At 37.4% G+C, this 518,232-nt stretch overlaps 20 protein-coding genes and 2 long non-coding RNA genes across 49 annotated transcripts in view; 13 read left to right on the top strand and 9 right to left on the bottom strand.

Annotated features, from left to right (window-relative positions):
* Nucleotides 1-30,962: 30,962 nt before the first annotated feature.
* LOC115455229 lies at nucleotides 30,963-36,354 on the bottom strand. Its single transcript, XM_037440378.1, has 2 exons — nucleotides 35,890-36,354; nucleotides 30,963-31,355 (listed from the first exon to the last, which is right to left on the bottom strand). The coding sequence occupies exons 1-2, from the start codon at nucleotides 36,337-36,339 to the stop codon at nucleotides 31,287-31,289; spliced, it is 519 nt and encodes a 172-aa protein (XP_037296275.1). The 5' UTR covers nucleotides 36,340-36,354; the 3' UTR covers nucleotides 30,963-31,286.
* Nucleotides 36,355-40,405: 4,051 nt separating this feature from the next.
* On the top strand, nucleotides 40,406-92,222 carry LOC115445927 (liprin-alpha-1). The gene is made up of 24 exons (XM_037440377.1): nucleotides 40,406-40,519; nucleotides 53,932-54,033; nucleotides 63,905-64,069; nucleotides 64,493-64,567; nucleotides 65,558-65,665; nucleotides 67,001-67,075; nucleotides 69,196-69,363; nucleotides 69,796-69,915; nucleotides 70,565-70,690; nucleotides 71,499-71,668; nucleotides 71,979-72,135; nucleotides 72,497-72,613; nucleotides 72,911-72,994; nucleotides 73,361-73,519; nucleotides 74,533-74,640; nucleotides 75,682-75,756; nucleotides 78,254-78,429; nucleotides 80,638-80,824; nucleotides 80,938-81,095; nucleotides 81,288-81,649; nucleotides 81,851-81,965; nucleotides 82,337-82,493; nucleotides 87,165-87,281; nucleotides 87,506-92,222. The coding sequence occupies exons 1-24, from the start codon at nucleotides 40,421-40,423 to the stop codon at nucleotides 87,599-87,601; spliced, it is 3,276 nt and encodes a 1,091-aa protein (XP_037296274.1). The 5' UTR covers nucleotides 40,406-40,420; the 3' UTR covers nucleotides 87,602-92,222.
* Nucleotides 56,284-60,322, top strand: LOC119189786. The gene is made up of 2 exons (XR_005112610.1): nucleotides 56,284-56,585; nucleotides 57,717-60,322. It is a non-coding gene; the product is annotated as an uncharacterized LOC119189786 (long non-coding RNA).
* On the bottom strand, nucleotides 92,203-96,787 carry LOC115445928 (ribosome biogenesis protein BMS1 homolog). Its single transcript, XM_030172440.2, has 2 exons — nucleotides 95,884-96,787; nucleotides 92,203-94,967 (listed from the first exon to the last, which is right to left on the bottom strand). Exons 1-2 carry the CDS (start codon nucleotides 96,785-96,787, stop codon nucleotides 92,434-92,436), a joined length of 3,438 nt encoding a protein of 1,145 aa, XP_030028300.2. The 3' UTR covers nucleotides 92,203-92,433.
* A 490-nt stretch (nucleotides 96,788-97,277) lies between these two features.
* On the top strand, nucleotides 97,278-143,865 carry LOC115445912 (protein Aster-B). Of its 6 annotated transcripts, none has more exons than XM_037440307.1 (17): nucleotides 97,278-97,498; nucleotides 101,082-101,201; nucleotides 115,922-115,994; nucleotides 116,980-117,084; nucleotides 117,694-117,847; nucleotides 118,437-118,594; nucleotides 119,772-119,924; nucleotides 121,881-121,982; nucleotides 126,955-127,072; nucleotides 136,182-136,281; nucleotides 136,764-136,923; nucleotides 137,547-137,654; nucleotides 138,011-138,203; nucleotides 138,504-138,632; nucleotides 138,935-139,172; nucleotides 139,407-139,536; nucleotides 140,560-143,865. In XM_037440307.1, exons 1-17 carry the CDS (start codon nucleotides 97,455-97,457, stop codon nucleotides 140,647-140,649), a joined length of 2,175 nt encoding a protein of 724 aa, XP_037296204.1. In that variant the 5' UTR covers nucleotides 97,278-97,454; the 3' UTR covers nucleotides 140,650-143,865. The 6 variants fall into 6 exon arrangements, with proteins under 6 accessions (XP_037296204.1, XP_030028274.2, XP_037296203.1 ...); XM_030172414.2 differs by having other exon boundaries at nucleotides 116,956-117,084; nucleotides 126,964-127,072; XM_037440306.1 differs by having other exon boundaries at nucleotides 116,956-117,084.
* Nucleotides 143,866-153,782: 9,917 nt separating this feature from the next.
* On the bottom strand, nucleotides 153,783-161,234 carry LOC115445921 (ubiquitin-40S ribosomal protein S27a-like). The gene is made up of 4 exons (XM_037440348.1): nucleotides 161,045-161,234; nucleotides 159,566-159,700; nucleotides 158,447-158,642; nucleotides 153,783-154,009 (listed from the first exon to the last, which is right to left on the bottom strand). Exons 2-4 carry the CDS (start codon nucleotides 159,688-159,690, stop codon nucleotides 153,863-153,865), a joined length of 468 nt encoding a protein of 155 aa, XP_037296245.1. The 5' UTR covers nucleotides 159,691-159,700; nucleotides 161,045-161,234; the 3' UTR covers nucleotides 153,783-153,862.
* Nucleotides 159,858-161,168, bottom strand: LOC115445920 (ribosome biogenesis protein NSA2 homolog). Its single transcript, XM_030172425.2, has 2 exons — nucleotides 161,045-161,168; nucleotides 159,858-160,693 (listed from the first exon to the last, which is right to left on the bottom strand). Exon 2 carries the CDS (start codon nucleotides 160,671-160,673, stop codon nucleotides 159,894-159,896), a length of 780 nt encoding a protein of 259 aa, XP_030028285.1. The 5' UTR covers nucleotides 160,674-160,693; nucleotides 161,045-161,168; the 3' UTR covers nucleotides 159,858-159,893.
* A 1,361-nt stretch (nucleotides 161,235-162,595) lies between the features above and the next one.
* Nucleotides 162,596-185,826, top strand: LOC115445919 (E3 ubiquitin-protein ligase Mdm2). 6 transcript variants are annotated; one of them, XR_005112603.1, is made up of 8 exons: nucleotides 162,596-162,799; nucleotides 165,205-165,279; nucleotides 175,407-175,528; nucleotides 175,759-175,950; nucleotides 176,072-176,386; nucleotides 182,677-182,764; nucleotides 183,341-183,996; nucleotides 185,662-185,748. XR_005112603.1 is itself a non-coding variant. In XM_030172424.2 (7 exons), the coding sequence occupies exons 1-6, from the start codon at nucleotides 162,772-162,774 to the stop codon at nucleotides 182,740-182,742; spliced, it is 798 nt and encodes a 265-aa protein (XP_030028284.2). In that variant the 5' UTR covers nucleotides 162,596-162,771; the 3' UTR covers nucleotides 182,743-182,764; nucleotides 183,341-185,286. The 6 variants fall into 6 exon arrangements, 5 of the variants coding, with proteins under 5 accessions (XP_030028284.2, XP_030028281.2, XP_030028280.2 ...); XM_030172424.2 differs by lacking the exon at nucleotides 185,662-185,748 and having other exon boundaries at nucleotides 183,341-185,286; XM_030172421.2 differs by lacking the exons at nucleotides 182,677-182,764; nucleotides 183,341-183,996 and having other exon boundaries at nucleotides 185,662-185,826.
* Nucleotides 185,827-189,383: 3,557 nt separating this feature from the next.
* Nucleotides 189,384-212,627, top strand: LOC115445934 (thymosin beta). Of its 3 annotated transcripts, XM_030172447.2 has the most exons (6): nucleotides 189,384-189,560; nucleotides 209,397-209,553; nucleotides 209,899-210,012; nucleotides 210,302-210,415; nucleotides 210,691-210,804; nucleotides 211,690-212,627. In XM_030172447.2, exons 2-6 carry the CDS (start codon nucleotides 209,409-209,411, stop codon nucleotides 211,827-211,829), a joined length of 627 nt encoding a protein of 208 aa, XP_030028307.1. In that variant the 5' UTR covers nucleotides 189,384-189,560; nucleotides 209,397-209,408; the 3' UTR covers nucleotides 211,830-212,627. The 3 variants fall into 3 exon arrangements, with proteins under 3 accessions (XP_030028307.1, XP_030028308.1, XP_030028309.1); XM_030172448.2 differs by lacking the exon at nucleotides 209,899-210,012; XM_030172449.2 differs by lacking the exon at nucleotides 210,691-210,804.
* Nucleotides 212,628-213,138: 511 nt separating this feature from the next.
* On the top strand, nucleotides 213,139-232,017 carry LOC115445935 (putative bifunctional UDP-N-acetylglucosamine transferase and deubiquitinase ALG13). Its single transcript, XM_037440471.1, has 15 exons — nucleotides 213,139-213,307; nucleotides 213,564-213,808; nucleotides 213,882-213,979; nucleotides 215,369-215,523; nucleotides 216,807-217,265; nucleotides 217,712-218,005; nucleotides 218,635-218,804; nucleotides 222,172-222,300; nucleotides 223,137-223,239; nucleotides 223,636-223,950; nucleotides 224,378-224,493; nucleotides 224,730-224,881; nucleotides 225,236-225,328; nucleotides 225,699-225,856; nucleotides 226,353-232,017. Exons 2-15 carry the CDS (start codon nucleotides 213,578-213,580, stop codon nucleotides 226,490-226,492), a joined length of 2,613 nt encoding a protein of 870 aa, XP_037296368.1. The 5' UTR covers nucleotides 213,139-213,307; nucleotides 213,564-213,577; the 3' UTR covers nucleotides 226,493-232,017.
* A 382-nt stretch (nucleotides 232,018-232,399) lies between these two features.
* LOC115445933 (regucalcin) lies at nucleotides 232,400-237,611 on the top strand. Of its 3 annotated transcripts, none has more exons than XM_030172445.2 (5): nucleotides 232,400-232,537; nucleotides 234,645-234,801; nucleotides 235,264-235,470; nucleotides 236,074-236,295; nucleotides 236,667-237,611. In XM_030172445.2, exons 2-5 carry the CDS (start codon nucleotides 234,645-234,647, stop codon nucleotides 236,999-237,001), a joined length of 921 nt encoding a protein of 306 aa, XP_030028305.2. In that variant the 5' UTR covers nucleotides 232,400-232,537; the 3' UTR covers nucleotides 237,002-237,611. The 3 variants fall into 3 exon arrangements, with proteins under 3 accessions (XP_030028305.2, XP_030028304.2, XP_030028306.2); XM_030172444.2 differs by lacking the exon at nucleotides 232,400-232,537 and adding an exon at nucleotides 232,788-233,030; XM_030172446.2 differs by lacking the exon at nucleotides 232,400-232,537 and adding an exon at nucleotides 233,088-233,209.
* Nucleotides 237,612-238,972: 1,361 nt separating this feature from the next.
* Nucleotides 238,973-242,462, top strand: LOC115445910 (regucalcin-like). The gene is given in 4 exon segments (XM_037440547.1): nucleotides 238,973-239,155; nucleotides 239,621-239,827; nucleotides 241,309-241,530; nucleotides 242,105-242,462. Coding segments are annotated over 4 exon segments (921 nt in total). The 5' UTR covers nucleotides 238,973-238,998; the 3' UTR covers nucleotides 242,440-242,462.
* Nucleotides 242,463-245,998: 3,536 nt separating this feature from the next.
* On the top strand, nucleotides 245,999-247,083 carry LOC119189773. The gene has a single exon (XM_037440332.1). The coding sequence runs from the start codon at nucleotides 246,090-246,092 to the stop codon at nucleotides 247,008-247,010; it is 921 nt and encodes a 306-aa protein (XP_037296229.1). The 5' UTR covers nucleotides 245,999-246,089; the 3' UTR covers nucleotides 247,011-247,083.
* Nucleotides 247,084-250,879: 3,796 nt separating this feature from the next.
* On the bottom strand, nucleotides 250,880-270,267 carry LOC115445924 (regucalcin-like). 8 transcript variants are annotated; one of them, XR_005112599.1, is made up of 7 exons: nucleotides 270,096-270,267; nucleotides 269,260-269,546; nucleotides 268,682-268,867; nucleotides 266,171-268,542; nucleotides 265,663-265,786; nucleotides 261,624-261,681; nucleotides 252,970-253,047 (listed from the first exon to the last, which is right to left on the bottom strand). XR_005112599.1 is itself a non-coding variant. In XM_030172432.2 (6 exons), the coding sequence occupies exons 1-6, from the start codon at nucleotides 265,699-265,701 to the stop codon at nucleotides 250,899-250,901; spliced, it is 960 nt and encodes a 319-aa protein (XP_030028292.2). In that variant the 5' UTR covers nucleotides 265,702-265,716; the 3' UTR covers nucleotides 250,880-250,898. The 8 variants fall into 8 exon arrangements, 5 of the variants coding, with proteins under 5 accessions (XP_030028292.2, XP_030028295.2, XP_030028294.2 ...); XM_030172432.2 differs by lacking the exons at nucleotides 261,624-261,681; nucleotides 266,171-268,542; nucleotides 268,682-268,867; nucleotides 269,260-269,546; nucleotides 270,096-270,267 and adding exons at nucleotides 250,880-251,123; nucleotides 251,368-251,480; nucleotides 251,971-252,186; nucleotides 252,474-252,677 and having other exon boundaries at nucleotides 252,885-253,047; nucleotides 265,663-265,716; XM_030172435.2 differs by lacking the exons at nucleotides 261,624-261,681; nucleotides 265,663-265,786; nucleotides 266,171-268,542; ... (1 more) ...; nucleotides 269,260-269,546; nucleotides 270,096-270,267 and adding exons at nucleotides 250,880-251,123; nucleotides 251,368-251,480; nucleotides 251,971-252,186; nucleotides 252,474-252,677; nucleotides 260,733-260,878 and having other exon boundaries at nucleotides 252,885-253,047.
* LOC115445925 lies at nucleotides 256,479-260,225 on the top strand. Of its 3 annotated transcripts, none has more exons than XM_030172438.2 (3): nucleotides 256,479-256,876; nucleotides 258,689-259,094; nucleotides 259,328-260,225. In XM_030172438.2, the coding sequence occupies exons 2-3, from the start codon at nucleotides 258,762-258,764 to the stop codon at nucleotides 259,817-259,819; spliced, it is 825 nt and encodes a 274-aa protein (XP_030028298.2). In that variant the 5' UTR covers nucleotides 256,479-256,876; nucleotides 258,689-258,761; the 3' UTR covers nucleotides 259,820-260,225. The 3 variants fall into 3 exon arrangements, with proteins under 3 accessions (XP_030028298.2, XP_037296230.1, XP_030028297.2); XM_037440333.1 differs by having other exon boundaries at nucleotides 256,479-257,102; XM_030172437.2 differs by lacking the exon at nucleotides 256,479-256,876 and having other exon boundaries at nucleotides 257,774-259,094.
* Nucleotides 270,268-271,441: 1,174 nt separating the features above from the next.
* LOC115445938 (2-oxoisovalerate dehydrogenase subunit alpha, mitochondrial) lies at nucleotides 271,442-276,889 on the bottom strand. 2 transcript variants are annotated; one of them, XM_030172453.2, is made up of 8 exons: nucleotides 276,712-276,889; nucleotides 276,042-276,310; nucleotides 275,369-275,625; nucleotides 274,953-275,118; nucleotides 274,142-274,345; nucleotides 273,494-273,612; nucleotides 271,932-272,079; nucleotides 271,442-271,589 (listed from the first exon to the last, which is right to left on the bottom strand). In XM_030172453.2, the coding sequence occupies exons 1-8, from the start codon at nucleotides 276,769-276,771 to the stop codon at nucleotides 271,514-271,516; spliced, it is 1,299 nt and encodes a 432-aa protein (XP_030028313.2). In that variant the 5' UTR covers nucleotides 276,772-276,889; the 3' UTR covers nucleotides 271,442-271,513. The 2 variants fall into 2 exon arrangements, with proteins under 2 accessions (XP_030028313.2, XP_030028312.2); XM_030172452.2 differs by lacking the exon at nucleotides 276,712-276,889 and adding an exon at nucleotides 276,386-276,541.
* Nucleotides 276,890-280,630: 3,741 nt separating this feature from the next.
* LOC115445913 (cyclin-K) lies at nucleotides 280,631-283,456 on the top strand. The gene is made up of 4 exons (XM_037440407.1): nucleotides 280,631-281,145; nucleotides 281,686-281,872; nucleotides 282,579-282,796; nucleotides 283,112-283,456. The coding sequence occupies exons 1-4, from the start codon at nucleotides 280,631-280,633 to the stop codon at nucleotides 283,395-283,397; spliced, it is 1,206 nt and encodes a 401-aa protein (XP_037296304.1). The 3' UTR covers nucleotides 283,398-283,456.
* Nucleotides 283,457-288,174: 4,718 nt separating this feature from the next.
* On the bottom strand, nucleotides 288,175-306,773 carry LOC115445930 (tyrosine-protein phosphatase non-receptor type 21). Of its 3 annotated transcripts, none has more exons than XM_037440403.1 (10): nucleotides 305,825-306,773; nucleotides 299,271-299,437; nucleotides 298,246-298,459; nucleotides 293,879-294,084; nucleotides 291,894-293,412; nucleotides 290,869-291,093; nucleotides 290,380-290,604; nucleotides 289,829-290,017; nucleotides 289,276-289,451; nucleotides 288,175-288,946 (listed from the first exon to the last, which is right to left on the bottom strand). In XM_037440403.1, exons 1-10 carry the CDS (start codon nucleotides 306,455-306,457, stop codon nucleotides 288,775-288,777), a joined length of 3,726 nt encoding a protein of 1,241 aa, XP_037296300.1. In that variant the 5' UTR covers nucleotides 306,458-306,773; the 3' UTR covers nucleotides 288,175-288,774. The 3 variants fall into 3 exon arrangements, with proteins under 3 accessions (XP_037296300.1, XP_037296301.1, XP_037296303.1); XM_037440404.1 differs by having other exon boundaries at nucleotides 289,864-290,017; XM_037440406.1 differs by lacking the exon at nucleotides 305,825-306,773 and adding an exon at nucleotides 300,805-301,119.
* A 125-nt stretch (nucleotides 306,774-306,898) lies between these two features.
* Nucleotides 306,899-315,793, bottom strand: LOC115451394 (oxygen-dependent coproporphyrinogen-III oxidase). Of its 2 annotated transcripts, XM_030179690.2 has the most exons (9): nucleotides 315,596-315,793; nucleotides 310,888-311,116; nucleotides 310,467-310,532; nucleotides 309,674-309,831; nucleotides 309,353-309,483; nucleotides 308,885-309,011; nucleotides 308,299-308,462; nucleotides 307,387-307,556; nucleotides 306,899-307,157 (listed from the first exon to the last, which is right to left on the bottom strand). In XM_030179690.2, the coding sequence occupies exons 1-9, from the start codon at nucleotides 315,676-315,678 to the stop codon at nucleotides 307,041-307,043; spliced, it is 1,245 nt and encodes a 414-aa protein (XP_030035550.2). In that variant the 5' UTR covers nucleotides 315,679-315,793; the 3' UTR covers nucleotides 306,899-307,040. The 2 variants fall into 2 exon arrangements, with proteins under 2 accessions (XP_030035550.2, XP_030035551.2); XM_030179691.2 differs by lacking the exon at nucleotides 310,467-310,532 and having other exon boundaries at nucleotides 315,596-315,790.
* A 98-nt stretch (nucleotides 315,794-315,891) lies between these two features.
* The window catches only part of LOC115450026 (syntaxin-binding protein 5-like), a 222,544-nt gene continuing 20,203 nt past the window's right edge, over nucleotides 315,892-518,232 (top strand). Inside the window, 4 exon segments of the mRNA XM_037440536.1 lie at nucleotides 315,892-316,380; nucleotides 482,783-482,880; nucleotides 503,553-503,735; nucleotides 508,191-508,325. Coding sequence (XP_037296433.1) covers nucleotides 316,258-316,380; nucleotides 482,783-482,880; nucleotides 503,553-503,735; nucleotides 508,191-508,325 — 539 coding nt within the window. The 5' untranslated portion in view covers nucleotides 315,892-316,257.
* Nucleotides 445,672-451,919, top strand: LOC115450031. The gene is made up of 3 exons (XR_005112619.1): nucleotides 445,672-447,300; nucleotides 447,521-447,716; nucleotides 451,181-451,919. It is a non-coding gene; the product is annotated as an uncharacterized LOC115450031 (long non-coding RNA).
* LOC115450025 (basic juvenile hormone-suppressible protein 1) lies at nucleotides 469,706-473,405 on the bottom strand. Its single transcript, XM_030177931.2, has 5 exons — nucleotides 473,242-473,405; nucleotides 472,283-472,416; nucleotides 471,196-472,029; nucleotides 470,890-471,050; nucleotides 469,706-470,792 (listed from the first exon to the last, which is right to left on the bottom strand). The coding sequence occupies exons 1-5, from the start codon at nucleotides 473,339-473,341 to the stop codon at nucleotides 469,763-469,765; spliced, it is 2,259 nt and encodes a 752-aa protein (XP_030033791.2). The 5' UTR covers nucleotides 473,342-473,405; the 3' UTR covers nucleotides 469,706-469,762.

Raw genomic sequence — 518,232 nt, 5'->3', positions numbered from 1 at the left:
AAACCACGTGTGGACTATAATATTAACGTATTGCGCAGCGTTATTTATTAATTATGTAAATATGAACAGAACAACGTTTATAGTCTCACATTATGTAAACTAATTGACCATAAATACTCGTTTAGTTGATTTATTGACTCTGTATTATAGCCTGTACTACATTATTATCATGATGGATTGGTATATAAGTTTTACTCAGGTGTATAATTATTTAGTTGTCTGCTAAGGAATACTTAAGGCATTAAGTCCTTTATAAAAATATATTATGAGGCACAAAAATCACATTGCACGCAGAGTTTTCTATTTATTTTTATTTTATTTAAAAAAATAAAAATTTAAGCTGTAATCAAAAAATAAGTACAATGAAATGCACCCTATACAGGTAAATTAAAAACATTTCCTCAATTAATAATAAAACTTTGTCAACATTAATTAATTTCGACGTTAACAAACTGATTTGTACATTAATTTCCGTAAGATACAAATGTCCTTTAAATATTTGAAACATTTATGAGATTTCGTTTGTGTCGAATGATTGTGATAGCATTATTTTATAGACAGATTTATTTACACAATAAACATTCACATTTCAAATTGATTCATGGCGATTCAATTATTCTAAACTACACAGTTGTATTTAGAATTCACTCGGCATAATAGAACCACAATAAATGTTAATTGATGTTCAATATATTAGTTAGATACAGCGTTCAACTGCCGTATCCATAACTAGCATATACTTTCAAGTCTATCGGCGAGTGTGGGCGGCAAGCGCGGCAGATGGGCGACAAACTCGCGCCGGCCGCCCGCGTCTTACGTCCTCGCGGCGCGACACACTCTACAACAGTTTTACGACACGATACAACACAGTACGACACTGCGACACAATACACACAAATGGAATGAATGATTTTCACATTTATATTCTCCTAGTGGCAAGTGACAAGTGAAAAGCCGAAAGTGGAAAAGTGAATTGATCTGTGTATGGTGGAATTGCTTGTGTTTGAACAATATGTGGGTTTGAGGTTGAATTAACGAAATGTTTAAATCAACATTTTGTAGCATATTTTTTTATAAATTATTTAAAACTAGACATGTAGGCAAGACTGTCAATTGTATACCACACATTTTAGTGAATGTTTGAACACTCAATACGGCATTCTACAGATATCTACGGTCAAATTACCGTCACAGTTGATTAAGACGTCTGCCGATATTGAAACCGGCGTCGAATAGGAATTGTTCCCTCGCCCTCGCCCTTAAGAGGAGGTAATTGGGCGCATACACGTCTAGTTCTAGTTAGACATGAATAAGCATTACGTAATGCGCTGGATTCCTGATGATCAGACGAGCTTCATTCACTGATGTCTTTTGTATTTACCAATCGTGATGTAGGTTGATGTTATGAGTTGGTGACTTGTGATTTGGAGATAATTATATTTTAATGTGTAAGGCTAATGTATCGAGCATAAAACGTAGAAAGTTTTGTCGGATTGGAACGTAAAAATCTTGTCCGGTTTCATGTCTACCAGCCGCCTTATATCCATTAATATTGTTTCATGGACGTACTATATATGCAACTATTAAAAGATTGGATACAGACATTCTATAATGATTTCTTATGTTTACAGACAATCTAAACATAATATATTACAACATATGTACTTTCGTAATCGTTATATTGTATAATGAATGTTAATATAGAAATGGCTAAAATATAAATTAAGTTTAAATTGTGTTGTTATAAAAGATAAATAATGAAGTCACATAATCAATGGCAACGACTCGACGGGTTGATTCCCTGAGGGCGAACCTACCACCATATTGAAAGCAAAACCAGAATAAACTAAAGCTTTTCGAAACGTAAACTACAGACATTCAGCTTCCAAATCGAATTCTGGGCTTTAGTATTACAATTTCACTGCGATGCTACACAAATAAAGCGAACTTGATTTACGAGCGTCGATAAAGCTTAATTTTCCATACATTTGGATGCGTGCCGGGCAATAGAATTTAATTTATGGAGGTATTTCATATTCTAACAATTTGCGGTTATTCTCTGAGTTATTAGGAATAAGCAATCGCTAATGAGTCACCATGGATTAGAATCCTAGACCCTAATTAAATATAAACATAGGTTTGACAGCTGATATAACGTTCATTGTGGGAAGAAATAATTTAACCATACTTGGAAAAACAACTTATATATAACTTTTCCTGGCCTGATTGAGCAATGTCCAATGCCTTTTAACGTAATTGACATTGTCCTGTCCCGGCGACTTTATTATCTAATGGTATGAAAGGATTTCCGCCCCAAACTCCTTAATGGTTCGAAGGACCTTTTTTCAGACGTACAATGTGTAATTCCGCCCTGGCACGCCATGAGGGCGTATCGTAATGGAATTGAGAATGTGTCTTTTGATAGATTTGTGCGGTATAAATAGTAAAATCTAAGTTAGATATTTATTCTAATTAATTACTTAGTTAATCACTTTAACCGAAAGCTTTGTGTATTTAATGTATGACATAGGTTAAATGACGAGACTAATTGTACCTGCCATATACCTTTAACCAGAAGCAAAGGTAGAACTTGAAATCACTGAGTACTGAAGGCCATTGTTCTTTGTATTTACCATAGTCCATGTATTGTTGAATAAATAAACTCTTCAGGTGGAATTTCTTAATATTTTCATTTTATTTCAATTATGTGGGATAAATAAATTATTTATATTTTTATAAAAGTATGCTGATATAAATATCTGAGGTTATTATACAACTAAGTACATTATCCACAGTTTAAATATTGTTATGAATGTCTAAGCCATAGTAATTGTAAGTACTCGTTATAAGTCGTAATGAAAACAATAAAATTCCCCTCACGCTCCACAACTGCAAATTGAGATGAAAAACAAGTTAATACCAACGTTCAAGACAGTCGAAAATATTTGTTATTTGCCGTCACGGACATTAATTTATTATAATTTTTAGCGCACAAAGGTGGGCGACGGCGTCCCACCCTCCGAGCCATATGGTAGGTACGTGAGTCGGATGCGAGGACCAGCAACAGGCAAGCCCGCGGCCCGCGCCGAGGGACAACCCGTTAGGAGTTTCCCTCAAATGGCTAAAGAATTTAACATGAATTTTCTTTGCTTTCATTTCTCAAGTTCGAGTGTTTCGAGTATTGATTGCATTGGAGGTTAAATGAAATATTTGTTTGGTTAACAATAATAAAATATAAGTATCATTATGGTCCCTCATGTTGCATGTGCACAAATTTGATGAAACGCGTCGGCTTGCGACTGAGCACTTTTAAATGCACTTAAATTAATTGCCATGTTTTAAATTAATAAAGCTCATTTCCTCATATAGTTCTAAAATCCTCGCATCTACTCGAGTATTTCACGGAGCGCGGTAGGCTACGCCGAGCAATAATGGGCTACGTCGCAGCTCTACGCCAAACGTACTTGACAACTCTCAATCATACGACTTTAGACTCTTGTTTGCTAACGCGCGATGGATCACATATTAATATTCGCTGCGAGTAACGTCACATTAAATAGCTGCTAAACTAAAACATTTATGTGCACAGCGTTACTGTAAAAATCGTAGAATTATGAGCATATGTCATCTTATTGTTATATAATTTACCAATCTTAAAACATTGCATTTCTTGTTCATAGTTTTTTTGTGAAATAAATATAAACTTATGTCAGCTAAAGATATTTATTATTTTATTCACATTAGCCGAAATGTAGCGCACTGTTGTCCCGCGGGTCGTTTTAACTTGAATGCAAGCTTAAAGGTTAGCTAACATTTAAACCACATATAATCCGACAGCCTTCTTGCTTTGTTACATAAAGTACATACTTATAATTTATATCTTCTTCTATACTTATAATAAATCTGTAGAGAGGTCAATTCTGTACATGAAATATATTTGGGTGATTAGGGATCGATACTGATGCCAAAAATGCAATTAGTAAAATTTTTGTCTGTCTGTCTGTCTGTCTGTCTGTATAACCGTTATAGAAACAAAAACTACTCGACGGATTTTAACGAAACTTGGTACAATTATTTGTCATACTCCTGTGCTGGTTATAGTATACTTTTCATCACGCTACAATTAATAGGAGCAGAGCAGTGAAGGGAAATGTTGGGAAAACGGGAGAAGTTACTCCATTTTTAAGCTTCCGTCGCGTGTGCAACCTTAATGGTTAAAGCTACACAGAAATCATGTATGACGGAAATGTTCTCCTTAAAATTATGTAAAAATATCCCACGACAGCATATGTCTTTCTTTTATGGTTGACTCACAATAACACGTGTAACTCCCGATAGCTTAGCAGTTCGAAGCTTTCTCATTATATTTGTCTACTCTTACGTTTATAACACTCTCAGTCATCCCTAATTAAAACAGTTAACATTATTAAATATTCCATAAAAAAGAATCATAGAAATCGGTATAGAAACACCAAAGTTATACATGAAATACGCTAATAATAAGCCATCATGCGTGAATACTGAATCATGCTATAAGGATTATTTTTGTATATATATAAGGTCGCGAACGTACAGGCAGGCGGTTTGCTTGGCACCTAGAGGCTAGCGAATCACCTAGCGAGTAGCTTCGTAAAACGAACATTCTCGAACGTTCGCGACCGGCTCCATTTTTGAAGTCCGAAATTCACGCGGGCGAAGCTGCGAGCGGAAGCTAGTTAAGAAATAAATCCCAATAACGAAATGTATTTCTGATGCCATACTGGAATCTAACATTTGATGCAGTCGAAATTGGCTCAGCGTTCCGACTGCTTCTAAGAACCTAACGGAGTTACTAGTTGCATTGTAGTTCATTAGTACTCGTAACGTACAGGAAGCACATATTACTCGACTTCGGAAGTCAATTTATAACTTGTATGCCGTTACAGCGCAGAGTTGAACGCGCCCTGGCATTGCATGGCGTCTGGTAATGAACAGATTGTAGTTTTGTCTTATATATTTATCGTAGTTTTATGTGCAGTCCTATGATAAAGGTCGCTGTTTTTGTTTTCAATTATAATGAGTTTACAAATTTGTATATTTATTTTCACATAAGTTTAGTTATAGAAAGTTATGTTTCTCATCGGGTTTGCTATTTAGGTATGTAATTCGTCCCGCCCCCGGACAAAGGGCGCTGTTTTCATCCTACTTCCAGGAACCTCAACTCCGTCTTTTGCGATTTATTTGTACAATCACACTCGTTTATCTGTGTTTCATTGTGAAGGAAGAACGTGAAGACACTTTCGTCCATGCCTAAGACTTTTGGAAAAACAAAAACACACATCACACCATAAGGGGCAGGCAGAAGTGCAACCAGCGAAACCACTTTTTGCCATGTGTGTTCTGCAATCAGCAGTAGAAGAGCCCAATATCACTTTGCCTGATTCGACCCGGGATTCGACTTCGAGAATTTAGCAGTGTCGAAACGCGCACGCAATATAGCTACGCCACTGAGACAGTCAGGGTTTTCTGAAATCTGAATGATTGTTAAATACTGCGCGAATCCACCCTTCGGTATTTAGGACGCTTCGAGATTTATTACACATTAAATATATTAGGATGACAAACACAAATGCAATACCAAATTAAAATCAAAGGTGCAGTCCTATTAATTGTTGCAGGCTTAGCACAGTCATGTGAACGAACTACTGATTCCTTAATACATTTGTATAAACAAAATATTAAGAACGATTTACGAAAACATTACCTACATGTGGTGGTACAGTACATATAATTTACGACAGTATAATAACGTATAATTATATGCCAGTACACGTATGTTGCCTGTCTACCCTCTAATGAACACAATATGTAGTTGATGGAGTCTCCCCAAGAGCTAAATAGTTCACTTTAGTTGAATGTCGCTATATGGTTGCGCTGCACCCGGCCACTTTGGCAACCCATTTGTTTGGCTTCTTTAAGTAATTGTAACAAGCTTTTGTTTCCGAAACTATTCTAGCTAGTTAATTAACATAAACCGCTTGAGATATTCATGAGAATTTAAACAATAATTTATTGTGAGTTATTTACGAGACTATTGTCAGATGTAACTTATTTCAAGATTTCTATGTGGGTTTCGTGTGCTATATAAGGCATTGGTTTAGGATTTTACTTACTTTTTTTTTAATAAAAGTGAATGACAAAACCAAGATTACGGTAGTCCACTACCGGCCATAAACAGTATTAACTCAAAAACCATAACGTTATTTACAAAGAATTGTTTCTACACCTCAAGTATTAATTATACTGCACTAAGTTGGTTTAGTTTTATCAGCCGGCCGCCCGTCTGACGACGTCCTCCTCTGTAATCTTTCGTAATGGCCAAAATATGTAATCGCACTATCGTAACCGCCCGCCCGCCAGCGTGTGTAATCAAAAAGAAATACATCTTGTCTCCGTCCGGTGCCCTCACGTCACGTGACATTCCAAACGTGTAATATAAACGTTTGAGTGCCCGCCGTAAAATCCGCCACACGTACATACATACACAGTTTATTTATTAGTATAGCCGTATATATAAGGTGACCATATACTTTATTTTAATCGGGATGAAAAATTTCTGGCCGGCGTTGAAAAATTTCATAATTTCTCACCGTATTTGCCGAGCTGTTTCAAAAAAATACATGTATAGGGTGACCTAAAACACGCGCGTGATTTTTTAACGGACAATATGTATACAGCTGCAAACTCATTACGAGCAAAAATATTTAAAAATCTAAACGAAAATGTCATTTATGTAAATAACTGAGATTTTGACATTTGCTTCGTTGGTATAAAGGATGCGTATTCAAGCTATGAAATAGTGTCTGGGATACAATTCCTAGGCCAGGTAATCGCAATTTTTGTGTCGAATCGATATCAGAGTCTGTGCCGGATATTACCGTCTAGCTTATCACAAAATACAACTCCTACGATAGTGCAATAATGTATGAATACACTAATTGAGTGAATGATTAATAAAATCTTATGTCTAACCAAGGTTTATTTTTTCATAATAATTACTATGTGAATAAGCTCTTATCTCAAATACGACGACTGGTGGTAGGTCTCTCATATGTGAGAGCCTTCCTGGGTAGGCATCAAGGCAATGTCTATTTCTGCCGCCGCGCTGCAGTGTGTAGTCACTTTTGTTTTCGGGTTTGAAGAACATTGAAGGCAGTGTAGCTGCTGGTCATAATGAGACTTAACATGTCATGTCTCAGGATGGCGAGCGCAGTGTAATACCAAACAATACTTTGTAATGCAAGGTGTTGGATGGTTTTTCTACTGTCTATAGGCGGTCATATCGCTTACCATCAGGCGAACGGAAAGCTCGTCTCGTCATTTATAACAATAAATAAAAGACGAATAAATTACAGACTATTTCGAAAATAATAAAACATATGGTTACCGTACGATATTCAGTAAAAGGATCGTATTTAATATCAAACGAGTTGGCTGATCGATTCGCTTCGTTTTATCTGTCACGGTCGGTTCTGTCTCGCTGTTATTGTGTTGCCCATTGTTTGTTTTATATACATGTCTAATAATAGAATATAGGAACTTAGTTTGAAGGTTTATGGCTCCCCGACAACCCAACGTATTCGCGCATCACACAAACGTTTGCCAAATGTGTCAATGGCTATCTTTTTTTATTTTTATTTATAAGGGCTTCTCGCTTGTGACGTCATAAAAAAAATATGTTTTCTAGAGGACACTGCTGCCCATTGACGAACATAATACAAGGGTCTTTTTTGGATGCATTCACATTTTCAGATAAGTGGAGAAATAAATACCCGGCTATCACCTCACTAATGATTGTCAACTCATACATGTCAGCTTTACATGAAATCACATGCTAAAGACAAGACTGACTACAACTCAGCTCTACCATTATTATTAAGAGTTTTTAATTCACTGCCAACGTTTAACACATTTACATAACCAACGTGGAATTTTAACTAAAATCCCGTAATTAAATTCATCGCCATAATAACCCAGCACTATTCGCCTTAAGCGGAGTGCATTAATTCGAACGCGGCGGTGCGCGCTGTCGATCCGTCGCCAATCGACATTGTTTGCAGTCGACAAATAGCTTAAAGGACGATTTACACCATCTTAGTGGGAATTGCGTACATTATTATGGTTGATTTTGTACATTACTTTACTCGTAACTATTAATAAAGTGTTATTGAGTGTAATATAAACAATTTGGTAAAAACACCATTAAAATTGGAAAATTAGGCAGAAATTGCTGTTTAAAATATTTCAATGAGCATACGTGGTTGTAGGGGCATCCTTTCAGCTCTTATTTACGTCGGTATTATTACTATTTACAGACTGTGGCTTCACCCCTATGTATGTATATTTCTGTTTTTCGACAGGTACCACTTTAACAGATTTCAAACTTTGTAACTTACGCTATTTTGACCGTACGAAACACAAACGATCACAATCCCATCAAGTTCAAGTTCAATCAGCCTATCGCCGTCGGCATCTGACTGAAGACCTCACCTTCCAAGGTGACAACGACGCCTGTCTTGATCGGTCCGTATCTATCAGGCGATCCAATACAGTTCAATCAAGTTGTCCCAATAAGGTTAAACAAAGCCGAATACAAGATGAATCTTATCGCTTACTGCAGTGTAAATAGGCCTTAACTCTACCAGCACAAGGAGCGATGAAGTGTGCTGTTTGCTCACGAATTAGCCTAATAACTGAATTCGTGATCGCGAATACTAAGTTGTAGCGGTTTGAGAGTTGAGAGGTTTTGTTATAGTTTGTGAACTTGAGTGGTAGTTTGTGCTTGAGTTCTGCGACGTCGGCCGTCTTTATAAATGGGTATTTGGCTTTTTCTACTTGTATTTTTAATGGTCTGATTGGAATTAGTTATGAGTCATGAGTATTCGTTTAACAAGCAACAATGTGCAAGCATACTTATGTTACGATTTTGTAAAATGACATTTAAAATCCATTAATTACAAATATCATCCATTCATACATACCGTACAAAGTATAAAACGAAATTCCCGTTAATGAATCCGCGTTTCCAATCAAAATATCATTTATAATTCGAATATCGCCATATTTAGCGGACAAACATAACATTTCGAACGGTATCCGCTATTCATTACATACTGAAATAGCCGGCGCGGCGGTGGCAGTTCGATGGGTCTAAATCTGTGCATTGTGAGAAGACGGCCCGATCGATCGTCTGCATTAGGCCCATTCGAGTTACAATCCAGGACCCACAACATATCGGCAGCAGAGGCTGGCATTATTCATTGGTTGTTACGAGATTAGCTAAAAGCGATGCTGTGTTTAGCTGTTGTGTGTTTTTATGATTAAATATGTACTTTGGTACGACACAAACGTGTAACTTGGGATATGATTTCGACGATGACGTAGGCAGGGGTCAAGCGTATCCTAGATAAGATACTAAAGGAAGTATTGTTATGGTTCACCATGTATGATGGTTTTCCCATGACGTTTTCCTTTATCGTTTACACGAGTAATAGATATTTCTTAATTCATAAACACGTCTGGACACATCAATGTCTTGTTTCGACAAAATGTAACACTCATACTGAGAATCAGCAACAACTTAATGAAGCTGAATGTATTATGAAATATGCGCGTGATATTATGTATATAATATAAGATTATCTCATGAAGAGTAAGGCGCTGCACTCTCGCCTCTGCAAACATAATGTGGACTTATTGCCGGCGCGTTTAATGCAGCCGGCGATGGCGTATAACTTCACATCTTCTGTAGGACTCAACGAAGTTTAATTCTATGAATACAGTTTTAAAACACTTAGTAGATCTAGTACTGATTAGTGCCGTGCTAAGCTCAAAAGAGGTATGTCAAAAAAAAACAAAATCTTGATTTTTATGTCGTCAGATCGCTTAAAGAAATACCCATCCCATGAACTCACCTAAATAACGGTATCTTGTTTAGAACTTATTAAAAAAACCTTAAAAGAGTTTCTCTGTCTCAATTTTACACACAAAACTATAAAATTATATTTACAAAACTGCTATTATCTCGAAATATGGTTTCCCTGACAAACAGCTTTTGCGCTTAGCACGGCAGTATTGTAAGAAGCTGAATGGGGCTCCCATTGGTGGCGCAATGGATATTCTTGTGTTATATATCTTTTTTTTTTTTTTTATTGCAAATGGTTATACTGTCATTGTCGCAATAATAAATCTTTCTTTCTTCTTATTTCTTTCTTTTTTGTAATTAAAAAAAATAAAGGCTTAAGGTCACGTCTTTTCAGGTTTTTAATATTTTTGGAAATAACACCAATTGATTCTACTCCAATATTCTCCAAACTAAAACACAACAGCGCTAATCTCCTGCTGGTGGTAATAGGTATCCAAATAAACCTATCTACAATGACTCGTACAACAAAAACCCTTAAAGCATTTCAAACGTAAGTCAAAACCATTAACTTTACTACAAATGTTTTTCATTCGACGATAGGCGTGTAGATCTCGCGATAGTAAACACCAGCCGAAATGTTGTAAAAGCCAATGGGAAAAGGTTTTAATAGTTTGTCGGTCCGTTTGTGCGTTTATTGGAAATCACCGGAGCATTCCGTGCTATCGGACCGTTGTTACCTACTCTCGGTTGTAATTTGTCGATACACAATTCTGCAATGATTTGTTGGCTTTCGAATTTGTTGTATTTGAAGCTAGTTTAGAGTAACAAAAGATTGCAGATGTTTGATTATTTTCAAGCGAGGCTTTGTGTGAATACGTGTTGCAACACTCGTGACCATCGTATAAATTTGGCTATTGTATTGTTATCAATCTTCGTATAATTACTCATTAACTGTGTTGTTGCTGTTGGAATCTTGGAGGCCGTGCCATTGCTAGAACAACTCCCATTTTGTGGAAATATTTTTATCGCATAAATAACAAATCCGTTCTCAACAATATTAGATACAGAAACGTACAACAAATCTGATCAACACGTACCAATTACCTGTGTCCCACATTCCAGAGATGTCGGTCCATTGTCCTGTCCCATCACTGGGCGGGGGAATCACAATTCCAATCAATAGACTCCATTAGGCTCACGTTGTTCGTCCATTAATTCCACTCACGCGTCGGCCCGCCGCCGGCACTCTTTCACATGCAAATAACTCCCGAATACTCCTGATAGATGCCCCCCTTTCCCTCCCAAATTAACTCGGCCACTCGATTTGAGGAAACCTAAAGCCGAGCCTAAATGTAGGTTTTGAAACGTGTTTTTTTCGGTTTTTGTTTGTTGGTTGACTTTACCGCGCGATTACTTTTGAATGGTAGAGAGGGGGACGAGAGAGATGTTGGTTCATTCACACGGCAACGATTAGGTTTTTTATCGGTATCCCGATTTAAATCGAATCGTTTTTCGCTCATGGACTGGTTCGTGTTGTGCAGTGACAGTTTAATGAAAAGGAGTGCCGAATTTAATACAGAGACTTATAGTGGCCAATTTATAATAAAAGATCTGAATTTCTTGACGACAAGGCTAGAGGCCACAATAATTGCGTCTATGGACAAGAGGTAATAATCACACGTCAGTCGACACTCTATCTGGTCTCCACTCCACGTATAATCAGATGCAGTGGTCACTTTGGCGTACTCGACAAAAAAGACTATCTATTTAAAATAACTCATGTTAATGTGACAAATATAAAGCAAACTAGGCTAAATTAAATAATTTAAATAGATAAAATTGATATAGCGACATATTCTTCCTTCCTCAGCTTGGTGATGTCCACCGCTGAACAAACGCTTTACCTGAGCCACAATCCAGGGTCTCTTGCTGCACGCATCCAACGTCACTGCACAACGATCACCAAGCATCATACAAGGATAGGACTAGGCCAAAAAAATCCAAGTACATAAATGGAACCATTGTTTTACTCACTTATATTTTCTATTCTTTAAGATGCAGTACCGATTGATCTAATACGAGTCCAACCGGGTACCACTCTCACAAACTTATCAATATGTCCTGTGAACTACTATACGTTTATAGTAAGGTACTTCTCTATGAAAAATGTCCACCTTCCGCCAGTGTTACTCTGACAAAGATCATTTCCCATCTTTCCCATCCGAACATGACCTATGACTACTATTCTAATTCTTGTGTGTGCGAGCCCTACCTCTCGGAACATGGAGAATAAATATTGAATAGTCTGACCTCTAGAGGAGACCCGTGCCCTCCACTAAGACAGTTGTGATATATGACTGAAATTATTATTCATGGAGAGGAATGATTATATCGCACACAACCGACGAGGTAATTGCCCCGGTGATGAACGGCGCGTCCGCCGCCGGGAACTTACGTCTAATTGTGCTACCCGACACGGTCTACGCCAGTTAGCAAATGGCGTTTAATATTTAAAGATAGCAGGTTCGAGTCCCAAAGTGACCAGGGATTTAGCGATAAAGCCTTCGATTTAACGTTATTTTGTTTTTACTGTGTCGGGTACAAATTGCGTCGGTGCACACGCTGTCTCGGAAGACCGTTAAAATGCGCGTGACTTCGTTACGTTCAGTCCGGAATGTTTCCTGGGCGATGTCGAGTATCTGCACTCGATTATTGTAAAACATTGGATGTCCTGAAAGACGATCTAGGTACGCGGGAATGTGGCTGCTTAGGGTGTAGTTTGTACCCAGATTCCCGGAATATTGAGATAAGATTCTAAAAAATTTGTTTACTTACATCATTTTCAACAAATATTTTTCTCTATTTTTAATACCTTTTCCCTCAACAGAATGCCTAATATATGTAGTCTACGAGCTTGAACGTGAAGTTATAAATATTAAAAAGCATGCTAAAGATTTCCTTAAACAACTGCATCGAAAGTTTTTCAAAGCAACAGAGGCGCATTTAGGTGCTCGAACTAAAAGTGAGCGCAGTTAGCGAATGCGCCTGAGGGGTCGGGGGGTGTAGTCCGCTTTTTTGTTACAACCACGATTAGGGTTGCCAAGATTTTTCTTAGTACCTACTACTACATACAGGAAATTTTCAACCGGACAGTAACAAAAATAAAAATACTAATACGCACTTTACTAAGTCCTGGCCCCTTATAAATATGCAAATCTTGTCAAGAATTCCCACGAGGCTTGTAGTGACATGAAGACATTTTTTATTGTGAATGCTAGCGTGCAACGTGATCACCTACCATTTAACATCACTTTAAATATAATTTTTAATAAAAAAGACTAAGACTTTTTATAGGCGTGGCAACCCTACCGCCAAACGTGCTGGCATTATTGTTTTCCGAGTTAGTTGTGCACTGTGCAGTCCGCATGTTATTTACATAAGTTGCGGCTAGCAACTGTTCCCCTAACGTGTTTTACACTTGGGCTGTTACAAACTCTTTTAAAGTTTTAAGTAATTGAATATGATGTAGTTATTTATGATAGAAGGACTAAGGATTAAATAATTTACCAAAACCCATGAATTATGTTTAAGACAATACTTGACATGTTGTGCTTTTAATAGTCGTTTTTTTTTGGACATACGACTATCTCGACGAAAGTACAGTGCAGTCACGCAAGTTTCTACTGAAAAGGGTAGTCATTTGCCCTCGATTCTGGCATAGTACTGATCAGCCACTAATAGTGATAGTGACAAAATGTTTATTCCACATGTGATACTTTCTGACAGTTTCCTAAATATTTTCAATACAGAGTATATCAATGGGATGTATATTTATATCCATATGTACAAGATAAAAGGGGGAATCGCGTTTGGTCGTAAAAAAAAATATGATTGATGATGTTTCACTTCTCTAAAAACCGGCGTCTAAAGTCGGTGTTCAGTCCATAAATACATTTTGTCTAGACATTTTCATTACAAATATAGCTTGGATGAAGAGGGTAGACCCAATATCTAATTCAGAACCGTGCTTGCCTTAACTTTTGCATACAGAATGAACATCATTAGTCAAGTAGACATTATTGGAATTTTGAAAACAATCTGCGCTCGCGTGGTAAGTTTTTGCAAGCCGCAGCAACGAGAATGTTGCAACTAGTTTCCTTGCGACTCACGCGACGCGACACGACGCCGCCGCGGTTAATTTAATTTAAAATCTCACCCCCACGACTTAGCAGCTTAGTTCAGTTTGACCAGGGCCGGATGTAGGCACATCGCCCGGGGCCCGTGACCCACTTGATAACATGTGTGTATTTTGAAAATTATCTCGCACGCCCCAGCTCGCACAGTGGCGACACAGCTGTAACAACATTGGCTTTAACCCGGCATACTCGAGGTGACGGGTAATTTAATTTGTGACTTCGCTTCGGTGACTTAGTGCGGGCTTAGTATAGTTTGAACGAAACAGAATTTGCTGCGGTCAACCAACCACTTCACTGAGACAAATTTAAATTTCATTTATCTTATTGATTGGGGTATAATATATGAATCTACGTAAACTTCAGGGGCCCTGTCAATATTATTTTAACGCGGTGCACGCTGACGACTTACAGATATACATAGTTGCTGCGACCTACCAATTGGTATTAGCACATTATGGTCAGTCCAATTTGATTTCGTATGCTTTTCTTACTCCTAAAATGATTTCTCGGCAACAAGAAAATGTAACGGTATATTAAATCCGAGTAAAATATAAAACCTTTCGGACGTATGGCAAAAAATTATTATAAACTCGCACTAAAAGACCTCACAATAACTTCCTGAATTCGTCCTCAGCTCAAACTTTCATTATATTGTTTCACTTGGTACGTCGACCGCGAACGTTGCTGTTTTGATATACCTACATTCATTGTCTTCTATCTGGTAGAATATCATTGTACGTGCAGCGAATTGTGACGAAAATAACTAATATTGCAGACTTACTCTATTTATATACTGGGAAGCTTTTCATAAAGAGACCTCTCATCTCTCCAGTAAATAGGTTTAGGGTCCAATGATCCCATAAATGCATTACTTTTGGACATTAGTCTGTCATAGCTTGAAGCTGCTTAAAATGTACATAGTTATATAAGTAATTTTAATAGTTGTTTAGAAATAATAATAATTATTCCTATGCTTTGTTTTGACGTATCATAAGTGCAACTTTGTTCGCCGACGTGAAATAAAGTGTTTTATTTTATTTTTATTTTTATAGCTTACAACTTTTGTCCCCAAAGAGTTGACAGAAGAGTAACAAGAGAAGCTCTTGAGTTTTGTCCTTTCTTTAATACCACAGATTACATCACCACATCAATGGCATGACCACTGTTCTTGTGTAACTTTTAACATTTATCGTGCATTCAACTCATCTGCCTTTGCCTTGAATAAGGAAATAACAAGAACATACTAAATCTTTTCTTTACGATGATACAGCTTTAGAAACTAGATACTCTAGAGAAGCAGGAGCGAGTACAATGTACCGATCTAACTCGCGCTAGTGTATCAATTCAAACCCCATCACATCGTAAGACAATACCTCTAATTGCTATTGAAACCGGTCCATTGCCTGTTATTCAATATATACTGTGTACCATGAAGCCGAATACAGTCGGGGGACCATCAAAACCTATTCAACGTCTCGTGTACCGCAAAACCGAAACCAAGGATTAATAGTGGTCCGGTGCGAAGATTCCAAAGCAACAGTGACCGATTGGATCGCTGGCCGGCCAAGCGCACTGCCGCCTCCGGACATTGTTGGACGAATTTTAATCATTATTCAGGCAAAGAGAAGTGTGTAATACATCGATAGTTGGTTTGGTAGGCGAGTACTGTGATATGTGTTCGTTGCGTTTTAATTTGGTTGACAGTAAACTTGTTTGAGACAATCTTCATTGGCCTAGTGGCATACGCTGCCACTATTGGGCTATTAACCGTGAAGTTCTAGATTGAAATCCTTATTTATCATTCATATTAATATTTTGCAGCGTTATAAGCTTGCTTGTGTGGCGGTACAATTAGTGCACATACCGCCATCTTGTCAACATCGCCGGAACTGCAAGAGGATCGATGCATTGACACAAATGCAGTGATATCACGATAAATGGCGACATCGATCCTCAATCACGCTTGCACAATTTGCGCGACGTGCAGCGTATATACCACCTCCGAATAGGAACTGTCGGAGGGGCCGCGGCCGGTCAGGGGCAACATCTGCCTGACTGGGAATCTTCCCCTTCCATAGAGGAACGCAAGCATCTGTTCCTCTACAGTGGCGTCTAAAAAGAATTTCAAGTAACCGCAATTTGAATCAAGAATATAATTTTGATAAAATGAATCTAGATTCAATTTTATTATTATTCACTAGGCCAGTGTGACGCATTAAGATTCACTCGAAGGCATAAAAATAGCCAAGTGTCATAAACTTAGCTCCACTTTAATACCGTATGCAAAGTCCCGTCTTGAGCCGGCGCTCCGACGTCGCTGCAAAGTCGAAACGCCGTCCACGTCTGCATATCAAATCAAAAGTTTAAAGTGTAAGGTAATACGGGCCGCGGGTTGTTTGTACGGCGCTTCATGCGATCCGCATATGCCGGACCGAGTTCAATATCGATGTGGACCGATATACGGAGCTGGTTGGAGAACCAGATTAAGAATTAAATTATTTTTCCGCCCGTGGTTCTTTATGTACTTTTGTTAGTGATTTAAATTCTACGGAATTTTAGTTTACAATGTGTGTTAGGGCACAAATAAGTTGGGAATTTCACTGTTATTGGGCATTATCCGCCTTAGTGTCTAGGTATGTCATCAAGTGACCCACTTCCCGTGATCTAATCCGTCACATCTCTTTCTAGTCGCTTTCAAAATAACCTTTACAATTGTTAACAGAAAGAAAAATATCTAGACGTTTGCCCTCTTTTTCTAACATCGATACGTGTCATCTCTAAGTTGCCTATCTGTACACAATGAACGCGGTTTTATTGTCCACGTTTTCCATTCATGTTTACTTTATTATATCCAATATTGAATTCATACGCCGGTCTCGAGTTTCTAATAAAACTAGGTCTTCTAAGTAAAGTTTGGTTCGGTGCCCGATCGGTTCATTGGTTCGCTGGCTGTGTTTAGATTGTGCGATTGATGAAACACTGCGAGCTGCATTTGGTTCGCAAATCTATTGGTATTTTTCCGTTTCGTAAAAACTTATGTGTTTCTGAGATTGGATATTGTGCAAGATGTGACGTTAGGCTTGTAGGACGGAAATAAAATAAGCGAAATGTGGATGCGCTAGTTGCAATTTTGTCTGCTAATATAAAAATGTGGACTTATGTAGACTTGGATGTATGTATTTATGGAGTCAGAGGTTACGTGCCAACGGCATTCACAGATCCAAATTAGTGCATAACTGCGGTTTTTCCATATTTGAAACACTAATGCGGTTTGACTCGAGTATAAAAATGTGATTTAGTTCAGGTTTTGATTAAAGGGAACCATTTGGGTCTATGCGATTTGTATAAAAAGAAATAAATTTGATACGTAGGCAAATGGCAACTTATTAATATTAAGAGTTATTTATATTACAACAGACACAAACATTTAGTGCTAGAAGTAAAAAATTTAAATGGAAAGCGTAATAGAACTATATAAGCGTAACTCGGGCTGAGAGGTAAAAAAATATATAGAAGGCGTAAAGTCTTCCTTTCCCATCATCCACGACTCTCCTAATATTCTGATGGTGGATATCACTTTACATAAGCTGATCCACATATTCATGCCGGCATAGAGATAAAAGAGTATCATCTCTTGTAGACTATCTGACCAATTACATCTCTTTAATTACGACAGAGGTCCAACCCGTGTAATGCAAAGCTACAGCATTAACAGGTGTAACACGGTGGCGCTTACAGCACGAGTGGAGCAATTAACGCTACAACCACACCTGGTTGTCCGCAGGGCTGCCACGCCAGGTGACCTGGATTTGAACTGGATTGTGAGGTAATAATATTCAGATGTTTTTCGAATTCGGAGATGATTTGCCTTTTTTATACGGCCTAGACAAAGCGAAGGGAAACATTATACCTATAGACTGGCGACGTCGAAAACTATTACCTCTCGCCAGTCGATACAATTTATACCAGCTTATTTAAAATTAATTGTGTTTTTAATTGAAGAGAATGTGTACTAAGACCCTAGCCCAACTCATTAATAATGTGAAGGAAATCGTGTTAGCTAATAATTCGGTATGATTGTCTCTAAATAATGAAAGGTTGCGGTAAAAGACGACTATGCCCAACGTTTATTTTTAATTCTAAAAAATATTTATTTGCCATATCTCCAGCGACATTATTCTATTTCAAATGTCCCGGGTATTCGATGGCCTCGTTGGACGCCATAATTTCAGTGTTGGTAAACTTGTCCATACTTTGTATAGTGTATACTGACATCGCATCGAGCTCCGATGCAATTTACATGCAACGTTACACAGTCATTACTCCGAGCGGTACAAGCTTTAGAGTTTAGGTGCGGAGTGCTGATTTTCCTTTGGTCATGTTTATTATCGATATTTAGAAGACTGTTTTATACGCCATGAAAATAAAGAACGTTGCAATAAGAATCTACTATCATTTAATCTGTTTAATGGACGTACATATGTACAGCATGAAGTTGTTCCGAGTTCGATTCTTTCATCTAAAATAGTCAACAATTCTATGTAATTTTAGATTCGAATATCTCATTCTAATGAACTCTGTGTCTTACTTATGATGTGTAATTTGTAACTGTCCAGTATACATCCGGCATTTAACGTAATATAAATTACACTTGGCGTCCTTCAAGTTCATTTGAATAATTTATTCCATTAAATTCATCTAATACATAACTGACAACAGTCTTTTAAATATTGTAGTTTTCGTTCTGTCACTAAGATACCAATATAAGTGATGTTAACTTTCACTAATGCTACATTACGTAGGATGTAAATTATATATAGACTGGCTCAGGAACTTGCTATATAAGCCCCTCGTCCTCACAACCTATCCAGCCGAATGCATTACAAGTCACTACTTGTAGTATAGGGTCGATTGCAGCATGTTGCAAATGGTAGCTTTTAGCATAACCTCTCTAGCGCGAGATGATGATCTCAATTTGTAGACTAAAAGTTCTATCCTTACCAAAACAATACGACCACAAGCCTCTAGTAACTGACAGCTGAATCTTAAGATTTATATCGTATGTGGTGACTATTATGTGTGACTGTTGGATATATTACACTTTACTAACGCCTGGCGCTCTCAGACAAAGTGACATCACAGACAATGTCCACTCCGATTCATCAAACAAAGCCTACCTGTTGATCGTCGGAAGCGTAAGATATAAGGTTTCTGTGGCGAGTGTCGGCGGAGTGCTCCATTTCCTCTGCAGTGTTCAAGCGACGCGACGAGAGTGCCGGAGAGCTAGGGCACTCTCTCACACGGCCAGTCAGTGTACACGACTTTAGTGTTAATGGGTATTAAGATAGCGTATAAATTATAAAATTAAATTGGATTTATTAGAAAAGCGGCAATATCCTAGTTGGTTGTGGAACAGACTGTCGAGATGAATGTCCGCAGGTACAAATCCCAAGGTCACACACCTCTGATTTTTCCAAAAATTATGTGTGTATTCTTTGTGAATTATCGCTCGCTTTAACGGTGAAGGAAAACATCGTGAGGAAACCTGCACACCTGAGAAATTCTCTATAGGATTTTTCGAGGGTGTGTGAAGTCTTCCAATCCGCACTAGGCCAGCGTGGTGGACTAAGGCCTTATCCCTCTCAGTAGTAGAGGAGGCCGGTGCCCACCAGTGGGACAGTTTATAATACAGGGCTGATATTATTAGATAATCGAATTCCTTATTCACGAGGGACCGATATCGATGAGATCAGGTGGGAGGTTTTGAAAACTAAGCCGAGTCGTTTCTGCAACATGCGTAAAAAGTGCGTTGCGACGACCTGCGACTGGAGAATGGCAGATGGAAAAAAGGAAGATTAGAAAGGAAATGGGTCGGTATAATTTTACTGTATCGAGAAGATATTGTGTCTCAAGTCTCAACGTCCGGATTTGGCTCTTTACTGGTTTAATCAAGTAGAGTGTCGTCATTATGTAGCAAACATTTACTATTGTGACTATTTTTATATAAACCACATTTTATGGTATAGTATCATTTTACTTTAACTTAAAATAACTGCAATTTATTTGGAAAAATTATATAGAATCATTAAATTACCACGTGCAATTGCTAGTTCTACCTATCTAAACAATTTTCCTAATCCGAAACACGTTGATTTGGCAACGACAGCGTATATGTGGCAGAGATTTGTTCAAACTTGAGACTCGTCCCTAAAAGTATTTTCTGATGACATGTACATAGTACGTGTGTGTGCGGCATTCATCTTCCGAAGTATTCAGATGTAGATTGATCGTCCAATTTTCGTAGAAATATTTTTGGTGGCACAAGATGAAATCCGTCGCTCTATTGAGTGAAAATCACTCGCGCGTAATACATTACGCTTTGAAGTAATGGAGTTTTTAAAAAATATTTTTAGTTGAAAGAAAGTTTTGATAAGTAAGGGATGAACGAGTACTTTAATTTAAATTAAAAAAAATGTGCCAACGGGGGCATACATAGGTTCTCATTAATATACAAATCTTCTCGTGGGTATTAAGAACTCATGCTGAAAACAGGTAATAGACTCTGCGTCTATCACTGGCGAAGGGTCCACATAACCTGATTCCTGCTGACGACTCTTTACGTAGAATTTATGTAGAATGTTAATATCATCAGAACTATTTGTAGACCGCATTCATAATATTAGTGCATGGGGACATAGTACCAATATGCTGTGTGGGGATCCGTTTCGGAAAGTTTCACCTTTCGCCACTGGTGTCTATGGTGATGTGCCTCTATCACAAAGTAGGTAAATAACCTCATGCACTAGTTGCACATCTGACCTCGTCGTTTATTTCTCAGCGCGTACGAGCATCGCACAATCCCGTTCATTAGTACCGACATCTGGTGGGGTGCGCCAAAGAAGCCCGGTATTATCACATTAACCACCGAGTTACCCGCACGCCCGGAGCCCGAGTGCCTCGCTCGCCGCTCCCAGAGTGTGCCGGAGTGGACTGTAAATTAGTTTAGTCACGTTGCCGCCCCCACTTTAATCCCACACTGGGAAACACTACGCTGGACCGTGTTGCGTCTGTGTGGAATTTATTGTGGATCGTGGTATCTGGTGCACTTTATTGGTTCTTTTTTGCAATATCTTTGCGATTAAATTTCTTGCTTTGTGATTGTAGTAGGCAGAATTTTTCAAGTAAGTTTCAGAGGGCGCGCAATTTACATCATTACCTCCCAGTGGGAAAGGCTCTATATATGCCGGTTTCCCTTTTGAAACTTAATTTTCATTGGAACGATTGGCAAACCGCATTTATGTATATTAGTAGGACTTACATATACTTTGTGTCAGGTTTCCCTTTCAGAAAAATGTCACCCTTCCCCACTGTTACATCCACTTATAAACAGTATACCATAGTCAGTCAGTCACTCTTACGCTTTACCATCATAAAGCCTAATAATTAAACGAAAATACTAAATAAAAAAGCACTAGTAGATTCCAAAAATTCCTCGATTTTCCAGTTTGATGTTAAACTCGAAACTTACATTTAAAATTTAAACTACACCAAACCATCTTAACGGGAACTTTATTCAGCAACTTTAAACCGTCGAAGGATAAGAATAGACCATTCTACAAGGCACACGGTGCGAAAACGACTTACGTTTAACAGCGAACGTTGTAAAGGAAACTGCAATAGGACGTGTTTTATTCCTGTTCTAAAGTCCATTACTGTTAATCCTTACGCGGTACGAAGCGACGATAAACATTCCCGTCCGTAGTGGGTGTCGGTAATGTAGAGAGACAAATTGTCGCTTCACCAACATTGTATAGTTTAAACTAGTTTGGTGGGATAGCGGTGTCGACATATCCTAGCACTTAAAAGATTATATTGCAACTTTAAAGACGCTGTCTACGAAATCACGATGTCTTGTTACAGCAGAAGCACTGTGCACACGAAACGAAACCTGTTATGGTGGTTCGTATCGGGAAATCGCGTTCCGGGATCAACCGTTGTATGTCTAGCAATAATAATGGCAACAATAATTTTAGCAACTAATGGAAAAGAAATAGAGTAGAATACGCTATATTCAGTGAAGTCATCGCCGTGACGATTTAAAAAAAAACACTAATTTCAGAATACGAGTACTGACGTTCAACTTTTCAAATCTAGCTCATGTTATATACTACTGTCATATACCAGTGGCGAAGCGTCCACACAATCCGATTCCTACCGGCTTCCCTCTTAAGTTTATTTACCTTTGTCTTAGTTTTTGTTTTCTGTCAAATTGGCCGCGATATGTTAACCAAGGCATTTGTTTTTTGCATTATTAAACATGTTTATCTTTCGCTACTGTTATATACTACATTATGTAGCTGCCCTTTTAGTAATTTGAACTTGCACTGCCTGTCTTCAGGCATCGGTTATCATTATCAGTTTCAGGTCAAGTCATTATCTTTAAACATTGACGAATGATGAACGAGCTTCACGTCTAATCGCCGAAACTAATCTACAAGTGGCGGCAGTGTGACCTTGTCCAGCGGCAGGTAACGGGTGCTGATGCTAAATCATCCGAGGGTACATATTTCATGCACGGGTCTCGGTCAGTCTTGTTAAATTAAACAGGTTCTCATGCGGGGACACATTGACGGCAAATGTCGTTAATTATCGCAATAGTAAAGACGAAGCGTAGGTGAGGTCGTTACTGCGGAAATAGTTTGATTGCGGCAATTCGGCGTATTATTTTTATTTGAGACAGTATTTTTCGCCATATTATCAAAATGATTTGATAGTGGTCGTACACTATACCTCTATTTTTATCTTAATCAGTTATACACCCTTCGACTTAAGCCTTCTGATTATATAAGTGTTAATACTTATACAAGTGTTAATAAAAACAGTTAAAGCCTTTCTATTTCAATCATTACTTTTTAAAACTCATTTTAATTATTTTTTTATTTAAAATTTTCATTTAAAAATACGCCCTGAAACACCTTAATTCAATAATTTACGCCCAAAGGCCGATTAACGTCTAAATTTTCTGTATTGATCTAATCTCAAAATTGAGATTCGCAACTCAGCGCCGAATTATAAGGTCAACATAACTTCAAGCGTGGCCTCCATTAACCTAACAATGTGTTAAGTTTCAGTTGCTAGTTGTTGATGCGAAAGTCTAACAAACTTTGCTTTCCGGAATATTCAATTACGTCTTGTCTAAGCTCATAGTTTTGGCGGTTAAATTCTTGAGTTATCTCCATAAACACGTGTGTTTATATGTAAGAAACATTTTTATATTTATTGAAGAGGAAAATAGCGTATTAAATCCTGATGGGAAAGGTAAACGACCTTTGCCTCCCTTAACACAAAATAGGAATTCTAGACAGTACGCTGACTGAAAAAGAACAAAGTAGAGTTATTAATTACGTAACGTGACTTGTTCAAAGGTGCGATCTTCTGCTCAGCAGTCCAATCCTCTCCCCACTGAGCTTTCGCTGCCTAAAGACCGCATATTATTTAAAATATTAGAAATAGCAACTAACGAATCTTGTTCTAAATTATCAAGTGGGTGGGTAGAGTCCTGCACAAATACTGTCGGTGAGTGCGTATCACTCCCGAGTCCCGACTGTCGACCCGGGACACTTTATATCATGCACATTGAAAATAACAAACAAAGAGTGGCGCATTAAAATACTGCACGTTTTAATGACATGCGAGCTTAAAGCTTTTGCGGGTCGGCTCTTTGAATTAAACCATGTTTCAAGCGGCTCAGAATTTTCGAGTTTAAATGTTGTTTAAAATAGGCCTATTGATTTCGTTCCTTTTATGTTTGTTGATGTATAGTTATTTCACTGATATGACATGTGTGTTATAAATAAACGAAAAGATTGCCGTATTAGCAGCGTTAAAATTTAGAAATGTGATGGAGGACTAAGATAATATTATGGGTTTCTGTATCAGTGAATTGCATAGTAAGACTTTTATTCCGCAGTAATTCGATGCGGGCGGAGCCGCGTGCGAACTCTAGTAGTATATTATTACTATTACACACTTGCGAAACCAAACAGAACAATTTAAAAGCTTTGCACATTTTAATTCATCGATCGATCACATCCATTATTAGACGTCGCGTTCAGATGCTGCGGGCACTCTCCGACATCTCCGATTTCCTTTAAAAGCATCGCACACTGACAAACACTTGTGAAGCAGGTCCGCGCAACACTCCATCTGGAAACTATTGCATGTACCCAACGACAATGTAACTTATCGCTTTGCTGGTGAGATTTTAGATCAGGTTTCACTGTGATGTAGTTTACCAGTTGGTGTGATTGTGACTAGTTTCGGGCTTTAAGTCGGCTTCACAAGAGAACGAGAGGAACTTGTTTAGCTTCGGTCATTGTTCACATATATTTGTTCGGCTTTCAAAAAACAAACGAAAAATACAAGCCATTGCAAAGCAAATGGGCACTAACGAATGAAATAAACAACAACCTACACTTAAATATGTTTATAAAAATTCAACAATATTTTTCCCAAACGCATCAAAAGAACGTTTGTCGACACCCCGACACAACGAGCGCAATTTTCACTGTTTACTGTTATAGCGATGGAGTATGCCTTCCATTTGAAAATCATTTTTATTTACAAATTTCGCCGTCCCAAATAAAAAAGTTTTCTTTTAAATCCAACAGAAAAAATGTAACACTCGTTTTAAATCTGGTTGAAATAACAAACGTCAATTAAAATAAAATAATATCACTGTAAAAGCGACGATAACCTAGTTGGGTGTGGAACGGACTGCCAAGACGAATGTCCGCAGGTTCAAATCCCAAGGGCACACACCTCTGACTTTTCTAAAAATCATGTGTGTATTCTTTGTGAATTTATCGTTCGTTTTAACGGTGAAGGAAAACATCGTGAGGAAACCTGCACATCTAAGAAGTTCTCTATAGGAATTTCGAAGGTGTGTGAAGTCTACCAATCCGCACTAGGCCAGCGTGGTGGACTAAGGCCTAATCCCTCTCAGTAGTAGAGGAGGCCCGTGCTCAGCAGTGGGCAAGTATATTAATATCACTGTGCATAAGTGACGTCACAACAATCATAGAGCCGGCGTGCGAGAGAAGTAGAGGTGTTCTGCTCTCATAATCACTATAATCAGACAGGAAGTCCACTGTTGATGGTCTCCCACATTTCCGCATATTATTATAAAAAAATATCAATTTCTGTTCAACAACGTGTTCCATCTCATTTTATTTTTTATAATATTTGTAGCGTATGTAATGTACAAAACAAAACAAAGGGCAATATCCTATTGCAATTTCCCTTCCCTACCCACTTCGGGTAATTCACCCGCCGCCGCGCCGTCCGAATGGCTCTAAAATGTACTTTCTATCTCGCTTACCTCTCGCTTGGGAAAAATTCCCCAAATTAATGTTTGGTGAAAGCGTACCGGCTTAATCCGAGCTGAGATGTTAGATTTAGTGGGATCCACTTGAGCCTCAATTAGAGCGATGTATTAAGATTAAGGTTGGTGGCGAAGACGGGCGTTCTGGACCTGTACTAACTGTACAGCGTTGACTACACACTGCAATGTTTCGGCCAAATCACCAATATAGAATGACGCAATTATTATAACGTTGGTACGGACGATTTCGAATATCTCAATAGTTTGAGGACAGTGACGGTACGTCGGGCGATTCGGCGTAAATAGAATACATTAGGTCTGTCGTCCTGCCAACACTCCCGCTTGGCTCGCAAAGCCTAAACTCCATTCCAAAAACATTGTACATTTTCTATACCTACTCCGCAAAAGGTTGGTCGATGACTTCTGGTCCGACTTTATGGTCTGTGTTGCAATAAATCAATTTCTTTTGCCGGAACGAACTATTGGCTGGTTTTTCTATTTTTTTATTTGCATTCATTTGAGAAGTTCTAAGCCAATGCCGATGTTGTAGTCCTTTTCGAAACGTCTGTATAGTACAGTCTTGTTTTAATTGATTGAATTATTACTTCGTACGCTTAAATTCGAACTAGTGCCGAGAAAGTTTTGGCGTAACTTTTTGAATGTATTAGAGAACTGCCCGTCCAAAGTTCAAACCAACTTTCATTTTGCAAAATGCATTTATGAGATGAAAAAGGATTCATCAGATCTATATACACATATAATACAACACTAGTCTGATTACTACTTCGCAGTTTGTAACAATGCCAAAACTGATTGCAATGTAGCTTACGCTATGGCGTTTCCCAAAACTCCAGGAATCTTAAAAGCTGTAAAAAACGTTAATAAAAATCGTATCCCATTTATTATAACTGCACTAATCGGCAGTACGACAGGTGTACCCACAATCCACCGAGCTCATTTCCTAAGATCGTAAATATCCACGTAAAATATTTAACTTATAAAAAATTGCAAATGTAAATGCATACTAAACATACATAATCGTTTTGGCCATTAGTTAAACGTTCACGAGTTGTTTGAACACGGCTGTTGATGTCAAAATTCGCGGACGTCACGTGCTTTGTTCCTCGCACCACCCGCCACCGCCATCCACCGCTATACACCGTCATCCACAGTTCAGACAATGAATAATGAACTGCATACCCAGCTGACGCGCGTTTTAGTATTTTGAAGATATAACGAGTGCCAGTCTGCGAATGTGAGACGCTAAGATGTAAGACAATGCGGGAGTGACTGCGGAGTGCTGAGTCGAGGTGCCATTTATATGAATAAACGCGCTGAGCTTCATTCTGCACCGGTTGAATATTTCATATGAATTGAAAGAGTGTGATTTGAATGATGTTGAAAACTGTGTCAGGTGGGTATTGCCACCTGCTCTTATGTTTGCTATTATGTGTGTGATATTAGAAAGAGAATAGAAGAACATTTGCAAATTTCTCGTTTGCAATTCGTAGTATACGATCTAGGTAAATAGCAGTATATAAAAGTAATTGCTAACATTTTAAAAACCAAAATGCAGTTTAAGATGAATACATCACGCCGATTCAGAATGAAAAATAACATAACAAGACATCTTTTACTAACAAAGGAGCAAACACCGACCACTATCCAAGCACAAAAACTCAATTAAAACAAATGTAAATAAGCTACAAAAAAAAAACAACTCACTCCCGTTCCTCATTTGAAATTGCATGTAAGCCGGTTAAAAGAGGTCTCGGGGGCAAAAAGGCGGAACGCCCGCGGCTCGCAGACGGCCAGTCACAACAAGCAGTGGTGAGACCGCAAACAGCCCGCGGACGGTAACCATTGCATGCCAGAATGAGCCGACCCACAGACAACTCACAGACGGCAATTAGATTTGTTCCATGTTACCTTTTTTATTCTTGGAACGTTAACGTTGTACGGTTTACATGGTTGTGGTCGTTTTACACTTGAACATCTGAAGTTGTGCTATGCTCGTAACTCATTCCATCAGCTTCTGAATATTTTCGGCACCTATTTAAAAATCGTTCAAGTATCGCATGAGGTACACCTTTTGGCACGATCTAAGTTAAAACTAAATGTATGACCATGGATGCAAGTTATTGACCATCAAGCACATTGCATCTGACAGAAACTAGTTCAAACAGTTGTATGAGCGGAGGTGCTGCGCCACAGTAACTGACCAAGCTAACGAGTCCGCTAGCTTTGCAACAGTTTATTAGAGCTGCAAAGAGCAAAGTGAAAGGATTAAACAAGAAAGGTTTACTACTCAATGTGTGTAATGTCCTGGTAAATATGATGCTACTATTAGTCTAAGATCCCGCTGCAGAATTAGTGCGCTCATCGAGTATATGTTAAAAACTACATTCTTACACATATTTATGCTTAGAAGAATATATATCTACTAGGTTGCCTATTAAAACTTGGCCGCAAATATTTTTAATTAAATTATTGTTAATTGATTTTTCGGAAAACATTTCATTAATTTGTTTTTCAAATAAAATAGCGTCCACTTCATGACAATACACATAAAGACTCTGAAAAACCACGGTTGCCGTTGCGCACTTGGCCGCACCTCTTCGCAGCCAGATGTAAGCAGGTATGACTATGATACATTTACTCATTCATAATGTATATTTATTAGCTATACATCAAATTAAAGCTGAATTTTTCTGTTGATCATGATACACGGTTGCCTAATTAAATCTGGCCGCAAATAAGGGTTGCCGACTCTTAAAAATGATAAATATTGAAGGTAGAGTGAAAGAGAGCTAGCGCGTTATATTACCAGTCAGAAAAGGATAACATACATAGCATGTAGTACATAATAAGGTTATATTCCCGTGACACACGTCATGTAGTTGTCATGTTTGCCGGCAAACATTCCGATGCTAAATGGGTTAATAAACTTCGAATAAAATTCAGGAAGATGAAGGCGTGTTTTCTGTGTGAGAAAAAATGCAATGTACTTGACTTTGATGATGCATCATTCAAAAAGTGTTTGCTAATTTTATTATTTCGTCGTAAAAAAAAATATAAATACAATGATATTATATTAACAATTGAATCTACCTATGACTTTGGATATCATACAGCGTGTCTTAAAAAAATTACAGTTTTAAAGAATAAAGATACAGAAGAATTCTACATGGTTTCTGGGAGATTCAGCTCCAATGCAAGTTGAAAATGTTCTCTGTGATTCCACGAACAAATCTTCCGATAATGACGATGATTATGATATTTCTAGCGATGAAATGATAGATAAGATGCGTTTGTTTAATGTTTGAGTTACTTTAATGCTTCATTTATATGTAATAAGTTATTGAATACTTGAATAAAATATAATATTTACTCAAACAGTACTTGCACAATAAAATTTTATTTTACGTGAGTAACCCTAATTTTATTTTTAATGGATAGTAATTTATTGTGGTAATTTTTACATTTATAATTTTGAGAAGACTTTTTTTTTGGAGTATTTATTAAGTTGTATCTACTATTGTTTTAACTGGTGGTTGAGAACACGATCATCAGGCGTATGCGCAATGGCTCAAAAGTGTCGTACAGCTAGTACTCGCTATCCTTTTCTGACTGGTAATATTACGCGCTAGCTCTCTTTCACTCTACCTTCAATATTTATCATTTTTAAGAGTCGGCAACCCTTATTTGCGGCTAGATTTAATTAGGCAACCGTGTATCATGATCAACAGAAAAAAAACAGCTTTAATTTGATGTATAGCTAATAAATATACATTATGAACGAGTAAATGTATCATTGTCATACCTGCTTACACCTGGCTGCGAAGAGGTGCGGCCAAGTGCGCAACGGCAACCGTGGTTTTTCAGAGTCTTTATGTGTATTGTCATGAAGTGGACGCTATTTTATTTGAAAAACAAATGAATGAAATGTTTTCCGAAAAATCAATTAACAATAATTTAATTAAAAATATTTGCGGCCAAGTTTTAATAGGCAACCTAGTAGATATATATTCTTCTAAGCATAAATATGTGTAAGAATGTAGTTTTTAACATGTACTCGATGAGTGCACTAATTCTGCAGTGGGATCTCGTACTATATGCCTTATCAAACAGATGCAAAATAAATAATTGCCAATCATACAAATATAATTGTAGAAACAGTAGGCTTCATTTTGAAATTCTATGTGGACCGTAATGTGTTGGCATAATTAATTCGCGAAAGTTCTACTTTTCAAAGTTTTGTGTCCATAATCAAGCATTCATATCTAACCACTATAAAAAAAACTAATCGTAGCACTGCAGAGTACGGACCCGCGCCATTCGATTTCCTTATTACGGCTTCGGACCCAAGTGAGGACTTCAAACCAATCTAATTTCCGATTTCTCGCACAATCATGTACCGGAAGTGGAATTTTTTTCTTCTCCTAACAGCCTTCAAAACTCTTTTGAATAAACCCTTGCCGGTGGCCTTCGATAAGTTACTATTTGTAGGAGTTTTACAGGGATTTCTGACGCTTTGAATAAATCACATTTGAATATGAAGAAAAGTTGCTAAATGACTTTTTTAGGAGATCGTAACTTTAAATTTTGTGTAGCTCTGGCATAGATTCGTAGAGAAAAAGGATTGACCGTGCTAGGAAAAGTAAAATATAGTGCGGATTTGAGTTCTTAATTCCTAATATCCATCGTTTCGAGATAGCATTGTCGCATTTTATCATAGACCACCTAATTAAGACATGATTTATAACGATAAATTTTCAATACTATATATTATTTTTAGTTGCAATTGCTTTTATTTGTTGCGTTTTGTTTGCTTTTATTTGTTTGTAGTGCGAGCACACCAGATAGATAAGCGTTAGTAAAAACCAAATAAAACCGGAATGAAAATAATATAATACGCAACAAAATTAGTAAATGACCAAGTGCATAGCCGATTCATTCATACGGTCAGCTCAACGTTTCGTTTGACGCAGACGCTAATCGATTTTAAAGCTTCAACAAGAACGGATCGTTGTTAATTAAATGGAATCGAAAGCGGCTGTTTGCTGATCCGGCGATCGGGCAGATTGTTACGTAGGCGGCAAAATGAACAAGAAAAAAGGATTTCTGCCGACAGATTATTCTAAGAAGAATTTCTCTTATAAAATCTTGATGTATTAGATAGGGAACCTTTTAAGAGCTAACGCTATTAAGTTCTTTTTTGAAGTAATCTTACCATCCATTTTTTTGATTTATGAAAAGTCTTTTACCCGTGGAATGAGATTAATTTTGGTTTTAGAGTGATTTAAAATCCACAGAACCGTAAAAGGTGCGGACGCGATGATCGACATCTTGGTGCAATAATGTAAGAAATTTTTGTTTTAAATATCGAATGTGAGATGACAACATTTATGACGACATGTTATGACGAGCAGGATGCGAGGAATGGTCTGGTCCGGGTCTTCGAATGAATAACACGAAGTGCCAAGAGGTGTTGTTTATTAGGCGATCCACAATACAAGAGGGCTCAAATGACTGTTGCACCCTATTTTATAAACAATTTCAATGCAGTGTTGCCAACAAGAAAATATTAAATAAACAATTGCAATTGAGAGTTACCAACATAATAATTCTTAATATAATTAATTCACTACATTGTTAGATATATTTATAATTAGACATAAACCTCATTGGTGTCATACTTATGCTAAATTAATAATAATAATATTTTATATAATAATAGGGGAAATTACAAGATATATATTTACACCTCATCCGAAACATACGGGTTATTGAGTAAAACTTATTACATTCGGCCATCCTGCAGCTGCCGTGGCCCACGGCGATCAATCGGATTGTCTCCCATTTTTGGGAGCTGAAACAAAAATATTTTACGCGGTTTTGTGTTAAAAAAAAAAAAAAATATATTCTTTTCTTATAGTGTTGTGTTTTACATATTTTAATTAATTGATTGATTATATTTGTACGTAATGTAATAATGCGACATAGTGTTATAAGATGCATTAGTTTAATTTTGGTAATTAAGATAACAATTATAATTCACAGTTAGAAATTAACAGACGTAGGCTCACATAGTTAAGTAGATTAGATATTCACATAGATCCAGACTACAGTATCACATAGCTTTGTAGACTGGATATTCACATAGATCTAGATTACAGTATTACAAAGCTTTATAGACTCGATATTCACATAGATCTAGATTACAGTATCACATAGCTTTGTAGCCTAGATATCCACATAGATCTAGATTACAGTATTACAAAGCTTTATAGACTCGATATTCACATAGATCTAGACTACAGTATCACATAGCTTTGTAGCCTAGATATTCACATAGATCTAGATTACAGTATTACAAAGCTTTATAGACTCGATATTCACATAGATCTAGACTACAGTATCACATAGCTTTGTAGCCTAGATATTCACATAGATCTAGACTACAGTATCACATAGCTTTATAGCCTAGATATTCACATAGATCTAGACTACAGTACCACATAGCTTTGTAGCCTAGATATTCACATAGATCTAGACTACAGTATCACATAGCTTAGTGGCTAGATATTGTATAATAATAATAATATCTTTATTTATTATAGTATAGATTCAATGTTAAATATTATTTCAGTTTACAACAATGTTTATATGGTAATATTATAATATATGTATGGATTAAGTCTTGTGACATACAGTAGAAGTTTAATAAAGACGTACCCATTACTAGATTTATTTAAATTATTAGAAATTAGGGTGCATCATTATTCTTTTAATGACCACCTTAGAATAAGTGGATGGGTAACAACTAATTACATAAGAATATTTAATTATTTTCTATTTTGAGTTTCGTAGTGGAATACAATGTCATGTAGCCATCAAAACATTAACTTTCTAATAAATCGATAAGATCGTCTCTGTCTACCTCCCGATCGGATTCTGATGAACTATCCGAAACGGTAGGTTTGTAGGGCCGAAGGGAGTCACTAGGCACAAGAGCACTGAATTTTCTATATCCTTTCACTCCTTTTATACTATTTATTGTATATCGATCTATGCTACAGTCAGCATGAGTAATTTTATAGGGTCCTGTGAATAGACTTCCTAATTTTTTGGTTATTCCCGTGGTGGTCTTGTCCCTAGAAATGCCTCCTTTCCATAGAACTAATTCTCCTATTTGGTATTTCCTACAACTTTTATGGCGTCGGTCATATCGACTTTTCATGACCGTCATATTTTTATCTATATGTAACTTAGCAGCCTTTCTACGTTCTTCTAATTGTGCCCTTGAAGTCGAATCACTATTTAATGTGGTTGAATATGCAGGGAGAAGAGAATTTTTGTGAGAGAACATCAAATTGAATGGAGCTACACCTGTGACTGCATGTGTGGTATTGTTTATTCCCCAAATGACATCTACTAACTTATCATCCCAGGTACATTCGCTCTCCGCTGTGGTATTAAGGCCATTTATTATCGTACGGTTTACTCTTTCTACTTGGCCATTTGACCGCGGACATGCGATTGCATTCAAGACGTGCTTAAATTGTTTTTGTAAAGCAAATTCCTTAAAATATCTGCTAGTAAAAGCAACGCCACGGTCAGTAATTATTCGGTGTGGATTACCAAAAGTAGAAATGATTTCATGCAGATGTTTTATCGTTTCAACTGAACTTACCCCTCGAACCGCCCTTGCGAACACAAATTTGGTAAAGGAATCTATAACAACTAATATATAGCAATTCCCTTTCCTTGTTTTTAAAAAAAAGGACCTAAATGATCAACATGTATTGTGTGCATAGGAATATCTACTTTAGGGATCGGATGTAGTTCTCCCTCAGTTTTGCCGTAGTTACCCTTGGCATATGCGCAGGTTAAACAAGCTTTTATATACTTTCGGATAAACCTGGTCATCCCAGCAAACCAAAATTGTGATTTTATAACCTTTTCACATTTATCAAAACCAATATGTCCTACTTGGTCATGATATTTCTGAAGCAAACCCCATTTCGATAGTTTTGGAATAACAAATCTACTACCATGTAAAGTTTTACGAAACAAGCAATCATCAATTAATTCATAATTATTGACAATATCTGGATTACTTGTTCCTTCTTTCAGTTGATTAATTATGGCCTGCACGTTTTTATCTTGTATTTGTAACGTTAGGCGCCAATCTACGTCATCAATTTGTAAAACTGGTATTGTATCTACTGGGTTACGGCTAAGAGCATCCACGTGTTGCATGCGGGCACTAGGACGATATTCTATTTCTATGTCAAAATCTTGGATAGTAAGCCACCATCGAGCGATACGCGGTATCAAATCTTTTTTTCTCAAAGTTGTTCTTAACGCGGCACAATCTGTAACTACCTTAATTGGGATACCCATAATGTATATTCTAAATCGTTTCAAGGATTCAACTACTGCCAAAGTTTCCAGTTCAAAACTATGATAATGTTGTTCCTCTTGGCTTGTTACACGACTAAAGTAAGCAACGGGCCTTAAAAGGCCATCTGTCTGGTATTGCAATAGGATTCCGCCTAGGCCTAGCTTACTAGCGTCGGTGTGTACTTCTGTCGTAGCATGTGGGTCATAAATGGCCAACACGGGACGTGTTGTTAAGATAGCTTTGATGGTTGTGAATGCATGTTCCTGGTCGTGTCCCCAAACCCATTCTGTGTTATTTTTGGTAAGATATGTAAGGGGTCTAGCTATTTCAGCGAATCCCCTTACAAATTTACGAAAATATGAAGCTAAACCTATAAATTGTCGAATCTGGTGTACATTTTGTGGTCGCTTGAATTCCGAAACAGCATTTATTTTAGTCAGACCAGGCCTAATACTACCTGCAGTGACTTCATGGCCCAAATAACTCACGCTTGTCTTTAAAAATGAGCATTTCTTTAGATTCAGTTTTTAGATTTGCTTTTGTCAAAAGATTTAAAACTTCTTCTAATAGATCTATTCCTTCCTCAATACTTGTAGATGGAATTGTCAAATCATCTAGATAAATAGCTATTTTACTTTCTAGTGAACCAAGAGCCCTACGAATCAAACGCGAGAATACAGCAGGAGCATTAGCTAAACCAAAAGGCATTTTCAGGAATTCATATTGGCCTCTCGGAGTAACAAAAGCAGTCTTTGAAATTGATTCGTCCGAAATTTTAACCTGATAATAACTCTGCGTTAAGTCTAGGGTTGTAAATATTGTTTTTCCTGAAAGCCGGTTTATTTGGTCATCGATGTGTGGAAGAGGATAGCGATCCTTTACTGTGCGAGCATTTAATGCTCGATAATCTACACAAAGTCTGTAGTCGCCCGCTTTTTTCCCTAACCAAGATGACTGGACTAGCATACTGTGATATTGACTCCTGGACTATACCCGCGGAAATAAGTTCGTCAACTTTATTTTGAACGATCTCATTTTCTTTATACGATAAACGATATGGCTTGCAATAAACTGGATTTGGGGTTGTGGTTTCAATATGCATCTCTATCAGATCACTAGTACCGAGATCACTACTACACTCGGCAAATGTTTTACTATATTTATTTAACAAGTCATGTAAACGTGACTTATTATACTTATCTATTTCACCAACATCGATATCATAAAGATTTAAATGCATTTTCGGGTTCTCTGTGGGTATATCGAAATATGGTTCGCCAGAAATTGTCAGTACGTCGTCGTAACAGTAAACATCGGCGCGAGTGACTAACTTATCAGATTGCCATTGTATAATTGTGTTACCAATATTTATAATACGTAACTGATATGGTTTTTGTGTTAAAATAGTTTGTGGTATATGGTATGATTTTTTTCCCAACATGAATAAAACTGGTCTAGTAACTAGGAGAATATTAGTATTCATATTGTGATTGGTGTAAACGTTTATATCACAGCTACAGCCTGGAAACAGCTCAACGTCATTGCACGTAAATAGCGAAACTTTTGAAATAAAATCACTACTATTTAGTGAGATCCCTGATAAGTGTTGTGTAGTGTCGGTTGTAAACAAAGTTACTGTTCGAGACGTCACCACAAGACTAATGTTTGGATGGCTAAGCACAGGTTGTCCAATAATGAGATCTATATTACTAAGATTAGCATCGGTAATTTCAGCACAAGTTGTAATGTACACGTCATCTATATGAAGGTTAAACTGTACTTTTCCTAATGACGGTATATGCAAACCACCGAAGCCTCGCATTACAATATTTGATGGTAAGTAATTTAATTTCAATTTCTGTTTAATATTTGAGGTTATTATATTTACTCTACTACCTGTATCAATATAAGCCAATGCTGTATGATTATTGATAGATATCGTTTTCGTATACAATTGAGATAAAGGTTTGTAAGAGGTAAAATATACATTACACACCTGCATTGGCCGCTGAGGTGCCTGTATTCCTTGCTGCTGAGTCGTGGTGTATTGTGCTGTCCTAGGGACGGTCTGAGATGTCCCGGCAGCATACCAGCAAGACGTGGCAGAGTGGCCCAGCCGTTGACAAATTTGGCAGCGCACGGATTTGCAGTCCCGAATTTCATGTCCAGTCTTACGGCAGTTGTAGCAAATCTTGGGGGCGATGTTGGTTGCCGTTCCTCGTTGCCAGGTCGATTTAGAATCGGATGATTTCGCTTCTAACTTTTTATAATTTTCAAGAGATGATAAAAAACCATAGTAAAGTTCTTCTGCTGTATCACAACTATATGCTTTTGCGTTTGCTTGTAACTCCACGGGCAATCCTCGGATTACGCAGGATATAGCTGCTGCTCCTTCCAAACTACATTTCTTAAGCAAAGAAATCTTATCATGGAAATATTTGGTCATAGTTTCGTCATTGCTTTTTTTTTTCGTGCCAACATCTCTTCGAGACGGTCAACAAAAATCAGTGGAGCGGGGAAAAGCTTTTGTTAATCTGTCTTTCCAGATGGCCCAAGAAGCGCCGTAATCATCTAGATCGTCATACCATTCTCGGGCTGCTCCCCGAAGACGAATTTGCATGGCGAAGATTTTATCGCGCTCTTCCCACTCATATAAATCTCCTAATTGATCGATTTTGTGTAACCAACCTTGTACATTAGTTGTCTTCTGTCCCGGATCAAATTTTGGGATGATTTCAGCATCAAGATGGGTAACTCTCCTCTTTCTTGATGAACGTGGCAGCAGTCCTTCATTGGTGTGGTATTGCAAAAGAAGAAAAAAATTGCTATCGTTTTCTTCTTCACTAGTTGCTTCAGTAGAAGTGTTGCTGAGTTTCCTCTTACGCAGTCCTGTGTAATACGGCGGCATTTTCTGATCCCACTTCTGAAATATGACGAGCAGGATGCGAGGAATGGTCTGGTCCGGGTCTTCGAATGAATAACACGAAGTGCCAAGAGGTGTTGTTTATTAGGCGATCCACAATACAAGAGGGCTCAAATGACTGTTGCACCCTATTTTATAAACAATTTCAATGCAGTGTTGCCAACAAGAAAATATTAAATAAACAATTGCAATTGAGAGTTACCAACATAATAATTCTTAATATAATTAATTCACTACATTGTTAGATATATTTATAATTAGACATAAACCTCATTGGTGTCATACTTATGCTAAATTAATAATAATAATATTTTATATAATAATAGGGGAAATTACAAGATATATACTTAGTCTGGCCATAAATACTGTTACACTTAATTATAAAAAAATATTACATTTGAATTTCGAATCTGTCATTTTTATACGATTGTTCATTGTGTTTTCTCATTTTGGCGCCAATACATTGTAAAATATTTTGCGATATTAAAATGGTGTGGGGTGATAAAGAGAACCGAATCGCTGTGATAGCATTACACAAAGTAGGTATGGAGCCAAATGCAATTTTTAAAACTCTCCATACACTTGGTATTAGTAAAATGTTTGTGTACCGGGCTATTAATAGGTACAATGAGACCTCCTCTGTTTGTGACAGAAAAGATCTGGCCGTCCACGTAGTGTTCGTACGAAAAAGGTGGTCAAAGCAGTAAGGGAAAGAATTCGAAGAAATCCTGTCCGAAAGCAAAAGATTTTATCTCGGGAAATGAAGATAGCACCTAGAACCATGTCGCGTATTTTAAAAGATGACTTAGGACTTGCAGCCTATAAGAGACGCACTGGCCATTTCTTAACTGATAATTTAAAGAAGAATAGGGTGGTAAAATCGAAACAACTACTGAAGCGGTACGCAAAGGGAGGTCACAGAAAAATTTTGTTTACGGATGAGAAAATTTTTACAATTGAGCAACATTTTAACAAACAAAATGACCGTATTTATGCTCAAAGCTCTAAGGAAGCTTCCCAATTAGTCGACAGAGTGCAACGTGGACATTATCCGACTTCAGTGATGGTTTGGTGGGGTGTTAGCTATGAAGGAGTGACTGAGCCATATTTTTGTGAAAAAGGTATCAAAACATCGGCACAAGTGTATCAAGATACCATTCTTGAGAAGGTAGTTAAGCCCCTTAACATCACCATGTTCAATAACCAAGTATGGTCCTTCCAGCAAGACTCGGCGCCGGGTCATAAAGCTCGGTCCACGCAGTCTTGGTTGGAATCGAACGTTTCGGACTTCATCAGAGCTGAAGACTGGCCGTCGTCTAGTCCCGATCTTAATCCGCTGGATTATGATTTGTGGTCAGTTTTAGAGAGTACAGCTTGCTCTAAACGCCATGATAATTTGGAGTCCCTAAAACAATCTATACGATTGGCAGTGAAGAATTTTCCCATGGAAAGAGTGCGTGCTTCTATTGATAACTGGCCTCATCGTTTAAAGGACTGTATTGCAGCCAATGGAGACCACTTCGAATAAGCTTTTTATATTTTTAATTGTTTTATATTTATGTATTAAACTGACACACTGTAAAAGTAATAAATGTTATTTGCAGTTAACAATTTTCTTTTTTCTTTATTACAATATTTATGGCAAGACTAGGTATTTACACCTCATCCGAAACATACGGGTTATTGAGTAAAACTTATTACAATGTCTTCTTCTTCTTTTATATTAGGGCTACCAACGTAATCAAGTAATCAATAAAACTCCATATATATTGTCGACAACACGTCAATAATGATGAATTAAATTGACATTATCACATACGAGCTGCAGATTCGCTTACAAAACTGGCACTGACCTAGAAAAGGAAATCTGCATCCAAATGGCGTGGTTTTTTAAACGAGCTAGACGCTTCCCGCTTAGAAGTTCTTATTAATATTTCGTAGAGCACTTGGCTGCAGGTCGGGAGTAGGCGCGGGCGCTCCCAGAGGAGCAGTATATAGTAATTGGCGTGGTTTACGAGCACATTCCTGCCGCGGTACTCGGTGAGGGTCGAGTCGCACTCGTGGCTCTAAAATACGAGGCGCTTGGTTCGGATGTGACTAGAGATATGTATGTTTTTAAAAGTGTTTGATAGGAAAATAACTGTTATGATGCACTCCTCTGGATAGATCACTTCGAATATATATTCATTCTTTTGTACGCCTTTCTATTGAGGTATTCCTCAAACTAACCATTTTATTAAGATTCAAATTAGTGTGTGGCCCTATTGATAACTAGACGAGTGTTTTACACAGATATATAGGTCAGCTAGTCATTTAGGTGCACTAGTCAAACGTCTATATGTATATTTTGAGAAGAGCTAAGTTCACAACGTTAAATCGTGTCCACACTTAAGCTCCGGAATCGCAGCGGTATTCCAGACGCGCATTAAACATTCACGCGCGCCACTTCGCGCCGTGGCCCTTCGTTTGCCCGCCGTTACGATTGTTGTCTCGGCTGAAACTTTAATTTCTGATCTTGCTGTCACTAATTCTGCTCAGTTTTTACTGATATTTCGGTAGCGTTTTTGTTTTTTTGTTAATATGCCATAAGGGTTTTAAGTAATGCCGTTTTGATTTGTTATGAATTCAATCATTAAGAATACTTTATTACTGATAATTTCTTCCAAGCATTACAAATCTTAGAATTGGAGTACAATTTTTCTGCTACTGATTTTTGTCTACTACGTAATTGTGGTAGATGTATAGTAACTAGTTGTCTATATACTATAAGTAATAACGTTGGATATAATAATAGGGCAGTATGTAATAGATAAGTAAATGTCGAGTAAATTAGCCTATGAGACAACTAATGGACTATCAGGTATTATTTGAATTGATAATTACAAGGATGGCGTCATTAATTTATTACAGACTAGATAACATTTGGTCAATTATCCAATTAATTGTAATTGCAACCATACGGATTACGGTTTAAGGCGGCTGGAAGTGTTTATATGGAGGTATATTAAAAGAAAAGTCTGACGTCACGGATTCAGTTACTGGCTAATAAACGCGTAGCCTTCGACCTAGTAAGCAGGTAACTTGCTTCAAACCGATATAGTGGGTTAAATGTTTGTACTTGCGAGTATTTGGGAAATGTCTTTTCCACGCTATTACTTTATAGTTGAGTAATATAAAAAGTGTGTATTGATGAAAGGAAATAACGTCCAATTTTCCATGAGGATAAGTTAAATGCATGCAGTATTTTATTATGATAAAGTCTGGATTGTTACTTCTAATGCTGCTTTTGGTAAACATGAGACATTTAAAAAATTGCAAGACGCGCTTAGATTTTTCTTCAGGTAAAAAGATAGTATTAGAATTTGTGGAAATTCATAACATTACTCAAAATGTTTTAGTTACACCTCAGATTCTTATGTAGTTAATCAAAAAGTATAGTTAAAAACAATATGGCTGTCATTAGGGAAAACAAAACAAATTCATCCTTGAAAAAAACTATTACGAAATCAGTGACTAAATGCAAGTGCGTGGTGGAGTGAGCAAGTGGCGGTGTCGTGCGATGGTAACCTGGTGCTAAGGTCGCCGCGAGGGATGGTCGCTTGCGATGAGGCGCGGCGGCGGCGCGTGCGCATGGCTCGGCACGCCCTGCACGCGGAAGAACGGCGCCGTCTGCACGTGCCGCGTTCACACTGCGCTACTGCAGGTAACAACAATCGGGCTGAACATATTAGAATATCTTGGAGAGTATTTTCATGTTTTCTTTTATATGTATGTAGATGTTAGCTCTCTCGTATGATGGCTCCATCCGGGTAAGTAATAAATCTTTGTCTAAGTCTGTCACCAAGCAACCAGTACTCATGAATGCACTATGAAGTTTTGGTTTATAAGTTATTGTAGTCATATCATAGTCATAATCATAAGTACCTAATATTACGGTTATTCAAACATATAAATTAATTAAAAAACATCACTGTTATAAATACAACTCGTTCAATTAACAAAAAGCCTCAAATTAAAACATTTTTCATTAATTGCGCTCTTATTTGTTAACCAACATTACAAAAATACAAAGATGTCGTCATTTCAGGGAACATTCCATGCAGAATCGAAGTTTGCAGCTTATTGATTCGGAAAACATACGTCAGTTGCGCCGAAATAGGATTCGCGACTTTGCAGTGAAAAAACAACCCTCTATAGATGAAACATAACGTCATAGAGGAAATTAGTAAATGAGAAATAATAAAAATGATCAATACTTTTGAGAAAATAGGCGCGATCTTATATAAAGTCTTTAAAAGATTTCTAATGTTAGAATAAGTCTATTTACGGATTTTATCGCGGTGTTTTATATTATTATTTTATTATTTTCTCCCGACCGCGATAAAATCCGTAAATAGTTTTATTTCAGCGTCTATCATTCGTGTAAATATAATCATTAGATTTCTAATATAGTTGCCTAATGTATATGTTCGTTTAAATAACGATGGCTTAAAGTTTTATGCTCTCTATCGTATGTTTTACGCCGTGCCCAGTAAATTCAACTAAAATATGACACAAATTTATTTTTTTGGCTTCTAACTAACTGAGAACAGTAACAATCGGGTTTGGTTTTATATACAGGTTTTATATGTTACAAAAGTTATTTACAAATGCGTATTTTTCTGGTCATTAAAAGGAAAACATACTTAACGATTTTTTTGAAACACACTTATCCTCACTGTAGGAACTGTCAGCAAAATTAGGTGTAGAACCGGTAAGGTCTTATGTTCGAGTACCAGACACACAAAAGCGAAAGTATACAGGGTCATTTCGACATTGCGTTACTAAATGAAACCACAGGTTCGTGGTGACCTCTGCTAATACCGTGCAAAAGATTATTCATAAGTAACGAATATTTACGTCAATAATCCCGATTTTAGATTTATGGTTTTTTGATCACGCTGTCTCTTAGCGCGCTTAACTGAAGTGAATGAACTACGTCACAGCTGATGATATTATTACCGAACCTATAGGGTTCAGAAGGTCAGCTCACAAATGAACTCCCAATACGTTCACTGACTTGGTTGCAGCAGTTCATTGAGTCAATAATTAATTACTACAAAAATATTTCGTTAATTATAAAAGTTATTTTCGTTAATAAAATAGTTTTCTTACCAAAAAAGTTACCTACATAATTACTAAAGTTACAAGATTTAAATCTAGTGGTATCGTATTTTTTTTAGATTCTACATGATATTCCGACATTTATTTTAATTCCAACATTAATATTTCGGTTTGTCATAATACCTAAAAGAAGACTACGTACACATTATCGAACGTCATATTATGCTTTCTGTACCATTTCTTTGCTAGATAGGTACACTATGGCAATGCGTCCGAGTCTTTGACCGAGTCCGAAGAGCGCGGGATTATTCAATACAATAGTCGTACTCTTTCTCGCCTAAACTCGCAGTGTTGTCAGTATAAACTTTTTTACCAAAAAGCTTGCTAAAACGACACAGCATTTCAAAAATTCTGATATTAGATTTTTTTTATTACATGATGTTCTAACAGATTTAACATACAATTGTATTACAAAATAAAATAAGTAATGATTTATGATGAAATGATTAATGAAAAGTGTACCTAATTAAAATAATACACAGCAATATTTTAGTATTTTTGAAACATTATTTTAAGTAATAAAGTATAATAGAGATTTTGGATTCAGTGATTCATTTTCAATAGACATACAGGGTATAAAATAAACAAGATATTACACAATAAGGTAATAATAAAAAGTTTCGTAACACTGCGAGGGCACGTGTTAGTTGTAAAACTGTGGCTCGTCAAATATCGTGTACCTCCAGACTAGTGTTGCCAAGATCAATTTGTTTAAAATCAAGAAGGTAAAACAAATCGAGATTTAGTGTTGTAGATCGGGACATAAAAAAGCAAGTATTTTTTTTTTAATTTTAGTTTTATATGTATTGCGTTTTACAAAAAATATCACTGCAAGTCATGCTAAAGTTGCGTTTTAATTTGGATTTCTGTTTTAACATTAAAGAATAGATCGCCGGGGAGTCGCATCTCTAAGCAAGAGAATAAAACAAAACTGTACCTTCAGCGCTAGTGAGATGATACGTGCTATTTTGGTTGCATTGTCGCACTCAACACAGTGATTAATGCGTAGTTTATTATTTCATAATACTTAATGGTTTTAATAATTTATTGGTGCAAAACGGGTCACGTCCCAGAACTCTGAAAATCGGGACGTCCCGCGCAAATCGGGACATCAGGCAACACTACTCCAGACCTTGCCGCTACTTTGTGGAATTCACTAAACTCGTGTGTCGTGTGTCGCGTCTTGGTCGGTCAGGCACAAAGAAATTTAAAGTGGTCCCCTAAATGCGACCTTAACTCGTATAAAATAGAGTCTATTTTTAGAAATATTTTTGTCATTTTGAATATTTTACGATCGCGAAGTTGCATCATTGACGCGTACGCGAAACTGAACTAATCACAATCTATTGATTATGTTTCTATTCGAGGCTGTCATTACGATTTTAATGTGGATTTATGAATTTGCGATAGTTACTGAATGGAAAAATCTAATATCATTTGTCCGACCCGGGATTCGATCCCGAGACCTTAGCAAAGCATCCGTACTATAATACAACTGCGGCACCGAGGTAGTCACCAATTAACTGTATTAAAAATACTTTGAAGTATGAAACAACTTTTATAGGAACAAGCAATCTACAAATCATCATTAGGTATTGGTAAACACATTTACTATTTTGAATAATGTTTAGATACCTATTAGACGCCGCGCCGCGCCGCGCCGCGCCGCGCCGTGACGCATCCCGTCGCTCGACATTTTTACCTCAAATTATTACATTACCTAATTATTATCAAGTTTGTAACTTCGTTATTAATTGTTCGTGTGAATTGCCAGACTTGCAGAATGATATTTTATGAGTGTTATAAATCTAACCGTTGAACGTATTTATTATACCTACTTATCTACTAAAATGGATGAACTACCTACATTAGAATGTGTGTGTTTTGATTTAAAAGAATGACACCACTTTAAAATTACGGAAATAATGTGTTATGTGTACCTAACTTATGCATTTGTGGTTGTTTGATTAATGTCGTTTACTTATGATGATAGTTTGTGCATAGAAAATATTGTTCTAATGAAATGTGATGATTAGTGCGTGATGTTTATGTTGGCGTTGGATATCCACCTGCAAGGTGGACAGACGACCTGATAGACGTCACGGGAACATATTGGATGCAGGCAGCTTTCGACAGGTCCGTCTGGAAATCTTTAGGGGAGGCCTATGTTCAACAGTGGACTTTATGTAGCTGATGATGATAATGATGTTTAGGTATGTGTCTTTTTGTAACGTCGGCGTAGCGTCGTCGCTGCTGGTCTAATTGTTGATTGAGTGATGTGGCACGACACAAAACCCTAGGTAGTTAAAGCGACGACATCAGCTGTTCGGTTGCGGCGCGGCGCGCGCGGTGCGACGAACTACCCTTGCGCTCCGAGTGTATATCACTTGTTCGTGTGCGTGAGCATAATATTATCAATGACTGTGTGCGATGTTGCCGCTCCGACGAATTCTAGTATAATAGTAGTGACAAAAGGGTGTGTAAAAATAAAATGACTATTTGAATATTTATTTTGTTTGAAAATTTTACTTTTTTGTTTTTGACCTTAGGTTAGAGTAACTTATAGTAAACGGCTTCTTTCAAGATGACTTTCTCGCAGTTAAATTTAAGTCTAGGGTGACAAAATGACCCTGTATAAGAATCCTAATGAAGTTGTTCATAACTGGAATTTATGTACAAAACAGATGACGATTATGGTGTCTTCCTAGCCGATTTCGGCCACGGTGACTGTAAAAACTGTACAAGCATACTAACTCAGACTAAGACTGCGTACCCAATAGTCAATACCCTTTTTTTTCACGTGGATAAAATGCGTTATCGCTACTACCACCTGGGGGGTGCTATAATATAGCTGCCATATGATAGGCGTGCTCCTGTCCTTTGATAGCTAAATTTATTGATGAAAGTACAAACTCATTTAAGGCACAATAATACCCAGCCGACGTAGTTATAATTAATAGCGACTGATGGACGGACCTTTAGGTGTTCTCTTTTCTTATAAATATCCATACGACGCCCAGATTCGAAGGCCTGTAGTTATATGAGACGTCTCCATTCTGAACGCTGCCCTGCCTTCTCCCATTCAGAGAGCTCTATATTACATTTCTTCAAATGTCTTTCCAGAAAAATATATTTGCCCTCCAAGTCAAATCATAGTTTGAAAGCGATCTTTTCGAACCCAGTGTCGGCTAGATTCACCTCTGCTTATCTTTTCACAAATACGATTAAAGGCAAAAATAATACAGGGATTTAACATTCAAGCATAAATTTAAGTTCATTTGAAAACTATTGACACAGTCATTGTTAACTTTGAACAGGATTTCTATTCCAATTGTTCCGGGATTCACACGGATTTAGGGCGAGAATGGTAGCCGTTGTGTCACAATGCGGAGGTCTCAACGACCCCTGGTGTAATATAGCGTTATTGGAGCGTTCACTCGCATTGTCCCGGGCACGCTCGGTTGCGAGATAATTGTTTGCGTGTTCCTCTCGCTCAAGGTCAGGGTCAAGGGCAGGAGGGGTTCTGTGTGGAAGTAAAAGTAGACTCTAAGTGTATTTTATAGGTATACGGTATCAGCCGCTCAAATATTATGAAGTTCAAGTTAAAACGTCAACACTGTGTAATTAAAACATAATTTAATGTAAAATGGTATTTGGAATTTAGATAAAAGTAGTATAATATTAAAGTTTGTTCTGGTTTATGTCTGCCCAAAATTTCTTCCAAATCTCGTCACCGATTTGTGTGGCTGACTAAATATCATCCAAATATGTGAAATAAGGAGAAGCCTTTTTGCCGTACCGGGAGGGAAAAACAAAAATTGCCCCCAACGGAATAAGCCACGTAACACAGTTGGCACGTCCGACTGGCCCCGAAACGGACGGAGCATCAACTCACCAATAAACACGTCACGTGTTTGAATGTGAGCCGTGAATAAAAAGTGTTTTTCGATCCGCCGGTCATTCCGCACCGGAAAATAGGGAACGACGCTGCTAATGGTGTGGCGCGATACGCACACAGGTGACGGGTTGCCGGTTGTTTTAACAATTGTTTGCACCTGCCTGCCGTAGTAAAGGAAATTGGCCGTGTTTTGGCCAAACACGGTCGTATGCCGAAGTGGACAAGTGCATTTATTGTTCTTCAGAAATGACAAAGTAATACTTATAGTGTATTTGAAGATAAAAATTATCCACATCCATATACATAAATATTTATATAGATATAACAACACAATATCGGAATCAGGTCAATGAAAATGAAGTAAAAATCATTTATTTTTGAAATATTTGTGTTCAGTCGCCGCGCGGCCAGGACGGCCGGATGTAGGTTTTTCGCCGCGTGCGGCGGAAATTGTTTCAGACCAAAACTGCGCCGTGCTGAACGAGCGGGACCGCGGCGCGTTTCCTCGCTGCGCTAATTGAAACACTTTTACAGACCATTTTTATTAACACCAGGATACGTGTCGATGCGATGACTATATTGTCTCGTGTATTTTTAACCCTGGCGAAATGTAACGCTATATGTCGGTGGTTGACACATAGCATGTATTTGCCTTATATCGAGACATTAGATATTTTGTCAAGATATTAAAGTTACTAAATTATAGTTCTTACTTGAAATATATGCTAGGTTACATTGATTCCTAGGCTATACTTTGTACCAACATTTCTCTACATTCAACCTGTAAAGCTAAAAACATCGTATGAGTAGAGTTACACGCTCACAGCAGTAAGTCGCGAGACAAACACGATGCGGGTTCAAGAAACAAATCCAATTAGGTTACCTTCTAGCTTATTTGTTTGACTCTCGCACAATTTGCTCTACGTGCGATTGGCAAGGGTTGAGGGAGGGTGCAAGGGGGTGAAAGTTAACTGATATCCGACAGGTGTTTATGTTGGCGTATAGGAGTGATCGGCAAACAATTGATCGTAATGAATTTTACTCGATTTTTTTGGTTTGATGTCGTTACAATGTTGGTTTGTCATCTATGTTGGTTAGGGTGGTCTGCTTGTATACATGGACTTATTTTAATAGTCGAATAGAAAAGATAATATTTAAAAAGCGTAATGTTATAGTGCAATTAACAAAATTGAGAATAAGATCTTAATGTTGTATTTTATAGGCTAAATACTTAAGTATCAAAGTTATTGTACGTAATTTCTAAATCTAAAATTCGTGTCGGTAATACTTTTGTCACATAATAGAATACAAAAAAGCTATCATCCTCAATACATGTATGATCTGATGAAATCGCATTAGAACATTCCGCCACCACTCGAGAAGCTCGCGGGCCATTGTACAATTGATTGCGGCGGCGAAAGGGGCGCGGGCGATATAAACAATACCACCGAATGACGCTGTCAATACAATGAATCGAGTCGCGCCGCGGGGCGCTACTGCCCCTGCACGAAACACACCCGTGATAGGGTTGCGTGGTGTGACCATGCTCGATGTATACCGGGACTGTTCCTAGACTGAGATGTGTTGAAATTTCTTAAATTAGACCAGGGTTTGATGCTTTCCGGGTGGCTCGACGCCGGGCCGTAAGGCATGGTGACCCCAACATAACCGCTCAGTCCCCCCCCCCCCCCCGAAAGCTGGGCGGTAGGCATAAGGCCCCCTTTCTCCACGAAAACAAAAAAAAAGTGTTTGATGCTTAAAAATGACTGGATGTTCAAGAAAAAATATATTGAATTTTTTCACCTTAGCTTTCCTATTTCATTAACTCCGTTGTGTCAGTGCGTCAAGCTATTCGTTAAACCTTGTCAAGTACTTTGCAGCATCAGTATCTTATCTCACAAAAATTTGGAATTATTATAAAAACCACTTTGTCACAGTTTTAAGCTAAAAGAGCGTTGGCCATAAAGACGAAAGTCATTATTTCAATACCCGCAACATTATTTAAAAGGCTTATCAAACCTTTAAACTAAATTCTATTATAATTTTACTACTCAAGAAATTGAAAGACTCAACTAAACAACAGGCCACTTTAAAATCTCAATGGATATTAAGTCGTTAATGATAAAATAATAACCTCTTTGTCGAATGAATTCATGGTTACTTTACCTCTCCCCGGAGCGCGGAGTTGTCGAGCACCACTAACTACGGAATTGGGACAATAAAAGACAATATCTAAACCTATTACCGATTATTAACCGTTAGCTCGCAGTTATATTTGTTCGCCGACGCACAATCAATATATTCGGATAAGAGAAACTAATGAAATGTTATATTTTTCGTAATGTTGCGAATGAGTAGGTAGAAGATTTGTTTGTAATATTGTTAGTGTTTACTTATGTAATGGTTTGTAATTGAACAATGTGTGTTGAGTAGCTGTAGACAGATTCCCAATGCAATTTTTAATATCAGTAAATTAAATAATTATCGGTTATAACCTTTTCACGTATCTATTATTATACCCATAGATAAATAAAAAAAACATATTAAGACGAAACTTACAAACTTTTCCAATACAGCTATCTCAGATCCGGCTCGAAGGACCACTTGGCAACAACTCCGCATGAAATATTCACGACGCGGGCATCAAATCTTCGCTTGAAGAAAGACTAAATTCCAGATAGCGGAAACGGACAGGAAATCCAGGACGTTCCCGATAAATCAATCTCGTCCGATGTGGTGGAGGGGAAGGTCGTAAATTAAACTGTTATCTGCCGCGGCACTCCCACGGACGTGTTACAACGTGTCTTGCGGTGATCCCGATGTGATCCGTGTTGGGAGAGTTTTTAGGCGATTTAACGGTTTCGGATTAAAAATTTACAGCCTCTAGAAATATGTACGGGAAAAGTGGTGTGATAAGGAAACAATTCGAATCTAGCAGTTATTTATAGTTAATAAACAATGGAATATATGATGTTAAATAAAATAAATTAAAATACATGCAAACTATCCTACAAAACAAGTGCGGTACATTTTAAATTTGTACGTTAAAATGACCATTCGTTGCCTGGGAACAGGACGGGCGAGTGGCGAGTGATCATTAACACGCCAAAGTGTGCCAACGCTGCCGTCTCCTTTCACCAGCGTGCGACGTCTCCTTGCTCCAGTGTATTTTTCCGATTCGTTAAACGAGTGTTTGCACCTGCAAATTAGAGGGCCTCAATGTGCCCTCACAGTTTGGTCATGAGGCGACAGTTTATGGGTGAGTTGGGTTGGACAGTTACTGTGTGACAGCTACTCGCATTCACTTCAAATGAATGATGAGATTATAAGTCGCGTTAATAATATTTATTTTATAACGTACTACGTTATGTTCAATGTTCTTTAGTGTTTACGCACTGCTTCTAAAACATAACAGCGGTGCTTACCCAAACGAAATTATCCATTTAAAAATCTTCTATCTAGTGAGTGATATGAATGAAGTTCATCAGTAAATCATATCCCAGATAGTGAGTAATAGCTTTCTTCAAGGTTACAATTGTATAGTAGGTTAGGTAGTTACTAGATGACCATACCTTTGGAGACGAGTCGGGCTATCGAACCACAAGTACACTACACTCCGGACCGCCTACTGTCAGTTTAGCAGCTCGCACGGTGCGACCAGACCTTTGGAATAATTAATTTCAAAAGACGTAGTGGTCTTTTTGAGTTTTTTAAACGAGCTCCGCTCTCGACTCGAAAGCGGTTGTCATTGTGTTTTGTGTAAAGATGTACCGTTTCCGTCGACACTCGCCAGCGAGACAAATTAATGTGTCTCCGTGAATGGATGTCTCACGTTCAGATGATGAGGTGTTTAGGAGTTTAGCTTGTGGGTTAGTGGGATAGCGGCTTTATAATACCAGCCTCGTATACACTCCCACTGTTGGGCATCTCTTCGTGCTATTAAAACGATTTAGACGTGACCCCTGGTCAAAGGTGTGTGCCTTCGGTTTTCAACTTAGGAACCTTAGTCTCGGCAGACTTTTCCATTCTGAACTAGTCTATCGCCATGTTCTTTTGCAGCTCTACTTGAATGTTATTAGGAACTTATAACAGTGTTAGTTACACAAGTTAGTTAAGCTAAGTTAGAGCTGTTGTACGTGAACTTTGTATGGTTAATTACAGTATTCGGCAGTAAGTACACATCGAGCTATAGAAAGGCAATTAGCAAGTTAGCGACAAAATGGCATGAGGTGTTACCTCACCTCGAGAAAAAAGGGATATTTGTTATAAAACAATAATCCTAAGCGTCAGTTTCACTATTTCTACGTAAATATAATGTAATACGACCAAATGGAAAAGCCCAATTCATCCTTTATGCTCCTAAATAAATGATTATCCACTATCTACATAATACATTAGCCTTCTCATAATTCAACTTACAGATAATATTTACTCGACCATTGTGAAGCAGGCCCTAAATCCATCAAACATACTAGCGTTAGATAGTACGTACCTATTTATATTCAAAAATATAAAAGAGTTATGACCTAAGCTTTGTAATCGTCTCGTAGCCGTCGCTGGTGCGGCTTCATTACTGCACATTTTATGATAATACGCGAAGAAAGTTCGTTAGCTCGGCGCGGCGTCGGGTATCGTGATGGCTCTCCTTATTATAAAACCAACAGTTTTTGCATAACTGTAAAGACAGAGATAGACTACTAGAAATGTTTAACTTTCATAATTTAAGTTTATTCTTAATGCTGTGGAAAATAAGGTATCTCTTGAGAGAAACGCGACTATTGTCTTAAGTGGTTTGAAATGAATTGTATATATGTATATGCTATTGTTATCTAAAAATGGCTCTGGTGAGCCCACCTCTAATTCTAGTGTCTAGACCGCAATGATAGACTGTATGAATATTTAGGCTTTGGAGTATGTATGCGTATTATTTAATTAGAGGGAATTAACTGACCACTGTATAGGGCAAAATGGATTTAAATGACTTAGACAATATTAACATTTAATTGAATCACAAATATCGTGAGAAGATATAAAATTAAATTACTAATTTAATAACATACATTAAATATAGCTTAATAAATTCGTCAAACATTCCTTTACAGATATTTTTTTATTCTGCCACGGCAAATGTGTCACTGCATCAGATTTTAAAGGCAGTAACGTCTAAAGTAAATGTAAATTAATTTAATTTAATGAAATAAATTCTAGGCATGATAAAAACGTACGCGTCAAATTAAACGTTAAACATTGAATTTGCGCAAGCCTACGTGCTTCTAATTAAAATCGTAAACAACTTAAATTTCAGTATAACTGTACGTAATTACCACTCGCATAATAAGAGGTTAAGTGTACCAAACAATGTCACGTGTTTCTACCGTTTCTATTTCAAGTTTGTTTGACGATCATAATTGAAAACAGAAACGAAGGCAAACAAGCTGCAACTATCATTGTTATGAACATAACATATTTACAAAAATAAATATTAAAGACATGTCCTGCTGCACAAAATATGTGTTAGCTGCGTATATAAATAAAATAAATTGTAGTTATATAATAAAGCTTGGTATTGCTAATATGCTGTTGTTCATATAGTAATAAACACTGACTAAAATACATTTCAGGAAAAGCCCGTCAAACACGCTCACATCTTGCTTCGAAAAATCACTAATAGACAACAGTATGATAAATCGAATGGTAAAACGTAGCCATCGAAAATCATTCATATTGCTATCACCACAGGGATTAAATAGACAATGCAAAACATGATGTAACAGAAGCCCCCGCCGCGCCGTGTCGCCAGCTGACCTGTTTCAAGCGCACGCTTTGAGCCCAACTTGTGTGTACTGCTGCCCGCCGTACCTTTTTGTATCGGCGCGGTTCAAATATACTCGCGGTTTGTCAAAGGAAAAATTCTTGTAATGAAATTCTGTGGCTGCTTCTTTGAAAAGAAGTTAAATCGTACGCAATTGAACGGAAATTGCAATACAGTGATGTATAATAATATGTCGAACACTTGATATGTATATTCGTATTCGATAACCATAAGTTTGGCGTATTGAAAAGTAGGTGCCGATGTGATATTTTTTTTCCCGAATGAGTAAATAAATGTTACATTTTATTTCACATCAATTACTATGTATAATATGTGTTTTCGCATGAAAGGTATCAGAGGAGGGGCGAGTTTCCGCTGTTTGATGCGTAATTAACCTCCCTTGCCCTGAATATTTGTCCGGTATAAAAGAATAAAGAGTCTACAGTAAGAATTGGTCGGTTAGAAGCCCTCTCGAACTAATGGAGTGAATCCTTCCCTGCGATCCGCGTCCAACTTGGCTAGCTTGCAGGCTTGATCGTGATAGCTGCTTCATTACGAACTTGTCGGTAATGAGGATCATGTTACTCACCTGGTAATGAAACGGCGAGAAAACAGCGCTCTATTTAGTATAATGTCGGAGTTTCCAATGTAAAGTTTGTTGTGTTAGCATGTTTTAAAAACATAGCTTTTCAGAAGCGCCTTTAATATTTCTTTAAACTCGTATCTACAAAGGTAACCTTTTTTTCTGACGTTTGTATTCTGATTGATGTTTACGAAGTTCCATAGATAAATAAATTCAACATCGATACGCCGGTATTATTCTGCAAATCAAAGTGCACTGCACACGTGAGACAATGGTCAATAGTATTCGTCAATTTCCTGGTACAGCTTGAATTACGTAAGGGAATATCTACGAACAGAATAGGAACTGAGCAGGAAATTAAATAACAGTTCTAAACCATAGTAGGTGTTGTGTGAACGCGCTCCAAGATAAGTACCCTGCCATCCTATCTCATCACAAATGAGATAAACATGTCGATGAGCTTGTGGTGTAGCATTTTGATTCATGACGTAGGATGTATAACGCAGTGAGTTCGTCACGGACAGGGCAAACTAATGTTTGCTCTTACACCTGCACTCAATTATTCGTATAAAACTGAACATTTTTTTTTGAAAAATGGGCTCTGTATAAGCTTCGGCATCTTATCAATTGTTCAAACTAATTTAGTCAGTCCAGTGGCGACTTCAACCAAGCTTCCCGCTTGACGTTTGCGTTAACAGTCTACTTGGATGTGGAGCCATCTATTTCTCTCTCCGACAAATAAATAACATAATTATGCAAGCTATTGCGTCATGACATTATTTCCTCTATTTTCCAATATCCATTATCTAGTATAATGGTAAAAAGATAAATGCCGAACTTTTTAATAAAAAGAAATTGTCACTTAAGAATAGAACGCAAAAATGTTGTAAAAAACGAAACATAACATCATTTATCAAAATTTCACGTTTCAACTACACATCCCCCGCGCCGGCACGCTTCGACATTCGAATAATATAAACCCGTGCCTTATTTTACAGCTAATTTTGATTCAGTTTTCGCAAAAAGATTTTTCGCGATATTTTCACTAACATATAAAATAAACTACAATATTGCGAACTAAATTCCCCACAGAGAAAGCACTAGGCTGCGGTATGTTCTGAGATTGTGTAATATATTTTTACATTTATAAAAAACACCTCGGGGAAATATGATCCTGGAAAAGCTATATTCGCTGCATAAACAAGTTTTAAGTTGATTTTATTCATCTGTCTAGGTAATAAATAAAATTGCAGTCGACGGAAGGAAATACTGAACATTGCTCTCCAGATGATAGAATTGTTGAGTGGCGAGTGGCGAGAGCTGGAACACTAAGGGTTGTTTTGTTATTCCCGGACTGCTACTGGATTCAATTGATAAAGTACTTTTCGGGTTTGCTTTGTTCGCTATGGGTTTTTCCGGGTGATTTTATTTGTGGTAGAATTTGTATTGTGATGATTATTTAACGGGTAATTTTATTTTACAGATGCTGTAACAAACTTAGATAATGAATGATATATTAAAGCACACATGCGTGAATTAAAAAAATGGTTTTATTTTAATTCAATTATCAGACTTAATACAATATTATTAATACAAGTTTATCTATATGTTATGAGGATGTTAAAATGAAATATTAACTGTTTGTTTCTTTGCTTGCAGGAGTTCGCGACCCTCACGAAGGAGCTCAACCAGGCGCGGGAGCAGCTCCTGGAGAGAGAAGAGGAAATCTCCGAACTCAAAGCAGAGAGGAACAATACCAGAGTGAGTACCAATATACTTAAAAGTTGATTTATAGAGTCAAAACTATTTAGGTGTTACAAAATACTGTCACATGACAGGTCAGTAGGTGGTTATTTGCTACGTATTACTCAAACTAGGACGATAGCCTAGTAAGCGACGATAGCCTAGTTGGATATGGAACGGTCTGCCGAGACGAATGTCCGCAGGTTCAAATCCCAAGGGGCACACACCTTTGACTTTTCTAAAAAATCATGTGTGTATTCTTTGTGAATTTATCGTTCGCTTTAACGGTGAAGGAAAACATCGTGAGGAAACCTGCACATCTGAGAAGTTCCTCTGTAGGAATTTCGAAGGTGTGTGAAGTCTACCAATCCGCACTAGGCCAGCGTGGTGGACTAAGGCCTAATCCCTCTCAGTAGTAGAGGAGGCCCGTGCTCAGCAGTGGGCAAGTATATAATACAGGGCTGATATTATTATTATTATTATTACTCAAAAGGTGGAATAATGCATGGGTATTACTACACCCTTGGACTGCCTTGGTGGCGTAGTTGTAAATATATACAGTACGAGTACGAATAACGCGCTTTGGTCTTGGGTTCGGATACCGAGTCGGGCCAAAATAATTGTGACACAATTATGGCGGCCAATTTAAAAAACAAATTAACAAATAGTTTTTGTTTTATCCACGTCTTAATATTCTTAAGAATTGTTAACAAAAATAAAGTGCTACAAAGACAATAAACTTTCGATAAATTAAATGAAAGTTTTAATTCCATGCTCTCCGTGTCCGGGCCACAGCAAACTCCAGATCATTAACATTTGAATACATAATGTTTTAAAACTTTTGTAATTAGAGCGACAGTTCACGATTCAACGTTACGGTGTATTCTTGGATTTAATTGTATATTCCTTAAAGGATTTCTTAAATAACGCAATTTCTAGGCTTTGTAAAACATATCCCAAAGATACAATGCCTCACATTGCCGATAAACTTTTTAATAATGCACTTAATTTATCGTTTTATGTCTAGCTTCTCACATATAATTTACATAAGAAAGCAACAAAGCAATTAGTTAAAATCACTGTAGTTATAGCAAGATATTACTTCTGGAATTCAATTTTATAACACTCTTATTTCCAAACTCATAAAGTAATAATTTGCGAAGCTAAAGTAATCTTTCGTGTAACGTTGTGACGACATGCCTCCGAATTGAAAGGTTTGACGCCACCGCGCTAATATATTGACACGTAAATTATACTTCTTGAGATGAGGCTTAATATAGTGCTCTCCTTAGGGTAGGTATCAGATTAGCTGTGTCCCGAGCATTGCACTACTCCATGTGTGGTGGATTCCGCTTACCATCAGGTACACCGCCTGTTCATTTGCCAAAAAAAACGCGTAGACAGTTTGGACCGCAGTCTTCCGTATGTCCATGTTATTGTCAATGTCCAGTAAGAGGATTATTTGAGTAGTTTATAGCGTATAATTAATGGAATGAGGCTCGACAAGTATTTCGTTTGATAGAGAAGACTAAAAATTATGACTATCTTTTGTCGATCTTTCCGATGAACATTTCCATGTCAGTTTTACTAACTACACATCCTTGCGCCTATAGTCTTAAGGTGTTAACACCTGTAAAACTCGAATTTATGCTCATTTAGAAAATTTGAAATTAAATATCTCGGGGTATTGTTCGCAACTGCATACAGGAAATATATAGATTGACCCTTGGTCTTGCGATCGTCTGGGGCAATTTTTTAATTTAATACGATATTGTATATAAAATCATGCTTAATAACGGCCTAAATTCTCAAAATTAAATCATTGTGATTCGATAATACACTACGAATTGACGTTATTTGAAAGATTTTATCACACAACGCGTTAATTTTTTAGTACATACTTGTTCTATTTTATGAATATCTTCATTGTTTAAAGAGAAAATATATAACTTTAAAAAAAACTACATTTTCTATAGGCGCTAACGAACAGGATTATTTGCTCCAAGGTTCATCTAGGCGTTTATAACCTACTTATGATGACGTCATTTACGATGTAGACTCGTAAGTTAGATAAAATATTCTTAAATATTTATTTTAATTTATAATGTTATTAGTAAAAAAATTACTTATTTATAACTTTTATATTTATAACTTTCGTCAAGTATTAAACTATGATAAATTTCGACATGCTGTTTAGCTCGGACTTATGAACTGAACTATTCGCATTTCGCAATGACAGTTATGACTTATGATTAGTTGTCACTCGGATTAATAATTTCGTGTGTTTATCCAACTACTTCGTTCGCGATAGTAAAAAAATATATTATTTCAGCTTGAATTTGGATTCTGATGATATCTTACTCGCTTCACCTTGACTATTCTATACTGGATTCTCTTGCTGGATTCGATATACTTGGAACATTTGCCTTGGTTTTATTTTATTGAAATCAGTGTTACTTACGAGTGGTATTAGTTGTGCGTCGTATTTATACACTCATAAATATCATGAGAAATAAGCGCAAACCCTATGCAGGTGTGAGACTTCTTAAAAGATGGAGAAAAATCAGCAGGTAGTCAATTTTAATAACCTACTTATCTGACAACCTAACTATCGTGAGAAATAAAATGAAATACTATTGTATTTCGTACATATTGATAAGATTATATTTCCAGAAATTTAAATCAAATGATATAGTTATCAAAGTTGAATAAAGGTGAAAAAAAAAATATCTTTAGAACCAGAGACATCGGCTCCACCAGTTGAGTCTAATTATGTATCAGAGTTGGATGTGTCAGTATTACCCACTGTAAATTAATCTATATACAGATTAGTATTGTAAAATATAAAGTTTACCAACAAGGTACCTATATCTTGATATTATTTTTTCTTCATTTTCAATCTTATACCTAAATATGTTTTGTGCAGCATCAGTTTATTTTGCATGTTTAAAGTTCATCATCAATCAAAAAAGGAACCCTTTGTAGCTTTATAATTTGTTTTTGTTATTAACATTATTTTTGTAAGCATTACTAAATTATCAGTATCCTTAGTTACATAAAAATAAGGATAAAAAGACTATATTGTCAATTTTTATAAATGCATTCTTCTGATAAACAAACTTTATTTTCTCAAAATTCTTTTCACATTAAATTATTACTACTTTTACTACATAACCCATTGCTTAATATTTTTAAGGTATGAGCTTGAGGTCACATAACTTTTTACAACAAATCATGAGTCAGTATTATTACATGGTCTATGACAAAAAATTATATTTATATATTAATAATGACTAGTGTTGAGATATGTTAATTAAATGAGTATAAATATTTTGTCTTGACTCTATATTTTTATCCAATTGTTCTTAGGTCTGTTCAAGTATTACATAAGCAGACTTCTAGTATTTTTATCTCTTGTCCCGCTTGTTAGCAAAAGCCCTTACACCTTCTCCCTCCATATATAAAAATAGGTATAATGTGTAGAAATTTCTTTATTGTTATTTATAAGCAACTATAGTATTACATGTTTCCCATGGCACCATCAACATACACCATACATGCTTACAAGTACAAACAAATAGGGATGTCATATATTTTCAATCAAAAATTACATATTTATAAAAAAAATATATATTGCTTTGGTGTGTATGTAATATATGAATAGTCCTTAAGTATTGAAACTATAACATCCAAATTCCCAGATCCCAAGTTGTGCCAGTCAGCCTGATCAACATTCTTTAAATCGGGATGCACCATGTGGAGGTATCCTGACGTTGCATCCCTTCTTCTACCTGCCCCTGGGTCATTCCAATAGGGAGTCAGCACAACACTGATGTTCATACACGACGTAGATAGGACTTGGCTTTGTTTCTATGTTGACTGCCTGTCAGACGACTACTGCCTATAATGAGTTTATTTGTGAAATATTATACCAACAAATATAACTTACTAGATTTATACATTGATTTATTACCCTATTTACCAATTTACTCTTGTGACTAAAATTATTAGAATTAAAAATCTTGCTAAAATTTGCCTTTTTTTTCTTCAATCTAAATTACCTTATCAATGGCATGTGTATCACTTTCCTAGGGGGCAGTGTAGTGTCCTAGACTAACTCTTGGATCTGTCCTCTGTGCCTAAGGGCACGGCCAGATATTGATTTTGAAGCCAATTGGCCTCAAAACAAAGAAATTCAATATGGCGGATACCCTTCTAAATTCTAATATGGATCTGTCCTTTGTACCTAAGGGCACGGCCAGATATTAGTTTTTTAAGCCAATGACCTCAAAACAAATAAATTGAAGACGTTGGCTACTATTCTTAATTCTGATATTGGATCTGTCTTTTGTATGTAAAGGAACGGCCACATATTAATTTTAAAGCTAATTAGCCTTAAAACAAATGAATTCAAAATGGCGGCTACTTTTCTAAATTCTAACATGGATCTGCCCTTTGTACCTAAGGGCACGGCCAGGTATTGATTTTGAAGCTAATTAGCCTTAAAACAAATGAATTCAAAATGGCGGCTACTTTTCTAAATTCTAACATGAATCTGCCCTTTGTACCTAAGGGCACGGCCAGGTATTGATTTTGAAGCTAATTGGCCTTATAACAAATAAATTCAAAATGGCGGCTACTTTTCTAAATTCTAACATGAATCTGCCCTTTGTACCTAAGGGCACGGCCAGGTATTGATTTTGAAGCTAATTGGCCTTATAACAAATAAATTTAAGATGGAGGCTACTTTTCTCAATTATAACATGGATCTGCCCTTTGTACCTCAGGGCACGGCCAAGTATTGATTTTCAAGCCAATTGGCTTCAAAACAAATAAATTCAAGATGGCGGTTACTTTTCTCAATTCTATCATGGATCTGTCCTTTGTACCTAAGAGCAAAGCCAGATATTGAGTTTTAAGCCAATTGGCCTCAAAACAAAGAAATTTAAGATGTCGGCCACTTTTCTCAATTCTAACATGGATATGTCCTCTGTACCTAAGGGCACGGCCAGGTATTGATTTTGAAGCCGGTTGGCCATAAAACAAATGAATTCGAAATGGCGGCCACTTTTCTCAATTCTAGCATGGATCTGTCCTTTGTACCTAAAGGCACGCCCAGATATTGATTTTGAAGCCAATTGGCCTCAAAACAAATTAATTCAAGATGGCGGCTACTTTTCTTAATTCTGATATTGGATGTCTTCTGTATGTATGGAAACGGCCAGATATTATTTTCAAAGCTAATTGGCCTCAAAACAAATGAATTTAAATTGACGGCTACTTTTCTAAATTCTAACATAGATCTGTCCCTTGTACCTAAGAGCAAGGCCAGATATTAATTTTTAAGCCAATTGGCCTCAAAACAAAGAAATTTAAGATGGCGGTCACTTTGCTCAACTTTAACATGGATCTGTCCTTGGTACCTAAGGGCACGGCCAGATATGGATTTTGAAGCCAGTTGGCCACAAAGAAATTCAAAATGGCGGCTACTTTTCTTAATTCTGATATTGGATCTGTCTTCTGTATGTAAGGGCACGGCCAGATATTAACTTTAAAGCCAATTGACCTCCAAACAAAGAAATTCAAAATGGCGGCCACTTTTCTCAATCCTACTAATAACATTATAATTGCGAAGTTTGTCAGGATGGATGGATGTATGTATGTTTGTTCCTCTTTCACGAAAAAACTACTGAACACATATGCTACAATTTATAATGATTTTGCGTAATTTGGTCATAATATAAGTAACGATACCTATCAACGTACGCTGCATAAACCGTTGGAATTAAACAAAGACGATGTACCGTAGGATTGTTTAGTTGACCTTGGAAAGCGCGAATTTTATCCCGGAAAACTCCTTCACGCTTCACGGCGAAATCGCGAGCAATAACTAGTGCTAACAAATCAGTATTTTATATCTTAGTCTTTTATATCTAAGCTAATGGGCTTATAAACAAAGAAATTAAAAGTGGCGGCCACTTTTATCAATTCTGACACTTCATCAAGATTTTGCACCCAATCGCAAGCCAACAAACCAAATCTAAAAGGAGTAATTATAATTAAGTTTTTGAACTAGCAGTGCCTTCACAAGTGAACATCGTCGCGTTTGTGTGGCCTTAGATTATTTATCTCAAACACCCCTTCAAACCTCTCAGTAAGACCCAAATCCGAAAATCTGAACGAACTATAGTCAAATTTTCAGAATTCCAGATGCTTGCATTTGTATCTAGTAGTAACAGAACAAAGGATAAAGTAGGTATGTACCTAAAATATGAATGTTTCGCAATAAAGCACTTAACAAATGAAATATTTATATTATTTTATTTATTGTTATAATTTAAAATTATTATTTACGTAAAAAAAGACAAAATTAAAAACTATAAGTTTCCTAATTACAATTCACGATTTGCGAGTCGATTTTGCATCATAAACTTTTTAAAACCGAATGCAATAACTAAACGTTACTTTGACTCGTCTTTAGTGTCTATTTCTGAACGCAATGTCGACGAACGGAAAAAATTAAAATTATAATATTATGCACACTGGCAACATTCACTCATGTATGTATGTATGTACTATACCTACCGGCCGCGTCGGTGCCGGCCGAACGCGCAAGGTCATTGGCGCCTCTTAAAGCCTTAACATTTGGCTGGTTCTAACGTAGAAATTTAAATGTATGTGAAGCATACAAATTGCGAGCTATTTTGATAACATCGCGTGTTATTTGTAAAAATGGCTATAAAATTAGTTGGGATTTCGGTGCGGCCCTTATATCTCCGTATAGGTCTTAATAGATCATTCGTTCTAAATTGCTTGGATTAAGAATGAAATTAGGCGCGTTAAGTGCTTTTTGTGGCTGTAGCTGTTAGAGAAAGATAACGTTTACGTTATTAAAGTTATGGTCCTATTTAAGACAGAACCACGAACCGCAAAAATAGGTCTTTAGGTTCGTATTTAGAGTTCGTAGACGAAAGAGTTTTTCACCTTTGATAGTTTCTTTGCGTTATTTATTGAATATATGACGAGTATGCGCATAATGATTTGATATCGGTCCATAGTGATTAAAGGCGAATATCTTTTGGCGTAGAAATTGTGGCTCAAGTATACACTTTAAATCGAGTGAAACACGGCATATTATGTGCAAAATTATATTTAATATGTGCTAGGTCTACTAGAACTTGCTATTAAAGTATGTGAGATCAGTTTTGTAGCGCAGCGGACTGAATCGGCTGCAAAATGAAAAGCGAACTCTGTCGTACGGCACAAGTTGTGTGATCCGCAAATATTTGGCAAAGTTGTTGGCGAAGCGAAACCCTTCCGTAGCGAATGTTTCCCGTGACAAAGACTTGTGGAGAGTGTGAAGTATGAAGTCCTGGCTGCGGACTGTTTGTCAAATTATTGGATATTAGTATAGCATTTGAAGCGACATGGCAAAAGCGTAAATTAGTGGAAAATCGGTGCGAATAGTTTTTTTTGAACATATTAGAGAAGGGCTTTAACTTTTTTTGGGACTGACCATATCTGACGAAAATAACTCCCAGGCAAATAATATTACAAAAATCCAAACAAATTATGACACAGTGGAGACTTGTTTATCCGGATTGACAACAGCGATCCGCGACGAGATAAAACTTTGTACGGAACTCAAAAACTTATTAACCGTTTTTTATTTATTTATTTAGTAAAAGGTATACCAACAGCTTACATATAAAACATAACATATTTAGCATTGCTTAAACTAAGGGTCTAGTATGTATGCCAAATTATAGGTACACACATCATTCATTTTGAAAATTTACCAATTGCAAACTGCATAACCCCTGAGTACTATAGTAATGTGCAGTGCAGGTTACTGCCTATAGGCAGGCTACTTTTGTTACCACGGGAATGGTCATTAATGCGAGCAGAGCTACGAGCGAAACTAGTAAATATCCATATGTATAAAGATAGTTTTACTCCATATATTCAATTATCAGGATTTTAGATTAACATTAACATAACCTTACGATAACAATTGGTCCAGTTAATCGAGTCTCCAATGTACAGTATTTGAACGCAGGAAACCTTGGTCTGCACCCCATATACGCTACCACTAAACCAATAAGGCGTCCACATTTTACAGTAATTTCAATTTTCCAAAACCCAATTGCGTTACATCAAAATACAAATTCGCTTAAACGTGAATATTTAATTGTGCCTCCCTTTGATATGCAAATAAAGAATGAAGGAATATTATAATGAAAAATACATTGTTTGAAAACTTGAGCGCAGTTCGGCGACCATTTTAATTGCTCGGTGAAATTGCGAAGGATACAAAGTTTATATTTATAAGGGATGAAAATGGAAGCTCTACGTTCTTAGGGCCGACGCTCACTATCAGCCGTTTTCATAAACAATCCCAATATTTAATCCGATTCCGAGAATGAACCAATCAAAATAACTCATTTGTGAGTATGTCAAAACAAATTTAGTTCTGATTGATCCTTTTTTGAGATAGATCTAAAAAACTATTTGAGTAATCTATTTAAATTGGAGGTATTTCATACCATTACGGCATAATTTTGTTTTGTAAGGCCGACAAACGCTTTAGGTCACCTAATATTTAACGATCTTCGCCTTTTATAAAAATCCATAAATCAAGAAAAATCATAAACACGCTTTCGACCTCAATACAAAATAATATACATAATGGAGCCTGTAAAAATCAGAGTTATCCGAAACACAAAACAATATCACGCTGTGACGATGCTCCTTTTTTTAGGATAATGGTAGCCGTACTACCAGAGCATTATTTTTCTAAAAAATAACAAATTTACTACGACTAAGACTATTGTATAAAAGTAATATTGATTCAGTAAAGAAATACTAATAGTAATGTTTGATAAAATGTCTGGTGTAGCTCCACTGAGCGCCAGGCCTTATTCTGACGCAACGGCTGCAGAACAAAGACGCGTTAATTTGAACACGTAACTTAAATTACTACTATTATTACGGAGCATGTGGAGCAACTGCGAAATCTTTTCATATCTATTGTTGTGAATTTAGGGGACTCTTCAACGCTTTAATAAAAGTGGACAAAGAGTTTGTGACACAATTATTTCATCATAATCGTTTGCTTTAACGGAAAATGGAAATACTTCTTACGTGGAAACTGTATGGATGAGGGATGTTAACTAGCCGATTAGATGATCAGTACTGCTTACCTGCATAAAAAGACAAGGTTGTGGAACCTGCCTAAACTGACTCTTGCATACCAAATGTGGCGGTACAATTAGTATACACACCGCCATCTCGTCAATATCAGCGGAACTTCGAGAAGACCTATGTGGTATTGACACAACTTTAGTGATTTATCGCATAGCAATCACGCAAGATGGCGACAGACGATCCTGGATTACACTTGCACAATTTGAGCGACGTGTTGCATATATACCACCTCCGAATAGGAACCGTCGGAGGGGCCGCGGCCGGTCAGGCGCAACACCTGTCTGACTGGAAATCTTCCCATTCCATAGAGGAACGTAACTATCTGTTCCTCTACAGTGGCATCAACCTTTACGCCGCTAAAGTGGTGACCCCGAAGTGATGGCGGTGTGTATACTAATTGCACCGCCACATCACTCCCCCCCGGGAAACGAAACGAACAAAAATACTATGATCGGTATAGTAACAAGCGTAAGCGATCCGCGCTGCATGCGTCAGCTGACTATTTATTAACTTAACTAATTAGACAGACGTCTTGACAAAGGTTGCAGGAACACGTTAAATGCAGGCTACTTTTTGACAGGTCCGTCTGAAAATATTTAGGGGAACGCTATATTTAGCAGTGGACTTTATATGGCTAGTGATGATAATAGAAGTTCTTTAAAACGACCACGTCTGTTCCCAGTTACTCCTAGAGCACCTGGAATGCCTGGTGTCGCGACACGAGCGCTCGCTGCGCATGACCGTAGTGAAGCGGCAGGCGGCTGCGCAGTCTGGCGTCTCCTCGGAGGTGGAAGTCCTCAAGGCGCTCAAAAGTCTCTTCGAGCATCACAAGGCCCTCGACGAGAAGGTAAGAGAATAATGCTGATTTTTCTGCTGATGTACAAGGAATACTTTAAGCATTGAAAATTTTGGAAGGAGGTCCATGTGCAGCAGTGGATATTCTTTCGCTCTTGATGATGAGGGGTTATTGTTACAACTCTGAGGGGTAAGAGGATAACGAGGAGAGAAGAGTGTTTCCAACCTTGTATTACGATAGAAGAAAGGACGAGATATCGTACTGGAGACACGGCGGTTTAAGAAATACTAGTTAACAACCTTCTCAAAATTAGGTTGTAAAAATACCCGGATGGTTTCCTTCAATTAGGTCCATCCTCTTCAAGGACATTGATGGATGGTCATAAATAGGGACGTGTTATACCTCATAATTGTTGGTCAGTAACAAATTGTTTGATGCTCTAATAATTTTATAATTGTTACCTTTGTGTGACAGGTTCGAGAAAGATTACGTGTGGCGTTAGAGCGGAACACGGCATTAGAGGAGGAATTGGCGCTCACCAAAGAAGAAGTAAGAATTTACACTCTGTCATATACAGAAATTATGTATGAATGTTAATTATTTTAGTTTTCGATATTAGAATTTGTAGATTTCTTGAATTTACGTCCCGTATTACCGCGCACATTTACCAACGGTAATTGGTACCAGGTTATTACTCAATTTAAGGGACTCCTTAAATTGAGTAATAACCACCAGGTTATTACTCATGGTACCAACCATACACGACAAATTGTCAAAGCGGCACTAAGTTGGTCTACGGTTGGATTCCATCGTGCCGCTTATTTGATGTGTGATTCTAGACTCAAGGCTGTTATAGGTTCTTTTAAATGCAATAAAAATAAAAAATGTAATAGCCCATTCGTGAAATGAATAGTTAATTAATTAATTCAATTTTTTAATGAAATAAGATGAATAATGTTATCAAATATAAACTTATAACGAAATCCGCTTACAAAATAATGTAATTTTGAAATATTAATTAATACCGTAGTAATTAACTTGCTATTACATAAGTCAGTATGGTGATACTCGCTTTAATTTTGTTTATTACTGCGATATTTTTTATGAATGTTATGTTAATGAGTATTCCATAGAAATCTGTGTATTTCTAAATACTTTTTGTTTTTTGATCACAATAACACTAGGCAGTGTTATTGTGATCAAAAAACAGTGTAGGCACACTGAATTATAGTTAGGAAAGAAACAAAACTAGGCTTTGCTTGTACTTCTAAAGACTTACCCTCTTATTCATATACGTTTTTTATCTAAGGACGGAGTAAAGCTGTGATAACAAGCCTGTTTCTCAGTGCTGACGGCATGGCAGTCTTCGCAGTGCGTTAGAATATTATTTTTAATCAAAGAGGGGTTAAGGGGGTTAGAATATTATTTTTAATCAATCAAAAACTTTATTACCTTGTATCGGTAGGGAAATGTTCGCTGTTTATATTAAAGAAGACAATACTATTTTACGCAAGTACTAAACACAGTTGATATTTTCAGTTGCAGCAGTACAAACAGTCGAGCACACAAGAGGGCGACAAGCCAAAGGAGAACGGCACTGTGCCGAGCGGCTCGCCCGAACAGAACGGCGAGCAACAACAGGCTAAGGTAAGTGGCGAGTCACTGGCGTAGCAATGACAAGATAAAAAAAAAATTAAAGATGTAAGTGAAAACTCCGTGTTAAAAATATTTTGTACTGACTGCCATGTCGTCACTGGCACCATCTCTACTGACGTGTACTGCTATGTCTACACAAATAGTGGTACCAGCTCGCCTATTGAGTAATATAATAACAAATACAGCTATTGTCCTACAGATAGTATCGCTTTTGAATTTCTGATGGAGTTAAGGAGCACATTCGTAAGCACAGGCAGTGGGGAAGATATTGCAACTATTACTAGAGTAGTATAGTAGTTGTAGCACGTAGCTCACGGTATAGCAAACAAATAGTTCACCTCTGCAGTGGTGACTGTGTACCAAACAACTCCTGATACAAATGTTCTTCACGAAAATAAAACTGCTCTTCCATTGCAAAAGCGATACTATCTAAGCTATATGAAGCGATATTTTATGCTACGACATCCTACGAATAATGATATCGTAGTCTTGTAACGACGGAGCATATGTGTCAAGAATATAAAAATGACGTTCATACGGACTTCATCGAAGCTCCAGCGCTGACAGTGGGATGTCAATCATTGTAAATGTAAAACTCACTGAAGCTTTGATAGTTGCACAGCTGTGCCTCCAGAGTGTCGTGTTATATTACGAATTGTATACAAAATCTGCTATATAAAAATATAATTTGTAGAGAAGGTGGGAACTACATACGGACAACACATTGACACATTACATGATGTAAAAGCGATCATCGAGCACACTAACAAAACGGAAACGAACTGTAAAAATGTACTCTATTAATTGTTCAAGTGTCACTCTGAAGCGCGACAATGCTATGAAAATGAACATATTACGATCTTGTAATAAATAAAATGTATTTTCTGTGATGATAAACTAGATGTTTTAATTTATAATCGCATTGTGTCGCGCTTTAGTGTGCCACACACCTAATACCCTTAGATGCTTAGTGGATGGTGACTGTGTTTCTAAATATTAGCACTCCTTTACTAAATATTTAAAAAGAAAGACGAAACAAATTGCAGAAAAGATGATTGTGATATGTTTTGCGTCTCTTTTACTTAAAATTTTCTAAAATTTTAGTAATGGAGTTTGACAATGGTTTTACTCAATTTTTATCTTATTCAATGAGTAACATTAGATTTATTTTTCATAAAAATATTTTAAAAAGAGCGTAGATCTCCACAATAATATAGCCAGTGTTTGAGTAAGGCCACACCCCTAGTCTAACTATATACCTCTAGCCGTCCAGCTTATGTGTTTATTTTTTTAAATTGATTGTTTTTGTTTGACCGGCGGACACAGGAACAAAGTAGTGTTAACGGCGAATCGGAGAGCAGTCGGAAAATCAATGAGCTACAAAACACTGTCGCCAAACAGGTTAGACATAGAGATATTCGCACGAAAGGGCCCAGTGCGAACCCGCTACCACTGCATGAGATATTGGCTAAAATGAACAAAACCAAACGAAAAATGTGGGTAAAAAAATTCCAATGTGGAGTTTTGAAACTGGGCTCTTTATCATACAGATATCAAAGCCATCAGCCTGTTACGTGTCGCAATAGCGATTGCTATGGCTATCGATTTGATCATACAATAGGATTTTATATTTCAAATGCATGTAACATTGTCATTAATATGAGTATCTTAATATTGGACAGGGAAATATATGTGTTTAGGAGATATGAGTCGTAGGATAAGTTTCTGCCATCGCACCACCACCTCACGACATATAGCTTCCTCCACACCACTAACAAATATATGCTATTTATTTTCATTTGAATTTTATATACTTTTCTAGTTGTATATGTAGTGTAGAGGCTTATGAATGTTATAACGGACAACTAACAAGCTTATAGATTAACTGCAACCGTGCATATGCAGACGCCTTATTGACTTATTTTCTATGTACAAGACCGTACGGTTTTTAATATGTATATGAACCGAAAGAAAGTTTAATATATTTTGAAATTGGCATTATATATAAATATATGTAATTGTTTAGGCGTATATCCAATGTGATTCATCTGAAAATATTATATTTATCTCTAATTTATTTAATAAAATAAATTCGGCTATCACAATACATAATAGGTCATAGCGACCACAGCGGGGCAAAGCATCGCCACCTAAAGCAATATTTATATATTGTGTGCCATAAATAACATCATGTTGTCCACATTATTAACAGCTATTAAAAAGCAAATATGGCGTGCGCTTTTACTGTAGTCATTTTATATATAACAAAATATTTGGATGATCATTTACTGATTCCATTTTTAAATTTGAGAATCTAGATTTTTTATTGAAATTAATGCCAAAATTTATACATATTACTAGCGTTTGTTCGCGGCTTCGTTCGCGTGAAAAAGTTTTCCGGGATAAAAATCCCGCTGTATTTTTACTCCGGATAGAAAGTAGGCCATGGCCTTGCCAGGGTCTGAAACTATTTCCATACCAAATTTCATCGAAAGCATTTGGGTATTTTTGAAATTTACCGCGTTCAGACAAGCAGACAGATGCGTCTGGGTACTTTATTATATAATATATTTTTTAGAACTTGTTAAGAGGAGAATTTCCGTTATACATGTTTGTTGCACACATTTTTTTAATAAGAAAAAAACAGTAACTATGGGAGATAATAATCTTTTAAATAATTGTAATAGGTAAATGATATTTAAGGTGCAGCAGTTTATAAATAGCATGTAGTACAGCATGGCGATAGTGTTTGTAGGTATGTAGAATTATAAGGCGGGTGTGGAGCAAATATAAAAATATCTTCGCCTGGTGCCATAGAAATATATATTCCAAAATTACTTACTTACGCTGTTCATCTGCAATTGGAACTTCACCAATTGTGAATATATCTTTAGTATTTCAATAGTTTCTTTTATTCGTTCCGCACTCGCTCCCTTTGCCCTGTGCAGGATATATCTATGTATAATGTATATAACATGTACCCATTACATTCACTAACACACACACTAACCCATCGAGTATGAACATTGTCGACCGTAGTTTATATAAATATGTTGCGTTTTCTATATACAGGTAAGTATATTATTATATAACTATGTAAGTATGTGGAATGGATGCTTATGTAAAATAATGTTTATAACTTATTGACAGATGTTATTCATTTCTTGTATGCTGTATTAGATATGTAAAAACCAATAATTGAAAATATCCCATAATTGTCATTTTAATAATTTTCCAAAACCCAATCATTAATGGTTAACATAATTTTGTTACTAACCGTTATGTATGTGACATTAACTGCAATTGCATAAATGTTACTAATTTGCCATGCAGGCTCCGGCGGTAGCGAAACGGCGCGCTTTCAGAAACCAAAAATAGCCAGTACCGCAACATCGATACTGATACTAAAATGGTATTCTGAATTATTCTGACAGCGTACGATCTCGCTAACATCCGAACCTGCACGGCTGGTAACCTTCCTTGCAATTCTGAATTTAAGCTGTATACCTGCCGTTCCACAGTCAGCTGAGCTGAGCTCGTGGCAGCGGCGCGTGGCGGAGCTGAACAATAAGGTGTCCGAGTTGGAGGAGCGGCTGTCCAAAGGTGAAAAGGAGTTGGCCAAGAAACAAGAGGAGTGCGCCAAATTGCAGCGCGATCTTCGAGAAAACGTCGCCCAAAAGGAGGATCAGGTGAGGGTCAACGAAGTGACTGAGCTAGTGGAGGTAGTCAAAAAATAGTTGAGCAAAGAATTGACGACTAAAACAGTCAATGTCTAACGTAGAAGGAACTGGTCCAAGAATAAAAAGCAGCTGACAAACAGCAGTACGTTAAACATCAGTTTGTGTCAAATACAGCTGTAAATTTTGTTTATTTGAAACTCGTTTCAACCGCCTGTCATTCGCAATCGGAAGTGAACTTGAAATGTGTACAAAGCGCTTCCTCTGTCTACCCTTTTTAAACATACGATGGATTTTATCATTTCTGCACTTTTTACATATTTTTATCATATGAAGATGTCTCAAATGAAAACCTGTTTATACTATAATTTTTCACCATTCCAGGGTCAAAAGGAGCTGACACGCCGAGCTTGTACATAAATTGATATAAAGATGTGTTCACAGGAGGAGCGGATAGCGACGCTCGAGAAGCGGTACCTCAACGCACAGCGCGAGTCCACCTCGCTGCACGACCTCAACGAGAAACTCGAGCAGGAGCTGCAGCACAAACAAGCGCAACTCAAGGTACCATACATTTATATTCATTTTAACGTAATACAAGGTTTTAGTGAAACAACGCAATAAGACTAGTTTGAATAAAATTATCTGTGCTAATTAAAAAATATTACTTTATTTATTTCGCCACGTGATAGATCTAACGTATACTACAGCTTGTCTAACTGTTTTCAATAAATAATCCCAATCCTAATCTTCAATTCGATCCAGAGAATAAATCAATCAGAATAAGTCATTTGTAAGCGTGTCAAAAATTTTATTCTGATTGGTGCTTTTTCGCGATGGATGGAATAAAGCGATTGGGATCGTTTATTGAAAACGGGAGTAAATAATGTACTTCCAACAAGCTATAGGACCTTGTGACACTCATAATAAGAGTCGAAATGAAATGAGTCGTAAAATAAATTGCGTTATTTCGCTACGACGTTGCGGTGTGTTTTGAGCAATTTAGCTTCCAGCGTGACTAATACAATTATGTACATACCAGCAAACGCATTAAAAGTGATACTAAACTCAAACTCATAACTGGACATGTCAAAAAAATCCAGTTTATCAACTAACCCGTAGCGAGAGAAGTGACGCTTTGATTGCTGTAAGACATTTAGAGAGACACGGCACCATATCACGTCATCGCCACCTGTACATAACTTCTCCTCAGCTGCAAGAGGAGAAGATAGCCGCCATCGAGGAGAAGCTGGAACTGTCCACGCAGAAGCTGGCGCAGATGTCCTCGCTGCCCGAGATGGAGGAACAGCTCAAGGCCAGGATGGAGGCACTTAACCAGGTCCGTGTCACTTGCTGCCCCCCCAACATTTATTCCGTTCAGCTATTTTGGCCTTTATTGATATGGGGATAGGGACTTATTCTTGGTTAAGATGAGAGAGCAAGTTTTATATTAATTTTAATCATATTATTATGACGTTAGGGTGCATATTTTATTAAGCATCAACCAACAAAAATATATAAACGCTATGGTTATTAAAATTGAATTCTATATAATGTAGCATATTTACTACTTTGCCGTGCAGTCGTATCCTTTACTGTCGACGAAAGCCTTTAGAGATGTAAAATTAAGTTTGACATAGTGCAAGTTCATGTCGTAAAGACGATGATATATTTTTGTCTATGGTAATATTTGGGGTAAAGTAACTGAACGGAGTGTAGATGTTCTCATACTTGTGTCGTAGTCTTTCTTAGATGTTCTGTCATAACTGTGTTGATAGTGAAATTCTCGTGACAGTAGATCTATGTCATGTTACTCTATAGTTTTTATTGCCTATGGCAGCGTTGTTTCATTAAAAAAAAGGTAAAGTCAATCCCGTCCAGTACCAGAAATTTAAAACAATTAATTTAATTTACATTAATTTCGCATTTATGTTTTAATAGATTTATTGTGTGCTTTTTATTTTTTTTTCCAAAAAGTATTATTTTTACGTTATTTTTTTTCATTTTAACCAAACATAACGCTTAGACATTTTTTCACGCTTATTGCTTCTTATTTAACATGACTTTCAAGGTATCAATCTCCAATAGGCACAAATAAATCTACTCTTGCCCTCCAATAGACTTAGTATAGTTATTATGGTGCGCAGGCGCAAGAGCGTCACGGCTCGGCTGAGGACCGCATCCAGCGGCTGGAGGCGAGCGTGGAGGAGAAGAACGCGGAACTAATGAGGCTGAACCAGCGGCTGCGCATGAACGAGGAGCACAACACCAGGCTCTCCGCCACCGTCGACAAGCTTCTGTCTGAGTCTAATGACAGGTGAGTGCACCGTAAGACAGACATGGAAGGGATAAAAGTGTGATATCATTAAGTCTTCTATGTGATAGATTATATTTGTTTTCAATAACTTAAAACCATTCAAAAAGAGAACATCGGTATATTTCCTCCATATGTATGGTGGTTCCATTTCCCGTGGCAGATAAACTTCACTAATTAGTACATACTAGCTTGATTTCTTCCATATTCTTTAATATGGTATCTTATGGAAGGTATTTGTCCTCAATACTTATCTACTCTTATTCCTATCAAAGAAGAGAAGTATAAACAAACCTATCTGCTCTGTTCTCAGGTTACAAGTGCACCTGAAGGAGCGCATGCACGCGCTGGACGAGAAGAACGCGTTGACGCAGGAGTTGGAGAAGACGCGCAAGTACGCCGACGAGCTGATGGCGGAGAAGCAGGACATACTCAAAGAACTCGCCAAGTGGCGCATGGAGACTGAACAGGTAGCGTGCTGGGCTGAACGAGTCCGTACTAGCAAATCCTACTATCCTACTAATTATACTTATTCTACTAATTCTACTATTTTACCAAATCTACAATCTTACTGTTTTTCTTATATTATAGTTGTGAAATTAAATGATATGTTCGCATTTCTTAATATTTGGATCGTTGTAAGATAATCAGGTGTATTACAAGGTTCAATAGATTTGAACATTGAAGTGAAGTTACCAAGTAATTCATATTATATAATGCGATCTACTTAAATTTGATCTTTAGCAAAGACGTGTACGCTCAGATCTACGAGCGAATGTAACGTGTTTACAACAGATGCTATACGTTAGTTGACTGTGCGTGTGGTTGCAGCTGAAGCGGCAGATGCTGGAGCAGGAGATCGCGTTCAACATCCAGCAGACCGACGCCCTGACGCGCTCGCTGTCGCCCGCCGCCGCGCAGCAGCCGCCCGGCCTCTTCCAGCCCAAGGTATACTGGCGCTGCTCATACGGAGACTACAAGGCCTTGTTATAACATACAACTTTATATTATGTACAAAACGCGGACGAATAATCATTTCAACAATCAATTCAAACAAATTTTATAAATTAAAAATTAAAGTCTTACTTTTGATGTCGATCCTCATTGATTGAAAATGTTACTCAACAAATAGGCGACCATTAAAAAAAGTCGTATGTGTCGTTCATTGTCTAATATATCTATGTCTAAATATAAATTTGGTGAAAGAGTAGTTGCTTCAGCCTAATCTCCTGTGGTGTGTTGTAGTTGGACAGTTCGTGGGAGAAGCTGCAGCAGGCGCACGTGCTCGCCAACGTGCAGCAACCCTTCGACGTCTCTAGCGACGCAGAGGTACGGCTATACTCACGCATGATGAGTGTTCATTTTGTTGCAGAATAACACGTGGTTACAATACCCAGAAACTCGCCTAACTTTGTGGCTACGTGTTAAAACTATGAACATCACCGCTCTCCTTAATTCCTGACTTAAATGCCTGTAGACGTGATGATCACATATTAAGAAAAACATTTATTCAGATTTCTTTCCTCTATAAAGCAGATCGTATTTCCATCAGCTGGCGGTACACTTGTTTCTTTTTTTCAAAATTATTCCGTCCTTTGGCCAAAACAATTTATATATACAAAGTATCAAAACATAGCTGAAATATGCCAAGTGTAGCGCCAGCATATTACAATGAAACCTATTCGTGTATGGCAGAACGATGAGTCTGACGGCGGCGTGGAGGGGGGGCACACGGACGCGGCGGCGCTGGCGCTGATGCTGCAGGAGCAGCTCGACGCCATCAACACCGAGATCCGCCTCATACAGGAGGAGAAGCAGAGCACCGAGGCACGCGCCGAGGAGCTCGAGTCCAGGGTCAGTGCACTTTATACTATCAAGGGTGATGGATCTAGTCTACTAAGAACATCCTTAATGTCAGACCACTCTTGGGAACATCGTCGACCTGTTGAAACGGGACATAAATATTAAAAAAAATACTCCAAATAGACAATCGTTATTTGACAAATACGAACGTGTATACGATGCGTAGATTGGCTTTAGAAGAAATAATTTTCCAAATAGATATGATGACAGCATATTTGGTTTGTGCATTGTTAGATTCTGAGTTCGATACTCAGGATGGCAATCAAAATGTATAAGATTGTCGATTTTACAAATCAAAGTTGTTTGGGTTTAGAACCTGTGTTAGAATGGCAATAAGCTCAGAGAACTGTATACGCTACAGTGATGAAGGCATGCATGTATGTGTATGAATATCATTAAATATGAACCAGATATATCAAGATTGTTGAAATAATGTCAACTATTCTCTTTTAATCGTACAGAAGGGTTGGTTCCAAGTACGTGACAATTTTGACATATTTTTTTTCTCTCACAATTCCATACTGTATCCTAAATACATTGAAACTTCCATTACAAATTCACTTTATGATTAAATAAACATAGAGTTTGTCATCAAAATGCACGTGATAATAAAATGATGCCATTTTAAAATATCCATATTGAATAACATATTTGAATCATAAAGTTACCATAAGAATTCAACAAAATGCACGCGATAGATAGATTTACATCTTAAAAGGATTATCAGAGTGCGTGCAAATTAGCGAACCAATCATGAACGCGTCTGTCGTTTACGTGCACCGTGGACGTAATATGCACAAATTCTTTCTCAATCGATTTTCTCATATCAAAGACAAGTTGAAAGCTCGATTTAAACACCATTTATTTACATTAAAGTTAAACAATAAAAACCACAAATATAATAGTTGACATAGTTAAATGATATTGGTGACGAGGCCGGCAATGTGCACGCACTCTGAGTCCCGGTAGCGTCGAGGACGTGTCGTGACTGTGTGTCGCCGCAGGTGGGCAGCTACGAGCACATGAACGTGGTGTCGCGGCGCGGCGAGTCGCCGCCGCTCGCCGCCTCGCCCTCGCGCCCGCACCTCGCCGCGCACCACAAGTACCACACCGTACGTACCGCACGCACACGCACACGCACGCACACACCACACAGTGCGTTTGGAACGCATACATCCAAATAAATACATTGCTATTCTTATATTAAAATAAATAAACACAAATTGCCACTCATCCATGGACACTATTAGATTCAAAGAAACCTTTTATTAATCTATCTGAAACATGATTAATTGCTCCCCTAACACTTTAACCACAATACTCAATAGTAAATGGTGTTAATGTTTAACTTTAGTACCATAAACTACTAACTGTTATACATGTATATTTAAGTAAGGAAATGGCCCATACAAATTATATTGAAATGGTATTTAATATTAAGTAGCATGTAAGACTAATGACACATTATTATCTACAGGTGATGGTAGCAAAATATTTAGCACATAGTAATAAGCAATTTGACTCCTCTCGTTTACCCGACTACTTCGAAAGGAGAGTGAATGTTTATTGCAAATTCCATTAAAACATAGTAACATCGTATCACGTATGATACATGTTGCGATTTTTTTCATTGCAATAACATTCTCAAAAGCTTAATATATTTGATTTTGAGATTTGGGAATCTTAATATGCTTCTGTCCATGTAATCACGATTCTATATTTTAATTAAAGATCGTACAATTAACACAAATTATTTGATAGTGAGAGTTGTCAAGTTGCATATCAATTATAATTGGCGTATTACATTATGGTGCATCTGGCGAACTCCAATCAATACTGTTAAACCTTTAAAAATGTTATAATACAGCATGACAGCAGTGTTAAAGAGAGTAACATTGCATTAACAGGCCACCTGACTTCCTGGAAATAATCGTACATTATTTAATGATCTCTATGGACCCTAAATATAATGTGTATTTTTAATTATTACACGTATTTAATATTTTTTGTGTATATTATTGCAAATTGCTTTTATATTATATAATCTATAGAATATATAAAAATAACTTAATATACTGAATATTGATTTAATAAAGTAGCCAAATGTGCCATAATGTCATAAGTAGAGAGTAAAGAGTGGTGGTGTGGTGTAGGCGCCGGCGTCGATGTCTCCTGCGCACGCGCACTACCGCGCGCCGCCCGCGTCCGAGAGCCTGCCCGCCAGCCAGGTCCGTCGCTACCACTGCCATTCTATCCTACACACTACACTCCCGCCATATGCATTGCATTCACATAATCACTTATTAACTATTAACTCGCCAACTCAAATTATATTTATGCTAATTGTTTTAAACCCTAACGATTCTCCATATTTAAAAAAATACTTGTGAATTTATACAATTTAAAATAGAATTGGAATTTCATATTTATACTTAACAATTTATTGAGACTTTAAAAATTTCGTATGTTTTTTATTTTATTTAAATTTAATATTTTATGTAAAATCATCAAACCTTTCTTCCAAAAAGTGTACTTGAATGAAAATAATTAAATGTATTAAATTGAAATGAATCGTTTAGTAGTGCTTGTATTATGGTGACAATGATGACACGTTAAATTGTGGTGCACGGCACGCCACACGGAATGGCTTATGAGCTACTTGTGTGAAATGTTATTAATAATAGAGGATGGTCACTTTATAAAAGATCTGAAAATTTGTTAAGTTTTAAAAAAAGAACAGAATTTTTAGTACAAAACAGAAGTTTAAGTAATAAAAGTTTGTCAGAACGGAACACATACCGTAACGTACATAATTGTTTAATTACAATACTGAACCACCAACAAGTCAGTCCACCTCGTGACCCTGAAGGCTACGTATACAAAGGCTACGTATACAAAGTCTTCGAAACGTCAGGAAATAAATTATATAAAAAATCTGTAAAGTGGTTTTATTTTCATATTAACATAATTCGGAATAATGGAAATGTTGAATATTTTTATTTCGTCATTAGAGTGGAAATAGCAAAGCAGTGATAGCCTAGTTGGTTGTGGAACGGACTGCCGAGACCAATGTCCGCATGTTCAAAACCCAAAGGCACATGCCTCTGAATTTCCTAAAATGATGTGTGTATTATTCGTGAATTATCACTTGCTTTAACGGTGAAGGAAAACATCGTGAGGAAACCTGCATACCTAAGAAGATCTCAATAAGAATTTCAAGTGTGTGTGTGCGAAGTCGACCAATCCGCACTAGGCCAGCGTGGTGGACTAAGGCCTAATCCCTCTCAGTAGTAGAGGAGGCCCGTGCCCAGCAGTGGGACAGTTAATACAGGGCTGATATTATTATAAAGTGGCCATCCTCATACTGTGTAACACGTATGTAACCCCGCTCACTGTAGTTTGGAACTGTGTGACAATGTACAATTATATTTAAATATAAGCTAGAATACAACATTAGTAGTGTTACTTACATGTGTCGATTATATTTGAATTTGCCTTACATTTTATCAACGTGGTTGTGAGTGCATACAGAAATACATTAAAGTTATTTTTTAAATCTACAAAATTTTAAAAATGACTTCTGTGAAAATGTTCAATGATAAATGCTTTTTGGCATCACAATGTCGCTTGAGTATATCTGAATAATAATATAAGTTACAGTCAACAATATGTACTCCAAATATTACAATTTTAGTCAACGAAACGCGAAACTGGTCTTTTGAAGTCAAGATTATGCCGTAAAACAGTCCTATTAGACGTACTCGGACCCACAACGAACACTCCAACTCTGATGAGTTGGAGTGATGTGTTCCGATGAACATGCTATATTTATTTAGCAATGTATAGTTTCTGTATTCACTGACAAGTACGTGTTGTATAATGATGTATGGGGTTGCTTTCACAATGTAGTTTGGCGATGCTTTATATACGAATATATTGTGTAACGTTACCTCTATGTATAGATATATACTGTATGTATGTTACTAAACAACCATCGCTAAGTTAACGAGATTAGAATATATTATTAAAAAGATCTAGTAATGTTTGGAAAAACAATCTTATTTTCAACATTGATTAGATTATGTTCACAGCAAATGCTAATGTATAGAAAAATATATTTTGTACACAAATTTTAATAAATTCTGTAGATTACTTTTATTAACGGCTATTTTATGTGTTTCATTAGGTTATTCTTATTTTATAAAATAGTCAATCATTATAATAGATAATAATATCGATAGTGTAGTAAAAAGTAGAAATATATATTTTTTATATATCTATTGTATACAGATTATTAGTTTGTATCTTCAATAAATGTATAAATTTAACATTGTGTATTAACAATATTACGCTTCAAAAAGCATGAGTGTATTTTAACATTTATTATAATAGTGTTTAACTATCAACATGTATTCAATCTATATACATTTTTTTTTTCTCTTTTTTACATATCTAAAACTGTAGTAAAACGCAATTGTTTAGTATCAAGTTTAGATATTCAATTATCAATTTTAATTTCTGGTCCATAAAATAAGTTTAGCACTTACTTATATGTAAATTGTATAATTTAATTCATTAGTAAATTTACTATTTCTGTATTTTTATATACCGTGTATGTCATAATGGCGCATTTACATAAATCGCATGGTGTTTTACGCTGGTGCCGTGCGGTTGATTTGAATGCGTTCGATGTGGTTGAAGTTGTTAACGGTCACCTGTACACAGTTGCAGTTGTGCGAGGACGGCAGCGGCGTGGGAGGAGTGGGAGGGGTGGGAGCAGTGGGCGGCGAGGGCGCGGAGTCGCCGCTGACGGCGCGCTCGCTGCGGCTGGAGCGGGCGGCGCGCGCGCTGCACGCCGAGCGCGACCGCCTGCGCACGCACTACCACGCGCCCTACGACTCGTGCGTACACACACACATATTAATTTAAATCACTACATAGTATAAAACAAAGTCGCTTTCTCTGTCCCTATGTCCCTTTGTATGCTTAAATCTTTAAAACTACGCAACGGATTTTGATGCGGTTTTTTTTAATAGATAGAGTGATTCAAGAGGAAGGTTTATATGTATAATAACATCCATTAAATAGTGAAGAAATACTGTTATTTTGTTATGTTATACCCGTGCGAAGCCAGAGCGGGTCGCTAATATCAATTATAAAATTTACTATCTCTTACTACTCCATCCGTCCACACAAAATACATATTACAAAACTAACTTTACCACATTAGTAATACTCACTATTTTCCATTTCACGCCGCCCAGGAGCTCGATAATGTCGGGCAGCCTCGCCCGGATCCCCATACACAGGTCTCCGTCACTCGCTGTACCAAAACCTAGAACCCTCGCGCCGTCTAGGGCGCCTAGGCTATACTCCTCGGAAGTCAACATATCTAACGCGTGGTGCGACTGTCCAGACACCTTGTTCAACTACGCACCACACAGAGTCTGTCTCAAGTCAAATCTGTATACCATTTTGGATAATTATCTGTTCCATCATCCGTGTTTGGTTAAATCTGCCAGTTATATATGAACTTGATCTAGCACGTCTAGATTTTCTGATATGTGTTTCGTGTTTACGAACGCACTGGTAGTGTTGTTGGAGCGAAAAAACGATTTGAGTTTTTTTGGTCCTTCGACCGGATCGAATAAGATTTGAAAGCAAGTAGTCTTTAGATTAAGGCTACTACTATGTTTTTCTTATGAGATAGATATTTCATTCTTAAAAGTTAATGAATGAAGTGATTGAGACAGTTTAACGTATGCTCTTTGACTTGAGATGGTCTCTATGAACAAAGCATTTTAAAAAAATCTCTTGCTGAAAATGAAGCTTGTCTATACCACAAGATAATAATATTTCTTTAGTATTTTTGTCGAGAATTTCTTATAGTATTTATTACGTTTTTAATTTTATTCTGATTAAATAAATATATAACAGAGTTATTTATAGTTAGACAAAAATGTATTTATTGAGAATTTTGTGATTTAAAAACAGAAGAATATTTTATTGAAGAATATAAAAGAGGAATTATTTTATGACTATGTGACAATATATTTCTATAGCAACATTTATAAAATATGTATAGTAACCAAAGTATTTATTTGAAGAGCAATAAAATTCCAATTATATTTTTCATATTATCAGAGACAATATTTATGAAGTTTTAGAATGATATTTATATATATCTGTTGTTTTTTATACAAATAAATATTATAAAATGGAATTACTAATTATTTGGTATGGTTTGTGAGAATCCTTAGTCTGCGACAATGGTACGTGGTTTGATTCAGTTTTGTTTGCCCCCGAGTTCCATAGTAGTTCCATGCGATAATGCTAAACTAGAAACTATACTTAGTAATTCCATTTTAGAGCCGCTAGATAGTTTCGTCATTATTAAATATAATAATATAGTCTGATCCAATACACTTTGTATAAAATGTAAACAAAAGTATTTTTGTAGTTCAGTCATCTGATGTAACAAGTAACATAATATAATAGAATAATGTGTTCTGGCAGAGAGATCCATGCATATTTTTAAGAGCTGGTAGGTAGTCACAAAAATTATAATCACAAAATTACAAAAATAAACAGTTTTATAACTAAAAATAATAAATATGTTTAAATAATTCAAATTAAATAATCTATAATGGCGTGAATTTTGAATAACCAAAACATTGTTTACACTTTATGAATATTTTATTGGGTCAGACTATACATAAATAATGTTTGAGCTAAAGTATCGACACTAGACAATAATTCAGTTATAATCATATTACATGTTTGTTCATGAGAGAGTATAAGATCTTCACTGCGATAGATACAAACAAATATGTACTAGTTATTCACGCTAGTGTATATAGTTAAACTTGAAACTGACAGCTCCATTTAAGGAACTAATTAGCCAACGATTAATTCGATTGGATAAAATTTTATATAAATATGTCTATGCCGGCTTGCACTACGGCTTACTAAATATAATTAGCGCTAAACACATTGACCTCATGCTGTCATTAGGAATCGACAGTTCACTAGGATTAAAATATACTTACCATAATTATTGAGCCGTCGTGCAAACTAGCCCTAATGTTAAGCACATGCCACTCCTGTAGCTCGAGCCAGGAGTCGCTGGGCGGGTCGGGCGGCGGGTGGGGCGGCGGCGCGTCCCCCGTGGCGCCGCGCGGGGTGTCCGCCGCCGCCTCGGCCGCCTCCATCGCCTCCATGCACCAGCAGAAGAAGCGAGGCATCAAGAGCTCGCTCGGCAGGTTCTTCAGCAAGAAGGAGAAGGCCGGCATGCCGGTCAGTATTGTCATGTACACATAGACTTTTGATTCAAACTTTCTTTTTGCAACAACTTGTATAGTTGATATGATTATTTTATTAGTAATCGTTGGTGTTGTGTATGTGTACAGATGGCCGGCGGCGCGGGCGGTGTGGGGGGCGGAGTCCCCGGGAGCGGCGCGCGGTCGCTGTCGTCTGCGTCGGCGCTGGGCCTGGCCGCGCTGGCCGACGAGCCGCCCGACGCACCCATCCCGCCGCTGCACCAGGACTACGCGCGGTCCAAGACAAAGTCAGTACACATATCACCCGGACTATACATATTTCCCAAACCCCACACATCACACAACACAACCCTACTTACAAGCTTATGAAGTTAGTCGAAAGCCATTTCATTATATTATAATAATTACACAGTACATAACAGTCGAATCAAAATGATTGATGATAATGCAGTATTTATGGTGTATGTTCCCATTCGTAGGGAGCGTGACTACCGGCACGAGTTACTCGGCGAGGCGATGCGCGCGGGCACTCCGTTCGCGCTGTGGAACGGGCCCACTGTGGTGGCGTGGCTGGAGCTGTGGGTCGGCATGCCGGCGTGGTACGTGGCCGCGTGTCGCGCCAACGTCAAGTCGGGCGCCATCATGTCGGCGCTGTCGGACCAGGAGATCCAGCGCGAGATCGGCATTAGCAACCCGCTCCACCGGCTGAAGCTGCGCCTGGCTATCCAGGAGATGGTGTCGCTGACGTCGCCGTCTGCACCGCGCGGCACCGCCTGCGCCGCCCTCGCCTTCGGGGATATGAACCACGAGTGGATCGGGAACGTGTGGCTTCCTTCACTCGGTTAGTCCATTTTAATCAATCCATCTTTATACCAAACCTAAATATAAACGAAAGTTTCAAAAACACCTACTATATAATTCGTTGGTACCTGATCACTAATCCATAAACCATAATTAACTAAGAATTTTGCTTGAGAAATAATATAATGAAAGATAAACTAAAAATGTAAATGTTAATATATTATTTATTTTCACCCCCTAGGCTTACCTCAATACAGAACGACGTTCATGGAGTGCCTGGTGGACGCCAGGATGCTGGAGCATCTCACCAAGAGGGACCTCAGGACGCAACTCAAAATGGTTGACAGTTTTCACAGGTGAATATTTACCGCAGTAATAATAATATTCTATTTCCCATAAATATGCTAAGACGCCCTCGGGAATAAGTTCGTAACTAAAGAATGAAGAATTTTCTACTGATTAATGGAAATTTTTTCACCACTTTGCCCTGCTAATAGCTCACTTGATGGTATGTGGTTACCGTTGCTCATGGACGTCAGCAATGCCGCTGACTACCAGCTGTTATGCAGCCAGTGCATTTTCTCACGAATATAATGTTCCGGGGTTTAGTTTTTCTTTGATATGTGACCGGTGCAGAACACTTTTCCTAACTTGCAGATATTTCTTAGTTTTTCGACCACCAACTTTTTTTTAAATATATTGTAATAAGATGTGTTGTATGATGTAGAACGTCCCTACACTTCGGCGTGGCGTGCCTGAAGCGCGTGGGGTACAGCGTGCGCGCGCTGGAGGAGCGGCGGCGCGCGGCCGAGCTCGCCAACCGCGACGTGCTCGTCTGGACCAACGAGCGGCTGCAGCGCTGGCTCCTCGCCATCAACCTCAAGGTACGACCACCACTGGACACTGACAGAACGGAACGTGCCTGAAGCGCGTGGGGTACAGCGTGCGCGCGCTGGAGGAGCGGCGGCGCGCGGCCGAGCTCGCCAACCGCGACGTGCTCGTCTGGACCAACGAGCGGCTGCAGCGCTGGCTCCTCGCCATCAACCTCAAGGTACGACCACCACTGGACACTGACAGAACGGAACGTGCCTGAAGCGCGTGGGGTACAGCGTGCGCGCGCTGGAGGAGCGGCGGCGCGCGGCCGAGCTCGCCAACCGCGACGTGCTCGTCTGGACCAACGAGCGGCTGCAGCGCTGGCTCCTCGCCATCAACCTCAAGGTACGACCACCACTGGACACTGACAGAACGGAACGTGCCTGAAGCGCGTGGGGTACAGCGTGCGCGCGCTGGAGGAGCGGCGGCGCGCGGCCGAGCTCGCCAACCGCGACGTGCTCGTCTGGACCAACGAGCGGCTGCAGCGCTGGCTCCTCGCCATCAACCTCAAGGTACGACCACCACTGGACACTGACAGAACGGAACGTGCCTGAAGCGCGTGGGGTACAGCGTGCGCGCGCTGGAGGAGCGGCGGCGCGCGGCCGAGCTCGCCAACCGCGACGTGCTCGTCTGGACCAACGAGCGGCTGCAGCGCTGGCTCCTCGCCATCAACCTCAAGGTACGACCACCACTGGACACTGACAGAACGGAACGTGCCTGAAGCGCGTGGGGTACAGCGTGCGCGCGCTGGAGGAGCGGCGGCGCGCGGCCGAGCTCGCCAACCGCGACGTGCTCGTCTGGACCAACGAGCGGCTGCAGCGCTGGCTCCTCGCCATCAACCTCAAGGTACGACCACCACTGGACACTGACAGAACGGAACGTGCCTGAAGCGCGTGGGGTACAGCGTGCGCGCGCTGGAGGAGCGGCGGCGCGCGGCCGAGCTCGCCAACCGCGACGTGCTCGTCTGGACCAACGAGCGGCTGCAGCGCTGGCTCCTCGCCATCAACCTCAAGGTACGACCACCACTGGACACTGACAGAACGGAACGTGCCTGAAGCGCGTGGGGTACAGCGTGCGCGCGCTGGAGGAGCGGCGGCGTGCGGCCGAGCTCGCCAACCGCGACGTGCTCGTCTGGACCAACGAGCGGCTGCAGCGCTGGCTCCTCGCCATCAACCTCAAGGTACGACCACCACTGGACACTGACAGAACGGAACGTGCCTGAAGCGCGTGGGGTACAGCGTGCGCGCGCTGGAGGAGCGGCGGCGCGCGGCCGAGCTCGCCAACCGCGACGTGCTCGTCTGGACCAACGAGCGGCTGCAGCGCTGGCTCCTCGCCATCAACCTCAAGGTACGACCACCACTGGACACTGACAGAACGGAACGTGCCTGAAGCGCGTGGGGTACAGCGTGCGCGCGCTGGAGGAGCGGCGGCGCGCGGCCGAGCTCGCCAACCGCGACGTGCTCGTCTGGACCAACGAGCGGCTGCAGCGCTGGCTCCTCGCCATCAACCTCAAGGTACGACCACCACTGGACACTGACAGAACGGAACGTGCCTGAAGCGCGTGGGGTACAGCGTGCGCGCGCTGGAGGAGCGGCGGCGCGCGGCCGAGCTCGCCAACCGCGACGTGCTCGTCTGGACCAACGAGCGGCTGCAGCGCTGGCTCCTCGCCATCAACCTCAAGGTACGACCACCGACTGGACACTGACAGAACGGAACGTGCCTGAAGCGCGTGGGGTACAGCGTGCGCGCGCTGGAGGAGCGGCGGCGCGCGGCCGAGCTCGCCAACCGCGACGTGCTCGTCTGGACCAACGAGCGGCTGCAGCGCTGGCTCCTCGCCATCAACCTCAAGGTACGACCACCACTGGACACTGACAGAACGGAACGTGCCTGAAGCGCGTGGGGTACAGCGTGCGCGCGCTGGAGGAGCGGCGGCGCGCGGCCGAGCTCGCCAACCGCGACGTGCTCGTCTGGACCAACGAGCGGCTGCAGCGCTGGCTCCTCGCCATCAACCTCAAGGTACGACCACCACTGGACACTGACAGAACGGAACGTGCCTGAAGCGCGTGGGGTACAGCGTGCGCGCGCTGGAGGAGCGGCGGCGCGCGGCCGAGCTCGCCAACCGCGACGTGCTCGTCTGGACCAACGAGCGGCTGCAGCGCTGGCTCCTCGCCATCAACCTCAAGGTACGACCACCCACTGGACACTGACAGAACGGAACGTGCCTGAAGCGCGTGGGGTACAGCGTGCGCGCGCTGGAGGAGCGGCGGCGCGCGGCCGAGCTCGCCAACCGCGACGTGCTCGTCTGGACCAACGAGCGGCTGCAGCGCTGGCTCCTCGCCATCAACCTCAAGGTACGACCACCACTGGACACTGACAGAACGGAACGTGCCTGAAGCGCGTGGGGTACAGCGTGCGCGCGCTGGAGGAGCGGCGGCGCGCGGCCGAGCTCGCCAACCGCGACGTGCTCGTCTGGACCAACGAGCGGCTGCAGCGCTGGCTCCTCGCCATCAACCTCAAGGTACGACCACCACTGGACACTGACAGAACGGAACGTGCCTGAAGCGCGTGGGGTACAGCGTGCGCGCGCTGGAGGAGCGGCGGCGCGCGGCCGAGCTCGCCAACCGCGACGTGCTCGTCTGGACCAACGAGCGGCTGCAGCGCTGGCTCCTCGCCATCAACCTCAAGGTACGACCAGCCACTGGACACTGACAGAACGGAACGTGCCTGAAGCGCGTGGGGTACAGCGTGCGCGCGCTGGAGGAGCGGCGGCGTGCGGCCGAGCTCGCCAACCGCGACGTGCTCGTCTGGACCAACGAGCGGCTGCAGCGCTGGCTCCTCGCCATCAACCTCAAGGTACGACCACCACTGGACACTGACAGAACGGAACGTGCCTGAAGCGCGTGGGGTACAGCGTGCGCGCGCTGGAGGAGCGGCGGCGCGCGGCCGAGCTCGCCAACCGCGACGTGCTCGTCTGGACCAACGAGCGGCTGCAGCGCTGGCTCCTCGCCATCAACCTCAAGGTACGACCACCACTGGACACTGACAGAACGGAACGTGCCTGAAGCGCGTGGGGTACAGCGTGCGCGCGCTGGAGGAGCGGCGGCGCGCGGCCGAGCTCGCCAACCGCGACGTGCTCGTCTGGACCAACGAGCGGCTGCAGCGCTGGCTCCTCGCCATCAACCTCAAGGTACGACCACCACTGGACACTGACAGAACGGAACGTGCCTGAAGCGCGTGGGGTACAGCGTGCGCGCGCTGGAGGAGCGGCGGCGCGCGGCCGAGCTCGCCAACCGCGACGTGCTCGTCTGGACCAACGAGCGGCTGCAGCGCTGGCTCCTCGCCATCAACCTCAAGGTACGACCACCACTGGACACTGACAGAACGGAACGTGCCTGAAGCGCGTGGGGTACAGCGTGCGCGCGCTGGAGGAGCGGCGGCGCGCGGCCGAGCTCGCCAACCGCGACGTGCTCGTCTGGACCAACGAGCGGCTGCAGCGCTGGCTCCTCGCCATCAACCTCAAGGTACGACCACCACTGGACACTGACAGAACGGAACGTGCCTGAAGCGCGTGGGGTACAGCGTGCGCGCGCTGGAGGAGCGGCGGCGCGCGGCCGAGCTCGCCAACCGCGACGTGCTCGTCTGGACCAACGAGCGGCTGCAGCGCTGGCTCCTCGCCATCAACCTCAAGGTACGACCACCACTGGACACTGACAGAACGGAACGTGCCTGAAGCGCGTGGGGTACAGCGTGCGCGCGCTGGAGGAGCGGCGGCGCGCGGCCGAGCTCGCCAACCGCGACGTGCTCGTCTGGACCAACGAGCGGCTGCAGCGCTGGCTCCTCGCCATCAACCTCAAGGTACGACCACCACTGGACACTGACAGAACGGAACGTGCCTGAAGCGCGTGGGGTACAGCGTGCGCGCGCTGGAGGAGCGGCGGCGCGCGGCCGAGCTCGCCAACCGCGACGTGCTCGTCTGGACCAACGAGCGGCTGCAGCGCTGGCTCCTCGCCATCAACCTCAAGGTACGACCACCACTGGACACTGACAGAACGGAACGTGCCTGAAGCGCGTGGGGTACAGCGTGCGCGCGCTGGAGGAGCGGCGGCGCGCGGCCGAGCTCGCCAACCGCGACGTGCTCGTCTGGACCAACGAGCGGCTGCAGCGCTGGCTCCTCGCCATCAACCTCAAGGTACGACCACCACTGGACACTGACAGAACGGAACGTGCCTGAAGCGCGTGGGGTACAGCGTGCGCGCGCTGGAGGAGCGGCGGCGCGCGGCCGAGCTCGCCAACCGCGACGTGCTCGTCTGGACCAACGAGCGGCTGCAGCGCTGGCTCCTCGCCATCAACCTCAAGGTACGACCACCACTGGACACTGACAGAACGGAACGTGCCTGAAGCGCGTGGGGTACAGCGTGCGCGCGCTGGAGGAGCGGCGGCGCGCGGCCGAGCTCGCCAACCGCGACGTGCTCGTCTGGACCAACGAGCGGCTGCAGCGCTGGCTCCTCGCCATCAACCTCAAGGTACGACCACCACTGGACACTGACAGAACGGAACGTGCCTGAAGCGCGTGGGGAGCCGCGTGTTCTTTTCAAATAATTTACAGTGTTGCTAAGTCCATCAACGATTCTTAATCAGTTTGTCGTGTTGTATCTAAAGAATGTGTGTTGTGTGTTGCGCAGGAGTACGCGAACAACCTGTCGGAGAGCGGCGTGCACGGCGCGCTGATCGCACTGGACGACTCGTTCGACGCGAACAGCATGGCGCTCGCGCTGCAGATACCCACGCAGAACACACAGGTAACACGCCAGACACTACTCACAGCACACTTCATTTTAAATGCCAAAATCAGCTGGTTCTTCGAGCTATGAAACATAAGCTACGAGTATTGTACTTATAAAATTCAATGTTACAGTTATTCAGGACAGATTATATCTCGTATAGTTAATTTACAAGTCTATCTTTTTATCATAGACAGCTCATAAAAATAATTAAATAAAATCTGGACTAATATAAATTGCAGGCCAGACAAATCCTAGAAGTAGAGTTCAGCAACCTGCTGGCCACGGGGACGGAGCGAGCGGCCCGGCTCCACCACGAGCACGCGCCCGCCTCCTGACACACCACCATGAACTAGACCACCACCACCACCACCGACCACCACTGACGCCGCCAGTGTGTGCGAGACACTAACGACAGTATTAACTTGAACCATGTAGGTTAACGTTTCGATGTTATTCGGGAGACTTGTCGAACGATTGTAACGAAACCGGCGAGACCGGCGGGATATCGGTTAGTGAACGAACGTCTCTAGTGTAAGATGTTTTCAGATTGGTACAAATTATGTTCTGCATGCGAATGGTGTGGAACGCTGATTTCAGTGCGATGGCACGGTGTGGCAATGGTACGCCCGTTTGGTATGGCAACACTTGACTAATACGTTTTCATGACTTGATTAAAAACCTTTTTTAATGTAACTTATTTCTAATTTTAAAAAACTTTGTCAGTTTAAAAAGCTGACTATCTAATTTCTTTGTATAATTTATTTGTTTTTTAATGTTCTTCACTTTTTGACTTCTGTATTATATTAATATTATTTGAAAAGGATACAAACAGATTTGATTATACTATATTTAGTAATGTTGCCACAATCAAAGAGTAAGATTAAATGTTAAAAAAAACAATAAAAGTTTTCATTATCTGTATAAAATATTAAACAGTTGTAGCGGAAGCTTCATATGATAAACTATATTAAATACAAAAGTGCTCTGATAATTGTAGATTTACTATGTACTTAAAGTGTATTCCGATATTTACTATTACGGGAAAAGAAAACGAACAGGGTCGTGTTCATGAATACCCACCACGCTTACACGCTGCGACAGCGGCGATTACATGTGTCAAAGTTGACAGCTAACGTCAACTTTGACATTGACAATGATAATAAAGTAATCAATAAGACTTGACCGAATGAATTACATATTTTTATAGGACCCTCGTGGCGAGTTTCTTAAACACGACTCATGTAATTTGACATGTCATACTCTGATGCCAAATATTAGTTAAAATTCCAACTAATATATTTTCGTGGGCTGTTACACCGTCTTATGGTGACACTAAGAGACTGTATAGTACAGGCCCTGCGCCGGACTATTTTTGACATTTGATTCCATTTTATGTAATAGTTGCTTATGAGGTGTCTATAATATTGTTACTGCTTTTTGTATGAATTGTTATGAAATTTAACAAAATGATATACGTATACTAACGATAACAATATTGATTAAATTTGACACATACCGGTGGGTTGTGAGACGGTGCAACAGTCCGATTAGATTAAAGGTGTTGTGAGAGATGATGTAATCCGTGATACAAACACAGAACAACCTCTTTTTATGTATTATTTTGGGTTAGTATGGACGTGGGTGTGTACGGGCCCGCGCCACTTTCAGTTCTCGTTAGATACCTGTCTACCAAGTGCCTCGCTGAGGTGTGTATATATAGCTTTACGTAGATGAATGTGTGCCTCTTCGTATGACAGTACTCGCGTATTAACAGTCAACTCGATGCGGCGGCTATAGCACGGACTATCGGATGAAACAACAACGCATTCCCTGATCACAAGATCATTATAAAAAAATGTACGGCATAGATATAAATTCTGTGATAAGACAAATATTAACTGTTTTTATTTTCCCAAACAAAGATTAATAATTATTATTTTTAAAGCATCACAATTGGTCCAATTTAAAGTTTCCAAAAGTAAGTAGGTGCTATAGCCACCGCAATATGTACTAAATTTATACAATTGAAGAAGTATAGGCTTTTTCCATTAACGCTCGACTTTATACTTAACGACGGGAGCACACAATGCTAGTCTTGTGTACAGTGTTAATCGACATCGTTTTGTATTCTACGATTATAATAAAATACTTTCTAATAGCGAAACATCATTTATACATAGCTAGGTATATTTTGTTAAGCGTTTACAATGTGTAAAATGTAACCCGCTGTGGAGTGGCGCCGTGACGCGTGAAGCCGAGTGTCACGCCGCGCCGTGACAGCTGTCGGGAGTCACGCCACAGCGAGCGGATTGTAGCTCGATTTTTTCTATAGGCGTGTGGTATACGAGCTTTTTAATATTTTATATTTATTTTTAAGCAAACTTTTTTATATATTTATTATAGTGATTTTATATACTTTGTAAGTAGCATTTAAACTATTAAAAATAAACAGCGAACAATTTTATGAAGTTTTTAATTTTGTTTTAAAATTCGTATATCACACGCCGGTCAATGGTTAATTGAAAACAAAAAATATTTAAAAAAATATGATTGTATAGTTAACATGACGTTGATTTGGTGGAATCCTTTTTTATATTTAGCAAATGCACTGTAAATATCATGGTATCTACTATAATATATTAGCGTTTCTACTTTAGTGGTACACAGTTATAAATAGGTAGAATGTGTTCAAAAACTATTAGAAGTTTATTATTTTAATAACGCTTTATTTATTAACTAGTTAATATTATTTATTAAGTTGAAGCTTGTATCGGTCGGCGGCCGGCGCGTAGTGCGCTACCTCAGGGCCGCCGCGCGGTCCACAACTATCACAATTAGTAAGCGCGTGAAGGTCGGACGGGGATGAGCCGCTAATGTACTTGTATTAAGGTATTTCTTATTGTAATGATGCGTAAAATGTATGAGAAGCAGTATTAATAAAATTTAGACATGTTATAATGTGTGGCCACCAGTGTGATTTTTTACTTAAAATTTTAAAAACGTTTACATCTAGAAAATCCCGTCGTTCGACATGTGTTGATAAAATATTACTTCCACGTTCCAGAGTGCAAATATCATATTGATATTGATCAAATCTCGAGGGTTACAACGACATAAATTCAATTTAATCGGAATTGTATGCAATATAAAAATAATATATTGACATTTTTGGCTTGTCAAAATGACAGACGTCAAACGGGGCTTTTTAGGTGGATCGTGTTATAGTATAGTAAATTAAAGGAACGCGGCAGGCATCTCGCTACGTCGTCTACATTAGTCAAATTCCTTATGTGTATAATATTTCATATTCAAATTATATTATGTAAAAGACCAAAACATGTTGAATTGAAGTTGTAAAATTTAAATTCAAAGTGGGCACTGTAGGCGCTATTGAAAGATAAACTCCGGCGAGGTGGGACGCGAGGAGCGTGCTCTCGCGATACTTCACGTTGTACACGCGTCGTGTTCTCACGTGATCGGTACGGCACGATCCGCCCGTTCCACTTTGCGTCCGTATATATTTTCGTGTTTTAACAAAATGGGTAGATTATAGCATTTATTTGACAAATTAATTTTGTTGAATACAAGTTTCTAGATAGGCAATTGTACATGATCTATATTGCATGGTTACGCCCCATTAAACGATTCAACTGTGACGCCAATAGTGTGCAATGGAGTGAATTTTCAAAGTGTTGTATTGTAACTGAATTATAATTATAGACTTTATTACGGCTAGTCGTCGCGAACGTTTACCGTTGTCTATGAGATGGGAGACGATTCTGGTTGAGCGTTATTCGTGTTCCGTTCGGCTCGTTTGGATATTATTCTGCTGTTAGAGAGCGACGCTGTGGACGCCCTGCGAGTGGATACAACCAACTGCTGATACCGTCCCCGGGAATTATTTCCAAATGGTGGTTATATTATAAGGCATCACAATGAAATGTGTTTGGGACGCATTTAACTCTAAATTAGTCAATTTGATCATCACAACCGTCGCCAGTTGCGAGTGTGTCGCGCGGCCGCAGCGTCGCTCGCAGCCCGCAGTCAGACGGCTGACGTATATCATTAATACACATCACTCGTTTCATGTAAAATTATATCATAACGTTTTATAAAACGCAAATATGTTTAACGTGATGGTTATTTAGTTAGTTAGTGTATAGCTTTTCGATGTAGCTACGTTTTTGTATAAATTTGTGGTTGGAAGGTGTACCGTTACCGTCGAGACGTCGTTCCGGACACGCTGAGGTCTGTTCCAAATAAAGTGTCCGCGAGACTGCACTCTGCAGTGGCAGCCGCCAGCGCACAGTGATTGTCCACAGTTGAAGTTTTCGCTCCGTAGTGTGTCCATAGTTATTCCGTAATGTATGAAACCTCCACAAGTGCCAAGTATCGTCGTTTATGCGGAACGGACGCGGCCGTACTAATGTTTTGTATATCACCGACATTCCAGCGCACATTTCGATGTTCCCATTGTATTATGAACGTACGAATTGTCCTCGAACAAATTATATTTTTTCACAAAAGGTCCCAGTGGCTCGCGCTACCAAAGAGTAAAGTTACCTTCACGTTAAGGAGTTTATGTAAAAATAGCTGAGAGTTAGTGAAATTCGTAATGTGTATATATTCTGCATCTGTGTTGCATAGCTTCGTATAGCGTGGGGTGTGGGGAGTGTTTGCGGGCGGTGAGGGGGGAGGGAAGGGGGGTTGTGAGCGGGCGCCGGTGCCTGTGACGCGTAACATTCCAGGCTTTCCGTGTTTGTAACTTGTCGCCTCACTAATGTATGTTAGCGAAATAATATTGTTGCGGGGCAGATTGTTAACCTAGACAATGATTATTTTGACCAATGTAATCCGAACAACCGTGTAACCTTTGTAAAAATATTTATGAAGTGTGCGATAACGGCGTACGTTATGCGTAATGATAAGAGGTAAATACAATTTACACGATATAAATGTTTTGTTTTATTTTATACCATGTAGACAAGGGACATAATACCAACCTATCTCAAGCACAAAGACAACGCCGTATTAATTTCGGGAACTTTGGTACCCCTCAGAATCTACATACTATTGACACATGATATCTATTATAAATATTGTCTTTAATAACAATAGATTAAAACTTATATACTGAACTAGCAGTTTTGTTAAATAAAAGTCATCATCACATTTGTGGCTTCCTTTTATTTCCCATTTTGCTTATCTGTCTGCAAATCTTCTTCTTCAACTCCTTCTGCCGCTTCAGTTTGCGCCACTCCTCCGCGTCCTTCTGTTTCCGGTGCGCCTTCAGCCTCTCCGCGGTCGCTTGTTTTTGCGCCTCCTGTTTCTTCTCGTAATTCGTTTTCAGCATCTTCATAACGTTGGCCACCTTTTGTTCGTGCGGGTTTTTGATAACTGCTATTCTCCCTCTGAATTTGTCTTTAGGATTTGTGCCAGACAATGTCGTAACCTTCTGCTTGGGTTTAAATTTATAAGGCAAGCCTTTCTGCAACGCTTTCGGTATCACCAATGGTTTGAAAACCTTTGGTTCCCGTTGAATTTCCGTGTACATGGAGTCGGTGTTCGCATCGCTGCGGATGTTGCGCTCTCTCTTCAACTGACCCTTGGTCTTCATGCCTTGCCAAGCGTTTTTACTTCCAAGAGGCAACAACAGATTGACTACTGGCGCATAAAATTTAGTCACGTCCACTTTAAACCACGTCCGGCAGAAGATAATATCGCTCATTAGGATCTTGTCTTCGAATGTTGCCCGAAATGCACCTTCCGGTTTATTCAATGCTTTCTTTATCTGTCCTCTGATTCCTGATACGGTTTTTATTCTCGCACCTTCGAACTTTGCAACTTCGAGTGTACTTGTGAACATGTCTTTTATAAACGCTGTCTTTTTGTATATTTTCAATGGCGTACCTATTAATTTTAATTTCTTAACTATTTGCGTAGATTTGTTAATTTCGTTTACGCTACCGGTGGCGGCTATTCTAAAGCCTAGTTCCTTAATTTCATTTGGATTGTTATTTACTGTTTGCAAAGCTAAGAAACCAGTGTTTTGAGGCGTAACAGGCCCGTAGAAATGCATGTTACACGTGACATGCTCAGGCGTATATTTTAAATACCTGCATTTCAAATCATCCTCAATTTTAGAATAAATTGGTAAAGTTTGGAATCGTCGCCAACCCAGCGAAATGATAATCGGGTCATTCGTTTTCAGAATCTTTTTATACCATCTGTGCTTTTTTACTTTACAAGACACAAAACCGATATTCTGTTCCGCCATATTGAGTGATCCAATAAGGATAGGATAACTGGAATCGAAATTGGTGACGAACTCTGCAGGCATGTTTTTGAACATCATTCTGACATATAGACCAGGTCTGAAACCTTCCACTTCGACTCTTAGCCCGTTATCTAGATTTTCAAATACTGATTTATTGAGTTCCGATTGTTTCAAAGCTTCCGCTTTTAAGTTTTCGTAATATGAATGATCCCCTTTTATTCTATGATCATCTGGATTGTCGTATTCGGAATCAAACTTAGCTTTCAATTTAAGTTTTTTTGCTAAGATTTCAGATTTAGTCGGATCAGCTTTGCGTTTACCGCCAGTCTCTTCCGTAGATGGATTTTCTTCTTTTTCTTTCTCAGCAAAATGTTTTTCTCCAGTCTCTAAATCTTCAAAGTCTCCATACAATTCTTCGTCGTCACCGTCGCTAGCGTCATCCAATTTAAGCAATTCTGATGCATCTTCATCGGCAGAACGTTTCCCAGTAACGAAACTATTGATTAGTAATTGTTTATTAGACTCTGCTGTCCAGTCCCTTAGGTTTGGTTTGCTCAACGAGTAGAAGAATGAACACTCATCAAGATCAAGCCTTTCCTTCTCCTTATGTTTCTTTTTCTGTGTATCAGTGACTTTTTTAAACAGACCACCAATTTCTTCTTCATCACTTTCGTCACTGGACTGCGCTTTTTGTTCTTTAGTTTTGTTGCCAATTTCAAATTCGCCATATACGAGTTTCATTATGTTCTTTGATGTTTTTTGACGATCTAAATAAGCCTCAGTAGCTTTTTCGCTTAATTTTTCTCTCCATTTCTTACTAAAATCTTCATCTTCATCAGACTCTTCTTCTGAATCAGCATTTTCATTATCCGAGTCGTCATCGTTTTCGAAATTTTCACCCTCGTTATCTTCGCCTCCCTCGTCATCTTCTGCTTCCGAACCCGAATTGTTATCCCAGGGCAATTTACTTGATTTATTATCTTTTTCACTCTGATCAATACCGCTGTCATTATCAGAATCATTAGCATCATCAGAATCTGATTCAGACTCTGACACATTATTAGTCTTTGAACTGTGTTGAAGATATTCATCATCTTTAACCATGTCTGGGTATATAACCGCACCACCAGAGAACAGTTTAAACCCTGACTCTTGCATCTGTTCATCTACGGTCTCTTTAGTTTCCACAACATTTTTGAGCAGAACTTTCTTTTCATTTGTCTCTTCATCCTCTTTTTTATGGGAATGAGACCCTTTAAGTTCAATGTATACTGCATCTTTATCATAAACAATACCACCAACTCCTGAGAAGGGTGCATAGATTTGTCTTTCTCTCTCCATAAGATGCCTTTTCTTCCCACTACTTGGTAATGGACAAGGATCAGGAAGATACGATAATTCACTGATTTTCATGTCACCAACACCTGAAATAAGTAATAATATATTAAAATAAATATTATAATAAATCACCCTTAAACTAAAAAAGAAAGCTTAACTTATTATAATTCTTAGTTCAAAACATTCACAACTTAACAGGGCCCTTATTCTCTATCTCACACGTTATTTTGACAGTCCGTAACAAGCACGCAACACAACGTGTCATGTTTAGGACTATAGAGATGTGGCTTACAGAATACCATTCCACGCACATTTCTCGAAGATAACATGACACGGCCGCGTTACGCGCTTACACTATCATACAGAATAAGGGCCCTGGGCCTATTTTATTTTACTGAATGAGTATACACATAATATAGTTGATCAAATTATTGTTGAGTATCAACTATCTTTAACCTCTACATCATAGTAGATAGCATCATGTTAAAACAGTAAATGTTAAGAACCAATAATTTTGATATTACAATAATTTAAAAAATAACATAGAGTCCACAGTGTGCAAACATAAGTCGAAATATGTGCACATCAAATTAAAATGGAAGCTTACATTGAGATTTCAACAACAGTTAATACAGGGTCATTTTGACATTGTGTTTATAAATTAAACCACAAACTCATCTCTACCTCTGCTAACATTGTGCCATTCTTCCATGGATAACAAATATTTTCACCAAAATCCCAATTTAACTTTTATAATTTTTTGATGATTTTATCCTTTAGTGTGAATATTGCATGTGCAATATGTTTTGTACGTTTGACTAAAAGAGTTATATTGCTGTTGCAACAAATTCTTTTAGTGTACTAATAGTTAAGTTAGAGTATGTAAAATTAAAATTACTATTTCTTGATACTTATTTTGTTCGAAAATATAAATATTTTGTTGTTTCATTTAATGCAATATCAAAATGACCCAGTATATAGACATAATTAAGGTTTACTTACCAGCAATGTGCACAGCAGACTCCTTCATTAGAGGAACTCCTCTGACATATCCATAAAGCACCACATCACGGCTCACTTTAGCATCCTTCCGGATCAACTCCTGGCTCGTAATATCCTCCAACCTATCAGCCAACACATATGAATGAGTCATCCGCCAACTCAAGGGCCTAAACTTCATCACAGATATGAATCTAGCCAGGTTTTTTATCTCATTCCTCAGGTATTCTCCGTGGACTATACCGGATAGGTAAAATAACTTAGCACCAGAGTACACCTCTGTCCAGAAACGGTGTTTTAAAGTTTTTTTTGTAGTTTTCAATGTCTTAGCATTCTTAATCATGTCCAAATGAGTCAACACACCCATGATCTTGGGCATGCCATGCACCTGACATATGTTAAGGAACTCAAATATCTCCATCTCGAAGCCGAAGCTCGCGTCACACAGCAGAAGTACCAGGTCAGCGCATTTCGCGATATCTATCATGGAATTCACATCGTTATTACATTCTATCAGAGTAATGCGTCGTTTTTTAGACGTGACAATGGTGATAGGCCCGTTAGTATTCGTCACGTTGGTCTTTATGAAGCTTTTGATGAGATTGTTGATGACAGTGGTCTTGCCGACGCGAGGGGGACCCACCACAGCCACGACGATCGGCGGCGGTTCCAGAGGCGTTTTGTCCACTTGGGGGATGTGCTGCTTCTTTGCAATAACATCTTCTCGGCGTCTGAACTGTTTCTCTGCTCTTACTGCATTCTGGATGGCAAATGCTTTAGGATTTCTCTGACGAGCACTTAGGTTAGATTGGTCTAACTTTGTTTTGTTTTTCTTCTTTTCCGCCTTCCGCCCAGCACGTTTGGCATGATGCGACTTTTTTTTGTCGAACGCCGCGTCGTCTCCCATGATTTAATTACAATTTAGAACGATTTAAGAAACTAAATCTCACGTGTTATCCGTTGACATATTTTTGGTTTTGAGACACCTGACAGTGACAGTCTAATCTATCAACAACAAAGTGACAAGAATGCCAGAATGACATCTTTTATAATTTGTTGCTATTTGCAGGAAAAAGTTTTATTCCTATTTCATGCTATTTTTGTCAAACTACGTAATTCATTTAAATCATTGTTTATAAATTATAATATCTTTGGAGTAGTGTAGTTCAAACCCTAATATTTTTGGCGTTTCTCTGCTATGTCTCCTATTTTGACGCCGTGTACCAATTATTTTAAAACAATTAATAGAAAAGATACACATTATTTACGTAACAATTATATAGATGTTAGTTTGAAAAGTTAAATTAGTATATTTTTGTGCCTGTGTACTTGTAAATGACTATTTTTGGTAGGTTTTTAAAATTAGCTCAGCTATGAATATTAAAAAACAACATTAAACGTTGGCAACGTTGTCATTTAGCAGCTGTCATTGTAAAGTTCGTGATCATAGATCAATTGTGTATTTTTGTGCAAAAAAAGGTCATTATTTAGATGATGAAAGCAAAAAGCGCGATAGCAAATGATAGCTTGCGAGTGGCAGACACAAAAGTGAATTAAACAGAACTGAATTTAATATGACTACTTCGGAAGTGGAGAGCCGTAACATCACAATATCAATGTTAGTATTATTGACGTATTTCTGCCTAATTATAGAAAGATCGCGTAGTTAGAGCCGTGTGTGTACGTCGAAATGCTTGTTTGTTATGTTTGAATGCTGTTTACTGTGGTAGAAACTAGTTTTTGTGCGAGTTCGTTGGTCTAGGAGTCCTATGGGCTGATACATTTGCTACGAACGCGGTACCGCTACCGAACACGAAAAGCCACAAGTACGACAAACTTTTTTATGTCTTTTATTGCTACGCTATGTAAACTCTTAAACATGTAATTTTCTCAAGCGGGTGATAGGTTTATATCAATTAAAATAATATTAGTAGAGCATTATGTAGATCATGATATTAGATTCGTCACAGAGTCCTTGAGAGACTCGTTAGTTGCTTCACATTGATTATAAAATCTAGAATAACCTCATTGTGAAAGATGTTGTGTACCAGGCACATCACACCAATTTTTTATAGTTTTGTTTATTTATTTACAAATTTATCTATTTGATTATCTTATCAGAAAGTATTGTTTGTGGATAAATGTGTTGCTATTACCAATATTTCAAATTGTGCTACATCCTCAAAATTTATCTTACAGCAATCAGACATGATTTTATTTATTAGATTTAGCACTAAAAATGTTTTTTTAATTTATACAGTAGTATTTATATTGATGTGGTAATAGAGTACACAAATATTCTAGTATATTATTTTCTAAGTATAAAAAAGTTAAAATAAATAGACAACATACATAATAATTTAATATTAAACATAATATATAAGCACCAATCAAATATTGCATCATACCAAAAATATATTGAGAGATAAATAAAGAGATTACAAAATTAAATTAAAGAAATTTAAATATCAACATCTGTTAATCACCTTTTATTATTAAACTTATTGTAGTTGTGGCTTCCCAATTGTGGAAAGCCCTCCCACATAAAACACTGTAGAGATTTGTATCAAGACTTATTTGATGTCAGAGCAATCTATTTCCAACCCTGATTAAAAAAATCCCAATATTTCCTTTAGAAACAAATGACTTCAATAAGAAGCGTATGGGTTATTCAAGACATGGTCTATCTGTGTGCGAAATTCCATTCAAATTTGTTTAGTTATTTCTGTATATATACTTCTAACAAACATTGCAATGTTCAATCATTCAAATATTTCTACAAACTCACATTTAAAATATTATTAATAAGAAAAATAATGACTCAAATTTAAATCAAAGGGAATTCACATGACCTATAAAGGATCAATTTAAATGTCACAATAATGCACAAATATCTATTTATAAATCGACTAACACTTAGGCTATGAGCCAACTGTTACAGTCAGGTGATACTTGTAAAAGCATGTGAAGTCGGAATTATAAATATGTGAAACAGTACTACTAGTCCTTAACCCACAATATGTTGTTTTTGTCTATTAATGGATACTATTTCTTTTTTTATTTTCAACAGAGCAAGTTTTTGCAAATTATGTAAGTATCCCACATTCTCAGGACAATCCTATTAAGCCAGATATGATCCCACTTTGCTATAATTTATTAAATTAACCCCCAAAAGTTGGATGTGCCCTGCATGTTTCCCAAGACATCCTCATATAAGCATGAAGGGCCCGGCGATTGCACTGTCCCAAACTATTTAAAAACATTGCATTGTAAACAGCCATACACAAAATGTTCTATGTAAAAGTTTCAAAAAGTTGACTACCTTATAAAAATCGCGATAAAATCCTGAAAATAGTTTTATTTCAAAATTTGATCCAATTCCACTCATCTATTTATGTACGGTGGAGACTCGACTATCCAGACCTCATTTATACGGATTCGCGATTATCCAGATTGCCAACCGTGAGCCGCGACGGGATGAAACTTTGTAAAAAACTCAAAAACTTCTTAAACAACTTTGAAAATTCTTTCACTAATTGCAGTCTACATTAAGCTACTTTTTATCCCAGTAACGGGCATTAATGCGGGCGGGGCCGCGAGAAAAACCAGTTTATTACATATATAGCTTATCTTCATGTATTATATTGTTTGGATGTTTCACTAGTATTAAACAAAATATGTTATGACATAGAATTAAACTTGATGCCTCTTAAGCTGGTAATGGTCACAATATCTTACCTTAAAATGAGATTGTTGGAGTAGATTCTTCATAGCAAAATATTCCAACTAGATTATTTGTAACAGTATTGATTTTGTCTTACATTTTTAAGAATAATTTTGTATAAGTATTATTAGAATTAATACCTATTTAATTAATTATGAATACCTTTGAAAGCTCACAACTGGTTACACAAAAACTCATCACAAAGAGATCCTGTTTTGAGTTTATTTAGATCATTAACATTTTTTTACATTGTATTAGTGTGAAACCAGTTAATGTCCAAAGTTGTTTTATTTGTGATCTAGATGTAATAAATATTATTATTGAAATGAAATGTCAAGTTCTGTTTTGTGTTTAGACTTTTTTGTTAAACATCCTCCTATAATAATCCTTGGCATATTTGTATTCCATGCGCGGTATGACTACCTCGCTAAGGTCTCTGGTACAAATCTCGATCAGGCAAAGTGATATTGGCATTTTTTTGCTCAATATCAACCCGGTGTTTGGAACTCTTACCGGATAGGCTCGGGTCTATCACTGAGTGAACTAGCTCTGCTTACCCCTCAGGGTTAAAAGGACGTTAGCGTGTGTAAAAATTCATATCTGTATCTTAAAAACTATGCATAGGTGCAAGTAGTGACCTCACGTGTCTAGTTTACTCCAATAAAATAATAGAGGGGCCGAGCGGCGAGCATATCGCTATATCGGACAGAAAATTCAACTTCAACTTGTGTGAAAATGCAAATTAAATTCTCTTAATATCTAATTTAAGTATGTAAACACGTCGTGGCATTGTTGAGTCCTCGCCGATCGATCGAGACGTAATGTTGGAGACATTAGCTTCACCATGTATAGAATTAAAATTATACATACACCTTTTACAAGAAAATCTTATCTAAAATAATCTAATTGTTGTATATCAAGAATAACATTACGTTAATTTTAGTATACAATATTACAACCAAAAAAATTATTAACATGGCCCAATTTAATGCTATATAGGTTCAGGTTATTAGGCACAGGAAACCTATAATTACGAGTGCCATTTTTAAACACAAATAACAATGGCATAATCGTCGTTTATGCGCATGAGACTATTTTATTGCTGTCCTTAAACGGCTTTACTAATAAACAGTTTTTAATCTGTGTTCTGCCTTTTGGTCTCAACATCGAGGTTTTTCTAATTGCCTTAGTAGGCTAACGAGCTAGCGGTCTGCCTGATGGTACACAGCATCCGCCGTCCATGAATTCTTAAAAATACAAATAAAATCGCAATTTAGGTATGTCCTCATCGTACAAAATGGAACAAGACTTTCTAACCTTTCTATCTAAGCCTCAAAAGGATCTTATTGTATAGCATTTGTGATCAGATTAAAAACCACCAAATTTCAAAAATTTACTTGACCCTTATATTTCTCATATACCCCTATAATAAGGCCGTGAGTATGTATATATATAGAATATATATTATTTTTTGCAGGCGCAAGTCTATGGAGAATCTAGTGATATCGTCACAGGATGCCATCGGTCAGAGTATCAGCCAGGCCCTCACGTTCTCCGGAGTCATCACACAGCACACCAACATCATACACGAGAACAGGTCAGGCTTAACAATACATTATGTCTTAACTGTGATGAGTAAGGCAGAGCAACTTCGCCATTCACCATATCGGGCCAATTTCAATCCAATATTAACGTTTATTTTTTGTATTTAAAGACATATTTTTGATCTTACACAAAAAAACAATGGTGGACAGTAAACAGACAGCACGTAGCAAAGTTCCATAAAGTTGTATGTTAATAGTATATGGGTATTTATTGTGTTATCATAAAGGATAATGGCATTAACCTTGAGAGGGTAGTCAGAGGTCCTACTATAGCACACATTGTCGGTATTTCCGGCCCAGCGGTCTATAATGAGATAAGCTGAAATGATCGGGCAAAAATACAATCCCAGGCTAATTATGATTCTGTTTTAATCATATACATTATTATATGTGTAATACATAAGCTTCCCTATTCCAGAAAGCATAGGTATTACGGAACCTCTTTCATAGGAGCCTATTTTCATTATAATATGCAGGTTGGTGTTGTGTGGCGAACCTATCGCCATCTTGGATACCTTACAGTATTCGATGCCGGTTGGTATCAGGTCGTTAGCATTTCGTGTTTCAAGGATGGTAGACCCATGAGCTTTATTTTAGGACGTGGTATAAGATACCTTCAGTCCTTTTTTCTTGTTTTATCAAAATAGCCTGAGCAAGAAAATACCTGTCCAGGGGACGCCATTTTTGCTATTTCGCCTTAAACTTAATGTTTTCAGTACACAAAATTAGTTCCTTATTTTATTACAATACGGAGATTTTTTATATCTCTGGCCAGGTTATATAGTAGACGATATAATAAAAATTATAGCGTTTATAAAACCTACCATAAAGTTAAAATGCTCATACAAAACGAACAGCCACAAAATTCGTACATTTACAATTAGAAACGGTTATCGCGTAGAACTGAAAATACGGTGTCGGATTATAAACGGTGTGCATTTTTCCTCGTGCTGTTGCGAGATAACGGAGATACGGTTTAATTGCATGGATTTCGACATTATTTAATGAAGCGACAAAAATTATACCGCGTCAGTAAATCTTTCATAATTGGTTTAGTTACTTTATATTACAGAAGGCCTACCCCTTTTTTTCTTTTCGGGAAAAAAACGCGTTACGCTACCGCCACCTGGGGGGTGACTGCGACGGTTATGTTGGTTTCACTGATCTTACGGGCCAATGTCGACACTCGGGAGCATTGCATCATCCGAACGAGCATTGGACAGAGTCCCTACCTACACTACACCAGCATACCAAACAAAACCCATGGTGGCCTTCATCAGAAAGCATAACCCTAGGTTATAATTTATTCTTTATATACTGCGTGAATAGAATTGAGCTTTAAAACCCGTGATGGACCAGCAATTTGTATCGAGATTTGAATATGGTTTGTGTATAGATGCCCTCCTTCATCTCAATATATTTTCTTAAAGATCAGTAACGCATCTATCAGGTTAAGGGCGTATGAACCGTGATTCACTCACCAGCATACCATTTATGGCTAATCATGAAGTCAGACGAGCGAAAAGGCCAGTCGTCTGGGCATTCAAACAAACAAATATCACGCCTTTGTCCTAGAAAGGGTGGGCAGAAGTGCAACCAGGACACTCACTTTTCGCTATAACACCAACTATAATAGAGGGCGAGCCAACGCCATATCGGGATTCCAGACTCCGGGTTGATATTCGAGCAGAAAACCCAATATTACTTTGCTCGACTAGAGATTCGAACACAGAACTTCAGAACTGTATCGTTCCGCGGACGACATACGTACAATGACACCACTCAGGCAGTCAGTCTGGGTTTACAGTAAAAAAAAAGTCTTCCGATTTCATAAAAGCATTGAACTTTATTGTTCGACTTTATATTAAAATCATTGAACTTAACTTTTACAATTCACGGTTATTGTTTTAAATTCTAGTTCGATTTCATTGAGACGTGATTCATAATCCGAGCGCAATAAAACCAAGATAATTGTTCGACCCAAATCACCAGTTTCAAGTACCAATGTAATTAACAAAAGAACCGCATTTTGTGTAACGTTTCTTTGTGTGCAGATATGTGTGACCTTCAGCGGGTTTGTAAACTATACATTTTACTTGATAACATGTTTCGACAAATAAGTGTCTAAATAATGATTTGGCGCAAAAAATGTTTTTTCACGTATGCAAGGTTTGGCGAAAATGTCAATCAGCAATGTCACGTTTACTTTGTGTTAGTTTTGGATTGATGAAAATGTATATTTCCCATACATTTGACTCCAAGAGATTCTGCTTTGATTTTTTCTGCTGAAAGTCGAGTTGTTTGATTTGGTAATTTAGCCCTAAATAGACTGTCAGAAGTTTTAATTTGTTTATATTACGGGAAGGACGTACAGCTCTTTTACGTGCCCATATCTCTACGCATAACAAAGCAAATCGGTGTTTACCGCCGCGGCGGGCGTTATCTCCAAGCACCCCATCACGCTGTGTATCAGTAATTACCGCGCCTCGGTGTCGGGACGCCGCGATGGCCGCCGACGTTACCGACGCGTACCAGGTTCACTTCACGCAATGGGAATCTATATGGAAAGTGTTTATTTCAAGGTAATTTTCGTAGTGATGTGGTGTGGTGTTTTTAAAATTAAAATAAATGTGGTGTCATGATCTCAGGCAAGGTAAAGTGTTCGTTCTGCATTATGTTTTCGTCCTATTCAATCGTAGATCAATAACTATTTTGTTTTAGAATTATTAGCTGATTTAGAAATCAAATCCAACCAAGTTTCTATAATATACGGGAGTTTCACAAAGAAATTGGTATGATTTAAACTTTGTATAGAAACAGCTGTGATTAATTTAAAATAATACGTTTATTGTATGTAACGTAGATTGTTTACATCAAATAAGGATTTCATAAATAATACCGACTCAATATTTAGACTACGATAAGAGGTGTACGTGATCATATAAATATACGAGAGGTCCAAGCTCATCTCACCTGAATGTATACATATATTATTGACTAGCAGGCGCAAATTTGACCACCCACTCAACCTCATTAGACCAACGTAATCAAAACATATAAATTCTAGCATCAAACATGGCAAAAATGACTGTCATGGTGATAGGCCCAACCGTTATCACAAAAACACCACTGAAAAAGTGTCAGGAAAGTTACATACATAATTATTTCAGTTATTTCGATGTAAAAACCAAACCACTGAATAGATTTTAAAAACATTTCTATGGGACCAACCTGGAAGTATATCCTGTCATATAAAAGTAGAATTTTCAAAATCTGTTAACAAATGAATGAGTTCTGAAGTAGCAAACATTAAAAAAAATAATGTCTCAGCTAAGAAGGGCTCATTGCCAAACCCTGTGATAAGGGACATTTTAAAGCCGGCATATGATCAGGTTATTTTCAACGCCCAATAAACCCAGTTCCAAAAGAATCATGGACGCTGGTCCTTAAGGAAAGGATGGGAGCATTTGGATTTTTGGGAATATCACCATACGAAACGCAACGGCAAACCACCACTGCTCAACTGTTTCCTGTAAGGCAGCAGTGGCGAAAGGCCTATATAATCTGATTCTATATCTGATATGTAGAAACTAATTATCATTAGATCGATTTGTACTGCATTTATGCATATAAGTACCTTATCTTGTATGAGATTCCCTTTTAGAAAATTCACCACCACCGTAAACCTCTTTATGCTATCCCGGTCGAACTAAATCTGTGGAAAATAAGTTGTCCGCGTTACCCCCGCGGTTCTATTTAGAGGCAGGCGCGCGACCCGCGGACCTAGTTCACCGTCTATTGTTTATGTGCACTTTGTTAGTAAACAGAGTATGTCGCTTGCGAGCGTCTGAAGACGCTCTTATGTCGTTTCGTCTCACTTTTGAACCTATTTTTAGACCGTCAGGTTTTGTTAGGATACCTAGTTTTTATATAAAGGTAGTCTTAGCGGGTCGCTATGCATTTTTTTACTGGTCAATACGAAATTTCACATCTAATGCAAACAGTGGAAGTGTTTTGTAAGTCCAAGGGCGGTATTAATTAATCAATCTCACCTTCGACTAAATCTCGAATGGACACTTCATTTATTGAACTATTAAATACACCAAGTATAGTCATTTTAGAGCTTCTCAGCTGAGTCGGCGTTGTTAAGATATTATTTGAGCTGGTGATAAGAGTTTAATAAATACGTACTATCTTAAGATGCCGACCTTGACTTGACAGCGTCTCGTGTGATATCGCCCTTCAGTGCGAAACTGAGTTTCAATACGGCCCCAAGTCTGAAGTTAAGGTGGTCTGAATATTCGTAGCAGCTCGTCCGCCATTTAATCGAAAAAAAAAGTATATCGTTTACCTTAATTTATTAAATAATAATATTATAGAGGTTATGTTCCTAATAACGGCGCATTGTTTGCGGACTTTGTCAACATTATCGCAGAGCATATAAATCAAAAGAAATATCGTCGACGTTCGATTCCGTGTAAACCACGATTGCGGTACAACCGGACCGGGTTATGCAAGAATTATTCAACACAAACTGGCTCAATGCCAAACAATTGATGTTACGCTGTCAACTAGAAATATGTTTTAATAACAGATTATAATGATCTCTGAGGTGTATTTACAGGAGGTTGTGAAACAACATCTCACGCCTCAGGAATATGGATGCAGTGCTTTATAATTTAAAATCCAAGTCCGGGTGGCTTGCTGGTGATTTATTTATTTATTTTGTGATGGGATATAATATTCGCCAGAATAGCGATCACGGTGCATAAGGTGTTAAAACCCACCATAGCGGCCCACGTAGGTGCTCGTTCCGGGATCAGCCTGTGTATATCCGGTTCCATCAGGCCGACATAATTGTGTCGACTGCCGAGGGATAATCATCTCTCGTCAGTCGACACTCTATTAGATCCCACTCGACTTGTCATCATATGCAGTCGGGCCTTAACACTTTGTCGTGCCTATATGAAAAAAAGTATATGAGCAAACTTAACTCATTACGTTTGTACATCAAAAGAAAGAAATACTTGTTTTGTCGATCATTACTTTAAATAATATGTCATTTATGTCCTTAAATATTTCTGCGCAACGCCATCCAACAGTGCCTATTTACTTCTTTGTTTGATAATGTGCTTGTAATTGCATGTTGATATTGTTATCAGCATAGCAATTAAACGGTAGGTGAATAACAACTTTTAATATACCAGACTGAGCCTGTATTTACCGAAGGGGTAGGCAGAGATGTAAGTGGTGTAGTCACATGAGTGTAGTAGTTAGATTTTGGAGACGCGAGCTTATAGCAAGGATACATATTCTATTTCCGGGCAACTTGATATGTTTTTCAAAAAATCTACCTGTTTTTATTTTCCAATTTAAGATCTATTCGATCTACAGCTGAAATAATATGTTAAGAAACCACTAAACTGATATATTTTGAATATAGACATAACTATAATCAAAAGTAGAGAGAGAAAAGAAAATCAAGACGCCGCTATATAAACATATAGGCCATAAATATTCATTACTTAATGTATTATATGAGAATTCTATTTGCATTATGTTTTCCCCACCGTGCGAAATGGTTAAGAGTACCTTAGTATGAATGGAAGACAATTTTGGTGAAAATATTTAAATGTTATGTGAATTTTATAACCTCAAATTTTGTTTCAATCTACTTTAAATTTAGACATATTTTAGATTTAGCCTATTTTGCACCCTAAATTCATTGAACTCAATAATAAACATCATTAAAATTAAACCATATGATAAACGGGACAAAACTGTTATAGAACATTCGATATTGGTATCATAATATCTCCCTCGCACGCACATACTGTCATTGCTGTGACGTCATACATACCTCGTCAGATTCTAATCCTAAATATCGGGTCCAACCTTTTACAAACTACATTATTTGAGTGAATTCTTTCCATAATGATTTCTTATGCTTACGCGAATGTTGGACATTAAAATTAAACTATTTTTGGGATTTTAACCCCCGTGAGCCGCCCCGTGACCGAAGGCTGCAGTCGTCGAAACGTCAGAGAAAACTAAAATTATTAATACCGCGATAAAATAGTTTAATTTTAATGAATTCTTTCCATTTTATTTTATAATAATGGCGTATTCAATACAAGTATCCATAAATAACTCGATAGTGTTCACCAGTGGCCGCCTGTTCAATGAACGTTTCGTTTGAAATGTCACAACGTTTTTTTTACGTCGTCAGTGGAGCGTGTCATGACGTACCACTGCAACATTTAGATATTAAGACGCCGGACAAAGGCGTCAACAAATTGGAAAATATAATTGTGTCCACGGGAACAATTTTTGAAAATACTAATTTATTAGATTTTTAGGCATTAACATTTAGGTAAGGCGTCATAAATATACAAAGAAAGTGTTTTACATTTTTATTGTTTGAGAATAGAGTCAATTTGAGAACTGGTCTACCATTTGATAAATGACATTTACACTAAGATCGTTTATCGCTCAGTTAATCTGTGTCATTAATCAGTAAACCGTGTAAGATGAATGTAAATTTTACGTTTGTTTCACGGTGTCCCCATCATACTATAACACACCTCAGTATGATTAATAGAATGCAGCTCTTTACCGAATTCTTTCTACTGATTGTTAATATAGTAGGAAGATATTTGTTTCTCTCGCCGTTGAAATGCATAAAAACATGAATTGCCTGTTGTATGTTCGTCTAATGTGATAGAAATTGATCCAACGCCTTATGGTGTCGAACATCGATATGGCCTTCAGAGAACACCGCGTTATAATAATATATGTATGTATATCTTAGACAACTTCACGGCTTTATCTCGTAAAGGACTGGGAAGGTATTGGGATCGTTTATTAAAATCGGCCCTGAGTAAGATATTACATTATTCCTAGATCCCATAGGTTAATTTTTCTACCAGGAACAGACTTTTTTGCGAATGCCATCAGAAGTTACTACTTATATTAATGTAACAAAATACGCAGTCACCTCGAATTAACGTGACGTCACAAACGATACGTTGTTAAATAACACTCTTTATAGATTTGCGTATCGTACCATACTTTTATGGGATAAATATTAAAACCATAATTATGACATCCTCGCCTCTTCGGAAAGATATTTATGTCACCAATCAGCAATGTGTAAGCACTTTTATGTTCCGGTTCGAAGGATATTAGAACCAGATATGAGAATTAAGACCCTCGCCCTTGCAAACGGCCTTAAGCATTCGTTCCATACATTTTCAGTGCACTAGTTTGGTGGGTGTATGCAAAGATTTACGAAATTCTTTAAAGGATTAATTTAAGGTGCTTTTGATAATTTTAACCTCACAAATTATTCTTAACAAAATTGTCTATTTAATATGGCTGCTTAATAAAATTATGTTTACTTAAGGCGATGAACGGAATCAAAAATTGTAGTGGCATTTTTATTGTGAAATTAATGACACAAAATCAAAATTATACATAATTTTATTTAGATAACATATTATAGATTTTTTTTTTCTATATGTTTCATAAATTTCAACTAGATAGCTTCTAAAATTCGGTTAGCGCCGTTTTGCTCAAGGGAGCATCTTAACGTCTGACATGCCAATACATTTCATAATTTATAACTCTATGAAGCATTACTTCGGTCTATGGGAATAGCTTGCCAGCGATTTGCTCGTTCATGCAAGTAATTAATAACATATATAAACACTAATTTCATTACAGGTAATTACTTTCGCGATTGGTCATTGTTACCATCGACGTCGACAATCAGTCAGAGGTTACTGGTTAACAAACTACGTGTTTATGTTTTATATGAGAAAATATAAATAAAGTATAAGGCATCGATTCCGGTAAATAAACTCGATGTTGTATAACGGAATTACACAGTTCATAGCGCGTCATTAACTCTTAATATATTGTTTTAATCTGTCGATATTTTATTGTCAAATGCTAGACTTTTTTTCACGTATTTATACGATCATCGCCAAGAAATTTATGAGAGTTCATCAGTTCTTGTATTATCTCTTTTATTACAGTACCTTGTTAATCGATGGAATCTGGCGGTACAAATAAATTTCCAGAAGCGCAAACACTCCCATCCCTTTCCAAATCCCTATTCGTCTTTAAAAGATCATTCTATTTATGGGCATTAAGAATAATTTAGCATCAACTATCCGACTTATTTAATCATCGGCATATACCATAAAATCAAGAAAGGCCAATATAATTCTATCTATCGTTAAGAGCCAAAAGTTTCACAGAGGAGGATGCGCAAAGCTGGGGGAATTGTAAGCTAAGACAAGTTGAACCCTGGAACAACATCTGTATAACATCGTAGTGGTCACTAACAGTGGCGAAGCTTCCATACAACCCCATTCCTACCGGCTTCCCTTTTCGGTTTATATACATTTGCCTATCCTGTAAAATTGGCCGCGTTATGTTAACTAAGGCTTTTTTTGCCACGGGTTACCTTTTGAAGAATTTCACCCTTCGCCACTGGTCACTAAACTGTTAATACGAAAAGGAGAGAATAATCAAATTACCCGCGAAAACGAGTTACGTACTCAATGCAATATAGTTCATTGAATTCTGCGCAGTGACTAGCGCATGAGTCATGACTCACGAGCGACTACAACGTTACTTTCACGCGTGAATCAGAAGGCCTGAATTTCAGAAATCGTTTGGCACAGTGTGTTATGTGACATCATAGTAATGTTTTGATAGTTGTGGTTCAAATACTGGGAGAGTTTTTGATCCTTAATAAAGTAGCGAAATGGTTAAGAAGTTAACAATTAAACAAGTAATTCCATGATGAGTAGCGGCTTGGCTGTATTCGTATGTATTTAGAGGTTAAGACTGAGACCATCTATTTATATGATCGATCACCTCAACGAATACTGAGACTTAAAAACATTATTTTTACTCTAAAATTAAATTACAGTTTTTGTCGAGGCTTCGCTCGCGTGATAAAGTTTTCCAGGATTAAAGGTAGCCTATAGCACTTAAGAGTAATGTAGCTTTCTAGTAGTAAGACAAATATCAAAATGAGTACATTAGTGTAATGTTTTATTATTTTAAGTAAGTAGGTTTATTGGTAGTTTTCTTTTTAAATGTTCTCTTTTTATAATGGGTTGTCATGTTTTTTATTTGTCACTGAAGTAATAAATTATTATGAGATTCATTTGGTATTAAAGATATTTTATTGGCGACGAGGATGGGATAGCGTTATCATGACGGTCGGAAAAATTAAAGAGTTTAATTTGGAGACAGGTAATTGGGCCCTGTATTGCGAGCGTATAGACATGTATTTTGTTGCTAACGGCGTGGAAGAGAAATTAAAGTTGCCGACTCTAATCTCGATAGTCGGAGAAGAGGTCTACGAGTTAATGGTCACATTAGCTAATCCTAAAAAACCGACAGAATTGAAGTATGAAGATCTTGTGGACCTAGTACGCGGACACCTACAACCGCGGCCGTCAGTATGGGTCCAACGTTACCGTTTTCGCCAGAAAAACAGAGCGCCAATGAAAATATAATGCAATTCGTGGCCGCTTTAAAGAAGGCATCCCAGGAATGCGAATTTGGTATGAATTTAAATGATAACCTTTGTGACCAATTCGTATGTGGTGTGAGAAGCGAACTTATTCGACAGCGTTTATTTGCCGAACCGGCGACAATGTCGTTTTCTGAAGCTGTAACTCTTGCGACTTCCTTGGAGGCGGCGGAGCGCGATGCTGCGGCTGTTGTACTGCCGTTGACACCGGCAGCTACAGTTGATTGTCAAGCGTTGAATGCTACTTCGTCGCGTAATAGGAGACCTTTCATGAGCGGAGGGAGCAGCAGGGATGCCGGTGAAAGTGCTGACGTCAAAATTTCGAAAGATTCGTGTACTGCCTGTGGTGGCCGGCATCAAACACAGGAGTGCAGATATTCAAATTTTGTATGCGCTCTGTGTAAGAATAAGGGTCACTTAAGGAAGATTTGCCCATTTAAGTATTCAGATAAACAAAACAACGGAAGGCAGAGGCAGCGATTAGATCGCAGGCATACTCACTACACTAGTGAGCAAGAGACGTTAGAATCTCAAAAGGCCTTAGAATCTGCAAACTCTGAGTGCGACGAGGAAGAACCAATGTTTCGATTAAATGTAGGTGATTATAGTACAGTTAAATTAACGTTGTTAGTTGATAATACCAAGTTGACGATGGAAATTGACACTGGTTCAGCCTGCTCGTGTATAAGTAAAAGGACGTACAATGAGTTGTTCAAGGATCTGAAGTTAGAAGTTTGCGACTTAGTGTTCAAGTTTTATGACGGATCTAAAGTTCAACCCCTCGGTGTTATTAGACCCTTAGTGCAGTATAAAGAGCGTAAAAGATGTCTTGATCTTTTTGTAGTCGATAAAGGTGTAACATGTTTATTAGGTAGGCAATGGTTGTTTGAGATTGGTATTCAAATTCCTATATTAACAAGAGGTGCTATGGATCATTTTAAGGTAGAATGTAATAATTTAAACGATATTCTCGACAGGTATAAAAATGTTTTGGATGGCAAGTTGGGTTGTTACACGGGTGGACGGTGGTGTTCTGCCGCGCCCGACCAGTGCCGTTTGCGCTGCGTGAAAGGGTTGATGCTGCTCTTGACGTCATGCAAAAAGAAGGCATCGTTGAACCCGTCGATTGTTCGGATTGGGCGACTCCTTTGGTATTGGTACCGAAAGGTAATGGTCAGTTACGTATATGTGCTGACTACAAGGTAACCCTTAACCCTGTTTTGATGGTCGATAGATATACATTACCACGTATAGACGAGCTACTTTCGAATCTTGCGGGGGGTGAGGAATTTTCTAAGATTGACCTGTCACAAGCATACAATCAAATCTGTCTCACGGAAGAATCAAAAATGTTCACTGTAGTTAACACACATAAGGGGTTATTTAAGTATAATCGTTTGGTCTTTGGCTTGTCGTCTAGTAGCGGTATATTCCAAAGAATTATGTGCGATGTCATAAAGGGTATTCCCAATGTTCAATGTTTTTGTGACGATATAATCGTCACAGGTAATACAAGGAAGTTACATTTAATAGCGCTTGAAGCCTTGTTTCACAAACTCGAAAGCGTAGGTCTTAAAGTAAATAAAGATAAATGTACGTTTTTATCAAAAGAAATTAAGTACCTCGGATTTATAGTAAATAAAAATGGTATTAAGCCGGATCCAGATAAATTGAGAGCTATTATAAACATGCCGACTCCCAATAGCGTTTCAGAATTAAAATCGTTTTTGGGTATGGTGAATTTTTATGCTAGGTTCGTGCCCAAGCTTAGCGATTTACTTTTTCCTCTGCATGGCTTGTTGAGAAAAGGTAGGCATTGAGTTGGGGCAAACGCAAACCGATGCGTTTGAAGCGGTTAAGCGTTTAATGGTTAGTAGTGCTGTTTTAACCCATTATGACCCGAAGAAGCAGCTTGTTTTGACTTGCGATGCAAGTTCGTATGGTGTAGGAGGGGTGTTGTCTCAGCGTGATGCGGCACTGGGAACGGAGCGCCCTATAGCATATGTATCGCGAAAGCTTAGGCAGTCAGAGCAAGCATACTCCCAGATACATCGCGAAGCCTTAGCTATAGTATATTGCATAAAGAAATTTCACCAATACTTATATGGGTGTCGTTTTAAGCTAAAGACTGATCATAAACCGCTCGTTAGTTTATTTGGTCCTAATAAGGGAATCCCTACGATGGCCGCAAGTCGCATGCAGCGTTGGGCGCTTATAGTCGCGGCATATGAATTCGACATAGAGTACATAGGTTCCAGTAATAATGGTGCTGATATTTTTTCGCGTTTACCAGTGGATGACTATGATAAATACGAACCTCCGGAACAAACTTATTTACATTTTGCAACGAATGCAATACTTCTCGATAACAACACAATCAAGAAGGAGACAGCACGCGATCCGATATTAAGTCGTGTTTGTAATTATGTAGAAAACGGTTGGCCTGAAGAAGTTGGCATAGTGCAATTAAAACCTTTTTTAACTAGAAAATCCGAGTTGTACATTGAGCTGGGTTGTTTAATGTGGGGTCATCGTCTGGTAGTACCCAGTTCATGTAGACCGCGAGTCTTGCAAGAATTGCATGAACCTCACATGGGTATCGTCAAAACCAAGTCGTATGCTCGGAGTTATGTATGGTGGCCGGGGATCGACGAGGCGGTGGAAGCAACATGCCGTGCGTGTGTTACGTGCGCTTCGGTCGCGTCCGCCCCACCGGCGGCACCTCCGGAACCGTGGGGTTGGCCTCAACGCCCGTATGAAAGAATACATTTAGACTTTTTAGGGCCTATCGGTGGTTATACGTACCTAGTTTCTGTTGATGCTAGATCGAAATGGATTGAGGTTTTTAAAATGGTGCGTACAACAGCTGAAGCTACAATCAGTAAGCTGCGTGAGTCATGGTCGCGGTGGGGTCTTCCCAAGCAAGTCGTCTCCGATAATGGTCCTCCTTTTTCTAGTAATGATTTTAGAAGTTTCCTCTCTAATAATGGTATTGAACAAATTTTCACGGCTCCTTATCATCCAGCGTCCAATGGGGCCGCAGAGAATGCAGTTAAAATAGTTAAAGGGGTTATCAAAAAGGCTTTACATGAGGGGATAAACGTCGAGTTGGCCATATACAGGTTTTTGTTAGTATATCATAACACTCCTCATTGTACTACTGGTGTAACTCCTGCACAATTGTTGCAGGGTAGAAAGTTACGAACAAGACTTGATTCCTTAAAGCCCGTTGTAACGAAGCTTGCGAAATCATGGGGCCTACAGATGAAAGGTCCCGGTTAGTGAGAGAGTTCAAGCCTGGGGATCTGGTTTGGTATAAAGATTTCGCGGGAGGTTCTAAATGGTCACAGGGGAAGGTTTTAGAATGTCTTGGTAGGAGAAATTACACTGTCGTGGCTTGTGATGGGTCCCATATACATCGGCATATTGACCAGTTGAAACGGCGGTTAATGAGTTCATGCGTGTTCCCAAAGGTACCAAGTATTCCTAGCCAAGGTGTTGGATCCGAAAGATCGACGCCCGTTATAGTAGCAGATGAGACTAGGGGCACAGGTGTCAAGGAAATGCCTGCAGTGGGGACGTCGACAGGAGCGGGCATTGCTACGACTGACACTCCTGCTAAAACGTCAGCTCAAACGGCGCCCGGTACTGAGTCTGTTGTCGCCCCCCGTGAACCCAGGCCCAAACGCGAGCGTAAGCCTATTAAAAGGCTTGGCATTGACAATTGCCAGATTTAAAAGATTTATTGTTTCCGCTGAAATAATGCTTATTGTTAATTTAGTGTGGAGGTGTGTAATGTTTTATTATTTTAAGTAAGTAGGTTTATTGGTAGTTTTCTTTTTAAATGTTCTCTTTTTATAATGGGTTGTCATGTTTTTTATTTGTCACTGAAGTAATAAATTATTATGAGATTCATTTGGTATTAAAGATATTTTAATTAGTTCCAGAGATTAGCCCCTAAAGACAAACAAACTGGCAAACTTTTCCTTTTTATAATATTAGTATAAATTTGCTTGGCATGTAGAGACGAGTCTTCATAAATATAGCAAAATACGTTTCTACGTTGGATTTTCCAGTTGTTTTTGGGAGCCTATTCAACCCTCCCACATTAACTTTAGGGATCAATATTAGGCCGCATATTTTGATGGTATCGAGCGCCAAAACTCGTTGAATCTCTGGCTACACTGTGGCACATTATAATTCCTATTCTTGTCAGTGATTATTTCATACTGTGTTATGTCTCTTCCACTCTTAAATGATTTGTCATAATTATAAATTAGGTTTATTGATATGCGATCGACTAATTCATAATTATCACCAGCCTATATCTTTGTCCACTGCTGGATATAGGCCTCCTGCAATATGCACCATTTTACCCTGTCTTCGACCTAATTGATTTAGTAATACTCAACTTGTAAACCGTCACGTTTAGGGTTCAATCCGTTCCAACAAATTAGTTATTTATTCAATATGAAAAAACACCTAATAGTGGGTTGGTATTTTGGGCTGATATAGCTTCGAATTTATCCCTAATAATATCGTAAGACAATATAAAAACTCGCTGAAATGGCTGCACTAGTTATGGCTCTGCCTACCTTCAGAGAGTAATGCGTGAGCTTGTTTTGTTGCCGAGGGGGTTTGTGCTACACCGCAGCGAAATGAAATATTAAAAAGGAGTGGTCGTTGGACGTGTGCCAAAACTAGAGGGCGACTCGTCATCGCGCTGTGAAGGACGAGGGGTAGACAGCAGACACTACACGCGCACTCTATACGACTGAGAATTTTTCTTTTGTTTGTATCGTTAATTGAAAGGGGTATTAAGTATGAGAATTTGATTAATTAATTGGTATTATTGCGTCATGTTATTCGTTTTTAAATTGTAGATTACATGAATTTCAGGTAATATAATTTATGTAGTACATTTCATTTATATTATTGTTACCATTTGCTAGGGCTAAGCCGGAGTAAATGTTTTTTTTTCTAAGTTAAAGCTCCGGTTTATATTTTCCCAGGATAAAATGGAGCCTACATTTTAGGTTAGACCTCTTCCAAATACATTGTTCATTCTAAGTCGGTGTTCAGTAGTCGTTACACCGACTTAGAATGAACATGTGATGCTGAAATATATGGTAATGTATTTATCGTTCGATGTTTCAGAAGTGTATCGAGATCGCCGTCCCCGTCGCTGCGCAGCGCCGACTGCGGCCCGGACTCTTTAGAAAATGACAAAGTGAGTTCACAAGCATATATGGTGTAACTTAATAGTTTTTAACCATCATAATTAATAGTAAACATCAGCCACGCTGCTTAGTATTTACCACCACCTTATCACCCTTTTTACATAATAAATATGTATCACAATACCGGCTACACTGCCCTCCAAACTGAAAGGCAACAGTTCATTGCGCAATCCTACTTGGCGGCAAAATAAGTAACACGGTAGCAGCTGGTCACACCAAGTCTTGCATTCGAGAAACCTCAAAATGAGAGACCTATTAAAGTAACTAAATTATTTAAATACTGTCAGAAATCTAAATTAAGTTTTAAATACCTCATTGATCTAACCGAACGCGAGATTTGGGAAGCTATCGTTGTTTTATTCATTGCATGCGCGTGCGCAACCTCCGGTGAGGAAGTGTAGAGGCCGCCGCGTGCCATTACCGCTCGGATTACGTGCTCGTCATCTAACCACTGTAATTGTATTGTAATTATATATTAAAATCACATGGCGTTCTGGGATCTATCTGAGATTTTATATGATTGTTCTTATGCTAGATTGCAAAGTTGACAGCGACGGCACGATTTGGTAAATATATTCAGTGTTTATCTATTCAGGAAGTCGTTATGCAAACGAACCATAATCTCACAATGCTAAATGCTGGTTTCAAAGTCTATCAAACCAGAACATAACTCTTGCACAGAATTAACAATAATGAAACTACTGTAATACACCTATCGCCTAGGTTTAATATCCAACTTAATCATTTCAAAATAAGTGTGTATGCGTGCACGTTGATGTTAGTAGTAAATACAAAAAACATCGAAGGTATTTGAATGGAATTTGGCTCAAAGATAGATCAACTGTTGGGGTAAAATACAGGCTATTGATCCGGAGTATATTAAGATACAAAACCTACTTCTAAGAGGTGTTTCTAGTGTTGTATAAATGGCGTGTGTGTTGTTCGCGTCAGGTTACGGAGCGGTGGTTGTTGCAGAGCGAGGGCTGCTCGCCGGCGGCGCACGGCAGCGACAGCGCCAGCGTCTCCAGCGGGGAGGTCGTCACTGTTGTCAATGCACCACCTAAGACTGACAACCCTAAAGTGAGTTTTTTTTTGTATCGACCCCGCAGTCAACAGTGGGGGAAACTTGGAAACGGGACAGTGGAATACCTTGGCTTAGCGACTGCAGGGACTAGAGGAAAGTTGGGAGGGGATGTCTAGGAAAGGGTGTACATATGGGGAATGGAGAAGGAACCCCTTTTAGGATACGGGGAGGGAAGAAAATAATATCAGCCTTGTCTACTGCTACTACTGACCTCCTCTAAATCTGAGAAGGTTGTTGGCCTTAGTCCACCACGTTGGTCATCCACATTTGAAATTATTTTTAGAGATTTGTTACGTAAGTTTCCTCACGATGTTTTCCTTTACTTTTAAGGCGGGTGATAAATAATAAACAATACACACGTAAATTTTGAAGTCGGAGGTCTTATTTATTATATATTAATTTTGTCTTGGGTTTTGAACCTGTGGACATCAGTCTCGGTAGACCGTACGATAACAACTACGCTATTACAATTTTTCACGCATGTTACAGAATACTCATAGAAAGACTTGACTGATTTGGTAATCAACGATTTCTCACTCCAAACCCATATAATATGCCACTAGACCAAGGACATTTATTAAACTGGTTCTCATTACTCATCACAGAACCCAGGACCTCGCAGTATAGACAGCGCGGGCGCAGGCACTCGCACCAAGAAGAAGAGCTGGTACAACGCGCTCTACCCCACGTACAAGAGCAAGAGCGATGACTTCAAGCGGCTCTTCAAAGACCTGCCTGATGACGAGAGGCTTATTGTTGGTGCGTGTTTGCTTTGCTTTTGATGTTGATAGGAGCAAGTAGATTTCCGAAATTGAAAATAGCTTATATCACTGGAGGATAGTGTGGCTTCCTGTTTATAAATTCTTTTTTTACGATCACGGAATAGTCAGCCCTCTGCACCAGATGATAAGTGGAGAGGGGTCCAATATAATGTCGACTGATGAGAGATGATTACCTCTCAGCAGTCGACACAATTATGCCGGCCTGTTGGAACCGGATATACACTGGCTGACCCCGGAACGCGACACACTTGCCCGGGCCACTTCGGGTTGTTAAGACCTCGTGTATGGTGGTCGCTATTCGGGCGGATATAAAATATATACTCGTATTACCACCAATCAGGAAACAAAATAAAATATCGTATTATATATAATTTTCGTCCTAATATAACAGAGAGACGTCGTTTGGTGTGTTTTCCATTATATTATCTACGGTCTCTGTTTCTCATTTCTTTACTTTACTCTCTTGCTATCACGCCATGACTTTCTACTACCGGAAAACTGTTCTATACTTTCGATTCTACAATAACTCGTCCATACGAGTGAATGATTGTTTGTATATATTCCAGACTACTCGTGCGCCCTGCAGAAGGACATCCTGGCGCACGGGCGCCTGTACGCGTCGCAGAACTACCTCTGCTTCTACGCCAGCTTCTTCAGCTGGGAGACGAGCCTCACGCTGCGGTGGAAGGACGTCACCGCCATCACCAAGGAGAAGACAGCGCTGGTATGTGAAGTACTTGGGTACTTTATCGAGATCTAAGGTCTACTGTTGAATGTGCAGGTCGCACAAAAAGGAAAAGGCGTTTTAGCTTATTAGAAAGCGTATTTAATGCGTTATACATAAAACAAATCAAAAGTACGGAGGTGCAAAGGGCGAACGGGTGCCGCGGGTTAGCGAAACGGCAGCCCGCTGTCGACTAAAAAAAAAAAAAAAAAGGAACAGCCTACGTGACTCGCGGCCCACGCGCCGCGCGCCTCCCGGGAGTCCCGCCCCGCGCCTCTTGCACCCCCCCTTACATATTATTATTTTTGTGTCGCTAACAGTCTACCCTTGGGGGTAGACTTTAGATCTCATCTGGAAATGTGCTTTTGTTGTAGTTCATACCTTGGTACGGGAGAGTTATTACTCTGGACCCGTGAATTCGTATGCTGCATTGCCTGGTCTTATTAGTGACGTACGACAGGCAATGGATATCATAGTGGAATTCTCTTTACACTCATAAACCACAGGTAGGGCTTACCCTGGGCTTCAAGAATATGGGAAAGGACTAGAGCTTAAAGACAATTGCTGGTGTTAGGATATAATTTATATCCGCCTGGATAGCGACCACTGTACACAAGGTGATAAAACCCGCCATATTGGCCCACGTTAGTATTTCGCGTTCCGAAAATAGCCTGTGTATACTCGGTTACAACAGGCCGGCATAACTGTGTGGACTGACGAAGGAGAATCATGTCTCGTTACTCGATATTCTATTGGACCCAACTTCATTTACCGTCAGGTGCAGTGAGGTCGCTTTGCCCGTGTGGCCGGACAGTTAGTGCATATATACCGCCATTTTGTCAACATCGCTGGAACTGCAAGAGGATCGATGCAGTGACACAACTGGAGTGATAATCACACAGCAATCACGATAGATGGCGACATCGATCCTGAATCACGCTAGCACAATTTGCGCGACGTGCAGCATATATACCACCTCCGAATAAGAACTGTCGCAGGGGCCGCGGCCGGTCAGGCGCAACATCTGCCTGACTGGGAATCTTTCCCCTCTATAAAGGAACGCAACCATCTGTTCCTCTAGAGCGGTGTCTACCTTTACGCCGCTAAACCCGTATAAAAGACACTATGGGGCCTCAAGATAAAGTCAACTAAAATATTTCTTTATTATATACCCCAGGTGATCCCGAACGCGATCCTGATATGCACGGAGGGAGAAAAGAACTTCCTCACATCGTTCTCCGGCCGCGACAAGGCGTACCTCATGCTGTTCAGGATCTGGCAGAATGCGCTCATGAACCAGCCCATGAGCAGCCAGGAGATATGGCAATGGGTGAGTGTTGACAAAAGTTATGTATTTGCGTAAATTACTTTTTTATATTTACGGATCTGCGATTCATTAAACGCTGCGCCTGGTCATAAAAATTAGCAATACTAAAACTTTCAATAAAGAATTATAGTACTCAGTATTGAATGTCACATGTAGACTTTAGACAGACAATTGTTTAGATTCGAATTGGTCGAGCATCTCCATCATTCACATCTGTCTGAGGTTACGTTGCTGACTAGCTCAATTCTATACCTTTTTTTATGCACAGCACGTCACTACGCGCGTCATTATCAAGCATTAGATTAAAAATTAATTAAGCCTAATGATTGCACTTACTACTACAACTTCCTGCTAATATTGTTTTTACACACTGCTGCTAGAAATAGACAAAATGGCGATACCTACCTATGCAGACACCCATGTTGTTGTTATTGTTAAACCACTTACTCGTCATAAAATTACTCCAGAAAGCATGGAATATTTTGAACAAAAATATCATATTACAGGACAGTGTTACGACGTACGTTCCGTGTACAAAGTTATGCGCATGCGTTTCAATCGGTCCGCCATTAATATTAATAAGTGTCCGCACAGACCTGCGCGCGCGCCGGTGTCTGAATATATTCAAATCGAAAGGTGTGAGGTTGTGTAAAATGGGAGTTATAAGTTTTTTTATGCGAATTTTTCAGCAAACTACTTATGTATTTTTATCGTCTTATTAGTGTAGTGGCACTTTGTATAGGTTGTGGAAGATGAGGTACTGAGTTCGAACTTCATATCGGGAAACTATAAGTGTGAGTTTCTCTAATAATTCGGTTGAGATTGGACTCCCCAGAAGATGATATCACACGGACCACCGGTCATTAAAACTAATTCAAATAATTTTTAAATGCTTGATTTACATATTTTTATAAATTCCAATCTAATTTGTCGATGATTTACACATCTGCGACACAGCATCTTAATTTTTTTGAAAATGTTATACAACTTCAAATGTTAACATATTATGTTTTTAATAAAATAATTGTTGATGTAACACCGGCTCCACACATGGATGTATTATTCGCTATCTATGAAATATCCCGCTGAATATGTAATCGGGCGGTTTGCGTAACCTCAGTATCTCGTCATCCCGCGGCGTCAGTAGTGAGAGACGCGCGTGACGGACGCCGGCGTCCACCATACTTTATATATTTGTGTATTTATTGTAACCAGGTATGTATGTGTTGAATGTTAGGTATATATTTTATATATGTTTTTGGTGTTAGGTCTGTCTGTTGAGTACATTATTTTGAGTTGAGGTAGTGTCCTCTTTTAAGTTTTTGTTAAAAAGCAAAATGCAATAATAAATATTAATTTAATGTGCCAATATAGATAAATCAAATAATTTATATGAACAACCATATTTAAACTAATTTGGCGTGTAAAAATATTTTGGGATAATTGAGATACCGCGTAATAATATTTATTACTAGTTTTTCCTCGCGGTTCCGACCGCGTGATAAAATCCCGCTTTATATTTCTTAGGATTAGGATATAATTAAGCCTATATTTTAAGTAAGACCTCTCACAATACATCGGTGAAAACTGCATTCAATTTCATGCAGTAGTTTTAACGTGATGCGTGTACAAACATGCAGGCATGCAAAAAAAACTTCTAAAAACCCTTGACTTCTGTTGCTCTAACAAAGCCCCATATTCGATTATCTTCAACATCCATAATGTACAGACATCGGCCTGTTACACTTTTATTATATGTAAAGATGTCACTCACTATAAGCATTCTTTATCTAGTTTCATATCCTTATAACCATTGTTATTACTAGGCATTAGACATTACGTATTAGCTTAATTTAGCCAATCTATTCCACGAGATATTTTGCAAAAACACCATCAGGTATTAACCATATGTGAAACCAGCATTACAACGACATGTTTAACTTTATAATATATTCTCAGGTGCACAACTGCTACGGCGAGGAGCTGGGGTTCAACTCAGACGAGGAGGGCTACATGCGCGAGGGACTCGACGACGTGCCCGCACTCCCAGAGGTCTTAGAGGTGAGACGCTGCTTCATACAAATATACGACAAGCTGGTTTCGACATTCAAAGGAAATTTTAAAAAAATGGCGCACACGCTGATCGTGTTGGGGATATTATAAGTACCCTCTGTGTAGTAGGTTAAAAACTCGACTAATAATTACCAACAAATCTCGGACCTCATAGTAGGTGGAATCAGTGCTTTAGGGCTTTTGCTTACTGTTTCTTATTTGCTCTAGGATAGCTATGGGGAATATTTCATAAAAACACACAGTTTCATAATGAAGAGTAAGCGTGACATAAAGTAGCCAATATACTAATGTTTTAAAGCACACTCACGCCTTTAATCCCCACAAGGGTAGATAGAAACGCAACTGGTGCATCTACTTTTCGCCGTGCGTATTCCATTCCATGACGTGATACAGGGCGAGTCTATCGTCACATCGAACACAAATTCCAAACTCTTGGCTGATACTGAAAAGAAAACCTAATGTTTTAATGTTAGCCGATGCCTTTTATGTTGACCATTCTCTATCACTCACATCAAATTATCTGCCATCAGAAGCTATGGAAGTTACAAGCATACCCAACGTCCATACGTGAAACAAACATATCGGAGAATTCGCAATCATAATTTCAAATTTATGTAAAATCTGGCATCCCACACTTGTCCAGCGTTGTCGACTAAGGCCTACACCATCTCAGTAGTAAAGGGGGCCCGTACCTTGCAGTAGGATAGTATATAATAGTTACTATATTATACAGGATTATTATGACATAGCGTTACTTAATGAAACCACATACTTATCTACTTGGAAATAACTCTTTGCAATAAGTTACTTGAGCCATAGATGTAAAATAAAAAAGGGTAAGATAAGACGAATATGTGGCTTCATTTAGTAACGCAATGTCAAAATGATCCTGTATATAACCTGTAACGTTGACCACTGAGCATCAAACTGGCAGAGTTCTATCACTGGAACAAAAAAAATTGCTATTCCCGTTTCCAGGAGACAACTCACGTGGATATTATGCATTCCATGTCGTTGGAAATTCTAAACGATTGGATTTTTATTGGATCTGTAGTGAATTTAAAGTGTTGTGTTTGCATCGTGCACGTGAGAAGTACGTGTGTACCCAGACAGGCAGAATGGCATAATAGTTCTGAGATAAAGAACCTTGGAAATTTCCAGAATGCTGTCTAGTATTGTGGGCTAAATTTTAGAAAAGGGTTTCTTTTTAATTATCTTCTGAATCGTTTGCAAGTATAATCTATTGTGTTTTATCCTCAATGTAAAGTTTTAAAAGAACTCCTCAGGAGAAAAACAGATATGATGACTTTTTTCTTAATTTTTTATGTTTTATAATAAACTAGTTGTTGGCTGCGGCTCAGAACGCGTGATTTTTTTTCCCGAGATAAATATTTTCCTGGCATATAAAGTAGCCTATAGCACTCAAGAGTAATGTAGCTTTCTGTTAGTGAGACAATTTTCAAAATCGGCATATAGCTCCTGAGATTACCGCGTTTAAACTAACAAACAATTTAGCTTTATATATGTTACTATAGATAAATGACTACACAGTTAAATAGTAGTAAAGTTATCCGAAACTTTGAATTGTAAAGCAATGCATGGCACTCCAGTGGCAACAGTTATCACTCAGCTACATTCGATATCAGTCTCATAGACCCGTGTATTTATAGATTGCGATGTCCTTCAACCAAACAAAGCTTGCACACTACTACTCTTTACAAATAAACAAGGTGATGAAAAATACTTATCTACACTTTCACGCACAATAAAAAAAAAGTCAAAAAAAAAAAAACAAAAAAAATAAAAAAGCCACATGTAATAGACAAAAACGTGTGTTTAATGAAATTACGCGTCGTTATCAGCTGTCGCGGCGATATTGCTATCAGTGTGTCAGGTGGGCGATAACCGCCGCGCACACTCGCCCGGCAGCATGATGGGCGCCTTCAAAAAATCTAAAATATATGTGAGTAAAATAAACTACGGGTCATTTTTGGAACGGCGAATTTTTGCGGGTCAATTTTGACCCGGGCCTTTTGAAAGTGATTATGATGTGAAGTTCGAGACATGTTTTTGTGATTTTGCCGCGTGTTTACTGGAGTATTTTTTTATCTTCGTATTAATATATAATATAATATTAAGTGTTCGATAAGATTTCTAACCGTATTTATAAGTGACTTTTGTTAAAATTACAAGGGAAATGATTTGGTGAAATTAATACGTTGGAGTATATATTTCTTTAATAGTTTAATTAACATCAGCTATTTTAAAATAAATATGCAAAATACATAAAAGTAGTCAAGTAGTTGTGTGTGGTGATTGTTGTATTAGAGAGTGCTTTACCTGTTGAAGCCGTCCGGTATCGAACTTATCATTAAACGGTTATTATTTTTATTGTAAATTAATTAGGACCCAGTAAATTATATATTGCAGCCTGATAATTGGTGTTAATTTATTTAATATAATCTATGAATCTATTTTCATTGGTTACGCCATGACTTGAAAATTAAAAGGGTTCTTAGGAAAGAAAAAAAATTAAAAATTACAAAAATCTAATAAATTTTTAAAAATTAAACTATTTTATCTTCGTGCGTTTGATAGTTCGCCCGGACGATAATGTAAATTTAGAAATATCACTTTAGTTCCCAAAATGGTTTCCAGTAGAAATTGAACTAAAAGTTGCAGTCCAAATTGAATATTCATAGCTAAGACAGGATAACGTCTGTCGGGTCAACTAGTATCAGAATATTAACCAGTCTTGTAGTGCTTTCTGTTCCTTTTCTGGGTATAAGCCGCCTCTGCACTTACATAAAAATTGGTATATCACCAAATTTGCTACCACAATGCGCAGTTAAACCTGCCGTGCATTAGTTTTGTATAGTATTCTCATGTGACACTTTTTCAGCACTTTTCATTCAGTAGGTTATCCGGGTTACAACTTTATCAACCTTATCAAGGCAAACGCTATGAAATGTATTTAATTTTTTTCAATATCATGTACGTAATCTAGATTACACCCTGCCTAACTATTATTTGAATGATTCTTCATTGCTCATACGTAATATATATTCCTTCGATTTCGTCCTATACTTACTCCTGTTCAGAAAATATTAACTACAATAATCGATATCAAAAACTATTTGCTATTGAGCTGTTGTTTTGTCTCGTCATTAATGCAACTTTGTTTGCGTACGTGATTAAATACTTTTTACTTCACCTTTAAAGCGAACGATAATTATTAATAGCGATTATGATTATTGTTAATCTTTATAACCCTGCCGAAGCCAGTCACGAGTGGCGTCGCTGTTGTTTTTAAAGAATAAAGGGTGATAGGGAACGTGAGGGACAGATAAAGTAGTTGTAAACCAGACAGAAAAAAATATAATAATTTTACGTATGTAAATTCGAATAGTCCAAAATGCTTGATGTCCGGACCGGATCTGACCCAAAATCTTGATAGCTGTCTTTGGCTCTCTCTTTTGAGACATCTCGTTCTCTCTTTCTCTCTCTCTTTATATCAACTGCAGCTAATGCCAAGACAAAACGTGTAATTTAAAACACTAACAAAATTTTATATGTATTTTTTGTTCTTTCTCAAAATAACTCCCATTGTTTTTGCGCAAACCTTGCTTATGTTTAACAGCAGAGCCATTGACTCTTCTTGCCATTCAGTCATATAATTTAGATTACTCAGTCATAATACCTAGAACTTTAAATTATAGTAATGCGAGAAGTCGTAGGAACATTCTAGCGAACTATAAATTAAATTCCACTACAAGTACCAACGATACATAAGACGTAGACCGGACGCGGCCAAATATTTAGACTATTATGAATGAACTCTGTGTTTAGTGTTATATCTAATATATAAATTATACATTTAATACAGTAATATATCCAAAAGTGAGGAAGAATTGTAACTACATATTATATAACACAAAACATTGTCGGAAAAAACATTAAAAAATAATTGAAGCATTATGAACATTGTTATATTTTTTACAACATAATATAAACAATATTATCCCAGCATAATTTATATGTATTTACAGTGAGTACAATAAGTTTTCCTTATAAATACTTTCTAGTCTGTAAATGTAATAGTATATGATTATAAGTAGCCTTTATTTTTTTATTCTATGATGTACCCACTATATGTAGTATATCATTTTAACAACAATCTAGTCTTAAGACAAATAAGTTATTTAAATTTAACCTAAACTTCTAATGAGACTGACTAAGAATATGTCCAATAACACCTTTCTTATTGTCTCTAAGGGGAAGACATATTGTTCGCGTGTTCATTTTAAATACCACTCACTGCTCTATGTTGCGCTGAATGTTCACAAACTAACTCGAAGAGTTTTGTCTTCTTCAGTTTTCTCACTGGACCCGTGTTGTCAAGGAGCTGGATTGATTGATATAAGTAGACTTAATGAATAAATAAATAAAGGCAATAAGTCGATTCATATAAAAATGCGGCGTGTGGATATTGGAAAATTATGATTAGATAATAGAAAAGCATTGATTTTGTATTTAGGATTTCCGACGTTTCGAAAACTTTGCAGCTTTCACTATCACGGGGCGGCCTGCTAAGTCCGAAGTCTTAGAAAATTAAAATATGAAAAACTGTGATAAAAATCCGATAACTAATTTTATTTCGAGGTCTAACTATTTGACGTTATTCCTTATTTTACGAGCATATAAATGAACTGCTCTAAACAACAATAAAAACCAATTGTATTTTTTTCTCCTCTTCTTATCATGTACTGTAGTTTTTACCTTAAACTGATTTTGAAAAGAGTAACACCAGAGTTTCTTGCCCGTTCTTCTCTGGTGAGAACTGCACAAACTGGTGGTAGAGTTAATATTGACGGAATCTAAATAATGTATAACATTTCACGGATACAAATAAATCATTTCATTTCATAAATTGGCGTCACAAGATTACTAACAATACCAGTGTCCACAGGACCAGGTGGACTCGTCGTCGGTGGACGCGAGCGGCGCCGCCGACACCAAGGAGGACAACAAGAGCAACCGCTCCGCCTCGCACGGGAGGGACTCCTCACCGCCGCTGGGTAAGTACACCGACCGCTCCACTAGTGTAAAGCTAGAGTTGGCTAGGGCAGAACGCTACGAATTTAATCGCGATCGTTCCTTACAAGCTTGTGTTTGCTGAATTCTTGACGTCAACAGGTGGGCCTTTAACTCGTTTGTCTTGGAGGAAACAAAAAAAATTCTGTGTAATCCTTTCTTGTGAAACTGATTTTGTTGTCAAAATTCGTTAAATAGTTTATTCGAGAAAGTGCAACATACACCGCCTTATTACAAAAAGATAAGTTAGTACTGGGTTTAAACCAAGACTAAAAAGTCTAGGTTTGTTACGGTATTAAAGTTAGTACTCGGACTAAAATTCATTCTTATTACAAATCCAAGACCAACCGAGGATTAACTAGTACCGAAGATAGTCCCTGATTTAATTAGTATCCACAGAGTATAAACAAAAAATTACCGTAATACGTTGATTCATTCACTCCGCGTTTGACGCACCGTTTCTTTTAACACAAGTATGTATAAAGCGAAGGGCAAAATGTTTAATAAGATGTGATTTAGATAATGATGATGATGCTTAATATATACTATTTTGCTATTTAAATATATCTTAAAGCTGAATAATTTAAAATGGCTTGGTTTTGTTTTAATTCACTGTTGACTTGTCAAGCTAGCGTACAATGGAATGAAGTGTGCGGCGCGCATATTTGAACATTATCAAAATGTTTACATTTCGGTTTATTTATGATTTTGATTAATAGCACTTCAAGTAACATAAAGGAACGTTGTTCTTTTAATTAGTCGTTTAGAGTCGTCGTTCGTTTAGTGTAATTGTTTTTGTTGTGGAATCACGTACGTTACGTATATTTTAGTTATACCAATTAAAAATGGAGCAATAAATCAAAACAAACGAGGCGAATATTGGCCTTTTGAAGAAAAGGTTAGTTAAAAGCAATCATCTTGGTTATGAGCAGTGTAATAAATTAAAATGTTATTCAATTAGTACAAATTTCCTTCTTAATCCAAGAAATACTACGTTAACTTATTTCCAAGTCGGTTTACATATTAGATAATAAATCAACCAAGACGAGTACCAATATGTTAAGATGGAAAGAATGAAAAAAATTAACAAATAAGTGAGTATATTTTGCTGTTTTTGTAATGAATATTTAGTTACTATGACTTATGTAAAATGTACCTATATTTGTAAGACTAAACGACTCAATAACGAAAACTACGGGGTCTATTGAATCGCAGATTTGTTCCTAACATTTTTAAATCTTCTAAATCTATTAAATCAATCAAATTTATTTCCATTTTTTCTATTTTAGTTTATATTTGGTTCTCTAAACACAATTATCAACTTTGAAATTTGATGTTTCGAGGTTAGTACTGGAGTTAAACTAGGGGTCACGGCGGTTTAACTTTAGTACCACAGATAGTCCTCGGACTAGCGATAAACTCGGTTTTGTAATACCATTTTTCTTAGTCCATAGTTTAAACCTGGTACTAAACCCGGTACTATAGTTAGTCTTCGTTTTGTAATAAGGCGGACAAGGTTTATTTTCATCAATTATAATAAGTATGGATGCGCAGTGATATGGTTCCTGGCTTCGTGACGCTTTCCTGATGGGCGCTGTAAATGTATAACAAGCCGAGAAATGCTAGTCGATTCAACTCTAATTACCTGTATAGTACGTTATACATCAATAATAGAGTACGTTTTGATATGGTTTAACAGTGACATTGAATTTGCATTACATTGTTGTGCTACAGCAATTAAAATTAAATTGTATTCCTCTTTTAAAAATGTAGTACTAAATAGCGACAAGTTATTTATTGTTTTATTTGCACACACGGGGAAAAACTGACTATAGACGGTCATTCGGCAAGTCGCGTGCCATAGAAAGCTAGTAAATATTATATATGAGTACAATGCGGCCAGTGTTTTCTCGTCTTTCAAGATAAAAAAAGACAATATTAACTTATAGATACGTATTCTGTGTAAAGAAGTAAGCATTTCACGTACAATTATTTCGCAATCAACTGTTCATACACACACTTATATTATATTTAGTTAATTGAACTTTTTTTTTTTTTTTAATAGTCGTGATGCCTTACCATGAAGCGTGCTATTTGGTCATGCGTTAATTAATTTATACTTATAAAAATTGTCTCAAGTTGACCAGTATAGTTAATAGTAAATAGTTAATCAAAGTTTATACTACGAATACTTTTAACTTTGGTAGGTTAGCCCCGTATTATGTGACAACAAATTCGACACGAACGTGCGTGTCGTTTAATCGTCATGATTGGTTGAGAGAGCAACGCGCGAATCACGTGATAGTCTCTCGACCAATCACAGTGAATCGACACCGGTATTCGTGTCGTGTTTTTGCCGTATCCAAAGGGGGCTGCTCAACTCTAATCTCGCCATTCAAGCACTTAAAAAATTTAAAAAAAACACTAGAGCTGTGTTGTCAACTACGCAGTTTATAAGTTTTGTCGCTAAGAAACACTTATCTTTGATGGGCATTTACCACTTCATAAATTATTTAACACTTGAGTACAGAAGGATGTCCCTGTAAACACAATTTATAAACAAGGGAATTCTAGATTAGTGTTTCGCGAAGTTTATCAAATGATATTATGATATAATATCAGCCCTGTATTAACTGTCCCACTGCTGGGCACGGGCCTCCTCTACTACTGACAGGGATTAGGTCTTAGTCCACCACGCTGGCCTAGTGCGGGTTGGTAGACTTCACATACCCTCAAAATCCTTATAGGGAACGTCTAAGGTATGCAGGTTTCGTCACGATGTTTCTTTCGTCGTTAAAGCAAGCGATAATTCATAACGAATACACACATGATTTTAGAAAAGTCAGAGGTGTGGTCCCTTGGGTTTTGAACATGCGGACGTTCGTCTCGACAGTCCGTTCCACAACCAACTCGGCTATCGTCGCTTGATGTAATGATAAGACAATTTATTTATAGATATCTTACAAGTTGTCGCTGGGACCTAAATCCGTGTAAAAACATTGTTCATAATAAAAGTCCCACTGCGTACTTATTTCTTCGGGATAAGGTTTACCAGTTACAGTGCAAACATTAATTTGAACCTACGATGCTTTTAATTCGCAAGTGTGGCTCAAAGATACAACGGACCCGTTCAACATACAATTGTTTATATGAAACTTAACAAAAAAAATATTGTGTAGGCATCGTAAGAAAGGTTCCTTGTGCGAGGCAAGCTTACGTACTCACCATTAGACCACGAGAGGTGGACGTTGGAATTTTAAGTTATATTAAAGTACGCGCTAGTCATTTCGTATATAAATGCGTATTATTAAAGTTGTCAGTGAGTGAAGACATTGCTATAGTAGTGAACGTTTTCAAATGTTTTTGAATGGGCCCCTTTAAAATAGTTTTAATCGTGTTTTACTGTGTTAAGCCTACAGTCTGATATAAAAATATCATTACATAATTGTTTTAAATCAAAAATAGATTATTTAATTGTTAATGTATTAAAAAGTAAGAAACTCCTTTTGCATTGCAAAATATGGAAGTTTGCGGACATGTTTTGAGATGTGTTCGGAAACATTTAGCGTACGCAAAAACAGCAAATCAGACTTGGGTGAAATGTATCACTCATATACACTTATGACCGCGATGAATATATAGGCTACGTTTAATTATAAGTACACAGGTATACATTTATCTATACCGGGAAAGTTATCACGCGTGAGAAGCTTCGAGCAACGCCCGTCATCTAATAACCTTAAAATATTTGACATTCGGCTTAAAATCCCCTGGGAATCAGAGACATTAATGTGTCATACGTATTTAAATTTTGTTAGTATTAACGTACGCAGTCGATATACTGCCAGGCGGACTGCACGCCATTCTAGCCCTTCAGTCCGACCCCAAGTATCGCGGCCCGGCAACCCCAATTTGTTGACTCACGCGCGGCAATCCCCAATCGAACATATCGCGATAAAAATACTGTTTATCAGTGACTTGTGTTTTGTTAGCTACAAATTTCAGTTGATACTGAGATATCAATCGTGTTTGGTGACTACGCAAACTATTGTGTTTTAGTGATGACTTTGTTTATTTCATTTGATTATCCGCGGTAAAATTTTGTAGTGTCAATTTGGTGTCGTTTTTTTGTTTTAGGTTTTCATTTAATAATTCTTTTTGAGTCGTTATTAATTTTAATCACTGCAAACTACACTAAAACTATACTAGAAATTATTGAGCGCTTTGTGATTCAGTGAAAAAAAATTAAATGTTTTCATACAAGTTTTAATATTGGATCGGGTACATAAGACGTTTAGGTGATGCAGGTGAGAGTTTTTGACAAAGTGTCTTTATGAAAATCGATTCACACAGGCAAAAGTTCTGAGAATATATACAGTCTAATTGGGAACCTCCTCTTTTTTTGAAGTTAGATAAAAACGTTGGAATATCATCAGTCAGATTCCAAAGTTACCGTCGCCCAACACTGCGCTTGACACCAAGGGTTTCGCGTGATGTTGGTTGCCTAACATTGATTCTTTTTTGGGCCTATTTTTGTGACCACGAAACACTACAGTACATGTGACCTGTACTGTAGTGTTCGGTATCGGTTTACTGTAACAATACTACTCGTGTCAAAGAGTCCATAGATAGTATTTACTGAGATATAAAGTTCATCGCATAATAAACGGCGTATAATCAGTCAAGACCGACATTGTCATTGCAATACGCACAACAGTTAGTCATCAATTTTAGACATTTTTTAAGTGTTTTTTAATTATTTATTTTATTTAAAAAGACACACCGACGACATATACCTTCTACACTGACAAACACTTACGTAATACAATTAAGTGTAATGCACATGTCTATCATTGATATTATATTAGATATTAACTTGTTGAATGCACTCTGCCGCTCATGAACACTTAATATCAGTTCAATCACGGATGTGTTGCGACTAAATGACTTATGTAATTAATTAAGTAAAGGAGGGAAGAGTTTGGGCCTCCAGAATGGTCACCGTTGTATGTTGACAAATTGCCACGGATTCAATTTTGCATAAAAGATATCACACGTAATCCCCGTTAAGCACTAAGTCAATTGATGTTGTATTTTAATATTTCCGATGCGCCCACGGAGTATCTACGTAGTTATCAATACATAAAGCCTAACACCTGTCATAAACTATCAAAAACAAAATACATTTTCATTAAAATTCCCTTGTAACGGATCATGACAATTTGCACTGACGTATAATTTCAGTACAGTATTCAACTCATACTGAACGGTGCAATGATAAAAAAGCATGACTAGCGTTTTACTTCCAAACCGCGTGGTTTCCACGCATACAGAATTATGTCCCTGAATGAAAATTAATGTTTGCTACAAACCAATATAATATCTTCTGTCTATATATATATAAAAATGAATCCCTATTTCTCTTGGTCACGCCATCACGCGTGAACGGCTGGACTGACTACTTTTTTTTTATTGTGTTTGGTATTGTCAGGAGAAGGTTTTATGAAAGAATATATTCAAAAAAATTCGCGGAAAATTAGAAAATTTAAGAAAACTTTACGAAAATAATGATTTTATATAACTGTCAATTGTTTGAAATAACTGTCAGCGATTGACAGAATGCGCGCTGCAAATTCATAGTTAAGACGGGACAACGTCTGGCGGGTCAACTAGTATAATATATTAGAGTTGTTTAATGTTAGGTATCAGGGGCGAATGGTTCATGTAAACAGATTCCAGCCTTCTCTTTCGTAATTTATATAAAACTAACGACCCGCTCCGGCTTCGCACGGATGCAATGCTGACTATTTAATGGATGTTATTATTATACCTATAAACCTTCCTCTTGAATCACTCTATCTATTAAAAAACACCGCATCAAAATCCGTTGCGTAGTTTTATAGATTTAAGCACACATAGGGACAGAGAAAGCGACTTTGTTTTATACTATGTAGTGATTTTATTATCATTAGAACGATTTACAAATCGCGTTTATGCATAGTATTAGTACCTTTAAGTCGTGTCGGGTCCCCTTTCGAAACATCTTATCCCTTGCCACTATTAGGGATGTAGAAATATCAAAATACTAATCGCAGACCGGCATTTTTATACCGCATCAAGGCATTCTACGCCATTACTTGCTGGTCGACATTTCCCTAAGGCTTCAACTAACATCAAGTGTCGTAACCAAGATTCCTTTAAAATCGTTAACGCGAATACTAAATAGAAACAATGTGTATGTAAATGACATATCCTATCGATAAGTCTATCGCTACGAAATGTGATTCTCATACATAACGTTAGCGTTAACGATTAAAGAAAGGCATCATCACTACGGCGCCAGGCGGAAAAAGCCGCAGCTATTCTTCTAAAAAAAAAAAAAACTGATGCAGTAAAGTCACTTTATCGTGCCTAAATAAAAAAAAAACATACAAAACTATATTCCACATACAGGCCATATTGAAATGTAAATTTTCTTACGGGGTCCAGCAAGCAAGAGGATCTCGATGCAAATGAACGGTGCCAAAAGGTTTTCGGATATGTCGAGCGTATTGGGCTTCTGGCGCGTCGTCGAAGGCTGCGAGATCGCCATCCCGGCGGCGCCCGGTAAATAACGGGTAGCGCACACTACGATACGCTATCGCGCGGTTTGGTTATGCACGTTGTGGATATTGAGCATGCAAGAACAAACTGTATTTACAAAGAAGAACAATGCGTATTTACTAGACAATTACAAAAATGTAAATAAATATCTACACTCTTTCGAGTGTTATTTGGGTTGTATGTACATTGTTTCTCTAGCTACTTACGGTTTAATAATGTATTATTGTAGATATAGAGTAACATGAAGGAGTTACAGAAGTTTCAAAATTACTCCTATACAGTAGGCATCATTTATAAAATATAGTGTACAAGTTCGTTCACATTGCTAGTACTCAGTTACTTTGTAATGTTGATACGACAATTTACCACCTATCCAAATATTTTTTTTACAGACACATACCGTCAAAATGTTTTAAAATAATGGTTGTAAAGAAAAGAAAGTTTATACATAATCTATATAAATAAAATTATTATTACATAAAATTGATCATTAACACAACAAAGATACATGTCCTTCGTGTAGAACGTTTACAATCAGTGTCGCGCGATAATATCGCAGTGTGCGTCGACCCTAAATTGCATGCTCATGACCATACACGGGGCAAGGGACAGAGCGTGAGATCATTGACAACTCCAAAGAGAAAGCAACAAAAGTCACATAAACCATCGATTATTTTGACTTTGTTCTATCTCCAAAAGAGTTGTTAATCCTATATAATATGTTGTGACTAGTTTGTACTGTGACATCGACAAATGTCGCTTGGGTCCAGTCAAGAATATGTAGAATTAGGCTCGACTTGAAATGGCCATGGGTTCTAGTCCTACGTAATGAATGAATTTGTATGCGTTGGTTAATTTTCAGTAAATTTTGTGCTAAAACCTTGTCATGTAAACATACCACATATTATGCTAATTTCTTAGTTATTTTATACCACAATTTTATGGTTAACAACTAACCCCCTTATTCATAGACGTTTTTTATCGAACGATCGAGTAAGGCTGTGATAACAAGTCTGTTTCTCAGTGCTGACGGCATGGCAGTCTTCGCAGTGCGTAGACGTAAGGCCGTTGTGATTGGCTAATATTGAAATACAACAATAATAACCAATCACAACGGTCCTATGTCTATTTCTCAGTGCCGTTGGGCACTGAGAAACAGGCTTGTTATCACAGCTTTACTCCGTCCTTAGATAAAAAACGTTTATGAATAAGGGGGTAAAAGTAGAAAAATAAACATCAGCATATTTCGGAGTTGCGTACACGCATAGAAAAATTTGTGTACGCCAGATGTGCTTTTAATTTTTGATTGATTATTTTTAAATACCTGTGTTATAATGAATAACTTCGACATAATGAAAATAATTTACATGGAAATGTGTCTCATTTGTGTGTGTCCGAGAGTGTAATTATTGTACGCATGCGTATTTTGTGTGTATTTTCTGACAGAAAACTGTTTATACATGTCCTTACTGGGCATGCGTATTGTAGCATTTTAGTGCCCCTCAAATATTTTCTTGTTAGAAAACTTATTAAATTTTATTTTAATTTTAATTAAAATAAAAAGAAATATCACTGACTACAGAAATACTTTCACAAACATTTCACCAACCAACCGCCCGCTACCACTGTCAACAACCAACTGCGTCGGTCTGTCAGATGTTCAGTGTTTTTATAGAAAGAAGTGTTACAAATACCCTCACTAAAATATTTTATGCTAACATTATAATATTTGAATGTGATATGACAAAATTATATATCAGTTTTATATAATAATACTAAAAATCCTGTGCAATGCAAACAGAACGTAGGTATAGAAATAATTAAAAAAAACTAATATGGTGTTGCTTTAACAGAGTGAATGCAGCACAGCAGGTTTATGATACACCTGTGGAAAAATAAATAGATAAATAATAGTAAATCCCCTTTTTGTTATAGTCATAAAAGCTTGTGTACTTGCCGAGGTCTTGGCTTCGATGCTCAGGTTGACCAATAAAGTGAGTTTTAAATGACTGACATTTATGCCAATCAGCTGAATTGCGGATTTAGTAATTGCGCTGCTTACTCCCGCGGAAACAAAGGCGTGATAGTATGCAACAGAAAAAAGTGAGCATGACAGCATTGGATATATCTGTAAATACACGGGAGATGATCTGCACTGGTGTAGGGGGCAATCTTGCACACACTTTAAAAGGAAGGCTTCAAGGTGGTTTACTTGTTGTTGTTGTTGGTTTACTACTGGATCTCTTACATGTGGCACCCAGAAGGAATAGTTTCAAATATGGTTCCTATATAGCACTCGGATATTGTTTTAATAGGAGTAAGACCTATCACCTATTGTTCAAAATGATGTCAAATAAAATTTAAAATATAGTGTTTGCAAAATCAGACGCTTGAATTATTTATATAGCAAACTGGCACACGCTGATGGCACGTCGGAGGTTTTGTTTTGTACGCGTAGTTGGGAGGTATAATGTTTATTCTTTTGTGTAGTGACGAACGGCGATGCGGAGGAGCGCGAGGAGGACGGCGGAGACACGCTGCCCACTGACATGTCCGACACCAGCGAGAGCGAGCCCGACAAACCCAACAAGTACGCACACACACACGCACACACACATTCACACGCTCACGTGTTTATACCCGAAACGGTAGTCAGAGACGCAAATGGTACACCCTCTTTACGCCGTGTGTATATTCCGTTTCATGATGTGATAGGGAATGAGCCTATCGCCGCCTTCTGCACTCCAGGCTGATACCGAGTAGAAAAACAACAATATCGATTTGCCCGAACCGGGTGGTCGAACCCGAAACTTTAGTACTGCATTCGTACCGTAATTCAGTTAAGCCATTATGGCGGTCTTAGATGTATCAAAGAAAATGGTATTTTATTTATATTTTTCTCAGAAGGAAATTCGCGGTCATAGTGACTTAGACATTACTTTATAACAATTATAATTGAACGTGATGCAGTGTTCGAAACTTCAGGAGAAATATTAAATATAAAAATCGGTAAAAAAAATACGTTGAAAAACAATTGCAGAGTTATCTACATTAAATAAATTTATTGTGTAGCGGTGGCGAGATGGAGAAGTGCTCGGAGCCGCACGACGGCAAGCTGATGCTGAAGCAGCAGTTCCCGTTCAACATCGACAACCTGTTCACCATGATCTTCACCAACTCCAAGTTCCAGCTGGAGCTGCTCGCCGCCAGGGGGACCACGGACTACGTGCAGGTCAGTATCATCTTACTGATATTATAAATGCTAAAGTTTGTTAGAAGTAAACGCAGAAATAGCTGAACGCATTTGGGTCAAATTGGGCACAGTAGTGATGGACCGTGTCCTGGATTAACTCAGTTTAAAGTTTAACCCTGTAATTTGCTTCCTTGGAAAATAATGGATTTTTATACTGTATTAAAAAAGAGCTGGCGTTAGCGTCGTATAGATGGGGCTATAAATGACCGCAGAGTTTAGGAAGTTTTTATTTATTTTTATTTTGTACCGGTAAAGGCTTCGCGCATGGGCGAAGCCGCGAACGACCCCTAATAAATCATAAAATCAAGTCGGTCATTATCAGCTTTTTGCCCTTTTTTAAAGATAAAAAGGGCTTCACATATCCAACAAATACAAGAGTGGGATATGTGAAGTACACTTTTTCAGATAGTTACCAAAATGAGTCTAGAGGGCGCAACTAGTAGACGGGGATCGTGTCTATGGTTGCCATTATTTTATACTAGAAGCAAAGTATGTTGAAAATCATTATCTAAATATTTTTTTCACGTTTAATATGTATGTTATGACTATACTTCAAATAGTTAGTAATCGACGTAGTAAAGTAATATTTTCTTGGTTCGCAGGCGCCATGGCAAGTGCAGAACGGTCGAAAGTGTCGACAGATCAGCTACCGGCTCAGTCTCTCTACGGGACCGATAGGGCCCAAAGAAGTGCATGTGACGGAAACACAGGTATGAACCCTGATGAAGATATTTCGCATCTCACAATACAGTAGTCAAAACTACTACATAATTGATCCTATACTTCAACAGTAGGTTTATACTATTATCTGGCTTAGCATAACGACTCTTTGTGTAACACTGCAATGTCTGAGGGTTACTACTAGCAAGTGACAAACCTGTGATTTGTGCTGTGTTGACCATCTCAAAGTTGCTTTTAGATATCATTTATTTGTTGCAAAACTTGACATATTTTTTGGATAGCAGAGTTTTATAAAGAGAGTTTAGATAAGTTTCTAAATTCTAATGCTATACTCGGTCACTCCTACACCTATGGCAATAAGGTGTGATGTCGTGTGTACGCGCAGGTAATGAACAAATGCTCGAAGCCCGGCGTGCTGTACTCGATCGAGGTGACGAGCGACAACTCCGGCATCCCGTACGCCGACTACATCAGCGTCATGGCGCACTACTGCCTCACGCGCGTCGCCGAGTCCGTCACCGAGCTCAGCCTCTACGGCAGCATCAAGTACAAGCGCAGCATGTGGCCCATGGTCAAAGGTATCGACCACCTCACAGCTATAATACTCATCTAAGTTACTTGATAAACGTTGCGTTATGAAAACTCAGATATCACTGCTCTGTCGGAATTTTATCCTCTTTGATACATTACTGTGAAAATTTTGTTTAATTAGTACTGTAAATAAATAAATGCTTGCTATGTAATTATAAAAGAAAATATGGCGGAATGGAACGACTTGATTGTATCAGCCTCACAGAAACACGCATTAATATTTTTTTGCATTTCGTACGATAAGAATGCTAACAATATGAGCTTAGAATGAAAATTTTTATTTGTAGCATTCATAGAAAAGAACGCGATGGCCGGGTTGGAGGAGTTCAGCCGCCTGCTGGAGGCGCGCCTCGCCGCCGAGGCCGACTGCGCCGCGCCGCAGGCCAGGAAGGCGCGCCGCCATCGACGTCTCACCTGTCAGTACCGCTCGCTGTTACACCACGCAGCACAGCCATACATATATAGGGACCGTCGACACTTACGATAAATTTGAACATTTCACTGGTCTTTTAACCGGCGTTTTTTATATTGGAAAATTTTTTTGCAGAAGCTATTGTCGCATGCGATTTTTACCATGTAAATAGTTGTGTACAGTAAATTTTTGTAAATCGTGAGGCTTGTCGGAATTGCCGCGAGTGGCACCAGCGTAAACGCATCTAAAAGTTGTTACGCAATAAATGACTATGGCAAGTATTGAGTGTAAGGTGTGTGTGCGCAGCGTCGTCGCAGGAGCCGTCGGCGGCGGGGGCGGCGGGGGCGGCGGCGGCGGTGGCGGGCCCGCTGCTGGCGCCGCGCGCGTCGCTGCGGGCGGCCGCGCCGCGCCCCGCCGCGGACGGCGCGCGCGCCTGGCTGCTGGCGGCGCTGCTGCTGCTGCTGGCGCTCAACGCGCTGCTCTACTGGCAGCTCTACCGCGCCGACCGCTCGCGCGCCTTCCACCTCGACGACTTGCAGAACAGGTCCGTCTACACACCACTTCTACACCACTGTTTCACCTGTTAACACAGGAAGCATGACGAGCTCTGCTCCTTCTTTATACTACACAGGATACTTACAAACTAATTAATCATCTTCATGTGCCTGAAGAAAACCATATTGCAATAAAATCAGTAAGATCCTCATGCACTGAACTTTCAAAAATAATGTAAACTTATAGTGTCTTAACTAATTAATTGATCCATATTCGTTTGCAGGATGAGTTCTGTGTCAGACTCGCAGATGTCGGACTGGTCCAAGCTACTGGAAGCACACTCGCACCGGCAGCGAGGGCAGTTGCTCGCCTGGAGGAGTGCACTCGACCGCACCGTGCAGCATCTAGCGCAGGTAATAACTACAAATTATAATTTACACTTAGAACCGCACAAGAGGTTGCCAGAGTAGAACAGATGATTGCATTCCTCTAAAGAAGGGTAAAATCTCCAGTCAGACAAATATAACTGACCAGCCACAGCTCCTCCAATAGTTCTTATTCGGAAGTGATATATCTACTTCGCATCACGAGAATATCGATTCCACAGGTCAGAATTCATTACCACCAGTGTTATTATTAGGTAATATATTCTAACTGTCAATACCACTTTAAAAGTCGAAATTCTCATCGAATCTTTTTAGTCCTCCTTTCATCTTGTAGATGGCAATGTATGTAAATTGTGCCGCCATACCTGGACCCTGTTTAAATGACAAGATTATAAAAGACTAACAGCAGTCAACGATCTCGATTTTCAATACGATTCCGATAATGAATCAATCAAAATAACTCATTTGTAAACATGTCAACAAAAACTTTGTTCTGATTGGTCTATTTTTGAGATAGATCGAAAAAAGCAATTGAGATAGTTTATTGAAATTGGCGGTAGAGTACAAAGCGGGGTCAGCTCAATTCTTGCCGCAGACATTAAAAACCTGTCTTAGCCCGAAACTACACATATATTTAACATAAAATCAGCAAATTTACTCACGTGACTTTGAAAATTTTTAATGCTTAAAATCCTAAAAATAAGTTTGCCATTTACTGTGGTATCTGGTAAGATATTTGTATCCGTCTGAATAACAACCACTGTACACATGATGTAAAACCCACCGCTGTGGCCGCCACCACATAAATGTATCACGTCCTGGGATCAGTTTGCGTATATTTGGGATTCAACATTATTATTGTGGCATTGTGTCGATTGGCAAGAACTTATGATCTCTCGTCAGTCGACACTACTTCTAGCCCACACTCCGCTTACAATCAGGTACAGTGAACTCTATCTAGAAACAAAAATATAATAATTTTGTCCCCACAAAAAAATATTTATTTGGCAAAATGTACTGCCGCATTTGACATCATATTGTCTCCCGCAGACGGAACAAGCGTTGACGAAACTATTAGAAACCATAAAACCGTCCCTCGAGGGCGCCCAGAACGACGCAGACGAACGGAGCGAGCTGTGAGCTCATCGCACCGCGCCGCCTGTACTCACACGCACAGCTCCGCGCTCGTGTGCGCAGTCTGCAGCGGACCATACTCTCTCACATTGAGAGGATTTGGTCGCGGTCCGACTTGCTAGCGTGAAATGGTAGTTGTCATGCGTCAACTAAAGCATGGTGAGTATATTGAGTTGTTTATTGTATTTAAAATATTAGATGAATTGTTTATGCGTTTTAATAACTTGGTTAGGTGTTGAAAGAGTAAAACAAAGATATTTTACAGCAATATTAGAATGTAACTGTTTTATTGCTAGTCGACGTTGCCTTCACGCGAGTGGCTGGATCGTCTGGCGATTTTGTGTAATGATCATTTTTTTATATATTACATCTACAATCCTTTAAAGACCTACAAAGCTATTAAAACGTATGAAAGATATAAAAATTATATTTATCATAAAAAATAACGTCTGTTAGAGGTTTTCAAATCGATTTGATGAATTTCATAAATAATTTAAAATTGACAGATTTTTAAATGTATACAATTTTCTAAAAATTATTTTCACATTTTTTTTATAATCGCCTAAGACATTGTAGAATAAGTAGTCGGTCGTAAGGGCCAGGGGGTCGACTGTGTTTGTTGCCTTTTCTTATTAAAACGAGCGAATTGTTTTGTCAAAAAACAGTAACTTTGCCAGTTTTAGTAGTGGCAGCACCACGGTCGACCCGCTGGTAGCAGGCTCCTCTAACACTGTCCCCATCGAAAACCTCACAGATTCCCACTGTGATAAAACTTAAATACAAATAATTTTATTAATCTTGTAGTGTTAACCCTTCGTTTTAAAGGCGCATAGCGTTTTTCTTATCCAGTTTGCACTTTTTTTTTTCTTGCTACAAAGAATTGCTATACATTTCTAGAGAAATTACTTTAAAAAATGTTGTCGAAAAGATATGATTTGGGATGCAAATTGAACTTATCTTAAAAAGTAAAACCCGGTAAAGGTGCGCTTCTGTCATATTAAAATTGATTGCTTTGGTTTTGTGGGGGCTTTGATTATCACACAGCTGACCCACTTTCCTTTACCGAATTTAAAAATAAATAAAATTGTTGTCTTTAAAATAAAGGTTCGTACCTAAATATTATTAAATAAATGTATATTCTTAAATGAAAATATTCCATTTGTAATTCATATCTTTTCGACAGCTATAGCCTCCTTGTAAACATTTTTAATCAATATCGCACTCCTAGACCATTAATATCAAATACGATATTTATGAAATAATATGACCACTGATTAAAAATGTTTGTACAGGGTTGTGTAATCTTGATTTTCTCCATATTTCCTACTGTATCCACAATTTCCTAATACAGTATCATAGATCCAGTATCCATTAACATAGGTGATGCGAGAAAATCGAGGTCCATGCTCTATGAGCAACGTAAAAATGTAATATTATTTTAATGCAATCATGTCGTACCTTCCTAGTGTACGTAAGTAAGGGCCAGTTATAGACATAACACAATTCGCCATTCAATCTCGTATTTATTTGAAGATCTCCCTTTTTGTAATCCGAGATAAATAAAATAGATGAATTTAAATCAAAATTTATTATTATTTATATTTCTGATTTTGTATTGCACATCATATCTATATTTCATAATACATAATCTAATATTTGGTAGCCACATCCCACCCATTTTTATAATTTTGCAATTTACGTCATTATGCTCCCTTGGTAACATGAATATAAAGGATTTGATAATATGAACTCGTAACATAAATTTAATTACAAATAATAACAATGACAAATGACGAATAATAAAGTTATTTTCAGTTTGCTTACTCCTATTTATCAGTGGGGGCAGATCGTGTTACTTGTATAAAGTTCATGGTTTGTTTACTCGATATTGAGACGGCTAATGTTTATAACTGGTCCCTAAGCAGCATAGCTTATTTTGACACATAGCCTAACAAGCTATACATTGATTTTGCGTCAGCATAAGTACATAAAGGTTATGTATTGGAATTTGAAACAGCTTTACCAAAAAGTCGAACCTCTGTCGGTTACGTAGATGCATTTTGTTTTTCTTTTTAAGTTAGTAATAAATTTATTGATAAGAGTAATGTACGGTCGCCAAACTATCGTATGTAATGGCGCCTTGCTGAGCTAAAATACGCATTACAAAGATTTTAGTTTGTAAAAATGGCGGCACGTTTCCGGGATCGGACTGGGAATTACAAGTAGCCCTTTATTAATATTATTCAAGCACAGAAACGGCTTGAAAGTTATATGCTTCAGTTTTCATATAAGCTACCAAGCGATCTGTGGTGAGTTATATCGGGTCAAGATCCCATAGTCCCCCATCTGAGTCCGTGCCACGAATTTTCTTACTTAGTATATTGTGTTCTGTTTCTTTAAGTACTTAGACTGCGTTTTTTAATTCAGCCAGGCTGAATAGTGTAGTGGCATTAGAATAAGAATAAAATTCTATTATAAATAATTCCTAGTGTAATTGTACCTATAACTTATCACAGAATATATTATATGTATTAAAAATGGAAAACTATGGTGTTGTTACATAATTTATATAAAATGAAAATAAATGAACTTTGAAAAAGCTTCTTCGATATGTTTGTAGTATTTTGATCTCTTACTTTTTAATTATTATTTTGTATCAGTTTTGCGGTGCTTGTAGATTATATTAATGAAATTACGTTTATTTGAATATTCGCGTCAATTATGTACATTGTGTAGTGTGTGCTGTGTAGTGACACTCGACATCACAACTGACGAATATTATGTACATCACAATTCATAGTTAGAGCAACTCGTGCTGTGTAAATTATTTATTAATTAAGTGGCGGAGTCGGCATCTAGGGTACGAGTTTTATTTTTCTACCCCCTCTAAATACCTGCAGCCGGCCCTGTCAATAATCGTGAAACGTAAAATCATTCCATTGATGTGTAAAAATGATCTGAATGTACATAAGTCGAGAAATGTAAAGAAATTCACAACTTGAGAACCATCGTCATTAGCAAGGCCCGCGCCACAGGCCACGCGGGGCGCGGCGGCGTGGGATGGATTAGATTCCTATTAGATGTAATAACGTGCATTTGTGTCAGCCCTTGCCAGACGAGTAGCGTGTCTATGCACAAATTCCATTTAGAGTTTAACGTTGCAACGTGTGTTGTAAGTTATACAATTCTATTCTCAGTATTGAATAAATATTTTAAAGTGTTGGGATGTGTTTTATTTTGCAAATCCTTTGTATAGGTCTGTGGTTGAAAACTAATTCGCAAGTTAATATATAAAACTTATACCATCATCATCAGCCGCAGGATGTACACTACTGAACATGGGCCTCAAAGATATCCAGGTCGAACTGTGGGAAACAGCCCGCATCCAGCAACCTCCTGCGACTTTTATGAAGTCATTTGTCCACCTCGTGGATAGACGTCCTTATACACTTACCTCCTTATTCATAGACGTTTTTTATCTAAGGACGGAGTAAAACTCTGATAACAAGTCTGTTTCTCAGTGCTGACGGCATGGCAGCCTTCATAGTGCGTAGACATAGGGCCGTTGTGATTAGCTAATATTGAGATACAATATTAAGACGTCTATGAATAAGGGGTTAATGTTTTCTTTCGGAAGGATATGGGAAAAACAGAGCGGCAGTTTTACTTTTGTTGCGTACCCCAGGTCAAACACACCTGTAGTATGGAAGCGTCAAAGAATACCACCACGGTTAACCCTTTGTGTCGTAAGAGTCGACTGATGCAGACCATCTGGGTTACTGTTCCGTAGGATTTGTATGTACGCGAAGCATTATAGAGGTATTAGTGGTCGTACATAATGGTACTTTGAAGGTTTCAGAATCGTATGAGTAGTTCTGGAAAAATACCCCTTACGATGCGTCAATACCGCGGTTACTTTTTGTGTGGCAACATTTCCAAGTGTTAGGTACTTAGCACAATCTGACAGCAAAGTTATTTATTGTTCGTATAAATTGCCATTTATTTATTTATTTCAATTAGAATGGATAAACCAAGTACACTAATTAAGTTAATAATAACATATAACTATAGTAAAATATTAAACAGATCAATAATGTTTTTAATAACTACATTAAATATTTAGTATCATGACTTAATTTCACAATAATGCAAACATTCATACTGGATCACGTTCCAATAAGCCGAAAAACGTCAAAATCTGATGCGCTATTTGGAAGGGCATTAAGAGCGTTGAGAGTTCGCGGAATCGGTGATCTAGAACGTGCTACAGTACGGCACCGCGGGACAGCAAACGGCTTGTGCGTCCTACTACGACAATACTTGTATGGTACAGAGCCTACAGAGCTCGTTATTCAGGTCGGGAGCATCTATTAACCCTCTCAGTCATCTTGCACATGCTTGTTATTTGGTAATATCATCTCTAGACTTCATTAGAAGTTATATCCAAAACATCCGAGTAGAAATTTTGTTGGGTACATGTAAAGATAATAGACATATAATAATAATAATATAATAATATCAGCCCTGTATTATATACTTGCCCACTGCTGAGCACGGGCCTCCTCTACTACTGAGAGGGATTAGACATAAATACGTTTATATAAATATCTTAAAAAGGCTATACGGACCTTCTCAAGCATGTGTGCATAAACACTCTCACAACTTGCCTCAATTTTGCTGCGAACCAATGCAGAAAAGATGATTTTGATCACACTAATTTTGTGGAAATCACGCGAATTACGAAGCGCGAAACTTAAGCGTCGATAACATTCTTGTGTCAATGTTACGATATGTTCGTGAAATGTCAGTTTTCGATCAAATGTAACTCCAAGATCTTAAATTGTGTGTGTTTTTGCAATTATTTTCGTGCCGAGTTCGAGAATTATGTTCATTCGAATGCGACGACTAATTAACTACAACTATAGAGTTGTAGTTAATTAGTCGTCGCATTCGAATGAAAGTTTTCCCAAAACATTTTGATAGATTGAACTCCATCCATTGAAATACAACTTCAATGTCGTACTGAATACACAATCCTGCTCTGTTTGAATTTAATGGAAAATATTGATGTCCGCATAGAGAAGACATTTCGAGTATTTGATGACTGTGGGGAGATCATTAATCATCATTATAAATAGAAGAGGGCCAAGAATTGATCCTTGACTGACTCTAGAACGCGTATGATAAGGCTGGGATTCGTACAATCCAAGCCTCACATACTGCTGGACATCTCGGAAATAGTCCGCGATAAACTGCAGAAAACTTGGAGCCAAATCCAAAAGAGACAGTTTTTCTAGCAATATGTCGTTGTTAACCTTATCAAAAGCCTTCCGGAAATCGAAGTATAAGACATCCACTTGTCCCCCGTGATCGAGTCGGTCAGAAATAAAGTCAATCATAGTTAACAAGTTAGTGTTGACTGATCTCTTCCTTCTAAAACCGTGTTGGTCATTACATAGGAATGGTTCAATCTGTTTGTACATTTTTGTATGGAGAATATGTTCTAATATTTTAGCCAGAGTAGAAAGTATAGCTATTGGGCGATATTCTTCCACACATGACTTGTTGGAACTTTTAGGCATGGGAGTGACTCTAGAGAACTTCCATTGCGGAGGATACTGGCCGGCTCTAAGAGCAAGGTTACACAAGTGACAAAGAGGATTAATAAAGAAATTACGGCCTTGCTTAAGAAGCCAAAGAGGAATGCCATCAGGACCAATGGAGCTGCTAGATTTTAAACTCCCAATCATCCATCTCTACGTCATTTGGAGGAACCTCATGCACGATAACATATCTACTAGAGAGTAGTGGATTTTGATTTTTTACGTGGGGTGAGTCGAGTTTGGGTATTTCGGGTAGAAATACACTAGAAAAGAATTCAGCAAATTCTTCGGCAGCCTTAACACCGTTAATAGTGATGCCTTTATAGTCCACCTTTGACTCAATACCACCCATAGATCGTAGACTCGATACATGGCGCCAAAAGTCACGAGGATTGGACTTCATATTTTGCTCGATTCTAGCCAGATAACTATCGTGAGCAATAGCAATGCGTTCCTGTAACTTTGATCTTAAATCAGAGAAGAAATGATAAGTATCTTGGGAGCCGGTGTGCTCCCATTGGCAGTGGAGCTACAACTTAAGTTTCGTATCCTCCATAATATCGCGCGTAAACCAAGCTGGGTATCTTCTACCATGCTAGTTTATGTTAAGTAAAATTGCCTAGCTTTTGAAAATAATCAACATGTGATAACAACAAGTGAACCTGCAGAAGTTTGAGAACATATACCATGCGAGTTACTAATTGCTGTAATTTACCTACTCTGTTATATTTTGTTAATTTCTGTTATTGGAGGTATGGATACGGTGAGTAACCTTGTTGCATAATGTTGCTTCACAAAAGGGTAACCGGTGTGAATGCACCTTTTGATTGCAAACCTTTAAGCTTAAACATAAAAGCGAAGTCAAGTTCTGTGTGATGAATTTTCGAATCCAAAATTTATTAATAACGTAATTTATTAGATCGTTACATAGTATTTTAATGTTCTAGTACCAACGAATAAATATATTACAATGGAACTAAGATATAACATGTCATACGCAACGAGTGGTTACAAGATGTTTTCAAAACTAATTATATTTGATCATCGCGCGTACGTCATACTATGTTGTCATAAATACATGCTAATGTTACAACGCAGCACATGCCAAGCAAAGCCAGCCATGCAGTCACGTGTAAAGCCAAGCCAAAGCCAAAGCCAAAGCCAAAGCCAAGCCAAGCCAAGCCAAGCCAAAGCCAAAGCCAAAGCCAAAGCCAAAGCCAAAGCCAAAGCCAAAGCCAAAGCCAAAGCCAAAGCCAAAGCCACAGCCACAGCCACAGCCACAGCCACAGTCACAGCCACAGCCACAGCCAATGCCAAAGCTAAAGCCATACCACGGAGGTTGATGCCGCAACTTCCACTCGAGCCAGCCAGCAGTATCAATATTGCCTATGGTTCGCCGTTGATTGTTCGTGACATGACATCCAACTGTTAAATGACGGGTATAAAAACCCAAGGCATTCATTTCAATGGACATTCAATTGTGTGCACTAGTATAAGGCGAAACGCTGTCCGAATAATAAAACATAATCTCTGAAGTAATTTGTATTTATATTTCTCCCTTCTGTTTTACTCAGAAGTGGTATATGAACAGTAATCGCCCTAAGGAAACTGGCAATGGCGTTCGCCCGCCTGGCTGGGGGGAGCAAGAACAATACAATACCAGCGAAAATGAAGATTATCCGCAACCAAAAGCAAAAGAATTGGTCAAATATTTGTTAGAAAAGAAGTCAAAAAGGCGCTATACGAACTCGATCAAGAGAAATAACCGTTCAGTCTGATTCAGTCATTTCAAAGGCCACCGTGCGGCGTCACTTATTTCTGAATTTGATTCCGATGAGGAAGATTGCACGGTATCTACGTGGTTAAAAAAAAATACACTTTAAGGGGACGTACACGGCTAGAATGACAAAATAAAAGCCTTTCATCTGCAAAACGAACTCCGCGGCCAAACCCTTATGATGGCAAGTAAAGAAACCTTACCAACCGGTACCTCGATGATAAAAGTCCAGTCCATGTGGTCGGAAACAGCGAAAGAAATGTTTGCACAACGCCGCGTCTCTACGACCTGCGAGATATTTCCTACTCGTTACCTGCTACTTTACTCCGGGGGAAGTGAGGGCTACATGAAGATTGTCAACACTGGGGATAAGAAGATCAATTTTGAAGTCAGCGAAATTCTGTTGCGAGCTGAAAAGTGTGACGAGTCATTAGCCAAGCCAGGTATGTCAAGCCAAGCCATTGACTAACGTTTAACCACTAGTGTTTTTAATTTGCGTGTCTGAATCAATCAACTCAGTCTAAGCACGATAAGGCTAGTGCGCGTATTGATAAGGTTAGTGCTAAAATTAAATTATTTTGAAACGTCGCAAAAGCTATCGTATTCATTGAAATCGTGATCTTGTATTAGGCAAGCGCCTTCAAGTAGCAGTGCCAAGATTAATATAAAGCTATATGACTTGTAATCGAGCCCCTATTTTATAACTAAAGTTGTCGGCAAAGACAGATACAAGATCGGGGGCATAAAAGTTTAGACGGTATAAAATCTTTACAGGTCTAGTTTCTGCAAACTCTGCAACCATATTACGCACAGCTCTTGTATCCGACAGTGCCAACAGCTCTTATGACCTACAAGACACTGAAAATTTGATTGATTTCTAGAAAGCTAATCGTGTTCATGTGTCCCATTGCGGGAGCAATTGTTACAGGATGGCCGACTGTTACAACGCAGCACATGCCAAGCAAAGCCAGCCATGCAGTCACGTGTAAAGCCAAGCCAAAGCCAAAGCCAAAGCCAAAGCCAAAGCCAAGCCAAGCCAAGCCAAAGCCAAAGCCAAAGCCAAAGCCAAAGCCAAAGCCAAAGCCAAAGCCAAAGCCAAAGCCAAAGCCAAAGCCAAAGCCAAAGCCACAGCCACAGCCACAGCCACAGCCACAGCCACAGCCACAGCCACAGTCACAGTCACAGCCACAGCCACAGCCACAGCCACAGCCACAGCCACAGCCACAGCCACAGTCACAGTCACAGCCACAGCCACAGCCAATGCCAAAGCTAAAGCCATACCACGGAGGTTGATGCCGCAACTTCCACTCGAGCCAGCCAGCAGTATCAATATTGCCTATGGTTCGCCGTTGATTGTTCGTGACATGACATCCAACTGTTAAATGACGGGTATAAAAACCCAAGGCATTCATTTCAATGGACATTCAATTGTGTGCACTAGTATAAGGCGAAACGCTGTCCGAATAATAAAACATAATCTCTGAAGTAATTTGTATTTATATTTCTCCCTTCTGTTTTACTAATTACTTAAATACGAATATTTCCATGCGAGCTTATAACAAATTTTCTACAGCCTTGCCACGCTGAGTAATTTGGGATCGAGCCAGCTTGCAGGTGGGTCAGGATAGTTTTTGTGGTGGCCCAACCACTTTACTAATTACCTCCCGCCTTTATTCTCGAAATCAGGAGCATTAATTTAAACCAAGCTTCATAAAAAACAATATTAGAAGGAAGGAGACATGGGAAGGATAAACTGATGTAATATGTATTGATATAAATAAGTTTACAATGAATCCAATTATAGATTATGACATCCCCAGTTATAAATAGCCCAAAACATGTAAAACATAGACCATCTTCGATGGCTTGGAAATTGTAATAAATTTTAAAGTTTGTGTGTCGGATCATTTATGTACAATCAATTTTGGGCTAGTACATGGGGGCCGTCCAAGTATTACGTAACATAATTTTGAAGATTTTATTGTAATATTCACAAATATTTTACGAAAAATACCGGAATGTAGCTACAATACCTTTGTTATTATTTTAAAATAAAAAAACCAATGTTACATAACGCTTTGTACAAAACCCCACTCCCGCCCCTGTAACGCATCGTAACGTTTTACAAGAAAAATTGCGTTACGTACTTGAATGGCCCCATGTTCACATTTTCCACACCAATTTTTATATTCCATCAAGCAAGTGTGATCAGGAAGCAGCAAATTACTCCTGTTTACTTTAGTTGTAAGTTGAGGTTTGCTGAAGGACGTCGCGCAAGCCCCTTATTTAGAACTTTAAGGTGGTCGAGCGTACAATTTTGTGACTACATTGCTTGTCAATTATTATTCCGTAGGTGACACTTGGAAATGACCAGGATACTCATTTCAAAGGAACAGTCACGAAATATAAGCATGCAAAGTCATGCACAAAATAATGTGGAACTGTGCTTGCATAAGTAAGCGATGCCTAACGTTTAAGAATAAATAATTATTTAAACGATAAATTTTTCCAGCCGGAACATCATTTAGATTTCGAACAAATATTTGCGGTGTATGACAAATCCAATACGAACTTTGAAATAAAGTGCATACAGTAAACATTGTTTTAGCCAAAAGCCGCTAATATTTTGAGCAATACCTACACTAAGTTTTGCGTCTTCGTCACAAACGACTTAGACATAGGTTTCAAAAAATTAATAACAAAATATTTTGTTCATGGAACTTAAGAATAGGTTGTGTAAGTCATCAATTACAACATAATATTAACTTTTTTATGCTCGTGAATAGACTTCGATCGTTGTAGATACATTTAAAAAAAATTGACAAACACCCTTCATGGAACAGTTTTATATTTTTTGGTTACACCAGAGACATTCCCGCCGTCACACCCACCACTACAACTCCTGTAAGCCAGGATCAGCAGTGACACGCATTTTATGATACCGAGCAGTGAAGCTCGGCGAGTCTCAGGGAAAACTAATACGTCATTATCCCGCAACGAAATTAATCAAATAGAAAAATAGGGAGAAGTTGTAAATATTAAGTAGTTGTCCACTTCCCTGCATGGCAAAGCGGGAGACAAAATAATGAACTAAGGAGAGGTTTTGACCTCAATGATAGGGACGTTTACAACTAGATAAGGGGCCGTTAAAGTATTACGTAACGCAATCTGGAGGCATCGTCGCATTTCATTCATTCGCAAAACGCATCTTGTAAAACGTTACTATGCGTTACAAGCGTGGGAGGGGGGATTCGTACAACGCGTTATGTAACATTGGATTTTTTATTTAAAAAACAATAACAAAGGTATTTTATCGATTTTCCGGTACTTGGCGAAAAAAAATTAGTTTTAGAGTTACACAACTTTTTGAGGGGGGGGCTAAGCGTACAGGAAAACGTTACAGCGTGTTACCTGGAGAGGTGGGGCGGGTCAGAAATCTTCAAAAATTGCGTTACGTAATACTTGAACGGCCCCTAAGCTAGTTATAAACCACCACGGATAAAATTAAACGAAACGGCCCTATCACATGAGCTGTTACATTTGATTACAATAGGCATGGCAAAAACGCCGGAAAGCACGGAAATTCCGTCTAATCTCCACAAGATATACAACCCCAGATGTTATTGCATACTGTTTAATTTGACTTCGTAACCAGGTGTAGAGCATGGGCACGCAGGAGAATCAACCAGCCTAAATGAGAAAAGTTTACCCTTAAAAATACCATTGCCGGTAAGAAATAGCGTTTTAGTTAAGGCATCGCGAACACACGGAAAGTATTTATATAAATGACGCCCTTTCGAAGACAAATCCCACCTACATTGCCATTAATTTAATAACTCATTGTGTAAATCAGTATGCGGTTTAAATAGTCTATTGATTCTTAAGAGCTCACAAGACGTAAGAAACTTTTTATCCATATCCTCTGGTAGAGTAATACATAGCGGCGCGACGCTGTACCTCCAAATAGACAGGGAGTACACCCGCGAGGACAGGCAAAGCTTTTGTACTAACAGTTATATACGCCTTGTTTGGTTACACCAGTCAAACACCAATTTGATGTTAGATATTGATTAAGTAGCCTTAACCCTCGTACGACGTAGACATGAGACACTTCTTTTCTGTTATCGGTTCTGGAGACCCACACGAGTACAAGTATCAGTATTATAGTTATGTCGATTTTTATGACCATAATGGATCACGAAAGAATATGGAGGCTTTTGGAACGTAAAGATACCTACAGATTCGAACTACATTGAGAAAACTAATAGCGAGATGTAGATTTATAAAATAATTAATTGTAGGTGTCCATAATTATTAGTAGTATGGCCACAAAACTGTAAAAAAAAGTTATTCACCTTCGACTTCATTATTTTAAGGGCTATGTACTCGAATGATTTAATGGCTATGTACTCGAATGACCTTATTAATAATTACTATTTACTCCATATTTTTTATATTATTTTCTTGGTCAAAATATCTTTATATATTACATTTAAGATATATATTTTTCGAATAAGCGCATGAAAAACTTTTTTACAGTAAAATAACACAGAAAAGCAAAACATAAAAACTTTTTAACAAAAAAATTCTACCGCCTTCAAAAACCAGTAAAAATCAAAAAATAATTTATTACTGATATACTAGTTATAAATTTTGAAGTCGGTGCCTAATTAAAATTGCTAATTAGGCTAGATAAATACATGAACAAATGTACGATAACTAGCAATTTTAATTAGTCACTGACTCTAAAATTGGTAACCAGCATGTATATAGATAAAGTTAAATTATTTTTTGGTTTTTGAAAGTGGTATAATTTTTTGTTAAACGCTTTTATTTTTAGTTTTTTTGTTAGTAAAAATCAATATAAGTTGAAGACAACATAGTTGACAATACCATGTTAAGAGTTTTCTGGTGTATCTCCAAAGTCAAGGGTCGAACAGGAAGCATCAGCTAAAAAAAAGAATCATCAAAATCGGTTCTCCCACTCAAAAGTTCTGAGGGGACCATACATTTTTTTTTTAATAAAAATAGTTGAATGGAGAACCCCTCCTTTATTTTTGAAGTTTGTTAAAAAGTAGTTTTATTAAGTTCAGGGTACCAATATTTCCCACTCTTAATAAAATAATGACCTATTTCACAATTGTTAATTTGTCGCAGTCGTCGAAAAACTAATTTTTGTTGCTACCTTTTTTTTAAGTATAGATAAAAAAATCATTCCTTCTAAATATCGTACTGTAAACACTTTGACGCTGCTGCTAAGTGGAAAATAATATTTTATAGTTCCACGATACCAATAATATGTTACTTTTTCAATTAATTCAGTCGTCACTAAAATAGTTGCGACACTGCGATAGTAAGGTTCTTATGCTAAGGTATGTAAATAAAAAAAACATTATATTATTGTCATTTATTTGAATCAAAGTACCTACTTACCAGTTGTAATGCTCGGACAAATGGTTGCGTCAAATACTTACCTCATTTACAAGTTTTCACCAACCTAAAATGTGAGCGGTCTTAACAATAACCGCTCAAACATTAAAGCGTTGAAATCACGCCAAAATCACTCTGCTGACAGTTTCATGTATTGAAGTATAGGATTTTATATTTTATCACGACAGGCCAAAAACGGACCGCCCATAACAATTATAAAGCACTTCACTCAGTTCGAAAACAAACGTCAGTGCCCAGTAATAGCTATACTTACCTTTTACATAAAGGAAATCCCTAACCCTGGATAACCAGAATAAAACCAACTACAGTACTCCGACACTGTGTCAAGATTTATTGAAAAATCCATCATACACAGCAGTCCGAGCGAGGCTTACGGCTACATCTTAGTCTATTTGTCGTCGTCTTTGAAGACCATGGTGCTGTGGCACTTGCCGCAGTAGTGACGGTCTTCCATGACGGCCATGAACACGCCGGCGCCGCACTGCTCGCCCGTGCACTCGCGACGGAGACGGTGGATCTTGCCGTTCTCGTCCACCTGCACAACAGATATATACGGTTTTATACAGGCCGGCATAATTGTCGACTGACGTGGGATCATCTCTTGACAGTTGCCACTTTATGTGGGACCTCACTCTGCTTAACAGCAGGTGCAGTGGGATCAGCTTGCCAGAATACAAAAAAAATCTTAAGTAGGTGTTGTTACTTGCGCCACCACCAGCGTGACTTTAATGAAAGTCACAGTAAGTGCTTTTCCAGATAAAAAAAAGATCTATGTTAATACAGGTCTGCCAAATTTCATCTCATCTGTTTAGCCTGTGTTTACTTTAATTAGGGCTTGCTTCACGTAAATTGCTGACGCCCGGATAAACACGAGAAAAATCACGGATATTTGGGCGAAATATGAGTTTTCCCCGGACACTACTGAAAAAATATTTTTTGCAATGCACGGGGGCACAGTTAGTTCGTAGACTATTTAGCCGTGCCTTCTTGAATGAGGGTTATAATTAATGAACTTTTAACTAAGATTTATTTTTATTTATCACTTATCTATAAAAAAATTATTAATTTCCCCTGAACACTTTTTGAAAACCCCTACCGGACGGCCCCCAGACACTCCTCAAACTAGGACAAATCCGAGAAATTTCAGATGGACGGCAACCCTAACTTTAATCACCGTGGGAATCTAATGGGAGCTGCTCCCACAGAAAGTAAGTCACTATATTACGACTTTTGTCAATACTCATCTTTTACGTAATAATAGGTGCAAAATTGACCTTGATTGATTTCCAGCTAACAAAACGATGTCATTACCTAATAGGCATTACGAATCGTTTTATAAGTCGTGAGGAAAGACACGCTACAGGCATTTATAAACAGCATAAAACATCAGGATATCGCGCGAAATAACTTGCAATATGTTGCGTTGAGTCATGAATGTTTTAGACAAGTCGAGACTTGTCGAGTTGATTCACGTAGCTGTTGTTAATCGTTATAACCACAACAAATAGCTACTCTGACGGTATTGACGTATTGTTATTCCACTTTATATACATTCTAGGGTTGTCGAAACTACTATAATGTAATTACGCATATTACTATATTATCGAAGGTCATACCATAATTTTATAACACTTCTTTTCGCGTCGAGGCATTTTTTTTGGTTTAATATCAGAATTATTGTACTTATTCAAATAAGTACACCCATCTAAGAAACCTCAGTTGTTACTATATAAGATGATCATTGTTTTATACCAAGAAATGACATTGTATTATTGATTATTGAAAATTAATTTGGAGGATAAGGTAGGTATAATACACGCGAATAGAAAATTTCAGTTTTATGTTCTCAAGTTGCCTCACTTTTATATTCATTCATGTCATAATTTATTTGATGAATAAATGTTATCTGACGATTGATAAATTAGCCATAAACAAAATTAGAAAATTGTTTTTTTTTTCCATTCGGATCTTAGGCAAATTTGGAAAACCTTAGCAGATTCACCCCAGAAATAAGCATGTATGGCTATTGTATTCTAATAGTATTCATACGTAATAAGTACTTAAGTAGTACATAAGTAGGACAAGATTTGGATTTCGGTGTTATTTTTGTGGGCGGTCATGTTTACACTTAGGCGTGCGACGTGCTTATTTCAATATAAAATTGTACTTATAAAAAAAATACCCAAAAACTAGCTTGTCTCGACAAGTCACTGGCAGTCATTGAATTTTACACACCATCACCAAAAAAAAAAGACTTCAAAATTCCAAACAAAATAAATCTTTATATAACCTATACATTTAAATGTTTCGTGCCGACAACCTTTCAAAATGCATTCATGCCGCCACGAGTGCTTTGAATAACAAATAGAGTATAGAAAGTGGCGAGCGTTGCAAGTTTAGACTTGTTCTTAAGTATGCTGATAACGGATCCAGAATGCTTTTCTCGGATATCGCGAGATGACGTGATATTCTCTCTGGTACATACTCGTCGGTACATGTCTCGGAGTCCTCTGACTCCCTGTCTATTTCTGTCTCGATAATCCCAAATTACTGACTACTTCACTACACCGATATATAATTAGATATGGCTTATTACTAGGGCTGCCATCCGTCCGAAATTCCCCGGATTTGTCGTAGATAAGGGCGTCTAGCAGAGGTTTTTAAAAAGTGTCCGGGTGTAACCCAGAGGAAAATTGTCAGGGGAAATATTTTTTTTATAGATAAGCGATAAATTGAAATAAATATTAGTTAAAAATGTATTCATAATAACCCGCACGAATGAATTAATGAAAATTCAAAAATTATAACTATGTTTTTATTTTTGTTGCAAAAAATATTTTTTCAAGTGTCCGGGGAAAAATACCTATTTTGTCCAAATGTTAGCGATTTTGACCGTGTTTATCCGGCATCGACAATTTAGGTGATGGCAGCCCTACTTAATACACACATTTATAACTATCTTAAGGCGCAATTGCCTGCCTAGGCGTCGTAGTTGTATTGGATGCGCGGTACAATAATTGAGGTTCCTGGTTACGCAGTGATATTGCGTTTTTCTGCTCAGTATCAACTCCCTAGTTAGGAATTGAGTCCGATATGGTGATAGGCTCACCCCTTATCATATCATAGGATGATAAAATTATATTCTAGTAGGTGGTTATATATTCTAGTTGCACTAAGCCTGGTACTTCATATCTTTTTCCTGATAATTGTACAGCAGGCGCCATTATCTACAAGTCAACAAACTGTCATCGGAATGCATGGACGATCAGTCATGGATGACACCACAATGTGCAACACGATGACGTCATGTATTTTTTTTAGTAAGCGCTCGAACACTTCCGGTATTCCCAACCTTGGCACGTGTAGATATAGCCAACACATTACATGATTTACTACCGCGATGTAAAAACTAATTCCACATTAATATTAAAAATGTAAGAGTAAATCTGTCTGTTTGAACCTTTTTGAGGTAATTTGGTAAGAGTAATTTTGAACTATAAGTAAGGACATAGGCACCTTTTTTTATCTAGGGAAAGGTTTATCGAGCGAAACTATGAGCAACACTTATAATGAATATTTTCTTCTATCACCTTGCATGTTGCAGACTTGGTTACCAATAGTAACAGTTGAAGTCAAGTTAGACATAATATATTATAAAATCCGACACAATAGGGTACCGGACTCATTTTTGTTCTTTACTATTATCAAATATTTACATAATATAAATTATCACACAGAAGGAATTATTAAAATCCGGTAAAAAATCAACAAGTTATGTCTTTGAATTTCGGTGGAAGGGGTAATTAACAAGAAACAGAAAAGAGACGAAATATCCACATGTGACGTCATCGGGAATTACGACGCGTGCGAAAAAAAGAGATGAAGCGATATCCCCACATCGCGCCCACATTACAATATTTTAAATGTATTTTAAATGGAAGTGTAGGTAGTTTTAAAAATAAATATAAATCAGCTCTGTTAAAGAAACAACTTGCCGCTGAAAACGTGAAACACTCGTACCTGAAAAACCTAAGCCTAAAGCCATACCTTCAAGCAGTAGTAAATAAAAAACAGAATTAATGATTATAATATATAGAGAAACCAAAAGTTACCATGCTTTTTACACACATACACACTTTCACACACACATACATACATACACATACATATACACACACGCACACACATGTACACACACTATTGTTCTTTTCAAATGATAATTTTAATACGAATGAGATTATGGATTTATGTTTGTTAAAGATAATTTTAACTGTTATTATTAGACCTAAGCAGTTTAAAACGAATGGAGGAGCAGTTAGTCCTAACCCCGCCTAACACCAAAGGGGCCAGGAGTGGCTGAAAACCAGCGCTGGCTGAGTTTCACAGCTCAGACAGCAGTTAGCTGAGCCACTTCCTTTTGCCATTTTTATTTATAAGATTGTTTTGTTTTTATTTTTTTAATTTCTGTAATAGTTTTAATTTTGGCAATAAACGTTTTTATTATTATTATTATTTATTATTATTATTAAATATGAATTACTCGCTCATTTTTTAACCAATTGTTATGCAGTTTTCGCAGAAGTGCTTCTTTTTCGTATTATTAACCATTACATATATAATATACATAATGTACAAATTCAAGCATAGGCCGGTCCCCTATTTACCCAACCTGGGTATCGAACCCGGGACCGGGACTTTCCAATTCTCAGCGTATAGGTGTCCGCTATTACTGCGTTCAACTCGTATCGCAGTTTATGTGCAGCTAAAAGTCAATCTTAAAGTTAACAAATATAGCTAATTCACCCTTAAACACAAAATATTAATATTTTTATCGAAAATCTTCCGGCATATACACGCGTATTTGTAATATGAAAGTACCTTATTTTGTAGAGAGTCTGCTGCATTTCTACTCAGAACTTAAGAGTTGACTTTATGAGGTTACTGCTAATGAGAAAAACGAATACCGACATACCTTGTAGAACCTGAGCACAGCTAGCTTGACCTTCTTCTTCTTGTGCTTGATCTTCTTGGGGGTGGAGTAGTTCTTCTTCTTGCGCTTCTTGGCACCACCTCGCAGCCTCAACACGAGGTGGAGGGTGGACTCCTTCTGGATGTTGTAGTCGGATAGCGTGCGGCCATCCTCCAGCTGTTTGCCGGCGAAGATCAACCTGTGAAACGAAGACAGGTGTAAATCCAAACAGCCAGGCTTCGTGACGGTTTTGCTGGACAAATAGTTAACGAAGATATAATAATGTAAGCTTATGTAGATTCTGATTTGTTCAATTTTGTCAGGGACTGCATTCAAATATCTGCCGTTTTAGAACCAATTTGGGTATGAGTAGATAAAAATACTAAAACGATTTTAAGCCCACAATAAAAATTTCGAAATTCAAATCCAAAAAGACAGGATGAAAACATATATCCTAGAGTCTCTAGAAAATTCCACATATGGCGATGAGCTTGCTTTCTTTAACAGCATGGGATTAAAAATAAAATAAACAGTTATTAAGATCAAGAGTTAGAATCCCATAGTCACACCACTCACCACCATACCATACTATAAAGTATTGTGCTCACCATATTTTTTTATAATTTTCACTTAGGTAGACATGGATAGCAAGCAACTCTTAACGAAAACCAATACACATTTTTAAAGGGAAATAAAACTTTACGAATTGCAATAACATTGCTAAATTATACAACTGATTGTTATCTTTGAAAACTCTTAATATATTGGATAAGTTATGGAAATCAATTATTATCATTTCTAGACCTCCCAACTAAAATAATAATTGACAATTGCAATTTCTTTCAGCAATTTAATCACAGCACTTCCAGTGCATTCCCAATTTTGTTAAATTTAAATTGAATTCCATTTTAGCACATCATATAAAACCAAGTAACATAGTCACAACCTTTTCCAGGCATAAAATTCTAGTTTCAGATAACCAAGGTTATTATAATGAAGGTAAAAATATTCACACATATTTTAGGAAACACCTAGGTAACCACAAAATAGTAGAATATTATTTACGTAAATTGCAAACTTTGTGTTAAATACTACTAAAATATTTTACCAAGATGGTATTACCTCTGCTGATCAGGAGGGATTCCCTCCTTATCTTGAATCTTGGCTTTCACATTCTCGATAGTGTCCGAGGGCTCGACCTCAAGAGTGATGGTCTTGCCCGTTAGGGTCTTAACGAAGATCTGCATCTTGATTTACCTGTGCGCAACAATTTAGAGAATTGTTATATATAAAGAGGCTACATATTAATCAATATGTATTGGGTGTTATTGTGTAAATATGACATACTATCCAAAGTCTTTATGTTTATAAAAAACCCAAAATGTAAATGAGGGTAAGCAATAAATACAAAAACCTTTTTTTACATGTTTATTGTCAAAATTGTAATACATTAAACCAATAGAACAGCATTGATACATCCATCATTTTCAGGGTTGTTGGTAACCTGAGCGTACTTTCCCCAAACAACTTTACCCGCTTGCGTCACAAGACCAAGCTCTGAGATGTTAACTTCAATAACAGTACCCTTGGTGATCACCCCCAGGCTTGTGAACATTTGCGAGCTGGGGTTCTTCTTAACTCCAATAATTGGCAGGCAAAAAGTGGCTTTCAACTCTGGATGTGTTACATGTGCCTTCTTGAATCTAAGTGCCATTGGCCTAATGAACCTCTCAAACTTGGGTGGCTTTCTGGTGAAGTTCTCTCCAACGTAAGTGACTTTAGTTACCATTCGTTTCCAAGCTTTCCTTTTTGATTTACCTGACTTGAGTACTTTGAACACTTCAGCATCGGCCTGAGCCCGCACCTTGGGTATGGGTACATCCCACTTGCCAGCTTTCTCCTTTCGTTTCTGTTTAATCATGTTGGACAAGACTTTGGCGCGAGACTGGACATCTCTGTCCAGAAGGTACACTGGCAATGCTCCTTCAGATACTTTCTCTGTGTTCTGTTTCACATTTTTCTCCTCGTGCGCTTTAATCTTCTTCTTCATCTGAATCTTTTCATTGCGCCGCTCCTTATTGAAGATCTTTGCCTTGATGCCTCTGAGTTTGCGCGCCTTTTCTGCTCTCTTGTGAGGCTCACGGGCCTCTTTTTTACGTTTCCTCTCCTCATAATCTAGCCGTCTACCATAAAGCTTTTGGTGACGCTCAATGTATTCGTTCTGCGGCATTGTGGTTGCTTATTCGGCAACTACAACAAAATTTTGCAAATCAAACTTTTAACCTGTTTGACACTTTTTATAACCTCTCAGGAACTTATAATGACTGTGTGCACCTCCTTTTGGTATATTTAACCGAGTATTTCCCACTCAATCGAAAGCGTACAATTTTTAAGGTTATTCGTTGCTTTGTTCTTGCAAGTCGTAATCACCCATGCGAAAGTTAAACATCCACGTGCTTAATGATTTGTAATGTTTTAGTAGAATATTTACCAAAACTTTAATAATATCTCGTCCAGAAGGTCACGTCAGCATAAATATAACAATTTTATTACCTTAGACGCAAATATTTCAAAATTAATTCACAAAATTCACAAACTCACCTTACGCCGACACCATGCCACATGGAAAAGGAAACGTCAAACTATAGCAATTACAGGGATACCAACACTCACAAAAATAGTCGCCTAAACAAAATTTATAAATAGTTATATTATAAACTGTTGATCAGTTTACAGCAGAAAAATATATTGATCATCGAACAGTGAGAAAGTTAAAAAAATGTGCTATTAGGGGAATCCCTCAGAACAATAGCTAGAGCTATAAAAGCCATGCTAAAATAGAATATTTAGATCGATATTGAAATGAAATGATTTATTTGAATCCGTAAAATGTTATACATTATTTATACTATATTACCTTATGGCTGGGATAAGGTGACAGAAAGAGATACATTGCTTGTTAATTAATGTTCTGAGAGATACATACTCATTCATGCATTCGAAATTCACAAGATTGTCACAAGTTTTCACGTAACTAGTATAGTATAGTACAGGATATAATAGTAACGTGATAGTGTCGATCTCAAACATCGTTAAATTGATTAATAAACAAAAAATCAATGGTTGAACTACAGTCTTTCTTTTAAGTCTGGGGGTCGAAAATGTTTTAAACATCATTTAAAGAAGTTATTATTATGTTGGAATCGATAAACAAAGTTAGCTGCACTGTATATGAAAATAATTCCACTTGGCAACACTGGTCTGACTGACCAACCGCCAACGGCAGGCTTCCCAACTTAGGGCTTTTAAATTTAGGCAGAAATATGTGTAGTAGGCTTCTTTAAGGTTATAGCTTAAGGTCAATTTTTCATACATTTTGTTTCACCTTTAATCTGGGTAACTAAACAAGTATTGGTAAGTAAAGAATTTAAATTCACGTCTAGTTAGTGATTAGTTCTCGCAGTTGAAAGAAAAACGTAAAAATAATTAATATGAATGGATATTTCGGCCTTTAAAATTTCGTCTTATTAAATTTTAAAGGCCGAAATATCTCGAATATAAATGTATGACAATGGACCTTAAGCTATAACCTTAAGAGCCTAAAAAAATTTAGGGATATTTTTAGTGACATAAATATGTTTTCATGTATTACTGCTTGACTGAATAAGAAAAATTATAAAAGACAAAACGTCCAAGTTCTTACACAAAGTATAATGCTATAATGCTAAATACACACTGCTGCCGAACCTGTACGAGTTACCACGAATCTCTATGGGCACACTCATCATCCACGCTGTATTATAATTTATAATTCTCTTTTAATCTATCTAATCTAATTTATAATCCTCACAACTACAGACATGGCTCCAGCCTTTGAACTTTTTAAAAATAAACTAAGTTGTGTATTATTTACCTTCATAAAACAGGGAACTTATAATATTCTTAGATAGACTATACACTTTGGGCATACATTACACGGAATAATATAACATTGACAGTACAGGGCTTTCTTCGGTATTTTTGAATTTTGCATTGAGGCCAATATTTGGGGATATTTTATCTTGACTGTTTTTTTTTAGGAGTTGGTAGCCCTGGCGCACAGACAACCTAGAAGCTCAATGGACTTGTTTCCAGAGCCGTAATAAATAAATAAAAAAAAAATTAGACATCCTAGAAATAACAAGCTGCTGATAAATATGGCCGTCCGACATTACTGTTAACGGAGTCTGTTCATAAGCACTAAACCCTGCGGTTCAGCCTCGTTATAGGGTGTTATTGACAAGTTTTAAAACTGTTATGTTTATTTACGTTTGTTTACATTAACAAATATGACTACAACTGCATCATACGCAACAGGTTAGTACAGTACAAAGTGGTGCAACTAGTGATTGGTGAATAAAAATTATTTTACGCTTGTGAAGTGTTACACAAGTACATTGCCTGTGTATGTGTTATTTATAGATATTGGGATATCAGTAATAATAAGCTGTGTTGGTATATCTGTTTTGTTTATCTTTACGTGATTACAGACGGGTAGGTAAATGGTAAAGCGATGTATTTACCTAAGTATATTACAAATACTTTTATTATTTGATATTAAGTTGAAGGACGTCTTGTTTTTTTTGTATTATATAAAGCGTATAATGGAGGGAAAAGGCGGTACTGCTTTTATAATATATCTTAACCGACTTCATTGTCGAATTTATAAACTCAATTAACTTGCCTCATAGTGATCACCACGACTGGCCGAAAATAGTAAGATTACCCTGAACGGAATGACTTTTATTGCATTAAATTATTAGTGACCCTATTATCTAAGCTATTAAGATTTATTAAAAAAAATGTTAATATCTCGTAATCTGGTTCCAATAACTTGGAACTATTAGTATAATGATCTGATCTTTATAGGTTGTGTTGGTAACTAATGTGCATTGTTATTATTTTACATTGCAGTGTGTATAGGTAATCAGGTGCAGATTCAGAAATATTTTTGGGGGGAAAATAATCAAATGCAATTAATATTTAATGGTTATGTTTATGGGGCCGTATAATATATGCTAAGAAAAAACATAAAGGAATTAAATAAATCTTTTTCTATATGGTATTTGCCAACAAATGCCCCTGTACAAACTATAATCGTTAAAGAGAATATATGGACTTATTACACTCTGTTTTTTTTTTATTTTAAAATTGTAATTATAATAAAATTATTTTTGTTTTGATTCAGAAATAAACTTTAAAATTTTAAATAAGATTATACTATATTGATTAATGCACTTAATTTGTCCAGAGTATAAAACTTAATAAAACCTATATTATATTATAATCATTTTGGACAAATATAATAAAATTACATTGTTATGACAAAAATAAAATATTATGTACATCAAAGTAGGGTATTAGTCTTTAGTAGGGGTGATTGTCAAAAACAGAAAACAAATGAAATACATGCATCTGACGTCAGTAGGCACTACATGCGTGCAAAAGAAAGAGATGGGGCAATATCCCTATTCACACCCATCCTCCATGTAGCAATATTTGAAATTTGAACTACTGCCTTATTTCCCATTGAATTTTAATACTGTTTTCACAGGACTTCATTTTTTGTACTTATTGCTGTTATTTATAAAAATATGCATAAAATCAAACTTGTCAAATACCCTATTGTAAAGAAGTGTATTTTTAATGCATTAATCAATAGCTGAGATATATATTGGTTTGATGCTGAAGCAACTTCGATTAAAATAATAAGAAATATCACACTTTTAGAAACATGACTCAACAACTAACTACTCCAGTCTGTAAACACTCAGTGTTTTATAGCAAAATGTGTCACAAATACCCTCACAAAAATATTTTTATGCTGACCATATGAAATTAATATCTCCAATTTTATCACTATAAGCAAATTATGGTATGATTTTCCAAAAATGCTGATATAACTAAGTTTAAACCGATGCATTTAAGAAACGAATCTAAAATGGCGGCTTATACTTGCGTTGACAGATAGTACAGTTAGCAAATAAAATTTCAGGTCCAAGATTTTTTTTCAAATTAATCATATTTAATTAGCATTCAATCATAAAAAATATTACTATTGAATATTACTTTTTACTAATTTTTTAATACTGCTTATGAGGCGGTCCTTCACTGAGATCATCAAATTGGAAAGGTTCTCTCCCCATATATCTTAATTTTTAACTTAACAAAACTCAACAACAATAACAAACAAGAAACAATGGATAAATAAGAGAAAATTATAACAATGATCTAACAAAAATCACTAAGCGCGTCAAGACAGCATAAAAGCATATCAAGTCTGATTATTTTTCTGCCTACGCTACGCGCGTGAGTGAGTATAGATGGCACTAGTGTACAAGCGAGAGAACATGATAAGTGCCGCCATTTTCGATTCGTTACTTTAATGAACCAGGTTATACTGACATTATTAGTAACAGCCTTTATATGAATTTTTATTTTTTTAACTTCAAATTATAAGAAAATTCAATACAAATGCAGATTTACCAATATACACCAGTATAAGAAACATGAAAAAATTTACAAAGGTTAAATCCTAGAATGTTTCCCTATTTAGAGATATTTAAATGATTCCTTCACTTTTTTATTAAATTTCATATAAATTATTTATTTTCTCAAAAAAAAAAAAAGATAGGGTAAACAACTCCACTGTCAGGCAGCAAGATGTGGAGAGATACATATTTGTACACCCAGCATATTAAATCAATCATCAATATTTCCAGAATGGAATCTCGAATCATCTATAAGCAGAAGATCGTCAACAGAAACTGTGTTTAGCATACAAGATAGAGAGACTGGTGAGTGCACTAATATAAATAATGATTGTTTTCACAGAGTCATTGGACAACAGGGTGATGGTAATTTTGTAATGCTTTGCTTGATATCAAATAATATCCATTTTAGGGGTTACAGAATGAAATTTAATATTTATATTGAGTTTTTTTCTCAGAAAGCTTTACACCAACTTGCTTATTAAACCTTAAAGTGAGAATGAATTAAAATAGTATTTTCATACTGAACCCCTATTCTATCTTTATATATTTATTAATGCGCATGATTATCTATGTACAGAATGCAGTTTATCAGTGTATGATAAATATTATCCTTTAGATAAGTGTCGCCTTCATCAAATTGGTTGTGGTTTTCATAAATCTGAATAGTATCACATTTTTGGTAATCATTTTATTTAACAAACATAATGTGACAATGCTTGGAACACTAAAAACAATTTTAAAGACAGAACATGTTACGAGCATAATGACAAATAGTATGATAAAGTAATGACTAATTAAAGTATATATTTCCCAATATAACGCAATAGTATACATGTAATTATCTTATAAATAGTAAACAGACGTGGATTTCACGTGGCTGATGACAAAACACACGTCAGGTTTAAAACGTGCTAATTCACGTTTCAAAGCGTAGTAAACATGACGCGTTCAGGATCTGTATAATATAAAAACTGCATTGTACTAAACCCTTAGTACTTGTGACCTAACTTAAAATTTATATTTTTTCTGATATTATTAAAATAACGACCGTCCAAAGCATGCTTTATAACCCTATGACGAGAAATTATAGAATAGAAACAGAGATTCTCACTTTCGACGACTGCCTAATTCACTGCCTTCTGTATTGTTTTCAAATATTTTTTTTTGTTTCCCACAAATCGTCTTCTTTAAGTTAGGTCACCTTAGTTCTAAGGGTGCGTAATATGCACAAAAACGCACGAACTCGCGTACAGTAAAAATTTTTAGCGTGTCCGCCTTAACTGCTAAACTATGGCAAGCGTGGGTAAACATAAGGAGCATGACTTCACTGTTTGCGTTATCTGCACTTGTTTTACAAATTAAATAGTCCACACTGGAATAGCATTTGTAGTGTAAGGCTGTATGTGAAAAGTTTTTGGCGGTTTGTAACTTTTTAATAATTACTCTTTATTGCTAATTGTATTTTATATTATAAATCACTGTTTATACATTTAGGTTACTATTATAAAACAACACGGTAAAAGTCAGGGAAAGTATTGTAACGGTTCTGTATGATTACAGTCCGGCGGATAAAGTAGTTGCCCTTCCCATCTCAAAAATCAATTTCCCTATATACAGGCTAAAGTAATCTTCCATTGCAATTAAACATTTTTATGATAAGAACCCGACTATTAGACTAGTCACCAGTCATGCCCATAAAAACTCATATAACAATGGATGTCATAGAAAATAGCGTTATAGAATAATAATGCATCGCGCCAAGCACACGCTTAACGGTTGAATGAATAAAACTTTTGATACGTTAATCATACATTTTTGAAACTGAACGTTAATCAAATATTCATAGATGTTATTCTACGTTAGTTCCCATCTCTTTGAATTATTTAAAAGATATTTTCTCTTTTATTTTTACTTTCTACGTTGTAGCAAGTCTCAACATGTTTCGAGTTCCGACCCCGTTTAGCGCTGTTCAAGCTACGACGGACATTTTAATCGCGATAATTATGTAATGTTGGTACACTCGTTAAAAATTATTGATAGCAAAATAAAAAATCCGGTTTTGATAGGGGTATGCAAAAACATATACCTACTAAATTGATAAAAAAATTATAGGCAGATTTCAAACGCAGTGTAAATAAAACCTTTTTTGTTTGTTTTTTTTTTTTTTTTTGTAAAGAATGTCGTTATAATTTGTATTACCGTTACCCCACTGACAATCATAGCGCAGGCCGATGACCCTGCAGAAGTGCAAGGATGTGAATTAACTTAAGATTTGGTTCTGACTCCACAAAATATTTATGTGTATATAACATTATTTTTAGTGTATTTCAAACCTGAAATTAAGTACTTTGTCGAGAATCAGTAGCAAATTCCATTGCACTAATTTTTAACATAATATATATGGTATAGTATCCCAAAAACATACAAAACTTTTGTATTAATAAAAATTCGGCACATAAATCGCTCCCTGCTACCCTTTGCTACAGCCGACCGTTACAAGTACACCATTCCCAACCCCGCGGCCCCGCACACGTCCCGCTCGTTCCATGCGGGGGTGCGAGCGATGTGCTTGATCTATCAATTCCGCGTGTGTTTTCATTGTTATTATTATTTTTGGATTTTTATGTGATCTTTTACACAATAGGGGTGTTAGGGTTTTATAATATACCAAATTAATCTTGTATAAATATAAAAATACGACCGAGAAGATAACATTGCTTGTATTTTAATAATTTCTTATTAAACCGTATACTTATAAAGTTCAATTAAGTATTTTTTAGATCGTAGTAGTTATTTGTTTGTTTGTTTGATGGCATTTTCCATAATTTAGAACCTCCTCTCTTTTTAAAGTTGGTTCAAAATTATCTTGTAATATAAATACATTTGTGTATATTTTAATCTAAAGAGGAGAGGTGAAAGTTTTAAAAATTTTATATTGAAAATTAATACTGACATTCCGAAATTATATTGTCCTTATTATCTCTTCTGGGATTCGCCTGTGATTCTCTAGTAGGTATTAAAACGAAGTTAGATACCTACCATCTCGTGACGTGTGAACGAGAGCAAAGATAACTATACAATTCAAATTTTAATGATACACTCGCAGCGTTTACCATCAGATGAGCAGTATACAGCTGTGTAAATTCTAACAATTTTCAATGCTCACCATAGCGTGTTTGTTATGTACGCTCGTTGCATTCAATTTGCTGCGCCGCGCCTCGCCGGTCACATGGCCGCCGTGTCATTGACGCGCCAGACAAGTTGCGACTTGTTACTGAATTCCATCGCGTCATATATACGTATTAAAATTTGGTATTTTGTGCGTCATTTGATTAACAACCGTGAAACCGCGGGGTGAGCGGTTCAATTGCTACTCATTTAGTAGGTACCTACACGAAATGTGTGCTGAAATGTGTTACAAGGAGTTGCAGATTTGTCATGTGCCCGATATGAGCGGGAAATAAACAGAGAAAGTATCATTTGCGTCTTCCTTCTCCCTTTAGGAATATAGGCATGTGCTTATATACTGGAGTCGAATTTTCAATCTCGATTTAAGTTTCCGCTGATGCCAGCCAAGTCCTAACAACGCAGACTTCAATTGCCATTGTAAAAGTTAATTGACTGATTGTACCCACATTTATATAATTTGACAAGTTCAAAAGGTCATACTCGATAAGAGAAATCGGTTGGCTTTTTTACAACTCGAAAGCTAGTCTATTTTTTTATTAAGTACTTAAATAAATTTATAAATAGAAGCACACTCGGACTGCTCTGTTTTGTTATATTTTGAACCGCGTTTTATTGTCAATTTTTCGCAATTTAGTCTAAAGACTAGTTAATCTGTTCTCGCGGCTTTTTAATCTCTATTGTCCTTAAAATATGTTTGAATTTACATTTCGAATTGTTTACTTGAAACTGAGGGTAAACAGAAATTTTATTTCAAAAAACAAATTGTACGTTACGTCTTATTATTTCACTGACCATCGGAATGGCAACACGTCAGATAATAGTTATTACACAAATACAAATTGTTAAAGGAAAATATTATTAAAAACCTTTGTTTTAAATGCAAAGTTCGTAAGCGCGGCACACAAGACTGATGAATAATATGTAGATATCCAACCACAATAGCGTAATGGATGACGTCCATCGTAATTGTATAAACGATACAGCTCCGAGGAATGGTACGGACTGCCGAAACTGGTCGTGACATCCCACCGCCAGAAGCTACTTTGTGGGTTGTGACTCTTTAGCCATCTTTATTTTTAACCGACTTCAAAAAAAAGGAGGAGGTTATATTCCTCTCGCTTTAATTGACAAGGAAAACGTCCTACGCAACCGTTTTACCTGATTCTGCAAAGAATTCCAAAGGTATGATGACACAAAATAATGTTTCGAATGTCATGCCTATTCAAAAACGTGACCAAGAAAAAATACACACATATTAGTCCCCGTTACCACAAAGACGTGTTTATGTTGCACATGCAATCAAATGCAAAATGTAGAGTAACTAACCATATGGTTTTAATGTCTTTGTGTAGTATAATATTATTACTGGTCAAATGGGTGACGTTTTCCTCATTTTAGTCACGTAGTACAGTATTTAAAAACATAATATTAAACGGTATTTCGTGGCAAATATTCAAATCTCGTATTGACCTTGCAAAGATCTTCATACTATTAATACATCATTAATCCGCACCTTTCCAGCATCTAAGTATATGTTTACCACTCATTTGCAAATTAATTATTATAACTATAAAATAATATATAAAGTTTAATTTTTCAATAAAAAATATAATATATTTTTCTAGTGATTTGTTAAAAATCCTGGTATGCGTACAATTTTAAATATTGTCTACAATATATACAGCGTGTTACTAAAAAATAAATAAATACTTCGTCTTAAATAAAAAAATGCAACAGACTTTAACAACATATGTGACAAAATATGTCACTTTGTTAATTAAAAATCAGAATATTACTTATGTGAAAAAAAAACTTATATTTTTGTATCTGTTACATGATATAAGTAATATTTACAACTATTGCTTGAGGTGAGATGCTAGATATATTTATCATTATGGTGCTTTATATATTACTAACGCTAAATGTGACGATACGCTATAATACATGAAAATGCATGCTAAAATATTATACCAGTACATTTAATTAACTTTTAATAATATTGAATTTGGCGTTTGCGGCTACCGAATAAATAAGTCATTTTTTTATTACAATAAATGTACGTATAAAAAAATATTATATAATTGCATATAAACATGCAAATAGGTAAAATTACTAGTTGGTTGTGGTTCGATGGGATCGGATTTTGGGGTGTAAATTTTTATATACTTATATGTTTTAAAACTTGGTGATGTATCTAAAACATCATTTTGAATAAATATAATATAAATATTTATACGTTGAACTGAAAATAGTATTTTGAGTGGATGAGCCCCTTTAATGACAAGGAAATGGACTTGGGATAACGCTAGCCAACGTGCGTCTTGCTATATGAAAGTTGGTGAAAGTAAGTGAGTAATTCTAATGATATGTTGCTTCACGCACTTTGATAAAAAATAAATCAGGAAATTCTTTTTCTATGAGTCAAATGTATTCGAAAACTGTTACAATATTTTTATAAAAATATAAAAAAACCACGTACTTTTCGCAGTGATACAAATACAAATGTATTAAACAGATTTTGTACTGACACACCTACGAATACATATTATTTACTGCTCAATAAGGATAAATTTAATAATTTTCCTTTTCATATAATTAGTGTAATACATGTTCTATTCTCATTGGTCAATTCAAATAACGAAGTTACAAGTAAAGAGGAAAAATATTAACAAAGGACAACTGCCCATAAGCCAGCAAAACTTTGGCAACGGTCAAGAGACGCTAGTCACGCAACATTAAATTTGGGTCATACTATACTATTTGGTCTAGTTAAAGAATAATTTCTTTGACGAGGTAAAGTATAATTCCAAGAAAACGAGGCCACTGCGTATAAAGTTATATATTTAGGTGTTCCCCCTTCAAAGTTCAAACTGGTACAAGGGAAGTCCGCAGCGCGTTCCTGTTGCGTCACAGACTTGTCCGGACTTGCATCGGCATAAGGAAGGGCTAGCGAGATTTTACTTGAAGATTTCTTAGAAAGCTACGGGTACCGGTAGGGCTAATGTGATATGAAAAAAGTCCCGGTTTTATTGACAAAGGTATAATCATTTGTTGCTTACCGTTTTGCTGTAGTCCGTAGGTACGTACCAATGTTAAACTTGAAAAAGAATAAAACCCGAATTTAATTATAATAATGCAAAAAACTGCATTAAAAATAGTATTTTTTCCGGAAAGTTTTTTTTTTTGCTTTTTTTTTATACATGAATCAGATAATTAGTCTATCTTGGCAGTCAGTCATGAATATACAAAGTATGTATATTGGCTTCCCGTGAGCTCTCTGTCTCGCGACCTTTGAATGCGAACGGACGTACTTGTGTTATCGAAGTGCTCGTATCAAATGTCGACTTTTGCCCGCGGATACGCCTGAATCACACGGAATAAAAAAAAAATACAATCTGTATATCTGGGGAATTATGTTATTATAAATAGCGAAGAAGTTTTTGAGGTCCCTTTCAAACATAACCCATTACATACAAATACAATGAGATTAGTAACTACTGATGAAAACGCCCACTCGTATGTTGTGAATAGTCTCTCGCAATGACGGACTTTGTAGTGCATTTAGTATTTATTAGAATTATGAGTCTTAACCTAAAGTGTTTCATGACGAATATTTCAGTGTAATGCAGTACTTTGCAAATAATATTTCTGTGTATTTACTATTATAAGCAGGTGTGATGCTTGGGGATAAGAAATATATTTGTCGCGTCACGTTGTTCATATTTAAGTATGGAAATATTCAATGTCCATCAACGTAAGTCCGCAATCACCGCATGAACTAAATAGGTATCCATATTTATGTCAAAACAGAAATGCAGGTAGCTAATAAATAACCAATGTATTAATATTGTCAGATGGTAAGCATGGGATGCCTGATGGCCCACCCGGAGCCAGGGTAGTAGTCTCCGCCATTCACCCGGACAGCAGATGAGGCGTCAGTATCATACACAGCCGAACTACGTTACTTTCACTTTAAACGTGATATATTATGTTCAAAACATTTTACAGTCAAGCTACGTGAATAACATGTTGAAGATTAAGATAGAGTTTACACGACACAGCCCTAATTTCCATGACCACTCATAACTTCACTCAATATATAGAATATTGTAAAAAACACAAACTCCTACTCCCACACATGCGGTTGACGCATTTTATCACCTCGATATGGATTGTAGCACACAAAACCACAAAATTTTTAAATGTAAATAAATAATTGTAAAGGTAATCATCCACCGGGACAGAGGCAATAGTTTTTAAAAATAGCGTGATCGGTTGTTGTGAGTATGTACATTGTACACACGAGGGTCTAATAGAAACAATTTGTAAATACATTATAAATATACCACTTTATGCACCATCTGATATTGTGATATGATAATGTGCGCCGTTGCTTCGGCATTAGGAATAAATAGAGTAATGGGCCATCAACGAAACGGAATTGTAGGCCTTCGCGAATATTATTTAAATCTTCATTTCCAATATTTTCCGAAAATCGCAATAGTTATATCAGGACGTGTCGATAAAAGTAATCTAGACATGTCGAAGGTGCATTATGCTTTACTGAATGCCTACACATTACCTCAGCTCGCCTAACACTATAGCATATTTTAATTTGGCTACGCAATACCATCACTAACTGCCGATTTCAATAAACGATACCAATCTTAATATTCAATGTAATTCCAAGAAGAAACAAAATAAGTCATTTGCAAGCATGTCAAGAAACTTTATTCTGATTGGTCATTTAAAAACCAGAAAAGAGCGATTGAAAAATTGTTTATTGAAATCTGTAAATTAACATGTGTAAAATATAGAGTCTCGGCTCAGTGGATGATTGACTTAACGAAACAACTTTGTACTCAAAGTAGTCTAAAGTATTTTATTATTAATTGTATTGAGTAGTTGTTTATCGTTAGATAGTAATTAAGTACTACTTAGATAAAACAAGGATAGTAGTTTAAATAGGGTTGTTAGATTCAGATGCACGTGTTCTTTTACCTTGGCACTTTTACTTTAGACGCTTCAAATCCTGTTCCTTTTTACGCAGGAATATTATGTGAAATGAGCTCTGTTTCTCGAGCGTTTTCAAACTCTCTTCTAAACAAGGATTTAATCAACGCCCCATTCTAATTAGACAAATGTTTGGCTGAACTGCTGACATTTATACAATGAGCAGTGGTCGTTTTCCATTAAACTTCTTATTTGCAAATTTTTATGAAGACATAAACGTCTTAAACCTTACGTTCCCGATAAAGGACATATCTCCTTGTATCTGTTTAAATAAGCTGCAAGTGCAAAAAACTATTGAAAGCCGTTTTTAAGAGCCCTTCGCCACCATTCACCGGTGCCTGTGTTACCATACGATAGAGCGTGTCTGTAAACCAAGCAAATATTTGTAATCTCGACCAAGTGACCTCGGTTTACCCTCCACCGATAATTTCGAAATTCATTAAGATCGTTTGCATTCATAGGCATATTTATAACTGCTTGAGTTTGCATCAGCCGTGTTATTTAACCGTTTTGCCCTTTTTTGTTTGCGAAGTTTCATGTTTTGGGGTTAAGGTGTGGTATTTCATGCCTTTTGTCATGGTCAATCATCTCGGTTTATGGGTCAAGGGCTATTTTTTCAAAGCGTGATGCTATTTTGCTATGCTTTGCATAAACTTACACAGTCAATGTTGCCATTTTAACAGGTCTAAAAATGATGTGTCAAAATTAATAATTGATCTGGTAGAAACTATTGACAATTAAAAAAAATGTTCTACAAGTCTAAATAGTTCACATAGAACGCGCTGATACTAAGTTATCATGACGTTGTGGATTCAATGCCAGAGAGTACGAATAATTCCTAAAATTATGTTTTTTGACTTTAGAAAACTGACCTGTGTTAAGATTCTTATCGCCCGGTGATCCCTGGGTGTAATGATGGGCGTCTTCCAAGCCTTTTTGGGTGTAAAGATACACATTTATGCAAAATTATAACCTGAATGGACTGTATACCACAGCCTTAACAGCCCCTAGCCTACAGCCTCTCTTATTACAAATTTCCCCATTCAAGTATTCTTCAACATCCCTTTTCGAATAATTGTCGTTACAAGACTAAATGAATTCGAAAATTTCATTCATCTCTAAATTAAAAACTTGATTACACAATAATTAGCTCTAAAATTGTGCCAATATGTGCATCATAATGAATTAATTGCAACCAATGTGTAAACAACAGCCATGTAACAGAAAAATAATCAAATTTCTACCCCAGCTATTTCACTGAAAACCAACGCCCAGCACACCTTGTCTAGCATTTGTGATGAAGTAGAACAATTTTATTTTTGTATCAAGTGATAGGTAGTAGATCAACAAAGGTTTTTATATAAATTGTCCATTTTATTAATGAATACTACTACTAATGTTTTCTAAAATTTGAAAACGTAGATAAAATATATTAAATCATTATAGTATTGTCTTAAGAAATAATCCTGTAGCTTTGGTGGTAATCTTAGCTACCACTTACTGTGTCATCTAGAGAATTCATTCTTTATTTTTGTGTACTTTTCTGGTATACGGCTGGTGACCCCACATTTTAAATATGTATTTGGAATTAAAATGGTTATAGCACTACTTTTCATTTTGTCATTTAATTTGCAACTGGCAACCTTGTTTTAACTACTACCAGTGTTTTTTGTTTGTGTTTTGTGTGTGATTTTATGTATAGTGTGGCGGTAATGTCGTAATTTAGATGTTGTTTAATGAATGTTGAAATTTTTTTTGCTTGTCATATTTTTTTTCCTTTTTTGTTACAACTGATTTTAATGCTTACTGTTTGGTGCATTTTAAACAGTAAATTTTCTTCCACAGTTATGTTTTGATACTAAGAATAGCTTTAATATTTACTTTTAGTACTTTTAGTAAAAAAATGTAGTGGCATAATGTCTAAATTACGACTATTATTATATTTTTAAAATGTAAAAATATACTATATCAGTGTAGTATGTATTAGTGTGTATATTGGCATTTAAAAAAAGTGAAACCAAAAGACCAGACAATACATACGATCTCAAAAGTGATTTCCCTCTATGTAAAAAAGTGGAATGAAAAATTAACTGGCATGAAAAAAACGAAAAACTTTAAAAAAAAGAATCAGGAGTAAAAAAATAATAGAAAACGGGAAAAAAGAAGGAAACATATCTACTAGTTTGGTGTTATAGTGTGTGAGGTGTCTAAACAGATTTGTTTTATAGATATTGCGCGCGATACAAGCGATACAGAACCGTTCGAAACAGACGGCGAGGGCATAGAGTACGAGCCGGTCACCGCGTCCGAGCACGAGGCGCCTATCGAGGAGACCTCCGCCGCCAGCGAGGTGAGACTCGTTTTATCTTTATTTCATAATATACTTGTGAAAGTGCTGAATTCTAATGTTGATCGTATGGTATTTATTAGTTAACAACAAAATTGACTCGTGTGCGTAATTTGAATATTTAATATTGTATCCGCTTTTTGTAACACCCTGTACTTTTGCATTTTACCAAAAAACACCGGAATTAAAAAAAGTTAACAGATTACTGATTGTATGTATTTTTTGCATTACAGGACGAAATCATCAAAACCGAAGTGATCGAGGTGGCCATAGGCGACGACGGGGACTTGCAACTAGCCGACTCCGAGTTCACTGATCAAAACGAAAGCGATACCGTGTATAGACGTCACGTATATTTGCGTTGCGCGCACTGTGATGGCAAAAACACCAACCCCGTCTACAGATATTGTTACAAATGTTTCATTGTGAGTCTTCTTACTTTTATTCAGTACACAAACTGTCGTGTGTATGAGAGATGCGACTTCCAGGTTATTATGGAGTAACCTTCGCGACCGCCTCGTGTTAAAGACGATATTGTATTTGCAGATGCGTAAAAACTTTTTCCCGCCAAGGCCAAGGAGGAATAGAAAAAAATCTAAAGGAAAGTCTTCAGCGAGCTCAACGACTACGAGCGTTACGTGTTCTATAGGCGGGCTCAGTCAGGGCACGGATGTCGGGTACTACTCGGGCGCGACCGCGCTGTCCGGCGGCTCCAGCCAGGCCGAGCCCCGCGCGGCGCTGAAGCGGCGCGCCTCCTCCGACCTCTCCCACTCGAGCAAGAAGCCGCGCTGCCCCTCCGACAGCGGCACCGAAGTCGGCACCGACACCGACGACGAGCCTGTGCAACCCCTCATGAAAACGGTGAGCGATCCACTTGTTAGTCAGATAGACCGACCGATAAAACTGACCAAGAAGACCATAGCGAACACGCTCTTAGAGAAAATGGACGCGAAGGATCTGTGTGTGGTTTGCGTGACGGAGCCCAAGTCGGGCGTGTTCGTGCACGGGCGGATAGCGCACATATGTTGCTGTTACCGCTGCGCCGTCAAGGTATGGTCTACCTCGCGTCGTTGCCCCGTCTGCAACTGCAGGGTCAGCAACGTGCTGCGCGCTGTTGTCATGTAACAATGTAAAAACGAAACGAAAACCACACCACTAGGCTGTTTTACAGGTGCATTTCGTAGTTCTCAGAAACATTTAGAAATACAAACGGTTACAGATTTTTTGTAAAAAATTATATTAATTTGTATGATAAATGCTCCAGAAAGGATAAACTAAAGTCAAATTGCGTATAGATTTGATTCTTGGGGTTGATTTCTGTTTTATATAGTACCATTCGACGTATCTGTATTTTGCAGTTTTGTTCATGTTTCACCAAAGCGTCCGCGTATGACGTGAATTAAATCTCTACAAATAAAAAATCTGCACAGACTAATAGAAATGGCGTAAAACAGAAAAAAACCCTGAAGTCAATAGGCCATTGACTTGTAACATTTTCCAATTGAGGAGTCATATTAAATATTAGGGAAACAATTGCTTAGGATTTATATATAATTGTATTGACTGACGAGGGATAATCATCTCTCATCAGTCGACATTATCTGGATTTCACTCGCTTACCTTCAGTTACAGGAGGTCACTTCGCCTTGCAAATAATAAAAAAAAAATATTTATTAAGTCTACCAAAAAAGGAAAAAGCCTCATCCCTATCCTAAATTAGCGACAAGTTCAATATGGTTTCAAGTTATCTAAATTATACTTGGTATAAACTAAATATCTCTAAAGTGATTTAGGTTTCTCGTATGGGAGGGTTCGTTCTGCCACTGCAATGTCATACCTGCTGCTAAATAGCAAGGTTCAGGTTTGAAGGACATTATATAAGATATAGGATAGTCTTCTTTCATTACACAAGCATACCAAGAAATTGATAGAGACGTTCAATATGCCAATTTGAGTATTGGAAGATTTTCTAACATATCGACGATATTGACTAGGCAGCTAATTAGAAACGTTATATCGTGTAATATATAATCCGTAAAACGGTTAGGTTAGGTTAATTTTATGTGGGGGTGTGTTTTTTAATTTACCAATTATTTTGTACATCTCTTGGCTTTACCTAGTCAATACTCTGGTGTAATCTAATGCGGATAGTACTTTGTGACTGCATTTTGATCATGCGCGCCCTAAACTTCCGTGATGTTTTTTTTAAGTCATAAAATCCTATGCATGATAAAGTCATTGTATATTTTTATTCTAGCTTACACATCAGTTGCCAACAGAGTACGGCACTCTATTAAAATCATTTTATAACTGCAGCGGCATTGTTGGATGTTATCTTTTGCGACCTCAGAACTTTAATTATATCTATAGTGCAGGATATATAATTATTTGGTTGTTCGAATTAAATGCCTCTCCGCTCCCCAGCGCTCTAAGAAAATGTTATGTATTCGGTCTTTAGGTGTATCGTCCAGTTACGTGGACTAAGAGCCGCGCGACTAAATTGCAATTACTTGCATTTTTTTTTATTCATAAGAAGGGTTTTGTTTTGATTGTGAACTGTACATTACGTAAGCTAAGAACATTGGCTGACATATTATTATTGATACGCTTGCAAATATGTCTGTTTATTATGATATATATTAATACATAAATTTTATTAAAGCTGTACATAATTCGCATACAGTTACATAGCATCAGGCCTTTTTCGTTTTCAAAGTTAGGCAGAGGTAAACCACACCAACATTTCACCAGCTATGTTCAGTCCCATGTAATAAGGGCATATTGTCATTTACTGACTACAATTCCATACTCCGGGCTAATACAGAGCAAAAAAACTCAATATCACTTTGACTAACGCGAGATTTAAATCCGAGACCACAGCGCGATTATCGCACCGCGTGCGCAATACAAATACGCCACCGCTGCAGTCCATATATCTATCATTCATAAAAAATGATTTCTTTTTTATTAGGAGGGTAATTCGATTCAAGTAGATTCAACACATATTATTTCAAACTATTTCCATACAAAAAATAATCAGTTATACGGTATAAATGGTTTTATGAAGACAACGTACAAAGATTTACTTGCGAATTTATATTAGTAGTGTGGTTTTACTTATGGTTTTCTCTATATATATATTTTAAAGGATATGTCGAGAGGTCGGCGCCATCGAAGTTATATTTATATAATATCTGACACATACAAGGTGTAACAATAAAGTGTAGTTTTACTGTAAGGTGTTTATGTAAATATTCTAAAACCTGATTGGATAAGGGATATAATTATATAGACTCCTTTTAGTACTCCTATGCATTTGGAACACCTTGTATACCACTTTCTGTAAGAAAATATGGCAAAATAATGAAAAAAGTATAACATAAACAAACTCACGACCGTCCATTTGTTTCATGGCCGGCAAATAATGTAATCAATAATGAAACACCGTTACGAAATAACATTTCTAATATGTTTCAATTTGAAACTATAAAAACAATGTACATACGCGTTACTAACGAACCAAAAATAGTTGCAAAAAAAGAAACAAAAAAGAAATACATTCATTAGAATATAAGGCCTTTAGCAAATCATACAATATTTAAAAAAAAAAAACGCTTAAAATTTGCTGATTATTTCTCAATGCCTTTTTTTAAAACTAGACTCGAGAGCTGGCAACCGATTTGATAGGATAATAAGGATCAAACTCTGAATAACTTACAGCAAACTAAAGAAAAGGTCCCCTTTACTTTTTTCATATTTGCAAACTGCACAGGTCAGGCATTTTCATTTTTCAGGTATAACTAGAGGAAGTTTTAACAATGTTATACATTGCTCTAAACATCTGCCCAAAAATGTCTATCGGTCCTTAGGCATACAGAGCGCATTTTATTCTAGTGAAAACTTCCTAAAATCATGTGCAAATCATATTATGTATTAATTACTCATGCCAATTCAGATTCTTTTTTGTAAACAATATTTACTCTATAATTTTATAGAGAAGATATCGATTGATTATACCTTGAGTAAATCGGTTGGCAGCTCTCGTTGCGTTTTCTTATTTTTATACTACAATTTATTTCCCATGTTAAAAAAAAAAACAACATTTTATATCGAGCCCCACAAAACCACATCTCAATATGTGAATTATTAGTAAATGTTTAATTTGTAAGTTTACTTGATAACTTACCTTGATAGCTTGTTGAAGTATAAAAGTTCTAAACTATATAATAATATGTGCCCTAAATCTCCCACCTTTATTTCCTACCGCTATTAATGGAAATATTTTCTTTGTTATGCATTATTAAAGGAGTTTATTAACTGTGTAATGCTTAATATAGTTTATTAAATTAATATTAATTGCTTTATGTATGCATACTATAACTTAACAGATGAAATATGGCGTTGTTTAGTTAGAAGTATTTAATTTCTTTTTTTTTTGTCGTTGGTACTTCAAATATTTGATGTATCTATTCACTAGAATATAATTCTACAATTTGTGTTCGTCTACAATTACATGGATATCAAAAACAATCTAATATGAGCCTGTAGATATAGTTACTTCACTTCGTAGGGTTTAGTTTATTATATAGTACCTAAAACTGGAGAATAAGTATAAATTTAGAAATGAGCATAGGAATCGAACTCTGCCCCGGTAAGGCAGTTTCGTTACTTACGGTAACAAAAACCAATCAAAGTAGGTTGAATCATATCAAACATACTTCATTCTGATTGGTCCATTTTCATTATGTTCCAACGACAATGGTGCAGGGCGTTTATAGGAATCGCGTTACAGGCAATAATGGTGTTTACTGTGGTAGCCAAAACTGGAGAATAATTGTAAGTTTATTTTATAAATGAGTATAAGATTCGAACTCAACCCCGGAAGATGCAGTTTCACATAATAGTGTTTACTGTGGTAGCCAAAACTGGAGAATAATTGTAAGTTTATTTTATAAATGAGTATAAGATTCGAACTCAACCCCGGAAGATGCAGTTTCACATAATAGTGTTTACTGTGGTAGCCAAAACTGGAGAATAATTGTAAGTTTATTTCATAAATGAGTATAGGATTTGAACTCTACCCCGGAAGATGCAGTTTCACATAATAGTGTTTACTGTGGTAGCCAAAACTGGAGAATAATTGTAAGTTTATTTCATAAATGAGTATAGGATTCGAACTCTACCCCGGAAGATGCAGTTTCACATAATAGTGTTTACTGTGGTAGCCAAAACTGGAGAATAATTTGTAAGTTTATTTCATACATTAGTATAGGATTCGAACTCTACCCCGAAAGATGCAGTTTCACATAATAGTGTTTACTGTGGTAGCCAAAACTGGAGAATAATTTATAAGTTTATTTTATAAATGAATATAAGATTCGAACTCAACCCCGGAAGATGCAGTTTCACATAATAGTGTTTACTGTGGTAGCCAAAACTGGAGAATAATTTATAAGTTTATTTTATAAATGAATATAAGATTCGAAGTCAACCCCGGAAGATGCAGTTTCACATAATAGTGTTTACTGTGGTAGCCAAAACTGGAGAATAATTGTAAGTTTATTTCATAAATGAGTATAGGATTCGAACTCTACCCCGGAAGATGCAGTTTCACATAATAGTGTTTACTGTGGTAGCCAAAACTGGAGAATAATTGTAAGTTTATTTCATAAATGAGTATAGGATTCGAACTCTACCCCGAAAGATGCAGTTTCACATAATAGTGTTTACTGTGGTAGCCAAAACTGGAGAATAATTGTAAGTTTATTTCATAAATGAGTATAGGATTTGAACTCTACCCCGGAAGATGCAGTTTCACATAATAGTGTTTACTGTGGTAGCCAAAACTGGAGAATAATTGTAAGTTTATTTCATAAATGAGTATAGGATTCGAACTCAACCCCGGAAGATGCAGTTTCACATAATAGTGTTTACTGTGGTAGCCAAAACTGGAGAATAATTGTAAGTTTATTTCATAAATGAGTATAGGATTCGAACTCTACCCCGAAAGATGCAGTTTCACATAATAGTGTTTACTGTGGTAGCCAAAACTGGAGAATAATTGTAAGTTTATTTCATAAATGAGTATAGGATTTGAACTCTACCCCGGAAGATGCAGTTTCACATAATAGTGTTTACTGTGGTAGCCAAAACTGGAGAATAATTGTAAGTTTATTTCATAAATGAGTATAGGATTCGAACTCAACCCCGGAAGATGCAGTTTCACATAATAGTGTTTACTGTGGTAGCCAAAACTGGAGAATAATTGTAAGTTTATTTCATAAATGAGTATAGGATTCGAACTCTACCCCGAAAGATGCAGTTTCACATAATAGTGTTTACTGTGGTAGCCAAAACTGGAGAATAATTGTAAGTTTATTTTATAAATCGGCATAGGATCAGTATTTTTTTTTTCGTGTAAGTTTTTTTTATATTATCGGAATTGTAATCGAATCCAATATGCGGAGATAATTTAGGTGGCGATACTATTGCCCATTCGCGTTTAGAAAATAATTCATTTTGAATTATTAATAATAAATATTAAAACTGGAGATTAGGTTAAGTTTTTTTTATGTAAAAATAAATGTTATTTGAGTTAACTAGTAGCTACAGTGTGTAAATAATGTAAAAAAGACGCCATTTTTGATCTGTTATGGTTCATTTAGTATAGCTACATAACTTGTAACTTAGACACTAAATAAATACATATTTTTTTAAAAAATATATAAAACAAAAAAAATATATAAGTAAATCTTAATAAAAATAACATTTTCCCCCAACATGATCTTTTATTTTGCCACACTATACTTTCCTTTTATATTATACTTGTGCAATTTAAAATTACTGTAGAACTAATTAGAAAATATTATAATTCATTGTACAATTATTATTTAGCATCCTAAAGAAAATGATTAAGTTGTATAACTATGTAACAAAAACCCTGTAAAATAAAGTCGCGCAATTTTTTTTATTATATATGCCTACTTGTATATTTGTAAAACTCATAACTAACTTTAAATTAATTTTACGGTTTTTATAAAGAACACATAAACACACAAACTCCATGGGTTTTTGTTACGTCTGCTTTAATAAAATATTTTTCAATTGTGTACATAAAGATACAGATTTCATAATATTTTTTTTTCTTGTAGAAATTGAGCAGGAAAGTGGATGATAGTGTGTCATCCCAGGTCATCAGTGCGTTGCAATCTCACTGATCGTAACGCAGCATGAGCATGGGTGACTTGTATAACCACCATTGGACCGGCTTTGTCTTGCAATAATGGCATAGCGCGGCTCTGCAAGGATATAAATGCTCTTATAAACCAATAACAATTGATCATAAACATTTGTGATCAAAATCGTGCATGCCATGTGAAGTTTAAATTTTGGCGACAAATCTGCAAATAATGGTTGTTGATACACAAGTTGAGTAAAATTGGATTTTCAACATACGTGTATTGCATCACCGAGCTTTCTAGTAAGCGAGATTCCATTCCGGTGGTGAATCGCGACATCGTCGTATTTCGACCACTGAACATGCTACGAGCACTTGTTTGATTCTTTTTGGAAGGAATCAAACAGTGTTTGCATTGTTGCCAGCGTAATATGACTTTTATATCTAATGTCTCAAGGGTCACGGACGCAGTTAAGTACCATGAAAAACTTTGCAACAAAGTCATGGGTACTGTTAGTGGGTCTCATTCGGATGTATAAAAAAATACTTTGTGTAAAATATGAATGTCGCGCCGACCCTAAATACCTCTGGGATAGAAACTGGAAAACTATTTACAAATGGTTTTTTCTAAATTCCAGTTTCACCAAGGCGCTTACCTTGTTGAGTGACAACCTGTACTTTGTCCTGGCACTTCAATGTGACCACATAACGTATGGTAAGTACTCAGTAGGGTCACAATATTTGAATATCGACCACACTGTAGTTATTTGATGTGGGAATATTTTTGCATCAGGCTAGATATCGAACACCGTGCGATGGTGATGAACTAGCCATAGTAGCTAGTTCCAATGAGTCGCATTCCGGGTTCACTCGGCATAATTCTAGTGACCGGCGAGGAATGTCATTCCTTACTTACATTGCTGGACTGCAATGTATACTCTTAACACTGGAACACTATTGTGTTCTGAATGAAGAATGTTTCAGTCAATTGCTGAGAATGATGAGACTTCACTGCTAATGTCTCGGAATGGCGAACGCCGTTCAGTAGCATGCAGAACTTTATAATTATAAGTTCTTTGTGAAATTGCTACTGTTTATTGGCAGTCACCGCTCGCCATCAGTTCAGCGAATTGACCAGTCATTCAGCTATAAAAAACATGAATATTACGTGCACAGAACTGGATTCTATAAATTGTGAAATATTGCATCTAAATCCTTTCAGCTACACCACTATCAAGGAAACATGGGTTTTCAGTGATCCCTCGAGCAGGTGCCATGACAGTCCATAAGGAAGGTTAGTTGCTACATTCAATATTTGATGTGTAAAGATCAACAATGATATTTCTATACCGTTTATATCATCGACGGAATAGCATAGTCTGCCTGTTTTAGCATATCGTGGCGTTTTTCAAAGAACTAATATTATATATGAAATTGCAACTGAGATTCGAGCCACATCAAATTGATGGCAATGATCAGTTGTTAAATTTTATATAAACGAATCTCCACCAGAATTGCTATGAACCGGCATATGGGACCGACTACCACTACGGCATTATTTAAAACGAGCTATAGGTTAAGCAGATAATCAGTTTTTTAATGCATGCTCGAATATTATAATATATATTTCTAAATCATAGTAGTGTTAAATAAGTTAAAACCGAACCAAGTAGACCTGGCTTGAACCTGTAGGAAGGACATAATTTAATAAAAATATACAGAATCTATTTAAACAAAATAAAATCTAGTCTCACTGTAAAAAATATAAACAGCACCGAATGTAGTTTTCTGTTAGCGCCTACTTAAATTCTAATAGCAATGATCCAAACCATAGCTTCAATATACAAACTTATTGGTTGCTATATAATCTATTCTTACCATCTATTATATTCAACCTGGGTGCCAACAAACCTTTGCAAGTGGCAGGTTCAAAAATCTCACTAAATCTAAAGCAATTGTTCTCAAGATCTCTTGAGCTAAGTATATATTAAACCTATTAGAATAAAATAGAGCAGTTAATTATGAATACCTTTTTATTAAAGTAATTAAATTTTCCTTTTAGTTACGTTTTTAGAAACTGAAGTAGGTCAATTCCTTTACGTTGTGACGTGAGGCAGCATTACCAAGAGGTGTCTGTGGCCTGCGTAACAAATTGTTGACTACAGTTATGTATATTGTATACTATCTAACTTTTCGCTGATATTCTTAGAAAGAAGGATTGTATTAGCATTTATACCTCTATTTATGTCTACTGTATCAATGTACATATAAATAATAATAAGAATGTATGTTTACCAATTTATTAATTATTTTGCATGTTCTATATTTTTTTGTTAATATTTAATAATATTTGTTGTATTTTGACGTGCCATTCATGTTATTAATGATAAGATTTATTTGTTATTTCTCAGAGGTTTATTTGTTGTTGTTTATTTTATTTATATACCTATACTATTGTATTATTCGTAATAAATATTGACATTGTATGTACTCGTTCTTTCCCTATCTTCACTCCCATAGTATAGAACAAAGAGTATTAAATCTTCATACATCTTTTCTTATCCTACTATAGTCTGATGTCGCCGAATCACTCACAATGTAGCAAAAACAACTGTTTTAAATAAAAAAAAATATTTTTAAAAAATAAACAAATATTTTACTATCTTACATGTGCTAAAAACAAATTTCTTAGAATGTCTCTTATGTAGGTTGGGTAGTCTGAAGGTATGGAGAAGTATGTATAATATATATTTTATAAATTCACCGAATTCCACAGTAGCTTTACATAAAACCTTTGACATTATACTTATAACTAAAACTGGGACCTATTACGATATTTGGCTTCTTTTATAAAATATAATTCGCAATGAATATGAATTAAGACCACACGGAGTACTTATGTTACTATTAGACCGGCAAGACGATAATACTTTCTAATTTCTGAATGATTTCCTTACAGCCTTCAGTTGCCAGCGACAACCATGCCAATGCGATCATTACTACAATGCCATTGACCGATTCTGGGCACAAATGCCTGAAAACTAGATGGCGCTACAACGTACGACGATACTGTAATAATAATAATCATAGTTGGTTGAACTTTATTTAAATCTCCTTTCTTTTCCTCTCCTTATCCCCGAAGGTCCTCAGGGCACCCTAAACGTCTATAAATATGGTGATGCTATAATAGGTGAGACAACTTCTTTGAATACATGACTTATTACATAAGTAAACTGAACAGGAAAGTAATTATGCTATAAATGAATATAAGAATTCTCGTATAAGTGTTAACGAGATAGGTAGCCAGTTTCCTGGTGGTAAGAGACTGTCCAAAAACAGTGGCAATACCATAAGTATGAATATAGGCCCACTGCGTGAAAAGCACTACACGGCGCTCGTCCTCTTTTGAGACTAGGGTCACAGTTTATAATGGCCAGTAATCACATTAGTAAATTTAGTAGATAATAAGCTTCCTATTAGTGAAAAAATATTCAAAATCGGTTTAATAGTTGAAATTAGCGCTTTCAGACAAATAAGCTCTTTAGTTTAATATATTAGTGTAGATTTAAGTTAAAAAGACTTACCATCTCATGTCTCAGGATGACGACCGCAGTGGAATACCAAACAATATTTAATTCAAAGTGTTGGATGGTGTTTCTGCTGTTTATGGGCGGTCGTGTCGCTTACCATCAGGCGAACGGCTAGCTCGTCTCGTTATTCAAAGCAATAAGAAAATTTACGATGCTGCCATAGGCAGAGGCGGCCTTTGAGGGAGGCGAACCGGGCAACCGCCCGGGGCCTCGCGCGGTGCCTCGCAAAACCTTTTTTTTTACGTTCTTACCGATGAAACTGTTAAACAAGGGGAACTTTTTTTTTACTCTACCCGGGGCCTCGCGTCTGTTTCTTTTTGCTTTCGCCTGGGGCCTCGCTTCGTTTAGGGCCGCCACTGGCCATAGGTATACCCTAAAGTTAGGCTCCCTCTTCGTTGTAAGTAAGCGTCAATAACCTAGCACTCTGGACCAGTACGGGCTCAGTTGACAGCGTCCATGACTGCACGTGGTCATCACCTGAGCCTTTATTCTGTATGATAGTGTAAACGCGTAACGCGGCCGTGTCATGTTATCTTCGAGAAATGTGCGTGGAATGGTATTCTGTGAGCCAAATTTCTATAGTCCTAAACATGATGCGTTGTGTTACGTGCTTGTTACGCACTGTTAAAATAACGTGCGGGATAGAGAATAAGGCCCTTTATCTATTTAGAAGCAGCCTAGCAGACTGGACTCGAGGTCCGTTTTTTTATTGGCACAGATATGTGACCCCACTCCATCTGCTTGTAAGTCGAGTGGGGTCCAATAGAATATCGACTGGCGAGAGATGATTAGCCCTCGGCAGTCGACACAATTAAAAACCTTGACAAATATTTTGCTGGGAAGTGAAAACGGAATCGATAATTGCTGCAGGCATATCAGTTAAATAATCTGCCTTATAACAACTTGGCCGAAGCTCGTGTGTAGTATTTTCTCCAGTTAAAAGAGCTGTCAGCACAAAGCAAAAAATAAATAATAATTATGCTAGCATGTTGGAACCGGATATACACAGGCCGATCCCGAAACGCGACATACGTGCTATGGCGGGTTTTAACACCTTGTGACCGGAGTTCACTATCCGGACTAAAAGATATCTAACCAACAGCTATACCTAAAGTCGTATACCTTCAAAACAAAGGTTTTAATGCTACGGATATTAGATTGGTGAGTAACGAATTAAAATGAAAAGATTATCTTAATCCGTCTGGAAGTACACAAACAAAAGATGTTTTTTATATCTTGTAAGGAAAGTTACTTATGTACCTACTATCTTTATAAACAATAGTGGTTATAATCTCAGCAAGTATGTATCTATGGTTATGCATGTAAAACAATTTAAACGGTCAAAAATATTTACTTACTCAAATTTTCAATACATTGGTGAATACTGTTAGGCTTTATTTTTAATTATATTTGTATTATATACTTAGCTGTGTGTACAATATAAGCTGTTTGTTATTCCAAATGAAATAAAAATTAAATAAAATATCTACACCTGATGTTAGTCCAAAAAAAATAGTAAAGTTTTATCTGGGAAAAATAAAAAAGGCATTGACTACATACTTCACAAAACAATATGATTTAATTAAATTTAACGTATTTAGATAGATATGAAATTTGTTGAGTTACTTATGTGTCCTATTGTACGTTTAAGTATAAATATCTGCAGTTAGGCTTAAAATGTCACTGATTTTAGTGTTATAAATCAGTAACATTTTAAATCGAAACCATTCGGGCCGCATTCGAGTCATCTTTTAATTTTGTCCTCCACATAAGTGAAAAAAAAAACTTATTAAGTAGCGCGGTACACACTTGACCGCCCCTCTCTCCATTATGACGGATGATTCATTGGCTCGCGGTACGGTACAGGTGTAATATAATTCATTGAAATTACTTTCCCCCTACAATTTTACGTTAGCATTTATAAAAGGATATCAGGTTTAAGAATTTTTCATGTCAATATATTACGTGATTGCCTTACATTATATAAATAACTACCTCGCTCTTCTAGTCACAGAGTCTCAATAAATTATGATTATCTTGTTATACTATATTGCATACTCATGACTTTTAAAACATCTTGATCAAATAATGTTATAAGTATTCGAGAATTCATATTTATCTTGCGTAGTCTCGGACAAAATCGTGTAAAAAAAAACAACGTAAAATCGACATCTTGCATTGATTTTTTTACAAACCTAAGAATCAAACCTACAGCTTCCCGTAGTGAGTGAAAACTCGTGAAAGCGAACGAATGGAGCGACGTGCTCGTGAAATTACCACCGAGCTCCTTAATCACGAAAAAAATCTTTCCGTCTACAATGCATATGTGCTGGATGTGATTAAAGAGTCGCAAATGTGCTAAACAGAGATCTAATAATTATTTAACATTTTAAATTAAAGCAATTCAGTATTAAATCTTTTATAATGCCTACAAAAGAACTAGAACTGATTAGCTTTTTAACGATATTCTTACCATACATTAAAGAAATACATACATAACATCACGCATTTTATCCCCGAAGGGGTATGCAGAGGCGCAACTAGGGCATCCACTTTTCGCCAAGTATGTTCCGTCCCATGATGTGATAGGGGGCGAGCCTAACGCCATATCGGGCACAAATTCCAGACTCCGGGCTGATACTGAGCAGAAAAACCCAAATATCACTTTGCCCGACCCGGGATTCGAACCCAGGACCTCAGAGTGCTATTGTACCGGACATGCAATACAACTACGCCACCGAGGCAGTTAAACATTAAAGAAATTATTGATTTAAAAAAAAATAGGAAAGTTTTTGGTATAATAATACAAAATTTTCGTCAACATATTTATAGACACATCGCACTTCATACGGAAATAATTTTAGGGACATAAATAACTTTACAATAATGGATAAAATATATAAATTGTGAAACAATACAAAGATACTTGACGCTCTATTTTTAAACAAAGCAAAACGCATGTTTACCTTATGTGATGACATCATCATTCCGATAATTTGAACGTTTTCTAAGGCATATTTCATTTTGTGCTTGTATTAATTAAATAGGTTGACCGGCGTGATTCACGGTTTACCTATAGCTATAATTTATTGTGTAGAATACACAATTTGCTCCCGCACCGTACCGCTAGCACGACACCCCCGACGGGCGACTGCGGAACGCCCGCACACGACATTGTATAGTGTGTGTTGGACTCAGTCGCAGTTTGACGTTGCTACATAGTGCACGACCGAGCGCCTTTCTATTTTTCTACATCAATAAAAACTTGGTAAGTTATTTATTCCCTATTAATTTACAGTTTAGTTATTAAGAACCGTTGTTGTTTTTGGTATTGAGGAAGCGACGTAATTTGAGTTTATTGAACGGATCTCTGCCGGCCGGTCTCCCTCGGGAGCCGGCGATCGAACAGTACGCGAGCGTGGAATACAAATGCATTTGGGGATTCATTGATCAGGAATGCCCTTTTAATTTTGTATATTTCTATGTATTTTTCGTTTTTGTAAATTTTGATAACGCGTACGCCGGTTCCGTCGCAGTGGGAGTGGTTCGTATGACTTCATACGATTTTTTTCGCCACCATCTGCTGTGCCGTACATGCGTTTTTGTTGTTCGCTTAATGCCGGTTCTGTATGCACTTGACGCAGTGATACTCGATAACGCATTCCCGAGTATAAACGTGTTATTTTCGAACGGACGTGATTATAGTATAGGCTTTTATATTTTTTCCTCTACCCGCAAACCGCACGCCCGTTTATATTCTTACTTAAGTGTAATATAGGGCGTTTCGTTCCCGTATTGTTTCAATAGCATTCCAAAGTAGATAATTGCCATAGAATGTAAATTGATACGCTTCGAAAGATCTGCAATCTTAGAGCGATCTGATTGACAAATATCTTCCGATGAGTGACATGGGTGGCCGATGGTTATCGAAACTACAAGATTGGCAGGAAACAAAGGCGCCTGTTTTACATAAACTCCGATCGTTTGAAAGTCGGGAAGTGAGTCATTAATTATATTTCGTAGGTATGCCCCGAGTAATTTCTAAAATCTATAAAAAACGGATTAACAGTTTTGTTACGGTTCGTTCGCCATCACGCGCTATATTATGTTAATAAATACAATTACTTCGTTGCGCTAACGAAGCCGGTGTCGTTCAACCCGACGATTTTCAGCTAACCGAAATATGGTATTCGTGTTGCAGATGCATTCAATTAATTTTGCGATTACCCGCGAAGTTCCGTGTTTTTTTGTATGTCCAGAAACTTTACTGAATACTTAGAGTTTCTTATCGCAAGATATGTGCATACTACGTAGCCTTCTGCTACTCAATTGATTTGCATTTGCTGAGGACTATATAGACTAGAAGTATATTCTTGATTTTAGGGTTGGCTTTCTCGGAATTAGAGATTTCGCGAACCAATATGTTTCAAATAAGATGATTGTGAAGCATTCCGCGACGATGCGTCGCTGGCATGGTGGAGCTCAAACGTTGTCCCTTAACAGTCTCTCATTGACGCGGTGCTAACGAACCCCAAGTTTTATATCATTCGACACGCTATAAATAGAGATGTGACTCACACATGGTCGACTCGATACTTAACCGTTTGTGTTTCGAATATTAAACGATTGTTTTTAGTTTATGATTTAATATGCCCCTAACAATTATACTGACGTGTATCAAAGCATTTCTTGTAAATATATTTTCAACTTGAAAAATAATATTTTAAAGTAATAAAACATGTGTTGAAAAAACCGGTTGGAGAATTTTAACGACTCACAAAAGTAACTTTTGTTTACATCATTACATCGTAAGAATCCATTAAGCTTAGTTCATCGATTCTTTAGAATGTTTACACAACGACAGACATCTTGAAGTAAAACAATGCTATTTAGATACATGTTCGCGTAACGATCCTCTTACGCCGGTAATTTGCTTTCTTAAGTCTGTAAGATTACAGTAGAAGTCTCTCCACAAATGTTAAGTTGCCTGAGCCATGATTAATAGATTTGGCGTGACTATAGTATCTTCCTGACCTTACCGGTCCAAAGGGATAACACGTGGCTAAGTACTTGCCTCATGGTACTCGAGAACCAACAATGCTTCTCTTTCTATACAATGTTAATAGACATCCTTTGTGAAGTTCGTAGGGAGAATCAAATTAGGTAGATTTCATCGCTTTGCTTAATTTTGCCGTAAAGCAGCAAACACCTTTTCTGGATCTAAGGCCTCCTGCGATAGCGCATTGCAATACCATATTTTTTGATTTCTGTGTGACGATGCTGTTGATTATAAGCAAGCCTTTACCGTGACACATCTTTCTCGTCTCATTACATCTATGCAGTTGCTAAATACAACCAGGAATTTTCATGAGATGAAACAGATGTTAATTGACTTACTTTCGTATGAAGAAATGTGCAATTAGCACAATTACTGGTGATCACAAAAGAGCTGAGAATCTCCGTAATTGCATCGTGATAGGCGAGGGTCAGACGAAACATATCGATCGCGTTCACGCCACCGCCGCCGTACGATTTTGCAAATTGCAACGAGTAATTGTCTAGAGTATTTTCTATACCCGCTGAAAACTCATGTGATTTTATTTGTATTTTACAGTCAGTACTCTTAGGTATGCCCTTTTTCCCCTCTAAGATCTTTACAAGAACTCATTTAAAAAAAATTCGGATATTTTTTCATAACTGGCGTATTTAGATTGCCAAGGATCGGTATCCAGTCACGTTATCGGCTATAAAAGGACAAATTTATGCACGCTTGAATATCGTGAAAGCCTTGAAATTAGAATATCCTTTAATATATTAGGTTACGAGCGTTTTACTACGTGTAGCATGTTTCGGCATAATGAGATTTTCTAATAAGCTGCTAAAGATTGATGATGCAGTCAACTATTAATATAAATCGTTTTTAAATCTAATACTATATTAGTATGTATTTGCGTTGTTTTTTTTGTTACAATATTTAGCGTCGAATAGAAATGTAATAAAATGCATACATATAATATTTGAAGTGGCTTTCATCCCAATTATTATTAAACAAATATTTCCAATCATGTTCCTTATATTGTTATTTTATTCTCCGAATGTAAATTTTCCTGTTGACCTTATTAACAGTTAGTTAGTATAACTGACAAATGAATCATTCAATTTATATTATCACGGTCAATTAAAATTGTTTTTTAAAATGGCTTTATAAACAGAAAATAATCCGTATTTCTACGCGCAAGTCGTAGCTATGTAATGTAATCCGCTCGGGACGACAGTTCCTGTGTGCGACTGAGATGGGGTGAATCCAGACAGGGTAGAGAGGGAGGGAAGAACTTCCCGAATACGGGAATCGATTGGCCGGTCCCGACGCACCCCAATGCCTAACCGACAGGGTTGTCTACAATGAAATAATCGAATTAGTACCCAATGTAGGGATGTGCAATTTTTTTAGATAGTTTGTTTTACGACATTGTTACTTCAACATTTTTACGAGTTGGGGAGAAGCACTTATATTATTGTACTAACTTTTTATTACTGATGGATGTGCTTCTGGTTTCTGGATACAGTAAAGGTTGGTGTAGAGTACAATACCTTTTATTAGTATGTTTTTATTACGTATAAAAAACTACAAATTTTTCTGCATATTGGGTAATTTTCTCGAACACTAAATGCCCAGTCGCCATTTTACATATTGATTTACTATTTTCACGTGCACTAGTCACAATAAATATCAAAATGATTATTAATCACGTTGCTTCTCTTGGAAATTGTATTGTAGAAAATCATGGCAAAACTTTAACCACAAAATCTATTAAAAGAGGAGAGAATCATAGACAACACAACAAAAAAAACCTTTTAAAGTTATTATTTTAACCGCAGTGTATCAAGATAAGTGTGTAGAATCTCTCTGACAACCATTAGGTACTGCAGTACATTGCGAAGTCTAGGTACCCTATGTGTTCAGCAGATCAATAAACGGTGAGGGGACTGTGCCCGAACATAACTGCGTTTAGGGACCGCACGGATATAAAAAACTGGCGTACGCCGTACGTAACGAGGATGGGGGATGAATAATGTATTTCCCGACCCTGATAGGGTTTTATTGGGCTTCTATTATGTTATTTCGCTAGAATGAGGCTCGGTACTATATCCGAGTCCAGTGTTATCGGTCAAAATATCGAGTTTTGTCCGTTTCACTGGTCGTCAATATTTGCCAACGTTATCTGTAGACGCAAAATTGTATTAGATGGATTTATTAACACATAATTTTTTGAAAATATACGCAATTTCACAGTGAAGTTTCGAACGGTGGCGTACCTACATTTTGTAATTGTCGGTACGGCGCATGCAGAAATATGTAGTCCGTGTAAAAAATATGGCGCGCGAGACTTCAGCGGCGAATCTCACCCATCCGTGAGATGCTTACAGTTGAAAATCTCTTAATTGGCCACTACTTGACGCTCCATAAAATTTGAGACGTATCTTTTTGATGTTACGTTCTAGCGTCTGCCAAGGTCGTTGACACCGCGACGCGCGACTCCGAATTTGTAGATTCAATATTACTGGAATGCCAAATTCGTACGAACTTATTAATTTTAAATTAAGAAGCATGTTTAGTTTAAAACTGTGTTGATTTTATACTGGTTTTTATAGAAAAGGCTAAATTGTTTGAGGTGACTGCATGTTTAAACTTCGTTTTAAAAATTAAGTTCAGTGCTTACATACCTACCTATCTATTCATTTACGATGCAAATCTTTTATTCATTTTATAAAGAAAACAGTTTTTATGAATTATAGTTAATATCATTTATCTAATCAGAATAATCTTATTTTATGACCACTAATATGTACTAGATTAATTTGCTAACACAATATTGGAATACGACAAATATCCTTGTGTCCTTGGAAATAAATATTCAAGGCGTGGGGTGCGTTATGTCGCCTTCCCCACTAAATGCGTCGCACAGGCTAAAAAATAAGGGTTACTCGACTCAATAATTTTACGTAGTTATAACGAAAATTTATTGGTTTGCTACACCTATTATGTAAATAAAATGCGCATTTTTGATTAAATAGAATACTATAATATCGTTTACAATCGGAATTTATCTGCCATATTTATAAAAAAGAAAAAAAAAGGAATAAATAAAGGCTTTATTATTATTAATATTATTATTTATCAAAAAGGAGCAAATTTTAAAATTATTTTTATTCATTGACGTATGACTTTTATTCATACTTCATTTACTTAGTAACTTCTGTGGCACAATCCACCTTTTATGTTATAACAACTATATTTTCAGTTTATTGATACATGTAAAATACGATTTATAGGAATTTACTTCCTTACAGCTATTCGTTCGCGTCAAAAAATCAAATTATTAAAATAATATTGTGAAAAGAAAATTAAATTAATTTTAAAATATTGGCTATTCGATTTTTGAAAAACGCGTGCCAGTCCGCCATATTGAATCGAATTTACGAAAATCCAACCTTGAGTAAGTAGTACATGCAGCGAAAATACTGGTCGTACGTGTTATCGTAAGAGTAAGGCGTACACCTTGGTACACATGGACTTGTAAAGGATTCACACACGTTGACTCATTGCAGCTCACAATGCCGTTACATGGACAATGGCGGTGGCGTCGCGCCATTGTTTTGAATGCCCGCTTGGGACGTAATCAGCGCATGTACTAACTACCAGAGGGCGAGCGATATAGTTTTTAAAAAGCCTTTGACAATGCCATTGCGTACAGTTTCGCTGGGATTTTAAAAATATCCTGAATTTTACTTGCGCTGCTACACCATATAGTTATTACGTACCTAGGTTTATTTTAAATAAATAATTATCTGTTCTCGAAAATAGAGCGAATAAATTTAGGTTCTTCTTCTCGCTTATTAAATATACAATACGTTTAAAATTTTCTTATTTTGAAGCAATTAACGGCCGAAAATTATGTTCACAAGACTTTTCTTGAAGCAACATCTAAATATTGTCATCTATAGAGACCATTGGCTCTCATGTCTTTTGATACGTCAAATCATCTTTTTGTGGGCTAAGCATATTTAGTATTCTAACCACGTCTCCTTGTTCCTTTATAAATAATCTTAGCTTTATAAAACATACATCGGCATGTTGTTCTCTTGAGGATCAGCTTGTTTATATTATAAATAATTCCGCCCGCGATTTCCTTCGAACACTGTAATAATCTTGCGGAAACTTGTGACAAATAGAGGTAAATTGTACGTATATATCAGGTATGTGGTTACAACTCGACCGGCATTAAATTAGACGGGAAACTAAGTCGCCATGTCCTGCAATCTTTCCGGTAAAAAAACTACTGACTATATTTAGTCCTTGTAGGTTGATTTAAATAGCAGCGATAGTCTAGTTGGTTGTGGAACGGACTGCCGAGACGAATGTCCGCAGGTTCAATCTCAAAGGCACACTTCTGACTTTTCTAAAAAAATGTGTGTATTCTGTGTGAATTATCGCTTGCTTTAACGGTGAAGGAAAATCATCGTGAGAAAACCTGCATACCTGAGAAATTCTCTATAGGAATTTTCGAGGGTGTGTGAAGTCTACCAATCCGCACTAGGCCAGTGTAATGGAGTAAGACCTAATCCCTCTTAGTAGTAGAGGGGGCTCGTGCCCAACAATGGGACAGAATCTTTGCTTTATTTTATCGCTGTATACAAGAACAGAAAAAGAAAAAACTTTGATTATTTATGTTTTCATACATGTATTATTGTAGATATCATTTTAAGTACATTTATCGATATAGGTATCATCATGATATATTATCTCGTCGCAATGTTCCAGTATGTTTGTAAACAGTATAGTTGTTTTCAGACTAATTTTAAGACTAATGTTGAATGCCAACAGGCGGACGTTGGCGCGCATTGTGGCGATGAATCGTAGCGGAAAATAGACTGGAGTTAGATAAACCTACGTGCTTCCAGTCTCTATGCATGGATTTTTCCTATAGTGTATGTGTATAGGTGATATCTATAACGAGGGAATGTCGAATTAGGCCAGTTTGGACGGTTTCGTTGTGGGTTTGTGCTTGTGGGATATAGTCTTTCTAGACTTTTGAGCTGTCCTAGTGCAGCGAGATAGAAAAAGTGTGTTTGTATAGGTTCAGGAGTTGTTTAAGGAAGCTTGGTTAATAGGCGGATTAATCTAGGTCGAAAACTCAGTAAAGCTAGGTATATAACCGCACAGCTGTCTTTAGAACTAAGAAATAAAGAAAGCACCGGATTATTGTAAAGTTATATTGAACACAGGTAGGCAACGACTTAGCTATGTCTTTGGCATTTAGTCCATGAGGCGGACCGCTCGCTCGTTTGCCTACTTTGGCAATAAAAAATACATTCAGCAAAATTTTCCAAAGATTTTATATAGCATAGTTCTTATACATGTTTTTCTTTCTGGAATATTTCTTTGATATCGCTTTTCACTGTAAGCTAACCGCAGTTGTATTGACCTTGCATCATATGGCGCTTGGTTTTCTACTTGTTTGCGATAATTAATCACACAATTATACAAAGAAAACTGTTGTTAGTATTCATTGCAACGGACAGTAATGCCTTAACGGATTGCGATACATATTCTAATGGTTTCTCAGCAATTCAAATAAAGACAGTGTGCGTAGTAAAGACGCATTGGTATAATAGCCAGTTTTAATATTAATTTTGTCGTACATCCTCTTATAGCCGATAATGATAAAGCTGGTAAACGAGGAATGAAGACCTACCAAATATTTTTTACAACCCCTCTTTTTTGATTAAGTAGTGACAGTCTTCAGTTGTCTAAATAACTTAGTAAAATGACATGTCTATGGTCAGCAAATAAAAAATGTTTTCCGTCATTACGTCCGTAAGTTTTTAAAGGTTTCTATATTGTACAACCTAAAAAAATATAATGAAAGTTCTAAAACGAAGTTGGATTAGGAAAACTTGTTAATCGCATTATCAAACGCTACCCATAAAGCCAAGTAGGTATACACCTATTACACGAATTATGGCGAAACTAATTTGAGACACACGCGCAGACTCTGCATTACTCTGGTCACTGTGTAAGCGCACGTAATTAATAAATAATATCAGATACAAATGTTTAGAGATTTCTATGTTCGTTTTGAAACAAACTGCGCAAAACTCAACAAACATTACCGTCCTGAGTAAACAAGAGATGTCAGAAACGATTTAGGCATTCTCTTGACAGCTGTTAAAATAAATTCAAATGCCGGATAGCCGGTTCAATAAAAACAATATAAATTCACTGAATTTTGCATGTAAGAAAAATTTTTTCGGTGCCGATTTCTAATAACGGAACTTGATGTATTATTGAGAAGTATAATCTTCATTTTCAATAAACTATCTCCATCGCATTTTTCGATCCATCGCGAAATTCGACCAATCAAATAGGTATTGTGACATGCTTACAAATCACTTACTTTGATTGGTTTATTTTTGTCATTGGATCGATTATGTTAGGGATCGTTCATTGAAAACAGTCGTCGAATAGCACCTCTGAGCAATCCGGATCGTGCAGAATTCATGACCGAGTAGTCAGACGCCATTTATTGTGAATTGTGATCACTTATTAAAGTCAGTAATAGCTCCGAAGCTGGGGCGAAAAATGTGTGTTGTGTTCATAAAAAGTGTAGCTCCACGATATTTTTTTTTACTTATGATTCCTGTCACCGCGCCATGTGCGTGTTGCTGTGGTGCTTCTAGGTCCCTTCACATATACACCGACTGTACCGCTGTGCGATAGAAATTTAAAATATTTCTTTCAATAACATAAAAGTACAAAAATCCTGCTATGTTCATAAAATATGACTTGCTCGGTACTCATAAAGAGCGCCTCACGTATACTGGCATGTTATCACGGTATTACAGGGTGGACTAAGTTTATCCACCTGAGGTATCTTAGTATGAGTTCAGAAACCTCCGCGACCGGCTACGACCCCTTATTTCCCAAATATCGACTTCGTCGCGCCGTTGTAATCAAGTTTTTCTATTTTTTTTTTTGATCAAATCCAGAAGCCTGAGAGCCTCGTAGTAGCTCGATGGGGATGTTGACCTTTTCGTGACCTTTATGAAATATTTCACTGTGACTATTATTGGTTTGTATCTAGGTTTTGTTAATATAATACAGAGACAATTATATACATATTATAATAATCAAGTTTGTCTGTAAACTGGAGGGATAAAATTATGTGGAAAGCTCTGCGCTAGACACCTTGCGACTTTAAATGTTCTCATAACTCCCAATACACTGATGTTCTTCAAACTGGATCGGTATATTACTTGCTCATTACTACTTGAAAGAAGACATGCTGAAACGAACAGATTCGCGGAGTCAAGGCAACATCTACTCTAGCAATCTTACTAATCAAGTAGTTATACTTCTTTATTACGACAAATCATTTCGGAATATCTATAAATCGGCACTAACGTATTTTAGACTTAAAATATGGACAAAAGCCAGATTTATTTAATGCTTATGCTATGAAAATGTTATTGTTGTGTATTATTAATAAAATATGATTCTTAGTAAAAGCATTTCCGTTTTAAAATGATAGTAGTTTATACTGAGGTTTTACGAACAAAAGACCTTATCTTTTGTTTGTGAAATTATCGCTCGTGTTATTTTCTAATAATCACTGCCCGATAAATATTTATAGATTGCTTTTTACTTTCTAGAACAAATATCGCTCTTTTGTCTGCTTTCATTGGCTGTAATGACAAATGAATAGTAATCTCAACGGACTTTATATTATTGATTATTTTCTAATGTCCATTATAATCATTATACTTATATTAATGTTGAAAATGTAACATTTTTAGAAAACTTTCTTTTTCGTATTGTAATAAGAATAAATGAAATATAAGTTATTATGATAATTAAAATTAACTCGGGTCCCTATACATTAAATTACTTTTATAATATTAAATTGCAAAGACATTATGAATCATTTTCTGTATAGCCTACACGTCAAAAAATTCCAATTAAAATCATGATTAACTTCAATATTAAATTGAATTACAAGATTGAGCAACGACCGCCCGAATTCAAAACAAACTTGTTTTTAAATTAGTCATAGCGACATTATGTCATATATCGATATGAGTAATCTCGGTAATGATAAGACCACATAAGTGTCATTTGGTTCCTTCGGCTTTATCGTAAGATAAAATTAAATTCGGCGAAGTGAGCGCCGAATGATAAGATTTATTGGGAATGATAGAGATTAAACTTTGGCGGAGACACGGTGAAAATATGGGCTTGTCAGTTTCGACTGTAGAATTACTGACGCGCTAGACCGACATTGGATAGAAGACGAATGAACAGCTTTACTTCTTACGATCAATGAGGTTGCTGAAGACCCAATTATTTCTTGGCTCCGTCTGATTCTTCCAGAACTTTCCTTTAAAAGCGACAACGCGCCCACGATGGCGATCTCCTAACATGTAGTTTGTGGTCACTTACAATCCGATTATCTACTTGCTCGCTTGCCGGCTTTCTACATAATAGTATCCCTATCTCCTGTATTTATTTATGTAACTTGTTTACTTCCAATTTATTTACAAATCAGAATAACCTTAATATGTGGACTTGGGAAGGTCACGTACACATTTAGGATAAAATTGCGTTTGCGCCAACTTTATTACCTGACATTTACTGTTTACGAAATCGAAAATAGCAATGATGCTCGTCGCATTCCGGTGGCGACGGCAACTGAGACTGACAGTATCCAGACTCTGAACGGAGTGCTCGCGAAAAGTGATAAGAGGTTGCCAGATTCGTTTCAATGGAAAAAACAGGACTGGCACAAAAAAACGGGAGTTTCGACTCCGCCAAACCAAATGCCTAATCTTGAGTATCTAGATTTATAGCCAGTTAAAGTAGATGTGCTGACATAAGCCATTGTCGAACTGAGGAACATTTCTTCAGACTAAACGTAGATTGCAATACCGGCATTGCAGTTGCTTGGCTTGTTTGATGCGCTAACAATTAAAGTTAGCAGCACTAAAGTCACGAGCGGCGTCGCTATTGTTTCCCGACACTAAAGAGAGACAAGAGGCGTGGAGCGCATGCTTGAAGCCGAGCGATTTAAATTGCGTGTATACGACTTTTCTGCGCATTGCGCTCATTATGATTCCGAAACCAGCTCATGCGAAATCACTCCTTGAAAATGGGATCGCAATCCGATATCTGGCATTTGATAAGTAAACAAAATAAACCAGAGTCATCCGATCTTTCAGCGAGCTGTAGGTACTCGTACGCAAGAATCCACGACCCACTTCTCATCTCGTTTCTAACCTTACTGAGAGAATAATGTTGTATACGCGGCCCATGTAAGGCCGTCCTAGCTTCAAGGCCGGCCGCTGCGCCTCGACAGATGGCACGAGCTCCTGCGCAAGCATAGAAATGTTCTTAGAATGTACCTATTTATAAACGTGAGTTAACGTCTTTCATCTCTAATGTCACTGCATCTGTGCATAGCTGCATAAATAATCCGTATTTAAACATATCTAGACATCTTATTTTAGTCCAATTGTGTGAAACTAGTAATTTTCAGATGTATGATAATTTGTGCTCTCTTGTACCTAGGGGTTAATTTTAAGGTGTCACAAACACAACGTGACACTAATTAGATCTTGTAATAAACTGATATTATTACAAAGATCAACCTCGATCAAATAAAGGGCGACATGTTTAATTAAACAGATGTTATTTTATTACATCCCAACAGCTGAAATTTATACCTTTTTACGCTTCGGTGTTTTTATCATAGGCGAAAGGTGTTTCCAAACATACCGTTTATATTTTATGATTATAATCGCGTATGACTGTCCAATGCTTTACATTCCATTCGCTATATCGGTATAACCCATTTAAAAATATGATGCAGTATTCGTGTCACTTGTTTAAAATGCATTATCTTATTTCCTTTAATCAAAAGATGTTTCAAAACAATGACCAGTTTATATTCGGAACGGCAGATAATGTAAAACAGTTTGCAAAACATATTTGCCACCTCGCTTGTCGCTCGCTAATTAACTTGTCTGGAACTTGCACTAATTAGTCTTTGAGCAACATCTAAGGCTTCAAACTTTCCTCATCACCCTGTTCAAAAGGAAGGAAGTGAGCCGTCTTGCGTTTTTCTTTTTCCTTGAATGCGACAGACTTTCAACTTGATAATAGGTTTTTCGATGAGGTTTTTTGTTCAAAGTATCGCAACTCGTTGGCCTGTCGGTAAGTGTAATATCTTTTGATTATCAGCAGCAAAGGTTTTTGCGGACTACATGCTGCTGCATTGTACTTTTTGCCCTTAGAAATCGCGTGCTACGACTAATATAAAAATTTAGTTTTATTATCATCAATGTTCTTAATCCAAAAAGCAGACTGGTGTTTATCAATAAATAAATGGCGCTAAATGGGTTTTTCATTGCAAGATATCTTATGATTATTCTATATCTTGTTTATTCGTCTTTTCTACTCGTTTTCCACATTATAATTTCCATCCTGCAACACCTTTTCTAAAGCAACACCGGTTGCAGAGTAGGATCCAGTTTGACTTCTGTCATTAACGACACCCTTACGATCCTAGCTGACAAACCTTATCTGAATGGCGCCGGTAATGAATCGTGACTGCAAATCAGCAGAAACGGTACGCGCCGAGTGGCGAGGCCGCCGATCTGCTTACGGTGAAATTTTAATAACTTTAAAACTTTCTACGGTGTCGAATCGCGGCGGCCGTCGGCTGTGCGCCGCGTGAGTCACTCGGTTCACTGGACGACTCCCCTCCGCAGCGGCAGACGGATCGTCGTTAGACGTTCATATCGATTCCCCTGCACTCATCGCTAAAATTGTATGCATCACGATTAGTGAATTGGCAATAAATGGCATAAGACAATAGGAAATCACCAAGCTAATGATTTCTCGAAATATAACAATCGAATGATAAAATGAAACTGTAGTCACTGTTTACAAATGATAAATGTTTGTCTAACAACGACAGTTACAAATATATGCACAGCTCTTTCGGATGCAGAGGGATTGTGTCGCATGTTGTGCGAAGGGATATATTTCGGCTGACATTTTGGAAACGGACCATATGGCGAGCATGCGCGGAGACATTTTTAATGGCGCCCGAGTGTCACGAGTTTTACATATCTCGTCGTTCTTGTTGTTTACCATAAAAGGCTTTGGAAAGGCACCATGATAGGACGCGTTGTTGAACCGCCGAATTCAAGTACACAATAGTGCGTTGATTTTATTTAGGCACAACAGATGGTCAAATTATGTGTAAATCATTGTCACGGAGGAAGATGTGGGTTATTTTTTACGTGAGGAAATCGTCAACATCGTAGCAGCATGATTCATAAACTCAAATGGGCATGCGTATAAAGAAAAAGTTTGTTTCCGATTTCTATAAACCACTCTTTTGTGAGTCATGCAATTTTTTTATGATTAGATCACCTTTCTTTATCGTGCATAGTTTATTATTTGGTTCTTTTATAACGTAACACGCCTGATTTTCGTTATAAAACTGCATGTTAACTTAATTAATTGGAACAAATTTCTTTCCAACCAAGATTATGTAGCGTGAACGTTCTTAATTGTTTCCGCAAAGCCAATGAAATAGGAATAAAATGCAATTTCTTTAGCGTGCTATGTACAAGTGGCATTTATGTAACACTAGTTATTTGAAATTTAAGCATCAATATCTTTCTATTTTACAATCACTCAGTTGCATCTGAGTTGTGAAGAAAATGGAAACGTTCACTCGGAAGTCGCTTTATGTTTACTTTTATAATTTATGATATAAAATTTATCTTCAATATCAATATATTTTTAGTTTTAGTATAACGGAACAGTTATATCGTTTTGTACAAGAAAGCTATAAAGTTTTGACGCTAAAGTATGCATAGATATGAATCTTGTAGCGTACAATGCAAATGTCTACAAATAATGGCACGTGTAGACTATTGAATGCCAGATTAACTCTAGACAGTGGGAATATGAACAATTGCCATTGAAATATTAGCTCGAAGCCTACTTAAGATTGATGGAATATCGGTATCTAAAGCGTGTCTAGACAAACTAGGCTTAGCGGTAATTTTATAATCATGATCGGCTTATAGATTTACAGTAACAGAACTTAAGTCATTTATACGTTTTCTAACTTCGTTTCAAGCGTGCTGTCAATCTAGCAACAAATGAGATCTAGTATATCTAGACCTTAGTCTTGAATGATTTATGCATCATGCATTTATTTCTATGTCTAATGGCCTGTATTACTAGTTTCAAGTAAATTTCATTTGACAGTTATTGTATAAAACAGCTAATTTAGATAGTACTCATTTTAGAACCTTTTATTGGGGAGCATAGATAAGCATAGCATAGAAAAGCGTGACTTTTGTATTTGGTCGGCTTATACATTTATGTGACGAGTAGCATTTTTTCAGTAGCTCTGAAATTTCACTCAATGAAACGATTAATGCAAAAAATCTGTTTGGTTAAGACCTTAATTCACACAATCAATAAGTTATTTAGATTTCAATATTGAGCGCCAGATTTTTTATCAAAGAACTAACGTTAGGTGAAGCACCTTTCATACATTCGTAATTTAAAAAGAATTAGCCTAAACATAACAGAACGAGAAGTCATCAACCGTAATTATGCCGCTATATGTGTTAATAAAAAGATATAGTTTTATTTCTCCTTTAATAAGACAATTAATTTGTTATACAAAGAGCACACTGGTAAGCAGACCGCGACCGACCATGGCCCGCAACGAGATACGCAGTGCCAACCAAACCACGAAATAGATACAATGGATAATTTAGATTTGTGGTAGCCTACTGCGAATAAATTATCCAATTTCAGTAGCATTGCTACTAATGAGCGTGTTGACCCTAATGTAACAGGGATTAGGATTTCAAGCTCTGAAGGATTCGAGATTTATTTCGACGTGCCTTATATTACAAGTTTGTTTTAATTTTAATGCTTTTAGTATTATGGAGTTTGAAACTTATTAATTTATATCATCAGCTATATAGGATGGTATAAATGCATCTTTTTTTATCGAGCTCCGAGAGCAAATCTCAACACTTTAATAAATGAACTAAACACACACTGAAACCTGCAACCAGTATTACTCTACTGAAGCTGTTTCCGGTGGATTCTGTTAAAAGAATTATACAGATTTTGAAAAATCCTACACTTTTCTAATCATGTATACCGTTTCTGGATATTTTTTAAACTTCTGATGTCTTCATCATGTTACAGAAGGATCAAAACCAATTATTTTTAACTACCTCCGTTTTTTGTAACTTTACACGTTACAAAGTATTTTCATTATACTGCTTTAGACATACTTGGTGTTTGGCCGTGGGTCGTGAGATTTAGATTCCTCGACATATGGTAACACAATTAATGTAGATTACGTGTTTCGCAAAACTCTTTGTCAACTCCAATTTGAAACTCAACCTTCATGTGAACGGTGTAAGTAGTACGAATGATTGCTTATCGGTAAATATACTTGTTATACTTGTTTTTATCAACATAAAGGTGAACACCTTGGTACATTATTTATTCTTGATGATTGTACCGTTGAACTCATGGTTTTTGGCTACTAGGAATCTGCTGGCTAGACGAAAACTTATAAAGTAGCAGAATTATTAATCAATATGCATAGAACTACAGAGATCTTGTTCTCTTTCAACATAATCGAATTAGTCAGTAGATCGCCATTTTCGATATCTTTTACTTTCAGTTAATGAGTTGAATTATATCGCGCGTTGGGCGTGGCTTGGTTGAATATCCCGAACTTAGTCTAAAATATCCTTTTAAAATTTTCAGCGACTCTAATCGTGGGTCTCGGCTCTTACCTAACTTTACGCGACTTAATATTACAGTAATTTGTTATTTTCCGATTTATAAAGACTAAAGTTTGCAAATTCATTAATAACTACACGAATCCAGAATACTCCACACATAAATATTGTTTTTCGTCGACGTTCGTCGGAATTATGAATCATGTAAATATGCTTTATTTAATGACAATGTTGAAGAGCAAATAATATTTTATTTTTAAGTAAATAGGTCAACTTGTTATGCTTTTGTGTTCATGTTTTTATGAGATTTTGTGTATTATGCTTTGCTGATCCAATACTGGGTATATTTTCTCCTCGTTTCTTATTATTTATATTATTTTGGTCACTTTGACTCTTATTAAACGACTGACTTGATTTAAGAAGAACTGTGCAAGGCTGGATGTGGTTATTATATCTGAACGGTGAAGTCATTTTTTCACTTAAAAAAGCGTTAGTTAATCAACAGGCATACCCAATACATTTGACTCATTTAAAGAAGGTTGATTTTATTAATTCATCGCTGGTCCTTGATGGATTTCAACTTCTATTAACCTTATGACATGTATAAGCAAAGTTCTTTCGCTAATAATTTTGCAGTTTATCGCAATAAGCAAGGCATTTCGGCAACCTTGGTCTAGCCACTTGATATACATACACGAATTTTAATACCTAACATGAAATTTTAACAGCTTATAAATATACCCTAACCAGTGCCTATAGCACTGGCTTGCGAAAGATGATGAATCAAGAGACCTTCGTCAGTTTCCTAAAAGGATGCTATGAGTAGATTAAGCTATTCTGGTTTTATGAAAATGCCGGAAGGCCTTCTTAAATTCCAGCGAGTAATAAATAGACATATTAATGAAAACTAGGTAAAACAATGTAAGATGAACAAGTTTTCGATTAGCTATTTTAGGAGATACGAAAGCTACTGGGGCTCCTATCCGCCCAATCGTGATACACTAATGATAAGAAATAAAAAAACTAGTCTGATTAATCTTGTAAAACAAACTGCTTAGTAACATAGAAATAAAGACGATTTTGGCAAAGATTTTAGCAATAAAGCTCCTCGTACATTCTAGATCTTTCTATTTTTATTTGTGTAGTGCGTTTCAAGTTATCAGACCGCTTTTTACCGGCTTCCACCCTCAAACAACGTGTTATACGGGTTTTATATTTATCAACAAACGCACCGGGGAGCGGGGAACGACGGTGAAAGACTAAACAATAAAAAAGTAAAATAATATTCGTTCATTTTTATCCTACAACAGATATTTTATGGTCCATATTATACACAGTCTCGTGGCGCAGGCGATGAAACTAAAGTCTGTGTGATATACAAGACAAATGTTTGCGGGGCTACAAATATTTGTCTATTTTCGGCATTCCGAAACTGACAGTCCTTTGTAGTTCATAATAATTAAGAAAGAAATGCAAATCTCACTAATTTTCTACGATATTGGAACATTTATATTCTAACATATTTTATCGGGTATATTCGGTTATATTATTTTTTTCATAATTGGCAACAGATAGGCTTAGGGGCTTAGGTTTAAAGCCTCAAGATTAAAATATTACAGCGAAAATCCGACTGAAATGGCTGATAATACTGAAAAGGAACGCTTTTGAGGCTGATTGTATATTTAGAAATGCGTCACCCTCGGATGAAACATAGTTAATATAACTTATCGCGTTGATATATTGTGTTCGTGTCAGTCATAGCTATCTCCAGCAATAATTATATGTTTTGTATCATTAATGTCACAATTCTGGATCGGTTTGTTTATTTATGATATCTGGAAGAGTATATCATTCAACTTTTAAGCTTTCTCTTAAGAATTAATCATTAGATGCTAATTCTCTTATTTGTGAATATTTCTGAGTACATCAGTTTATATTTCCTGCTATCATGTGCTTGTAGAACTTTTGCATTCCAGTGTGAAGGTTAGTGAAGTTGGTGTAATTACTCGGCATTATGAAACTTAACATCTGATGCATAAGGATCACGAATGCCGTCTATTGCTATACAGTAATTCTAAGTGGTATTACTACTTTTAATGGGCAGGCTTACCATTGGACGAGCGACTTGTTCGTCCCATCATCGGCTGTATAATGTACATTTTATATAGAAATCGATTAGACTGTAAGATTACTCACTTTCATTGCGTTAACTTGTATTCGTAAAAACATAAATCTAAAGATGAAACTAATAAAAAACAATATCCAGTACCTATTGCGTCTCCTATAAACTTTGGCTAAATTTCTTTACTTTCATAAGCATATGTTGCCAACAAGTTCTAAAGTTTCCAGAAATATCGCCACTTGTGTCGCCAAAATAAGTTGCCGGGTAGCGAGCCGTCACAAACTTTCAGAGCCAACTACTTAACCCCAGGCACCAGAGTCCACGAAACAAAAGATGTTTCCCTTCAGGCAGGATGTACTCTAGTTTAGTATACATGCCGAGTTGTCGACAACAATGACCCGTGGATGTATTCCAAACACGTACGCGGCCATGTTGATTTATCGAATTGTCTATGGTTGAAAAAGAAATTGTGCGTTATTTTTTAATGCCGTGCACTTTGGCGGATGAGTCAACGAATTTTATGAATAGTGTTATTAGTCTATGCATATAGATGATATTGGCTTTAGTTATTGTTCTGAGGAATATATTATTACCGGTATCGAATCGGATTTGGTTATTGCTTATCCTGTATGAAAGTAACTTCAAATTTTAAGTCTGGTAACATTTAAGAACATCTTCATTTCCGCCGAGAGCAGAGAATAAGATTTGGTGCAGTCATAGTTTCATATGTAATTCTTTGAGATGTGTTCACAATTTAATAACTTTTTAAGTAATTGACTGTCGGCATAGATACGCTTGTCCACACGGCATTAAATAAAGTGATTTACAAAAACAGTAAATGTAAGGAAGATGGAAATAATATTTAAAAAAATACCTACCTGAAAATGTATACAAAACAGAAGCAATAGTTTGCGTGCCATGCATAACAGCATCAATTTGTTAAACCTTTCTAAACATTTGACATCTCTATAGAATTAGTGGGTAGGGTCAACAACCATGTAATAAATAACAGTTAGCGCCTACCACGCGAACTATGTACGCATAATTTACAAGCGAAGATAGCTCCGATGTCGACGGTACAGTTAGCTAACCCTGACTTGTATTCACGTCTCATTGAACTGATGGACTAATTTGTATGGCTTCGGGTATTCCTTGGGAATTTGATTCCGTATTGTGATTTTGGAGACAATGGTCTCAGATCATAGAAACTGGTATTAAATCTTTCTATTTTCGAATTCTAAGGAGCTGATTATGGAAAATGGTGATATGGGAAATCAAGTTGAACTCTTCTTTAAAATTACATATTAATACAAAAATAATAAAGATATGAATTGATAGTGTTGTTGTTAAACTAAAACTATTTAGTTACTCGCTTCGAAATTAATCCCAACAAATTATTCAAATACATACATAGATTATAGTATAAAGAAATACTCTCGTAATGGGTAAGTCCGCTCTGCTTATCGAAATCTCATCTTAAAATGCTTTTCAGCAGTTCGGAGATGGATTCCATTAGGCCGGAGGTTATGTTCGAAAAGCCTCTTTGAAATAAATTGATTTGGAGTCGCGCCAAAAAACAATTTCCCGAACCAAACTCCATATACAATCTCAACTCGTTCTAAAATTTAAAATAAGTTAACGAAATACAATTTCGTAAACAGTGGCCAATAGTAAGTTTCAAGACGGACAAGTTAATGGGTTCACGCTCGATTTAGTAGAGTAATCGTCTCATCGGGACCCCATCGCGTGCCCACACGAATGACTCAATAGAAATAAGTTAGAAAGTCGAATAGCACGTAAACCGTCCAGTATATAACGCACATTGACAGAATAAGGACGTTATTGTTTTTTAAACGTACAAATTAGACTTTACGTTTGGTACGTGAGTCATTGCGAACTAATGTATTGTGTATGCGAACGATTCTTTGTGTTTAATATATACCTATCAATATCAATATGTTGTGAATAAAATATAATATATGTGGTTTTAGCTTGACCATGTTTTTATGTACTGTAAACGAGAGAATCTTGTTTACTCGGCGCTTAATAATATTTTTTGTGTAATTCCGTATAAAGTAGATTTTTTTTTCATTTACTTAATGATTAAATGTTATTTGTTGACAGATTTATTCCACAATGGCCTGCTCAGTAAGTGACTCTCCCTCCCTGAAGGACCTGCCCAAGGTAGCCACTGACCTCAAGAGCCAGCTTGAAGGCTTCAACACAAGCTGCCTCAAAGACGTCGACACAAATGAAAAGATCGTGCTGCCGTCTGCTGAAGGTTTGATTTAATTTATAATTTGTTTTTGTCTTCAAATATTGTTGAAATCACGCAATGAAGAAATAATTAAAAAATAGAAGGAATATAATATTTATTTTAAATTCATAGATTATAATAATTAAATAAAAAAGTGTACCAACCTACTTATATCGTAAATATATATATTTTTTTATTAAGTAGTTCAGATTTGGATCTTGGTGATGATACTGTATCAAAAAAAGTACATTTCAAGGAGGAACATTTAAATGCATTTGAACCATTTACCATAATAATTGTCTATTTCTAAAGAATGATTAAATTAATAGGAATTATAAATTGAAATAGTAAAATTAAATTTGACGACAGACGTAGCGAAAGAAAAGCAACACATGGCTCTCCTACAAGGCGTAGAACAATTTCAGACATCCACACTAAGGAAAACGGAGACTGTGGAAAAAATCGTTCTGCCCAACGCACTAGGTACTTGTGGGTGCATATGACGCGGCATTATAACCGCAAATATGCGTCGCAAAACGCCTGTGAGACGTGCCCGCTTTACACTTCGCATTTCCTAATAACTACATAAAAACGGGGTTAACCTCAGAGGGACCACGAATAGGCTCCGCTAACGACACATTAAACAATTAACTTTTTTATTTGATGGTACTAAAATAATAACGAGCATGTTTTTAGCCGTTTTTTTAAACGTTTGACGTGCGCCATCTTTTGACTTTATTCAGAAACAATAATGTTTGTCTATGGTTCGCAGATGTTGCCGCTGAGAAAACTCAAAAGTCCCTGTTCGACGGTATCGAAAAGTTCGACGCCACCAGGTTGAAGCACACAGAAACACAGGAGAAGAACCCACTCCCCGATAAAGATGGTATATTTAGACAATAACTTAGTTCAGGCATGCACACTATCGCAAAACGTCTGTTACGGCAGATAAAACATGCCATGAGTAAGCCGACTCTAATGGCTTTCTGATACAGTTTTAATGATGCGAGTCCCCGATGACTTATCGCTGTCTGCGCTCTTGACATGCTTTCCTTCCCGAATCCATTAGCATGCAGATTATAATTATGCTTTTTTTGTGCATTTATTTTGTGTGTTTATGCATCCAAGCTTTATTTCTTGCACGATTTTGCGTTACGCCAGTTGTGGCCGCGGAGAAAGCGCACCAGAACCTCTTGGAGGGCGTCGAGCACTTCGACAAGACACAAATGAAGCACACCACCACAGAGGAAAAGAACCCCTTGCCACCGATCGAAGGTTTATATTTTGCTGCTTTTTTCACTGCTTGCCGTGCATTTTACAGCACGATATAATTTACTTATCTGTTTATATTTTATACAATATGAATGCACGCCCTTTTTGCATTGCGGCTGGCATGTTTCTGTTGTGAATAAACGATATTGCCTCTAGTTTAATTTAAAACTGTGTTTTAAGTTCATTGCCTCCGTGGTGCAGTGGGTGTTACTCCTGCCGTGAAAAATAGATGTGGGTTCGATCCTCGCATTAAGATAAATACTTGGGTGATGTAAAAATATTAGTTTTGGATATTGTTGGGTCAAAAACAACTCATAACCCGTCGTACTCGCATGACAATGTATTTGTATCTGTGGAGTGAGTGCGACGTTATAGATAAGTGATTTTTGGGCGAATTTATTTTTATTTTATATTGCTCTTTCTTAATGCTAATGTGATTTCAGATTTGTTATTCTTCGTGATATTACAAAAAATGCAATTTTTACTAGGGCTTTGTGTGACCTCTCCAGAGTAAAACCAGACCACATATCATTATTTCCCACAAGCAAACAATGTGATAATATACACAATTAAAATATAACTACTGCCTCTTCTACTACGACTGCCTCGGAGGCGTAGTTGTACTGCATGCGCGGTACGGCAGCGCTCTGTGATCCTGGGTTCGAATCCCGGGTCGGGCAAAGTGATGTCTGGGTTTTTCTGCTCAGTATCGGTCCGGAGTCTAGTTGTGTCCCATATGGCGATAGGCTCGCCCCCTATCACATCATAGGGCGGAACACACTTGGCTAAAAGTGGGTGCCCTGGTTGCGCCCCTGCATACCCCTTCGGGGATAAATGCGTGATGATGTGTGTAAAATGTAACTAATATTTCCATTGTCCGACCTGCAGCTATTGAAGCAGAAAAGGAGAAGAACAAATTCCTGAACGGCATCGAGAACTTCGACCCCACCAAGCTGAAGCACACCGAGACGTGCGAGAAGAACCCGCTGCCCACCAAGGACATCATCGAGCAGGAGAAATCCGCCTAAACTAACCACTATGTTAACCCCCGCAACTATATCTTGCTAGTATCGCTCTATTTTAAACTCGATGTAAGTTACTCGTAGGCCGGTTTGCGCTGTCCTTTTCATAATCATTATTTTTTCACTAAACATCAATTCATTAATATTGGAATTGACGATTCAAAATGGACGTTGTGAACAGGTCCCTATCATTAGTACGTAGGTGTCAAATTTTCTATGTCACTTTAACGGCATATGTATATTTAATAAGTGTATTTTATGAGCATTTTATTAATTTAATTTATATTGAGAAGGAATAATTAAGTGTCTTGAACTGATTTTGTTAAGTGAGAACACTAAATTGCACTGTTTTCCTGTCGAGCTTGTGTTCGTTCTGTATTGTATATGAGTACGCGCAAATTGAGTGTATGCTAGGTATTTCTGGTCAATAAATTAGCGTTTAAGTTACCAATAAAAGATTTGGGCTAAATTTTATTTTACTCATTGGATTTTATTTTCTCCGTTGGTATAATATTATTTGTTAATATTATATTAGCTTAGAAATATGAGAATATCATCGAAACAGTAGTAATATTGTAACAATAATCTTGCTCAACCATATATGGTATAAGTATTGTATAATTTATAAAAGCAATAGTCGGTTTCGCGTGAAGAAATGGATAAACAATAAATTTTATACATGTCATTTTATAACAATAAACATTTTTCCATTTTTATAATATGCTGTCGATGCCAATGAAACATTTTTACCGAAAATTTGTATGTTTTACAGACGGTGCTTTTTTATAAATATAGATCGGAAAACGCTTTGGCTTTGTTTCATTTCTCCTTATAATTCCTCGTACCACAAAACACGCAAATAACTACCGATCTAATTAGTAATTATGAATGAATGCTCTCGATTATTACGATAAATGGCATAATTACAATTGAAATTGCCGCCACTTGTAGAAATAAAAAAGGTACTTACATATTTTAAAACGGCAATAGATGTCATTAACTATCGTGTATACTTAGTTTGCTAAAGTTGCAATAACTATTTTATAAGGAAAAGGACAACAAACCAATTCGATGCATTTATTTCGATTGCTAGATTATAAAATACAAAAATAAACAAACAAAGTGCGAAATTCTCCATGTATTTTTTTTCTTAGTTCTAATCTTTTGTCTATGGCCGCTTCGCTTACGTTCCAGACTCCACCACTGCAAATTAATATATGAAGCATTTGTACAAATAACTGACAAGGACATATTACGATTTCACGTAAGTTGAAGCAGGACACAATACTTTACTAAAATAGTTGCATACGGACTTGAAATGTGCGAAAAAATGCCAGTCTTGTAAATTTTGATTTTGCTTCCCGCCGGCTCTTGACGGTTTGCTTTTGGCACGTGCAATTTTTCAATATATTTTCGTAGAATACAGCATCTTATATCCGAAAACAGTTAAACACCGATGGTGACAGTCGTGAAATATTATTCCGGTGAGTGTTTCAATTATAATTTCCTCTTATACATACATTTTACTCATTCGCACGTGTTGTTTAGTGTAGACTGCAAAACAACCATTTGCATTCGCCACATAATATAGCTACGATATGGTTCGGAAGTGCGTCGTGCTCCGGGCTCGTGATGTACCGCCGTATTATGTTTTTGCGTGCTGAACGAGACCAATATGTTGTATTTTGCATTGGCGGCGGCCTCTCGGCGGCAGCGTCATTTGTTTTTGTTTACCTGCAGATTAGCCGTACAGAATGTCGCCATCCCCGATCCGTTGTCGCACCCCTTGGAAAATACACAAGCGCGCCTCTGAGCCGGACAGATGGCTAGACGAGCTGGGGTATTTCCGTAAACACACGGCTAGGGACGCCAGCTGTCTGTTCAGAGCTGTCTCCGAGAACGTTTATAACACCCAGCGGTACTTCCATAAGGTCCGCCTGGAGTGCGTACAGTTCATGGCGTCCAGAAGACATCTCTTTGAGGGGGTAGGATGTTTTTTGATAGTCAAGTACTCGTCGGCTGGTGCAAAATATTAACTAATTATTGTTTATTTTATAGTCATTGATTTGTCCATTTGAAAATTATCTGAAAGAGATGTCAAACCCCTCTGAGTCGGGTGGGCTAGTTGAAATATCGGCCATGAGCCATTTGTATAGGTAAGAATTTATTTAACTACCCACTTTATTTTGACAAATATTTTGTTCAAATGTAGATAGATACAAACATAGCCGTTATTGTTTCACAAATATGCAAATTATATGTGTGAATAAATTTAATAATTTTTTACCTTATTTAAGGTAAGCAAGTCTTAAAGCAAATTGTTGATTATAATAATAACTTGATCATTTAATATTCTATATATATAAATGGAACTGGATTCTATGGTACAAATGGCTCCCAGTGTTTTTATATTATCTTACATAAATATTTGCATTATGATGCTGCATATAAGCCTATGAAGAAGCAGTATCTAAAATTTTTCTGTGCCTTCAAAACCTGACATATTTATTGAGATGGTGTTCAGGCTTAACTTCTAGATTCTAGAATGTCTTATGAACAGCTTTGTAAATTAACGAATTAGTCCTCACATATTATTTTAAAGCCTTGACCAGCCATACTCAACCTTTTTTTGATATTGGCCACAAGACTTGTTAATAATTATGTTTGTTCATGCAACATGAACTAGAACACATTATCTGACTATAAAAAAAAATTAAATATCTACTTTATTTCATGGCAATATTAAGATCAATTATAAAGGGCTGCACAATTGATAGAATGATTTTATTCCTAAAGGTTTAACATATTTTTTATAACATATACTTGCGTTTGACCACTATCTCACCTGATGTTATGTGATCATGTGGTCTATGGTAGAGCATGCTTGCTTAGATAATTCACTTGTGACTTGAAGATGCCTGGGTTATAATTATATAGGAAATACAGACTGGAAATAAATAAATCAGACAGCTCAAGCGCTCCTGGGAAAACTTTCTTTAGTTTTAGTGAGATTTTTAAACTCAGGTGTGCCATTAGCTAGGTTGAGTATAGCTGGCCTGGACCCTTATTTGCAAATGCTTACAAGCAGCTTTTTAATGATTGGTTGTTTCATATATCATGCCCTTATCCATTAACCGTGATTGTAAATAATGACACAATAGTAATAAAACTGTTATCATGTTATTGTAGGAGACTGGTAATGGTTAATATGCCTTCCTAATGGTGTAGAGTGATCACTGTATCCTATAAACTACTGTAATGCCAAAAAATTGTGACTGTGGTTCCAATCTTTAAAATTTTACTTGGGGATTGAATGGCGACAAGGATTATTATTGAGGTTCATAATGACCATGGCTTTGTAATGGAACTGTAAAGACAAGTCGCAAGTTTTCTATCTTCTGTTACCTATCAATCCTGTTTTTCCAGATCCATGCTTTAGTAAATTTAGCCTTACCCCTAACAATTCAATAGTTAAAATGCTGCTAAAGCAGTTATGCCAAAGGGATTGGTTATACCTTATCTAACTTTGACCTGGGATCTTCCAGACGCGATTTTGTGATATTTGAGGCCAACAAGGGGCCGCAGACAAAAATCTGCAACGGCTATGGTGACACAATATACTTGTTTTATTCATCTGATACAAAACACTTTGATGTGGTGTACACTAAAGAATTTATTAATGCATCATCATTCTGTCAGTGTAAGTAGTTTTTATTATAGCTCAGCGATTGTTTCATGTTTTCTTTTGTATTCAAGTTTTGCCAGAACTTGGGTTTAAATCAGCTAAAAGTATAATATTCAAAGCATGAGACATGTTTTGCATTGCATTGATCAGTCATTTATAATAGAAGCCAGCTAAGAATCTATGATGGTTAAGTTGGGGCAGGTATGTGCAGAAATTCAGTTGTATGTGGTCTTGATGCAAGAAATAGAAACAATTTAAAAAATTACAGACTAGCAGTTGCCATATGATTAGCTAATAAACAGCTAATATGCAGTCACTAGGTGAATTGCATTAATACCACACCTGAACTGCATTTACAGCCTGCTTGCAATATATAATTGTCATCAATGTCTTGGTTTGGCTTGAAGTAAGTTACCTCACCTGCCATATATGCCTTTTAACATCCTTTAAGGCGATACCTCAAGGTCCATTTTCATACATTTTGTCATATTAAATTTTAAAGGCCGAAATATCCATGATTATTAATTATTTTTACGTTTTTCTTTCAACTGCGAGAACTAATCACTAACTAGACGTGAATTTAAATTCTTTACTTGCCAATACTTGTTTAGTTACCCAGATTAAAGGTGAAACAAAATGTATGAAAATGGACCTTGAGGTATCGCCTTAAACCAATTGCGGACTAAAAGCTAAGTTGAATTAGGCTACTAGATAGCTGAAGTTATTGGGTAGTGTAAGCACGAAAAACCCTGTAACAAGGATCCTATTATTGCGGTAACTAAACTAAAATACCCTGAGTTTAGCTGGATGTCTGAAATCCGCTTTAGAATCTGAAAGCAATAGCTGTCATGTTTTGACTCATAATTATTGACTTACTCTAAACTGGCCAAGAAACTTGATGATAGCTCTAGATTGCATAGGCCCTTAAAGAAAAGAAAGTTTTGTTCTGGTGAAAATATGAATACAAATTTTACCCCCGAAATATTGACAATCAAGTGCAGTGTAGTCACAACTCACATTAAATCGAAAGGACCTTTTGGTGCACTCATGATTTTGTTAAACGTAGTGGGCGAAGTCAGCTGTCCAAATACACAGTGCGGAGTGACCCCTACGCCATATGTCTGCGAGGTCCGCAAATATTGTTTTCGGACCTGTGCAGTTGACCCGACGACCCCTCTTTACTTTTAATTGGGTATTTTGAGATCTTAACGTGGGGACATAATTATTTATAATTAATAATAAAATATTTGTACTTTGCAAATATTTTCCACAATTCTAAAAATAGTATCTACTTATAGCTGTAGTGTACGAAATCCTCTACGACGGAGTTTACCAACTAAAAGACCTGCCTTATGCTGTCGATAAAATGCTCCATGATAAAGTACCCTCCAACCATATCGATTACTTCATGTCTGACAACGTAGAACGCCGAAAGAAACAGAAAGAGCGAGCTAAGATATACATTGAGACTTCGAACGATGACAAAGACAAGAATAACAACGCTGTTGCCCTGAAATGCAAACATCATACCAATGATTTGGAACGGGCGAGCCTCTTGAAAGAGTCTCTGAGCATTTTCGTCTTTAATCGCAGTCTTATACAGTTGGAAAACGTGTGCTTGAACTGCCTTAACGTTAATAGTGCTAAGGATCTCCTTGATAATGGAATTACACCGTTTCCGTACAAAGTGGCGAAGGCTTTGGATCCTGATATATACAGGAATATAGAGTTTGATGTGTGGAGTGAGCTGAGAAGAGGTGAGCAGGACCGGCTTTAGAGGGGAATTCGGAGGGTGGAACAAAGCCCAGGCTCGAAAGCCTTAAAATACCTTTACAAATAATGAGCAGTAAGGAGTATCATTAGGAAACAAAAGATCAAGTTGCTAGTTGCCAGCACGGATTTTTTTTAATTAAGCGGTCAAATTTTTTTTTGTAATTTATAGTTATAAAGTAGTAATCATATATTCTATAACCTCTCGAAGTCCTCAACGGGACGCGTGATACTAAAATTATTGTCTTTATATCTTACTAATACTCTTTCCTAATATTATGATCTAGGAATAAAAGCGGATTTGCACTATCATAAATCTGTCAATGCTAATGGCCATTAGCGTGTTCCGCCATCCGAGTTGCCTTTACTAAAGCCGGTGTTTGTGCTTTAAAGCTCGTAAAGGATATATATAGCAGCGTCCCAGTGTTTCCAGAAATGCGTTACGGTGCTCGGTATTCCGACGGCACCACACTACAAGTTGGCGTCAAATGTTTGTGCAAACTGCAGCAAGACCAATCCGTGCCTTACCACTGCCATATCCAGGAGATGGGACCAGACGGTGGGCCGTGTCTGGTCTTTATCGAAGAGTTGGGGGAGAAGAGAGTGGTCAATTACGATCAGCTGGAACCGCTGCCGTTGGATGAAATACGTCCCTGGGCCCCGCCGTACAGATACTCTCGTACTAACTCCCAACTGATGACGCTGAGCCAAATGTTGCAGCAAATAGGTTACTTACCTCTTTTTCTGTTTTTTTTTTTCTTTTTTTACCTTTTAAAGTACGGCCTGCCCACACCTTCGTCATCGGGTCATCGCCGTGCGCATATATTGTGCGTCTATTAAGGTCATTCGTAAATCACGATGCAGCAAATTACATGTGATGACTTGCCAATAACAATATTTGCCAATTTATTCAACGGTTTGTAAGCAACAATGTCGCTTTGACATTGTTTTTTACATTACGTTGATGAATCACCACATTAAGATAAATAGAACAATAATATCTACGTCTGTGATCAAAATCTGCCAGATATGTTATAGTAAATATTTATGTGCCTAGATTCCTTGAAATCGAGGGTTTAACTCTGTTATCTGTTCCTTGAAATCTTAAGTACCATCTTAAGTGTTCAATTTTGACAGAGGTTCCAAATATTAATTTTATTCTTTAGTTTATAATTTATTAGATTAACTAATAAAAATTCTACTATTACAACCTTGAATTTTTACTTAAAATAAACAATAATTGAAAAATTTGTTCATAATTAACAACAGGTGTGGGCGAGCCTTGTTAAACAATTCAACAAAAAGTGTATAGTAATTGTAACCCTTACATTATGATCCCAATAAATTTGTATGCAGGCAACATGACGCGTAAACAGAATGCGGGCAAGGCTCGCAAGTCGAAACCAAGCGACGAGAACAAAATCGATAACGCCAGACAAGGGAAACCGTCCTGGGGCGATGCGGACGATACACCATACATAAAGCACAATGCATACAACATGGATTTTAATTTTGAACCGATGCCTGTTAGTTGCGTAGATTTGTGTAGCGTATTGTTGCATTTATAAGCAAATGTCGCGTTCTCATTCCACCCCTGAATGAAGGTGTTCTGTCTCTTTCATTTGACGTAAGTCGGTGATTAGTAACATTGATTTAAAAATAAAGTGGGGTGAGTTTTTGTGACGTGTTTATGAGCTATTTTTACCCGCGTTAAGAATGTTCTTTTTTTATTAAACATTGCTTGATGCCGTAATCAACTGTCTTACATTGCTTAGCATTAGTTCGTGAAAGGATAATAGAATTTTTGATGGTTCGATGAATGTAATAACAATATCCATTTATGAAAATAAAGTAACATTTAGTAACTATAAACTATAACATAAGAGTTCCGGCTTGGAGGACCAAAATAGTGGACAGACCTCCGTATACTATGTGTATGAATTTAGAGAGATTCTTCCGTTTAAAAACTATACTTTGGCCGTGTTTTAAAATGACTCGCATGCTTATAAATGAAACGTACTATATTGCCATATCGTAGCTATTTAAAGGTATAATGAATATTAATGTATCTTGTAGCTATAAATTAAGGTACTATACACTATATGTTGTATTTTGTACGCGCCGACTACGCGCATTTTCGGCACGCAAATTTTTATTTAAAAGAACGCAATACCGACTTCGTCATGTTTACTGTGCGGTTAAACGCGTTGTCAGCGTGTATAAAATAGTTCTTAGTTTGTATATTGTAGTAATAGAATTTGAATTATGGATTTTTAGGTGTATTTTTGGGTAATTTGGATGGTAGTAATGGTTTAAATTACTGACAGATTTTTATGAATGGAAGATCTTTTATGTACTAGGTTTTGCTCGTCCGCTCACGTATAAAATCTCACGGAAAAAGTGTTGCCGTGTATTTTTCATGAATAAAATTAAAGTAGTTTAAATATGATGACATATTACAGTCTACCTTTGTGCCAAATTTCGTTTCACGTCTTGAGCGGTATTTTTTTAATGACCACCCTTTTTTGTTTAAATATTTTTGTCGGGGTTTGGTAGATCAGTCCGAGCGGTAATTTACTGAGATTAAATTCTTCGAGGCTTTGAAACGAGGAATCGCTAAGAAGTTGTCGCATGTGGGAGACCTGCCACCAAAAATACTCCAAGTTTTGATCAAGATTTAGTTGTAGTCAACTTTGAGTCATAGAAGCTCTTATGATTAAAAATTGTTATACTTTAGGTAATAAACACTTGATAAAATTAATACAAATGAGGACACAGTTTCCCTGACAACGTGCTAATATTAGCGCTATAAATAGACTTATAAATACCTTCTATAAGGATAATTTACGCTCTCAATTCACCGTATTTGTGTATCAAACGCCTACCTTCTTAATGACCTATTATTCCATGCGGAAAATTTGAGTCTCAGGACTATATCAGTTCAGCTGTGGCGCAAACACCTGTCGTGTTTTTAATCGCGCAAGCTAATGTACCAACTAAGTAAGGGCTCATATTTTTATTCAATACGAATGTGTTCTTTATTATAAAGGTAATGTAATAACCAAACATATTGACTACTCAGGTTAACGAGAATTTGTTTTATTATTTAAACGTTCTGAGGGGTGTCGCTATAGTTTATATTTTGGCTACTTTAGTGGTTACCATCAGGCTAGATAGCTTGTTCATCGTCTGATTGAATATAAAAACATATTGTTTCTTGAGGAATCCACGCGATTTGTCATAGTTAGTTGCTCCAAGGTATAAATAAAGATTTGATCTCGATTTTCGCCCATACTGTTGACAAAATTCAGCCACATAATATACGTGGGTAGACAGGGAGGTTATTCAATAAATGTGGAAACGAAACTCACGTGTAGAGCCAGATCCGTGGCAGGACCTTTTTGTACCAATCGATCAAACAAGATAATATGTCACTTGTTCACTTAACGTTTGTTTTTATATCATGTTAAATTGTACTTTTGGCTTCAATTCGAATGGGGTTCGATTTTAATAGTACTACTGTTTCAATTAACTTATCGAATGCAAAAAAATGACCTTTTAAGGACCTTTAAAGTCCCCTCCTGACCATGAAGGCTGCAAAGTCTTCGAAACGTCGGGAGAAAAATAAAATATTAAAACCGCGATAAAATTTGTAAAATAGTTTAATTTAAAAGGACCTTTTGCAAAAGTCGGCAAAGCATCAACTGACCTTGTCATGGGTGGTTATTACCACCATTATGTGAGGTATTTGAATATAATTGGCACGCATACAGTCTTCAACTATTGAAGCTGCGTATAAAATGCCTGGAGCTCTGACAGAGCACGGTTCTGCCACTCCCCGGACACTGAACGTGTATACACAAATGTAGGTATTTTAAATATCGGTAAATTTTCTACCTTCAATCATAACAAAAAAATCATTACGTCGTTGTTCATTCTTCGGAAAGGACGTGTTAGATTTTGCAATATCAATAAATATCTGTCAGTAATTTGTACCTAGATTTGGCTCTTTTGACCAGTGACATAAAATCGAAGGGACTCTTCAATGCAGGTGTTCGTTTTTGTACGTATAGTGTTTATAGTTCTGCCGCCCTGCAGCAGGGTGCTAGCGATATGGTTTTCCAGTTCAAGGACATAGGCTGTGTTATTGCTATGGATTATAAAATTTCACATCTCTGTCATCGAAACAGGGTTAGTTATGTAATTTATAACTGTGGTTGATGTTATTTGAGTCGTTTGCCGTCAGGCGTCTTGCATAACTAATTATTAACTTGTATAAAAAGGAAAAGTTACATTGTGTTCGTGTAAACAACAAAAAAAGTTTGTATAAATGCTCGCGAAAACAACCACTCGATTGCGTAGTAAGCGAAAATTAAAAATAGATTTATGTGAGTAACATTTTTAACCCTTTTTCATAATGTTTGATGTTTACCCTTTCTCTTGTCACGGTCGAAAGAGCGCCGTAGTGTCGGGGTAGCGGTAGCGGTGTTAGTGTATCGGAGTGTATCGTTTGACTGCGTGCAGTTCACGGCGTTCGACTGCAGTCCTACTGCTGTTTAACTGCATACACATCGAAGATACTTTTAAAGATCATGATGGAAATGGTACGTCAGAGATGATGTAGATATGAAATTGCGTGTTTTTTTCAATGTTTTTTACAGTGCTGTTTCTCTATAATTTCCGATGTGGTGATAAGCTCGTGGCATATCAATCGTCTCTGCCTATCTTTTCTGGGGATAGATCGTGAATGTGTATATTGGGCAAGGGTCTTAAGTTATTACCATAATTGGGGCAAAAGCGACTGCATTCGAACGCATCCAACTGCACTGCAGTCGAACGTAAAGCATCAGACATCCGTAGTCAGTTTGCCTCAAACTAATTGTTTGTCGTCAGGTTGAAGTTCAAGCACTGCCCCTGATGGTGGACTGTCGCGCGGGCGCGGGTGCTCCGGCCCATGAGCTCGCGCATGTGGGACACGCGCCGCCCAATGGCGCTCCGCCCCCCGACGGGCATCATACCCAGGTTAGTATACATTACGGTATGGACCGTGAGGTTTGGGATCCACTATCCTGGACATTAGGTACGTTCAAGTTTGAAACAAGCACATGATTTATGTTTCGTGTGGTTCTTATTAGATATCGATAATAAACATAAAGTATGCCTAAGCACTTTAAACCCATACTTACATAAGATTGCCTACCAGGGTTCAGTATTATGATTTGGCTGGATCAAAATATATTTATATTACACGCATTGAATTCAAAACAGTTTAAGCCTTTAGCTTTGCACTTTTTTACCTATTTCTGTTAACTCCTAAAGTATGAAATAAAATATGTACCAATAAATCAACAACTGGTCCCACTGCAGTAGATACTTAACACATAATTGATTCGAAGTAAAGCTAAAACCCGAGGAAGTTTGCGACGCAGTGCAGTGATTACATATTTAGTTGAATGCGACTCAATGCCGCGCGGCGGTCGATTGGAGAACAACAGCCCATTACGACGGCTTGTTAGTGTGATCGAGGGGGAGAATATAACTCAATCAGTACGTAGTTACGATTTGAGTTGTCACTTTTATTGGTTAGGTGGATATTGGACTTGATTGTGTGCGGTGTAGAGCATATCAAGACTAACTGAGGTCTTGCATCCCTTAATGATCGCTAGAATTATGCTGGTTTTTCTAGGTTTTTGTAAAGATTTCACAGAACAAAATATGTATCGATAACCTTGTAGTCTTAGACACATTCAGTTGTTAAATATACAATCATTAAAGAATTATCATTTTGGTATATTTTGGTAAAATAATATCTAAATTAGTGATAATGTCGACAATATCTGATTTGTGTTGTATCGCAGCAGGCTGGCGGCAGCGGAGATATGGGCGGCCACAACATGAACCAGCCGACCTCGGGACGCGCCTCCACGCCCGCCACTACTAACGCCATCACTCCTTACACGGGTGAGTGGGGGATTAGGAGTCTTTACTAATTTCTGGGATGTTTTTTTAACTACATTTAGATAACCATATTCATTTTCCATTTCCATTTATCATATCACCTATATTTATACGCTTCAAGGTTAAAACATGTACCACTATGTTTATTTTTTTTGTTACATCCATTTGCATTTCCAATGTATAATGACCTACAAGTTTGACAACTTAATGAATCTTGTATCTCTTGTAAGGCAAAGTGACTGAGTGAGTGAGTGACGCCTGATGGTCGAATAGAATGTCAACTGACGAGATATGATTACTCATCGGCAATACATAATTATGTCGGCCTGTTAGAATCTAATCGAATTTATCATGTGTCCAAAATTTGTTAAAAGTATATAGAGTATTATTATATTGCAGGCGGCATGAACCCGTCGGGAGGAGGGTCGGGAGGCGGAGGCGGTGGCGGAGGCAGTGGCGGTCCGGGCCCGGGCCCCGTGGCCGTGGGCGGCGGCGCGGTGGGCATGCCGGCGTACAGCATGTCGGGCGCGTGCGGGCCGTACGTGTGCGGCGTGAAGTCGGTGGTGTGGTGCGCGCCCGCGTCGCCGCCGCCCGGCGCGCACGGCCCGCCGCCCGCGCCGCACCTGCCGCCGCCGCCGCCGCCGCCGCCGCACGGCGTCAACCCGCACGTCTACAAGAGCGTGCAGCCCAACGGCGCCGATCTACCCATGAACGGTATGTGTCTTCACACTGAAATTAAATCTAAATATTACATAATAATAATAATATCAGCCCTGTATTATATACTGTCCCACTGTTGGGTACGGGCCTCCTCTACTACTGCGAGGGAATAGGCCTCAGTCCACCACGCTGGCCAAGTGCGGGTTGGTAGACTTCATACACCCTCGAAAATTCCTAATAGAGAATTTCACAGGTATGCAGTTTTCCTCACGGTGTTTTCCTTCACCGTTAAAGCAAGCGATAATTCACAAAGAATACACACATATTTTTTTAGAAAAGTCAGGTGTGTACCCTTGGAATTTGAACGTGCTGACATTCGTCTCCGTAGTCCGTTCCACAACCAACTAGGCTATCGCCACTTTTTATGCCTATCTAAATAATAATTAAGGCCATTTATATATTTAATTATTTTTTACCGCAGATATCCCAACGCTCCGCTACTACTTCAACCTGGGCGTTGAGTGCATGTGGGCGGCTTACGGACCGCCGCCACCTCACCCACCGCCGCGACACTACTCTCCAAGAGATCTGGCTCAGGTATTATCTATCATTCTAATTCTAACCTTATGTGATGATCTGAGAATGCTACAATCTTATCTATATTATCAATACATTATGTAATCGAAGAACTATAAATAATATAACAGTAAAAATGTAGTTCTGCAGAATGACAGCACAATCATGGAAAAAAATGCTTTTTCCATAAATATCTGTTTATAAAACAGTATTAAACATTTGCTAAATACCCCTAAATATTGGACCGTTAATTCCAGGATATGCAGCAGATGTCGATGCACGACCGCGGCGGCATGAACCACAACTCGGGCGAGCAGAACCACAAGCATAAGCCGCAGCAGGGGAACGATAAGCCCAACATGAACAACCAGAATAAGAACAATGGCCAGAGGCCGCTGCTCGGGCCCAGGTGAGTTACTGTAGATGTGACATAGACCTATGTTCTGCAATGTTGGCATAGTACCATATTCTGCAACGCTTCTTCTTTCCTTATAGGCATAGAATGCATAAATAATTGTAAGCACATTACTAATATTTAATGAAAACAATGTAATTTCAGAGCTCTAAAATGTATTAAACCAAATTATAATATCTACAGGATGTTACTGAAAGCAGGTATAATTGGGGGGTACATAGGGAAACATTATAGTAGCTATACGAATTTTACTTAATAATTTTTTTTAGATCGGAATTCAATAATAACAAATAATATTGCGCACTTTTCATGCCTTACCTACTTATAAATATTTTTTTCATGTTATAGATTCAAGCGTGGTGGAAATGACGGCAACCAGAACAACAACCATCAGAACAAGGGGTACAACAACAATGCCGGTAACAAGGGGCCTAACAACCGGTGAGTGATATTATCATTTAACTTAATAGTACAGTAAACAGCATAGGTCATGAGCACAGATGAACAGTAGTAGGGGCGAGCTCGCGAGTGTACAAATTGTACGCAAATATATAGTAACCGTATCGCACGTGAGCGTCAATTATGGATTAAACTGGCTTGGATTATAATCAGTAAAATTATAATATTTTTTATATATTTCGTTTATGTATAAATTTGACATTACAGATACCATTTCTAGTATACAGGGTGTAACAAAAAGTCGGTACAATATTTAATCCATCATACGCATAGATCATTTCAAGGTTGTGTGTAAAAAGTTGGACAATGTCCCCTGTGTATTGTTATAATGCCGATGTGGTATTGTCGCCAGGCGCAACTCCCACGTGGAGGGTCGCGGGCCGGCGCCGGGCTACGAGGGCGAGTGCGTGGTGGAGCAGCCGCTGCTGACGCTGCCCTACCTGCCCTACCCGCCCGCGCCCGCGCCGCCCGTCTACCCCATACAGTACTACCCGCTGGACCCCGACCCCGGTCAGTAACCATACCACCACTACTGTATCCAACAACTTTCTACTACATCTGAAAATAATATGTATTAATCCATTGTCTAAATGTATAATCTGATAAGTTGTCCTGCATTATCATAGCATCTGTGTGTCTACCATTATATATACAGCCCGTAAGATTCCACTAATGGGCAGACAACTGGCTTTAAGCTTACCATCAGTGGCAAAGGGGGAAATTTTCCGAAAGGTAACCCGAAACAATAGATACTTGCATAAATGCAGTCCGCAAATCGTTTTTATAATTAGATTGTACATATATTAAGAAAGGGAAGTCGGTAGGTATTGGAGTATATGTACCCTTATCTACTGCTTACCATGCCACATTTCAAGGTCTTGTGTGAGTAGTATTCAGATTCGAACTATCTATGCCGTATAGAGATGGTTATCTTGAAGGGCAGAATAGCCAACTTCATATCATTGTGAAAAAATGACAATACTCATATCCTCATCCCACATTGCAGGCATGATGGGCATGATGGGCGGCATGGGATACATGAGCTACGATGAGGGAGTGGAGTACGGAGGGGTGTCAGCCTACTACCCCGCGCCATACCCGCCGCTGCCACCGCCACACCATCCGCACCACATGGAACACAAGTGAACACCACCAGTCACCATCGGTCAAAAGCGGTGTGCCGTCATTGATTTTACGACTTGGAAGGTAACAATTAGGTTTGGTAGTTATGCATTTCTGACATAAATTGTATCAAATTATTTGTTTCACTGGTTATTATATTTTTTTGTTTATTTTGTGCATAGGTTTTCTTTTTATTTATGTCAGAATGCTAAACCATTTTTTTTTTATAAATCATCTCCTTTTGTTATTGTTATTTCTGAATCATTTCTTTGAGATGTATACTAAAGCAAAGATATTCTTAATTTATTTCAACATATTTTTATTCAAAAAAATAGTACTATATATCAAAAAGCAGCCAAGTTGTGAATTCAATGACGTGTACAAAAATAAGATATGCTTACGGACACGGAAAATATGCGACGAGTTTTTTGTTTCGTATCGCTTGAGCTAGTCGCGGTGGGACCAGGCGCGGGCAGGCACACGGCATTTACACTCATAGTAGTGCATACAAATATGTGACGCGATAACAAGAGAGCTCTTACTACCACTGAGTTCTCGTTGAAATGTGTCGGCCCCACCGCCGCCCCGCCCGGCTGCGTGGCCCAAGCTTAAGACGCGTCGACCGTCGAGCGGCTTTAGAAATGGCGTCTACGCTTTGGTGCAAACTTGATTAACTATTTTGGGATGGGTTTTTAGGAAACGGCGAAATTGTATAAAAAAGGTAAAGAAATTAACTAAAGCCTAGACATCATTTCGTAGATCTTCAAGCGTGCTTTGGCTCTATTTGTGGCCACTTGAAGATATCGATTTGAATTAGACATGATGTTAAGCTGTCCACATTTATGCTAGTTCAAATTGCATGCAGTTTTCAGGCAATAACCGCTAATATGCTGCGTTGCTAAGCAAACTAAGGGCTCGTTTACACTACGTTGTAACTCGTGATAACAGTGTCGTGTAAACAAGCCTTTATTACGCGCTTGAAACGGTTTTGTGAGAAAACTAAATCACCTGGCATACACGGACTATAAGATACGATTGTACAGTGTCATTCCCTATAAAGGTGTGTCTATACACCCGTGTCTCGATTAGATGGAGTCTCATGACCGCGTGTCCATCACCGGTATTGGAAAATGATGTTCAATAAAAACTGACAGGCCACGGTACCGCCACGTCTGGTCCGAGACACGGATGTTCAGATGCACCCTGAACCGCCCCTAGCTTACTGTGCGCATTATATTATAAACTTACGCTTTCCCCGCCGTGTCGCGTGTATGCCAAGGTGATAATATTTATATCCTACAAAATTCCCACCAATGGTAACAGCGGGTGAGAGTCCACGAGATGTACTCAGTCCTAATAACAATATTAGTGGAACGAGTTGTTTGTGTGGTTGTTAGGGTGTAGTCCCACGGTGCGCGATGTCGCAAAATATATTTTGAGTTATTCATTCCCGCTTTACTAAAGCGGTGCGCGATCGACTGTAGGTATACCAAATTCGAATATAGGAAAAAAGAATATCCTGCGCAAACAATATTTTAAGTTTTAAATATGTTTAATGTCTGTGATTGTGAGATGACCTTTAGTTTGACAACGAATCTACTGTAGCTTGGTCTTTCACACATGTTATTGTACAGCCTTCAAAACTTTTAAATTTCAACGCACTTTAATACCAGTGTTCTATAGACTACCCATTCACAACATCACGGTTCGTGGAACTCCACCTTAACGCTTCGCAGCTCGGTCAACTTGGTTGAGATTAATTTTTTTATTACAAGTTGGCCAATAATACTAAAACACGCAAACGGCTTAATTCGCTTATTAATTTAGCGACTGTCTCTGCATCTAGAACAACGAGATGCTCATCGAAATAACGTATACGAGTGTCTAAATTCATTGCGGATTATTGACGTGGTGTTTGTCGACAGTTTTGTAAGCTATTTGAGATTATTCGAATTATTTCTTGAGTAAAGAGATCTATAGAGAACGTGTTAAGTCATAAATTGTAAAAATTATGTCTGTAAACTACTTTTTGAATTTATGCAAGTCAGTATTATAAATTTCGTTGCAATGCAGCGTAAATACATCACCAGCTCGAATAACAGATGCCACTACATCCAACGATCTGCGGTTGCGCAAAACTACGAAACTGTTGGCACTCCTGCGCCGGTGTCCGTGTGATTGTAAACTGCGCCGCGTCTTAGTGCTTTTTGTTTGAATAGTAAAAAAGGGCATGTCAATTATAGTTTTTTTATTGATTTACCGTATTTCGTAAAACTAAGTCGAGTTATATACGTATTTAGGGACCATTTGCATATGATGCGGAAGATGAATCGAAACTCTTGGACGCGGCGCGGCTCTTTTGGTTGTTGTTATGTGAAGAATAATGTATGTATAGAGCGGCAATGTTATTGTCCCCTTTGTAAATTCATGTTGTATGTACTTAATTATAAGGTTGGGTGAGCCGTGACGTCGCGGCCGATATTGCACATGATACTACACAGGGATTTGGTGATATTTTTGTTAGAAATAGACATTGGCTGAATGTGAAAATTTACAGTATTTTTAAGGTGGGCTAATTTCCAATTTAATAAGCATTTTTAGTTTATTTTCGGCGTAGTAGTAGGATAAGTATTTTAGTCATTTAGAAGTTCTGGTAAACAACGAATACGTTATTGAAAACAGTTCAGTAAAGTATTTTGATTACTTTACATGCTCCTCGGAGATACGTAAAAAAATTATTTGTGTGAGTCCAAGTCGAAAAAACAGTTGAGAATTGTTCATGTGATTTTTATTTTCGAAAACATTTTTTACATTCTTTTTTTAATATTAAAAAAAAATGCCAATTTTAAATTTAGAACCGTTAGTTAACTGTTTTTGTGACTCGGGCTTGAATATCAGCCGAAATGTCACGTTATACACTCGAATATTAGGTTCAAAATGGCACTACATTTCGGCCGCGACGTCGTTCTCTTGACGGTAAGAACGGCAGGTACAAGGAACACATTAGACTGACGAGTGACATTACACGACCTTATTGGCGTAACCTTTGGTATAAATTTTTTCAGTAATTATGGCACCGTTTTGATAAAAAAAATGACTGATATAGCCACACATACACGTTTATGCACCAGTGGACTTGGAGAATAGTGAAATTATATTAGATTTTATTAGGCGGTAGTGATTAAGATACAATAGCAGCTTGCGATACATTTAATTTGCCATTTCTAGGCCAAAACAAGCGATGCCGAGCCAATTTAATATTTTAGTAGTAAGAAGGATTTATTAAAGGCAACCTTAACTAGATCTGTCGTATTTAAATCTTAAACAAATATGTTTTACCCTTTTTTTCTAAAACTGTATTATTTTGTTATTTTGACTCGAACTTAGAATGAAGCCTTAGTTAGTTTAATAATTCGCGGCGTTAATTTTTGATACGTGAAAAAAGTGCAAAGATACTTTAAATGTTTCCCCTTCAGTCATTACCTGACGGAGGTGGTTTAGTGTAAAATATACAGTAAAAAAGAAGCATCTTGTGATACAACGTCCCCGCGGCCGCTGGTGCACAACCGTTATATCTAGAATGTTTTTCAACGTTTTTTAATCCCTAAGTGTTCAGTGGTGCTGCAAAATTCGTCAGGACGACAGGGTTTATGAAATATTTTTGTATGGTTCAGACTATACATATACAACGTTTTGTAGTGGTTAGGACCTGATCATTCCTTATAATGTAAGGTGAAACTTGTAAATTAAGACAATGTAATAAACTTAGGTTTTACGTAACAAATTTAAGGCTCTCTCGTCAATTTAGTTTAACATCGATTGTCACAACAATCGAGACGTTGTCGTGATCGATTGTTGTGAGACGATCATTCGGCTCGTTTAATTTAGTTAGAAATAAGTAAGTACTGTTCCACTCGCATTAACAGTTGAAGCCTTCGGGCCTCTTAGGTTTCAAACGGATCTCAACCTGTCAGTAACCGAATCTCTTTGACTGCGTTAATTATCTAACACTAAAAGTGAACTCGAACGTATCCTACTCTGATCTCATGAAGGACGTTAGTTATAAACCTCGGTGCTTGGGTAGTATTATATTTTTGTTGGTAAGCATACATTGGCGCGTGGTTAACACGAACGAATTTGTTTTAAGGACCTACCACTACGTCACAGTTTGCATTTTGTACTAACATCAAACGTGCATTTACTATAAGTAAGGTCTGGTGTGTGAGCGAGTGTTTCGGATGGAATGGTGTGTACTCAACTTGTGAAGCCATTGTTGTTTTGATAAATTTTCTGGTATTTTTCAATTTTAGCGACTAGCACGCGTCCCTCGGCCGCGTGCGGGTCCAACGAACAGAAACAATATTTTTTGAGAGTTTATATAGTTATCTGACTGTGATTTAAAAAGTAATCTCAGGTAAACTCGAAGTGATCTACAGCTATTGTAAAATTATTGAAACTTTGTTCGCACGAGCGTTTTGCAGTTCCCATAGTCGCAAGTGAAGGAGCGCTGCGGCAGTATTCGCCATCTAATGTTACATAAATGTGACTATGGTATACAAAACATTGAATAACTTAATAGTGGACAATAATTTAAAACTAAATGCCAGTATTTGTTTGAATTTTAAATGTTCGATGGAAATACGAATATTGCCGAAGCGCAACGTCTTTGCGCAATACTTAGTTGAGTAACATTATAAATACTTTTAAGACGGCATTAGGCTTCTTTTATTTACAAAAAAATGGTGAACAATTTCTCATCGGTTAAAATATATTTTAGATGAGCTGGTGCAAAATGTTCGCAGTCGTGTGACGACAAGCAAATATCATATTTATTTTTTTACTTTTATTCTATAAATAAAGCGATAGCGTGTTCAGAAACGCTCGTGAGAACGACTCGTAAGCAGTTAGTCGTCATATTGTACCTCGATGGACGCGTCGGCATCAATTGTGTACTCGGGACTCGATTGGAACTTCGCGATTGTGTTACACATGTAATCCGGCCAAATTTTGGAATAACTTCTTTATGTACAACCCTGTATCACTTAACTATATTATGTATTGTGTATGTGAGCACTCACGAGTTCATTGTTTGTACAGACTTGTTGAAAAATATACGAAAAATAAAAAAATATAGGTGTACACTACATATATATGTGTGATTTAAGTCATATTTGGTGTTTCAGTATTAGTTCTAAATCACTTAGGAGTTAGTATTTTATGTTAGATGTTAATTAAATGTTTACGTACACGTAGATGTGTTATTTTTATTTGATAGTCATCGTTTACTGTATGTATTCTGTTGTAAACACTAGTAGATGAATGTTGTGCCAACGTGTATTTCAAAGGCAGTTTGTGTACACTTCGACTGCCAAATACTCTAAATTTCATATCAGTGGAAACAATAATTGTGTTGTGAGTAGTGCTCGTGTTAGTATGTTAACTATACGGTTGTACAGAGCTCAAAGTATGCGTCTATGTCCGCCTTTGAGATGATATTTGTAATTTTTTTCCAAATTCCATCAAATAAAGTAAACTGATTTTTCAATGTTTTGATGTTTTTTATTTACTCCTTTTGCATAATTTTTTATTACCGTATAGTATGAGTTGCAGATTAGGTAGGTATATATCTCTGCACCAACGGTTAGTAGTGAATGGTTATGTAAACTTCTAATTAAATTTCAACAGGTCACAGTCAAAAGTTGAAATATATAATAAATTGTACCTAGCTATTAGCTTGTCTATATAACAGTTTGCGCTAATCATTTCCGAACGCAATGTTTGTAAGCGTAATGTTAAGTTTTAATTAAAGCTGATTGCTTGCTGAACTGCATTATTTGTGCACTAGTGAGGTACAATTAAATGATTGAACCAAGTACAAAATTTAAAAACATGAAAGAATGAACTAACTGGATATAGCACCTAAACTGGTAACACTGGCCACAAACAAGTCTACTGACAGAATGACAACTGCCAACCAGCAACAAGTTACACCACAGAGAATTTTATTTACGTGTAGCCGTAAGTCGTAGGTTATACCGGCAAAACAAAACTTTTTTATGTGTAAACAAGGTATGTAGTTCATATAAATGTGATTGTTGATGGTTGTAACACATATTAATAATTTTAATTTATCAAGAAATTTATAAATATTATAGACACATAATTTGGTAAATGATTCATAAAGTACAGCGATTGATAACAAAAGCTAAAAGGGCAAAGATCATTAATAAAAATGCAGCTATTGATAAAATAACAACGCATCGTTATCGATAGTTTAATGCAATCGGAAACACAAGTAGATTTGTTATGAATCCACGTCTTGTTCCATATAGTCGTAACGTTTGTTAAAAGTCTAGAACGCCTGACTCAGAGAAGTCTTAATTCTTATGTTATTTTGACCTCGGTTATGTAAACACTCATTATGTACTGGCACAGTGAGGTTTTTGTATGAGAGTTTAGTCATTTAATTCATATACAATGGTCGAATTGTAAAGTGTAGATAATTTATTGGTTCCCGTGTCTGCAATCATAGTCAGTAGACGATCGGTCGTGCGGTTGCAAGGTACTGTAGATTCACTATTATCGTACATTTATTAAACAACACAATAATAATTATAATGTAATTAATATATATTTTTATTTTATTAGTACATATTGTAATAATAAATTGCTAAACAAAATTAAGAAACAAAAGATTATGCCAAAAGAAGAACATAGGTAGCTTTGAATATTTTTAACTAAGTAAGTATATGATTTTCTTTTTTCCTAAAATAAAATTTCATGGTGCCCTTTTCTGGAATAAATAGTAGCTTAAATAAATCTGTAATTAAGTGTATCAGAGTAGGACTGCTAATAATACCGTTAAAGCAATGTAAGTACTTTATTTCGATTTGATATGTATTTTTTTTTTATTATAAAAACATATACACAATACTATTTTCATCTTCGCCGATATCAATGTCTTTATTATTGCAGTGAGCTATAAATTCAGGAAATTGCGCGTTGAATTTAGGATCTGGGAAGATTCGTCTCAATAATCCGTTACATTCCAACTTGGATATGCTCGCCTCTTTTAATCAAAAAATTATGTATGTCCGAAAAAAATACCGTTTATTTTTCTATAAAACTATTATTCGCCGACCTCAATAATAGTTTATTTTTTGTACAAAAACTTGGCAGCCATATATCTGAGTGCCAAATTTCACTCCTATTTTCCATAAATATAATTCTGTTTGCCTATTATCAATATTCAAAGAGCATTTATAATGATATATCAAAATTCATATTATGCAGTGTTTTATACGTTTATTTCTAAAATCATTCAACAACCATCTCCCATCTCATATGACAAAATGTGTGAAAAACGGTATCTATACCGGCGACCCATCTACAACTGTATTAAGATATAGACTGGTGAAAGAAGTTTCAATTTATAAATTCTATCCATAATTTATTGCTAAATTAAACCAATTTGGTGAATCGGTTACCCTGAGTAGAGTATTGACTCATTTAACATCTGTAATTCGTTTTTTTTTTGTATATTTGTGGTTGGTAATGGGCCTTACTTTACGTTCAAAACAAGTGCCCTAATGAACCTGGGGAGGTATTTGAGTGTACCTGTAGACTAACCATTTGTAAATAAGTCGAATTGGGACGCTACGACGCTGATAAGATACTGCAATGCTGCAATTGTTACCGTTAAAGGTGTCCTTACGCATATTTTTTTTATCCTCAGTTCGTGTTGAAGATTTACCTCCATATTGATAGATAAAATTCCGTCTGGGGTGAGGGCGTAGTCAGTCATTTTCCAGTGCGCGGAATTGCCCCAAATATAAAAAAAAAACACTATCATATTAGGCACTTGTATATTATAGAACCCAATCTTACTCAGAAATGGAATAATAGCATTTATCAGTACCGGCTTCCTTTTCGTAATTTATGTAAAATCTAATTATTTTTAGAACGATTAGCAAACCTTTTTTATGCATATTAGTACTTATATGTTATGTTGGGTAACCTTTCCAAAAACTTAACTCTTCGCTACAAGGCCTTGTGTTCTTTATTCATTACTTAGAAATATTTAAACTGAACATAAGTCGGTAATAAGTGCACAAATATCTATTTAAGTAGTTGCTTCTGGGTTAACTTATTTTTTTATGTGTTTATTGCCGCCAAGATGTCGTTTAAAGTTGAGAAGATCAGTGAGCCGGCGGTGCTGGGCGAGGGTCCACACTGGGACGACCGACAGCAATGTCTCTACTACGTCAGCATTCATGAGAAGACCATACACAAGTACGTGCCTGCCACCGGAGATTTCTTCAAGACCCAGTTAGGTGAGGCCGTTATTCACAAAGTTATTTGCATCACCGTTTTTGGATTTCCATTTCCATGTGCACATTTAAATCTAAACGTGATCCGTTTGCTAGTACAGGCATACGATACAAGAAGTGGAGTAATTGGTGCTGAAATCACCACCAAATTCTGATGAGCAGCTCGTGTATCTTTTTACAGTAAATGGCAAATTAATATGCAAAGCTGTCCCCTTTTAAAATGTCCCAAAAACCGACTCGTAAGTTGTTGTCGTTTAATTTTGATGACCAATGCGTCAGTTATGTGTTGGTCTCTCAACCAATCACCCATTCTCGATAAAACGACACGGAATCGCTTCGTGTTTTTGCTACATTTTAAGCACATTGATGGTTAAATCTCTTTTCCGTGAAACATTAGAAGCACGACTTTAAGCCAAACATAAAAAAAAAAAACTATAATACAGACCTACCACATTTTGTCACTAGACGGGCGCGTTGGCTTCGTCGTACCAATAGACGGCACTACAGACCAATTCGTAGTGGGGGTGGAACGTAAGTTCTTAGTGGTGCGGTGGGACGGGGCGGAGGGAAGCAAGGTTGATGTCCTGAAGGAACTGGGGGAGGTCGACCAGGACGTACTAACGACCAGGATCAATGACGGCAAGGCTGATCCCAGAGGCAGGCTGTTTGGCGGTAACTTGAAATTTTTTACAGGACATTATATAGATATATTATCTAGACCGAAGCAATAATTATGAAAATAGGTGACTCGTAATAGTGCTTTTGCAGTCTGGAACTTAGTTAATTCAGTATTATACATAATGTCTGTTTGAGCAACGTAACTAAATGAATTCTTTCTAGGAAATAAAGTACCCTCCTTTCTTTAAGTCTTTTTAAAAGCATTTCAATTGAACAATATCATTACAAGCACAAAGTGTTGGTGACCAAAATTCATTAATTAAACTGCACACGCAATGTAAATCCCTAAGGGTTCGGATAAAGGCCGATGCACATCAGGTCCCTAAATGGAGAACAGATATTCTCAGGAGGCTAACAGTCATTCTCGTAATAACTTTGCTAGAAAACCATATTTACTGTTGCAACAAATAATTTTGGTACTAACTTAGTAAATAGTTTAAATAGGAGGATAATTTGTATAAGTATAGTTTCAGAAATAAGCAACTAGTAAATATTATGTAATTTCTTAGAGAGACATAACATTTTTCTTTTTATCATGATTTAAATTTGTGACTTGCCCATGACATTATATTATTGAAACTTTAAAAAAAATCCTAGGTACAATGGGCCGCGAGGATCCTCCAGGAGAGTTTCAGCCGAAAATAGGCTCCCTGTTCCGTATAGACGGTAGCAAAGGCTGCACGATTGAGAAGGTGGCCACCAGCGTGACGGTGTCTAACGGTTTGGCCTGGGACTTGAAGGAAAAGGCGTTTTACTACATCGACTCCATGGACAGGAAGGTCAGGAGATACGACTATGATATCGAGACGGGAGTATTCTGTGAGTGTTACATTATTCTTCCCTTAAGTTTCTAATTATTTTAAATCGTAAACGAAGGATTATAGACAACCGTAGCCCTACATGAGGGCTGCCTAATGTTAATGTATATCTTAATTACATAGGCACCCAAACTGATATTAGCCCAGTTTCCCCCTAACTTTCAGTCCGCCCCTGATCAGGGAGCTTCGTTAAATACCACTTGTTAAGTTATATTCCAGGTTTTATAGTAGAAATTTTATAAACCCTTTCAATCAACACCCAGTGGTGTCAACAATTTGACTATTTTACCATGCCGTAATAATTGATTGACATCTGAGCCCAGCAATGCGACGCAAAACTCATTTAAATATAGCAATACCATTTTCTTTCAGCAAATTTGTCCTATGTATTCGATTTCGAAAAGAACAACGTCGAAGGCTTTCCTGACGGCATGACCATAGACACCGACGGAAACTTATGGGTAGCGGTCTTCGGGGGCTCATGCGTGATTAAAATAGACCCCAGAACGCAAAAACTGCTTATGAAGGTGCCAATTCCAGCCCTGCAGGTAACTTCGGTTACATTCGGAGGTCCTAACTTGGATATTCTGTTTGTAACAACAGCCAGCATGAATATCGGAGGGGAGCAGTTACCACCGTGCGGTTCTACCTTCATGGTTCTGGGGCTCGGTGTTAAGGGACACCCGAATTATAATTTTAAGTTGTAAGCTATAATATATTTTTTATTGAAAGATTGGTTCTTACGAAATGAATTGTAAACAAAATCTCGTGTCTTGCAGAAATGCGTTTTGTAAAAATACAAAATTGTTAGAATAATTCAAGTATAAAATGTTTTTTGTTAAAAATCCATTATTTTGATATTGTTGTTAAAGGATGTTATTTATTTATAATTGGTAGAGGCTTAACAATTATTGGACTGAGAAGTGTAAAAGTGTATATACCTACTTATCTGAAAACAATTGCCCAAATATTTTAAATGTTTTTTTTTTATTATTAAAAACGTACACTAATATATAAAAATACTTGGGTTCAATTGTGTGCGTGGGTAATTACACTTCGTATTTATCTAACTTTAAATGCATATGAAAAATATACTTATTTTAGACATATGATAAAAAAAAAACTACATTTTATTAGTTTTCAGTATAATTATTACAATGTAGTTTAATTATACCGTTATGCAAAGGGCATTCTTATGTCTATAAATATAAAGTCTATTGTAACGTAACTATGATGCTATATACAATACTCGAAATCATACACTTATATTTATTTAGGTTTCAAATTTCCTTAAATAAAATGAGGTTCAACTGTTCATTGTTATTTTTTATTTATCCCTTTAATATTTGCGGGACATATTTCGAGAAGCTTAGATCTAAACATCTGCAACATCATATCCTTGATAATTTGACAGTCATTACAGACCGATAAGTACAATGACTTTTTATTTTACCTTTTAATTATAATATATCTCATCGGGACTTTAGATAATGTACCTATATTAATTAGTTTCCGAGTCATCAGTTAGAATCATTAGGCAACTAGGTGCACGAGCGCAAGGTGAGAATTTAACGTAAATTTTCTTAATTAGATTTTAGACTTTATCTGTGTTAATTGCCATCACTTCAGTGATGTGTTATATACTGTTAAGTAAAGGAGCGCGTCGTAATTAGGCAACGACTCCACTTCCTGGAGGATCACTTCTTGATCAACGATCGTCAATACGGCTATCGGTTGAGACGGTCAACGACGCGACGGTCAATCGGTTCATCTGGTGTAACTAGTGCTATATCGCTGGTGTGAGACGATTGATAAGCGTGGCGAGGCTTTAGTCATAAGTCTCGATATTTTTAAGACATTTTATAAGGTTTAGCATAATACCCATCAAGTTTCCGGCATGTGGGTTCCTCGAAAACTTGGAACATTGATCTCCAGCTTTCTGCATTAGTGTAGAATGTATGTTGTCGACGAACACGCTTCGCAGCTCATGTCGGTTAATGCTGTGGTTTAACAAGGTCTCAATATTAGTCATGTAGGCGAACATAGTTTCACTTATGGCTGGGCAATATACATGATTATATAATTATTTATAAATTATCTTCATAATTGATTGCCAGTTGGTGTATTGGTTACCCTGAGTAGATTATTGACTCCTGTATTTTTTAAGGAGCATCTGCAATACGTTTTTTGTGGTATAATTTCAAGTACGGGTGGTAAAGGGCCCTAAAATTAAAACAAGTGTCCTAATGAACCAGAGGCGGTGCTTAAGCGTACCCGCAGACTTACAATTTGTAAACAAGTTGAATAGGGCACATAACATACGGCCATTGTTACATAATAGATCACTATTTTCAGTAGATAATCCGTTGATGGTGTCTTTATGCATCATTTTTTATCTCCGTTCGTGTTGAAGACTTACCTTCCTACTCCTAGATAGAATTCCTCCTGGGGTGTGGGCGTCGCCAGTCATTTTACAGGGTGTGCAAGTGCCCCTGATACTAATAAAAGCAACTTCCATATTAAGTAGATAACAAGTAGGTATATAGAACGCAATCTTACTCAGCAATGGAATGATAGCGCTTATGAATTTTATTAATTACTTAGAAATATTTTAAAGGACTATAAGTCGGTAATAAAAGCAATAATACCTATTTAAGCTGTTGCTTCTGTGCGAACTAATTTTTTGTGTTTATCGCCCGCCAAGATGTCGTTTAAAGTTGAGAAGATCAGTGAGCCGGCGGTGCTGGGCGAGGGTCCACACTGGGACGACAGACAGCAATGCCTCTACTACGTCAGCATATACGAGAAGACCATACATAAGTACGTGCCCGCCACCGGAGATTTCTTCAAGACCTAGCTAGGTGAGGCTTTTTGACCACAAATTAATTTGCGTCACCATATTTGGATTGCGACTTATCCGTGTGAAGGGTTGATTAAGTTTATTATGCTGGTGTGTTTGCTAGTACGGGCATACGATATAAGCAGTGGAAGAATTGGTGGCAAAAATCACCAAATCCTGTGGAACAGTTGTTGCGTCTGTTTTTACGGTAATGACTAATCGTACAATACACAATGCTGCCTCCTTAAAATGTCCCAAAAAACGCGACTTGGTAAGTCATCGTTTAATTTTGATGGTTGTGATTGATCGAGAGACCGATACGTCAGTCACGCGATAGTCTCTTAACCAATCCAAATAAAACGTCACGGAGTCGTGTAGTGTTTTTTTGCCACATTTTAAGCCCACTGATGCGTAATGCCTATTTTTCTTGAAACGCCAAACTATTGAAAGAAAGAACTATAATACAGACCTACCTTTTTTGTCTTAGACGGGCGCGTTGGCTTCATCGTACCAATCGAGGGCACCACAGACCAATTCGTAATGGGAGTGGAACGCAAGTTCCTTGTGGTGCGGTGGGACGGGGCGGAGGGAAGCAAGGTTGATGTCCTGAAGGAACTAGGCGAGGTCGACCAGGACGTACTAACGACCAGGATCAATGACGGCAAGGCTGATCCCAGAGGCAGGCTGTTTGCCGGTAATTTGAAATTTTTAAAAGACATTCGAGACATCTTTAGTATTATCTAGACCAAAGCTATAAAGGTTCCAAAAACGAGGAAACCGTTGATGCGTAACTAGTTAATAGAGCCTTAGCAGTCCGTTTATAGTCAGTTCGGACCTTAGTTAATTCAGTATAAATAATATGTCTACATGATCAAAATAACTACATTAATTCTTTCTAGGAAATAGAGTACCCTGCTTTCTTGAAGTCTATTAAAAGCATTTCTATTGAATAACATCAATACAAGTACATACATAGCGTTGGTGACCAACATTCTTTACTAAACGGCACACGCAATGTAAAATCCCTAAGGGTTTGGATACAGGCCGAGTGCACATTAGGTCCCTAGGTGAAGAACCTATAGGCTCAGGAGGCTAACCCGTCATCCTCGTAATAACTTTGCCTAATATTTTCTGTTGCAACAAAGGTGAGGTCTCATACAAGACTAATAAATATTATGTCATTTCTTTGAGAAAGATAATATTTTCTTTTATAATGATTTAGATTTTTGACTTGCCTATGATATTTTATTCATCGATTCTGCTGTTGTGCCACGAGACTGAGCCGATGAACCCTGTCCCAGAGGCGGTTGATCGCTTGGACTGGCCAGCGGTTTAGCTAGTTTGATAAGAGGGGAGGAGGGCCTACTCTCCTCCATCAGTTGCTAATTTTCAATAACTCCTATTATGTTGCAGAACCTATCTTTCGCTAATTCAAATTGGTTAGATATAAACTAATTATGAGACTCGATCCCTAATCCACACAGCTTTACATCACTTCTTTGATATTCGTGCCTATAACTATCAAGCGTATCAAGGCAACGCTTGACACATTTAACAGTTTTCCTTTCTGACCTCTCCTTTTTTGTAATTAATATAGGTTTGCTCAATGGCAGGGGAAATTGGCTCTTGAGTTGCTGATAGATTCGTCGTGTTGGACATCATGATATGATATGAATTGATATTAAAAATAGAACAATCTTCCTTAAATTATACTGATATGATAAAACCCTGGGCTACCGATTGCTTTCCTGGAACGGCGTTTGATGTTGATTGAAGATGTTTATGATAAACGCTGATATATCCCCTGATAGCACAGTCCACACACATATAACACAAAGTCACGTTGTACTGAGTTGTACATGTGGCTTTTTATTTCGGTAAGCCAAAATGCTCTAAGGACCAAAGGATATGTACGGTGCGCATAGTATATGATAGAATGTTATTATTGTTTATTGTTGTTTATGGGAATGAAAGTAAGTCATTTTTTGATAGAAAATTAATATATTGAAATACTTTGATATTATTATAATGAGTACACGCGGAATAACTATTGAGGTCCGAATACGAACTGACTGGACAATGTTATAATACTATGACAATTCAAACGACGTAAAATGCTGATGATTCAATTTGTACGTGCTTGCTCATACAATATGAATGTTTAAAAAATCCTAGGTACAATAGGCCACGAATATGCTCCAGTACAGTTCGAGCCGAAAAAAGGCTCCCTGTTCCGTATAGACGGTAGCAAAAGTTGCACGATTGAGAAGGTGGCCACCAGCGTGACGGTGTCTAACGGTTTGGCCTGGGACTTGAAGGAAAAGGCGTTTTACTACATCGACTCCATGGACAGGAAGGTCAGGAGATACGACTATGATATCGAGACGGGAGTAATCTGTAAGTGTTATATTATTCTTCCCTGCAGTTCTTAATTATTTTAAATTCTAAACGTAGCAACATAAGGCTAAACATAAGGGTTTTTTGGGCTGCAGCCCAGGGCCCCGCGGATTTATAGGTCCCCCAATACCCATTAAGAACAAACACTATATAATTAAAAAAAAGTTTATGTGGGTGTTGTATAAGTACTTAACATATAACCAAAGCTTATAATTTATTTTGCAATAATTTCATATAGTTGTTCGATTTTTGTGTCCGTCATATTAATTAAATAATATATTTTACTATCTTCCTTTTTCTTCTAATTAAAATTTATTAAGCAGGCACCCATACCAGAATTAGCCCAGGGCCACCTCAACATTGGGTCTGCCACTGATAAGGAGCGTAGTTGAATACCAGTTGTTTAGTTATATTCTACTTTGGATAGTTGAAATTTTAATAAATCCTTTTATTCAATACCTTGTGGTTTTAGCATTTTGGCTATTTTACCATGCTGTAATAATTGAATGATGCTCGAGCGCAGCAGTAACACGCAAAACTCATTTAAATATAGCTATGTCATTATTTTTTTCAGCAAATTTATCATATGCATTTGATTTTGAAAAGAACAACGTCGAAGGATTTCCTGACGGCATGACCATAGACACCGACGGAAACTTATGGGTAGCGGTCTTCGGGGGCTCATGCGTGATTAAAATAGACCCCAGAACGCAAAAAGTAATTATGAAGGTGCCAATTCCAGTCCCGCAGGTCACTTCGGTTACATTCGGAGGTCCTAACTTGGATATTCTGTTTGTAACGACAGCCAGCATGAATATCGGAGGGGAGCAGTTACCACCGTGCGGTTCTACCTTCATGGTTCTGGGGCTCGGTGTTAAGGGACACCCGAATTATAATTTTAAGTTGTAAGCAAAAAATCCATTATTGTATGTATGACCAAACATTTAAAAGTTCATAATATATTTTTTGTATTTAACGATTGTTTCTAAAAATGAATTTAGTAAAAATATAAAATTATTATGAATTAATATAAACAAAAAATTCACAATTCAAGTAATAAATGATTTTCTTACGAATGCAATATTTTTATATCCGCCCGGATAGCGATCACCGTCCACAAGTTATTAAAACCCGCCATAGAGGCCCACTTACTGTGTCACGTTCTGGGTTCAGCCAGTTATGTATATCCAGTTCCAAAAGTCCGGCATAATTGTGTCGACTGCCGAGTGGCAATCATCTGTTGTCAGTCGACATTCTATTGGACCCCATAACACTTACCGTGGTTACTTTGCCATGCACGATAAAAAAAAAAACTACTGATGTCTTATTCCTAAAGGTTAGGTTGTGTTCGAAAGTAAGTAACTCTTAACCTATTTACCTTTATTGGATACAAAAAATATACTTACTTTAGACATTAATAAAATAAACAAACCAATTTCAAATTACGCTTAAGACATACAAAGGCGGCTTTACCTATTGTGCAGGGTGTGCGCTGCACACGGGCGCAGTGTGCATAGACTAATATGTAATACTGGAAAGCAGTGTGTTAGGGAGCGCCGAGCGCCGCTCACGACACTGGCGCCTCAAACAACCTGCGCCCGTGCTGAGGCCGGCGAGCGGCTTCTTTACTCTACACAATAGCTTTTTATTTTATCAAATTTATTAAAAATTACATTGGCGTAGTATCGCATCGCTTTCAAAGGCATGTGGCCATCGTTGCGAACTCGGCTGTTTTCTCTCGCTCTGTAGTCGGTCCCTAATAACTGGGGATCGTGGTCAACGTAGTGGTTATATTCTCTTTGTCGTGGTCATTTTTGGATGTACTAAGGTGAGTCGGGGGAAGTGCGCCATAAAATTTTCATAGCTGGATTCAATCCAAAATAATTTCTTTTTGTGCTGACCTAAGAATATAATTTTATTAATTTAAGAATATTTGGTATTTTGTGATAACAACCTATAGCCATTCAAGGAAATCGGACCATAAATTAATAATATTTTGATCAAAGTAAAAAAAATGGTAGTAGGCGCACTTGCCTCAGGAAATGGGGTAAGTGCGCCTGTGTAAAAAAAAACGCCAATATGAAACATAATAAAGAAAACACTCATTTTAGTCCATAGAGAAATAAGTTTTACTCGCATTGCTCTTGGATAATTTTTAATCACTCAATATTATAAGAAACTATGGCTGTAAAATCAAATTCGGGGTAAGTGCGCCATATATTTGTAAATCAGGGCTTCAAAACATTCTACAATTTCTTTTGCTATATTTAGGTATTAATATAAGAGTTTTGTGTGCGGATATGTTGGAATCAAAAAATGGTAGCCCTAATACGAAATCCATTTTATTTCTAAAACCTAAAAAAAAAAACGTACAAAAATGTAGGAATTAACGATTTTGAATGCGTTATAACTGAATTACTTAGAATTTGACCTTATGACATTTGATATGTTTTAGCGGCATTATACCCAGATAACGTGCCTGATCGAACATTTACAACCTCTTCACGTTAATTTGCTCTGGACCAAGATATTTCAGTTTTTCTTTTGTAAAAACGAACCATCTAAAACAACAAATATACGATGAATTAACTAATACGCCCTTTTATTTAAGGCGGCTCAAAACAAAATACCTTGAGCAAAAAAAAATATACCGTTAAATATAACATTTTAATAATAATAATTCATATTAGTAAAACATATTCTCAAAAAAGGTTGGTTATATATGGATCAGGGGCAAGTGCGCCATACGACTATTAACTGTGGCGCACTTGCCCTACTCGACCATTTTTAAGTACATTTTTTCGCATTGCTAAAAAATCCTTTATTTTAGTATATATAAACAAAATTCAGGCAGGAAGTTAAAATAAAAGGTTTAAACTATGTATGCACCTTACTGGTTTACAGAAATATGTTAAATATCTTGAAATATTTCATGTTATCTATCACGCGGTCATCTCTGTTTATAGGTCTAAATGACACTTAAAATAAAATGGCGAATAAATCGTATTAAAATGAACATAGCCATTTATGTTTTTTAGTGGAACTGTATTTCAGTTAGTAGCATAGATTTAAGATTGCGGTAATTGTATAACATCAATAGTTTTCGATTTTTTTAGGGTAGGTGCACTTACCCCGCCGGCGCACTTGCCCCACCTGACCTTATATTTTGAGTGGATAATTTGTAACCCAATATACATATAATTCAATGTTCTTTACCGCCGTACTCAGTGGGATGACGCAGCCGCCAGCCATCAAATAATCATCAATTGTTACATGTCTTTTTTTATCCTTTTAATAAATGCGAGACATACATATTTTAAGAAGCTAAGATTTCGACGATATCACGACCTTGATGATTTAACAGTCATTGCAAACTCATAATTACAATGACTTTATTTTAGAGTTTAATTATACCATATCGCACCGTGATTCTAGAGAATGTAATGTTAGACACTGAAGCAATTTTGATTAAAATAAAAATTAGTCACGTAGGTGAACATAGTTTTACTTTTGTCTGATCAAGATACATGATAATAATTATTTATTACAATAAAAATGACATAGTTATGGTCATTTAGAATTGATATTGGAAGTAAAATTAAAAAGTAAAGCTTTGTAGGTACTTATACAGGTTCATTTTGACATTTCGTTACTATATGAAACTATATGCTTTACATATATCATATATCCGGAATTTATTAATAAGTTACTTGAACCGCACATATAAAATAAAAAGTGGAAATTTAAACAACATAAACATCAATAAAAAATAATTTTAGTTTTACACGCCCTTCAACTACTCTAAGCGTGTTCGCGTAGTGGCAACATCACTCTTTCACTTAGATATACACTCACGCACACAGTGTTTTACGCACTATACTACTATAATGATAAAAAAATCAGAAAGTAAGACCGAGAATTGGTAAAGACGAGGTAGTTTTATTAACGTAATGTCGAAATGATCCTGTATTGTTCCTCTGATCCTGTATGTATTTTAGATCTGCGATGGTTTCGTCAAGTACCTGCTTGATGTCTTGCAGCGAAAGACCTTCCGCATTGTAAACGAATTACTAGCTAATTTGAATTTAGAGGAGCAGGCGCCGATCCTGGATATTAAGCATGTAACCGCAGCCAATCTGAGTTTAGGAGAGGATCAGGCCTCGTCCTCCGGCGCCACATTCATGGTCACCTGGTTGGGCGCCAAGGGTTACCCTAGTAATAGTTTTAAGTTATAGGTCTTCGATCAAGCATTCCTTACATTGAAGGTGCACCACCCAGCCATACGGTTACTATCTGTATTTAATTAAATATTTGAATATATATTTTTGAATGGCGTTAAATCATTTATTTAAGTTGACCATAGCCGATATCGACATACATTTTCGTCAATAATGGCCCTAACTAATACAAGGCTTTGTCGTTGCATAGTGATTTCGTATAAAGCAGTCAGTCAGTCAGCTGTGAGCGCTCGATGACAAAGCACGCATCAACGCAACTAAATACATTGTTCAGTTGTTCTTAACCTTTGGCCACTTTAAAACTTAATTTATACTATCACAATGAAGTGCGCTCTTTGTAACGAAAGTTTTAATGACGGTGTCCAGTGTGCTTCGTGTAAAAAACAACTAGACTTCCGTTGTGCAAGTATATCTGAAGCTGGTTGGAGGAAATTGGGTGCTGATAGAAGAGCAGTATGGAAGTGTCCATCGTGCCGGATCTCATCACCTTCGGCATCTACTACGGAACAAGCTTCACTCCAAGTTGTGCTCAATGAAATAAGGGATTTAAAACGTCAATTATCCATTTTGCCATCACTAACGGAGAATATTCACAGCATCAAAGATGAACTTAAAGAGTTACGGAACTGCTGTGAATATAATTCTAGCCTGGTTGAAGAATTTTCACACAAGCTTAAAGATCTGGAGTCAAGAATTACAGGTTTGGAAGGACTACAAGCTACCGTTCATACACTTCACCGTGATGTGGAGGGGATTAGAGCTGAGTTAAAGGCCAATGACCAGCGATCGAGGCTTAATAATGTAGAAATAAAAGGCGTCCCTTTAAGTAAAACTGAAAATTTATTTGATATCGTGGAAAAAATTAGTAAAAAAGTGAATTTTTCATTCCCTATGACACAGATCAATTACATATCACGAATACCTATGTATAAATCAAAAGAAAAAGCGATCATAGTAAGTTTTCTGAATCGCTATATAAAGGAAGATTTTGTTGCCGCTGCTCGAGTCTGTAAGACCCTATCTACTCTTGACCTGGGTTTTAATGGAACGTCTTCCCGAATATTTGTTAATGATCACCTGAATGCAGATAGCAAAATATTACTTAACAAGACTAAATTACTAGCGAAACAAAACAGTTATAAATATGTGTGGGTAAAGCATGGAAAAATACATATCCGTAAAGATGATACATCCAAATCATTTGTTATTATTAATCATAATGATTTAAACAAACTTACATAGACGATTTCTTATGCCAATGTGTATTATCATTCATTTTTACAATATTATGGTTGTTATTAATCCCTATTATAATAATTTTCTGTCTAAACATAATCGAAAAATTGTTTGTAATCCATGCTTTGCTTATTGCTACGTCATTCTTTTGTCTTTCTATTTGCACTGCTCTGATTGATCGCACTGTGAGTATATTATTTTTCTCGTTCGCACTAACGCATGATCTGCAATGCAACTATCTTCTTCGCACCATTACTAGTAACTACTTGGTTAACTACCCGCAAGTGTTATCATTTTTTCCGTACTATTTTATTCCGTGTGTATACTGTTTGTTCTCGGCTAAACCTGTTATAATTAATTGTGTTTATTTATTTGAAATTTATGCCAATGTTAATTTGTTATGCGTGACGCCTCTAATCGATACGTTAAATACTTTATTTGTGACAGCTAATCAGTTATATACGGTAAATAATAGGTAATGGCCCTACTAACGAATAAAATCAATATTTATTACCAAAATGTAAGAGGCCTTCGTACGAAAACAGATACTTTCTATCGCCAAGTCTGCCTTAATAGTCCGGATATTATTTTGCTAACGGAGACATGGTTGACGGACGGCATATTGGACTCTGAATTATTCCACGGTCAGTATATCGTATTCCGCCGTGATCGTGATTATGACATTACTGGACAGAGTCGCGGAGGGGGTGTTCTTGTAGCTACGCGTAAAGATATCTCGATTGCTTTACAACCTACCTTTCAATCATCTGCGGAAGACCTGTGGGTAACGCTATCACTTCGCGAACCATCTAGTGGGAAGCTCATTAAATTGCATATCTGTGTCCTATACCTATGTCAACAACATCAAGGCTATTCTTTCACAACTCAACTGGCCAACTTTATAACAAAACTTAACAGTGTAATGCTGGAACACAATCTAGATAAGTTTTTATTGGTGGGTGATTTTAATCTGAGTGGCATAGAATGGATATTATATAATGATACTTTAACACCCACTAATTTTCATACTGTAGAAGAAACTATGCTTGTTGACGAGATGCACTTATTGGATCTTAAGCAGTTTAATATGGTTCGCAATAGGTTTGGTAAAATTCTGGATTTGGTCTTCTCCACTGATATGGTCACGGTCAGTATGTGTCTTGATGCTCTTGTTCCTATTGACCCCTATCACCCCGCTCTTACTATAAATACTAATTTTATCGAGCTGCCGCCGCTCAAACAGGCATCGTGTAAAAGGTTTTTGTATGACAAAGGTGACTATGAGTCAATTAATAAGCAAATATCCGATATTGATTGGGAAAATGCGTTTGCTCCTAAATCTATTGATGAAGCTGCCACTTTCTTCTATGACAAACTATTTGACTTGCAAAATAATTTTATACCAATCAAAAAACTAACTAATTATTCATATCCGCCTTGGTATAGCATACCTCTTATAAAATTAATTAAAGAAAAATCTAAGTTTCTACGCAAGTTTAAACGCTATGGCCGGCTTTCGGATGAGTTAACCTTTAAACTTCTACAAGAAAGAGTACTAAATCTAGAAAAAACATGCTATAATAACTACATTATTTCTGCGGAATCATTCATCGAAAGTGATCCCAAACACTTTTGGACTTATATAAAAAATCGTTCTAGAACCCACTCTGTTCCTGGCAGCTTGAAATACGAAAACCTTACTGTAAATTCTGGGGAGACAATTTGTAATGCCTTTTCTTCTTTTTTCTACTCATCCTTTAACCGTGATTATGTCTCTAATAATTATTCTACAACTTCTCATCCCAATACAATATCTGATATTTCTGCAATAGAATTAAATATTAACACAATTGAAAAATATCTATCTACTCTGGACCCATCTAAATCTGCGGGGCCTGATTTAGTTTCACCCAAAATTCTAATAAAATGTGCCAAAACTATTGCTATACCCATTTCCTTATTATTCAAAAAATCTCTCACTTGTTGCGTTGTTCCTCAGATTTGGAAGTCTGCTTATATTACACCTGTCCACAAAAGGGTTCAAAAACGGATGTACTTAATTATAGACCTATATCCAAACTATGCGTGGTGGCGAAGGTATTTGAGCGTATTGTTTATGATCAAGTTTACTCGGCCTTAAGGAACTTTTTCAGCCCCACACAACATGGTTTCCTGCAGGGGAGATCCACAGTCACCAACCTAATCCTTTTAAATGATTTCCTAACTGACTCTATGGACAATGGTCAGATGGTAGATGTTCTATATACCGATTACAGTAAGGCGTTTGACCGGATAAATCATAATATTTTGTTAGACAAGCTCTTCAACGCAGGTATTAGAGGTGATCTCTTGAGATGGTTCTCCTCATACATCAGCAACAGATCCCAAGCTGTAGTGTTGAATAATTATTCATCTTCTTGGGTTTCGATTCCTAGTGGCGTTCCCCAGGGATCTTTATTGGGCCCTCTATTGTTTACCATTTACATAAACGACATAGATTCCTGTTTTCAAACATCTCATCTCCTTTGCTTCGCAGATGATATGAAGATTTTCGCTAGAATAGATTCGAAGGCTGACATGGATCTACTTCAGGCTGACTTGTCACGTTTAAGCGATTATTGTAAAATCAACATGCTTGACCTTAATCCGCAAAAATGTTCTATCGTTTCATTTACCCGCAAACAAAGCAATCTTTTTACCACATATAAACTCAATGATCAACTGCTACCTAGGTGTAATGTAGTACGGGATTTAGGGGTATTCCATGACTCAAAACTTATATTTGTTGAACATATAAACAAAATTGTAGCCAAAGCTTCCAAAGCACTTGGCTTCATTATGCGGTGTTCCACCAGCTTTACAAAAGCTAAAACCTTAAAGATTTTGTACTGTACATTTGTTCGGAGTCACCTCGAATATGCTTCTCAGATTTGGAATCCTTGCTATGGAAAATACATCGATCAAATTGAAAGTATACAAAAGAGATTCATAAAATACCTATGCTACAAATTAAAATTACCTTACCATTCTGAAAATTACTTGAGTATGTGTAAAAAGTTTCATATTCTACCACTAGCTAACCGCCGCAGAATTGCAGATGCCACATTTTTAATAAAAATATTACGCAATAAAATTAATTGTTCTGATCTTTTACACAAACTCAAATTTAATGTGCCTACGAAGAGTATTAGATATAATCCCTCGTTATGTGCCCCGAGTGCATCTTCTAATTATAGACTAAATTCTTACATGGTGCGATCAATTAGAGATTTTAATGACATTTGTAAGGATTACTCACTGGATCCTTATTGTGTAAGTGTGTCGCAGATCAGAAAGCAACTTAGTCAATGTTTTTTCCAAACTTGATTTATTTTATTCAAGTAAACATTTTTCTCCTGTTATTGTGTACTTGATGTTAGTGTAAAGTGCTCTAAAAACTCTGTTACTAAACAAAAAACTAACCGTGATGACCTGCTAACTACTATCTAAACTGTAATCTACTACTTTTTGTATTTATACCATTGGTTGTCCTTGTAATTAAATAAATAAATAAATAAATAAATAAATAAATAAATAAATAAATAAATAAATAAATAAATAAAATTGAATGCTGAGATCAATAAATCGTGTGCCTTGTTTTACGATCAACATCATTCTAATTCTAACAGCAATGCATTGCGCCCGCTCCTTGATGAATATTAACAAGAATGAAAGAAAATCGATTCATTATTTGCTTTTATATTTCACAAAGTCTAAAAAAAACCGGCTACAATGTCTTCATTGATCAACAGAATGTTCGCGATACCGTATACTATCAGGTCCAGACCCCTGTGTAGATAGTCATTTGGCGTATCACAAAAATAAAACAACAGCACTAGTCAATAAATAATTTATTTAATTGAGCTTAACACTAACGTTGGGGTGACCTTTGACCCCGAGCCCAGTGACCTTGAACGTGGACCCGCACGGGGGCTTCTGTTCCTCGCCTCTGTTCATGCTGGCGGAGGTCACGTACAGGATGTCGAGGTTGGGACCGCCGAAGGTCGCTGAAGTCACTTGCAAGGCCGGGATCGGGACCTTTTGTAACAGTTTTCCTCCTCTGGGGTCGATTTTAATTACCTGCAATAAATAATACTCTTATTTATATGGATTGGTCAGATATTTTGCATAAAATAGCATTTATAATAATTAATAGTATAAATTTAAGTCGCGATCGATGTCTGTCCGTATTTCTCCACTAACTCCCAATGGCATAGGCAGGTAGGAGAGTGGGGGAAAGGGGCTTAAGGCTTTTCTTAATTTATCATTAGTTGACCGGCTTACACGTTTGGCACCACACAATATAAAAATTTCTTCTAATTACCTGATAGTTGTCGAAGTTGGCAACCCATAGATTGCCGTCCGTGTCTATGGTCATGCCGTCCACGATACCGTTCAAACCATGGTCTTTGTATTTGAAGACGATTGTGGGGTTTGCTGCAAACAAAAAGTTTATATTACGTTTTATTAGACGCTAAGCTTTTCCGTATTGAGACCTGACAGAGTAATCCACAACTTTGTTTATTTTCATGTCAAGCAACAATTTAATAGCAGTGAACTGTTTTGGTTTCTAAAACCAAAAGGACGTTTACATTAAAATTTTATTACATTTAATAAATCGAATTATTAAGCTTAGAAAACCATTAAATTGAGCAACACCAGGCCAAAAAAAAAAATCGAACGAAAATACTCTTTGGATTTATATATAACTAGCTTTTGCTTGCAGCTTCGCCCGCGTGAAATATTTTTACGGTATAGAAAGTAGCCTATAACCTTTCCAAGACCTTAATTTATCACCATAAAAATAAAAATCTGTTCAATAGATTTTGGAAAAATCGATAACATAGACAGAAAAGGGGACAATGTTTTGTAATACGTATAGATAATTGATCTGAGCATTTTTGGTTTTTGTATTTTTTATACGTACAAATATCGCCAGTGTCGACGTCGTAGTCGTATCTGCGTATGGCGTACTCGAAGGAGTCTGCGAAGTAGAAGGCCTTCTCGTGCAGGTCCCAGCACAGCCCGTTGGAGATGTCGATGTTGTCGCAGAGCTTGTGCGCGGAGCCGTCCGCCTCGAACCGGTACAGCGAGCCCTTCTTCAGGTGGAACTTGCCCGGCTCGTACTCGTAGCCCATCGTGCCTGCAGTTGTGTAAACAGAAAGAATCGTTTAGTTTCTCTTAGTATAGATCACAGAATTATATGAATATACGCAAACGTTCAACGGAGCGGAGGTGCATGCGATTGTAAATATTAATTTACTCTTAATTACCTGCAGACAGTTCTATAGATTAATTTTACTATTTCCGTCCCATGGTAGAGGCTAGCTCATCGCCTTATGAATAAAAAAAACTAGCCTATGCGAAGACTGAATGTTCCCCAAAGGATACAGTTACTATTAATATTATTATCTAGTAATCAATTTTCACCTGCAAACAAGCGACCTCTGGGGTCAGCTTTGGCATCGTTGAACCTGTTCTTAGGGTTGTCCTGGTCGACTTCGGCCACCGTCCTGACCACTTTGGCAGCGTTCATCTCGCCGGACCATTCGATCTCCACCACTTTCCTGTTGAGCCCAACTACGAAGTGGTTCCTTTTGCCATCCACTGGGATTATGAAGGTTGGCATGCCATCTGGAATTGTATGGATATGTTTAGTAGAGTCGGGAAGGAAGGAAAAAATGTGTAATATGAGTGAAACTAGAAACTGGTGTAGATTTTTTATAGCAGCAGATAGATAGCCACGTAGGTGGATGTCCTGCATCAGATCATTTAACAAATGTAACTTACATTGAGCAAATAATCTATTTAAATGTTATTAGTTGAAGTACTGTAACACACCTAGTTTAGCGCTTGTGTGCTTGTCGGTATCAGGTACATATTTATGCACGCTGTTGTCGAATATGCTGACGAAGTACAAGGCTCGCTCCTCGCTGTCCCAGTGCGGGCCCTCGCCGAGCCACACCGGCTTCGTCACCGCTTCCACCTGGGGCGACATCACCAACTGGAACACATATGGAGGTACAGTATTCCTGGACTATGGATGGACAATGGCTAAAGAGCATCTTGCATATAATTCGTTATTAAATTGCTGAGATGAGATAGAGTCAGCAGAATGCTTGGGACACTTAAAAAAATCTCATACTTTAAAAAAAGGATACGTATCATTTTTGTGTTAGCTAAAACTTTATACAATCCGTTTAAAGCAGATTTAACATGGAGACTATTTTACTCGGTTAGATGATAATTTCTCACTAAGCCCCGAAGATAGTAGCCCCATTTCCCCCTGGCTACGAAATCTAAAAGGATAGGTAGAAGAATAACTCTATTTCGTTTGTAATACCTATCCATATACTTTTGATTATCTTAACTAGTCTATAAGAATCAAAAATATTGTATTTTTCCCATATAAATAAACAAATTTACATATCTGAGATCGATATATGTTTGATACAGATATGATATACATCGGATCAGATTATGAAATGTCACATTGTGAAGATTCGCAGAAATAGACAACGAACGGAAAATTTTAAAATCCTTTTACCTTAGTTTGACGAGTCTGTGGGAAAAGCTTTGCTTTGAAAATACACTGGCATTTTGTAAATTCTAATGAAGTTACATGTAGGGACTAAACTCTTTATCCGACGAGATGGTCAGTTAGTAATTCATGGTAAACGCCTTGTCTTAGACTGTAGCAACATACCACAGAGCTATGAATTTCAAAGCCTTGTACGGATGTAATTATTTCGTTATAGATATCACACATTTGCGTGTTTTAGTCCGCAGTATTAAACAAAAACTGTTGTTAGTTGTAAAGGACTGGGCATCATGTGATATATCATCTAATATCACAAGGTGAGTGACACCGTACAATGTCGTACGATACTCCACAATTCTAAATCTTTGTAATATCTTATAAATTACAAGTCCAATCGCAGCGCTTGTCATGAGGTGACTGAGTGAAACGACTTCCTAATGTATTAATGACTATGACCTTTCCTAATAATCGTTGGTGTTTTGTTTTTATACGAACAATAAAACGAGTTTTGGATTGCGGATTTTGTTACTCTGCTGTATAACACACGATAAATTTAAGGTTTAAGATTTATTGATATTAGATATGATTTCACATGTTAATGCGAATGTCAGACATTGAAATACTTATAACTATTTTTCGGATTATTATTTTCTTCCTACATTTTGTAGACTTTGCAGCCTTCATGGTCACGGGGCTGCAGTCTTAAAAATTTCGGGGAAAAAATACTGCGATAAAATCCGAAAAATAGTTTAATGCTCATTTATTGACATATTAATTATGTACATACCTATATGTTATGATGGTGAGGTTATAAAACCCACTTACCTAGGTAATTAGCTCAATTATCTACAAGCTTTGGGCATAATATACCTATTACAAATTAAACATTATTATTAAGCACCTAAGTTCTCAACATATATTCTTGTAATCTGTAAAAGTAATATACATTACCTGTCTCAAGCTGATATACATCCTGGGTATGAATTGTAAAAACCGATAAAAAACTCCCAGTAAAACCCAAACGGAATCAAGTATAACATCATAAATGGATGTTAATATCATTTTGTTACAGAAACACGCACGGCTTGTTGCAAGGATGTCTAGTTACTGAGTCTGAGCCACTCCCGTTATGTCTAGATGTTGTTTCCTTAAAATAAGTAGTCGTAAATATGTTTCAAATGTACTACTAGGGGAAATCGCTTGCAATTAATTGTTGCGTGTGGGAATTTCCTGTGTACCTATATAATATGTTTACTAGAATTTATCTATTTCCATAATGGTCTATGGTAATAATTTCGTGATATATTTGTGTTTTTTGAACTTAACGGTTATTTGAGGGCCCCCCTCCCGCCCCCGAGCAAGCGGCCTTGAACAGTTCGTTTCATACTTGCCGCCGCACGGGTTACGGGCAGGAATATACAAAAAAATACTGCTTATTTGTATAAATAATCAATTTCAGGTCTTTTATTTAATTATTTGTATAAGGTAAAGGAAACGCACTACATATTATAACATTCAATACAATAAAAAAATAAGGTACAGCATGTGATTGTGTGCTGCTTATAGTTGTATACAGCAGTTACTACTGACAACATATCTAATTCAAATCTAAAACATAATGAGAGGTAGAAGATAATATTATGAAGTATTAAAAATATGAAATCAATGACTAAGGTCTTTTTGATAATTTATACCTACTACCGATGTATTCCTCATTCGATTGTCTTTCTAATAGTTGCGTATTAAAATGATGTGAATATGTTTATACTTTACGAGATGCATGGAATCAACAATTTTAATGGCATTTTTATTATAAAATTAACGCAACAATATCCATTAAGTAAAAAAAATGTAAACCGTAAAGTAACATAGTGTAGAAATATTATGTTTGATTTTTTTGTCTATACTTATCTATTATAAATTTCGAATAGATAGTTTCTAAAAATACAGACAAGGCGCCGCTTTTATGGGCCTTATGAAATTTGTAGTGGCGATAGATTATGACTTCACAAAAATATTACAATAGTATTTGTTATAAATGCAAAAGCACAAGACAATAGCAACCCTATTTGTTTCATAAATAAAGCTTAATTTTTCAGTCATTATATTTTATGATACGCTCACGAACATTAGATCAAACAGGAAAAAAATCAAATGTTTCAGTCTCAGTCATGTTTCAGTCATTTATTGTTCACTCGTATTTCCTAGGTATATGTTTTTATCAAAGTATAGATACCGAAGATTCAAGATTTTATTATATCAATGCTTGTCAGAAAATCATATCTAAGCGACAATCAATAAACTTTTTAATGGAACGATTAAAGAATAATTTAATTTTATTTAAAACATCATAACAGTTAAACATGTGGGTTATCATTATATAATGGCATTATATTCCGCAAAAAGAGGCCAGTACTATAATATATTAAATAATACGCCGATGCAGCTCTAAAGTATAACGACCTTAGTCATTATTTATCGTATAAATATTGAAACAAAGCGAATATACAGCACGTATCATGACTTGTTGCGACAACTTTACATATTATGACAGTATGTATGCACACAAAGCATCACGCTTTTCTCCTCTTCAAGGGTAGGCAGAGAATACCCACACTTTGACAGCTGTCAGGACTCTTGTAATAGAAGGACCTATTGTCATTTATTGGGCATAATTCCAGTCCGCGCTGATAACGAGCAGAAATACCCAATATCATTGCACTCGGCACGGATTGAACTCAAGACCTCAGCACCACACTAATATGTACCAAGTACGCAAAACAACTATGCTGCCGAGGCAGTTAAGGTACACTGTAAGTACTCATTGGGGCTAAACGCCAAAGTGGCATTTAAGATATAATTTGGATAAATCGCAGCCACGCCGCGCCGAGGCACACTATAGTTTTTGTCTAACGCCCATAAATTTATTAGTTTCAACTTTCAACAACAGGTAATGTTATTTATAAAAAAAATGAGGTAAGTAAATAATTATTTTTCACTGTTTTAACTAAATGTAGGACTTTCATTAAAAACAATCACTTCGTTGGTTACGTGTTCCCCGCGCCAGTTGATAAGAAATAGCTATTAAGATTAATGCTATAAAATTATAATCGATTGCGACATAGTGTAATAAATAATGTCATTAGGCATTAGTGTGGCCCCAGCTTAATGGCATTAATTAGCGCATTGATCGTGCCGGGCGTGGGTGGAGCCGTAGCCGGCGGCCCACGACTTATCGCGATAATTCCACAACGGCATTCATGACGCCAGTAGGCATTAGGCGCTAGCTCGGGTAAGAGGTTTATCGCGTTATTTAATGCATGTTTTCATTAAATTTAACGTAGTGCTGCCTTTTTTTTATAAACGTCGATATAGAAACTTTATTTAGTAAAATTAGGTTCTTTTTTCAAATATATAACCCCAGAACAAGAACTAAAGCTGAAGACCTTACTAAAATGAACTTGCGTAATAGCTATCTTACTCAAATCGCGTAATACGGCGTACACCAGTGAGTGGGAGTGAGTGAAATAAAAAAATAATTCGTGGTTGGTTTTGAAAGTGAAGTCACAAGTGTTAAATGTCAAACGGTCGTGGTGGTATTATAATGCATGTAAATTAAAAATACACGGTGTACTGGGATCTGTTTTCGGGTGCTAGATTAACTTTACTTAGTAGCATTGTAATGGTTCGGAAGCTTTGTGGACGAATCTATAATGACATTGTACTTATTGGGTACAATATTTTTCTTAAACATTAATGTCCCGTTCGAAAATATATGTGTCGAGTATGACTTATGTAATGCAAAGAAGCGGCGATAGCCTAGTTGGGTGTGGAACGGACTGCCGAGACGAATGTCCGCAGGTTCAAAAACCCAAGGGCACACACCTCTGACTTTTCTAAAAAATCATGTGTGTATTCTTTGTGAATTTATCGTTCGCTTTAACGGTGAAAGAAAACATCGTGAGGAAACCTGCACATCTGAGAAGTTCTCTATAGGAATTCCGATGTGTGAAGTCTACCAATCCGCACTAGGCCAGCGTGGTGGACTAAGGCTTAATCCCTCTCAGTAGTAGAGGAGGCCCGTGCTCAGCAGTGGGCAAGTATATAATACAGGGCTGATATTATTATTATTATAATGCAAAATAGTGTAAATGGACCCAATTTATTATTTGATGACCTTTTATCTCTATCTTTATTATCTTCATTCTGATTTAACAATTAAAGAATATTTTTTATGTACTTTCATTGTTCTTTAATGAACAAAAATCCATATTTTTTTATTTGGCTAAGTAAGTGTTATTACAAAAAATAATGGAAATTTTACGACAAATTTATTAAAGAATCCCAACACGTTCATATGTATCTAAGTATTTTCTTTATATGTATATTGTGTTGTGAGATGGCAGGCTTTCTCTCCGAATTAAATCGACTCATGCCGTTTAATTTCAGTCTTAAATCGTACCACTCGGTCCTGCCACGTTTATTTGTATATTTATTTAATAATAAATAGACAAAAAAAACATAATAATTACAACTTGTTCCTTACTTGAGCAAGGGCTGAGACATACATTTTGCGGCTGTAAAACACTTCGTTTAAACATAATGTGAAACAGTTCCCCACAATAACTTCCCATCTATATCTTGTTAGCGTTTAAGTCAGCAGATTTTTACTCATATTAGACATGTTTATCAAATAAAAATGTTTTATTGTTAAATAAGTAAGTGGTATTCTTTTCTGTCCTTTAATCTAACTAACGATTAGACAAATAAAAAATTTAATAAGTACACAATCACATTATTTATTCATTTTATTGCTATTTTAATAAGTTTTTATAACTTTAGTTCTTGTTATTGGTATTTTAATGAAAGCGATATACTGAGAGTATTGAAGTCATTAAATGACTTATCTTTGGACGAGTCACAGAGACTTTTATGAATTAAAAAGTAACTTGAGTATGACAAAAACGAATTAAAAAGTAAGACACCAGGAAATATTTTTGAACAAACAATATTTATTTAAAAATATAATAATATTTAACATATTGCACTTAAAAATTAGGTACTAGGTAATATTTTAAAGTGTTTAAAAAATTGTCAATCCCAGGTATTCAAGAAAAGAGGACGGTCACTTTCGAGAGTTGATTGTAGAGTCAAAGAGCAATAAATAAAACGCAAATATGGAGTGGTCAAATGAGAAAGCGCTCGAGTTTATACAATTATTTCGCACGGAACCTTGTCTTTGGGATCCACAACTAACACTTTACAAAAACCGCAGCGCCCAACATGACGCCTGGCGTCGAATCAGAAATGGATTACCGTTTCCAACCACCATAGATCATTTGAAAAAGAAAAAAGAATCTCTCCTGGGATATTACCGTATCCATTTGAACAAATATAAGAAATCATTAAAGTCCGACGGTGAGGTTTACAAAACTAATTGGTTTGCGTTTGAAGCTATGGACGATTTCTTGAGACCCGTATACGACGGCAAAAACACATCGAACACGGGGGTGAGTTATTCATACATAGGTATTTAAATTACAAAAAATGTATACATATATTGCATCATGCTTCTCGAAGCCTTTGAACGAAGTTTACCTTAAACAGTGGTCATTTTATGAAACATAATAAGACTGTTGTTATTAAAGTCTTCAGCTGTTTCAATCGTGCCACAATTTTAGTGGTTTTCGGATTTACAAATAGTTAGATTGAAGACAGTGATTTAGCATAACTAATATTTCAGGGTGTATCAGATGCCACGGCATCAGAAGCTTCTGAAGATCAAGAAACCGATTCGCAAATAGGTTATCCTTCACCAACCACGTCACATGACGACAGTTCTTCGAGCCGAGCACCAAAACGCCAAAACACTTCACTACCCAACAACCAGCCAACAGAACAACATTTTATTAAGAAAAAAATAATACCAGAACTAATTGCAGCCAAAAAACAAATGGACGTTGCCTTCGATTGCATGGAATCCATAACGCAAAAGCAAAGAAAAGAATTTGATGAATACGACCATTTTGGGCTGATGATAGCGGCAAAGATTAGAAAAATTAACGACTCGTTCGACAGAGAGGCTTTAATGAATACCATTCAGAATTTAGTATTTGAAGCGATAACGAAAAATGATTCTTCATGTTTATCACATTCACAGAATGGTCGACAGAGCAGGTCCTATTCTCCATCGGAGACGAAAATGTCACCGTTAGTCATAATAGAAGAACGATAGTTCATGTCAACAGGAATGTATTGTATTTCTTGGCTTTCACACGTAACTAAGATCCTCCATTGAAATTGGTATCAGTCAAGCCGTACTGTTCTAGGTGTGAATGAAGGAACATGTTGATGAAGCAACATTATAATATTTTTTATTGTTTATTCACACAATAAACTTCTTTATTGACTCTTGAAACGAGGTCCTTCAAATACGATCGATGTTAAAACAACAAGTACCCAATTGCATTGAACAGATTTGCTATCTATCAAGGATCAGGAAGACGCCTTTTACAATTGGCTAACATCGGTAGCATGTAAACACTATCAAACAAAAACGCATTCGTTAGGTTCGTTCCTATTGTATTTTTCAGATTTTTTGTACATATCTATTTGATAAAAATAAAATAGTGATAAATATATTTAAAATTCTTTTATTTTTATCAAACTTATCACACTGTCTTTATATTGCAAATTCAACTAATCTATATTTAGGAAATATCCAGTACCTATATTTTCATAATCTTAATTGTTGATATCATTCGGACGAGGTGAATTTGGCCAATTTAATTTGTAATTCAGTTCTAGCTTCTGAGTGGATTAGTTATCTACCGTTTATATAAAGGCATAGAATTTATAATTGGTTAAGGGACTGTGAATCGTCAATAACTCCTAGAAAAGCTTCTTCGCACAGAGGTGGATGAACCGTAGCGGTGAAAATAGATATCGCAAATCCGATCCCTGCACCGAGAAAATGTTTGTATCTCAACTCTGAAGTCACAATACTTCTCGGCATAATATTTTTTTTTATTATTTAATAAAAGGCATATTTATAATAATTTTACATTAGATCGAGCGTTTACAACCATCACAGCTACAAGCAAATGGACAAACCAACGTTTTCGCAATATAAAAATATATTTACTTACTGTTAATATAAAACTAAAAAAATCGCTCACAAAAACACAATAAACCGATAAACTGAGTGAATATTATTGCACTTGTATTTTATATTTAACGTCTAATCTAATCTTTAACAATCCCATGACAATATAACTTGGCAACGGTAGATAGCGTACATCTCGAGGTGTTGTCGCTACTCTACGCAACTAGATTATTCTACAAATGACTACTAAAGGTACAGGTAGACCGCGCGAAAGTATACAACAGAATATGTACTCCACAAAAAACTAATGTAATGTAACGAAAATTATAATTTTTTAAGCATGAATAAGCTGGTTAGACTGGTGTAGTACTAATATAGTGTAAAACAAAGTGGCAACTTGTTGCTGATTTCTGTATGATGCGCGAGGAATCCGGAAGCCTCAAATCTGGCTTAAATTTAACATATTTTTTGGAAATTTGTCATTTTCTTCATTGACTTTACACCAAATGGACATTCGATCTACGGTCAAGTGTTCGAACTAAAAAAAAACTTAATCGCAAATGAGTAGTAAATGAATTTCTTAATCCTTTACAGTACTCGAGTAATGAGAGAAAAAAACCATATTCTTATGCCCTTATGGAGTATAAATAACATGGAGTTAAGGCCACGCTTAGGTGAATACAAGCGAAATTGAGTTACAACGTAGTAAAATAAGATTTAGATTGAAATGATAACGAGAGGCTTACATTTATATAAGGAAAGATAATTTATTTTTGTCAAGCAATTTGATCGAATTCCTATATTTATCTCATCTCTGTCACATATTATCTAATTCTAAGACAGTTTTTAAAAATAACGGTTTTGAATACGACTGCTACATTCAAATGTATCAAGTGGATCATTATCTGTGCATTTGAAAATGATGTGCACTTACATAATTATAATAACGATTGTGTTATATTCTGTTTCACTGAAGAGTTATTTAAATGTACCTGAAACAAAAACATGTACTTAAATGTACAAAAAGTAGTGACGTATAACAAATATTAGAAAATCTATAAGAAAATATTTAATTACGGTCCCAATTTGTTTAACTAAGGCAAGATATTTCTTAATATTTTATATTGAGACGAAGTTAGGGTTATAAACTTAAAGTTGTGCAATGAACATATTAGTCAGCGTAATTACTGCAAAGGTACTTTCCGTAACCATCAAACGGTTCATTCTGAGTTCATATAGGAATTCTTTGGCATCAATCATAGTTTCTGATTATTAGTCCATGACTTATGAATGTACATTCAATAGTTTTGTTCACCTTTTTGAAGTTGTAATATATCATTCTGTATATAACGTAGATTTTAATTATACCTGTATTGCTTATTTATCATTATAAATGCCCCAGAATATTGTTTAGTAGGTACTTACACAAGAATTAAACAGTAAATCGACGTGTTTATACTAAGATAGAAGACAGCTATGGCTAAAAGTGAAAAGAACTTTTATGCAGAAAAAATCATAGTTTCAGTGGCTCTTTAATTCTGATAATCCACGCGGGCGACACCGCGAATAAAAGCTAGTATTTGCATTATAATATGTTATCTTGAATACACGTAACTTCTAACATTTCTAGTGAAGTTTGCGGTCTCATCTCGTCATGTGAAACGGGACACTAACTCTGATAAAATGTGATATCTCGTATGCCGTTTCATTTACGTTGGGAATTTCGGATGCGTGTCGATGATGCTTACCAAAATTGCTTGTTCACTACTACGAGATCCTATTTTATATTTGATGTGTAACTTAAATTATATACATCACATGATTCTATATTTTTAGTGAAAATTTACAAAAGATTGATAACAAAGGAGCCATGAATACGTCTTTTCTAATTTTACTAACATAATTTTTTTATCTCATTTTTGTAAGATTAGTAAAAATTTACCTAGGTTCTTGCAATAAACCAGTGAAATATCAACCATAATGAAAAAAACCAAATCATGCATTATTGAACTGTTAATTATAGATTAATTTGCTAAAGGTTTTCTTCGTATTTATTTAGAGCATCCGTAGCGCCACCCTTGGCAGTATTTTTTTATTTTAGGTCAGGTCCTTTTCTAGTTTTCACCGGGATGCCATGCAAACGATATATAAACGAAATCTCAGTTTTCCGCCGCCTTAGACGGAAGGTAGGTACGGTAGGAAGGGTTGAGCGGGGAGGAAACACTTAATAGAATTGTTCGCAAGTGTATAGTGTATTCACCAGGTTAATCCCTAAACGTAAACAAATATCTGCCATTTATCATAATTGTTTATCCTTATTATCCTAAGACTGGCGGTGCTTGCTGGATTTCTTCTTTCCCCTTCCGTCCCGCACGTCCTCTAGTGCCGATGCAGCTGTACCGCCTAGGATATAATATGCTCAATTAAATTATTCAGATATTATTATTATACCCATAGTATAATATTTTCGTACAATAACATCATTGTTAAGTCGTATAACACACGGTTAGATAATTATTTGCTAATATATTAAGGAAAATCGTGATATAATTGGGTTGATAAGTCATTTTAATTGAATAACACAAACATATCCCGCATTTATCCTCGAAGAGGTATGCAGAGGCGCAACCAGGGCACCCATTTTTCGCCAAGTGTTCCGTCCCATGATGTGATAGGGGGCGAGCCTATCGCTACATCGGGCAAAAATTCTAGACTCCGTAGAAAAATTCAAATATGACTTTTCCCGACCCAGATTCGAACCCAGAACCTCAGAGCGCTGTCGTACCACGCATTCAGTAATATAAAATATAAATTCAATAATGTAAGTCATAGTTAGGAAAACTCAACACGTTAAAGGTATCGCCGCTTAAAATCAAGTACATGATCTCGTCTCCACATAAACAAATGTAAGGTGAAAGCTACTGTAGATTGATATTTCAATTATAAATGTGCGAGTTCGTACACCACGACCGAGACAAACTGCAGTTCATTACCGCTTTCACAGGTATTGGATGTTGAAATAAAACTATTTTACAGATTTTTATATTCTCCCGACGTTTGGAAGACTTTGCAGCTTTCATGGTCACGGGGCGGACTGAGGTGTTGTTCATCCGTAAGTAATATATACCATATCTACATACATTTTACATTTACGAATGTTTAATTTTTTTTGCTGTCAACGGTCCACAGTGTCTTGAAGATAACCGCGATAAAATCCGTAAATAGATTTATTTCAACGTCTAACATTCGTGTAAACATAACAAATCATTAGGATTAGATGTTTGAAGGAATATTGTACGGCAATAGTGTCCTATCTAGAAATATCAAATTCATGACTTTATTTAAAAACTCGTGGCATCATTCGCGGTTGACAACTGAAGCTGTTTTTCTTTATTATCTTTTGTTATCAAGTTGTATGAAATTGGATAACATGGTTACGGTTGCTTGATTATAAATTATAGCGTGATGTTTAATAGCTTATAGCCTTCATTGATAAATGAGTTATCCATACAGAAACATTTTTTCAATTCGAGCCAGTAGTTCCTGAGATAAGTGCGTTCAAACACAACTCTTCAGTTTTATATCATAGTATAGATTATCATCTCCATCTGCGGTTAACTATAATACCATCAGGAATAGCCAAATTTTAAAAATCTTTCGAATCTAATTTCATCAAACATATGGAAAGTACTACTATAAAGCTATTTATTAATCTTCCATTTATCGCTTATGGTCCAGATATATTTTTCCTTTCTATGGTCACTGTTAAACATTACAGAAAGAAAGAAAAGTAAGGTTTACACATAAACTGGTTGACAAGTGCGATCAGAAAAAAATGCGATGCTTTCAACCATTGATTCCCAAATGGTCCGGTCCCCCAGGGGTCCACGGGAGATCCGATCCGAACTTATATATCCTAGGGAATATGGTCGAAATTTAGCAGCAGGTGGTCCACCGAAACCAGCAAAATATTGAAAGTGGTCTATGAGAAAAAAAAGTTTGGTCTTGTTCGGAACCGTACCTTAACTGTCAATCATTTTTTTCATTTCTTTCACCTTTTCTTCACGGATAGATAACAGTTATCAACAATTATTTATAAAATACTCGAAACAGAACGGCGTTATCGTCTCAATTTCGCTATAGATAACCTTAAGGATTATATAATACATAGCAATGACATTTCTTCTCGAATGTTCATTGTTAGGATTTACATAAAAATACGAATAAAGGCCAATGATGTTTAGTTGTTTCGGGAAGTTACACGAGAAAATGTCTTAGAGTTGACAATCGCGCACAAACTTTCATTGGAATAAGTATTATATAGATAACATTTTTATTTCCCTTTCTAGAAATGTATACCGTAGGACTCTACTTTGAACTTTCTAAAACCTAAAATCAAATCAGTTTCACACCTGTGAACCTTACACGCTACAAACGACAATAACAATTTTAATTAATGGATTTAATGATTAAAATTTTTAATGGTCTCATAATAATGTACAAAAGTTAAATGTAATCTCTGATTACAATATATTTGATAACGTTGCGAACTACAGGAAATAGAGATCTTACATGTAAATTCCATAAATACGTAGAGCGGGTAATCCAGGCTACATCTTTACATATTATAAAACAAACTTCCCTTTTCTGTCTGTCTGTATGTTATCGATTTTTTCAAAATCTACTGATCGGATTTTTATGAAATTTGGTATGGAGATAGTTTAAGACCCTTGGAAGGTGAAAGACTACTTTCTATCCCGGGAAAATATGTAGCGGGACTCTTATTCCAGCAAACTTCTTCACGCGGGCGAAGTTGCAAGCAAAAGCTAGTAATCTATAGGAGCTAATGTCAAACAATCGGTCATTAAAATAAATCCACTACTGTCCGCAAGAAGCATGGAACTGAACCGTACCCTCAAGCCAGCCTTCAAACAATACGAGATACAGTAGAAATGATAATATAGTTCACTCACCATATTAATTCTTGTTGAAGTTTTGTAAATTAATTTCATATTGAGATCGTGCGGTCAGTTTGAATGTTTCGGTATGCTGACCACCTCCAGCCCTTTACCGAACACGCATACTTTTATCGAATCGCTGAAAACATAGCAATAATACCATACCGCATTAATGGAACGTAAAAATAAAATGTCAACAAACATCTTTTCAATTATTTCTAATCGATATTGTGTAATAGACAGATTTGAAGAAACAATTTAAAGAGAAAGCATTTATTTTGTTGTGTTTTATTCTGGTATTCATGCTGATGCAGGCTGCCATGCCGTCAGCAGTCAGCTCTGAGAAACAGACTTGTTATCACAGCAAAGATAGAGCTTAGATAAATAACGTCTATGAATAAGGGGATAAATAATTTCACTATAGTAAGTATGAGTAACTGTTGCTCATCTGATTGTAAATGCCAGCAGCCTGAGAAACATACTGACTACCTCCTTAAATATAAATTAAAAAGATAATACTAACCTCGAAACATCCAGAACATCCATTCCCTGTATATCAGCTACATTGCTATACATCTGGGTTTTGTATTCACAATCTATACCATTCTCAATATTCCATTTAAACAGTGTGATCCTCTGATCTATGGACGTGGATAAAAGCAAGTCTTCTACGATAAGTATACCAGTAATCTGAGAACTATGGTAATTGGATGAAGACCAAGTGCTTTCAATTGCTAAAGAGGTCAACTCTCCCTGGTTAGGTTTCAGAAAATGCAGTAGTATGCTGTTGTCATCGCCTCCGGTCGCAAGTAGTATATTGTTATCAAAAACCTTTGTTGCTATACTGTTTACACCAGATTCTCGTGTTTTTACTATAAAAAATGGTTCCCAATTATCTTTTGAGTGGAGATCATCGATCAGCCAGAAAGCAACAATTCCTCTAGTTGTGGCTGTAGCAAGGATATCTTTATCCAAAAATCGAAAACAATGCGTTTTTAATATACAGGTTTTGTGATACTTCGATTCTGTGATTGTTTTAAATGTATTGTTAAATGAAAATATACGCAAAACTGCATCAGAACATCCAGCAAATATAAATAGATCTTCATTGTCTTTGATAACATCTATATCCATAATTCTAGTCTCAGGATCAAAATCCACTGTGCAGTTTTTCCATGATTGATTACCTTTTCGTTCTTTATCGGTACCTTTTACTAGATATTCTACAAGTTCTTGTGAATCGACTTCAATTTCGTCTGCATTTTTAATAAATTTAACATTTTTTATGTTAATTTGGGCGCGTCCACCACCGGATATAACTAATAAACCATTAGGAATAGTAGGAACTAACTTTAAAGTTCTAACACTAGACAAATGTTTGAACACTACTTCATCTCTAAATGTAATATTCATGTCATGTCTAATATCAGCATTTGAAATTCTCAGTGTTGTGTCTTCTCCTCCCGATATATAAAAAGGTTTTGTGTTATCCTGAGAGTCTTTATAAACTTTCAAACAATTTATTTCTTTGCTATGAGATCCTTTTATTAAGTTTCTTGACATAAGTTTATTTAAGAAATAAGTTTGTAAATTTATATCTGAATTTTTGACATAAACTAGTTGGATAATTGGTTCAAATTTATCTTTAGTTTTAATAATGCACCGCTGTGCGTCCCACGAGCGATGCCCGCCGCCGCATGCCACCTCCAACACTTTACAACTGTCCCTCATGTTATACACAACAAAAACTCTTTCTTGAAATCCACAGATTAAGTTATCATCTTTGTCTAAGAACTTTTCCACCCATGGAAATTCCAGATCTTTTCTATTCATATAATTGAATTGATTAGAAATACTATCTACATGAAAATATTTGATAGCACCATCCCTGCCTGTGGTCACTACATGGTTATTTTTAATAGTAATAGATGTAGGCCCATATCTGCCATGTACTTTAATAAATGTTTTAATTGGGTCTCGTTTTCCTTTCACATATACATTAACATTGCCACATCTGTCACCCAAAACAAATATGTTTGCTTTTGAATCAACTGCTGCAGATGTCAACCATCTTTCTTTGCAAGCTGGTAGTGTAAAACAAGCATAAAGTTCGGTATTATTGTTATAAGCCAGAACATTAATGTTACCATCCTCTGAACACAATACTAGATGTCTGTTTCCAGCCCAGTGCATAGACAATATCTTGCCTAGATGTAACTTTGTATCAATTAAGTTAACAAGTACTGGTTCATTTTTACAACTTTCCGCAAATACATCAAACTTTCCATTCATATCAGCAACAGCAACCATTTGTTTACAAGAAGACAGACTTAGCAATTTGTATGAAGATTCATGATTGAGTTTGTATGCTGTAGTCTTTTTACTATCAACAATATAATATATAAAGTCATCTTTATCATTAAGAATGACAACATTCCTCCTTGCAGTTAACAAAACTCTTTTGGGCATGCCAACATCTATATTGATTATTTGACTCTCACAATAATCTTTGTTTGTTGCCAGTGGATGCAAGATAACTCCACTATCACCACCTCCTGTTACTAAGAGATTATCAGAATAATCCACAGCCCATATACAACCATTTTGATGTGCTGTATTCTTTTTGAGCAATTTTCCTTCAAAATCCCAGATGCATATAGCAGAATCTTCACCCACTGAGACTATATAACTGTTTGTTATGCAGTTTCTCATGACCCTTGCCTGATGCCCATAAAGCTCATATTGACAGACTATGTCTATGCTCTGCCAATAGTCTATGCTATTACTTGGTAATATTGGTATGGTTTTTGGACTCCATATTCTGACTGATCTGTCATCAGACGTTGTTACTATTAAGTTTTTGTCTGGTTCACAGGATATGGAAAATATTACACCCTAAAAAGAAAATAAGGGTCCAATAATACTTCAAGCACTCATGGATATATCTTTTATGACTAAATAGCTATCTACTTATGGACTTTGATAACACAATCAATAAAACTCAAAAGCTCTATTGAATAATAAAATGCATTACCTTATGTCCCGTTAACTGATGTAAAGGCACCTTATCTCCACATTTATGTATGATGACCTCAGAGAACACAGTGCCAGCCATCACAAGAACATCCTCACATAGCGGTACAAGCAGGCCACTATACAATATAGAGTTGTCTTTACTGACATGTTCTGAGACTAGGGTTTGGGCGCTAACATCCCATTTCTGTAAAAGAAGTGCTGACTAATGATAAGAAGTAACATTTTATTAAATAAGATTGAATCTGTAGTACAATTTAGTTTCTGAATAATTTTTGTTTATATAACCCCCTTAAGTAAGCAGATGTTTATATTGTTAATTGTTTTTTATAGAGTTGTTTCCATAGTATACTTTCAATAAGAGTATAGGTTTAAGGAAGTCAATCTAGTCTTAATGTAATTTAGTGCTTAAGTATTGTTTATAATGATTGTGTTCAATATGCATTTTGTTAAATAAAAAAAAATCTCCTCAAGCAATTCACTACTGTTTATGAGCTATGACGCTTGGGTACTATTGGGCTAATGATAGGCCTGTGTCATCATTCAGATTTTTATAATATTCAATATGCTTATTTGTACCTGAACAACATTGTGTGCAGTGAGTAGTGCTATATTCTCTCCACTCCACAAGCATGAGTGCAGCCAGTCGTTGCACACAACAGGCTCGAAACACCTCTCTATCATATTGGTATCCACACACTCAACCTTCACTTTGACCACAGTAAACTTTTTCCCCCCAAAAACCAGAATTCTTTGCCTACATTTTGAAATGACAAAACCATAAATTTTTTGGCCGGTTAAGACTTCCTTCTTACATAAAAAGCTGCCAGAGTTCTTATCAAACACATTCACTTGACTTCCAATTCCTGAAAAAGGAATATTTGTCAATATTTAAATTGTATTATATTTGATAAAAATATGATAAAAAGCATAAAAATAATTACTATAACTGGTCATTATCCGCCTATCTATTGCTGTGACTAATAAATTAACTTTTTTTTAACTTTAATGTATGAAACTAATCTAATGATAAGCAATAGGAATAGATGACGATTACGGTTTCAGCCATCGTCAGTACGAATTGTTGGGTAACTGTGACAGTCGCCACAGAAAATTTTAATCCCTCGATTAAAGAAAATTTAGGAGCTCTCAACGGTCGCAAATAAAGGCGGGGTATGTGAATCACTATGTATATAAACATTGAGATTAACTACATACTTAACAATGTAACTTGCTGTAGATAACTACAGCAAGTTACATTGTTAAGTATGTAGTTAGTACGTAGTAGTAGTAGAGTACCATACAGTATAAACTGTTAAGTAGGTCTATTGTAAATTGTATTTGAATCTGTACAGGAATGCCCGTATGCTTTAGATACTTGTACAAACGAGTTTCTAACCTATAAGCAAGCTTACCGGCCAACACATAATTATCAAAAAATTTAACTGCAGTAACATCTGTTCGTGTCATTAAAGGCATTGTATTATTTATTTATATAAAACAAAAATATAATAATAGCAAAATTATCACATGGATTTGTTGATAAACAGGAAAAAAAGTTTTGACACTTGACAGTTGACAGCTTATAGCAGTGACAACCAGTGTTGCCAGGGCCCTTGAGTCGTAAGTTACGTTTCGTTTCTTGAAATGTTACATTTTTGCTGCAAAAGTTACATTATTGTTTTTTTTTTATTTACGCGTTTTTGGCAAGCATTTCTGTAGCTACGAAACTGCGGGGACTCGCGAAGTAGAAAATGTGCGCGCGCACACTCAAGCAAAATCAAGTTTTAGTAAATGCAAGATACGTTTCATTTTGTCATGGCGAGCCATCCTAAGTGTGATATGGAGTGAAATACTTCTTAGACCCGCCAGTTTTAGGTGCGTTCAATTTGGATGCGTTGAATAGAAATGCTTTCGTAAACTGTTTACAATAAATAATTTATATTACAAATCTCGTTGTTCTCAAAAGTTACGAAAATTGCCTTAAATATAAAAATTACTTACATGTTACGCGAGGGGGTCAAAAGTAACGAAAAATGTAAGAAATGTAACCTTCTGGCAACACTGGTGACAACATACAGTGAGGCCAAGGTCAATAATTTATTTATTTTTTAAATATTGGTCGCACCCACATACGAAGCTTACCTTCCAAGTACGACGCTGTTACGAGCGAAAAATACTTGAGAGTATGTTTACTGCGTACAACTCGTACTTGTCTTGGATAAATTATATGCCGGCGCCACATACAGACAAATATTTGAACAAAGACTTTGTCACACGTTTGAACACAGTTACAGATACTGAGCAAATTTCAATTTTTCTGGCTTTTACTTTTAGGTTTCTATATAATCGGTTCTCCTTCAAGATACACGATAACTTTGAAAGCTTTGATGTGTCGAAAAACCGTTAACCAATGGCAAATACGTAAACATTTAAACAAACTTTGCACAAATACGAAAATACTAGTGCCACACATGAGTTCAAACAAGTGTTGAAATATTTTTGCCATGTGTGGCGCCGGCATTAGGTTCGCGATTTGTGAATACAAGTGCGCTGCGAGATATTTATACTTGCAAGTATTTTTTCGTTATTACAATGAATGGAAAACGCTTCGTAACTTTAGATCTAATTTGGCTTCTTTTTATATCGGGAAACTGCATAAAATAATTGTGAACCGGATTTTCATAATATATTTTGCCGGCAAAATATTTTCATTTTCATAGTCTTGCACAGAATATTATTATAAAATAATACTATTTAGTAAAATAAATCCAATTTATTTAGCATCCACAATCAAGTAATAAATTCAACCAAGTTTAAATGATTAGCTTCGTTAGCTCTCGTATTGGTCTAGCGGGTAGTGTTCCGAGTATTTTTTCAAGTGTTGCTCCATCTCCTGCATTTGTTTACTGAAACAAGAAAGAACGTAGCTTGTTATTGGTCTGAGACGTAAGATAGACAAGTATTGAGAGAGTACCATAGAATTGCGACTTTAAATAATTTGACAACCAAGCCCCTCATTACTATCGTTATTAGGTTTTCATCTGAGGTTTCCACTTTTAATGGCATAGTCAAATTATTGCAGCCTGTTTTATTGAATATGCGCCAGATGGCTTCAGAGGGACCCACAATGCCAGGGTTTGCATCATGTTTAGTGCGTTGGCTATCTCATCAAGTCTTACATACACTACCATGCCATCAGCTCCTCTAGAAAAAACGCTTAATTAACAATCTCCGGTAGAGGTACTCACTGGATCCTCGGCGGCATGTCATGGTAGACGTCCTCTAACATCTCCCGCCAGTTGGGGCGTTTCTTCTTCTCTGCCTCTTGCATCGTCCGTAACACCGTGTCTCTCGCTTCCTTCTGCCATGATTTATCGGCATCAGCGTCCCAGAGACCTGTTGACATGTTTTTGTGTAAACAATATTTGTTCAGACTTGCCGGTTATCGTTCCTTTTCCTTTAAAGTATCGGGACATATTAACGTGATCGACCAAAATTGGGAAACCTAGTAGATGCCGATGTGGGAATATAGTCGCAATATTTTATACTAGCTTTTGCCCGCGGCTCCGCCCGCGTTATAAAGTTTTTCAGGCTAAAGTTTTCCGTTATAAAAGTAGTACTTTCCCGGGAGCCTATGATCTTCCCAGGGTCTCAAACTGTCTTCATACCAAATTTCATCTTAATACGTTGGGTAGTTTTTGAATTTAATACGTTCAGGCAGACAGATGCAGCGGGGGACTTTGTTTTATAATATATTTTTTAGAACTTTTTAAGTGAGACATTCCCGTCATACATCATTGTTGCATAACTTTAACCGTTTACGCAGCGCAGGCAACGGAAGCTCTCAAAACTCATAATTTTCCCCGTTTTTGCAACATGTTTCATTACTGCTCCGTTCCTATTGGTCATAGCGTGATGATATATAACTTTGAGCACTCCACAAACAAAGGACTATTCAACACAAAAATATTTTTTCAGTTTGAATCGGTAGTTCCTGAGATTAGACATTACTGCTCCGCTCCTATTGAATATAGCGTGATGATATATAGCCTATAGCACTCTACGAACAAAGGGCTATCCAACGTAAAAAGAATTTTTCAGTTTGGACCGGTAGTTCCTGAGATTAGCCATTACTGCCCCGCTCCTATTGGGTATAGCGTGATGATATATAGCCTATAGCACTCCACGAACAAAGGGCTATCCAACGTAAAAATAATTTTTCAGTTTGGACCGGTAGTTCCTGAGATTAGCCATTACTGCCCCGCTCCTATTGGGTATAGCGTGATGATATATAGCCTATAGCACTCCACGAACAAAGGGCTATCCAACGCAAAAAGAATTTTTCAGTTTGGACTGGTAGTTCCTGAGATTAGCCATTACTGCCCCGCTCCTATTGGGTATAGCGTGATGATATATAGCCTATAGCACTCCACGAACAAAGGGCTATCCAACGCAAAAAGAATTTTTCAGTTTGGACCGGTAGTTCCTGAGATTAGCGCGTTCAAACAAACAAACAAACAAACAAACAAACAAACAAACAAACAAACAAACAAACAAACAAACTCTTCAGCTTTATATAATAGTATAGAAGTATAGAAGTATAGATTATGTAAAAAATCCCGCATGAAAAAACGTTAAATTAAATGATATATGCAATAATAATCAAAAATAAATACTTGTGTGAGATATCATTGATACAGTTGTGCATTGACGCACATTCCACTCATCGACAAAGGACTTTAGAGTTTTTAGTGCAACAGCCAAATTCCTAGTCCATATTTTTTTTAACACAATAGTATTTTGGCAATACCTTTTTGTTCCAAATAAAGCTTGAACTTTTGCAGTGGACTCTCTTCTTTGGTCCACTTTTGTATTTCCTCCACTGGTCTGTAGGCGCTGCTGTCGTCAGATGTTGAATGGTGGCCGACTCTGCAAACATTATTGCCTTATATAAAACCCTGGTCAGATAATTTTCAGCTAAACCGTGTGGTGACGGCTTGTGACGCTGGTGGATATCGGCTTTGGAGGCAAGGCCGAGTCGCTGGAAATATTGATGCGTGTGTTGACATTGACTACCACGAATCATTATTACCGTGTAAAAAATCACGATAAGTTGACTCGCAGCTAGTTGTGTGTGTATAAAAATTTACAAGTGTTGCTGATAACGTAAAAGCATCTGGAAGTTCTTGCGAAATATACTTACTGCTGAGAGAACTCGTTAGTTTAACTCTAGGTTTAGGAGGTTTTATTTTTATTATCCGAACCCGCAGTCAAAACCTCCGAATGGGATACTGGAATTCCCCGGCTTAGCGACTGCAGGGCCCTGGAGGCAAATTAGAAGGGGATATCTAGGGAAGGGACGCATGGGGGAGGTATAAGGAACATTTTTGGGATGAGCGGAGGGGAAAAGACGGTGTTCGGGGAGAAGAAGTTCAGGAGGTTGAGTCGAAGTGCGTACCTGTAGCACATGGCCTCGATGAGCACGGGCTTGTTGCTGCCGACCGCGAGGTGGCGCGCGCGGCGCACGGCGCTGTAGACGGCGAGCGTGTCGGTGCCGTCCACCCGCAGCGTGTGCAGCCCGAGCGCGGGCCCGCGCGCGCCGATGCCGTCGCCGCGGTACTGCTCGTTCGTCGGCGTCGATATGGCGTACCCGTTGTTTCTGCTGTTGTACAATTTGGAAATTAAATTGGGTTTAGTTTTGTTGCCGAATACCTTTGATGGCTTTTGTTGGTGCCGGTTCCGCCTTCGTGGGATTAAGACTAACACGAACTTCGCAACTCCGTTTTTCAGTATCTATTCCTACGTATAATACCTAAATTATATGTAGATTTTGTGTATTTGTACACTTGGGTACTTAAAACTAAAAAGTTAATAGATATAAATACAAACGAGGAAAATGTACTTAACACATAAGGAATTGATAAGAACAGATAAGTACCATTAAACATAATTCACTATAATATTATTATTAGATTGATTAGTCTTAACTCGTTGATATTACAGGGAGGGCGAGAGTAGAAAGAAGAAATGAAAACTTATTATTTTGCAAGTAAATAAATAAACTAAACTAAAAAAAACGAATTGTATTTTATTTTTTTGTATTATGCACCGTATGTAGTTTTTACCCAGAACAGATTTTGAAATTATTTCATTTAATTTTCTATTCTTTATTTTATCTAAATAGATATATAGAATTACAACAGAGATCTTTAGGTACATGATTGAGTATTAGCATATATTTTGTGATTGACGTATATATTTAGACCCACCAGAACAAAATAACAGGGCATTCGAGCGTGGCTGCGAAGTTGAAGGCAGCATGCGCGTCGCCCTCGGACGCGGCGCCGTCCCCGAAGAAGCACACCACGCAGCGGTCGTTGTCGGGAGTTCGCTTCAGCGCGTACGCCGCGCCCACCGCTTGTGGCATTTGGGTGGCTGGAATGATTGTAACAAACACATTCAACTAAAGGTTAATTGTAGGTAATAATAAATAGTCGATTAGAATCTTGAAAGTAAAATAAAGTTGAAAACATGGTAAGCGAACAAAAACAGTTAAATAGGATCTCATCTAAAATTGCAGTGTTTACGTTCCCTGGGGGCGAATGCTGTCCCCCTTTCTCATCATCTAGTTCTTGGTTACTTCTATCCAAATTCTTTCCTAAGGTTACGTAATAAATCCGCTCACCCAAAGGACTGGATATGGTGACAAGATTGAGTCTCTCGTTTCCGTAATGGACCGGCATCTGCCTGCCTTTGCCGGGGTCTTCGTGGTTGCCATAGCATTGGTTGATGAGCTCGGTGACAGTGACTCCGCGGTACAGGAACATGCCCACCTCTCGGTATTGCGTGAACACCAGGTCTTTTGGAGAGAGCGCTGCGGCGGTACCGATGTGGATGCCCTCCTCGCCGTAGTTCGTCATGTAGAACGATATGCGGCCTTGTCTGGGAAAATCAATATAATATTACTGTATTAGTGTAGGGTACTACGCCGCGCAATTGACCACGTCTCGTCAAATTAACAGCATATACAAAGGCTCCTCTAGACCGAGATGGTAGACGGTCACTCGAAAAAGCCTAATTACAACAACGGACGGTGATAAGTTGATAGATAAATGATAAATAGTTGGATACTAACAGAAATACTATGTCCGTTCTGTGTATATAATTATGACTATATTATAGCGTATGACTGAGGAGTACAATGCATACGATTGCAACAGCACCATTTTTGACGAACTTCGTCTTTTTTATTTTAAATTTGTACCGTTATAAATTGCACAAATAAATATTACTTACATAATTTCATTATTTGACGTTGTCTTGAAATAATTTACATTTTCATATTTGATAAAACATACCTCTGTGATTCATACAGGATCTTGTCCATCTGGTTAAGTTGGACCATGGTTTTGTACATATGAACCAGAGTATCTTTATCGATATTTGGCTCTTCCTTATTATCGATAACTTCGCCATTGTTGTCCAACACGCGATAAATAGGGATGGGGTCGTAACTATTCTCGTTTAGGAACTTAATCTCCGTTACGTACGGTGCCTTGACTCCGGGAAATTCTGCAATTTTAACCCCATTTTGTACCGCTTCCGGTCTCGTATTTGTCGACATCAACTAAAAAGGAGAAACAAAACGTAAGCACATTTTGTAAACAATATAGTGACGCACTCGCCTGCAACAAAAACTCACCCATTTCAGCGCATGCATAAACACATTACTTTTGCCTCCATAATAATGACGTGATACATACTGAACATAATCGCAACGCCGTCTTGTTACCCGGCAAGAAAATCGTTTTAGTCCAATCATTTCAAAATAAACCTTATAACAAATGAATTAAGTTTGTATCAGCACAACTTATATCACGATTCATAACATACTGATTGCGGGTATCAGTGTTAACAATGTCACTGATTGATTTTTTTATCACGTAACACATGTGTGTAATACATGTTAGAAATAATTACTAAAAATCACTAAAATTATCCACTAAATTTATTTAATAAATCACTCACCCTAACTGCATGGCGCAGAGCGTTGATCCGAACGAAACTAGCTCCTGTCTTGAGCGCCATTTTGTAACTGACGCAAACTCATTAACGAAGTTATCGTATTTTATTTATCCAAATAACATTAGCAAGTTGATAAGACGCGGCCTTTCGCTTCGGAACTTACTTACGTATGCGGCGAGCGGCAATGTTATTCTACTAGGTTCATGTTACATATTGTACATACCTACTTATTTTTTATAGTTAAGCTCATTTCATAATCGGTACTCATATAAGTATTTAAAGTTAAGGAACAATTTTGTAAAAGGAACAGACATTATAACAATGCTAGAATACGAAGGCCGATAACGCTCCGATTTCTTGGGCCAATATTCGAAAACCAGTCGTGATTCGTGCTTAATTATGTATGCAGTAGTGGAGCTGGTGTAACACCAGCTGTTACGTCTTATTTGATAGTTAAAATGCTAATCATTATTAAGTAATTAAATCTGAAAATTTAAAATCCGCAGCTAATAAATAAGAATTTTGTATGTGTATGTTCTTCGAGCTCGTGGGCTATGGGCTGAGGACTGAGGCGTGAGATCTACTTAATTTGAAAGCGGATGAATTAATTCCATTTAATTTGAGTTGCGACTAGTGATAATAAGGGCCTATGAATAATATTAAGTCATTCTTTTTCGATAAGATAACGCGTTGGTTGATCACTGATCACGGATTGATTGCATAACGCAAATTATATTAACAACTAAATCATTTATAATTTATTAATGAATTATAATTAAATAATTGATGTATCCAACAAGTATATTTTTGTATAAATGATCCCCACGACACTTTACTTGCTCTGTTGTGGTTAAATATGAAGTAATTTCAGTGATAATGGAACGTTGTTGGTGCATATAGCTCAGGTTTTCCTATTTTAAATACCAGCAGCAAGTATAATAGTCTCTACTAGTACAATAACACGCACTAAGACATCATTTGTTACATTCTTATATGCAGGTCTTACAAAAGTAAGACCTGCATATAAGAAAATGGAGGCACGCTAATTCTCAAAAGTTTGTAAGTCCATCATTTCTGTACCCTCCTCCCTTCTTGACATTTTCTTTGATTAATTCAAAATTACTTTTAGGGGCACTACGTGGCCCACAAGAAAGCCTTGCTTATATGTACCTATGGTATGTGTTATGATAATCTTCTATCTATACTTATAATAAATCTGTAGAGAGGTCAATTCTGTACATGAAATATATTTCCAAAATAATAACTATCAGGGGGTGATTAGGGATCGATACTGATGCCAAAAATGCAATTAGTAATTTTTTTGTCTGTCTGTCTGTCTGTCTGTCTGTCTGTCTGTATAACCGTTATAGAAACAAAAACTACTCGACGGATTTTAACGAAACTTGGTACAATTATTTGTCATACTCCTGTGCTGGTTATAGTATACTTTTCATCACGCTACAATTAATAGGAGCAGAGCAGTGAAGGGAAATGTTGGGAAAATGGGAGAAGTTATTCCATTTTTTAAGCTTCCGTCGCGTGTGCAATCTTAATGGTTAAAGCTACACAGAAATCATGTATGACGGAAATGTTCTCCTTAACATTATGTAAAAAATATCCCACGACAGCATATGTCTATCTTTTATGGTTGACTCACAATAACACGTGTAACTCCCGATAGCTTAGCAGTTCGAAGGTTTCTCATTATATTTGTCTACTCTTACGTTTATAACACTCTCAGTCATCCCTAATTAAAAAAGTTAACATTATTAAATATTCCATAAAAAGAATCATAGAAATCGGTATAGAAACACCAAAGTTATACATGAAATACGCTAATAATAAGCCATCATGCGTGAATACTGAATCATGCTATAAGGATTATATTTGTATATATATAAGGTCGCGAACGCACAGGCAGGCGGCTTGCTTGGCACCTAGAGGCTAGCGAATCACCTAGCGAGTAGCTTCGTAAAACGAACATTATAGAACGATCGCGACCGGCTCCATTTTTGAAGTCCGAAATCCACGCGAGCGAAGCTGCGGGCGGAAGCTAGTAATAAATAAATGACTGAGCGTTCATTAATAGCAAAAATAATGCAAATAATGAAAAAACTGTTGCCGTGATGTATGCTTTAGGTTCGATTCATTTTGTGTGCATTTAGGTACTTATCTAGGCACACAAAGTCGACTCGTCCGGACACAACCAATCGTAGTTTAAAGCTCAACTCTCATATCTAATTAGTAGAAAAATGATTAGTAGTGATCTACTCACTGGTTTTTTGTTTATACAGGCATAAAAAAGATTTTGAAGATACTACATCTTTACAGATTACACGATGCGTTACGGTGTTAAAAGGTCTTTGTTTGTATAAAAACCAATAGTAGTTTTGTGAAACTTTATAAATGAAGGATGTAGATATCTACGTGACGCTTGAATATGTTTAAAGTATCGTATACGAGCATAATTATATTCATTTTTAACAAATGCACTATCTGGAGGTCATCAGCGATGAGCATCAACGTACCTACGTACAACTTACACAGATCCATTACTAGCTTTTACATGCGGCTTCGCCTGCGTGAAGGAGTTTTCCGGGATAAAAGTCCCGCTATATATTTTCCCGGGATGGAAAGTAGCCTATAACCTTCCCAGGGCCAACTATTTCCATACCCCACTTGAGGCAAATCTTGTGCGCTCCGTCTCTTCACCGAATGCACGCCCATGCACGGGGGGATATTTATTGCGGCCCTAGGCACATAGTTAAATGTGTATACCATGGTTGTAAGTAGACATTGAGGCTTATGAGGGACTCGCGAACATTTTCCTTCCATTCCCGCTCCGCCCATACTAAAATGGTTCCTTTTCCTTCCTCAACTCCTCCTTCCAAATCTTCCTCTCCTAATCTTCCTGTCCTAATCTTCCTCCAAGACTCTGCAGTCGCTAAGTTGGGGGAATTCAGTATGCCATTCGCCACGGGTTTCCCCCGGAGTTGACTGAGGGGTCCGATACCCAAAAAAATCATTATAAATTGTAGCCTATGTGTTATTTTGTTGTTTAAACAGTATTACTGTAAAGTTTCATCCAAATTTGTTCAGTAGTTTTTTCGTGAAAGAGGAACAAACATACATCCATACATTCATCCTCACAAACTTTAGCATTTATAATATTAGTAAGATTAGTAGGACTACATAGCATCATACTATTGGTGTTTTCGATTTATTTATAGTATGCTATAGTTGTAAGTTACCCATTGCGTATGCGATACTACCACATACTGTATTAAGTTTTTGGGTTAGATTACTCGGTCGGCCAATAAGATTGAGTTTTTCAAAATCAAGTGACCCCTGATTCTGAAATTCATCCAGTACTTTAAATGGCAATAGGCTGACTTCCTTTTACATGGGTGTCTACTAAAATACATATAGCGTCATTCTTTTCCCTTTTCAGAGTTAGGGGGGTTAGGCTTGGAAAGCCAATTCATAAATATAGCCAAAGAGCATTTATATTCACAGATAATACTGGAGGATAATACCTTCTCTTTTTTTCATAAGTATAGAAAATTACAATAATATTGTAATTTTAAATGCTGTATATATTCACGTAATTTTAACCGGGTAAAATAACCTGAGAAAATAACGATACAATTTGTAGGATAACTGATAATTTTGTACAAATAGATTTTATTAAGATTGTACTAGCAATAGCTTGCATTATTTGCATTGTTGGCAATAAAAAGCAAATGTCAATGTCAAATATTAACCTACAAAATTCAAACGGTACATAATTACACCAACGTGTGTCTAAAATTATGGCGTATTCAAATTTGTAGCATTATAGTTAGTTGTCAGTAACGAATGGCAGCGGAGGTTAGTGATGGTTCACTGATAATAATTTCCTATAAAGTTTACTGCTATCAAAATGCCTTACTGGTACTATGACAAGAAAGATCTACAGAACACACCTTCGTACCGCGAAGGTATACCAAATGACACGGAAAATCGGTATCGGAAGGAGGGCGCCAGGTTCATTATCGACACTGGCTCAAAAATGGACCTAGGTTATAACACAGTGGCCACAGGAGTTGTTTATTTTCATCGGTTCTACATGTTCCACTCGTTCAGGACATTCCCAAGGTACATAACAGCGTGCTGTTGCCTCTTTCTGGCGGGTAAAGTAGAAGAAACTCCAAAGAAATGTAAAGATATTATAAAAGTAGCGAAATCTTTGCTCACGGAGCAGAAGTTTGGAACGTTTGGCGACGATCCGAAGGAAGAAGTGATGACGCTGGAAAGGATTCTGCTGCAGACGATCAAGTTTGATCTACAAGTGGAGCATCCATACGGATACCTGTTGAAGTACGTCAAGTGCCTGAAGGGAGACAAGGCGAAGCTGCAGAAGATGGTTCAGATGGCGTGGACGTTCGTTAATGATAGGTGAGGTTTCAGTCATAAATGTGTTAGTAGAAAGTCATAGAGCTGATTATATACAGAATAAACATACCAAAGCATAGTAACACCTGAGTGTCATCGGAAACTAAATTAAATTGTTTACTTGTATGGTGTAGCTAGTGAGTTTATGAGAGGCCCAAAAGTACCACATTTATTGTTTTATAATATTATAGAACATTGTTTAAAAGTTTGCTAGAGGTTTAGAAATATTGTTTATTTATATAAATTTTCAATTAAACATGTGACACAGTTTTTTACTACATAATATGCATACAACTATGCTACACAGGCAGTAATTTCTTTCAATTTATTAAGGAAAAGGCATCTAAGGATACTTCTTCACATCAAACATTTAAGAAACTAATTTAATTATTAATCATGTAATAATGAATCCTTTGTGTTATGCAAATGCCCAGTATCATTGGGTTCAGAAACGCTTAGTTCTGGCTGTTTGTTTTTATCAGTAACGGATTGTCATTAATGTCTGATTTTTAAAAAATATTCAAAAATCTGCTTCTTTCTCAGTTTATGTACCACACTGTGCCTTCAATGGGAGCCGGAGGTGATTGCAGTGGCACTTATGTTCCTAGCCGGGAAGCTCAGCAAGTTTGAAGTGGTGGACTGGAATGGTAGGCAACCCAAACACAATGCATGGTGGGATATGTTTGTGGAAGATATTACTATGGAACTGCTAGAGGATATCTGTCATCAGGTAATTACTGAGTTGATTGGTGCCACAAGAATAGGTAAAATTGTTTCAAAAATAAATGTGGGCCGTAGTCAATGTATTAAATGGATTGCATTATGATTAATGATGCATTGTATTCTTAATAGCTCTGTTGGCTTGAAAATATATTCAATGCATGATATTTTAATTCATCAAAAATGGTGTTTGTAATATTATTTTATCTTATGGAGCGAAATAGTATCATCAGTTATTGAAGTACTACAGTGAACCATCTTAATAAAAACATCAAAACAATGTTCTTTGAGTTTATAATGTTTGATTTATCTAAACTATAATTTCATGGTGTACTGGCAAAATAATAAGTTTTCTAGGAATGGTATAAATCGTGATTGTTTTTATAATTGATACAATATAGCCATGTTAACAACCCTTAGTTATTCATTCAACTCTTTAGTCTATACTTGAGTAAAGTTTGAACAATAAATAGAACTTAACACAAATAAAGTTTTGCTTGTGGCTCCTCATGTATGTAAATTGTTTCCTAGAATACAAGCCAGTGTGTATTTGCCAGGAAAGCAAGTACTCTATTGGCATTATGCCTTTAAATTATGGTCTAACTGTATGCCTAATTCCATTGATATTAAAAATTTTCGCATTTATATAATTTCTGTTTATTTGTATGTTCATGTGAATGCACATGATACTTTCTCATTTTATTTACTATTTCCAGGTTCTAGATCTTTACTCACCACAGCCACAGAACTCTGGCACTGACTCTCCTCCCCTACCTCCACCAAACAAGGTTCCAAAAAACGAGAAGAAGCCCCCGTCCGTTACACCGCCAGCTTCCGTATCACCTGTCGCGCCGCCCGTCAGTAAGCCGGTCACGACGCCCATCAAGAACGGGGCAGACATCAAAATCGAACCACCAAAGATGGAGCCCATCAGGTATAATATATTTGTATTAATTATACAAATGAACAGATTCATCTGATAGCAAGGTGAAGGTCTTTAAGATGGGGATTAGGAAAGGGTAGGGTATTTAATGAAAACTAAATGATGAAACAAATAGGCCACTTGCTAGTCAGCCACCCTCAGCTTTGTGGTGACAAACTGCACTGGGACCTACAAGATAATGATTTGTAGTACTTAGTAATTTCTCTTTTATTATTAACAATGTTGGATTTTAGCCAATCTTGATTTCTTAGAGTATTGTATTCGACCTAGGTAACAAAGGCTCACGTTTTTTCTATTTGACTGCAGGTACACTTACCCCCCGTACGGGGCGATCGCGACGTCGTTTCCGGCGCTGTACACGGCGCCGCCACCGACGCTGGCGCCGGGGCTGGCGGGCGCGCTGCCGACGCTGCCGCCGCCGCCGCGGCTGCCGCTGGGCGGGGCGCCGTCGCTGGTGTACTCGGAGCCGCTGCCGGCGCCGCCGCGGTTCACGCCCGTCAACGTGCCGCCGCCCACGTACTTCCCGCCGCTGCCGGGCCGCGGGCCGCCGCCGCCGGGACCGCCGCCCAGACCTTACTACCCGCCGCCATAGCCGGCCACGCCACATTGATAGGTTACTGTATCATTTTTTAATAAAATATATTTGATAGATTTACTAAGTTTTATTTTTTAACGATCTCATAATTAAAAACAATGAATACTGTGACATTGGTATCTGAAGGCATTGCATTGGGCTATTAAATTTGAAGAAATGAGACGAAATATATGATTTAGAATCGCTATATACCATTAATACCAATATTTTTCGAAAATAAAAAACATCGAAAACTGTATAATTATATAAAAATTAATGATACTACTCTGTATTCAATGATATTCATTAAAACATGAATGTAATTTGTATTTGAAAATTTCCTGTAGAATATTAGTATGACAAGCCAAAACGACTTAAAGTTTTCCTCAAAGCAAAAACGCTAGCGAGGAAATCCAGAGCGTGCAGGAAGAGATACGATAGCTAATTATTAAGTGATCGAAATACGAACATAACGTATTGAGAATAGGGACGGTAATATTAGAAAAAAGTACATTTGTATTAAAATTTTATTGTCAGTACATCACATAACATACTTGACAAGACGCGCTTGAGCGTAAAAAATTAACAAAAAAAACATTCAATACTGGAGTTAAATTAAAATTACAAACATACGAAATTATATTATTCCTTATAGATAGCGTACATCATTCACAATTCATAAGAAAACAATATTGACAAGAAAATATGTTGTGCTTTATACAAACAAAAATACGTTATATTGTGGGGTCACTGGAGGTTCGTTCACACGCGTCCGTGGCAGGGCCGTGAGATGTAAAAAAATCCAATACGATATTGTGTACGGGCGTGCACTTTTTCTTATTTACCTTACGCACCAATTTACAAAACATCTGCACTTCGTTTCGTCATCGTAATTAAATCGATATAAACATATACATACCGTTTACGAATTTCTGTTTTTAATTGTTGAATGATTGTTGAACTAGATGGCCAGTATCATTGGAACTACTCACTGAATCATACTCTCATATTACTTGAACAACCTAGTGCCCCACAATCATCAATAAACTAAAATAATAAAATATGGAGCTGCCATTCGACTAGATGGTTACAATAATACAATACAAGCGTTCCAATGTTACAATGAACACACCACGACCGTCGCACCACAACATAAAGATTTATAATTCAAACTTCTTTGGACGACAAATACATTTTGTACGGGAGTTGCATGAACACTATATAAAGGTTGAAATGTTGATACAGGCAACATAACAGAGTAACTTCAGGCAAAATGGATTCCATATGACCATTATATAGTAAACGCAAGAAATAAATTGCAATACGAAATAGCGCCTGATAGTTTGTATATAGTTATTTGACGCCGGCTACAACTCAGTATGCGCTTAGCATTATTTTTTTTATTGCCCAGAATTCTTCAATGACAGTGATCATTGTAGAATAGTACATAAAAATGGCGTAACTCACAATTACTAAAAAAATATTGAAATTTTGAATTTTAGTACAGATTTTGGGCTAACGTTACTTTTTATAAGTTTTACTTACCTAAGTTAGTTTTACCCACAATTTACTAATACAAACATTATTAGTTGGCTGCAGTAACTTACGTTAGTACTCACTTTTTGGAAGAAAATAACTAACAGTAAAATAAGTATGTAATGTAACGGCAGTCTTTTAAACAATGCTGTAATTTTGTAATAGTGCTTTGATTTAAGGTCACAATTGTCAAATTGTTCAACATGGCAGTAAAATACGTACGATATGTGGTCTTCAATAACACAGACTCTTTTGCAATAATAATTTACTACATTAGCATTATGAAACCGCATGCTATATCAAATATAACAATATCAATATTACCAAACATGAGAAGCCATCTTTCCTTCGAATAAAATTGACGTCGACATACTTCCAAATACTAAACACGATGTTTAGACATAAAATACACTAACACTATAAAGGCACAAGAAAATTTCATCAGATCGCAGATAATCTCCTATAAGGCACATGATTCTCACTTAAAATTCATAATAATAATAAAAATCTCAAAAAATTACAAGGAATTATATAAATAGTTAATTTACAGTTCAGGCACTTATTAGTTATAATACTAAACGTGCAATAAATCATTATATTCATACAAATTATTTTACATCGAAAATACATTGGTAATAAATACAAAATATACAAAATCACTAGACAAAGGTGGTTCCTTATCTCAGTCATACTGTAGAAATCTCATCGTAGATCTTTAAGGACTCAACTTAGGCACTAAACTCTGTAAATAGACAAAAACTAGGTTTATTAGTTATTTGTGAACAGTGCTGTTATAGTGACTTGAATGTGTTAATAATCAAATCTATGTAAGTTCATTGAATAAAAATGTGTTAAAAAATTAAATGTTAACAATTTACAAAAACGTTTCAGAACACAGATGGAACTAGATTTTTTTTTATTTAAGTCCTAGACTTGATTAAGTAACACAGTTATCAGTAAAAAATATTAACCTGTTAATAATATAAAATCATTTAAAGTGCTTTGTATATTATTTCACATTTTTTTGCAAACCTTACCTAGTCTATAAATGAAATCTGGATATCTTACCTGCTATAAAATACTTAGTAGAAACACAAAGTAAACACCTCACAGTAATGTTAAGTTAAATTTTAATCTGTGACTTAGAACTTAAACTAATTTTCAATAGAACTTTCAAAGTTAACGATTTTCCAGAATTTATTAGCTATTGATGACCTTTGGTTTATTATGAAAGCTTATGATAAAAATGTTTGGGAATGACTTCCTGCTTTGTAGAGCAGGTGATGGTGTGTGCCGCGGCTTTGATTTCACCGAGACATGTCTACATGTTTCACTAAATACTTGCTTATGTCAATTAACATGTGGGGCATTCCACGTGAAGCGGGCACGAAAAAAAACTCGATGTCTCAGATTTTCGTAATATTTGATTATGTTATACCTGTATATGTCCTCGATCCAGATACAAAATATTATTAAAGTGTAAAGCCTGGTAAGCGAGTTAAAGGACTTTGAAGTATTGACTGGCCGGCTGGTATACGCCACTTCGAATCCAATTATCAAGTTTTTAAATGTTACAATAAAATAAATAAAGCAATGAAATAAATACTTCATTTAATGAGCTTTTTTATTGTATTTTTGGAAATTGAAAAATGATTTTTTTTCTTTGAAAAAAATATGTTTGAAAGTTTCAAACTTGAATTTCACAAAGTTGGCATATTTATATTTTTTTTCTAAAAATAGCTCCTATTGTATAGATAATTCCTGCGAAGTTTCATAATGGGCTGAGAAGTAGTTTAGGAGCTAGACCGATTACAGTGCCGAAGCGCGGTGGTCGCCAGAAAGAGCGAAGTAGTAAAAACTTTCAATTAAACTAAATACTTTCGATTAGACTATTTTATCATGTTTTGCATCGCTCTAACGATTCAATTACATCTGATTATAATATAAAAAAATATATTTATATTACTGACGGTGTACAACAACATTTGAAACTTGGCAAGGATAATCTATATACAATATTGGCTATTTTAGTAGAAAAACGTTATTATATAAATATGCCAACTTTGTGAAATACAAGTTTGAAACATTAAAATATATATGAATAATAATAATAAATAGTAGTAGTAATAATAAATATGAGTTTGTGGCATTGATGTTCTAGCCTATATGTATAAGCGGTCGGGTATCGTGAAGGCTTTTGTTTGATGCGTTATGTAAACTAGCCTGTGTCTCCAGGCGTTTTAGGTTACCACTGAGACCGTCAAATTGCCCTTCTGCCATGTGAAGTGGCACGAAAATGAAATTCTGCATCTTTACCACAATCCTGTTTGAAATATAACAAGTTAATACAATTAAATCTTTTTAAAATGTTGTTGTGCACCGTCAGTAATATAAATATTTTTTTATATTATAATTAGATGTAATTGAATCGTTAGAGCGATGCAAAACATGATAAAATAGTCTAATCGCAAGTATTTAGTTTAATTGAAAGTTTTTACTACTTCGCTCTTTCTGGCGACCGCCGCGCTTCGGCACTGTAATCGGTCTAGCTCCTAAACTACTTCTCAGCCCATTATGAAACTTCGCAGAGATTATCTATACAATAGTAGCTATTTTTAGAAAAAAAATAAAAAAAATACAAATATGCCAACTTTGTGAAATTCAAGTTTGAAACTTTCAAACATATTTTTTCAAAGAAAAAACATTTTTCAATTTCAAAAATACAATAAAAAGCTCAATAAATGAAGTATTTATTTCATTGCTTTATTTATTTTATTGTAACATTTAAAAACTTGATAATTGGATTCGAAGTGGCGTGTACCAGCCGGCCAGTCAAAACTTAAAAGTCCTTTAACTCGCTTACCAGGCTTTATACTTTAATAATATTTTGTATCTGGATCGAGGACATATACAGGTATAACATAATCAAATATTACGAAAATCTGAGACATCGAGTTTTTTTTCGTGCCCGCTTCACGTGGAATGCCCCATGTATTGTAATCCATGTTTACAAACGCGACTTAGCTAAGTACGCAATGCTGTGATAATACCGCCGTTTCTCAGTACTTTCGACACTATAGCATTCGCAGTGCGTAAGCGCAGTGTATATGTGATTTGCTAATATTGAGATACAACTTCACTTCAGTAGGCTGTCAGATAAACAGAACTGAACAAAGCCAAATAACGCTGTGAAGTAGCCGATACTATGCGTTCAGGCGCACTGTGCATTCTCATAGTATTGTTTGTGAATATGTGTGTCAGTTTGTTACGTATATTAATTATCTGAAAGTTCCACTGAAAATCTAATATAATTGCTTGAAAGTGTTATTGCTCGAGTAATATCAAATGTTATAATTGTAAGTAAACGGTGGTTTACAAGGACTTGGCCTAACAAAATTATTTGCTTAACATTCAAACAATTTGAGGTACCATATACACAGGTCAGACACACATTTATCAAGCCTATAATGCTATGCAGTATAGCGGTAGGCTTTATACATTTTCACTATTGGACGCAAATAATAATACATTTCGATATGAGGTTATAAATTCATTTCGTTATGCTATAGCGAATGATAACACAATACAATCATGTTCGTTTACGAATGTAGAATTATTTTAGACATCTTTAAATTTTTTAAGGCATAAAATTTAGGTAGAATATCAAAATATGTCTAAAAGTAGACAAAAGTTTTATTAAATTTAGAATAAAAATGTCTCTTCTTTTTGAAGAAATATTGGAAACTAATAACACAATGTACGTAATACAATCGTTTGACATTTGTTAAGACGAAGTTACTTTATGGTTTAAATTCGAATGTAATTATTATATTTTGAGTAACATGTTTGTATTGCGTCATTATTCACTAAGCATTATAATACTCGTATGTAGGTATCGTTCGTTATATGAGTCGCGACTGCTTGAGATATTGTAGTAGTAGCTGATGTAGGAACCGATACTGTTGCACGTTCTCGATGAGGTTCGCGCGCTGCTGGTGCAACATGCTGATCGTATGCGGTATGTCCAGCTCCTGAATTTATTTATTTCGTTTTGAACAAGTGCAGATAATTGTGTGAAATTTGAATTAAATTGACCTTGCAGTCGAGTGTAATAAAGGGCAGACGGGGGACAAAGATAGCATTTTTCTGGTAGTAGGATATTTGTAACTCATGTGAGTGAATTGAATTCCGAGTTCAGCCTGTGCATATGCAGTTTCAAACAGGCTAAATAATCGTATAGACCGGTGAGGCATAATCACCTCTCGTCAAATGAGCCAATTTGAAGTGCTCGTTTACCATCAAGTGCAGTGGGTTCATATGACTGTGCCCGTTACAAAGAGAAGTTACAGTTGTGTGTGACCTGGTTGTTGTCGAGTATGTCGAGCAGCAGATGCGCGGCGAGCGCGGTGCCGGCGCGGGCGGCTCCGCGCGCGTCGCACAGCACGAGCGGGCCCGCGCCGCCCGGCGCCGCGCCGCCCAGCGCCGCCGCCTCCGCGCCGCACGACACGCGCAGCGCGCACACCTCCGACAGGAACTCTGCGCCGCACCAACACACATGTCATACCCAACTACTTCACTTTTCATCGATTGTGGCTCATGTTACAATTGTTTATTGGGCGTATCGCGCGTGCAGCTAACAGGCAAGTGATTTATATCTATCTAAGGCTGTTTTTCTTACCAAACGGACTGGTGGACAGTTCATTGTTTTGGCGCAACAGTCAATGCGTTAAAGGTCTCGGCTTCAAGGGACACCCATAATAATGTTTTGGGTCTGAATATTCGTACATATCTCAGAATACATTTTATATTAGAGATTTGAATACTTCTTATACATTATAACGTACTGTTTAATACGATGCGAAATTTAGTAATAATTAAATAAGTAATGAAATTAAGTGAGATCTGATATTAACATAGCACAGTAATACAGTAACGCAGTAAGGCTGACCGAGGAAGAGCGCGGGGTCGGCGGGCGCGGGCGCGTGGTCGGGCCAGCGCGCGAACTGCACCAGCCACAGCGCGCGCGCCGCCCGCCCCGCCGCGCGCACCTGCACGCGCGCCGACGCGCCCCAGCGCGTGCGCGACCGCGACACCACCACCACCTGCGCACACACACTACTTACACCAACACTATTTTACACACAATAACAAAAAAAGAAAATATTATTCGAAGAAAAAATACATAAATGCTAAAACAATATCGTGTTTTACTTCTACTTCCTATATTCCTTTACTTCTACAAAAACTTTATATGGTGTCGATAGTTTGATTATTTTATTAGAATACATAAAAAGTAAAATGAATTATAAATACGAAGAACACCGATTCCAAAACATTTAATAAAACGACTAAATATTATCATCATGGGTTTTCTCAAGGAATTCTTAGTTACTACTTAGTGACATCATATAATGTTTACATTAAAACTTCGCCATGTAGACGTTATAACGTTATTTATGTGTACCTGGAACCCGCCGTAGTGTGCGACGGCGCCGGGCGGCGGCAGGTAGTGCGGCGGCGCGTCCTGCACCAGCGCCACGAGCCGCGCGCCGACCTGCCACACGCACTCCCACACGTGCGCGCCCGTGTTCGCGGCTATGTTCGCGCCCGTGCTCGCGCCGGTGCTCGCCCCCGCGCCCGACCCCGTCGCCGCCACCACGTAGAACCGTTGCGAGCTGCCCACCGTCATCTGTATACAGTGATAAAACCTCGCATATTTCATTTTCTAACAATGTATCATATTAAGCTCATATTACGTACAAATCTAATAGTTAGATATAACATAAAATGATCGCAATAACTCCAATTACAAGAATAAATAATCATCATGAAAGATGCACCTGTTCTATCAGCATTATGCTGATGAGTAATAGAAACTTAATCCAGGTCGAAGGACCAAAAGTAGAATGGTTTAAAGAACGGAAATGATGATGAAAAACTAATGATTACTTACCGTAATATGCGATGCGTTGATGTAGCCGTGCGGGTTGGCGGCGGTGGGATGGAGGCGCACGCGGTTGTCCTCGTAGGGCAGGCGGTCGCCGTGGTTGAGCGCGGCGTGCTGCGGCATCAGCGCCGTGCGGAACTCGCCCTCGCCCGCGCCCTCGCGCCCCTTCGGGATCTGCTCGAACGCGAACGACAGCTGCTCCTCAGACATCTTGCGCTCCAGGATTTGGCACTGCAACAAAAATTGTTTGGTTGTCGATAGATGGCACTGTTACAACATTGTATAGTAATAAAGCTGTAATTAATATAGTATGACGATTATAAAAATATGACTTATTGACGAGATAAGTCACTTAATGGTAAAGGCGACCCCTCATAAAGAGTAATAAACGTTCAACATCAACGAAAAATATAATATTTAAATATTACTAGGCAGTGACACTCGTCACACTAAGACATTGATTTGAATATTTGCACACAATAGCTCAATGAAAATAAATAAAGCGATAGTAATTACTCAAGCGGCTTCAGAGTACCTAAATACCTGAGATCTAGTAATGGATGAAAAGTCTACACAAATGCCTCAATATATATTTTCAGTACATTATAAATGTTGCAATACGTCGTTGATAAGGTGTACTAGGATTAGTCACGATATATTCGCGCCTGCATCAGCTCGTTATCAGCCGCAGATGGCCGCCGCTCGCAGATCGCTTTTGCGATGTGCTTAACTCGTATAAATAGCTTTCATTGATCGTAAACTAGTTCGAAAATTTAATGCTTCATTTTATTGACGGTCGTGACAATCATGAGTATTATTGGATTTGTTTAGATATGTCGATAACAAAAAGAATGAAGCTTCGTTTTGCAATTAACAATTATTGAACAGCATGCTGTCTTTCGTTTCATGGCCCTTGTAATATTGTAATTTATTGAGATATTAGTGCTGTAGTATCAATAAGTATTACATTTAATTTTATTGCTGAAATTACACTAAAAATTATATACATCTTCCATATTTATATTACTCACCATAGTTTCTTTGGTGATGCTGGGCGGCAGCGGCTGAAACTTGGGCAGTCCGGTGGACCAGCGGTGCTTGTGGACCGCGTGAGGAGCGGCTTTGGCGCGGTCTCGGCCTAACGTGGCGCTCTTCACCGCATTTTTATCACTCTTATCCCGTCCCATGAACATGCCCCACCGTCGCCGTTTCTTCTCCTTCCCGCTGACCCCACTGACCCCACTAACCCCACTAGTGTCCGACTCCGCAGTAACACTCACGGTAGAGTTCATCACCGTACTCGATATGGCGCTGTCCGCCGCGCTGCTGTGCGACGTGTTGTTGTCGGTTTGCACGCGTATATCCGGCACGGATATGGACGTCACGTTGTCGCTCGTGCTCGACACCTTGTGCGTCGAAAGACTTTGGTACGGCGTCTCGTCGTATTCCTTGTCGTCTTGCTGTAGCGACATCCGGTCGACCGACAGGGTGACGTTTTCAAACTCATCCGGTTTATTTATCGACCTATTAGACACGTTCAGTTCTTTGGGAACACTCGTCTCCCTGACCCTATTAATGATTTGAGCGTTCACGTAATGACTGTCCGGGTCAACGTTAACTGAAACGTAATTCGGCACGTTAAGGTTCGTTTTTGATAAATTTCGGTGGTTGTTTATTGTATTATGGCTGCTGTTTCTTTCGTTTAGCCTGGCGATCTCGTCAGTGGTGGTGAGGCTCTGTGCCCTGTCCCTCATGGTCATCTTCCCTTCGCTATGCCAGGGGAGGGGAACATTCTCGTAGATAGGCTCCTGGGTGTTGTTGTTGATCTGCGACTGCGGTAGGACTAAATGCGTCTGGTACGGTATCCTGTGCATCGGCATAGAGTACATGATGTTCCCTCGCTCGTCGTAAACTTTCTGTATGTTGTCGGATATGTGGTGCGGGTCGATGATGATCCTGGGCTTGGGCTCTAACACCGAAGCTAGGTTGTTGTAAGTGCCGTGGGTCCCGGGCATCACCGCTCGCCCGTAGTTCACGTGACTGTTATTTATGTACCCCAAATACGGCCTGTTTAATGCGGTCCGTGTGGACACCAGGTCCGGACTGGACCCTGACACGTGCGAGTTGATATAACCTCTATGGTAATTGAGGGCTTGACTCGCCACTGCTAAATCTGGAGTAGAGTTTGAGGCTAAGCCGTTAGACGGGTATGGAGGAGGCGGTTTGTATACGTTCACGTAATGGAGCTGGTTGAGATCGGTCTGAACGTTTGGGTTCACTGCGAACGGATAATTTGGTCCTACGAACTTCAGTCCGTATGCGTAGTCTTCAGCGGTTTGGTTAATGGTATGTCGCGTCACATCGGGGTAGTGGACGCGGTGGATGTCGGGGTGTGAGCCGTAGATGAGTGGCTTCGAGGCCGTGGTCACCATGGGCGAGTGCGAGTGGTGGTTCTGGTACCGGAGCTGGGCCTCCGCTCTCTGTTGCGCGTATTTCTGCTGGATGGCGGTCTCGTAGTCCGGTGCTGGCCGGTATGATGGTAGAAGGGCCCTGGCGGTTAGGTTTTAGTTAGTTTATTGGTATTACGAAGATTATTAAATAGTATATTTAAAGGTAGATAAAAAATATTATATTTGTTGTAAAATAAATTACTGTTTGATATATATTGATCTAGATCTTCTTGGCACAGCTGTAGTGGGATAAATACCATCCGTGGGTGATATCTGAGTACTCACGAGTCCCTCATAAGTGTAGGTACCTACCTAACTAAAAAATGTAATATTTCTTTTATCACTTATAAATACTTATAAATATTGTTTACCACCCAACCGTTAGCCAATAAATGTTTTCCTTCTTTTTTAACTGACAACGCCAATCGCCTGATGGCATTCGTCACTGCTCGTGAACATGAATAATATTTACAATTAAGTAAATAATTAGTGTTTTGACAATCATTTGGTGTTTATTACTGTGTGGGTATGTGTTCAGTGAAGGTGTAATGTATCTGGCGTCGGACCTGTTCCTGTGCAGCGGCTGCGGCTGCGGCTGGTGTCGCTCGGCGAGCTCGAGGCACGACGTGGAGTGCGCGCGGTGCGCCGCCGTCAGCGGCTCCAGCCGCGCCGCGCCCGCCGCGCCCGCCGCCACCCCCGCCGCCCCCGACACACCCGCGCCCACCGCCTCCCGCACGTCCAGCTCCTCGCGGCTCTCCGACAGCCCGTGCTCCTGGAGACAACCAACTCCTTATATCCATTCATCACTACATAGTATAAAACAAAGTCGCTTTCTCTGTCCCTATGTCCTTTTGTATGCTTAAATCTTTAAAAACTACGCAACGGATTTTGATGAGGTTTTTTTTAATAGATAGAGTGATTCAAGGGGAAGGTTTATATGTGTAATAATAACATCTATTAAATAGTCAGCATTGCACCCGTGCGAAGCCGGGGCGGGTCGCTAGTTATCAATAAATTTATAACCTATCTCTCTTTCCATACCTGCTGAATCTCAAATATTTAGTATAAGACATCACGATATCAACAAATATTTGTCGACAAACAAAATCGCACACATTTATTTACCAACAACTCCAACGTAACGTAATAGCAAAAACACAATATTTGCATAACGCTATAAGTGCTCAAGTTTAATAAAAACATTACTTTCACCGTGCGCGCGGCTTCACCATAATTATCGGAAGAATGCGCACAATTCTGTTCCGAGTTGAAGACTGCTATGGCGTCGCCGGGATGTGCCAGATCCGCACGTTTTTTAGTACTAGTTTATACATAGTGACGATCGACGATATGGACGTCACGATACGTCAATCCAGCAGTGTAAGAATAAATACTTTAATCACGAAACTCTTTAGCTAAAAGGAACAAAAACACTATGCATCGGATTAGTGATTACTCATGTCGGCAGACGTACTAGTAGCTAAATCTAAAAGATGGCCGTCCATGAACTTAAGTTATACGTAGTACACAACAAAACCGCTTCGACTGTAGAACACTTTTTAAATCTAATTTGAAATCAACCAGTTTTCCGATCAGAAGAGCATCTGTGTGACACTGATAGTTGTAAGTTGACATTTACCTCAACTTCTGAGACGTCCTCACGCCACCACCACGGCGCAGAGCGGACACGGCCGCGTGTAAATAGAATACCTCACTAAACAGAATGCGTCGATCTCGAGTCGGTGCAACGGACGCGTTTCCTACAACTATGCGGTGTTAATAAACAACGCGCAGTGAATGAATGCGAGAGAGTAAGGCGGGACATTCATCTTGCGACGCGCAGTAATAGTTTTATATACAATCACCGAATGACGAGACGTTCTTCTCTGTTTCTCCCTATCTAGATGGTAAACTTCTAGCCGGCTATTTTAACAATATAACCCGATTCCTACCGGCTTCCCTTTATGTAGAACTAGCTTTTGCTCGCGGCTTCGCCTACGTGAAGGACTTTTGACAAACTTTCGCATTTATAATATTAGTCGGATGTATGTAGAAACTTGAAAGCGGCGATAGCCTAGTTGGGTGTGGAACGGACTGCCGAGACGAATGTCCGCAGGTTCAAATCCCCAAGGGCACACACCTCTGACTTTTCTAAAAAATCATGTGTGTATTCTTTGTGAATTTATCGTTCGCTGTTACGGTGAAGGAAAACATCGTGACGAAACCTGCACATCTGAGAAGTTCTCTATAGGAATTTCGAAGGTGTGTGAAGTCTACCAATCCGCACTAGGCCAGCGTGGTGGACTAAGGCCTAATCCCTCTCAGTAGTAGAGGAGGCCCGTGCTCAGCAGTGGGCAAGTATATAATACAGGGCTGATATTTTTATTATTATGTAGAAACTAGTTATCATTAGAAGACTTTGCAGGCCCTGTTTATACCTACATATTAGTACCTGTATGTGTCAGGTTACCTTTCGGAAAATTCACCTTTCGCCACTGCTGCGTGGCCCCCTTATTAGACATAAGATAAAGTTGATTGTACTTCAATTATTACATTATGGAAATTATATTTTCTGATTTACCCAAGATAGCTTTTGCCAGCGGCTCAGTGTACGAGAAAAAGTTTTCAGATAAATATTTCCAGGGACAAAAAGTAGCCCATAGTACTCAGGAGTAATGTAGCTTCCTATTAGTGGAATAAGTAAAATCGGTTTAGTTGTACCTGATTTTAGCGGGTTCAAACAAACTCTTCAGCTTTATATAATAGAATAGATACAGATTATAGATGGAACAACCATATCGACGCTTGAAAGGAAACACTCATAAAAAATAAACTTTTTATTTTATAAAGATATAGTCTAATGTTATTAAAATTGTCCTACCTACAAAACCTAGATCAAATGACGGAAAAAATATTTACATAATTCATTTTCCGTATATTTATCGCCTTTCAAGCGTCGATTTATTATAATGAAATTTCGACTTGCTCTTCACGTCATTTATGTAAAACAAAGTAGATCATAATATGTACGTTTCTCATTATTTATCAATCGCGTGAGTGCATTGTTATGAACACCGATCTTCTACGAGATGAGGAGACACAGCGGCGCGGACGCATACCTCCCGCCGCCACGTGCCGCAGTAATTATTATTTAACGTATTAATTAAATTAATCGTCCGTGGCGCATCGCTTACGTCGAGCATAAACACATACTTTCTCAAAGGAAATCTTTTTACAACTAATTACGAGACGAGCTAGCAGCTCGCCTGGTGAGACGTCATTCACAACTTGATTACTAAGAGAAGGCAATATTTCTTGCACTACACTCTATACAACCCTTCAGTTAAATATTAATAAATTACGTATAACAAAACAAAACTATTTTGCAGATTTTATCGCGGTTTTTATATTAAATTTTCTCTTGACGTCTCGAACACTTTACAGCCTTCCTGGGCGCGGGGCTGACGAAAATATTTTTTATTTTATTCTAATGTCTAACATTGGCGTAAACAAAAAGAATCATTATAATAAATTACGCATACTTATATTTTCTGTAGTCTACAATGTTACACTGAAACTAACCACATGGTTTGGAAGACTAGGTTTACAATGACGCGTACCGTCATCCTTATTTAATTAGTCATAAAAAGTCGAAAAAAACTAATATCTTGATAGATGTAAGTAGTTAATTTTGCTAATTGTGATTTCGCGCTATGATTAAGTCGTTAACTTATGCAACAAATAATAAATTACAAAGAGGAAATAAACATCAGTTCCCTGATAATTCATTGTCATATGCAAAAAAACTGTTAGTTGGTAATTGCCGCTTTAGATTAGTCTGTAGTGTTTATTTGTAAAGTAAATAGCTGAGTGGCAACGTACTAATACATAAGATGAGAATCTAGAGGTCTACGGTTCGATCCGTATGTCCGTGAGATTATCGATTCAATAAACACAGGTGAATTAACCGAGAGAGTATCTGGGTATGAAATTTTGCTGTAGTTTCATCATTTATTATAAAATACGAATCAATTGAGCGTAATCCTCCAACCATACTGAATATTTAAGTTATGACAATTACGTATGATATTCAATGTAACATTGACGAATACTAGTATGAAAATTAAACTTTTGACAAACGCAGGCCAAATTTCACCAACGATTGAAATTGAAACTTGCCGCGGAACCGATTTGTGAAAACTTCGAAACCTAATCACCCACTTACCAATAGTGATTTCAACTTGGCCGGAATACGGTAAAAATTTAAATCAGAAAAGTTAAATGATTTTGCATATTTTAGGGTAACTTTACCAATACTTGGCGAAGGAAATATAACTGGGTTATTGTATAACGGTGATATGTAACAATTTGAGATCTTAAGAGATTATTGTGACGCCATGTCCATGAGTTTGGTTGAGCTGTACCAAGGTGCAGTTTGACTAACATGGGGTCATTAGCCGGCATACCTTGCTTACCACTAGTAGGCGGGAATTCATGAGGGTTTTCCATATGAAAAAAAGGGTCCATGAGTTCAATAGTTGGTGAGCTACCAGAGCACTGTTTAGCCTATTTCTCCACCATTCTGTAGTAGCACCAATCTATTAACAGCCGATTCCAACAATCTATCCTAACTACTTATAAAGAGTTCATGGTAAGAATAAAATAATAAAAATAAGTCGTTTGTAAGCATATCAAACAAAAAAACTCAATTCGTTTTCGAGAATAATCCAATCAAAATAAAAAAATAATAAAAAAATGTCATTTGCTACCATGTCAAGAAAAACTCTGTGTTTATTGGTCCATTTTTGAGATAGGTCGAAAAATGTATTTGAGATTGTATTACTAAAAATGGCGGTAAAACGATCATAGCTAGAATCTGGTTACTTTAGTTGGTTCGGTGGTGAAGTACAGCGATTCCCTGTTAGTAGTTTACCTGGAAGTTGGTCCTGTGCTCGGGCCTCTGCGGCGGCGGCTCGGAGAGCGCGGCGCGGTGCTTCATGTAGAAGGTGTGCTGCTGCACGCACATGCGCCACACGTACTTGCCGTCCTCGGGGCTCGTCAGCGTGAAGGAAGCCGACTCGCTCTGCTTCTGGCACTCGATGCTGAACGTGCGCTTGTGGTTTATCACGTTCGTTATGTCCATCCATCTGCGCGTGAGTGTTTATTGAGGGTGATGTAAAAAAATACATACATATCACGACTTTGTTCTCGAAAGGTTAGGCAGAGGTGCAGCTAAGTAACGTACTTATGAACAAGGTGTTTGGTTCCATGATGTGATAGGGGGGACGAACCTATCGCACTGGACTTGATCCAGATACCTCAGAGCGCTGACGAAATACAATTAGGTACGCCACCGTGGCAGTCATTGGGCTACATGACTAGTTAAATATCTTCCATCGAGCAGTTCGGGGTCCTAATACTTAGTTACAGCTATTCTAACTATTTAATTCGCTAGACGTAAACATTCTTTACGTCTGGCATATCAATCCATGTACGGTTTTTATAATTATGTCACCATCAGGCGACTTTAACACTTGTTTTAGGTATAACATTGTATTACATTTATCTAGTCTTACAGATGCGATGATATCACCAGAAAAAAACGTGTTTTAGGCGCAAAAAAACAAAATCACCTATATTAAATATCATATCCTGAAGTAGGTCATAGTTCACACGTTCAGTGTAACTTAAATAAGATTTCATAGTTGTGGTAAGTTGAGCGACTAAATTTTAATACCGCGCGTAAGGCTTCCGACCCTACTTAACGTCGCTACAGTTTGTCAAACCTGACGTGTTTGACCTCCGATGAATACATTACGTACTCGATGGAACATCCGATTTACCGCGGAATCTTTGAAGAGTTTGCATTCAATTTTGCATCTTAGAATTAGGTAGCAGTAAGTTGAAAACACTTTGCCTAATATGTCCACGGCCTAAGTGTTCCTCACTAGCGTTCACCTGTAAAAGTGCGGCGTATCGGTGTTGTCCTTGTGCACCGTGATGCCCGTGAGTGAGATCGCGATGGTGACCTCCGAGTCGCTGGCCTGCTCGTGCGCCGTGTACATCTCCTGCCCGTACCCTCGCAGCTGCTGGCACGTCGTGATGAACCCCTCCTCCGCTTGTGCCTGCGAATGAAGTGAATGCATTAGCAGAGTTTTTTTATTAGTATGATTGATGAAACAAGTAAATCGTGCGTCCGGCAGTAATTATACAGTTACATCATCAAGACTTCGAACACCGTTTGCATCGCACTGTGCTACGCTTGTCTGAGATATCATATGTTTAGTCTAAATATAACTTCAATAATAATTAGTCATCATTTTCAGGGCAATTTTGTGATAGCATCGTACTGGACTTGAATATCTATTTAACGGATTATTTCGCGATAAATGAGTATGTTTAATGTTTTACTTCCGATGTTTTGAAGACTGCAGCGTTCATGGTCTTGTGACGGACAGAAAAATATCCGTTAATTCTATGTCAAACATTCGCGTAAACATAAGAAATCACTAGACTGGAGTTTATCGGTTTGTTACACTTTCTCACATTCCACACATAAACGTAACAACAGCTCATGTAATCTACATTATGAAGCTTCATCACTCATCACTATTATAAAAAACTTGCATCGAAAGTGAAAGATTTTGCCCTTAATAAAAGCATCAACTTGTCAGAAGAAATTAGTTCGTTAGTCATGGTAATAAGTAGCAAACGTAATGGTTATTAGTGATCACAACCACCTCCATTAAATCATAGGCAGAGGGAATCTTTGTTCCTTTCGCTCTATTTTCCTTTCCAAAAACAACACAAAACTTTCAGGTCAAGCTGACTCATATATGAAACAGTGGTAACATCCAGGTTTTAATACTGTATGTAGACTAAGCCAGATCGTTGCTCTAGCATATTATTCAAAAAATGTTTTTTTTTAATTGTTTTGAATGACCAGACGAGCTTGCCGTTCGCCTGATAGCAAGCGATACGACCATAAACAGCAGAAATACCATCCAACACTTTAAATAAAAAAGGTTTTGTTTGGTATTCCACTGCGCTCGCCATCCTGAGACATGAAATGTTAAGTCTTATATTATGTTCAGTAGTTACACTGGCTGTAATGTCCTTCTAACCGGAACGCAATATTGACTAAACACTGTTGCTTGGCGGCAGAAATAGACATTGCGGTGGTACCTCAGGCTGACTCCCACATGTGAGAGACCTACCTCCAATAAACGTACATAGTTGTTATCTGCATGGAGAGTCACGAGACGTTCGTGGTAACTGGCAACTAATTCAATTGGTCCCGATTAAGGTCAGGAGTTTGAAGGTTTTCTTTCGGATCCGAGTCAACATTAAAAGGCATTCAGCACGCAAAATGTCTATTAAAAATATTTGTAAAATTGTGTCATGGGAACGGGAGCTACGAGCGACTTTCGATGGTCTCCAAAATCTTTAACCAGAAACAAATATTTGTTCTAGATTCTAAAGCTAAGTTTACCTTTGGACGGTCTCGTGTATCATTGTCGACTCATCGGTCACTGGTGAGTCCCTCAGTCCTACGCAGGTTGTCTAGGGTATCGAATGTTAATCAGCATGATATTTAGCTGCTCCTATGAAGCAAATTCTAATCAACAATGAACAGTTAGTTTCATCAATAAAGTTGGGTTTTTTCTTTCATCACGATCTCATGGCAGTAATTTGTATTTATAAGTACGTCGATATATTTAACGAACAAACTTAATCATCGCTTCATTAAATTCGGATAGCAGGAGTTATTAGAACTCGAGAGCCTAGAGCTTCTTTCAAAGATGGCCACGGCATTTCAGTACGCCGGATTTGTAATGATCGGAAAACCCAATGGTAAATAAGCCATTTTGCCGCATTTCAGAGCAGCAGGCGCCTCGACCATTCTAGATAGAAAGGCTGTCTCCCCGCGCCGTCTGCATGTGACTGATAACTCATAATTGCAGAGGTGTGTACTTAACAAGGCGTCGTTAAACACGCGTTATCTGATAAAGCTGTAATCAGCGCCCCGTGATAACGTCGTTCTTGTTCTATTTCCAACCACGCATTGCATGCATTCGTGAGATTTGTTCTCGTTGTGTAAAGGTTAACATTGTTTTGACAATTATATATCATGATAAAGTTGAATAACATGTTTAATAATGGGAAATTACAGGAATTTCAGTTTCTTTACGTAACTTATCACTTCTGTTGCGCATCTTTTAGCCATTTCCGGTTGAATTTATGAGCTTACGTATATGTTTGACGTTCTAAAATTGACAAGAGCAAGTGGCGCCTAGTTAGGAACTATAATTGTGGGCATCCCATCATTATTAGAGCTAGTATCATAACAATATCCAAAATAGATTAATATACAAATAGGGCTGATGTACATAACCGGTGTCCGTACGATTATCTGTGGTGCATGATTCACGACAGATGAATGTTGTTGATGTAGTTTATGCTAATTGTATAACTCATATTGTGTTACATCGCCTATACGCCCTTGTCTTTCGATGCCCTATTCCTTAGAGAGTTAGTATACAGAGGGAGTACACAAATGTACAAGCAAGTCATTGCTTTTATGAAGTTTCAGAGTCTATACTTTTTTATTAGAAACAGTGTCAGTTTTAGCGGTAACATTACAGATAAGGGTATGTTCTGCAAGTGTTGGGTATAGCGTGAACTTACCTATTCACCAAGGTTGAAGTTATTTACAAAACAGTGAACCACTAGCTTTGGTGTTGTAAAGTGCGGTTAGCGTCATCGCTAATAGCTTTCTTATGCATACAAGCCCGTGAGCAGGAGAACGACAATATAGGTGCTAGTATTATAACAACTTATTTAGAGTTTACATTCCAACAAACTGTAGGCTCTCGTAAATTATAGTTAGTCGTGTATACGCTTTTTAATATTCGAGCGCAGTAAGAATTCCTTGTATTCGCGAACAGATGAACTGTTAATGGTGACGCACTGTGAATCGCAATCATGTACTCCACTATTACTATTAGATCGTATTATATTGAAGCAAGATCGCGAAATGCCCAAGTTGGCTTCGAAATATTGTTTAGTAGGCGTTAAAAAGTCTTTCTCGCGGGAAAAGACCTACAGTCTTATGGGATAAAGGTAAAAAACAAAACACACATCACGCATTTACTTACAAAGAGGTAGACAGAGATGTAATTAGGACACCTATTTTTCGCCAAGTGTGTTTCGCCCCATGTTGTGATAGGGGGCGATCCTTTTGCCATATGGGATAAAAGTTTTTGTTCATTATCAATTTAGAACATGGCTTTAAATTCAGCGGTTTCTATAACCTTCTAATTAACATACAAACATCGCAAAATGTTTCGCATTTTGATGATAATAACAGTACTTATGATGATTAGTAGGTTATTGATGAGACGAGCTGCCCATAAATATCAACCCCATTAAGAACCAAATATACCTACTGATAATTTTGATTACAATATGTGATGTCAATTGTTTGTGTGAAGTTCGACATAAAACGTAAATTATACAGAGAATACAGTCCTGGAAATATTCCAACGCACATGGACGGCTTGACTTATATCTAGTGCCTACGTGGTAGGTCTCATGTATGCGCTTTCGATTGGGTATGTTCATGAATCTGCCTATTTTTTCAAGTATCAATTTACTAGTACTGTTGGGTGACGATTTGAAAGAACAAACACACATTGAGACTTTAACCGCGAAGTGCGGAGGCGGTGCAACTTAGGCACCCACTTACTCTCCGATGATGTGATAGTGGAGAAGCCTAACGCTATATAAGGCACAAATTCCAGACTCGGGTTGACACTAAGCAGAAAAACCCAACATCATTTTGCTTGACCTCTGATTCAAACCTAGGACCTCAGAGCGGTCTTACCGCTCACGCGATACTACGCCATCGTAGCAATCCACTGCTTACTACGAAATTTAAGACTCGACATGAGGTAATATTTCTATGACAAGCGCGGAGTTTCTTTTCCTCACAGCTTTGGTTCGTGTTGCTACTGCTGGGCATAATTTAAGAGGTAAAAAGAAAAAAAAACATCTTAAAGCAATGATTCTATGCGTATTAAATCTATTGCTGTGATGCCAAGAGAAGAAGGAACCGATCACTAGGTGAAGGTCCTTACACCGACAGTTGTTTTGTAGTTAATCGATACATTCCACAGCGGGCGAGTAATTAAATGCAGGGTCGTTTTATTGATCTAACCACTTCTTACCATAATTCAAGGAACAATTCATATATAAATAAGTAATAAATTGACTGCCTCGTTGGCGCAGTTGCATTGTGTATTGACTACGGCTGTCGTAATGAGGTCTTAGGTTCGATGAGATTAGGGGATACCTGCCACTTTACAATAGATTTCTTTTTGCTTGGCAGCTTCTAGCTGTAAAAAATTATTGCATATAGAGATTATTTAGTGGATTCGACATGGACATGACGCCGAACGTAAAATTATAACCTGAAATGCATTTACTTCCCTATGAAATATACATACATAGAGCTAACAGTCGAGAAGAGTGAGCTATTTTTCAATTGCTACGATCGGCTTATGAATTATTACTGTATACCAATAACTGATTTTATACTATACTAAAGTCATGCATCCTTATGTAATTCGAGTAACTGTTGTCTGAACCAAGCCTTACATTAATGAACGAATGGTATGCAATACTGTCGCAGTATTTAATAATATATTTAAAGATTATAATACTTTATATTATTTATTCAATTACGTAAGTTGATAATTTTACGCCTTTTTTCGTGGCTAGTGAATGTGCGCATAATTATGAATAAAAAAAACTAGTTCATTCAAATGCAACTAAAACTTCTTTATTTCGTAGCAACAAAGACTTTTGCATTATACCTGTAAGACAGTAGGTGTATAAAGTAGGGTCCTAGTACCCTACCATAAAGTCATACCAATGATTTTGTTATGAACATAATATACTCAGAATGGATAGAAGTTCTAATGCAGTTCATAACTGAAAGACTATACAGCCCTAAAATAATAATAGATCTATTATTAAACCTAGTATCATTGACTCTACTGGTCTATTCTCTTTCCTCGTTCCCACCTACAAGGGGCCTCATATAAATTTCCGGGAATACAACAAATAGTTAACATATACCAATTAAGTAATTAATCATTGTTAATTAAATAGCTAATGTGTTTTACACACAAAAACATAATTTTGTATGTAATCATACAAATTTATAAAAGTATGTTAAACAATACAAATTAATGTAGTTTTAATGCATAGTTTTTGCAGCATCAAGTTATTAAATAAATCATACTATGTAATTTGGTTTTTGCAACATTCTTAACAACATTTCAAATAATTGTCTAACAAAATGTTATTGAATATGATATAACATGTATGTATGCTGCCTGTAAATATACTGAATTGTTTATATGTGGCATATTTAATTGTTGCAAGAGTTTTTGTATTCCATTTTCTTAATTTTTACATATTTGTTAAAACATACACAGTTTATTCTTCTAACTGATGCAATCATAAACTCGGTGAGGTTTCCATGCATCATATCATTGATAGTAATTGTTAAAAAAAGGAGATTATAGTTGTAGATACATGGCATTAAGAGTTAATATGAGACATTATGCCCAATCATTTAGTACTTTGTAATTCGACAGGGTAAGTGGTGTTCATGGACTTCTTATATAATATAGTTATATAGAAATAAATCCATTGATATGGTTTTACAAATAGATTTTTTCTAGCAAAAGTTCCAACCATCAATCAATATACTCAAAAATATACACATAGCACAATTAAAATGTAATTTTAATAGTATGCTCACAACTTCACCTGCATGACAGATTTTTTGGTATAAAAGTCTATGTCCTTCCCTGCGTCTTGAAACTAATTCCATACCAAATTTAATTATCTAGTTTTTGGGTTAAACATTTTCGAAAGCTCAGAGGGTCACAGCAGGAGACTTTGTTTTATGTAATGATGCTTCAAAACTATTTAAATATTAGTTGCACTAGGTATGCAATTGAGGAGCTCTAATTTAATATAGTTTGTGTCAATTAGGTCAATTAGGAAGTCTGACTGTGACTAGACTCAGGTGATTCAATTAAAGTATAACATATAATGCTATGTATATTTTATTGTTATTGGAATACAATTTAGGGAATAAGCAATTTTACTAAGACTATGAAATATAACAGTTTGTTTTTTGTAAAACAGGGACCACCCTGTTTGAGGCCATGTATAACTTATTAGGAGTAACCTGAAGTTAGTATAATTTGTAAGCCTGTATATTCACCATTTTGTATTTAGGATAATCCTTTTTATTATTAATTAAGTCAATTGATATATGGGATTCCCAGATTACTTACTAATTGCACTTCTGCCTACCCCAGTGGGAATATGTTCACTTTCAAAATCAAAATATGTACATTTATTGTTGAGTAGTTAATACTTGACTCACTTAATGGTAAATGATTTAATCTACACATGAATCATTTCCCTACCTGTGACATGTTGTGCAGGGCCATGTGCTGCTGTATAACAGCTTCTGTAAGCCACTCCAGCCTTCCGGTCTCCGCAAGGGTACTGCCATCGATAATCTGCCCTCCATCCAGCATCTGCTTGGGAAATGTCAGCAAGTTCTTCAGGTACTCAACAGTATGCCTCTCTCGATCATGGTTCCCATACTCCGCCTGTCGGCTGTACGAGGCCAGCACCACAGCCTGCTGACAATCGCAGATTATCCTACCATCTATTAAATCATTCTTCAACTGAAGGAAGTAGTGGTATCGCGTCACTTCATCAGTGATCAGACTGGTGCCCGAGATGACGTAGTACATGACGCGCAAGTACAGCTGGTGCGAGGAGGCATGCTTGTCGAGCTGTCGCTTGAGCGGGCGGTCAAGTTGCACCCATCGGGGCTGCTGGCTGCGGTTCATGTACCGCAACCCGAAGAACTCCGGTTGGTTGACGGCCTGCCGCTGGCACACGTTGTCCAGGCATTCTTGTCCCGAGCTGTCCACCGACAGCGTGCAATCCGCCACACCGCCGTCCAGCAGTTCCACGCTGATCACGAACAGACTCTTTGACGCGACGTTGTACTGCCGCGTCTTCTTCAACTTCAGCTTGAAAGGCATCTTCCGCGATCACCCGCCACCGATTTGCAATAACATCACATAGGAAACAAACGTTACATTACGTTTATGGAAAAGGTATGTAGGAAACGATGCATCCGTTACGCGCGCCACATATTTTATAACATTTCGGGAAATTTTTGCGGCCACTTCTACACTAGAGAGTTATAAATAGCGCCGCGCGATGGTGACGCGTGTTTACAAATGGAACTAATAAAAAATGCCAAATAAACACATACGTATCACAAAAATAAAAGTTCACGTTCACAACATTACGGCCATCGCGAAAGTGACAACTTGGTGACAGGCGAACTCGAGTGTTGCCAATGCACAAATACGTTATTGTTCTGGTAGAATTTATTATAAATTAAAAATAAGTTATTTCACAGCTATGATATTTCGAGAAAATTTTGGGTAAAGGCATAAAAAAAATTAAACAAAATGTAAAATAAACATTCAAAAAACAAATTTATTCTTCCAAATGTATAATTTTCAATGATCTTTATAAAAATATTTATATCATACACAATTACCTAAAATACATAACACTTCCCATATTCCACAACCATACAATGTAAATACTGTTCTATGCTGCAGCACGCTGAGCTTTCTCTAAGTTTAGCCAATCTCTTGGTTCTTTTAACACTTTCATTATTTTCTCTTCTTCAGAATTCGGCTTCGGCACATTCATGTACTCCCATTTCTGTAGTAAAAATACCATATTGATTTATAATAATAAAATATATTTATTTGATGATGAATTTTAGAAGTGTAGGTATTTAGCACTTATTTCAATGTTTACAATGATAATAACTTTATTGTAAGTATAATACACATCGTCCACATTTTCACCGAGGTTTTTTTTCTATATATTAAATTGTCCACCAGATCATGGAGTTATTTTTTTTCTTAAATTAAGAATTTATACTGACCGCATTGAGAGGCAGTGACATGAGTATGGACTCGTAGCGTGCTTGCGGCGTGTGCAGACCGAACTTGGTGCCGCGGTCGTACATCAGGTTGAACTCCACGTATCGCCCGCGCCGCAGCAGTTGCCACTGGCGCTCGTGGTAGCCGTACGCGTCGTCCTTGTGTCTTTTAACTAAGGATCAAATTGGTTATGTCAGTTTCGATAGGTTTTAATATTTTGTTATTACTTAATAAAAAAAAACCTTTGTTTTCTGTTATGCAGATATTTATAATTACTAAAGCTACTCAAAATATGTTTATTTTCGTTAATTGATTAATCGTAGATCGACATTGTCGTAAACTGTTTACTCTGTTCACTTATGATATGAAACAAATGAACTTTCATTACTAATAGATCCTTTAAAATATAAGTTAACATTTAAACTCTGGTAGAGATGTTCATAATTTAAAGTATTTTCGTTTATAAAGTGTCCGGAGTCATTTACATTAATCGATAATTTAAGAACTTAAGTTGTAAGACATTAACAGTACATTTAGTAAATCATAAACTCGTTTAAATATTTATAAAACAACGAATTGACAAATGGACTCAACAGACATTTAGGTAAGTATATAGATAAAATACGATTTGCAACAAATAAATTTATTTACACGCGTGATTTTACTTTGGTAGTTTTTGCAAGCCAATGCATGGCAACTATTTATAGTTCCAGAACTAACATAAGGCCATGTACATACACACATGCTTAGCATTTTCTTATGCTAACATAGATTTTAAGTTATTGCACCAAGTTTGCTAAATTCTGGTAGATACTCTTTATCTATTATGCGGCAGATGTTCATCAGGTTTATGGGATAGACCAGGACGTCTTGTAAGCCCTGGTCTATTTATTCCATAGGTCTATGCTACTCACCTAAAGGTATGTAGCTGGGTATGACCGCTTCAGCGCAGGAGGTGACGAATTTAAAAGCGGACTGTTGGTCTGGCGAGTCGATATCGTCGAAGAAGATGCCGCCGACGCCGCGCCGCTCGCCGCGGTGTGGGATGTAGAAATAATCGTCGCACCACTTCTTGAATCTATGGATGTAATACAGATTAATAAAATAACGGAATTTTACGCCTTTTTATTGTAGGCAGAAGTGTAAGATACCTACATATCGCCAACTTTAATATCTTTTCTTACACGAGATATTTTATTTTGCCGGAGTACAGTGTATTTACTTTTAACGGCAATAAAGCGTGTGCATTCATTTTAATGGCAATACAGCATATAATGTAAATTTACACAGAGTTGTGTTTCAGAAGTTAAAATTACAAAGTACTGCATGGCACTACACAGCATCATCACAGAGACAAAAATATAAGGTATGTCTCATAAAAGTTAATAAACTTGCTATCCGTGAAAAAGTTTGCAAACTGCAACTAAAAGATAGTAATAGGCAATGTGATACTTGCTGACTCTCGAATACGAGACACTTACCACCTGGAAGCATACATACCTAGCGTAGTAGGTGTCGTCGTGCGCGTCGCAGGCGTGCTTGAGCGTGAGGTGGAAGTGCTTGGCGTCCTCCTCGTTCAGATAGTACGGCGTCAGGTCCGTGCCGCCGCCGAACCACCACTGCACACCTGACAACATACTGACTGATAAGGGCATGGACAAGTGACACAGGTCGTAGTAGAAACAGTATAAGGTTTGATTTGTTAACGTAAGAGTGGTCGCAGTTGCGATACTTATTGTACCCATGGATAGCTTTATATAAAACGATCGATGCATAGGGAGTTTATTTATCTTTTTTTTCACCTGAAGCGGTATAAGGCTGTGTTTCCATCAGAGTTGTGCGACATTGCCACGGAACAGATGTATGTCAAATCCAATAAGATTGTAGGATTTTCATGGTACAGCTTATTTTGTAGTGGAAAGTGAGGCTACAAAAGCAACAGTATTCGGTAATAGTTTGTCAACTCACCGTCTTTGTCCCTGACCTCGAAGTACCTGTAGTTGAAGTGTATGGTGGGCACCATGGGGTTGCGCGGGTGGATCACCGCGCTCACGCCCGCCGCGAAGAACGGCAGCTCCGCGTTCTCAAGCTTTTTACCCCTGGGGAAAAACTACATTACCAAGAGTCCATACAATATTGGTTTTTCGATGAAAAATAGTCGCCTTGAAACAACGCGAGCTAATTTCTATGAATGGACGCATGCAGCAATTTATCCGCTGCAGTGTTTAAAAAAAATCGAAGCAGCATTTTTACTGCTATGCTTAACAGATAGCTTTCTACAGTATGTACCTGCTCCTCATCTGCTGCACAGCGGCCGGCGGCAGCGTGCCTGACACCACGGATATGTTGACGCCAGCCTTCTCGAACACTCGCCCGTCTTGCAACACACACGTGATGCCTCCGCCGCCTTCCTTGCGCTGCCATCTGTCCACTTTGAATTTTGCCTCCTGTGATATTGTCAATTTTGTTACGATATGGGATTATGGTTTTAAGTTTTCATTGTTATTTACAAAACTTATTGTAGAGTATGGGCCTAACGTGTCTCATATGCTGTTACAGCATTAAATTAGCACGTTGGATATAGCATAAGACATAGCTTATCATAAAGCATGATCTAAGAAGCACTTTGTCCATTGGCAAATTTTTGCTATACAAATGTGAACTTAATGACCAGACAAGTATTTCTCTCGCCTAATTATAACCGGTACTTTAAACAATAATACGATCGAGAACTACGAATAAAACATTGTACTTTAGCATGTGTCATCCTGAAATACTGAGTGTCGCAATTACCAGGAACTATTTGCTAAAATGCAACTTAAATTGGAGCACTACGGTGCTTCTATAATTAACCAAAGCGGTGCAGTGGTTCCTTGTGTGAGCGACTGTTATCTAAGCGTCCAAGGGACATCTGCTACTTAGGGAAAGCTTAGGCCTATACAGTTGGGGTTTTACCTTATTTAAAACGTAATGGTATTTGAGAGTGTTTTCATGTTAGAAATTAATTTATTCTATTGTAAAAATGTAAGCTTTATTGGAAGGGGAAGATGTGTTCATGCTACATAATAAAATGTGTTCATACCGGGGATGGTAAAAATATATCGTTGTCGAAATCATAATCGTCCACAGTTTTCTCATCGTCCCACGCCTACAAGCAAATATTATGTGTAAATATACGAGACGAACTTCACGTAATATTCAATTATAATATAAATATAACCCTGTATCATTGTTGTATTTCTCAGAAAGTAAGATATAATAAAGCTTGCATGATTGTAGTTAATGAAATCGTCTTTGGACACGTAAAAAACTCTACTTTAGCATAACTTAGCAAAGACCCGTTTGAATGTATAAGTTTTTCTTTGATAAAATCTCATTTTACAAAGTTTCTTCAGTCGTTTGTACTCTATTTATTACTTCAGCAGGATTGAATAGTGTGGTTGTTACAAATATATAGTTATTTATGCTTTACTTAAAAATCCATCAAGATCAATGGTCCTTACTTGGTCTTCCTCTTTTTCCAACGCTTTACAGAACTCGGCCTGTATTCTTAGAATTAGCAGTTCCATCTGCGTCTTCATATCATCAGGATTCTTTTCGAGCTGGTCTATGGGTGTGATGGGTTCCGCCATGTAGTTCCTCAGTTGGATGATCTCCTTCATATCAGCTTTGTTCTGTTTGTATTGGCTGTATGCCACATAGCCCGTGCCGATGACTGCGGCGCAGTATAGTCTGTAACAAGTGTATTGTTTCAGAGGATATGTCTTCCACTATCCAATGCATCCTGTAGGCCATGGTCTTCTACGCGTTTAAATAATATGGAGAGAAGAAATCAGTCAGTTCCTAAGACTATTTGAAGTATTCGTAATTCGTACAAAGGTAATCATATGTGAGAGCCGCTGGCGTCGTTGCCATCGCAATGTCTTGGCAGTATCGCTTACCATCAGGCGAACGGCAAGCTCGTCTCGTCATTCAAAACAATAAAAATAAATTAAATAAGAAAAACTAGAGTCGTTGCAAGTTATGAGTAAACATCGTATGAGAGAGCATGTAGAAGCACGTGTATGTACGCCAATATAACGTAGATAGCTCGTTACGGGTCAGCCGCTGTCACATCCATTAGGGTGGGCCGGCATATATCTGCATGTCGGTGAGGTATACGTCTATCGATTGTGTTAATACGCTGTGCATTAACTTTAGAAGTAAGGTAGTGTTTGCTTTTCCGTGGCAAGTAAAGAATTAACAAATCCTACTAATAATATTGTTAAGTGCAAAAATGTATGTAGATGTTTAGGTTAGAGGTTTTTAAACGTAAATTAGCACACAGATAGAATTAAGTCTAGAACTTATATTTAACATAACATAGACTACTTTATATCGCTTAACAGTTTACAATCCTCAAGGGATTTTTATTAAAACAAAAGATTTTTAAACGAACATTATCGCGAGAAAAATCTAGTGGTAATAAACCGCTGAGTTTATTACCAACGACGACAATAACACCGGTAGTGTCACATCCATATCTACTTATGTTATTCTCGGTGTTTCTACCATCAAAATGATGGATTGGATACCGTCCACACCACCACGCCGCAGAACTCTAATGTATCATTTGGGGCAATCTCCTTCTCGCTCATTGATACCTTTTACTCCAAGACAATTCATGGGATGCTATATGGGTCATGAAAACCGTGCCCTACGTTATCGCAACGAGAAACATAATTTACTATGTCAATGTTTACTATTAATATGGTTTTATTTGTCGTGAGCGACCTACAAATGGCGTGTTGTAATACACGCTTACACATGTTTTGATTGCCTAAATATGATTGTAGCGTATACCGTAAATTGGTTAAATTCTTTTTCACAACATAACTTAAGCCCACGGCTGTCTGTGATAGGTAAGCAGATGTGTAACTCGTAAACTATCAGTGAGTTGAACTAATATTTGTCCCGTGGTGTGATTTAAAGAACGTGTCTATATATGACAGATGCGTTTGCTTCCTGTTTCGATTTCAGGGCCCTTATTCTGTATGATAGTGTAAACGCGTAACGCGGCTGTGTCATGTTATCTTCGAGAAATGTACGTGAAATTGTATTCTGTAAGCCAAATTTCTATAGTCCTAAACATTATGCGTTGTGTTACGTGCTTGTTACGCACTGTTAAAATAACGTGCGGGATAGAGAATAAGGCCCCAGAAGTATACTTAATAGATTAATTTATAAAATAAGTTTATGTAACATATCTTTAATGGTTTATATTAATGTTTAAATTTGTATACATTATCTTAAATAACAAAAACATTAATCTTCTATGTGCCATAATAAAATGTTGCTACTTCTATTATTATTATTATTTGGTAAGCACATAAGAACTGTACCGATTTTAAGGTCCGGCCTGTGACCACGAAGGCTGTGAAGTCTTCTAAACGTCGCGATAAAATTATAATATAAAACTCCGCGATAAAATCCGTAAAATAATTTTATATGAATTTCTAACATTCGCGTTAATATAAAAAATCATTAAGAACAGTACCATATTCTAAGAAAACTGAAGCAATGTTTGTTACGTGTAAACCGTTGATTTTCCTATGAATAAAAAATAGATAAATAACTATTGTGATAATTACTGGATTTATGAGATTTAACGTCTATGTTTTGTCACTCGTGGTGTAATAATTTAATTGAATGCCTCGGTGACGTAGTTGTAATACAGTACGACTGCAGACCTGAGGTCTCGGGATCAATTCCCGTATGACGCATTGATATTTGGTTTTTGTAATCAGTATTACTCGGGAGTATGGAATTTATGGCGATAGGCTAGTCACTCATCACACCATGGTATGGAATACACGGCGGAAATTGGATGCACCAGTTGCGCTTCTGCCTATCCCTTCAGGGATAAACATCGTGATTATGTAAATATAAATTACAACTGATGAAATAAATAAATTTTTAATGCAGCATATTTTTTACTCCGACTCATTTATGCAATTTATTTTTACACACCTCGGCCGTACAACTTGTTTATTTAAATTCCGTAGGTGTTGAGAAATACTTTACGATACATTCCAAGCTCTAATGACCTTCGTTACAATGCTAAATAACAAAACAGATTTAATCACGCCTAATCGGTATGTATGTAGCGTTCAGACAGTTTTTGCGTGTTGAGTGAACATTGCTATACTTGATAGACAATATTAACACTTCAAATAGACAGTGAACAATGAACGACGCATTTTTATCGAACGCAATCGCTATGTCGTCCCACATATTATGAATACAGACTAAGTTAGAATAGGATATCATAATTTACCGAGATATGTTTATTGATGTAATAAACTACTGATATTATTAATATGACTAACATTTTATATCATCAATACATACTGATTGTATAGGCATATTATTATTATGTTACTTCACACACAACATAGACACGCACATACACACTCACATGCACACACATACTCTGTCTCTCTCTCTCTCTTTCACACACACACACACACACACACTCAAGTCTTTTATACCAAAGGGGCAGGCAGAGGTGCAACTGTTGCATCCACTTTCCCCCATGATCTTTCCATGATGCGATGCAAGAGCAAGAGACTCCACTGCTATATTCGGCTCAAATTCCAGACATTGGGCTAATACAGAATACATAAACTCAATATCACATTACCCAACCTGCAGATTGAACCCAAGAACTCAGTACTGCATGTGTACAATAATACAACTATACCACTGACGCAGTATACTTACTCCTAAAACATAGTAGTGATTTAATAATAACAATATCCAGGAATAGTAAGCAGTCACACCTAAAATATATTAAGATTTTTTATTGGAATCTGAGAAAGATATTAGAAGAGAAAATTTGAGATCAGGCATAAGAGTACTAAGATATCATCTCTCACTTATTGAAATTTACTAATACCACACTGCAATGGAAACATTTAATGCCCCAACCCTAAAAAAAGTTAACAGTAAAGGCAATTTTGTTTCATGAACTGATTTTCCTCAGTGTCGAAATAACTTCTAACTTTGTTAAGAATGATGGACCCATAACTATATTTTTAAGTAATGACATCACCATGCAGTCCCATGAATTACAAATGACTCCATGGAATTATATTGCTTTTTATGTAATTGTCTGAAATTAAAACAAATCTTTTGTCATCAGTAAGATATAAAATTTAAGTGATGAAAATAAATCAACAGACATCTGTTCATTTACATTTATAAAAATTCAATTGAAATTAACATTACTAACAACTTTACACTGGGTTAAGTTATTAAATCTTATTATTCGCAGACATCATACTTTTGCAATGCTTTTCAACAGCACTTACTCATCACAATATCTAACTGATACAAAGTTTGAATTTAAAATGTAAGATAATAATTACTTTATTATTCTTGTTTTATAAATATAATAGCTTTGTAAAAAAGAAAATATCCATGGTATTAAAAGCTGTTGTTTACAAACTTGTATTTAACTATTAGTCCAATCTTACCAATAAGACTTTTGCCAAAATAAATAGTTTTTCACTCTGGGACATATTAGCTCTCTACTATTTGCAAATTTCTAGAATTGGTTCCAAATATCCACAGATTCTGTCTACAAACAAACTGTCAAATTCTATAGTTTCACAGCGGGTATTATAATAGATCAACATACATGTTATAGTCATTTGATATTTAGCTCTAGTCCATTGAATGTAGTTAAATATTCATTAGAATGCAAATAATATAATTTGCATGTGCCAATCCTGTTCCTTTCACAACGAGATGTGCGTGGCGGCCGGCGAGTGAGCCGCGCACCACGTATGTAGAACCTACGACGTACGTGACCCGACGCATGTTATAACAAAACCGGTTATCTTCCAACTACGATGCATTCTATATTAACTACCATGTATAAACGCATATTTACTAATATATTTAATCTATCACGAGCTACTCAAATCACTATACCTTACGTCTTATGTTATCGCGTGTTTTGTAATCTATAATATAATGAATCACTGTGTCAATAATTTTAATACCTAGTTGAGGTTATTTGTATTCGCTTAACTGATGTTGTTTTTTGTTTAATGTATGATTATAGAGATAAATTAGCTATAAGAATAATGTTTATGGGGTAAGCGGAATGTAACACTAATGTTTACAAGCCTACGGTGATGTTGTTACACCACTTGTAACACTCACCTGTACGGCCGATCCCGGATCTTTTTATAACTTCCAACATAACTGAGCGTTCTCACACTTTGCGCTACTGCTTTAAACGACATTTTCACTATTATTTATTCGAAATTAAACAAAACTGCTCGCTATTGTGGCACACTATTTTGACAGCTGCTGTCGCGTGCACCTCGATGACAGTTGCGAGCGTGGTGGCGGCCCCTGGCGGAGGCATTGAGCAACGCGCGGTTATCAGCTGTGAGTTTTTCTTCCGCAAGACGCGCCTTCATGCGCAATATGTGTTCATCTCTTTTCCGAGCGGGGCCGGGCACATCGATCGGTCGCGCCGCGCTCTTTCCGGCCAGTCGTCGGCAGCCTCGGTGACAGTACGTCGTGAGTGCGCGTGTGCAGTGCCGTCCTGTCTATCGATCGTCCACGGAGCCGCATTGCCGTACATTCCGGAGGCGGTGCCTCGCCTAGTTTTCGTCGATCGTCGGCGTGACGGGCGCGTGTCGGCGTCGGCGGCGCCCGGGGTTGTCCTGCGCAGTGGCGACGGCGCGTGGCGCGCGAGAGACCGACCTTCCTTCCGCCAAAACCGGCTCGCTGTCCGCGGCGGACGGCTGTGATGTAGCCGCGGCCGGCGCGAGCGGCCCTCGGACAAAGGATCCGCGTCCACTCGATTTTTCGCGATGAAGAAGTTCACGTTCAAGGGGGTGCTCGACGGGTTCCGCAGCTCGGTGCAGGCGGCGCCGCGCGGGACCGAGCAAGAGATACAAGAGACTCTACGTCCTGATCACTTCCAAGTTAAAAAGGTGAGTGGTGACGGAAGAAAATTTGCGCGCGAGGAGCGGCTGGTGACGGCACCGCGCCACACCACACATGCCGTAACACGCTCGAGTACCGGCGGCATATTTATAAAATTGTCGCAACTCGGTGCGCCGCTCGCGTGCATCCTCTGTTGTGTAAACTACGTTGACACACGACAGCGCACATACCAAAATAATCACGGGAGGTAGGTAGTAGAGCGCTGCATTCTGTCTGGTTGTGAAGTGTGTTGCGGTGACGACGGGTAGATACGTTTTGTTTTGGCTCCTTCGTCTCTCACGTGCTGTCGGCGGGTGGTGCGGATGGAACCCGGCGGCGGTGTGTAACGGAGACCGGCACTAAGTCGTGGCCGTGGCGCAGTACAAGCACAGTTAGCTTACGTCAGCCTGCATAACCTTGACCATCCAATCTAGCGGTAGTGGCAGCCTCACGGCTCACAATACGTACGATCTGCTTGTTGTGCCTCCCACGCCTGCTGCCGTCGTCGGTTGCCTCGTCTCCTGATTACACAATTTTCAATTTGTAGCCTACTGTCTGGGATGTTATTTTTCCAGATTACCACAACCGGGCACGTGTAGGCGGCGGTATAGCGATCATAATATTAGACTGATAACAGATTAGATAACAGCTGCACTCAATATTTTTACCCTCTGTAAAAGGGTTTTCTATTTAAAATTGCATGCATATTGTTTTCATTCGGTCTGCATTCCGTAGTTCGTAGCGTTGTTATCTACAACTTGGCTCACGGAGAATTGACAATGTCACGGCGAGCGTTCCGCCGTGCGACTTACATGTGTATTGCTCTTGTCTTAAAAAAATAAAGAAAAATGTTACTTCTGCGCCGTATAGACCCAATGGCGATGCATGATAACCACAACAGTTTTAACAGTTCCGACCGTTACCGAGATTGCTATTTGTTATAGTTTAAATAACGTATATACGGTATTCCGTAATTAAATGGAGTATCCGGTGTGCTGAGACAGTAAAATCAAATAAAACGTGTCAAGGTTCTATTAACTAAATGCCTTTAAATACATAAAAGGACAGAGGTCAAAACTCCAACAAACTTTAATGATTACGTCCGACTTTTTCTTACACTCACGCATTGGTTTTCTGATAATATAATTTGCAGAAATACTATTCTCTTATTATTTTAAGTAATTACTTACTGTGTAATTAAATTGGGGAACTGCAAAGTTTTACGAAAGAAAACTAGTCGCATAATATTCCTCTTACTATTGCGACTAAAGGGAATATTTTATAGAAATATGGAGATGGGGATGGAGCGCTATTGAAATTAATTATATTTGTAAAGTTTCACTGCTGACAGCAGAAAGCTTTTAGAACTTTTCTGTCTCAATCTTAATTTTGCAATTAGATAGGCTAACTAATTTGCCGCCTGTACAAATTATAACCCTATATCGCTAAGTCTTTCAAAAAGCTGTGTGGTAATTTCCTTATTTTCATTCAACATTGAAATTGTAGATTTCTTTTGTGAAGCAGCTTACTTTTAATGCCCGGCATTTAAACCTGTACTGCGCTTATTTGGAGAAATCTATTTCATTTACGGAAAATACAAGTTTGGAAAACATTCAATAAATCTGTACTGTAATATAATGTTATTTTTAAACATCTAGTGCTGTTGTAGACTGATAGTCGTTAGATTCCTAGGTGATCCGGGTAGGATAGAAAACTTACTTTTTTGTTTACAATTCATCTATTAATACTTCTACGCTAGTCACAGTACCAGCCGTGGTACTTTCATACTGCACACGATTAGGTATATCTGTCACATACTACGATTGTCGATGGTAATATTATTTTTAGCAAGGTCGATGAAAAGATAACATCACTGATAAACAAACCTATAACTGATAAAGTATCGTTCATTTAGATTTGTCAGTGTAAAATGGGATGTTTCTAAAGGCAGGACATAACAAACGGGGAGGTAAACAGCGTGCGATGGCATTTAGCGCCGGCGGTAAAAGGAAAACAATGTTCCGCGATATAAAATATTTGTTTTTAATAGGTATGACGTAAGCGTTAGTGACCTCACCGCTCGTAATAAGAGGATCGCGGAGCCATAACTCACGAGAAAATCCTTTATTAAGTCAGAATTTCATATCCTCTGTACGTTTTTATGAGTCCACTGCATTGGTAGCCTCAATACCCTTGCTTAAAAGGATGGGAAGGTCGCTATCTGGTAAACGCTGAGAGCCACTTTGACTCCATTTTAGTTTTAATAGCGTCCGTATATAGGCCGTATCGATAACGATAATTATGCTCGATGAATCCTAATTGGCAGATGAAAGCGTTTATCGCGGGCGCTCATACTCGTGCGATGAAACTGATTTGGATATTACCATCTCCGTTAATTGAAAACGTATCAACGATTTTGTATCATGTAATTATCTTTGCCCTTTTAACATTCAGCAGCTAACTAAATTGAATTTCGTTAAGTAATAGGTATACCTACGCTTTCTTTCAAACTTTATGAAACTTTTTACTTAAACTAAAATAAAACTGCAAGACGTTAAGCCTAACAGTTCGATAATACTTAAAGAGATTTAGTGAGGAGCACGGGAATTGCTGAAGACTTCTTTAGCTCTAAATTCTTTTATCACAAGAATACCATTTAGAATTGAGATGAATTGAAACATCTGGCTTTCGAAATCGAATAGCCTTTTACATTATTTATCACTTATTAATCCCCACAGACCTTTTAAGATGTAAAGAAAGTTAAAAACAGATGTAATAAAGTTATGAAGATCAGAAGATGTTACGTGATGACCGGTGACTCGATTACTCGTACATCTCGCGGACAAATCTCTCCATGAATGAACGTCATTATCTCTGTGAGATAACTAATTACTGAGGGAATTGGTTTTGCCCATTGTTATCTCGTCTACCTTACGGCGCTGATTCACTTAATTAAGTATCTACTCACGCACTGCGTTACGTTTTGTGTCATTTTCCCGTGTCTTATTTAATTTATTACCGTAAAAGATACGGTTTCATATCTGGATTTCCAAGAAAATATTTTACTACAAGTCTTTATAGTGATCGATATTCTAGTTCAAGATAATCGTCCTGATCAGCAATTTACAGCGTTTTATGGTGCTTTTTTATTTATGTTTTAATATTAAAACACGATGCATGATGTAATGCACATTATATAACATTAAATAAAACAAATTTATTTATATTACCGGTTATCAATTTTTAATATTAGAAAATGTCAACAACTTCATCAGAAAATTGTCTTTTCTGATTAAGTCCTAGAAACTATGTATCAATATTGACATTAATGAAATGGATAATTTAAGTCATAAACGATTCCATAATATGAACGCAGCATTGGTCGGCACCCGGTATCCGCTAGATTTACAAGGTCAAACGAATATCTGTATTGAGGATACGGCACATAAAACTGACATTAATCAGTTGTCCTCCACAATGACAGATATAAAACGTTTTATGAACCAACTTGTAAATAGGTTAACGATCAAGTTAGCGCTACAAAATGTATAATGCATTCAGCCGTTGTTTAACTTGTCGTCGATCTGTACCGATAAAGTTAATGTAGTTAAATTGAACATTTCCCATTTATGAGGAAGCAATTTGTTGTATTTATGTTGTTTTGTGTTGATACATGTTGTACAAGATGTTAGGCAAATGGATGTTTCCTTTGTACAACATTTAATGTTAAGTGAGCAACCCTACCCATAACCATTGAGCCGGCTGCGGTACTAAGAACCAACTAAACTGGCTCAGCCGTTTACTGTAATGCAGACAAGAAGATGCCTTATGAAAGTATTACATCACTCGTAATTAATTACTTTACCAGTTCCAGAATATTATTTGATTCAATTAACATTAAATATTACATGGTATCAAAAGTTTCATACTTAAACAAACAGCTAAAATTAACCAGCATTAAAGCCTCATACAAGGAAAGTTTTGTTTAATTTTGGAATTCATACATGTGAGTGCGTTCGGTTGCCGGCGGCAAATTCTCGTCACCACTTTCCGTTTTGCACCGGGCCGCTTCTCAACAAGTGACTAGAACGAGAGTGACAGTGGTCTCACTGACGAAATCGAATGGTGTTTTGTTCTTTTTCCTAAAGATTTTTCTCCGAAAAAGGCTGTTTGTTCTTGTTGGGCTTTTAAAGATCCTGTAAATACATTGAAAGCTAGGATTTAATATAAAACAATTTTAGGTCAATGGTTATAATTTATTTGAATTCTTAAGATAAATTCATGCAATTTTTTCAGTCTACTATTTGTTTTAATGATAACAGAAGTTGCAAAAATAATCGGATTACTGCTATTCTATCTATCCATCATCAAGCCTTTGAAAGAGCTGCGCAAGTAATTAAACAGTAATAAAGACGTTTCAGCATCAATTAGGTAAAATTTCACATTCACGATCAGATCGTCGACAACAATCACACAAAACCCACAGCAATTCATCAAGAAAAAGCGATTCATCATGAACTCCGTCGAAAGTTCCAGTAAACATAATTCATTTGGAACGTTAAAGTGGGTCAGTTTGTTCGGCAAATTAATCTCGGTGTCGGTGGTCAGGGCTCGGGCTTTGCCGGCTCTCTGCGGATTATATGGCGACTGGCGACCGGCCTGAATGACATTGCAGTCGAGCGACAAAGCTTTGCGAGTCATTGCGTTTAAACAAATATCTTAACCATATTTGAATGAAACTGTGTCTTTGTCAAGTCTGGAAGTTAAACTTTGACTACAGCAGGTCAGGGTGAATAAGTTGACAAAAATATAATCGTCTTGATTATATGGTAGGTGGTGGAATGAATGTAAAGAAATAGTAAGTATTTAGATAGCCACGGTAGATGTTGGATCTACTGCGAATCATTTAAATCTGCATTAATTGAGGAACATTTTATACTTAATAATTAAAAGGTGACATGGGCTTATTAACGAATAGTTTTTATAAACGTTTACATAATACATACATCAAATACTAAGCTTTGAACGCGTCTCCACCCGCTCGACAAAGTTTTAGCAGGATAAATATTTTCCCAGTATAACAAAGTAGCACTCAGTAGTATTTTGGCTTCTTAGTGATACAATTTTAAGAATCAGTTCAGTAATTCCAGATGTTAGCCAACATTTCTTGTTTATTTGATTGTATAGATGTATATAGTACAGCAAATATAGCAAACAAACGCACACTAGAACACAATTCGCCCATACAACGTTGATTTATTTGAAGAGTAATAAATAATTCCTTTCCTATTTCTTTTCCCGGTGCCAAGTGAACGCAATTTGATTGGCCGTGATCGGCATTATGATTGATTACATTTGTAACGTAGCCTCCGTTTCCACAAACCCCATTGTTTTCCACCAACCTGTGTGGAAAAATGATCGCATCAAATAATGTTTTATGAATAAATGATTTGCGATCAGTTCTCTGCGGGAACTTCGAGGTTTAGCCGAGGAAAGTTTAAGAGAATATTTTTTCTATGCGATAAGATTTATTGCGTGTGTATAGAAAAAAACGGAGTTTAATAATGAGTACAACATCCTTGAATGAAGTTTATTATTGTCCTCATAAAATGTAATTTAAACAATATTTTTTACACTCATACAAAAAAATCAAAAGGACAATATTCACATTACAAACGAGTGACAAGTTTGATTAATTAAATACTCATCAGGATCACTGTCCGTTACATTAAATAACGCAATTAGCACAATTAACGTTACAACACGATTCGTCGGTCACCGGTATTTGGCGAACTAGCCGCGGCACTAGTCACGAATCACCGCCATGCCGTGACGTCATTAATGATTCATTCAGCCGCCATCATGAATCCGACGATTTCGCCGCGCTAAATTAATTTTGTAATAAATTCGTGCTTGTAGCGCATATTAAACAGGCTAAAATTCAAATGGATAATCTGATATCGGTTTAAATTACGTAAATGGGTTAGGAATTTCTGATTTATTGGGATTTCTGAATACTTAGGTAAGTGATGGCCAATAGGTGTTATGATACGACCATAATCGTTTTAAATGCTATTTCATACACTGTACCTTAGGTAGGTATTTGTAAGTTGTTGAAAATATCAAAAGCTAAAACATTTGTGTAAACTGTAAACATTACGTAAAATGCCGTGCAACCTGTTATTAAGTGTTGCAAGGTTAAAAAATAAAAGTAGTGTAAGTAATTAAATATTTACTTAATTAGTAATAATTTTTATCTTCAAGAGAATAAACGTATACATTTTTATGAAATTATCTTGCAAACATTTCTATTACTTTTTCTTTTTATTTTGGCATATCCCTGTGTAATGCCAAGTTCTACCTCGCTGAAAAGTATTTTCCACTATACTCGATCTTGAGCATTCTCTTCTGAAAACCCTGCCTTTTATGTCTTCCAGTACAAGCTTAAGCCAGCTCTGGCCTGTCAGTGAAAATGTACCACTGCGCCCCGCTGGTATTATCTGACACAGACATTTGCGATTGAATTACTCGTGTGGCTTCTTAATTGTCACTGTATTTCGTTGAGTGATACTCTTCGAGTTCTATACGACGTTTTATAGCAACGTTGCAGATATTATCGTTGTAACTACACTCTAAACTATTCGCACCATCTTCATCCCTACTTGTATCTTCAGCTTTATGTTACACTTCTATTACATACTTTTCAACCTTAGTTCGTATCGCTCGGTCAACGTCCTGGGTAACAAGTCAAGAAATTAGCAGAGTTATGACGAAGCGTGAATTGATTGGCACAGACTGAAGTTGTGCTGTTGTAAAATTAACATATCGGATGGTCATAAAGATTGTAATTTTGGGGTAACTATGCCTCTATAAAATCCCAGTTAAAGATTTACCATTGAGATACAACAATATTAGTCAATCACAACGGCCCTATGGCTACGCACTGCGAAGGCTGCCATGCCGTCAGCATTGAGAAACAGACTTGTTATCACTGCTTTATTCCGTCCTTAGATAAAAAAACGTCTATGAATAAGGGAGTTAATTTAATACTGTAATGTGATCAGTTATCACTTACAATAACTGTATTATTTGTATTTTTTTAAAACATAAATTCTGTTGACAGTAATCATATCATTCACAATTATTCATTCATGCAGCCTCAATAAATCCATTCATATAGGACAATACGTTTAATTTAAACAGTGCGAGATTTCGGCGCGAAATAATTGGTTCAATTTAAAATTGATTTGTATTCAGCCGACGGCAGCGGTCCACACGCACAATGTGCCTCGTTATATCGAAACTATGCTGAATTACCGCAACTATTTTCTGATGAGGCTTGCTTTAACATAGTTTGAAGGTATTAGTATCAGCGTATTGGCATTAGTAGTAGCATTATTATGTAATCTGTGGTAAATGGTATTAGTTACGTTAAAAACATCAACGGAGACAACTTGTCGTTGTAAACATAATATGTTACTGGAGCTATCACGTACAGTCGCTCCCGAGCCTGCCTTGAGTTTTAATAAACTTCGATTTGTAAAGCATTAAAAATGCGTAAATATTTTTACATTTTCTATGCATTCCGGCAATGGGACTCAGCGTTATATAATGAAGTAAAATGTTCTCCACACGTTTTGTGAAATCTATAAACCAGGAAAATTTATACGAAATCCCAACACATTGTGTACAGAGCGTCGCATAGTAACAATGCAGGCAGCAGAACATACCGTATCATGCTTTGTCTGTCTCCGATTACAGTGTATCCGCCCGCCAAGGACAACACCCAAAATACACATACATTAATGTTATAATCCACATACAAAAATCTGGAACATACGTTACACAATATGCGATTTAATTTTATTAGTTTTGGTGATACATCCGAAATACTAGTGATAAAAAATCGCTGGTTGTTATTATATTTAACATCCCCTGTTTGCTGTAGTGTATTATAGTTATGTATATGTACTGCACAGACACCTCTTATCGTTTTAATTGTTTTTACATAAAACCCAATCATTATACTTGCTTCAATTTTCAAACAATAACACAACAAATAAACAAATTTAAATAATATACATCACTTATTATATTTAAGATTTATCCGAAATGACTTACGCGTAAATAAGATCGTTTGAAGGAAAATGTTGTAAAATATTTTAAAACCACGTAAACAGTTAGTTGTTACATTTATATTTAGAGCTACTATTCTTCCGTAACCTAAATCCAAATACCCTGCGGTTACAAAATATATCCAATTTCTGTGACGATTCAACCGCTGACCTTAATCGAAACGCACTTACGAGCTCTTAACACTTTATAGGTTAGGAACACGTTACGTTTACCTGTCGATTGACCTCGCAGTCCACCGGGACCGTTTAGGTCTTGTATAAATAGCTTAGGAACATTAGCCACGTTATGGGGTAGTTATTTAGCCAGTTAGGGAGGATCGTGGCTTGCTTCTGATTAATGTTACAGTGGCCAGCTGTGCTATTGACGTTCCTTTGGTTAGTAAGAATATTTAAGCAATACGTGTTCTGATATCTCATTATGTATCTTGCATTGTGGATGATCATGGGCATGTACGGGTCAATAATTTGAATCTTTACCGGCCATGTAGTGCGCTTCTGGTGTAACATTAGAAATATTATGAAATTATTGTACCTTATTAAAAAAACCAATACGGAATTTAAGCGTTCAGTATCTTCAAATTTTATCATCATATATATATATATATATATATATATATATATATATATATATATATATAATAATAATATCAGCCCTGTATTATATACTTGCCCACTGCTGAGCACGGGCCTCTACTACTGAGAGGGATTAGGCCTTAGTCCACCACGCTGGCCTAGTGTGGATTGGTAGACTTCACACACGTTCGTAATTCCTATAGAGTACTTCTCAGATGTGCAAGATTTCCTCACGATGTTTTCCTTCACTGTTAAAGCGAACTGAAAAGAAAGAAACTGTTTCACACCCAACTAGGCAATCGCCGCTTAGTACTACCTACATTTCCATTTATTACATTTATATCATGTTGAAATAAATGTAACAAATGGAAATGTAAGTTATGACATACAAGATGCCTGACCGCCGTCAAACAAAACTTCCCTCGCGAAAATAACCCGAACGGAGTGATGATTGCTCGAAAGTACAATTGAGTTGCTTAAAATATTCTCCGCGTTCTACATTACGCCGACCGTGAAATGGGGCGGAGGGGAGTGGTTAGTCCCCCCTCGGTACACCCGCGGGGGGGGGGGGGGTGCAGGGAAATTTTTGATACCTCCAAATGGATTGCGAGAGCTCGCTTTACAGAGGCCCGTCTCGATTCTCTTTTATCTTTGCGACGTGTCGCTGTCAGGTTCGGTGGGGTAGTTGGAAATTTTTTTTAAAAAGCTGTGTGTTACTATTAGCAAAAGGACTAAATAGTGCATCGAAAAAATACATCTTGGAAACTCTTGCAACACTTGCCAGTTTAGCATAAACATAGTCGCATTAGCCGCCAAACCAACAGGCGAATAACCTGGTGTTATCATAAATTGCCACTGTTCCAGATGGAGCACTTAAAGGAATATAATCATCATTCTATTCTTCTAAATAACTATTTGGGTATATGCGAATATCTGTCGTATATTCTTTTCCACAATAGTAAGAGTTTACTTATACTTCATCGATGTCGCATATAGTTCGTATTCTGTCATTTTTGTTTGGCTATCAAAGGGTATCGTTGATGATGTGACAACTTACACATATGATGCATTTGTTTTGTTTGCACTTGGTTATTGCGTTATCGAAATATTACGCCTTGAATGGTAGACTCGTCGCGTCTGTACTATATGTACTCAAAATAAAGGCATTGACAAAAGTGCTTAATTATATAACGACTTATGTATAAGTCACTAGGTAAATGGTTGAAAAGACATCTAATGTTATTTACTTGAATAACAACAAAGAAAGTTGTTATGGCCGTCTATTTCCCGTTCCATATGTGTTTTTGTTCGTATCCTCATTACAGTTCGCAATTTGTCCTCTAATCGTCCCGATAGTTTCTTTCGCTAAATTACTCCCATCAGGACAATTCTGTGTAGCCGAGTCCAACATGCGTTCCTACAATATGCCGTTATTGGCACGTTCCCACCCACCCGCTCCAATTTCACTACAAAATGTTTCATTTACCATTTAAGGCGTATAATTAGCACTACGTAATAACCAAAAACACGGATCCGTCGGCGCGAACATCTGCAGTAATTAAAACGGTTCCACTCAAAATGGACGTAGGTAACCCTTTTGTGTGCGAAGAAAAATGTACACAGAGCAAGAGTGGGCCATCAGAGCCACTCGCGATGAAGCCCGGGTTAATGCAAGTGTGATTTTTGTAAAGAATGAGTTGGAGCTCATTACCGCAACACTTGTGGCTATAAGTGTGCTGAGTCCCGCCATACGCTGTAACACTAAAAATAACCGCTTTTATATGCTAAAGGGCGTGTGGGGCCTTAATATACTCGCGGGCTTTAATAGTCGGAGTGGACGACGCTGAGATGGAGGTCGAGAGTTTGATTCCATCTTTGGCATTAGGAAGTTACGCATTTCTTTAATCGCTGCTTTCATTGGGAAAGGTCTGTAACTCTAATAGTATTCCATAAAAAAAAGTGAAATGTGGAAATCGAAAATTCTAATTCTTTTATTGACTGCCTCATATCAAGAAATAAATACAGAGTGTATATTAATATAATATTTACTGTTGTTTCAGTAGCGCTAGCTTCCCTCATGTTATTTAAGTTTTTGGCTATAGTTCACCGCTCATGGGCAGTCAGGCTTTGTGGAGCTATATTAACGTCGTGGAGGGAAGGGTTGCAGTATTTATAGCTTAGTAGAGTTTACTTTGTAGGTAACATGTAGATAAAGGCAATATTGTGTTGTGTTCCGTTGATCAATTATAATTGTTACAGTTATGGAAGTTATTGTTCTTAAGGCACACTTTAGTTATGTCTTCAACATGAATAATGGCTAAGGATGGTCTTTGTTTTAGGGAAGATTGTCATACAGTGCAGAAATCATATTGTTAATAAATCCATAATTTGAATCTTTTGTTTTTAAAGGTACCATTTCAAAGTAATATGTTAGACCATAGCTAAGTACAGTATAGCGGCGATAGCCTAGTTGGGTGTAGAACGGACTGCCGAGACGAATGTCCGCAGGTTCAAATCCCAAGGGCACACACCTCTGACTTTTCTAAAAAATCACGTGTGAATTCTTTGTGAATTTATCGTTCGCTTTAACGGTGAAGGAAAACATCGTGAGGAAACCTGCACATCTGAGATGTTCTCTATAGGAATTTCGAAGGTGTGTGAAGTCTACCAATCCGCACTAGGCCAGCGTGGTGGACTAAGGCCTAATCCCTCTCAGTAGTAGAGGAGGCCCGTGCTCAGCAGTGGGCAAGTATATAATACAGGGCTGATATTATTATTATTATTATAAGTACAGTAATATATAATTAAGTGATACAAAGATATTGAACAACAAATAACCGAAATAAGAAACACAACCAGCTCCTTACTAGTAATCACGTTATCACAACTCCATAAAGGTTTAAAGTGTTATAAATTATACTCAGTAGCTGGTAGTGGTATCTTTCTACCAGCGAATTACATGGGCACGGTGAAGTAGGCCAATGCGTTTGTGCACGCGAACTGACTATCCTTGTGTTGTGGACGGATAGAAAACTACTTAGTTTCGATGTGTGATAAAATACCTTTCTTCTACATCTAAATGATAAGACGAGCTAGTGGTTCGACAGCATAATGCGACTGCCTATCGATAGCTACAAAACGCGTAACTTGGGATTTTGGAATATTTATGGTAATCAATTTGGCTCGTCATACGGACATAGGAGGTTAAGTCTTGTTATTTACATTCCAGGGTCATGTTAAGTATTTTAGTGCACTAGTGAGTAACATGCTGGGCCCATCAAGAACTGAAAAAAAATATAGATATTGCTATTCACTGCTACTCTTGCAAAAGTAGTTCAGAATTCTCTGTCCCTCAATAAATTCAGATGGAGTGGCGTCATCATATCTTTCCCAGTTTATTTCCATGATCAGAAGGGGAGGGTTATTCATGGGGGAAGCTCGCGACCCGCCCCGGCGCCACGTTATTGCCACGGCACGCACGACAAATACACAACGCAGATTTATTGGTAGACTTTGAGATATCAATCACTGCATTTATAGGAGCGAGGTATGATTGAAAACTTCGGATTATGTCTTGGGTGGAAGGACCGTAATGCCCTTAATATAGGATTTAAAGCTACTGGTTAGCAAGAAGTAATGAGTAAATAACAGTGCCGAAGGGTGAGACTTTTAAAAAAGTAACTCGAGGCCGAAAGAAATTCTTTAGATATCGTATATCGCGGCCAATTTAGCAGTTAACAAAAACTTATGTAAATAAATCTAAAAGGGAAGCCGGTAGGAATCGGCTTGTATGGACGCTTTGCCACTGGTAAATAAGTCTTTTGATGGTGAATGACTTTCGCTATTCGAAATACACGGTTGACTGTTCTAGTGACTATACCATGATTCGAGATAAGAAACTAAGAGGCACTTGTCAATACTGCAATTTCTGCATTCACATAAATATTTCTTTCGGGTTGGGAATAAATACACAGCATAGACATTAGACTAACGATAATGCCTACGATACTCTATAATCCGTAGCTTCTAGTTTCACACTCACCTGACAGGTAACTGCCATTAAGACTGACATTTCTTTAAATAATAATTATGAAGTTGCATTGTAACACCCTGAGGCTGGTTTTATGACCGACCTTGTTGACCGCCGCAATGAAAATTAATAGCTTGCACGGCGATATGCATAATTCGTTTGTAAACGCAATATGTGTGCGTTTGAAACGGTCCACGGTTTTTTAATTACTTTGGTGTAAAATATTGTATTTTGTGGTATGAAATTAGTGCAGGATTTTTTTTACATATTTAGTTACAGAGAAACTTAATTACTATTAATATGATATTAAAATAAGGGACGTATAATAGGGAGGATAGTATAAAAAATACTTAATCTTTATTTTAACACCTTGATAGGCCTAATAAATAAATCTTTATAATCCATTTTATACATAATCAGCTCAGCGTAACGAAGATAGCTCAGCCAATAATGTATCTAGATTTAATCCGACCGAATTAGGTGGAACACGATTCGGACCGAAATAATCAGTATCGGTTGTAAGTCGGTGTGGTCGGGTAGCACGGCTTCTATTCGAAGATTAATGGCCATAAGGGTGAGCCCACACTGCGTCTATAAAGTCGCGCTACATTTCAGTTAGATGTTTTCTTAACCTGGAGCGCTTTATATTCGGAATGAATGTCATAATAAAAGAAACGGCGCACGAAAGTGGCGTGGCAGCATCTCTAAAAGGTTTGTAATGCAATGTAGACTGACAAATATTAAACCGCCTTCATTCCTTTAGTATTGCAATTTACAGCAGATAAAATCAGAGGAATATTAAATGATTGATTCATGATCACCACAGGTCTATTAGAGCTCAAAAAACTGAGAAGACATAATGACTTCAATATTTTAGTTCGTCACGTAGCTTGCATGTATCTTAGTACATTTTTGGATAACGCATGTGAATAAATCGTGGTGTGCGATATCCCTGTCATTAATTAAGATTCATTAGAGGATTACACGTTGCGTGACGGACGGTTAGTTTGCGTCTGCGCTTCAACGACTGTGCAAAAACTATTTCGTCCAGTCTTTGCTGGAGACCTTTGCGTGTTCTAGACCGTGATAAAGTCTTGAGGGAATTGTACCTTATTGCACGCAATAGAACCTTTGTATGACCCATAAGTTCGAACAATCCTGCTGGCTGATATTAAATTAACTAAAAATACTTAAATCGATGGAGTCTGAGGGACATGCTGTTCCTGTTTATGAGTAATTTATACCTTTGCTAGTATGATTTTTGTCTAGATTTTTTATTACATAAACTACTTTAATATAAATAATAAACTTCTCAACCTGTTCCAATGAACACTTCCCCTCTTAAGAGGACGTTCAAGCCTCATTATAGCTCTGAGTGCACTCGACCTGATGGTCCCCAACCAAAAGGCACCAGCTTGCCATATCGTAACACTCGTGAAGCGATTGACTTTTGACACTCAAGTGATTATTATAAGATATTTAATCAGCAATAATACCTAATAGATACACATTTTTTTTTTAATAATCGTGTATTGTACTGAGAAGATGGATGAAAGACTTTGTAAATAAATTTGATTATGTGACAGGGGAAATTATTAGATAGGAATTTCGAATGTATGTGACGTATACCAATCACTGTTAACAATATAAAGCCTAAAATGTAGACGCGAGCCATGTTGTTCACAGGGGAAAAATAAGGGCGATTTTTTGTTACCCGAGTACGGGGAGGAAAAATAAGGTTTATGACTTTGACCGACGGCTGCCCTCTGAACAACGCTATAAATATGTATTAAATATTAAAACGTGTATTTAATAGATGATAATATTTAATGCTTTGTACATATAACAGTTTTAGATGACAATATTTTCGTGCTTCATATTTTTAGAACATAGTGGTCGGTTTTTTTACTTCTAAATCATATAATATTATGATACATGTATCATTAAAAGTGATATCGTCCCTGCCCCTAATTGTCGGCACTTAATGAGCGGTGTAGTGTGTCCATAATGGCCAAAAGCTAGTAATTACAGGCCGCGACACATTTTGGGAATATTTGATACTTTAATATCAGACGGTGGGACTTTATAAGTTATCATATGGTAGGTATTCGTAGGTATATTTAATGTGACCCTTCACCTGTTCGCAACTGGAGAACAGATAGAATGTCGATTGATGAAATGACTATCCTTATTTAGTCGCTACAATTATGCCGGCCTGTTTGAAACCGGATATACACAGGCTTATCCCGGGACGCGACATAGTTACGTATCTAAGTATGGCGAGATTTACACTATAGTTTGTGTACAGTGGTCGCTTTCCGAGCGGATACAACTATGCATTGGCGATTCAGGAGATGGCTCCTTTCCTAGTTTGTTTATCACTTCCAGTTGAGGTTGTCCGTAGCTAATGTAAATTACTATCTTAATCCAATACTCATTTGAAATTAAAAATGGAAAATTATATGAAAATTATTCCACACAATAAGTTCATAGAGTAAACTACGTATTCTTTGCCAGATTTCTACATTTGGCCATACGATGTTTTTATATGCGCCATACAATTTACAAGTAAGTCCGGTTTTTCCAATGCCACTGCAGCAATTTCTGCCTAGTGTTGTTATCCCCAATCTCCATCTATCAAGAACAATTACGGCACCTAGAAATTCGAAGTGGTAGCGATTTGGCGCGGCGCCTGGCGCTTGCGGTGCGGGGCGATGCCAGCGGGCGACGCACTGTCGACCCGCCCGCGACACGGCCGTGACCCGCGCGGGACCCGCTCTAACATTGGGCTAGTTTTACCTTTTTACAAGAAAACAAGCACGATCGTGTTGATCATTTTCCATTAAATCTTAAAAAGCAAGGTTGAGTTAGTCTTGGACTTTCAGCAATGTAATACTCCTAATTTTTACACTAGCTACATATTATCATTGCTGTTGTTAATCGAGCGATCAACAGAATAAAGTAATATTGTTAGCTGACGTTTAACTTAATGTGTTTAGCGTGTTAATAAATAAAAGATTTCATCTAAAATAGCAATGAATGATTGCCTAATCGGGCGCGCGAAAACTGGGTCAGATGACGAATGGAGCGAATTAGCGCCGAGTCAACAGCAAGCCGCAAATGTGCCGTTTGTGTGGAAACTAACATGCAGTGCTGGCTGTCCACGAGAGGAGGCAGGGCTCACTCACAAAATAACACTATATCTGGCAATCGTAAATAACATTATTTATTTATTTTTATTTTTATTTATTTATATTATATGGAAGACTAACAGCTTAAAATAATATATAATTAACAAAGGTGTTGCAACAAAAAGCCAATGACAAGTCTTCACTTATAGTAATTGTTTAAAGGAATTACAGTGTAGAACAATTTTAACAAATTCACATTCAAGTACATAAAAACAGTGCAGTACTTGATGATTTAAAATTCTTTTTTGAAAAATTTAAGACTCAAACACCTCCTCGCCAAGGGTACAGTGGCCAAGAATGGGTCCAGATCATGCTGCTTACATATAATATTAAAATTATTACTAGCTCGCACAAGAAAACAATTTTTTCTATAGTTGGCTGATGTATGTGGTACACATATGGGTGGATTAAATCGTAGGGATTTACAAGGCACATTAAAGTTTAATTTAGATAGGAGATCAGGGGTATCAATATCGCCATTTATTATTTTATTATTATAGCGAGATACAAATCTTTCCATGTCAGATTAAAAATGTTATTACTTACTTAACCTTCCCATCATTCCAATACTGTTTCCACACTTAGCGTAGTGAATGAAATCCTGTTATTGCTAAACTTTGACGTGTTGTTTTGATATAGGAGCTGGGGTGGGAAGTTAGGAAAAATCTCGGTTTCAGAGAGGTATTTCAAGTTGCGCCCGTACTTTTTCGTAAGTGCATATGTAAAAGGGTATCAAATTATGTCTGTTTCGGGCACTTTTATTGAGCTAGCAGGAAAATTATTAATGGACTCTTAATTCGATAAACTAACTAGGTACATATGTATGTAGTTAGGTTTTCAAAGTATGCATTCATTAGGATTTTTCTGAGCACTAATATGTAATTAACGAAAATATAATTAAAACAAATTCCATGCCTTCGATAACACTGTATATTTTAGTGTAATTTAAAGGTACAATCATTTATATTTTTTAGTTTTTTCCTTTTCTGATTATAGTTTAACTCATTTACAATACCATAAATATTTAGGTATGAAATGCATAAAAAAGTGTTTTATGAACTAGTAACTACTATCTTGGATCTTATTAAATAATTATAAATATGCATCAATAACAGAATGTTTTGTATTTTCTTTGAAAATAAATGTCAGACAAGATATCATAACAAACAGAAAATCATTACAGTTATTTTTAAGTAGATAGTATGTAGTTTCATTTAGAAACGCAATGGCAACATGACCCTGTATACAAAACATTAATTTAATAGCCGGTATGCGGCTACGCATAAATTCCTTGAACTAATCCATCGTATGTCCAAGAAATCCAAGTGAAGTACGAACAGCTGCGGTTTAAACTGTTTAGCACGGGTTGCAGTATCGATCGGGGTCGCGGTCGCTGCTGCGACGCCTTTACCGGGCCATTGGCGTCCACAGAACAGCTGTTGAAACTTGTATAAGTTTGACAGAAATGTAGATAACAATAAATATATTGCTGGTCTGGCAGTAGTTGTGAAAACGAGAAATTCTTGTAGATCTTAGTTAAGAATCGAAAGGTTAAATATAATAAAATATATTGTTGTCACATTTTCCAGGAATCCATGAAGGATTGTATTCGTTGTGTTTGACGAATCTGGTGTATTTGATGTATTTTAATTATAGATTTTTTTTTTAAAAAAGTATTTAGTACTCTTTGTTTACATGTTATTTGTTCCGTGCATCGATGTTTAGATACGTTTATGGTGTTAAGAACTTCGATCGGCGATAGGCACTTCTATGCTTGCTATAGTGTCTGCGAACCGTGTGCAGTAGGTATCTACATACATTTCTTTTCAATTATCTTAGTATATACTATAGCTAATAAAACAGTTAATCGAATGCGACGGGTTTTTACAGTAATATGTTTTATGCCTAAAATCTAACTTATGTTTGCAGCACAAAGTGTCGCAGACAGGAAGTTTTGTGATAATATTATCAAACAAAATAGGTTTTTACAGCGTCGCATACACGTATCGTTGTTTGGAATATAGAGTCGCGGTAATGTAAATTATTCTAACAAATTTTTTCAAGCCATAATAACGCCAGTTTTTAGTGATTTCACACGGTGGAGATAATCTTTTGTATCATTTTAATTTCGCTTTCGAGGTAGGCTACGTACCCATGATATTATAATATAATCTCAGTCCTTTGTAAATTATTGCCTAGTCACTACTGAGGGGTTCTATAGGTGATAAAAAAATCTTTTTAATTAGTCAAGTCAAATCAAATGTTCAAAAGCTCTTTTCCACAAAGCCGTGTGATAACTGAGCTCAAGTTTCACAATTAGTTTCGAATTCACAATCAATATAGTAATTATTAAACACTAGTTAAAACTAAAAAACTAAACTATTCATGAAGTGGCGACATAATTGAATGGTTTGAACATAAATGTGCAACACATTTTGGCACCAAGTATTCTTATAGATAAAGTTTCGACTTTCAACATGCGATCTGAAAGTCGATGTTTTGGCACGCCACATAAGGTCAGTGACTCCCATCTCTTCGTCCTTGACCCCATGGGAAAGTGTGAGTACACGCAATTGGACATGTGCCAGTGTGCCAGTGGGGAGTCAAGGACGCGCTATTCGCATTATTTATGTCCCACAAGGACCAATGCCAAATCGAGGGTGTTTCGGCAGCTCGGCCGTCACGTGACGCTGCACGATTCGGAAATGCGTGATTCGCTAGCGTGTTTGGCAGCCGCTGAAATGGTACACAAGTGATTATTTAGTTTGTAAACGTTAGGTTTCTGAGTATTGGTAATACTATCTAATACGAGTGTAAGTGAATAAAAAAAATGGTCTTGATAAGTATAGTGCAAGTGTAGTGTGTGTATAGTGGAAGTTTTCAGTATTATATCGAGCTTCCATCCGAGATTTATTAGCAAATCCGAGGCCGCAGCTCGTGTGATTGTTTGTTTGTGTTTTTAGGTATTTGTTCATTCATCTACCAAATATTTGAACTCATTATGACAGGACTTTCATTACGAGTAGAGAAGTCTTCAGAGAGTAATCTAGACTATATTTTATGCTAGGAACTTCTACAGGCGAAATGGCGAGCGAAATAAGTAACATTAATTATCCATTATTATCATTACCTCTCAACAAGATTTTAACACCCAATAGAGTTCATTTCTTATTTACCAATTTACAATAACACGGCCGCGTTATCAGTGCTATCCTCGTATAAGATAAGGACAGTTTTAATTAAACTTGATTTGTGTCAATGCCCTTAAATAAAAACCACGTTGGTAACGCTACACGCTCGCCGCTCGGTGACGCCATAAGGTTATCAATACTATCGATTTCACTACAGATAACAGCTTTTGTTAACTGCTGTGAGACGAGGAATGCGGATTCGATTCTCGTGACGAAAATATTGAAAAGTTTACTTCATATTTGGATGTGTTAAAATACCTGTAGTGCGTGATTTCTGTGGTTTTGCTTGTATGTTTGGAGTTAAGACTGACGGATAAACACTCTGTATTATTTTAGTGTTTTCTATTTCAGTGATTTGTGTCTAAGACTACGTAAAGGAACAACTGTTGCGAATGCAATAGTGTTGGACATGTTGTTTCCATCGTTATTACATCGCAGTTTTAGTGCGCCCACATAGATAATTAATGATTTAAAGACATTAGTTTCCTACCTGCACATATACACACAATGTGCTAGAAGCTATATTAAGGAATACCGTGACCTGCGTGCTCTTACAAAACTATAACTCGGCAGAGGGAGAATTTAATAAGGAATAAAATTAACCGCCGAGCGCTAACGACGTTTAGTTTGTCCCCGTTTGTGAATATAAGCGAATAACCGGGTTATACCTGACGCAGCGTGGAATAATTGGAAACGTTAACATTTACAGGCTATTCGGGGAGCGAAAACACGTCCTGAACAAACAGCGACAATACCGGCCAATCCGATTAGTACTACATCAATATTGGTCGAGCCGTCCGTTCGTTTTTGTCCAACGAGGATTAATTAACTTCTCCTATAAACGTATTTAATTTGTTTCAGGTAAGATCCGCTGCCGAATTCCGTTGAGTCGTCTGATTAATTCGGTGAGGTATAAATCTTAATTTAATTTATCATTTATCTTAATTGAGCCATTTTCGAGGCTGGATATTTTGGAATTTATAGCATTAACGAACGCTGCTAGTTAAGGAATTGTAGACTATGACGCTTGTGTAATCTTTTAAATAATAAGTTTTATTTTCCATTCGTTTAACGGTAATATTGATTTATGTTTACGCGAATATTTGAAATAAAGCTACTTTACGGTGTTTACGCGATAATTTATTTGTAATATTTTTACAGATTCGATTTTATTAGTAAAATAGTTTTATTTCAAGATAATATTGAAAATCTTTTTTCCTTAGGTCTTTTAGTATCGTATTTAAAATAAAGAGTATTTTTAATTTTTACTATGTTAAAAAAATATATGTAATTATAGTATTGTTTGAAAATGTGCTTTAACAGCCAATTATTAATTAATGATTAGAGAAAGAGTTCATGACGTCACTGCTATCATAGTACTGTAGTGCGATCCTTAAGGCATCCCCTTACGAGCTCATTCTTTCTTATATTATTAATCATTAAAATAATTGCTCCCTCACATTATCAAAAATTTCGATGATGTTATCACATAATGATTCATTGTTGCGTGTAAAATTATGTATAAGATGTACGAAAAAGATTAAGATATCTTTTATGAACAGAATCTATAAATCTTGCAAAATGGCTTCATTTACAATTAATTTATACCGTGAAATGTAACCTTTTACATTTGCGTTTATAGTTTATTTTAATTTCTAAATTATTCACAACAGGGCTTGAAAGTTGGCCGCAAGAGACGAAATGCGTGGGTCCTTGCAAAACTTACATGGCTTTACTTGTTTTACTACCTTTTAAGCATGAGTCTTCGCCCTCCGGAACCTCTTATGTGCATTCACGAGGACCACATAGGACCCGCACCTAATGTTTTAATCTAGTTAACAAAGTTTGCGTGTGTGTTTTGGTTTGTATTAATATAGAGCAACATATTTGGGGGTACTCTCTTTGTTTACATACAACTTCAACTGTAGGTTGATTCCCTATGCTACTCGCGATAACACACCGTAAACGCGTGTTGTCAAAACAAGCTCTAAACACAAACGCGTTTCATACACGCGCCACGATGTGTAATTGAAAAATAGGTATTGTGTATGCCATACGATAGGTTGTCTATGCTTAATATTTTTTTATATTACGATGTGTTAATGCGTTCAGAAATCTTTCATCCCCTCGAATCGGCAAGTATCGGTTTTTGAAAAGGCTTTTTTGTTTGTATTCGTGATATTAAATGATGTAACTCGAATAAATCACTGCCAAACTTTATTTAATCCCATTTTTGTATATACTTAAATGTAAGAAACATGAAAGGAATATAAAAATAATTTAAAGAAATTTCTGTAGATTGTGATTGTTTTCAAACGAAAAATATAACTTCAAAATTATTGTCAAATGTCAATCTCATTGACTTATTTACTTGATTTGTTTACTAAAGCCACATTTTAAAAATTGAATTGAATTGATATATTGAATGCTACTGAAGATTTTACACGAATGCTGTTATATGAATAATAGTAAATGCTGTTGTGCTAATGCAGTTTGTGCTAAATTGGCGCTAACAACATATATTAAGAGGAATTCTACGGACCTTCCATCATAAAATTTGTTGCAAAATCGTTAAGGCATTAACTCAATTTTTTTTTTATTTAGTTAAATAATGTGACGAGGATGCCGTTTATCTGATGATAAGCGATACGACCGCCCATAAACAGTTACAATGCCATCCGGAATTTTGAATTGCAAAGCACTATGTGACGTTCCACAGTAGGTTTTCAGAATGAGACAAAGATTTTAGGTCTTATAAAGTAATTACGCTAGTTACAATTTCCTCTAAACTGGTACACATCAGTGCATGGACACAGTTTAACTTGGCTATAGAAACAGACATTGCCGTAGACACCTTATAACTATCAAGACAGACATTCACATATAACAGACTTACCACCAATAATTAAAATAAGTGTATATTGCCTATTAAACGTTATTTTTTAAAAATTTATAGCTCTAGTACCTAGTAACTTCTATTAGCCGCTCAACCGGCATTAATCTTTTGGAATAAAAGTACTCTATTCAATCCACAGCTCACTGTCTGAGTACCATATTTCATACACATTCATTTAGTTATTAAGGTGAAACTGATTAATTAACAAACATTCAAACTCGTGTATAGAAATTTTACTTATGTTATCTAAGACTGAACAACAAATAAAAAATAAAACAAAGATAATGTGTTGTTAAAACTGAGTATATTTTACTATTATTTATTTGGAATATCTTGCATTACATTCACTATCCTGTAAAAGTAAATAATTTTATTATTACATTTGATATTATCAGTTTTGTTAACATTAGTATTCAATGTAAGATGCCTTTGGTCTCCTAAAATAAAAAAGGAAGTGTTTGTACAAACAATTTTAGATTCAACATGATTACATACTTTTGTATGTAATTGTTTAAAATGATTGGGATTACCTACATGAAATTTTTGCTTTGTTTCCCTGGATCGATATTCACATTTTGAAGATTTTGATATTTAATTTAAAGCTGCCTAAGCCCTTGGTTAAGACGTCTACCAATTACTTATAACAACAATAATGTATAACTAGTAAAAATTTCTTCAATAATCTTTATTGTTATCAAACTTTATAGGTACAAAACTTTCACCACAAAGAAACTACATAGTATTAATTGTAATGTACATAATTAAGAAAACATTGTTTAAAAAGATACCTTCATTAGTGTTTTATATTTGTTTGCCTATATATTTACTAATAGAAATATTACATCGAAGTAATAAAAATAAACTTGATTGACCTCAATTGTTGTCAAAAGTCGGGTTGCCAGTAGTAAAGTAGCTTATTTTTCACCGCTGAGCCCATAACACAAATTTGACTATCAAGATACAAAAACATAGGTTTGAATATTAATTCGATCATTTAGGATTTATGTTTGTTTTGTTTCTGATAAGGTAGAATATTATATTTGAGTTTTCACGATGTAAAGAGGATACTATCGTCAATAGAAATTATACAGTCGTTGTATCTAAATAATTAATTTGTCTAAACGCGCATAGACGCGCTGGATTGCCGCACGTTATTTTGACAATTCGTAACATGCCCGTAAGGCGGATGTGTCACACCTCATCGTGTTCATGAAATGTCAAATTAGCATCCAGAATACTCTTACACAGTCATAACACGAAGTTAACGAAACACGCCGTGTTACAAGTTCGACATTGTCGTAGAGAATCATGCCCCTGGAGTATTAAGTATACAAGTATTCAAAATACGTCACTGTCAATGTCATGATGGAAAAGAACAATTTTAAAATTACAGGGATAATATTTGGCCCACATTCGAGACTCCTCCTAGGCAGGTATCATCGTATTTACTATTTCTGCCACTGCCTGGATGTGTGCATACACTTTTGTGTTTCGGTTTAAAGACATAGATTAGGGTTATGGTTCCCTAGATATTAAGATGTGTAATTTCGACACTAAAAGGTTAAAGATTGCGGCGACACAAGAATTATCCGAGGTTCTGAGTGATGTTGCTGCAATTTACTATCAGGCGCGATGCTTATCAGGCAACTACATACTTAGGTCTTCTCATCTCTTGCGAAAACCCTGCAAAAGAGTAAATCGCATTTAATACCTTTTGCAAAGATTTATCTGCAGTAGCTGGACATAAAATGTACTGCAAATTTAGTATCATCAGTGACATGCAAATTAAAACCCAACTGCACGGTATAAACTGAATATTGCAGAACATCAGAGGTCAGCGACTCGTCTGCGAAGTTAGGGTTACATTAATCCTGGTTCAACTTGTGTCAATATTAAACTAGTATTTCATCTTAAAGTTTGGGCATCACTGATGTAATATCGCCGACTGTACTGGTGAGTGAACAGAAATAACACATTATATACCTTAAAGTTTGTCTTGTATTTCGAATAGAATGTAGAGCATAAAGATCTCAAGTTCCTTTACGTTGGCCATCATTTTTCTACGCTAGTTTCTGAACTGATTTTGTAATGCAGCTAGCCGGTAGGATTTTCACGAGTAAACTCTAAGCGGTAGCAATACATTCAGAAACAAAATATAGTTATTCGGTAACTTTATATAATGATTCGTTATGAAATAATAATATCAGCCCTTCATTATATACTGTCCCACTGCTGAGCACGGATCCACTACTCAGACCGATTAGGCCTTAGTCCACCTCGCTGGCCTACTGCGGGTTGGCAGACTACACATACCCTCAAAATTCTTATAGAGAACTTCTCAGGTATACTGGTGCGTGCGTTGGGTTTTAAATTTGCAGACATTCGTCTCGATAGTACATTCGACTTCCAACTAGACTACGCTACGTATTTTTATATATGTTTTAAAATAGCCTTTAAATAGCGTAAAGTCGTTGCTCCTTAAAGCAGACATATCTCAAATTAATACAGCCACATTTCGAACTTCTATCTGTCCCACGAGGTCGTTTATTTAGAGGTCGTAGAGTGAAGGCAATACTATCCCAAAGCCATTATGCAGTCGCAAATTGATCTGAAAACGGCGAATGCGAAACAATTTAGTTTAATTCTAGGATGCATTCAATTAAACACGTACAGTTATTTCTCTCTGGGGTATAGTTTGTGTTGGTGTATATAACATACGTTTCTACCCACGGAAAGGCTGAAATTACAGCGCCGTCGCAAGAGAAATTGTTAGTTAATTTAATTTCACAAGTATTTGTCAGTTCGTAATGACGCAGTGGTCAAACTAATTAAGAATGAGGTTAAATTGGTCAATAGATTTTTTTTTTATTACATAGTTGTAGATGATACATTCACTAATTCAAAGGCTGCCCATGCATCAATAATTCCTGTAGCGTTGTGTGTGTTTGTGGAAGATAATCACGTACCAACCAATCCACAAGCCCAATTGACGCCTCTTAAATGTACAGAGTTCGTTGACCCACGCTGTACTACATTATTATTATCTTCCCGACTACGAATATGACCAAGAAACAAAAAACTATGTAATCTCAAACAAACCGTAATTGGCTGGTCGCGTGTCGGGCCGGAGGTTATTCCTGCTGACATCACATTATGGCTTTTTAATATTTGCGCGGTGTTGTGCCGATAAGGCGAAGGTCACGGGTTGATATCACGCTGCCGTTTTCTGACTGATAAATCGGTTGGTGGTTGCGATTTGGTATAGATTTATGCTAACTTTTGGAGTTTAAAAGCTATGGAATAATACTTTTGATATGTATTATGTATTTGTGGTATTTTATATTTTGATTAGAATCGAAAGTTGCATTATTATCTTCGTCGCTTAATAAACTTGCAGCTTTCCAGCATAATTGTACTTTCTATCTATTTACTTCTTTTTTTATAATATTGAATTAATAGACATGTGTAGAAGCAAAAGGCATACATAACATAACATCACGCATTTTATCCCCGAAGGGGTATGCAGAGGCGCAACTAGGGCACCCACTTTTCGCCAAGTATGTTCCGTCCCATGATGTGATAGGGGGCGAGCCTATCGCCATATCGGGCACAAATTCCAGACTCCGGGCTGATACTGAGCAGAAAAACCCAAATATCACTTTGCCCGACCCGGGATTCGAACCCAGGACCTCAGAGCGCTATTGTACCGGACATGCAATACAACTACGCCACCGAGTCAGTCAGGCAGCAAAAGGCAGATCAATTTAATTTCTGCACCCAGCGGAATTAAGTCTCTCGCTAGTTAACATTTTGCTTGGACTTACGATCAGGCGCAGTATAATAATTCTGCCAAGTCGGGAAAGAAAAGAGATCGTTGCGTTTAATGGGAAGCAGATTTACGCATAAGGACTCTATGAGATATTCAGGTGAATAAAGGTGAATACACGTGTGCCGGCTAATGAATATAAGAGGTCTATATCTCGGTTCATGACTTCCATTGGAGTAAAACTACGCGAGTCGAATAAAATATTCGGGTCTCTTTTTCCTGTTATGATTTATTTCGATACATTCGTCCGAGTTTTTCCTGGTTCGATATCAGTGGGTATAGGTAAATACTCTTTTGTTTATATCATTATTATTGCTCTTTACGACTGCCAGAATTGTCTGTTTATTTAATAATACGATGCTTATAAAATTTTCTCTTAAATTAAAACTAAAATATTTTTGTAATTAAAAAGAAGTTGTTTATACAACCGAGTTACACTATCATTTTCAGCATCGAAATTATCTACATGTAGTGTGCCCTGCTGGTAATCAGACTTATCTCTGTGGCTTACCATTCGTATTCGTAGTTTATTGTTATAGCATGCTGGAGAAGCCTACTGCCTTAGGAGAACCCGATGTGTCTAGTAATCTAAAATAAAGTAATGAAAAAGAAAGGGAGTGGCTGAAAAAGCATAATACCACACAAATCAGATATTTATTCGAATTCTTTTCTACCTTTTTTTATTGTAACCGTACATCTGCGAAACCTTAGGACCGATTTTATTATACTATCCACAAAAAGGCAGAGTAAATTAGGAGCAGAATATAGTCCTTGTTCCATTAAAGTCGGATATTGCAATAAAATGTCACAGTTTACTCTAAAACTTTGGTTAGAATTCTACGCGAACGGATTTCCACACGGGTGGAGCTGTGGGCAGAAAGCTATCAGTCCAAGAAATGCAGAATATGGTACATGTAATATATACAGAACTAACGAGTGGAAGAAAAACGGACTAATTAAACGTTTTATATGAATGGATCGTACAAACAAAGGAATGAGTAATCTGCAAGTCTGTAAGTAATATTGAAACAGATCTTGCATGTTAATGTTCTAATTACTGTTATAATAGCCATTATGCTCTAATGAGAAATACACAATCTGATGTCATAATAATTATAATTAAATCTCACGACAATTAATTATTTTTATGCAAACCTCATCAGATGTGTTATTTTAATAGTAAGCGTTAAGCATTTGCGCAACAGAGCAAGTTGCAATGAAAAAGAAAGCTTGTACTGTTTTGGTAGTCAGGTAATAGGGATACAAATGCTTAGATATCATTGGCATTAGCTCTACCATATTCTTATTCATTTATACTGTAGTTTATTATACGATATTCAAGGAAGAAAACCACATGCATATATACTTTACAAATAACTTCTTTTACAATAATAATTTAAGTTGCTGACCATTACACCAATGTACAATAAAATAAAAAAATAGAGTTCATTATTATTATTTATGTTTAGTTTTCCATGTAATAGTTCCTATACCTTTTTCAACTTTATTGCTTTACAATTTTCACCTAAGTCCAGGCGGGGTGATACTCTTAAATTATTATGTAGCTCGGGCGGCACCGTGTCGCCGTGTCGGGTCTCCGCTGATCTCCCACCAGTAATTGTTTTTCCTCCCCATCCGACTTCTATTGAATACTAAGCGAGGCACGCACCACCCAATAAATCTTGTCCAACTAGAAAGTCGATTATAAGAGAAGGAAAACGCGATCGGAACTTAAAAAAGGTTGTGTTAGTTTTTTCGGGCCTTAAGAGGTTTAAGACTATTGGATTTTTAGCTGAAGTTACCTTTCGGAAGTCGATGATCTGTCTCGCTGGGGGTGTCCTGTACGTGTTTAGAATATAAAAGAGTTACAAGTACTTTTATGGTTTAAAACTATTTGCAGGTTAAGAGTATCTTAGGCTTTCGTTGCTTCCTTTTCATCAGTATTGTTTCTTGTTCTGATCATACTGTCCTCGTATAATGGGAATAATTGTTCTGTTTCAGTAGTTGGTAAGTAGTACAATTCATTTATGACTGTTAAGATTTTATACCGGGTTTACCGAGGAGTGGTTGCAATCAGAGGGTAATTAGGAATCATTGACGCAATAAATATTTATGTAGCAAACTTATAGAAAGATATACGAGATGTTCACATACGCATGAGAAGTACATGTTGTTTGGCCCCACATGAAAGTGGAGGTTTCTGTTCGTGCGTTATTAAAAACTGTTGCTGGCCGCGGCATTCTTACGGGAATAATGGCATATCTCTTAATCCAGCTATTGTGCGGATCCACGGATTTATCTTTTTCCTTCATTGAGAAGGATAGTAAGTTATTTACAACAGATGTTTTACGATGAAGAATAGTAGCGGCTCTGGCGTAATTATAACAAAACAATATTTGTCAAATAAATTTAAAAATAAAATTATATTTATGACACATTATACAACCTATAACATTTTTCTATGCAAGCGAATGAATGGACGTGTAAGTCCCTCGCCTGACGCTAACTACAGATCTGCGTATACACTAACAACATTAATTACACTTTGATTACAAAGCACTGCAATGCGCCCCTCACTTTACATGTTAATTCTAGTTAATACCCAGTATAATATCGTTAAATCTGTTAACAAATTCCCCTATTTTCTGTAAAAAAAACTACATGATTGTGATAAAATTAATACTATTAAATTAATATCTCAGATAAATCAGAGTATTTAATAATGTTATTTAATTAACGGATACAATCCGACGAGAAAGGCTTTAATTGGTTCGTATCGCAAATATTATGATTGTATTTGTTAGTTTACGGATCCATATTTTTAATTAATTCCATCGTTCATTTATATAATCTGAATATTTATGATTAAACTGGATAAATAAATAGTATGAATTTGGAATATTGGCGATAAGTATGTTGATATAACTGCTCTTATTTAAACTGGTAATGTGGAATTGTGATAGTGTACCGGGAACGGAAAAGATGAGTCAGCGGCCTAGGGTTCGATTTCGTGTATTAATCGTAAGCTATCACTTTCTATAACTAAGAAAAATATTGTGAGGAACCCTCTTCGGAGTTTTACATAGAATTTCTTCATTCAAATTAAAAAACCGTGGTGGACGTTTGTCACGTGACCTGCAGTGGAAATATCTTATCCGACCTACACCGTGGTCTATATTGTCTGTTTTCTTTAAATGTCGTCATGCCGTACAAAGCGAACTTCCCCTTCTCCCCCCACAACCTCGTCTCGCCCACGCCGCGGTCATCTGTGAATACTGATCAACTCTTATCAATTTCCTTTCGCTGCATCTAAGAGCCTGTGCACACGACTTGCGAGATAGGTTGATATGTTTCATGTATAAATTAATAAAATTATAGTCAGGCTAGCGGTAAAAACTAAATCAAATTGTTTCTGTAGCATGCGTGAAATACGTGATGCTTCAGCCTCATAACAGAGTGATACGCAAGCGATGGGATAGGGTAAATTCATAAAATTTGATCTAAAACTTTGTTTCAATTCTGGGTTTCGGCCGATCTCTTACAGTTCTGCGACATTATTAATAACTTATGGTGTCAAAACTGTAAGTATTGGGTTATTATGAATGGGTTAGGTGTTGTCGCGGGCGCTAGATGGCGCTGTACGGTATTTGGGTCAGCGGGACGCGGTGACGCCGCGCCGCCGGGTTATTGATGACCTCACGCCTCGCACAATCTCATCTGGGGTTAATACTACCCCTGTGTTTAGACTTTCTAATATAGTGATGCTGGATAAAGCCATAAAATACTCTCATCATTTAATGAATAGAATGTATTCTTCTTAACATATGATTAAAAGTATTATAAGTAAAGAATATTGTTTCTAGATATATTTACGTCATCCTGAAAAGGTAGACATAAGATGGTAGTGTCTCAATGCAAAATAATAATTATATTAAATTCAAAGTTCTTCATATCGGTGCAAAAAATGGTCCTGGTAAACTAAGATGTTTGGTCACCCTATCAGTGATTATCGGTTGACGGATGTTTACGGGATTAAAGGCTTATTTCACAAGTTATTTTATTGTCAATCGTCACATAAATGTATAAGCTGACCAAATATAAAAGTCACACACACACATTAGCTGTTTAACATAATACTTAACTGTACAATAAAATTTATTTGAAACTTTTGAAAGCCTACTTTTCAAACTAACTTTTAAAACCTCATGACAATATTGTGTCGTAACTTACTTGACTTGTTAAATATTCCAGGTTCGATTCTCTGATTAACCTTCGGGTATCTTTCTCTGAGGTTTTCAATTCGAAAAGTGTAGGTGGGTGTCCTGGTGATATATCCGCCTGTATCACGTCATAGGGCGGAAATATCGACGCAATTTGGGAATATTAGTAACAGATCCGATCACAGCATAACTATCTAAAGGAAATAGGCATAAACTTATAACTAATTATATAATTTTAGCATGGAAAATACATAAGGTTTTAGTAATGGTGTTTTGGCCCGACGAGCGCTAATTATTTGCCAAATTGTTATGAAATATTAATGTATAAAGTTTGCGAAGTATTGTTTGTGTTGGTTGACGGAGGTATTTTATTTGGAGAAATGTATGAAGTTTGGCAGTTTGTGTGTATTTATATACACAAAGAAAACAATATTCATTGTGAGAAGTTACAAAGCTAAATACATTGGCGTTTGAAAGAAGCTTTGATTCATTCAATGTAATTCTTTGCAAATTTTTTACGTGTTGAGTAACAAGTGCGAAAACCTACGATTTATAAATTTTGCGGACCAATGCTTCTTGTGAACTTTCGGAATACAGAAATAGCAGTATTGTTTAAAACAATTTGTTTTATCAAAGTTATATTTCATTCATGCGTATTTTTGTAATTTGTTTATGCTAAAAGCCCGAACCCTTCTATATTTAATTATCTCATAGAATTTCAACAGCAGTGCACATTAAGAAAGTACTTCCAGATGTAGGAAAAGAATTGTACTTAAGGTCACCAGGTTCTCATGCTTATTGTGAATATTTATTATTTATAACCGGGTGAAAATGTGCAATACTTTCTGCACAATTTAGTTTTTGTTATCCATGCATCATGCCTTTGAAACATTACCAGCCAGTTTAGGAAACTACAACTATGTGACTCTATATGTCATTTATTTGTGATGTCTATATGTCATTTATTTGTGATGTTGCTATTTCCTCCTCCGGGACAAAAGCCTTTCCTTTTAAGAGAGGATTTTCGGTCCAATCATTATACTTAACTGTCGAGCTTGTTCCTCGCGCCAGTACTGAAGAATTGAAAATATTATTTATTATTTTCTTATTTCGTCTCGTAAGGTATAGCAATTCATGGTAACGGACTGTTCACGGCCTTGCTGTTATTGGTAGATAGTAGATCGTTGTAATTTTGTATGTTATCACAGGCACGTTAGAGTGATTTGACTTGTTTGAAAGACGTTTATTTTTCGTATATCTGCTCATGGCGGTACAAGAGAGCGGATTGTCAACATCATGTAAAGCGAATCGTCATGTAGTTTTCCATACAGTTTGATTAAGAGCTAGAACATTACGTATCTATTTATGTACAAATATATTTATGTAAACAGATAAACAGTCCTAAACAAACACCCAAACAAAAGCTAAACTAGTGCCAAACAAACCGATCCCAATTTAATAGTTTGCAAGTTATCTTCGCGAGTGTGGATCGGTCATCGTCAGCGCTGAGCGATGACCGTCCTACGGTCCGCGCCCTCCATTTAGATAACGTTATTGAGGGACGGAGGACTGAGCCGAGGGTTTATGGACGGCCTGTCTGCGCGACGACCTTCAGCCAACGTTTGGACATGAATTACTCGGTATATAGGTTACGTTTTGATAGGGTGCGAATGTGCTAGATTTAGCCTGTGATGTTTGAATATTTAAGGGTGTGTTGCGAGTAGTGGGCTGGGACGGTGAAATATCTCTGTTGCTATGGCGCACAGGAGAGTTATGAATGTTGTTTAGTGTATGATGTTATTCTTTTACTGCCGTGGTAGCCTGCATGCCGTATATTTGCTATACACGAAATTGTTATCTTCCTTTTTAACATTCCTACTTAATGGCCAAATGATGCAACGCATTCCTACACGGTTTGCGTAATTTTCGCCCCTCTCCTTCCTCCCACAGGTTTCCACATACTGCCGTCTCTGCCTGCTTTGAGGATGACGCAGCGTGAAGGTCAGGTCATGTTTGCTAAGCACAGCGTCGCCACAACGCCCACGCGCCCATTCATGTGCTGTACTTAAACGACTTTATTGATTTTGTCATTAATTTTGTATCAGTGGTTTTGTGACGTTTCATAATGAAAATAAGTTGAAAATAGATCAAAATTATGTGAAATTTATAATGCTTTTAGCGTAGTGCCTAATATAAGGCCTACAACTTTATTCTCTTTATATTTTTTCTTGTTAATAATTGCGGTATACTCCAATGTATACTGAGACAGTACATGTTTCTGATAGGAATACTTTTTATGACAAGAAAATCAAGCAGCTCGTATGCGTTACGATTGCTCATAAACAGTACCAGAAATTTGACTTAATTAAGTATTATCCCATAACATGACTAATCCAAAATTTCTCGACCCACACGAACATTCATCTCGAAGCAGGCCTTTATATCATACATACGACGACAACTACTCGCCCACTATTATTTCTAGTGCTTCTATGCTAAAACTATCACGTATTATCAACTCCATCTTTATTACCGGTTATTTGTAATAATGTCAGTAGCTCGGGGCTGTATCGGAGATTAGATAAAGCGTCGATAAGCCTCACGGTGATATCGACGCTCCCGCCCTCCTCCCTCCTATTACCTCTCGCATTGCCCTTGACATTCGCCCCCATTATCACCGTCTTCGCTCAATCTATTAGATTAAGTGCTGATTTTATACACGACGTGGTTCGATCTCGGAAGAGAGTTGGTTGTTGATGTCGAAACTTCTGTTTTGTTGGATGAACTGGAATGGTGCGACTGTTCTGTTGATCACCACGGAGAAGTAACAGGTTTCTTGTTGCGTTTCGTGTGAACAATATTACCAAATCTCCATTTAATGTCAGTATTTAGTCTGGTTTTGGTATAGGCAGCGGAATGCACTTTTGGAGAAACCTATTTGCAATAAATATGACTGAATGGTTTTCGTGCGATTATTTGGTATAGTGCGATGACCTGCGGACGAGTCTCAAGGGAGCTTTAATGACCGTATCGCGTTTATAATAAATGGTTGTCTGCTGCATCTATGTTTATTTGGTTGTGCACCACGTTGCGGAAAAGTTATAGGTAAGCAATGCAAATGAATTCAACGAACGAAGTCGCTAAGACAGTAAGTATTAAAATATTCGCCTAGCAATTTTTCATAATAATATATTGAAGCGACTTAATTCGCTTCTCAGGGGCAAGGTTCGATTTAAATTTGCAAATCGCTTTATTTCATTATAGTTAGTTATATTAAAGGCGTGTGGGCGGGCTGGTGCGAACTATCCCGTTAAGTTAATTAGGAAAGTTGTACGGAACCCTTTGTTCGTAATGTGGTTCCTGCTTAACCGTATGTATACATTGTTTCGTTTCTCATGGTCCCTTTTAACTGAGAGTATTTTGAATGAGAAGTACAGATTTTTAAAAATATTTTATGCGTTTCATTAACATGTTTTATTGTTAATAAATGACAATGATTCGAGTTTCTGTGGATGATTGCTTTCTTTATCTTTAATTTACGTTTCTTAAGTTGAAGGTAGGTTTGAGTTTGTGTCGATTTAATTATTTTCTTTATCTTGAATTTACGTTTCTTAAGTTGAAAGTAGGAAAAATATTTCAATTCTATAAAGCATAACTACTTCCCAAAAACCACAAACGACTTTTACGATATATCAGTTTTAGGATACCTATATTCCAGACTTTACCATTCGGGAAGTTTATATGTATTCCCAAGTACACCTACATGGTTTTATTAGCTAGTTATTTGTTTATCTCGGCAGAGGCTGCACGTAAACCTTGCATTGTTTACTGTGTTCACAAAGTTATAGCACTGGCTGGATAGATGTGTATTATAATAAAAACTGGCAAAGTAGGACACGTATCCCACTTTGTCCTTTTTCGCGCCGTTGCTCTTACCATCAGAATATGGTAAGTTTAAAAGAATAAGGAATTTAATTTGGGTTTATTCAATACTGTGGCAATACTAAATACACAATTAATAAATAATAATAATATTAGCCCTGTATTATATACTGTCCCACTGTTGGGCACGGGCCTCCCCTACTACTGAGAGGGATTAGGTCTTAGTCCACCACGCTGGCCTAGTACGGTTTGGTAGACTTCACACACCCTCGAAATTTCTTTAGAGAACTTGTCAGGTATGCAGGTTTCCTCACGATATTTTCCTACACCGATAATTCACAAAGAATACACACATATTTTTTTAGAAAAGTCAGAGGTGTGTGCCTTTTTTGGGATTTGAACCTGAGGACATTCGTCTCGGCAGTCCGTTCCACAACCAACTAAGCTATCGCCGCTTTTTATCTCAACTTACTACATCTTAATTTCATTAAATGATACGTGATATTTTATCATGCTCACTTAATTATTATAACATATTTTTCTTGTTCTTTGCATCCAGTCTTTTTAAAACGAAATTATTACTTTGTATAAAAATATCTCTACAAAATAGATTCCTTCATATATTAAACCGCAGCGGGGTTTATTTTCTCCGTTGCAGTCTCTGAAATTGCTTTAAAGGATGAAACAAAAACAATAAACTCTTTTTACGTTGTTTCTGAGGAAAGAAATACGGTTTTATATAAGACTGGGTAAAATACTACAGAACAGGAATTAAAGCTTGTCTTTTAGTTTGTTTTAACGCGGTTTGTGAGTAACTTAACGTGTTGGGAGGTAGTAGCCTAAGGTAGTGAACTGCGAGGTTGGCTTTAATTGTCATATTACGAAATTTAAATTTGAGTTTAAACAAAACTTGCGTCAATTTAATAATGTCTGCAGTATATAAGTTCGACTATAATTATTGATTTGGCAATGTGCAAGCAGCTCGTCTGATAAAGAGCTATTGTCCAGATTTTTTTATTATAAATCGCAGTATAGCATTGCAATGAATTTAAATACTAATACTCATGCTGAGAGTAATTATACCAGCTATTATGTCTATCAGGCTGATACATACGGTATAAACCAGAGTTTTCATAAAGCTTGGTACAATTGTTAAAATAATAAACAAACAGGTTACTTTAAATGGTTGAAACAGCAAACCGGGTGGTCGTAGATAAGAGTTAGTATGTAGTAATGGTTTTAAAAAGTACATATCTAGTGGGGTTCGTTGACTCTCTTGTGGTATGAACGTAACTTTTACGATTGCAGCAGGATTGTGTTTATTACGTTATTCGTCGACGTCACCCTGTAATGGCATGTTGCTGATATGATACTGATTTTAGTTATAACCCGCTGTATTTGTGTTGTTAAGAGAACGTGATGTTTGGGGAAGCTATCTATGAAATATAAATATTATATATGTAGTATAAAAAATATTTTAAAATATTTATAAGAAGGCATGTCATTGCCGTCTTTAGTTAAATCTAATAAAATCATTAAGTGATGGCCATAACAGGATATCATACATTAAACGATAAGTCTCATGTTATTGAGTATTGACTTCGATACCCTCAAACAGATACGGTTCATACAATAACTTAACGGCAAAAATAAACGAGATGGCTTTCTATTCATAGATGACTCCTTCTGCCTTATACATCTATAAACAAATCTTTGCTAATATATGTACATTGTAATTTTAGGCACAAAGTATTTGTATCTCAGACAGTCTCACGGGCGAGTTTACGCTTTGTTGTTGAAATTGCGCACAAGTAGGAGCTAGTGGGATAGTATTCGTACCCTCCCGGGATAACACTTGAACGGTAGAATGTATGGATTGCTTTGATTATAGTTTTGTATTATAGATAAGGTCTATTCTTGGAAATTCGAATTCTTCGAAGAAAACGAATTCTTCGATAGGAATATTCGAGGTCCAGATAGGGCAGTGAGTATGGTGGTCAGTTACCGGACTAGCGGCGCGCCGTTGCGTTGTCCGCAGTGCCGCTAATGGATCGTCCGTATTGCCGCTCATTTGTGCCGACTTTACGATTTTCCACATCGTTTGTTTGAGTTTCCTCAATTTGGGCCGAAACGTCGCGCCAAACGTCACGGGTTTTATTTTGTAAGTAAAATTTGTCGCGCACTCTTGTTTGTTTTCGAGTGACGTTAGGGTTGCCAGCATATGCAGTAGATATTTGGTTCGGCTATTTTGAATGGGTCGGATTTATGATATCACAGACTCAGAGGCGTAGATGGATAGTTGGACTATTGTGTGTCTTAAAGTAAATGTGCTAAAGACCCAAACAGAATATTAGAAATTTTTTTAAAGGCTATACATACCATTACTTAAGTATTAGTTATTGATATAATAGTATTAACTACACCTGGAACGTTGAATTACAAAATACTGTATGACACCGCCCGAATTATAACAGGTCGTAACATTGTCGACAACCCTGTCGTCGGCGCCGGCGCGGCGCCCAGCTCGCATTGTCGCGGAATACTCTGTAACTTTACTGTGCCGAGTTTAAAGTTTATGGGAAAATTTGATACTGCGAGATGTATTGTTGATGGTTCACGACGATCCCATTTTTAATATATTTTTCTCAGTCAATTTTATTGGATGCTTTTTGATTCATTTTTCGCCAGTAAACTACAGGTTTAACCTCGCGTATTATCGGACTATTAATATTCTTCTATCTTTGTAAAATAAAGACGAATAATATCCTCGCTTAAAGCATTATAATGTGGTATTTAATCCTTAGACACCACCTGGGTAGATAGTATCGACATGGACTTTAGACGTTGTTCCCTCAGACTGGAGCTATCACATTGATGTTTCCATACCTTCCATTATATTTGTGTGTGTATTTCGAGAATCTTTTAAAGGAATGTATCCATATCTTACGTCAACAACGCGCTCTCGACTATTTTAATGTCGTGGATACGTTTGCCTCACTATAAAACCACTCATTTAGTTCTAGACATATTGTTTGAATCTCTTACTTGTTTATGTGAGATCTCATCACGCAACACAGAGTATTCCCTCGAGCAGGAACCCCAAGGTCCGGTTAACTGTTTCCATCCTCGTGATTTCCCTGTTTTAACGGTTGTAGTAAAATGTACTATTTGAGTGTTCATTTAGTTTTGTTCGGGTTTGTGATGGGACTCGTCTATGGGGTCGGTAAATGCGCACGATATTTTCATACATCTGGGGCCTTATTCTCTATCCCGCACGTTATTTTAGCAGTGCGTAACAAGCACGTAACACAACGCATCATGTTTAGGACTATAGAAATTTGGCTTACAGAATACCATTCCACGCACATTTCTCGAAGATAACATGACACGGCCGCGTTACGCATTTACACTATCATACAGAATAAGGGCCCAGATAGTACGAGTCACAAGTGTCTTTAAACAGAAGGAACTACGTCCAGAACCAAGGAACATTATTGCAAAGTATAATAAAATAACACGATGACCAACTAAGAGTTTAAAGCTTCATAATTTGCAATAATTACGATGGCTACAATATCAAGTGCTTGGTCATTACTGTTGATAGTGAAAAATGTTGCAAAAAGTTTTTTTTCCTTTTGAGAGGTTCCGTAACGTGTGCTTTGTAAACTGTTGGTCATGCAACAATAATGTATGACGGAATTGATCTTCTTAAAAAGTTCTAAAAAATATATATTAATTAAAGTCCCCCGCCGCATCTTTCTGAACGCGATGAACTCAAAAAATACTCAATGAATTTCGATTAAACTTACTATAACGATAGTTTGAGACCCTAGGAAGGACATAGGTTACTCTCTATCCCGGGAAATTGTTTAAAGCGGCCTGTATCCCGGAAAACTTACACGCGGGCGTATTCTTAATATAAGTCAAAGTATGCACTAGGCCATTCTCTCGTAGTCGAACAAAGTAGACAGAGAACAAAAAGAAACACTTTTTTCTCTTGAGCGTATTTCTTTTGTGGACATTTTTAATACTTTTAATACATCTGGGTTATTTAAGTCGGGGCGACGTTTCGCGACCCGTTGTTCCTATTGTATATTATCTTGCAATCTGTGGGGTTCAGTGGGTTTGAATGTGACAGAGCTTTGGTTATAGCATGGGGTTTAGTGGCCAATGTTTTATAGGTGACTGGTAATTCTGGTAGTTAAGTTTTAGTTACCAACTATTTATGTATCCCTACTGTCGAACAGCGTGAATTTTGTAGCCAGTGTAGTTTTTAGGTATTGTGAAAGTAACGTTTAGTTATAGGTGCTTATAATACCTGAAAATTTCTGGGTAATGATGTGGTCTATTCTTATAATTTTCTATTCAGACAGTCACCACCTGGTGACACATTTAGCTGACTTGTTATAAAGAAATGCTAATGAAGAACCTTCTGTGCATATACTATCCGAAGAGCACTATCACTGCCCTTGAACATACTCCCGATTGTATTTGTGGGGTCACCCTTAATCACCGCTCAATTATGCATCCCTTTGATCTGCGAAGTGACCCTTAGTTCTCTTGAGATGTAACATTGATTCAAGAGGTCCAAGTCGATTGGGTCAAAAGGGGGATGAAGATCAATTTTACTTACGTTTATAAGGTTATTCCTGGATCCGAAAACACTTGTTGACAAGTGGTAAAGTTATTCTGTAGACATAATTGCTTGCGGCGTAAATTTGCTGCCTTGATCGGGGCTTATCTTAGTTTTTATGGAAAGCTATAAAAATGTAGTTTAATAAGCATTCGTAGTTAAACATTGAGTGTCTCTGGTGTAGACCCTTAACATTCAAAGTGTATGACGTGCTCAATGCAACTATGCTCTACATTATACTTCAATGCTTTAGATAGTATTGCCACTATTGATCAGAATTTGTAAATGCAGAACTACCAACAAACGAACGACTTACTCGTTTAGCTATTCAGTAACACCAAAGAAAAATATATAGAAGCGTACCGTCCATGATTTTGTAGTTGCGACCCGTCGCTCTTCTCTTATTCCTTGTTAATGTTTTTCAATTCGCCGCGTATTGGTAAAGGTGGTGCCGCCAAGCCTGAAGGCGGGGGTGCGGGTGAGGTGGAGTATCGGTAATTGCTCCCTCAGTGTTTCCGCTTGGAGAAAATCTAATTGGCTGAATGCGCAATGTGTGGCGTGTGTGACGGCGTGTAGTCACTACAAAATCCTACAAAACTTTTGTCAAGCACCTTAAGATTTGTCGGTACAGTTTCAACGTCTGATAAATCGTATTGATTACTCTGAGAGCGCTTAGACGACATAGCTTACATTCTATTCCCAATGCTCCAATACATCACAGTCTGGCCGTCGTATTTCGGCATATCCAATCGCAGCAACCATCTGTGATCTGTCAGGACGTCTCGGGAGATGTGGACCGTCTCGTCTAAAACTTGTGCCAGTCGCACATTAATATGTATATTCTGTCGACCCTGCGACATCAAAATACGAATTGGAATAAAATTTTAATATTGTTTGGTGTTCGTGCCAAAAGTTTAAATTGCAAAAGAAAAACACTAGGCGTATTGTTTAATAATTCTTAAAAAACGCCGATAGTAGTTTTTGCTATTTGCGTTACATTGGCTTGCAACACTTTAGTTCCAGAAACCCATATTTGAACTAACTTTCTGGATTAAAAAAAATCGTACAAGGTCAATCTGTACAACTGGTTGTACTAAAGAAATAAAGCGCGCCGTTCACGAAATAGAAAAAATATTGTGGAAGTGTCATTTCATGACACGCCTTGGCGTAATTACTTGAAACTCCACAAATTACCTTGCATGATATTTAGGGTAGATTTCGTTTGAGCGCGTTTAAATAATTACTAATAATAGCTGTCAAATTGTTTTTATTTTGATTAGCAACCGAAAGTTGGTAGTCGTTAGATTGCATGTTGAATTTCGGAACTTTGCATATATTTTCAATTTGAGTACGCTGTTTTTTTAAGAGAACTTGATCTGTTTATACCTTCATTAAAGCTAATATCATTCATACACTAATGGCCATCGTACATCAGAATGAAGCAAGTTCAATTCATTTTTACAATGTAAACTCTTTATGTGTGTTTCACGACAAAGATTACAGATCACATTATCAAAGGTTGATAAACATATTGATGACAGTTCCGTTGTGTTGATCTCTGTCGCCGCTCGTGGCCGCTCGCTCGCCGCCCGCACTCGCTCCGCGCCCGCGCAATATTCCTTGCCATTGTGTTCATTGTTGCGCTGCCTCCCCTCTGTATTGTTCTGCCGAGTTGAATGCACCACTTTTTGTTTGTTTTCTGTTATTAAACATATTACTTCTTTGTTTGTGTTGCCATTACGGAAAAACAATCTAACTTGTGCTTTTGTTTTTTTCATGACTCATCTCCGTTGCTTTATTATTTCAATAGTTATTGAAATAATAAAGCAACGGAGTTATTAGTTATATAATATTATGTTTTTCAAAAGGATTATCAATTCCATAAAAGATTTTTGTTTTGGATCTGTAACTATTTTATTACCATATAGCTAAGCAAAGGCCTTGTTTTTGAAGGCAAACAGACGTCGGTCTATCGGTTCTATCCACACCGCTGGACTTAGTTCGTTACTTAGCTAAGCTCGACGCGTTTCTGATTCCGAACCATGCTGTATCGATCTTTTAGACACTAATTGTGCAGTAGCTGCACTACAACTCCTTCGGGTATATAACTCTGCTTGCTTTATATAACCTTTAGCCTGGTTTCGTGCGATACCTTACTCTTGAACTTGTCTAGGATTATTCATGCCTGCCTGGTTCGCTTACCCGCGACCTCCAAAGAAGCCTCATAGTATGCCGAGTCTTTACTAATCGCTCTTGACATTGCGAGCATTAGACATGTTTTAACTACTTATAAACTAATTAATGGCTTCCTTTGCGCAGTTTGTGAGGAGGTTTCTTGTATTGGACATGGGCAGCGGCAAATTGGAATTTAAGCAGCTTAGGTTTAACATTTTTTTTAAGTAGACATGTAGCAGTAGTCCTTTGCACTATATAATTTAAAAAAATATATATTTTAATAATTTACTAATTGATATTTTTTTTGCATTGCAGGTAATTATAACAACCTCCCATAAATAAGGTGACATTTAGTTTTAAAATTGTGGTTTCTCAGTATTTTCGTCTCTGTGTCCGACCATGTACGCCACAGTGATTTGGCTGAGTCGTCCATTTAAGACCTACGTCGTGACCGGTACAAATGGATTGGTGTAGAGTGAATCCGACGTTGGTTTGGGTAAAAGATACATACGATTTATGCTCAGCTGATGTGCTCAGTTACTCAGTCTAAGAGTTTTGTTGACTTAATGTCGCATTTTTCCTCCGTTAAAAGTTTTATACAATGACCAACCCATTGCTTTAGGGGGAAAATGTTGAGGTTATAAAACCAAGGGGATGAAGGCAACGAGATGCGAATTGTGGGAACAGTCCTCAATTGACACAGTTTTCTGTAAAAAAATCAGGAAAGTTTTGTAATTTCAATTTAAGTCTATAATGAGTAGACACCCAAAATAATCATGGTATATATTGGGCGCACTTTAGAGGAAAAGTTTCTGCCTTGTTCATAGCAGATACTATAGGATACACTATTAACTTATTTTGTTTTATCGTACACAAATCGCTGTCTAATATTTTACCAAAAGTACGCAAATTGTTCAATAATGCCACTCAAGACATAAATCACAATTTGTTATCGTTCATAAATAAAACCTTTTTGTTTGTTATCAGGACATCTGACAAGACCTGAGGTGTTACAAATCACTTTACCGTCTGCCATATTTATTATCGAGTTGGAAAGGTGCAGACAAATGGCCCGCAATCCGTTCCATATTACGTTTGAGTAGAAAACTGTTGTAACTGCGATATGTTTGTGAAAGTAGATTTTTTCGCAGCTCGCGATGATTTGTTGGCACTCCTCGCGGCCGACGTTGATAACCGCTTACATGTTGGAATGCGTAATGGATGTTTGTTTGCTGTATTTTATTAGGGATTGTTTTAGGCAGATGTTAGGTGAAACAGATGAGTCGTCTGAGTGAACTTACACGATGCCAGATTATTAGAGATGCATTCTTGATGGTCTATCACCAAACAGGAAGAATACGGATAAGAAAAAAAATTGTTGTTTAGGCCACCGGTAAACTGATTGTTTTGATTGTAAACAAGAGGAAACCTGTCTTTTCCTGTGAGATTGTGGGGACGCTGGTCGTGGCGATCTATTCATGTAAATGAAGCTATCGATAGCAGGGCTCTGCCAGATATAAGCAGCAAATAATTTGATAAAGCCGCTAACGAAATTGATAAGCAATTTAATTTAATTAACTCAGTTTAAATGTCCTTGTATCATAAAATATCAACAGCCCGTTGCCAAACGTTTATCTCACTAGTACAACAATCCACTTCTGCACGGCTACAACTCTTCTAGTTATATTAAAGTTGAGTAATTGGAAATATCAGAAGCGTATAGTAGTCAAGTATCGAATGTTCCTTTTAGAAACATTTTCCAATAACAATATACGTTGTTACAAACGAATACCTTTACAGCAATTACCATAAACGAGAGGCTTCAAACATATCAAATATCAATAAGAGAAGCCCTTTACCGAAGTTCCTTTTCCGACATACATATAAAGAGAATGAAGGCGTTTGTCAGAGCGTGTTGAACGAATGTGACGGCTCGTGATAGCTTCCAACTACCGGTGTAAACAGAGCTCTAGGTTTGTTCTTTTGTAAATAAGAACTAATGGTTATATGGCTTGATTTCTTTCAGTTGTAACTAACAAAAAGGCTGTATGTGTTCACATTGTACAATTTGAAATTTACGAGTATTTTGGAAAACAATCATCAATAAAAATATTTTAAACAATCCAATAAAGGTGGTATGTTAATACGGGTATTAACATAATATAAAAAAAGTAAAAATAATCAATAGTCTAAATTTAATACACATTTCACAATGTACACATTTCGGTTGCATAAACAAAATAAAAAGCATATTTATCATATAAAACAGATGTATCGTTATACCCCGGAGGTCAGCTTACACTGGCCGATTGAGTGGCACACAGCGCCGATCGCTCAATAATGGCAACACCATTTGTCAAGTTTTGAACGTATTTTTTCTGCTCCCGTTTCGTAATTTATGTGCGCGATTCTTTTTGTTTGGTTTATATTGGCTTGTTTGGTCAATAATGTCAATATTTTGGATATCCTTTTATTTACGTAGAGTTTTAAAATAAACAAAATATTATGGGATATGCAGATGGATAGTTAAATGAGAAATCAACTAGAGGGGTGCTACATGACGTGAGCGTGAATGAAATTGACATTTCTAAACTTAGAATACAGGCGCGGTTAACAAAGTACCACTCGTCCTCTTTATAATAAAAAAAAAGTTCTTATACGTAAATAGTGATCATGTTATATCAACTGTATTTTATAACTTTCTCATACAATACGATATCTACTTTATCTTTAACTGGATTTTTGATCTACCCCTAGCCCCCCTTCTTTAATATTGAATGTAAAAATATCCACAGAACCCAATACCAGGTGGGATCCATATTGCTAGTTCAGCTTAAAACCCCTTTGCATATTTCATTTTCCAATACCTCCGATACGAAGCACTATCCAGTCATGTCCGTTTTAATCTTTATTAACTACATTCAGGGTTTTGCAGACTATGCACTATTGAACAGTGCAGTTTTTTTGCAACTGGACGAGATCAAATTATCTATTGCCTGAGAGGAAGCGATTTGGCTGTCAAAATTAAATAATAGGTAGTACAACAAATACTGCACTTACCGTTCTGAGACTTAAGTCAGACAATTAACCCGTAAGAATTCAACAAAAAAGCAGTGTTTTCGCAGTGTAGTGCGTTAGAAATAAACACATGTTACCTAGACAAACAAATTACTCTTTTATTTGTTCAATGTGTTATCATTTCGAAAGCTAGAATGCATTGCAAGTTTAGACCAGTCAGCGTTCTTGAAGACAAGATAGCGCAGTTAACGTGGGACGGGTCCGGTTAAATGGATGACATTAAACGTCTTTTTATAGCTATTTGTTAAATGGTTTTATCGCAAAGTTCCGACCATTCCTGTGGGAAAAGTCTATGCGTTTAGAAAATACTTTGATAAATTTTAAACGATGTTATAATATTTTTCAGATTTTTTTTATAGTCTCATTAATCTGACGCGAGCGTGGCTAGCTTATAAATCTTATAATACCCTGGTCTCGCAAATTATGTGTATATTTAGAAAAATATACGTGAGCTGCACTGTTTTGGAATTTATTTTGCATACAGACTTCAGGTTTACATATTAAACATTAGGACGAACATAATTTTGACGAAGTCCGGAGTTGATGCTGCTCTATCTACATGCTAATATTTATTAATACTAAGATATGATGTCGCTCATATCTTTGTAACATGGTCCTGAGACCTGTAGAGGAGGCCTTTGTTTAGCGGTGGACTTCTTGTGGCGAATGATGAGGATTATGTATCAGGTCGTATATAATTTATATCTATAATACAGTATTAAATAAAGCTTCCTTTAATTATGTGCTTAAACTTATCTTTTGGCAATGTTGTTAAAGTGAAATACTATCAGCGTGAATTTCTCGATTGCGAGCGGAGATGGCCCTTTGTAACACAACACGATCCCCGGGGAAATTATTTTTTAAGATACCTTGGTATTATAAGAATATTACAAATATACACACCTTGTTTAAACATGAGTGAATGAAACAAAATATCTATAGATGTTTTAATGAGTTCAAAAGCTTCTACTAAGATTATTTGTATTGGTTTTCAAATGTCTCTTTGAATGGTAAATGAAGTTGAAATAAGTTTGTTTTTGTTGTGAACTTTCTGAAACAGTTTGTTGTGAAGCCCGTAAGGATTTGCAACAATAGCAACGGAATGCCTTTGATTTATTATCGTTTCTTTTTGTTAAACTTTATCATAATGGTGAACTTTTACTACGGTTATATTGTTGTGTTTTGCGTTTTAATTGAATGAAATATTAACAATTTACGGTGTGTTGAAATATTCATTCATACCTACGAGGCAGGTTTGTGAATAACAAATTTATTAATTAGTCCTTTTTACTTTGAACTAAGTTCGAGATATTAGTCTAACAGAAGGCAGAAAATAGCGAATAATTATCTCACAAATTTTATATTGCCAGAGGAATGTAGGCATTGACCTTTCAGAAAATGGAGAATGATCTGGGAGGTTGCCATCTCGTTACTAGCATGCAACGAAACAGCATCAGCTGTATTTCACAGCGGCTGAGAGTACTCCGGTTTAGCCGGCTGACACACCGAACTGAGTGACGGGTTGAAGTTTTACTTACGTAAAACGCTACTTTTAAACAACAAATGCAGGGTGAAATAGCTGAGTGGTGCAATAATAAATGGTGCAGCGACACAGCGCTGGATAGATCGCAAACCATCCGGGACCGGCTTGTTATATCGAGATCTTGCTGACGCGCTCCTCCCGATAGCCAGTTTGAATTGCAAATTGAACGATGGACTTCGCTGCAAGCTTTAGCGCGAGACGAGCCAACAACGCAACACGCCGATTAATTTACCAGTTTTTGTTTCTTTTTTCGTTTCAATGAATGTAGATGAGTTTTAGAATTGGAACTTGGTGCATAGGTTGTATTGAGTCCAAGGGCGGTATGAATTAAAAGATAGCCTGTGTAGTCGGTCTTTATAATGTATAATTACAGGCCATTATGAGACGTAATGTCTCAGTTTTATGCTAGTCTATTGTAATTTACCTATTCATGGACAATTTGCGCTAATTATAACATATAATGGCCGTGATTCTGTTGCGTAAAACCTTAGAATAAATAGACTAAATTTCATCTAAATTTATTGAGCTATTAGCACACATCTAACATAAACATCAGTTGATAAGGGTTAATGCATACCAATGTAGTGGTGTAACAGACAATCTGCACGATACACGCGTCCCCGAGCTGATGACGTACGTCAGTGTGTTTGGACAGTATTTGCATTTGAATAACGGGGTCGCGGTGGAGTGGCGTCTCTACGACCCAATTACCCACGTATCACATGTTATTGTGCACATCGTCACATCTATACAAGGTTTATTAGTTGTGACAAGTGGTATTTGGCGGACTGAGGTGCTAGTCATTCGAAAAGTCAAAGTTTTAATATCTACCTACATTTTACACTTTTATTTTTTAGCTGTTGACAGTCCGATCGTCGCAGAATGAGCTCAGTGTCTTCAACTAAAAAAGAGTTGTTGTGTTTTTATGCAAATTAACAAATCTGCAAGGACATGGATTACAAAAGAGAAACACAAAAATAACAAAAGTCCTGCTCATGAAGTTTCAACGCTTTTCCCACATCCCGTCCAAGAACAGAACAGTAAAACAGTCTTGATTGTGTCGGCGAGTGCAAACGAGTCTTCTTTGAGTCCTCTAACGAATGTCATGTGGTGTTTAGCTCGTTGCTCGTCCTGTTTGGTGCGCTGCTGTGTTTTGAAATCAGTTGGGCCTTTGTTAAGTGGAGTGAAAATCGCAAATGCCTTTATACAACGGGGTCACCTTGCCTCGTATTGTGTTTAATTCGACTTTTAAATGGTCACTGTAGTTTTGGCACTGTTGGCTTACAATCAAATTAGTAATCTACGGATCTAGGGATTATGTTGTATAAAGGTGGCGTGTTGCATCTAATTGGATTAGGTAACAAAGTGTCTAATTTATGAGTGTGGGTATTAAATTTGAGTAAAATTTAAAAGAACTTTATTTGCATTTACCTCCAATATGCCAATTCAAAGGTGTTTTCTGTACAGTTTATCTTTAATTACTTGCATTATGGCGCTTTTACTATGTGCCTATTGTGTTAAATTCATGTTACTGCTACATATTTTTAAAACAAACTATTTAATACAAAAGCCGAAAGAAAAATACAGAAGCTTCTAGAACTAATGTAAACGAAACAAGATGAAACTAAAGTTATTCTTAGAAACCACACTGTTGAAACTAGTCGAGATATCGGCGAGATAATATTGGCGCTCCGATTCCGAACGTCTTGCTACTTCGAGAGCCAGTCGGAACAGATCAGCTGTTTGCTTAGTCGGGGATACTTTTGTTTACTTTGTACTTGTACAAATGTTCCACAAACTCGTAGAAGATATCTTAACAACACGGATGCTGTTTTACAGTTCGTTCCTCATGAAATTAAATGGAGTTCGTTTGGGTAATTAGTCAGTTAGTTGGGTTCTTGTATCTATCATAGTGAGTGCATCATTGTGGGAACAAGGTGTATTGCCTCCAATATATAATTAATATGATGCAATCGTTGTGTGGAGATAGGTGATGTAGACAGTGTAGAATGTCTCAAGGTGCCGAGCGTTTCAATGCTATGTATTAATTTTTATTTCAAAGTTCTGTTTGTTGCTAGTGTGTAGTTGTATGTGAGAAGCAATTTCATAATGGAAATAAAAAGTGTCTCAAACATTAACTTTGTAATATTATATTTGTCCATTTCTTAGTATACGCCTTTGATGTAAAATGTGTTTGAACCATACATCTCGAGTGGGTTCTCAAACAGTACATCTCAAGCTGTACATATGCAGATGCCGAGCGTAGTCGGGACCGTTTCATTTTATATTAATATCTGACCTCTAATGATGAATGTGTGATGTGGATCATTGGAGTTAGTGTAACTTCTGCCTTTTTTTTTATTGGTCTTGAGAGCTTAGAGGAGACTATTTTCATATAATCAAACGGACTTCCATTTACTGTAGTTTATAATTCAAAATTTACTACGTCAAGCGCAATGAAATTTAGTATTCTACAATTTTAAGTCAGTTCGAAATGTTTAGTCACCTAGAGGTTAAAGATTTATCGTCAGTTGTAGCTTTTACCATACGTTCGATTTAGTCGTCTCACATGAGCTCAAAATTCCTGATATATGTTCTCGTCAGTATCCAGCCATGCCGATCTTGTACTCTGCATGGAGTGCCAACCTCTATACGTTTAATAATATTCCAGGAGGGTCCTCCGAGCGTAATCTCTCGGCTCCGTCAGATCTTTGAGCAATATCCTTTGTGCGACACAGGCTTCATACGTTGCTTCATTCACCCGCCTAAGTAATTGTGAAATACACTTGCGAATGTTTCACTCAATATTGGAACGGTTATATGTATCTTATAATGGCAGTGTTGATATTAAACCTGGTAGTGACGTTCGGAACCTTAATATAACATCGATTTATGAAAGACGCTGAGTTCATAGATGGTCGGTAATTATTGGTGATTTGTTTAGCTGATTCGCGTAATAAACATAAAGAATATTTGAAAGACTAAAGGCTGGTAATTTCAGTGACTTTCATTTTCTTCTCACCTAGCCAACTATAGACAAATCGTCGTTTTCTTACTTAACACACTTATAAGCTTCTCCTATCGGCTTATAAAAGCACCATTTTACATTGACCCATATTGCCATAATCTATTCCGCCATAAAATCCTTATATTACCCAAATTACAAATTATCCCACAGACTATTTTATATTATTTGTGTCATACATCCGCAGCATTCGGCCAACATCGGCCATCATCGACTCACTCCTTATTAACTGCGCTCCGTCAGCGCGTGTAATTCGCTTTAACAGCCTTTGTAATAACGGGGTTCCACGGTGAGGCGGGGGATGGTGTTGGAAACTCAATTTACGTTTTTTATTAAGAGCTTGCTTAGTTACTGGCATGACAGATTGAGACTTTTTTATTTCTGGTTTGGGCAAGGCAACATTTTTGATAAAAGTAATAGTATATTAAATAACTATTTTATCTACTGGTTGTTGACCATGATAATCATCAGGTATTGGACACAATTAGCCTCCACAATGTACTCGAAACTACTATAAAATATGTCAAAACATTGTTTTATAATCACAATAGTATAAGATATTTGCTTTCCATTTCCTACTCTAATATTATATTTGTTCAAGAAAATGACCTGTAGAGACTCTACCACTATCCGTTGAACTACTGATTAAAGAAAAATACAAATGTTATCGTTTGATTAACTCTTACTATTACGGTGCGACGTGACCCGGAGGTCCGTTCGGTGCCAGTAGTGTTTAGTATTCAGTGCCCGTCGCGGCTTATTAGTTGCCCTCGGAGGTCAATGGGCAATTATGTCTATTTTCACTTTTCCCAAAACTTTCGTACTGAGCCTTTTTAGAACTGGCGATGTAATATTAGACATCGGAAACATGGTAAACAAGCTTAGAACTGGAAAATTATATCTAATTTCCCTCTTAATGACCTGAAATCAGAAATTTGGTCGGGACTGACCCGTTTTGAAATTTCGTATGTAGTGTTAGGCCTCAAAAATACGGAAAACAAGAATATAGATTTATACCAACTCTATATTCTACTACATTTGTTATTATAGTTATTTATTATAATTTGAAATTTTAATTTAACAATCAGCTCAATTAATTTAGATTAAATAATATACCTATAGTAATTGTATTTAAAGTTATTTTCGGTGGTACTGGCAATATAAAGTAGGCAAGGGAACTTTCTAATTATTACCGTTGACGATATACCTATAGATATATAGATAATATTTTAAAAAGCTGTATTCATGTTAAATGCAATTTATAAACATGTAAACAGCTTTATTATGAACAACAACAGCAAAATCAACGGAATAATTATATATTAGCGTATTTATTCCAAAATACCTTCTAACCACAATATATTTTAACGCACGATAAAGTAAATACGAAACACTACGATTGGGTCGAATAAGTTTTCGATTGTTCGAAGTTAGGGTATAAGGATAATTTTGTTTTGCTTGTTACCGAATTTAATTAGTTTTTTCCCTTTCTGATCCTATATTTTAAAGCATTAATAAAGCTCTTCACTTCTGAAAATCTTTTATATATAATCGATTTTTCTCCACCGCCAGGTCGAAAACCAAAGTCCAATAAATAAATGAAAAACTATGATGTTTTTTAAAAAAAATGAATGTACACCAGACTGGAAATAACAACAATGTAATTTTTAAATGATGTTTTGATTAAAATAGTTATGCGGAACATTTAGGTATCGTGAATATGCGAGCGTGGGTACAATTCGGATGACAGTTAATTGTGTAATGCCCGCTACGTCGTGTTTGTGACGTATGACATGACGCTCCGACGCGATGCCTGAATTCAATTAATAGGAATTAGAAATTATTGCATGATTCTAGAAATTATTGCATGATTCTAGATATATTGCTTAACCGTGAACCTTCTTAATATAAAAAAAGTTTAACAACTTGTAAATCACTAGTATTTTTTTTTCAATCAACCGATTTTATGAACAATGTAATCCTCTTTTTACTACGCTTTCAATATCAATTCGGGATCAATCAGGCCGCTATGAAACACGTTAATTGTGTATCGAGTGCCGAAAACAGATAAAAAACTATATGAAAAATATTCGCCAGTATTCATCCAACATTTTTCCGACAGCCTTCATAGAAATAGCAAAATGCTCCAAAGAGCCTTCAAAAATGTTTTCAGTATTTTTAACTGAATTTCTCACTAAATCCTAACAGGTTTAGTGCGACTTCAAACTTTCAACAGCGGTGCTCCACTTTGTACCAAAAGTAGGTTTGCGCGGTTGTTTTTCAACTAGTTAGGTGTCGGAACAGAGTTCAAATGGAAATTAACTGTCTTTTTATACTTGCGTAAACATCGGGGTGGAATCTCGCTTTTAGTGCGGGTGGGAGAGTAGTGGCGAGCGAGGATTAGCTCGGCCTGGCTGCAGCCTACACGCGATATGGACGGAGCGCCGGCCGAGAGCTAAGCGTAATGGCTTCGAAACATTAAACCTAATGCAGTATTCTTTTGAATCACATTTTGTGTCTGGTGTGTTTAAACTATTTAGATGTAGCCATAATACTTCACAAAAACTTTTTAGAAGAGACTAAGTGATTTGATATTTGAAATATAATATTTTTTAAACAAATTGAATTGTTTTTTTCGTCCATATTAATAAAGAATTGGAATTGTGAATAAAAAAATGTGACTATTATTGTAAAATCTTAAAATATTACTTATTTTTACACAAACCATCGATTTTAAAGCAACGATTCAACAATAGTTATATGTATTGTTAGAGCTAATTACGCAAATAAAAGGTATTTGAATATTTATAACACAAAAAAATACGCGGATGTTAGCATAACTAGTTTTAAGGCTTAGAGAGTTTCACAACTGCGCAAAGGGCTCACAACCTTTTGCAACTTTTTGGCGGCGTCTCTATTATTCTTGCCGTCTGTCCTGTGAAATTATCGAATCTGAAATAACTTGGAATTATACATTCTGAATTAGTATTTTATTAGACTGACCGTATATAAATATTTTATTAGTTTCACGTATACCTGACACAGCACATCGCAATAAAACATATGGGAAAAAATTATGATTAACTTCACAGTACAAATGAAATCATACAGTACTTCGCAATAAAACATATGGGAAAAAATCATGTAACAGAAAATACCGGTCAGAGCTCCCGTAAATCCCCGGCTGGCCCCCGGCCTGCTACAGTCAGATGGGGTTTAGTGCGGGATCAGCGAGATCAGTTTTTAGATACACAGGCGTCCAGCCAGTTTTATGTTTTGCGAAAAGTAAACATTAACTAGTGGTTTTTGGTCATCCATCTTTGTTCCTTTTTTGCTGTAATACATTTGGCTTTGTTGGCTCGTAATGTGTTAATGACGTTTGGTCTGTGATTATGCGGGTTGCTTTTTATATTTTGTACATGTACGATTTTTGATTATTATGTAGTTTTGTAATGGTAAATCTATATGTAATTTGTACGATTAAGTCTAAGTAAGATTCTAGGTAGGTATTAGTGTATGGTGCTAGGATTTTTTATGCTTTAAAGCCAGTAGGAAATGACATGAATTCAGACAGTAACAGACACATAATATAGTTCCTTGTAAATCATGATTCGCCATTAAACGGGTAGTTGAAGTACACTGGACTTCGATGGTTATAGTGTAGGTTTGATCTGCAGTTAGGGCAAGCAATTTGTGAAATTTGTAGTTACAAAAATAGTTTTAATACGCCAATTCGAAAATGTTACATTATTTTCGTATCTATTTTTATTTAGAATGGAATGGAATCAAACCCTGGATCTCCACAAAGAAACCAGACTAATTAGGCGCTAAAATACGTAGTTAAAGTAACAACCCGGTAATTGTGTACATTAAGCCGTCAGTTCTCGTCCTCGCGCGAAGAATTACGAGGTAACAAGTGAGCGCCCGCGATCATTCATCCGAAACGGCGCGAACTTGTGCAATATGCGTTCGTTTTAATAAGTTTAACTGCTGTGATCTGTGCGCTTTTACAATTAAAACAGTTGATTTAGAGACCTATAAAGTAGTTACATTGGTTATAGTTTGTGACATGGATGCTGTCTTCTAACATTGTAGAGATTGACACAGAGACTAATGCGTTCTAACAAAATATAAAAGGCTTCTATAGCTACTAATTTTTTTTTCATTTGGATAGTATGTAAAATTTCTATAACATATTTTTTTAATGAAGGGATAAAAGATGAAGAAAGTCCGTAGTTAGTAAGGGCCTTCAAAGCGCACCAAACAAGTACATAGTGAACCTGAAAATATCTTTCTGTTTAATTAACTCAAGCCCAAACATCCCAAATGCGTATTAACTTAAAAATATAGCAAACATTCGCGTCAAATACCCGAGAGCGCCCAGTGGCTGTTAAGAGGTGGGGGGTGAAATAAACCCCTTTAATCAAGCGATATCGCGAACGGCGCAGCGCGGCGAGCCTGACTTACGCCCCTAATGCCAGGGCCCTTAGCAAACAGCGCGAACGGCCTGCTCCCGGGAGATATTACTTAACGTTTTGTATTTGTTTCGAAACTGAGGTTTGTTTTTAAAATCTATATTGGCTGGTTGTATTTGATTAGTTGCTAAAGTTGTTTCCTTTTTAGCTTTGTTAGTTTTTACTTTAACTTTAGAGTTTAATTTGTCGGTTGATTAGAAATGTATTTTATAGCAAATTACAGCATTATATAGATGTAGCAAGAGCCAATATTGATATGTTATTAGAAACTAAGATATACATAAATATTGACTTCACTTTGCTAAGTCAAATGGCTTCAATATTCCATCATAAAATTCCACGCGCACTAATCTGCTGGCACACCCAGTGTCCCATAAACCCGTTGAATTTTGAAATAGTATCATCGGCTACGTTACTTCGGCCACGGTCCACAATAAGTCATTAAGGACCGCTGCCGCCCCTCCCTTTGCGTACTGCGCTGCACTTCAACTAAGCCCCTCCATGAGTGGGCTCTTCTTAACTCGCCGGGTTTACTGGTCTAGTCACGGTATTATTTTACATTGATATGATGTAAAATGCTTCAATTTATTTCAGGCTAGATTTTACTCGCGGGTCTGCCTGAATTATATACTGATATAAAAGTTTCGCTATTAGTCTAAGAGCTGATAGACATTTTGGAAAGGTGTTTGAGGCTATGTAAAATATTGTTACGATATTTTTATTGTTATAGCTAAATACCATAGTGTACGTCTGACTGAATGCTTGCAGTTCTGGCGACCCTCAAATAAAAAAACAGTGAAATATTTTTTCAAAAAATATTCTCTTACGTGTATGTTGCTCGCCTGCAATGTCGCAATAATATAGCGCTCACGTGAGACATTATATTAAGACTCAATGCTCAAAATCATTGTGTGACTTATAAATAAGTATTATTAGAGCTATAATGATAGATCATACGTTCTCACCTATCTATATACGCATAAGAGCATCGCACGACGTGGTTATAAATAACAACTATGTAATATGAACTAAATGGCAACTCAATTATTTTCTAATACAAGGAAAACAATATTATATTTCTTAATTTACTTGTTACGTACAGAAAAACGTCGTCGCGTAGCTTAACGAAGCGACTCTAACAAAGGTCCTTGTAATACCGAGGGAATTACATCAATTACGGATCTCATTATGTAATTGGATCGGAGATTTGGCGCCTGAATCTTTAATGCCGGGAACAAAGCGAGTACCTGCTGGGTATTGTTAGAATTTGACACAATACTCTCGTTAGAGGTGTCTTGTCATTGTGAACTGCTGCGGAAAATTAAACGGTAGTTACGTGTTAATTCTTAACTGGTTTGTTAACGAATTGGCTGTTTAAACTTTGGCAGTAATGGAGTTTATACTTTATTACTTTTAAGATAATGTTGTTTCTCTTTAAATACATTTATAATTTCTTTACCATAACAAATTTTAATACGATAAGATGCAAGTTTTATGTCGTTTGTATAAGTGACTACCAGAGTTACAGTTCAAAAAGTTTCATAGATGAAACAAATATTTACAAATCACTAAATCATTACTTTCGGTGCAAGCATCAAATTCGCAGTCGTTTTACAGCTAATTCTTTGCCCGTTGACTGCGGAGATATTTCAATTAATATTTAATCAATATTTTATGTACGACTTCGGTATTGAACTAATGAAAGATTTGACAAAATAGAGATTGGTTGACTCTCAAATTTAACATTAATAAATAATGTTTATTATTTATAGTGTAGCGAAGTATCTAATTTATTAATTCTTACCAACTTTTAATTCTAATCCAATCGAAATTGATCTGTGACTGAAAATCCGAAATCACTTGAAAACTTGTCTTAATTCTCAATCAACGAGGTATCCCTATATTTAATAAGTCAATACAGTTCATAACCCGAATGACAAGGCGTTGTGATCGGCGGGTCGGTCTGATTGACCCGTCGGCGAGGGCCGCACGCGCGGTCGCGCCGATCCACTCATACTATTCATTGAGGGACGCCGAGTTACGTTGTTATAATATGATTAATTGAAAGGGTTAAGTGATACTCTAGTATAAGAATTGATTTATTTTATTTAGTTTGTGTTGAATGAAAGACTTAATATCAGTTCTTTTCACTAACATATTTTGGTGAAAACTGTACGTGACTTGTTCTGCGTAGTCGATCTCCAGGATCTGTCATGTAACGTAAATTAATTAAGATAATCGAGGGCTTCTTACATCGACTTGAGAAATGCAATATTATTCGTAAGACATTAGATATCGACTGCATAGAATTATCTTCACATTACACATTGTCACTTGTCATGTCTGAATTAAAGAACAAAAATGTAATTGTCTTCCCTTTACCACAGTCTCCTCCCCACAGTCCACTACTCTGCGGTGCGAACTTTTTCCTCAGCTCCTTTTAAAACTTGTTTAAATGCGTCCTTTTCGCCGGTCCAGTATTGTCGGGAACTTTGGCCGTTTGTTCTGTTTTATTGCCCTGCGGCAAGGATCCTCTTACAAGAATCGAACTCGCACTGAAAAAGTTTATGAATTATGTTAAAAATGTTTAAGTTCGTGTATTAGAACATTTGTAGATGGTATTGTTATCTCTGGCACGACTGAGAGACTACACTGTTTATAAAGTTAACAACGAGAAATACATTAGAGGCTCACTGTAGACATACCTATATATTAGTCTACAACATGAACAGGCCTGTTCAGAACAGGCTTAATTGTAGCGGGATCATTATTTGCCACACGGAGAACCAATGTGAAGTGGCAGCTCTTTTTTGCGTCATGTGTGTTGAGAATAGCGGACGCTCGAACACCCCCTACCTTTATCCCTAATAATTTTCTTTCTGAATGCAACGATGTTTCTTTTGTATTAAGGTCATGTAACATCAAACGATCATCCAGCGTAAACTTACCCTTAAATCAGAACCTAACAATTAGTCTGCAAGCGAGCTGTAATTAATGTAGAGAGGAGAAAAAGGTTCAACCGCATCTGATTTATTATCTCGTCAGGTCCCACCGCTGGGACCATCGTGCCTTATTTAACTTTTTATTCACGGGTCCGAGATGCTGAATTTGTTAACCATTTGTAATTGTGTTTTTTATGTTTGATTAGGGTGCTACGTGTGGGTTTGGGATACTGTGTAATGTTTGTTGTGATTTTACTGGCGTGGTGAAGACTAATTTGGGTAACAAGTGTTTATTTGACTATATGAATTATTTGTTATAGCCCACATGAGGTTTGGTTTGTTTTTTTCTTTACGTTATGTCTTTCGTATACTATGTATGTATATTTACGTACATTTATATTTCTTTGAATACCGACGAATAATATTGTTGATATTAGATATAGTTTACAAACATTTTGCTTTAAATAAAAACAGCGTAATCCCTAGTTAATTTCTTACAAAAATAAAACAGAATAACATTTTATCTGACCAACTCTACGTTTCCTAAAAAGAAGAGTTATAAAAAACAAATTAGCATACTTTACAAGATATACAAATGTAAGCGTAACACCCAGTTTTAATTTTATCATAAACATTTTAATTCGCGAAGCATTCATAAGTGTCATTACCGTGAGATGCATGAAGTATTCACAATGGCGCGCTCTCCACTCCGGTCACTGAAACTACACTCGCCGTGGCTAGTACAACTTGGGGTAAGAATTGTACAGGGCCGGATTATTGCGACGGGCAAGACCATAAGTGGGTTGATTTATACTGGCCACTGCTTATTACGAGCCTCTTTTACAACTAAGGTCTAATTTTAGTCCAGCTCGTTGGCCTAGTGTGGGTAGACAGACTTTACATATATTCAAAATAATGTTTTTCTTCATCGTTACACTGAACGATAATTAATAAACAATTTACACATACTTTCGAAAAGTCAGAGGTGTGTGTTAGTGGTTTTGAACTTGCAGTCATCCGTCCTCGCGGACTGTTCTATACTCATCTAGGCTATCGTGCAAATTTCGCACGCAAGTTGCCTTGTGGTAAATACTGGCACTGTCTGTAAATTTTGCCAGCACAGTAAATAGGTAATACATATATGTACTTTTCTCTCAAGTCCATACATTTTTTCTTTCTTATCTGATATTTCTTCACTCAACCATAAAAGAAAATTTACTGACCTGTAAATTAATTTCTAATAAATATGTGTATCTTTCCTAGAAAAGATTTTTTTAAATATGCACGTAAATATTACCCGTATATTACAACAGTGTGCTAAGACCCGTTCCCTTGTCCTAAGTGCGCTAAGCACTAGGCTTTTAACGAACAGTTTAAATATTAACCAGCTTGTCATGAAGCGGTTTGAGTGTTCAGACAATGCGCAGTCTGATGACGAGACCTCGTTAATATTATATTAGTTGTTTGGAGTTTTACACTAATTCACCAGGTGTTTCGGTACTTTACTACAGTTAAATGACTGTGGTTGTTGTGTGTTATACTTTTTTATATTTTACATTACTTCAGTGAAGGCGTTTTACTGTACAAGTTTTTATGAAAAACAAATCTGGGTACGCCGCTAATGAAACCCTAAGTAAGAGCTAATAAGATATTTCGCGCTCAAAACCACGCCTTTGTTTTATATTGAAAACGTTAGATGGTTATCAAAAATTAAATTATAATCATACACGATATTCATTTTGCTAAATTATGATTGTGTATATTATATTTAGTATATTGTACAAAATGATATTATGTTTTCTATCATAAAATCGCATACCGAATTGCCTACAACCTTCATCCCTCTAAATATAACAGAAATAACATTTGCTCTAACTCGTCATCTAACAATTTCTTACAAATTGCACTGAGACCGTCGGAATGTAGGTGAGAAATTCATTTTATTAAAGCCGGCAGAAATCTCGGCGCGCGTAGTTTTTCAATGTTCGTGTCGCTGAGATGGGTCGGGGTTGCCAACCATCGGCGATTTGTCACCGCTCGCAGGACGGCTTGCAGGGAAATGCGCTGCGACTGTCACCTGCATACTGCACACACCGCGCGTGCTAAATTGCATTCTCGTTTCTACATTTTTCATATTATGTGTGAAGAATGGTGACATTTTGTTTTTGCAGTTATGCAATATATATTATGAACTCCGTTACTTGGAGTCGTGAAATAGTGATTTCAGATAAGATCATATAGTATTTACATTATTGAGAATTATATTTTATTATCCAGCATTGTATGCTTCTATTACTTGCGACGTATACTATGTGTACGTGTGTTCCCAATTATTCGGCTAGGAAATTGAGGCAGAACAAAAATGTAAAAGAATTTTGGAGTAAAAATGCCTTTACTAGTCTGTAGTCTCGACACAAAGTAGACAAATAGGAAAGTGCGCTGTAAGTCGGATCTCAGAAATCCGAAACGAACATCCGAGCACCGGGATTAATAGTTCCGCCTCCGAACGGGACTCTATCGCCATTCACCAATACGGGAATTGCCATTCGTGTCGAGATATTGTGGAACAGAATTTGCTACAAATCCTTTCTGCAGTGCAGTATTAGCCAATTTCAGAAGTGTGAACAGATATCTATATTTTGAAAAAAAAAAATCTATGTACACAACAAATTATAGAATTACACTAAATATATAATAGATATATACTTAAAAAATGGTTTGATATTTCTTTATATTACTGGGATACGCTTCGTTTGTGCTATAATAACATCAGCCATATATCTCAATTCCGACGCGGGTCATATTTCATGTTCGCGGTTTATGTAAGAGAATATTTATACAATTCTGCTCATATCTACAGAAAGGTGGAGGTGTCTTACAAACAAGCCACATTAGATAAATTGAGGTTAGTTGCAGATTTACAGCTTTATTAACATTAATATTTTGTGTACCTTAAATAAATGGAACGCCATTTTACAGCTTGTACGTAAAATATTTACGATAAAAGGATTTCACGAAATTTTTAGTATGGAATTTTCTCCTTAGATATTGTATAGAGTTATCGCTTGCTTTAACGGTGAAGGAAAATATCGTGGGGAAACCTGCATACCTGAGAAGTTCTCTATGGGAATTTTGAGGGTATGTGAAGTCTACCAATCCGCACTGGGCCAGCGTGGTGGACTAAGGCCTAATCCCTCTCAGTAGTAGAAGAGGCCCGTGCCCAACAGTGGGACAGTATATAGTACAGGGCTGATATTATAACATTGTAAAAAGATTAGACTCATCCCAGTATTATTTTTCATAAACTGATTGAGCGGCGTCGTTTTAATACAATAACATTTGTGGTTATAAAATAAAATACTTTATTTATCACGTAGGCGAACAAAGTTGCACTTATGATACGTCAAAACAAAGAATAAGAATAATTATTATTTCTAAACAACTATTAAAATTACTTATATAACTATGGACTAAATTAGGGATAAAATTTATACAAAAGACAAGGTACAAACCGAAGTAACCAGCTCGGGCTGGCAAGTAGGGGGAAATAGAAGGATAACGCGTCGCGATCCTCACCGGCGAGGACATGAGCCCTAACCTAGCTAACCTACCAGCCTTTCACTAGCTTATATTAAAGAGACATGATGGAAGATATATATTTGCCTACAGCCGTCTCACGCTTTACACTTCACTTACCGCCGTGAAATATAATGTTTTGGGAGCGAACTCCCCGCATCAGTGTCGCAAACTAACAATAAAACCATAATAAAGATGAACTTCGCCGACGCAATCCGAGCGCAATTCACAAACGCCCGATACGTGATACGTTCGAACATTAAACTCTATCTCTCTCTAACGCATGGTTTCTCGCATATGTCCATCCTGCTCCCACCTTATTGTTATTCACCGCATGTGGGGGACATTAATCTCTGGTTCGGAACTAGATTTAATAAGAGCGTTGTTGAGCCGATGGTTGGCGGCAGCTGAAAGGATTTGCATACGACACTGCAAGCTGAGTTTGCGTTGCCTCGTGCGGGACATTAGGAAGTTTTATAGATATTAATACCACATAAACATTTTATAGTTGTGTATGCATATATAAGGCAGGCATCAAGCAATAAGAGTCAGTGTTCTAATAACCGTGTTTCATTCTGCACCCATTCCCGACGTAACAGTAGTAATCTGTTGAGCTTCGATATGCGGTACCTATTATGTGACACTAGGCAGTGTCTTTAGATGGCGTTAATTTTTAAGGATATTTAAAATATCGTAAATGGTTATAAAGTTTTGAATGTCATACTGAAGCCAACATTTCGTATATAAATGTTATATATTTATATGTGAAACATATTTTTTAATTTCCCTAGTTTTACATTTAGTTCTTGTTTTTATATATTTCTTAGTCTGGTTTCCCGTAAATGTAAAACCAATATCTTAAGAACTATCCTGGTAGCATCGATATCGTGTGAAATTGAGCTTTTATCCCCCCCCCCCCCCACTCCAATCCGCTCCAAGCAGCACAGCGCTCGCGGTCAAACCATAATAGGTTTTTCATGTACAATTAATCAGAAAGTAGCTCGCCTGGTGGTGAGCGTCGCCATTTTCATAAATATTATCAACCAGCAGTTTACTTAATAAATATGTCAGGCACTTGTGCTCGTCAACAATTATTAGGGTTCGAAGTTACCTCATCTATATGAATATACTGTAACTGTCTGAACGCGATAAAAACAAAACTACACAACAGCTTTTCAAATTTGGTATGGACATCATTTAAGAGTCTAGGAAGGTTATAGGCGTCATTCTGTTTTGGAAAATTATATAGCGGAACCTTTATCCCGGAAAACATTTTCAGGCGGGCGCAGCCGCGAGCAAAAGCTAGTAAACACGTCCTCAATAATGCCTGCGTAGTACCAATCCAATGTCCAGACTGACTTTCGCATGCGATAACTGCAATCTACCAAAGCCAAGTCTAATCGCAGTTTTGATATATAAATTTAATATATAACACCACCTCCACACAGTGACTCCACCGGCATTACTTAATCGAAATCCATTTGAGAGCGTCGTACGAGATGCTTTTAATTCCAGTGTGTAATAGAGTCATTATTTGCCGAGGGCTGTTCAAAAGAACCGTGTTCACTCAACGGCGTTGGGAATATTGTATCCGGCGGCACGAGGGACGGGACGGAGGCGGGGCGGCGGCGGGGGAGGTAGGGAAACCTTAATGAAACCGTTTTATCACGATAGTTTCATAATAAACCCACGCGGTTTGATATCGTTTTCGTCGTTACGTATTTTATATGATGTAATTTTGAGAGGGTTTTCTTTGTTCGTGAGTGTTGGTTACAAAGATCTTTGGATATTGGGGTGGTGGAATAGTATCTATATCCTAAGCACTTATGTTTTTAGTTTGTAGACTATTTAAAGTATTTTTAGGCTTCCCAATGGTGCCATAAAGTCGGGCCTGTCGGCCGAAATTAATTTGAGCAAAATTCTCAGAATTCAATAATGTCCGTCGTGTTTTCGAAGAAATTTCTTTCTGCCGTAGCTAACGAAACTCGGAAAATTTAAACGACGTTGAAATATAAATCGAGACCGGAAATTAACTTGGCTGACGTTGTATTTATTTTTAATAGGAGCCGCGATGCAGCCGGCGCCCGCCGCGTCCCGTCCGCGCCCCGTTCGCGTCCCGTCCGTGCTCCGGCGTCGTTCCAATATCGGCTAGATTGTTTTTTTTATGAGTTTAAACTCTTGACTTCTTGCTCATATGTGTCTTGGCATTACCCGACGTGGCCCCAGAATACCAATTACATACAAATGTTTAATGCGCACGCTTCTATCTCCAAAGGAGTATGTAGAGTCACAACTAACAATTCAATCGGATTCAACGGAAATATTTATCAGAACGGTTAGTGTTGCTTATTAGGGGCTTTTTTTATCTAGAACTATAGAACTGATTGTACAGTCGGTGCCCATGATCAGTAGTGGACATCCTGCGGTTGATGATGATTAAACTGATTCTCAAACTTCTTCGACAATATTTAATTTAACATAACTATATTCCAAGAAGTGTCATACAGACGAAACCGCGAGCAAAAGCGTTTATCGAGGAAAGCGTAATAGATTTCTGTTCGCTGCTTCGTTGGCGGGACCTTATGAGAATTATTAATGGCGCCATGAACGGTATTGAAACATGTGACGTGGACGAATCGGCAACGTGTCGGCGACGTGTCTGTAATAACTATTAACGGTTACAGGTGGGCCGGCGGTGTCGTTATTGAACAAGTGACTATATAGTGCATGTTACGGGTTGTTATATTTGTTGGAACTTGTTTATAATTTGAGTACTGTGATCAATTGGTGTAATTCAGTCACAAATATTGCTAAATATATTCAAAACACTTTTGTAGCTCACCGTGCTTTTATATTCTTTGTTTGTTTTAAATGTAATATGTTTATAGATACTAAGTATAAGCTGTACCGCATCTTTAGAAAGTACAGTCATCTACATAAGTATTTGAATAAATTTAAATCTTCAGATTGCCTATACACATTTGTTACCAAAAGTTTTTTTCTTCACAAAAATATTTATTTTATTCCACACAAATAAAAAAAGTTTCAATGAAACTTATCGTGTACACGCGATTTCAAATTTCGAATTATTCAACTCGTTTTGTAGCTGGGCCCTTATTCTGTATGATAGTGTAAACGCGTAACGCGGCCGTGTCATGTTATCTTCGAGAAATGTGCGTGGAATGGTATTCTGTAAGCCAAATTTCTATAGTCCTAAACATGATGCGTTGTGTTACGTGCTTGTTACGCACTGTTAAAATAACGTGCGGAATAGAGAATAAGGCCCCTGACCGTGTATATTTTGTAATCGTGTCAATACTCTACAAAGTCAGCTCTAACTTAATCTTTGTAAATGTCACGTACAAAGATATAAAACTAAGTTACCTAGACGTGGCACGTGCCGAGTCGAGCGCAGTTGTAACAATCTTCGTACAACTGCAACTTTGTCGCCGATTGTCAACTGTCGGAGTTGTTCGTGGGGAACGAAGGCGCGGAAGAATCTTTATAATGTCGGAATATAACTAACGAACTACGAGTTCAAATTGAAAACTTTGTGCGGAGTTAGCATGTACTGCTTCTTTAATTAAACTTGCTATTCATTGTGACTTTTCGCAACAGTTTATCAAATATACTAAGAGCGTTCCCGCCGTTTTTCCGTATGAATCTCAATGGCCTCCTAAGAAAGAGTTATCGTAAAACCCTTCCTTACCTGATGGCAATGGATTAGGAACCCACCCGCAAGTTTATAGGCTCTAAAGTTCCCGAGACTTCACGATATGCTTCCCTTTATATAAAAAAATCACCATACTGTGTCATACTTTTATAAGACAAGGATATGCCCTAAACCATTCTGAATTTATTTGTGTCCTGAGATTTTGAAACTAGACTTTGAAATCCCAGAAGTACGGTATTTGAAACAATGATTTGCGGCGAACTGAAATAGTTCTATAATGTGGGTATAGGCTCGTCAAGTTTGATTCTCTATTGGATATTTAACCACATTGTTAACGATCAAAGTTGGCTAACGATTATGAATGTTAAGTGATGAATTTAGTTTAATTATAATCATTTAATTTTTGTTAAGCTTATTTCATGCAGAATCATTTTGAGATCGTGTTACAAATTAAACTACATTTTTTTTAATTAACACTTTACTGTTAGTTACTCCGTAGATGTAAAATAAAAAGGGTACTATTACTTTAAGAGAATTCGTTGCATCGACATCACACTTTTAGTCAGAAACACATTCATGCATTCACCATATTCACACCAAATTACAAAGTTATAAAAAATCTACAATTACAACCAGGATTTCTGGAGTAAATATTCGTTACCTATGGATGATTTTTGGCACAATGTTAGCAAAGATAAATATGTCCTTTCATATATTAACGCAATGTGAAAATGACCGTGTATATTGCAGCAACATTAAATAAAACATAGAAAAAAGAAACCAAACTATTATAGAGCTCCTATAGCATAAAAACGCAATTATGTTAATAAAAAAATACGTATAATATATTAGTCATTCCCACAAATAAGCGTGGACAATATTCAATATTTTAAACACATGTGATTTTTTTTTCCTTTAAATGAGTTGACATAAATTGATTTTCGATCTTAAAATTTTATTGAGTCTTAAGTTTGTACACGGTCTCCGCATTGCGAATAATATTTAAGCGAGCCGAGCAGTGAGCTCCCTGCTCGGCCGCCAACCCGCATGCTAAGAATAAGGCTGTAGAGTGTATCCAGTGGTTAACTCTTTTGGTACGCTATTGCCCGTAATGCTAGGAAAATAAAGATTTAAGTTCCTTTGTGTATTATTTACTTACGCTTGACGATTTCGTAGGATTAGCAAAATTCGTCACAAGATTTATTCGGTGTTCATGGAAATTTGATTTTTTACGGTGTTACTTTAAATCCTAGTACATAAAAGAGTACGTTTAGCAGCTCTCAGAAATATTAAATCATAATATATCTATATTAGAATAACAACAGTATTGCGGGTTTTGATTTTTGAAAACGATATTTTAACGCGTTCTCTTTAATGTAAACTGCTTACCGAACACGGTTGGCAGTAAAATATAAATGAACTGAACAAAATAAAGTTTTCAATATCTTACACAATCGATAAGAAATTTCTATTTAATTTCATCAAAACAATTGAAACAGTTTCCCCGACAATAACCAGGACAATAATAGTTCTCCATCAGTTACAAATACCGCGCGATAAATGGACCACATTGGCGTGCGGCTCCTTTGTGGGACGCGCGTGTTTGATGTCCCATTGTGTTTAGCGCAAACGATTGTAGTGCGCTCCACACGAGTGTCTCTTCCATTTTGTGTCATATATCCGTGTTATATACTATTGTCATTCTAGGATGATAGGTGTTATAAAAATTGGATTCTTTATGATGAAATGTGTATCTTTGTTTGGTATTACAGTTTAAGATAGGTAAGCGAGGAGCCGTGCGGTGTGTAACGCTGTCTCTATTGTAGAAAATATTGTAGACTGTGTAGACTGTTGCACTGTAGGATTCCTCAAAAAATTTACGGGAAGCCGCAGATTTATTGTTATATTATGTGGAATGAGATTATTAAGCTATACAATCAAAATAGGTCCTTAGCTTCTGTTTCTTTAATCCCCATTACATTCTCTTGGCATTGTGGGTATAAGTGATACTAAACACTCCATTATGATAATTTGCTAAATGAAAATGCTATAAAGTCTCTTCCTATAACAAACCCATTGCTTAATATTAAAATCTGCTTTAATATCCTCTTTTGATACATAATTCAATAACTATTTGTACCGTTCACCAACTTGTAAATATGATTTTACGAAACTATATCAGAAGTTGTAAACTTGGGTGAGCTTGACACGATACCTTTGATGTCAACGCTGGAAGTTCGCGGATAAAGTTCAGTTAAGCTCAAGTTTCTCTAGTTAAAGATTGAATAAGGCGGCGTTGTCTGGTTATGTTGTTACGTAGGAGCTTTATCGGTAATCGGAAGTATTGGCATACACTTAGTAAGCGGATGGGTCAGTGGAGCGAGATGTCCTGTGAGGACATCGAAGATATAGTATAGAAAATAGTTTATATAATTAATAGGCTATTTCAAGTCAGTGTTTCCAAATGGCTGCTAAGGTTTTCGATTTTTCGTCCCTCTATTATCACTAGCTGACTCCGAAATAAGCCATAATAAAGGGCAGCTACAGGTGAAGTTCCAGAATTCCGGGTCACCTTTACTAGTTGTGCACTCTCTCCCGAACGAGTCGCTATTACGGGTCTCTACGGGTGAAATTTATTTCCCGAAGTTTAGTATTGAAAAATATTGTATGCCCTACCCTCGTTGAAGCAGTCTCGCTACGAACTTACACACGGTTGAAAGATGTAAGCGTTTGAACGCTTGTGCGTTGTAGGTCACGCTCGTTGCTCCGGTATAGCGTCACTTTTGCTTAGAACTAGAATAGAGATATAGAATTTGCAATTATAATGTAAAATAAGGCAAGATAAGGGCCCTTATTCTGTATGATAGTGTAAACGCGTAACGCGGCCGTGTCATGTTATCTTCGAGAAATGTGCGTGGAATGGTATTCTGTAAGCCAAATTTCTATAGTCCTAAACATTATGCGTTGTGTTTCGTGCTTGTTACACACTGTCAAAATAACGTGCGGGATAGAGAATAAGGCCCCAGGTGTTGGAATATTTATGACTAACTTAATTAATTTAATTTATTTAACGCAAAGTTTCGAAACCACGTGTCATAATAAAATTCGTTTTGTTTCGCTTCTACTCACCACTTACTACACTACAGTTTTATGTAAGAAATCACGTGTCGTGACTAGCAAACAGTTGTGAAACTTCATTTCTCCTCCAGACGGAACATCATTGCTTGCCTGGTTTCTAAACATACTTTTCATAACCATTTTAAAATGATCTGCTGCATCCTGTAGTGTAGCACATAGGAAAACATTTCCCCCCACACTAGTTAACCTGAGTTTCATAAAGCAATACACGGTTAGAAAGTTGGCGCCGCTTTGTACCACGCGCAGCCTCCGCTCCAGTTTAGCAAAACTTTTGTTTAGAACTAGGTAATTAGCACTTACCGCGCTGTATTGTTGGAGTGCTGTTATTAAGCTCTCCGTGTGTGAAGTTGCGAATAATGGAAGCTTTGTTTTACCTCCTGATATGCAATTTATTATTAAAACCATTAACGATTCCCGCGATTATAGTAATGTGTAAAAATATTTTCTCTTAGCTCGTAGTGATGGTCTCATTTAATAAACAAAATTGCATGTAGTTTATCTCAACAGATGCTCTTAAGATATATCTTCGGATTAATCAGCGTTAAGATGATCTAAATAATACATGGGTGCCTCTTTAGTATTCAGCCGTGTGCGACGGCGGCGGCTACCTTCTCGAGTGGCACCCAGGTGCCTCCGAGACCTCTTCGTCACTGTCACCCCAACTGTTTGTACGGAGGCGCATTGCGGCACTTTTACTTAACGAATTCGAGCGTTCACCTCTCGTAAATGCTGGCTCTAGATATAGGCTTTTGTCCATGATCAAACCGATTTGAAATGCCGTTTGTAACCTTATTTGTTCAGTTTGTTTGTCTTGTTTGGCAGTCAACGTTAATTAGTGATTTTCCGAGTTGAATGTCATTTGCGGATGTTACGGCTGTTTATCGCGGTGATGCGATGTGACGTCATATTGCTTTCGTATTTGTAAATATGACTGATAATATAATATGATTGAAGTGGTTTTAACTATAAAAAAGGGCGTATTTTCCCTGCAATTTTATTTTGTGTTTAATACCACGGTAGACCTGCACGTATCACATCACAGAGCGGATACAAGCTTGCGAACCACGGATACAATAATGATAGTTACTCTAAGTCACAATTGTTCGTTTTAATCATTACGGTGGGTGTTGAGGTGTACAGTACACTGTTCTAGTAATTACTTTGTTTCGAGCACCAGCGATGTTAATGGCTGTTTTTTCTCCTTTGTTATTCGAGATGTGGGTAAATTATTGCGTTATAAGGAAATTAAGTGTCACCTTTCGGTGTCGCACGACTTGGATATTGACCTAGTTTTAAATTATGTATTTAAATAATAATAGGGAGCAAACTGATCAGCTTGACACGAAATATTAGCAGTTACAATTTTTTCTCGGTAACCGTAACTTATGACCTTCCGTTTTAAAGCCGTCTCAGCATGTACTGCGCCAACAGAGGCTGTCAAATGATACGTCTTCATTGGTGTCAGACTAAACACGTTTTATGGTACTTACATCAGTTTGCGTCGGTCGGGGCGCGTGTTTACATTGAGACGAGCTCGTAAACAGCATTTATGTCCACAATTACTTTAAAAACAACACTTATGTCGTTCATCTTAGGGTTTTTTACAACTTAAAGTGTCGATAATGTTTCCATGATAAGACCAGTTCTTGCTTTTGTCTTAATTGTAGTCAAAAACACTAAAACGACATGAAAAATAATAACTGCCTCATTAGTATTGCTCTTGCGACGTTTTCTCTGGCATTATAATTGTTATGAGTGGCGGTGATAAGTTACCACGAGGCAATAGTGTTTGATGATCATCTATTAATATCTCAATGTGTCGCTTTCGAATTACAATATACAAATAGAATAAGTTGAACATAAAATAAAATCTAAGACATCTACAGATCTAAACTAACGCCGTATTTTACATAAAAGGTGTCTAATTACCCGCTCCGGTACAGAAGTTGATGCACTTTGTCAGCATCGTTAATTCAATTACCGCGCCTCGGGTTCGCGTCTCGAGCCGCGTACAATGAGTCCCGTTAATCACTTACCCACCGCCGTCAATTAATTCGATCGAAACAAAACGGCCCGTCCGGGCAGCTCGGAGGAAGCGGCCAGTGCACCACGCGGCCGAAGCGAACATTGTTTAATGATGTCCTTATCTTTAGCTGCGATAAATTGCATCTTCAGTGCATTGTGTCCGGGCGGGGATTAATGCCGCCGCCTGCCGCTCTTGACGGGGTATTTAGAACCGGGGGTTCGCGGTTCGGGAGGGGGGGGGGGGGGCACCTGCCACACCGTCTAGGCTAATTAGTTGAGGCGTTTATTCCGAGGCTTGGGGTTAGTTGGGAGTCGTTTATCTTGTTACGTCGGGAACGTCTTCTGATGAAAACATTGCGCTCCGTGTTTAGTGTTTTTTTCTTTAAGGCTTTTATTGTAATTTGTGCTTATTAAGCGGGGCATTTTTAATGCTAAATATGAAACGATGGAAATAGATCTCTGATTAGGTATGTTATGTAGGTTTAGGAAGTTATGTGATTAACCAATTAATATTTCTTGGCAACTGCAATTATATTTGTGTTGCAAATGAAAGCAGTTTTTAAGACTTCATTTTTGCTTTGAATATTCAAAAGCCCAGTTTTATCACATGACCGACACAGGCTTCTTCGTAAACACGTATCAGCATATTGTATACATCTCTGCCCGCATACAGGCCGCTTCCGACACAGTCTCGTCCCGGCACAAAGCGAACAATGCACCCCACAGGTGACAAACAATAGTTGACGTCACGCGCCATTGTGCCCCGACTTTATAAAAAATAAACCTGGAATAAAAGTAGCTGATACACGGGTGTGGCGGTTTTTATACGTGGCTTTACTGCGCCCGATTGGGAATAAATTGCGGTCAAAAATGTTGATAGACTTTAGACATTAGACGAAATTGACCAGCATTTTGCACGTGTGTCGAGGTCTCTAGTCGAAACGCTCACTATAGAATCGTTACACTAAAAACGTTTAGAATCATGTATGCGATCGTTATTCACTCAGGTACAAATTATCCGGTAGTCATTTCATTATTTTCCACTTAAGTTCTGCAATGTTCTGTTATAGTTTTTATATATAATTGAATCCATTTGTACCAGCCAGGCCTAATTATAATTGATATGTGTGTTTCTAAAGCCTCCAAAACAAAGTATGGCCGAAAAATAATAATTTCAACCGAGTTAATAAAAAAGCTTAGACTTTATATTTCCATTTGTGTTGAACTACAAATTAAATCATTTAGTTTCAGTTCATATAACTTTGGCAAACTCTTAATAAGCAAAAATAATTTAAACCTTAACGTTATTTTTTGTTCAAAGTAATTTTCGTAAAACGGCGGGAACTTTGTCCATCTTCTCTTTTAAGGCTAGTTATGTTTTATTGTAATTGAGTTAGGATTATAATTCGTACATTTAAAGAAATGAATGAAGAAGATTTCTGCATAATAACTGTATTAGAGTCTTCTATGGGCTTTTGAATTTAACCATTATATACAGAATAATTATAATTATTTGCTTTTGGTGCAAAATTCAATGGCATTTCTTCACCGAAAATAAGAAGGTACATATATCGATGAGCTTCTTAGCGAGTGAAGCTCCGCACTTGCCCTCTTCAAAGCGTGAGATAAAGCTCCGGGACACTGGGAATCAATACCGAAACCGCTTCAAAGGCTGAGTATGTCAGATAATTCAAAATTTATGATAAACCCTCTTGACATAGTTACGTGAACTCCAGAAGTAAAACTTACTAAAGCCTCCCACTTTTTGTTATGAGGAAAGTTCCACTTTCTCTATATATTCGTATGATAATGAAACGGAACATATTTCAGGTTTAGGTAAAAAGTTTCCATCTTTCATCATAATCTGGCGAGTCCGGCTAAAAAGCCGGCTCTCACCGGCTAATTGGACTTCCAGAGTTTGATTAAGAACTGCTCAGAACTTCATTTTTACGACGCGGCCAAAGCAAAAGCGACTTTATTTCATAATCTCTTTTAAAATCTTTCTATATCAACCAATATTCTGCAGACTTTTGTAAAATTGCGACTTATTGTTGATTGAATTGAACAATGGAAATGCACAGCAGAATAAAAATATACTTTGTCATTTCTCGGAGTATAGATTTATATTTCTGAACCTAATTTCATAACATCAGAACGTGAGTCGTGAGAGCTATTGTCAATATCTCTCGGTTTATTTAAAATATGGCTTTTGACGTGGAAAACACTTTTCAATTGATTTATTTCATGCGCGCGTAAGTGTGACAATAATTAAATTAAATGTGATATGGAATGTGTTGTATTGTCGAACAAACATACTAAACACTTTTACTGAATATATATATTTGCTCTAAATTAAATTTGGTATCAATAAGCGGCGATAGCCTAGTTGGGTGTGGAACGGACTGTCGAGACGAATGTCCGCAGGTTCAAATCCCAAGGGCACACACCTCTGACTTTTCTAAAAAATCATGTGTGTATGCTTTGTGAATTTATCGTTCGCTTTAACGGTGAAGGCAAACATCGTGAGGAAACCTGCACATCTGAGAAGTTCTCTATAGGAATTTCGAAGGTGTGTGAAGTCTACCAATCCGCATTAGGCCAGCGTGGTGGACTAAGGCCTAATCCCTCTCAGTAGTGGAGGAGGTCCGTGCTCAGCAGTGGGCAAGTATATAATACAGGGCTGATATTATTATTATTATAAATATGGGATCTAGGTACGTAGTTATACGTTTTGAGTATGTGCTGCAGTAGTACGGATCTGTAGACTTTCGGCTTGAGGCAGAGTTTGGAATTGTGCCCTGAACCCTACATCAAAAGAGGGAACGTGTAGTGATTGATGCGGAGATCAAATGAGCCGTGAAGCAACGAATGGGATTTCTTGCCTCTTGTCTAACTCGTGATGGATGCGAGGGAACATTGGAGACGATAGTCGCATAATTGGAACTATGTGGGATTAGGAATTAAGTTAATGAGGCGTGTGATATGATATTATTTACGTTCGGATGTACAAATATAACCTTAAAGTTAATCCCTTAGTGCCAAACAGCTAGGCAAGGGTGTAAGAAGTGCAGTCACTTCATCGCGCTCATCATCTATATTCTGTCCTATCATTTATTAACGTATGTATATACAAGCAAACGTTCTGTATAATTTAACTATATTCGAATTTATATTTTGTACAAATCAACTAATTTATTTGTTAATATCAACCGAAAATTACTATATTTGTGTATATATTCAATTTCATGCAATTGTAATAAATTCGCGCGCATCGAGTCCATTAATTCACGGGCGGTAAGAGTGACGCATCGCTCGATTATGTAAATGCAAGGGATTGTCTGCGAGTGCGGGACGCGCGGACACCGGCATCATCCGCTACGGATACTGTTATTAATGATAACGATGCAAATGTTTGACCCAATTTCACATTAATGGATTGAGTGTTATAATTATTTTACTGGATTAAAACTGCCAAAATTAAAATTGCTACTAATTCTGTGGAGGAGGTAATTCAAATAAGAACGGTTCCATGTCAACGTCATTCGTCGCCTTCTTTAGCCATGTGTTTAATTTAATAGCAGTCAAGTATTGTATAAAAAAATGGATTTTAATCTTACAGCTACTCATTGAACAAATGATTTCAAAGTACTCCAATGCCGGAATGGTGTCTGGAACTTGTTTCTTAGCAAATTAATAGCTCAGCACAGATTAATACAGCGCTGTTAGCGGCACTAACTCCCTACATCTGTTCCTAAATCGATAGCTGATATTTCTTGATTCCATTCTCGTTGGAAAATTTTCTGTTTAGATTTATAGAGTGCACTGCAGTAATACAGTGGTAATTTATATTATGTTGTTAAGGACCGTACGGTAAAAATTTATTAAAATTCTTAGGTCCAAAAGGTCATTAAGGAACTGAGTTTCCTCCCAAGGTTTCTTTAAAGTGGATAATCTATCAATTTCATTTATATTCATCATGGATCAATCACTATGAATAATTACTTGATCGTGCGTTCGTCCTCGTAACCTTTCTCTGAATAATACCCGCAGTCTGTACGTTTGTAAACCTATTAGTGTGAATCAGGTTTTACAAACAATTGATGCAAATACCATGAATATTGAAAACGCAAAGTTTCCCAATCTTGTGAACTACATTATTGACACTCGAAACGTAATAGCAACTTATTAATAAATAATTTCAATCTGAAAACTCGTTAAGATGATTCCCAAACTTTAATGTCCCCCATTTTTAATTCCATTAGAAGTTGTCTTATGTTTGACGATAAAATTAGACGTCCCTTTCTAGGGAGAGGTCCCGCGGGATTCCGGGATGAGCTCAACTATAGTAACTTTAGTTGGAGTTTTAATGTCATTGTGCTGATGCATTATTAATGTTGCTTAATCAATGTATAAAGCATAGTTTAACGTCACTTTAGATGGTAAACACAAATGATGGTTTCGGAAGTAAAATGTGTTCTTTATTATTATAATTCATGTATAATTGGATGCCGTAGATTTGACAACTAGGTCAGACAATAAAAAAAAAATGATATTGAATAAAATTTCGAATAAATTTTATAAATATATTTGATTCGTGTCAAAAACAGCTATTAACTCGAAGTCTAGAGCAGTGTTTTAAAAATAAGCTCAGTCAGCTAAAAATTATTAGAAAGTTTACGCCCCGCGAACTATGTGCATAAAGTTTTAATTAAATGTTATTTTCACCCTTATTTTTAATAACAAGGTCTTTCTCGCGATATTGTCAATAATTATCACGTTAAATAAGATAGTTTAATACACCAAAAAGCAGTACAGACCTGTTATAAGTTGTAAACTTCCCCAAACACCCTATTATGTTGCCCATTGCCATAAATTTTAATTAATACGCACGCTTCAGATAGCTTCTGTAGTACAGTTTATAATTAAACCCAAATTGTCCAAAGCGTCTTGTTATCCCCATAGCAACGCCCCTCCAACGTCGAAACTTGGAGAACTGCTGATTTAAATTGTATACTTGAGCACTTAATGACAACCAACAACCAACAGTTAGAAATTAAGCCCGATATAGCGATAGGTCGTCCTACATCGCGTCCGGCCGGATATAAGCTCGGTGAAATGTGCGAGCACTAGTTGCGCCTCCATGTATTCATGTGGGGAAAAGGTCAGCTTATGTAATAAATGTTATTAAATGATATTTAGAAATAATAATTATTATTCTCAGAAATTGTTTTGACGGATCATAAGTGTAACTTTGTTCGCCTACGTGATAATTATTTTAAATATGTTGTAAATCACATAAAAAGGTTCTGTACCAGGATCGAATTTGTGACCAGCGGATGCTTGGTAACCAACACTCACTTGCGCTACAGATGCAGCTTTAGAATATGAACCACAAAAAAATATTTATTTTTATTACTCTTTCGTGTTATGAATACAGTAAACAGACTTGTTCACATTAATTTAAAATGAATTTTTAATAATTTAATTTAATTTTTTGTTGCAGGTAAGCTGAATGCTGTTTATCGTTAGTTTGAATTCGACGAGACGCCAACCGGGATGTGGTTGCACTCAAGTCAAATTAAGAGTGCCGTGAGAAGCTAATGAATGTCTTCAAGTGAGTAAAATATAAAGTATGGCGCGTCTGTCGCGTTAGTAACATACGCGTTGTTGACATATGGAAACTAGGTAAAGTTCCTATTAATTACAAGCTTTAAATATCCGAATAAATTCTAAACATTTATCCTTATTTTAAAGCTGGTATCGATACAATATATCCAGCCGCCCTCTCCCCGTCATGCTCACGAGTCGACTTGCACCCGCGGTATCCAGAGAGTCTCTTGATAACGAGTTTTAATGCGACGCAACAAATATCAAAGGGTAGCGGCGGGAGTGCTTTTAGTTGGAGAGTGAAAAAGTTTTTCGCTCTTGAGTAAATAACGTTGTCGCTGCAAGTTAGCAACCAGTGTAATGAATGATCGATTTCTTACTTCTTTACTACCCTACACGTACTCCAATGCAGCCACTGGAACAGTTTTTGAAGCACTATTGTTACAAGTTAATGACGAGTTGAACAAATCGCCTGCTTCATGATAAGCCGCACGATGTACCACGAGCAGTAGGAATACCACATAGATCTTTTAATTATATGAAAAAAGATCTAGGTACGAAAAAATATCGCGGTATAATAGCGCCAACTAAGGACCGGTTACATAAATTGACTGACTTAATAGTAACAAACAAATGTAAATGAAGAGTCAATAGAGGCGGTTGTTTATTGTGGAGTCGTTTCGAGCGCGAACTATTATTACAAACGAATCGATGCGGACTAATTCTGCAAACTGCGCTCTCGATGTTTCCGCGCCACGAGCTCGACTCTTTCGCGGTGTTTAAATAAACACGAAGTTATGGTACGTTAGCTTTTTGGTTTTATTTAATATATGTTAAAATTGTGTTAATTTTATAAAATGTTAGTGTTTAAAAGACTTTTTTCAGGATATAATCCAACCGTGGATATTTTCTGGGATAGAAAGTACGTATTAAATAAAACTTCTGTTTCCCTTTATTTATCTGCTGAATTTCATACAGACCCATTAAATTTGTTTGTCTTCACTACAAACAAACATCTATGAATCTACATAGTTTTGCATATATAATAATTTTAATGATAGAATTTCAAAAACTTACGCTCCGGAAAAAACAAAAGAATCTGCAAAACGTTATTAAACGCGATTAGTTCAGCGCACTCGTAACGCAATAGTCATAAAGTGAAAGCATCCGCCGCCGTCGAAGCGCCTCTGAATATTCATTAGGTGTCGCGGCGCTTTTTGTATTGCCGCGCTGTGCCCGCGCTAACGTTACGCCCCTTTGCTAATGATGCGAGGTTTTGGATAGTGCCAAAAAGATTCTAATTTGGTTCGTGTGGGTTGTTAATTGCCACTGCACAGATGGTCACTTCAATTCCAATGTATTCCGCTTCACAAAAATATCTTAAACATTACTTTTTTAATTTAACAAAGGTATAATCCATTTAAGTTAGCGTTAATAGTTACAATTAGATAATTTCACTTTTGTTATTTCGTTATTACTTAATGTTAATTTCGGAAGTTTTGGGTTATAATTATGTTAAAAAACTTTAAACAATTTTGGATACAATGTGTACCCGATTATATTCAAAGTTCTATGTAGTATTGTCAATATTTGTTAGCACTCTATTAACTATCAACAAATTGTTCGTCGCTTAGTTGTAAAAACTCATTTTTCTAAAAGCCATTTTATATGAAAAAACTTAATTTCTAAACTGAAAGATATGGGCCGCTTACCGACCGTGCTACGCGGCGACCTCGACTCCTGATGTGTTGCCGACCGGCTCAATGCTCGAAAACGTTATAGCTTTTGCCGGCAATTCGGTAAACGCTTAGTGTGCGGTAATATTGAGAAAACGAGGGTAGTAAAAATAATTCAACAATTTTGCATTAAAGTTCTGAATTCCAATTTCGTTATCTGACAGTTCTGGTGCAACATTGTACTATATCGTTTATTGCGCTATATTCTTTCCCTCGTAATATCTAAATGATATCATCAAAATATCGTTTAGACACTAGGTATTATTACACATTCCGATGCAAGTCTGAATGGTGGCTTTCAGTAAGTAGTAGTCGATTTTATATAATTATGAGACTAATAAGATCTTTTTATCTAAAGTTAATTATCAAAACGTATAATACTCTAATACTACTTTTGATATCAACAACTCTACCCTTATGTTACAAACGAAACACAAAATGTATATCAATCTAAATCAATTAAACAAAAAAAAATATGAACAAAGCAAATGCACGCGTGTATCTAATGTTAGATGGAGTTCATTATAATTTTAATCAAACGGGTTCGAATTTAATGAACGTGCGATCAGTTAGTATGTGGGTCAGGGCGAGTGCACACAACAATTACTTGTAACGAGTATAAAACCTATGTACACACAACCAACGAAAGAGCCTACCCGTTAGAGATTAGAACTAAAATTAGTGCAGTTTCTGCAATAGAGTGTCGACGGACGACAGATCATTAACCTTTGCCTTGACACACACAATAATGTGGCCTGTTTGAAACTGGATAACACAGGCTGATCCCGAAAAGCGATCCACTTTGGCAGGTTTTACATCATGTGTACAGTGGTCGCTATACAGGCGGATGTAAAATATATCCTACTACCAGCAAATGTCATTATTGCAGCATACGAGCATGTTTGTTACTGATGGTGACTGCCTAAACTTCTCAACGTTCCTAAAAATAGCATGAATACCGTTGCCGAGTTGCCGCTCAAAGGAAAGTAATAAGGATTAGAGATGGATGAGGCATTTTTGAGGCGCCAGACATCCATTATTCACCACGTTAAAAAGGAACACCAATTACCTTTTAGTTATTAAAATTACAAAAAAAATATATGAATAGACGGGCTCCGTGTTCGCTTCGTTATAGTTACAAATGATTATACATATGATCAATGTTATACGTTTACGCCGCTCATGTATATCTCGCTTTATCAGGGGCTCGGATGTGACCCTGCGGTCGCCGCTCGCCGCGCCCACTAATATATGCGCTTATCAATTAACAACGAACATTAATTATAATGACCGCCAAAATTTAGTTTCAATATTACATCTCAATTTGTTTCGGTACAAATTATTTTCTAGAAATATGCGTCGCGCTGTCGGATTGCGGCTTTATACCAGTCTTATATTTAGCCAAATATTGTTCTGTATTAAACTAGGTCTGTAACATGGAATTTGGTAAGGCTCATTATGTTGACTTAAGTCTCATAATACCTCTGTACAATACCCATGCGATAAGAAAACAAAACAAATTAAACATGCATTGACCGTAAGACTTCCTTTGCCTATATAAGTATGATTTAAAATGATTCATTCGCTTTTGTGGAATTCATAAATGCTGTAAAGCCGACGGGAGGTTGTTTCGCGGAGTCTTGACAAATTTCCCTCAGGACGTGTTCCTACGAAACGCTTAGCAAATGTTCATACCAAAATGCTTATAAATAAAATACTCTCTATTTTATCTTAATCCCTCATTAGTTTAGTGACTGCATACTGAGGTGTGAATTATGTGTGTGGTTCAGAGTTCGATTAGCGTGCAGCCATGTAAAGTACAAATTCCATCGCAAGAAAACCATTTTATTTCTGAAAAAATCCCGCAATGACTTTACTGAATTTACGTTTTTAAATTTAAAGTACAAGCTTACATGAGATTCTGATATATAAATCGCCTGTGCCACATAAACCGTAGATAAGATACAATTAAGTCAAAATAGAAACAATATTTATCTCCATTTACGTATTTATTTATCAAATATTAAATCGCATTTAAATTATCAACTTAGAAATTGGTTTAACCCAAGCACTTAAAATGACTGCTATCCATATCGATATTATAAAAAATAAAAAGCTTTTTGTCTGCGATAACTTGATCCCCTATTAGGAAACCTCGCCCATTTATATTTCTCTACGCCTTTTTCGTAAGCGTTCCATTACGGTTTTTTAAGACAACGATCTAGAATTTCAAATTGTCGAGTTAAGCTGTTTATGAAATACGATCGCGTACGACCGACTGGCTGTGTCGCGCTAACGGAGTAATGTTAATATTATTCATAGATGTGTCGGGTTCGATTACTGTTAGGATGCGTGGGCACTGCTGTCTTCATTTGTATGAAAAAATATGTTTGGTTTCAGTGTCAATATAAATCGACGATTATGTGGTTATCGTACAATATAGATTGCTACTTTTGTTTAAATTTATCATACGCATATTTGTAGTATGCCGTAACTAAGTTAATTAATTAAACCTACCTACACAACGAAAGCCACAGCCGCGATAGCCTAGTCGGTTGTGGAACGGACTGCCGAGACGAATGTCCGCAGGTTTAAATCCCAAGGGCACACATCTCTGACTTTTCTAAAAAAATATGTGTGTATTCTTTGTGAATTATCACTTTCTCTAACGGTGGAGGAAAACATCGTGAGGAAACCTGCATACCTGAGAAGTTTTCTATAGGAATTTTGAGGGTGTGTGAAGTCTACCAATCCGCACTAGGCCAGCGTGGTGGACTGAGGCCTAATCCCTCTCAGTAGTAGAGGAGGCCCGTGCCCAAAAGTGGGGTATATCAAAGCTATTAATAAGCTAGTGTAACAATAGTGTTACTGAAAGATATGTTCCGGACAACATAAAAAGCAATAATTTTAACAGAAAGTTTTTATAATGCAACATTAAAAAAAACGTTTTACAATATGTTAGTGTAACGTATAAATTAAAATAGTTTATCACAAATGCATTAATTAAAAAGCGCTGTTATCTCGTGCTCCATTTATCACGTTTTGATAAAGATTTATGTATTAAATGCTGTTTATTCATTAAAATACTGATAACAGTTATGCATTTTGGTTTATAATTATTAATAACATCTAAATTGCGTCTAGTACTAAAATAATTATATTAATGTCTGGTTGCAGAACGCTTTTATTAAAGCTTTTCCAATTACCGACACATGTCATAATAATAATATATCACTTGTTAAAGGCTGGCAATGCATCGAGGTTTCTTTTGCTCTTGTGAAGGTGTATGGGCGGTGATGGCCACTTATCATCAGGTCTAATAAGTAAATTATTTAGCTTGTAAGTACGTTTTGTACGATCTGTGTTAATTGCGTAGAAACCATCCCTACCTTACCTTACTTACTTTTTATTTATTTCTTTAGACTTATATATGCATTGAGTAAAAAAGCCAACAAGGAGTTTCTTCCGCATAAATATTAAAAAACCAGCTTGACCTTTTGTGTTTTTAATGTGTATTTTTAAGTCACATTTTGTCCCGACTCTCGAACACCGCTATGTATAAACAAATAAATTGTGAAAAGGCTGTAACGAGTGGCATTCATCGCGGTCATAATTCCCGCCTTTGTTGAGGATCCCGCGGGCGATGGACGCTTCCCGCAGGACGATTAACTAGTGACTCGGTCCATTGTCGAAACTGTTTGTTTTGGACGAAGTCAATTAAATGTATTTTGGGCGAGGAGTAAGAGCGGTCACTTCGTTGTTTATGGTTGTTCTTTATTTTCAATCATGTAATTGCTATCATTATAATTGGTACCGAACAACATAATTAAAAAAATCATATAAAAGAGCTATTAATACATTACTTTATAATGATTCACCACATTACAATATTTTATATTATCCAGCATAAAACATCCTTATATATATTAATACATAACTTGTTTTTATACAATAATATGAAATCCCAAGAAAAACCATTTTACTAACGGCCGCTACGTGACGTAGCAATTGGCTACGCAATTTGGCAACATGTAGCAAACGCTACAAGCGTAACCGACACGTGCTACGAAGTCTATAGCTACGAACAGCGATAGTGCGCAAATAAAATGTTTTTATCTTCGCTACCAAAGTTATTTGTTACTGTTATTAACTTTATAATATTTTTTCTTATGAACATCTGTGAGCTTTCAGTGAAAAAATCTTGTATACGGGTGAACTATAATCCAAATCATATACATCAACTATAATATTTCTGCCTTGCGTAAACTTAACATTTAGTCGCATGTAAACAGAAATTACACTTTTTATTTAAAATGTATCCACAACACATAAACACCGCTTTTTTTAATTAAACGGATGACTGACAGCCTTAACCGATAAGAAACAATACAAATGCAAGTTTTAAGGCAATTAAGATTTTTATAGCCCAGCATTAAGTATTTAAAATTGTAACTTTCCACAAATCACAAAACACACATATCGTAAATTAACATGGCCGATTATTATTATACCACCATCTCGTTCCCGCGCCCTACTTAACGCACTCGTGGTGTAGTATTTTATTGTCACCATAGTATGTGTTAGCGATAATGACTGTCAACCATGCAGTGTGTTAGTCGCTGGCTGAAGAAGGTGCGGACAGCTTGTACATTGACCGGTGAGCGGTCCCAGAGTAGGAGACGTCCTCTCGGGGTTTATTGTGAGGTGAATATTTATTTGAGTTTTTAATATTTGTTAAATACTTAGTTTTTAGCGTTGGATTAATTTATAGTTTATATTTGTGCGAATTTAATGGTAGTGATTATTTTTTAGGATTTAAAAAATATTTCAGTAATTAAAATTATTTATTATACACCTTCAATAATAATTTCTACGAAATACTCGCTATGAAAATTAAGTATTTCCAATATTTTTTTTTACTTACAAAGGCATCGGATATCGCGTGGGTTACTCTTATCTTTATATATATAAGGATTAAGATGAATAAAGATCGGCACAGAGCGTGGAAAATTAAATTAACTGATACATAAATGGCCGAGTAATAAAAATGAATGTTTTACTAAACGGTGTAATGTCGGGATTATGGTAGCGATTTATACAAGTTATGTTCGGTGTTGGAACATTTTGAGAAATATTAAACTTCTTCGGGGGTTTATTATTATTATAGTAACATTATGATAGCAAAATTTATTTTTCATTTACGATACATGTCGGCTGTCTCGAAAAATAATCTTTCTAAAAACGGGTCACAAACCGTTTCAAAAAAAATTGGAGCACCATATACCCATCATACATACCGTGGTACATAACTTTCCTCATACATTCTGTAATGAGATTTAAATCTAGCCCTGTAGCTCGGTGGCAGCTGTAAAGTCTATTTGCTCGCAAATATTTCACCCAGTAATATTGTTGACGGAGCTTACTGCAGTTGCTCCAACTTTAACGCAAATAAACTTAACTCGATAAACAGGCACTTAAGCTAATAGTGTAATCTTGGGATAAACTAATTTAACTATTTTGAATACAAATTAAAAAGTGACTTCTTTTTGTGTGATTATTAAATATCACCACTGATCATAACGAAGTATTCCGAATAAAGTTGATGTCTTTATATCCAAAAATTTAAGACCACACAGTTGAAAAAGTAAGCAATTAACTTGTATGTTCTTGTGGTATGTGAGATTAGTGATACTTCATAACCTCCTTTATCCCCAAGCATGTCCTTTCCGAAATAGATCGACAGCACGCTAACGACTCCTCGAATGTAGGCATTCATGTCCGGCATAGATATTTCGTTTGTTGTTTTCCACTTCAAAATTATACGTTTATAGTAGGGAATTTATTCACATGTAAAACTAAAAGTTAAAAACTGAAATATTAGTCTACGTAAATTACAAAAAACAAAATTAAATGCCAAATATTTGTTTTGCCCTTTCGTGAAATATTTACAAAACTAATCCGCGCGTGAGAATAGTTGAGCAAAACTCTATTAATAACATTAGCACATGGGATTTAGTTATGGTAGCAGAGGCTCAAATATTACACACGCGGGGCGAAGAATTTATGTCCAATCTATGATAACCCTCTTGTCACATAGGGTATTTGTAACGGAAAAGTTACGTGTGATTTTATTTACTTAAAAAATGATTTCTTACCATGGAAATCGTATCTTATACTTGACCTGTTTCTCAGCCTGAACGGAAGTATTATACTGGTTGCAGACCAAGAACTAAGCCAAGTTAGTTATGCTCACGTAGCTGTGAAAATACATAACATATATCTTAGTTTATATAGTTTGTGATCTGCATCCAAATATAATAAAGTATCTCAGCTATGCGAGCTAAGCTAAACTCTAACCTTTATTTTCAGCCCGCAATCCGTATTAGACGATTGGGGTAATTATTTATATACATTCATCAATAGCTAAACATTTAATTAGGGCACGTCAATATACACGGGGACCACTCAATACACACGCATACACGTTACTATGTTATGCTACTTTTCTGACCGATGTTTAATTAAAACTTGTTATTGTGTTTATTTCGATTATGTTTGCCACCTGGATCGAACCCCCCTCTCCTGCCGCTCCTCAATCACCCTCCGCATTCATCAGCCCCATTCAATTACACGAAAGTTCGATACGAAAGCTCAAAAGCTGTTTACAGTTAGGAGTTATAGAATTTTGTCAATAAACGAAGTTTGGTCATTTTATAAATCTATGAGACAAGTTTATTGACTTTGAAGGTTTTCATTTGTTTCGTTGCTTGTAAAAATGTATTGCCTTATTGTTTAGTCGCAATGAATTTGGTCTATGATCCGTGAGGTTCTGAGTTCGATTCTCAGGTTTGGTAAAAAAAGAATTATATTTTGAAATATTTTTATATAGCGTGTGCATTTTTGATGTGTTAGTAAATTTTATATTTATAGTGTTATCAACATTGTTGTTTTCTCACATTTTTGCTGCGATAATATTAACTCTATGTATAAAATATTATTAGCTCTCTGAATATCTTAGACAATGGTTTTAAAAGAAAGAAATCTTTACAAGTTTATATTCGTTTTGTTTTTCTCAGCAACCGCGTACCGGTGTTTCATTTCATTACAAAAATATTTATACATTATTTAAACTCGCCTCGGAGTTTTAAATATTTTGTATGAAATCATAACTTTTGTTTTACCCGCATCTAGATGTGACCGTACTCAGAATTTTCTCCACATGACATAAAAGCGGCCCGTTATTATGTACACTTTTGTATTTAGAAGATTCTTTGTTGATTTTTTTGTTGTATTTGAGGGACAAAGCGCTGCCGCGGCAGTATCGGGTGGCTCGCCCGGAGTTATGTTTAATGCGCTCGTTTCGCCGCTCGGCCATATTTCAGATTTTTTTGTATTATGATAATTTTTCAAGCGGCCTGTATCGAGGTCGACTGTGCTCCGGTTACTTATTTCTTCGGAAATTAAACAGACTTATATATAAGCGGGTTTTTCGTTTTTTTTTATTAAGAGTCCTGTTTTAGTCGTCGCAGAAACAAAATGTTAACAAAGTTTGATAATATTTTTATCAAAATTACTACTTTATATTATTTTCGTTTAACCGCATTAGGTATGTATAAAGAACTTGCATTAAAATGTTAATAAATTGAACATGAATCGGTAATATCACACGTCACAAACATTTAAACATAAAATTTTATTGCTCCGAATATTCAGACACTCAATAAAATATGAGACAATCTCTCGAGTGTGTCACTCGACGGTCGAAGCGGCAATAAAACGGCCAATCATGAATTAAATATCGAAATATGAGGCCGAGTGGTCATCGACTATCGACTGTAGAGCAGCGGAGAGTCGCGTCGAGAGCCGAATGCCAGCTCACTGCTATAAACGAACTGATGTATCGAGAGGATGATTTATGTGACTCGAATCTTCAATTGGCTTTTTTCGAATAAAAGTTTAAAGCTTCAAAAAAAATAAGTTCACTTTGCTGGAACTGGAGCAATGCTATTCGAATTTGATAAAGTACTACGATTTTTTAAGGCAATAGGTAAAGTTTGCCTCTCTACCCCGTATATATTATTTATTACAATTGAAAAATTTTCAATTCGCTCGTTTTTTGAAATTAGATTTTTTATTAGGAATTTTATGGTTAGTAAAAATGTAGGAACGTTTTTTTGTAAAGTGGATATAATTCAGAATAGTTGTTATGATATTTTAATGTAAATTAGGTAAGATGAGCAGCAGTGAGACAGTGTTTATTTAAATTAAATAAATTTAATTTTCGTGATCGCAGAATTGTTATCTCGTCTGTTAAATTTTTCTTTTATACAAATCTGCTATATTTTTCTACGCGCCAGTTTTTCATTTCAACATTTTTTTTGGTTTAAATATCCACGAAAACATACCAATCCATTGTATTTTACAGTAATAATCAAACAGGTTGAAAAAATAATCATACCACCTACACAATCAGATGATAGTCGCTCAATTACAGAACCCTTTTCCCACACCAGGCCTCGGGCCCGATCGAATGGTCTGAATGTCAGACCTACATCCAGTTTATTGAGTTTAAATTGATTTAAAAAAATCTTTCTATTTCGTTTTACTTAAAAAAATATCTCTGTTTCATACTTTAAAAAAATATTTTTTTGTACTCATCCAAACCTAGGTTTTTAGTTGATACGGCTTTAACGTGGTTTAATAGAATCTTTTGAGCGTGAAACTTTTAGCTAGTTTTAGTTAAAAATGTAGCGACCGCGTTTCCACTTTATCGAGTATGCGGTTTTTTGCGGGCCCGATTTTTTGTACGATTTAGCATTTTATAGTGACGCGTCTTATTTAGAATATTATGCATGAGGACGGCCGCGGTCCACCGGGGGTTTTTTTACTCCAAACTCGTTAAGCGATGTGAAATTTTGTGGGATAAATATAAAATGTATATTGAGTGTATTTTAAGGCAATTTGTAGGCGCGTCATTGGTCGACGGACGGCGTTATTAGTCTGGAAAATGGTTAGGCTTGGGGAAGATACTTAGATCGTATATTAAAAAGTGTTTGTAATATCTTCGTTTAACATAATTTGCCAATTGCTCGAGATTGCAATTTGTTTCCATTTAGCGATCGACTACATAACACGTATGTATAAATAAAGAAGCTATATTTATATGTAATAAATTTGAAAATTTTCTTAATTATTTCGCCAATGTTTATCTTCACGTATTCAAATAAAATAAAAATTATTCTAAGCAATGTGATCTTTGTCGTAAGTTTCTAAATGTCACACATAACTATGCTACATTTACATATTTACAAAGTGACACAGGGTCGGAGGCGTGGGCGCTGGTTTATCGCAACACTTTGTGCCTTCCCACGAAATATTTAAGACATGTTTTAGACTAATCTCGGTACGTAGTTCGGACACAGAGTTATGAATGTATTCTGTATTCAAGAGATTACGTTAATTTCAGTCCCTTGAAATTTCTCATATCACTCCTTTGTGAATATATCTATGTTTATAATAGCGATGGCTTTGGGAAGGCACTCGAGGATCATACTTGGGATCGATTACAGAGAAGGCACTTCTGAGACACACTTGAGACATCTCCAAAATGACGTGTGTTGTTCAGTATCGGTAACTTTGTAAGGACATTTTATCCCTATTACGTTTCCATAAGAATTTTGTAGGCATGTGATGTCTAACAAATGACAACCCACAAGAACTTACACTTCAGATAAAGCATTATTTACTGCTTAATGGAAATATCAACTTTTATATCTAACAATTTAACTCTGCAAAGAAAACGTTACACGTTTTTCTACTTTTAAGGGAAAGAATTACCAGGAAAAATATAGCTTTCCGAGTCCTTAGCAACAATAGTGGCAATCAATAAGGACACTAATACGTTTGGGACGTCGTTTGTACGTATTAAGGGATGTTTACAGTCTGGACGAGGCCCTTTCCTGCGGGCCTTAGTTCTTTATCTGTCATGTCACTAGTTTCTTATCGGTAAGCTATTATTTGTTGTGTAGTGATGCGACGAAACGTTTTGTCGACGTTTTAATCTAAATGTGACTAGTATGTAATTACCAAAAACTGGTATAAGTACTTTGTGTACCTTTTAAAAAGGGAAGTCTTGAATCAAATTGTTCTTCTACTGGACAGGGGTCTCTTGTAATGAGAAGGCTTAAAACTTTGTTCAACGCACTGGTCCATGATTGGTAGAATTCACATATTTGGGAATACTTCGCCATTAATAATATTATATCGACACACGTAAATTTCATGTTAGGGCATATCGTAGAAACTTTTTTCTTTTTTGTACTTCATTCTAGTTCGCTGGACAGTTGTTGGTTAGTTATTATTTCTCTTCGTCTATAAATGTCGGACCATGGGATAATTTAAAATAGTAAGATGTCAAATAATAACACATCAACACCAAGCTCTTTGCAGTAGTTCCGCCTTAGTTTTGATGTAGTAGAGTACACGTCAGTGTTAAACTAGCTATCAAAGCAACATTTTCTTAGTTTAGTATTCAGGAAACAGTTGTTTTCATTATGCTAGACTTGAAAAGGTGATAAATGTTAAAAGAATCATGAGTTAAGAAAATAGAGTTATTCGCTACGTATTATTGGCTCCCTTGTGTGTCCACGACATATAAATTCACAAATAGATAATAAATGAACAACTAATATATAAACATAATTAATGCACATTTGTTAGATATAAATGTAAAATATTGGTCTGGTACTAATTAATTTAATTATTTAATCGTGCAACTAGTACTACGTTTTCCCGCTATTTTGTGCTCTGTGTTTATTATTAATGCAAATTATAATTCAGAAGCCATTTTGTATTCTGTGTGCTTATGTAGTCGGGTTTAGCAATTAAATTATTCTCTTAAGAGTGAATGTTTACAAGATATTTTTGTAGAAGAAATCGTATTTAGTTACCTAATGTTAAGCGGTCATAAACTTCTGTAGTGTGTTCAGGTTACAAATAGTGACTATGCGCCGATTCCTTATGGCGGATGTGCTTTATGAGGATTGACAATATGATTTATTGGGATTTCAGTAACAAATTTGTGATGTTAAACATGTCCTTGCTTTGTTCCTTTTTTGACAAAATTGTGCATGGTAGTAGTTGCGCTGCACATCGTGATACATGATAATAACTCTTCTCTGTGTGCATGTGCATTCAATTTTAACAGATATCCAAATATCTTAAATATTTTCGAATTAGTTATAATCTTTTTAGGGATTAGCAATTTATCGAAAAATGTAACTTATATTTTAATCTTATCGACATTTCAGTCACATGGCTACCTCCCAGAAGCAATAATTAAGCCTGTAGCGAGTCCGCTTGGTTTCCGGACCTCTTCAATTAGGCTCTGGACGCATCGCAGGCCTCTTTACCAGACCTCTATCGAATGCGATCAAAGGATACTATAGCACAAAGCCTCTGTTAATGGAATTTGACATCGCATATGGGGTTCGGATATTACGTGACTCTATGTCAATGAAATAGATTTAATTAAATGGACTTTGTATAATTATTCCGTAGGTTGTAATTACAACTCGGTACAAGTAACGTACCTGGGAAAACTATTTTTGAATAATGTAACGTTTTACATTACTTATGGAAAAATATTATATTTTTTTTTTTCATTTAATACGATACTTGCTAGTCACTGTTGATCCTGGCTTACAGGAGTTGTAGTGGTAGGTATGAGGGCGGGAAAGTCTCTGGTCACCTGGTGGCATTCGACGAATGTGTTAAGTAGCAGACTTCATAGCGGTCGGATATAATTATTACGGATTGTTTTTTTTTTTTCACAAAGTCAGACCGCGATTTTTCTCTCGATTGTAACTGTAGGATGCAACCGCTCTCGATGATAGACATTCATACCGCACTTCTAAAGTTATAGAGATTTGCCAGCGCCAGGAAAATTCAACTCAAAAATTACAGTATTCAGTTGCAATAAAATCCTAATTCCGACATCCTGGGCAGAAATCCACTGCGCAGTCCCATTTCCTTGGCTCAGCAGAAGTCAGTGCTGTAATAAACGTTGTAAAAAGTTGGCACTAGTCCAGATGGCGGCACCTCGGTGTTACAAACTAACATTATTTTAACGACAACACTTACCGGCGGCCCCGCGGTGCCCACAATTGAAGCTTTCCATAACAAACGAGAGATTTAAAACATCTCCTACTATTTTAGTGTTATAAATGTCTCTACTGAGAGTTGTTTCTTTTGCTTGTCTGCTTTAAACCTATTTGCCCATCTATAATTACGCGTTTATTAGTTACAAATAAGAAATGCACTTATTTCAACTATGACATCTAACACAAAATGACTAATAGCTGGATTAAAAATATATTTGAATTGCATTACCTATTTGGCATCATTGAAGATGTTGTCGCTTGTCTATACATTACTGAATATACTAATCTAGAATCAAGATCGTTGTATCTTCAACTCTCTAGTCATTGTTTGCACACATTTAATCTATGACCCAAAACAACTATTACTATAACAAACAAACTATTAACAAGAGTTATATATTATTTTATATATTATAGTTATATATTGTTATAACAAACAAACTATTAACTAGAGTTTGTACGTATGTCCAACTTTGCTGTTGTTTATGTATATAAACAAGAGCTAAGAGCGACGGACTCGTGTCGAGCCACCGGCGCGTGTGTACATCGCTAGTAATTGTTGTAAGTACCCGATAGTTCCGCCGCGAAACGATGTACTAACTGCTTTTACTTTAGCTTTGTTGTTAAGTATTAAGCTTTAACTTTGACGACCATCGAGGTACAAGTCGCTCATTGGATGACAATGTATTTTAACTGTACTTAACAATTTATTTGTCATATTTCAGTGGGCCGGGAAGTCCTGGGTTGTAATCCCTGTGTAGGATTGTATGATCGGAGTACGTAGTACGTATGTTAAACTTAACCTTAATTTTTTTCACCAGCTATGTATAACATTATATTCGTAGTAGATACTTATTTTGAAAGCTACCATATCGAGGATGTAGGAACGACACTGAACAAGAATAATTTTAGATGTTTAAACTGAGAATGTAGGCTGCCCTGTCTGAACTTTGTGACTATTCCTGCATGATGAATTACATCGTTGTTAGTAGTGGAATAAAATCTCCGACTTTTTTGAATTTTAAAGATCTCAAATATTGTTTTTTTTTTTGTCATGTTTTATTTATTTATTTATTATTATTATTATATTTACATATTTTATTTACATATTATATGTTAGTCGTTATTCTAAATATGATATATTTTAAGGAGGTTCATTTTATGCTCGTCATCATCTTCTAAACCCTTATTAACGTCTGGTCAAAGACGTTAGTGTATTTACTATTCATTCGTTAACCACGTGACAATGTTTAAATCAGTTTATTATGTAGGATGGGAGTCGGCTGGAGTTTTCCTCGTTCGGTTGTCGGTCGACCACACCAACACCGCGGTCGCTTTATGCGCTTCCCTTTGAATTATTTATATAAGTTACCTCTAGCGGAATTCAGTTTATATTGTTTATTCTTGTAAATATTGTCTAGTGTTTTAGTGGTTTTAAATAACAGGTCGCGGTGTTGTTGCTACTATTTATAATATAAATATTACACCAGATTGGTTATTTATATTTCAAATAAGCTGAAACTCCACACATTTCATTCATTATTTAACTCCTTTATGAAATTGACTCAAATTTCCAAATCATTACTTAGTACACAAAGCAGATATTTGGAAACAGTTCTCGTGAGGCCTGTATATTTTCATCCCATAACATTGTATTTGTTCACTACAACTAACATCTCAATATATTTCCCCATAATAGCCGTTTTTTCTGCCATAAATAACATACTTACACACTATAAACAATATGCCCACCATTGTTACACGAAAGCAAAAAAAGACGAAACACCGAGCATTACAAATTTCATGAGCCAAACACGGCTTAAACTGTGTGCCCGATGCTAATTCAGCGTTGTACGGAGCGCTGCGTTAATAGTGTAAAGCGAAAAAACCTTCCAGCGCTACCAGCGCTTTACTGATTTAAAGTTTAAACAGATCGTTTGTTTGCGGACCACAGCTACATTTAAAAACTGTGGCTGTTATAGTGTTAGGAGTTTTATATTTAATTTTATGTGCAATGTGAGCAGTAGCTACGTTATGGGACTGCGTATATAAAATAGACCAACCGGAGTTTATAGTAGAATATCACACTACACAGCTCCATATTTTGAGATATAATAATCGATGGCTCATAAGTAAACTATCGTATCTGAAGAAATTGTGACATTTACATTATAACGTTTCGTTATCTGTTTGTTACCAAACCTAGTTAATTCAAAATTTAATAAACAAAAAAAAAACACTTTATTAATATTATAAATTTATTAATAATTACAGTATTTTTTTAATGGGTTTCGGTAGTAAATAATACCTACATAACGAAACGTTAAAAATGTGAATTTCGCTATTTTCAGATCGATAGTTTACTTAGGAGCCATCGATTATTGTTGAGTAAGATTTGCGCATAATGATACACTGGCTACGAACGCTCCTTCAGCTACTTGATAGCGTGAACGTGAACGAACAATTCTAAGTACGTAAGACCTACCACAAAAAAAATATCTTTTGTTATTACAAAGCTTATTAACATATTAAATCTATTAGCATATCTTTGTTCTGTGTTAATTACGAATGTTCAAGTTACTGTAATTAGCAACAGCCATTAGAATAAACTAAATGCGCAACAAAAGAAAGCATTAGCTTAATGAATGTAATGTTGACAGCTGGAGCGAGCTCGCGGGCCCGGGTTCGACTCTGTGCCAACCGTCGCGCTAATTTGTGTGGGCATGTTGCCAGCATCGGGGAGGAGCGAGAGAGGTCTACCGCAGCTGTTCGCTTCAAAACTATTGTTTTGTCTTATTACATGAGTTGGGTACGTGCTTGACATGTACTTTGAGCAATTAAGTTTTTTTATTCGGTAACGCTAGGTGACGTCATTTGACCTGATAATCAGTTCCATACAGTCCGAATGTCAGAATTGATATTCGTACCCTCGATCTTCACTACCAGATAACCTTGACTACCATTTTTCATTCCTTTTTAAAAAGTCATCCGTACTTCACTGTGTCCCGGGGTTTGTGAGTGATCATCGGCGGTCATAATGTAGTGAGTAGTGACCCATTAATTATAATTTCTGTAAGAAGTATGTTATGGCGATCATCATCAGGCAACGAAGATTACCGAATCTAAAACTTCGCGGTGGCACTGTTTGACGTATTAGGGACGGCTGCGGGCTTCCTCCGACGGAGGTGAAAAACACCGAATCTCGGATTGGAACTCATCATCTCCCGATTCTGATCGATGATGATCTATATCCAGTATAGCTACTTCTGTCACATTGTCACAATATACGTCACATCCTTCCCTTTGACCGTCCTTCATAGGCTCATGCATTCAAACAGTGCTCGTCTAGGGCGGGGAGAGGAGTCGATCCATCAAACGCACAACACCCTCCATCCATCAGCCAGGACCCTTGCTCTGACGGCTATGAAAGCAATGTACGGGACACCGATGTAACATAATAAAAACCTAACAGTGTACCGGCGAGGCTGCTCTCTATCGACTAATATTCTGTTCATTTTACACGGATGATTGGTTTTCGTGAAAATATATTGCATATTGTTAGTGTTAGTTTTGCTGGTGGGAGAATAGCGAATATGTTTCTATCCATGTGCGTAGTGGCGATATAAAAATCTGTTATTTATGTAGTTGTCGCGGTATGGACATGGCGTCGGTGTGTTTTTTCTTTTCGTTATTATATATTTCTTTTTTATACATTTATGTTATATTTAAGTTCTGATAACATGTTCCTCTACGACGACAGTATTTTTTCCTTTATTTCTTTCCATGTTAGTCGCGTTCCGGATTCGCATATTATTCGCATAAGATAGGCATTATTTAGGCAACTATGCAACAGCAATTTTTTTTTCTGTAAATGTAGACAACATATTTTCTATTCTTCGTTATAATACTTGGTTGCGATTAACCATCTGATGAGTAATTTGCTAGTATGCTGACTTCCCGCATAAAATGACCCATTTATATCCATGGAGAGTGGGAAACGAAATGTGCTCCCACAGATACGGACACCGCGGTGTGCCGAGTGCACCTGACGGCTGATTGAAATATTACATTATGCGGACCTTTTGTTACTGCGGTAAATTTCTCTATACATTTAACTATGGAATGCAGAAATAATTGTATTTTATTGGTAGGTAATGTGTCTGTATGGGATGCCATACATAAAAATTATTGCCGCGTCAGCAAGTTGGCGTGTCGCATCGATTTTACCCAATAATCAATTTTAACAGTCAGTGCGTCTAAAGACCCGATCGACGGCTAACGCGCACTCATTATTATTTATCATATAGATTTAGCAAATAGCAAATAAAGGTGTTTATTATCAAAAAATATCATTGCTCATCAATAAGAGATGTCGTGTACAGTGTCTTTAATGAATTTGCGAAGGAACTCTAAAAGTTGCTTCACAATAAAAAAAAAACAACGAACAAGTAAATGATCACACCAAAGTAACACAGGGCTTGTAGTCTCATTAGCTCTCAATAATCGAATGTTATTGCTTTACATCCGATTTCCGCGGAACATATCTCCTATTCAACCGTCCCATCCCTGTAAACAAAGCTTGCTGCAGTTCCCACAAAGTCCTACCACAAAAAGCACGAAGCAACAAAAACATACATAAAATATTGTTAAAACTCTTTGAATTTAATATTCCGTGGTGTTCCGAACGAGAACTCGTCGCAAACGGGGCGCGTCACAAAAGCGGCTCGACTGCAGGAAGCGCTTTCGTGCGTTTCCGAAGCGGAAACATCAACCCCCCCTCCTCCTCCGCTCCCGGTACACCCGGCTACATCCCGGGACACGAGACCGCATTAAATGTATGAATCGTGTAATAAGCTGAATATACCATTTTTCCTGAAGCGGCGGCAGTATATTGAGGCTACTGTTCGGTGTGGAATTTATGTAGGAATTGTTTTCATATTATGGCTACATTGTATTTACTGCTCCGATTGTTTGTTGTTTTGTATTGACTTGTATCTGAATAGTTATAAATACTGGACAAAATCGATAGAAGCAATCGGTAGCAAAGTGGCTACTTCACTGGCGTCTTTAAAAAACTTAGATGAAAGAAGCAGTTTTGCTGTCATGCTTCATATTGCCTTGGTTCCTGTATCCACATATAGGCAGGAGTCTCTTCTAATGAGAGTTATTAGAATTTCCCTTTTTGAAATAACTTCTAATTCTTACCTCGCTTCCTTAAATGCATTCAAACCTCGGAATAGCTTACAAAGGTGAAACACCGTAGTCGCGTTCAGAATTCAATTTGTTTAACAAACAAGTTTGCGTTAGCCCGGGGCCGGGCCGAGCCAATTTTTCCTAAATCCTAAAGGGAAACCCGTTTAAAAGGGTAAGAATTTCCCGACGCCCACTAAATTGTTTGCGGAGTGGAGTTTCGTTTGTTTTAAACTCATCCTGTCGGGTGTTTAAGTAATTTTTGCCCTTTTTTCGTGTTTTAACGTAATCCTGTTTAAAGGATACGGGTTATTAAACAGTTACGTTTGAGTTTGCGTTTTGTTTGCCTTGTGTATTAAGGATGGCTTTGAATGCCTCACGCATCGTATGCGATTTTTTCGTAAAAATATGGCCTAATTTATTTTTATATACTTTTTAGTAAACATTTAACGCCCTTAGCCATTTTTTATATTATTCGTTTTTTCTCCCCACTTCATCTAACCATGTTTTGCGTTATAAGTACGTTTTTAAGAACAAAATCAAGAGAAGAAAATATATGTAAACAAGTAAACTAGAATTGCAAGCACAAACACGAAGCGTTCGCCAAGAAGTCAAAATATACCGCGATGCGAATGTAAAGCGCGTGTAACCTCGGTGCAAACTCGGTGCAAGTTTGGTGCAAGTTGTGTGCACGCTGAGTTTATTTCCCGCTCCGGCGGCCTGCGGTGTCCCAAGGCGTGGATTTAAAGCTGATGGACGCGGTATGTACGTGCTGCAATCTTACTCGTTGACAGATAATAACTTTATTATGTCTTGGATTTAATGACAACGTGGTTGAGGTTGTCTTCGCGGAATGAATAGAAAAGGAGATGAGTTCCTCGTTAGATTTATTCCTTATGTTCTAACAAGGTTCATCATCATCATCATCCACAACCTGTATAGGTCCCACTGCTGGGTATAGGCCTCTCTCACATCATGCCACCGGTTTCGGTCCCAAGCCAATCGCATCCAGGTTCGACTCGCGATTCTTACAATGTCGTCCACCCAGTTATCTGAATAGAATTAAATAAATCATATTCAAATAATTTGGATGATTTTAAATATCCGAACTATTTCGATACTTACTTCAGTTTCTTCGTCGCATTTTCAACACGATGCTTTTCTTGTCCAAAACCTTTTTAGTACTCAAGTATTTTTTTTGTAACTTTTCATACCCCCGAATATAATTTGCTTTCTGAGAATATTTAACTCTTCCTTCTATAATCTATATACAGATCCCAAGACTCAAGTGCCACAGAAATGTAGCCGTAATAGACATAAGCTATGTAAATTATGTAACACGAAAGCGTAGATGTGTTCCTAAATTGATGTAGCAGTTAATAAACAGCGCTAGTCCCGCGAGTCACCTAGTCACACAATGTACGTGATTCACGAGTGGCGACCAGCGCGCGTCATCTTTCTTCGTTAGTCGGGACTTCCGAATAGCGATTGTCTAAATCAACGAAACTTGTGTCATTGTGCGAAATGAAGCGTTCATTATGATTCGTTTTATTCAATTAGGTGTGAGACTAGTAACATTTGATTTTGTTGATTTATGGCATGCTAAAGTTTATGAACTGGGTATTATGTTAAAGATATAGTGTAAATGTCGTAAATGACAATATTTATGTCCCTCGAAGGCCACCAGAATCTTTGTGACCTGTCTCACCCAATGTGGTTTACATTACAAAACAAAATACTGATTAAAAATTATAATCAATAATCCACCAGCGTCTGAAGTCGCTAGCGAGCTATGAGGTCATAGCTAGCTGGGACTTAGCTCTAATAACCCAATATCATGGCCTCCGGGGTATAGTAATAAATGACACCCACACTATATTGTGTGTATAGTTCCCAAATCCCGCCCGATGTAAAGCTATCTCCAAGTTTGGTTACAACTTTGTCTCAGCGTCGCCACACTGGACCCGAGTGTCGTCGCTTCTCGCGCTGTTAGCTAAGTATACCGAGCTCTCGTCCCTCGGGGATGAAGATATTACCGTGACAGTCGAGGGGCTTTATTGACACGTATAGTTTGAGGGGATAAGGTTTCCAATGTTAAAATAGAAGCGACTTAATTTTTTTATCATTATATCAGGATCTTTCAACGTTCAATAACAGTTAATCCTTCATTTTCAATATTAACATGAAATTTAACACTAACTTTTTTATTTTATTTGTTCCCACGGTGAAATATTTGACACTAATAGTCTATAGATAAAAGCGTAGTTTTATTTTATTGATATGTAGATTTGTATATTATAATAGTAATCTATGAGTGATATCGGCTTTACAATTTATCCCCTAAAGCCTAGAGAATTTAAATATAAGTATTAAATATACAACATTCGTTATATTCAAAATAAAAATGTCTTAATAATCTTATTTTATCGTTACTTACTAAATACAAACGGACATTTTTGTAATTACGTTTTTTCTGAGTAAAACGAGATCGTCTCGTCTTTAATATAGTCGGTGATAAGGCATGTCTATTTACAACGGGACTTAAGCCTTACGGATCCTCTTGATTGATGAACTGTACAGAAATGAGTATTAAAAAACTCGTACAAGCCAAGGTATTGCGTCGGTGTGTGCCGAGACATTCAGAAAATGTTTCTTATAAATAACTTATTTTATATAAAATTGTGAAACGGTTCTGAGAAAGATGTCTCGGAGTTTTGTTTGTAATGTGCTTACTCTGAATCTGGGTGAAGACATTTACATTTATTTGGTGTTTGGTTATATAACTTATAACGATAGCGGCGATAGCCTAGTTGGGTGTGGAACGGACTGCCAAGACGAATGTCCGCAGGTTCAAATCTCAAGGGCACACACCTCTGACTTTTCTTTAAAATCATGTGTGTATTCTTTGTGAATTTATCGTTCGCTTTAACGGTGAAGGAAAACATCGTGAGGAAACCTGCACATCTGAGAAGTTCCTCTTTAGGAATTTCGAAGGTGTGTGAAGTCTACCAATCCGCACTAGGCCAGCGTGGTGGACTAAGGCCTAATCCCTCTCAGCAGTAGAGGAGGCCCGTGCTCAGCAGTGGGCAAGTATATAATACAGGGCTGATATTATTATTATTATTATATATAACTTAACTATAATGTGGTTTTAAGGCGCGGGATAGGCGGAGTTTTTCGATAAATAAAGCAAGTTCATATTTGAGACAACAACTGTATAGGTATATTCCGGTGGTTCTAGAACAATGACATTTTGTACATGTAATTCCCAGTGCCTAAAGATTTTAGAAAATTCTTTCCCTCTGGAGGCTAAATCACACTTTGGTATATAAGGAATTATGGCCATTGATAAGTTAATTGTGGGCTACAATTCGAATAAGCACGACTTTGTGTGTATATTTGTGAAAAACGCGTGTAATTAATTCGGCGCGCGTTACATCGAGTCACAAGGGGAGTGTAATTAGGGGTCCTTTGACCTCCGGGAGGCTCGTGTATTGTGACCACAAACCGAAGCTCATACTGTCTTCTACTCATATGGTTGAATGTGAACATTTTATTTCGTCTCGATATGCTCGGAGATTTCTGACTTGTATAAGAACGGACATTAATATAGCGGCATAGAAACGCGGTTATGCCCTGCACTAGCTATGATTTCGAAAAGGAATATATTATTTCACTTTACCGTTCATTTTTATCGTAGCCGATTTTTAGTTTCAGTTTTATTTTTTTAGATATGGAAGACTTACAGCTATACAAACCTAAATAGCACTAGGATAGTCGAATGAAAGCCAATAACAAGTCTTCATCTGTAGAAAAATTATAGTGAAAGATGAGCATTCGAGATGTTATACTGATGAGATACCATAAAATAGTTATGATGTTTTACTCACTCTCTTTATCCCTCGGGATTTATATCATATACGTGTTCTCTTTTTTCTTTTTTTAAAATCTTTATTTAAGTTGCTTGGTCGTTATTTCATGACTATGGCGCTCCATACGTCCACTTTTACCCGTGCCTACTAACTTTTGATGAAAAGACATTTGTATATTAAAATTTAACTGTTTTCTGAGTTAATTCACAAAAATAGCGACCAAGACTATTACGAAAGATGATGATTCTTTTGGAAAGTATAACATATTGATATTGTGCGTTATATTACTGTATTAGGGTATCTTGCACACGGAGATGCAAGAAGATTGTTTTTGCCGTGTTTCCGTAAATCATTGTTTCGTCTTATAGTAGATTTTCCTAATATGTTCCGTAAATACAGGTAATCCCAATAACATATTTTATCAGTTATTACTTCACTCTAATTAAACCAGCATTTAATTCCGCTGTCTACCCAATCTCTAATTGACGAGCCGTGTACTCGGACTAGTCCGCGTGTTACAGAACTCTGCCCGGCGCCGGTGTCGAGTCGCCACACCGCACCGCGCCACCGTGCTCGTTCTATCCGAACCGTGGGCGAGAGTGGGCGGACTCGGTGCTCGTATTTCACCTATAGGATAGCAAATGTTTCGCTGGGCTTCAAATTAATGTTGGAGGAAATATGTGTGCAGGTTTCATGTCGTGCGGCTTGGTATTATTTTTTTTAACTACACGTTTATTATACTTGATGGTTTATAAATAAAACGAAGAAGGATTCCAAAATGAACAGAGATATATATTGCGACAGTGTTGTTACAAGAGCCATGGGCACAAACAGAGAGAGGAGAAAGTTTGTGACGTATTTCACAAAAGACAAAAACGTCATTTTTAGAGAACTTAGTGATGTGCTCATGGTTTATATTTATATATTCTGTTTATAATAATCGCCTAACAGTACTGCAATACAATCAGTTGACTGGTAAGAATCGCTCTAGAATTTACTTCCAGTATATATATAATAAATGTATGAAACAAGGCTTGTCACGGTGTGTTCATGTTAGTGCATCACGCATGCACCACTGATGTGTTTAAATGAAGATTAATAGACGGGTAGAAATTAATATAAGGGTCTTTTATCCTGAAAAAATCACATTGTATTTTGGAAAAGGCTCTTATGGGGTCGCTGTCGCAGAGAGTAAATACACGTGGAGCAGCCAAAGGGCGGCCGCATGGGGCGAGCCAGAGGGTTTTAATTAACGCTGTGTGTTGACGTCCCGATTTGTGTTTGAATCCAGCGCGTTTGATGTGTGGCGGCCGCCGTGCCGGCCTGTCATGTCCCTTCATGTTTAGATTTGTTTTTTTGCGTCTGGCTTTTTATTTTGTGCTTTATGTTTTGACTGTTCCATTCCAAAATAACTATTTCGTCGTACTACATTTGGAATGATAACTGCACAAACTAAGTTATCACAATGTCTAATTATAAACTGTCAATATTTTTGATAGAATATTAAAATCTTCAAAATTCTCACTTTTTATAACCATTTGCATTTACACGATATATAAATAATTATATTAATTATACAGATCATAAATTCTCTCACCAAGCATCCATTCACCTCCAATTTAGTTATAATTATTTCTTCACTTGCACGTGTGCTGCACACATTGCGCTTGCGGCCGACCAATTAGCGGACGTGATCCCTCGACAGCGCGGCCGCGGTCAACGCGGTTTCGTTTTACGCGAATTTCCAATAACTGCTCAATTGATTAATGCACGCTAATTAATGCCAATCTGTTTTTTATTACGACGCACATTTTAGATGCAGGGCTTTGCTTGCGGAAACCGCAGATTTATATTCACATACGTAATACGAATTAACCGATTCTCACAGTACAAAATGCATTTTAAATATTATATTTATTGTGTCGATGGTAATGTGATTGTGTGTGAGTGTTTTTTTTTGTATAGTATGTTGCCTTTTTTTATTCCGCGCATGTAAATGTGTTCACTACCGTCATGATGAGCGAACCATTGCGAATGTTTATGTGAGAAAGGTTTTGTGAATTAGTTATTGAAGACCATAGGTTTTGAAGTAGGCATTCCAATCCGGCCTGATAACATAATCTGGTTACCATTATTTGCCTTCAATAAAGTTTTTGAATTTCTCTCTTTGTCTCCAAGCATATCAATAACTATCTCACAGAATACCGTAATTTGGCGACTTCACTTTTTCACAGTTGTGAGAAATCGTCACTCCTCTCCATAGAGGCCGATTATGCACACTGGGTCCGTCAGTCAAATTATCAACAGGTAACCTGCTTTTTAATCTACCTCGTTTTATAAAATGGTATCTAACTTAGAACAATTGACACGAGTTGAATCGTATGATTAATGGTACGAAAGACACAGAATAATATTCATTTTAATATACATCCATAATGGCGGAATCACAAAAGCCTAAGCGTCTGTCATGGCGGGAGAAATGACGGCAATTTATCATGTTTCGCTTTGTTTTAATAAGGTTTTATATTTGTCTCGTCCCAGTTTTAAATGCTCATTTTTTATGTTAATGTAACGCTCTATTACTTCGGGATACTTTTAGATGTCTGTTTTGATGAGTTTGTTTAGACGGCGCGGGTACGTTCATTTCTGATGGGGTCATTGTAATATATAATCAGTAACAAAAGTCGTTGAACAAATTCGATACTTCAAAACTCTTCTACATATTCACTTCAATTGAAATATTATTTTTAAGTTAACCCTTTGAATTTTATTTTAATGATGAAAACCTTTTGTTGATAGTGCGACAAAAGCCTAAAGTGAAATGATTATTTTTTCAAGGAATTTTTGTGGCTTCCTATAATGCGTTACCGGTCAGTAGGTATTCATGTGTACGAGTCCTTTAACTTATACTACGATTCTGTATTCTGAATACATGAAATAGTTTATAAGGACCTTTGACAGCAAAAAATATTACGTTACATCCAAACATCTGTAACGGAACTAAATATAGGATAATTTCCATTCACAAGAGTCGTGGTGTTAATTGAAGGTTGTTATGATTATGCCGGCCTGACTATAACGGTACGACAAAGGCCATTCGGGTAGAAAATAAATTAAATACTCTACCATTGTGATGTAATCTTAAAAACGAGAGCACTCATTACTAAATTACAGGACAAAAGGTAATTATTTGGGGCATCAATTAGCTGTAATTCAACTAAGGTGAGTAATTATCTTCGTAAGCTTTTCGAGGATAAACGTTTTGATTAATGGTTCTAAAATTAGAAACTAATTACATTAATAAAAACTAAAATAGCTTTAAACTTATAGAGGGTGTTGATTGTTGATGTTTACGCGAATGTTAGACAAGAATAAAAAAAAACGGTTTTTATCGCGTTTTTTTTATATTTTATTCTTGTCCTGACGTTTCGAAGACTTTACAACATTCATGGAGTATAAAGTGTTATTAAATAATTCAATCAAAACTATAACAAACGCGATAAAATCCAAAAACTAGTTTTATTTTAGTATTATAGAGGTGAAATTTGGCAAAATTTTGATGGTATATTAGATTTTCAGTGTTTTATTTAGGGCGCTCTAAACATTTTTTTTTTATCCTTTAAAACACTGCGCATGTCAGTGTAATACTGTGTCTTTTACTTACGTCGCTTTGGTGTTTATTAGATATTATTATAGCCCATTCATTTAAGGGTGTCAAGCTTAGTGCGTTATTTATTTGACACCTCATTTAAATTATTTTCCTAGCTACGTTCCCAATAACAAAGACTTTCACGAACAAACGAACTTTAACCACTTTCAATCTAGGCTTTCGAAAACAGAAAGGAACATAACCGCAAGTTAAATAACTAGTTATGTGGCAGGTATCGAAGGAGCTGCAGTAGTGCGGACACTTCGCCAAACAACTTGGTTGCAAGTTGCACCGCTGCACCCGACACCGCCATTACAACTTCGCTGCAGTTCGCAACGTAAATAAAACTGCTGGACTTTATGAAATTCTCCCGACGGCCGCGGTCGCGAAGAAATGCAAATGGTGATTTGGTGTTTGCTTTGTTGCGGAAAATTTAATTTATCAAATATTGTTTCTTCTGTTTTGAGCTAATTTAGTGTTCTTTGTGTATAGTTAGCTCAGCTCGTAATGTTCGTTTTGTCCGTAGTCTAACGTACTAGTTTAATGCGTATAATTCTGGAAAATTCACTGCTGTTTCTCTTGACTTCTCTCCGTATCTCTCAAAACTTGTCTACGTGATCGAGATCGACACCTCCACAAATCTTAAACTCTATTTCAATGTTATAATGGCGAATGTCTCCGTATTCATGACTTTTCCACTTCGTTGCGTCGTACGTGCCGCAGTCAGCATGCGTGCGACCCGCTCGTGACCGGAATCTGATCGTTTCGATTATCGTGTCGTCTCTCTTCTCGTCTGCTCAATCAAGCGCGAACAGCGTTGCATTATAAATGATTTAGTGACAAAATAGGTTCGATCCTTACGTGGATGCTATGTTTAATGTTAAGTATTGAGATAAGGTTACGTATCGTCTTACACGGGAATGTACTATATTAAATAGATAGTTGATTTTTTATTGCTGATATTAAAAATATCTTTGCCCCTTTATAAAAAAAAAAACATTTACTTGTTTAGTTATAAACTGTCTGAATCTGGCGGAGGTGTTAAGTACCAAATCGCAATAAATAAATTATGACTCGTTTTGACACAGTGTAGGCTTGCAAACGAGTTAATTTCCTAATAGCACTAAATTATTTTAACGAATCAAAGCGATGTATGTCGCAAACGACCTATTTATAATAAATTATATAACTTGATATAATGTATGGGCATGTTCCACTTGACTGGTGATTGAATACGAACTGAACATAATTGTGTAAGACATTAAATGTATTATGTTATGCATAATATAAAGCGCAACTCGCACAATAACGTTTGTTAGGTCCAGAAATTATAAATAAAAAGGCTAAATATAAAACTAATTAAGAATTCCCTCCAGAGTATATTATTTTAGTAATAAATTTAAGGTAACGGTAGTCAAGAATATCAGAAATTAATTCGCAATTCTTGTTTATTTCGGACCTTCCACAGTAGTAAAACGTATTCTCAATATTCGTTGTTCCCTACTTGACGTAATGAGGCCACTTGGTCGAGTCGAAATATAAATAAAATGTGTCTGTTCAGTTTATTTTCCCTTCGATGTTTTTATCTGTGTTGAATGTCGCAGGATTCGGAGGCAATAAATTGTATCGCGGTCGGTTTGTGTCGCGCTCGCCCCCTGCCGACCCACAGAGCGTATACGTAAAGATAGACGGTTATAAATCACTTCTGACACTAGTAAGTTAAAATCTCGAATTAAAGTGGTATTATTAAATTTGTTAGGGATATATTGAAGGAACATCTACACGACTCCTAGCAATTTGTTTACAAAATTCAAAAATTTAACTTTTAATGTTATCAAAATAAGTTATTTTCTTGTTATTTGTTATTGTGTAATGTATGGATCTAATCCTAAACCTCATGATCTCACTTAATATATTCTATCAATAGACCATTAAACCATTAATATTACGAAGCTTATAAAAATGCCTATCAAATAAAAATAAGTAGGGTATGGTTTTCAAATAGAAATTGCAAGCGTACGTCGTTTCCTTCGCCGGGAAGAGTTCCGATAGGTGTCGGCGGAAGTGGCTTTGTGTGGCGGATACCGGGAAATGGCGCCTCCGCCCCCGCTATCGCCCGTCGCCTGACCCACTTCATTACAACACGTTACAATAGCTGCAGATGTTAGATATTACCGCTTATTATCGGTACGAGTATTTGTCCTCGGGTTCAATACGGTCGATGTATATTAGTGGCGAACTAGTTCAATATGTAACCGATATTCTACTATAATATTTACTATCAGTATGCCCATGTGTAGTGCCTTGTTGGCAATGTTATGAAATAAATGCTTCATACACTTCACGTGTTATATATTTTGGTACATTATTAAACAAATCACTAATGGAGTGTGATCTTTACTACTCTTATATACCAATAATGCCAGTTTTTGCGTTCTATAATGATGACAAAAAAGACTACAACTTAATGATTTCTTATATTTACGTGAATGTAAGACATTGAAATAAAACTATTTACGGGTTTTATTGTGGTTATTTATGTCATTATTTTCTCCCGACATTTTGAAGATTTTGCAGACTTTATGGCCACTTTAACACTTAATTTCCAGTCTATTCTCTTTACCCAATTATTTTGTTCTGAAATGTGATAAGTAATAGTACTCAATGTTTCTGAGTAACCATCTCACCAGATCGGTCCGTTTCTGCGATCGCTACTTATCAATATCATTTATTAACATTGACTATTCCTCCTTAGGTCTTATATATAGACAAAGACCAATATAGCCACTACACTATTCCGTTTTCAGAATAACAGCATCGAACCTTTAGTTATGTAAAACCGGCAGTGGCGCGCGAAATCAATTCCATTAACAACAAAGAACATCTTGAGGCGCCAGACAAAGGCTTTAAAAACTATCGTATTCACCGGAAATAAAATCATTTACCATTGAACGTGGAGGAGCGGGGGGAGGGCACCCCTCATGCAAATGTGTTCTGACCGAACGAAGTGACTTGTGAATGAAGAATGAATATTATGTGAATGACAGGAGTTTATTGACGTATTCATAGCGTGTTTACCGTTTATACTAGTGAATACCGAAATTGGTTCTCTCGGTATGTTAATGTATAACAATATTTAATATATATAACGCGACGTATCTTACTAAGCTACGTAGCAGCGATATGCTCGCTCTGTACCGCGTGACACGGAAGTAAGCTCAGCCAACTATGGGTGTACGGGTTCGTTCATTTTTCTTATATTAACTTTCACGTTGTAGACATTTTAATAGTGTTTATATTAATAAAAATAACCAAGCTTACTAATATTATATCTAAATGAGAACGTTTCATCATACTTTTTAGTATACATAGGACACGAATTTAATTTTTTTTTAATAAAATCGTATAAATCTAAAATAAAGAACGTGTATGTATTAGTAAACGAGTTATTATGATTATGAAAGCTCCCGATGCGGAAATATGTTCGTCGCTTTGTTTGTTTTTGTTTCACGCAATAATGACGTGACTTTTAGAGAGATAGTTCTCGGGGCGGAGCGAGATACAGGCTATTTTATACCGGAAAAAAATTCGATTCCTGTGGGGCTTTAGTTCAGAAAGAAAACACTCTTGAAAACATTATTCATTTACAAATGTTATTTATAAATAGAATATTTCATATGTATATATTTTGTTTTCAATTTGACTGGTTGTGCCCCTTCGAGACCAAAATCGAGATTTTAAATGTATGCTTTTACTACTTTAGATATTGCCACTTTGAAGACGTTCAGGCTGCATTATCACTAATGGTTTCCAATGAAATGGGACTAGCGTTTGCACTTTTCGATGGTAATAACATTTTGAAAGGCTTTAAACTCCTTCCAATAAGCCAGGTGTATTCGAAACGGTTTTTGGTTGTTATGTTGGAAACGAAAATTTTAACATTTGTTGTACGAATTGTGCAATAGCAAGTAAGTACTTCAGTAAAGAAATGCATTCTAAAGATACTTGTGTTTATCTTTGTTTTTCTTTCCTCTTTAATGTATTTTAGGTACCAGCTCTAATGTGGGGTCAGCTCACTAAGTTTTCCAGTTGATCTAGCAAATACTGTTGATTTTTTTGTATAGTTTTCAGTTATATAAGTTTCTATGCGAAGTTGTACACCTTCAAAACGAATGATATAATTACATATTTCACTGTAGGTAACTTTGTAATGTTAGAGGTGGATGTCCTGAGGTTATGATCAAAATTGTGACCTTATTTTATACGATCCATTTCTTTTCCCGACAAGCTGCTCGACAAATAACGACTTACAAATTCCAAAGGCTAACTTTACGCATCAATTGTAATTCATGATTGATCGACGCGAGGAACTTTTCAATTCATAATTTTAATCGAAGATAAAACAAACTCCAAACAAAGTGGAATAATTGATTTCGGTGTCCCTCGGAGCTTTAAGCACTTAAAGCCATTTATACTTTATAAATTATTAAAGCGATCCGTTGCTGACTTGAGATGGGAGCCATTAAGCGATTTAAAAGCTTGTTTGTATCAGACCTGGTGGAAGGAATATGAAAATACATTTACTCAAATTTGATTACGTTGAATTTATATGGGCTTTCAGGATGTTGTTTAAGAGGTTGTTTATATGATAATGTCAAGGCTGTTATATGTAACGTTTCGGTAATTAATATAATTAAACGTTTATTAGGCGAATTGAATTAGTGAGATTTGTAGCAATATTAAGTTATACAAATATTTCGGGTCGGTGTCTTTTGCCCCTTTTGCGCCTAAATTTAATTTTTCGAAAAATGTCGCTGATGCTAATTACCCTTGTTAGTGTCTATATTGAGATGGACTAATAATGTATTTGGGTGAATGCAACGTTTACTTAAATGTACCTCCGAATTAACTTCGCAGACGCATGCGTGAAATAAATATTTGTGATATTTATTTATGTTTTATTTTGATTGTTCACAGGTAAGGACCATAAAGAAATTAAGGGGTATTAAAACTGCACTGACTGGTGTACACGATACACTTGCTAATAAAGGTATATATAAACCTCCTATAGAGCAAAGTAGCACTGATAAAAGGTAACACATCCTACATCTACCATAACGTAAAATAACGAAAACAAAAAACGGGTATTTTCTGAGCATTAAAAGACTTGTTTTACAATAAATATTATATACATCGGTAATACTTGTACTGTATTTTTCCTCGATATGTTATATAATGTTTCACGCCAGTAAAAGCGAGATAAAATATTTTGTCTGTTAATGTCTTAGTGGTTTTATAAAGTAGTGTCCCGCAGGGCTAATCAATAATAAGTTCTAGTTGAGAATGTTACTATTCATACCTTATAGAGAGTCATGAAGTTTACCACGATTGAAGCGAGCTTATATCTTAATTGGGTTAAAAAAATATATATTTTTAATTTTAACTGATTTATGCTAAATTATCGTACAAAAATATATTAATACACATTATACGTGGAATTATTCGCACAAATTGAACTCTGTTGAATAGCAAGAGGAATCTATTGCAGAGTCGACATAAAGCTTTGATAGTCGGGCCGTGTTAATGGCAGGAAATTAATGGCGATATAATAATTAACGGTAATGTTACGACGAGTATTTACGACCTGCGGGCCGCCGTCTCGATTACGGCGCGACCTAGAAACTCGTCAACTCGCTTATGACATCTTACGGCCCTGCGTCTTTTAAATAGGATAGTATGGGCTTTTGATATGAAACAAGGAAAAATCCAAAACATTAGTAAAATTTTTTTACGCACTCTACATCCCGTCACTCTTTTAATTTTCCTTAGATCAACTAGTTTGAGAGTTTTTAGAAGAAAAACTATAGCCATGGAAAAAAAAGGTCATCTTTATTAGAGACACATCTCTCGACCGTTGAGATAGCAGTAGCAAAGTATTATAAAATATAATTGTCGAATACCTACTGTATAGTATTACAAGTGAGATTTAATATACGTGTATCGGAGCGCACGCAAATCATTTACTCGTAAAGGTTATATTATTTCGAAACACAAACCATTCATAGTTTATTGAAATATCTACGAATGAATTTTAATATAAAATCGATCACGTAGCTCACGTAGTCGCAAAGCGTAGCTCGTAGCGGCCTGTAGCACGTAGCGATCCGTAGCACGTAGACTAGTTACGTCGTAGCAAGCTGATATCAGTGAATTGGTTTAAAAAAATCGGATCTCCGTAAATGGTTTATTGCTAAATAACTAAATAAAAATAATACCTTTCCAATTAAGGATGTACACCACCATCATACATTATGATTTATCTTTGTGTGCGTTAAGTTTAGTCGACCGATACTTTCGAATAAAGAAAAGAAAGATTCGAAAAATATTATTTTACAGAAATAAACGTTACACAATTAAGATAAATTAGATTGACGTAAAAGTTTAACTCGGGTTGATCGCAACGGGGATTTCGTACAAACGAATTTAAGCGTTCAAATATTCGATCAAACCCACAAGAGATTCCAGACCACGGTAAATACCAAAATTATCAAGATATTAAAAAGAAATTCGCAAAAATATTATAATAAAACATGAGCAAAAAGCCGCAATCCTTGGAGACTTCTAAATCATCCCTTCCATTAGACTAGGTTTTGCGCAACACTGCGGGGATTTCAAAAAGCGATTCAGCGCTCATAAACATATACCCCCGAGGCTGTATAAAGCTAATGACGAACGCGATGTTAACCCTCATGTCTATAAAGTTATTTACAACCTTATACTACTACTTGACTGCCTCGGTGGCATAGTTGTATTGCACGTCCGGTACAATAGCGCTCTGAGGTCCTGGGTTCGAATCCCGGGTCGGGCAAAGTGATATTTGGGTTTTTCTGCTCGGTATCAGCCCGGAGTCTGGAATTTGTGCCCGATATGGCGATAGGCTTGCCCCCTATCACATCATGGGACGGAACATACTTGGCGAAAAGTGGGTGCCCTAGTTGCGCCTCTGCATACCCCTTCGGGGATAAAATGCGTGATGTTATGTATGTATGTATGTAAATTATTTTTAAATGTACCCCAGAATATTTATGGTCAGAATTTTAATTTATGTATGAATAGTCGTTTAAATCACTGTTCGTGCGGTATCCGACTGGCGCGGGCGCGGGGATAGGGGGAGCGGAACTCCGAGGTAGAGCCACAGTAGAGCTGTGGTAGAGCGGTGCCGAGTTCACATTTGTCGGACGTTAATGCAAAAGATATAAAGACATTTGCGAAGCGGAGGAAGGAAACCTTTTGTACTATATATTATGATGGGGAGATGGAAATGTATTTGCGTATGTTCGTGCACTTATATTACCATTGTTATATTAGCGTTAGGTTGTAGCTGTGAGGGTATACAATAGATATATATTCGATTGTGTAGCATCTATAGATATATAATAATAAACCCGAGTGTTTTGTTCTACTGAGGCGCGTCCCGTGCTCGGGGTCGACCAAAGTACACCCAGCAAAGTTAACTAGTATTACTTCCGACTTTTAAGTGGCGTTATGTTTTTAGGTATCATTATATTATTATATTGCGCAGTATTAAGTTTAAAATGTAATAAAAGTTGTTTGTCAGGCGAGATCTTAGAGAGAACATCAATTTCACAATGTCGACACAATAACAACATTTACAAACGGAATAAGAAATATAAACACAACTGTATAATATAGATCTACAAATTCACAAGATATAAATTCGTTTTATAAATGGGCGCCATCCTAACTGCAACCGGAAATATTCCAGTTCCTGCGGTCTTTCGCTGCAGCTCGCCTCCACATTTAAATGCACCACTTGGCAACAATCCTACAGTGCGAGGATATCTATCATCCCGCTTCTTGGCTTCAAGCCTGCGCTACGTTTTTGGTATAAAGCTCACGCCTGTAAGAAGTGGGCAGAAGTTTAGTGAATGCACCAAGTTTAGCGAATTGATTTATATCCAGGAATATATTTTATCCAGTGATACATTATGACTGAGTTTCAAATCTTAGGTAAAGTTAGTCTTTTAAATCGAATAATTATTGATACATGTTATCTTAGCGTACCCCTTCCGCGAACTATGATGCTGGTCACATCGTACCGAAGGCCTATCCGGGCCCAGTCAAGCCTGTCGCCTCGGCCCCGAGTCCCGCGGCGCCCACCTGATTTAATTAACTCCCACAGGGGGACCCCAGCCGCGTTTTTTTTTTCATGAATTTTTATTCAAACCGTTACGTGATAGGTATTTTAAATGTAAATGTTGATTGTTTTTCATTTACTTTCTAATTTTCCGTTTACTGGACTTTTTCGTGAGAATAGATGTCGGTGCTCGGTAGTGTCGTTGCGATAAATGAGTTTATTTTGATTTTGCGTGTATTCTAGTTTTGAGTACATTTATTTTACTTGCACTTATGACCTATGTGTGCGGAAGCTTAGCTAAATTTTAGTTTAGCAGAACCACTTTGTCTTTTATCGCCTCTAACCAACAGTGCATAAGTAACACTTTGTCGGTTTAAATGTCTTTGAAGCTACTGGTCATAATGAGATTGAAGTTTCCCATGTTTTAAAGGTTTAGTGAAGTACATTGGTTAGTAATATTGGCTACATATTAAGTGTAATAAATTTAGTAGGATAGACGTATATTTCTTCCATAATGGCTAACTTATAACAAATTTCAATAAATATGTCATATTAAAAATAACGATCCCACATGTAAGGTTTCGTAAATGAGCCTCTATCTGAAAATGGCGCGAAGTCATGTAACAATAACTCGTAATGTCGGTTAGCGCAGACACCGATATTAGTTGGCCGTTAGTCTTGTACGACGTTATTACGTGCCAAAATTGTTCACCCGTACAGCCATTAGATATTATTCTTTATATGGAGTTATGGATGACATTCTATTTAGACTAATCTGTTGCCCATTTTTAAGGGTCCGTTTAGAAATCTTAAAGTGAGGCCTGTATTAAGCCAAAACGTGGCTGACGTGATAACGGTGATGATCAAGTGTGGTCAGTCTGCCATAGCTTCACCTACCATTATATCATGGGATGAACCACATATTGCGAAAAGTGGGTGTCCTCGTTGCACCTCTGACTATCTTTTCGGGGATGAAGGCGATATGTATGTGTGTATAAACATATTTCCTACAGAGAGCACAGCTTCACAAAACAAAATTCCACCCGACCCTGTCTCATTTTCGCTTTAAGAAACTTTTTACAATAACCGTATATTTCGTTTCCAATAAATAACAGTCGCTCGGCTGGCGAAGTCATCCTGTGTTATGGCTACCGAGAGGCCAGAGGCGAGAGGCGAGAGACCGGTCCCTAAATCACGCCGCGTCGGAGGCCTATCGCGCCGGCCTATTTCGATATTACCCTCGGACCCCGATATTTATGATTTTGCTGCGAGAAGAATGTGTTACTGATATTATAAATGTGTTTGCCCTTACACACATTGTTGCTCTGTTACATTTCTCTCATGGGATATGATGAGAAATGCAAGAAAATATATTTTGAGTACACTGTTTTAATGTATTAGGTTTATTGAGAAGTCGAACAGCCAGATATTAATGCACATTTTATTTCTCAGATGCTGGACTATATTCTTGAAAATCTGAAACACTGTTTTGAGTTACTGGAATTCAGTTTTCCCTAAACATATTATTGGGTTTGACTTCTGGAAAAATACACTACTTTTTACGCCGAAAAATACTTGATCTCTGTGAGAGCTTTTTCCGGGCAAAGGCTATCGCATAAACGGAAGCGCGGCAAAGGCTTGTTTGTATTTTTCAGGTAAGTTTTTATATTCGACAATGATTCGGACCGCGCCCGCCGTTATTGCCTCGCTCTAGATGTTGTGATTGTTCTTTTTTATACGATTCCATTTTATTGCCGACTCGGGATGTATAGCTAGAGGTCTGACACGTTGTTTTTATTATTTATATTTGGACTCGTTCTGAACGGACGTTACATGGTGTAGTCTGGCACAAAAGTAATACAGTTGTATATTATATCTGCATGTGTAAATCGCTGGTTCGCTATTACAAGGTTCTGTTACATTTGATGTGCAAATTGAACAATATATCTATATCAAATTGTGATTCTAAGTACTTTTATTTGTTTTTCATAATTTGTATCAACGTGAAATTTTAGTAAAATTTTCCATGGGTCTCGTACTCGTGAGCCAGCGAAGTATTGTGTTCTATTTGTTTAGTACGATCGTATTATAAAAATTCAAGCCATCGAAAAAATATAACGAGGAACCACGACTAAGTCATGGATATTGTAATCAATATTTTTAAGTTATATTTCTTGACAAGAATAGGATATTCGGTATCATAAGTACTTTTGAGTTAGTTTTTTGTTAAATTAATAAGATTGAATAATAAAAATTTAACAATAATGAAGGATTTAAATATCATAAATGTAACATGAGCTTCAGATGACCACGCAGCAAAATGAACCCTATTATAAGTGTATTGTGTGCGGATGTGCCGAAAGCCGGTTAACTGCTGACCCATTAAACCAGCGTTTAATATTTTCATTCTGACAGACACATTTCGAGCGGTGCGTCTGTTTTTAATGATGATTTATATTACAAAAAAATTGTTAAAGTTTTATAGGATATTTTTTCACATTCTAGATTATATATGCAGTAGACTGACTTCAGTGTTTTAGGATATACAAAGAAGTTGTAGCAAATTAGTTGTATTAGTTTTATTGCAATTTTTTTTTGTCATGATGACATTGTGTCTACGACCGTGACAGTAATGCCAGAACGTTTCGTCAAACTAGGACCATAGCCAAAATGTCTTTGCAATCGTCAACGCTAATACAAAGCAGACACAATGTATGGGACTGAAATATCCTATCGACATAACGTTAGCGTTAACGATTGTAGCAAGTAATCTTGTCTACGGACCCAGAACATAACCAATTACTTTATAATCGTAACGAATGGAAATAAAAAATGCAACCATTATAAAAATGAGCTGAGCTATTAGTAATTGATTGAACTATCCATCAATTTAGACATAGAAAAATATCTTATGAATTTTGCTGAAAGGGCAAGTAATTTTTCCAAATTATAGTAAAATACTGAGTTGGTGTTTTCGCGTAGTTAAGCCGTAAGCGGGACAAATCTGGCATGTAACGAGGGACGTCCCTGTCCCGCTGCAGACTCAGCGTGTCGCGAGCACCAGGGCTGCCAGGATTAAAACTGAAAAGCCGGACTGCTATCCAGTTTAATAGGAAATATTTTTTCCTTTTTTTTATTTCGTATGCACCACAAAACTATTTCTATGTTGTTTAATTTTTATTTATTAAATAACTGTATGTAATTTAATATTTGCGACAGTAAATAGGAAAGTAAGTTATTACAGTCAAAGTTCTCCTTTAATTCGGACTATGCAGAGTTTTAAAATTAAATTATACTTTATATCTAATGCAGTTATTTAAATCGTTACAATTTATAAAAGATTTTAAACAAAACACAAACTTGCGTTTGGACGTTTTCTATAAAATCAATCTGTAGAACACACCACTTTTTGAATCCCAGGCCAGGCAAGCGGACAAAATACCCAAGCGTATCCTTTTCCAGGCGCGTGACAGCCCTAAAGTGGACGCAGAGGCGCCGACGCGGGTAATGTGTGGAGGTGAAGGCGCTCCTTGTCGCAGTAACAAGGGTCCTTTTTGGAACTAAATTAGTTGACACTTTTCCATTCTTTGTTACTAAATGTCCTTTCTTTTGATGTTGGCTCATGTTGTAGTTTGTTGCGTTCATGCGGGCACGGAGACTGCGCTGCAGTGGATGAGTATAATACTGTCTTAATTTCCCATCAGCATCATCTTAAGATATTTCCCTTTAAAGGAAATTTTCAAAATCCCTTTCTTGGTGCTTGCAAATGTTTTACAAGAAACTAAACTGCAAAGGACAATGCCCATAACCAGGCTATATTTGCGTCAGTCATGCGTCTCAACCAAATATCCACAAAAAATCATCATTTTAATTATTACTCTATTTGTATTTATTTCAGTCATAAGCGAATGGGGGTTTTAAATATATGAAAAAAAAAGTTGTTTAATTGTTGCAAATGAAACATCCGATAATTTACTGCCAATATGGCGAAATGATACCAATTTATAACAAATTCCCATCTTAGATGGAATAAAAAAGTAAATATGTACAAAAAATGTGCTAGTACTTGAATTTACAATATATGTATATTATTTTATAACAATATATTTATTCATCTCAAATATATTGTCATAAAATAAAATATTTTACTTAATAATTATGATCAAACTCCAAATAGGTGGAAAAAAAAGAGAAAATATTAATCGTTCTAATAACAAACAAATGGCGACTTGTACTTGCATCGACAGAAATACTAAAATCAGCTAAAACATGTCTGGACTTTATTTTTAAATTATGAATATATGGGTAGAGATTTTTATTCCACTGGCAACTGAAATTGATGATGATTTTGACATTTCAGATTTGTTTGAATGTTAAATCATTAAAATATTATAATATTTATCTTATTCAAGATCGGAGTGTTTTTCTTATGTATTTTAATGTTGAGTCGAGAAATCCTCTCTTAAAAACAACGTGTATAGTGTGTGTTTCGAACTTTGAGACGGAAGGCTTTTAGTTAGCAACACAATGTCGTCTAGAACCTAGACCCAGGACAGTTAATCGAGACGGCATATCCCGGCGGTGTATTAACTGCACCTTTGCGGTGCCACAGCAACGACACGTATATTTCTTGGACGAGCTGTCCAGTTTGTAAGTTTTGTAGATTATTATTAACATACCCACAATGTGGGAAAAATCTTGCCAAAGCTAAAGAAAACAGTTTAACAATAATAATAATCTGAACATGTTTACTCAACTTCTACATTATATTTTAGGTTTCAAGGGGAGAATGAGTTTGTGCTGCTTGTTGGAGATCAGCTAATAGAGAGGTTCACAGACAACAACAACATGACATGACCCGACCAGCGCTGCAAGAAATCATGGACTCACTTCAGGAGTATATATAAACGTGCTGCAGCTATATCAAATTCTTGTTTTTATTTTAGGATGCCAAGAATATATACCTCTATCCAAAATATATATCTATATAAAAATATGCATCCGATTTCGTATTTCTCGTTTTATTTTTCTTTCCCTATGATAATTAACTATTAGCGTAATCAGGCTGTGAAGTGAGTTCCTGGGTTCGATTTCCAGGCCAAGCAACATTTTATCTCGGTGTTTCTAACATGAGTTACCTGGGATCGGAATCCTCCAAAGAAGGTTGGCGTCAGGCATAGGCCGGTCATAAAAACTAATCTGAATTTATTCTACAATATTTGTTGACGCCATATTGGAGTGAGACAATGGTAGGTGGAATTAAAGATTAGGTAATCCATGTAATAGAATAAGTCGTAAGTCAGAAAAATATATACGTACACAAAAGGTCAGGTAACATAATATGCTCCGTGGAAAAACTAATATTCCGTCATACTATCTTTTTAAGTTTTATTGGAGTTTCGTCTTATCAGATATGTTAGTACCTATCAGTTTCTTATGATGGCAATTAAAGCTAGGTGAAAAGAATGTCCAATAATTGCTTATAGCAATAACAAGTAGGTTCTGCAATATTCAACTTAATTAGGCACGTAGTTACTTTCTGCCGTACATTATTGCAGTCCATACTTAACCTCAAAATAACTGCGTTATAAAAATTCTGATTACTCCGAACTCCCATCGAATATCCAATTGTTTTCAATTTCTATAAGATTTAGAATATATTACCTGTAGTTTAGTGAAGGTTTTGTACAGACGCAAGCGTAGCCCAACTTTCATACAAAAATGGGCATTCTCCTTTCATACAAAGCCACTAGTTTAAGCAGTAGATTACCTGTCAGACAGTATTAATTAATTTTATCAAAGAGAATGAATCGTTCTCGTTGGTGTTTAAATTAAAATCCGTTCCGTCGTATAATCCGATGTTAAATCACATTAGCGATAAATCAAAGCGGGAAAGTTCCAAGCTGACGTGTTGGAAACACAAGTTTATCCGGTTTTATTGGATTTAATACAGATGTGAGGTAACTTGGGCGATTTTCCGCACGTTTGAGTCGATCGGGCGGCGCGGCGCGGTGGTGGGGGCGGGCTTAGTCATACACCGCCGTTCGGGCGTTCAGGGACAGGACCGAACCCTAAACAAAAAAGATCAGTTGCATTTTTGTATAGACAGCACTGAGTTTGTGATCAAAAAACTTCAAAAGTAACACGGTCTATCTGCCGGTGCGTACTGCGTAGTAAAGTTTGGCGCCTGTCACAGACCTAATGTCTCTCGCTATTTGCTTATAGTCACTTCCCATCAGGTATGTTATCATATTTAGATGCTTCTCTCTATTATAAAAATAAAATTCATTCATGCGATGTTAGCTGTAGTGTTAAATTATAAATTATATTGTAATTTTTTATAACTTCTTTAAATACATTAACACGATTTATATGGTCCCTCGCCCGGCCCGGCCCCTGCGCGGCTCTGTGTGAGGGGCTCCCTTTAGCCGCGTTTTGACGCCCTTTGATCATACTTTGATCTCAGCACACGTTCGAGTTGGCATACGGAAGCTTGATCCGCGAAACTTTGATACGTTCACGTGTAATTTATTAGAAAGTACTTTTACGTGGAGTTGCCAAGTTAAGAGTATGATATTTGGCTTTTGTATTATGGCAAAGTTCGTAGTCGATAATATCGTTTCATTTTTTATACAAATGTAAGTCAAAGGGACCGAGCCGTTTGGCTTATGCCGGAATGCCATAGTGTTTTGGTAAGAGGTAGAAGTACACAAATAGTGTACAATCCGAAAACAACCAGATTGTAAAACTCGTTTTATTCAATAACCGCGGTCACTGTTTCCACGAGTGGTTTCTAAATCACGCCGCTCGCTCACCGGAACGGTCTCGCGACAGAACTATCCGCGTAATTAAATTAAACTCAAGCGCTAGATGTATCATCATTTGTTCCGCGGGACGTGAGCATGTGTCTCTCCCGCCACTCGTATGTTTCTATTTGCCGGCGCCGGTCCGGGGCAGAGTTTGCTTTTTTTATTAAAACATAAATTATGAAGAGCTCTCGTGAGCTGCGACCGAGCGTTCTCGTCGTCAAGTTAAATTTGAGCAAGGAATTAACCCACACCCCTCGCGCACCATGAATAATGAATAAACTGAATAATTCATAGATGTCTCTTTTTACCGCGCAGTGTCCGCAGCGAAGTTGCTCGTTCATTTGCGAAGCGATGTGTTTAAACATAAATAACGAAGACGCGATCATCCGTTATGATTTTCTTTTTCGGCAGTTTTTTACTGGATCGGTGGAGTGAGGAGGGCGAGCATTTCCCGGTGATTTTTCGCTTGTTGATTTTATTTTTATTTATTTAATGTATATCGGTGGTACATGAAAGGTAATTTTTTATGCTCAAGTACACATACATACAAAATAATATTTGTGCACATGAACGGTCGTAAACCGTCTTATAAATATAAAAAAATAATAATAATTTCGCTTTCATCTGTACACGTTTGCGCAAAGTGTGTAACAATTTTCACACGATGTTCAAGTCGTGTTGACAGATTTATTAACAGTGCGGTGTTGGCATGTGACACATGCAAGGGGGAGAGCTGACGGGAGGTGGAGGAAACCTGCTCGTCATTTATATGTGACAGACGCGACTGACGCACAGATAATCCACAGATTGTTTTGATCGCTTTGAACAGTTTATTTATTTGTACAACTTACTTACCTACTTTACGTGTGAACAATATGAAACCTACCTTTTTGCTCAATCTTTTTGAACCTTACATTGGTATGGGCGTTACGATCTTACGGGAAGCACGCGCTATACTTCGTAACGGGACTAAAATGGAAATTGATTTTTTTATGTATGGAATCTGAATGGTGTTTTGGCTTCAGATAACCCATTTAATTTATCTATATTCTAAGAAAGAGAAACAAGCAATTTTTTTGCAATAATATACAACATATATACAATGATGTTAGAGAAAAAGCGCATGAGAAACATTTATTCCTCTTGGTTCAAATCCTCCATTAAACCAGATTGCGAATTGCATTCTTCCATCTGCTCAGTTTAAATATGAGGATCATAGTTAATATATTATATGTTTATACATATCCCAGCGGGTGCCGCACGGGGCCCATCTCCCCACGGTATGCGGCACGGCGTACTGTCGCGTATCGCGGCGTACCGGCCCGTCGCAATAAATACGGAGTACGCCACCGCGTGATACGCCGCGTACCGCCGCGCTTATGTACCATGAAACGATTATTTATTTGGCTATTCGAATATAAATGTTGAGCGCCAGGAATGTTTTAAGCGTATGGAGAATTTCGCGTACAAATGTTTTGGGTTAACTTACTGTTGGCTAGTTGCTTTTACATGCGGTACTTTTTTGTGATCCTTTTTGCAGTGCGTCAGCGAAAGCGCAATTGTTTAGCCTGATGACATGACTTCTATGGTACACGAACATCAAGGAGGATCGTGGGCGTGTCAACGTTTTTTGCGAGTCGGAAAGAATGGTTGAGAGAGATATGGGCCACGCAATCGAGATTATGGCGCCAAATTGTTAATATTTACGGTTTTTAGGAGACATAATAGACAGACAAGTTAGTACCATTATATATGTAAAAACAATATAACAAAATAATTCAATATACATTCTGTATAACTAATATCTCAACATCTATTCAGACTTCAATAAAAGACATTAACAGCCCTTAATAGCTATTAATCGATAATAAAATTAAAATATAGCCCATGAACGCTCATCGCAGGTATTCGGCCCGTCTGTCGTTAAATCCGATCGACTTGCGTTTGTCACGTCTCCCTAGATTTATAGCAGCCCGCAATCTCAGAACAGATTTCGGTTATCTCACGACCGACTCAAGTTTTGATTTATCGAATGGTGTGAACTCGGCGGTATACCTAAATACCAATTGTGTCAGCTGTAACTCTAATTCTTATAACAAAATGTGTGTTAAATGGTGTAGCTTTGATAATTTTTAATAATTTATTTATAGTGGCCAGTTTTGTTTAAGAAATTTAATATTTTAATGATTTCTATATCACTAATAATCATTTTGAGAAAGTCGTATATAGCACATAATGAATTACAATGATTTTTTTAAACACACACTTTTTATCCACTACCTTGCCGTGTGTATTCCGCCTAATAATGTGAAAGGGCCTATCGTCATATCGGGTACAAATTCCAAAATATATGTTACAAAAAAATTATGTAAAATTTAAAAATAGTTTTTTCATAACAAATATTTGTATAAATGCAGAAGATACCACCTGGAAGTGTGAAGATATGGAAGCTCGTCAAGCGGCGCCAGGCAGAGCCTTGCGTGTGTTCTTATTGGTAGTGTGGCTGGTAATCTATCATAAGACACACGCGGCTCTCTCTGGACCGGCTCTACTACTGAACGACACGTTAACAACGAAGACAACGAGAAGACCAAATTCAACAGAAGTCGCCTGCGCACGATCTTAGTACAGAAATGTTCGAATGTTTTGTTTGTACTAAATATTGTAATAAACAGTCGTAGATGTGGCTTGTGCCTCCTTGTAAGCGTATAGAGCGACATGAACGTTTTTTTGCACCTTTTTAGCATCAAACTTTGTCTGGTTCGGTAACATTCACAAGAACTAAATTTTGCGTTCACCCCACTTCAGTATGCGATAATATCAAAATGATAAGTCTCTTGTACGTAATATAAGCATTTCATAACAGCTTTGATATAGAGAGAATTCGAAACACGAGCCTTTGAGCCGTCGCGTTGCACTGCGCAGGGCACAACAAACTTACTATAAGAGGATTACACGTCACGAAAATATCGCCGTAACGAGCAATCTGCCGAGCGCCCGACACGCTGGCGGAAAGTCGATACACGGTGCTTATAAATTATTATAGAAGATTAAAAGAAAGTAACGTCTATGTTCGGCGTGTCGCTTGCTGACTATAACAAGGTTTTATGTTATATGTTTTGCATTAATTTAATTATATATCATATGATGTCTTTTTCAGTAAAAAGAATCTATAATCCCTAAAGATAAATAAAGAAGAAACCTTGAATTATATATTTTTTATTTTTACCTACATGAAAATTTTAAATCAATTTACCAATCTAAATAAAATTTTACAGAGGAGCTCTTAATAGCAAGCCGACGATTTACTTATTACTTAGGATTTTTATGCGAGGCTTATTGTGTTCTATCACGCCAATGTGTTCTGGGGGAAGGCGTAGACGGACAATTTTCAGCATAATACCATAATATTGTAGTGTGCGTGTTTATAAACCTGCTTAGTTACTATCTAGTCAGGTACTCATCTCGGTTAGTTTTATAAAATCTGTAAAGTGTAAGCATGACATGTACTGAATATAATTATACGGACTCTTTTGAACATACATTAATATAAAAGGTGAAGGTCTTCGCACAACAGCAAAGACTTTGTAAAGAGAATTAAAGCTTATCGGAAATTTAGTATGGGCCTTTAACATACCCAAACCATCATTAGACGGATCAGCAAAACATTACCAGTGGCCATAAAGGATTAGCTCCGCCCGCGCTCAATGCCGCCACTAACTGCTTTTAACGTTGTCCATTTAATTCGTAATTAATAAAATCGGCGTCGACTTATCGGTATAGTTTGTTAATTGTAAAACGTTTGGTTTTCTGGTTGATCAGTTAGTTTAGTCTAATAGTCTACTGATTTCTCGAGCATACTTTTGAGTTTGACATTTCTTTATCCGGTACACTGTAGCACTCGATGATTAGCAAAGTGGAGTCCAGATAGAGTGTCGACTGACAAAAATTAATTATGCCTCGCCTTAAAAAAGGCGGCGGACGGGTGCAGGCTACTCAAGACCGGAATGGTTGGCGCTCATTTGGGGAGGCCTATGTTCAGCAGTGGACGGAGATAGGCTGATTGAACTCTACACAATTGTTTGGCCTGTTCGTAACCGGATATACTCAGGCTGATCCCGATATGCGACACACCTACGTGGGTTACTCTTTCGGATTTTACAACTTGTGTATGGTGGTCGCTATCTGGATACCAATATCCTTCCACCAGTATTCTTGCCGTTATTCTCTCTTCAAGCCTGTACACCTAAAACCTTCAATAACTTAACTAAAGAAATGATCTTCGCATTTCATTCTCATTCTACTCTCGTTTTTTCCTGGATACTGGCATGCTGGATATGCGGCTTATTACATATATATCAGTTGACCTTAGAATGCATCTGGCGCGAAACGAAGCGCTCAGCCACTTCGGTATGTTTATATTCGAGATATAAAGAAAACGAAAGGATTATCAGAAGACGTGTCAGAGGGACGGCAGTAAACGCAGTTTTATATCCTCCTCGTAAATATCGGATAAAGCGGATCGGGAACATGACGAGCTCCTCGTAAACCCATGGGATGCTCCGGCGTCGCCGGCCTGATGGAATCGGTTGGAGACCTGTAACGACTGAGGATTGAGGGACGATAGTAGGGAACTGATGTACCAATCGAATTATTTATGTAAAATATTTGTAGATAATAACTACTTGCCTCATTTAATTGTACATATTGTAGTTGCAGGTACAGTTGCGCTAAACTCATTCGCGGTATAAAAAATTGTCTATTGCAATGAGTACCTTGGTTGGTTTATAATGTATCTCATAAGTGATACAATTGTAATGATTTCAATAGTTGCGGAATTTAGCACGTGGTATCCAAACATGAACAATCTATTAGTTATATATAACGCGTAAATGTGGGAACAAACAGGTCGTGAGATACTCACCAACTATCACATGAGACAGATAAAAGTCCAAAATTACGACTACTCGTACCTTAACCCAATCTATACTAATATTTAATCTTTTGAACTACTGAACGTTTTTGAAATTTTCATATAAAGGAAGCTACAATACTGCTGTGTACCATGGGCTCGTTTTTGTCCTACAAATTCACACGGACGGAACTGCGGAGAAAAGTTAGTCTTCTATAAGATAAAGTCGCGAATTTATACTAAGTCTTTATTACCATAATCCGAATGAACCTCGCTTTTCTTAGCACATCATAATATTGTTAATATGGTTAGTGCCCGCCGTCTCGTACACTAACGGCCATTATTACTATGCAAATGACCTTAGTATATTAAACAGTTACATACACTGCTCGAGAGATGATTACATCTACGAAGATGTTTTTAATATAAGAGGGACTTGAGAGCTCTATTCTGTGGCGATAAAGATTAGCGCGTTTGTTTTTCGTATTATAAAAAACAATGCTCATTCGAACATAAGTAAAGAATTTAAGCGAATTTAAAAATTTATGAGCTTTTTTAAATGTCTGCCAGAAGTATTTGTAATTTTATGTTTTATTATGGAGTTAAATGATCGTGTGACTCAAAGCAGGCGTATGAGCCTAAAAATAATATTTCGTGAGTGTATTAATCAATAATAAATGGCAGTCAAATCACATTAAATAATAATAGCGATTTCTTTACTTAATAATAGAAATCGTGCACTTAGTAAATATTTCTTTAATTTATTATGATTTTTTTAGTTAAGTCATTAAATTGGTCTAGCGGACTAGATTGTCTATTCTTTTCAATGTTAATTAAAATAAAGAAAAACACACTATATTTTTCAGTGTTAATTTCTAGTTCTGGGACTTTAATCTACTCATCTCTGAATGATGACTTATTAGAAGACCCTTATAATTATTGACACAAAACTAGCTAATCGAATTCAATTACACTTTTAGAAAAAAAAGTCTAATTATGTGCGAATACTTTTCCATTAGATAGACGATTGTACAAAATCAAAAACAGTACACATATCACATAAAACAACAAGACAAATCACATAAAAATATCACATAAAAAACAGTATACATTACACATATCACACAGCGAATATAAATTGCCGTTATAATAATAATATAGTCTACAGTAATTATAATTAAACAATAATTATAATTACTATCCAGGCAATATTAAAATTAATACTATATTACACTATATTAAATACTATATTAAAACCAATGAGAAGGACCGTAACTAATGCAAAAGGAATACACATTTCTACATTAGATTTCCAAAGCACACATTCGCAGGAACAAAGCCCGTACGACGCAGTGCCATAATCTAATGAATCAGATGGTCCCACCTTCGCCCGAAGGTATTAAAGCTATCTAAACGTGTTTGAATGAGGCGAAGTTTCCAACTATCTCATATTTATTCAAGCCAATGGATATTCACATGTTAATGTCATAAGTTATAACGAATTGTAAACTTTGTATCAGGTAATTTGATTCGTCCCACGCGCTGAAATGTGGGATTTGTCACGCGTTGGTTTGATTAGAGACCCGCACCAGTAGACATGTGGGTCGAAACTCTAACGTGATTTGTGGAATTGGCTTTCGCTTGTCGTATTTATTAGAATTTGAGGGGCTTTATGAACCTATACATTTACCGAAGATGCTTCAGATATTGTGAATGTTTGTAGACGACGGTGGTCTCTTACCACGAGTTTTAAACCTTACAGCAGCTGATAGTACTCTTCGTCGGTTCACGCTGGCCTTATGCGGGTAGAAAGACTATACATAAAATTATCTTCAAAGTACTTACATTTTCCTTCGCCCATTACGTATATACCGTTCATATAATGTTCGTAATTCTGTATTGATCCACCACATCCAATAAGTCACATTTCTTATTCAACTCTTCGAAAATATAAATTACCTATACAGCTTTTCAAATTGGCTTTTGCGTTAAAAATTGTGCAAAGAAAATATTTCAAAGGCTTTTAAGGTAAATAATATTTACAATGAGAAAGTTTCCCGCGGCGCCTCGACCTTACCTGGTTACGATATAAATTACTTTATTGGAGATATCGAATTGGCTTTTCGAAATGAAATAATTTCCATTGTAAACGAAATTGGGCCCGGGTGGGCGATTTATTTGGTTCGCATTGTACTAATCCCGATTCGCAAACGCTTGCGGCTTAACGACTTCTACATAGACAGACGAATGACATCGATATTTTACGTGTACCGGTGGTTTTGAGGTCATTAATCTTCTACTTATATGTAATGAACAAAACGAAGAGCAAGCCTTGTTAAAATTAATCCCGAGGACTTGAAGATAAATTATTGTCATGTCATTGCTTAAAATTATTAGAAAATATTATGTTGTTCTTTATTCTTGTCTTTTATGTTTCATTTGTTTATGTGGGTGTTTATAACCAATGAAAATCACTTTTATGAACAAGGTTATATTTTTAAGGAGGAATGTTCTAAGATCCTTAATGTCTTATAGCAAATGAAAATAAAAGTATCGTGTATCCCATAACAATATCAGTCTAAATCATATCAAAACAGTAACTTTACCTTCTCGTATAAAGCAGCAATATTTTCGTTCACGACGCGGCGCGGCACCCCAGCATTGTAAATATGTAACTGATCGCTATGAACTCGAAACATAACAGTCTGTCGCTAAGATAATGGTGATTGTTTACCCACGCTACACCGTGATGTTGACAACATCCTCTTTATAAGCGATCGGTTCATTTATAATAAAAGTAGCGGTAACCAAGTTACAAATGAAACTGTCCGTCGAGTTGAAGTTTCGTGGATTCAAAACCCAAAGCACACACCTCTGACGTTTCGAAGTTGCGTGTGCATTATGTATCAATTCTCGCTCAGTTTAGCAATAAATGAGAACAGAAGAGGCCAGTAGTGAGCAGTGGGACTGTATGTAATATAGGGCTAGTATTATTATTACCATTGTAATATTCTACTCGGCATAACTCTAGTGATTAGCGAGGGATGCAACGTCTTATGTTGGACCGTAAGCCCTAAAACTAAGTGTACCAATAACATGAAAAAATCTCTCAGACTAATAGACTTTAGACAATAATTTTGTTAAAACAGCGGCACAAAACATACAAAGCGTAGCAGGTAATGAAAAACAACCCCATCGTCTGTTCACCCCTTATTGCCTAAGGATTTATCTGGTCACTGGACAGGCAGGGGAGGGGATACAGCGGATAGCCCTTACTATACATCCTTTGTGATCGTTGCTGGATATTTGTATAGGCTCAGCATATTGGAAATGTTGATTATTAACACTTTATTAAAGTTTTTTCAAAGAGAAGACTAAGGGACTGTTTCACAAGTTCTGAGTAAATGCCACTCGACTAAATGTATAAGCTAACCAAACACAAAAGTCACACCCAAATCATTGCTTCTAAATAAACGGTCATAAATAGAATACTATCTTTATTAGCTGTGTAATATACGATAAATGACAAATATAATTTACTTGAAAGTAACTACTTCTTGTAAAAGAGACCGTAAGAGTTTTCACTGATTAATAACACATTCCGGGGTCTTTAATAATGTTGATTCAGTATAAGGGTGTGGGAGGTCTAGAATATGAGCTTGTTTGGATACATTGAATCGTCTTGTCAGGGTAATTACTTAGCATAATGAGACAACATCTCATATCTTAGCGCTACAGATGCAGTTCACCGCCGTTTGATTCAAAATTATGTGCGGTGTTGCCAAATGAGGCGAAACGCTTACCAAGACGAGTGCTTTGCACGTCTCGTCATAGATTATCAAAAAACGACTACTTATAGTACTACTACTACTTTTATACTAAACATTTTTAATTAATAAAAGATGTTTTAGAAAGATAGTTACTGAAATATGCTAGTTTGATACCCTGCGCTCGTTACAAAAGTCGGCGTTGAAAACAATCTGCAAATATTTTTTCGATATGCATTCGTTTCCCCAGTTTTATGTGTTGCAGGTGGGATATTTTTCGTACAGGTTTTGTTGGTTAGTTCTGCATGGTCGTTTTTGTGCTTCGAGAGCTTTTCATTTTTGTTTTTTATTTTGTCACGCAAATTGGCAAGTTTTCAATGGTCTTTTTCGGAAAAAATATTCTGCTATGTATTTATTCTATTTATTTTGAACATATTATTTTCCCAAATGGTTTACAAGGCAAAAGTAAACACTCACATTCGACGAGTAAGAGGCTTTACTACCTTCCAGCCACAAACGCTCAGGTGAGCTCTGTCGAGGTATTTATTAAACATCTCTCTAATGCCTCGAACAAACCGAGAATACAATAATTAGTGTAGTATAAAGCGGTCTCCACACTGCTCGGTGCGTGGCGGCGCGTCCGCCCGCACGCCGCCCGCTCGCCGCATGTCTCACGCCACACGCTCCCTTTGTCTACCGTTTATTGTAAGTGCAACACCGGCACAAAGCCTCTCCACGCTATTCCTGTTATATAAAGGGAGTGTTCGCTTTGTGAAATTCGGTTTTAAGCTCGGATTACACGCGCACCGCCGCGCGTCATTTGTTAATTTACATTTCCATTGGAACAAAGCCGCACCGGATACAAATTTAATTATACAATTGTAATAGCAATATTGAATGGATGCTTCATGAAATCGAAAAATTGTTTCTGTGCATAAATCTTGTTATGTAATTACGTATGCAGTGAATTGGTGGATATTCAGTTGACAACAGAGTAATAATACTCTAGTTCATTGCTTTATATTTTTATGGAAAAACTGAAAACAAAATACGATATCATTTACGTATTTATATCATTTCGGACTCAGCATGTTTTTTTTTATAACTGGATCACGATAGAATCACGTCGCACGCATGAGGGTAAACTCCAAACTGCACCATAATCAATAGAACACCAGGACATTGAAAAACTATACCATGACACTGTACTGCACTTGACACATTGAGTCATTTTATGTTATTTATGAATAAGACAAAGTGTACTGAACTGATACTGCGTACTTTGAACGAACTCCAATATGAACATTCATTTCAACAAGAAGCAGTAGCCAAGATGTCTATTTACAATCTTTTACACTAAAACAAAAAAAAATTGGAATGATATAACTTATTGGTAAGTCTATCGCTAGGATATGTCATTCTCATACATAATGTTAGCGTTAACGATTCTAGAAATGCTTTTGGCTACTGACACAGTAATACGATCTGTAAACAAAAGAGCCAATCATGTTCGCCGATACATACACGAACATACACCCGGTAAACATATATGATCAATAATTAATTTCCACCCGACTCATCCCCGAAATGGATGTATTAAGCTCGTAACGAGAAATGTTACCTGGAGCATAATTTGGGCACATTATTAAAGCTAGGAATTAATTAACGTCCGGCACACGTGTACGTATTGTTGCGGATCAGACAGTGAGCGCTGTCCGGCGGAGCGAGGAGGGGCGGGGGACGCGGCGCTGGAGCGTAAGGCTTCCAATTAGTTACACCGCTCATGCGTTTATTTTAATTGCGAATTGAAACGTGCGTTTTTTGCAAGTTAGCGTGGTGTGGTCGCGGCTTTATACGATTGTTATAATTTAATGATACAAAAATGGTTTGCGTTTCATGAAATGATATGGGGTAATTATAACAATTAGTCTCAACATTATAAGTATTAAACATTAATTAGGTTAATGTGTAATTTAGACTAGATGTTAAAAAAATGTAAAAAAGTCCTGTTAGAAAATTTATTAATATTTTTGTTTTAAATACCGCCAGAGTATTTTCTCATGGGTACATTATGTACTTATGTTATATAATATACAAAAAGTTCATTGAGCTTTATTTTGTCTACACACGTCGTGTCGACGGACTGCTAATGCCTCTACAATAATAGTAACACTAATGGTTAGAACATTTTACGCCAGGTATTCCGAACTTTCTAGTGAGATATTCGTGGTAGCACTTAGTCTTAACTAAGACTTTTATGTGAACTTGTTTTTATTCGCGAGCTTTTCTAGATTCACTGAGGCGTAACTCACACTTTTAACTTTTGAACAATAGAACTATGAAAATAATACTCCGATACTATAAAACTATTTATTGTACAAGAATCCTAGGTTTTAAAATTACGAAAAGACTACAACCACACAGTAAAATTACAAACAAGTTTATAAAAAATAGTACAAGTAATACCTTTTTTTGTATATTTGTTCCTACAACAATTATTATAACCATTGAGATGTTTTTTACTTGCATTGATATCACTACGTTTAACGATACGTAACGTATGAATATAAGTCGACGAAGGAGAGACATCGTGCTTCGACAGTCATCAGAATATTTGCGTTTCTGCATGTCCCGCGTACTTTTAACCCGCCTTTTCCTTTAAAAATGTATTTATAAAAACAATAATATCATAATGCTTTATCGGTCACGTACCGGTTATATTCATGACGGCGCAATGACGCCACGCACACGCCACGCCCGCGCCACACCGCACACGCAGCACGTTCGACAAACATTTGCGCTCTGGCTGATAGCGAGCTTTTATCTCAAAAACACATATTCTTTTCACCGCATGCCGCATATTTTGAGAGATATTTTTGTCTATTTCCTTTGCGTTAGAAACAAAACCTACTGAGTTTCAGGTCTCTTATTTTGAAGCTGGTTTGTTATTTTGAGACTTTTTTTTTAAACCTAAAGGTGCCTCACCTATTTGCCATTATTAGATCTTTTACATGCGAGAAACCACCTCCATAGGCCTCGCTTCACAATCTGTTTACCATTAACTACAATTGTATTCTGGTTATATTTATATCGTTATATTAACTTGGTTCTTATTTGGTTAAACTAGTGATTTTTATGTAGCATTACCGACCAGTTCCGGCGTCATATTATATTCCGTAGTATAATATTATGATAACAGTTCAGAGTTTTGACAATGCTCTACAAACTACATAGTCACACGTAGACCGCTATACATAGTAGTGCAAAACAATAAGCTGATACAATAACATTAACCGTCAGCACAACAAAGGTGGCAAAGCGGCGTCAACGCCACGTATATGGCGCGGCACGGCGACACGTGCCGCCTTTGTGCGCGATTGCATTGGGAACGCGTCGGCAACATCGACGCCATTGTTATCGGGATCTGTTGATAGTTGAGTGGACACTCCCAACGCTTCTATGGCCACATGATTAAATTGTTTGACGATGGTGATTACTTTGAACGGGATTATTTATTTAGTTATATGACGGTAACTGAACATCAATTAAAATATTGTAACTAAGGACCATTCATTTATACCATTAAGTAAATTCAACTTTATAAATATGAATTATTGTAATAAATGTTAACAGTTGATTTTTATAAAAAGTGTAACCCTTCGCAATTTGTTCTCTCGAAAATTACCACCCAATCTTTGAATCATTTGTCTAGGCTTCGAACCCAGTTACTTTCATACCCTGTTTATACAACCAGTAAATTCATTAAAACAGCATTATATCGTTGTTTATACTACGAAAAATGCTCCACCAACAAAAAAGCAATGCACGCGAACACACTGCCGGCCCGTAATAGATTTTCGTGATTTCCCTCGGGACGCGCGGCACAGTTTTTGTTGGTCCCGGGAAGGAAGCGCGATGCTACGCGATGGCTTTTCATGAGACTTCGCGCGGTTAATTATGTTTGCGGTACAGTTTAATGTACACGAGCAGCAAATATTAACAATGATTCATGTTTACGATAAATCAATCTATATGTTGATGAAGCGTTGAGAAATAGTCTCCTTACTGCCTACTATTAAAAAGATAGATCCATTACCTACTCCCTACGTTCATGAGATACAAGCTGGTAAACTTTACATACTATTTTACGTTACCAGTCAAATAAATAACGATTAACCTTATCGCTTCCCACATAATACTCGCATTTTTTTTTTCAGAACTTAGTATATTAATAAAATACATACTATATACAACTAGCTGTGGATTTGATTCTGCAAAATTTTAAACGACAATCCGCTACATTTCCCGCTAGACTATCAAGGCAATCAAATATAATATAACATTTGTTTCTATTCATAACAAAAGTGCTAAAACAATTTCTACCACTGTTTCTAGGTTTCCACGTTCAATACCGCTCCTCACTCCTGTGTTTCAATTATTGTTAGCGTTATATTTCAACGGAACGACTCTCCGAGCAGTTGTACTCGCTGTAAATATTACAAGTTGTGTATGAACAAGCTTTCTTAACGCTGCGGACTGCGTCAAAATAAAGCTAAAGAATAAACATACGAAATATTATTGAATGTTAGTATTTTGGCACAGGCTATGCGGTTTACTGTCAGTAGTTTTCTCGATCAGACAGCCTGGCTGGTTGGATGGGTATCACCGCATTGTCTATATTGGTGGACAGGCAGTTTGCTTGTTTTTTATTAGTTTGTGTGGAAAAAAAGCAAATATTTATTTTTACAGGACGCCAGCGAGTGTATAAGACATGAACCTTTTGAGTTATAAAGAATTGCGTGCTCAACAATGGCAAAATAAAATACACATCTAGTATACTTAACATTTAGTACCAATATTTAAAAAAATACACTAACAACAGACAGTTCTGCATGGAACTAGTGTTTTCACAAAAACATTGTAACGGGCACACTGGCCACTCCTCACGAGACGCCGCGCGCGGAAAACAACTTCATAAATAATATATAAGCGCTGCGTACGGCGCGTAATTAAATCTGTTATGACTGCTTTTGTTTCCTGTGTTTAATATTAAGTAGTTTTATAAGTATACGCTAGTCTGCAAAGACTAGACAGAGACGTAACTACGGCTTCTGGGGTTGGTTGAACCTTCGTCCCATTATATGAGATCATAAACCCGTAGGTCTTATATATTGTCATTAATCCAACTTTAGAAATACGAAATAAACGCATGATTGTCAAATAGAAAAAAAAACATAGTTTAATTCTAAAATTGTCTGGTATGATAATCCTATGTGATATTTTATACCCAACAGTCACCTTCATAGCCCATACTGCTCCTACAAATATAAATCATGTTTCTCACAAAACCCAGGTATAGATTTGAATTATCAATATACCAGTCTCTTTACTACACCTATCTATTAAATCATTCTGACAGTTTAGACAAGTAAATTATGAGCCAATGCCCGATATCGCGTACGCAAATATCTTTTAGGTCTGAAAATTATTACGAGGTAGTTGGCGATCTATCAGTGAGGGTACAAATTGATTGTCGTTGACGAGGGTCGGGCCACGCGCCGGCGGCTCACTTAGCCGCGTCTCCTTCCGAAGTATCCATCAATTATTAGTTATTGAAAATTTATAAGTGTATTTTGACGATCGCGGCTAGGAGGTTGTGCGTTGGATTCTAGATAAAGAAGAGTCCGTTGCAAGCAGTAGGACGCTGTTTACTTAGCACTTGGATGTTAATCTTTAATTATTTTTGTAATTAGTGTATAAGTTAGGAAAACTAAATTATTTAAGTCAATTAATTCTGAAGGTCTTCTGTATTTTTAGGATACTGTTAAATTTAAAATTAAAATGGAATTATCTCTGGATATTGATGATTAAATTACCATAGGAACATGTTGCTAATTTTATATTTTTATCACAATATAAGTACTATGCAAATTTCGCACTGAAAGTACATTTTCTATGATACACTACACTTAATCGTGCAGTACCACGAAACATAACCCGCAGTAAAATTTGATTTGATTCGCCGGCAACTAATAAAATTCAATGTGACACGCCATAACAGTAAATCCTTAATGGCAGTAATATAGCGGAGTACGTATGCTTTGCGACGCACGAATGTGGCTCGCGTGTGGCTTGGCATTTCAATACAATAGTTTATCCCAATACATTTCTGCAGTGTTTATCACGGCACGTGGCGTGTGTTGCGTTGTTGTCATCTGAACGCTGAGACAAAATGTTAGACTATAATATAATGCTTTAATTACCTAAGTATGCAAAAAGAGGTCAGAGACAAAGTTTATAATATACAGGAATATGTTTTCACTAAGAAAATGTTTTTATTTAGCCCAAAGCAATTCTTTTGGCCTACAAAGTTTTATAACTTTTAAAAACTCTTACTCTATGCTATTTAAACAAGTTTCTTTTAGGAAATTTACAATAATAAAATATATTTTAAATCAAATTTATAGCATGCTGTTTGAGGATCAATGTTCACTTGACAAAAAAAGACGAACTCTTGAAATTTCTATTTACGTGGCGTGGCGCGGCATGTGACGTGACGTGGCGTGTGTGTAGTAATCTCACGCCACTAACTGGCTCACGTTATGACACAACTTGCTTTGACAAAATTTTATTGCATATTTTATGAGTCTTTGAATCGAGTTTCAGTAACGTTCTTGGATATATTGCTGCAGTTTCTCACAAATTTTATAACTATGAAGTGCATTTCGACTTTTGAATATGTCGTTAAACTAAATTGGAATGTGTATCGAGTAACTTTGACTACCATTGATCGTGTATTACACAAAGGCTAAAGTTTCGTGTAGACAAAGATAAGTTAAGGTACATTATATGATGCTATTTTCAGAGTAAAAATATAGAAAGTATAGAAATAAATGCGAATTGAATACTTGTTTTCAACAATCATTTTTAATACCTATATACTTGAAGATAGGGACTACTTTTCGCCAAGCGTTTACCTTGTCCGCCCATTAAAGAAGAAACATTTCTATATCAAACGTAAAAAACGAGACCGCGCGTATAATTTCCCTCATTCTTGCAGTTACTTATCCGTCATAATGAGCACCTTGCGGTGGTCATTACGAGCCGTTATGCCGATCTCCCGACTGATACCAACTTTATAGCCACACCTGTTTAACAATTCTAATTTATTGTTTTGATCCAAATGGCTGAAAAAGGAATGTTGGAAAACTTGCTTTACGTTTACATTCCATCGGCATCATTAATTCCAACGCACTGTAAGTAACTTAATGTGTTCAACTAATACGAAAAACAATAACGACTTTTAAAAGAATGAATGAGGATTGAAACAGAATGTAACGTTATATTTTTCATATGGCATAAACATAAAACTAAATCTTTTTCCCTAGGTTGTTAGCGATGATGCAATATGTCTGTTTTGTCAGTAAAAATATATATTTTGGTGCACTGTGACCACAATACCGTCACAGTCTAATAGAAACATTGTCCAACAACACCTATTCCTTCCCTCTTTAGTAATCTAGATCAATCAGAAGAGGTGCGACAGTACACAAGTAACACTAACAACGCTGAATAGTGCAGTCTCATTGTGATGGCGCCTCAAACGTCTATAGAGAACGGGACTCAAACACCTGGAGGGGCCGACACCGCACGCAGCGCCCGCCGACGTCCTCACTTGTATTGTCACACCACCCCACGCCACAGACCTAGATGTGCTATTGTTAACACTCAAGCGAACTATTTATGTATGTATTATGCTATCTCGCTAGGATTTACATAAGTTTCTATTGTGCTTGTTTATGTAACTGGAAGGCTAAGATTACAACAACTTTGATTTGTAGATGTGGTAAACTCCAAATCTCAGTTATACTTTCACAAAAGCAGAATACTCACATTGCAGCAGTCCAGTTTAAGCCTTAGGTATTATTTTTACTGTATAATAGCCTCGAAATAGCCCCTCCAAAGGGGACGCTAAAAAAATACAGTCCACAAATCGTCTAGGTCATTGCGTGGCCCAACGCACTAGATCTTGGTACTCGTCCGGGATGGCGTTTGCCAACGTTAGTCGCAGTAATACCATCATCAATTTCCCCCTCTCTTCTCCTATTTTTTGGGTACCCATAATACATGAAGTCTCCAATGACAATCCCAATAACGATACGATATAAATACATGTAACTTCCGACTATCCGATGTCGCCACACCACACCGCCTTGTGGTGTCGGAACACGGCGACGGCGTATCCGACTAGCTTCAGCGTGCGGCTCGTGGCGTGCCGTGGGCTAGGACGGTGTTGCTTTGTAGCCCCTTCGCGTCACTCACGGGGTGTCTTGTTCGAAACTGTGCCACTTCCATTCACGCCTCTTTGTATTGTGATAGCTTGAACGCTTGTTGCGTTCTTTCGCTTCACAATGCTTTAGTAGGATTTTTTTTTTTTGAAATAAAATGTATGTGTTATAAATAATGTGTAATTTTAATTCTAAGTTGTTTCGAGAATAACAATTTTGGCTGATAGGAACCCTTTGAATTTTTATCTGTGGTTCGACAAAGAGACTATACTCCACGATGTGTTAAGAGAGGGAGTTATTTAATATCAACCAATATAGACGTGTACGTCTTACAACGGATGCTCTTGAACGATTCGTGGAAACAGACGACTACTTTTAACAGGTTTTTCACCGGGTTTAAAAGCCATCAATCAGTTAGTTTTATATGAGACATTTGGACATTCCAACAACTTTATCGACCGAATTGGGAACTAATATACAATAAGTCGTTTCCATATGAAATGGCACGGCTCCACCTCGAGCTGTCGCTTCGTTTCTTGTGAATTGTACGTGACGATATTTATTGAGGAAAACGCAGCGACTCTTTAGAGATAATTTACCTTTGAATGGAGTTTTGGGAGGTGGGCGCTTGTCGAGATTTTTTATTGAGGTAAACGAAAATCGGTGAAGAAAATGGTTTATATCAAGTTTAAGATATAATTTTAGTGATAGTCACGAGGGTCGACAACGAATGTTTCGTTATGTCATAAAATCATGAGAAGTAGCTCTCTAAATCAAAAAAATCTTTATTTTAACTATCTTAAACAAGGTCTTTTAAATCGTAATGAATCTACTACTGCGTGTTATTGCTCCTAGGAAAATGCAGCAAAAGAAACATCTTCAATAACAAGATATTTTGTTGCGTTTATATATTTAGGGACTTTATAGATTAAGCAATAAATGGCTTTTTCCTTCCTTATTTGTATTTTCCTACCAAATATTTATATTCGGTCATCTTTTTAAGTTTCTATAGACAACAATGTTTTCTTTAAACATTGACCGTCCCAAAGATGACAGCTCTACTTAATTATTCATAACTAAAGTTGACTCCGACACGGAGCAACAGGTCGGAGCGGGAGGGCTGATGGGCCCCCGAATAACTATGAGAGCCACTCTACAGCTGTCGGATATGAAACTAATTTGGAAGAGTTTTACCATTCTGAAGTTTTTTTGGCGGCATCTGTTTTTGTGGCGTGTTGCTATTTGCAATTTTGTTGATGAAATAATAATATTACTTCTGTGTTATACTATCGGCTTCCTTACTACTTGGCACGGCCTTTTTTATTTATGAGTAACTATTGACGTTGGGTGCTCTAGTCCTTGTTTGCGACTTGAAATTCTTATGAAGCCAATTATCGAGTGTGCAAGATTTTTCTATTTAATTTTTCGATTTTCATCACTTTGGTGGTCCTTTTACTTCCATTAAAATTTACTTCCGAAAACAAGAACATTAACACGAGACTTCGTTATAACTATAAATATTTACCGCTGCGATAGTATATATAAGTATTTAGCCAATGTGATGGGTTCTAGCATCAATTTTTAAGTATTTTTGATACATACATATTTGTATAGGTTTCTACATTATCTTACTAGAATTGAATTCTTATCCCTCCATGCATTAAAACCGCAGTATAAGTTGTCTCAAGGGTCACTGAATAGTAAACATAGTTATAAGTTAGTTATAAACAGTCGGTTATCCGCTAACTCAAATCAGTATTTAATCTCGGTACGAATCAAAGAAATGTACTCTTTAATAATAATACATGAATATTAATAAGCTTATTAATAACAATAACCGAGCTAGTATGAAGTGGAATGCTGAAATACTGTTCGAATCAAGTTCACAAGTTGATGATATGATTATAATGAGGACGCGCCTGTGTTTTGATATTGTATTACATACCCTACACCCCTGCGAGTTCTCAATATGAATATTAAAAGTCTAAAGTCTACCGGCGCGTATTAAGACAGCGGTGGGAATCAAATACCTTATTTCTTATTTAACAGAGAATTATGCTCAACTATAGAACAACTTTAAATACCTATTTAATGAGATTTTTTGTAATATTTACAGATTTTCTATCAAAGGCATTTTGTTTAATTTTCCTAATCTCGACTTCACAAACCGAAAAGGTATACAATTTCTCAAACATTTCAGAGTTAAAAGCCAAGTGAATCCGTGTGAACGGACCGGTATATTAATAAGTTATATACATTTGAGTCTGCTGGTAAAAAATTCACGTGCCCTTGACGGGTGGCACAAACAGACATCCGAACCCATTCATTAGCATGCTCCACACACGCCCTCCCACCTCCACTGGCCTCCTTACGCCAGGTAAAACGAACAAAATGTAATTATATGTTCTGAAATGTTTTAACGTTTGTTACAGGTACTGGAGAACAGTGAGTGTACAAACTCGCGCACACTCCAAACGTCTAAACTTCAATTTAAATTGAAAATTACTCAACTTGAAGTGTAATTAGTCATTTACGTACACAAAGAGAATTCGTACGATTATAAAGTTATAGTGTTTCTTTCTCTTAGAATAGGGACAGTACTACATGTATATTGAAAACTTTTTATAAAACTAAGTTGAGTGGGTATGTTAGGTAATCAATGACTTGTTAGGCGAGCGCCAAATTTGTCCCACCATAACCCCACCTAGGATTTTAAATACTGCGTTGTATAACGCTATCCTCATCACTGGAAAGTCGTAGATTTTACCTCATATGATTCTTATACTGACCGCATAAATATCATACAAATAAACATCGATCTAAGTTTCACTGACTAATTATCAAACTTCTACACATATATTAGCAGAATTCCTGAAGTTTCTAGAAATAGGATAATTGAAGAAACAGCCGTATATTGGCCGGCAAGTGTTGGCTGGTGCAGCGCCGAGGGCGGTCACGGGCTGATAACGGAACGAACAGGCCCACATCACGTCCCGCACTAATTTACACTGAACTTACTGCTCAATTAGGAAAGATAAATATAATTCTAAAATGTCTATAGAAAACAATCAAGATAGATTCATACTTTTAGTGTTGTCTGCTAATTGCTGATGATAAAAATAATAAGGACGGCCAATACCGTTTAATACAGTGTAAATAAATAATGAGATTCCCTGTAGCGTTTACATTCACCTGGCTACCGTCATTGTTTTATTTGTTTCCAATTCAATTCCGGTACTAGGACTGACTCTTCCCAGCAAGCCGAGACTTACTACTTGGTGTCAATTTTCACCCTTGACTTATTGCAGTTAAATTGTAGTGTGGTCGGAACTCAGTATACCCTACTAACCTCAGTAGTCAGTTTTCCAGACTAATTCTCAAATCCCCTAAAATCCGGCTAGGTTTTGAGTTAGAAGATAATACTGTGCCATTAATAATGCATGTGATGTAATGAAAGCGGAGCGCTCGCGAGCGCTTGCAGCCGCTCGGATAAGCGAAGGGGCTCATAACGCGTCACGTTACGTTAATGGAAATGTAAATGTTTCGAGCCGTGTATTAATGCTCTCATTATAATAAACATTGCGCGACTCGTGCGTTTGCGTAAAACATTACCAGCTCAATTATGGATTTGTAAATTATTCATTAGGTTAAAGGAAGGTTTTAATCATGCTCGTTACACGTGTGTTCAAGTTAAGTGAATACGTAGTCATCGCAGGGCGCGGGGCCCCTAAATTATCACACACACCTAGGTCGTGCGTAACTGTCACCTTTTGGCGTAGCCTTCCGTTACAAATCATTCTTGTATATTGACATTTAGACGTCTCTAAAGTTCGTAAAATAACAAAAAGCCTTTATAGCATATTATGCTATGCACATCGAATATATAAAATGATATATGGTTTAAAATAAGTATTAATACAGTTCATGAAACTATTTTGTGACATTTGGATGTAACAATGTATTTCTAATTACGACATATTTGCCCAAACTGCGTTCATTGTTCCGAGCTTCATGAAGTTTACGAGTGTTGTAATTTTACTGAGCCATAAACTCAAGTAAGCGTTAACTGTACGTAATAGTATTGTGTTTATGTCTCCTTGTTTTTTTGTTTAACCCAGAGGGAGTTTTATATCATGCCACTTGAGCGTTCTTACGTCGTAACTTCTTAGAAATTAAAATAAAAAATATGTATAGGCATAACTTTTTTATTGCATCTAAATAACAAAGAAACAGCTCGGCTGATAACCGTCGCGACAGTTCGCGCATTAACATTAAATTACGAAACATCACCCTGCCATGCACTCGTCTAACTTGGATATCAAATACTAGCTTTTTTCGCCTGAAAGTTTTCCCGAGATAAAGGTAGCATAGTGCATTCAGGAGTAATGTATCTTCCTATTAGTGAAAAAAAACTAAATCGGTTTAGTAGTTTCTGAGATTTCTTTATATAATAGTATAGATAGATTAACCTTAAAATAGATAGTGACAAAACAAAAAATAAACTATTTTATTTTTTAAATGTTTAACGGTGATCCAAGACTTCACATTAACAATGAAGTTTAATATTGAATTTTCATCAATACAGCATAAAGATAAAGAAAGTACGCCGTATATAGACACATATGGCTTATTATACATGTTTCTACATCGTTCGTAGTGATAAATGAGCTCACACATCATTGTCTGGACTACACAAAAGCTATGCAAACCTATCTGAAATCCACAGAATATGATATGTACCATAAAAATAAGGTAAGGTCAAGTCCGATTAGATAAAATTATACACAATACGACTTGCATAAAGAATCTAATTATAAACTTCATGAAATTACTCTAAATATGAAAACGACGACGAATTACTAAAATTCGTAGGGCCTAATTAAATGTAATGTTTTTGGGATAAATTATGTATTCATATTGTTCGTGTATTATAAAAACTCCTCTGAATTCTAATTGATATTGTCACAGAGTAGGTATAAAAATCCAGAAAATTACGCCATCTAAATCCTCAGCAGTGTTGCCCAATGTTATTCACCATCTATTGTTGATATACATTAATTTTGGAATGCAATTGATGTATCTAGTCGGGTGCAGTGACATCATGCACATTCCCGCACCGGGATCCCGCGGGACGCAGCGCGCCGGGACACCGGTATTCGCACGAGGCACGCGAACTAATACGAGCACTATACAAATTTTTAGCATTTTCTTTCGATTAGCTTGTCGACTAATGTTTTGTTTTATAAAGTACGCGATAACAAAGTATCGCGTTGCAGGGAGTGAAAAAATAAATAAACATTATTTTAACATGAGTTTCACAAACATACAAAGTTACAGAACAACACACACCTACGCACACAGACAAACATTATAATAGATATGAATAAAAAAAATGAAGTAATACACACATTAAAGGAGACTTTCAATATAAAATTATAAAACTAGATATCACAAATACATTCAAACTAAATTAAAAACGAAAGATACGGAAAAAAGAAACATTATAATTAATGACACAATATCACTTTTTTATGATACCTATTTCATCTTAATCATTACGACAAAATTGAACGAAACTGGCTCACAATATATTATTCTTTGTCCTTTGACATCCTGCGGACGGGATGAACTTGATATAGGTATACCCACACAAACAGTCCACAGCTACTGATGTCGGCTAGACTTTATCTAATAAATAATAATACATTATTTTATATTTCATACCAATACTGAATTGTAAAAAACTAATACTCGAAAAACTAAACAGCCAATAACAATTCCATTTATCGGAGATCATAGGTTCATACAAAATGTATCGCCACACCACGGCGCGGCGTAACGCCTGTCCGCATCAAACCCACATCCCTCTACCCACGAGAGCCGCTCTCCGCCCACCAACCAATGAATACATGTTTACCATTTGAAATTAATGCGCCCTCTTCATGTACGCTATAAATTTTGTAACCGAAGGAAATGAGATGTTTCGCTAAAGAGAAGTTTGTTTTTTAAACGGACCGAGGGCAAATCCGGCCGGATGGAGCCTCGTTATAATGTAGATTCCTGTATGAATGTGGAATTACATATGAATATTATATAAAGTAAGTTGGAATGGCGGTAGGCGTAAAGCCTCCGAGCTTTGAGGATGGCTTCGGTTGGAAAGTACGAAGCATTTATCCGGCTCGAAGGACCATTCAGTGTATAACGAAAAGGGACATTTCATTATGAACCTTTCTCTAACAAATTGGGGGTATGTTTAAATTTGCAAAAGTTTTGAAGTTGTTTCCAAACATGGGCGTAGAAAATTGTCATATCTACTTTATTTTAAATCAAAAATGTACAAATTTTGCACGAAGAAAGAAAGGAAGGATAAATTATATTTTCGGTGTAGGTACCCAAGATTTTTACTTTAAACTCTTGTTTAAAATATATGTGAATCGGAAATACTTAATAGTTTAAATTTACTCAATTACAGTAAAAGATTTTTATATGTTTTCAGCGAACTAGAATAGTTTACGTGTATATTTAATATTTTTTATTCCCATTTTAATAAAATTTACAAGAAAATTACCCAACCTTGGAAAGTAACGGAAAAACAAGTAATACATTTTTGTAGCAACGTTAATTAATTACTGGAATTAATTTTTGCTTTGAGACGCAGTCACCCGCGCGCTCCTTATGTTCCGAGTACCTCTTTGGTTCTAAGTATCTAAGTGAAGTATATATTACTGAAGGAAATATTGTGTAGTCTATTTAATTCTTGTTTTCTACTTCTTATTTGTCTCTACCCTCTGTGTTCGGCTTTCATCATTATTATATATACGTGTTTAAATCTGAACGGGAATAGGTAACTTCATAGTAAATCTCCCGGATGCGTGGGTAGAGACCAACGCAATGTGTATTATTACCACCAAGCAGCGGTGTGCATGCACTGTTGTGTTCTGGTTCGAATGACATTGTAGCCTGACTAATTACCGGACATTATAAAGCTTAACATCTTATATCCCATGGTGGCAGCGCCGTGCAGTGCCACGCAGTACATTGTAATTTGAAGATCTGTATGGTGTTGCTTCTGTTTATGGTCGTATCGCTTGCCATCAGGTGAGCCGGATGCTCGTCTCGTAATGCAACCGTACTAAAAAAAATATAAGGTGCTAGTTAGATGTTTGTGGAAATTGAAATATATTTTTACAAGTTACTGTCTGCTTTAGTAGACCGGCATTTGTAACAGAAAATAAATTAAAATATAAGATTTCGAGCCTCCATCAAGTGTCGATTTACTGCGCAATAAAATGTTACAAAATGTGTTAGATTTAATAAAGAAGGACCTAGGTCCCCAGCCGGAGGGTCGTAAACTACAGACCCGCGGACCGTAAAATTATTTCTAGACACCAAACTCTAACGTTCCTATCGACACTGTGTTGTCTATAGAGTATATACATTATGTTTATATTTTTGTAGATCGATTTCGGCAAGACTCTTCAGCTTATATAAGATTTTTAATATTTTGTTGTTCCAAATGTTGTAATCGTAGAAGTAAACCGTAGACGTCGTAAAAAAACATGATCGTGACTAGAAAACCTAAAAAATAAAATGATGTCAGTTACATTAATAGGGTACATGTTATTATTCAAATGAGATATTTTTTATTGTAATAAATTGTAAATTGAATTAAAATACTGAATCCGTTTTTATTTAGGCTATTTTGAGCATTTTTATGTAGAACTACAAATAATGTTAATATAATTTAATTTATAGCGGGCATAGGATGTTTAAGTGCCTCATTCAAATACTGAATATTTGAAGCGGACGTTACGTACTATGGATATAGTGAAATAGAGTTTGTCTGTTAAATTTTACGACTGTACTAACAAAGCTGATTCTGATGACATTGTATGATGTAAAGTCGTCTTTCCTTTGACCCCTACTTATTCTTGCTTTATAGGTTGTCGTAGTTTTATTTAAAGAAAAGGTGCCAAATATGGATGTGGTTCATCTGACTGCATGTGGTCATAGGCGCCCATAAACATTCACGTAAAATATCGTTAACCCACTTCGGGACTTTAAAGTATAAATGGGACATTTTCTTAACGGTTAATTAGTATACGTCTGGAAATAAAGATAAATATGACGACGAAATCCCAATAAAGAGCTCTATTTTATAGTATCTATCGTAAATGGTCAAGGGCAATGACGACTTGGGTTTAGGAGAGTCTTGTCTCTTGAGCTAGCGCTTGTTGGCTAGCTCGCCATCAGCTGTAATAAAAAACATCAGACACCTTGTTTACTTTAAGCATATGTAAAAATGATGTTTTCGCTTAGCTTGTATCGTCCTAATGTATATCACTGTCTCATTTATCGTACAATACCCACAGTATCACGCAGAGCCGCGGCAAATCGTTGTAAAGTCTAAATTACACAATGCATTTAAATGGCGCCATTTGGTAAATAAGTCGGACGTTTGTATCAAGCGGATGCGTTCACCCCGCGGCTGCTGCCGCAGCTCCACAGTGAAGTATTGTTTGCCCATCTGGTCTCCCTACTCCAGCCAACTTGTCCGACTCGGCGCTGTTCCAACAATACAAGTTTCACAAACTTTCCTCGTTTTCTTCTTGATGAATTTTAATTTTCTTTTGAACGAATTAAAAATTTGTTTGTCTTTTTTATTTCCAAAAGTTAATGGCATAGGTCTGGATATTTTTGGGCGCGTCGTGAAATATTATTAAGGCCCATTTCAGCGAGTCGTCTTGGAGCCGTCTACATCCAGTACGTTAGCCATCAATGAACGTTAACTACCTGATTTGTCGATATAATTTGGGACTACTCGGTCTTTGCCATTAGATTCAATGTATCGCAACATTCCTATCCGACAGTTAGGAGAGCATTTTTTTTTATTTAATATTATACAAATGTCCAACGGAAGCTTAAACCTTGAAATGAAAAGTTTGGTGAAATTATAACCGCTGCCTACCGCCGCGGTTACGTTGCTAATAGCGCGATTAACTGTTCCATTAACGGACTCGGTTGCAGCATTAACCTTAATTATTTTTGCGGTTAACTTCATTACTAAAGTTTTACTATTATTTTGTTATGTCAAAATGTTAGTTTGATATATTCGTCGTCGAATTTTTAAGCGACTTCATTATACAATTAATAACGATACGCTTCAATAGTTGGGTATGTTAATGTCCCTCTTTACGCTATTATATTAAAATGTGAGTCCAAAAAAGGACTAATAATCGAATCCACGATCCCTTTAAAAGTCTTTAAGTGGACATGAAAGCTGCTAATTAAAAAAAAAAACGACAAATCTTAACATTCTGAATAAGTAAACAGTCGACCAGAAGAAATATAGAGCCATTGGTGACTAAATAAAATTAGAGACCCGTGGCTCACCCAGACCTCCAGTCTTAACTGAAGACCTCGGCCGTGATGTCACGTAAAAAAGGTGCCGCTGAGACGCGTAAAGTGTAAACCCGTCGACCGTCTCGGACACTCATTTAACACGCTGTCAGTGAGACAAAGGGTTCCTCTCGCAACCGCCCCACCGCCCTCCGCCGCCCCTTCAGCCTTTGTGCCGGCCTTTAGTTAGCCGAGTGAAAAATTGTCGGCTTTAAACGAATATCTAGCGTGCCTCGGGCTGTTGAAATGTGTCGTGTCACGGTGACGTCACTAGGGTCGACACTTTATATTATTTGTGAAGAATATTTTTATCCCGTATGGCAAGGAGTTACAGTGCAACATACATTACGTCTCAAAATATTATAACGAATATCGATCAACGAGTAATTAAAACAAGCTTTTCATAAACCGTACAATGATCGTTATTACAAAGTTCTAAACATCCATAATATGTTCAGGGGGACCATTTCCCCTAAACATTTCCAGTCCAATCTATTTAAAGCATGCCAACATCCGGTGACTTCCTGCGAACTGTCTCTACCGGCCTCCTTTACAAACTTTTACATTTATAACAATAAGAAGTAGGATAAGGTATAACGATTCTAGAAACGGATTATTTTGTAAAGCTTTTTAAAAATATACACCTTTTTATCTGAATATATATAGAAGAAATCCATTACGAATATCTCGTGTTAAAAAGATTTTTAACACAAGAAAATCCGTACACAGCTTTCTAACAGACTGATCGGATTACTCCGTCGTATCGGTTAATCTCTGCAATGTTTCAATCCCTCACATTTCAAGATTAACGACAAAATATCGTCGTTGTAGGTGGAGAACTAAATAACTCGGATTTTGGCCATTTTGGACTTTCATCACTTTTGTGTTGCCCAAAACATGCCGCATATTTTGGCCTAACAAGCATTTCATTATCTTATCCCGTTTCGAAATTATAGCTTTTTTTATGTTAAAAGTGGAGAAATAAATACATTCAAATAATATATATTTTGTTGTAGAAAAAGTAAATAATTAAAAAATAAAATCAATAAACTGCGACTTATAATCTGTTCAATAGTAAAGTAATTTAATAAAATGAGTTGTTTAATTCTTCCTCGAGTCTATTGTTTGTAAACAAAATTAATCAAGTGTGTAGAACTAAACAACTTGATTTGTTTAATTTAAACATTGAAAATCCTAATGGTATTCACTTTAATAAACTCTATAATTGTAATTATTTAACCTTATAATTACTTTACCATATGGTTTCTAGTGTGGCAAAACTAAATAACTATACGAGTTATTTTGTTTATTTCAGCAAACTTACAAAACATAGTTGTGGCAGAATTAAATAAGAAGTTTTTATTTTTTTATATTTTTATTCTTCAGGTCAATTTTTTTTTTTGTTAATGCATTATATAATAGATATTAAGACCCAAGATATATAAAAATACCGACATTAAAATTATTTATAGTTTTTTAGTAATGCTTAAAAATAACGAAAAAGAAACAGTTAATCGCGTTTATCTCGAGACTAGAAATGTTGAGTTATTTAGTTCTCCACCTACAGCGACGGTATGTGCGCTATTTCTTTGATAACAAAGTTTGCAACCCTAGCTCCCAGCGGGCCGGCTGTTTGCGACCTTGTTGCGGCTTCTTTATTTCACGAGTAATACTTTACAGCTATAAATGTCCAACAAAAACTACAAGAAACAAGTCTTGTACAAGTTATTTTATCCAAAAGAAACAACTTAGGAAACATTTATCTTCTAACAATAGAAGTTAACTCGGAGGCCTAACTTCCCAAAACATTGATATCGCGAGTTGCGATCGTTTTCGAAGCGCTAAGTAAAACATACGTAAGAGAACAGTCAGATATGCATCGCCATTAGTATAAATCGTCGAGACCTCCTCTCGGTCGCCTCCCCTCCCCTGCCGCTACCCTGTAACCCTTCGCAGATAATCCTACAGTACAGGTGTGAGAGCGACTTGCGGCTCGTACATTTGTCACTGGGAGATTAGAGGACACGCGACAGGCCTCGAGATTACACACATCTGGGACATCTGTGTCATCTATTTTAGGTTTTAGCTCACGTTAGGTGCTCACGGGGAGTGATTAAACGCTACGGATGGCGAGGCTTTACACGCAACGGTATTGGTTGAAATATTAACATTTAAATGAGTCTCTCGTATGTGGATTCGTCGGGGTAAATCACCGCTGTGTCTATGCAGTCAGCAATGTACTTGTTAACAAGCAAATTGTATTGCGTGCCAAACGTCTGCTGTTACAGTTTTGTAATTCCGGTGATGTGTATGTGGAAAAAGTTGTTTATAATCAGAAACAAAATGATCTATTTTTGGTTGACGACTACGTATAATACGATTTATGTGTGATATGTATAGACTGAATGGTGTGTAAAGCTTATGATTGCACAAAACTTCACACGTTCCAACGAAAGCAAATAGTAGAAGCCGATCGTCCGCGCGAAACTAATAAGGTATAAGGTGCCCTAATGGAGCTAGATCGATGCCGCGAAGCTCCACTAGTTTACGAAATACCGAGATTACCTCCCGCCTCCCGAGTCGCGGTCTCTTTGTCGGCTCGGTGCCGGAGCTCCAACTTGCGCCCCGGCTTATTGTGGTTGGAGTCGCCTTTGATAATATCTGAGTTATTGAGCTACTTGTCCGTCGGGAAACTGATGTAAGAAGTTATTTCTTGTTATATTTTGTGTGGGTTTGGGTTTATTTGGGTTTATTACTGTTACTTTTTATCTCAGTGTAATAACCTTCCCTTAGGTTACAAAAAAAGGACATTCTCGTTCCTCCAACTGTCCTAATTATAAATGTACATACACACGCATACCTTTTATCCTAAAAAGGGTAAGCAGAGGCGTAACTGTTGCACCCACTTTCCGTGTTCTGTGTATTTTTCGTCATGGTGCAATAGGGGGCAAGTTTATCTCCATATCACACAAGTTCCAGACTCCGGGCTGATGCTGAGTAGAAAAACCCAATATAAATTTGCCTGACCCAGGATCGAACCTGAGACCCCAGCACTGTAGTCGTACCGTAATGCAACTACGCCACTCCGTCAGTAAAGTTTAAAAATACTAATAAACTATTAGAAATAAATGTGTTGTCTAAACATACATATCACACATGACACTTCAATTTTCTAATTTGTAATTAGTCACTAACCATAAAAGAGTACATTAATTCCCACAGTCTACAACCGCTTAACAGCGATAAGCGATGTCACCAATTGTCTAACAGAGAACAGAAGGTTCCGCAATTCTCACTTCGAACTACAACCAAGTTTACTTTTCTGACACTAAGCACGTTGTAATAACGTTCATTTTCGCTTGCTCATTACAGTAATAAGGCTCGTTGGTGCGTGGAAGGATTTGAGAGGATCAGTTTGGCGCCAACGTTTGGCCCAAATGTTTGGAAACATTAAACTTGTCCGAGTTGGCATTACGCGGCAATTGTTGATCCTTCGTTTGATAGCTGCCATCGGGCTGGGCATTAAACTTTTTATTAGTTTAATTGAAACACCGCTTACTTTAATTGCAGGGATTGTCTATTGATCCGGATTTAGAAAGTATTGTCGTGTTAATACTTAAGATGAAAAAATATATTCCTTATCCCGGAAGGGGTAGGCAGAGGCGCAACTGGTGAACTTAGTTTTCCGTACGTATTTCGTCTCATGATGCTATACAAGGCGAGCCTATCGCCATATTGGGCACAAATTCCAGACTATGGGCTGATACTGAGTAGAAAAACCCAATGTCACCGTCGGACCCGGGGATCTCACCCGAGACCTCGGCGCTGCAGTCGTACTGTAATATAACTACGCCACCGAGACAATCAGATGATATTTACGTTAGGATTTTATTTATTTAAGCTTAATTATAATATATCTATATTAGGTATAAACATATTTATAAACTTTTAGCTATATAATGCAATGATTAGAACTACTGCGTCTCTTACCCGGAGACATAAGATGTTAAGTCACGACCAGCTTGTATGATCCACTGACAGTCCCTATGCGTTTTGTACCAAACTGCAACAATGGCGTATCTTCAATACATTTTCCTAACAATATGAAGACTAGCAACAAATGTGTATTGTAGTGAACTGCTATTGAAGGCTGATGGAACGCCATTGAATAGAGAATAGAGTGCCGCTCGCCGCCCGCTCCGCCGCATTCCGCCGCTGTCCGCCACCGTCCGCCGCTTCCGCCCCCGTGCCGATGTAGGCCAGCGATGTTCATTAAGCCCAGTATTCATTAGGCAATAACGTGCAACATGTTAAATAATGTTGCGCAACAACGCGCGTTTTTATTACACTTGTGTAGCAAGGCCGGTCGTGTTATAAACACCCCTATAATAGAGGAATTGTACAAATATCGACCTTTCAGTAAGCTACTCCGACATAATTAAGTTTCCTAGGAGTGATACAAACCCAATCATGGCAGTCCATTCAAGCTACAGGGTACACAAAGTGTCAGTATAGACTGCACAGTGTTCATGCCTCGGAAAACACGTAAAGCCGTTGGCCCTGCGTCTGATTTCTCTCCCGTCATATCGTATTGATGTCTCTCCAGTCTATGAGAGTGAAGGAACAGAGAGCGCACCTATGTATTGCGCACACACTCGTCCACTATAATATCTCCTGCATGCCCGGCCAATCTTCGTTAACATTGGCCGCCGTGGTCGAAATTCAGCTAGGAGGGATTCATATTATCAAATGGTGTCTAATGAATAGTCGTTATATTTCGTCGTTTTGCTCTAATTTCCGATTCGCAAGATTGAATTATGGCCCGTGATAGCGGTCGGACGCGCGATGTATTTAATTAAACATTGTGCTGACGTGCACCCCCTCCCGCCCCCCTCCTACCCCCATACGACCCTCTGGCCGCTGTTATAGACTCAACCATTTCATTGCGGTGTCCCATTGTTGAATTCGACGAAATTAATCACCTCTCGTTAAAAGTAGAGACGGTTTGGGAAACGGATGTTCGGTGATTTTGTCGCTGTAGTGTTACTGGTGGTAGAGGGTGACTAGTACATCCATCGTACATTAGGTTACCTAACCGTAAGCGTTTAATGAAGGCAGTTACGTAATTGTATGTAGTCGCGTGACCGACCTTTATGAAGAAAGGGGGAATTTTTATTGAGATTTCAGCAATATCATTATCAGTCTCAAATTCAATGAGGGTGGAAGAGCCGGTAGAGGTTGACCGCAACAAACCTTCGAATATCAGATATCTGACATTCTCAGTAAAGGCCAGGTCAAAAGTACCCTGAACCGACGAGAAAGCATGAAGAGATTGATGAAGGTGAAAGAAGAGGGAGAAGTATGCTAGAATCGTGCAGTAGTTATCCATAGTCTCTGCCTACTCCTATGGGATAGAGATATGAGACTATGTATGTATCTATATTCAACAGCAGAACTGACTCTACACTATGACTTTAACACGGGCTTCAAACGGTTGATTACATTTTCTCATAACTGCATCCAAAGTCACCACTCACATCTATCATAACTTATTTAGGGTACCGTCATAATTTAATACCACCGGTAACACTAAATAAGCTCAGGTTGAGTTAGAAGTATTGCAGCGGGCGAGCGGCCAACTCGTGTGATGGATGACGGTTATTGTTGGCGCGTTGGAGCCTTTGTGCACAACTTCTGCTGTATTCACGTATTTCGATACAGGTTCATTTTCTGTGACCGTAAATCAATCGAAGTTTGTGAAAAGACAGATTTTTTTGGTTAAGGCTTGCGTCACAAACTAGTGGAAGGCAGTAGTATTTAGATCCTAAGTTCAAGAGCTGGGTTTCTTTTTATGATAGACTATAGATGACATGAATATAGGCTCATAATGTGCTCATAACCCTTCAGGGTGAACATTTTAATATCATGCCTAGACATAAGGTGAACCTGCAATTTTGTCTCCTGATTTTCATGATCATAGAAAACGAATAGAGATGAATGTTAAGATAACATAATGAAATAGTAATCCGAGCGCAGACACTTATAACAGATGTTAAATCCCGTTCAGACAAATCCGTCGCGAGGGAGGGCCGGGAGGGACAGAGGGCCCAGTGGAGCGCACTCACTGGGAACGGAGCAACAGTTGAGTGCCGCGCTGAATGTACCCGCTTACTATACAGTTATCGAAAGCTTGTGTATTACGATTGTATAATAATATTTACTTTTACTATTATACATTACACGTGTTCTTGGTAAATCCCAGTGTTATATGAACAGACTAATGATAATCCACCACTTCACAGGGGTGGAAAAACCCAGAAAAATTGTGTAAAAACCGCCATATCTGTTTGTCAATCTATTAGACGATATTCCGTCCAGCTTTTTCCAAATAAAACGTTCTTCCGGACAGGCCGCGTCTGCGCCGAGTGCTGACTGCCAGACGACGCTCAATTTCCGACTTCCGTCCGCCACGCGATAGATAAACATCGAAACAAATTAACTGATACACATCCTCACCTCCCCGCCCTCCTCCGAACGCCCACTAAAATCCAGGACAAATAGTTTGGCCTCTACTCGATATTGACGTGCCCGCCGAAGTTTCAATGTTTACTCTCAAATTGCTCGCTTGTCGGTGACAGCGCGTTTCGCTACAATTTTCCTCCCTTCAAAATGTAATTAAATTTTATAAAAATCATTTTATATTTCGTTTAAAATTGTTTCGAACAGATTTGGTGTGTATTTGTTGTTTAATTTTATTTTTGGATTATTATTTTGTATTTGATGTTGCTCTGGGCCTATAATATATTGGTTTGCATATTGAATTATTCTTTATTAAACTACGGCATCCCTATTCATACTGCCAAATTGAGTTTAAAATGCATGAACGGCATGTGCTGTAATATAATTGCCAAAAAAGTCCATGCCATTATCTGGTGGTGGTCACGGCTACTCTACATTACTCATAATGAAATGTTATAACTCACGTTGGTTCCTTTAAAATGCTAATAACTCAACGAATGACAAACTTCACCTGAATGTTCTATAAGCGATAAGCCCTACTAAGTTTTGCGAGGACGATTATGAATGTCACGTCATCAAATAATTAAAATGTTCAATAGCAGACAGAAAGTTCCCGAATTCCATAGATTTAAACATGTCGCAGGCTAAAGGATACATTTTTAATTGGAGGTATGATACAGCCGTCCTTAAAATCCTCTAACTCTACAATACCGATACCCGACATAACTGCCTACGCAACTCCATAGGTTTTTGATGTAAAAATCACGTACGACAAAAAGAGCATCGCAGCGAGTCGAGAGCTGTCTGCTGTCGGGTCGAACTCTGCGCGCGCTCGCGAGCTGTACCAGACGCGGTGCGTTTGACGTGGGAATATGTAGGATACATTTTACGTGGTCACAACGTGAAGTTTTTGTTGTTCTTTTTGTGAAAATGAAGCTTTAGTTTTACTCTATCTTGTATGCTTTTGGAAAAACTATATTTATAACCGGTATATGATGAGGAATATGGTCGTGTACTTAGTTACTAGTTATAATACGAATGGAATTCCAATACTCCTAAACTTATCATGAAATGTTTATTACAAATGCGTTGCTCCGATACTGAGGTGTGCGTCTAAACAATAACATTGAAAAAGTAGTTACAATTTAATAATTTTAAACTTACTGTTGCTATTATACCTAAACACAAATCATTATCACTATCTAATACGGTTATAAAAAACACAAATAACAACAGCCATAAAATAAACATTTACCATTTTCTCCTGTAACAGTTGTAGAGCAGATTAATGAACATTATTATTTGAACTGTGTAACGACATCTAAGTGCATTAGGTTGGAATCCCTCCCTCTCCAGTCTCTCCACTAGCAGCCCATTAGACTAAGTCGATGCCGGAGTGCCAGCTAACTAACTTACCTAATTGTTGACATAAAATTTAATGCTCCCGGCTTATAGGTTTACCAGCTATGCCATGTTGATGTTGTTTAGTTTATAAGCGTAGTATGAACCTGCAAATTAGAGCAAACGTGGCAACTACCTCCCTTAGAATTTGATAGAAATTATTTTATAATAATATGAGCTCTGTATTACACACAGTCTCACTGCTGGGCACATGCCTCCCTCTACTACTGAGGGGGTTTAGGTCTTGTCCAACTAACCTAGCGCAAATGGCAGACTTCAGATACTTTCAATATTCTTACAGAAAACTTGTCAGGTATGCAGGTTTCCTCATGATCCTTTACCTATAAAGCAAGCGATAATTATACATTCTGCGTGATGTCACTTGTTACTCTGTGCGTCTTTACGATTAGGCGAACATCTTATAGAAGTATTGATCCGTTATACACTTTAAAAATTCCCGCAACCTCGCTAACCCGGTTAATCCGTTCCCTGTATTCACCCCACACGCGAAAACCAATATATCGGAATACTTGAAAGTACCGGACCGTATTAAAAATTCCACTCATCATTTTAATTGGATCCGAATAAATTCGCATAGCATTGTTCTCGATCCGTTTGTAGCCGGCTTTTCGGAATACTTGCCGAGCAGGGCGGTGCGGCGCGCGGATTGGTCGGCAGCATCTTTCACCGGCGCGATCGGTATCGGAGCGAGCATTGTTTCGATACACACGCGAGCTGTTATTACAAAATATGCCGAATAGTCGGGGTTGGCGAGTTCGTTAATTTTCAATCAAATATTGTTTTTTAACTTCAATATTCGTTCCTTTTTCGAATCTTACTACATAAATAACATTATGCTGTCATTTGTAAATCAAAATTAGGTTGAAATTAAATTTATAAGATGAAAATTGTAATAACTTTTACATAGAGTATTCTTGACAAAATTTTCAGGCTAAATAGTTTTTCTTAAACATTTCACTAGGTATTCAATTCTATTAAATCAATATTTTGAATCCACGTGGATTTCAATTCCCTGTTCCCTAAAGTGCAACTTTTAAAACAAACATACATCGCAGCATAGGTTGGCATTTATACAAGGCAGAGTTGTAGTCTAATGCTCAAATATTACAGTTGTATATATTTTTTTATCTTACTTTATGCCATTATAAGTATATTTAATTATATTCCAATTAGCCCTAGCAACCCTACCGGCAGTCGGTCGGTACACGAGTATTCGCATGCAGGCTTCAGTTTTAATCAACGTGGCTGTTGGTGTTGGTACCTTTGTCCGATCCGTAGACGAGTATCCCTCGCCGAACAAACGCTCGGCTTTTAATTCTATTTGCGTTTTTTAATTGTTGCGGTGTGGAATGAGTCAGGCGCGCGAGGATTATTCCAATTTCAAATATTCTCGATTATTTTTTTCGTCTGGCAATGTTTTATTTGAGGAATGTCTGATAGGCTGGTGTTGTTTATTTCACATTTTTTTTAATTATTAATTTTACGGTTGCAATTAAAATAGATGTGTGTTTAAAAAAAAATAACTATCACAATATTTTGGCTATCGTTGATCCTATTACTACGGTTCAGCTTAGATCTATACTTCTATAGAAATTAAAACGTCATTCTTTGTGGAATTCACCTCAATATCTATATGCCCCGCTTTCAGCTTAAATTAAGTTGTAATTTTGTAAATGTGCGCTAAATAACAAAATATGTCCTACAGGCGGATCAAAGCGGAGGGACTAAATGTTTGCCGTAACTTTGTTTGCGAAGTCTCCGCCGCATTAAGAAGTTGCGTCTCCTTTGAATTTCGGACACCGCACTCCGCTTTGTACAAACATTCTAGCGACAAGTTTCCGTTGGCATGTCTTTGGCACGCAAATGGGAATGTACAAATTACTTCGCAAGGATCAGTTACGTGCTTTCTTATTTAAGTTTTGTGGCAGATGGAAAAGGATTTCTTTAACAATTTTACGCTGAATAATTTGTTAGGCTTGTATTATATTTTTCTCATTCACTCGCTCTATCAATTAGTTTGTTAAATTTTGTTTTCATCATAGGCACGACAAAATGGTTTCAGTGCACCTGATGGTAAGAAAAGAGATGCCCAAAAACATGTCACCCGCCAAGAGATCATTTATTTTCCTCACTGAAGATATCTGATTGTGTAGGATTAACTGATGATAAGTGAGCATCTCGGCACATGAACTTACACACAGCCCTCGGTGTTGTGGTTTCTTTGCAGATCTTCTAGAAAACAGTTTTATTAAATAAAATAGGTGCGACACAAAAATAAAATTACATTAATTTCGATAATAAAACTCAAGCTAATCCATAATAAAAATATTTCCTATTTATATTTGGACTTTTCCATGTACATAATTTCAAAAATCACCAATTCGCCACATTTCATTTAGATAAGAATCTAATAAAATATCATAGTAACATTTAGCACGGCCGTATTGCCTAGTAATAAACTTGTAAATTTCGTGGCAGGCTTAAATTGTGGAACAACGACCTTTTCATTTCCATTAGGTATTGCTCGCGATTCTGCCTGCGTTGAGGCCGTTCATCGCTTTCTGCATTTACTTCTAACAAACATCCGAACACCCTAACAAACTTTTATAATAATTATAAAATTAACTTAAAATATCACGCAAATTTTTCAAATACCGTAGTTTACTTAGGAGCCATCGATACATAAATTTGCATTTAACTGTCGTATTTAACATGTTACCACACTTATTATCAAGTATCTAAATCCTTTGGTTGATGGTTTTCTTACATAAAAACAATTCTCTTAAAAACACATAATATGTTAAAAGTTCTTTTAGAAACGACTACATTTACTAATATTAATTAATTATTATACGAATTAATAATGCGTATGAATACGTTTAATTCGTGATAGGTTTTTTCTCCCTTTCTAAGATAGAAATAAATGTTTTGCAATTTAGGCATCCGGCGTTTCCAAAGGTGTAAATATTATCCACGGAACCTCGGTCACTTTGAGAACAAAATGAAAATTAAAACCCCCATCACCAAATTCAAAGTTAAAATGAAGAAAGTTGGCTCGTGATAAATTACGACAGAAATTCATTAAAGGAAGGAAACAAAGTATAAATATGGCGATGAATAAATCTCGGATCAAGTATTTTTTTCGATGTAAGCGATGGAGGTGATCTGTCAGTTTTATTTTCCTTATTATAATATATTTTTATTATTAATTTAATGAAATATAGGCTTTAAAGATTTTTAACTAAGCCATGGTACACTCGGTGACAAGATAGCCGATATGCCTCGAGATATTTTGTACTCAACTGTATCATGATCAAAGCAAAAATGTTGAAAAAAAATCACCATGGTCGTTCCAAGGCTAGATGTGTTCACTGCTCAGTGAACTAATAGCTATAACAGGCTGGCGACTGTCGAGAAATAAAACGTTTCGGAAAATATTGCTATTATGCTTAGTCCGCGCTGTTTTGATCCTCGGATACAGTGTAATATGTATCCCGCAAAAGAAATAAAAAAGAAACCAGGTTCCTGGAATGCTTAATCTACTTAAACGTTTGGTGTACGAACCGTTATATCTATTGCAGCAAAAACACAGTAGGTTGGAAATGAAACGAATCATGTTATTTCTGAATGATTGCTTTATTACAAACTAAGCCGGCGCCGTGAGTAGGTGCAGTTTACATGCGCAGCATGTTGTCGGAGCTCATCATCATCACGTCCTTGTACGTCCTGTGCATTAACATGTCGGAGTCCAAGTATGTGAGGTCGTCCTTCTTCATCACCATGTTCGACGTGTCTATGTTCTTGCTCGTGTTGGACATGGTGGAGAGGTCCTTGCGGTACACCATCACGTCGGTGAACTTCATGTTGTTGGTGAAGAAGTAAGTCATATCGATTTGCCTGTCGAAGGGGAAGCCAAGTGGCATGGTGTCGAAACAGACAGTGAAGCGGCAAGCGTGGCGCTCCTTCATGGTGTTCATGTCGATAGTGGGCAACACCATACCGGTGCGTACAGGGCTCACGATCACGTACAGCTGCAGGGGTAGGCCACCCTGGCGACCTAGCGGCAACAACAGTCTGTGAGGGAAGCCATGGCGAGTCTTGTACCACCAACTAGCCACGGTCTTGAAACCAGATCCGCTGTTGTCGAAAGTCTTGTCCCAGATGTTCCTGATCCATGGTCTCTGTTCGATCACGCCGTGCATCTCGAGTGAATTACGGACGATGGTATTCTTGCCAGTCTCCAGCTTGTAGAGGAAGCTATCAATCTCCACCATGTCGAGGCGTTTGTCGTTGAGGTTGATGAGGCGGCCCAGGCAATCGAATTTGGGACCTAAGAAGATGCGGACAACAGCGTCGACGGACTTGTCAGAGACCACGTCGATGTTGACCTTGAAGGGGTGATGGTTGAGGCGGCGCATGCGTGCCACATAGATCATGTCAGAGTGCTTCTTGTGTATCTCGTTCTGGTCCAGGTAAAGCGCGTTTGTGATATCGACATCGTATTCATCCATGAAGGTGACCAGTTTGTCAGTAGTGATGTGCTCCACCTTCACGCCGGGGAAGTCGAGTTCCTCGTGGGTGTATTTGGGCAGCAAGTCCTTGAACATCACAAAGGTGTTGGTGACACGCTTCATGATCATCCAGAAGACAGGGTCGCGCAAGCACGTGGTGTACATGTCCAGAGCAGTAGGCACGTAGGTGTATCTGCATCAATAAAAATGGTTAAAAAAGGCTCAAAGCTTTTGGTAATTCAATTTTGGTAATTATAATCCGGAATGACAAATTCTTATGTCAAACTTACTTGTTCATGTTGTATTGGCTGTAGCTGAGAATCTTCCTGAGCAAATGGGTAAGGTGGATGACCTTAGCATCATCTCCGACCAGCCTGACACCGCCAAGAATGAGGCGAGCGAGCATCTCTGCGTCCTCGGCCTTCTTCAGGTGGATAACGGTACCGTCACGCTGTAAATAAGTACACATTGGTAAAGCTATAAGTTTTAAGGTCGAGACTTAAGAGAGGCATATAAATATTTGTAAAAATAAACACAAGTCAGGGATATAACATTTTGAATAACACTTATAAGATCCAAAATATCAGTTAACTTACACGTTCAATCTTGCCGGTCAAAATTCCGTCGCGAAGCATCCTCTCAACGTCGTCGAGGAGGCGTTTCAGTTTGAGGTTCTCATCGGTAACCACAATCATGTTGTTGTACCGCACGGGCATCTCGTCGCCGGTGTGCAGACGGATCTTGGGCCAGTAGCCGTACTTCAGCGGCTGGTTAAACATGAGCGGCTTGATGTCGCACATGTTACGGCCGAGTCTCTCCAGCCTGTATCTTGCCAACAGCTGCAAGTTGGAATACATGACAATCTCACCACGACGCTCCTTGTTCAGGCCGTACATTTCGTTGGTCATCCAGAACGGATAGTTCATATGAAGGTAGTACATGTAGGTGTTGAGGTCAATGTCCTCTGTGAAGTACGTCATTTGCTCCTCTTGAGTAAGCGCGTGACGGACTCCCTTACGCCAGTCGATCACCACCAAGTTCTTGTCAGTAACCTTGATGCCGTAGTAGTTGGCAACGACTGGATCGGTCACCGCCTTAGTCATCTTCATTATGAACGCCTTGTTGATGACATGACTGTCAACGAAGAAGTAGGGGTAGATCTCGTAGGGCGCGGGCAGGGTAATGCCGATGCAGTCGGTGCGGTGGAACACGGCAGCGGTAAGAGCATACACGAACATGCCACCGTTGATGCGCTCGCGCAGCCAACACGCGGTCTTCATGAAATAGTCGAAGTCCTTGGCGAAGTACAGCACACGGAACACCTTAACGGCCTGGTCCAGATGCAGGGTGTTGGTGTGCACAAAGATCTCACCGCGCGGCAGCATACCCATCTTGAACATGTTGATGAACTCCTTGACCACGTCCGTTTTCTGTTGCAAAAATAATTATTTGTTAGTAATGTCCTTTGTCCGATTTCTAAAGCAAATTGCACCTAATATTTATTGTTGATGCAAATAAACATTTATTTTATTATTTTGTGACATACTGAATCCAATGATATATAATAGATTATATTCTAATATAATGTCACTCAACGTAAGACTTTGCACCTGATATCATGATATCATCTATCAGTCATCAGCGCCAACAGTAATATACTACATTAGTATGTGGAGTTCTTACCAGGTACTTGTCGGTGTTTTCCTCGAGTACGTACTCTCGGGCCACCTCCCTGATGTCCTCGTATATGGTCGGTTGCAGGATGTGGTTCAGCAGCTTTAGGATGCATAGCTCACGCACTTTCACGTCCACGTTAACTGAACAATAAAAATATTATACTTGAAGTTATTTAATGACGAATACCTGTAAATGGACGGATCTGAATGCTGTGGATTTATTTCAAACGGCTTATGCGGGGCGCAATACTATCATGAGCCAAATTTATTCGAATGTGCTTTTGATACTTGTATTCCATAAGAGTGCGATACCGTACCATAAAGTTCTTTGTAGCTTCAAAATTTATACTATACACTTGCTTATTATAACCGTTACAGCTGCTCGTCATATCATTCAATGCATATGTATATCAAACATTTTATGTTAATAAAGTAGTGAGTACTAAACTCAGTGTAGTAGAAATAAGAACATGTATTATTTCTGACTGTAATGTTATGGATCATATACATGTACTTCTTATTCTATTTCCCAGAAGACTAGAATAAGGTATAGAGATTGCAACTATGAAAATTTTATACTACGAAGTCTGAAACTTTACGTTCATTGAAACTGCAATATCATAGAGACGCCTTTTGTTATGAAAGCGTTCTAGGAAACCATTTCATAATTATTTCTGGATAGAAATATTTTACATATAATAATATAGCAAGAACATTGTTTCATTTACGAGTAAAACAAGATACTGTTAGACGTTTTACTGAATAAAGAAACATAATAGTTACACGCAATTATGATCCCATTTTAGACGCGAGATTTATGTCATAGGGGTCTGTTTAAGAACTTATAGTATAATACGGGAAGCAGAAATAATTTCTGGACGATCACATTTGTCCAACGAAGACCAGACCCGCTTCAGTGAGGCTGAAACCCATAATTAGACAACAACTATTAAACTGAGTACTCACCTAAGGTCTCCTTGCCGATGACAACGTTAAAATTATCGCCGACGTTGATGTAGGAAGCCGCCGCAACGGCCAAAATGGCCGCGAACACTATTGCCCTCATGCTGCCCTGTTACCTGGTGCTTGGCAGTCCACAGAGAACTGTGACTACCACTCATCTCCCGCCCCTTTTATACCAATACTCGTTTATTTTTCTCTCGCCATATCTGACCAGTTATCAATTGTTATTCGCGCGATAACCCCCGGCTCCAGTGATACAATGCCCTTATAGGTGATATGGAGAAAGAAAGCGCAATCGGGGGAGGTGTTTAGTATTTCTCATATAAGAATCATGTTAGGAATGTGTCTTGTACTGCATAATAGGCATTTTAATGTCCATGTTTATTTTATTAGTGGTAATTAATAATCCTCCATAAAAGTCCACATTCGCAAAAGGTATATACAGTGTTGCCTTTTAAGAAGAGTGAGGTTTAGGGGAATTTTAAAGGCCTCTGGCAATCTCACCGGATAGCGACCACCACCACATATCATAAGAACAAAATTCACCATTGTACACAAGGTGTTAAAACCCGTCATAGTACCCCACGTAAGTGTTACGCGTTCCGGGATTATCCTGTGTATATCTGGTTCCAACAGGCCGACATAATTGTGTCAACTATCGAGGGGCAAGCTCTAGTCAGTCGATATTCTGCTGGACCCCACGCCACTTACCATCTGGTGCAGTGGGGTCATTTTACCGTGGAAGTAAAAAAAAACCCACGATGTGACGCGACGCAAGACCAAAGCTCTCTCATGGCGTATTTCTGTGTGAGTAATACTTATCCCAGTCGAACCCCATGCTTTATATAACTATAAACAAGCTCTCGTAATTGTTACAACATTCATATCTATTAACTTAAATGTCCACTTCGTTTGTATTACCATCCTGATCCCACTTCTTACAAATGTAGAGCAGAGTTTTCTTTGCTATAAATCCGAGAACCGCTAACAGTTTTTCTCGCCGACAGCTAATAAGTCAGACTAAACGTAGAAAAACTGACAGTAATAGTCTCTGTAGAATTATCTAGAATCTAGATCTCGTTTTGTACCGGATTTCAGTGTAAAAACATATTTAATTCGCGGATGATGAAGCGGTGCTCGTAACGGATGCTCCCTCTACAAAGGAAATAGTGTTCCGGGAATATGAAGTTAATTTATATTCACAACTAACAGCTATTTATTTGAATCTCCCGCATACCTGGAATAATAAATGACTTTATAGATGTCAACGAAGTTATTTAGTTTTGTGTTGGTTAACTTAATGTTGTTATTATAATAACTATATTATGGGATAACATTTTCATTAAAAACTGTAAACCTGCATATATGTGTTACATACATGAAGTGGATGTCATTGTGGTTACTGTCGGTCCTACAAACCGGCAAACCAAAACAATTTGTAGCTATTACAAACACTTGTATATTCATTTTCAGGATGCTATTCGATTGTGTGATGTACAACCATGACGTTAATTATTATTTTGACTAACCATCGTTTTGTCTTTGGCTACCGAACGTTAAATAATAATTCGAGTATCAAAGAGAAAAACACTAAATCAATCTACCGCTGATAGTTTCGTAATAACTTCCAACTAAACAGTTTCAACGTGCTTTGTACCTGCACTTCCTTTCATCAAAACTAATTCAATGTCAACAAAAAGCATTTTAATGAAATCGAGCAAACAGTACAAGTGTAAAGTTAGTCCGTCTGTGAGTTCCGTCCGACGGGAAACTGTTTGAGCGCTCGGAAACTCATTACACGCTGGTTTTTACTAAATGTTCCGTTTGAACGGAAATGATTACTACTTCTGTATGATAGAAATAGTTCGGATCCTTCGAGATCTTTCTATGGGTATTAGTGCTTAGTAATTATCACCGTACACAAAGTGTTAAAACCCGCTATAATGGCTCACGTAAGTTTGTTGCGTTCCGAGACCAGCCTGTGTATATCCGGTTCCAACAGGCCGGCATAAAATCATCTGTTGTCAGTCGACATTCACTTTGCTTACCATCAGTTGCAGTGAGGTCACTTTGCCGTGCACTTATAAAAAAAATAATATGTATATTGTATATATATATATATATATATATATATTATTTATTTCAATATGCAACTATTTTTTTTACACGTTACTTCATCATCATTCCACTCTATAATGAGACTGCGATCAAAGTTATCAGGTATTTGTGGAACTTTCACCGCAACAAAACTTAGATCTACATAAACATTTGTCTCGATGAAGTTACTAAAGGAAAAGAAATCTCCGAAACTACTAATCCAATTTAAATACATTCACTATGAGAAACTTTTTTTTTTTTTTTTTTTTTGTTGTCGCGGAGAAAGTGCCTTATGACTACCGCCCAGCCTTCATGGGGGGCGACTGAGCGGTTATGTTGGGGTCACCGTGCCTTACGACCCGGCGTTGCGCCGCCCGGATTTGATGTCAGCCTTCGGGCGACCGCCGGGCCGAGTCCCTAACCTATGTACAACGCACGGCATACCAACTAAAACTCCGCGGTGGCCCTCTTCGGCGCATTTGGGACGGCTGCAGGCTTCCTCTGACGCTTGTCTAAGACTACAACTGCAGCCGCCCCTGCGCGATGCCGCCTAGTGCGGCCCGTCTCCTATTATGGGGGGGCTCAGAAGCCCCCGCGCACCGAAGGACGCCCTCGGCGTCTACGGCAGCATGAGGCCAACTGCACACTGCCGTCCATCCCGGGGTCAACCGAAAATTGTGCAAGAGCGCACAAAAATGCACTAGGGCGGACAGCCCCTGCTGCCCGCCGACGACCCCCATCGTGGCCCCTATTAGTCGCCTTTTACGACAGGCAGGGGATACCGTGGTGGAATTCTCCAAACGCCCCCAATCCACAGGGCGGGAGACGCCGGTCAGTCGTCCACCCGGCGCCTCCTACGTCTCCTCTGGCGGCGAGAGGGATCCTCCCTCTCCCGATCCCTCTCGGCACCCTCCTTCTGCGAGATGACCACCTCGCAGAAGTGGGCCACCACACGCCATGACCTCTCGCTGCCGACCATGGAAGCGACCACGGCCGGCAGCGAGAGATCTCCTCCGACGACTGATCTGAGAGCGCTGCGCTCTTCGTCCCAGGCTGGACACAACGCCAAAGTGTGTTGAGCCGTATCCAGCGGGCAGTTGTCACAATGGTGACACACGGCCGACACCTCCGTACCAACGATCCGGCACAGATACTCACCGAAGCAGCCATGCCCGGTGAGTACCTGTGTCAACCGAAAAGAATTGCCGCACCGTGGCGCCTGTCCAGCCACTCGGCAAAGACAGGCCGCACTGCCACGACGGTCCGGAGCCCCGCTGACGGGGCCTCCAGCCTGAGACGCCCCCAGGGCGTCAGCCCAAACAGGGCTGCCGTACAGTGCCATGGACCGCACGACCCCGTGGTACAACCTTCGGCAAGGGATACCAGGACCTTCCAAGTTGGGCAGCAGGCTTGAAAGAGCGCCCGCTGCCCGGGACAATTTTGTCCGAAACACCGTGAAATGGGTGCGAAACTCCCATCGGCTATCTAAAACCAAACCCAAGTACTTCATACTCTTGCCGATGGGAATCCGCACCCCCCCCCACAACGATGTGGGCACCGGCCGGTGGCCCTCTCCGAGGCCCATGAAAGCAAATGGCCTCGGTTTTCTCGAGGGCCACCTTCAGCCCCAAGCGCCGAATACGATCGACTACATGGCCGGTGCCCACCGCCGCCAGGATTGCGGCATCCTGGAAGGTCCCTGATGCCGCCGTGACCAGCGTGTCGTCAGCGTAGCAGGTCACGTCGACACCCCGGTGGTTGGTACCACGGAGCACCCAGTCGTACCCGATGTTCCACAGGAGAGGGCCCAAAACCGAGCCCTGTGGAACACCGCACGACATCGCTCTTCGAGTGCCACCCGTCGACGCCCGGATACACCACGTCCCTGTCAGACAGATACGCGTGCACCAGACGCCGAAGATAGGGCGGCACCACGTGATACCGCAGTGCTTCGTGGATGCAGGGCCAGGGCAGCGAGTTAAATGCGTTGGAAATATCCAACGATATCGCTATAACTACGCTGCCTCTGGCCACTGCTTCCTCCGCCTGTGACTTCACCCGCAGAATCGCGTGGACGGTAGAACGTCCCTCCTGAAACCGAATTGGTTGTCGGCCAGATCTGGACCGACCCTCTCGAGATGCTCGACGAGGCGAGCATGGACGATGCGCTCGAAGAGTTTGGCGACCTCGTCGAGCAACACGATGGGCCGGTAGGCCGACGGCGACTCTGCGGGCCGTCCCTCCTTCTTCAGCAGGACGAGCTTCCCGGTTTTCCAACGCGCCGGGAAGACGCCCTGCTCCAAACAGGCGGAGAATAATCTGCGGAGCCTCGGACCCAGGTGCTCGAGGGCTAGCACCCACGCTCTACCGGGGATGCCGTCGAGCCCTGGGGCCGTGTTTTGCTCCGCAGTCGAAGCACCGCCGCCCGCAATTCCGCGGGCGACACCTCCGGGATATCCCTTGCCGAACTCATTACCGACGATGACGCCACTTCCGGTGACGCCATCGGTGGAGGAGTGGTCTCCACGGTGGCCGGGAACAAGGCCGCGACTACACTGGCCAGAAGGTCTGGCCGGAGACTCTCCGACAGTGGGGCGCCGCTGGGCGAAGCTTGTTCATCACCAAGCGATAAGGGCGCCCCCACGGGTCCCCGTCGAGAGTCCCCAGGAACTCCTTTCGAGCCGCGACCTTGGCCCTATGAACGGCCACCCGCAGCGCTCTCTTCGCCTCTTTATAGAGGCCATAGAGCCGCCGCTCCTGGTCCTCGTGGTCCTGCCTTCTTCGCCTGCGGCGACGATGCCTGGCGTACCGGCGGCGCGCAGCAACACAAAACGCACGCAACTGCGCTAACTCCGCCGACCACCAGTACACCTGCCGCCGCGGCGGACGACGGAGGGCCCGGGGCATGGCGGCGTCGCAAACGTCCGACATTGCCACCCCGAACCACTCCGCCTCCTGCTCGACCCGCACCGGAGATTCCGGTGCGGGGAGCCACGACACGACCAGAGCGGCCAGACCTAAGGCCTCCCTATCGAGGCGACGTAAAACCCACCGCAGGCCGCCCTGAACAGGGGCACTCGACACACCGCCGGGCTGGACACTCGCTGACGCGGAGACGTCGAACCTGATGTAACGATGGTCCGACAACGTCTCCACGCCCGCAAGGACTCTCCAGCCCCGAACACGACGCGCAACGGCGGGACTCCCAAACGACAGATCGACAATAGACCCGCCGTTGTGTCGCACGCACGTGTCCACCGACCCCTGTTCAGGACGACCAGGCCAATAGAGATCGCCCAGTCCTCCAGGACCTCGCCTCGAACGTCAGTCGCCGGCGAACCCCAAACCACAGATTTGGCGTTGAAGTCACCGGCGACGATCGTGGGGCGAGGTTGACCCTGTTCCACCAGGGACCCCAGCTGAATGAGAAACGTCTCGAATTCAGCTAGGGGTCTGTTGGGGGAAAAATACACTCCGACAATCCAAATGTCCCCCAACAGAACCGCCACACATCCCTGGCCCTTCGCTACTTTTTCGAAGGGCGGGAGCCGGCGGCTCCCTGGTGATGATAGCTACCGAACCGCCAATGTCCCCTGCCCAGTTATCACGGGGAGGGACAAAATACGGCTCGGCAACCACGGCCACTTGCACCGACCACTGCGCCATGCTTTGGGACAACAGGTCCTGAGCGCGGGCGCAGTGGTTGATGTTCGCCTGGAGGAACTTTAAGTCCATTATTGGACGACCTCTACTACTTCCATCGCGACCTGCGGTGGGTCTGCCGTCTGTGGCTGGGACACGGCCACAGCGGTAACAGCACTACGTTTCGGGGCGCGACGCTGATTGCGGCGAGAGGGGGCGGGACACGCCTTCCCCTAGCCGGTGCCCGGCGGGCTTCCCGGAAGCCGCGCAGACTGCGCAGTTCGGCGCGGCATCACACTCGCGGGCCTTGTGGCCCGCCTGACCGCAGCGATAACAAAGCTCGCTGCGGTCTACTGCACAGTCGCAACGCTCCCGCACATGCCCGGACTCCAGGCACCGGAAGCACCGCATGGGCCGCGACTCGAGCACGGTTACCCGAGCCGCGGTCCAGCCGATTAAAATTCGGCTCGCGCCCCGCACTTTTGTGCAGCCTTCATGGGCATGCGCACCCATGCGCTGCCCACCCCGAAGCGGTCGGGACGGACCTGTCCCACCTTTACCGCCTCGAGGCTGCACTCACCGGCCTTCGAGAGGGCCGCTGCGACTGACTCAGAAGTAGCTGTATAATCCAGCTCTGTCAGTCGCAGTTCCACTGTCTTAGTGGGCCGGGAGATCCGAACGTCCTCCGACCCACTGAAGCACTCCTTCAGCCTCGCGGCGAAGGAGTCGGCCCTCTCTCAGAGTTGGCCCCGGGCACCTCATACATAGGGGCACCCGTGGCCGTAAACTTTGGCCTCAGTCGGCCAATATCAAGGCCGGTGAGGTCTACCTTGCCCTGCGCCTCCGTCAGGACCTGTTTGTATGTGAGCCCCTTGGACACTGCCGCCGGCGTCAAAGAAATAATGACGGCCGCAGAGCGTGGCGGGCGAATCTTCGGCTCAGCCCGGCGCGGCGGTTGCTGCGGACTCGCAGCCGGCGCCGCACCGGACCTGGGCTTCTTTCGCTTGCCCACCACGACCGTCCACTCGCGGTCCATCGATGCCGGCGCCGGCGGCAGCGGACGGGGCTCACGTGGGGCCTGCTGCGGGGGAACGGGCTTCTTCGCCCCCGGTCCTTCTCTCCCTGGGCTTTTTTCTCGGCCGCCCCGGCGGCTCTCCGCGGTACAGGTCCAGCAGGGACGGCCTGGGGCGCAGCACCTGATGGACCAGGGGCCTCAACGCGGGGAGGAGCGCTGGAAGGTCCAGCCACTGGGGTCGGGGTCAGAGGGGCGGGAGCGGGTTTGGCCGCCCTCTTCCCCTTCCCCACGCCCTTGCCCTTACCCGAGGGAGGGTGGGAGCTCCCCACTACGTAGCCCCCCTGGACGGGAAGCTCCACAGGGGCACTGCGCACTTCGTGCGCCAGTGGTATCTCCGAGCCGGCCCCATAAGCGCCGACTCTACCCTCGCCTGCACCATGGCCTCCATCCGCTCCAGGACGTCCTCCATCGGAGCAGACTTGGAGGCCGTCTCCAGGTCCTCTAGGCGCCGGCGGAGCGAGGCATTCTCCTCCTGGAGTGTCTTTAAAGACGCCTCCAGGCGGGCGCTCTGCTCCCTCCACTTTTTCGCCTCGTGCTCGAGGCGAATTATTTTTGAGGACTCCGGCTGGTCCACGTATTTAATGATGAGGTCGGTAACCTCATTTAGGGCCTTTTGGGAGGTCCCCTTGAGGTTTCCCGACTTCTTCACAATGCGCCGCACCACGTCTCCGCAGCGCAGCAGGTCCTCCTTGGAGATCACGCGGTCCTCATCGACCTGCATGATCTCGACCTCGCCGGCAACCGGAGACCTCCGAAACTGGAGCAACGTCGCCAGTTCCTCCTCCAACTGCCTCTTGCCCAGCTGACGCTTCTGCGCGTCCAGCTCCTTGCGGGTCTTTTGAGGCCCGTAACAGTCGTAGGCGGACGTCCTCGCCCCCGACTGTCCGTCGTCACTGTTTTAGGGAGAGGCTCGTCCGTCTCACTCGTCAAGCGAGAGGATTCCCTCCGAGGCCTTCCCTCTCGGGCCGACGAGACACTCTCGCTCGACTCCGAGTCTCCTACATAAAAGCGGCCCACTAAGGCCTCGACGGGCTTCCCGCCCTCCCCACCTGTCACCACCTCCGCCTCTCCAGCCGGAACTGGAGTAGGCAGCCTCTCCAGCACAACCACTGGCGTCTTATTTAAAATTGGGTTTTTTCAATGTTATTCATTTTGGTTCCCACGAGTATGGGGAAATAAAAGTCCACCCAGGCAGTGCCCCTGTACCTGGGTAAGCCTAGCGTAACCCGCCAAGAGGGTCGGCCTGTACTCTGGCGGGGTCGCACTCGAGACCGAACTACCCATCGGCCATGCATCCCTCGCGGTGCGCCGCCGCTTGGGATTCGGGGTAATTTTATAGAGGTTTTCTTCCTCGCAGTCCGGGCGGTTAAGCCAAGACCCTCGGTCCGGCAGGAGCGCGAGACATAACCACCGACCTCCATACCGGATTACGATCTGCGACGGCGACAATGGGAGAGGGAGTCCCCCCCACTGCCTGCTCGGGGCGGGATGAGCGCACACCGAGCCCGTCGACACCTCCGGACAGAACCGGGGGCCGCCCAAGATGGGCCAATCTCGTCAACTGCAACACGACGGCCGCCGCAAGAGGCGACGACCGCCAACCACCTCGGTTGTCAGGATATTAGCCAGCGCGCAGATCAGCCTGATCGGTCTGATCGACGCGCCGTTGCCCAGGGTGCACCACGAGGAGGTTTCCTGACCTAGCACCCCTCACTATGAGAAACTACTTTAACCTTAAGTAACTACAAGCTACAGAACATATTGAGTACAGAATATTACGCGGGTAAAACCACGAACATAAGCTAGTGGTATAACATACAGATAGTAACAATGTAACACAATGTTGTTTGTTTACATTACCGAAAACATTTATCAGATAATTGCTTTCTCGCGGGCCGCACGGTTCACACACCAAATGTTGATGGAGGTCAAGTATTTCGGTGCAGTGAGTACTTTTCATCACGCTTAGACATTTGGGAGCAAGTTTAAAATAATTTACTATGTATTTTTCATTTATTTATACTAAGGCTGCGTAATTTATCTACAAAGATTTTGTTAGAAAGGTTTGAAAAATATTCTAATTTTCTTAGCATAAACAGGTATACTCTAAAAGGCATAATCTATATTAAAAAAAAGTATAAATAGTTTTTTGTTTAAACAAACAAATATTTATAATTTATAAAATTCTATTATTTGACTTATAAAAAATATATCAACACCCCATTATAAATCTCAAATGTACAGAATATTTTAATTGTATGTAATGAACACATATAACAATTCAGTGTAATGTGTAGTAATTCAGTAGGGAGGCAAACAGGAGGGTGGACCACCCCACGCCCCGCCGCATTCAATCACACATGACATTCACAACTAGCGCTATTAGATTTCATGTTCAACCAACTCGTGCCAAATAACTCTAAATGAGTTCTAGCAACAAGTCCTTTCTGTAACTACAGTAATAATGTAAATAGAGATGTTAACAGGGTTTGACCGCGTGTAGGTTTTATTATTTATTAACAAAAACATAACTTATTTCCGGCCAGATTCGACTTGGCGAGGTACAAAAAAGAGATTATTCCCACCTAAAAGGCCGGCAATGCATCCCTATGCCCACTAGTTTTGCAGATGTTCATGGACGATGGTGATCACTTACCATGCGGTAAACCGTTTGCTCGTTTGCCCCCTATACCATAAAAAAATATTCTAAACTTGTTTGTTTTGTTGCAGACATTTCGCCATGGGTTCCCGTTCTCCCCCACGGCGCTGGCCTGGGACCCCATACAGAAGCTGCTCGCCATCGGCGACAAGGGCGGCAACCTTAGAATGTATCCTCTTTATAATATATAATTAGAAATAGATTTATTCACACAAAATCACAACATCGAATTTGTTGGTAAGTTTAGTGCTATCTATGATGACCACTAATAAATGGTTGTAGATTGTTGCTATGTCGTATAGGGTAATGGATATAGATTAAATGAAACGGCAGACGAAATGTGGGCGCAAATTATCTAATTAATTACGCGATTACCTAATCAATTAGGTGCGTTACATCCCCTCTTACAACATATGGCTGTGATCTCTTCGTTACGCCATCATATCCTAGATTCGAGTACCAATTTTTTTTCGTAATTTACTGATCTTAAACTCATGTGCAATTGCCCAAGAAATTCGAAACAACTATAAACATGGTCTGTCAAATACAGAAATAAAAATACTTGGAGAAACGCGTTCTAGTCTAATATCTGCCTATATTCTTTATGTTCCTAATGTGATGATATCTATAGCAATATAGGGACAAAAGGAATCTATCTATGGAGTATGTCGATAAGCTGTAAGAACCACAACGATAACTGTAGGTCCCTAAAACCACTCGGTTCACTTATAAAATAATATCTACCCAACGATAAAATATCGGATTTCAAAATTCGAATACCACTGGGTATACCCCGAAATCAGGGCTGTCTTATGAGAAGTTATTCGCTTAAATATAAATTATCGGTGAGGGTTTCAAACAAGGAATCGTTTATTAAATATATTGTAATATCGTTTCCCAGGATATTTTATATTAAATCAACGATACACAATACATAGTTCTGATTTTTCATTGTGATACGAGAATCTTGTGTTGAAAGTATCAAGTACGAAAGATTTTAGTCGGCTGTGTAGCCGAGAGTGTTTACTAAGCTCGTTCCTTACTTATATTTTCATTATGCATATGTTGCGTATATTTTCGATAACCTATTTTTGATTTTTGCATGAGTGTAAAAAATGGTTTTACTACTGTTTTCAATAAATGATCCCGATTTTAATCTTCAATCCGATTCCGAGAATGAACCAATCAAAATAACTCATTTGTCCGCATGTCAAAAAAAACCTTTGTTCTGATTGGTCTATTTTTGAGATAGATCGATAAAAGCAATTGAAAACGTTTATTGAAAATGACGGTTGATGATACTGATCTTGTTTGTGCCTTACATAAATCCCTGGAATCTAAATTGTCGCAGAAATTGAAGATCTCGATTGGGTTGTCTGAGTGAGTATTTATTTATCTTTGATCGCCGATCAAGCCCAAATCCATTCGTAGCCGTATTTCATCGGACTCCGTGATGGCTAGTTTTTGTTCCTTTGTCCTTTTCTGTTATTTTATTACAACTGTAGTTTTGATATTATTGACCATCGGAATCTTGATTTGCAAAATATATAAAATATACCTACTTTAATGACTTTTATATTTCTACAGTATCATCTGAAATCAAATAAATTCTAGCAGTTAGATAGCTACTATACTGTATGGTGATTTCATATGCACGCTGCATACCACGCCGCCGAATAGACGACATTATTCATCCATTCATGGAAATTATTTGGGCGGTCTTGCCTTATTGATCATAAACCCTACGTTCGCATTCTTTTTTAAATCGACTGAATGAAGAGGTTCTCAATACGATGGATCAGTATATCTAAACCTTATTTATAAATCCTTTTTTGAAAATCGAACCCAGCACTACGTTAACAATCCAAATGCCATCCAACCAATGAGATGATAAATAAGATTAAGACAATAAAATGGTTGTTTGCGAAGGTATGCGAGCTGGTGCAATCGTTTACCGGTGGATAACCCGCGACTTCATAAATTTCTTTTATAAACGAGATAAAGCCGCGAGCACAACATATTATTCACAAGTTAATGTTTATTGGATTTATTAACCCTACCGGTTCGTACAAGATCAGATGTTTTATCAGGTTAATTACAAAGTGGTGGAGCCGCGTTGTATACATATTTTTCAACAGCATAAATGGATCGGTGTCTCAGAAAATTTACGTATAGTAAAAGCTTTCTTCCATAGCAGGAGACAAACTAATGAACTAAGGAGACATTTAAACCTCAAATTTAGGGACGTTTATATGTGGAGAAACCAATGATAAAGCACCACAGTTAAAAATTAAATTAATTATCATGAGCTGTTTGATTTAATTTCAATAATAGGCATGGCAAAAATGCCAAAAAGCACGAAAATACCGTCAAATTTGTACAAGGTTCATGTAGTATACAACCCGCATGTTATTTATATACGGTTTAACATGATTTTGCGCTCATCATGCCAAAGACTACACTTGCAAAGTAGGTGATGCAGGCTGTTAGTGAAAGCTTGTAGAGTTTCATAATTACGATGAGTGAGATGGGAAACACCAACCCTATAGTTCCATAATCCTCTATCTATCCTTTACTTACTCATGCACGATATATTCGCTTAGTTCTTCAACGAATTATTTGTCGATGATCTAAAAGAAGCATAAGTGTTGCAACCTTCACCCATTCTGTACATTACGCTTAATATTTTGAATTATTATTAATATCCTTTTATCAACAACCTGTATATAAGACCACGTTCTCACCGATATCTGGGTGCTATTGCTCCTAGTAACAGCTGATTTGTTTGGCCACCACGCGACGTATCAACTACGATTAGCAACATTGTTGCGTATCAATGTTTACGTACGACACGCCCTCGCTCGTTCCGCTGATACTGTTGCTAATTGTTCACCAAATTATTCCATAAGAGCTATAATTGCTTGCCAATTAATTCGAGAATAATTCTTTTATGTATCTATAAGCGAAATAGAAAATAAAATCTGATGTGAAATTTGTAATCTCGGACTGATATAAATATATAATTTTCAAAATTTTTGCCTAATGGATACCTAAATTGCATGAAAAGAAATAACATAATTTATGCTTGTAAAGTAATATTAGGACAATAACCTGTTTATCCTCAAGTTAACGTTTGACTAAATAAAGAATGAGAATATAAATTTAGTATCATAATTTTAAAGTACGGCGTCGGACAACTACAATAAGAATTAGAATTTGCGGGTAAATGGCTGAACATTACACGAACAATAACTTCCGTCTGTTTTATTTTATCACAGACGGAAACGTCTGTTTTATTTTTTCACAGCTCATTGTAATGACATCTTTGCCTTATGTATCATCATTGTTTTTGTTAGACAGCACGAAATCATTTCCATAGACGGTACATTTTAATTGCTTAATACTTAGTTTCCGAGGTCTGCTAGATGATATGCTAAATTGCCTTTCTGGACTTTTCCCCATTTTTTTTTCTAACTTCGTTGAACCGGTTTAAAAAACGACAATTCCTAGAACGTACAAAATCTAGGACTAAGCGTGTATTATCAGTTATGAATCGCAATTAGCGTATTTGCGTATTTCGCATTCGTGCATGGTGAGGTTATATGTTTGATTTCCGACAAATATATATTCTGGGTTTGATGGGTAAAGAATATTTGGTTTAGATGTCGGCAAAATACATACACACAAGTTGTATCGAATTAAAACTTGTACTGGCGAGGCAAATATCGCGATACCGGGGACGAAATAACTTCAACAAATCTTAGTTGCTTTAGTTAAGCCTCTACCTACCCTATACGAGAAGACTAAGACTTAAATATTAAAAAGAGTTTTATTAAAATACAAGATAGTTGAGCCGTTATAATTATAAACACATATTGAAATTAATGTACCAATTCCAATAGCGGAGTGCGCGAGTGGAGTGCAGCGCAAACTCACCACCTGCCACTCCTCGGCGGACTTCACTTACCGCTCACGTAGACTAGGGAATGCTCTTGATGACTTAATGTGTGTGCCGTGAGAGTGCATACTTGCTCGTAGGTTTCTTTGCGAGTGTGTTCAGCTTCGTCTATTTGTAGCATTAATGTACGCTATCTATTGTAGTATTTAAAAGATGAGTCATGACCTGCTCGCTTCAGCATTTACCAGTATAAAATACTAAACCACAATCTTATTCCGGAAACATAGAAAAAATGTAATCAACATCTCTTTTTGTTTGCCGATAAATAGCGAGACAAAGCGGTATATAATTGCACAACCCTTGTCCCATAAATCCAGAATATTGAAAGGCGACCACATACCCCTTCCCTTCTCTTCCAGATAATCCCAACGATATCGGCGAAGGTAGTATTTTATGTTAAATTACATTGCGTCTCCGAAAAATAAGCCGGATTTTGCAAATGGACTCCTAATAGGGTGGGGAGGGCGGAACGCTGCAAATTGCGGTCACTCTTGGATTAGGGAAAATTGTATACTCGTGTGTACACACCGGGACCTTTTTTGTACATTCGGTCTGAAAGTTGTCGGTTCATTGTCTTATTCGTTTTCATTAGTTTCGGGGTAATTTGGCGAGACAATGGCTCGTACATATAGCACTATCATACAGTATTATGTTTAGTAGAAGTAATTACTTTTTGCTAGTGAGTAGCTCTTGTATGCGGGTCTAAGTTGTATCTAACCAGAACGTAGTGACAATTTTAATGTCTGCTTTATGAATCGAATATCCTCACTGATTACACGTAATAAGTAGGTAGCTAACCAAGAGCTGATATAGGTAAAAGTCTCTTTTGGCATGTCTACTGCCACTGCGCCGCAGTCGATCCGCGCGTCGCTTAAATCCCCTTGTATCGGATAATAGCAAAGTGCGTGGTTCGAGTTCGTGCCGGGAATACTATCCTCCGGGCTACTGAGCCGACACGAATGCACTTAGCGGCTTTAACGTGTGCTCTTTCTATACACCACTGATTTTTTTATGGGGCTTTGGCGTCGCGGATAAAATGCCTAAAATATTCTATTTAAGAAGTTGGAAAATCGATACTAGTTTTTGTGGTTTAGTTTTTATAAGTTTATTGAATGAGACAAAGAAATATATAGGTATGAGAAATTATGAAAGAATTTGGCTTACACAATCCCGATGAACAAAAACAGAAGTGTATTACTCAAGTATTTCATAAAGGGATCCCACTTGCTTTCTGATGTTCTGGTGTTCTCGGCGCTTTGTCCGCTGGACCATACAGACTAAACTAATTTTAGTCTTTTAGGAAAAAATATTTTAAAATAACTTTTTGCTGCATGTCAACAACTATGTTTATATAATAATATTATTCTTATCTCCTCAAACTGTCCACTCCCTCTATCGCGAGTACATCACTTATATTATGTCTGTTCAATAAATATATATCCCTCCTTGTCCACATAAGTATTCGTCGGACCATCATCCGGATATCCGAGCTGTGCCAAGGTCCAGCACTGCCTATTAGCCGCTAAAATACGGTGCTGAACGTGTAAAGATAGGTCGAGTCGAGTCACGTCACATTTTAAAAATACCCGCTCGTTACGTTTATTCGACGTGCGGACCTCGCCACGTCATTTACCTACATGGTTTTACGTCACGTAACATCGGTCATAAATTGTCATAAAATCACGTTCTTACTGAGGGGATAATGATATAGCAAAGATACACGTTGTGTTTTAAGATAATTCTATGACTTACTAATAGTAAATTCATTTGTTTATAATTATCATATTAATTTGCCTACCTTGGTGTCTTTTGTAGCAAACAGTGTTGAGTGTCTGTGGTTCGTATGGTTCCTGGTCTAGGTCTTTCAATAAAAATATCACCAATTTGGCTTGACTCAATTATTTATAATTGTTATTATATTGTGACTGCCTCGGTGGCGTAGTTGTATTGCATGCCCGGTACAATAGCGCTCTGAGGTCCTGGGTTCGAATCCCGGGTCGGGCAAAGTGATATTTGGGTTTTTCTGCTCAGTATAAGCCCGGAGTCTGGAATTTGTGCCCGATATGGCGATAGGCTCGCCCCCTATCACATCATGGGACGGAACATACTTGGCGAAAAGTGGGTGCCCTAGTTGCGCCTCTGCATACCCCTTCGGGGATAAATGCGTGATGTTATGTATGTATGTATTATATTCAAAATTTCAAATAATATAGATATTGCATATTATATTATCTTTAATAATTCAATGGCCTTTCATACAATCCCACACAGCTCCAGCAGCAATAGATGCAATATCGGGCGTGCAGTCCCACAGGAGCGTGTCGGAAGCGGTTATTGTGTCGTGTGAATGTGTGGTGGCGTCGCGGTGCCCCCGGGACCACCGTGGAGCGGCGCCAACACCGGCACGCTTTTAACGATATACACTTGTTTGAGAACACCCTGTATTTATTGAGATTTTATATGGGTTTACACAATCGGAATGGCTTGATAGCCACTTGATAAAACTAGGTGAACGGCTCATAAGCCAATCCTTTAAATAGTAACATCTCCAAGAACATTATTTTAAAATACTAAACGATATTCAGTTATCAATAATTATACTGCTAAAATATGATTGAAATCTAAGCACACTTAGTATCTATCTTAGAGGGGAGGTGAGGAAGCAAAAGCAGTAATTGCCAGGGGCCCCATGCTTACATGAGGAGTCTACAGTGTTGAATTAATTGCAGGATCTTTTTTATAGGTCACCTTTTCAACAAACAAAACATGTTACCAAAAAGATGATATCGGGGACCTTTTTGCGCTTCGCCCGGCCCAGAGCCTCGCATGGGTTAAGGCCTTGCTTATATAATAAATTATTTAGTTAAAGCTAAACCTACCCAATGAACTCGTGTATACGAGAGACCTACAATCTATTAAATCAAATTTCTAAATGAATGTGCCAAACATTATTCAGGTAGCTAAAATTTAATACGATATTCAATGTAATGAAATATTTAAGCTATGTTCGGTGAATAAACACGAAATTCAATTCCAATATTCACCGTTAATTTATATTACGTCAACCTTTATTAACTTTGCGGAGGCTTAATTAAATTGTTGTTAGTAGCAATCTATGTTATCGTGGCACCCGATATTTGGAGTATGCTGTATAGCGAGTGGCGACCACAACCATTCTCACAAGCTGCGCACAAAAAATTATAATTACTTATCATTTCAGATTATTGGTTCGTTCATACCTTTGAGAAATAGAACTAGCATTCGGCACCTACCGTACATTAAATACAAAATTACCAACATAATTTCAATACCCGATCGCAACCTCTATACTGGGACGCCGTAAACAAAAGAAGCTCTCTACAGTCCAGTGCAGTGTTTGTGAAACAATAGTTAATGCCGGTACAAAGGGCGATAGGATCGCAGTGCGGCGGCGCGACGGCGCGCTCGTGGAGTCTTCATTACAGAACAATGCTTCGAAAACTCATCGGACCCAGTAACCCTGATTACGTTCACTAACTTGATTGCATTTTAAATTGCATGTCTTTGCGAAACAATAAAAATCATGACGGAAAAATAAAAATATATGTTTCATGATTTTAAATGAAAATGATTATCTTTAAAGTTTATTGCGTTTATACGCAAACTAGTAGTGGAGAAGAGTTACATTTTTTGAAAAATATATTCGGTCCGCAAATCGTTCTAATTATAATTAGATTTTACGTAAATTATGAAAGGGAAGCCGGTAGGAATCTGGTTATATGGATCCTTCGCCAGTGCAAACTAGTAAATCCGATTTCATAGAATACTAAACTTTAAATTGCCAACAGAATAGAACCGCAATTTAGTTACGAGTTACCTCACACACACCCACACTTAACGTAGTTACAATTAACTTATAAGATACGTTGTTTAGTGAAGAAGGGTCCGCAATTAATTTGGCTCGTGTTATTCCTAGTAATTGGGTCTGTGCTTCGCGGACTTGTTTAGGATCTGTAAAAACATTTCGTTAGCTCCTCTACTAACATATGAGTTTATTTTGTCTGAGCCCTGTATGGGGTTCGTGTATTGACTCAATGTCCTAGTTCCTACATTACAGGTATGCCTTTCATTCTAACGAGAGATTTTCATACGAAAATAGTTCCTATACTTAGCACGTCTGTAGACGGTAGCAATTATTTGCATTAAAAAACACTGCACTACGCCCCTCACCTTACACATTAGATACCATCTCATAATATTTACATTAGCTCTAAATAGAATTACATATAAATAAAGTCTCGATAATTTTATGGTTATTTAAAATGTATTCCTCACTGGACCATACAACAACAATGTTCACTGCTATTTGACAGATACAATGAACAAATCTCTAGACATCCAAATGGATTCTCACATTGCATCTACCATCTAATCTGTGTCTTTAAAATGAGCAAATATAATTTAACAAGAAGTTATTTTTATTAGACAGACGAGACGCAACTGTAAAGATCGTTTAAAATCACATTAAGTATATTCAAATTTGTGATCGAACCCAATGTAAGTATAATTAGGTTAGGCGCGGGATCGGTAAATCACAAAGTTTCGACTATTAATTCCATACTGAATTACTCGGGCCCGAAACTTAATACATTCCTGGTGAATTCAATTAGTCTAGTTTCGTTCATAATCATTTTGTAATTAAATACTACAAAGTTTGTACTGTGGGACTTTGTGAAATCTTGGAGGTGATTTGTAATTTATTACTTTGATATGAAAATACTTCGCGTGAACGTTTGTATGTCTCGCTACTTAGACCCAAATCCGGCTCGGAGGACCAAAATATATCGACCTTGGTGTAACTTGTAATTATAATAAAATAATAACTGTGTTGATAAAAAGTTTCATTTACAACTATACTCCAAATAGAAATAGAAATTAATTAATATGTATGACTGCGAAAGGTGCCGCTGTTACACAACTTCTACGGTTATTTGAATTAACTTATTCTCACGTTAATTGAGAAAAAGTCAATTTAACTCTGAAATTTTTTAACAAATCAAGTTTGTAACTTTTTTAATTAACCCACACACAGACGGGTTTGCTCCATTTTAATTATTAATTAACTAGTTTTTTCCTTACTACGAGGTAATTGAAACTCTAGTATAAGTTGTTCCGAGTTGCGACTGTTTCGAGTTGACAACTCAGTTTATAATTTTCGAGTTGCAATTTGCAGTTTTAATTGGATGATTGGTGTATCATAATTTGTAACTTCCATTTTTCTGTGCACGCCACGTATGCTTAATTTACAATTTTATTTAATTTACTTAAGAGCGTTTACGTGCCGCGCGTGAAGTCAACTATAGGTAATTCTTCGCAAAATTTACTCACACAGAGCCGTTGCGTAGCTGTGTGCGTAGAGTTAGCGCGTCGGCTATCTTTATAGTCAGACCAACCAATTTTGATCTTTTCGCTTTAATTATCTAATTGGAATGTAACTTATGATTTATGAATTTATGATAAATGAAGAATTCTATTATTAAATATATAATAATTCATCATGAAATAGTTTATATGTATCATTTTGTAATTATAAAAAAAAAAACATTTTTAACAAATTTTAACGGCAATTTTACAAATTGTTATTTTCACTTTTAAATGCAAATGCTTAAAAATTTAAGCATTTGCATTTAGAAAGTACCCTGTAGTAAAGTGGAGCTCATCATGAAGCCGAAAGATAGGCACCAGAACTCCGTAATCAGACAATAAATCAGGAAAATTACTGTACTACGATGTTTATAATGGACCACATAATTACTCCATAGATCTGCAGTTTTTAATATTTAGCGTATTGAAAGTTTAAATTAAGTCATTAGAAATTACATATTGGAATTTATATTTTGAGTCAGAAGGTGTATGTAATGAGATGTCATTTTTAGGTGTATAACTAAAAATTGAGAAATAAAAGACTTCTTTTTCGGAAGTTTGTTATATTTTTTTTGATAGTTTTTTTTTTAATAGGTATTGCTTCTCAGTGACATCGATCATCAATCGATCGATTGTACATCCATGTATAACAATTTACCAGTTTAATATCCATAGTTGTGCATAATATTTGCGACACACGACGAAGCAAAATAGTTGGTTCTGTACTTTATTTTGACCAACAGCAGTCAGCTTTGACTGTAAGTATGGGAATACCGTCTTTTACATCGCCACAGGCAACATCTTTATCAGTTTCTTCCCTAGCGGCCTCTTGCATCCTGTCCTCTGCAGCTAATTTCAATCATTTAGCTAACTCGTCTTAACATTTCATGTAAACATTTTGCGTTAATATTGGTAAATCTATGGAAGCTAACTGTTCGTTTAAATTTGATCTACCAACTTCAGTCATCATAGCTCCATTCACAGTTCCACGATATACGTCCATACTATCAGTATATCTCTTAGCGCTTAAATAGCTTAAATTCCATATTGCACATATTAAACTTCATTAAAAATGTTGACTGCAAGCAAACATTCTCTTTCAATAGTTGTAAATGTTCGATACTACAATCTGTTGCTCTGTTGTGGTTATTGGGTGTTTTAATTTGATCCAAAAAATATTGAAAATCTATAATTTTGCAGCTTTTAATAACCTTATTTATTTTGAGTGTAATATCAGGCACGATTACCTAAAAATTAAAAAAAATATATAGAATATACTATTATTGTTATCGAAGTTTACGCAAACACTACATACTTAAGTAAAACTGCATATGGATCTAGACGCGTTTAATTTATACAAGTATAATGACGCCGAAAGCTGCACAGGGTTAAACGTCAGGATAAAATTATATGTAAAATTGATGTGAGCGTGTAAACCTAAACTAGCCCAAATAGTTAAGAAGATAGGTATACTAACTACTACTAGTAGTTTTATTCACTAGCTACATAAATTACCAAATCCCTTATTTCTAAGGTTCAAAGAGGAGAAAGATATAGGATTCCGTCTCTCGTCACTTGAATTTTCTTAACAGTGCGCATCCAGTGAACACAAAAACCTTGTTATTTGAAAGTAAGCGTACCTATGCATTATGCAAAAATCAGCCAAGTGCGAGTGGGACTCGCGCACTGGGTATTTGGCGAGTTGTAAACGTTTTGAAAACGGGACAGCAAAGTGATTCTATAAGGCAAAAGAACTCACGAAGCGGTTTTACTCGCGCCCGCCGTGGTTGAGAAACGGCTGTTTTATTTCCAAACTCATGACGACCGGAGATCTGTGCGATTTGTAACCACCGCGGTTCCGATTATGTCCTGCAAACTTGGCGAGCGATTATCGCAAGGCGGGCGGTTACAAGATGGACAGTTAACGGTCAGTTGAGTTCCAGAACGCCATGGACACATATCAGAAACGATCACGATGGAGGAAAATGGCGTCAGATTTCTGTAACCACCCCTCCCCTACCGACTACTGCAGTCGCCCACCTACTAACCACAGAGCGCGCTGGTGCTACCGTGGCCCGCACGATTCTATTAGTTGGCCGCCAATACAGCGGGTACCGCATACAACCGCGCACGCCGCGGGCGTAAAACGAGTTTTGAAATGTGCGTTTAGTCCATTGAAATGTTACAATTTAAGGACCGAATATTGCATTTCTTGGAGGACGCAATTTTATTTTTGGGCCATGTGTGGGGGGTCAATAGGAGCTTAACCTCAAGTTTGTGGGGTCGCCACCCTTGTCCCCCAGCCGCCATCTTGGAAAAGGGGTGAAAACACTTTTTCGCGATATCTCGGAAACTATACGTGTTACAAAAATTTTGTAACGCTATAATTTGTAGCAAATTGTTTTGCCTGCAAATATGTTTTTTTTCTCCTTTATCCCCAAATGGTAACTCATACCTTTTCTACCTGCATAACATTCGATAAGTTAAATTTGGTAAGTTCTATGGCAAAGAAAAGAGTTAAGAATAAATAAGTAAAGTTGTACGAATTTAACAAAAAAATTGTAATAATATATTTACAATAAAAAAAAAACAAAAATAAGTTAAACATTTTATTTCGACCGGATTCTCATGAGCATTGACAAACCCGGTAAACTTTGGAGCGCTGTAACAGCGTTTTAAATGAATGAAATAAAAAAAAATTATAGGGAACAATTTTCCTCAAAAGATCATTTACAAGTTAGTTTGAGGTAATTTTTTGTAAAATGTAAAAAAAGTTATAGAGCAAAAAAGAAAACTTTTATAAACATTTTCTCACATTTTTGCTTATAACTTCTTTAATTTTTAATTTAGGGCAAAAAGTTATATAAACATATTTGTAGGCAAAACAATTTGCTACAAATTATGACTTTACAAAATTTATGTAAGACGCATAGTTTCCGAGATATCGCGAAATAAGTGTTTTCACCCCTTTTTCCATGATGGCGGCCAGGGGACAAGGGGGGCGACCTCACAAACTTGAAATTAAGCTTCTATTGACCCCCCACACATGTTCTAAAAATAAAATTGGGTCCTCTAAAAAATACAGAGCTCATGTAACATTTCAATGGGCTAATTGTTTTGAGCTTAAGGTTCCATTTTTTTCCTTCGAGTAACTATGCTCAAGTGTTTAATGAGTAAAAAAAGCAACAACCATAACTACAGACGCATGTTATAACATTAGTACATCAATCTTTTAGCTTTTGCTTTAGCCGACGATTCAGCGTTTTTACCTTTCCTTTTCTTGCCTAGAAATAGCTTTACTTCCCATTGTGTCTGAAACATAATAATATAATAATAATTTATAGTAACTACGAAAATTATTGTCAATCATTAAAGAAAAAAATATTTTACTTACTAAAGTACTAAGATGTGGCAATCACTGCATACACGTGACTATTTTTTCTACGCACAGCAAAGGCCAACTGGAGTCTGGCCGGAGCGACGAGCGATACGTCTCTCTCTAGAAAGCCTCAAGGCGGACTAATTTGAATCGATTTGCGCGTTGCGTTTTATAGTGGTATTTAAAATATTTATAGAAAAATAACAGAACTAATTTTGTAGAATTTTTAAATTGTATGTTTTTAAGGAGATGTTCTTCTATTATAGTAATCCAATATTATATTCAATTAAGTAAGATATAGTGATTTGAAAAAATCATTTAAATGACCAACATTTCTGAAATTTTCGAATTCTTTGAATTTTTATTTCTCATGAATTAAACATAAAAAGATATTTTTCTCTACTAACTTTTTTCTTCACGATCTTTTTAGTTAGATAAAAATAACATATTGTTATGTTCCTTAGTGGTTTAAGATATTTTGAGCTTCGAAATAGACGTTCGAAGCGCAAATTTGAAAACCTCTGTTCAGTAATCATTAAACAATTTACAAATACTCAATAAATCTAAAAATTTTCTCTACTAACTTTTTAGACAACAAAATTTTCTATAATAATTACTAATTCATATGTTTTTAAAATAATGTTTTGATGGATATTATCTCCTTCGAAAAGTGCTGTTTTTGAGACATACTGCGCGCGGATGCGTAAACGCTCTTAATTATCTACGCATTTTCATTTCATTAGGTTGTGGAAAAGAGCTTTTATTTTTCCTATGTTATATATAATATAGCATAAAGAAATTTGTCCTCTATTGTTCTCACTTAAACAATAATATCCATATAAAAATATTTTAATTAGAAACACACATCCTTATAATTTAATCAAATTCACAGTATCGCATGTCGTTCCCGAAAAGGCATGGACCGTTAGCGCACACAACGAATTTATTTAATCAAGTCTCTGTTGTATTTCATCTTAAACAGCTCATTTAATATCACGCGTTCCAATTCTACTTTATTGGGGTTTCTTAAGAAACTCTGAAATTCTGTAGGCAGTGAAACGGAAAATTAAATGTTTGTTTGCCTTTTGGGTATTATTTGAGTTTATTAGTCTCTTAAATGTGAGTTTTCGTGTAGGTAGGCACCCTACTTACTTATTTTCTCTGCTGCTTGTAAGTCTACAAGAGAGAAGACGTCAGCAAAAGCTAGTAAAAATAATAGATTTATCACGATTCTTATAGCCAAGAAGTATGAGTTATCGTCGAAAACTTGTCTTTTGTTATACGCGTTTGCCAAACCATCTGAGAGCGGGAGGTAGTCTCGACTGAAGACAGAATGATTGTTGAATTTGCGGTCTTAATTCTTGCTTTGTATTGAAAATTATCAAATTTAACTGTAATTTAATTTGAATAGAAATAAGGCCCAAACGGAGGACTTACGTAGGCCTCCTTTGATATCAAATAGATTTGTCAAAAGACTCCCCTCTTAGAATGGGAGTCGAGTGATAGTGAAGTACAAGAAACATAGGCTGAATACTTGCGTGGATGATTATTTGTAGTTTTTACATCCTATATAGTAGTTTACAATTTCTTTTGACCTTTGGCTAAAAAAAAAATATTTCTATTTTCTATACATTTCTGAACACATGCTTTTATTTTACCAGTGAATTTTGCATTATGAAAATGTCCCGAAGTTCTTCATAGACTTTTGATTTCTAATAATTATTTACTTTCAGTCGGCCTATTGTTATAAATCAAAATGATATTGTACCTAAGTAAGCACTGGTAATCAAAGATCTGATTTAAGGACATTTCAATATCTCAAATTAAATACAAATGAGCAAGCTAGATTTAAATTATTCAAATAAGCTACAATGCTCGGCTGTACCAATATTGACGAACCAATCAGCGAGGCACGCACCCCCCCCCCCCCACCTCTCCCGCGCCGCATTCCTACCCCATGCTCGATGACATCGCCAAATTGGCTCAAATATTTACATAACAATCTGGAAGGTTCTATTTCCTTTATTAAATTACATTTTCCCTTTTTGATTGCCAAATAAAAGCTTACGGCAGATTTACATAAAGCCACTTGATGGAATACGATTGGCAAGCTAGCGAGGGCTCAGTCTTATTGAAACATACTATATTTATGTATGTCATTGTAGTTGCACTTTGTCCCATTGCCGGACAGAGGCTTTCTTTATGACAATTTGGCCTAACGTCCACCGCTGTCAATAGCTATTGGTAAATTGGACCTTCGAAAAGTGAATATTACTTGGGTCACACATTAGACCATGCCCGATGTCCGTTTAGTTCATATATAAATTTTACCACACATTTGGTGAGCAGTATTTGTAAGTCTCCAAACCCTATTTGTATTATTTAACTTACATAACTTTGTTTTAGCAGAAAAGGTCGCTGGGTGCCAATATCCATACCAGTAACTTACCTAGTGTATATCCACCATTAGCGCCAGTCAACCCGGCACTCGGTACTCGGCATCCAGCGGGCGCGTTATTTCAGCAAACCAATTCACTTATCGCGAACAATCTGGAGGGTCCCAGGTGTATTACGGAGGGAGAGGTCTTTATGCATCCTCTAGATCGCTTGATAGTAAGATATCACGCGCCGCTTTAATGGCGGGTCAGTACTGTTATTAACCGACTTCAAAAAAAGGAGGAGGTTATCAATTCGACGTGAATTTTTTTTTTTTTTGTATGTTACCTCAGAACTCGCTCATTTATGAACCGATTTGGAAAATTCTTTTTTTATTCGAAAGAATTTCTCTCCAGATTGGTCCCATAACATTTTTTTCAAGATCACTTCGGTAGTTTGGTTTTTAAAATTAAAAAAACTAGAATAATTATGTCGTCCAAGAAAACGAAATCGCGAATTTAGCTTTCCTGTGACGTATTTAGTTATGTTTTTGCATTGAGTTTGGTTGACTGTACTTCTCACATACTTATACATATAGCATAACATCATTTCCCCGTGTCAGGGGTAGGCAGAGGCGTAACATTTCATGGCGATAGTCGTACTGTGTGTGAAACATATCACTTGGGTTTAATTGACTCTACTTCTTACATACATACATATATGTATATAGCATCACACTTTTTCCCCTTTTTAGGGGTAGGCAGAGATGTAACACCACAGCGCAATAGTTATAGTATGATCGAAACACATTAGTTGTGTTTAGTTGACTCCACTTTTTACATACATACATATATGTAGCATCACACCTTTTACCCTTTTCAGGGGAAGGCAGAGGTGTTACACCACAGCGCGATAGTTGTACTGTGAGCCAAATATATCAGTTGTGTTTTTGCGTTAGGTTTGCTTGAATCTACTTCTTACATACATACATATATGTAGTATCACACCTTTTACCCTTTTCAGGGGTAGGCAGAGGTGTTACACCACAGCGCGATAGTTGTACTGTGAGCCAAATATATCAGTTGTGTTTTTGCGTTAGGTTTGCTTGAATCTACTTCTTACATACATATATATAGCATCACCCCTTTTCCCCTTTTCAGGGGTAGGCAAAAGTGTAACTCCTCAGCGCGATAGTCGTATCGTGAGCTAACCACAACTATACCATTGAGATGGTCTATTTTTTACTAACACAAAAAAGCAAAAAATAAAAATAATTTTAACAAAAAATTAAACCGCCTTCAAAACCACTCAAAACCAAAAAATAATTTCACATAACAAGTATATATTGGATACCAATTTTGGAGTCAGTGCCTAATTAAAATTGCTAGTTAAGCTAGATAAATACATTAGCAATTTTAATTAGGCACCGACTCCAAAATTGGTATCCAATATACTGTTATAAAATTAGTTTTAAGGGTTTAATTTTTTGTTAAAATTATTTTTATTGTAATTATACTCAAAATAAATTGATCATTAAAAAGAAAGGATAATAAATATATTTGACAAGTTAATAATAGCATAATGTCCTGATCCGATACTAATATACAAGTCTTATAGCGTTTTAAAAATTTACTATCTACTAACTTACTTTTTTTCGCGGGTTAATACGTATTATCGCAACTATCACTTGAGGGGACTATTTACTAACTCGTAACTTTTAAGTTATTTGTTCAAAAGCAAGTTTAAGATACGAGTGTTCAGTAGAAATAAATTAAAGGATGTTTATTCTCAGATTGTATTTATTTTGAAGCAATTTGTTACAAATTAAGCGATCTTTTCAACTCGTACAGACGACACGGTCTGTTTATAGTTGTTCCGTAATTAGTTCCGCGCCCTTCAACAGTTCGGAGCTCGCCGGAGCAGTTACAATAGAAATATAGACAATTACCGAGTCGCTTCCAGCTCCAGTCACTTTGTGTTTGTCGCTGTTGCCGACTCCTTGTTGCTCACTTCAGCTTCGCTGGTTCACGATTTTAATTAACAATTTATTGGGAAAATTCAAATTCGTTATATTTATGTATAATTTTATTAAGGTCATTCAAATGTATAAAGGTATATCTGAAATAGTTTTTATGAATATCGCACCTTATCTTAATAACTCTCGTCATGGAACGTCTGAAAACTTGTAAAATTACTAGTATGGATTTAATAGTTCATCAACTTAATAATAATAACTTTATATTCTTGCAGATCTAAACATTTCACAATCTTTGATATTTAATTAAAACATTACAAACGCAGTAAATGTAACATTTTAATTAAATTCGTCTTCTCACTAAACATTCCTAGTATTATTTCAATATAAAAGCCTAATAAAACGAGTTTCTTGCTGCGATATACATTTTATCAGAAGCTATTTCTTTGTCCACTGTAACATAACTCCTGTGTAGCGGGTAATTGAAGTAAAAGAACATCAGTAACTAGTTCATTCAGCCTTTGACAAACCGCGCGGAAACTGAACGTCTTTAACTATTTATAAAAAAGAAATATGAAAAACTTGGACTAAGTTTATAATATCGGGGCTAAGTGTGCTTCGAGGAAAAACTTCTTAAAGACTGATTTACATAATAGTTTCTCGCACGTCACAAACGGGAATATTTCTGTAAGATTTCATTTTTGTAACCGCATCAAACAGTTTTCGCTTATGGTTTATTGAATTAAAACTAACTAACGAAAATATTAATATAATCATATTGTACAGTATCCAATAGTATATTCTTAATATAACCTAATGATAGAAGGAGGATACCCAAAAAAATTTACCCTATTAATTAATGACTATCTCTAATATTTTTAAACTCACTGCACCATCTTGTACAGTGTATTTGCTTTGTAAGTATATTGGCTGATATAACGAATGCACCTCAAAAGTAAAGGCATGTGTACTCTGAACATACGTATTTACTCGCCACATTCATGGTAATGAAATTCATGTACATATCCTCGCAGACTGTCTGTTTGCAAACTGTTCTGGTCTCACAGGAGCGTCTATGTTCCCGTGTTTGGGCGCACTGTTTGACTACAGTTGCTAACTTCTAGTTACTGCAGATAGATCGTTTTGTGTTGTGAATATTGTAAACAGCTAATAAAGCCTATATACCAGGGAATGTGTGATGTGTTTAGCTATTTGAAAGTATGGACTATCTTTAGAACTAACCGGAGTATACAGTCTACTAATCTCTAATCTCTTATTGTTTTCAAGGAAAGGATGATAAAAGGCGTTGAAGGCTTTTATTTTTAGGTATTAGAAAGTACATTTATAATGTGATGTCAGAATGTTTTGTCTAGGTGGAAACATAATAGCAGTATTTTAGTAAAAAAATCTGTATAAAACAATTTCACAAAGTGTTTGTCGTTTGTTAATTTTACATTAAATACAAAAAAATGTTTCCATCCACGCCGCTCCATCAAGATGTTTATGTAAACAACACAAAGTAATTTATCTACCAACTTGATAAAATTAATTTAAGTTTCCAATCTGAATGATTATGAAACAAATTCAAAACAACTCCCCGGTCCCCAGCCGCCCCTCATCTCCCAGGTGGCTGATATCAGAAGTACGTTGTTACTTACGTAAAATCGTGGAGTTTTGATCGGTAAATTGTGTTCATCAGGCTTCTATCAGAATTGTAAACAAAAAGCAAGTATACCAACATAGTAATAATAGGAGATTGGAAGGTTAGTACGCGAGACACATTCAAAAAGTGGCTATTTCAGTTGTATTTATCAATTCAAATAACTTGCCTAATCATCAAACCTGAATCAAACATACCCATTTAAAAAAACACTTTATGAAACAAAATAATAAACTTTTACGAATCTGCTGCCTTTCCATACCTTTTATGAAACAAGTTAATTCTACCTTCACATAACAACTATGTATGGTGTATAATTGGATCCCACACAATGGCATGAAGTCATCACACGCTTAATTTTATAATACTCCATACAATAAACTCTTTGATAGGTCAGTAGATATTTGTTTACATTTTTGCTACAAGGCTGTTGAACACATTATACGCTATGGATGAGCCCGAACCATTTATCCGAAGTAAATGAGAGTTTGGTATAACAGTATCGTTTTTTGAAACAACGCTTTTAGATTTTATCAGTTTTGTTGTGAACTCCAATGTTACGTTGCGGATTATTTTTGGCACCCTCAGCATTAGCTCGTTAGTCCGCCGATACGAAAATATTGACTTTAATATGATTACTTATACGATTACAATGCTGATTGCTGGGGAGAGGGCATTACTAATATTACTACTGTTACTAAGATTTATCCTAGAAATAAATCATGACCTAGAGTCATTTATAGGTTACTTTTTATTATGGAAAATATACAGTGGAACTTTTACCCCCGAAAACGATTAATACAGGCAAGAATCGTCTAGCCGTTTATATTACAAATAGAGACCACTGTATATTTGTAAAATCAAAACAACATACGTCCATTTTTGTTGGCGCCAACGAGCGGCGTGCATTAGGTCCCAGCGCCGCGCCGCCGCCGCGCCCGGCTCCGGGATTCCGGGCTCCAGGACGAGTGACAACATTCCCATTATGTTATTGCATTCGGATTGCGGAACTCGAGCAGGGCTACCTCAGATTTAAATGTAGTTTTAAACAAAATCCGTTTTGCATTCGAAAAGTTGTTAAAAAATTAAGACTACTCGGTGACGATAACTACGGGGTGGGGGGGGAGAACAAGCGGCTTCAAAAAACAAATTGCGGCAAAACAATTGATTACAGAATTAAAATATATGAGGAAGTAGGTACAGATGTTATCGAAAGGATAATTATATTTTTAGGTAATATCCCAATAAAAATGCCATATTTTGAGCTTATCCCTAATATACGGCATACAGTAAAGAAAATTCAGGTCACTTATAGAAGTTTCTCGTTCAAAAATAATTACTGCAATCCGCACTTACGATAATTACACACTATCCTACTCCGGCCTGCAAAACCTCACGACTGCGAACAACAGCAATTCCGCAACAAAAGCCGTTCATTTCTGGCTCATAATTACCGTCAGCCCTGACGCGTAGTTGCATTAACGTAATGGACACTGTTGCGGCAAGCCGGTCGCACTAATGCACCCGCAGTCAGCCCTGCGGCTGAGACAACTCGATTCAGGAACTGAGACGGGCCGATGAGTCCCGCGGGAACTTATGTGGATTGTACTAGTTTCTTAGTGGGGAACTGGTTCGACGAACTTGTTGTTTTGGATTTGAATTGATACAAATTGCCTACTAATTAAGTTAACATTTACCTTTTTTTTCTTGCAATAAAAAAACCGCTTTGTCGCTAACGGTTATGTTGGTTCCACTGGTCTTACGGCCCAATGCCGACACTCGAGAGTATTGCGTCATCTGATCGAGCTTTGAACCGAGTCCCTACACCTAAGCTAAATTTTACCTGCAACAAAAATTTACAAATAAGTAGAGGAGTTAAAATTTAAATTATAATTTACTCACCTAAATAACGAAGTGGGGTAAAATATAATAAACTAAGGTAATTCACCTTAATCATAGGAACGTAGAACGTTTACAACAGGAAGATCTAGACATATGTATGTATGAAAGCTTAATAGTGTATGATTTAACTTGGTAGCATATTATGTAAAGGCATTGTCACAATAATTTCCCTGAACTAGTTGACTCAGTCTGGGCGGGCCGGGCGTGGACGCGCACGTGCGCCACGAGGCGGGCGAGGCGGTGCTGCACGCCAAGTTCCTCATCAACGAGGGCGCGCTCGTCACCGCCACCGCCGACGATCAGCTCCACCTCTGGACCTTCCGACAGAAGTCTCCCCAACGTCTCCAGTCACTCAAGTTCCAAAGAGAAAGGTACGTCTAATGTTCTTCGTTACAATATTTTTTGTGTTGTCCTTTCAATTTTTTTTTTATATTCTATCTTGGCTTGATATTGTTCTTTAATCTTCTCCTACATCATGTTTTTTTTAAGTAATCATTAATTTAAGCTTAATTTTTTTTATCTATGATACCTTGGGCTCCTGTTTAACAAAACATTTCTTCTGTGAAATTTTATATTTGACTTAAATACACACTTTTCTCAAAAAAAATAAAGGCATTTGGAATTCTTTACACATTTCTGTCATTTTTTATTCCTTTCGCTGTATCTCAATTTTTCAATAAAATAGGACTGAGTTTAATTTCAGTTCATCGGAATATTATAGTCTGTGTGGGAGTCGTGTGTACTGTGTAACAAACCCATTTGGTTTCATCTCATCTTCTGCTTAGTTATGTATGGTTCTGTCGACGAGTAATTTTCGTATTTAATTAATGCACTCCTACATTAATTCATGAGTGCGAATGCACTCATTACATTGCTCTGCTTAATGAAAACATTTCTTGAGAAATACAAAATTCATAATTACAATTAGATCCAGAATAAATTGTGTTAGTTGCAAATAACAGCGATATACAGAAAATTACATTTTGAAAATTAATACCCTAAATAAAATACATTTTTAATTCATTTTCATTATCCTCGCAAGTCCTAAACTTCGTGTCATCTTATAAACTCATGAGAAGCTTTGGACATTTAAAAATACTGGCACGAATATTCAACGCGAGCCTCGATTGAAGATTGGATTAGGGAAGAAAATAGGCATTATCAAACTGCGAGAGTAATTATGTTGAATAAACCTACTAGTAACGGCCCATTTTAGTATAATTATTTCTATAATACAATACGACTGTCCACGCCGTAAACTCTTGTCCATACAGCCCCTCCTCACTCCGCCCGCCTCAGTGAGGTGAAACGCACGCGAGCGAACACGCCCGTGTATTATTAACGCCGTCAATTAGCGCTTGTACCAGCTTCTGTTTCGCTGAATTCATATAATAATTGTAGGGAATGCACGCCTCGAGTGCGGCCCGCGAGGGACGGCCGGGGGTCATATCACCGAGACCTCGCTTAACGACCCTTGTTTGTATTAATAAATTAACTGTTCCCGTGGGTGGAGTGTGGAACTATTTGCCGAGAGAATAAAATGTTTCTCATTTGTTATTTCACGGCTCACTTGAGTTAAAGGGTGATGTTTATTTTATTATTGCTTTCATGTAGTCATCCGTGTTGTGAGGGAAATTTTACCTTACCGTAATATTCTCTTTAAGTCTCCCTTCTCATAACATTGACAACGCTAACTTCCGTCAAGTGTAGTATAGTCAGTCTTTTTTGATTGTACCCTGACATGTTTCACATCAAAATGTTAACGATGGTCACCGTCCATTCTGGTACAAATATATGACACATCATATACAGGAAAACAAAAAAAGTGGGTTGGACAGTATTCTACTTAATAAAGGTAATATTGGATTGCTTGTCAGTAAAGCCAGCATGACAAATGCATGTCTCCAATCAACCCCAAACCTACACAATGTGCTCGATTATCACAAAGCAATGAAGACATAAGCTCGCTAATAAATCACAAAGCAGATCGTAGGCGTCATTACGGCTTTGATTAATTAGTTATAAATTGATATTAATTGCTGAGGGGTTGGGGGGCGCGGGCGCCGCGCTCTCGTCTGCAGTACGTCCCATTCGAGAGTTTGATCACATATTGTGTTGTCGACTGGTGACATTAGTTTAAACTTGTTAGGTATCTTCGCAGTAAAGGAGTACAAGGGGGGTATATTATAGGTTAATTAGACGATATTAAGACACACTCCGACGGGCCTGAAAGAGTTGCTTGCGTTTCATTAAACCAAGAACTATACAAGGCCTAACAGTAATAATACCAAATTAATCTTTCAAATGTAATATAAAATAATTTAGTGTCGTTAAATACTTCCATCGAAATTTTTTGTTCATATTGAACCACCTGAAGTATGTTTTAATTTTCATGAATGCGCTAACTGAAATTCGTGTCCCGATTCTCAAAATTCCATACTTATAGGAAACTAAATATGTAATGCCGAGGTAGTGTATTACAAATCCTCATAGTTGATTGGTCAAACATAACCGCTTTACACGGACGACAGTACACATTAATCAATATCAACCGACAGCGCACCACACCACCAACCCGTTATCTCTCTGTTGATCGACAATAATTACATTACAGCTATCTAAATCTGTGCTATTTGTTTGTGGGCGGTCATTGATATTATCTATATTGTGAATGAATGAATCCCTCCTAGCCGAGCTCCAGCCACGGCCGCCAATCTTAAAGAAGATGAGCCAGGTGCGTAGAAGATATTAAAATGCACAAGTGTGTGCGCAATACACTCTCTATTCCTTCACTCATATAATCCCACTAGCTTTTACCCGCGGCTCCGCCCGCGTGATATCGTTTTTTCGGGATAAACTTTCCCGTTATAAAAGTCACGCTTTATATTTTTCCGGGATAGAAAGTAGCCTATGTTCTTCCCAAGGTCTCAAACTATCTCCATACCAAATTTTATTGAAGTCCGTTGGGTAGTTTTTGAATCTATATATTTATTTCAATGGACTTAGTATAACTTTTATGTATTTTCTTTTTCCTTTATGTACTATTTTGTTTAAAAGTTCAAGCTTATGATTTGCACGAAATTGTTTACTTAACTGTCTTTTCTTTTTAAGAACTTACTATATATTTTTTTTATATATCTATGAAAAATATATACCTTATTCTACTCACAATAATATACATATTTTTTTATTCATGAACACTATATCTATACATAACTTTATACAGGGTAACAATGTGAATGTTTTAGACAAATTTACATTCTATAAAATGCTAAAAATCCGGGAGACGTAAACTCAGAAAATGTAGTGTAAATCTTATTCGGTGTCTACAATTATTTAATGTAGAATCATGAAATGCCTGGAGACTGGCGATTAGTTCCCACCCTTACCTACTTGATTCGCGGTGTAATCTTGCTCATATCCTTTGATTCAACTATGGACAAGAAAAATTGAAGCGATATATAGTATAAACAACTTAAACCATTTAAAAATACTTTTTGAAAGCGTATGAGTTCGAAGCTTAAAGTTTTGTGAAAGTAATGATATATTGGTTACCCTGTATTCAGTCGGTATATACATTGTACATATATACAAAGTGCACAGTACAGCGGTGGCGTTGCGACTTGTTGCAGATACCGCGTCCAACTAACACACTCCACAAGCGAAATCAAGCGGTGAGTCCGTGTTAGTTCGATGTCTTGTCTCGCTCCCGCTCGCCCCGCGCGCATTACAGGGACAGAGACGGAAACACTCGCTTACTGGATGTTGCACGCCTGATATTAATGTGTCGCATGATAATTATTGTATTTAGATCGGAATATTTATGATTTTTGTATGGTGAGAGTCGTGTAGTAGGTATTTCTGCTTCGAAAGCGAATGTTATTTTTGCAGTGTACTTGTAAATACACATTACAAAGCATAAACAGTAAACAAAGTCTCATTTTTAGTCCTTGACGTTATTAGGAGTAACAGTGTAGGTCAAGAGCCTCGTTCCCAGATAATATAAACTTAGATAATTTAATTGCTTCTTTATTGATAGTCGAGAGTTGTGCATGAAGCGCTACATTTGTTGTTGACTTACTTACTCGTACAGCGAGAAAAGATTTGAGTCTGTAGATTTAAATCGCATGCGCGTACGTACTATAGTAATTTTTGAAAATAGTTTGATATTTCCATAACCAAAGATGTAAATAGTATGTGAAAGTGCAACTGTATCGCTTGTTTTGTCACAGGCATTGTCGTTAATAAAAGTTAGCGTATTATTGGCCCTTTCCTTCCTATTTGGCAGCTTTAGGACTTATGAGTTAGACTTACATTATGTAAAATATTTCTGCCACAACACCGACCAGGTTACAAATAATATCACATTAACTAATGACCAAGAATCAAAACTAAATACCTACATTTACACTCGTACAATATTTCAGGACCAACCAGAAATTTCGAGTTTTCTATGCAAAAAATCGATTCCAAAATAACTGTCTCCACAGGCGAGTCTAAATTAGTCTTTCTGTGCTTTCAGTAAACCAGCACACTTGATTGAATCCTCCCCACTATTGCTCGTCCCAATGAGCCACATTCCAACGTGTAGCCGTAACACCGGCCGACATAACACTGGTATCCGTCGAAGAACGGTACTCCTTTCTTCGATCGAGTACTTTCCGATTCGATTAATAAGTTTTATTCCACCAGGTACAGTGAACAATATTTATTATAATTAGTAAAGTGGCACAACGGAACTATTATCTGGCTCGCCTGTGGTACGATTGACTGTTCAGCAAGTAACCCTATCTGTACTACAGCATGACATGTGGTGTTGTCTGCAGGATTACGTGCCTCCACCTGCCGCTGCAGTCCAAGTGGATCCACGTGGGCACCGAGCGCGGGAACGTGCACGTCGTCAACATAGAGACCTTCGAGCTCTCAGGATACGTCATCAACTGGAACAAGGCCATCGAAGTGTAAGTACATTGTATTTGATAACTTCTTTAAATTTCAAATATGGAGAAGAAACTAATTTTACTGCTTATCTGTAAATATCAAATATGGAATAAAAACTAAAATGAATTAAGTTGAATACTGTATGTATCTTACTGAGAATATAGCTCTAAAATGTTTACATAATTCGAACCGACCTGCGGTATTATTGCTATTAAGTTTATAACTTCTTCTTCTCACTGAAGAGATATTTAAATTACTCGTGAAAATAATTTTAAAATGTTTTTTTTTCGTGAACACAAAAGCCAATTATTTCGGAATATTAAAAAACTGATATTCTTTTTTGAAAAACATGAATCTCTCTTTCCTACCCATCGATCTGTGAACTGATTCCCCTACAGAGGTCCAATAAAAACAACTATGAGGTCAGCAAGCCCCGTACCCCGTAATTAGACCCGATAGGGTCCGGAGGCGGGAAAAGAGGGTCCACGTTATTAATCACTACGTAATTAGTGACTCCAGCGCTTTGTTCACGCGATGAAAAAGTTATAGATGTGGATAATTGGACAACTATTATGTTAGGGGTTTGTTAATTATGTGGTAAAAGGAAAAGTTTTCGGGTTAAATTAAGGATTGATCGATGGTAATAACACATGAAAGCCCTAGCTTATGCCTTTTTGATAGGGTAAGTAATCGGAATAATTTTGGATTGAAATATGTCTATGATACAAGCAGATAGTCATGTTAACTGAGTATTAAATAATATACAGCAGTTGCGACAGGTTCATATAATGATTTCTTAAGTTTACGCGAATGTTAGACATTTAAATTAAACTATTTTACGAATTTTATCGCGGTTTTAATATTTTATTTTACTCCCGACGTTTCGAAGACTTTGCAGCCTTCATGGTCACGGGAGGGAAAATAGTTTAATTTAAAGGTTCATATAACCCGATTCGTACCGGCTTCCCTTTAATATATGTAAAATCTAATTATCATTAGAACCATTTGTAAATCGCATTTATGCATTCTATTAGTAACCTATACATGGTGTCGGTTTACCTTTGGGACTACTTTATCCTTCGCCACTGACGTGTGGCAAAGGTCTCTTGAGACAATAGCCCTAACGTAACTAACGAAATGTCCACAATCTCCTGAAAATACTCGATGCTATGTCACTACATAGTATAAAACAAAGTCGCTTTCTCTGTCCCTACTTTTAAAACTACGCAATAGATTTTGATGCGGTTTTTTTTAATCGATAGAGTGATTCAAGAGGAAGGTTTATATGTATAATAACATCCATTAAATAGTGGAGAAATATTGCACCCGTGCGAAGCCGGGGCGGGTCGCTAGTTTGAGAATAAAAAGTAATAAACAATGACAAATATCATAAAAAATTTAATAATCGCATATGACATAGGTAACCATTTGTCACTGTAAGCACTCGAGTAATATCAACAACGCTCGCACTCGGTTCCCCTTCTTCACACGTCTGTATGGAAGCTATAACCGTTCCACGCGATGGTTATAGGGATTGTCGTATAGACGGCGTGGCTGCATCGCAGAATGTGTATGACGTCATAAAAGTCGAGAGTATATAAGAGACGTATTTAAAGTTCTTTTAGAAAAATTTAAAGGTATTTTGTATTCAAGAATAAAATTATTTGTTTGAGATATTAAATGAATGAACATAAAGAAACACAATATATTAAAAGATTACTAGCCGTAATTTATAAAAAATATATATCAGAGCAATGTCAGTTCACACGAATTTACAGCACAAATAAATATTTATTATTAAAAATTATAGTTTTAAAAATAAATTTTCCTTCAAACTCTGCTATATACCATTTCTGTGACATGAACCATAAATAATACCGATAACGTGCCTACCGCCAAGATACCTACATACTTACCGCTTTACCGGCCTAATACAAAATGTATTTTTTATACTCAAACAAAAATCACTCGGCAAATTTTGCAACACTTCCAAATTCATTCAAGCGAGGAAAGTGTTATTTATCTGCTCACGCCATTACGCGCACGTATCGCGGCACACACCGGGTATTGTGCGAGTAATCGACGCATTTGTATTCCCCGGCACACTGGTACGCAGGAGCCGTCACAGGGACCACGCGGGATGGGCTGTGAAATGTCACGCAATATTGCACGAATCGTCTTGTATTTGTTATATTACAAACGACCAATATGTGTGGAAATATATTTGATTTTTGGTCCAATGAATATTTTTTGTCAATAATTTTAATGTACACACTTCATTGTCTCTTCAACTCTTTTATTATTTGACCTACAGAATATAATAAAAGGTGAGGTCGAGGTATCCCATTCATACCAACATAATTGTACAAGCAGCCTGTTTCACTAACATTACTAAGTAGGTTAAGGACAACAAGAAAAAAAGCAAAACTAGTGGTGAAAAGTGAAAAACGTGAACACTTACAAACCTCTCGCTGGTTAAACACTGGAGGGCTCGCAGCTCGCAGTGGCGCGAGTTGACGCAACCTACATAGAGGACGGGAGGGCGAGAGCTCCCGCGGGACCGACAACTGCTCCATAATAGATTAGCGTTGATTTGACTTGAGATGTGCGCACTTGTAGTAGTGAGTACTTCTAGACTTAAGTAAGTAAACACTTACATAAACATGTAGAACGGCCTAACTCTTCTTACATTATTATATCAGCTATGCCCACCTGCTTATGCTTTATGTTCATGATTTATCCCTTTGACAAACATTTCAGGATGGTTTTCATCTGTCACTCGATTTTGTGCCTATTTACAGACGTCTCATAAAATAGTAAAATCTGCCTTTTAGTCATTTTCTATACACACTATACTTGTGTTATATGTACTATTCAAAATACTATATCTGTGGTAATCTACAGTCAATTAATTGACGTAGAAATATTCATAGTCCGATACAGCTCCATAATACATAATGATTGACGTCGTCCAAACATCGCGCCGCGCGTACTTGCCGGGCATTAGCAGGCGTTATTACACGTTATCTGCCCTGCCCACCCGGCTCGAGCGCCAGGAACGTTATACATAAATATATCAAATATTACCTTTGATGATTTGGAAAGTGTGCATTGGATATAGTGAAAATTCTGTCAGTCTAGCTCGTTCTGTTTTGTATTATAGAGCCATGCTATCAAAATTATATTTATTACTATATATTTGTACTCCATACATTATAATGCTCTGACGTAAGGCCATATAATACTCTACCAATCAACCTGAATATTGTATTACACTACACCGCACTTACTCACAGCCCACAGGTCTAAAGACTTACTTTGCTGAGTCAGGATAGAAAATATTATGGCCGGGTTACCGCCCGGTGTATCGATACAGCACATCAGCCTCGTGCCTTTACGAGTGGCGCTTAAACGTAAACGTAAACTACCCGCGTTAGTAATCGCGCGCGATCTCAATTCCATATTTACGACGCTCGTAAATGCAATATTTGATTTTTGTGCGTTTTACAACGTCCCCCTCGCTACGGCAGTAAGAGATAGCTCTCAAATTTTTGCTCTTTTTATGCTTTATTTATGCTCAATACCTATGGATAAATAACCTTTCACAGAGATAAAAAAAGAAATCTAATTAAACTTTGATTACTTCGAGCATTGTGTTCTAACAAGGTTTTGGTTTGACTTTTTGGACTTAAAAAAGATTTCATTAGTAAACTGTATTGTTACTTCAAAGTTCTCGCGTATAATAGACCCACCACATAGTAATTCAGATAAGATTATCTTATTCAACCTCGATGGAAAAAAAGCTGGTTGTAAGTTTAAGGTGTATGACTGCATATCGTCTGTGGCATCGTAGCGGCCAAACGAGTGATGGCCGTTAATGCGTTTTTTTTCGTGTGAAAACTGATATGATCGAAATAGTATAATTTATATCCGTCCAAGCGTTTGAATATCAGCAGCTCATTTCCTACTTTCAAAAGTGCGATTGATTTGAAATTAGTTGTATTGTTATTTCTGTAATATTTTCAAGACATGGCACTCGGCATGAGCGGATACTGCAGCATTAAAAAATAGTCTGCGGTATACCCAACTCCTTAGCAACTCCTAAGCAACTTAGCGTGGGTTCTGAACCCGAAATACGAAACATGAAAATACTTTTTAGCAGTCCCCGATGCGACGATGCTTTCTAACTATTTACCGCCATTTGCATGCAACGATCCTACTCGCTTTTTTTTTTATTCATCGCGAAAATGGATCAATCAATTTTTTTTACACGGCTTACAAACGACTTACTTTGATTACATTATTCTGATGATCGCATTGAGATAGGGGTCATTTATTGAACAAGACTATTAGACCTAGCTTAGCTTATCTAAGTTAAAACAAAGCGCGTGATCTGTGACAAGCTTTAGAAGTACTAAACTTTTTAAGGTTCACTAAAGCAGGATAGAATACGACCTTAACGTATAAAATGAGGCGACACAGGCCGGGTGATAATGTGTCGGCGTTCTGCACCTGCTCACACCACTCCGGGTAATGGCAACGCAAAGAGATTGAGCCGAAATGTTTTTAAACTGATCAGTTTAGAGTTTAGACAGAAAAGGTAGGTTTTGGTCTTGCCTTTAATCAGTTGCCACGATCTGATCGGTACCACTATTCCGTACAAAACCAGCTTAAATTGACGACTGAGCAGTTTCTTTTCTTACGATTCAAGTCATTGTCGAAAACCCTGATAAAGGCTTCCAACTCTTTCATAATGTCCATTGCACCTCCGATTGTAATTTTCATTCTTTTGTAAATTTCAAAAACCCATCATTCTAGTAATGGGCTATAATTCACTTTCTATCAAATAATCCTGCTCATCTGCAAACCTTATGCTATAAAACATGTCAGTCGAACTACTACTCTATACAGAATAGCTATGACTGCATAATTAATGTCATTAACCAAACGCAGCCGTATTACAATATTTATTATGCATCCATTACGCGTAAACTGCCGAAGATAAACACAACCCAACTGTCCACAATATCTAAATGTGCACGAACAGCGAAACAGGATAAACAAACCATTCAACACAATAGAGCGTGATCACTCATATTAATCAGATGGACGTGCAGGGGCGGAGGCGCACCGTATTAGTATATAAAGATATGGCGCCCTCAAATCCGTCCAATCCAAGCCACATCTATCTTGGCGTACGCTAAGTCATGAAAAATGTAGATGACGGTTTTGAAACTATTAATCTCATTTAAATTAACGTGATCACACGTCTATGATCTATCATCATTCTGATGCTGTCAGCACTTATCGCTCGTACTAGAAAATGTTTTGAATATCCGTACAGAGCACGGCCCTAGCACTGATCGAATCCCGAACGCTTATGTTTAACCGAACCAAATGCTGTGCCACGTACTATAACGTCTGGGCCCCTAGCGTCACCTGCTACGATAATGCCTCTGCCCTTTACGATGCGCTGAACACGACAAGATAACGTGTCCTTTAGGGCTTATCTTAACTAAAGGCCGTTAAGGTAGAATTATATTGTTATCTTGTACAATGTGGGGGTGAGTTATGAGGGAATTTGTTACGTCTGTCCCCGCATAATGTACAAAGACTACAGAACTGTCGTTTAGGGTCTAGGTAAGTAAAATCGATGCTAAATTTTATTTCTAGATTGCTATGTTAGGTACTGTGTTCCCTGCTTTGTTGAGAGCTTAGACAAGATTTTTGGTCTAAATATTTCAAAGCGGGAAAATTACGCAATTTCTGGTTTGTAAGCAATTAATTGTCCGACAATGTCATCGGAAAAATTATAGCTGGTTTCAAAAAATATTAAAGTCATGCGTGGCGTATACTAATGAAATGTGTGTTATCGTCCTATCACAAAATCTAATTTAAAAAAATACCATTAGCAGAGTTACTGTGTTGTGTTAAGGAACAAGTTATGGAGTATTTAGAAATTTCACTTTCCGTCGACATACTTACACCATGACAATCACCGTTTATCTGTTTTTACGATCGTTAAACAAATTAATAATAATGTAATGAAGAGCAAAAGCAGCCTGAGAAATCGCTACGATCAAACGCATAATAGGTACAAATTTAAAGTTCCATTTAAAGTTCCATTCCGCAGCATAGTACGAAAAATTGGGCAAAACTTTTCAGCAATAAGCGTACCAATTTCTGAGTGCGATTTGAAATGTTTGCTTTGCAACCTAACCACCATAGGTACTCTATCGAAGCAAAACAAACGGAGAAGTTTGATAGAAATTCGCCAAATAGTCATCGGTGACGTATGAAGCGTCCACTACCACGTAACAAAGTTACCGTCGATTGAGCGTCACCACTCGCAGTTACATCGGAAGGATAATTGGATTGTGATGCCTCTGTGAGTCTGTAATTAGGGATGTCCGTGACGTCATGCGATTACGCCTAGTTTGTTGCTCCACTTGTGATTGACGGGCTCGCTGTTTGGCTATTTGATGAGAGAGCAGTAATTGTTACTCAAATGTTAGGGTACTGAATTGCCTTCTAGTAATCTGTTATTACTGTGTGATGGTTTGGCCATCTAGTACTATATGACGGTAACACATTGAACGTATTATTGTAACAAAACTTATGGTGCCCTTTGCATGGTACGTTTCGGGATCAGCCTATGTATTTCCGGTTTTAAACAAGCCGGCACTATTGTGTCGACTGGCGAGGGATAATCATCACTCGTTAGTCAATATTTTACCTGGACTCTGCTCCACTTACCATCAGGAATGGGGTCACTTTACGTTGCCGGTATAAAAAAAAGCTATGTTATACTTAAAAAACAACATCGTAAGCATTATATAAAATCCCTGTGACTAGACCAGCTTCATTACTTTTTCACAAGAACTTCATTTAAATGTATATATTATCCCTCTACATCCGTGCAGTAGCAATTTGTACATCGCGTCCATTAGAGCTCATAAATTGCACACATCCACAGCATCAACTAATCCCTCTTGATTTGAAAGATAAATTATTGCAGCGGTTTTTCGGCAGAGCGGAAACCTTGCAGCTTCATTACTATACAAAATTTTTATCTCTGATTGTAAACTAATTCGTATTTCAGTATATTTTTGGTAAAACCTAACCGCAGGCGTTTAGTGGTTAACAACCTGCGAGAGACGGCGGGGCCACCAATAACAGAATGTGTAAAGGGAAGAGATTTTGGCATTTTTGCTAATTGTGCAGATAGTGGCTACATCGCTTGTGTCGCGTTTCAATGCATCGTGAATCAGGGTCTATTAGTTTATGTAACAGGGAAAATTGTCATAATTCTGGGGACCGTATATAAAAAGACACTTTTTGTCAGTAAACATTATGTTTTAACTATATTATACTTATAATTGAATCCAAAATAAAAATCGTCCCTTATAATTATTGAACCACTACATGTTGAAATCTCAATCTCATTTTTTCTAATCAAACACGTACAGAGGGTATCCGAGCGCACGTCCAATCCCAATAACACGAGAGGATCCTCGGACGATAATCACGTCTCCACGCGGCGAGAGTGCCGCTCGCACTCGCCCTGCGACACTCGCAGCTCGTAAAACTTTACACGAACCACTCACATTAGGTTTCATGGCTCTCGGGACTCCGTTAACTTCTTTACATTGTTATACTTGCGGTTACACTTTTTACTAAGATATCGTACGCGAGAGTCTGACTCCAGCGTTTCAGTTGCAAAGGGTGAAGTTTTCCGAAAGGTAACCAGATACAACACAAGGTACCAGAATACCTAAATGCGGTTTGCAAACCTTTCTAATGATAATTAGAGTTTATATAAATTACGAAGAGAAGCCGGTAGGTGTCGGGATATGGACCCTTCGCTACTGCAGTTTTATATATTTCTAAAGAGCAGTGTTGTGTGCTGCTTGAAAAGACATAGTACGCGGTGGTCATTATTGAAGTTTAATATCATTTTTTGAGTATGACAAGTCGCGAGTATAAATAATACTATGCCGCAATTAAAAGTTATCTTGCGTATTATATAATATCGGCGTTTTTGGTGCTTATCAGATGGATGAATTATTCGTCCTGTCAAGTCAAGCAAGTGATGTTTTATTTAGCTAAAGATTAAGTGATGCACCTAGTAGTGATCATCTATAAACCGCTATGAGAGAAATAGCGAATGCGAACAATCATAATGTTAGAGAAGTAATGAAGATCCCGCTACCTTTAAGGAAGGAAAGTAAATAAGGGAGGATAAGGGAGTTGGGATCTCAGCAACAAGGGTTTGATTGATGAGTTTATAAACTTTCGTGAAATTACTTTAATCAAAATCAAACCTATAAAGGATTACCTGTTAAATTTCCGAGAAACATTATTTTAAAGTATTTCCTAGTGAAAGTTACTGTCATTGTGATTTTGGCTCATTCGAGTATCATTAAATGACTTAATATTTAATTTTATTATAAGAAAGGAAATGAAATAAAAATGTAAGAGCAATTTCAGTTAATTAAGTGCGTCATTACTTTGAATAAATCTAATTTGGACCTTATTTTCCGTGTATTAAGGCCGGACCGCCACTCGTGAAATTCTTAATTTATTGCCTCACTTTTGAGAGTCGGTTTACCTTTTCTGAGTGCTCGTTAATTTTGATCTTTGTAATTTAATTATACTTCATACTTTAGATATTTGTATTTTTATTCATAAAGGAATTACATTTTAAATTCTCAAAAAGGCTTTATGCTTGCATAATGAAAGACCACTTTCTTTGAACTTGTGGATAAATGAGGTTTGAGTACATTAATGCATACTATATTAGCTTCTAAAAGACTATCATTAACTACAAGATAGAATACGATAATAATATATAATAAATAAAGAAAGCACAGAACACAATAAACTGCAACAAAATATTTAAAAAAATCTACAACAGCTATGTCACTAATACCACGCTACATTTACTACGACACGCTCATCTATATGCGATAGGCTACGACAGCTATACATACTGGCATTTAGTATTAGCCGTAGCGTTTTACTGAGAAATGCTACGACCTACGAGCATCATCTGACGGCTACGGTTTGCTACGAAACACTATGTGACTTACTGTTGCGACGTAGAACTTCTACGAGATTTTTATGAACATATGTTATTATTCGTATATCTGTATAAATTAAATAGGAAGAATATTATGGTGTTGAAATTAAAGGGATAAGCATCAATAAACTAAAAGGTATATTAAAATTGAATAAGTACGTGAATGTATTAGATCCTGAAGTAACTTTGCTTGGTTGCAACAATGTTCGCAATTCTCTTTGGCTGTGTGGTCAGCGTACATAGATTACGTGCTTTAGTGGTGGTCCGATAAAGACGTCCAAGGCAGTTCGGCGTAGTTGGCGAGTGCCCGGCACAGTCCCTGCGAATATAAACGATCCCGGTACGAATAAAGTGCTTGCTGCTGCTTGCAATGTTTGTCGTACAAATAGCGGCGTTTAGTTCACTTTTGTTTGTGTTTGACAGTATTGTGGTTCAATTTTATGGTGTACTAACTGATGTTTGCTCGCGGTTCCGCCTGCCCGAATGTGGCTGATGAATGGAAAATCACAATACTGCTAATATTGTGGAACGCCTGTGTTGAGGTCTGTGTTTGTTAATCTACTTGTTTTAAAAACCATATCTTATATCTTACATCGACGAATCGGCTAAGTTAAATTTCTAAATCAAACATGAGAATATAAGTCTAAATTAAAGTTAAGCTAAAAACAAAATAAAACTAAACTGATCTTAATACCTCACCGTTTCCCATGATAACTGCCACTAAGCTAATGAACTGATATATAGATATATTTACAAGCTATGCCACTGAGATGCCAACTATAGGTTGCTTACTGATATGCTACTATATTAATTTGGTTTCCGCACTCGGCGCTACCCAAAGTGGA

This window comes from Manduca sexta, chromosome 19, assembly GCF_014839805.1.
Source record: "Manduca sexta isolate Smith_Timp_Sample1 chromosome 19, JHU_Msex_v1.0, whole genome shotgun sequence".
NCBI lineage: Eukaryota > Metazoa > Arthropoda > Insecta > Lepidoptera > Sphingidae > Manduca > Manduca sexta.
This window is presented reverse-complemented; position numbering and strand designations above follow the sequence as displayed.

Bases quoted from the DNA above. Each gene is read 5' to 3' on its own strand.
- LOC115455229 (XM_037440378.1), bottom strand. From the start codon at position 36,339: ATGACCAAATATTTCCATGATAAGATTTCTTTGCTTAAGAAATGTAGT. The intron at 31,356-35,889 runs GTGTGTAATGTA...TTTTTGTTTCAG, and splicing joins CACCTCAGCGGCCAATGCAG to CTCCCAAAAATGGGAGACAA.
- LOC115445927 (XM_037440377.1), top strand. From the start codon at position 40,421: ATGAGGCGCGGCGGCGGCGCGTGCGCATGGCTCGGCACGCCCTGCACG. The intron at 65,666-67,000 runs GTAAGTGGCGAG...CGGCGGACACAG, and splicing joins GCGAGCAACAACAGGCTAAG to GAACAAAGTAGTGTTAACGG. The intron at 72,614-72,910 runs GTATACTGGCGC...GGTGTGTTGTAG, and splicing joins CCGGCCTCTTCCAGCCCAAG to TTGGACAGTTCGTGGGAGAA.
- LOC115445928 (XM_030172440.2), bottom strand. From the start codon at position 96,787: ATGGGAGACGACGCGGCGTTCGACAAAAAAAAGTCGCATCATGCCAAA. The intron at 94,968-95,883 runs GTAAGTAAACCT...TACTTATTTCAG, and splicing joins GTCTGCTGTGCACATTGCTG to GTGTTGGTGACATGAAAATC.
- LOC115445912 (XM_037440306.1), top strand. From the start codon at position 97,455: ATGACTACTTCGGAAGTGGAGAGCCGTAACATCACAATATCAAT. The intron at 117,085-117,693 runs GTGAGTTTTTTT...TACTCATCACAG, and splicing joins CTAAGACTGACAACCCTAAA to AACCCAGGACCTCGCAGTAT. The intron at 119,925-121,880 runs GTGAGTGTTGAC...ATATATTCTCAG, and splicing joins GCCAGGAGATATGGCAATGG to GTGCACAACTGCTACGGCGA.
- LOC115445921 (XM_037440348.1), bottom strand. From the start codon at position 159,690: ATGCAGATCTTCGTTAAGACCCTAACGGGCAAGACCATCACTCTTGAG. The intron at 158,643-159,565 runs GTAATACCATCT...TTCGTTTCACAG, and splicing joins ATCCCTCCTGATCAGCAGAG to GTTGATCTTCGCCGGCAAAC. The intron at 154,010-158,446 runs GTATGTCGGTAT...TCTGTTGTGCAG, and splicing joins CTGTGCTCAGGTTCTACAAG to GTGGACGAGAACGGCAAGAT.
- LOC115445920 (XM_030172425.2), bottom strand. From the start codon at position 160,673: ATGCCGCAGAACGAATACATTGAGCGTCACCAAAAGCTTTATGGTAGA.
- LOC115445919 (XM_030172420.2), top strand. From the start codon at position 162,772: ATGACTACAACTGCATCATACGCAACAG. The intron at 162,800-165,204 runs GTTAGTACAGTA...CAATATTTCCAG, and splicing joins AACTGCATCATACGCAACAG to AATGGAATCTCGAATCATCT. The intron at 175,529-175,758 runs GTGAGACTCGTT...TTTGCATTACAG, and splicing joins AGACCTCCGCCGCCAGCGAG to GACGAAATCATCAAAACCGA.
- LOC115445934 (XM_030172447.2), top strand. From the start codon at position 209,409: ATGGCCTGCTCAGTAAGTGACTCTCCCTCCCTGAAGGACCTGCCCAAG. The intron at 209,554-209,898 runs GTTTGATTTAAT...ATTTGACGACAG, and splicing joins CGTGCTGCCGTCTGCTGAAG to ACGTAGCGAAAGAAAAGCAA. The intron at 210,013-210,301 runs GTACTTGTGGGT...TATGGTTCGCAG, and splicing joins CGTTCTGCCCAACGCACTAG to ATGTTGCCGCTGAGAAAACT.
- LOC115445935 (XM_037440471.1), top strand. From the start codon at position 213,578: ATGTCGCCATCCCCGATCCGTTGTCGCACCCCTTGGAAAATACACAAG. The intron at 217,266-217,711 runs GTGAGCAGGACC...CAGTGTTTCCAG, and splicing joins GTGGAGTGAGCTGAGAAGAG to AAATGCGTTACGGTGCTCGG. The intron at 223,951-224,377 runs GTATGTGTCTTC...TTTTTACCGCAG, and splicing joins CGCCGATCTACCCATGAACG to ATATCCCAACGCTCCGCTAC.
- LOC115445933 (XM_030172445.2), top strand. From the start codon at position 234,645: ATGTCGTTTAAAGTTGAGAAGATCAGTGAGCCGGCGGTGCTGGGCGAG. The intron at 235,471-236,073 runs GTAACTTGAAAT...AAAAAATCCTAG, and splicing joins CAGAGGCAGGCTGTTTGGCG to GTACAATGGGCCGCGAGGAT. The intron at 236,296-236,666 runs GTGAGTGTTACA...ATTTTCTTTCAG, and splicing joins TATCGAGACGGGAGTATTCT to CAAATTTGTCCTATGTATTC.
- LOC119189773 (XM_037440332.1), top strand. From the start codon at position 246,090: ATGAAGTGCGCTCTTTGTAACGAAAGTTTTAATGACGGTGTCCAGTGT.
- LOC115445925 (XM_030172438.2), top strand. From the start codon at position 258,762: ATGGAGTGGTCAAATGAGAAAGCGCTCGAGTTTATACAATTATTTCGC. The intron at 259,095-259,327 runs GTGAGTTATTCA...CTAATATTTCAG, and splicing joins AAAACACATCGAACACGGGG to GGTGTATCAGATGCCACGGC.
- LOC115445924 (XM_030172427.2), bottom strand. From the start codon at position 270,159: ATGCCTTTAATGACACGAACAGATGTTACTGCAGTTAAATTTTTTGAT. The intron at 268,868-269,259 runs GTACAAATAAGC...CTTCTTTTACAG, and splicing joins CTGCACACAATGTTGTTCAG to AAATGGGATGTTAGCGCCCA. The intron at 263,093-266,170 runs GTTAGTATTATC...ATTATATCCTAG, and splicing joins GATGTTCTGGATGTTTCGAG to GCGGTACAGCTGCATCGGCA.
- LOC115445938 (XM_030172452.2), bottom strand. From the start codon at position 276,505: ATGATTGGACTAAAACGATTTTCTTGCCGGGTAACAAGACGGCGTTGC. The intron at 275,119-275,368 runs GTGAGCGGATTT...CAATCATTCCAG, and splicing joins CACCATATCCAGTCCTTTGG to CCACCCAAATGCCACAAGCG. The intron at 272,080-273,493 runs GTATTGCCAAAA...ACATGTCAACAG, and splicing joins GCTTTATTTGGAACAAAAAG to GTCTCTGGGACGCTGATGCC.
- LOC115445913 (XM_037440407.1), top strand. From the start codon at position 280,631: ATGCCTTACTGGTACTATGACAAGAAAGATCTACAGAACACACCTTCG. The intron at 281,146-281,685 runs GTGAGGTTTCAG...CTTCTTTCTCAG, and splicing joins TGGACGTTCGTTAATGATAG to TTTATGTACCACACTGTGCC. The intron at 282,797-283,111 runs GTATAATATATT...ATTTGACTGCAG, and splicing joins CCAAAGATGGAGCCCATCAG to GTACACTTACCCCCCGTACG.
- LOC115445930 (XM_037440403.1), bottom strand. From the start codon at position 306,457: ATGCCTTTCAAGCTGAAGTTGAAGAAGACGCGGCAGTACAACGTCGCG. The intron at 290,605-290,868 runs GTAAGTAATCAT...CACTGTATACAG, and splicing joins TCAACGCATCGCATATTACG to ATGACGGTGGGCAGCTCGCA. The intron at 290,018-290,379 runs GTACACATAAAT...GTGTGTGCGCAG, and splicing joins CACACTACGGCGGGTTCCAG to GTGGTGGTGGTGTCGCGGTC.
- LOC115451394 (XM_030179690.2), bottom strand. From the start codon at position 315,678: ATGTCGTTTAAAGCAGTAGCGCAAAGTGTGAGAACGCTCAGTTATGTT. The intron at 307,557-308,298 runs GTGAGTAGCATA...TTTGATCCTTAG, and splicing joins ACCCAGCTACATACCTTTAG to TTAAAAGACACAAGGACGAC. The intron at 307,158-307,386 runs GTCAGTATAAAT...TTTTTACTACAG, and splicing joins TGTCACTGCCTCTCAATGCG to AAATGGGAGTACATGAATGT.
- LOC115450025 (XM_030177931.2), bottom strand. From the start codon at position 473,341: ATGAGGGCAATAGTGTTCGCGGCCATTTTGGCCGTTGCGGCGGCTTCC. The intron at 472,417-473,241 runs GTGAGTACTCAG...TTTATTGTTCAG, and splicing joins CATCGGCAAGGAGACCTTAG to TTAACGTGGACGTGAAAGTG. The intron at 470,793-470,889 runs GTAAGTTTGACA...TTATTGATGCAG, and splicing joins AGCCAATACAACATGAACAA to ATACACCTACGTGCCTACTG.